The 560000-nt window shown below is 40.5% G+C and overlaps 18 protein-coding genes and 2 long non-coding RNA genes across 31 annotated transcripts in view; 9 read left to right on the top strand and 11 right to left on the bottom strand.

Moving 5' to 3' along the window:
• grin3bb (glutamate receptor, ionotropic, N-methyl-D-aspartate 3Bb) overlaps positions 1 to 27776 on the top strand; it is a 94485-nt gene extending 66709 nt beyond the window's left edge. Inside the window, exons 2-9 of the mRNA XM_087783342.1 lie at positions 16579 to 17186; positions 17552 to 18638; positions 20111 to 20256; positions 21524 to 21639; positions 23197 to 23348; positions 24735 to 24899; positions 24983 to 25050; positions 26388 to 27776. Of these exons, the coding sequence (XP_087639468.1) occupies positions 16579 to 17186; positions 17552 to 18638; positions 20111 to 20256; positions 21524 to 21639; positions 23197 to 23348; positions 24735 to 24899; positions 24983 to 25050; positions 26388 to 27420 (3375 nt within the window). The 3' untranslated portion in view covers positions 27421 to 27776. The remainder of the gene's footprint in view (positions 1 to 16578; positions 17187 to 17551; positions 18639 to 20110; positions 20257 to 21523; positions 21640 to 23196; positions 23349 to 24734; positions 24900 to 24982; positions 25051 to 26387) is intronic.
• A 1034-nt stretch (positions 27777 to 28810) lies between these two features.
• med16 (mediator complex subunit 16) lies at positions 28811 to 41277 on the bottom strand. Of its 2 annotated transcripts, XM_087783339.1 has the most exons (16): positions 41100 to 41277; positions 39959 to 40134; positions 39774 to 39881; positions 38505 to 38674; positions 38153 to 38434; positions 35827 to 35976; positions 35641 to 35746; positions 35349 to 35504; positions 33945 to 34171; positions 33679 to 33885; positions 32476 to 32686; positions 32273 to 32406; positions 31324 to 31516; positions 30158 to 30377; positions 30008 to 30085; positions 28811 to 29940 (listed from the first exon to the last, which is right to left on the bottom strand). In XM_087783339.1, exons 2-16 carry the CDS (start codon positions 40095 to 40097, stop codon positions 29814 to 29816), a joined length of 2508 nt encoding a protein of 835 aa, XP_087639465.1. In that variant the 5' UTR covers positions 40098 to 40134; positions 41100 to 41277; the 3' UTR covers positions 28811 to 29813. The 2 variants fall into 2 exon arrangements, with proteins under 2 accessions (XP_087639465.1, XP_087639466.1); XM_087783340.1 differs by lacking the exon at positions 41100 to 41277 and having other exon boundaries at positions 30008 to 30377; positions 39959 to 40130.
• Positions 41278 to 42055: 778 nt separating this feature from the next.
• Positions 42056 to 57914, top strand: tmem259 (transmembrane protein 259). Of its 2 annotated transcripts, none has more exons than XM_087783337.1 (12): positions 42056 to 42377; positions 45617 to 46003; positions 48624 to 48893; positions 48958 to 49126; positions 50525 to 50635; positions 51391 to 51513; positions 53366 to 53466; positions 53539 to 53596; positions 53670 to 53753; positions 55927 to 56059; positions 56155 to 56254; positions 56319 to 57914. In XM_087783337.1, the coding sequence occupies exons 2-12, from the start codon at positions 45782 to 45784 to the stop codon at positions 56835 to 56837; spliced, it is 1890 nt and encodes a 629-aa protein (XP_087639463.1). In that variant the 5' UTR covers positions 42056 to 42377; positions 45617 to 45781; the 3' UTR covers positions 56838 to 57914. The 2 variants fall into 2 exon arrangements, with proteins under 2 accessions (XP_087639463.1, XP_087639464.1); XM_087783338.1 differs by having other exon boundaries at positions 42057 to 42377; positions 48958 to 49072.
• Positions 57915 to 60555: 2641 nt separating this feature from the next.
• Positions 60556 to 70056, top strand: plppr3b (phospholipid phosphatase related 3b). Its single transcript, XM_087783336.1, has 8 exons — positions 60556 to 60905; positions 64845 to 64941; positions 65343 to 65528; positions 65611 to 65737; positions 65799 to 65994; positions 66626 to 66683; positions 66874 to 67047; positions 67386 to 70056. The coding sequence occupies exons 2-8, from the start codon at positions 64855 to 64857 to the stop codon at positions 68784 to 68786; spliced, it is 2229 nt and encodes a 742-aa protein (XP_087639462.1). The 5' UTR covers positions 60556 to 60905; positions 64845 to 64854; the 3' UTR covers positions 68787 to 70056.
• Positions 70057 to 74622: 4566 nt separating this feature from the next.
• On the bottom strand, positions 74623 to 85154 carry misp (mitotic spindle positioning). The gene is made up of 5 exons (XM_087783335.1): positions 85102 to 85154; positions 79203 to 80871; positions 76192 to 76400; positions 76062 to 76100; positions 74623 to 74918 (listed from the first exon to the last, which is right to left on the bottom strand). Exons 2-5 carry the CDS (start codon positions 80791 to 80793, stop codon positions 74832 to 74834), a joined length of 1926 nt encoding a protein of 641 aa, XP_087639461.1. The 5' UTR covers positions 80794 to 80871; positions 85102 to 85154; the 3' UTR covers positions 74623 to 74831.
• A 5204-nt stretch (positions 85155 to 90358) lies between these two features.
• On the bottom strand, positions 90359 to 108376 carry palm1a (paralemmin 1a). 4 transcript variants are annotated; one of them, XM_087783354.1, is made up of 10 exons: positions 108312 to 108376; positions 102148 to 102193; positions 100500 to 100580; positions 97847 to 97974; positions 97715 to 97781; positions 97589 to 97610; positions 97446 to 97514; positions 94339 to 94401; positions 93404 to 93535; positions 90359 to 93292 (listed from the first exon to the last, which is right to left on the bottom strand). In XM_087783354.1, exons 1-10 carry the CDS (start codon positions 108350 to 108352, stop codon positions 92724 to 92726), a joined length of 1218 nt encoding a protein of 405 aa, XP_087639480.1. In that variant the 5' UTR covers positions 108353 to 108376; the 3' UTR covers positions 90359 to 92723. The 4 variants fall into 4 exon arrangements, with proteins under 4 accessions (XP_087639480.1, XP_087639481.1, XP_087639483.1 ...); XM_087783355.1 differs by lacking the exon at positions 93404 to 93535; XM_087783357.1 differs by lacking the exons at positions 93404 to 93535; positions 94339 to 94401.
• Positions 108377 to 109281: 905 nt separating this feature from the next.
• Positions 109282 to 133219, bottom strand: map1sa (microtubule-associated protein 1Sa). The gene is made up of 7 exons (XM_087783349.1): positions 133066 to 133219; positions 124844 to 124945; positions 120310 to 120392; positions 118302 to 118442; positions 113181 to 116163; positions 110935 to 111155; positions 109282 to 110867 (listed from the first exon to the last, which is right to left on the bottom strand). Exons 1-7 carry the CDS (start codon positions 133217 to 133219, stop codon positions 110712 to 110714), a joined length of 3840 nt encoding a protein of 1279 aa, XP_087639475.1. The 3' UTR covers positions 109282 to 110711.
• trmt13 (tRNA methyltransferase 13) lies at positions 133176 to 145083 on the top strand. 2 transcript variants are annotated; one of them, XM_087783351.1, is made up of 12 exons: positions 133176 to 133311; positions 135517 to 135662; positions 135922 to 135971; positions 136058 to 136124; positions 138345 to 138401; positions 138470 to 138539; positions 140637 to 140743; positions 140791 to 140994; positions 141061 to 141133; positions 143100 to 143171; positions 144134 to 144434; positions 144654 to 145083. In XM_087783351.1, the coding sequence occupies exons 2-12, from the start codon at positions 135552 to 135554 to the stop codon at positions 144838 to 144840; spliced, it is 1299 nt and encodes a 432-aa protein (XP_087639477.1). In that variant the 5' UTR covers positions 133176 to 133311; positions 135517 to 135551; the 3' UTR covers positions 144841 to 145083. The 2 variants fall into 2 exon arrangements, with proteins under 2 accessions (XP_087639477.1, XP_087639476.1); XM_087783350.1 differs by having other exon boundaries at positions 135517 to 135695.
• Positions 145084 to 156448: 11365 nt separating this feature from the next.
• On the top strand, positions 156449 to 380881 carry LOC148085195 (uncharacterized). The gene is made up of 37 exons (XM_087783328.1): positions 156449 to 156633; positions 159745 to 159850; positions 159919 to 160053; positions 160623 to 160757; positions 162475 to 162609; positions 165106 to 165241; positions 165715 to 165783; positions 165933 to 166125; positions 202156 to 202246; positions 202315 to 202440; positions 204049 to 204118; positions 204268 to 204460; positions 206605 to 208396; positions 209361 to 209537; positions 211447 to 211620; positions 212245 to 212418; positions 254702 to 254878; positions 255494 to 255670; positions 257277 to 257450; positions 260979 to 261152; positions 263075 to 263248; positions 266183 to 266356; positions 266972 to 267145; positions 301185 to 301361; positions 303266 to 303439; positions 304055 to 304228; positions 339913 to 340086; positions 340702 to 340875; positions 342869 to 343042; positions 344927 to 345100; positions 345714 to 345887; positions 372035 to 372208; positions 377752 to 377925; positions 377988 to 378161; positions 378307 to 378353; positions 378494 to 378518; positions 380631 to 380881. The coding sequence occupies exons 1-37, from the start codon at positions 156597 to 156599 to the stop codon at positions 380734 to 380736; spliced, it is 7062 nt and encodes a 2353-aa protein (XP_087639454.1). The 5' UTR covers positions 156449 to 156596; the 3' UTR covers positions 380737 to 380881.
• On the bottom strand, positions 162616 to 248380 carry LOC148085197 (uncharacterized). Of its 2 annotated transcripts, none has more exons than XR_015710488.1 (3): positions 248311 to 248380; positions 165084 to 165227; positions 162616 to 164473 (listed from the first exon to the last, which is right to left on the bottom strand). It is a non-coding gene; the product is annotated as an uncharacterized LOC148085197 (long non-coding RNA). The 2 variants fall into 2 exon arrangements; XR_015710487.1 differs by lacking the exon at positions 248311 to 248380 and adding an exon at positions 202302 to 202422.
• Positions 296153 to 297731, bottom strand: LOC148085196 (uncharacterized). Its single transcript, XM_087783334.1, has 2 exons — positions 297166 to 297731; positions 296153 to 296715 (listed from the first exon to the last, which is right to left on the bottom strand). The coding sequence occupies exons 1-2, from the start codon at positions 297631 to 297633 to the stop codon at positions 296392 to 296394; spliced, it is 792 nt and encodes a 263-aa protein (XP_087639460.1). The 5' UTR covers positions 297634 to 297731; the 3' UTR covers positions 296153 to 296391.
• Positions 380882 to 392600: 11719 nt separating the features above from the next.
• bnc1 (basonuclin zinc finger protein 1) lies at positions 392601 to 410250 on the bottom strand. Of its 2 annotated transcripts, none has more exons than XM_087783329.1 (5): positions 409964 to 410250; positions 405365 to 405467; positions 400323 to 400558; positions 395001 to 396874; positions 392601 to 394118 (listed from the first exon to the last, which is right to left on the bottom strand). In XM_087783329.1, the coding sequence occupies exons 1-5, from the start codon at positions 409970 to 409972 to the stop codon at positions 393389 to 393391; spliced, it is 2952 nt and encodes a 983-aa protein (XP_087639455.1). In that variant the 5' UTR covers positions 409973 to 410250; the 3' UTR covers positions 392601 to 393388. The 2 variants fall into 2 exon arrangements, with proteins under 2 accessions (XP_087639455.1, XP_087639457.1); XM_087783331.1 differs by having other exon boundaries at positions 392601 to 394025.
• On the top strand, positions 398612 to 400560 carry LOC148085194 (uncharacterized). The gene is made up of 2 exons (XR_015710489.1): positions 398612 to 398681; positions 400404 to 400560. It is a non-coding gene; the product is annotated as an uncharacterized LOC148085194 (long non-coding RNA).
• A 56606-nt stretch (positions 410251 to 466856) lies between the features above and the next one.
• Positions 466857 to 474820, top strand: hdgfl3 (HDGF like 3). 2 transcript variants are annotated; one of them, XM_087783327.1, is made up of 6 exons: positions 466857 to 467303; positions 469430 to 469506; positions 470276 to 470414; positions 471182 to 471334; positions 471515 to 471632; positions 472798 to 474820. In XM_087783327.1, exons 1-6 carry the CDS (start codon positions 467220 to 467222, stop codon positions 472809 to 472811), a joined length of 585 nt encoding a protein of 194 aa, XP_087639453.1. In that variant the 5' UTR covers positions 466857 to 467219; the 3' UTR covers positions 472812 to 474820. The 2 variants fall into 2 exon arrangements, with proteins under 2 accessions (XP_087639453.1, XP_087639452.1); XM_087783326.1 differs by having other exon boundaries at positions 466859 to 467303; positions 471515 to 471637.
• Positions 474821 to 478935: 4115 nt separating this feature from the next.
• On the bottom strand, positions 478936 to 490163 carry LOC148085191 (alpha-taxilin-like). 3 transcript variants are annotated; one of them, XM_087783323.1, is made up of 11 exons: positions 490102 to 490163; positions 485499 to 485607; positions 485141 to 485258; positions 484951 to 485042; positions 483372 to 483542; positions 483107 to 483301; positions 481776 to 481895; positions 481634 to 481708; positions 481465 to 481557; positions 481304 to 481399; positions 478936 to 480252 (listed from the first exon to the last, which is right to left on the bottom strand). In XM_087783323.1, exons 2-11 carry the CDS (start codon positions 485592 to 485594, stop codon positions 479908 to 479910), a joined length of 1401 nt encoding a protein of 466 aa, XP_087639449.1. In that variant the 5' UTR covers positions 485595 to 485607; positions 490102 to 490163; the 3' UTR covers positions 478936 to 479907. The 3 variants fall into 3 exon arrangements, with proteins under 3 accessions (XP_087639449.1, XP_087639451.1, XP_087639450.1); XM_087783325.1 differs by having other exon boundaries at positions 485141 to 485255; XM_087783324.1 differs by lacking the exon at positions 490102 to 490163 and adding an exon at positions 490024 to 490092.
• A 3310-nt stretch (positions 490164 to 493473) lies between these two features.
• Positions 493474 to 509143, top strand: ccdc102a (coiled-coil domain containing 102A). The gene is made up of 10 exons (XM_087783322.1): positions 493474 to 493661; positions 497702 to 498102; positions 498160 to 498504; positions 501225 to 501337; positions 502041 to 502149; positions 504645 to 504761; positions 504823 to 505032; positions 506010 to 506180; positions 506260 to 506363; positions 508523 to 509143. The coding sequence occupies exons 2-10, from the start codon at positions 497740 to 497742 to the stop codon at positions 508653 to 508655; spliced, it is 1665 nt and encodes a 554-aa protein (XP_087639448.1). The 5' UTR covers positions 493474 to 493661; positions 497702 to 497739; the 3' UTR covers positions 508656 to 509143.
• Positions 509144 to 511135: 1992 nt separating this feature from the next.
• LOC148085189 (docking protein 4-like) lies at positions 511136 to 521481 on the top strand. Its single transcript, XM_087781637.1, has 8 exons — positions 511136 to 511201; positions 513834 to 513941; positions 514529 to 514643; positions 515653 to 515772; positions 517588 to 517777; positions 518601 to 518739; positions 518860 to 518959; positions 521363 to 521481. The coding sequence occupies exons 1-8, from the start codon at positions 511136 to 511138 to the stop codon at positions 521479 to 521481; spliced, it is 957 nt and encodes a 318-aa protein (XP_087637763.1).
• A 2706-nt stretch (positions 521482 to 524187) lies between these two features.
• zbtb37 (zinc finger and BTB domain containing 37) lies at positions 524188 to 535602 on the bottom strand. The gene is made up of 4 exons (XM_087783321.1): positions 535187 to 535602; positions 532761 to 533667; positions 532592 to 532691; positions 524188 to 529896 (listed from the first exon to the last, which is right to left on the bottom strand). The coding sequence occupies exons 2-4, from the start codon at positions 533657 to 533659 to the stop codon at positions 529204 to 529206; spliced, it is 1692 nt and encodes a 563-aa protein (XP_087639447.1). The 5' UTR covers positions 533660 to 533667; positions 535187 to 535602; the 3' UTR covers positions 524188 to 529203.
• An 841-nt stretch (positions 535603 to 536443) lies between these two features.
• On the bottom strand, positions 536444 to 540439 carry LOC148085187 (uncharacterized). Its single transcript, XM_087782213.1, has 5 exons — positions 540393 to 540439; positions 540090 to 540122; positions 537541 to 537831; positions 536873 to 537160; positions 536444 to 536724 (listed from the first exon to the last, which is right to left on the bottom strand). The coding sequence occupies exons 1-5, from the start codon at positions 540427 to 540429 to the stop codon at positions 536516 to 536518; spliced, it is 858 nt and encodes a 285-aa protein (XP_087638339.1). The 5' UTR covers positions 540430 to 540439; the 3' UTR covers positions 536444 to 536515.
• Positions 540440 to 542797: 2358 nt separating this feature from the next.
• On the bottom strand, positions 542798 to 547183 carry s1pr1 (sphingosine-1-phosphate receptor 1). Its single transcript, XM_087783320.1, has 2 exons — positions 547135 to 547183; positions 542798 to 546536 (listed from the first exon to the last, which is right to left on the bottom strand). Exon 2 carries the CDS (start codon positions 546411 to 546413, stop codon positions 545295 to 545297), a length of 1119 nt encoding a protein of 372 aa, XP_087639446.1. The 5' UTR covers positions 546414 to 546536; positions 547135 to 547183; the 3' UTR covers positions 542798 to 545294.
• Between the last annotated feature and the right edge of the window lie 12817 nt (positions 547184 to 560000).

The following is a 560000-nucleotide window of genomic DNA, read 5'->3' as shown; positions in this document are numbered from 1 at the left end:
CACAGCAGAGTGGGTGTGGTTATGGTCGACAAGATCTACAGAACAACAAAGTGTTTTCAGTGGGCGGAGCTTAAGATCATTTTCTAATGTTAATGAAAAGAGAGTTTTGTACAAACACACACACACAATAGAGTCCAACGTCGCAACAACACACACTCAAATACACACATTAGTTGAACTTCAAACAGATGTTAAGCATCTATAGTGTTAGGTTTTTGATTTCACACACAGATATAGATCTAGTTAAAGTATAAAAGTCCTGATTTGTGTGTAACTTTTGTCGTCACTGTGAAAGTTACAGCATCATGTTGTTGTTTCACTTCATAGTTACTCTGCGATAGACGTGAGCAGCCGTAGAAGCATCTGGGAGAGAAAAGCAAGTCAATATTCATGACCATCTAAGAGAGACTTGGATTTTTTTTAAAACGTTATTCAACAGAATTCTTCAGCGGCGTCGGAATCGCCCGGCGAGCCTCGGAACCAGACGCGGCCGAGCGTGCGACTCGGACTCTCCGGATGTTGATTCTGCCTCTGGCGCCGCCGCCGTATTGTCAGCTTCTGCTGCATGTTCTCCTTCGAGTCCGGGCCTGAGTCCGACTGATAAACACGGCTGAAAGGAAAGCATCACGTGACCCTGGGATGTTTGGGAGACGGCGCCGCCCGGAGCTCCGAGCCCAGACGTTCCCCCCGCTGGAAGGGTCGTCTTCGAACGGTCCCGGTCCAGGTTTTTGTGGCGTGGTTCTCTCATGGTTCCGTGGGGGGGGGGGGGTGGGGGCGTCACGGCTCGGAGCAGAACAAACAGCTTGAATCCTGGTCGATAATTAATTTGGGGAGGAGAAATAAAAGGCTGCGGGGGTGAAACGAGAGCAGCTCCGTGATCACCTGCTCAACCTTTGAGTGTCGGAACACGAGCCGGAGACTGATGGAACCTCTAGTGTCGGAGATCACCAGAGCGTTCAAGATGTTCTGTTGCCGAGCGCTCTGACCCGACGTCCACGTCAAGTGGTTTGAGGGTTTTTCTGCCGACATTCTCCCTGTCGAATAAATGTCATGTGTGAGGAGACGTCGGTACCATCATGTAGTAAATGTTCTTCTTCTCCAAGATGCAGTAAGTTCTTCATCATGACCATGTTTTACACTCATTACTTTATAAAGTTGCTCTGAAATCTGGGCGAACGAGAGGTTACGAGAGTCTATTATGACTATGATTATGAATGGCTTCACTCCTCCTCCAGCCAGCTCTAATCTCGCCCCGCTTTGTTTACACAACGAGTCCCTTGGAGGGGGAGACTTCCTGGATTGACGACGCACATTGATGACAAACCTCCATGTTTGACCAATCACAGCAGAGTGGGCGTGGTTATGGTCAACAAGATTTCATCTCCAGAAAGTGTTTTCAGTGGGCGGAGCTTAAGATCATTTTCCAATGTCAATATTTCAATGAAAAGAGAGTTTTGTACAAACACAACGAGTCCCTCGGAGGTGACGACTTCAATGATTAATGATGTGCGGTGACAAACCTCCATGCTTGACCAATCACAGCAGAGTGGGCGTGGTTATAGTAAGATTATGGTCAAAATTAAACCCGACATTAAACAAAAAAACTAACAATGTTCTCACTAAAATAGTTACACAATTATTGAATATTGTTTTGATTGTTTAAGCGCTTTGTGACCCTGGTCTGGAAAAGCGCTATACAAATACAAATTACTTACTTACTTACTTACAATTATTGTGTAAGAGTTTGTGTAAGTATAATAGTGACTTTAAAACTGTGTTTACACTAGTGTGTAGCGTTTATCCTTAACAACACAAATTAACTCAAGATGACAAAACAATGGAAAAAAATACTTATTATCAAATCCCACCGAAACACATCTGACGCAAAAAAAAAAGAACACAAACACTGGCATAAACCCACACAGTCACACAGATAACACACTCGAAGACACACTTTTAGAGAATGCAAAGACAATCAAATAAACTCACATAAAACCCTGTATATATATATATATATATATATATAACTTAATGTCACATGTTTTGAGATGCGACGACATTTCATTCCTCAACACACTCTTTGTGTGGTTCATCATCACAGACACACACACACACACACACACACACACACACACACACACACACATCCTGGCGCTGGAATAAGTGGCATTCGTGAGTATTTGTTTCTAATCCAAGACTTCCTTGTGTTGTGTAGCAGGCCTGGAATGAATATATATTGTCAATATATCCTCTGCACGAGGTTGAACATTTCCTCAAGTGGAACCAGTTTCAATTTAAATTGATGAATATTAATCCCCGGAAAATGTATCCGTGGACACTTCTGCCGGGGCGACCGGACCTGGACCAACCTGCTGCTCTCGGAATATCCCTAAATAAAAACTCATTATAAAACAGCTCATGTGTGCAACTCCTCGCCGGCTCCGATTCTATTAGCCCAGTCCCGCGCGTCGCTCTCGGGCACAGCTGTCGGGGTCACGGGGTCACTGGACGGATCCGGCTCCGGCGAGATCCGCATCTGGCTCGTGAGATGAGGAGCAGCTCTGGCTTCGGTTCTGTGATTGACTTGTTGTTCCTGAACTCTCCCGCCTGCCTCCGACTCATAAACAAGGTAATAAGTAATAAGAGGAAGTGTCTGAGGGAGGAACGAGGGACGCATGAAAAGCACAACTTTTCTATTTTTTCCTCCTGAATTTGATCATCAAAGACATAGAAACTCATCATGTATCAAATAAACTTGATTGAGTTATTAAAGTACAAACCAGGGGTGTGTCCCAAATTGCACACTTGTGCACTTACAATTAAAATTTTGAGTACACAAGTTAGACCTGATGAGTAGTGTGCGAAAATGTAGTGCACAATGAGCACTCAAATGGCCAGAAAATTGAGTGTGTATCGATGAACACTTTCCACCCTCAACGTCCTCCATCTTAGTGACGTAGATGAAGCTAAACTGAAGCTAAACTGAAGCTAAACTGAAGCTAAACTGAAGCTAAACTGAAGCTAAACTGAAGCTAAACTGAAGCTACGTCACTGACGACACGTCTTCGGAGCAGATACTGACGTAAATGTCTCGAGAAAACACTCATTTTACCACAAAACCAACACAACAACAGTAATAACACAATGAAACACAACTTAATAACTTGTTTCAATTGTATAAAAGTGGTGTCAAGTGTCAGTGATAGTGTTTCAACGACTGGTTGATCAGTGTTAAAAAGTAGTAGAAGAAGAAGCTGTCGAGTCATTTCCTGTTAGTGTGTAGCAGCAGAGTTGGATTTGAGAAAGTACTACACTGTTGACATTTAAGTACTGCACAAGTAAGTGCACTGTCTAACAGTGTACTGTAAACCAGTATTTGAGACACAGCAATTGCGTTATATTTGAAGCTAATGCTAACTAATGCTTTCTTGAGCTGTGTCTTAAATCGCATTCTTGTGTACTAAAACATAATAATTAAACTTAAACATAAAACATAGTGAGATGCAAAAGTGCGTCTCAAAATTCTTAGTATGTGAAATGTAGTGCGACTACTTTTTAACACTAGTCGTTGAAACACTATCACTGACACTTGACAACACTTTTGATACACTGATAATACAATAGAGTCACACATCACAACAACACACACACACTGATAATACAATAGAGTCACACATCACAACAACACACACACACTGATGATACAATAGAGTCACACATCACAACAACACACACACACTGATGATACAATAGAGTCACACATCACAACAACACACACACACTGATGATACAATAGAGTCACACATCACAACAACACACACACACTGATGATACAATAGAGTTACACATCACAACAACACACACACACTGATGATACAATAGAGTCACACATCACAACAACACACACACACTGAAGATACAATAGAGTCACACATCACAACAACACACACACACTGATGATACAATAGAGTCACACATCACAACAACACACACACACTGAAGATACAATAGAGTCACACATCACAACAACACACACACACTGATGATACAATAGAGTCACACATCACAACAACACACACTTAAATCTACACTTTAGTTGAACTTAAAGTTTGACTGAAGTCAGTAAATCTCACACCAAACTCAGGCTCATTACTCGTCAAAATCCAGGAGTCGTAAACGTTTTATTATTTACTTCCATCAAGTGTGTGTGCATCACAAACTACCTTCTGTCCTTCAAAGTTCACACAAAAAAACCTGCCAAACTTCCAGCGTCAACATGATTCCTGGACAGACGAGGAGAGAGTTCTCGACCCTCAGCTCATCACTATTGAGTGACGGGTCACAGGGGTGAGGAACCTATCAATGAAGCAGCATCTGGATCAAAGACACTCTGTACGGACGGAAATCAAATAAACTGAATAAAATATGACAAAAGAAAAGTTCAAAAAGTCGAGGAAACGAGCGCAGCACAGATTTCAGTCGAACATCCAGCGATGCAGAGCGACAGGTTCTGAAGCGAGTTACGAACTTACTTTTGACTGACTCACCCGTGACTCAGCACAGCAGAGGATTCTGGGAGTCGATGGTCATGAAGCAGATCAGACTCATGTCGACTCAGGGTTGGGATTATCTTCAGAGTAATCTGTTCTTTTTAGCGTTATAGACAAAAATGTTTTTTCATTTTAATGTAAGTAAGTAATTTGTATTTATATAGCGCTTTTCCAGACCAGGGTCACAAAGCGCTTAAACAATCAAAACAATATTGAATAAAGTATATACTTTAAAGGTCAGCGACTGCTATGCTAATCATGTTAGCATTAGCATTGGCTATGTCCAAAATCGCGCACTTCTCCGAGTGCACTGGTTTACAGTACACATTAGGATAGTGCATGTACTTGACCAGGGTGCATATTTCAACGGTGTAGTACTGTCTCAGATCAAACTCTGCTGCTACACACTAACAGGAAATGACTCGACAGCTTCTTCTTCTACTACTTTTTAACTCTGATCAACCAGTCGTTGAAACACTATCACTGACACTTGACAACACTTTTATACAATTGAAACAAGTTATTAAGTTGTGTTTCATTGTGTTATTACTGTTGTTGTGTTGTTTTTGTGGTAAAATGAGTGTTTTCTCGAGACATTTACGTCGGTATCTGCTCCGAAGACGTAGCTTCAGTTTAGCTTCAGTTTAGCTTCAGTTTAGCTTCAGTTTAGCTTCAGTTTAGCTTCAGTTTAGCTTCAGTTTAGCTTCAGTTTAGCTTCAGTTTAGCTTCATCTACGTCACTAAGATGGAGGACGTTGAGGGTGGAAAGTGTTCATCGATACACACTCAATTTTCTGGCCGTTTGAGTGCTCATTGTGCACTACATTTTCAAACACTACTCATCAGGTCTCACTTGTGTACTCAAAATTGTAATTGTAAGTGCACAAGTGTGCAATTTGGGACACACCCCTGGTTTGTACTTTAATAACTCATTAAGTTTATTTGATACATGATGAGTTTCTATGTCTTTGATGATCAAATTCAGGAGGAAAAAATAGAAAAGTTGTGCTTTTCATGCGTCCCTCGTTCCTCCCTCAGACACTTCCTCTTATTACTTATTACCTTGTTTATGAGTCGGAGGCAGACGGGAGAGTTTTTGCTTATTCTTTTTGATAATAATGTTGTTGTGTTGTACAGTTTTCACACACTGCTCATCAGGTTTCACTTGTGCACTCAAAATACTAAGTGTAAGTGCAGAAGTGAAGGATTTTGGGACCCAACCCATCTCTTGATAAACTACAGCCGACACCAAGAAGTTAAGAATCCCAGGTTTGTTTGTGATTCTTGTCACACGAGCCCGAAAAATGAAGCGGAATCATGGTTTGTTGAGACGCCGTGCTGGTGTTCTGGGGGAGGATGTTGTCTGGGAAGGATCGGTTTCTTCGCGGTGACAGGCGTGACAAGAGAAGGTGTGCAGGATATGTTAATGTGGAGGAGGAAGACTTCCTGTGGCGGCCACTGGTGGGAAGAGCCAGACGAAAAAAGGAGCCTTTGCTTATTTTCCTACTAGTGAAAAAAGCATATCTCAGGACAGCCCTGAGTAGCTGAGATTATTATCGGTCGATAAAAGTAGGAAAAGGAAAATCACAGTTTGCTTTTGTAGATAAAGTTTTTCAGCGATAAGATAATAATGAAAATGGAATAGAGAGGGTTTTAATACGAGACTTTTTTATATAAGACTTGTTTTTGGTAAATTGTTGACATAATGTGTCACAGTTTTGATGACCTGGTCTGAACCAAAACATTTAAATACTTATTTAACTATAAACTTTTTTTTTCATTGATTTGAACCATTTCATACTGACGTGTTTTAATAAATAAACTAATGATATCAGATTAAAATGATTGGAAAATGTACCAGAACCCAAATAAGTAAACAATCTAACCTAACAAAAAAAAAGGAAAAAAATACATTTTTAGTTTTATCAAAATGATAAAATGTGAATTGAAGACATTTGTCGCACCTGCTAATATGATGCTAACGGTGCTCATTCAGAACATTTTTGCCTAAAGAAATTACTAAAAATGTCTTAATTTATTTGGCTTTATGTCCACTGTCAATACCTTTAGAAGCAGTAAACACACCTTTCGTGTCTTCCACCGTCACAAGGATGACAAGCGCTTCACTCGCTTACTGTAGTGGATTTATAATGACATTTGATTATAGTGCAGGGAAAAAAGCCTGATCCAGCAGAGTCACCACATCCTGCTCTTTAAAGAGCATCTGATGTGGAACTCCAACCGTCCTGACATGTAGTAAATGTTCTTCTCTCCAAGACGCAGTAAGTTCCTCATCATGACCATGTTTTACACTGTTTACTTTATAAAGTTGCTCTGAAATCTTGGCGAACAAGAGGTTACGAGAGTCCATTATGACGTAATAATGGCTTCACTCCTCCAGCCAGCTGTAATCAAGCCCGCTTTGTTTATACAACAAGTCCCTTGGTGGGGAGACTTCCTGGATTGACGACGCACATTGATGACAAACCTACATGTTTGACCAATCACAGCAGAGTGGGTGTGGTTATGGTCAACAAGATTTAATCTCCACAAAGTGTATTCAGTGGGCGGAGCTTAAGATCATTTTCTAATGTCAATATTTCAATGAAAAGAGAGTTTTGTACAAACACACACTGATGATACAATAGAGTCACACATCACAACAACACACACACACTGATGATACAATAGAGTCACACATCACAACAACACACACACACTGATGATACAATAGAGTCACACATCACAACAACACACACACACTGATGATACAATAGAGTCACACATCACAACAACACACACACACTGATGATACAATAGAGTCACACATCACAACAACACACACACACACTGATGATACAATAGAGTCACACATCACAACAACACACACACACTGATGATACAATAGAGTCACACATCACAACAACACACACACACTGATGATACAATAGAGTCACACATCACAACAACACACACACACTGATGATACAATAGAGTCACACATCACAACAACACACACACACTGATGATACAATAGAGTCACACATCACAACAACACACACACACTGATGATACAATAGAGTCACACATCACAACAACACACACACACTTATGATACAATAGAGTCACACATCACAACAACACACACACACTGATGATACAATAGAGTCACACATCACAACAACACACACACACTTATGATACAATAGAGTCACACATCACAACAACACACACACACTGATGATACAATAGAGTCACACATCACAACAACACACACACACTGATGATACAATAGAGTCACACATCACAACAACACACACACACTTATGATACAATAGAGTCACACATCACAACAACACACACACACTGATGATACAATAGAGTCACACATCACAACAACACACACACACTTATGATACAATAGAGTCACACATCACAACAACACACACACACTGATGATACAATAGAGTCACACATCACAACAACACACACACACTGATGATACAATAGAGTCACACATCACAACAACACACACACACTTATGATACAATAGAGTCACACATCACAACAACACACACACACTGATGATACAATAGAGTCACACATCACAACAACACACACACACTTATGATACAATAGAGTCACACATCACAACAACACACACACACTGATGATACAATAGAGTCACACATCCCTTTAAATCAACACATCAATCAATCTGTTGAACTTTAACAATCACTGCTGTAACTTTTATATTTATGCTCTAAAGCACGGAATAAACAGGTTGTAAACGTGAGTATTTAGCTTCTTCTGTGTCATTGAACCAACAATTTGTTACTAACGGTGTCAACATATTCTTATATCATTCATGTTAATAACTTTTATGATTGGCAGAGAAGCCGCGCGTACGAGTCGCAGATGTTGTCAAATTGAATCGTCTGCTCCAGTCGTGGCGGATCCTTCCTGAGTCGAATACAAACTCCGACCCGAAGGAAGATCCATCAGCAGGATTCCATTATTTAGCTCCTGCGTCGTAATCCTCCTGAAGGATCGCGGACTTCTACGCTCGGGGATTTTCTCGCTTGATTATCGGAAATCGTTTCTCTCAAATGGATCGCGTTGCGTTTCACGAGCGTTTTTTCCCTCCGAGAAACCTTGGGTTGCTTTGATGTTGGATGATCAAAAACCACGAGACCAGGAGCCTCCGGGTGCAGGAAGTGAGAAGCCAGCATGTGTGCGGGTCAGCGGTGATGGTACGAAGCATGTTGAGCCTCCTGAAGGTGTTGCAGTTCTCTCAGATCTGCTCGCAGGGGATCCAGCTCGCATGGATCGTGTGATCTTGTGTGAGGTTTGTGCGTCTCGGAACAACTGCTGAGAAGTTGAAAAAAGTTGTGTTAAGATCGTGTGTCGGACAGTTGATGTCTCAAGTCTGGTTTCCTAGAGTTTTGGACAAATGGTCGTTTCCTAAAATACATAAATACTTATATGTTTTTTTTCAATCTCCAAAGAAGCTTAAGTTGTTCTTAAAGGTCAAAACAACATTTTGAGATGTTTTCAAAATGTCAAAAAGTATTTAAAAACCGGTTATTTATTAAGAGTCTCATCCATCAATTCTCAGTAGTCCCTAGAAACCATCTTGACTTCTGAGGTCTAATCATTTAATTGATGTGGACTGGGTCTCCCCTGAGGTCTCGGTCCAGAGGTTCCAGAAGTCTTCCTGGCTCACCTCAACACCATCCTTTCAATCTGAAGCAGCAGCGTTACTACATTGAGTCTCTTCTAGATGACCGAGCTTCTGCTCCGATTTCTCCCGAGTACTTCCTGGACAAATCCTTTAAGCCACGATCGATCCACGATCTTGTTTTTTCGGTGACTCCCCAGATCTTGTGAGGTCTGTGGATCAGAATCTACTGATGGTTCCACGCACAGGGTTCAGGACCAGAGGAGAGAAATCCTTCCAGACTGTTGCTCCTAAGCTTTGGAACCATCTCTGTGTTTGATGATCTACTGACTCCTTCAAGAAACATCTGTGTTTGATGATCTACTGACTCCTTCAAGAAACATCTGTGTTTGATGATCTACTGACTCCTTCAAGAAACATCTGTGTTTGATGATCTACTGACTCCTTCAAGAAACTTCTGTGTTTGATGATCTACTGACTCCTTCAAGAAACATCTCTGTGTTTGAAGATCTACTGACTTCTTCAAGAAACATCTGTGTGTTTGATGATCTACTGACTCCTTCAACAAACATCTCTGTGTTTGATGATCTACTGACTCCTTCAAGAAACATCTGTGTTTGATGATCTACTGACTCCTTCAAGAAACATCTGTGTTTGATGATCTACTGACTCCTTCAAGAAACATCTGTGTTTGATGATCTACTGACTCCTTCAAGAAACATCTGTGTTTGATGATCTACTGACTCCTTCAAGAAACATCTATGTTTGATGATCTACTGACTCCTTCAAGAAACATCTGTGTTTGATGATCTACTGACTCCTTCAAGAAACATCTGTGTTTGATGATCTACTGACTCCTTCAAGAAACATCTGTGTTTTATGATCTACTGACTCCTTCAAGAAACATCTGTGTTTGATGATCTACTGACTCCTTCAAGAAACATCTCAAGACATTTTTATTTGTTCAGGCTTTTCCTTGATTTTCTGGAACTCCTGTTGTTTTCTCAGTTTTATCTTGATCTTTAAAGTTTACACTTTATTGAATATTGTTTTGAATGTTTAAGCACTTTGTGACCCTGGTCTGGAAAAGCCCTCTATAAATAAAAATTACTTACTTACTTACTTACAGTACGTATCCTTCCCTCACTCACGAACAAAAGCACCTAATGAACTCACCCCGGACAGAATATTTCATACGATCCACTATTGTAATGTTATTTAATAATATAGTTATAGGCTGAAAACATGACATAACAAGAGTCCACAACCACGTGAACAACAAATAGTCCTATATCTTACAAAATGTCCAAAAACAGAAATAATAAAACAGGAAACAACAGTAAAACATAAAGAAAACACTGAGGTCAAAACATTTGCAAGGAACAAACAACAACTTAAATACTTAAACAATACCTACTTACCTTACTATAGTAACCTCAACAGATATTGCAGGTTGTTTCTGCAGCCTCACCTCAAGATGACGCTTTTATTCTTGTACAGAGAAAACCACATTATTCTCATGTATAAAAAGAGCCACTTATGAACTATAATAACTCACGCTGTGTTCATTGTGACTATAATCTATCCTTATTATCAGGATAATATTGAAGAGTTCACACCTTAATTTCTGAGTATTAACAGAAAATAAAGAAGTAATAAAAGATTAACTTATAATTCAATATTATTAAAGTAGTATTAGCCTCTTAATAACTCAATAGTAGGTATTTGTAATTGTAATTATGTTTTTCTAAAGTTGCATCATATTCATACTTGATTTTCAGATTTTCAGGAGTTATAATGTCAAAACATGTTTTATTATCTTATCTACAAGTATTAACAACATCCTCATTAAAATAATAATTCATAATAATCAGAGTGAAATCCATATTATCTGACTTTATACTGGTTCATAAGAGGCTAATCTTTCTGTTAATTCACATATAAATATATATCTTATTCATAGTTATTGTGTTCCTCGTTCTAAAGTGTTACCAACACTACGATACAGATATTTATTAGTGACTCTAAGTTAGTAGATCATCGATGGATCATCCATTGGGATAGTTACTAATGCTAGTACCATGATGGTACAACATCTACACACCAAAAAGAGTTATCTTTCCATTCATTCATTCATTCATTTTCTACCACTTCATCCCTTACCGGGGTCGCAGGGAGACTGGAGTCTGTCCCAGTTTCATTGGGCGAGAGGCAGGGGACACCCTGGACAGGACGCCAGTCTGTCGCAGGACACGCAAAGACAGAATTTTTGTACTTGATTCCCCTCGGTAAAATCATTCAGAGATTTCCAGATGTTTCTTATCACATTTTTGCTGATGACATCCAGCTCTACTGCTCTTTTGATCCAACTGAGCCCCAAAGGCTGAACTTAGTCAATTGTTTGCTAGAAATCAAACAATGAGTGAAAACACTTTGCAGCATGTGGACAAAACTGAAACACTGGTGATTGCTCCTGATGATAAGGTTCCAGGGTTGACTCAGTACTTGGGTGACTTAGGTCAGTCTGTCAAACTGAGCCTGAGAAACCTGGGTGTTGTATTTGATAAAGACATGTCTCTTGTTCAACACTGAAGAAAACTGACCAGAAACTGTTTCCTTCAACTGAGAAAAGTCTCTAAACTTAGGAAAATGTTGTCGGAACATGATCTGGAGCTTGTTGGACCATGCGTTTGTTTCTTCTCGTCTGGACTATTGTAACAGTTTGTTTTCATGTCTTAACAAGAAGGATCTGTCTCGCCTGCAGTTGATTCAGAACTCTGCAGCCAGAATTCTGAGCCGCTCTAGTAGAAGAACTCACATTTCTCCGATCCTTAAAACTCTTCACTGGCTGCCAGTTTCTTTCAGGATCAACTTTAAAATTCTTACTTTCAGATCTATTCATGTTCAGACCTTCCATCAGTGATCTGATCCAGACTTACACCCCAGCTCGGGCTCTGAGGTCTGTGGATCAGAATCTACTGATGGTTCCTGAACACGCTTCAGGACCAGAGGAGAGAAATCTTTTCATGCTGTTGCTCCTAAGCTTTGGAACGATCTTCTCTGTCTTTGCGCTTGATGGATCTACTGACTCCTTTAAGAAACATCTTAAGACGTTTTTATTTGTTCAGGCTTTTCCTTGATTTTCTGGAACTCCTGTGTTGTTCTCAGTATTATCTTCATACATTTTAACCTAATTAAATTTAAATTGTATTTCAGTCGAGAAAAATATGATTCAACATGTATTTAACAAGATCCATAACCGTATGTATTGATGATATCACTCAGTAATAAAAACAATATATATATATATATATATATATATATATATATATATATATATATATATATATCTGAAAGAAAGTCCATCCATAACTAGATGTTCCACAGACATCACTGATATATGACCAAGAAGAAAACAGGCGCTCTAGATATTTATCCGACAGATTTACCGCCACAGTTTAAGAGAACTTTGATTTGTAGCTTCGACACCTGAGCCTGCGTGAGCAAAATCACAGATTAGCAGGAATATTACTCGGATAAAAATGAAATAAATCCACATTTCTTCCTGTAAAGATCGTTGTTCTTACTAATGAGGAGTGAAAATATTGCTGCATCTGCATCTAAGTCCACGATGTGCACCTCCTCCGAGAGAACTACTTTTTTTAAAAACCAGCAAGAAACAAAAAAAAAGTTACCTTCGTTCCAGCAGAAACATCAGGTTAGTTATCTCTTTGTATCTCCCACAATGCATCGGGGGGGTCTTCTACGGAGCTGACGTTATAAAGATGATAAAAGCCGCAGCAGCATATTTACTTTTTCAACCGTCAGCCGCTTCACTAATTATCCCGAGGAAACATTTCCCGCTTCTTCCTGCAGAAAACTGGTGTTTAATAATGAATCCTCGGCTTCACGTGGTCACACGTGTTTCTCTCGCCGTCCGACCTCGGTTTCACTACCTCATCATGGTGGTTCGGTTCTGCAAAGACAAACTTTAATGTGTCGCCGAAGAGTTTTTCTTCACGTCTGAAAGAGTGTTTTAAGGGCAGCGAAGACTCGGAGGAGCGGCAATAAATCATCGGAGCGCGTTGATGTGTCGCTGTCATGCAGCAGGTTAGCTTCGGCTAAATCTCCCTCGGAAAACGATGTAACGCGTCAACCCTGGGAGCGTTTGATCTCCTAATGAGTTCGCTTGGACGGCTCTTGTTTACCCGGCGCCGCCTGGGGAGATTAATGGTGACGGGGACGAGCGGGAAGTCGATGCCTTCGGATCAATGAGTCGGACGGGCCAGTGACCCCCGAGCCTTCACCTGAGCGAACCCCCCCCCCCCCCCCCCCCCGAAAACACTGAGCGCTCGGCTGATCGTATCAGAAGTGACCTGAATGTACTTTGGTGTTTTCTCCAAAGTTTTTTTTTAAAGTCGCAGCAGTCGCTGCTTTTTTATGGACCAGGAGGAAACAGAGGACGATCACTGCAGAAAAGGCTTAACTAAGGTGATGTCACCACATGATCTGGATCTAATAATCCATGTGTTGTGTCTTCTCGTCTGGACTATTGTAACCGTTTATTTTGGTGTCTAAACAAGATGGATCTGTCTCGCCTGCAGTTCATAAAAAACTCTGCAGAGAGAATTCTGAGCCGCTCTAGTAGAAGAACTCACATTTCTCCGATCCTTAAAACTCTTCACTGGCTGCCAGTTTCTTTCAGGATCAACTTTAAAATTCTGGTTCTTACTTTCAGATCTATTCATGGTCAGACCTTCCATCAGTGATCTGATCCAGACTTACACCCCAGCTCGGGCTCTGAGGTCTGTGGATCAGAATCTACTGATGGTTCCTGAACTTCAGGACCAGAGGAGAGAAATCCTTCCAGACTGTTGCTCCTAAGCTTTGGAACCATCTCTGTGTTTGATGATCTACTGACTCCTTCAAGAAACATCTGTGTTTGATGATCTACTGACTCCTTCAAGAAACATCTGTGTTTGATGATCTACTGACTCCTTCAAGAAACATCTGTGTTTGATGATCAACTGACTCCTTCAAGAAACATCTGTGTTTGATGATCTACTGACTCCTTCAAGAAACATCTGTGTTTGATGATCTACTGACTCCTTCAAGAAACATCTGTGTTTGATGATCTACTGACTCCTTCAAGAAACATCTGTGTTTGATGATCTACTGACTCCTTCAAGAAACATCTGTGTTTGATGATCTACTGACTCCTTCAAGAAACATCTGTGTTTGATGATCTACTGACTCCTTCAAGAAACATCTGTGTTTGATGATCTACTGACTCCTTCAAGAAACATCTGTGTTTGATGATCTACTGACTCCTTCAAGAAACATCTGTGTTTGATGATCTACTGACTCCTTCAAGAAACATCTGTGTTTGATGATCTACTGACTCCTTCAAGAAACATCTGTGTTTGATGATCTACTGACTCCTTCAAGAAACATCTTAAGACACTTTTATTTGTGCTTTTCCATGATTTTCTGAGACTCTTGTGTTTGTCTCTATGTTGTCTTGACCTTTAAAGTATATATTTTAACTGTGTATTGTTTTTGATTGTTAAAGCGCTCTGTGACCCTGGTCTGGAAGATCTTTACAAACAATTACTTACTTCTTTAGATGTAAATAAACACAAACAACTTCCTTTTTTAAAGAACCAACAGACAGTAAAGAAACTGACAGCAAGTGATCAGCATGTGTGAAAAACTTGACTAATGTTGATTATTTTAAGAGTAATCTGTTCTTATTAGAGTTATAGACAAAAAAGTTTGTTCATTTTAATGTAGCGACTGGAGCTCAGTTGTCTTCATCTTTGTCCAAAAAGACACTTAAAAACATCCAAATACCTTCATATACTGCTCGACTGTTACGACCCTCTTGTGTTGAAGCCTCGACATGAGAAGAAATGCTCATTTTTATCTAATACTTGTTGATATCCTACTTTCTATTTTGTTCCTTGTTTTTACCATCATATATCAAGGTTTATTTTCACTACTTACGCGTGTTGTTTGCGTTGAAGTCTTATGATGATGACACCATATAACATGAATATAAATGATAAATGAATTGCCGACTCCTTTTGTAAATGGTTTGGACGGAGGGACCGTGAAGCTTCCGCTGGGTCTTAAAAATCACCTTTTATACGAGCAAGAGCAATTATTTATGTTACGATCAGGACCATGTTTTTGGTGGCGTTGTTGCGTCTTCGCTGTCGTCGTCTGTCGTCGTCTATGTTCCTCTCGCTCTGAGTATTTGAACAAAATAATGTCATATATCTATAGTATATCCAGTAGTTTTGAACTCATCATTGCCTCTACGATAGGATTTCTTCTGTTGATAAATTCAAACCTGGTAAATGACGACAACATTTCATGGATAATTAGTTGGATTCACTTTCCGTTCAAGTCTGTGAAAGCAAAAATCTTTGAGGAACATTACGTCTAAAATCAACTGGAACGAGCCGAGACTAATGGTATCTCTAATGAGAACCTTTGACTTTTGAGACATGCAGGGAATGAGTCAGAGACATGATTCAAATAAGGAGCCAAAACGTTCGCTCTGACCAAGTTTATCATCGTCAAACTTGAAGTGAAATCTTATATCCTGGTTGTTTATTAAATACAAACAGTCTTTTCCCTCTCAAACATGACTGTTCTCAACAGGAAGTCTCATCAATCCATTCAGTGATAAATGACGTGAGCAAGATTGAACGTAATCTGGATGATCAGATCTTCTGGTAATTGTTTTTTTCTCAGACTTGTGAATCTTTCAACTCACAGGATATTTGCGGTAAATATCAGACGGATGTTCGTCGAACCACGATCTTCCCGCCGCAGTGTTTCTCTGTGTTTCTCGTCCACTGAGTCAAATGATGAAATCGATACTCGTCATTCATCTTTAATCCCTCCATCAGAGCGAACTGCTGCAGTTTGTTCGGGGATTCGAAGATTCCGTCTTTGGAATGAGAATGAGTCCACTTGTAGTTTGGATTGTCCTCGGGTTGTCTTTCACTTTAACGTGTGTTTTCATTACAGCTTGACAGAATTGCCAATTGTCGTCATTGTAAATTAAACAGCCAGCGCCCCCTGTGGCGAGAGACTGAACTTGCAGGCGGCTGAAAGGAAAGAAAACTGATTGACATGTCGATGCCGCGAAGCAACCGCGGCTGCATTCCAATAAGACTGGATTAGGGATTTACATATGTCGACTTAAAAGGGAATATTTCACATTCATGAATTGTTTGTGTTGGCAGATCTTCCTGTGAAAATTATAAAAGATTAAAACAACTGAATTCATGCATTAATTACAATGAAAACTTCTCGTTTTGGCTTCTGTGTGCAGAACCGATTCCACCTGCAGATGGCGACGGGGGTGCCTGAGTCCGGCCTTTCTGAGCTGCTGCTGACCGTGCTCCGGCGGTCCGGCTGGAGGGAGGGGACGGCGGTGCTGTGTCAGGGCTGGGAGGAAGCCCGGGGTCTCTTGCAGCTGCTGGAAGCTGGTGTCACCTGGCAGCTGAGCGCCCTCCTCAACCTGACCCAGTCCTCCCACGACGACACCCAGATACACGAGTTCCTCTCTCAGCATTTCCGGCGGAGCCGCCCTCCGCCGTCATCGGTGTTGCTGTTTGGTGCCGACCCCCAGTGCGCTGCCGCTGTGCTGCGCAGCGCTCAGGACTTGGGGCTTACATTGCCCATGATGCATTGGGTTCTGGGTCAGCCGCTCAGCCCGGATGCCCTGCATGCCATTGGGCTGCCTCTTGGACTACTAGCCTATGGACAAGTGGAGCGGAAGCCGCTGGACTTTTACATTAGAGACGCTCTGCAGCTGATTTCCAGAGCTGTTGCCTCAGCATCGGTGTTGCGGCCGGACCTGGCTCTGATCCAGAACATGGTCAACTGCTACGACAAACCCAACAAACAGGTGCCCTCCTCAGGACAGTACCTGTCCAGGTAACTAATGATCACACAGTTTGGTTTAAAATCCCTTTAATCTAGAATTTATCTTGAATTCCTTTGTATCGTTGACTAATTTAGAGGAATCTCCCACTGCGTAGCCAGACAAGAATATTAAACCACAATATATTATTTAAAATAGGTAAAATGTGTTAAAAACAGAGGTCTTTTGGAGTGCTCTCGCAACAGCTGATATCTGTTCCAACATAGGATATAAGAGACCTCATCAACTACTGCAGGAAGTCTCGGTACCCTAGACTCATGTGGGCAACCAGCACACAACTTTAAGAAAGAAAGAAAGTTGATGCATAATTTTATGATATATTTCAAGCCAGTCTCTTATAGTGTCTCCTTTCTTGCAGGTTCCTGTCAAACATGTCTTTCTCAGGTCGGACGGGGGTTGTCCAAGTGCTCCAGAACCAATCCCTTGTCCTTACCCCCCAGCGCTTTCACATCTGGAGCCTAAGACGCGATGCTCTGGGTCAGCCCACCTGGGTGACGGTGGGCAGTTGGGAGAACGGTCACCTCCAGGTGGAGGACGAGGGGGTCTGGCAAGGCCCACGAACTCGGCAAAGAACAGAGGAACAGAAGAACAAGGGCCGCTGGAGGGCCGGAATGCCTGTGGCTGGTAGCCGTGTGAGGGTGGTGACTCTGGTAGAACACCCATTTGTCTTTACACGGGACGCGGATGACGAGGGCATCTGCCCGGCGGGTCAGTTCTGTATGGACGCTGGAACAAACAACTCTGAACTTCTGGAGCGATACTTTCATGAAGTGGCGAACGGGAATGGCAGCCTGTTACCATCGGAGTACAACAAGTGTTGCTACGGCTACTGTATTGACCTGCTGGAAAAGCTGGCCGAGGACCTGGGCTTTGAGTTCGATCTCTACATCGTCGGAGACGGAAAGTATGGCGCGTGGAAAGCGGGACGCTGGACCGGGCTGGTAGGGGATCTTCTCCTCGGCCTCGCCGACATGGCCGTCACCTCCTTCAGCATCAACTCGGCTCGCAGTCGGGTCATCGACTTCACCTCTCCTTTCTTTTCCACCAGTCTTGGAATACTGGTTCGCAGCAAAGACACCGCAGCACCCATCGGCGCCTTCATGTGGCCTTTGCACTGGTCGATGTGGGTGGGAATCTTCCTGGCGCTGCACATCACTGCTCTGTTTCTGACTCTGTATGAATGGAAGAGCCCTTTTGGCATGACGCCTCACGGTCGGAACCGTGTGCGCGTGTTCTCGTACTCCTCTGCGCTGAACTTATGCTACGCTATCCTGTTCGGACGCACGGTTTCCTCCAAAACACCCAAATGCTGGACGGGTCGATTCCTGATGAACCTCTGGGCGATCTTCTGTCTGCTGGTTTTGTCCAGCTACACTGCCAACCTGGCCGCTGTCATGGTGGGAGAGAAGACCTTTGAGGAGGTCTCTGGAATTCATGATGCCAAGGTCAGTCTGATCTTTTCTTGGGGGTTATCACCTTCACCAAGGTCGTTACTTCATTGTTGACATTTATCTTTCAGTTTACCACCAAATATCTAAAAACAAGAAACTTTAGAGAAAAAAAATATAATACATTTCCATGGTATTCCATCTGGGTGGGTATTGTTGGAAGGAAGCTGCTGATGCGCCCCAGAACATGAATACAAATAATACTATAAATAAAACACTGTGTCAGGTGAAGTCACTATTATAGTGTAACTTAAATGTAATTTTAGCAACAAAATTAGTTTGTGTGTTTTGTTCAACATTGTTTCAGGATTTCAAGATAAGATCCTAAAGTTTAGTCGACTCTGTTATACTACAAAGCTAATGTCACTGGTGGTTCAGTCGCTTTTAAATCCGGGTCAGCAAACAAAACCCTTGAACGAAAGGAATTTTAACCACACCCACTCCGCTATGATTGGTCGCATGGAGGTTTGTCACCATGTGTCGTCAATCCTGGAAGTCTCCACCTCCAAGGGACTCGTTGTATAAACAAAGTGGGGTGGGGTTACAGCTGGCTGGAGGAGGAGTGAAGCCATTATTACGTCATAATGGACTCTCGTAACCTCTCGTTCGCCCAGATTTCAGAGCAACTTTATAAAGTAATAAGTGGAAAACATGGTCATGATGAGGAACTTACTGTGTCTTGGAGAAGAAGAACATTTACTACATGTCAGGAGAGTTGGAGATTATGTAATAAATGTTATTTGTATTTTTAAATATATAAATAAAGTATACTATACATTTGTGCAGTACAGAAGAGTGATATTTTGTACTATATCATAAGTACAAGTTATGGATACTATTATATCATAATATGGGGTGATGTAGTTACTGTAGTACTCCTTTATAACGTAGTGATTTGAACCAATACAGTATCATGGAGTATTTTTCTGGGTCACCAACACTTCCCTCACAGAAAACCTTTTACACATTAATTCATTTGTTGCAACTCCTGCGTAACAAAAACACCAAAGAATTCAAGATAGTTTTGACTTCATTTGTCTGGTTTAAAAGACATTTAGGTATTTTCTGACACACACCGTTTGTACACAATTTGCTATTTCAAATACTTCGAAAGTGAATGTTGGGAAGAGTATCAAATTATTGATAAAACTGTCTGTGAGAGAATAACTACATGTTAATGAATCTGCTTCTTCGCTCAGGTATGATACGGAAGTTTCTTCTCAGGGCTCACAGTTCATATCAGGAACCACAAAAACAGTTAATGAAGTTTGAAATCTTTACCCTGAGATGAGGAGATAAAGACACGATTGATAGTGAATTATGAGCTTCAAATAATTATAATTCCATGTGAAAATGAAGGTTAATCAAGTCAGCTGACCTCTGACGCCAATATTCGGCGACTAAATTGAATCCCTTTTTCAAACTCTTTCAAACTCCTGATGATGTTTTTTTTTTTCTTCCTGGAGCAGCTTCATCATCCTTCCCAGGGCTTTCGTTTCGGGACGGTGCGCGAGAGCAGCGCCGAGGACTACATGAAGAAAAGTTTCCCAGAGATGCACGAATACATGCGACGCTTCAACGAGCCCACCACTCCCCAGGGCGTCGCCACTCTCAAGTAAGATGTGATGCGAGTTTGATGGTTTATTTAATTATTTCAGTTAATTTGATTCCGAGTCTCTCGTGTTTCATCGATCCAACGACTCTTTCCAAACTCGATTAATGGACGGCCGCGACCGGCCGCTCCCCGGCGTCGCTTCTGTGGGGGTTTGGTGTCGCTTTTGCAAACGCTTTTAACAGGAACATATAACGTCAACTAACAAGAACAAAGTATTGTCAACACGTGTTATATAACTAACAAGAACAAAGTAACGTCAACACGTGTTATATAACTAACAAGAACAAAGTAACGTCAACTAATGTGTTATATAACCAACACGAACAAAGTAACGTCAACATGTGTGTTGTATAACCAACCAGAACAAAGTAACGTCAACACGTGTTATATAACTAACAAGAACAAAGTATTGTCAACACGTGTTGTATAACTAACAAGAACAAAGTAACGTCAACAAATGCGTTATATAACTAACAAGAACAAAGTAACGTCAACACGTGTTTTAGAACTAACAAGAACAAATTAACGTCAACACGTGTTATATAACTAACAAGAACAAAGAATCGTCAACACGTGTTATATAACTAACAAGAACAAAGAATTCTCAACACGTGTTATATAACTAACAAGAACAAAGTATTGTCAACACGTGTTATATAACTAACAAGAACAAAGTAACGTCAACAAATGCGTTATATAAATAACAAGAACAAAGTAACGTCAACAAGTGTTATATAACTAACAAGAACAAAGTAACGTCAACACATGTTATATAACTAACAAGAACAAAGTAATGTCAACAAATGTGTTATATAACCAACAAGAACAAAGTAACGTCAACACGTGTTACTGTATATAACTAACAAGAACAAAATAACGTCAACACGTGTTATATAACTAACAAGAACAAAGTAACATCAACAAATGTGTTATATAACCAACAAGAACAAAGTAACGTCAACACGTGTTATATAACTAACAAGAACAAGGTAACATCAACAAATGTGTTATATAACCAACAAGAACAAAGTAACGTCAACACGTGTTATATAACTAACAAGAACAAGGTAACATCAACAAATGTGTTATATAACTAACAAGAACAAAGTAACATCAACAAATGTGTTATATAACTAACAAGAACAAAGTAACGTCAACACAAAGTAAAGAACGAAGATATAAAGATGAGGATTGGAAACTATGGTTGCCCTCTGGCCGTTGATGGCGCTCACGGTTGCTGTAGTGACCACGTCCGTGTGTGTTGAAGGGCAGATCCTCCTCAGCTCGATGCCTTCATCATGGACAAGGCTCTGCTGGACTACGAAGTCTCCATCGACGCCGAGTGCAAGCTGGCGACTGTCGGGAAGCCGTTTGCTATCGAAGGTAACTCCATGATGGTGCTTGTCGACACACAACTCCTGTCCAAGAAAATAAAAAAAATATTTTAAAAAGTCTAGATAAAGCTTGTGACTATAGTATCTTAGATCTTTATGTCTGGTTTTTATTCGATAAAGTAGCAAAACTAGCTTCTGTCAACTGTTTGATTTTGTCACATTGCAAACAGCTATAGTTTCCTGTCAGGTTATACACAACATTACAACCAAGATAGACAAATATGCGACACACACTTTGAATCTACAGGTTTTTTTCAACACAAAAAACAAAAAATGCACCAATAGATAAAATTTTCAATATTTCGATGAAAAGAGAGTTTTGTACAAACTGACACACACTGAGGACACAATAGAGTCACACATCACAACAACACACACACACTGAGGACACAATAGAGTCACACATCACAACAACACACACACACTGATGATACAATAGAGTCACACATCACAACAACACACACACACTGATGATACAATAGAGTCACACATCACAACAACACACACACACTGATGATACAATAGAGTCACACATCACAACAACACACACACACTGATGATACAATAGAGTCACACATCACAACAACACACACACACTGATGATACAATAGAGTCACACATCACAACAACACACACACACTGATGATACAATACAGTCACACATCACAACAACACACACACACTGATGATACAATAGAGTCACACTTCACAACAACACACACACACTGATGATACAATAGAGTCACACTTCACAACAACACACACACACTGATGACACAATAGAGTCACACTTCACAACAACACACACACACTGAGGACACAATAGAGTCACACTTCACAACAACACACACACACACTGATGATACAATAGAGTCACACATCACAACAACACACACACAAACACACACACACACACACACACACATTAGTTACCCTTTCAAATCAATTCAATCTGCCAAAGGGTCTAAAGTTATTGTGAAGCCAAAAGAAAGACTTGTATCTTTTTGTTTAATGTACATAAATGAATCAGTGAGTTTAATTCAATTTTCTAACTTCTCTCCACATGTCATAATGAAATATTACTTCTTGATTTTTAAGCAACACGACTCGTGGTCAAAGTTTTTCAACCTAAATCCACAGATTTGATAGAATTCCACTGAAGCTACAATCCTGCCTCAGGGTTCCTGCCCTGAAGGTACAAGAGGTTAAAGATACGTATCGGGATGTGGAAAGATTTTTATAAATCTGACAATATATCATCATATATTTGTACATTATATGGTTTATATGTTTGATTTTCACTTATACTCTCATAGGGGTTGAATCTAGTTTACAGTATATAGATTTAAATGTCATTGTTTGTCACACATGTGAGTTAAAAGTTAATTTGTGCGTCCAAAATACATGGTTTATTAATAATAATAATCTCTACACTGTCGTGATATTAAGTAATAACAGTGTCTTGTATCATTATCTTTATTTTTATTCAAATAATTCAACACTGAACCTACTTTAATGTCATATAAAACCACTTCTTCTTCTGCAGGTTACGGCATCGGTCTCCCTCAGAACTCTCCTCTGAGCTCCAACATCTCCGAGTTCATCAGCAGGTACAAGTCCGAGGGTTACATGGACCTGCTGCACGACAAGTGGTACAAGGTGGTTCCGTGCGGGAACCGAGTCTTCGCCGTCACAGAGGTCAGTGGGTCACGGTTCTGGTCCGTCACTGTGTGTGGAAGAGGCGTCTCTGCTGGGGAAGTGCTGCCCCCTGCTGGTCATGTGTTGGAGCCTTCAGTTTAAAGTGATGGTTCAACTGAAAAATGAAGATTTCACTCATTTTCTACTCAGCCAAATACCTCCAAATACTGCTCGACTGTAACGTCCATCTTGGATTGAAGCCACGACATGAGAATTGTTTACAAAAAAACTTTTAAACTATTACATTAAATTAAAGATTAACCTTTAATGTAGTTTTTGTAGAATTAGAAATGAATGTGATCTAGTATCATCATAAGTAGCACCAGTGGTTGTAAACCTTTTTTATAAGAGTCGTGTTTGTACTTGTACTAGTATTATTAATAATAGATAGTGACAGTTTTGGCAGAAGTGGAAGTATAAGTACTTGAGGTAGCAGGGACGGTATAGTACAATTCAGAGTGAAGCTATATGTGCTAGTATAGCACGGATACTGTGGTTAAAATATTACTCATTTTTCACCGTGTGTTTGTGGAAGAAGTTGATTTTATAAAGGTTTGAGCAGAAACAACTGATGTGAAGTCAAGCACTTTGATTGTAGCTGAATAAGAATCAATAGTATCACTTGTAGTACCCTGGAGATGTATTGGTTATATTTCTTGTAGTACCATGAAGATGTACTAGTTGTATTTCTTGTAGTACTATGAATTTGTATTGATTGTTTTTCTTGTAGTACCATGAAGATGTACTAGTTGTATTTCTTATAGTACCGTGAAGATGTATTTCTTGTATTACTTGTAGTACCGTGAAGATGTTTTTTTGTATTTCTTGTAGTACCATGAAGATGTACTAGTTGTATTTATTGTAGTACCTTGAAGATGTATTTCTTGTAGTACCATGAAGATGTACTAGTTGTACTTCTTGTAGTAAATTGAAGATGAATTTCTTGTTGTACCGTGAAGATGCATTAGATGTATGTCTTGTAGTACCATGAAGATGTATTGGTTGTTTTTATTGTTCTACCATGAAGATGTATTTCTTGTAGTACCATGAGAATGTACTAGTTGTATTTATTGTAGTACCGTGAAGATGTACTAGATGTATATCTTGTAGTACCGTGAAGATGTACTAGTTGTATTTCTTGTAGTACCATGAAAATGTACCAGTTGTGTTTCTTGTAGTACCGTTAAGATGTACTAGTTGTATATCTTGTAGTACCGTGAAGCTGTACTAGTTGTATTTCTTGTAGTACCATGAAAATGTACCAGTTGTGTTTCTTGTAGTACCGTTAAGATGTACTAGTTGTATATCTTGTAGTACCGTGAAGATGTACTAGCTGTACTTCTTGTCGTTAGCGCTGGTTTGCTAACACCTCTTTCTTGCCTCCAGACTCTTCAAATGGGCATCAGCCACTTTTCGGGCCTTTTCGTGCTGCTGTGCGTTGGAGTGGGCGGAGCTTTGCTGACCCTCGCCGGTGAACACGGGTTCTACAGACTGGTCTTGCCGCACATCCGTCGTCGTCAGAACCTGAAGTACTGGCTGCACACCTCACAGGTAACTCATGTCCAGTACCTGGAGACTCAAGGTCGCCTTTTTATCTTCTTAAAAATCTGTTTTTCGGTTGATTTCTCGGACAGAAAATCCACCGAGCTCTGAACATGACGTACGAAGACGTGAAGCGACAGCGGGCGGAGAAAGAGAAAAGGTTGGTTCTGTCCTCGTCACGTCCATGTCTCTGACGGGTTGAAAAATGTACCAAACTAAAAATCTACTACTTTAACTTCTAACCCTGAGGCTTATACAACGATGAGGCTTATCTATGAATGTTTACGGATTTATAGCCTCCAGAATAATCTCAGGACAGACAAGCGTAAAGGATAACGTGCCGAGGAAGACGGTCTCCGGGACAGGAGGGGGCGATAATGCAACTAAAAGCCGGATGTTTTCAAATGTTGCGCAAGAAGATATAAAAAACACATCCTTAAGATGAAAAGAAACACGATAAAAATGCATATAATAAAGCTTTTAAGTGAACTCAGTAGGAAACAGAGATGCTGCTCTTAAACTTGACATCAATGATGTTGAGACGGTGGAGACGGCAGCGTAAATAACTGCCTTAATGCTAAAGGAACCAAAAAGACAACTAATGATAAACTCAAACTCTCTTGACTGACATGTAGTAAATGTTCTTTATCTCCAAGACGCAGTAAGTTCCTCATCATGACCATGTTTTCAACTTATTACTTTATAAAGTTGCTCTGAAATCTGGGCGAACGAGAGGTTACGAGAGTCCATTATGACGTAATAATGGCTTCACTCCTCCTGCAGCTGTAATCACGCCCGCTTTGTTTATACAACAAGTCCCTTGGAGGTGGAGACTTCCGGGATTGATGACGCGCGGTGAAGAACCTCCATTTTTTACCAATCACAGCAGAGTGGGTGTGGTTATGGTCAACAAGATTTAATCTCCAGAAAAACAAAGTGTTTTCAGTGGGCGGAGCTTAAGATCGTTTTCTAATGTCAATAAGAGAATTTTTTTCGCAAACACACACTGATGATACAATAGAGTCACACATCACAACAACACACACGCAATGACACACATTAGTTGAACTTTAATTAAAGTTATAACAAGAACACATGTGGCTTATTGACAGATTATTGACAGGTTTCTTCAGGTGAAAGGGCGGGGGACACCCTGGACCGGATCCCAGTCTCTCTCAGGACACACAAAGACAGACAACCATTCACACACACACTCATACCTACAGACAATTTACGAATTCTCAATCAACCTCTGTATGTTTTTGGACTGTGGGAGGAAACCGGAGTCCCCGGAGTAAACCCATGCAACACGGGGAGAACATTCAAACTCTCCCCTCTTACCTGGAAGCGAACCGGCAACCATCTTTGCCGCCAGGCGACACTAACCGCTGCTCCACTAGCTCAGACCATAGCATCTAGAATCGTAGCATGTCAGGGACACACCTGCTCTGTCGTTGAATAAAACCTTCTTTGTTTCTTCTGCCACTGTGTTTGCAGCTGTAACCTGGAGAGAGCTCAGCCCCCCTCAGGACCACCGGCGCCGCCGCCGCCGGGAACGTCGGCCAAGTGGAACAACGAGACGGAAAAGGACGCCGCGGAAGCCGCCGCCAAAGACGCCAGGGACTTCAAACGGGTTCACTTCAATCTGGAGACCCTCAACACTCGCCGCCTGCTGGCCCGCCTGGCGGCCTCCGACGCCAAGGCCAAGGTGTCCAAGGACAAAGAGGAGGCTCCCTCCAATGCTAGCAGACCGTGCGAGAACGGCGGACCCACGTCTTCTCTCGCCGGCTTGATCCTGTCGCGCTCGGCGGCCGCTAACAAACCTTCCACGGCCGCGCCCGCCAACGGAGCCTCGCAAGGCGTCTCCAGACTCGGGTCACGCGTGACCGCGACGGTTTCGGCGGAACCGCCGGCTCCCGTGGCGCCGCCCAAGCCGGGCGAGCTCCAGGAGCTCCAGGAGCAGATCGAACAGATGCGAGAAAAGCTAAAGGTGGCTTTGGCCAGAAGGGCCGAGATCCAGACGTCTCTGGCCAAGCCCGTGGCGACGGTTACGGCTAATAACCCGGCCACGATCACAGCCACGACGGCGACGGCCGTGATATCGACGAAGGTGTCGGCCATAGCCACAATGACTGCAGTCACAGCGACCGCCACGAAGGTCACGCCGTCCGCCGTGACCGCCGCGGCGTCGCCGCCGCCATGGAAAGGGACGGCGTCGGCGACGACGACCGCTGTGACGTCGATGTCGTCGAAAGTGACGACGACCACGACGACGATGGCGTCGAAAGTGATGCTGTCGACGACGACGTCATCCAAATGGACTGCGTCGGCGACCATGACGGCGGCGACGGCCATCTCGTCCAAGTTCTCGTCCGCGGTCGCGGCGTCCAAAGTCGCGGCTCCCACCGTCACCACCATCACGTCCTACCCCGCCAACACCAAGTGCGTGATGACCATGACGGACCCCCCACACAAAGTCCTGTCCAAGGTCCGGCCCCTACCCAACAGACTGACCAACGAGAGGAGGTGATGTCACGGGACCCTCGGCACATGGCGGGTCCATCGGCTTCCTTTGAATCGACCGATGAAGATGTCAAGCGAGTCAACCGGTCTGATAGCTAATATAAATACCGTCACTTTGACGGACAAACAAAATGGTTTTCTCGTGAAATTTACGGATATTTCGTTTTTTCTCAATTGGGTTAAAAGGGACGAGAAGTAAGCGACGATTTCATAGTAGTTTTTTAAAATGGTTTCAAATCAACAAAGGTCCCATGCTTTATCCCTGAGGAACCCCAGACTGAACTTTTAGCTTTATCTTCTGGCTTTTTTTCCCCCCTCAAATATATATGATATTATTTTCGTAATAAAATCCCATCTCACGTTTGTAAGATCACATATTTATATTTTTTATATCATATTTTTGCTTCTTGGGAAAATGGTGCCACATTTTTTCAGGGTTTTTCGTTCCTTTCCTCCGCGTCGACTGTAGCGGCTGCAGGTGAATATCGTGATGTAATTAACGGTTCTTCTGACTCGTAGTGAAGTTGAATGTCCAGCGTCGAGCTGAAGTCGTGCTCCAGTATTTAGATGAATGTAAACTCGTCGGCGCCGAAAACTGAAAATTCGTCGCAGAAATTTCAACTCTTGGCACACGGCCAGCAGCTTCTCCAGCTTCCTTACGAAAAAAAAAAAAAAAATGGAATTTTGCATCGTTTAGTTATAGTGAGTTTTTTGGGGGACCCTAATGTGCTACATTACCTGACCTCTCTCTTCTGGATGTTTACAACAAATTGAACAGGTGTTTTTTATGTTTGGTTGATATTTTTCTTCAACTTCCCTTTTCGTTGGAAGATATTCAAAATAAAAATATGTGTTCTATCAAATAAAACCTCTTGGTCTTGAGTTACTTTGCCTTTAAAAAAATAAAAAACTTCTATTTTTCTCAGTTTCTGTCCATTCAAAAGCAGCTGAAGTATTCAGAGCTGTATATTACCCACAATGCACTGCAATGGTGCTTGAAAAACACATTCATGTGGTGGCAGTAATGAAAAGAAAATAATGTATTTTATTTTTATTTTTTTGAAGAAACTTAATGTAAAGAAGGAAGCATAGATTTGTGCTTATTATGCAAAACCTTTTGTTGCTATGAAATGTATATACAACGTTAAAATAATTCAACATGACTATAAATCATTTAAAATTACTTTTAAAAAAATGTAGTGTCACGTTATGACCGGTAGATGGCATCAAACTAAACAATCTCTCCACACGTTATAGTTTGTCTTTCTATCAACCTTTATAAGTATTTTATTGAATTAACGCCCAAAAATAAATAAAAAGAAAAACACGTTCAATAAATCTTATCGCCAGATTCACACTAATGTTCAACAGGTTTTATTTAAAAATAATGTAAAAAATAGCATCAAACCATCTTATTTTAATGAAACGTAAAATAAAAAAAAGAATCTTAAGTTCCACATAACAGTTGTCACACATCATAATTCATTATCTTCGGTGGTGTGTTCAGGGAACTCCATCTTGGTATGTATTTTCTCATTCAATTTCCTGCCGTTTTCACGATTCATCATTTCTTATTCATCTTTACGTGTCTGTGGTGCATTCAAGTACTATGTCTTGGTACGACCAGATGGTTCATAGCTACAAATATTAATACACCGTGGTGTGTTCAGGGTCACTTTTGTTCTTTTGCATTCTTGTATTTTGCTGTGGTGCGTTCAACATCAGTTTTCGTTTCGTGCCACGTTCAGGTGATTCATTTTACCATTTTGGCTGATTCGACAGGTGACTTTCTTAAAATAGGTCGAGGTGTTTATTTCCATTTCAATTGTGATGCGTTCAGGGTCCATGATTGCAAATTGTTTGATGCGTTCAGGTGCTTCACGTCCTTGCGGGTCCAACGGTTAGAGCGTTTCCAGCGGTGATGCGTTCAGGTTTCTCCTCCTGTGTGTTCAAGTGCGTCCTAAACATTGACGCGTCCCCGTCATTATGACCAGCCGTGGTGTGTTCAAGTGCATCCAAAACGTAGACGCGTCCTCTCAATCACGACCGGCCGTGGTGTGTTCAAGTGCAACCTAAACGTCGACGCGTCCGCTTCTTTTACGATCAGCCGTGGTGTGTTCAAGTGCATCCAAAACGTCGACGGGTCCGCTTCTTTTACGATCAGCCATGGTGTGTTCAAGTGCATCCTAAACGTTGACTCGTCCTCTTCTTTTACGATCAGCCGTGGTGTGTTCAAGTGCATCCAAAACGTCGACGCGTCGTCTCCATCACGACCGGTCGTGGTGTGTTCAAGTGCATCCAAAACGTTGACGCGTCCTCTCCATCCTGCCCGGCCGTGGTGTGTTCAAGTGCGTCCTGAACGTCGACGCGTCCCCTTCATCACGACCGGCCGTGGTGCGTTCAAGTGCTTGCCGTTGGTATCCTCCTCCACAAACCTCCGCACAGACAGTTCTTGATCCAGCGCTGCTCCCACTGCTTCATGGCGTTGGTTTTGTTGGGCGAGCGAAGCATGGTGACGCAGCCGCACCTGAAGGCAACGTCTCAAGGTCAGTCTGGGGAAACACCGGGTCAAGGGTCGAGGGTCGTGGGCTCACCTGGTGCAGGCTTTACTCTCCTCCGTGGGGCAGACGCCCATGTGGATGCAGCGAAGATTATCCATCTTCTGTCCACTCCTGCACACACACACACACACTGAACTTTGAACTCTGAACCCACCACAGCAGGGGCTCACACTCGGGGGGTACCTGGTGAAGGCGTCCATGGGGACGGACGGGGACCCCAGTCCCGGCAGCGACAGGGTCTTCCCGAACTGCAGCCTGAGCGGCAGCTTCCCCTGCAGCTTCACGATGACGCCGTCGTTGACCGGCAGCCACTCCATGCTGGGCACCAGCAGGTGACTGGGCAGCAGGCAGCACTCGTCGATCAGGGTCTCGTCGGGGTCCTGAGGGGGTCCGTCCTCCCGGGCTGCTCACACACACACACACACACACACACGGGTTTAAGAACCCAAGATCAATCTACAAGCTTTAGGGAACACATTCAAGTAGTAGAAGTAGAAGAAGTAGTAGTAGTAGAAGATTTATTAGTAGAAGTAAAAGTAGTAGAAGAAGAAGTAGTAGTAGGAGTAGAAAAAAACAATAAGAAGTAGAAGTAGTAGTGGGAGTAGTAGAATTAGTAGTAGAAGTAGAAAAAGTAGTAGAATTAGTGGTAGAAATAGTAGTAGAAGTATTACTGGGAGTAGAAGAAGTAGAAATAGTAGAATTAGAAGTAGAAGTATAGTAGGAGAATTAGTAGTAGAAGTAGTAGTAGAATTATTAGTAGAAGTAGTAGTAGAAGATTTATTAGTAGAAGTAAAAGTAGTAGAAGAAGTAGTAGTAGGAGTAGAAAAATAATTAGAAGAAGAAGTAGTAGTGGGAGTAGTAGAATTAGTGGTAGAATTAGTAGTAGAAAAATAGAAGAAGTAGAAGTAGTAGAGTTAGTAGTAAAAGTATAGTAGTAGAATTAGTAGTAGAAGTAGTAGTAGTAGTAGAAGTATAGTAGAATAATTAGTAGTAGAACTAAAGTAGAATAATTAGTAGTGGAAGTATATTAGAATAATTAGTAGTAGAAGTAGAATAAGTTGTAGAGGTAGAATAAATAGTACAAGAAGTAGTAGAAGTAGCCGTTATCATGCCCCGCTTTGTTTATACAACGAGTCCCTTGGTGGTGGAGACCATTGATGACGCGCGGTCAGACAGACCTCCACGTTTGACCAATCACAGCAGAGTGGGTTTGGTTATGGTCAACAAGATTGCATCTCCAGAAAAAGAAAGCGTGTTCAGTGGGCGGGGCTTAAGCTCATATGACGTCCTCATGGCCTCTCGTAACCTCTTGTTCGCCCAGATTTCAGAGCAGCTTTATAAAAACTCACAGCACAGCCACAGCTTGGTCAGCAGGCGGAACAGCAGCTGCATGCTGTCCTGGTTGTCCGAGGTGGCGGTGAAGGTGGGCAGGCAGCCGGACTTCAGCAGACCCCAGATGCGGATCATCACCAGCATCTCCCTCAGCATCCCCAGGGACGCCCCGTCCCTCATGAAGCCGAACCCGGGTCGGACCATGGAGCCCTGCAGCGAGGGTACGGGGTCAGACCAGAGCACTGAAATATCTTCCAGCGCTCGATAAACACAGAGTCACATGGTCTAGTATCATGTGGAATGAAACAAACGAAGTATTAATGATCTACTATTTAAAAGTACTCTCAGCAGATGCAGAGCCGAGTTCAATGAGAGGGAGTGAGATGGACAGAAGAGTGGTTGAAAACCAGTAACTATACAGATAGTTTACTTTATGTTTTTTTTTAATAAATTCTGACAAAAAGAAGATGACGTCACATAAAACAAATCTTAAGGTTGAACTTTTTTAAGCTTTGGTAAATGATATATAGTGCTAGTGTAGTAACAAGTATACATGTGTAGTATTGTCCAGTACTTGACTCTGGTGTTGTAGTATTTACAGACCACATGACTCTTGACGAAGTCGTAACTGCTTTCATTTGTTTTCAAACCAAAATATGTCCAAACATCAGCTTTAAAAGCTGCTGGAGTCACTGTATCCTCTTGTCCTCAGTCACTGTCACGATCTTGCAGGATTTCACTGTGAAGCCATCGCTGTAATCTTATCTGGTACTTATTTTAAATACTCAGTATTACTGTAATTCTAAATATTAATTGTTGAAGTCGATATGGATTGAAGAAAAAAAAAAACGTTATTACATCAAATCTATATTTCGTCAACTTGTCTTTACGATTGACATTTTGACCTTTGAAAAAAACACGTTTTATAAAATAATTGAATGAAGACAAGATTAAGAAGCCGCTCACCTGGTTGGGCAGGTTGGCCAGCAGGTACAGAACAAAGTCTCCCACCCACTGGATGAGCTGCTGCAGCGACTGCAGCGGGGGTCCGTCCAGCACGAACTCCTCCGTCTTCAGGTTCAGCATGACCTTGTCGATGTCTGAGGAGACACGGAACCGTGAGCGTCGTCTTATCTCTGGCGGGGCGCCTCGTCCTCGCGCCGCCTCACCCGGGTCGATGTTCTTGGCGCAGATCTCGGCCAGTCGGTCCCCGGGACTCTTGTCGGCGGGGTTGAGGGTCAGGGGCCTCAGCAGGGACTTGAGGGTGGAGCTGATGGCGATCAGCAGCAGTTTGGCGTGGAAGTCGCAGGCCCGGGCCGCCGTCGCAGTGGACAGTTTACACAGAGACGCCTTCACGGCAACGATGCGAGTGGCCAGGACCTGAAAGAGAAGTTTTGTATAAGACACAAATCTTTGAGACCCTCATTAAACCTTCATGGTAAAGTGATGGTTCACCTAAAATTAAAACGTTATGGTTGAGCAGTATATGAAGGTATTTGGATGTTTTTAAGTGTCTTTTTGGACGAAGATGAAGACGAAGACAACTGAGCTCCAGTCGCTACATTAAAATGAACAAACATTTTTGTCTATAACTCTAAAAAGAACAGATTACTCTGAAAATAATCCCAACACTTAGTCAACAATAGGGCAAGTAGAACATTTGTTTGAAATTTTTAGAAATTCTATATATATTCTATATATTAGAAGAAGTAGTAGAATAAGTAGTAGAAGTAGAAGAAGTAGTAGTAGAAGTAGTAGAAGTAGTAGAAGTAGTGGTAGAAATAGAATTAGAAGTAGTAGTAGAAGTAGAAGAAGTAGTAGTGGGAGTAGTAAAAGTAGTAGAATAAGTAGTAGTAGAAGTAGTGGTAGAAATAGAATTAGAAGTAGTAGTAGAAGTAAAAGAAGTAGTAGTGGGAGTAGTAGAAGTAGAAAAAGTAGTAGAATTGGTAGTAGAAGTAGTAGTAATGGGAGTAGTTGAAGTAGTTGAAGTAGTTGAAGGAGTAGAAGTAGTAGTAGTGGGAGTAGTAGAAGTAGTAGAATAAGTACTAGAAGTAGAAGAAGTAGTAGTAGAAGTAGTAGTGGGAGTATTAAAAGTAGTAGAATTAGTAGTAGAAGTAGCAGAGTAGTGGTGGGAGTAGTAGAAGTAGTAGAAGAAGTAGAAGTGGAATAAGTAGTAGTAGAAGTAGTGGTGGGAGTAGTAGAAGTAGTAGAATTATTATACCACATACCACAACGAATAATATTTGAATCTATTTCCTGACTTAAGGAAAATACGTCTCCAGGAAGAAAAACTAAAAGTTGTACCTGGTCATTTAAGAGAAACTACATTTGTTCAACTTCACAAACTCTCAATCCCATGATGCCGTGCTGACCTGCTGCAGCGCCTGGTTCTGCCTCATGTACTCCTCGTGCAGCTTCTCCACCAGGTTGTGGACCATGTTGGGCTGCACGTGCAGCAGGACGTCCCACCAGTCGTACCCCGTCACCATGCAGTACTCCAGCAGGAACAGCAGGTGGCGCAGGGTCGTGTTCATCTCCAGCACTTGACCCATGGACGGCGACACCCGCAGAATGTGGAGCTGAACAGGGACGGCAGCGGTGAGTCGTCTCGCTTCGGACCGGAGCCGTCCTTCCTCACCTTCCCGTGGTTGTCCACGCCGGCCAGAGCCAGGGACGTCCAGGAGAACTGCAGGGCCTTGAAGTGCAGGATGGGCCCCCCGGTTCTCTGGCGCTTGATGGAACTTTCGTCTCCGGCCCGCTGACCCGGTCCCGACGTGGAGGAGGATCCGTAGAAAACCCCCATGACTTGCAGGGAGAGACGATGGAGGATCTGGATGCTGCCGTCGTGGAACGCAAGAGCTAAACCTGAAAATACATTTAAACAAAATAAAACATTTTCTTTACTCTTGTCCCAGAAAAACAACATAATAGCTCGTTCAAAAACTTCAACTTCTGATCGGATACTTGCGAGGCATATGCTGTATGTATTAATGGAGTGATTATTGGAAAGAATCTGGCGATACGATATATAGTGATACTGTAGTAACAATGATATATTTGTAGTATTGTCGAGTATTTGACTCTGGTGTTGTGATAGTGTAGTACAAGTATAGATGTGTAGTATTGTCGAGTACTTGACTCTGGTGTTGTGATATTGTAGTACAAGTATAGATGTTTAGTATTGTCCAGTACTTGACTCTGGTGTTGTGATAGTGTATTAATAAGGATATATTTGTAGTATTGTCCAGTACTTGACTCTGGTGTTGTGATAGTGTAGTACAAGTAAAGAAGTGTAGTATTGTCCAGTACTTGACTCTGGTGTTGTAATAGTGTATTATCAAGTATATATGTGTAGTATTGTCCAGTACTTGACTCTGGTGTTGGGCCAGTGTAGTAAAAAGTATATATGTGTAGTATTGTCGAGTACTTGACTCTGGTGTTGTAGTATTTACAGACCACATGACTCTTGACGAAGTCGTAACTGCTTTCATTTGTTTTCAAACCAAAATATGTCCAAACATCAGCTTTAAAAGCTGCTGGAGTCACTGTATCCTCTCGTCCACAGTCATCGTCGCGATCTTGCATGATTTTTACTGTTGCTTTAACTGCAGAGGACGTAATGACTGCTGCCATCTAGCGGCCGGAAGTTCAATTGCAACACCAAAATGAACAAACGCTGTCAATATTTAAATGTTAATTGTAAATCAAAAGGTTTTATATTTTACCGACACTTTATTAATATATAAACCATAGATGAACTAATATTGAAATAAAATGTGATTTGAAAGCAAATAGATAAGACAATAATAATCTCCCTCTTGTTTATATATACATATTTTTTAAGTTGATACAGTTCTCTTGAATATCGATACAGTATTGTGAATAAAATATTGTGATACATCAGTGTACTGACAGTTCCTAACCAGTATTGAAAGCTTGATGTGTGTAGTGATGATGTTTTGTTTCCCATCATCATGTTAACATCAACGTTTTTTTTTTTTTCCGAACACGTTTATATTCATCAAGAGGAGATTCAACTCACCGAGTCCCGGGCAGAACTTAGTATCTGACGCCACCTTCAGGTCAGTGTTGGATATGGAGATGGGAAGTTTGGGCAGAGCGATGGCCGACACTCGCTCCATGTCGCTGGTGGTGGTCAGGATCCTCCACTTCAGGATGGTCGGCTGCTTGTCCAGGACTGGACGCACGGTTATTCATTCGCTCAGGTTAAAAGAATACAACGTAAAAGATGCAATAATAAAAGAGATGAAGTCTAAAGATCCGTTTGAAGTTAAGAAAGCATGAATCCATGACCGGAGAGAAGCGACTCTTACCGACTGGTGATCGATGCTGGAAGATGTTGTTGACAGGAAGTCCTTCCTTCCTCAGAGACCAACACTCCACGATGCTGCCGCTCTGATTGGACGCACACAGCAGGACCTGGGACACGAAAGATAACCATCTTAATCTCTGTGGGTTACATCTGGTCTACGTCTTCCATCTCTTCTTTGGTTCTCCACCTGCTCAGAGTTCTCCCGGGTCAGGAACTTCAGGTGAGTGACGGCAGGATACTTCTCCCTCCTCAGTGGGTCTGTGGTGCAGCGAAGGAACAGTGACGGCAGCAGTTCTGTGTCGATGCGGCACTTCTCGCTGACCACGCTGACCACCACCTGAACCGAGAGGATGGACTGTAGTGTTACTATCACGATAAGATGTATTCAACTCACGATAAGATATATTCAGCTCACGATACGATATATTCAGCTCACGATACCATATATTCAGCTCACGATACGATATATTCAGCTCAGGATACGATATATTCAACTCACGATACGATATATTAAGCTCAGGATACGATATATTTAACTCACGATACGATATATTCAGCTCAGGATACGATATATTTAACTCACGATACGATATATTCAGCTCACGATACGATATATTCAACTCAGGATACGATATATTCAGCTCAGGATACGATATATTTAACTCACGATACGATATATTCAACTCACGATACGATGTATTCAGCTCACGATACGATATATTCAGCTCACGATACGATATATTCAACTAACGATACGATATATTCAGCTCACGATACGATATATTCAGCTCACGATACGATATATTCAGCTCACGATACGATATATTCAACTCACAATATGATATATTCAACTCACAATATGATATATTCAACTCACAATATGATATATTCAACTCACGATACGATATATTCAACTCACAATATGATATATTCAACTCACGATACGAAATATTCAACTCGCGATACGATATATTCAACTCACGATTCGATATATTCAACTAACGATACGATATATTCAACTAACGATACGATCTATTCAACTCACGATACGATATATTCAACTAACAATACGATGTATTCATCTCACGAAACAATATATTTAACTCACGATACGATATATTCAACTCACGATACAATATATTTAACTAACGATACGATCTATTCAACTCACGATACGATATATTCAACTAACGATACGATATATTCAACTAACGATACGATCTATTCAACTCACGATACGATATATTCAACTAACGATACGATGTATTCATCTCACGAAATGATGTATTTAACTCGCGATACGATATATTAAACTCACGATACGATATATTTAACTCACGATACGATGTATTCAACTCACGATACGATATATTCAACTAACGATAAGATATATTCAACTCACGATACGATATATTCAACTAACGATACGATATATTCAACTCACGATACGATATATTCAACTCACGATACGATATATTCAACTCAGGATACGATATATTCAACTCAGGATACGATATATTCAGCTCACGATACGATATATTCAACTCACAATACGAAATATTCAACTCACGATACGATATATTCAACTAACGATACGATATATTCAACTCACGATACGATATATTCAACTCAGGATACGATATATTCAGCTCAGGATACGATATATTCAGCTCACGATACGATATATTCAACTCACGATTCGATATATTCAACTCACGATACGATGTATTCATCTCACGAAACGATATATTTAACTCACGATACGATATATTCAACTCACAATACGATGTATTCAACTAACGATACGATATATTCAACTCACGATACAATATATTCAACTCACGATACGATATATTCAACTCACGATACGATGTATTCAACTAACGATACGATATATTCAACTCACAATACGATGTATTCAACTAGCGATACGATATATTCAACTCACGATACAATATATTCAACTCACGATACGATATATTCAACTCACGATACGATGTATTCAACTAACGATACGATATATTCAACTCACAATACGATATATTCAACTAACGATACGATATATTCAACTCACGATACGATATATTCAACTCACGATACGATCTATTCAACTCACGATACGATGTATTCAACTCACGATACGATATATTCAACTCATGATACGATATATTCAACTCATGATACGATATATTCAACTCACGATACGATCAGTGTTTCTTAGCTGAAGAGGACATGATGACTGCTGCCATCTAGCGGCCGGAAAGTTATTTGAAACACAAAAATCAACAAAGGCTGTAAATATTTGCATGTTAATGGTAAAACTATATCAAAATTCGAAAAAATGGTTTTATTTTACACACACTTCTTTTGATAGAAATAAAACCTACGATAAAAATAACTCATGATTTTAAAATATTGGTATTAAAATTCTATATACTGTATATAGCTCAACCTTTTTTTTCCCCCACACCAGTATCGATGACATCACAGCTACAACACTGAACCCAGCTGACCTTGTAGAACTGCACGGGAGACGAGCTGCTGCCGTCGGTCGCCGCCACCACGATGTTTCCTCCTCCGGTGAAGGCGATGTCGGCCAACGCCACTCGCCCTCGCAGCCGACACAGACTCTCGCTGGCGGTCAGCAGAGCTCCACCGGGCTTCAGCAGCGAGACGGTGACCAGGCCACTGACGGTCACGGCCAGCCAGCCCTCCATCGGCTTCCCGCCGAACAGAGTCAGCGACGGCGAGAACTTCACCCGGGAGAACTTCTCGCCGAAGTTGGTCGACCCCGACTGAAAGCAAGACAGCAGTGACAGAAGTTTATCACCTCGAGCCGCTAACAGGCGAAGGCTCTGGTGTTACCATCTCCACATGGAGCGCCAGCTTGACCCCGTTGTGCAGCCAGCTGAGGGCGACGATGGGATCTCCGTCCAGAGAACTGGACAGAGAGCTTTCCCAGCTGTTGACCAGATGATCCGACATGCACCAACATTTGATCTGTCCGTCGCCGTCCGCAGACAGCAGCCTGGACCCTGGAGACAAGAAACGTTTCAGTGCCTTCTCTGGATTCTAATCATTATTGTGTGAATGCTGGGAAGCATTCATTGTGTGAAGACGACCCAGCATTCACACAATTGAGATCCGGTTTTCTTCTGACCTAAACTTTGTGCCACTTCTCTTCCCACAAATTTTTATCCAATTTGAACCATTCAAACGTTTATCAATTCAGCTTGTTTCCGAAATGCGGGCAGTGTTCTAGCTTTCTTTTCTCTTTCACTCTTATCTTTTATTCCTCTTTTTCTACCCCATTCATTTCAATAGGGAGAATCTTCAACTCATGTTTCAACTCCTTCCAGTTTGATCTACTACTTGTACTTTTACTACTACTTCCACGACTACTTCCAATACTAATTCTGATACTACTTCCACTACTACCTCTACTGCTAATACTACTACTACTTCTACTTTTACTACTACTTCCACAACTACTTCTACTACTACTTCTAATTCTTATACTACTGCTACTTCTACTTCTAATTCTAATTTTCTAATACTTCTAATTTTACTACTAATTCTGCTACTACATTTAATTTTCTAATACTTCTACTTTTACTACTAATTCCACTTCTTCTACTATAACTACTTGTTCCACTAATACTTCCACTACTACTAATACTAATACTACTTCTACTTTTAGTACTACTTCCACAACTACTTCTACTACCACTTCCACTACTACTACTAATACTACTACTACTTCTACTTCTAATTGTCTACTACTTCTAATTGTACTACTAATCTACTTCTTCTACTATAACTACTTATTCCACTAATACTTCCACTACTACTACTACTACTTTTACTAATACTTCCACGACTACTTCTACTATCACTTCCACTACTAATTCTACTTCTACTTCCACTACTACTACTAATTCTACTTCTACTTTTCTACTACTTCTACTTTTACTACTAATTCCACTTCTTCTACTTTAACTACTTATTCCACTAGTACTTCCACTACTACTTCTACTACTAATACTACTACTACTACTGCACAGCAGGGCCAGCATTCACACTGCATTTTCTTCTAGAAATGCACTCTTTCTAGTTTTCTAATATTTTTCTTACCCGATTGGTCCCATTCTAGACATGAGATGACCTCAGCATGACCCGAGCTGATGGAGTAAACATCCCATGGGTGGTCCGTGTCAATAATGTGGATCATGTGACTGACATCTGAAACACAACAGCAGAGTTACATGAAATCATACGCTTTTCTGACAAACTTTCCCCTAATATTTTCTCTGTCCAACCTTTGTCGTCGTCATCGTTCTTCAGGTCGGTGGTGAAGGCCACCAGGTTCCTGCAGGACCAGGCACAGACCAGAGGGATGGAAGGACAGTGGGTGTTTTTGGGCCTCTTCTCCCACTCACAGACGTACGCCAGCTCCATGGTTCCGGCCAAGAAAGAGGCGACGATCACCTCTCGCCTGAAGAAGAAAGTTATTCGCCTTGGTAAGCATGTGTTCAGCTCACGATACGATATATTCAGCTCACGATACGATATATTCAGGATATGATTTGATACGATATGTTCAGCTCACGATACGATATTTTCAGCTTACGATATGATATTTTCAGCTCACGATACGATATATTCAACTCACGATACGATATATTCAGCTTACGATACGATATATTCAGCTCAAGATACGATACATTCAGCTCGCGATACAATATATTCAGCTCAAGATACGATACATTCAGCTTACGATACGATGTTTTCCGCTCACGATACGATGTATTCAACTCACGATTAGATATATTCAGCTCACGATATGATTTGATACGATATATTCAGCTCACGATACGATGTATTCAACTCACGATGCGAAATATTCAGCTCACGATACGATATATTCAACTCATTATACGATGTATTCAGCTCACGATACGATGAATTCAGCTCACGATACGATGTATTCAACTCACGATGCGAAATATTCATCTCACGATACGATGTATTCAGCTCACGATACGATGTATTCAACTCACGATTCGAAATATTCATCTCACGATACGATGTATTCAGCTCACGATACGATGTATTCAGCTCACGATACAATGTATTCAGCTATAGTAAGCATAACTTGATAACCAAATACCATCTTCGAAACTTCTTCCTAAAATAAATCCATATTTGTGTTTGTGCAGCTGTTGGTGTCACGGACTAAAACATCATTAATCAGAATAATAATTTAAAAAAACATTTACTTTTAGATGTGAATTATTTAAACTTACTTCTTTTTTTTTAATCGTCTTAAAATTCTCCCTATTTCTTTAACTTCAGCGGTTATACTAATAATCCTCAATGGATCAAAAACCTTTTACGAACATGTGTTTTATTTCCAATCAACTTGAGAAAAAAAGAGTTTATTTACTAACAATAGCTTACCTTGAATGACGACCAACACAAGTAATGCGAGTCAATCTCTAAACTACTTTTAAATGCCGATTCAAAAGCCGTGGTGGGTGAAGAGAGCTGCATCCAAGAAGTTATAACGCGATAAGATAAAGTGATTTAAGCGTTTAAACGTTTGTAAAAAAAGCTGCAGTTTACGATTGTTCTGACATCGTCCATTCAGACACACTGGCATCAGGACCCCAGTCGCCTCAGAGAGGTGCCCGCTCGTGTGCCTGCTCGGTTTAAACAACGCTCGTTCTACTTCCGTTCTTCGAGAGGAGCAATAATAAGTATTTAATAACATGGTATAGGATATAACATTTTTGTTTAACGGCTGGTTCTTTTTTTTAAAGAATATACTTGATGTGAGCCCTATTTTTTGTCTTCAGGTTTTAACAAAATCGGAGTCCTAAGTCTAAGACGGTGGTTTTTAGTTGGAAAGTAGCGACATTTTGAAATGGCTTGAAGACAAAAAATGAGAGAATTATTTACTAGAAAATATCTTCTAAGTGAACAAACTGTAGACTCAGATGGTTTTAGCTCATTCATCTGAGAGAGACTCAAAGTAGATCCTATGCTTCCTGCCAAATAAAAGTAAGAAAGTAAGTAAGTAAGTAATTTTAAAACAGTCTCTTTTTATTCATGTGTTCCAGGTTAAAGTGGAAAGAGGGCAGAACCGGGACACTTATGGATCGCCCCAGATTTTTTTATTTTTATTTTATTTTTTCATAATCATGTGGCTTATAACAGTGAACTCTTTTTGATGATAAATTCAAAATTAAAATAAAATAAAAATAAAAACCCATTTTGATTTTTAAACCATAGTAATTCTACTTCTAAGTAAGTATTGTAATATTGTTTCTTTCCTCATGTATTCCAAGTGGCTGCTGCGCCTGACAGACAACGCGCAGGACAAAAGCGCTTCTTCTAAAAAGCGTACCATTTCCGGTGTTCTACCCAGTTCCGCTTCATAACAGCAGCCGTCAGTTTTAACCCAAACTTGAGCTCTTACTCTACGTTTTACTTCTTTTTCTCGGAACCGAACGGACTCTGGCGTGTGCACCGCAAACTCCTCCACACACGGAGCACAACACGGAATAGCAGCTAGCTAACATTGCCTCGTCCCTGAAGTTAAACTAGCTTTAGCATTAGCTTCGAAGGCTAACGACACTGCTCAGGGAGATTGTTTATTTTTCGCTCGCATCCCGTCTTTTCTAGAGAAAGCTTCGCCTCAAACACATGGATAAACACTCGAGGAACCGTCGACAGGTACGTGGATTTAATGCCAAGTCACCGATAACAAGTGGTTGTTGCTGAGAGGATGTTTACCTGCAGCACTAAAGGCCAAAGACTTCCTACACGAGAAAACCATAACAACAATGGCTCGAGATGTTTGCTTGTTGTTTCAACATCTGACGTGTTGTCTTCTTACGGTTTTAAAGTTGTCTTTGCGTGGAGTCATTGCATCTGAGCATTGTTGAAATCAGTGACCCAGTACACTTCATAGTTTTAAATATGTTATTTTCCTCAGAATTTAAGCTTTGGATTGTTTCAGATATAATGGTATGACCGTAATAGTTTTTACTCAAAGACGAATTTTTGGAGGATTTACAAGTTGTTACAATACATTCTAATACGAGAAATGCCTTTAGAGTAAAATCCTTTAGTTTAAAACCTGATTTTTACATGACAACTAGTTGTTATCAGGGTTAAGGCTTATAAAGAATGTTGTCTTCTTGATTTAAAAAAATTACGAGGGGAAAATAATGATGTATAAATTAAATGTTGATATCCAAAAACAAGGTATAACAATGGGTCGTTCACCTTGACCCAGAGACAACACAAGGGATAACAATACAAAATATTGTCTATGTTATGTCATGTTTGCTTTGCTGTTGAATTGTGTCTTCACTGTTTCTCCGAAACAAATTTCCCTCCATTCACATTGAAGGGAAAGAAAATAAATATAATTGAATCCCCATTTAAAAAAAAAAGATGCTGATGAGTAAAGGTTGGTGGTTTTCCAATGTTCTGTATTCAGGAAGTCTCCAAAGAATTCATTGCGAGGGGATTGGAGAAAGCACTTGCTGTTCTTTGATGAATTTAGAAATAACAAATAAGTCATCATGATTGATGGAGTTCTGTGTGTACTTTCAAGTGATACAATAGAAATATTTACCTGTATGTAACTCCAGTTCTATTAGTACATGCAAAGCCCTTTGAAAGCCCTCCAAATGCTTTTGTAATCTCTCCTCTATTTCACTCTATGCTAGTAAGAATCTGCCTTTGAGTTCACAATTTTACACAAAATGCAACATTTTAGAATTGAAAAAAAGTATTTATAATGTGTGAGATGGATGAACACTGCCACATAAAGCTGGTACCATCTTTCTTTGCTAGGTTTTGAAACAATTTTCCACCAGTGAGCATGTGTTGGTCTCTTTGGCATCCACTTATAAGTTGTTCAAACAAATTCAGATGAAACTGAGACTATTATCTTATCTGAATACTGTTGGCATAGAGGTTTTTTTTTTAAGATGGATGTTCACATAACTTTACTCCACAAGTGCAGGTTCTAGTTACTGGGCTTCTGATGTAACAAAAAATGTGTCTCACTACCTGATATCAGCCCTTTGATGTCGCAGAAAGTCTAGATTATGTGACCAAAGAGCAGTTGACGATTCCAGATTGCAAACCTTGACCACAGACCTGTTTCTGTCACACATGTGCTCCGAGTTGAAAGTGTATGCGACTCGGCCTTTAGGTTAGTGAGGGCTTATACTAAATTATTTTGTGTATTTCCCCAACAATGGTGGCAAAACCATAAAAACACAAGGCACATTTACTAGCATACACACAATATAAATTTAGGTTTACATTTGCAAATGCTGTTTCTAAGGCCTACACTGATGGTGAAGAGGCCTGAAGCTGAGGGGGGTAGGACTATTCTAGTAAAGTCCAATGGGCAACTCGGGAGAGAACCCAACTTTCTCCCCTCCTGCTTCTGTCTATGATGTCACTTTCCAGCAATCAGTTTAAATTGCATGACGACAACTACGTTGCTGCCAAGTGACCGCAGTCACTTTGGCATATTGAGTCGACCCTGGTACCTGTTGTACGATCTGACGTGACGCCTCTATTTGACATTGGACAGCATCACTTATTATCCGACTTTTTCATCATTTTTACAAAATAAAGTGTCTCTAGCCATTTTATAACATAGAAATGATCAATAAAACACGTATAACCTAAACCCCACTTATGGTTTGCAGAGCCTTAGCTCATATATAAGCACATACAGCATACTCTTGATCTCATCCAGGATAATTCCCTCCGAGAATTAGATGGTGCAACACCATAAGCTTCACAATATAAACACAACTGCGTACAGAAGCACCTCATTTTACCGTCTGAGCTTTGGGTTTATTTTCACATCTGAATGCTGAATATTAGTCTGAGCTCAGGTTGAATTGATTCCACACCAATTGAAGGTCAATAAATGGGGACATGATGTTCCTTTTAATTTCGAATGTTAAAAGTGCTTTAGAATAGCAACCTTGAGTGTGAGCCAGACAACAAAACACACCTTCACGATTTGCTAATTTGGTTATTTCTCGGTGCTTGATTTGTGACTTTGAGACGGTAAACAAGTCTGTCTTGTGATAACCATGTGATTGAACTGAACCGTTTTTTTTTGTTGCAATTTATATTTACTCTTTTAAACGTGGGAACCAATGTTTAATTTGTTTTTAAATGGAACAGATATTGTATGATTTTAAAATAAAGCCGATCTTGCTTTCATCATGTCCAACCAAATATTGTGATGTACAGAAGCAGCAACTCTCTCGTGGATATACAAGCTCATTAGTTCTTCTCCCACTGAGACTCCAGCACGAAGGAAAACATTCTGGAAATATTTCTTCTTCTTTATTGTAGTGATGGTCTTTACTAGGAGACAATGAAAACTCCTCAAGCTTGCAGGAGGCATTTTAGTTTTAGCCTGCAGACACAATTTCACACATGATAAAGAATAATTACTTGAGTCCGTTATCAATGAATGATTGTCTGTCAATTGATCATCAATGCAGGAAACACAATTAGCTTGGAGAGAAATATTTGACCTTAAAACCAAAAGGTCTGTCAAAGAGGTCAAAAATCAACGGTGAAATAAATGTATGATTGGAAAAAATTGCTTGGGTCATGTGCAGTTGTTTCGATCTGGGGTCAAAGGTTGTGGAAATCGGTTGGATAACCTTATTCATAAATCAAATTTAAACCTTTTGTGAACGCAGTATATAATGGAATAAGGCGGAGTTACAGATGGCTGAAGTTTTTAAAAGTTGTCCTCAAAGTAGAATTTTAAAACGAGTAAATGTCCAAAGACAACACTTTTAACCTTCACTAACAGCCCTTTTTTATATGTTTTGGCACAGTTCAAGATGTTTTATGATGTATCTGAACGTTTGGCTCATTTTCTAATTGTGCATGTCATGTATCCTACCTTGCAGATTTTGGGCCGTGAGAAGCAAAACTGCTGACTCATCGATCCAAGTTCACCGCAGTGACGGCCTGAGGTCACCGAGCAGCTTCCACACCAGCGCCATGCTGACCTAGAATCGGCTGTTTGTTCCCGCAGTCTGACCCCCGGCCCCGGCGGCAATAATCCAAAGACCATGTCTGATAACCAGGCCAACAACAACAACAATGTCCCGCTCAACAATAACAACAACAACATGGGGCCCAACAGGATCCGGAACCCCAACATCAACCAGAACCCCCTCATCAACGTCAGAGACCGCCTCTTCCACGCCCTCTTCTTCAAGATGGCCGTCACTTACGCGCGACTCTTCCCCCCGTCCTTCCGGAGGGTGTTTGAGTTCTTCGTCCTGCTGAAGGTGAGTTCACTTCATCCCATCATTAAACCTGGATCTAAGTAACACGCCTGACAGTTGAGAGCTATAACTTGTCCTTTAGAGTAAGTTTGTTCCTTCACTTTCGTTGTTCAAACGTCAGAAGTTGAATTCTTGCTCCTCTCATCTGTCTCTTAAATTAGTCGTGAACCAGTTTTTTCTCCAGAGAACTTATTTTAGCTCATCGATTCATGTGTGTCTGACCCAGTTGAGCTGCTCGCTGGTCACAGCATCTCACTTTCTGTCGAAGGTGTATTGATGCACGAGTCTGATGCACAGACAGCAGTCGGCTTTTGTTTTTCATCAGGCACGGCTGTGGAGTGTGGCAAGCTTCTGCCTTTTAGTGCTGGAGCACCTGAGCTGCTGTATACTGAGAGAACATGGATAAGATGCATCAATGTTATCTGAAAATATAGACCAAAATGTGGAATGTAGTCGATTAAATTGGCCTTTAAAGTTTTTTAATCAGGAGTCGCTACATGCCTTGTTGTCGTCCAATACCTTAGTTATATCTCAGAACAAACCTGTGTTGTCGACACTACTTACACCTGACATGGTTTCTCTATGTCTCTATGTAAGTAAGTAAGTAATTTTTATTTGTATAATGTCTCCATGATCCGTCTTCTGCTCGTGTCTCCAAGTATAATACGATCTTAAAGAACAACTAATGATAAACTCTGACTCTCCTGACATGTAGTAAATGTTCTTCTTCTCCAATATGCAGTAAGTTCATCATCATGACCATGTTTTCAACTTATTACTTTATAACGTTGCTCTGAAATCTGGGCGAACGAGAGGTTACGAGAGTCAATTATGACGTAATAATGGCTTCACTTCTCCTCCAGCTGTAATTAGCTGTAATGGAGTCCCTGAGAGGTGGAGGCTTCCGGGATTGATGACATGAGGTGACAAACCTCCCATGTTTAACCAATCGCAGCAGAGTGGGTGTGGTTATGGTCAACAAGATTTCATCTCCAAAGTGTTTTCAATGGGCGGAGCTTAAGATCATTAAGATCATCTAATGTCAGTATTTCAATGAAAAGAGAGTTTTGTACAAACACACGCTGATGATACAACGGAGTCGCACATCAATTTAACACACACTCAACACATTAGTCGAACCTCATCTCTCTGTGAAGGATGTTGACGGAGATGGAAATAAAGTCATTGGGAGTCGCCCCTGAAGCGACTGCACTGCACTATCCTATTAGACGTCTTATTTTAATCTCCGTCAACAAGCCGAGCACACAAGGCAGCGGCTCAGCCCGGCGGGTATCCAATAAGTGTTTGAACCGAACTGTGAATGTGCGTGGGGGGGGAAAACAAGGAAATGTTCCCTTTTAGAGTTTGAAGGTAATCTGGATTAAGATGACAGGATTGTGAATGTCTTGTGGGGAAGTCTGGGATTAATGTGTTAATCCATCATGGCATCAGACTCAAGGCTCGATTGGCTGTGACTTTGATTGTACGGCAGCCGGTCCCGTCCATAAGATCTGGAAGGTTTTCTTTACTGGTATTTATGGCATCGTTTTGTCTTGACAAGTCACAGATGGATCGACTACTTGAACCACTTTAAAAGCATCCTGGGCTCATCAAAGGAGGCCCCTCTTTCAGATGAAGGACTTGGTTTCTACTGGACTTTTACACCTCACAGACCACAAGTGTACCGGACTACTGATGGTCCTCTCAGTCTTGTGGAGTCATCCTAGGGCGCCCCCTGGATCCTGTGGAGGAAGTGTCTGGGAGGAGGATACAGAGCAAGCTGGCCTCCATGAGGAAGAACTTATCTCACCCTCTCCAGCACACACTGAGGGCATTGAGGAGCTCCATCAGTGATAGGATGCTCCATCCCAGGTGTGTGAGGGAGAGGTACCGCAGGTCCTTCCTCCCTGCTGCCATCAGACTACACAACAAGAACACAGCCAGATAAATATTTAACAGCACCTTTCTTCTTGTTATTTTTGTAAATATGTGTATATATAATATAGGGCAGATTTTTATTCTATTTAGATTTTTCTTTTCATTTTATTATTTTATTTTCTGGGTTTTATTTGTGGTATTGCGCTTGCTGTTGTTTAAACCGAATTTCCCCTCGCGGGACAAATAAAGGATTTCTGATTCTGATTCAGAGCCACTAGAGGACACAGACCTGTTTGATGCTCACTCCCTTCCAGGCTGTGCTCACAGTATAGAGACCAGTTGTATTGTGTGTGGACGGTTTAGAGTCTTCCTTCAGTCCGTCCAAGATTCCTGGTTCTTTAAAGTAGTTCTGTCTCGGGCCAGGATATCTTGAAGACCAACGTGTCCTCCCAAATCTTCAAAGGCACAACTGGGCCGTAATATTTGAAACCAGAGACCACCAGAGACACTTAAAGGGATTCAAACTTCACTCGTGTTCTACTCGCCCTAATGTCGACTAATGTTGGGATTATTTTCAGAGTAATCTGCCCCTTTTTTAGAGTTATAGACAAAAATGTTTGTTCATTTTAATGTAGCGACTGGAGCTCAGTTGAGGAAATATTCTTATTGTGGTTTCTTCTCATATCAACAAACCAGTTCACCACATTTGTAGAGAACTCACCTTTTACTTTGCTCGTCTTCTCAGGCGCTCTTCGTCCTCTTCATCCTCGCCTACATCCACATCGCCTTCTCCCGCTCGCCCATCAACTGCCTGGAGGCGGTGAGGGAGCGATGGCCCCGCGACGGCATCCTGCGCGTGGAGATCCAGAGGAACTCCAGCCGAGTGCCCGTCTTCCTGCAGGAGGCGGCGGCGGCGGGCGTCGGGATGGCGGGCCTCAGCGTGGCGGCGCTGCAGGAGGAGGACGAGGAGGAAGAGGAGGCCACGGTGGAGATGTTCGACAACAGTTCGGTGCAGGTAGAGGACGTCCACCCGTTCGTAGTCATCGTCATCCCCTCACACGTCTTCTCTCTGGCTGCAGTTCGAGCTGGACATCGAGCCTCATCTGAAGACGTCCCTGATCGGCGGCGGAGCCGTGAGCGGAGCCGGCGGCGTCAACGACAGCCAGGACGTGTCCTTCAGCCAGACCACGAAAGGTATGCAGCCGCTGAGGGACAAAGTGTCTGAGCTGGAGATGATGAGCAGAGCAGGTAAACCTTCACCTCCTCCACCTGCCTCCTCACCTGTGCACCGCCCTCTCCTCATCCCTTCTTCTCTGCTCTACAACTTTTTTAATTCTCAAAGTAGCTGTAGATGCAACTGATGTTCTTCTTGTCACCAGAAGAGGGCAGCATAGCGTCGCTTCATCTGAGAATCAACTCAGGATGTTTTCACTCAGTAGTTGAACAAAGCTGCGCCCACACTTGACATTTGTCACGCTTGTATTTACACATTCAATAGACTTTATTTATTTTTTAATGATTATAAACTTTGGTACTTTGTGAATCTAGCCACTCACAGAAGGCTCAACGCTATATGAACCAATCATAAACGATTTAAGGCTTATAGTAACTTCAGCCATCAGTCGCCCATCAAAACTTGCAGTTTCAACCGTCTGGAGTCTTCCCGCTTAACTCTTTGGTAGATTCCTCAAGTAGTTTAGAAGTACGAAATAAAGATTAGCACTACACTAGCCTTCTAATCCTTCATACTCCTTACACGTTTGTCATTCATTTGTTCACATAATTGTTGTTGTTTTTTACCCATTAATTGTTCAAAATAAATCTAGATTTTCACCCACTTAATAGGTTTCAGATTATTTTAAATGGCGAGTATTAAGATTCAATAAATCAGCACTTTCTTAAGACTTTTATCTCATATATTTGAATGTAAGTAAGTCATTTTTATTTATGTAGAGAAATTAATAGTTAAAACATAATATTTTAGCCAAGATATAATATATCTTTGTCAAAAAATGATGGTTTATGATTCTATGAATCAATAATCATCCCAAGTTTGTATCAATGACTGCCATAGATGTATAGATGGGACCAGAGGAGAGAAATCTTTCCAGACTGTTGCTCCTAAGCTTTGGAACCATCTCTGTGTTTGATGATCTACTGACTCCTTCAAGAAACATCTCAAGATGTTTTTATTTGTTCAGGCTTTTCCTTGATTCACTGAGAGATCAGTCATAAAAAGGTCCACAGATAAATCTCACTCTTATAATTTTCTGAAACACTAATGAGAACCAAAATAATCATTAAGTCATTGGGAAAAGTTTGACCATTTTTTGGTTAGGCCTCTGGAAGAAAAATCCTGTTTCCTCCAGGATGAAAAATCCAACACAAAATGTCAAACAAACATTTCTGGGGAAGACTTTAAAAAGAAGGTGAAGAGGAGCAACAGAATAAGACAACACTGCTGAGAGGTCGTGAGGACAGGGAGGGGAGGTCGGTCCAGAGGAGGTCGGGCCACAGCAGGACCACCAGGTCTTCTGTGCTCAGCAACTGCTAACAAGATGTCGACTCTGTCCTTTTCCCACTGAGACTGATCACCGCACGGCAACTTTGTGTGTCCCGAGCGCTGACCTGCATGTGTGCTTTCAGTGTGGCCTCAAGAGGAGTACATCGTGGAGTATTCCCTGGAGTACGGCTTCTTGCGTCTGTCTCAGAGCACCAGGCAGAGACTCAACATCCCCGTCATGGTGGTCACTCTAGGTGAGACCCACACGACTCGCTCTCCAGACCAGACCTGGGCCACACACACTGACTCCATCTATGCAGCACGGTCTTAAAATAACATTATAATACTTGACATTTACAATTGTTTATCATCAATACTATGACTAGTTCAACCCTACATGTATTTTCCTAAAGATCTTTGTTTGAATACATATTTTTCTCCTAGAGATTTGTGATAAAAATATGATATTTTTAAATGCATTGAATATAAAATAATCTTAAATTAAATGATGGCAAATTAAATGGTAAAATATGTGAAATATGCTTTTTTAGAATCTTAAAATATAATGAATTATAATAAAAGTATATATAATCAAATTAAAACCTAAGCTTATTTATAATATTCATTTATTTATCTTCAATTTTTTGACAGTCCCTTATAACAGCCCCAGTATATAATGTGGCCCCTGAGGAAATACAATTGCTGACCCCTGGTCTAGACCATTGATCCCCCAAAACTGCAGTATAAAGTGTGTGACAAAAAACACACTTTTTCCATTTCATCCAATTTTTTGAGAAGCTAAATAAAAATCAAGGCCGTCTGTTCTTTGTCGTTATATTCTATTTTTTTACTGTGAAGAACCCAGAGAGGGTTTTTTCCGTTACTCGTGGCCCCTGCGACCGTCACACTGTTCTGTGACAAACTGACCCTCCATCAGAGAAGGGTTATGTGGCCCTTCACAGGGACTTGCGGACCCCTGCTCTAGACACGCTTCTGTTGTGCGTTCCAGATCCCATGAAGGACGAGTGTTTCGGCGACGGCTTCAGCCGCTTCCTGCTGGACGAGTTCCTGGGTTACGATGACATCTTGATGTCCAGTGTGAAGGCGCTGGCCGAGAACGAGGAGAACAAAGGTAGACAAAGTCTCAAATGTAGCCACAGACTCTCATGCTGAGGGTTGAGGGTTCGAGACCCGGCGCTTGCTTTTTTTTTTTTTATACCGGATTATAAAGGAGAGAAGTTTATGTAATTACTTTTAAAATTTAATAAAACAAATCAACAAATATGACAGAAAAACAATGTCTGATAACTTTCTGTGATGCCTTCAATGACAATAGGATTGCTATGGTGCGTTCATGAATGTATGATGAAACTAAACATGAAACAGTAAAACTTAACACTGGGAAAAAAGAAACGCACACAAAACACACACACTTCTGTGTGTCGGGCTGATAAGAAAGAAATGACGAGTTATTTATTTTATTTAACACCTTTTTATTGTGTTTGTTATTTTCCTTTAAAGGTTTTTGTGTATTTAATACAGTGTTGTTCAATTTTATTGTTTTTATTTAATATGTTTATGTGATCAATGGTAAAATGAAAAGGTGAATTTTGTGTGTTTGTAGGATAAATAATTGTTACTTTCCCTAGTAACTAGTTACTTTGAGAAGAAATAAATTCAAGTAACTGAAAGGCGCTTTGGAAATAACCATTACTTAATTAATTACTTACTTTTCTTAGTAACTAGTTACTATGAAAAGGAAGTTAATTAAGGTAACTTAGTTACTTTTCCTAGTAACTGGTTACTTTGAAAATAAGTAAATTAAGGTAACCGAGTTACTTTTATTAGTAACTGGTTACTTTGAAAATAACAAGTGAAAGTAACTGAGTTACTTTTCCTAGTAACTAGTTACTTTGAAAATAACAAGTAAATTAAGGTAACTGAGTTACTTTTCCTAGTAACTAGTTACTTTGAGAATAAATAAATTAAAGTAACTGAAAGGCGCTTTAGAAATAACCATTACTTACTTACTTTTCTTAGTAACTAGTTACTATGAAAATAAGTTAATTTAGGTAGCTTAGTTACTTTTCCTAGTAACTAGTTACTTTGAAAATAAGTAAATTAAGGTAACTGAGTTACTTTCATAAGTAACTGGTTACTTTGAAAATAACAAGTAAATTAAGGTAACTGGGTTACTTTTCCTAGTAACTAGTTACTTTGAAAATAACAAGTAAATTAAGGTAACTGAGTTACTTTGCCTAGTAACTAGTTACTTTGAAAATAACAAGTAAATTAAGGTAACTGAGTTACTATTCCTAGTAACTAGTTACTTTGAAAATAACAAGTAAATTAAGGTAACTGAATTACTTTTTCTAGTAACTAGTTACTTTGAAAATAACAAGTAAATTAAGGTAACTGAGTTACTTTTCCTAGTAACTAGTTACTTTGAAAATAACAAGTAAATTAAGGTAACTGAGTTACTTTTCCTAGTAACTAGTTACTTTGAAAATAACAAGTAAATTAAGGTAACTGAGTTACTTTTCCTAGTAACTAGTTACTTTGAAAATAACAAGTAAATTAAGGTAACTGAGTTACTTTTCCTAGTAACTGGTTACTTTGAAAATAACAAGTAAATTAAGGTAACTGAGTTACTTTTCCTAGTAACTAGTTACTTTGAAAATAACAAGTAAATTAAGGTAACTGAGTTACTTTTCCTAGTAACTAGTTACTTTGAAAATAACAAGTAAATTAATGTAACTGAGTTACTTTTCCTAGTAACTAGTTACTTTGAAAATAACAAGTAAATTAAGGTAACTGAGTTACTTTTCCTAGTAACTAGTTACTTTGAAAATAAGTGAATTAAAGTAACTGAGTTACTTTTATTAGTTACTAGTTAATTTGAAAATAACAAGTAAATGAATGTAACTGAGCCAACACTGGTTGTGATGCACCTTGTCATGATGATTCTCTCTGGTTCTTCACAGGGTTCCTGAGGAACGTGGTGTCCGGAGAACATTATCGCTTCGTCAGCATGTGGATGGCGAGAACGTCGTACTTGGCTGCCTTCGTCATCATGGTCATATTTGTAGGTATCCAGAAGGTGTGTGTGTGTCGCAGGTGTGTGTGTGTGCGCTCAGAACCAGGTGTTCCTCCTCAGACGCTGTCGGTGTCGATGCTGCTCAGATACTCTCATCACCAGATCTTCGTCTTCATCGGTGAGACTTGAACACCCTCAGAGATCATGGTGAGAATCCAACACGTCTTGATCCGGCGTTTGTTTTTCTTCAGTGGACCTGCTGCAGATGTTGGAGATGAACATGACCATCGCCTTTCCAGCAGCTCCTTTGCTCACCGTCATTCTGGCCCTCGTCGGTACGTTTCAAGAGTTCTGTGGGTTTAACCCTTGTGTTTCCTCTGGGTCAAGGTCAACGACCTCTTGTTTCCGGGCCACGTTGACCCAGAGACGACACAAGGGTTCAGATCCAGATTTAAGATTTGTGTCGCCTGGAAATAGAAGTGTGTATTTGTCAAGAATCTGGCGAAACATTATGTATCTTGAGACGGTGTCAATGATATGATCTATAGTGATATATTGTGATAGTGTAGTAACAAATATATATGTGTAGTATTGTCCAGTACTTGACTCTGGTGTTGTGATAGTGTAGTTACAAATATATATGTGTAGTATTGTCCAGTACTTGACTCTGGTGTTGTGATAGTGTAGTTACAAATATATATGTGTAGTATTGTCCAGTACTTGACTCTGGTGTTGTGATAGTGTAGTTACAAATATATATGTGTAGTATTGTCCAGTACTTGACTCTGGTGTTGTGATAGTGTAGTTACAAATATATATGTGTAGTATTGTCCAGTACTTGACTCTGGTGTTGTGATAGTGTAGTAACAAGTATATATGTGTAGTATTGTCCAGTACTTGACTCTGGTGTTGTGATAGTGTAGTAACAAATATATATGTGTAGTATTGTCCAGTACTTGACTCTGGTGTTGTGATAGTGTAGTTACAAATATAGATGTGTAGTATTGTCCAGTACTTGACTCTGGTGTTGTGATAGTGTAGTAACAAGTATATATGTGTAGTATTGTCCAGTACTTGACTCTGGTGTTGTGATAGTGTAGTTACAAATATATATGTGTAGTATTGTCCAGTACTTGACTCTGGTGTTGTGATAGTGTAGTTACAAATATATATGTGTAGTATTGTCCAGTACTTGACTCTGGTGTTGTGATAGTGTAGTTACAAATATATATGTGTAGTATTGTCCAGTACTTGACTCTGGTGTTGTGATAGTGTAGTAACAAGTATATATGTGTAGTATTGTCCAGTACTTGACTCTGGTGTTGTGATAGTGTAGTAACAAATATATATGTGTAGTATTGTCCAGTACTTGACTCTGGTGTTGTGATAGTGTAGTTACAAATATATATGTGTAGTATTGTCCAGTACTTGACTCTGGTGTTGTGATAGTGTAGTTACAAATATATATGTGTAGTATTGTCCAGTACTTGACTCTGGTGTTGTGATAGTGTAGTAACAAGTATATATGTGTAGTATTGTCCAGTACTTGACTCTGGTGTTGTGATAGTGTAGTAACAAATATATATGTGTAGTATTGTCCAGTACTTGACTCTGGTGTTGTGATAGTGTAGTTACAAATATAGATGTGTAGTATTGTCCAGTACTTGACTCTGGTGTTGTGATAGTGTAGTAACAAGTATATATGTGTAGTATTGTCCAGTACTTGACTCTGGTGTTGTGATAGTGTAGTTACAAATATATATGTGTAGTATTGTCCAGTACTTGACTCTGGTGTTGTGATAGTGTAGTTACAAATATATATGTGTAGTATTGTCCAGTACTTGACTCTGGTGTTGTGATAGTGTAGTTACAAATATATATGTGTAGTATTGTCCAGTACTTGACTCTGGTGTTGTGATAGTGTAGTAACAAGTATATATGTGTAGTATTGTCCAGTACTTGACTCTGGTGTTGTGATAGTGTAGTAACAAATATATATGTGTAGTATTGTCCAGTACTTGACTCTGGTGTTGTGATAGTGTAGTTACAAATATATATGTGTAGTATTGTCCAGTACTTGACTCTGGTGTTGTGATAGTGTAGTTACAAATATATATGTGTAGTATTGTCCAGTACTTGACTCTGGTGTTGTAGTATTTACAGACCACATGACTCTTGATGAAGTCGTAACTGCTTTAATTTGTTTTCAAACCAAAATATGTCCAAACATCAGCTTTAAAATCTGCTGGAGTCACTGTATCCTCTCGTCCTCAGTCATCCCAGGATCTCGTGGGATTTCAATGTTCATTTAGCTGCAAAAGATGCAATGACTGCTGCCACCTAGCGGTCGGAAGTTTAACTGCATTATAAAGAAATGTAGTGGTTTAAAGGCCAAAAAAAAAAAAAAAAAATTAGATTAAATAAAAAAAAAGGAATAAAATACTTTGCTATTGATTATCGATACTTGAACCCATAACAATATTTACGTGTATCAATACTTCTGCTCAGGAATGGAGGCCATCATGTCGGAGTTCTTCAACGACACCACCACGGCCTTCTACATCATCCTGATCGTGTGGCTGGCCGACCAGTACGACGCCATCTGCTGCCACACCAACACCAGCAAGAGACACTGGCTGCGGTGAGTCCAGAGACCAGAGACCAGAGTCCAGAGACCAGAGCGAGGAGTCGGGACGTGACCTCCTGACCTCCCCCCCCCCCCGTCCTGTGTTCCAGGTTCTTCTATCTCTATCACTTCGCCTTCTACGCCTATCACTACCGCTTCAACGGCCAGTACAGCAGCCTGGCCCTGGTCACCTCCTGGCTCTTCATTCAGGTGAGAGGTTCGTCGAGGGCGTCGAGGTCCCGCCGTGACGTGACGCCTTCCCGTGTGTCCGCAGCACTCCATGATCTACTTCTTCCACCACTACGAGCTCCCGGCCATCCTGCAGCAGATCCGGATCCAGGAGATGCTGCTGCACAACCAGCAGGGGGGCCAGGCCAACCAGACGGCCCTGCAGGACAGCCTCAACAACAACACGGCGGCAGCGCCCGCCGCGGCGCACGAGGCGCCGGGCCCCGCGGACGCCGCCCCGTCAGGAGACGCCGCCCCCCCGCAGCCCGATGTCCAGCCCGCCGCCGCCGCAGGGGAGGTGAGGGCGGAGCTAAACTGGGTGGCTCAGACGGCCGCCATCATCACCGAGGCGCTGTCGTCCTCCGCCCAGCAGGGGGCGGCGGTGCTGGACGCCGTCCAGGGAGCGAGCGGCTCTGCCGCCGCCGCCGCGGAGGACGGTGCCGCCGCGGGAGAGGAGGCGGGTCTCCAGCCCGCGGACGTGGAACCCTCAGCAGCAGCAGGAGAGCCTCTGGCCGCCCCCGCCGAGATGGACCCCCCTCAGACTCTAAGCGCAGACACGTCCTGAGAGCGTCACAGGGGGGTCCAAGAATGATCTCAGTCCGGCACCAGAGGGTTCCGAGCGTCCGTGGTCGACCAGTGCCGAGGGGTCGACCCGTCGCCAGTCGACCAGTGACGCGAACCCACGGCTAGTTTTAATCAACGCGACTTTATTTTTTATCAACCCTTAGTTCACGCGACCTTGACGGGAAGTCAGAAGATCAGCGAGTCTGTGGCAGCAGAAACAAGACCCCCCCCCTGCCCCACCCCCCCCCACCAGTGTGTCCGTACCTGACTGTGATCCTCCTCCCGTTCCCTCTCCTGGACCTGGACTGAACATTAGACTTGAGGGAACCTGAAGAAGTTTCTCCTCCAGACTTAAAGTCTGGATTCGTCGTGCGTTTTGAAGTCTTTTTCCGTCCGTCGTCCTCTTGTGTCCTCGAGTCCGTCGGTCGTTCAGATGTTTCTCCTCCACGTCTTGTTTCCTGCCACCAGCAGCAGAACCCGAGAGTCCAGAGCCGAGGACGTGTCGCAGGACTCGACTCAGAGTCGACACGATCGGCTCTGGTTCTGACTGAAGCACAAAAACTGAGACTTTATTTTTTTTTTTTTCCTGTCGCTTTTATTCTTTTTTTTTTTTCTTTTTTTTTTGGGAAAAACTGAATGTGTGTCTAGAGCTGGACTGAACTTTAACAAAAAAAATGAATGCCTTATCAATAATCTTCGATGATTAGCTGTGCAATCTGACTGGTTTCTCTCAGACCCGCCACCAGAGGGCGCTCGATCGGCTCGTAATTCAGTAGCAAATGAGCAGAAGAGTTTTTTTTTTTAATTGAGATCTTGGGGTTGTGTTGCCATGACGACCCCTGTTCACGAGAGCTGTACCAACAGAACCGAGCGTGTCACAGATTGAATCTGGTCAACACACCTGTTGGTCGGTGAGGTGAGATCGGGGGCGGAGCCTGACCCGGTTTGACGGAACCAAACTAACGACTCTCTTCTTCTTCTTCTTCTTCTTCGTGCCTCAGCTGATCGGCTGTCGCTCCATTAGTTGATCTCATGCGACTGTATTTAAGTGTCCAGTAAAACCAGTGCACAACCTTGACTCCGCGTCTCTTCTCTCGTCCCTGGACCACGTGGAGGACTCGAAAGGGTCTTCACCGTTTCAGGATCCGAGGCCTCTTGAGGGTAAGACGGTGAACCAACCAACCCGGGAGTCGAACCGACCACCAGGTGCTGAGACTACGGTCAGATGAAGGACGGAGGGTCGAAGGTCGAAAGGTTGCGGTTCGAGCAGAAGTTCTTGGTCTGTCGTGGCGTCCAAAGGTTCCTTGAGTCCTTCATGACTCTGGAGGTCGAGCTCACGAGTCTATGAGTCCCAGTGTGAATGTGTGTGTGTGTGTTGTTGTGATGTGTGACTCTATTGTATCATCAGTGTGTGTGTGTGTTGTTGTGATGTGTGACTCTATTGTATCATCAGTGTGTGTGTGTGTTGTTGTGATGTGTGACTCTATTGTATCATCAGTGTGTGTGTGTGTTGTTGTGATGTGTGACTCTATTGTATCATCAGTGTGTGTGTGATGTGATGTGTGACTCTATTGTATCATCAGTGTGTGTGTGATGTGATGTGTGACTCTATTGTATCATCAGTGCGTGTGTGATGTGATGTGTGACTCTATTGTATCATCAGTGTGTGTTGTTGTGATGTGTGACTCTATTGTATCATCAGTGTGTGTGTGATGTGATGTGTGACTCTATTGTATCATCAGTGCGTGTGTGATGTGATGTGTGACTCTATTGTATCATCAGTGCGTGTGTGATGTGATGTGTGACTCTATTGTATCATCAGTGCGTGTGTGATGTGATGTGTGACTCTATTGTATCATCAGTGCGTGTGTGATGTGATGTGTGACTCTATTGTATCATCAGTGCGTGTGTGATGTGATGTGTGACTCTATTGTATCATCAGTGCGTGTGTGATGTGATGTGTGACTCTATTGTATCATCAGTGCGTGTGTGATGTGATGTGTGACTCTATTGTATCATCAGTGCGTGTGTGATGTGATGTGTGACTATTGTATCATCAGTGTGTGTGTTGTGAGACTCTATTGTGTCATATGTGTGTGTGTTGTTGTGATGTGTGACTCTATTGTATCATCAGTGCGTGTGTGATGTGATGTGTGACTCTATTGTATCATCAGTGCGTGTGTGATGTGATGTGTGACTCTATTGTATCATCAGTGCGTGTGTGATGTGATGTGTGACTCTATTGTATCATCAGTGCGTGTGTGATGTGATGTGTGACTCTATTGTATCATCAGTGTGTGTGTGATGTGATGTGTGACTCTATTGTATCATCAGTGCGTGTGTGATGTGATGTGTGACTCTATTGTATCATCAGTGCGTGTGTGATGTGATGTGTGACTCTATTGTATCATCAGTGCGTGTGTGATGTGATGTGTGACTATTGTATCATCAGTGTGTGTGTTGTGAGACTCTATTGTGTCATATGTGTGTGTGTGTTGTTGTGATGTGTGACTCTATTGTATCATCAGTGTGTGTTGTTGTGATGTGTGACTCTATTGTATCATCAGTGTGTGTGTGATGTGATGTGTGACTCTATTGTATCATCAGTGCGTGTGTGATGTGTGACTCTATTGTATCATCAGTGCGTGTGTGATGTGATGTGTGACTCTATTGTATCATCAGTGTGTGTGTGATGTGATGTGTGACTCTATTGTATCATCAGTGCGTGTGTGATGTGATGTGTGACTCTATTGTATCATCAGTGCGTGTGTGATGTGATGTGTGACTCTATTGTATCATCAGTGTGTGTGTGATGTGATGTGTGACTCTATTGTATCATCAGTGCGTGTGTGATGTGATGTGTGACTCTATTGTATCATCAGTGCGTGTGTGATGTGATGTGTGACTATTGTATCATCAGTGTGTGTGTTGTGAGACTCTATTGTGTCATATGTGTGTGTGTGTTGTTGTGATGTGTGACTCTATTGTATCATCAGTGTGTGTGTGTGTGTGTGTGTTGTTGTGATGTGTGACTATTGTATCATCAGTGCGTGTGTGATGTGATGTGTGACTATTGTATCATCAGTGTGTGTGTTGTTGTGATGTGTGACTCTATTGTATCATCAGTGTGTGTGTTTTTGTGATGTGTGACTCTATTGTATCATCAGTGTGTGTTTGTACAAAACTTGCTTTTCATTGAAATATTGACATTAGAAAATGATCTTAAGCTCCGCCCACTGAAAACACTTTCTGGAGATGAAATCTTGTTGACCATAACCACACCCACTCTGCTGTGATTGGTCAAACATGGAGGTGTGTCACAAGCGTCATCAAGCCCGTAAGTCTCCACCTCCAAGGGACTCGTTGTATAAACAAAGGGCGTGATTACAGCTGGCTGGAGGAGTGAAGCCATTATTACGTCATAATGGACTCTCGTAACCTCTCGTTCGTCCAGATTTCAGAGCAACTTTATAAAGTAATGAGTTGAAAACATGGTCGGATCCAATCCTCAGTTTAACTTTAAAATAAATAGCATCTGTTTTCATCAGATATAAAAAAAAAAAAACAGGTCGTTTTCAAAAGCAGACTATAGTCGATCAACTGAGTGGACCTTCATTCTTCAATTTGTGTTTTTATTTTCGTGTAACACTCGAACCTGTTCTCGTGCAGCTGGAGGGCTGGAGCTGAACAGAAGGCAGTCACCTGCCACACACACTCACTCACGCACACGCACACACACAGTCACTCACACACACTCACGCACACACGCACACGCAGATACACACACGCGCACACGCATACACACACAGGCGCTCACGAACGCATCGTGCAGCTTCACGAGGAAACAGAAAACAGCCGCTGGACTCGGATCTGCAGTTTTTACCGGGAGAACCGAGCAGACACCGGACCGGGGGACTGAGCCGGGACCTGCAGGACGAGCCTGGTTCTGACCAGGCGCAGCGGGGTCCGGAGGTGGACCGGGTCTGGTACCGAGACGGTTCCTGCGGGCGGCGAGTGAACAGGAACGTGACGAGAATCCGTGAACGATCCGACAGCTGGACCGGAGCAGGTGAGGTTCTGCTGCTCGGTGGGTCGGATCGGAACCGCCCGACAAAGACGCCGGACCGTTGCGGGCTGGATGAGCCGCAGCGTGCGCGTGCGTGCGTGTGGGAGTAATGACTGCAGTCCTTCACGCTCCATCACCTGGTGATGACACGTGACTCCCGTTACCTGTGCATAGCTATAAACGTGAGTGTAGGTGTGCGCCGGCGCGTGCACGTCTACACGCAGGTGCGCTCACACGTGTGCGTGCGTGTGCTCAAACATCTGGAGTGCCGCTGCGCTCTGATTGGCTGAATCCTAATTGGCATGAGGCAGATCTGGATCTCGCGCAGGATGATGGAGCTGAGGAGGACTAGAGGAGGGGGGGGGGGGGTCATGATGAAGATCATGATGATGAAGATGATGATGATGATGAAGATCATGATGATAAAAAGCATGTTTGATAAGGAACAGTTAGAAGCATCATGTTGAGCTGGAGTTTTAACTGCTATGATGAAGATGGTGATGATGATGATGAGTGTGTTTGTACAGTGGGACCAACATGATGAAGATGATGATGATGATGAAGATGTGTGTGTTTGTACAGTGGGACCAACATGATGATGATGATGATGATGTGTGTGTGTTTGTACAGTGGGACCAACATGATGAAGATGAAGATGATGATGATGAAGATGATGTGTGTGTTTGTACAGTGGGACCAACATGATGATGATGATGATGATGCTGATGAAGATGATGTGTGTGTTTATACAGTGGGACCAACATGATGATGATGATGTGTGTGTTTGTACAGTGGGACCAACATGATGATGATGATGATGATGATGATGAAGATGATGTGTGTGTTTATACAGTGGGACCAACATGATGAAGATGATGATGATGTGTGTGTTTGTACAGTGGGACCAACATGATGAAGATGAAGATGCTGATGATGATGATGATGTGTGTGTTTGTACAGTGGGACCAACATGATGATGATGATGATGATGAGTGTGTTTGTACAGTGGGACCAACATGATGAAGATGATGATGATGATGATGATGTGTGTGTTTGTACAGTGGGACCAACATGATGAAGATGAAGATGATGATGATGATGTGTGTGTTTGTACAGTGGGACCAACATGATGATGATGATGATGATGATGATGAAGATGATGTGTGTGTTTATACAGTGGGACCAACATGATGAAGATGATGATGATGATGATGAAGATGTGTGTGTTTGTACAGTGGGACCAACATGATGAAGATGATGATGATGATGATGAAGATGTGTGTGTTTGTACAGTGGGACCAACATGATGATGATGATGATGATGAAGATGTGTGTGTTTGTACAGTGGGACCAACATGATGAAGATGATGATGATGATGATGATGAGTGTGTTTGTACAGTGGGACCAACATGATGAAGATGATGATGATGATGATGAAGATAATGTGTTTGTTTATACAGTGGGACCAACATGATGATGATGATGTGTGTGTTTGTACAGTGGGACCAACATGATGAAGATGATGATGATGATGATGATGTGTGTGTTTGTACAGTGGGACCAACATGATGATGATGATGATGATGATGATGAAGATGATGTGTGTGTTTATACAGTGGGACCAACATGATGAAGATGATGATGATGTGTGTGTTTGTACAGTGGGACCAACATGATGAAGATGAAGATGCTGATGATGATGATGATGTGTGTGTTTGTACAGTGGGACCAACATGATGATGATGATGATGATGAGTGTGTTTGTACAGTGGGACCAACATGATGAAGATGATGATGATGATGATGATGTGTGTGTTTGTACAGTGGGACCAACATGATGAAGATGAAGATGATGATGATGATGATGATGATGTGTGTGTTTGTACAGTGGGACCAACATGATGATGATGATGATGATGATGATGAAGATGATGTGTGTGTTTATACAGTGGGACCAACATGATGAAGATGATGATGATGTGTGTGTTTGTACAGTGGGACCAACATGATGAAGATGAAGATGATGATGATGAGTGTGTTTGTACAGTGGGACCAACATGATGATGATGATGATGATGATGATGTGTGTGTTTGTACAGTGGGACCAACATGATGAAGATGATGATGATGATGATGATGATGTGTGTGTTTGTACAGTGGGACCAACATGATGAAGATGATGATGATGATGATGATGTGTGTGTTTGTACAGTGGGACCAACATGATGAAGATGAAGATGATGATGTGTGTGTTTGTACAGTGGGACCAACATGATGAAGATGATGATGATGATGATGATGATGTGTGTGTTTGTACAGTGGGACCAACATGTTGATGATGATGATGATGATGAGTGTGTTTGTACAGTGGGACCAACATGATGAAGATGATGATGATGATGATGATGTGTGTGTTTGCACAGTGGGACCAACATGATGAAGATGAAGATGCTGATGATGATGATGATGTGTGTGTTTGTACAGTGGGACCAACATGATGATGATGATGATGATGAGTGTGTTTGTACAGTGGGACCAACATGATGAAGATGATGATGATCATGATGATGTGTGTGTTTGTACAGTGGGACCAACATGATGAAGATGATGATGATGATGAGTGTGTTTGTACAGTGGGACCAACATGATGATGATGATGATGATGTGTGTGTTTGTACAGTGGGACCAACATGATGATGATGATGATGATGTGTGTGTTTGTACAGTGGGACCAACATGATGATGATGTGTGTGTTTGTACAGTGGGACCAACATGATGATGATGATGATGATGTGTGTGTTTGTACAGTGGGACCAACATGATGATGATGTGTGTGTTTGTACAGTGGGACCAACATGATGATGATGATGATGATGTGTGTGTTTGTACAGTGGGACCAACATGATGATGATGTGTGTGTTTGTACAGTGGGACCAACATGATGATGATGATGATGATGAGTGTGTTTGTACAGTGGGACCAACATGATGAAGATGATGATGATGATGTGTGTGTTTGTACAGTGGGACCAACATGATGAAGATGATGATGATGATGAGTGTGTTTGTACAGTGGGACCAACATGATGAAGATGATGATGATGATGAGTGTGTTTGTACAGTGGGACCAACATGATGAAGATGATGATGATGATGTGTGTGTTCGTACAGTGGGACCAACATGATGATGATGATGATGATGATGATGAGTGTGTTTGTACAGTGGGACCAACATGATGATGATGATGAAGATGATGTGTGTGTTTGTACAGTGGGACCAACATGATGATGATGATGATGATGATGAGTGTGTTTGTACAGTGGGACCAACATGATGATGATGATGAAGATGATGTGTGTGTTTGTACAGTGGGACCAACATGATGATGATGATGATGAAGATGATGTGTGTGTTTGTACAGTGGGACCAACATGATGATGATGATGATGATGATTAGTGTGTTTGTACAGTGGGACCAACATGATGAAGATGATGATGATGATGAAGATGATGTGTGTGTTTGTACAGTGGGACCAACATGATGATGATGATGATGATGATGAGTGTGTTTGTACAGTGGGACCAACATGATGATGATGATGATGATGATGTGTGTGTTTGTACAGTGGGACCAACATGATGATGATGATGATGATGATGAGTGTGTTTGTACAGTGGGACCAACATGATGATGATGATGATGATGATGTGTGTGTTTGTACAGTGGGACCAACATGATGATGATGATGATGATGATGTGTGTGTTTGTACAGTGGGACCAACATGATGATGATGATGATGATGATGATGATGATGAGTGTGTTTGTACAGTGGGACCAACATGATGAAGATGATGATGATGATGAGTGTGTGTTTGTACAGTGGGACCAACATGATGATGATGAAGATGATGATGATGATGATGAGTGTGTTTGTACAGTGGGACCAACATGATGATGATGAGTCCGGCAGACAAGACGAAGAAGAAGCCATCCAAGGACAGTCTCACTCTGTTGCCATGTTTCTACTTTGTGGAGGTAACAGCTCATCACACACACACACACACACACACACACACACACACACACACACACACACACACACACACACACACACACACACACACACACACACACACACTACAGTTGTTAAGTTAGGGTCACGTATCATCTGACACTTTTCCTCCGATAATGCGATCCATCCTTCCAGCCAAACTAGTCTAAACCTCTGCGTCCTGGAGTATGACGTCGGCTCATGTGAAGAGATTAGTCCAGAAGTCTGCTGTGAAGTCGACTCTAAACTGTCTTCAAAGAACCCGACTGATCTCGTTACAGTCGGCTGATCCTCAAAAGAGAAATAAACCCTCTTCCTCTGAAGTTGTTGGTGCAAAGTTGACCTTCTTGTGGGGGCTGCATGTGACCCCCCTTCTTTCTTCCAGCTGCCCATCGTGGCCTCCTCTATGGTGTCGCTCTACTTCCTGGAGCTGACGGACGTTGTGCAGCCGGCGCAGGTCGGCTTCCGCTGCCACGACCGCGACCTCAGCATGCCGTACGTGGACGGCGGGGACGAGCTGATCCCGCTGCTGATGCTGCTGAGCCTTGCCTTCGCCGGACCGGCTGCTTCGGTAACTGTCTCCGGTTGTCTCCGACGGCTGTGAATGGAGCGCACCTTGTTGGGGGCGAGGGTTGTAATCCCATCTGATTTAGATCATGCTGGTGGAAGGCCTGATCTACTGCCTACAGTCCCGACTGAAGCTCCGCCGTCCTGAAGGTAGCATCAACGCTGGCGGCTGCAACTTTAACTCCTTCCTGAGGAGGACGGTTCGCTTTGTCGGTGAGACTTTCTCCGTGTCCACGTGCGTGTCCTACACATCAACGCTGCCGTGTCCGTCCAGGTGTGCACGTCTTTGGTCTTTGTGCCACGGCTCTGGTGACCGACATCATCCAGCTGTCCACGGGCTACCACGCACCATTCTTCCTCACCGTCTGTAAACCCAACTACACTCAGCTGGGGGTGTCCTGTGACAAAAACCCTTACATCACCAAAGACATCTGTGCCGGGCATGACCAACACGCCATAATGGCCGCCAGGTGAGCAGACCACTGAAGGCTAAAGATAGTCGCATATAGCGACTGTTACTCATCTAGCGCAACATAGATCGCTGGGCACAGCAGCGCCGCAACCATTTTAATCTTGCAATGTATGCTACTAATAAAATGTCTCCTGCCCATAAAAATATTGAGAGGGAAGCAGCTACCATCTACCGAGAATACTTCTCTGACGGATGCCATAGCTATCTAAGGACCACCTTAGACCACAAACTGTCAAACAATTCTTGTCCCCACCCCATGGTCTCCACCTAAGTTTAGTTGTGATAAACAAGTTTCTTTATCAAATTTAGTTTATGTTGGTGTTTCTAGAGTTCAATGGCTCCCCGTTCTAATACCCAAACTCTCATCTGTACGGTACCCCAGATGTTCTTCTGCAGAATCCCGGTTCTATAGTCCGGTGACCATAGGGTTTGGTAGAAAATCAGGGAGACTATGTCAGATTTCAGTACCAAACAATAATTGTTGATTCCAAATAAGCAATTATTGGTTTTCCATGCATGGACTGTCCCTACTGCCTCGGAATCTCAATGGTTATTTTGAAGATAACGCTCTCTTTTTTTTAATTAAGCTCCAGAAACTGAGGTTAACTCTTTGTCCTTCTTTGTTGCAGAAAAACTTTTCCTTCTCAACACGCGACTCTGTCTGCCTTTGCTGCGGTGTACGTTTCAGTAAGTTGACCTTTCAACCCATCTCTGGACAGCTACAAGAAAAACCAAAGCTAGCCAAGACTGACTGATCCTTTAGCTCATCACTAAGGCAACTTCCTAGATCCTGTCAACCCACCTAAAACCATAAAAGGTTTTGTTTTTGCATGAGAAAGAAGCATCTGTTTGACAATTTCCATCCTTTCCTCTGCAGATGTATTTCAACTCCACCATTTCCGATAGCACCAAGCTGCTCAAGCCTGTGCTGGTGTTTGCGTTTGCTATCGCAGCCGTCCTGACAGGTCTGACTCAGATAACGCAGCACCGGAGCCACCCCATGGACGTCTATGTGGGCTTTCTCATCGGAGCATTCATCGCCGCTTACCTGGTGAGTTCTGAGCATCATTTCTAATCCCTCACCCAAAATGTCCATCTGCTGCTGGTGCACTAAACACACTCACTGTGTTGTCATAGAGATATCTTTTTGTTGCTGTTGCCATGACGACAGTGAAGCGTGACATTTCTGCCTCTCTTTTTTCAAGGCCTCATTGGCAATAAAGAGATTCTCCGAAACCCATAATATAAGTTATTAATCATAAACACCAGACTCAGTTTCTTCTTGAAGGTGTTGCAGGTTCAACTTACTAAACCTGTCAACAGTCCTTTTAGCTGCTTACATTTCCATTGTTACTTCCAGACAATAACTAAAGTTCTGTTCTTCTTTAGGCTTTTCATGCAGTTGCCAATTTCAAGTCCTCTGAGGATGTCACACCACCACCCGCACCCTCCGCCCCAAAGGAGGATCCACTCCGGGCACTGACGGAGCGTGGACACGATTCTGTTTACAATAAGGGTCCGGCCTCTGCCTCTGAAAGCAATGATGAAATATCATCGGCTCCAGCACCGATGGACAGACTTGAGGGTTTAGGGCCTTTGCAGAGGGAAAAGACCTCCATGGGGAGCCTGAAGAGGGCCAGTGTGGATGTGGAACTGCTAGCTCCACGCAGCCCAATGGGGAAGGAGACCATGCTGACCTTTAGTAACACACTACCTCGGGCCTCGATGAATGTCAACGGGGGGCTTGGTGAAGGCTCAGGTGATCCAGTCCAGCCTGTGCAACCCGTTCAGCCGGTACAACCAGTCCAAAGGCGTCTGAAGGCCGTTCAAGTTCCAATGGACCCTATGAGGTCCCAGCAGTTGATGTCAGAGTGGAAACAGAAGTCAATGGAGATGAGGGGGCAAAGCCCACGAGAGGATATCGACCGAGAGGCGAGTGAGGAGGGCTCAGAGAGGAGCTCAGTCACCACTGATGATGGGGGATCACAGGCCCCCATTTACCAGCCTTCTGTTCATTCAAGTAGAGGGGCTACCAGCCGAAACCCCACTCCTCCACCAGGGACGAAACCTGTGGCCGTAGCAACTCCTAGAGCCCCTCAAATCCATGAGGCAGGACCCCCTCCAGTCTCGCCAAAAAGTGCAGTAACGCGTGCTAAGTGGCTGGCTATACGGGAAAAGGCAACTGGGGATTCGTCTTCTCATGGTGCCAATACCCAGCCAAGACTTATGCAAGTCATTGCCATGTCCAAGCAGCAAGGCCTCCTGCCATCTCAATCCTCAGGAGATAAGTCCTCAGAATCCACCTCTACTGGTTCTGGAACATCGTCTAGTGCTGACTCCCCTCACTACCGCCAAACATCTGAGCCACAGAGGGAAGGATCAATTGTTACCGTGGATGCCCACGCTCCCCACCATCCTGTTGTCCAAGTACCTGCCCCACCTCAGGCCCCACCTCTTGCGGGAAATGGTAATCCATGGGAGTGGGCAGGTGCGTCCAATGGAGGCGACCAGCGCGATACCTACGACCTCAACAGCCATCACAGAGGAGACTCGGCAGCCCACGGAAGCAGCTTCCGTCCGGGGCGCTCCGCGTCACCTCGCTTCATCGCTGAGGCCGAGCGAGTTCAATCCTCCATCCACGCTCAGATGGAGATCTCCGCCGAAGCACAGCGAAGGGAAATGGCCATGAGACGCAAGACGGCGTTAGTCCTATTGGATCGAGAGATTCGCAATCATAACGAACAGGAGAACTATTATAAAAGTCTTCAAGGACGGCGATACAAGGATTAGTCTCTTTTTTTTTTTTTAAACAAAAGCCTTATTTAAAACTAAAGCACAGCAGTGAGGTCCAGACGCTTGGAAGGGTTCCACCCAGGAAGCTCCAGCCATACGCTTTTTGAGGCTGTCCTGCTCAGTCTCAATCATGTTGAGCGACACTCGTGGTAAGAGCAGGTTGATTGTATATATTTATCACCATACATACTGTAATTACCTCAGATGCTCATCCGCACAGCGATCATGACGTGTAAAAATGAGTACGCAGCTGTCCAACCAGATCGATGAAGTCCCGGGTAGGGACGCCAGTTGGTTGCTTCTCTTATCAGGCACAAAAACCATCCTCAGAATGCTAACTGCTCCTGCAATGGTGAATCATGCCAACTTCCTTGCTAGCTTACGTCGAAATTCTCCCACGTTACTCTTAGCTGCCGCTTAATTAAGATGCTATCTTTGCTAAAGCTAAACAGCTCTTTCGGTTTTTCCTGAATGAACTCTCTTTATGAACCATGAACCCAACTAGCTCCTGACAAACGTCATCATATGAAACTCGGACAATAAAACTTCGATTAGAAACAAAAAACATGGGCGATTCGAATTCTCGGCTCCGACCAATGTATTCGAAAGTCGCAAAGAGCGACAAATTCGAAAAACGTAAAAATTCAGAGTTAAAATTGTGAAGCAAGAGAACAACAAACCTTTCCTTGGACGAAACTGGAAAAGACATTTGGAAGATCAGGAATCTCCGTCTTTGGAAAGGGACTGCCACGGTGATCCCCCTACAGGTACCCGGCTGAAACTACACCGACTGTATAATACAAAGTGTGTCGTCCGCCTTTCTGTTGTGATGGCTCGGTTGCTATGGTGATAAGCATGTGTGTTCGTGCGTCTCCGACGGAGATGTGTTGAGTTTTCTTTCGTAAAGGTGCGAATCGTGTGCATTAATTCCAGAAGGCCTGACGTTGAGATCAAATCTAAGAAACCACGGACGTGATTTCCTCATCGGTACCGGTGAGCTTCACCGCGCGTGGTTGGTTGGACGGTCAAGGGTTTGTTTATAGTAACTGAAAGGTGTTGGTCGGACGAGTGCAGGAGTTTTAGTTTGGACTTCCACAAGAGGAGACGTCGATTTGTGCAGAACCAGAACGGCTCCTTAATCAGCAACTTACAGACGACTCCAGTGACCGAATTGTTGGAGGCTAATTTGAGCATTAGCTTCCGTGTTCTTCCCCACGTCACAACCCGCCGCCCCATCGCTAAACCTGAAAACCAGGGGGTGCATTACAATGTTAATGAATTTAGTTCTGTAAGCTAAGACGACGAGCTAATATCTATCGCCGCTGTTGGCACGATCAGGAAAGTTCAGGAAAGTTCAGCCGAAATTCAAACTTCACTCATTTTCTACTCAGCTTCATGTCGACTAATGTCGGGATTATTTTCAGAGTAATCTGTTCTTTTATGAGAGTTATAGCCAAAAATGTTTGTTCATTTTAATGTAGCGACTGGAGCTCAGTTGTCTTCGTCTTCATCTTCATTGAAAAAGACACTTAAGAACAACACAATACCTCCATATACTGCTCGTCTGTAACGGTGTAGCATGTTAGCCTTTTAGCTTCTGCTTCAAACGATCTTAAAATACAGACTTATTACTTTTTCATGTCGAAGCTTCAATCCAAGATGGACGTTACAGTCGAGCAGTATGGAGGTATTTGGATGTTTTTAAGTATCTTTTTGGAAGAAGATGAAGACAACTGAGCTCCAGTCGCTACATTAAAATGAACAAACATTTTTGTTTTTAAGTGTAAATATCGTGTAAATATCGCAAGCGTTTCCAGAGTACATAAAGCCTACTGTATAAACTGGAAGCGATCGCGATATTTACCTGGAGTACTTCTGGTTTATAGACCTTGTGTTCTTTAAATAACTGCCACAACCGAGCATAAAATATAGATTAATTTAAGTTTTTCATGAACAATTCTTCTCATGTCGAGGCTTCAATCCAAGATGGACGTTACAGACGAGCAGTATGAAGGTATTTGGATGTTTTTAAGTGTCTTTTTGGACGAAGATGAAGACGAAGACAACTGAGCTCCAGTCGCTACATTAAAATGAACAAACATTTTTGTCTATAACTCTAAAAAAGAACAGATTACTCTGAGGATAATCAAACTCTAAGTCGACATGAGGGCGAGTAGAAAATGAGTGTTAATTGTGGGTGAAACCATCACTTTAAGGAACTTCATTTCCAAGAAGAGGAACCAGCTCCATGCTTGTAGCCTGAAGCCGTACGTACAGAATCTATGGTCGGCTGCAGCAGGTTCTGAAGATGTCGCTGACGTTCCTGATGCCAGATCCACCTTCAGAAGCAGCGTCTTGGACGTGGGCGACGACATCTCCTCTTGTGGAAACAGTCGAAGCTTCTCCGACGAGGGATGAGAAACGCCGTCGCCTGCCGTTGCCGTGTCTGTGTCGTTGCATGTGTGTCATCATGAAACGTGTGAATCTTCTCCCACACGCGTGTGCAGATGTAAAAGACCGCGGGGGGGGGGGGGGGTCAGAGTTCACCTGAATGTGTAAACCATCAGTCTTCTTGAAGCATTTTGTCAAATGTAAAAAGAGAATCGTTGCTGCTATTGAACCTTGTGTCGGTGGAGGACGGTGCTGCATGACCCAATTAAATCTTCTTGATCCACAAGTACCGGTGCCAGAGTTATTTCTGTTCAAAGAATCACAATCGCATCCGCTGTGACTCAGCGAGTACTTCTGCAGCAAAAGTACCTTCCAAAGTATGTGTTCGTTTTATTCACCACTATAAGTCCCTTATTGGTGTTGCTGGTGTGGAGTCTATCTCAGTGTCTTCAGGGGGGGGGGGGGGGGGGGGGGGACACCCTGGAAAGGACGCCGGTCCATCACAGGACACACAAAGACACACAACCTTTCACACACACACTCGTACCTACGGACAATTTTCCCAAGTTCTCAATCAACCTCTGTATGTTTTTGTGGACTGTGGGAGAAAACCGGAGTGCCCGGAGTAAACCCACATACAAACACACCACAGAAAGGTCACAGGTTTACTCCCTCCGGACCTAATATTTCTCAGCATAAATCCCAACATCAAGAGCTCGACTTATCTTTCTTATACTTCCTCGTCTTGTTCAAAGAGTCGTTTGTAGGTACAGAGAACAAATCGTGTTTTATTTATATTTATTTATTTATTTACTGAAGCTGAAGCTACAATGAAGATGTTCTCCAGGTATCTCAACTAATGATAAACTTCAAATCTCCTGACATGTAGTAAATGTTCTCCAAGACGCAGTAAGTTCTTCATCATGACCATGTTTTCAACTCATTACTTTATAAAGTTGCTCTGAAATCTGGGCGAACGAGAGGTTACGAGAGTCCATTATGACGTGATTTCCAAATGATTTTCAGCTCAGAGAAGTTCAGATCTATCTTGAGGTATATTTGTATAAAGACTTTAATTCATCCAATAAAAACGCTCGTGTCTATCGTCGCACCTTCGATGACCTTCGATGACCTTCAATGACCTTCAATGAACTCCCTGCTGTGTTTGAACCTTGAAGATGAAAAGAACAAACCGTCGTTAAACATTGAAGAATCAAAGGTTGAGCCTGAAACTCTTGTGACCGTTGACTCTCAAGTCTGAACTACTTAATCTCTACTATTACTACTACTATTACTACTATTACTATAATAACTTCTACTACTATAACTACTATTACTATAATAACTTCTACTACTGTGACTATTATAACTTCTACTACTATTATTATAACTTCTACTACTATTACTATTATAACTTCTACTACTATTACTACTATTACTATAATAACTTCTACTACTGTGACTATTATAACTTCTACTACTATTATTATAACTTCTACTACTATTACTATTATAACTTCTACTACTTTTACTACTATTACTATAATAACTTCTACTACTGTGACTATTATAACTTCTACTACTATTACTATTATAACTTCTACTACTATTACTACTATTACTATAATAACTTCTACTATTATTACTATTATAACTTCTATTACTACTACTTATGCTACTGCTCTACTATAGTGTTTCCACAGCAACACTCTTGATAACGGTGAGATAAGTAAGTAAGTAATGGTTAGTGACACACACACACACATACTCACACACACACATACACACACACACACATATACTCACACACACACACACACACACACACACATACATATGAACACACAGATACACACACACACACATACTCACACACACACATATACTCACACACACACACATATATGAACACGCATATACACACACACACACACATGAATACGCAGCTACACACACACACACATACTCACACACACACACATGAACACGCAGATACACACACACACATGAATACGCAGCCACACACACACACACACACACACACACACACACACACTTTTCTCACTCTCTTTCTCACCCTCTCATATCAACACACATGCATGTACACACACGCATAACACATGCATTTACACACACACACAACACACACTGTTTGTTCAGTTCACGTTTCTGGCTCGAGGTTTTTTTCATTCGTCACAACTTTTTATTTCGTCTACACACTCGTGTCAGTTTAGATCTCAGAACACATCCAGGACCCCGGCTAGTGAAGTCCGTCCTGCAGTCTGGTTCTGCGCAGGTTTCTGCTTCTGCAGAGCGACATCGGATCTCTTGAGAAGACACAACCAGATAAATACGAGCAACACAAACGACACAATCAAAGTGTTTTTCATTAAGTTGTGTATTTGCAGCCATGAGTGTGTTACTGTTTTAATGTGTGTGTACGTGTGTATGTGTGTGTTGTGCTCTACACCCGCTCTGGTCTCTGGTCCTCCCGGACCACGACTGTCCTCATAAACCAGGTTTTCCAGCATCTTCACACTCCAGCTCTCGTCTGATCTCCTTCCTCCTCCTCACTTCTTTATTTCCTGGAGGCCATCCAACAGCCAGGCTGTTGCCATGGAAACAGCAACCAGGAATATGTGTGTGTGAAGCAATTGATCATGTTCGCAGCCCACTCGGTGTGTGTGTTAGTGTGTGTGTGTGTGTTAAACATTGTCCACACTGGGGATCTTCTCCAGAGTGAGTGACTGAGGGTGTCTTAAGTCACGTGACTAAATCAAAGCCGGGTGACGCCTGATCGTCTGCATCGATCAAAGTGAACGCACACCGTCGACATGTGTCGCCCTCTACTGGCGGATGTTTGCCATTACAGCTCCACCAACAGCGAACCTTTAGCACATTTACAGTGAGAGCAACTCGTGTTTCCTCCCCCTTTTTTTCTTTTTAAAACTCAATAAATCGCATATTCTGAATAGATGTTAAAATCGTATCTTCACAAATTGCATATAATAAGTATAAAATATTAATTTTAAGTTGATTTGTCTTTTTTTAAACATTTAAATCATGAACATTTTCACCTTCTATCCTTTCACCAGGTCTCTATAGTACTTCATTTCTTACTTTAAAGAGACAATAAATCAATTCTATCTTCACTTGCATTCACTCTAATGCACCATCCTTACTTTCTCTTCCTCCATAATATTCTAACCTTATCATTCACTTCCTTTCTGCTCTTTATATCTTCCTTTCTTTCACTCCATTATAATGATCTGTCCATCGCCAAAGAAAGTTAAACATCTGCTAGAGAAACGCGAGAAGTTGACGTCGGATAAACACAAATGGATGTTTGACGTTTAATTTTAAACAGTAACTTTAAAAAGGAAATCACGATCCATCTTTTAATTGACCTGGTATATGGTTGCTAGGCAACGCCAACCCTTCATTCTGTTTTGAAAATTCCTTTTATTGATCACAATAAATCATGTTTACAAAAAAAATACAAACTCTCTTCAAAGTCAAACTTAAAACAATCCTCCGTTATTTTCAATTACATTTTGGTTTCCATTCATCACCTGTAGGAGCGGCTGCTGATTGGACGAGGGCTCGACCCCCGTGAGCGAACCGACCGTTCTCACTGGTCAGCGCTCGACCTCACGGAGCTTCCTGGTTGAAGACGCCGGCCTCCCAGCGCAGCGCTCGCACGTTCTTGTGTCGGACCACTCGTGTGGACTCGACCACCTGTCGACGGCACGGCTTGAGTCTCCGCTCTTATGGATTTGAATTTTTTATAACGATCAACACATAAATCCTTTTCTTTTACATTCATAGTAAAAAAGTGAAGTCGACAAAATGCAGTGAGGATTTTTCTCAAGGAAATAGATTAAAATAAATTAAAAATATCTGATTATATTGTGTTAAATCAATTAATCATTCCATTATTAAAATATTAGTTCAGGTAGAAGTTTATTGATCCCTCAGGACGTCTCCTTCGGGAAATTGTTGTTTTTTTCCAATTAGCCACAGCAAATACAGCAATTATTCATAAAAATAAAATAAAATAAGAACAAGAACAAAGAGAAATAAAGAGAAAGAACAAGATTATACAATCTAAGTCTAAAGATAAAGAACAAATTAACAATAGTATAATTTGTACATGTATTTCTTATTTTATTTTTTAATGCACATTTCTTTAAATGTTTTTTTTTTAAATATATATGTTTTGCATGTTTTTTGTGCTTTAACCTTTTCTTTCAACTATCCTTTGATGCAGATATTTGACAGTCCATTTTGCTGCTAGAAATCACATATTTTTAATAATTTTCTCAAAATAAAATAATGATAACCAAACTAGAAAGTAACTTGACAACTTCATTAACCAACTAACTTAAATGAAACGCAGAAAAAAACATGATTAATAATGTATAAAAGTGTATTAATATTACATGAGCTCTACAAGAATAAAAATGATATACAATATATATACAGTATAGTTATATAATAATTAACTAATTAATAAAGTAATGATGTATTGATTATTATATACAATAACCTAGAATTGTTATATATAATAATATATATAATATTAATATATAATATAAATATTATATATAATAATATATATAATAATATATAATATAAAGATATAATAATAATATAAATATTATATATAATAGATATAATAATAATATATAATATAATATTAATATATAATAATAATATAAATATTATATACAATAACCTAGAATTGGTAGAATTGATTAGTTTTTCCAGGTTCAACAGTTTAAACATTAAAGTATCTTGAGTTAACTAATCATTTTAAATGTACACATGTCACTGAACATTGGAGGACACATCGAACACCTGAGGGTCGCGGCTGCTCACCTGGTTGTTGACTTCGTCCACCGGCTGAATCCCTGCGTACTGAGACGAGAGAAGAACCATCGTGACTCAACTTTAATCCCCCCCCAGACCCCCCTCAAAAACACACAAACGAGTTCTGAAGGTCACTGACCGAGCCCTCGTCCAGCTTCATCTTCATGCGTCGCTCCTCGAAGTCCTGGAGCAGCGTCTCCGTCAGACCTCCAGCCGGGCCGGGGGGCAGGCGGGGGGGCGGCGCCGTGGGGGGGGGAGACGAGCCGGTGGTCCAGGGCTGAGGGGCGACCAGAGACATGGAGGGCTGACGGAGCGAGGGGTGAGGAGAGGACCAGCCGCCGGGTTTATCTGCAAAGACCACCAGAAGAAAGGAGTAACTGGTCCGTGACCTTATGGGGACTCGTTCAGACATGTGAGGACCCTCCAGTCTACAGTTACTGTTTCTTAGCTACACAACAGCTCAATAATCAAGCTTTCACTACACATTTAATTCTAAATACACGGCTTTGTTTGAAGACTCTTCTTTTTCATGGTGTTCCTGCCAATATATAGTAAATCTGGAGGTATTCAAATGCAGTTATACCACATCAACATGTTCTTTTGATGCTCTTTCGTTTCCAGGAAAGATCTCCTTTTTGAACATTAAATCTTTTTTTTTTTACATTCATAGTAAAATAGTAAAGTCGACAAAATAAAGTTTTCTCTATGAAATCAATTAATTAAAAATGTCTGATTATATTGTGATAAATCAATGAATCATTCTATTATTAAAATAGTATAATTTGTACAGGTATTTCTTGTTTTATTTTTTAATGCACATGCACATGTTTTTTTATATATAAATATATATTTTGCACGTTTTTTGTGCTCTTTAACTCACTTTTTCGTTCAACTATCCTTTGATGCAGATATTTGACGGTTCATTTTGCTACTAAAAATCACATATTTTTATAATTTTCTTAAAATACAATAATGATAACCAAACTAGAACCTTTGAAGAGTTTGAAGACTCTTCTTTTTCATGGTGTTCCTGCCAATATATAGTAAATCTGGAGGTATTAAAATACAGTTATACCACATCAACATGTTCTTTTGATTCTCTTTCGTTTCCAGGATATGTAAAATTAAATGTATATAATACAAAAAAACACAATAAGGGTCCCATTAAGCTCCGTATTCCTCCCTCAAGATCAAACTCAGAGCTCCAGCGACAACTGAGTAATTACTCAAAAGTCGAGGAATAAGGAACGAGTGCGAGGGCTGTAGCTCTGTGTCTCTGCCTGCTAGTAAGTGCTATCCCAGAATGCCTTGCACATCACTTGAAATCAGTCAAGTATCTTCTAAGTTAATGGGCAAATGACAAAAACCACACGATTTTCTTACTACCTTATTACTCTATCATCTCATAGATAACATACGTGTTTAGGTTACCTTTTTTCTTTGTAGTTTACTCGTTGATAAAGTTGTTTTATCAAGGTACAGCTGACACGCACAGAGATGTACTAATATTACGCATTCTTATGTAGCGTTGACAATACCCACGAGTACGTTAGCAAACTTACTGGCCGTGTTGAGGTGTGATTTCTGCCGAATAAGTCTCTAGTTGTTCTACTTTTACAGGTCATTTGGTTGAATATCTGCTTATAATGAACTCAACTAAGGTGTAGACTACTGAAAGAAACAATAATAATAATAACTGGTTCATGAAAAACCCACGTATCTACGTGTGTAGGGTATGATTACATTGTCAGGCATGACAGAAGCAATTATATATGTTTATATGTGACACACAGAGCGACTTTATTTTTAGCTTCCACTCAAAACGTGTGTATAATTTACCTTCTTCATAAGATACTTTTTTAATTTAGTATTTGGTTCCTGCGCCCTGAGCCGACGACACCAGACTGGATTCTCTCGGTGCGAGTGCTTACGGTAGATGAACTGTCAGCGAGTATGAAATTAAGAGCAGCAGTTGTAGTGGTCCTCTAGAGGGCGGCACAATGTATGAAGTATCGCGTTCTACAACTTGGCGAAAGACGATCAAAGGCAACAGTCATGACTCTACTAAACGATACCTCATGTGAACCTCGCCGAGCGTCAAGGTCCAGGTTTAGTGAGTCTTCGAGTTACTGATTAGAGAAGATTCCAAGCGACTCGTCTGGACTTTGGTTACTTTGTGGTTTTAGTTACTGATTGTCTGGTACGACAGCAGCGTCAGACTTTGCCCGGTTGATCCTTCCATCGATGGACTGCTTGAAAGGTCGGATCGAGGATTGTGTCACGGCCTTGGGGGGCCGAACATGTCCCACCCACATGGTATTTGTGTAGCGACGGTTGTTCATGTTGACACCGAGAACCACAAAAATGTCAGTGTGTAAGATAAGTGATCATTTAAAGACGTACAATAACTGTAAAAACTGAATTTTACTGAGAGGGTTTGTTGAGAAATGACAAACACAGAGATAAAGATGCTACAATAAAGATTATATCTGGTAAATGTTGTTCGACTGACACTGCTAAAGTATTTCGGTCCCTTGTATGATGGAGTTTGACACGCCTGGTTCAAAACCATACAATTAAACAACATTAAAGAGCGTCCGAGTGAATGATTGACGACAAACCATCTAAAAACCACAAAACATTTGATGAGATTCTCTCTCTTGACAAGACAACTTACACTGTCCATCAAAAATAATGAGTTATTGGCTGCGTTTAATCCCCATTGACTGAACATTTAAAATGCTAAGATTGACTTGTAAATGTTCTGAAATAAATTTGCAACTTTAAAAGTAATTTGAGAATAAAACCAAGCATTTGTAATTATTTAGTATTAACGATTTTTTTTTTACTTTATAAGTTTCACCCCGGTCTGAAATCTGGGCGAACGAGAGGTTACGAGAGCTCGTTATGACGTAATAATGGCTTCACTCCTCCAGCCAGCTGTAGTCACTCCCCTCTTTGTTTATACAACGAGTCTTTTGGAGGTGGGGACTTCCGGGATGGATGACGCGCGGTGAAAAACCTCCATGTTTAACCAATCACAGCAGAGTGGGCGTAGTTATGGCAAACAAGATTTCATCTCCAGAAAAACAAAAAGAAAGTGACGCAGAACGCTAAAGGAATACCAGGTCGTCCTGGTCGTTGACGTACCTGAGCCAGCCAGGTAGAGCTGGTCGATCTCGGTTGCTGGATCCACCAGAGGTTTCGGAGACCACAGGATCTCCTCCCTGGAAGCCCGCGACTCCCTCTGCTCCCTCAACTCTTGTTCCCTCTTCAGCGACTCCTCAATCTCCTTCTCGATGAAGTCTGGAGCTCCTTGTCGTCTGGGCTGCAAACCTGAGCTCTCCTGGTTCTCCCTCCACAGCGGAGTCTTCCCTCGCTGATATGCAAGCAAATCTGAGGAGCTTGGTGTCTGGAGCTCTGAGCTCCTGTGGGTGTAGACCGAGGACTCCTCGGGGTGCCGGTGTGGACAGCAGGGAGGCAAAGACTCCTCAGACCCTCCGACTGTCCCTCTGACTTCCTCCGGTTCGATATGACGAAGAGGCTGAGGAAGATCCTTCCTTTGGCTCTCCTTCTGGATCTCCTTCTGAAAAACAAAACTGACCCGGCTCTTGTCTCTGGTCTTGATGGGTGTGAGTGGCGACTGGACAAGCTTGGTTTTGATCTCGACGATGTCCAGGCTGCTGCTGTGCTTCAGGCCTCTGGACCGTCGCAGGTTTGCCTCGCGTTCTTCAGCCAACCTGATCTCCCTCTGGATGGGGGTCTCTGGAGCGTCGCTGCTGAGCTTCTCACTGAAGACTCCATCATCACTGGTGTACCCTCCGGGAGTGTCCAGCGACAGCTCCTCCAGGCCGGAGTCCAAGTCTTCGAGGCTCAGACTCTTCTTAACCGGACTCTTGACCCAGCTCCTCTCCGGGGTGTTTTCGTGTTTCACGTCTTCCCTCCATTTGATCTTTGTCTGCGGGGAGAACTTGAACTTCAAGGACCTCGGAGGCGTTGTGAGAGCTTCGGATCGCTCTTGCTCCAGCTTGAGGAACTGTTGTCGGGCTGCGCTGAAGTTGATTTGATCCTCGTTGATGGTCCCCGGCTCGGTGGGTCGAGTCGGGCGAATCCTGGCTTCTACTGGACTGAAGGTCAAACTGAAACCATCGATCATTTTGTGGGTCGACGGGAGGAGACTTGACGTCTGCACGAACTTCTTCTTCTCCATGGAAAACCTCTTGGGCGCTTGATTTCGGATGATCTCCGCGCGCAGCTGCTTCTCCTCATCCTCTACTTCTACGACCCGGGTGTTGCTCTTCAGCTCCACTGAGAACTTGGACTCGTCGTCGTCCGCGAAGAGACGCTCCGGCTTCCTGTTAATGGCGTAGGTTTGGAGCTTGAAAGCGGAGTCCTCCTTCAGGGTCGCCAGCTGAGCCTGCCTGCGGGACGACACCTGCCAGGCCTCGTTCAGTTCCGCCTCAGGACTGGTGGGGTCGTCCACGAAGGAGTAGAACCCAGACTGGGAACCCGATCGGCTGCTGGAAGTGGTGGAAGCGATGGACGGCCACTCGTCGCTGGTGTTGTCCCCGTCCTGTTGACTCTCCACGTCCGCGAAGGAGGTGCTGTGAGTGAACGTGGCGCTCTCAAAGTGGAAGACCCGGTGGGTGTCCGGTGACGGGGTGCCCAGGACCCGGAGGTCGGACTTCTGCAGCTGAGGCGAGAGGGGCTTCAGCACCCATCGTCTCTGGCTGGTGTCCATGACCGCAGAGGGCACGGAACGGGGAGGAGTTTGAAACCGCTGGAGGGTCAAAACATCTCGACAACTCACTGCCCGTCTCTGGAAGAGAAATGAAAATGAACAAACATTAGAAAAACAAACGCATGCTGAAGGAGGAATACTTCAAGTTGTTCAGTCTTTCCAACAGTTGTGTGTTTGTCATTTTAACTGTATTTAATTACATTATTCACCCTTGTGTTATCTCAGGGTCAAGATGACCCAAAGGCCCGAAAAACAAACGTGTGTTCACAAAGATAAACAACCTCCACCACTGCATATGTATTTATGGAAGCCAGGGAGGTCGTTGACCTTGACCTGGAGACGACACAAGGGATAACACAAACACAATTGTTTTGGGGCCTTCGGATCACCTTGACCCCGAGATGACACAAGGGTATATAAACTCTAAATGAAGATTTAAAAAAAAAAAAAATCGCACCTTTGAATGAGAAACTACTTTTTCTTTTTTTTTACAGCAGCAATGAAGAAAATATCAAGTTACTATGGCAACAGTAACCAGGACCGAATGGTTGCTATGGAAACAGTCGAGAGTAGAGTATGTTTATTGTGAAAATTAAACTTTGTGTTTTACGGTTTTAGGGAACTTCAGAGCGGAAAGTAATAAAGTTTACAATTGAATTTTATATATATATATATATATATATATATATATATATATATTCCCTTTTGTTATTACTTTAACTGAAAATTGAGCATTAGTGAAGATTATTTACATTTATTTTAAACGATATTAATTCAAAATCTACCTTTAAGCAAAATAATGGTGTCTTAATAGTGTCAGCAAAATGTGTTTTTATTCCAATCCTTCATCACAAAAACAATAACAAATCACACCTATCTGTAAAACAGAGAATAAATGACTACAAAGAGTTTATTTAGATGCAATTTAAATTAAAAATAAACTAAAAGTAAAGACGCAAAAAAAGTTGCCACTGTAATAAAAGTAGTTTAATGCAAAAATATACAAAAAATTTATAAATGAAATAGAAAATAATTTTTAAATCAACACGTCACCAATAATAAAACTATTAAAGATTTTTTTATAAAAATATTACAAAATCATCTTAAATCAACCTCATAATCCACCAAGAGGGTGAAAATAAAAGTCCTTGTGAAAGATAAAAACACAGAGTATGATAAAGAAGCGTTTGGACAATAAAATGTGTGTAAAACTCATACGAAACAAGTAAAATTCACAGATTTAAAGATCTAAAGTTAGTTCAAACGTTGTGTTCTGGAGTTGCTGTTTGAAGAAAGATAGTTTCGCTCACGGTGATACATTTGGTCTCGGCGCCACTTCAAGGTCATCATCTACAGGTTAAATCCGTGTTCTGAGAGTTTTTTTTAGGGGGTTTGAGTAGAATAAAGCTGGGGGCGAGTCGTCTGCTCCAGAGGTGTCCGTCACACATGAAGGCACTAGAAATTCATCGCTTTGAATATTAAAGACGGTGTGACGCCCGGATTGGATTAAGCAATGTTTTGGATTATGAGAACAGCCATGAATATGTTCGGCGTCTAATTCTTCATCAACGTTTTTCTTTAAAGTGACACGACCGGGAAAAACACACAAAGCAAGCGTTGATAGTATTTCCACTAATGATAACAGGACGAGGAATTAAAACGAAACACATTTAATTGCTTGTGAAACAGAAAGTTATAGAAATGTATTGTCACAGGGAAGTAGACGACAATCCTTACTATGACTCAAGTAACAGAGCGTACTTGTCAAGAATGTCAGTAGTTTTTGAACGTATATTTGGGATTTTCAGCTCATTGAAGAATCAATTTACATCCAACATAAATTATTAAACATTTCTATATATTTTGAAACTTCTAATAAACATTTTTATTTATTTTTCAGCTGATGTTTCTGTTAAAACGCACTTCCTATTAGGATAATTTCAATTTAAAAAGTTGCAATTTTACCGATAAACTAATATGTTTGTTGAGTAGGACTTTATCTGAGAAGTAAACTAAACACTAGTGATGTGTCGATGAAGCTTCATGAAGCAGTGTCATTATTTCCTGAGTCCACTAGATGTCACTCTTTGCTCTATAACAGGGGTGGGCAATTAAAATTGTTCAAGGGCCACATTGAATTCTGTGAATGTCGTTAGGGGCCGTCAAGCAAAAAGAAAGACGAAAAACTCCCTAAAGAAAATGGACACGACATTTATTTAGCTAAATAAGCTGCAATTTTATTCTTGTATAGACGATTTTTTTTCAAAACATTTCTTCAAATAAATTAAAAAATACATATTTTGAGGGATCAATATATACACAAAAAATTACACACAAAAAGGAGGGAAGTGTTATGTTTAAATGTAAATTAACAATAAATACAAAATACATTTGTTAATGCATTAGAACCATTTATACATGATCATACCTTGACATTACGAGGGCCGCATAAATTCAGTCAAAGGGCCGCACTTTGCCCTGGTCGGCTCTATGGAATCTATTGCTTTGAAAAGCTATTCTATTGAACCTCACTTGAGGGCGCCCCCTACTGTCCCCTGAAGAATATGACACCGCTTCATGAAGCTTGGTCGACACATCAGTGCAACACATTTTCTAACACTGAAGTTGTTACTTCCAACAAATCTTTTGAATATGTCGATTAAAATCTACATGTCAATCTCATTCATGAAACTTGAAAAACGACGTGACATTTATCAGTTTATAGGCGACTTTACACGACTAGTTCAAGTCGTAAAGATGCTGGATATGGAGTGGAAAGATGACCAGGATGGTGTCGAGACTGCAGCGATCAGTGTCTTCATAACTAGGCTGGAGATTATTATTGTAGTTTTTATATGACATACAGCAATAAACAATCTACAGATAACAGGCTTAACACTGCAGTTGTGGTTGGTTTTTAATCCAACCACATTTATTGATCATGTTTTTATGGACTGCAAATCATGTGATTGTGTTTTATTAACATCAAATTAACACTCAAAAATTGCAGTTTTGGACCATAAACATGACAAAATGTACTTTAACCAAAACAGTAGCTTGTCTGGTTAATAACTGGATCAGCAATAGAAGATTGTTGTTACTTTGTAGGACGAAAAAACAAACACCTTAATAACTAAAGGGCAACAATTGTGATGTTTAGATTATAAATAAAAAGTTTTTATATCATATGCGTGTATTTGCCGCTTCCTGGAAATCAGCGGTGGTCGATTTTTACATTCGATCGATCAAACTATACTACACATCAATTCTTAATGACGTAGAACACAAGTCCTAGTTCATCAAGAAAATCGGAATTTTCGTAGTACATGCGCCACAAATGTCTGACAGTTTTAACTCGACAAAACATTAGGTGAAAAAGATAATTAAGAGATAATTGATAGATTCACAAACCGATTCATTGGACCTGCGGATTTCCTGGTTTTCTGAAATTTTCACTTCCAACTCTACGGAATTTCATCCATTGAAATGACATTTTAACTGTGCTTTACGTTTCTAATACTGTATTTTTAAACAACTTATTGCATGTTTTTTCAATCTGGCCTATTCGCCTTTTTTTCCTCTAAGCATATTTGGAGAGTTAATTGTTCATTGATTTATTTAACATTATGTTATACTGATACAATGATACCAACCTTTGTAAAATGGGGTAAATATTGAGCACGTCATGAGTTATTTTGAACGTCAGATTTAACAAAAAGGTCAAACCTAAAATATATTGAACCCGTATTGACTTATTATTGAGAAGGTTGAGCAGAAATTAAATGAAATAATCCTTAACTTTCTTAATATTTATCCCATGATACTGATATCTCTGGCATCATTTTAACAAGTTGTGACAATGATGGTTTCTTTACTTCTTTAATTCAAATGTCTACAGGTAACAACAGATTCAATCATATTTGTCAAGTTAGAAGCACGTTAGCATCAGTGGGTGAGTTAGCATTAGCATCAGAGCCCCCCGGAGCTAACGCTGTCACTCACAGATAAGAACCTCTGCTGGAGTCTGGTTCTGTTTTCTGCTGATAAAACTCAAAGTTACCGCTTTTTTTAGCCCTGACTCCTCAACTCCACCATGAAAACAACCGCACGGATGATCACGACTCGACTTTAAAGGATAAAAACAGCAACAGAGCTAAACAACATGCTAAGCTAGCATCTCTTGGAACCTCTACATTCTGTATTTTTGGCTTTAAATTTTATTTATTTTTAAATTCATGTCACGACAGCAGCTTAACAGCAAAACCAGCCTCACAGAGTAAAATAATAAATAATTCCGAGGCTTCTCACCTGTGAAACCTTCTGCAGCAGAACTGAGTCAAATGACTGAAGTTCAACTCTGTCGCAAACTCTCAACCCCGCCCCCCCGCGCTTAAGCCCCGCCCCCTCAATCAAGCGCACATTCGATCACGATGACGCAACATTATTTTACAACATTATTTTATAACATTATTTTACAACATTATTTTAAGGGTTAAGATCATGAGATGAAAGTTGAAGAGCTGACTCTGCAAAAAATATTATATAACCGGAGGACAACATTCCAACATCACATGCTTTGACTTCTTAAATCTATCTATCTATCTATCTATCTATCTATCTATCTATCTATCTATCTATCTATCTATCTATCTATCTATCTATCTATCTATCTATCTATCTATCTATCTATCTATCTATCTATCTATCCATCCATCCATCCATCCATCCATCCATCCATCCATCCATCCATCCATCCATCCATCCATCCATCCATCCATCCATCCATCCATCCATCCATCCATCCATCCATCCATCCATCCATCCATCCATCCATCCATCCATCCATCCATCCATCCATCCATCCATCCATCCATCCATCCATCCATCCATCCATCCATCCATCCATCCATCCATCCATCCATCCATCCATCCATCCATCCATCCATCCACCCACCCACCCACCCATCCATCCACCATCCATCCATCCATCCATCCATCATCCATCCATCCATCCATCCATCCATCCATCCATCCATCCATCCATCCATCCATCCATCCATCATCCATCCATCCATCCATCCATCCATCCATCCATCCATCCATCATCCATCCATCCATCCATCCATCCATCCATCCATCCAACCATCCATCATCCATCCATCCATCCATCCATCCATCCATCCATCCATCCATCCATCCATCCATCCATCCATCCATCCATCCATCCATCCATCCATCCATCCATCCATCCATCATCTATCCATCCATCCATCCATCCATCCATCATCCATCCATCATCTATCCATCCATCCATCCATCCATCCATCCATCCATCCATCCATCCATCCATCCATCCATCCATCCATCCATCCATCCATCATCTATCCATCCATCCATCCATCCATCCATCCATCCATCCATCCATCCATCCATCCATCCAGCCATCCATCATCCAATCATCCATCCATCATCCAATCATCCATTGTATTTGTATAATAATATAATAATATATTTCAGTTGTATAATGTAAAATTGAAATTGATTTTGTTGAATAATTAATTAATTTTTTTTTTTTTAAAGAACATACAAGTATTTTTAATTAAATTATTCAAATTCAAAATATTCTAATTATTAAATGTAAAAAACAACGTTTTGATTAATTCTTCTTGAATGAAATGATTCGAAATATTAATTTAATGTTGAATTGAAAGAAAAATCAACATTTAAACAGTTTTAATGTTTATATATTCGATATTATAATGGCATTGATTTACTTCCATTCCAGATCTTCACGAAAATAACAATATTTTAACCAGATTAAATGTTAATAAAATAGTTTATTCCAAACAATATATTTGAGCCCGGATGTGGATTTCAACGGATAAAAGCATAATTAAAAACTACATATCCTTTATATTCATTTTTATTAAGTCAACGCGTTAAAAACAACCTCATTTTAGAATCAATAAAAAAGTTTTAACTATGACTCGATTCAAGACTCGTTCAAGTCAGAGTTTCGTGTGTAACGTGTGATCTGCCGCCCCCTGCTGGACATCTATGTCAAACACAAGCTCCGAGACTCACTCTGTGGTTCCGATCCAGACTGTGGCAGAGAACCTGCCATGGTGACGTGTACCGGAACATTCTGACGGCGGCGATGACGTCACATCTTCACCAGGGCTGTGAGGAACAATCAACGCACGTATGATGGCAAGATTTCCCAGAATGCACAAGGTCAATTCTAGATTCAACAATGATTGACAGCAACAATATTGATTGACGTCACAATATTTTCTCAAAGTTCAGACTCACAACACAACAAACTTTGAATTATCGATTAAAATATGTATTAATATGTTTTAACGTATTCAATTATAAACAATATAAATACTGACAAATATTATAGATTATTGTCGCTATTTGTCTGTAAAGTATTGACATAGAAATAACAGAAAACACCTAAAACTATTTCATTTGAATAATATAAACTTTACACACACATTTATTATCATTTATTGATTACGTTTTTTTAGTTGTAGGAAGCATTTTTCTAAATATATATATATAAATATATATTTAGAAAAAACGATAGCATTTATATATATATACTGTATATATATATATTTAAAAAAATGATAGCATTTATATATACGTATATATATATGTTACTTCATAGAATAATAACTTCTATATTCTATATTTATTATCATTTATTGATTACGGTTTTTTTAAGTTGCAGGAAGCATATCCTATATATATATAAAACGATAGCATTTATATATATATATATACTGTATATATACTGTATATATATATATATATATATATATATATATATATATATATATATATATATATATATATATATATATATATATATATATATATATATGATATGCTTCCTGCAACTTAAAAAAAACGTAATCAATAAATGATAATAAATATAGAAGTTAATATTCTATGAACTAACATGTTGTTGTTCTGGTTTATTTATATTCATGTCTATTTACATTAATTCATGTTAAAATCACACCAACAACTTACAAACACACTCACCTGCTGCTGCACTCGCTGATGCACGACAGTGAGTGTGTGTGTGTACGTGTATGTTCGTGTGGGTGCGTGCGTGTGTGTGTGAGAGAGTTTATGCGCGCGTATTACATGTGCGTTCAATACGAGATTCAAGCATCTCAGTTAAGATAAATTAAGTTTAAACAATAATCTTAACTTTCAATGATTTAAATTCAGTTGCACTTGATCGGTCATTAGATCGTATTGATGAGGTTGTTGCTATAGCAACCAATTTGTGTGTGTGTGTGTATGTGCGCGCGCACGCAAAGGGGTGCGTGTGTTGCTGAGCAGAGAAATTTCCGCAGGAATGCTGCTGACCAACACAAAACAAACACAATGACCAGCCACGCCTATACACACACTCACAAACACACTCAAACACATACACATATAAACACACACCCCCACACACAAACGCACAAAAACACACACAGACACACTCACAAACACACACACATATAGATAGACTAACAAACACTCACATACCACATACACACACTCACACATATAAACACACACACAGAAACACTCACAAACACACATATAAACATACACACACACCCCAGCTCACAAACACACACACACACATATATAGACAGACTCACAAACACATACATACACATGCGCACACACACAGAGACACACACACACACACACACACACATAGACACACTCACACACTCACACACTCACACACTCACGAACACACACACGTTTAGACACAAACACATACACTCACAAACACACACACAGTTAGACACAAACACAAACACATTTAGACACAAACACACATATACTCTCACACACACACACACACATTTAGACACAAACACACACACTCACAAACACACAGACATTTAGACACAAACACACACACTCACAAACACCCACACATTTAGACACAAACACACACACATACTCACAAACACACACACATTTAGACACAAACACACACACATACTCACAAACACACACACATTTAGACACAAACACACACATACTCACAAACACACACACATTTAGACACAAACACACACATACTCACACACACACTCATTTTTTTTAAGTATTGAACTTAAACATCAATCATATCAGTTTAATTTTTAACTGACTTGTTATTCACTTGAATGAAAAAATAAATAAAACAATATATATTATGTTTACATGATGAGTCCATATATATTTCATAATTGATAGTTTAATTAAATGCATATCAAATATCTTGATGTCGAAAGAAAAATAGTAAGTAAAGTAATATCATGAAACAAAAGTTAAATCCAATAAAATATTAATTAGGTTTATTTTTGTTTTTCAATATCTTGAATTTGATATATTAACTTGTATTAACTTCTTCTTTTGATTCTTCCTCTGGTGATGCTCGTGTTCCACAGATCAGTTGAAGAAATTAAACAATTAAACAACATCTTGTTGATGTATGGACACATTTGTAATAAACGCGATGACGTTTCTCTCCTGCAGGGGGCGCCACAGCAGCAGAGTGTTGAAGGTTAAACAGAAACGCATAACTAAAGCAGCGCAGAAACACCCGTGACGGGTGATGTGTTCAAGGGCGGAGAGAGGGTGGGAAAGTTCAGACCTTTGTGTGGTAAAAACACCAAATAAATAAATCAGATGTTCTCGGAGGAAAAAAAGACAACGTGGTAAAAAGTATTGTTTTAAATTATTATTGAAAAATAAATAAACGTATATTATTAAAGATGTTTTTCTCTTTGAATGTATGCTTGAAACATGACTTAAATGAATGTGTTTTTATACGTTTTGAAACAAAAAGTGTAATAATCAGGGAAATAATTAAAAAAAATGTTTAGAAAATAAATATAAGAGAACAAAAGAAAAACATACAATAAAGTAAAACTATTAAAACAACTATGGCTTGTATTAAATGTAATGTCTGATCATACAAATCTTTTGTATTTATAAAAAAGTAATAAAGTAGAACTGCACTAATAATAACAAAATAAAATAATGTTTCTTCAGAGTTATGAATATAGATTACGCAATAAAGTTATTATATATTATAATAATATATTGGGTTTTAAAGGGTTAAAGCAAATGTAATTAAAGATTAATCAATTTTGTTTAAATTTGAGATAAATCCGGTACCACAAGTATATATGTTACAAAATCTGCTGTGATTGGTATATCATGGAGGTTTGTCACCGCATGTCATCAATCCCAGAAGTCTTCACCTCCAAGGGACTCATTATGCAAACAAAGCGGGGCTCCATTACCGCTGGCTGGAGGAGGATTGAAGCCATTATTATGTCATAATGGACTCTCGTAACCTCTCGTTCGCCCAGATTTCAGAGCAACTTTATAAAGTAATAAGTTGAAAACATGGTCATGATGAGGAACTTACTGTGTCTTGAAGAGGAAGAACATTTATTATGTCAGGAGAGTTTCATATTAGTTAAACTTTAGGAAGAAAATGAATTGTAGATTTCTTGTTACTGCAAATAACATGACTTTAAAACTGTTTTCTTGATGATTTATTTGACAGAAGTTTCTTCATCAACAAGCTAGCTTATTGTAGCAACATACATGGTTGACATCGACAGAGATGGTTTGAATCCACGCGACTTCATCAGACAGTAACAGTGAAGGCAACATAAAAGCTAGCTTTAAAGGTCAGCTTAGGTCGCTCAGTACGAAGGCTTGGTACTGGTGGAAGCTTTGTTAGCACGGGTGGCTACACAACAGTTAGCCTGATGCTTTATACACAAAACCTGCAGGCACTTGGTTAGTAGACAGGTTAGCTTAGCTCAGGAGGCTACATTAGCGTGACGCAGCGCTCAACGACAAACTGATCGGGAATCTGCGACAGTGCTTCACGACCCAGCGGAACTTTCTCAAACTGTCCTCGGACGACTTCTGTCCACACTCTTGGGAACGGCGCGAGAAGGACCGCGGGTCACTGGCGGGTCAAGATCAAGTCTGTTGGGAGACATGGAGCACGTCAACCTGGGGAGTCGAGGTCACTTCGAGTCATGAAGGAAGTCACGCCAGCAGTCGCTTCAGCGACACACGATGGTTTGACAGAGAAAGGGTGAAGCTTTGCTGGGTATGAAATCGAGCCCTGAGGTGCACCACTTGTATGTTGCTATTTTTGTAATCGGAAGAATGTTGTTTTATGACTTTGTTAACAGTGCTGCCCTCTACTGGACACCAGCAAGTTTATTTGAGTAGATTATTTTAAATTAACCAGGATGCTGAAAATGATTAATTTACCCAAAATTCAAACTCATTTTCTACTCACGTCGACTAAGGGTTGGGATTGTTTTCAGAGATATCTGTTCATTTTAGAGTTATCGACAAAAATGTTTGTTCATTTTAATGTAGCGACTGGAGCTCAGTTGTCTTCGTCTTCATCTTCGTCCAAAAAAACACTTAAAAACATCAAAATACCTCCATATACTGCTCGACTGTAACATCCATCTTGGATCGAAGCCCCACATGAGAAGAAATGTTATAAAAGAACTTAAACAAGTCTATATTTAAAGATTATTTGTAGCAAAAGCTAAAAGGCTAACATGCTACACAGACAGGAATTACTCTGTAAATATCCAAAAGCTTCCAGTCTACTCTCTAAACTGGAAGAGCTTGTAGGTATTTGGATGTTTTTGTCTTTTTGGACAAAGATGAAGACAAAGACACCTGAGCTCCAGTCGCTACATTAAAATGAACAAACATTTTTCTCTATAATCTAAAACATCCAACATTAGGGTGAGTAGAAAATGTGTCAGTCAGTCGTTAGTCGTCTCAACCCTCCAGGTCATGATGCACTTGTACTGGTGTTGGCGTTGCAGCAACCAGTACAAATTCACCACAACTTTGCAATTTTGCCAAAAGGGTGATTGGATAAGAGCTCCTGGATTAGTAGCAGGGCCTAAAAACGTTTTACTTGAATCTTCAAACTCCAAGAACAGGTTACTAGGTTACGTTACTAGGACCAAAAATGAATAGAGAATAGAATAGAGGCCTTTAACGGTTTTAAACTTCGTCCGCATGACTTTGGAAAAACCTCAAAATAATATAATCCAGCGGGACACTTCGGAATAACTCCTCAGTCTCTAGTCACTTCGAGGGTGGAGAAGGACGGCCTTTGTATCTATCAGGAGGTCCGTGTGTTGGACCTAGGAAGCAGGAGTGAGGGCGGTCCCTAGGCTTGTGGCTGCTTAAACAAAGATTTCATTTCAATCAAGGGGATTTTCTGAACCAAATTCGTGTTATGTGACAATATCTTAGATATTTGATGGATACAGATTTCTCCGGTTTGCTTCGAACTAGGGCGGGACTAACCTCCCACAGGTGGACCAGGACTTTCTGAAGAAATGAGGGCAGCATTGGTCCTCAGAACCAGACTTCTACATACATGGAGGATCGACTGGTGAACTGATGATCTGTTCATCCAGTGTTTGGGGAGGATGGCTGGAGGGCATGAGTGAGTCAGCTGATGGTCATGAAGCACGATGTTTCATGAAATAAAAAACAGATGCGGTGATGATTTCAAATGTGCCAAAGCAAAGGAACACGATGGTGAGGTCAAGGACCGAGGCAGACTCCGGGGCGTGGCAGTGAGAGGTGCGCATGTGTTCACGACTCATCTTGCGGGTCACTTTTATTCAGCTTAAAAAAAAAAGAAAAAAAAAGACAGAAACTCACTAAAAACATTACAGTTTAAATTAGTCCGGGATCAAAGGTCAGCTAGGGTGGTGAGGTTTCCGTCAGGACATGGTGGGGGTCGAAACAAAAGGTTTATAAGATGAACAGAAGCGATGTAGCTGGAGGGGCTGCGGGCAGTGGGTGGAGTTCCTGTGGGTGTTTGTCCGCGTGTCGGTTCACATGATGCTGCAGCACTTACATGGCTGCTTCTCCTTCTTCAGCGCCACCGTTCCCTCTGTCGTCTCGCCGGACGTGTCGCCGTTAGTCGCCGCCTTCGCCTCAGGGTCGGAGGGCGCAGCCGTCTGAGGGACGGCGACCGGCGGCGAAGCCATCGGAATGCTAGGGGGGGGATCTTTAGCCGATCCCGGTGAGGTTTTCCCGTCGGAGTCCTCGATGAGAACCAGCTCGGCCTTCACCGTTCCCTGCAGGCCCAGAACCTTCTTGGTCTCGTCCTCGTCCTCCACGTTCTGGTATCCCATGAACACCATCGTGACGGGGTTCTCCGAGGTGGCTTCTGTGGTATCCGACTGGCTTTCGGGTTTGGCTTCCAGCCCTGGGATCTCTGTGGGGGCCTGGGGCGCCTCCGGACCCGTCTCCTGCTGCTGCACCTCCGTGGTTTGGATAGTTGTGATTGTCGTGACGGTCTGAGACTTTACAGAGGCTTCGTCGGCCTTGTTGATGAGCTCCTCGACCTCCGTGCAGCTGAGCAGGTGGACGCCGTCCTCGCCGTTCATCTCGTGGACCACTGTAAGACACAACCCAGTTCAGGACTGACAACAGGACTTAGCTGAAGTGCCACTCTACAGCCAGACTAGCATCCTTCCAGTCCACCACCACCCATCCCCGATGATGTCACCTTTGCGCTCATCCTCGTAAACTTTGACCCCTTGTTCGGAGAAGTCAACGGGAAGTTTGGTGTGAGAGGACAGAACTCTGGTTTCGCCCGTCACATTGTCCCGCTCTACTTTAATCTCCACCGAGTACATAGCTGGGAGGACGGGGGAGGGTCAGACGTCACAAAGGTTCAACACACACACGTACACACACGCACATTTTTGTGTAAGTGTAAGACACAATTGTTTGGTGTGTGTAGAGATGTGCGACGCATTCATCTGATAAAATGAATGAACTGACATGACGACTAAAGTAGGAAAGACACTTTAATATATGTGGTAAAACTTAATTCTTATCAATATTAACATACACAAAGACAAAGTTGTAGTATTTCTATATATTCAGTACTGAGAGTATGTCCTCCGTAAATGCGTAAATAAATTAAAGTACTTTTAGATCGGAAATAAGGAACAAAAATGAGAGACAAGGAAACAGAAATAGAAACGAGGAAGGAAACCAAGAAACAAGGAAACAAGTTAGGAAATAGGGAAACAAGATAAGAAACAAGATAAGGAAACAGAAATGGAGATGAGGAAGGAAACTACGAAATTGGCTCTGATTATTAACCAGGTTTAACCTCCCAGAGTAACATTTCCTCCACAGAGGAGGGTCTTCAACACCAAAATGCAGTGTGTTAAGCTTGAAGCTAGCAAGTGATATTAGCATTTAGCTTCGTTGATCTGAGATGCAATAGCGATGATGTTGAACGACTCACTCACTCAGGCGGGAACGGACAAACAAACAGATGTTAGAAACAGAGCTCATGATAAAAACACAATCTTCTTTTGTTTCTTGCGAGAATCAAACTTGTCGCAGCCGTAATGAAGCCGGCGGCTCTCGCAAACGTCAATGATGTCACAGCGTCAACGGCTGAACGACGCCTCTCTCCTGACTCACCTCTCCTCATCGCTTCCGATTCTGTCATTTGAGGACTTTTATGAACCTTGACCTCTTCAATGACTCAAGAGGTGGAAGGACGAAGGCACAGAGAGAAAGAGAAAATAGCAAAGACTGAAGGATCACATGACTTGACACATCGGAACACCTGATACTCTACTGTGATATTCGTAAACTAATGTGTCTTAATCAGATTTAATATAATTTCATAATCAGAGTCAGTCCAAGTCTTAATGTAATGAATCCTGCACGGATATTATATATATATATTTTGAGAGACAGCTAGATCCTCCCAGTGGCAATGGCAGGAAGTGTTACCACAGTGGCCATTGGTGGCATGTCTGTGGCGTGTCTCTGGTGTACCCAAGAGCACCTACATTTTGAATCCATACCATTATCGTTCATTATAATTCTCAAACTAAGAAATAATCATTTAAAAAAATAATAATAACAAAAAAAAACCTGGTAAACTGCGCCCTCTATGGGCCAGTCACCACTGCCTGGCAGAATTGAGCAATACACACTGGTGATGAGGATTCGTGGTAAGGGACACTGGATGGATAGTTGGATTTACTGGTCTTCAATGTGCCACGCTCCAAAATCATTGCTATCATACGTGGATCATGCCTAAATATTGGTATGCCCATACCTATAATTGTCACTGAGAATAGTACAATATGTACACTATTTTTGCATTCATATTTATGCTGTGGAACCGATATTAAAAAGTATACAGTACTTACTGTATACTTTTTATTCATCATGACTTCATAGTGGAAGTGACAAAAACACAAGTTTTTCTTAGGGAATGTGGCCCCGCTATTTTTGGCAGGGAGTCAAGGGAGGCGTATCTGAAATCCAAGTAAGTTTCAGGAGACATCAGAGACACGCCACTGGTGGCCTCCTACTGCCACTGATGGCAACATACTGCCACCGATGGCCACATACTGCCACTGATGGCCTCCTACTGCCACTGATGGCAACATACTGCCACCGATGGCCTCCTACTGCCACTGATGGCCATATACTGCCATCGATGGCCACAGACTGTCACCGATGGCCACATACTGCCACTGATGGCCTCCTACTGCCACTGATGGCAACATACTGCCACCGATGGCCTCCTACTGCCACTGATGGCCATATACTGCCACCAATTGCCACATATTGCCACTGATGGCCGCATACTGCCACTGATGGCCTTATACTGCCACCGATGGCAACATATTGCCACTGATGGCCACATATTGCCACATACTGCAAGTGCTGCCACTGGTGGCCACATACCTGCACTGATAGCCACGGACTGCCACTGATGGCCACATACTGCCACTGATGGCCAAGGATGGCCACATACTGCCACTGATGGCCACATACTTTCACCTATGGCCAAATACTGCCACCAATGGCCAAATACTGCCACCGATGGCCACATACTGCCACTGATGGCCAAATACTGCCACCAATTGCCACATATTGCCACTGATGGCCGCATACTGCCACTGATGGCCTTATACTGCCACCGATGGCAACATATTGCCACTGATGGCCACATACTGCCACCAATTGCCACATATTGCCAGTGATGGCCGCATACTGCCACTGATGGCCTTATACTGCCACCGATGGCAACATATTGCCACTGATGGCCACATAGTGCCACATACTGCAAGTGCTGCCACTGGTGGCCACAAAACTGCACTGATAGCCACGGACTGCCACTGATGGCCAAGGATGGCCACATACTGCCACTGATGGCCACATACTTTCACCGATGGGCCACCAATGGCCAAATACTGCCACCGATGGCCAAATACTGCCACCAATGGCCAAATACTGCCACCGATGGCCACATACTGCCACCGATGGCCACATACTTCCACCTATGGCCACATACTGCCACCGATGGCCACATACTTCCACTGATGGCCAAGGATGGCCACATACTGCCACAGATGGCCACATACTGCCACCGATGGCCAAATACTGCCACCGATGGCCACATACTGCCACCGATGGCCACATACTTCCACCTATGGCCACATACTGCCACAGATGGCGACATACTGCCACTGATGGCCAAGGATGGCCACATACTGCCACTGATGGCCACATACTTTCACCGATGGCCAAATACTGCCACCAATGGCCAAATACTGCCACCGATGGCTACATACTGCCACCGATGGCCAAATACTGCCACCGGAGGCCACATACTGCCACCGATGGCCACATACTTCCACCTATGGCCACATACTGCCACTGATGGCCACATACTTTCACCGATGGCCAAATACTGCCACCAATGGCCAAATACTGCCACCGATGGCCACATACTGCCACCGATGGCCACATACTGCCACTGATGGCCGTATACTGCCACTTATGGCCACTGAGGGCCACATACTGCCACTGATGGCCACTGAGGGCCACATACTGCCACTGATGGCCACATACTTCCACCGATGGCAACATACTGCCACCGATGGCCACATACTTCCACCGATGGCCACATACTGCCACCGATGGCCACATACTGCCACCGATGGCCACATACTGCCACTGATGGCCACGTACTGCCACTGATGGCCACATACTGCCACTGATGGCCAATTACTGCCACCGATGGCCAAATACTGCCACCGATGGCCAAATACTGCCACCGATGGCCACATACTGCCACTGATGGCCAATTACTGCCACCGATGGCCAAATACTGCCACCGATGGCCACATACTGCCACTGATGGCCACATACTGCCACCGATGGCCACATACTGCCACTGATGGCCACATACTTCCACCGATGGCAACATACTGCCACCGATGGCCACATACTTCCACCGATGGCCAAATACTGCCACTGATGGCCCCATACTTCCACCGATGGCCAAATACTGCCACCGATGGCCACATACTGCCACTGATGGCCACATACTGCCACTGATGGAAACAGGCTGCCACTGGTGGCCACATACTGCAAGTGATGGCCACATACTGCCACTGGTGGCCACATGGCTGCCCCTGTGAGGATCTCGATGCTGCTAAATCTTTTTGTATTAATAAATATTTCCTTATCTGACTACATCTCCAGGACCGGAGTCTCACCTTCAACTACCTGACCTGTCAGTGCAGGTCGTTCCTGCTGACGTGGGCTGTGACCTTTGATCTCTATAGCTGATCAGAGGTAAAGAGTGAGAGAAGAGACAGTAACACAGAAGAGTAATAGACAAAGAGATACTCTCACGTACCTTTGACTGACGCTGTCGACACCTGTGAACAAACAAGCGGAACTCTTACACACAATTAAAGCTGAATATCCAACACAACATGAATCTATAAACACAATTCCTGTGTGTGGTTGTGTGTCCTCTTACTTTAGTGTGTGTGGTGACACTCTCACTCACACCCCCAGTCTCCAGAGTCATCAGTTCCTTCTCCAACCTGCAACATGAATGAAAGGTTCATTTGTTGCCACATATTTAGTGGGTGACTGAACCCTGTGGCACCTGTTGATGGCGTCCTCCAGAGACTTGGTCTTGGCTGCATCTTGTTCCAGTTGGCTCCTCACCTCGTCCTGCTCGGGTCCAGCAGATGGCGCTCCATCCAGCAGCCAGCGTTCCCTCAGAGCCTTCGACTATACTCGCAAAAACATTATTTGTCACCCACAGTCAAAGGTCTTTAAGTAATAAACACAAAGTCAATTTGTGGAATTTAGTGTCTTATAATGGCCAACAGGTTTGTCGGGTCCTATCATTGGTGCTCTTACTTGTTTGCGGACCAAGCTAAATTGTCAGCCGCAATAAGGCTGTGTCCCATTTCTACCCCTTCTCCTCCCCCTTTGTCTTACCCCTCTAACACGAGTGTTAAGGGCTAATGTTAAAAATATTTGACTGAAAAACGGGACAACCCTTAGCCCTCGCTACGTCGTCAATAGTTGCTGCTGACTGAATGCTACGTCGGCAGAAGCAACAGCGAACATGTCAGCAATAACAACAGTGACGTGCTCACAATAATCAATACCAGGGATGATTGTAAGCGTTGTTTTTTACGAGAATATAATCTTAATTACGTTTGGTTGGAGGTCTTTAAGGTTCCGATGCTTGATATTTGTATTTTTAACAGACACCATTGAAAACGCGTGCACGCTACAGATTAGCATCGTAGCGTTTTAGCCAGTTGTGGATGACTTCATCGTTAGCCAAAACAGTTTCGTGATTAGCACACGCTTGCTTTGTTGTCGAAACACAATTGGATCAATCAAACAGACGAGCGCGGATCACGTTACGGAACATTCTCCAGCAGACGGGGCTCACTTTCCCGCCAGATTAGCTTCGAGGACAAACTTTCTCTGAATGCGTCACGTGATCCAACCGTTAAAAATACTTGTGTTGATTTTGAGACAGCAGCTGTGAGTCGCTACATTTCTGACGTTCCTCCTTTAAAACCGGCAGATATTTATAATCTGCAGCTGCTCACGCACGGCCAGACACACAAGGCCTCACCTCTGGACGTCCAGATAAACACGCCGAGCTGCAGGATCTGTCCTCAAATTGAGTAAAAGTAACAAATTGTCACCGACCTCAACATGAAGTCGTTCTTTTAATGTATGTAATGTCTGGTTTGCAAGACGATGTAACGTCTGCCTCCTCAATCTTGACCTGTACCATGTCCACTTCATGGACTTCATGACGTGTGTAGTTGTTTCATGGTTCATGTGTGTTAGTCAAGTCTGCATTAGTTAAAGCTATAGTTCACCAAAAATTCAAATTGCACTCATTTTCTCCTAACCCTCATGTCGACTAAGAGTTAAGAGAGAGTCATCTGTTCTTTTTAGAGTTATAGACAAAAATGTTTGTTCATTTTAGTGTAGCGACTGGTCAGCAGTGGCGGCAGGTGAAAAGTATTCTAGGCTGGGCTCTTTTCCAGTTGTCCTTTGCACCGGGACATAATCGATACTTTCTACCAACTCATCCCAAACTGACACAAAGACACTGAAAATAAAAATTATTTAAACTCATCAAATTTAAATGCGAGGTAATGACATAATGCGAACGTTAACTTTAATGTACTGCAACAATCGGGGCCGCTTTTCCAGCGCCCCGCTCTTCAAAGAAGCGATATAACAAATGAGATCTTCTGCCAAAAAACAACTTAATATAAAGACTTTCTGAAAGATTCTTCTCATGTTGAAGTTTCAATCCAAGATGGACGTTACAGTCGAGCAGTATGGAGGTATTTGGATGTTTTTAAGTGTCTTTTTGGACGAAGATGAAGATGAAGACAACTGAGCTCCAGTCGCTACATTAAAATGAACAAACATTTTTGTCTATAACTCTAAAAAGAACATATTACTCTGAAAAGAATCCAAACATTAGTCGACATGAGGGCGAGTAGAAAATGAGTTTGTAACAATAACAAATCTTTGTGTTCTCCGTGTTTAAACACACATTTAAATCATGTTTTATCAAAACTTTAAAAGGAAAATGTTGTATTAGCAGCAGCTTTTCACAATAAAAGCCCCGGGACTTGCTGCAGAAAACGTTGGAACTCCTGTTGTGTTATCAGTTTTATCTTGATCTTTAAAGTATATACTTTATTGAATATTGTTTTGATTGTTTAAGCGCTTTGTGACCCTGGTCTGGAAAAGCACTATATAAATAAAAATTACTTACTTACTATTATGTCCCCTGAGGTTCAGGGGTCCAAACCTCTTTTTTCTTAACAGACCTGTTTAATGTCGACAATATAGTCAAAGAACGACCTTCAGGTAATAACAGAAACGAATGTTGTCTGGAGTCACAGAGTAACAAACTTCAGACAAAATACCGTAATAATATCATTATTCAATAATAATCTCACAGTAAGAATCAAGAAAGTTAAATTCTATGAATTACTTTTTTCTTTCTGCGTCTCCGGACCGACTAGATTCCTACAGACGACTTTAACGAGGCTGAATGAGAGTTCCTATAGGTCAGGGGTCGCCGACCTTTTTTGTTCACCGTGGCCTGGTTTAATGGTCGGCAGTACATCACGGAGCGAACCTTCAGGTCAAAAGTTTTCATCGGTTCACAGGTTGTTGACCAGGAAACTTGACTAAAACGAGCGTCTTGAGGAGAAAATATAAACTTTTATTCCGGACCGATGGTTTCACAAGATTACCTTGAGATGCTGCAGAGCTCGTCTGTCGTCCTCCAACTGTCGCCTCTTGTTCTCGACCTCCGTCTGCCACTTCCTCTTCTCCTGCGGCATCACAACAAACGCCGTTAATGGCCGACCGGATACAAACCGGTGGCGTTAATGCACCGAAAGTGATGGATGTGAACTCTTTGTAGCGTGAAACATTGTCTCCACGAGAAAAAAAAAGAAGAGAAAAAGCCTCAGAAACAGAAAAGTGAACCGACTTTAGACCAGAAAACGATGAGTCACGCGTGAGTCGAGTCGCAAACATGGACTTCGGACGGGACGTGACGCGGTCATCGACCGGCCGGAGAGACGGATGAAAGACGGACGAAAACCCAGCGTCGTTCGTCCGCCGACGAGTCACGAGTTTATAGACAACGAGGATGTTTAAAGAGCCCGGAGACGTCGCCATAAATACGGATATTGTCAGGATGTTTAAAAATATCAGGATATTTGGATTCAGGGGGAAAATATTTTTACAACAGTTTTGAGGTTTATTTTGGACACGATAAGATTTTAATACGAAATAACTCACATTACAAGTGAAAATACAATAATCATTGTTGTAGCAACACATATGTATTTTAGTTTACACCTTTTTTTAATGTAGTTGTACTCGTTGCCATGACAACAAGACATGACAAGGGGTTGAACTGAGTCAGAAAAAAAGGTAAATAAGGAGAAACTGGAAGATATTGAGGCTTTGTGTAAAATTAAAAAGGAATTAGAATTTTAAAATAAAGTTTTGAATGCTATGATAACAAAATTATTGCTTTTATTATCATTCAAACGAAGTTAAGAACAGGCAACATTGATAAGATTCCTTAAAAATCGCAGAAAGATGTTTTAAATAAACCATAGAAATTGTATTTTTAATTTTTATTTCCTTTAGTAAAACCTTTTTTAGCAATGTAAATGTCTTTTTAAGCATTTAAAGTGTTTTTAAATCGACACAATGCAACATAATTTGTTTATTAATATATTTATTTAAAATTTTGAACAGACAATAATTGCACAATAAAACTCAAGTCTCACACAAGTTCATGCTGTTGCAATAACCCTGTTCTGACAGGAGGGGGAGCCTAAAAAAAACATGTTCAATCTTCTGTCTGTTAAATGTCTTATCTTTTGTCTTTCTTGATGGAGTTAAAAAACACGAATCAAATCGTTGGCCATGTAGAAACAAATGAAAATAATAATAATAGTAATAATTATAGTGTAACAATAATATTAAAAGGAAAATTATTTTAAATTATATTTTCAATCAAATAGAAAAGAGAAACAAAAAGAATGTTAAACATGTGGAAATGATACATAAGTTAGAACATAGTGTTTAGAAGACATATGTTACAACCAAAACAGAGTAAGAAACCAAATGTAAATGTGTTTATTACATTTTTTTTAAATGAAAAATGTAACGTAAAACTAAAATAACAAGCTGTTCAAGGCTGTTGTTGGTTTGAGGGAAGAGAGGAGGGTTTTTATCACGACCTCTCAGTGAAGCAGCACATGGATCGATACGTGCATTAGTGATTTATCACCGCAGACCATTACATACATGTGCGAGATCATGTGGTGTGTGAGTGTGTGTGTGTGTGTGTGTGTGTGGGGTGTGTGTGAGACTCACTGCGATCAGCTGCAGTCGATCCTGCTGCTCGGCAACTTCACTCGTCCTGACACACACAGACATTTCCCATCAACAACAATTTTTTAAAACTGGACCAGAGCGACTCTCAGGTGTGGCCCCGCCGCCGTTCTCCTGTCTGCCACTAGGTGGAGTCCCCTGGACCATGAGGTCATCTCATGGGGGGGGGGTTTGGCTTCAGGGCTGCAACATCGGGTCTCGTGTTTCAGCCCCGATGAAGGAAATACCGCAGGAGGACGGAAGTTACGACGGTTCTTCAGGAACCGGTCGAGAGGAGGCAACGAAGAACCTGCAGAGACCAGGCGGGCGTGTCTGAGGAAACAGATGTTATCTGGAGCTTCATCTGGTGATGGAGAGAAGACAGATCCTTCTAGAGGGTTCATGACCATCCAGGGGCGTGTCCCGCTGACAGCGACTCCACTGGAGGGATGGAGCTAATGCTAATGCTAGCACGACGGAGGCGCGACGTCGCTAACAATTGTTACACAGCAGGACGTCGTCTGCATATAGAGAAACTGTGAAGTGATTCATGAAGAACATAATGTATATAGTTTTAACTTCACGACTAACAGAAGAAAATAAAATATATAGTTTTAACTTCACAACTATCAGAAGAAAATAATATATATAGTTTTAACTTCACAACTAACAGAAGAAAATAATATATATAGTTTTAACTTCACAACTAACAGAAGAAAATAATATATATAGTTTTAACTTCACAACTAACAGAAGAAAATAATATATATAGTTTTAACTTCACGACTAACAGAAGAAAATAAAATATATAGTTTTAACTTCACAACTATCAGAAGAAAATAATATATATAGTTTTAACTTCACAACTAACAGAAGAAAATAAAATATATAGTTTTAACTTCACAACTATCAGAAGAAAATAATATATATAGTTTTAACTTCACAACTAACAGAAGAAAATAATATATATAGTTTTAACTTCACGACTAACAGAAGAAAATAAAATATATATTTTTAACTTCACGACTAACAGAATAAAATAATATTTTTAGTTTTAACTTCACAACTAACAGAAGAAAATAAAATATATAGTTTTAACTTCACGACTAACAGAAGAAAATAATATATATAGTTTTAACTTCACGACTAACAGAATAAAATAAAATATATATTTTTAACTTCACGACTAACAGAAGAAAATAAAATATATATTTTTAACTTCACAACTAACAGAAGAAAATAAAATATATATTGCTAACTTCACAACTATCAGAAGAAAATAATATATATAGTTTTAACTTCACAACTATCAGAAGAAAATAATATATATAGTTTTAACTTCACAACTAACAGAAGAAAATAATATATATAGTTTTAACTTCACAACTATCAGAAGAAAATAATATATATAGTTTTAACTTCACAACTATCAGAAGAAAATAATATATATAGTTTTAACTTCACAACTATCAGAAGAAAATAATATATATAGTTTTAACTTCACAACTAACAGAAGAAAATAATATATATTTTTAACTTCACGACTAACAGAAGAAAATAAAATATATAGTTATAACTTCACAACTATCAGAAGAAAATAATATATATAGTTTTAACTTCACAACTATCAGAAGAAAATAATATATATAGTTTTAACTTCACAACTATCAGAAGAAAATAAAATAAATATTTTTAACTTCACAACTATCAGAAGAAAATAATATTTATAGTTTTAACTTCACAACTATCAGAAGACAATAATATATATAGTTTTAACTTCACAACTAACAGAAGAAAATAATATATATAGTTTTAACTTCACAACTATCAGAAGACAATAATATATATAGTTTTAACTTCACAACTAACAGAAGAAAATAATATATATAGTTTTAACTTCACAACTATCAGAAGAAAATAATATATATAGTTTTAACTTCACAACTATCAGAAGAAAATAATATATATAGTTTTAACTTCACAACTATCAGAAGAAAATAATATATATAGTTTTAACTTCACAACTAACAGAATAAAACAAAATATATAGTTTTAACTTCACAACTAATAGAATAAAATAAAATATTTTTTTAACTTCACAACTAACAGAAGAAAATAAAATATATATTTTTAACTTCACAACCAACGGAATAAAATAAAATATATATTTTTAACTTCACAACTAACAGAATAAAATAAAATATATATTTCTAACTTCACAACTAACAGAATAAAATAAAATATATATTTCTAACTTCACAACTAACAGAATAAAATAAAATATATATTTTTAACTTCACAACCAACGGAATAAAATAAAATATATATTTTTAACTTCACAACTAACAGAATAAAATAAAATATATATTTCTAACTTCACAACTAACAGAATAAAATAAAATATATATTTCTAACTTCACAACTAACAGAATAAAATAAAATATATATTTTTAACTTCACAACCAACGGAATAAAATAAAATATATATTTTTAACTTTACAACTAACAGAAGAAAATAAAATGTATATTTTTAACTTCACAATCAACGGAATAAAATAAAATATATATTTTTAACTTCACAACCAACGGAATAAAATAAAATATATATTTCTAACTTCACAACTAACAGAAGAAAATAAAATGTGTTTCTAAACTCAACATCTACTACATGCTAATGGCTACATTCAGTAAATCCCACGACGTGAGGAAGAATTCAGCTGCAGAGTTTGATTGACAGCTCACGGCTCTGCACTTTGACTGACAGCAGGGAAAGTGTGTTTTCAGCGGCTTGTGTCAGCTGAGCGTCGGGAGAAGGTCTGGCATGGTTGAGATGTTTGACATGATTGGTCCTCAGTGACTCCTGTGTCCGGCGTCACATGACCACGTCCGCTCAGGACTGACCGACGGTGAACGTCTGCAGATGAGACTCTGGACTCGCTCACAGCGGTGCTGCCGCTCCAGGACCGGGTCGGGTGGACCGGCTGCTGTTGTGTTCGCAGCCACTGAGTTGAGCTTGCATTTTGCTGGTTTTGTGTTAGAGCTCGAACTCAAAGGATCCTGGACAAAGCTGCTGTCCGTCTCCATGGAGACCACTGTCAACTGCAGGGCATCTGAGGGGGGAAAGCCTGCGAGGCTGAGCCCGACTGGGAACCGGTTCTCTCTGGAGGAGACCCCGCAGGAAACCTTCGAGGAAGATGATTCCGAACACAAACTCTCGTTCAAAAATCTGTCCTTTTGCTTTTGTTCGCCTGAGAAGACGAGAGTTGATCGAACCGATTCAGGTCAACTTTATCTTTCAAGCAAACCTGATAAACTAATGATCAACTCTGGTCTCATGTAGTAAATGTTCTCCAAGACACAGTAAGTTCCTCATCATGACCATGTTTTCAACTCATTACTTTATAAAGTTGCTCTGAAATCTGGGCGAACGAGAGGTTACGAGAGTCCATTATGACGTCATAATGGCTTCACTCCTACTCCAGCCGGATGTAATCATGTCCGCTTTGTTTATATAACGAGTCCCTTGAAGGTGGATACTTCCAGGATTGATGACGCGCGTTGACAAACCTTCACGTTTGACCGATCACAGCAGAGTGGGTGTGGTTATGGTCAACAAGATTTCATCTCCAGAAAGTGTTTTCAGTGGGCGGAGCTTAAGATCATTTTCTAATGTCAATATTTCAATGAAAAGAGAGTCACTGCAAGTCATCAATCCCGGAAGTCTCCGTCTCCAAGGGGCTCGTTGTATAAACAAAGCGGGGCGTGATTACAGCTGGCTGGAGGAGGAGTGAAGCCATTATTACGTCATAATGGACTCTCGTAACCTCTCGTTCGCCCAGATTTCAGAGCAACTTTATAAAGTAATTAGTTGAAAACATGGTCATGATGAGAAACTTACTGCGTCTTGAGGAGAAGAACATTTACTACATGTTATTAATGGAATTTAAACTGTAACTAGGGCCACAGAAAATACATCCATGGGACCCCATGTGGCCCCAAAGCCATACTTTTTCCGAATGCAAATACATGCTAAAATATAATAAGGGTTATTTAGCAAAGATAGCAACTACTGCAGATCGTAACCGTCGGTGTAAATCATCACAGAGATAAAAGCTTCGTACTTGTGAAAATCAATTAAACAGAAAAACAAACATTTGTTGAGAGCATTTTGAGCGAATTATTGTTTTTTCCATCCGTGGACCAGAGACAGAGACACACCCTTCACAGGATCATCCACCCCAGAGACCATCAGGTCCTTTTGAAGTATCCTTGTCAAGTGTCCTTGTGAAGCATACTTTTTAAGTATCTTTGTTAAGTGTCCTTGTCAAGTATCCTTGTGAAGTATACTTTTTAAGTATCCTTGTTAAGTGTCCTTATGAAGTATACTTGTTAAGTATCCTTGTTAAGTGTCCTTGTGAAGTATACTTGTTAAGTATCCTTGTTAAGTGTCCTTGTGAAGTATACTTGTTAAGTATCCTTGTTAAGTGTCCTTGTGAAGTATACTTGTTAAGTGTCCTTGTCAAGTATCCTTATGAAGTAAACTTTTTAAGTATCCTTGTTAAGTGTCCTTATGAAGTATACTTGTTAAGTATCCTTGTTAAGTGTCCTTGTGAAGTATACTTGTTAAGTATCCTTGTTAAGTGTCCTTGTCAAGTATCCTTGTGAAGTTTACTTGTTAACTATCCTTGTTAAGTGTCCTTGTGAAGCATACTTTTTAAGTATCTTTGTTAAGTGTCCTTGTCAAGTATCCTTGTGAAGTATACTTTTTAAGTATCCTTGTTAAGTGTCCTTATGAAGTATACTTGTTAAGTATCCTTGTTAAGTGTCCTTGTGAAGTATACTTGTAAAGTATCCTTGTTAAGTGTCCTTGTGAAGTATACTTGTTAAGTATCCTTGTTAAGTGTCCTTGTGAAGTATACTTTTTAAGTGTCCTTGTCAAGTATCCTTGTGAAGTATACTTTTTAAGTATCCTTGTTAAGTGTCCTTATGAAGTATACTTGTTAAGTATCCTTGTTAAGTGTCCTTGTGAAGTATACTTGTTAAGTATCCTTGTGAAGTGTCCTTGTCAAGTATCCTTGTGAAGTATACTTGTTAACTATCCTTGTTAAGTGTCCTTGTGAAGTATCCCTGTCAAGTATCCTTGTTAAGTGTCCTTGTCAAGTATCCCTGTCAAGTATCCTTGTGAAGTATACTTGTTAAGTATCCTTGTTAAGTGTCCTTATGAAGTATACTTGTTAAGTATCCTTGTTAAGTGTCCTTATGAAGTATACTTGTTAAGTATCCTTGTTAAGTGTCCTTGTCAAGTATCCTTGTGAAGTATACTTGTTAAGTGTCCTTGTCAAGTATCCTTGTGAAGTATACTTGTTAAGTATCCTCGTCAAGTGTCCTTGTTAAGTATCCTTGTTAAGTGTCCTTGTTAAGTGTCCTTGTTAAGTATACTTGTGAAGTATAATTGTCAAGTGTCCTTGTCAAGTATCCTTGTCAAGTGTCCTTGTCAAGTATCCTTGTAGTGTCCTCGGGCCGGCGACTACAACCCCTTTCACAATAAAAGACCCCATGTGTTTTAAACGTCACGAAATTGAACTTGTTAATCATTTTTAAACGTTTACATGGAGAACCATCAATGAAATATACATGAACCCCTGAAGGTGCTTGAAGAACAAATGAACCCCCCAACAATAAAGTCATTTTCACAAAGATTTTTCACCATTTTTTTTTTGGCCTTAAACCACATTTGCAGCTGGATGGTGGACACGGTGAGGACAGAGCTGGACTGTATCGATAGTAAATCAGGAGCCTCGTGGCAGCAAAACCGATCGATACGCAATTAAAAAAAAGGGGTCCATTGATGGGAGGGTCCAGACGCTGGAGCCTACACGCCTTCACACACGGACTCACACAAGCGACTACACAACACCGCCTTCGCCATTGACCCCCCCCCCCCCCCCCCCCCCATTGCGTGTGTGTGTGTGTGTGTGAAGGTGTGATTTTTTGTGCAACAAAAGCGTCTGACTCAGCGTCCGCGTGCGCGGATGCGGCAGCGGTGACGACGACGCCGCAGCTGACGTCATCACAACCCGCCGCAACATGATCCAGAAAAAACCCATAAAAGAATAAGAAGAAGTGGAATTAAAAAAAAAAAAAAAAGAGAAACCAAAAGTACTTACTCCATCTCTGACAGATCCTCCGTGTGCTCCGCTCCGATCATCTGATCCCGGACCAGAGACACGCCCACCGGGGTGCGATGGAGAGGAGAGACTTTCACAATAAGAGCCTCTGCATCAGGACCAGCCTGAGTGTTTCAACAATGAAAGAAAAAAATTTAATATATATAATATAATTATGGAACAGAACTACGTAGAAACATCAACATCAAGATAAGAAACACGAATGAATGGAAAACAAATTAAACGTAAAAGAGCTTTTTTTTTTTTTTGGTCGATGTTTTAATTAGCGTTTGGGTAAAACTACATACCGCCATCTAGTGTTGAAATAAAGACACTATCCAAATAATAATGATTATAAAAATAATTATTTCCGCTTCGCTAAAAGAAGTTTATATAAATTAACTAATTTGGTTTTTATTTCCTTTAAAAAATACGCTACCAACAAATATATGAGTAAAACTTACAAGATGAAGTTCAGGCTTTTCCTTGATTTTCTGGAACTCCTGTCGTGTTACCAGTTTTATCTTGATCTTTAAAGTATATACTTTATTGCATATTGTTTTGATTGTTTAAGCGCTTTGTGACCCTGGTCTGGAAAAGCTCTATACAAATAAAAATTACTTACTTTTTTTTTTTTAAGTACTTCAATTTATTACTTTTATGCGAGCAAGATAATTGTCGTTAGCCATGTTTTCGTTCAACTCAAGAGCAATTTTAAAAAGAAAACCGTATCATTTAAAGCGGCTCAAATAACTGAAAGTGTGTCACAGAAATAAACATGAAATAAATCAATCAAGAGAAATTTTTATACAAATAAATGAGGAAATTTGGTTGCTTACTAGAGTTAGATTTAATACAATTAAACGATGATTTTCTAGAAACAACATTAAAATCATGATAGAATAACTTTGATGTCTACATTTCTCACAATTATAGTTTATTAAATACACACAAAAATGCAGGAAACATGTTGTATAAAGAGATTATTTTATTTGGAAAGAGTTCAATTTAGTGTTTTGACATTCACACAACAACCAGTAAAACCAACCGTAGAACAGAAGCTGTGTTCGATTGTGCAAACGAGTAACAAACAAGAAATGGGGGAGAAAAAAACCCAACACAGATTTATCAAAAACATGGCTTTAAAAGATCTTTAACTGATTGGCAATAGTCAGAAAATATTAACGATATTTTACGGATGTAAAGCCCTGAAGAAATTCTTATTAAAACCCAGTTTTCATTTCTAGTCGGATGAATTAAAGCCGTGGTCTGAAAAGGCATCAAAATTGTAAGTGCAGTGTTTGATTCAGCTTTAAAACATTGAATCTTATCGTTGGTTTTGGTCCTGAATATACGAACGAAACCGAGTCACACAAAGAAACTGAAACCAAACATGTTTCAAACACAAGAAACGGCCCATAGAGATTAAATGCAGCTTCTTTTTTTTTTAATATGTATCTGATTAAGTTAAAGTACCAATGTCTCAAAAAAACAAAACAGATTTATCTTTAAAGAAAATAAATAAATAATTTAAAGTCGGATTTGTCCGTGACTGACGTGAAACGTTGGACGGTTCAGTCACAAGAGCAGATAAACGTGAAAGATGTGAACAGGTTTGAAATGATATGCATACGATCGAGGATACATTGAAAACTAAAACGTTGTGTGATTTTCTCCGAGCTTCTCTCGACATTAAGAACAAATCACACCAAGAGAAATCGTTTACACCCCAAATAATGGACGCCACGAGCCATGTGGCCCCAAGGTCGTGCTTTCATCCTGGGTCAAACTGACCCCCCCCAATCAACAACACAAATTACGAAAAAAAAATAAAGAAATACGTTTGCAGTTTTTAGATCGTGTTGCCGATTTGTACCAAACTACCCGCCTTAAGATGACAACAACACAATAGTGTGGAGACTCACAGCATTAACAAACATTACACCGACAAACCCAATCAAAGCTCCGCCCCTTTCCTCAAGAGCCTGTCGATGCAGGTCCAGTAACGTCGATAAGGCCGAAGACAAAAAAAAAAATTCGAAAAATACTCCTGACACGTTAAGTGACGTTAACAGTCAAACCTGGGAGGAGCAACCCCTGCCCGTGCATGCGTTTATGTTGGAAATGTGAATTATGACGACGCAGATGAGACCATTAAAGGATTTTGAACAAGAACAAAACAAGTATAAATTTCTGCAGCAGAAATGGGGGGGTTGGGGGAGGGGGGTGTCATGTGATCGCGGGTAAGGCGAAGCCAACAAACAACACGGCTCTTGAACAGAAGAATCTTTATAAAACCGGAACCATTTTTGATTAGCCGTGATTCGCTTCCATGGCTTCTCCACCAGAGGGCGTGCTTCGACACGGACGAGCCTCCTCCGCTGGTCCCCAGGGGGGGGCTCAGAACTCCACCTTGCAGGCAGGAAACGTCTCCTCCTGCATGGCCACGGTGCTGTTGCTGCCCAGCACCGTGACGGACAGCTGCTTCTGCCGGTCGTGCGTCTCCTGGTACCACTCGTGCATGGTCAGGGAGTCGAAGGTCGGGATGAGGGTGACCTGCAGGGACACGTTATGTCAGAGGATCGTTTCGCCAAATCGACAAACACTTCCCTCCTCCACCGACCTGATGGTCCGGCCAGCTGCTCTTGCCGTCCAGCAGAGCGGCCAGGATCACCTTCATGGCCTCCTCCTTCACCGGGTCGTCGCCGCTGACGATGTAGTACGAGGAGCGCAGGCGCTTGAAGAAGTCCACGTTCACGGTGGACGACGCGCACCCGGAGGGAAGGTAGGCCAGGTCCACGTGGACGACAGACGCCTCGGACCCGGGACTCTTGGCAGTGGCCGCTGCAACCATAGAAACAAGGTCTTTACCAAGAGAGAGTTTTTGTCTTGCAGCCGCTATGCTAGCTAGTTGTGCTTCCAGACTCTTTAGGTCACAACTCTTTTATCTTCATTTTTATCCTTAAGGCTGGCCAACTGCATGAGTTCACTGAGAAGGAGTGAGTTGAAGAGGGAGAGTTGTAGAGTTTATACCGAGTTAGGGCTGACACAGGAAAAGTACGGCCTCGGGGCCACACATGGGGCCCTTTGACTTCATTTATGTGGCCCTCATGGGGTGAAGGTAAAACTGATCAGAATGATTATGTAGAATTGTTTAAGATTTGATTTTTGCCTTCTGTTATTTTATTTTTTTCAATTTTTAGACGCGTTTATCCATAAAAGGTGCTGCTAGGATTGTGAATATTTTCTATGGAAATAAAAGTATCTATCTTGACAGCACACCATTTTATTTTTATTAAAGAAAATAAGTAAGTAATTTGTATTTATATAGCGCTATTCGGTTTTAAAGAATTGCTTAAGTTTCCCCCCCAACATTTTCGTAAGTATTTTCTGCCCCTTAAAATGTAGCAAATATTGAGATGGATACATGTCGATTTAAATTTTTTGTGAGTTGCATTTTGACAAGACTCTGGTGATACGATACGCATCACGATACAGGGTGATCGGTACAATATTTAGTGATATATCATGATACTGTAGGAACAGGAATATATGTGTAGTGTTGTCCAGTACTTGACTCTGGTGTTGTGATAGTGTAGTAACAAGGATATATGTGTAGTTTTGTCCAGTACTCGACTCTGGTGTTGTGATAGTGTAGTAACAAGGATATATGTGTAGTTTTGTCCAGTACTTGACTCTGGTGTTGTGATAGTGTAGTAACAAGGATATATGTGTAGTATTGTCCAGTACTTGACTCTGGTGTTGTGATAGTGTAGTAACAAGGATATATGTGTAGTTTTGTCCAGTACTCGACTCTGGTGTTGTGATAGTGTAGTAACAAGGATATATGTGTAGTTTTGTCCAGTACTCGACTCTGGTGTTGTGATAGTGTAGTAACAAGGATATATGTGTAGTATTGTCCAGTACTTGACTCTGGTGTTGTGATAGTGTAGTAACAAGGATATATGTGTAGTGTTGTCCAGTACTTGACTCTGGTGTTGTGATAGTGTAGTAACAAGTATATATGTGTAGTATTGTCCAGTACTTGACTCTGGTGTTGTGATAGTGTAGTAACAAGTATATATGTGTAGTATTATCCAGTACTTGACTCTGGTGTTGTGATAGTGTAGTAACAACAATATATGTGTAGTATTGTCCAGTACTTGACTCTGGTGTTGTGATACTGTAGTAAAAAGTATTTATGTGTAGTATTGTCCAGTACTTGACTCTGGTGTTGTGATAGTGTAGTAACATGTATATATGTGTAGTATTGTCCAGTACTTGACTCTGGTGTTGTGATAGTGTAGTAACATGTATATATGTGTAGTATTGTCCAGTACTTGACTCTGGTGTTGTAGTATTTACAGACCACGTGACTCTTGATGAAGTCGTAACTACTTTCATTTGTTTTCAAACCAAAACATGTCCAAACATCAGCTTTAAAAGCGGCTGGAGTCACTGTATCCTCTTGTCCTCAGTCATCACGGGGAATTTGCAATTTTTTAGTTGCGGAAAATGTAATAAATGCTTCCATCTTGAGGCCAGGGGTTTTATTGCAACCCAAACATTGCATGAATATTTGAATGTTACTTGTTAATTAAAAATAATCCATTTTAAATAGACTCATTTGGACTTTTGCACTTATAAATTGGCAAAAGAAATAACGCAGTTAATTATTGTAAATAAAAAGTTTGAATCATATATTAAAATCGGAAGAAAAAAAACCACCTTTGAAACTGTTAGTTTAGTAATAATGGACAGTAATGGTTAATACAACTTATGATGAGTTTGAATAACTGCAGTTTTTGAACTTGTTATACATCATGGAAACATTGATAAACTTGAGTTTCAAACCTGACACGGACTCACCAGGAGCAGAAGACTTGGCCGTACCGATCCTGGATCCTCCGAGTGAAATTCTGGACGATGGTCTTGCGTCCAGGCTGGACATGGTTTTCAAAGTGCCCACTGCACTGCCAGGTCTGGGCTTTCCATTCTGGGCCAAGGTACCTGAAGTTTTCTTGGATTTGGCAACTGAGGTTTTGGGTATTTTTGAGTCGGCCTCCGAGTCGGCCATGCAGGTCCCGGGCTGAGGCGGTAATGGGGGCAGGTCCTTCATCGGCGCCGGTGGAGGGTCGAGCGAGGACACGAGGGAGAAGTCCTGGAGATGACTGGACTCGTCGTCCGAGTCCGTCGTAATGGAAGGACAATCCTCGGTCCCTGGCGGCACGTCAGAGTCGGTCGCCGTCGGCAACGAGTCACTCACAGAGGTGGGAGGAGTTTCTTGGCCGTCGCTGCTGCTCAGATCTTTAGCGTGGTTGTGTTCAGGAATGAGTCGAAGGCAAACGTGCTGCTGGCTTTCAGGAGTCTTTGTGTGCTGGAACTCGCAGGGCGTCACCAAACAGAGATCCACATCGTGCGGGACCTCTTCAATCAGGTCCGGCAACCCATGGATGTGGCCCTGAGAGCCGTTTGGACACCGGCCGTTGACCGAAATCATGTGCAGGGCCAGTTCTGTGGAATGGTCTAGAGGGTGTCCGTTAGACTGGAGTCCGCCTCTGGGAGGGGGGACTTGTTCATAGGAGCCTGACAAGGACTCGTCAACCTCCGTGGAGTGAGGAGAGCAGACCTCTGCCGGCATGGACATGATGGTGGGAGACGAGTCCGGCATGTTGTCTTTAAACGGACTCAGAGTCAGGAGACTGGACCGTTTATCCTGCGAGGACGTGGAGTTCTCCAGACCCTCCCTTAAGGAGCTCATGTCCGACGTCTGGCCAGACTCTCCTTGGTTGCAGTCCTCGAAGCCTAAACTGGATCTGACCCCTTCAAGGCTGCCGTCGTCTCCGAAGCCCGGGAAGTCATAGTCGGCGGATCGATGGAACGGTGTGTGTCCGGCACTGTTGGGAGCAGAATCGACGGGAGAGAAGACTTTGTCCTCAGCATCCAGTTTCATCGGCTCCGCCACGGGTTGGTATTCCGTGGTAGCCAGGTTGAAGTTGACGCTGAGGTTTCCTTTGGAGATCTTCTTCCGGGGTGTGCGCGTCGCAACGTCCTCATCCGTGCCACGCAGCTTCTCAGGACTCTCGATGAGATTTTGATTCGTCACCGAGTCGTCTACCTTCTCCACGTCCGTTATTTGGTTGTTGTTCCCGTTGTTGTTGTTCAAACTCGGACCTCCCAGTCGGACGGCGAGGTCTCCGGGTATCGACCTTTTTAACTCTTCCTGCTCCTTTGGCGGTTTACCCTTCGTCCCTTTGTTGGAAACGTCTTTCTTCGGAAGAGTCCCGTCTTTTTTTAGAGATCCAATTTTTCCGGCCGGTTTTTTCATCTCCGTTCCGTTCGTTTTCACAACCTCCTTCACTGCTGGTTTGGCCGATTTCTTCTCATCCAGTTTCACTTCCTTCTTGGCTTCTTTTTTTGGCTCCAGCTTTAAGTCCTTCTTTGGTTTTGCACTTAACATTTCCTTTCTTAAAGACTCCTTCTTCTTCTCCGCCGTCTCTTCCTTCTTTACCACGGCAACTTTCTCTTCCTTCTTTTTGACTTCCTTCTTCTCATCTTTGACCACGTCTTTCTTAGAAACCAGCCTCTCCAAAGGCTTTGGAGGCTTTAACTTTGACTCCAGATCCTTTACTTTCGTCTTTTCTTCTACGTCCTTCTTCTCCTTTGAAGTAGCCTCGACAGCCGCTTTTGGCCTCATCTTGATCTCCTGTTTTTTCACTTCAACTCGAGCAGGTTTGTCTCTCAGCAAGGCACTGGTGGGTCTTGAGTCCTTTGTGATGGACTTGAGGCTTTCTTTGCTCTCTGTACGCTTTGGTTGCTTCTCCGTTTTGGAAGTCTCGATGTCCTTCAGGCATGCAACAGACACTTTGAGGAAATCTAAATGTTTGAGTTTTTCAAGTCCTTCGAGGATTTTAGGCTGCGGCGTGCATCCCGGGAACAGAACACGGACTATTTTCTCGTGCGGGCTGAATGGATGCCAAACTAACAACACGCAAACAGACGCGAGGCACTGCAGCGGAAGATCCGAGAGCTTCACGGTCGGCTCATTCGGCCAAGTCTGCATCAAGGAGTCGAGTTCTTTACTGCCACGGACTGGATTGAGTGTGTACATCTCCAGGCGGCCGACGCCCATTTTCTGAAACAAGATGACGGGTTCGATGCTGGGTCCGTTTGGCCGGCTCAGAGCTTCTGGTTTGATGGACAGTTTCTCCATGTGTTGGAGCGCAAGCGCTGCCTGGTCAGCACCACGGAGCTCGAGGGGATCCGCCATGATGGACTTTAATCTCTCGGGGGCATTAAGGAACACCACGCCGATCTCAGGAGAGATGAGGTTCTTCGTCCAATCCTCTTCCGTGTGAGACGTCGCGCACTCGTCGTCCTGCTCGGCTACTTTTCTCTGGAGGAAACTGTTCAGGCCCGGAAGGTTGTCCACGCCGATGTGGGTCAAGAGCACAGAGTCAATTCTGTCGAGATGTCGGACCAGTTTCCAGAAGCAGGAGCGGGAATCGGAGCCTCCGTTGATCAGGACGTTGAAGCCGTTGACGGCAAAGAAGGCGGAGTCCCCACGCCCGCCGGGGAAGATGTAGCAGCAGGGTCGAGACAGCTTTAAGAACCCGGCCGTGCCCGGCGGCTCCAGCAGGTCGAAGGGGGATTCAGGCTCCAGAGACTCCGAGAGGTACTCGGTGAATTCTTGCAGACCTTCCATCTCCGGGAGGACCAGGGGAGGGTTTACCTGGACGTTTAAGACGTCTTGCAAAGGGTTTTCAAACACCTTCCACAGTCCGTAGTCGGGACAGCTGAGGGTCAGAGTGGACTTCTTGGTCCCGTCTCCTGACGCCAGACACTCTGCGACCTGAGACACAGAGAGGAGTCTTTAGATATGATGGGAACTCCTATATAAATCCTCCCCATGATGCAACACTAATAGACTCAGGGACTCATTCATTCCTCGTGCTATTAGATTGTTTAATTCTGAGTTTGGGGGCAGGAGTGAAAAGATGATTGTATTCCATGTTAATATTTGTATGCTTTTTCTTCTTTTAGTTTAGTTATTTCCTTTTAATCTATGTTCTTTTTACTTGCACTTTGTTATTTTGTTTGTTTTTGTTCTGCTTTTATGAAACTTGCTGTGGACTGGAACCTAAAAGGAGATCTCCAGAGAGATGAATAAAGTCTATCTATCTTTCTAACTTTCCAGGACTCTCGTATGAAGCTGTGAATCTTAATATCAACTATAGCATCTCATGGAAATATGTTGATGGTCATGAGGTCACATGGGACTGGAACCATTTGTTTAGCTGCTCCGTGAAACATGAGATAGTCCAGGCATGTGAAGGTCACACGGAAACTATTTTGATTTAGCCTTCATTTTCAAGTGAAGACGGATGTTTCCCGTCTTCATCACTTGCTCCGTCTCACCTGTCGCTCTCATGCACCTCATGGACCACAGATAGCAATCTAAATCACTTTCTAAGACTGAAGAGAGTAGAGAGAGAGAAAAAGATAGATAAATAAAGAGAAAAAGAGAGAACGAAAAAGAGAGAGAGGGAGAGAGAAAGAGAAAAAGAAAGGAGAAAGAGAAAAATAGAGAGAGAAAGAAACGGAGAATGGGAAAAGGAGAGAAAGAGAAAAGACAGAGAAAGGGAAAAAGAGAGAGAAAGAAACAGAGAGAAAGAGAACAACAGCATAAGAGAAGGGAGAGAAAGAGAAAATAGAGAGAAAGGGAAAAGAGAGAGAGAAAGTAAAAGAGAAAATAGAGAGAAAGGGAAAAAGGGAGAGAGAGGAAGAGAAAATAGAGAAAAAGAGAAAAGAGAGAGAAAGGGAAAAGAGAGACATAAAAAAACAGAGAAAAAGAAAGAGAAAAGAGAGAAAGGAAAAGAGAGAAAGGAAAAAGGGAAAAAGAAAAAAGAGAGAGAAAGGGAAAAGAGAGACATAAAAAAACAGAGAAAAAGAAAGAGAAAAGAGAGAAAGGAAAAGAGAGAAAGGAAAAAGTGAAAAAGAAAAAAGAGAGAGAAAGGGGAAAAGAAACGGAGAGATAAAGAAACAAAGACAAAAAGAGAAAGAGCAAAAGAAAGAGAAAAAAGACAAAAAGAGAAAGAGCAAAAGAAAGAGAGAAAAAAGAGAGAAAGAGAAAGAGCAAAGGAGAGAAAGAGAAAAAGAGAGAGAGAGCAAAAGAAAGAGAGAGAGAAAGAGAGTGAGAGAAAAAGAGAGAAACAGATTCATCTAAATTCATATTTTACAATATGGTTCAATATGGTTGTTTCTATACTTGAACATTACATCGTCTAAAAAGAGCTCTTGTAAAAAAAAAAAGAAGACATTCACAGCTTCCTCTTTCCATCTGAAGCAACAAAACGACAATGTTGTTTATTAAACTTAACCATTTCAACTCAATCTAAAAATATGAAAACTGTTGATTTTAGTGTCTCTTAAATAGATATTCAACCTCTATTGTATCATGTTTGTACAAAACTATCTTTTCATTGAAATATTATCTCAAGCTCCGCCCACTTCAGGAAGGACCTCAGCAGATTTGATCAATTACATAAATCATTTTACAGTGAAACTTTAAACAACTAGTGCTTCTTCCTCCTCATTTACTTCTGCTACTATACTTTATTATTTTCTCCATCGATTTAAGTCGAGAAAAGTCAGTTATGGGTTCTTCTATTTTTAGACTACATGTTCCAAAAAATCTTCAAGTCTAATTCAAAGACAACATTGAACAAAATAAACAAACAATATGAAGTGATAAGTAACCGCTTCGATGCAACCAAGATAAGGCAGAGTTTTAGGTGCGTATTTGTAGCTGAAATCGTTCATTTTGCATCTTTTTTGGGGGTAAATATGATCAAACTCTTAAAAATAAAGCTGGAAAAAGAGGAAGCTCCTCAACGTTCAAACGTCTCAAAACCTAAGCTGCACAAACGGTGTTTTCCCCTCGGCAGATAATAAACCGGGTCAGAACACACCCGGTACGCTCCCGCTCACCTCCTCATCGGTCAGGATCTGCAGGAGGTCTCCGGCGGAGAAGCAGCCGCTCTGCAGCACCAGGTCTCCGAGCTCCTCCACGCACTGGCCGGCCAGCACCAGCAGTTTGTGTCGAGGCGAGTCGCAGAGCAGCCGCCGGACCTGCAAACAGGAAGTCTTACTTCTTCCTCGCTGCGAGTCTAATCACATCAGAGCGGAACCTTCCCAGACCCGAGCAGACCCACGCCGGACGAGGAGAAACGCTCCTTGAATTTACAACTTCCTACACATCAACTCGTCATCCTTAACACTTTCTCAAATAATTAGTTAGATCAGATCAAAGTATCTTGAAAAAAAAATATTTGTCATAACAAACAATTTTTGTTACATTCATCATAAGGGCTGCACGATGTTGGAAATTAGCGCGATATTCGATATTGGCGTCTTGAATTGCTACATGGAGTTAGCCACATAAATGCTAATGTTCGTTTGACTTGAATTGTGGCATCGATATTAATGCGATATTTTTTTAATTATACCTAAAAATGTAGCCTCGAGTACTGTAGTGGAGGTCCGGGGGTTTAAAGAAGGAAAACAATGCGATACTTCCCTTTAGTCTATTTCCGCGCTTCGGTGTCGACATGATCGTAGAAAAATATCACTTATAACGCTCAGTCTCGCGGGACTTGCATCGGTTTCCTGTGAAACTGAGCGACATCAGAGAGGAGCCGCCGGCGCGTCGTGATATCAACAAATCAATAATAAATCCACCTCCTTGTACACGCACACATAACACTTTATAAATGACGCTAACAACTTAGCTCGTTAGCATACGATGAAGACGGAGAGGTTTGTTTGGAAGTTCACGATCTTATAAGAAAACAACTGAGACGATGAAAAGTTCTTACAATATGTTGCTTTAACAAAAGAGGTTGAAAGAGACTAGTGACTGGATTACTAGTGTTTGAGTAGATCACAAGTTAGTATTACTTCCGTGTATATACTGAGCCGCGCTAAGTCACAGAGTCTATCAAGCTGAGCCGCACAGTTCACAGACAGACGGAGACGTAAACGACAACGAGACATAGAAGTACGAATTGACATTTTTATAGAACGTGACTCTGATTGGTTGAAGTGCGCATTTAAGAAATGCTTGATTTATACGACAAGAAATTATAAATGATCGCACATGTTTTCTATATGCATATCGTACGTGCCAATATTGTGATACCGATCTTTTTTTCAATAATTTCTTCATTCTTCAATGTTCCCTGTTGCTCTCAATTCAGATGTGAAAATATATAAACGCTAACGAGCTAAGTTGTTAGCGTCATTTATAAAGTGTTATGTGTCCGTCTTCACCATATGCTAACAAGCTAAGTTGTTACGACATTTATAAAGTGTTATGTGTCCGTCTTCACCGTATGCTAACAAGCTAAGTTGTTAGCGTCATTTATAAAGTGTTATGTGTCCGTCTTCACCGTATGCTAACAAGCTAAGTTGTTAGCGTCATTTATTAAGTGTTATGTCCGTCTTCACCGTATGCTAACGAGCTAAGTTGTTAGCATCATTTATAAACTGTTATGTGTGCGTGTACAAGGAGGTGGATTTATTATTGATTTGGTGATATCACGACGAGCCGGCGGCTCCTCTCTGATGTCGCTCAGTTTCGCGGGAAACTGATGCAAGTCCCGCGAGACTGAGCGTTATAAGTGATATTTTTCTACGATCATGTCGACACCAAAGCGCTGAAATAGACGAAAGGGAAATATTGCATCGTTTTTCCTTCTATAAACCCCCGGACCTCCAATACAGTACTCGCGGCTACAAAGTATCGCATTTATATCGATATTTAAATTCAAGACAAACAAAAATGAGCATTAACGTGGCTAAATTCATGTAGCAACATTAGCTGCCATTCATTTGTTTATTTTCTCCCGGTCAACGATCACGAAGGCACCAGCCTACCCAGCATGCTCGTCTTCAGTCATGCCTTCCACACCAACAACAGATCATCGTTTGTTCTCACCTCCGAGCAGACGAAGTCATGAGCTGGATTCACGACCACCTGCGTGTCCAGGACGTCCCCTCGGTGCTGGAGGGTGCGTTGACCTGCAGCAGAAACGAAACATCGTTTATATTCTCCCCTCAACAACCACCTCTGAACTGCGGGTATATTTTTGGAGCGAGCTTGGACCGGTTCTGACGCACGACAAACATGGGAAGGTTTGTCCAGGCGTGGAGCGCAGAAGCGAGACCTTCAGTCAAACCCAAAGTCCACTTCCACAGCAGATGTGGTGACAACACTCATTGTTTGTGGCAACGTTCGCTCGTATGAAGGACACAGTAATGACAGAGCTGCAGAAATGAGCCTGAGATTCAACGACCACAACGGTATGAAGACGTAGATGTTTAAGAACTGGAGTTATTTTCTATTGCTGAAAAAAAAAAAAAAAAAAAAAAAAAATTTGGGATGAGAAAAACTTGAACAAACGTCTTGGCTGGAGAGTTTATGTTTGACAAGAGAAACTACAACAACACATCTATAGAGGTTTGCAGCTTCCACTCCTGTCGGCCTCATAAATGAAATCAAAGGGCTGCACATGGCCCCCGGGGCCCCTTTTCATGTTGTGGTTGCTGTGACAACTTTTTTATTACATCAGGAGCATCTCAAGTGAAGGAGTGTGAGTGTGTGTGTGTGTGTGTGTGTGCATATTTTATTTTCTTCTGTAAGTTGTGAAGTTAAAATTATATATTTTATTCTGTTAGTTGTGAAGTTAAAAATATACATTTTATTTTATTCTGTTAGTTGTGAAGTTAAAAATATACATTTTATTTTCTTCTGTTAGTTGTGAAGTTAAAAATATATATTTTATTTTCTTCTGTTAGTCATGAAGTTAAAAATATATATTTTATTTTCTTCCGTTAGTTGTGAAGTTAAAATATAAATTTTATTTTCTTCCGTCAGTTGTGAAGTTAAAAATATATATTTTGTTTTATTCTGTTAGTTGTGAAGTTAAAAAGAAAATGTGGAGGAAGAAGGGATGAAAACAAGACACGCAGATATTAATCAAAGCCATCAGTCAAATCAATTAAAACTTAAACTACACTTTTAATCGTTGCCGTCGAGGAAAATGTTTTCAACGCTCGATTTTAAAAACAGTACAAAAAAATAAATAGTTTAAAATTATATTTATTTAAAAGGCAAATGTCAAAAAGAGAGAAAACTAAAAAGGGGATAAACAGAGAAATGCTTGTAAAACAATATTTTGATTTAATCAACATTACTAGATTTCAGCGTTTATTGATATTGAAGTCAGATCAAGATCAAGTCCATGAATGAAACAAACAAATCTGTTTTAAAGTCAAAATCTAATCATTCTTCTATTGTTTGACGGACAGACTGACGGTCAAGGAAGGACATCCATGAACCATGATGTTTGCCGATGACATGAAAATTTGCATTAGTTAACAAATGGAGAAAGAATATTGGAGACAAACAAGAGTTTCATGGACGTGTAGATGTTAGGGCTGCATGATATTGGAAATAAATGCGATATTGGTCTCCTGAATTGTGATAGATATTAATGCAATATTTTTTTCTTTAACCTAAAAATGTAGCCGTGTGCATGCGCAGGTGCTGAGCGACATCAGAGAGGAGCCACCGGCGCGTCGTGATATCACCAAATCAATAATAAACCCACCTCCTTGTACACGCACACATAACACTTTATAAATGACGCTAACAACTTAGCTCGTTAGCATACGGTGAAGACGGACAGGTTTGTTTGGAAGTTCACGATCTTATAAGAAAACAACTGAGACAAGATGAAAAGTTCTTACGATATGTTGCTTTAACAAAGAAGGTTGAAAGAGACGAGTGACTGGATCACTAGTGTTTGACTAGATCAGAAGTTAGTATTACTTCCGTGTATAAACTGAGCTAAGTCAGCGCGCCAGCAAGACGTGGTGTCGCCATAGCAACCGAGTCTAACAAGCTGCGCCTCACAGTTCACAGACAGACGGAGACGTAAACAACAACGAGACATAGAAGTACAAATTGACAACTTTATAGAACGTGACACTGATTGGTCGAAGTGTGCATTTAAGAAATTATTGATTTATACAATAAAAATTATAAATTATCGCAGATGGTTTAGATATGCATATCGCACGAGCCAATATCACGATATCGATATTTTTCCGATACATCGTGCAGCAAAAACTTGAATAAGAGAATAATAAGAGAAAGAACAAGGAAGTTGGCAAAATAAAGAGAGGAAACATTTACCTGGACTCGATGTTTACAAAACTAAATAAAACATTTTTAAAGATTCAGAAGAGTAAAAAAAAGTGAGGGACTATAATAAAACTACTTTCTATGGAAGCCAATATTTCTGCGTCCTCTCGTCACCTCGGCAACAATTAAAGGGTCAAACAAGTTTCTCTGTCGCGAAGTCAAAAATTAAAGCAACAAAAAGAGGTTTTGTCTCATCAGGCTTTTTCAAACGTCGTTAAATAATCCTCGTGTTCGTTTTAAACACACGACTTGACTCTGAACTTATTGTTGTTGATTTGAATCTAAAAAGAAAACCATGAAAGAATGCGTGGAGCGGATTAAACAATCAGCACGAAGATGAAACGCCTGATAAAACACGTCGGGAAACGACTTAATTTAATCCCATTAACACGACGACAAACATGAGTAAAGAGTTATTGAGCCGCTTTACATCCTCCCTCGGCTGCGGCGACGCCTGACCACCATCAGGTGGCGTCACATCCTGTCACCAACAGACGGGATAAGGTCTCGACATCATAGTATTAGCGTCGTCGCATGACTTGACCTTTGACCCGCCAGCAGGAAGCACTTCCCTCCTGTGGGCTATTTTCAGGGACACGTTTCAGTAGCTCCGCCCCTTTAATCTCACCTCTAGCGTGACATCAGGGATGTTGGTGTGTGTCCGTGTGTGTTTATCCTGTGCATTCGAGTGTGCGTTGGTCTACATGTCTTTGCTTGTGTGCGTCAGCTACTGAAGGAGTTTCTGCATGTGAGTGTGTGTGTTGTTTGTGTCCAACAAGGTGTGTTGAGGATGTTGTCGACAGCCTCGCTGGTCATGATAGTGTGACTTTTATATTTTTTCTACTTCTGTGCGTCATTGGGTTGTGCGTTTGTTAAGTATCAGTATCACTGTGTTTGGTGACGCCTGTAAGTTCCTGTGTGTACAAGAGTCAACTGTTGATCCTGTGCGTTTGTCCGTATGTGCGTTTGCGTCCGTTTATGTGTGTCTGTGCATATACGTCTGAGTGTATGTGTGTCTATGTGCATACGTTTGTGCGTGGGAAAGGGTCTTTGTGTGTGTGTGTGCGGGTTGGTGTTACGTTGAGTGTGCGTATGCATGTATGTATGCATGTCTATGTGCGTGCCTGTGTGTGTGTCTGTGCGTATGTGTGTGTGTCTGCGTGTGTGGGCAAGTGCCCGTCTGCATGTGCATGTCTGTGCGTTCGTGTGTGTGTGTGTGTGTGTGCAAATGTGTGTGTGTCTGCATGTCTTTGTGTGTGTGTGTCTGCATGCGTTTGTGTGTGTGTGTGTGTGTGTGTGTGTCTGCATGTCTTTGTGTGCGTGTGTCTGCATGCGTTTGTGTGTGTGTGTGTGTGTGTGTGTGTGTGTGTGTGTGTGTGTGCAAATGTGTGGGTGTCTGCATGTCTTTGTGTGCGTGTGTCTGCATGCGTTTGTGTGTGTGTGTGTGTGTGTGTGTGTGTGTGTGTGTGTGTCTACGCATGTCTTCACGTGTGTGTTTGTGCACATGTGTGTGTGTGTCTGCATATTGGTGTGTGTGCACGCATGTGTTTGTGTCCGCATGTGTGTGTGTCCGCATGTGTGTGTGTGCGCATGTGTGTGTGCGGATGTGCGTGTGTGTGTGTGTGTCTGTCTGCATGTGTGCACGTGTGCACGTGTGTGTGTGTGTCTGCGCGCATGTGTTTGTGTCCGCATGTGTGTGTGTCCGCATGTGTGTCCGCATGTGTGTGTATGTCTTTGCGTGCATGTGTCTACGCATGTCTTTACGTGTTTGTTTGTGTGTGTGTGCACATGTGCGTGTGTGTGTCTGCGTGTGTCTGCATGCGTTTGTGTGTATGTCTGCATGTACGTCTCTACGCATGTCTTTAAGTGTGTGTGTCTGTGTCTGTGTCTGTGTGTGTGTGTGTGTGTGTTTCAGCAGACCATCAGCTGATTGTGTTCGACGATAATATTTCTGTTCATCGCGCCTGTGATGTCATCCAGTCTCCCGACCTTTGACCTCTCAACAAACCAGCAGTTGTTCTCTTCCCTCGTCTCACTTCAGCCCATTTCAGTTCCTTCCTGCAGTCGCACTAAATATTGTGTTTCCTCTCGACCCGATGTGTCGACTTCACTCCGGCACACAAGTTCGTATCACAAGCTGGAATCTCGCGACGCGTTTCAAAGACTCGATGGATGAGTTTAACTCGATGAATACTCAAATAAACTCAAAGAAAACTGTACTTGGAGACGTTTAACGTCCACTTCCCGCTGCACACTTGCTCACCTCGGACGTCCTCGGACAGGAAGGCAGAGTGTCTGGACACGAAGAGCTTCAGCTGCTGGTCCAGCACGGACACGTCCAGGTCTACTGACCAACATCGCACACCTGCAACAACACAACACATGTGTGTGAATGATGTGTACAGTAATGTGGCGTCTATGAACTCATCCTCCTGGACCTTGTATCGCTGCAGGAAGAACGAAGACTTTCATTGTTAAAGTTTAAAACTGATTCAAATCATTGATTACATTTTTCAGGCCAAAATTTATGTTTCCTCTCTGCAATTGTGAAAAGAACAATATATTCATGCATAGTTTATTGTACTAATTCAGAGTAATACTACAAAGCCTCGTAGATTAACACTACAGAGACTCTTTGAGTAATACTAGAGTCTCGTTGAGTAATACAACAGAATCTCGTGGAGTAAATTTACAGAGCCTGGCGGAGTAATACTACAGAGCCTGGAGGAGTAATACTACAGAACCTCACACAGTAATACTACAGAGCCTCAAGGAGTAATACTACAGAGCCTCAAGGAGTAATACTACAGAGCCTCACTGGGTAATACTACAGAGCCTTGCAGAGTAATACTACAGAGTCTCACAGAATAATACTACAGAGCCTCACTGGGTTAATACTACAGAGCCTCGGAGGGTAATACTACAGAGCCTCGGAGGGTAATACTACAGAGCCTCGCTGGGTAGTACTACAGAGCCTCGCTGGGTAGTACTACAGAGCCTCGCTGGGTAGTACTACAGAGCATCGCTGGGTAGTACTACAGAGCCTCACTGGGTAGTACTACAGAGCCTCGCTGCGTTAATACTACAGAGCCTCACTGGGTTAATACTACAGAGCCTCACTGGGGTAATACTACAGAGCCTTACTGGGTAATACCACAGAGCCTCACTGGGTAATACCACAGAGCCTCGCTGCGTTAATACTACAGAGCCTCACTGGGGTAATACTACAGAGCCTCACTGGGTAGTACTACAGAGCCTCGCTGCGTTAATACTACAGAGCCTCACTGGGGTAATACTACAGAGCCTCACTGGGTAATACTACAGAGCCTCACTGGGTAATACTACAGAGCCTCACTGGGTAATACTACAGAGCCTCGCTCGGTAATACTACAGAGCCTCGCTGGGTAATACTACAGAGCCTCGCTCGGTAATACTACAGAGCCTCGCTGGGTAATACTACAGAGCCTCACTGGGTAATACTACAGAGCCTCGCTCGGTAATACTACAGAGCCTCGCTGGGTTGAGTTTATGATCCATTTAAGTGGGACAAGAAGAACAATTCATTTGTGTCTGGAAACTACTGGAAGGGCTTCGCAGTGATGGGATTAGCAGGGGTTTGAGACAGAACCCTCTAGTGGTTATATAGCACAACTGTGTGTAGCCGGTTGCGCAACTGTGTGTAGCTGGTTGCGCAATTGTGTTTAACCGGTTGCGCAACGATTACAAGCCTCGACTGCACTTGGTGAAGAAAGTGTAAACATCAATCGCCGGGAATCAGACGAGAAAACAAACCGTCAAGTATTTCAAAGTTGAGAAGATAACTGAGTGAGTCGCTTTAATCAGTTCGTCAGTGAAACATTTGCACATGTAGAGACGAGAACAGGGAAGTGTTCAGGAGTTCTTGTAGATACTCAAACGTGGAACGACCAACTAAAATGACATCAACTATGTTGAACTCACCAGACGAGTGAGGCTTTGATTCATTTATTTATCAACATCATCGTATCGCAGGAGCTCGTTTGACAAACTGTTACCGCCGAGACCAGCGCTGTGTCTCAAAACGCATACTACTCTTAGTATACTAGTAGTTAGTATGCATCAGTTTAGTGTAAGTACTAACTAGTACGCAAATTCTCCACAGATAGTATGTCTCAAATCAAACTCTGCTGCTACACACCAACAGGAAATGACGCGACAGCTTCTTCTTCTACTTCTATTTAACGATGTTTCAACCAGCTGTAGGAACACTAGCGACACCTGCTGGCAGCACGTTTTGCAAGTTTGGAAAAAGAAATAAAGAAAAAATATGAGAATTTAAATATTCACGAGATATTTAAGCTGGTATCAGCAGTGAAGACGTCTCATCCTCCCACAGAAAAATGCTCCTGTAAGTATATTAATATATATGCATTTATATATGACATAACTTCCGTTTAAAACGTCACTAAGATGGCGGCTGTTTAGTGTAGTTAGTGTCCATCGAACCATGCTCAGTTTTGTGGGCGTGTTAGTACGCCAATTTAGTGTGCATGGCGCACTCGATTTCGCATACTAAGAATTGAGACGCACTAACGCACTAAAAATACTAACTTTTAGTACGCTAGTATGCGATTCGAGACACAGCACAGGTTCTAAACCCAGACTGGACTTTGTCACAAAGCTCCAGCAATGATGCGATCAGAGGAATGAAATCATGGCACCGTGATCTTGTGTCCGATGAGGAATGTGTACGATTCCTGAGGCGACGTGAGGGACTGTGACGGCAGTCGCACACACACACACACACACACACACACACACACACACACACACTCACACACTCACACACACACACACACACACAAGTGAACAAAGACGCATCACAACGACGATGATCTGTGCAAGTGATATAAATGCTACGGAGCTACTGTGGCTAAACTAGCCATGACTTGTGTCGGTCAGATGATCTCCTGCAATTTTCACCCTCGACTCACGCACAAGACCAGGAGAACAAAATAAACATAATATCTGGGCTGCTCACCACAACTGACCAGTAGGTCAACTTTAAATGTTCAGTTAACGTCACAATCTGGTTCAATACTTGAGTGTAAAGTGTAAAACGTTTTTTGGGGTTCAGATACAGATCAGATCAATATTTTCAGAGACTCCAGAAAAGGTCGATTTATCTTAATAATTCAATTTTCTCTATAAAATAATAAGTATGTAAAGACTTAAAATGTTAATGGAAGTTAAAGTAAAGGACAAATAACAAGGAGGATCAAACAAAAACATTTAAAAAAAACGTTGTCGTCTCATCACCCGACACGTTAGCATTAGCCTAGCTAGCATCCTGAAAACTTCTTCGCTCCATCATGCAAGTATTCGATTCAACTAATAAATATATCGCACCACACAAGTACACTTCAAAGGACGTCGACTTGGTTGTAAGTTTCTGTATATTTGCAACTACCATTTTCTTACTTTCTTATTGACGGCTCCGTTGGAAGTGCTCGCCATATCTGTCCGAAGTACTTCCTGTTTACATCGCTTTTCATTCTTTAAACATAACTACCAATAACACTTTTAAAATAAAGACTTATTGAAGTTTCTCACGTCGAGGCTTCAACGCAAGAGGGACGTTACAGTCGAGCAGTTTGAAGGTATTTGGATGTTTTTAAGTGTCTTTTTGGACGAAGACGAAGACAACCGAGCTCCAGTCGCTACATTAAAATGAACAAACGTGTTTGTCTATAACTCTAAAAAGAACAGATGATCCAACATTGGACGACAGTAGAAAACGAGGGAGATGTTTGGTCAAGTATCACTTTAACTTCCCGAAGCTTCTGTTGTTGATAAATCTTAGTTGATGAGTGATTTATACGAGATAAAGTTAAATATTTACAAGTAAAAAAGGTTTCGTAAAAAAAAAAAGAAAAAAGACGAGAGCGCGTCATCGTTCGTTGATCAACAAACATTTGAGATTTCAGAAGCAAGTGTGAGTCTGCAGTTCTGTCCATCATCACAGCTGTGACACATCAACGACATCACAGAGAGGAAGTGATGAAGCGGCACTTCCTCTTCAGCGGCTCGATGACACCTTTCAAGAATTGAGACGGAAGGTTGTTTTCACGACAAGTTCACTTCTATAGTTTTGATGTAGTTCAGTCCTTGGGAAATTGATTGACAAGCCACTTTAAAGTGATAGATCGTCCCCAAAATTCAAACTTCTCTCATTTTCTACTTCCTCGTGTCGACTAATGTTGGGATTATTTTCAGAGTAATCTGATCTTTTTCGAATTATAGACAAAAATGTTTGTTCATTTTAATGTAGCGACTGGAGCTCAGTGGTTTTCGTCTTCGTCTTCATCTTCGCCCAAAAAGACACTTAAAAACTTCAACAAGTCTATATTTTTAAGATTGTTTTAAGCGGAAGATTCCAGGCCATCGGAGTAACTCTCGCACATTAACACCGACACCTGCAATGTGTTTCAATGAGGAAATACTTGTGATACTGGGATCAAACCTACAGACCTACTGAAGTATTTTCAGGACAATATCTCTTGCCGAGGCTTCAATACAGGAGGGACGTTACAGACAAGCTGTATGGAGTTATTATCAGAGTTATAGACAAAATGTTTGTTCATTTTAATGTAGCGACTGGAGCTCAGTTGTCTTCGTCTTCACCTTCGTCCAAAAATACACTTAAAAACATCCAAATACCTTCATACTGCTCGTCTGTAACGTCCATCTTGGATCGAAGCCTCGACATGAGAAGAATTGTTCAATAAAAAATGAAATAAGTCTATATTTTATGAATGTTTGTGGAATACTACTATGGAGCCTTGTGGGGTAATACTATACAGCCTTGCAGAGTAGTACTACGGATCCTCGTAAAAGTTCTGTGATTTATGAGTTTATGATCCATTTAAGGGGGACTAGAAGAACAATTCTTTTGTGTCTGGAAACTACTGGAAGGGCTTCGCAGTGATGGGATTAGCAGGGGTTTGAGACAGAACCCTCTAGTGGTTATATAGCGCAACTGTGTGTAACCGGTTGCGCCACTGTGTGTAGCCAGCATATACAGGAGTTTTTAAAAGCCTCAGGAATCTTTTGCAGGTGTTTAGAGTTAATTAGTTGATTCAGATGATTAGGTTAAGAGCTCGTTTAGAGTACCTTTTCATGATATGCTAATTTTTTTTGAGCTGTATGCCAAAATCATCAGTATTAAAACAACAAAAGACCTGAAATATTTCAGTTGGTGTGCAATGAATCTAAAATAAATGAAAGTTCAATTATTATCATTACATTATGTAAAATAATCAACTTTATCACAATATGCTAATTTTTTGAGAAGGACCTGTACTGCTCGACTGTAACGTCCATCTTGGATCGAAGCCTCGACATGAGATGAATTGTTCAATAAAAAATGAAATAAGTCTATATTTTATGAATGTTTGTGGCAGACGAAACACTACAAGACTATACTTCCATGAGTACCAGGCTTCGGATCGATCAACGGCAGAAGAGAAATAACAATAATATAATGGAAGCCGATGTTCTGATGTATAAATATGTAACCGGTCAGTGAGGCGGGAACAACCGTCTGTGGGTCAAAGTCCTTTAAAGGGAAACGATTCAGAAAACATACTTCTTGTTCTCACACCAAACATCAGGACACTTTACAAGCATCTGTGAAGTTAAACTGGCAGCTGAGGTTTAACTTTAAGGTTAATTTAATTTGTGCTTAACGTGTTAGAATGGACTGTATGAAGCATCATAAGACGGCACAGGACTTCTATTCTCAACTGTGTTATGTTTAAAAAAAATAATAAAATAAAAACCACTGTTGGAAAATACATTTAGAATGTACGAGGCATAAACAAATTGTTGATAAATCTACTACACCAAAATACACAACTTGTTTAGTTTGATTCGCCACTAGCGTCCAGACTAAAGTCCGAAATGTATCAGAGATTTCTGGCGTTTATTTATCATTTTTTATAAATGAGCAAGTATCTAAATAGAAACGTTAATAGAAGACAAGACTGGGGCTGTGAGGAAAATAGATACTTATTAATATTAATGCAGCGTTTAACCTTTACAATACAGTGTATTAATGTTTACATCATTTAAATCCTGGTGGTTTTATGCTTTATATATCAATAAAGGGTGATTTTTATTACAATACACATTCAATTTTTCTTTCACCATATCCTCACTCTTTTCTCCATCTGTCTACAATGAAATCCCGGCGATGACTGAGGACAAGAGGATACAGTGACTCCAGAAGCTTTTATAGCTGATGTATGGACATATTTTGGTTTGAAAACAAATGAAAGCAGTTACGACTTCGTCAAGAGTCATGTGGTCTGTAAATACTACAACACCAGAGTCAAGTACTGGACAATACTACACATATATACTTGTTACTACAGTATCACAACACCAGAGTCAAGTACTGGACAATACTACACATATATACTTGTTACTACACTATCACAACACCAGAGTCAAGTACTGGACAATACTACACATAAATCCTCGTTACTACACTATCACAACACCAGAGTCAAGTACTGGACAATACTACACATATATCCTTGTTACTACACTATAACAACACGAGTCAAGTACTGGACAATACTACACATAAATCCTCGTTACTACACTATCACAACACCAGAGTCAAGTACTGGACAATATTACACATAAATCCTCGTTACTACACTATCACAACACCAGAGTCAAGTACTCCACAATACTACATACTACACATATATACGTGTTACTACACTATCACAACACCAGAGTCAAGTACTGGGCAATACTACACATATATACTTGTTACTACACTATCACAACACCAGAGTCAAGTACTGGACAATACTACACATATATACTTGTTACTACACTATCACAACACCAGAGTCAAGTACTGGACAATACTACACATATATACTTGTTACTACACTATCACAACACCAGAGTTAAGTACTGGACAATACTACACATATATACTTGTTACTACACTATCACAACACCAGATTCAAGTACTTGAACAATACTACACATATATCCTTGTTACTACAGTATCACTATATATTGTATCATTGCACTCCTAACAGGAAGTCAATCGCTTTACAACTTGCGGCGCAAAGTCATGGTCACCTCACGACATCAACCAATCATAGATCATTTTGGATTTATTAAGGAATAGTTTATGAAAATCATTTTCATAATTACCTAGTTATGAATAGAATTATAAATGGAAGATAAGAGTTAACGTATAACTGCACCTGAAGAAGAATCAGTCATAGTTTCATTTCTTTGACCAGCATTTAAAAACGCAAGGTTTAGCTTTTTATTACCATTTCATGTGTTTTAAACAAATATTTCTCCGGCACTATCCTAGATCAAAATATACAAGTATTGTGTAGTTTGGAACATAAACCCTGGAATATTTGAGGGATTACTGTAGTTTGTTATTAAAAACATATATAATATTAAGTTGTGTATTTTGATGTCAATATGATGTATAAGATCCACTTTTATTTGTTAAATATCTTCGTCGTTGTCCGGAGGAGAATTAATTTCTGCTCTTATTCCTAATATTAATAGAATAGTGAACACATTCGGTCTTGTAAACAACACATGACATGATCAAGTGTCTCGTTTAATCCGACAAACAACCATAAAATATTCAGTTTACCATCTGTCAAGGGGACGAAAAGCTGTTTTCACATGAGTAAACCAGAGTAATAGCTGATACTTTTTGTGTTAAAAACATGGTTTAAAAACAGTATTTTATCTTAAAGCTTAACAACAAACCATGCATGCTATATTAAAGAGTTTTTCTGATTTAAAGCTGGTTGTATTTAGTTATTTTTTAGGCGAAATACTCGCTTCTTTGCTACTTTATTAAACTTTAATAACGTCTTTCCACTGTAACCTACTTTCGCTTCGACCTATCAAGCTACAACGTGGGGCCTCACTTCCGGTGAGGGGACTTTTTTCAAAGTAATCCCCCCTACCGAGCGATGACTATAAATAAAAGTTTGAATAGTTCCCTTCAGAAAGAAACGTTGAGGAAATCGTGTAAATTGGTTGAATAAAGGAGATATGTCGCTGTGAAAGCTGGTTGAAAAGGATCGAGGGGCGACAGCTGGACAGGAAGTCCTCGCTGATATCAGGGCTAAATATAACCAGAGGCTCGACAGATGGAGACAAACATCCGGTGACGATAAAAAGTTTTTTAAAACCAACTTTTGTTACTCAAACAAGTCACATGTCAATCGAAAGCTTCTTCAAGAAGACGTGAAACGTGTCCTGGATGAACGGTTTGGCTGAAAAATCCAACTTAAAAGAGTCAAATAACAAGTTAAAAACCAATAGATAAGAGATACTTTCCTAAGAAAAACCGCAGCGACCGCAGAAGTACCGGTTTTATTGTGAAAGGACCTGCGGACCTGAGCGACCGTAATGTCGCAGGACTTGGAGAGAACTCACCGCGTTCGATGTGTCGCAGGAGCCGCTCGAGGAGACCCGCGGCGCGAACAGAACCGACCACGACCAGCAGAGAATAATCCGCCGCGTCCTGTCGAGAACCCGCCGAAGAACCGGGAGAAGAACCGGGACCTCCGCCCCGCTCTGTCGCCATCATGAACACACGCTCACGCGGACGCCAACGCGCGCTCACAGAAAAGGGTTGGATATGTCGATGATTGACGCGTAGCTCGACCAACCAGAGAGAAGGTAGAGTAGCCACGTGTTGCGTGCTGCGTTCAATACGCGGTTCGAGGAAAAAAAAAGGCATTTTGGCAAAATTGAAACGATTTGACTTTTATTTTATTTTTAATTTTGGTGTCATTAGTTAGTGGTTATCTAAGAAACGACTTAATAAAAACATATTGTCAATCGAAGATATTTTTCTGTCTTGCTTTTTTTTTTTCATTAGAGCAACTTTTTTTTTCTCGAAATATATATATATTTTAATAAACCTTTTTTGCAACTAATTCAAAATTTAAATTAAACATTTTCTTTATTAAGTAACTTGTTTTGATTTCCTTTTTTTGTAAATTCAAAGAAAGTTAATTTTTAATAGATTATCTGTTTTTATTATTACATTTTCTTTCATTGAAGTAACTTTTCTTTCACGAAATATTTTCTTTTGATTGAAGCAACTTTTTAAGTAACGTTTTTTATTAACTTTTTTTTAATGAAACATTTTTAATTTATTTTTAGTAACTTGTTTTGATTTCCTTTTTTTGTACATTTTAACAACTTAATTTTTATTAAATGATCTTTCTTATTATTAAGCAACTTTTTATCATTATTATTTTTATTCAATTTTCTTTCATAGAAGCATTTATTCTCTATAAATTCTTTTGATTGAAGCAACTTTTTTAAATAAACTACTTTTTTGTCTGAAGCAATTTATTCAAAATTCACAATATATATTTTGAAGTAACTTTTTAGTTTACTTTTTTAGTAGAGGCACCTTTTTTAATTACTTTGTTTTTAAATTCAAGTAACTTTTGTCGATTTCCTTTTTTTTTGTAAATTTTAAAATCTTAATTTTTAATAGGTGATCTATTTTTATTATTAAAGCAACTTAAAAAAAAAAGTTATTAATTTTTGTTTCATTGAAGCAACTTTTTTTAATAAATCTTTTTTATGTCTGAAGCAATTATCCAAGAAACGACTAAAACATGTTGTCAATCGAAGATATTTTTCTTTCTTTCTTTCTTTTTTTTTATTAAAGCAACTTTTTTTTCTCGAAATATATATTCTTTTAATTTTTTTTATTTTTTTTATTTTTTTCAACTAATTCAAAATTGAAATTAAACATTTTCTTGTTTTGATTTCCTTTTTTAGTAAATTCAAACAAAGTTATATTTTAATAGATTATCTATTTTTATTATTAAAGCAACTTTAATTTTTAAATAATTTTAATTAAATTTTCTTTCATTAAAGTAACTTTTTTTTCACGGAATATTTTCTTTTGATTGAAGCAACTTTATTAAATACATCTTTTTTTTCTTTGAAGCAACTTATTCAAAGTTGAAAATATATATTTTTATTGAAGTAATTTTTTAATTTACTTTTTTAGTGAAGGCAACTTTTTTTTATAATGAAACATTTTTAATTTATTTAAGTCACTTTTTTGATTTCCTTTTTTGTAAATTTTAACAACTTAATTTTTTTTATCATTATTATTTTTATTCAATTTTCTTTCATAGAAGCATGTTTTCTCGATAAATTTTCTTTTGACTGATGAAACTTTTTTTTAAAAATTTAAGTAACTTGTGTCGTTTTCCTTTTTTTGTAAATTTTAACAACTTGATTTTTAATAGATGATCTATTTTTAATATTAAAGCAACTTATAAAAAAAATGTTATTCAATTTTCAGTCAAGCAGCTTTTTTTAATAAACTTTTTAAAAATAAAATTGATATATTTTTAAGTAATAACGTAGTAACTTTTTAGTTTACTTTTTTAGTAGAGGCAACTTTTTTTTAATAAAACATATTTTTAATTTAAGTAACTTGTTTAGATTTCCTTAATTTTTAAATTTGAACAACTTAATTTTTAATAGATTATCTATTTTTATTATTTGAGCAACTTAAAAATTGTTATTATTTTTTTTTCATTGAAGCAATTTTTTTAATAAACCTTTTTTATGTCTGAAGCAATTTATTCAAATTTGAAAATATATATTTGTATTGAAGTAACTTCATAGATTACTTTTTTATAGGAGACAACTTTTTTTTATGAAACATTTACTTATTTATTTAAGTAACTTGTTTTGATTTCCTTTTTTTCTAAATCGAACCATTGTTGAAAGGTGAAGGTGAAGAAGGAGAAGAAATAGTTTATTTTAAAGGGATTTTTGTACGTATGAAAATCTTTTTTTTAAACCATATATACTGTTAACAAAATTCTGTCTATTTTCCCACAGTTTATTCGGGCCTTGAACGCACCACTACGGCCAGCATGGCGGCTCCGACCCCAGGAAGATGTTCCTTCTTCGTGGAGAAAAAGAAACGTTTCTGTAAAATGGTGGCCGCTAGAGACAAGAAGTTCTGCGGAGAACATGCGACGATGGTGAAGATGTTTCCTCTGAGCAGCTCGACGGTTGTCAGTTCAGTTTTCAAAGAGTTCTTCACTTGTGCTCGATGTAAACAGAACCGGTAGATAAAGTGAAGTATTTGTCTTCATATAAAGACAGTTAACGACAATAATGTGAAGCGTGGACACATGTATTTATATTATATATACATTTATATTGGACTAAAACAAATGTTTTATTTTTACCGAGATGTTGATTTCGGGTCGAAAACTACTTTTTTTCTGGTGGTTCCAGGATGAAAACAGCAGCGTCAGGAGGATCGTGTGTCCGCTGGACCCGAAACAGTGAGTCGAAGATTCAACTGTTGTGTTGTTGTGTTGTTGTGTTGTTGTGTTGTTGTGTTGCTCATGACTCGTGTTGTTCTCTGCAGCACCGTGTGTGAAGACAAACTGCAGAAGCATCTGAAGAAATGTAACTCCAGAGAGAAACCACAACCTGTGAGTCCAACGTCACTGATGTTACACACAGACACACACTGATGTTACATGAACACAAATACACACATTTTACTGACGTTACATGAACACAAATACACACATTCTAGTGATGCTATGTGAACACAAATACAAACATTCTAATGATGTTATATGAACACAAATACACACATTCTACTGATGTTACATCAACACAAATGCACACATTTTACTGACGTTACATGAACACAAATACACACATTCTAGTGATGCTATGTGAACACAAATACAAACATTCTAGTGATGTTATATGAACACAAATACACACATTCTACTGATGTTACATCAACACAAATGCACACATTTTACTGACGTTACATGAACACAAATACACACATTCTAGTGATGTTATATGAACACAAATACACACATTCTAGTGATGTTATATGAACACAAATACACACATTCTACTGATGTTACATGAACACAAATACACACATTCTACTGATGTTACATGGACACAAATACACACATTCTAGTGACGTTACATCAACACAAATACACACATTCTAGTGATGTTACATCAACACAAATGCACACATTTTACTGACGTTACATGAACACAAATACACACATTCTAGTGATGTTATATGAACACAAATACACACATTCTAGTGATGTTATATGAACACAAATACACACATTCTACTGATGTTATGTGAACACAAATACACACATTCTAGTGATGTTATATGAACACAAATACACACATTCTAGTGATGTTATATGAACACAAATACACACATTCTACTGATGTTACATGAACACAAATACACACATTCTACTGATGTTACATGGACACAAATACACACATTCTAGTGACGTTACATCAACACAAATACACACATTCTAGTGATGTTACATCAACACAAATACACACATTCTAGTGACGTTACATCAACACAAATACACACATTCTAGTGATGTTACATCAACACAAATACACACATTCTAGTGATGTTACATGAACACAAATACACACATTTTACTGACGTTACATGAACACAAATACACACATTCTAGTGATGCTATGTGAACACAAATACAAACATTCTAGTGATGTTATATGAACACAAATACACACATTCTACTGATGTTACATCAACACAAATGCACACATTTTACTGACGTTACATGAACACAAATACACACATTCTAGTGATGTTATATGAACACAAATACACACATTCTAGTGATGTTATATGAACACAAATACACACATTCTACTGATGTTACATGAACACAAATACACACATTCTACTGATGTTACATGGACACAAATACACACATTCTAGTGACGTTACATCAACACAAATACACACATTCTAGTGATGTTACATCAACACAAATGCACACATTTTACTGACGTTACATGAACACAAATACACACATTCTAGTGATGTTATATGAACACAAATACACACATTCTAGTGATGTTATATGAACACAAATACACACATTCTACTGATGTTACATGAACACAAATAGACACATTCTACTGATGTTACATGGACACAAATACACACATTCTAGTGACGTTACATCAACACAAATACACACATTCTAGTGATGTTACATCAACACAAATACACAAAGTTTACTGATGTTACATGAACACAAATATTACTGTTTTTACATGAACACAAATACACAAACGTTACTGATATTACATGAACAACAGGTTTAATGATGTTACATGAACAGAAATACACAAATGTTACTGATGTTACATGAACACAAATTTTACAGATATTACATGAACACAAATACACACATTTTAACTGATGTGACATGAATACAAATACAAAAATATTACCCATGTTACATAAACACAAATACATTCACAGTTGGATCATTTGTATTCACAAAAATATACACAAACTCATGGTGATGTACACAACCACCAGGCACGCACAAATACACAAATCCCTTTAGAAATACAGATAAACACACAGTATTGTAATTAAACCTCAAGACAAAAGTATAGACACAAAACAAACAGTGATACACTTTAATACAAAACTCAATAAGCAAACCCAAAGTTACACACATTATTAAAGCAGGTATAAGTGATAACAAATCATGAAACATCATATAGAACACAAACATAGTAAATGATGTTCATGCGACACACACACGTGTGTTGTGTTTGAGTGTGTGCGTAAAAGTGTATTGTGTTGTCAGGTTTATTACGTGAAAGACATCAATGCTGGCTCGGCCGAAGCACACGACGACGCCCAGGTACTCGCGCTGATGCTGCCCCAGGTGTGTTGCTGCCCCAGGTGTGTTGCTGACTCAGGTGTGTCCAGGTCAGTCTGTCGGAGCGCAGCAGGTCCGAGCTCCAGGGTCTCGTCGACAAACTCAGGAGAGCCGTGGAGGGTGAGACCACCTTTCTGTCACCTTTGTATGGATGGTTCACGCAGAGAGCAAACCCTGTCGCTACATTAAAATGAACAAACGTCTTTCTTAGCTCAGCTGCTGATATTAAAAGACAATTAATATTAGATATTAATCGGGGTTTAGTTTGTTTGTGTAACCATGGGTTTTATCGCAAGGGGGCGCCATTGTCATAGAAGCTATTTAAAGAGAAAGATGACATGAGTGACAAATAATATAATGTTGATAATTATAAACTAAATACTAAGTCCGACTCACGTGTGTGTGTGTCTGTTGTGATGTGTGACTCTATTGTATCATCAGTGTGTGTGTGTCTGTTGTGATGTGTGACTCTATTGTATCATCAGTGTATGTGTGTCTGTTGTGATGTGTGACTCTATTGTATCATCAGTGTGTGTGTGTGTGTGTGTTGTTGTGATGTGTGACTCTATTGTATCATCAGTGTGTGTGTGTCTGTTGTGATGTGTGACTCTATTGTATCATCAGTGTGTGTGTGTGTGTCTGTTGTGATTCTATGGTATCATCAGTGTGTGTTGTTGTGATGTGTGACTCTATTGTATCATCAGTGTGTGTGTGTTGTCATGTGTGACTATTGAATCATCAGTGTGTGTGTGTGTGTGTTGTTGTGATGTGTGACTCTATTGTATCATCAGTGCGTGTGTGTTGTGATGTGTGACTCTATTGTATCATCAGTGTGTGTGTGTTGTCATGTGTGACTCTATTGAATCATCAGTGTGTGTGTGTGTGTTGTTGTGATGTGTGACTCTATTGTATCATCAGTGTGTGCGTGTCTGTTGTGATGTGTGACTCTATTGTATCATCAGTGTGTGTGTGTGTGTTGTTGTGATGTGTGACTCTATTGTATCATCAGTGTGTGTGTCTGTTGTGATGTGTGACTCTATTGTATCATCAGTGTGTGTGTGTGTGTCTGTTGTGATTCTATGGTATCATCAGTGTGTGTTGTTGTGATGTGTGACTCTATTGTATCATCAGTGTGTGTGTGTTGTTGTAATGTGTGACTCTATTGTATCATCACTGTGTGTTGTTGTGATGTGTGACTCTATTGTATCATCAGTGTGTGTGTTGTCATGTGTGACTATTGAATCATCAGTGTGTGTGTGTGTGTGTTGTTGTGATGTGTGACTCTATTGTATCATCAGTGTGTGCGTGTCTGTTGTGATGTGTGACTCTATTGTATCATCAGTGTGTGTGTGTGTGTTGTTGTGATGTGTGACTCTATTGTATCATCAGTGTGTGTGTGTGTGTGTCTGTTGTGATGTGTGATTATATGGTATCATCAGTGTGTGTTGCTGTGATGTGTGACTCTATTGTATCATTAGTGTGTGTGTGTTGTCATGTGTGACTCTATTGTATCATCAGTGTGTGTGTGTGTTGTTGTGATGTGTGACTCTATTGTATCATCAGTGTATGTGTGTGTTGTTGTGATGTGTGACTCTATTGTATCATCAGTGTGTGTGTGTTGTCATGTGTGACTCTATTGTATCATCAGTGTGTGTGTGTGTTGTTGTGATGAGTGTGACTCTATTGTATCATCAGTGTGTGTGTGTTGTTGTGATGTGTGACTCTATTGTATCATCAGTGTGTGTGTTGTCATGTGTGACTCTATTGTATCATCAGTGTGTGTGTGTGTTGTTGTGATGTGTGACTCTATTGTATCATCAGTGTGTGTTTGTACAAAACTCTCTTTTCATTGAAATATTGACATTAGAAAATTATCTTAAGCTCCGCCCACTGAAAACACTTTCTGCAGATGAAATCTTGTTGACCATAACCACACCCACTCGGCTGTGATTGGTCAAACATGGAGGTTTGTCACCACGCGTCATTAATCCCAGAAGTCTGCTCCTCCGAGGGACTCGTTGTATAAACAAAGCAGGGCGTGATTACAGCTGGAGGAGGAGTGAAGCCATTATTACGTCATAATGGACTCTCGTAACCTCTCGTTCGCCCAGATTTCAGAGCAACTTTATAAAGTAATAAGTTGAAAACATGGTCATGATGATGAACTTACTGCATCTTGGAGAGAAAGACTCCAATCCTTGTCGTTCATCCGTGCAGGACTAGAGTCCGACCTGGATGAGCGTTGCCTGTCTCACCCCGTCTTCGAAGAGGAGCTCAACAACCCCAAAAATGGAGAGTCTGCACACAAACACCTCAAGCAGCAGGTAGTGATCACACCCAGAATCTTCCAAAACTCGTAACACCCCCTCAGTCGTCTCTGCTGGCCCACATGGACGAGCTCGGGCTTCTGGGCCGAGGACGCTGTTTCGTGGAATTCGGAGCAGGTCGCGGGAAACTGTCGCACTGGATCCACGAGGCCCTGAAGACCAGCCGGACCTGCGACCCGACAGAGGAACCCCGAGGCGGTGATCGACTCCAGTTCTTACTGGTTGAGCGCAGCAGCACCCGCTTCAAGGTCAGTGCGACCAGAGTCTCCTCTCCATCGGCTCATAGAACCACCAGTCGTTGATCTTCTCACCAGGTGGACGGGAAACATCAGGACGCCGGAGTTCAGTTTGAGAGGCTGCAAGTTGATATTCAACACCTGGACCTGAGTGAGTTGTTGAACATCTCCAGGAACTTCTGGACACATGGAGCTGTTGTGTGGGCATTATATTCACCGACCTTCATATAGAAACATTCTTTCACTAGATAACAGGTTTATTTCTTGGGTTTCGGGTCAACTTGACCCTCAGATAACACAAAAAGTTAAAAGTCTCCAAGAATTAAAAAAAATATCCCATTTATTTTCTAAATTATTTCTATGACCTTCAAGTTCAGAAAAAACTAGACCAAACTAGCAGGGGTGTAAGAAAATATTGACGATATATCGCAATGTTTTTATTCCTGATATTGTAAGAATTTCTTTATTTAATTCACCTTTGACATAACATTTTACTTTAATTCAAAGTTATTTTATGGTTTATATTTCCATAATGTTTGTATGAAAAGACAATCATTCGATGTTTTATTTTTAAGATTTCTCTGCGTTTATTTATTTGTGTGCTGCAGTTAAACCTCCGGCCACTAGTTGGCGACATTCGTCATTTTCTCCGTGGCAAAGAAACAACAAAACTGTTGAAATGGCAGCGATGAGCGGAAAAGAAGGGATACTCCGGAGTCCAGTATATGGGGCTAATACTGTTGTTTTAAAAAAAACAAAAAAACAAAACGGAAAAAACTGCAGGATCTGTAAACGAATGCCTCGGCTGCGATGCGTCGTCCCGCCAGTAGGAGGCGGGAACGCCTCCATGCAGCTGGATGGAGTTGACATGGATTGAGTCCTGGACATGACATGGTAAAAAAAATTATTTGTGGCCAGGAAATATTGATTTTTGGCCACGAAATAATGATCTTATGGTATCAGGAATTAATCCAAATCTTTTAGTCCATTTTTGGCATTTTACCCTATTTATATCATCAGTCTGTTCATCGCTACACTTCGTGACCCGGCTAGTCCTTTTTATTTTAACGTGATTTTAAAATCTTGTAGTGTAAAGAATATCAAGGTATTCGTCTCAATAACGGACATTTTTGTTTAGACATTATTTACAATCTCACATTATTGACACCAGAGAGTTTATTCTAAAGAATGTACTCTCCTAGTATTACTGCCATTTGTTGGACTAGAAGAGAGATATTACTTTGTATTCGGTGAAAGATTACAACATTTGTCACACAAAAGTCTCCGATTGAGACTTATACCTGAATATTTAATTCTCTACACCGCTATAAGATTTAATAAACAATCACGTAAAAATGACAAGAACTGAACGGACCCGGGATGTTGAGGTGAAGTGTAGCGATGATCAGACTGATGGTATAAATAGGGTAAAATACCATAAATGGACTAAAAGATTTAAGACTCAATATTTCCTGGCCACAAATCTGTCTTTTTTTTTTTTACCATGTCATGTCCGGGACATTTGAGCATAATTAATCTAACTGACACGTTATTCGAGTTACACGTTCGTAAATCGAGGTACGTATTTGTGGATTTCTGTAAAGATACACGTATATATTTGCAAATCATTTCACACGTTTACAACAGTTAAGCAACAGTACCAGCCGCTTTTAAAGCTGATGTTTGGACTCATTTTGTCTTTAAAACAAAGTTTAAAGTTAAATTAAAGACAGATACTGGATATTACATGTTGCTCCAGGTTGTTTGTGTTAATGTACTTCATTGTTATTATAAGTTTACATTTGTTGTTCATATTTTGAGAAACACTTTCCTACAAACACTTACACATTTGATCAGAGAAAGTATTTGCTAATTATTTGTTGTAAAACCCAGAAAAAGTGTAGTTTCTTTAAAAGAAACAATATATTGTTGCTACTACAGTATCACGATGTATATCGTATCGTCACACATTTATCTTGATACGTATCGTATCGACTGATGCTTTACAATACACAGCCCTAAAAACTAGTGTTTGCTTCGACAGCATGTTGATATTCTGAACAAAGGCTTCGACAACTTTCAAAAACTGTCCGTCATGTGACTTGTTTTGTGTGCAGGTAAAGTACCGCAACTTGACCAGCAGCTGCCACTAGTGGGCGTCGGTAAACATCTTTGCGGCGCAGCGACAGGTACGATCATGAGAAATACATCCATCATGAGTCAGATAGTTTCATGTAAGAAAGTGCAAACGTTGAATTCAGAACATGGAGAGAAATGGAAGGACGAGTGAAACGGAGACGGAGGTGTGCAGAAGAAAGTGAGGTATTGAGAATTACGGAGGGAGAAAGTTAAGTAGCGAGTGAGCAGTGGGTTGAAACAAGGACAGTGTGTGAAGACTTGAGGGAAGATGGAGAAAGAAAAGCTGTGAAAGGAAAACCTGAGTTGTATATCTCATAATCTCAGCCTCTACGATTGTTGCGAAGCCCTCTAACAGCTTTGCTATTGGTTTATGCTCGTCTCTGAGAAACGGTGAGAGCTAGTGATTCTGTTGCCACATTGAGGAGGCAAAGGTTGAGGTGGACGCCCAAGAAGCAGCTGAGCAGATGTCTTCTGCTGCAACACCCAGCGGAATGTGTCTCTAGTCCGCTAGGAGCAGATCCACCCGCTGCCTGGCAGACCCGGATAATGGCCGATCTCACCTGAGTGAACAGAGAAGCAGATGCAGCACGGATGCTCCTCCCATAATGCAACACTAATAGACTCAGGGACTCATTCATTCCTCGTGTTATTAGATGTTTAATTCTGAGTTTGGGGCAGAAGTGAAAAGATGATATTCCATGTTAATTTTTGTATCCTTTTCTTTGATCTATGTTCTTTATCTTTTCATTTGCAGTTTCTTTGTATTGCACTTTGTTCTTGTTTTATGAATCTATCGTCTGTGTTCCTGTGAGCTGGAAAAACTATTTCCTGAAGGAGACCTCCAGAGGGATTAATACATTTGAATTAAACTATCTAATATAATATTGAGTTAATGAAAGAGGGCAGGAAAGTGTAAGGGTGAGTAAGACAATAAGAAGTGAAGAAGAGGGATTGAGGGATGGATGGAGAGACTCATCTTTGGTGTGTCAGTCTTGTCTTTTCTCCTCCTCAGATCTTTCACTGCGTTGTTTGCTGGAGACACTTCGACTCACAGAAAATCCTCCTCTGAAGAGACTCAGAACCGACCCGGAGTCGCCCGATGCTGCTCCCGTGCTCGGCCTGGCAGTGGCGCTGTGCTGTCATCACCGCTGCGAGTGGCGTCACTACGTGGGTCAGAGGTTCTTCCTGCAGCGAGGTCTGGGAGCAGCAGAGTTCCAGGCCTTCAGCAGGATGTCCAGCTGGGCCACGTGTGGACTGAGGGGGACCAGAGACGAGGAGCACGAGTCGGTGGAGAAGAGAGACGCCGTCAACGGGTGAGACATGTCTCTCTTCTTAAAGTGACAGTTCAACCCAAAACGTTCTACTCTCATGTCGAGTGATCTGTTCTTTTAAGAGTTATAGACGAAAACGTTTGTTCATTTTAATGTAGCGACTGGAGCTCAGTTGTCTTCGTCTTCATCTTCGTCCAAAAAGACACTTAAAAACATCCAAATACTGCTCGTCTGTAATGTCCCTCTTGTGTTGGTCTGCAGGTTTCTGTCTGCAGGAGAGCGCCACCTGGTGGGTCGACTGTGTAAACTTCTGATCGACAGTGGAAGGCTGGACTTCCTGCAGAGACGAGGATTCAGCGGCAGATTGACGCGCTACATCGGCAGTGACGTGACGCTGGAGAACGTGGTGCTGACCGCTGCCCCCTCGACGTCCACCAATCTAGTTTAGCTTTCTTCAAACTGATACAGTCTTAATGTTTAATGTTCATTTTTTAATCGACAATTTTTAATTCAAAATCCAAATTTGTTTTAATGTGATTCTTTTTTCTAATTTTTTTTTTTTTTTAAATGGAAGTAAAAACGTCTCGCATGGAAGTACTTTGTGATGTATTTTGAGGGATTAAGAACTGTATGAATAACTTTAATTGAGTTTCTTTTGAATTGTTTAATTAAATAGTATTTGTTTCTCAAAGTTTCGGTAATATTAGGTTCCAAGATTAGCATGCTTAACAGCTAACAATTTTGCTAACAACGATGCTAATGTCCAAAGTGTTCCACAAAGGGCCGCAGTGAGTGCAGTGCTGTGTCTCAAATCGCATACTAGCGTACTCAAAGTTAGTATACCCTAAACGGCTCCATCTTAGTGACGTTTTAAACGGAAGTTACGTCATATATATGCATATATATATATATTATATTATATATACTTACAGGTGCATTTTCAGCATCAGTAGAAGGATGACACGTCTTCGCAGCTGAAATATCTCGCAAATATTTCGATTCTCATATTTTTTCTTTATTTCTTTTTCCAAACTTGCAAAACTTGCTGCCAGCAGGTGTCGCTAGTGTTCCTACAGCTGGTTGAAATCATCGTTAAATAGTAGTAGAAGAAGAAGCTGTCGCGTCATTTCCTGTTAGTGTGTAGCAGCAGAGTTTGATTTGAGACATACAATCTGTGGAGAATTAGTTACTAGTTAGTATGTACACTATCCTGATGCATACTAACTTCTAGTATACTAAGAGAAGTATGCGATTTGAGACACAGCATAGGTGTCATTGGATCCACATGAGTGTAGACTGTGTCTCTTGTGTTCCTTGGATTAGGACACGAGTCGTCTTCATCTCTTGATGGTTGACGACTCCCTGTGACAGACACACTCACACACTTTTCCTATTTTTCTTTTTACGCTGCTGTCACAGACTACCACAGCTCCAGCATCTCTGTGAGCACGGACACCCCGCAGTTGAGACGGCGAATTAGCGTGTGTTTGACATGTGCTCGCTTGAGTCTCCTTTCCACCTGCTGGCCGTTATCACACTTCAGTGCACGACTGTTACATGCGCTTGCTCTGTTCATTCAGACCTTCATTGCTGTTGTGTTTGGATACCGACAAATCTGTGTCAGTCCCCTTGTAAGTAAGTAATTCTTATTTGTATAGCGCTTTTCTAGACCAGGGTCACAAAGCGCTTAAACAATCAAAATATTCAATAAAGTATATATTTTAAAGATCGAGATAAAAATGGAGAACACAACAGTGCTGTGTCTCAAATCGCATACTAGCGTACTAAAAGTTAGTATTTTTAGTACGTTAGTGTGTCTCAATTCTTAGTATGCGAAATTTAGTGCGCCATGCATACTAAATTGGCATACTAACACGCCCACAAAACTAGCATGGTTCGATGGACACTAACCATACTAAACAGCCGCCATTTTAGTGACGTTTTAAACGGAAGTTACGTCATATATAAATGCATATATATGCATATACTTAAATGTGTATTTTCAGCAGCAGTAGAAGGATAAACACGTCTTCGCTGCTGATACCATCTTAAATATCTCACGATTGTTTAGATTCTCATATTTTTTCTTTATTTCTTTTTCTAAAGTTGCAATACGTGCTGCCAGCAGGTGTCGGCGATAGCGTTCAAACAGCTGCTTGAAACATCGTTAAATAGAAGTAGAAGAAGAAGCTGTCATGTGATTTCCGGTTAGTGTGTAGCTTCAGGGTTTGATTTGAGACATACTATCTGCGGAGAATTTGCGTACTAGTTAGTATGCATACTAAACTGATGCATACTAACTTCTAGCATACTAAGATTAGTATGCGATTTGAGACACAGCACAGGAGTTCCAGAAAATCAAGTAAAAGCCTGAACAAATAGAAACGTCTTAAGATGTTTCTTAAAGGAGTCAGTAGATCCATCAAGCGAAAAGAGAGAGGAAGATTGTTCCAAAGCTTAGGAGCAACAGCCTGAAAAGATTTCTCTCCTCTGGTCCTGAGCCGTGTGCGTGGAACCATCAGTAGATTCTGATCCACAGACCTCAGAGCCCGAGCTGGGGTGTAAGGCTGGATCAGATCAGTGATGTAAGGAGGAGCCTGACCATGAATAGATCTGAAAGTAAGAACCAGAATTTTAAAGTTGATCCTAAAAGAAACTGGAAGCCAGTGAAGAGTTTTAAGGATCAGAGAAATGCGAGTTCTTCTACTTGAGCGGGTTAGAATTTGCGCTTAAGAGTTCTGAATCAACTGCAGGCGAGACAGATCTTTCTTGTTAAGACATGAAAACAAACTGTTACAATAGTCCAGACGAGAAGAAACAAACGCATGGATTATAAGATCCAGATCATGTTCCGACAACATTTTCCTAAGTTTAGAGATTTTTCTCAGTTGAAGGAAAACGGTCATCCACATGCTTTAATGAGGGTGGATTAGGCGAACCGTCATGTCTCATCGCTTTGTCGCATGTCACTCTCAAGTGGGCGCCACGACGAGTGGCAAGTAAACGTGAACTTGTTTGCAAGCAGGAACATCGCTCAGTGTGTTCAGTGGTTATTTCCTGCATCAGCATTACGCTGCTATACACTTTGCGCACACACGCCCCTGACGGCAACAGCTTGGCAGAGATTTGTGGAGTAGCAATGTCGCTCTCCATTTTAACCTGCAGGATCTAATGGCCGCTGCAAAGTGTTAAAATGGTCTTTTCCGATCGACTTTTCATTCACATCTTCTGGTTAATTCCGACATATCATCGCTGTCGCCATTCATAAACTGACAAGACGATGCCAGGATCCACTGCAAACGGCACGCGGGGTCAGGCAGCTGTGATCCTAGGCCAACAGTCACCCCTCGTCGTTCCTCACGCTCAAGTGTACGTCATGACGGAAGGGCATGTCTGCCTGGGTGATTCCCTGATACGTTATACGCAGGTACATGTGTACTTTGAATTGTTCACGCAGGAATTTTGCTCAGTGTCTCTAGTGTTTATTTCCTGCATGCGTTGCCATCAAATTTCTCACTTTGTATACATGGACACATTCTTGACAGCTGAGACTTCGTTATGGAGCAGCGATGTTGCTCTCCCTTTTAACCTATTGGCTCTCAGGATCAGCTACGCAGTTTTTAAATGTCTTCTCGGTTTGACTGTTTTATGTCATGGTTTATTCAGGCTTATCCTCGCTGAGGCATTAATTAACCATGGCCAGGCGGATTTATTCCTGATCTTGTCCCTCCTCGCATAGCGCTCTCAAGTGCGCCACGACGATGTTGTCTGTGATGATGACAGACCCTGACGTGGGACAGTGTCAGGGATTTTCAAAGTGTTAGAATAACAACAGTTTTTACCACCAGCAAGGAGTGGAGGCGCTTCTCATGGCCCGTCCCAAACCACTGTTGTACCTCTCGCCTTGCTGGCTTTTTATTCCATAGCTCAGATGATTACAAACTTCAGACACAAACAGTTGGTTCTTTTTGCTGCTGGACGCAGCCAGATAGAACTGATTTTCTGTATGAGTGATATCAGTTTGCATGTGAGATAAGCTTTTTGTGAGCTGCAGTAGTCATGATTATATGTTTATTGTGACAAGACTATAAAAGCAACATAAATTCTTTAACATTTTCCTCCTGTTTATCATAATAAACCTTCATGTTTTAGCTAAACACTTTTCATCAAAGTACCGTGATTAATCTAAACATTCCACCTCAATATATTTGGATTCAGAATCCGACACAGAGACTTCCTCGTCCTCTGGTTCCGCGAGTAAAGCATGTAACTTGGCCCCTGAATATGACGGTGGACCCGACAGTTTACTCTGAATGGCGGCGCTGATAGTTCTCTCACACAGATTTCTAATCAAAGGAATACAGCAACAGGCCCATACTGTAATCATGACTGCCAATACGGAAAATAGATGGATAATTCAAAAGTTTTCCATTTACCGAAAGCTCTGTCCAAGAAATATGTTAGTGGATTTTCCAACCCGAGTGCTCTTTCATTTTCTGGTTCATATTACTAAGGTTAAAAAAAGAAACATTAGCACCGGTGTTGTGTGGGATGTACGGACAACAATCAGTTCCTTGTCCGAGCATAGATCACACTCCTCCTTTTTCAGCCAATAGCAAGTCCACAGCTACCCTGGTTTGTAAGGCCATTAGAGAAGTGGTATTCAATTGTTCGTGAATAGCTGAGAAACCAGCTTCTGTGAAATTACCAAGACATCGGACATTTTAATGGATGCAATTAATACGGTCTATGTTTTTGTTGGGTGTTACGGGGAAGATGGCGGAGATAACAGGGAAATTCTTGTATCCTGAACCTATGGGATCAGCCAACTTATACCGGTCTGGGACACCCCTAGGGACACCAATGGCATCGCCCTCGCCCATCCAACCAACTGCTCTCTTTCTCATATTCCTACTCAAGGAGGAGTCATCCAAAGAGAGTGCTGTTTCCGGACTGACGGCAACTGCGGTGACTGGAATGATCAGTGTAAACATCGTACACAGTCCGTTCCACTGAGAGGGCAGGTTTCTGTCGTAATCCCATATCTCTGCACATCCACCAAATGTCAGCACGTGTTGTGTAACTTCAATAGTAGTAGTGCAATTCACATTCATTTTACCCAAATCTTTATCAGTAGTATCGCTACCTTTGAAACAAGTGAAGTTGTGGTTTCTGTCTATGTCACTGCTAAAGATGGGTCTGGATCGCTCAAACCAAGTTACTGGAAAGAAAGGTTCTTATTTGTTAGATTCAGGCTTGGTGTTATCTTTAGTCATACAGTTCTGGGGAACATGTTCAAATGGCACAATTCTTAACAGGGGGTCTATGGCCCATACCACAAATTATTTTCATCAAGACTTTGTTATGCATAGGTAAACAAAAAGTAGTCACATCTTGAGACGGCCATGTACATGGTTCAAAAGTTAAGACTTCGCTTGGTTTCTGAGATCTTGGTCTGATTAATTTCGTAGCGACTGATCTTTCAGATCGAGTTCTACATGTCAAACCTAATAGTTTAGACAAGAAGGATTTGGAGTATAGAGTAGACTTTCATGATTCTATACCTTTTTGGAACATATCATATAACCATTTGCCTTTGTAAGAAGTACCAAAGCTTTCTTTACATTTTATCATTTTATCATTTATGTTCAGAGAGGATTACTTCTTGACATTTGTAATAGAGCATTTGATTTACCCAAGGGTCAATGCCCTGACCTTTTCTCTGGCCTTGGTCGTTCTTGCAGGTCAAGTGGGCTTGGTATGCCCTTTTATACTGTCCTTTTTACCGTCCATGATGTCCCTTGTGGAGGGTGTTTCCCACCATGCCCATGGCGCTCCGATGATGAAAGTGGTTAAGAACAGGGTGGTGAGTATAGGGTGTAGAAAAAAAAGGGGGACGAATCATTGTTGCAGTGCCCAGGGTAGTCAGAGGTTACTAGCATGTAAAAACCCAGAACACTGTTGTTGTCTCAGCTCAGTAGTTTGAAGTCCTGGGTCTTATTGTTGCTTGGATAAGTTGTGGTCTGCAGGCTCAGGTCTCGGAGGGTTGTCAAGATGTCGCAGTTTGCAGTGGGAAAGGATTTTTCCTTCCACCTTTACAACCGTAGGGGTGGTGAGGAGAACCCGGAACGGTCCTTCTCAGCGATCACTGTTCCATGCCTTTTGCTTGATGACCTTGATGAAGACCTGGTCACCGATGTGCACTGTCTGTTGCTGTCGATCACCTCATTGACAAAATGTGATCTGTTGTCACTTCTGATGATCTCCGGAATTCCAAACTGAGGAACTAGCACACCACCTGCACAACAGTGTCATGCACGTGAGGTGTCTTGCTGGAGACAAGAATGTTATGTTAGTTTGCAACAATAAAGCTGATACTGCATGTGAGATTTTTAATGTTAGCTGAGGGAACAACACAACTTCTGCTGATGCCTGTACTACCAATGCTGCTGTTAAAACTGCTTGTACACAAGATGGCGCTGCTCTGGCAATGTCTCCGGATCCATCTGTTGAGAGTAATATGCTACTGGTTTGTATTTTGATCCATGTAGCTATAACAAGACTGATGTCATGAATCCTTGTTTGGCATCCACTGTTTGTATAAAAGGTTTTGTGTAGTCTGGTAATGCTAGCACTGCTGTGTTACTTAGCGCTGCTTTTAGTGAATCAAATGCTTCATCTGTTCCTTATGTCCATTTTATCTTGTCTCTCATAGCCATAGGATTTTCGTAGATTAAATCTTGTAATGGCCTGGCCATGAGGGCGTAGTCCACTGACTAGGATCGGCAATAGTTGCACAGTCGTAAGAATGACATCATTTGTTTCTTTGTTTTCGGTCTGGGAGCTTTCAATATGGCTTCCTTTCTTTCTTGGTTCACTGTTCTACCTTGTTTGGTTAAGGTATGTCCCAAATATCGGACTTCTTTTTTCCAAAGTTGTAACTTTTTTTTACTTACTTTGTTACCGGTATTATGCAAATACTCAAGTAGTTATGAAAATACTCAAGCAGTTATTTTCGTTTACCAATAAGATGTCATCTACATAAAACAAAATCTGACTTCCTTCCTTTGGAGTACATTTACTGAGACACTCCTGAATGTTTTGACCGAAAATGGTTGGACTTTCAGCGTACCCTTGCAGTAATCTTGTCCAAGTAACTTTTTCTCCTTTGTAAGTAAAAGCAAACCATGCTTGACTTTCTTTTTCTAAAGGAATGGACCATAAAGCATTGCTTAAATCTATGACAGTAAAATACTGTCCTTCTGGATTTATAGAGTTGAGCAACGTATGTAGATTTGGTACATTTGGCGCCCTCTGCTGTATTGCTGTATTTATTCCTCGCAAATCTTAGATAGATAGAAACCTTATTCATCTCACAGAAAAATTCACAGTTCAGCAGCTCCAGAATATGTTACAAGATGTAGACAGACTTGTTTTCTTTACTGGAAAAATAGTATTAGAGTATTACAGGGTGATTCTGGACACGGTATAATGAACACTTCTAATTCCTTCTTCAGCGTCTGATTTTAATGGATATTGCCTTATCACCGGTCAATATTCTGTCAAGCCTCTTATGTGCACTGGTGCAGAGTCTTTTCACAATCCTACGTCCGTAGGATTCTTACTCCACAAGTTGTCATTTAAGTATTTTAATACTTCCTCTTCTGTTTAAGTGAGAACAAGGTTTTTCACCACTTCCTGGCATCAGGCCATCTTACTTCCTGAAGCCTGCTGACTGTGATGGTTACTCGACACTTGACTGTTTACGGAACCAGCCGTAAGAATTTGACAATTGTCCTCCGTCTCCCACATTTTCCCAATCTGATATCTCTCTGACTTGACTTGCATGTCTACCTTGGTCTTTCCATTGTTAGATTCAAATTATTATATACGCCATACTTAATGCTAAAAGATAATCAAAATAAAAAATATAAATTACTTGCTTGATCTAAAGAGCCGGAACATTTGACTACACATTCACAATCAACATTTCACTCCAGACTGATTCACACTGTTTCAAGACAAGCTTTAGAATTAGGGATACGAACTTCTGTTTATCTGCAAATCACAACTTAAATTGTAGATCAAAGAACGAAGTGAGACACATCCAGGAAAGGGGGGAATGGGGGAATAAAAGACGTAAGAGAAGATGACCCCCGCCCGAAATATTTGAATAATTAGATTACAGATTTAAATTGCAGATACAAATTAAGATGTCTCTCAATGGGGGATCAGTGATAGAGGGAACTTTGAAGAATTTGACTGGGCGGGAAATTTAAATATAGCGATGTTTCTACAGACCGGGACCAGTCTGCCCGGGGCTATCGACCTGTACAATCGCTGAGATTTTGGGTCCGGTCGATCGTAATTGAAAGCTTGTATTTTCTTTGACTTGAAGCGGCTTTCTCCACGAAGCGAAGTATAAGACCCGGGACGGAAGTGACGTCGTATTTGAGCTACGGAAGCAACTCCGTGTTTTGATCCTTTTACCATTGATCTTCTAGACCTTTGGTAAGTGAAACATGTCCCAGAATACCACATTAATGTCTTGACGTCGATTGAACACTAATGTCACAGAAGGAAATACATTTCTTGCAATAAACATGATTTAACTCGACTGGTTGTGGGCCTAATTTGTCTATTGCTTTCTGGAATTCTGGATCTTGACCTATCCGATCTGATCGCCATGTGTATTTCATCTGGACTCATTGCTATGTATGCTTCTAATGCTAAATCCTTAGCAAAGTCCAATAGGTGCTTTGACACTCCTCCTGGGTCCCCAGACGGAAAATCCAAACTCCACCAGTAGGTGGGGCTCTCTTCTGATTCCACAAAAAAACTAGTGTTCCTACCGTTGTAGGGACAACAGCTAGTCTTGGCTCGAGCATTAAGTCTCTGCCCAAAAGACGCGTGGACATTCAGGAGACATTATGACTTCTGCAGTAATCAAATCATTATCTTGCTTTAACTGAACTGTCAGTCTTTCACTGATTGGACTGATTTTTACAATTCCATTTGGTGACATTGCTCTTATGGTTTTTTCTCCTGCTGTAATGTAATTGATGTCTCTGATAACTGTTCGTTCCACTCCAGTATCTACTAAAAATAGCATTAATTAGTAGTAAAATTTCTGGTTTAAGTTAGTAATCTTTTTAATTTTACAGTAAATATATTTCTGCTTCGTTTGAGTTATTGTTTTTAATTTCTGGAACGCAGTAATTTATTTATTCTGTCCCTTCTGACTTTTCCTTTGTCTTTTCTTCATTTTCTTTCTCTAGTCATGCTTCTTCCTCATCATCATCTCGTCCTGGCCTTCCTCTGTTTGGATTTTGGTAACATTCACGAGCTATGTGACCTTTTCTGTGACAGATGTAGCATGCACCGCTTGCTCTGTCGTGTTTTTTCTGCTTCACTTCTTCGTTTTGTTCGTTCCCAACTTGATGTCTGCATCTGGAGGTAGTCTCATTATCTTCTAATCTGACTACAGCATTTATTTTTACATGTTGTCTGGCTTTTGACTCCGCGGCCACACCTTTGACTGAACCAACTGTTTTCCAGGTTTGTACTGATAGCGTCCTTTGGATTAGTTTTCTCTGTAACTCTGTAACACCCTTGAAATCATTTGGATCAGGGTTAAAGTCATATCTTTTTACCCATTTGTCTATGTATTTGGTTGAACCTGGGTACATTCGATCCATCCGTTTAACTGGAGTTTCCTCCTTTCTCTGTTGATTGCTTATTTTTATTTGTCTGAATTACTTTAACTGTTTTAGGTTTTGTTCCAGATATGATGATTTATTTTAGCGTATTCTCTTTGTTAAATACAGTTCACAATATTTTCTTTTCAACAATTATTTTGCACACAAATTCACAACACATTTAATGACACTTTTGCGTTGTCTTTCACTTGTCCAGTGATGGTATTAACACCATCCGAGACTCTCTTATTTCTTCCCCGTTCAGCTTCTCGTCCAACCTCCTCCTGTAGGTGTCCTTTGCCTCCCTCAAGCATCGCTTCACCTCCTGCTGACCTCATGGCATCCTGGTCCCTGCTCCTGAAAGCCCCCTTGACATCCTTGACCTCCTTTGTTACCCACGGTTTATTATTAGGGTAACAGCGGACAGTCTTCAGCAGCACATTCCAGTCTGTGATGTCAAAGCAGTCTCTGATGGCGTCCTCCAGAGCTGGTGTCCATTTTCTGATCGTCCTAGTGGTCACAGTCTGTCTCTGCACCAGAGGAGTGTACTGTGACTGAAGGTGGACCAAGTTATGATCGGACTTTCCAAGTGGAGGAAGATGTTTGGCTCTGTTAGATTAAAATTATTATACACTCTGCTACACTCATACTTAAATTAATGCTAAGAGATAATCAAAAGTATAAACTATTTGCTTGATCTAAGAGCTTAAACGTTTGAATACACATTCACAATCAACATTTCACTCCAGACTGATACACTGTTTCAAGACAAGCTTGAATTAGAGATACGACACCGGTTATTTAAAACATCTTTTTATCTGCCAATCACACCTTATTCGTAGATCAAAGAACGAAGCAAGACACATCCGGGAAAGGGGGGCTAAAAGACGGAAACCCCCACCAGAGAACATTTGAATGATTAGATGACAGGAAGACAAATTAGGAAGTTCTCTCTACGGGGGATCAGGACACAGAAAACTTGAAAGAACCATTTGCCGGAAAGGTCGACCCCCTTGGCGGGAAACTTGCCTTAAATATAGCGATGTTTCTACAGATCGGGACCTTTTCTCCCGGGGCTATTGACCTGTACAGTCAAGTGTGGCCGATCGATCGTAAAGCTTGTATTTTCTTTGACTTGAAGCGGCGAATAAACGACCTGTGACACACTCTGAATTCACCATCTTTCTCCATGAAGCGAAGCATTGAAAACCGGAACTAGAAGTGCTGGCGTGTTGGAGTGACCGGAACAGACTCTGTGTTTTGATCGTTTTAGCTCTGTACGCGTCTTTCAAGTTGGAATAACCTCCTCCTCTGCGCTTCTGTGCGTCTCTGTCCGCTACTTGAACCCCAGCAGGTCCACGTTAGCGTCCGGAGTCAGCTGAGGGAGCCACGTCTCTGTGAAGATCAACAAGCTGCTCTCTCGGTATATCGATGGTTGAGGGCAGACAGCTCGTCCATCTTGTTCGTCAGTGATGTTCCCCATCATGATCGTGGGGATCGATGGTCTGTGACTTCTCTGATTAGCTCAGCCTTTAGCCTCTTGCCGGCTCTTCATCCACGATACCGGCACTGAAGTTCCGTCGAGATATCATGACGATCTCCAGCCTCATTGACTTCAGTGACAGCAGATCCTCTCTTGAGTAAACAAGACGATTCTCTCCATGTTCAAAAGTATCCATCGAGAAAATTATAATAGATGTAATGAGTGTGTGTTTTATGTAAGTTACTATGGTAATGGGAGTGACGTGAGAGGTCACACAGAATGAGCACTGGGTCATTAGATACGTGTGTGAATCTATGCGAGTACTTGGAATAAGCAAAAAACTGCAACTATATCGACTGGATTACTGGATCACATGACAAGAAGAAATTATTAATAAAAACAGAAAGTTATTGATTATTGCTGCGGAGCTACTGGAAAGGATGTCGTCCTCGAATACAAACATTCAAATTCCGAAATAATTCGCAAATATAAATAACAAAAATGTTACAATATTCGCCATTCTCTCATTCTACCTGTCTGTAGTTCGCATCATAAACACCTCAATAATTATTTAGTTTTTATTTCGATTTTTTTTTCCTGATTTTAATTAATTATTTAATGTGTATGTGCCCACTTTATTGAACGAGACATTTTATTTTTATTTAATGAAAAATAAATAATAACTGAGGTGTTTATGATCCGAACTACAGACAGGTAGAATGAGTTATAGAAAGGGGAATATTCTAAAAAATATTTATCTGAAAAGCGAATTACTTCGGAACTCGAATGTTTGTATTGCATCGTAAAGTTGTGCGTTAATATTAGTAAAACAGTTAGTTTCAGTTTTCATGTAGGCGGTTCTTCACAGTCACGTATCGTCAGACCAGGAGAAGAAAGAAGAAGTACAGCGAGTTCATGACGCACTTTTATTTCAGTCCTGATCTTTGATACCAGCGTCAGAAGGAGTTGATCAGTGTCTTGTTCCATCAGTTCTGGTCAGAAGAAGCTGAATTCTGCTCCAACATGGACCTGAGACCACAGAGAAGAAAGCTGCAGACAGGTCAGTGACTCTCTGACTCTCACACAAGTCAGCAGTTGATGAAATGAAATGAATCACAACGAGACGATCCATGTTGATGTTTTTAAACAACTGCAGCTCAATCTACAAATGATGACGCAGAAAATGTCAACTAAACTGAAAGTGAAACCATATTCAAACACGTGACATGTGAATGTGTGTGCGTGCGTGCGTGTGTTTGTGCGCGGAGGGGGCTTGGGTGTGTTTGTGCGCATGTGTGGGTTTGTTTGTGCGCGTGCGTGTATAGGGCGTGGGTGCTTTTGTGCGCGTGCATATTTGTTTAACTTCCTGATGAGGCAGTGGATAAGAATCGAGTCTTTTTCAACCACTGTGACTAACTTGTCTATAAATATTCTTTATCAGCAAATAATATACTATTATTGTGTGTCTGTGCTGTTGTAGTGACTGTGAGTGTGATCATGTGAGTGTGTATTGTTAATATAGACCAGAAGTACCTAATTCATGTGACATGCTTTGTGACCCTGTGCTGTGTCTCAAATCGCATACTAGCGTACTAAAAGTTAGTATTTTTAGTACGTTAGTGTGTCTCAATTCTTAGTATGCGAAATTTAGTGCGCCATGCATACTAAATTGGCGTACTAACACGCCCACAAAACTAGCATGGTTCGATGGACACTAACCATACTAAACAGCCGCCATTTTAGTGACGTTTTAAACGGAAGTTACGTCATATATAAATGCATATATATGCATATACTTAAATGTGTATTTTCAGCAGCAGTAGGAGGATAAACACGTCTTCGCTGCTGATACCAGCTTAAATATCTCGCGATTATTTAGATTCTCATATTTTTTCTTTTTCCAAAGTTGCAAAACGTGCTGCCAGCAGGTGTCGGCGATAGCGTTCAAACAGCTGCTTGAAACATCGTTAAATAGAAGTAGAAGAAGAAGCTGTCATGTGATTTCCGGTTAGTGTGTAGCTTCAGGGTTTGATTTGAGACATACAATCTGCGGAGAATTTGCGTACTAGTTAGTATGCATACTAAACTGATGCATACTAACTTCTAGCATACTAAGATTAGTATGCGATTTGAGACACAGCACTGGTCTAGAAAAGCGCTATATAAATAAAAATTACTTACTTACACACACGCACACACGCACGCACACGCACACGCACACGCGCACGCACACACACACACACACACACACACACACATATATATCAGCCAATCGGAGCACTGCGTTCAAGTGAGCAGCGGTCCAGTTGCAACTTTAAAGTACTTGCGCTTTTGTGAAGGTGTTACGGTAGTGAGAGAGAAGTCACACGCGGAAGGATCTACGTCACTATCACTGATAGATTCTCAAAAAGACTCTTGCTGTGTCTCAAATCGCATACTAGCGTACTAAAAGTTAGTATTTTTAGTGCGTTAGTGCGTCTCAATTCTTAGTATACGAAATTTAGTGCGCCATGCACACTAAATTGGCATACTAACACGCCCACAAAACTGAGCATGGTTTGATGGACACTAACCACCCTAAACAGCCGCCATCTTAGTGACGTTTTAAATGTAATTAACGTCATATATATTCATATACTTACAGGTGTATTTTCAGCAGCAGTAGAAGGATAAACACGTCTTCGGTGCTGATACCAGCTTAAATATCTCGCCAATATTTCAATTCTCATATTTTTTCTTTATTTCTTTTTCCAAAGTTGCAATACGTGCTGCCAGCAGGTGGCGATAGCGTTCAAACAGCTGGTTGAAACATTGTTAAATAGAAGTAGAAGAAGAAGCTGTCATGTGATTTCCGGTTAGTGTGTAGCTTCAGGGTTTGATTTGAGACATACTACCTGTGGAGAATTTGCGTACTAGTTAGTACGTACACTAGAACTGATGCATACTAACTTCTAGTCTACTAAGAGAAGTATGCGATTTGAGACACAGCACCGGTTGACCTCAGGTATGACTTAATCAACTTCAACTTTGAAAAGCTTCTCTCTGCTTGAGCTATAGTGACTGGCAGAGTAAGAGCTATCCTCAGAGCAGTCCAAAAGTTGGGATAGATCTCTGATAGATCCTTATCGTGCAAGAAAGTGATAAGATCAAGAAGGCTCATTGTTGTTGATGGCAATTTAGGGAAGTTCTTGATTTCCTGGACGAGCATTCTACTGTCTAAATCAAAGTTCCCTTTAAAGTGCAGAGTGGTGCCCAGTGCCTCTTATTGAACTTGTAGCTCCTTATCTGCAAGATTTGGGAAATTTGTCAAAACCCCAAATTTGTTTTGCACAATTTCCAGTGTGGAAAACCTCTCCTTGATGGCTGACGTGGCTGCATCAGCAAAAACATTGAAAAATTCAACCTCCAACTTTCTTAGTGCATCACTGAAAGGCTCATCGTGGGATTCACAAGAGAAGTGGCACTTTGTGGACCTCAACCTTTTTGGTTTTAAAACAGCTTCCATGTTCATTTCTTCACAAATGTATTTGGCTGCCATCTGTGCTGTCACAAAACCACTTGCCCTGTAGTTCTGTAGTTCTGGAGACCTTTTTCTGTCCATCTCTCTCTGTTTATTTGGCACTAAACAATTATCAGAGACCCCATCCCCCAACGCTGTCACTCACGTTCAGAAATCAGGACCAAACCATTTCACCTTGGTGACCACTTAATCGTTTTTTATTACTTATTTTCGACCAATTCATAAAAAAGAAAACGTGCAGTAATTATAAATATGTATATATAATATTATGAATGAAACATGCGTTATATGGAAGAAATTTATCGTGTGACTGACTTTATATTATCCCCCCACGCCACCCCCGTCCGATCATTTGGAGAGACCCAGAGGTGAAGTGTCCCCCGCGCCCCCCCTCATTTCTTCTCTCACTCACAGCTGCACGTTGTCAGCGAGCAGCTGCTGCAGGGGGCGCCATGTGTCCAGCAGGGGGCGCCAGATCGCCTCATACAAAACCATGTTGCAGAGGCGCATTTTAATTTTTGTTATCAAGCGCTCGTGCCGCCCCCCCGTATGTCATGAAAAAATGCTGCCCCGGGCGGCTGCCCCGTTCGCCCGTACCTAAAACCGCTTGTCAACTATTACGTTTTTTAATTATTACAAGAATGTCACGAGTGTGTTTGTGTGAAGGTGAAGACTCTGCTGAGACTCATGGTGAGGACAGAGACTCCTTTAAATACCCTCAGTGTGAGGAGCACGATGAACAGACCAGCACTCAGAGGTGAGACAAGGACCTCCAAGATTGTCCTCCATGTCTTCATTCTCACTCATTCTACTTCTGTGTTCAAGATCAAAGCAGCAGCAAGAACCTGCTGGACCTGGACCAAGATCTGGACCAGAACCCTGCTGTGTGTCTCTGAAGAGTGATCGTTCGATGGGTAGATGGTTCAACTTCAGAAGAAGTAAGGAGTCTCCAGGTGTGAGGTGAGAGTGAACAAGTGTGAGTCTACCAGGTTCATACACACATTAAACCAGAGAACTTCACTTCACTCACGACACCAGCAGGGGGAGATAAAGACACAATTAAAAACCTCATGGGTTGAGGAGCTATTTTTGTCTCACTTATATTTGTAACTGCACAGAGGTCGATCTGCAAATACACAGTGTGTTGTGACATCCACAAATGTAAAATTAATATTTGTAACTTTTATTTTGTATTTACAGAACACTTGTACTTAAATATATCACATATGTATAGTAATTATATCATTTCAATGTACAAAATAAAATACATTTGTAAAACGCTTGTGTGTGAAAGTACAAAATGATTTTACCTGTTTTTTTGTTTTTTTTATTGTGTTTTGTTGTTTTTTTTTATATTAATTTAATATGTGCAGCTTGTTCTTTGTAAAAAAAAAAACATTCTTTCGATGGCCACGTAAAAAGTCAATCCCTTGATCCATTTTTAGATTCCACATGGATTAGGATTTTTCCAAGATTGGTTTCTGCACCTCCATGTCTTCATTCTCACTCATTCTACTTCTGTGTTCAAGTTCAAAGCAGCAGCAAGAACCTGCTGGACCTGGACCAAGATCTGGACCAGAACCCTGCTGTGTGTCTCTGAAGAGTGATCGTTCGATGGGGAGATGGTTCAACTTCAGAAGAAGTAAGGAGTCTCCAGACGTGAGGTGAGAGTGAACAAGTGTGAGTCTACCAGGTTCATACACACATTAAACCAGAGAACTTCACTTCACTCACATCACCAGCAGGGGGAGATAAAGACACAATTAAAAACCTTTTAAGTATGGAGCTATTTTTGTCTCACTAATATTTGTAACTGTTCAGCGAGTGATCTGCATATATACAGTGTGTTGTGACATCCACAAATGTAAAATTAATATTTGTATTTACAAAACATTTATAATTGTAAATATATAATTTCAATATACAAAACGAAATATATTTGTAAAACATCGAAAAATCCTGTGTGTGAAAGTAAAAGTGAGTTTTATTTATGTTGTTACCTGTTGTTTTTTATTGTGTTTTGTTGTTTTTTAATTTTGCTATTTACTTAATGGTTCTTGTACAGTGTTCAGGCATTATTTATATATTTTGCCATTAGCCAACAACAAGAGGCATAATTGTAATGAATAATTAACATTACAATTAAAAAAGTTACCTTTTATTCCAAATCTTTCAAGTACAGTTAATAGATAACTCCACTGGATTCTGTCAAAAGCTGTTTCAGCGTCCAAAGACACCATTGCATCATCAGATTTAACAGGTGTTTCATAAATAATATTTTAAACTCTCCTAATATTTCCTCTCCTAATATTTTTGCCTTCACAAATCTGTTGTGATCAGGATGAATGATGCCAGTCAAGTGTGGTTCTATAGATTTTACAAAGAATTTTCACATCATTATTAAGAAGGGAAATTGGTCTATAGGATCCGCAACTAGTAGATGCTTTTACCAGGTTTAATGAAAGAGTCATTATCGTAGTGTTTAGCAAGATAATTGAGGGACTCCTGAAACAAATCTAAAAGGGGTGAAATCAACTTATCTTTAAATATTTTATACACTTCAATAAGGATTCCATCAGGCCCAGGAGTTTTCCCACCTTTCAGGTTAGAAATTGTGTCAGAGATCTGATGAACTTGCAGGTCCTCGTTTAATGTGTCCTGCGAGTTCAAATCCAAGAATTTCAAGTGAGTCGAGGAAGTCTTTTTGTAAATCTGGAGCCATGTTAGAATATTGGGACGAATATTACATTTTGGTAAAAATCCAAGAAGCTGTCATTAATCTCTTTTGGATTGGAGGTTGTCACACCGTTATTCAACTGGATTGAGTTAACTGATCTTTCTGCTTGTGCTTGTTTAACTCACCAAGCTAGTAGCTTCTCTACCTTCTCACCTTGATCATCGTAGGACTGTTTTGATCTCATTAAACTTTCTGTTGCAATATTAGTTGACAGAAGATTGTTCCTAGCTTTTAATTGATGAAGTTCAGACATTAGCTGCCTGTTAAATGTTTCAAAACGATCCTCTGTGACCTTGATCATTTGAAATGGCACTGACTTGTGAACCAATGTGATGACTCCTCTCACCTGAGAGCTAAAAGAAGCAGAGAAACCCCCCATCTTGATCTCACCCTTCGTTCATCATCCTGAGTTATCTGCGTCTCTTGAAGAGAAACTATCTTTGCATTCGACTTTATGATATTTCTCATCACCTGTTTTAGCTTGACAAGTTTATTCAAGCCCTGCATGTTCCAAGAAGAAAATATGAATTCAGTGGTCATGTCTAAGTGTTAATCTTTTAGTTAAGTTATTCAGAGGTGAGACAAGGACCTGCAAGATTGTCCTCCATGTCTTCATTCTCACTCATTCTACTTCTGTGTTCAAGATCAAAGCAGCAGCAAGAACCTGCTGGACCTGGACCAAGATCTGGACCAGAACCCTGCTGTGTGTCTCTGAAGAGTGATGATTCAATGGGGAGATATTTTGGCTTCAGAGGAAGTGAAGAGTCTCCAGGTGTGAGGTGAGAGTGAACAAGTGTGAGTCTACCAGGTTCATACTGACACATTAAACCAGAGAACTTCACTTCACTCTCAACACCAGCAGGGGGAGATAAAGATACAATTAAAAACCTCATGGGTTATGGAGCTATTTTTGTCTCACTATTATTTAACTGTACAGAGGGTGATCTGCAAATATTCAATGGTTGCACGTGTGTTGTGATATCCACAAATGTAAATTAATATTTGTAACTTTTATTTTGTATTGACAAAATATTTGTACTTGTAAATATATAATTTGAATGTACAAAACAAAAATACATTTGTAAAACTCAACACACACAATTCTGTGTGTGAAAGTACAGTGATTTATATTTACCTGTTGCTGTTTTTTTTATAGTGTTTTTTTCATTTTATTTTACTTATTTGTTTTTGTTCAGTGTTGAAACATTATTTATATATTTTTGCCATTAGCCAACAATGAGAGGCATCATTTTAATCAATAATGAAGGTTACAAAATAGGCTCCTCTCGTTTTTTTAATTTTTGTTTATAAATCAATATTCTCACATTATTGACACAAGGTAGTTTATTCTGAAGAATGTACTAACTCAGGGACAACAGCGAAGACGAGTACAGGAGTCTGATACGTGACTTTGTGGACTGGAGTGAGAGGAACCACTTGCAGCTGAACACCTCAAAAACCAAGGAGCTGGTCTTGGATTTCGGGAGGTCCAGGACAAAGCCACGTCCAGTGTCCATCAGAGGCGACGAGGTGGAGATAGTGGACAACTATAAGTACCTCGGTGTGTGGATGGACAGTAAACTGGACTGGTCCTGCAACACAGACCATGTGTATAAGAAGGTTCAGAGTAGACTGTACTTTCTGAGGAGGCTTCGATCATTTAACATCTGCAAGAAGCTCCTCTGCATGTTCTACCAGTCTGTGGTGGCCAGTGTCCTGTTCTATGCTGTGGTGTGTTGGGGTGGAAATGTGTCCAAGAGGAGTGTCAACAGGTTGGACAGGTTGATCAGGAGGGCTGGTTCTGTGGTTGGAATGAAGCTGGACTCACTGGTGACAGTTGCTGAGAGGATATCATTGAACAAACTACTGTCCATCATGGATGATGACAGTCATCCTCTGAACACCGTCATCAGTGAGCAGAGAAGCAGAATGAGTGCACGAATGCTCCTACCCAGGTGCAAAACAAATAGACTCAGGGACTCATTCATCCCTCGGGCTATTAAATTGTACAATTCTGAGTTCGGGGGCAGGAGTGGAGTGAAAGTATCTGGATGTTCTGTTCCATGTTAGTCTTTGTATCTTTGTCTTTGTTGTTTTTCTTTCCTTGACCTATGTCCTTTGTCTTTGTCTTTAGACTTAGATTGTGTCATCTTGTTCTTCCTCTTTATGTTCTTCTTATTTTATTTTTTATGTATTATTTTTTATTGTTTATCAAAAATTGCTGGCTATTGGTAAAAAACAATTTCCCAAAGGAGACCTCCTGAGGGATCAATAAAGTTGTACCTTACCTTACCTTACCTTACTTAGAATTGTTAAGATTTGTTAGACTAATTTATTATTAACTATTATAGAGTAGAATGTTGTTGAGCCTCGTTATGTGACTTTCTGGAATTCCAAATTTGTATTAAAGTCAGTTAAAAGTGTGGAGTTAAAAACCCTCGACTCCAATTGTGCCACAACTTCACATAGCAGTGTCTTCTTTTTTGAGGCTGCAGACCCTAAACTTATGTGAGCACATAATACCTCCTGGACAACTGGGTGAGCAAACCGAGCGCACCTCCACAAACTGAACCAAAGCCTGGCTTGTATACATGCATTTATCTGAAGCTTTTCACAAGAGAATTATCAGCAAATAACGATCTCCTCAACAACACCGAACACAAATAAATAAGTGAATGGATGGCAAGTTTGCTGCTGTAGCAACAACACAATTAATAAATAACATTTATAAACATCAACACCGAGGCTCAATCCCTGAACTCCTGCTTTAAAGCTGTTGGCTCTAGTCATGATCCATTCAGGCTAGTGACGCCACTGGAGCATCAACTTGAACTAATATCGGGGGCTTCGTAAACACAGACATTTATTAATCACTGCTACCGTAATGTTCTGTCATTACGCGCACTACAAATCTAGCGTCTGATGGTTTGACTCGGATAGTTTTTTTGTTTTTTTTAAGATTTCTTTATTGAATTTTCAAAGTAAAGAAAAACACACCACAAATAAAGAAGGAAAGGAAAAACGAAAGATACAGACTAAACAACAAAAGCTCAGACTAAAGTTCAGTTGAAATTTCTCTTCTTTCAAGGAAGTCAAATAAACTCAAAATAAATATGTGCAGCTTGTTCTTTGTCAAAAAACATGTTCTATCGAGGGCCACATAAAAAGTGAATCCCTTGAACCATTTTTAGATTCCACATGGATTAGGATTTTCCCAAGATTGGTCTCTGCACCTCCATGTCTTTATTCTCACTTATTCTACTTCTGTGTTCAAGATCAAAGCAGCAGCAAGAACCTGCTGGACCTGGACCAAGATCTGGACCAGAACCCTGCTGTGTGTCTCTGAAGAGTGATCGTTCGATGGGGAGACCGATCAACTTCAGAGGAAGTGAAGAGTCTCCAGGTGTGAGATCAGTGTGAACAAGTGTGAGTCTACCAGGTTCATACTGACACATTAAACCAGAGAACTTCACTTCACTCTCAACACCAGCAGGGGGAGATAAAGACACAATTAAAAACCTCAAACGTTGCTTTCACAGTTGTAGTGCAGAGGTGGACATGTGCAGCAGTGTGAGGACATCTAGTGGTTCAGCTGGTGAATACCAGGATAGAAACAGATGAGAGTTGATCAGAGTTGTGTTTTCATCAGGATCCAGCAGGAGGAACCAGAATATTCTGGACTGTTGTGAGTCTTTGAAGAATAAGACAAAGAAGAATCATTTTTATATTAAAATATTCAAAATAAACAGTTTGGCTTGACAAGATTTAAGTTCTAAAGGAGATGTATGTTTGAATTTAAAAGGAACCTTCTAGTTTACTTATGATCAGAACCTTCAACACGACAAGAGTTTATTTACAGTCTGATTTCATCTCTTCTTCTCAGAGTGGACCATCAGAATTCAGAGCTTCTCATTGGTCAGCAACATCCCTCACAACTGGAAATCAAACGGCTGGTATGTTCATAAACTAGAGGAGGTCCTCATCCTAGAGGTTCCTTCTGTTCATCATCCTTCAGCTTAATCCAAGTTAAAGCTTCTGGTCTTTGTGGTTCTTGAGATGATCCACTATCACTCTGACTTTCTTCTCTGTGATTCTGTTCCAGTCACTGGAGAGAAACTTCTACAACTATATGCAGAAGGAGCTGAAGAGAGTCTGGAGGTTTGTGAGTCCAGAGACTCCACAGGCTGAGGAGGAAGATGAGAAGTGGAGAAGCATCAGAGAAGAATTCCTGAAGATCACAGTTCATCTCCTGAAGGACATGGAGGAGGAGGATCTGGCCGAGCGTCTGTGGAGCAGTAAGAACATGTGAACAAACATGATGAAGATGAAGAACACTTGCATCAGATCTGAAGATTTTACTCCATTTTCACCTTCTACAATCTTCTGACTCGTGTGACTTATGTCTTCATTCAGGAAGTCTTGCTTCAGAGTGTGGAGGACGACTGAAGAGAAGCCTGAAGAAGAAGTTCCACAGTGTGTCTGAGGGGGTCGCTAAAGCAGGAAACTCTGCTCCTCTGAATGAGATCTTCACTGAGCTCTACATCATTGAGGGGGGCACAGACCAGGTCAACCAGGAGCACGAGGTCCGACAGATAGAATCAGCCACCAGGAACCAGACCAGACCAGAAACCACCATCAGACAAGAAGACCTCTTTAAAGCCTCACCTGACAGAGAACGACCAATCAGAACACTGCTGACGAAGGGCGTGGCTGGCATTGGGAAGACCCTCCTGACACAGAAGGTCACTCTGGACTGGGCTGAAGGCAAAGCCCACCAGAACTTCCAGCTCATATTTCCTTTCACCTTCAGAGAGCTGAACCTGCTGAAAGAGAAGAAGTTGAGTTTGATGGAACTTGTTCATCTTTTCTTTCCTGAAACCAGAGAATCCAGACTCAGCAGCTTTGAAGGACTCCAGGTTCTGTTCATCTTTGATGGTCTGGACGAGTGTCGACTCCCTCTGGACTTCCTCAACAGTCGGCGCCTGATAGAAGCTACAGAGTCCACCTCAGTAGACGTCCTGCTGACAAACCTCATCAGGGGGGATCTTCTTCCCTCAGCTCGTCTCTGGATCACCACACGACCTGCAGCAGCCAATCAGATCCCTCCTGAGTGTGTGGACATGGTGACAGAGGTCAGAGGGTTCAATGACCTCCAGAAGGAGGAGTACTTCAGGAAGAGGTTCAGAGATGAGGAGCAGACCAGCAGCATCATGTCTCACATCAGGAGGTCACGAAGCATCTACATCATGTGTCACATCCCGATCTTCTGCTGGATCACTGCCACAGTTCTGGATATGTTGAAGAGCACAGAGACAGGACAGCTGCCCAACACCCTGACTGAGATGTTCATCTACTTCCTGGTGGTTCAGATCAAAGTCAAGAAGCTGAAGTTTGACGGAGGATCTGGGACTGACAAAGTTTGGGATAATAAGAGCAGGAAGATGATGGAGTCTCTGGGAAAACTGGCTTTTGAGCATCTGCAGAGAGGAAACTTGATCTTCTATAAGTATGACCTCACAGAGTGTGACATCGACATCTCAGCCGCTTCAGTTTACTCAGGAGTGTTCACTCAGATCTTCAGAGAGGAGAGAGGACTGTACCAGGACAAGGTGTTCTGCTTCATCCACCTGAGTGTTCAGGAGTTTCTGGCTGCTCTTCACGTCCACCAGACCTTCATCAACTCTGGAGTCAACCTGATGGAATCAAAACTAACATTCAAACTTTCACGATTGTTGAAAAACAAAAGTCAAACAGAAAGCTTCTACCAGACAGCAGTAGATGAAACTCTAAAAAGTCCAAATGGACATCTGGACTTGTTCCTGCGTTTCCTTCTGGGTCTTTCTCTGCAGACCAGCCAGAGTCTCCTTCCAGGTTTGTTGACACAGACAGGAAGTAGCTCCTGGACCAATCACAACACAGCACAGCTCATCAAGAAGAAGATAAGTGAGGATGTGTCTCCAGAGAGAATCATCAACATGTTCCACTGTCTGAGTGAAGTGAAGGACACTTCTCTGGTGGAGGAGGTCCAACAGCAGCTGAGATCAGGAGGTCTCTCTGATCGAATGTCTCCTTCTAAGTGGTCGGCCCTGGCCTTCATCTTACTGTCCTCAGAGGAACATCTGGACGAGTTTGACCTGAAGAAATACTCAAGATATGCTTCAGAAGAGGTTCTTGAGAGGCTTCTGCCGGTGGTTCAAGCTGCAAACAAAGTTCTGTAAGTTGTTCAAACATTTCTGATGATATGAACTAAACATGAATGTTTGATTTACTCTTTGATGATTGTTGTGTTTGTCATCGTGTTTAACAAACTGATCCTAATTTAGACAAACCTTCCTCAAATATTCATACAATATGTGATTTTATGATGTAACTAGTTCAGTCTTGTCAAATAGAGAATTGAAAAGTAAAGATGTTACGTAGTTTATAAAAATATGATCTTAATAAATCATTGTAATGATAAACAAACAAGCGTCAACTTTAAATGAAAATGAATAATAATCAAAAGAACATATTTAAAACATGTGGCCTCATTAATTATACTGCGTATACACAAATGAATGTGTACGCAACATTTATTTGTAGTAAATAAACTTAAGTTAGCATGTGTGACCTTCACAGAAGCTCTGAGCCTGATTTCTACAAAATCTTCATCTTAAATTCACATGAAGTTTCTTGAATGAAACAAAACCACGAAGGTTACATCAATAAAAATGCAGCTTTATTTAACTTTACTGTTTCATACAAAAGGTCAACTCTTGTCTTTTTCCCAGGAAATGTTTTCTATAAAAATAAACAATAAAATCAAAGGGATTCGTCTTCATAGTCCTCTTTGTCCGACTGCATGTATTTAATTTAAAATATTCATGTCAGGTATTACTTTAAGATTCTTTTTAAAAATATGTTCATAAATGTCACTTCCTGTTGGAGCAGTTGAATCTATTTTCAGCTCATGAACTGAATATTGAAAAACATTTGCTTTGTTTCTTATGCAAGTAGATCAGTGTCATCAGAGAATTGAAGGATTGAATTTAACATTTAATTTTATTAAAATGTTGTATTTTTAAACATAGAAATATTTTCTGAATCTTTTAATTAAATAAGTTGAATATATATTATATATTGGATTTTAAACACTTTCACATTTGTATATTAAATTAAAAAAGCCACTTTTCAAAAATATTGAATCTTGAATTTTTTTCATTTTATTTATTACTAAAATAACAATATTAAACTATATGTGTGTAAAAGGTTTTACTCAATTAAAAATGTTATTATTATTTTTCAATTAAAATAAATTCAACCTTTATTATACAAATGATTTAATTATTTAATATTCAATTATTCAAAAAACTGATTCAGCATTGGAAAGGTTGAAACCATTCAATATTGTGATGGCACTGATATACTTCCATAGTTTCTCTTCATCTGGTCCATCAACATCAAATCAACCATAACATGAACACATTCAATCAAACACTTGTTGATGTTCAAAAGTCCAGCATGAATCAATGACGTGTCAATAGTTGGTATCAAAGGTTTGAAAGAAACTTTGACTGAACTATATTAGAGAGGAAGCAGACAACAAACCACAACTGAAGATCTTATCAATGGAAATAGTTGAGTTTGTCTTGAAATAAACTCTTTCAATTCTTGTCAAATAGAAAATTGAAAAAGTCACTTGTTGATGAAACTCGTCTCTTTCACAGGCTGAGCAACTGTGAACTGTCAGAGAGAAGTTGTTCACTTCTGTCCTCAGTCCTCAGCTCTCCGTCCTCTAGTCTGACTCTACTGGACCTGAGTTTCAACAACAAGCTGCAGGATCCAGGAGTGGAGCTGCTGTCTGCTGGACTGAAGAGTCCACACTGTCACCTGGAGACTCTCAGGTCAGAACATCATCTTTTCTACATCATCAAAGCTCAAATGTAAAGTCAGAGGTGGAAACACGAGTCAAAGACTGTCATCACTTTGTTCTTCAGTGAAGCAGCTCATAGATACATTTGTATGTTTGTGTAGCAGGTAAAGATGTTACGTAGTTTATAAAAATAAGGTAAGGTAAGGTAAAACTTTATTGATCCTCAGGAGGTCTCCTTCGGGAAAATATCATCTTAATAAATCATTGTAATGATAAACAAACAAGCGTCAACTTTAAATGAATAATAATCAAAACAACAGTCCTTGCATAGTCTTTATCCAGTGTTCTCGCGTCATCTGTCTCGTAGAAGACAAAACACTTTAGAGTGGAATCTTGAGGTTTGTCTTTGATTTGTTTTCATTGTTTGTTTTTTCCACCGTTGTTGTCTCTGTTCTTCTCTTATGGTTCATCTGTTGTTCATGAGGTCTACGACTATTTTAACAGTCGACTGGTCACCAAATATTCAACCATTAAGTCGACTAATCGCATCATTCTTACATTTGTCTTCAATTTATCATGAAGTTTCTTTAATGAAACAAAACTACTTTACTTACTTTAAGATTATTTTGAAGATAAATATGTTCATAAATGTACATTGAAGCCAATAAGTTTTGTTTGTCATGTCTTTTACTGAGACTCCAATTCATTCAGCAACAGTCCAAACCAACAGAGTCAAAACAACCATCAACGGAGACTTAAAACATAAACAAAAAAACAGCAGATCTTTCTTTACGTAATAAGTATTTTGTACACGTCAGTATTAATAAAGGAATCATAAATACTTTTGTCTTGTGACAGAGAAAACACTCAGAGTGGTGACTTTGACTAACTGAACCACATTAACAAGTCATTTCAAAGTCAATTGTTTACAATAAATGGCTGTTTTTACTTGAATTTAATGTTGCAACTGTGTGAATAAAATCATTATAAAATAAAGATAAATAATACAATTATAAATGACTCAGTTTCACTGACACGTATAGAAAGTATAGTTTTGTAAAAGCATCAGTTAACAGTCAAATCATATATTGATGATCATTTTAAAGACGTGGTTAAAGTCATCATGTGTGGTGGATGTAAAGAGATCAATGAAAGTTGATGTCATTTGCTGTAAGATTAACTTCAAATGTGAAGAAGATATTTCTGTTTGATTATTGATTCTTTCAGGTAGTAGATCCAGATATGAACATTTTATTTTGTAACATTTAGGAAATCCATGTGTGGTGAGTTGTTTGTTTTTGTACAGTGTAGGCTGCCCTCATCGTGTACTGACACTATTGTTAACTCGTCATCTTCATCAGCCGCTGGTTACGACTTCTTCACCCTCATTTAGAGGATTAGCGCCCCCACAAACAGGACAGGAGAGATGAAGTATTGACGTGACAACCAAGTGTGTTGTAAGAAAATATCAATATTTGTGCTCAGGTTATATACGGGTGTGAAAACTAACATGTTGGTAAGAAATGTCTTTCTCCAATGATTTGTGAGGCTCATCTACAACTACTTCACTTCACACTGAACACATGTGTCTCCATTTCTTGTTGAATCCATTGTGCTGATGGTATCTGTGATCATTCTCCTGACATGTGACTGTTGCAACAATCAGTCTCATCAAGTTGATCATGGTTTTCAACATTTTCAAGGTCAAACATTAAGAGAGAAAAGTGTCGATTTCCTACTTTGAATATGACGTGTTGAAAAATGTCACTTCCTGTTGGAGCAGTTGAATCTATTTTCAGCTCATGAACTGAATATTGAAAAACATTTGCTTTGTTTCTTATGCAAGTAGATCAGTGTCATCAGAGAATTGAAGGATTGAATTTAACATTCAATTTTATTGAAAAGTTGTATTATTATTTTTTTAATAATTTAATTCAATAATTGAAATATTGAAAGGTTGATTTTGTTTTCATTGAATAATGTAATCATTTTTTACACATAGAGTTTAATATTCTAATTTATAATAATTCAAAAATAAATAATCTTGAATCAATATTTTATTTATTTTCTTATACAGACTGATTGGTGCAGCAGAAAATAAATTCAACCTTTAATATACGAGTCATTTAATTCTTTAAAATTCAATTATTCAAAAAAATAATTGAACATTTGAAAGGTTGAAACCATTCAATATTGTGATGGCACTGATATACTTCCATAGCTTCTCTTCATCTGGTCCATCAACATCAAATCAACCATAACATGAACACATTCAATGAAACACTTGTTGATGTTCAAAAGTCCAGCATGAATCAATGACGTGTCAATAGTTGGTATCAAAGGTTTGAAAGAAACTTTGACTGAATTATATTAGAGAGGAAGCAGACAACAAACCACAACTGAAGATCTTATCAATGGAAATAGTTGAGTTTGTCTTGAAATAAACTCTTTCAATTCTTGTCAAATAGAAAATTGAAAAAGTCACTTGTTGATGAAACTCGTCTCTTTTCACAGCCTGGACTACTGTGGACTGTCAGAGAGAAGTTGTTCACTTCTGTCCTCAGTCCTCAGCTCTCCGTCCTCTAGTCTGACTCTACTGGACCTGAGTCTCAACAAGCTGCAGGATCCAGGAGTGGAGCTGCTGTCTGCTGGACTGAAGAGTCCACACTGTCACCTGGAGACTCTCAGGTCAGAACATCATCTTTTCTACATCATCAAAGCTCAAATGTAAAGTCAGAGGTGGAAACACGAGTCAAAGTCTGTCATCACTTTGTTCTTCAGTGAAGCAGCTCATAGATACATTTGTATGTTTGTGTAGCAGGTAAAGATGTTACGTAGTTTATAAAAATATCATCTTAATAAATCATTGTAATGATAAACAAACAAGCGTCAACTTTAAATGAAAATGAATAATAATCAAAACAACAGTCCTTCATATTCTTTATCCAGTGTTCTCGCGTCATCTGTCTCGTAGAAGACAAAACACTTTAGAGTGGAATCTTGAGGTTTGTCTTTGATTCGTTTTCATTGTTTGTTTTTTCCACCGTTGTTGTCTCTGTTCTTCTCTTATGGTTCATCTGTTGTTCATGAGGTCTATGACTATTGAGGAGGGAGAGAGGGACTCCGCTACACAAAATTTAGTTTTAAAGGATTTCTAATTTCAATAAATGTTTTTACTTAAACGAGGCCTTTTTATTTATTGTTGATTGCGTTTAAGTTTATATTACATTTTATTATTATTATTATTTTTGAGGATTCTTATCCGGTGATTCTATTCCGGTGATTCTCAAAGAGTCGGTCAGTGACTGAACGAGGTCTCATCCGGGGATTCTCGTTCAAGAGTCGTTCAGTGTAAAGGATTCTCTTCCGGTGATTCGCGCGTCAGGGATTCGGTCAGTGAACGAGGATTCAAGTTCGGCTGTGAACACACCTCAAGATCTTCTCTATTTGCTAATTCCTCGCGAATGTCACTCGTCCTTATCCGTGAACAAGGTGTTTTTTTTTTGCACTGTCCCTGAAGTGAACGTGAACGTGAACCTCGGGTCTGAATCATTAAACCTAGTAACGGATTGTTTGGCTGCGTTCAGGAAGTAGAAGAAATTGCAGTCAGGGCTCCATAAGCACAGAGTTATTGATTTGGTGAATGAACGAACTGAATGAATCTTTTGAACGAATCATTTTAATGAACTGATTCTAGTGATTCAGTACACTCAAAAGAACTGCCGTGCCCATCACTAATTCTTACATTGCAGGTTTTGTTTTCATTTCATTTACACATAGAGTTTAATATATGTATACAATATTGGATTGTAAACACTTTCATGTTTTAAAATTAAATTTAAAAGGCTAGTTGTTCAAAATATTGAATCTCGATTTTTTTAAATTCATGATTCCATTCCAGCATTTATATTGCATTTTAAACACAATTTTTTCAGCGCACTTTTTGGAAAACATTCGAATTTTACCTTTTTCTAAACCATATGCCTAAAAACCGAAACTTCGAAATGGCTGGTAAATCAAGCAAAGGTGGGCAAACAGCGACTCAAGCCACGAGGCCTTCGCCTTCGACGCCGACTTTAGCCCCGAGCTCCATTGAAGTAGCTTTCCTGAGAGGGAGTGTCTCGACACCCGACGCGTCGGTCACCGAGTCGCTCAAGATGGAGCTACTATCTTCGGTGCGCAAGGATTTAGTTGAAATTCTTCAAACAGAAGTTGGCGCAGTGTTGGAGAGCGAGATGGCGGTGATTCGAGCGGATATTGTTGCAGCGAGAGCGGAGCTCAAAGAGTACAGGTCGACGATCAACTCTGAACTCTCCGCCATGAAAGCTACGGTGAAGGATGTGGAAGAAAGTTTGTCAACGTGCACAGATGATGTTGTTACACTGAAGAAGGAGGTGAAGCGGCTCATGGGGGTCGTGGACCAACTTCAGAATAAATGCGAGGACTTGGAGGCGAGGTCGCGGACAAACAACGTAAGGATCGTCGGAATCCCGGAGACCCGTGAATGCAGCACCGAGTCTGTGTCCTTCTGCAGCCTTTGATCTGAAGGACACGCCGCTCCTGGACAGAACCGTCTCTCCCCGCCTGGATCTACAGAGGGACGCCGGTCGAACACTATCAGAGCCCACGTTCACTACTTCCAAGACTGTGCAAACATCCTGAGACTCGCTCGGATCAAACAACGCATCCGTCCACATCTCAGTGTTTCCTGACTACCCGACAAGTGTTGCCGAAGCACGCGCAGCGTTCAATGACGTTAAGAGTCGGCTTCGTGGAGTGGACGGGGTTTGGTTCGGATTTGCTTATCCTGCCCGCTTCAGAATAACCTACAAGAATGTAGAGAAGTCCTTCTACTCCGCTGCAGAGGCGCGCGAGTATGTCAACAAAAACATCAGTGGAGACACGTGACGCGTGAAGACACTCCGGTGAGACAGTGATTTAACAACATTATAACTGATTCAACTTTTTCTACACGTTTTTGTACAAGTTAATGTTATTTTGATGTTCTCGTTTATCCTTGTTGATGCTGGTTATTCAAATACCAATCATGTGAGTCGTTCTTATTGTCATTAGATGTTTATGAAAAATAATCCTATAATTGAAGTGTGCCTTAATTGTATTAAGTCAAGTTCTGTTGGAGCAACTTTAGCTTTCCTGAGCATGTTAGTGCAGATACCTTTTATGGTAGGGGTTGCGATCTGTCATTTTTTTTTGGAGAAGATTGGCACGTGTGTGTGGGGGGATGTTCTCTGTTGTTCAAGGGCATTATTTGTTGTTGTTGTTTTTGTTTGTTTATGTTTACTCCATACAGTCACAAGTGTATTTACACCCATGTTAAAATATGAGTCACAACCCACTGTCTTTAGGTTCAACACGTTTTATAAGCTGGAACGTAAAAGGAGTGAACCATCCTGTTAAGGTCGAGGTCAAGAGGAGCTGCCATACTTATTAAAAAAGGAGTCTGTTTTCAACTAAACAATTTCATATTGGATAACAAGGTGGGTATGTCATAGTCGTGGGTAGATTGTCTGGAACTGAGGTGGCACTAGTTAATGATTATGGCCCTAACTGATCCTCACTTCTTCTCTAGACTAATAGCAACTATTCCAGATCCTAACAAATATAACATCATTTTAGGAGGTGACTTTAATCTCGTACCTGAGCCAACGTTAGATAGATCCTCCACTAAACTTCAAAATCATTTATCAAAATCAGCAAATACAGTAAATCTCATTAAACAATCTTATGCACTTACTGACCCCTGGAGGAAATTAAACCTCACTACCAAACAATATATATTTTTTTCACGTCCACCAATCGCTTTCGAGGATAGACTTTTTTCTGATAGACAACAGAATTTTGCTGTGTGTAACAAAATGCCAATACCACAGTATTGTTATTTCAGATCATGCACCAGTCCAACTGGACATAGCATTTCCAGACAGTGCACCAGTCCAACTGGACATAGCGTTTCCAGACAGTGCACCAGTCCAACTGGACTAAGCATTTCCAGACAGTGCACCACTTCAACGCACATGGCGTCTTGACCCGCTCTTATTGTCAAGCAAAAACTTTCAACATTTTCTCTCGGATCAAATTGATTTCTTTTCTTGACATCAATATTACGGAATGTCCTACACTTCAATCTGGGAGGCACTCAAAGCTTATCTAAGGGGACAAATTATTTCATTTTCAGCAAATGTCAAGAGAGAAAGAACTAAATGCCTCAATGAGATACAACAGAAATTATTACAATTGGATAAAAAATGTGCATCTCAGCCTAATCCATCCTTATTCAATGAAAGACAATTATTACAAGCCGAATACAATAATTTAACCACTGTCCAAATTGAGAGACTCCTCCTGAAAACAAAACAAACCTACTATGAACACAGTGACAAAGTGGGTCGACTACTGTCACCAAATCAAACAATCGGCAGCAAATCGTATCATTTCTGAAATTAATACAGCCGAGGGTTTGACATCTGTACACCCACAAACTATTAATGACCAGTTCAGAAAATTCTATAGTAACCTTTATACCTCTGAGACTTCTGCAACATCATTCGAGATTGAGGACTTTTTAGAAAATATGCAAATTCCCCAAATTAATAAACAAGAACAATCTGTAATAGACTCCAGAATAACAACAGAGGAAATCACTCTAGCCATAAACTCAATGCAAAGCGGAAAAGCACCTGGTCCAGATGGATTCCCCACTGAATTTTATAAGATGTTTTCAAATAAATTTTCACCTATTTTAAGTAAATTATTTGAAGAAACACTTATAACTTTAAAACTACCACCAACAATGAATCAGGCAACTATTACAGTAATACCTAAAAAAGGAAAAGACCCGCGAGAATGTGGCTCGTACCTTACCTTACCTTACCTTACCGGCCCATAAGCCTTCTCTGCTGCGACTATAAAATTCTCACTAAAGTTCTGTCTCGTCGTCTGGAAACAGTGACCAAAATAATCCACCCTGACCAGACTGGTTTTGTGCCAGGTAGGCAATCTTTCTTTAAATGCTACGTTTACTTAGTATTTTATATAATTCCCATTCCACTGAAATGCCAGAAGTTGTTATCTCACTTGACGATGAAAAAGCATTTGATCGGGTGGAGTGGGAATACTTCTTTACAGTGTTAGGAAAATTCGGTTTTGGTTCGAACTTTATATCTTGGATCAAAATAATTTATTCCACACCAGTGGCCGCAGTACACACTAACTTTACAGAGGAACAAGTCGGGTTGTTGTCTCTCACCTTTTCTTTTTGATTTATCTATTGAGCCTCTGGCTCTGGCCCTAAGGAAAGAGGAGGAAATCTTTGGAGTGGTGAGGAACAAGGAAATTCATAAATGTTCACTATATGCTGATGACCTTTTGCTCTATTTGTTTAATCCAGTTGTTTCAATACCTGGAGTTATTGAAATATTAAAAATATTTGGTTACAAATTAAATTTTTCAAAAAGTGCTGTATTCCCAATCAATGATCTGGAAAAATCAATCGACTATAATATCTTCCCCTTTCAGTTAACAAACAAATTTACCTACTTGGGTTTAAAGATTACACATGTATACCAAGATTAATTCCACAATCACTTCAAAACTCTGTTTGAACCAAGAATGACCTTTTAAGGTGGAGTCACTTACCAATCTCATTAGCAGGAAGGGTGAACACTATAAAAATGACTGTTCTTCCCCGTTTCCTCTATTTCTTTCAAATGATTCCTTATTATTTACCAAAATCTGTTTTTAAGGAACTTTAAGTTTAATATCTGCATTTATATGGAACCGATCTGTGCCAAGAATGAAAAAATGTTTTCTGGAAATTCCAAGGTTGGAGGGAGGACTTGGTCTTCCTAACTTTATGTTCTATTACTGGGCAGCAAATGTGTGAAAATTTACATTTTGGGTTGGTGCATGGCGGGAAAAACGAGGTCCACTTTGGGCTAATTTGGAAATAAATAATAATAATGCCATTTCTCTGCTAAGTGCTACACTACCAATAGGCCAGCACCAGATCTCCAACCCTGTTGTGAAAATTGTTGTGAGGGACAAGCTGGAGCTGTCTGGAGCGGACACTCACCTCACGGACTGGATTGTGGACTACCTCACCAACCGTCCACAGTTCGTGAGGACCCGGGATGGTGTTTCGAAGACTGTACTGTGCAGTGTAGGGGTCCCCCAGGGAACAGTGTTGGCACCGTTCCTCTTTTCACTGTACACTGCAGACTTCCAACACCTGTCTCCCACCAGTCACCTGCAGAAGTTCTCGGACGACTCCGCCATCGTCGGCCTCATTAAGGACGGGGATGATGGGTCTTACCGGGGACTTGTCCAGGACTTTGTTGACTGGTGCCTGGAAAACCACCTCCAGATCAAATCCAACAAAACTAAGGAGTTGATTGTGGATTTCCGGCGGTGTCCCTCCATCTCCCCCTCACCACTGAACATCCAGGGACAGGACATTGAGATTGTCACGTCTTACAAGTTCCTGGGTGTTCACCTCAACAACTGCCTGGACTGGGTGGATAACACTGCTGCTCTTCATAAAAAAGGGCGGAGTAGACTCTACCTGCTCCGGAGGTTGAGGTCGTTTGGTGTCCGGGGGCCACTCCTGAAGTCAGACTCAGTGGTGGCCTCTGCCATCTTCAACGGTGTGGTCTGCTGGGGGAGCAGCATGACAGCAAAGGATAGGGCTAAACTGGACAGCCTTATTAAGAAGGCCGGTTACGTCCTAGGGCGCCCCCTGGATCCTGTGGAGGAAGTGACTGGGAGGAGGATACGGAGCAAGCTGGGCTCCATGAGGAGGAACTTGTCTCACCCTCTCCAGCACACACTGAGGGCATTGAGGAGCTCCATCAGTGATAGGATGCTCCATCCCCGGTGTGTGAGGGAGAGGTACCGCAGGTCCTTCCTCCCTACTGCCATCAGACTCCACAATAACAACACAGCCAGATAATTATCTAACTGCACCTTTCTTGCTATTTTTGTAAATATGTGTATATAATATAGTGCAGATTTATTTTCTATTCTATTTAGATTCTTTCTTTTCTTTTTAATATTTTATTTCTGGGTGTTTTTATTTTTCTTCTGGTATATTGCTCTTGCTGTTTGTTAAAAATAATTTCCCCTCGCGGGATAATAAAGGGATTCTGATTCTGATTCTGAGATCTCCAACCCTGTTGTGAAAATTCTTTAAAGATTTGGAATCAATTTCTGAAACATTTTAATTTAAAAGATTTAAGTACATTCTCTCCCTTAATGAATAACCATCTTTTCCCCCCATCCGAGATGGACACTGGTTTCCAGGTCTGGCACAGTAGTGGACTGGTATTTCTAAAAGACTTGATTCAAAATAATCATTTTCTAACATTTGAGTATCTACAACAAAAACACAATCTTCATAAAAGTAATTTCTTCAGATATCTCCAAGTCAGGAGTTTTGCCAATAAATATCTTAAATTTCCACTTGTGCAATCCAACAACACATGCAATGAGATTCTTTCCTTAAATCCACACATAAAAGGTTATATTTCCAAAATATATAGGATAATGCAAAATGTCAAACCTCTGTCATGGGACAAAACTAAGCCTGGGAACAAGATTTAAACATTAAATGATGTGCAAGTTTCTGGCAGCGTAGCTTAGAGTGTATCCGTTCTTCATCTTACTGCATAAAGCAACGTCTCATACAATTTAAAGTGTTACATCGTTTGCATTATTCAAATGAGAGACTTGCTAAAATCTACCCAGATGTCAGTCCACATTGTTTAAGATGTTCTCACAGCCAAGCTACTTTGGGTCATATGTTCTGGCATTGTCCATCACTCAAACGTTTCTGGAGTAGAATATTTGAATGTATTTCTTACATGTGTAAAAAAGCAATAACACCTTCTCCACACATCTGTATATTTGGAGTACCTCCACCTGACCTCTCTGTATCAACAGCACATGCAAACGCAATTGCATTTTCCTCATTGATGGCATGCAGACTTGTTCTTCTGCAGTGGAAGTCAGACAAGCCACCATCATTTAAGAGTTGGGTTCAAGAACTTCTCTCTATGTTGCAGTTAGAGAAAATAAAATACAGTCGGTCAAATTGTCTGGAGAAGTTTCATGAAACCTGGTCTCCTTTCATGCAGCATGTTAAAGAGCTGAACCTTACATAATACTTTAACAGTTTGGGTTATATTTTTATTCTTACTGCCATATTTATGGAGTATTGTTTTTTCTTTTGTTTTTATCTGTTTGTATCAATGTATACTATTATGCATCATTGTTCCTTTTTGAGTTGATTCGTTGTATGTGTATGTATATACAAGAATGTTTTCACCATTGTTATATTTTTTTCATCTGTCTTTGTCAAGCCCTGATTGTTAAGAGGTGGGTGGGGGTCTGGATTTCGGAGACCGCGGGGTGGTTTTCTACGGGGGTGGAGGGTGGGATCTTTCTTTGTTTTTGTATTCTACCTTTTATTTTACTTATTTTGTGTGTGTTTCAAAATGTATGTCTTAATATCTGAAAATCAATAAAAAGATGTTTAAAAAAATTTTGAAAAAAACGAATTCAACATTTGAAAGGTTGAAAATTAAAACATAAACCAAAAAACAGCAGATCTTTGTTCACTTAAGTATTTTGTACACGTCAGTATAAATGTCACTTCCTGTTGGAGCAGTTGAATCTATTTTCAGCTCATGAACTGAATATTGAAAAACATTTGCTTTGTTTCTTATGCAAGTAGATCAGTGTCATCAGAGAATTGAAGGATTGAATTTAACATTTCATTTTATTGAAATGTTGTATTTTTTTAACCATAGAAATATTTTCGTAATCATTTTATTAAATAATTTGAATTTATATTATATATTGGATTTTAAAAACTTTCATATTTTTATATTAAATTTAAAAGGCCACTTGTTAAAAATATTGAATCTCGAATTACTTTCATTTTTTTTAATTACTCAAATAACAATATTAAGCTATATTTGTTTAAAAAGTTTTACTCAATTAAAAAAATATTATTATTTTTCAATGTAAAGAAATTCAACCTTTAATATACAAATCATTTATATATTAATAGTCAGTCCACACTGTCACCTGGAGACTCTCAGGTCAGAACATCATCTTCTCTTGTGTCTAAAAGTGTTTCTCCTTCATTTCAGACTGTCAAGGTGTCAGATCTCAAAGAGAGGTTGTTGTTCTCTGGCCTCAGCTCTGACATTGAACCCATCCCACCTGAGAGAACTGGACCTGAGCAGGAATCATCCAGGAGGACCAGGACTGGAGCTGCTGTCTGCTGGACTGAAGAGTCCAGACTGGAGACTGGAGACTCTCAGGTATGAACAGAGCAGCAGAACTCACTGACTGAACTCCAAAGATCTTCAGACTGAACATTTGATGCTCAGACTCTTCATCTGAACTGAGCACATGAATCCAAACTCTGAGTTCCTCCATGTTCTCCTGCTGGACACCAGTGGAAGCATGAAGGAGACAGTTGAGACTGAGCAGCCTGTTTATAGATCCATCTTCGTTGTCATCAACAGTCATGACTGAGTCGTCCACTGAGAATTAAACAATATTCATGAAACATCTGAATCAAATGAATCTGATCTTCTTACTCTTTCTTCCTCCAGGCTGAATGACTGTGGACCAGATATGTTATACCTGTAAAAATGAATGGTAAGTTTGATTCCATTGATTGACTTCAACATCAAAGGTCATCTGCTGACACAGCAGTTGAAGGTCTTTGTGGACATGGACTTGATGAAGAAGATTCCAGAACAAACGTGCAGATGTTAAAGACTCACAGTTACAGTATCAAGTGAAGCTCTGATTCCAAATCTTCAAGTCCTTCAGCTCAAAACTCTTCAGGAGCTTCAACATCAACATTGTTTCAGTTTGACTGTCAGTGGAGAACAAAGAAATATTTCTGTCAAATATTTGAAATCAGACGTGAGTTTGATCATCAACTCACAATGTTGAGTCACTTTAAACATCATTTCACACATGAATCACTTCATATTGAATCATGTGTTCACTTGAACATCTTCATCACAACTAGACTAGACTCATGTTAGCTACATGCTAGTTTAGCTGCTGATCTTCAAATCTGACATTCAAGATGATTCTGGGATGTTTCAGTCACATGGTTCTTCTCTCAAGTTCTCAGAAGAATGTTGACAGAACATTGACTCGTCTCAGTTTGGATCAGTATATGATCGTCAAGACAACGTTCTTCCACCATCATCACCTCATGTCTCTTCTTCTCTCAGTCTTCACTCTCACTGGACTCACACACAGCAGCGCCTCCTACTGTCCAACGACAACAGGAACTTGATGGAGGATCAGGATTATCTGGATCATCCTGACAGATTTGAAAAGCTGCGACTGGAGGTGGAGAGGAAGTGAGACTATCAGAGTGACTCTCAGAAGAAACTGAAGAAAATATGTTATTAAGTCAAATGTTTCCTAACATACCTGCTGGATTTGTTTCACGTTTGTTTCTGACTTTTATGATCGTTCTCTAGTTAAACCTCTTTTACTCTGAAAGTAAGCGGTTTAATGGTTATTTTTTCAAACTGTACTTCTCAACAGTAGCTAAACATGATCGTGACAGATTGACTTCATCTCATCTGTCGCCTAGAAATGATGTCATCAGAGGAACAGAGCGAGAGAAACATGAATTAAAAAAGATCAACAAATTCAATCCTCTAGTATTTACTTCCTGTGATGTGTTCAAGAGTTGGATTGTAAAACATTGACTGTAATCTACAGTTGCACCACTAGATGAAGCCATTGTCAATAAATAAACACACGAGTCACTCTATCATCACCTGTCGTGGTTCACTCCATCCCTGCAGCAAGGAAAACTTATCTTAGTCCTTGCAGAATTATTGACAGGACAGTGAATTATCTTAAATCACCACTAGAGGGAGCGATGTTCTCTCAGATTACAATTAGCAGCATTTTAGGAAGTAAGTAAGTAAGTAATATTTATTTATATAGCGCTTTTCGAGACCAGGGTCACAAAGCGCTTAGACAATCAAAACAATACTCAAAAAAGTACATACTTTAAAGATCAAGATAATACTGAGAACAACACAGGAGTTCGAGAAATTCAAGGAAAAGCCTGAACAAATAGAAACGTCTTAAGATGTTTCTTAAAGGAGTCAGTAGACTCCATCAAGCGCAAAGAGAGAGGAAGATCGTTCCAAAGCTTAGGAGCAACAGCCTGAAAAGATTTCTCTCCTCTGGTCCTGAGCCGTGTTCAGGAACCATCAGTAGATTCTGATCCACAGACCTCAGAGCCCTGTAAGGCTGTATCAGATCAGTGATGTAAGGAGGAGTCTGACCATGAATAGATCTGAAAGTAAGAACCAGAATTTTAAAGTTGATCCTGAAAGAAACTGGAAGCCAGTGAAGAGTTTTAAGGATCGGAGAAATGTGAGTTCTCCTACTTGAGCGGGTCAGAATTCTAGCTGCAGAGTTCTGAATCAACTGCAGACGAGACAGCTCCTTCTTGTTTAGACATGAAAACAAACTGTTACAATAGTCCAGACGAGAAGAAACAAACGCATGGATTACAAGCTCCAGATCATGTTCCGACAACATTTTCCTAAGTTTAGAGATTTTTCTCAGTTGAAGGAAACAGTTTCTGGTCAGTTTTCTGCAGTGTCGAACAAGAGACATGTCTTTATCAAATACAACACCCAGGTTTCTCAGGCTCAGTTTGACTGACTGACCTAAGTCACACAGGTACTGACTCAACCCTGGAATCTTATCATCAGGAGCAATCACCAGAGTTTCAGTTTTGTCCACATTTAGCTGTAAAGTGTTTTCACTCAGCCATTGTTTGATTTCCAGCAAACAATTGACTAATCTGTTCAGCCTTTGGGGCTCAGTTGGGTCAAAAGAGCAGTAGAGCTGGATGTCATCAATTTTAAATTTTAGTCTTTCTTTATCCTTTAACTGACACATCGTCCTTTGTGTTGACATCAGGGGTGTCACACCCTGAAGATGACATGTGTTGGTGAATCGTATAATACTTATATAATAGTTTATTATTTGTTTAATTTCAGCACTTTATATAGCCCTGATGTTTTATTTTTTCATTATTTAGTAGAAACAACAGCAACATTCTTTCCTGCTGGAGGAAACTGAAGGCAACACTTGAGACTAAAATACAGCAGAATGTAGTTATAAAAGTGATTCACACGACACAACAATAATCATTAAATGTTGGGTTTTAAAAAAAAAATCAAAGTCGCTTGATAATCTTGACAATATTGCAACATATTCCATACGTTTCAAAGCTAAGGTGCGTCCGTCTCTCTTCCAGATTAGCTGTGCAGAGAAAAGTTGTTCTGGACATGTTAAGTCCTAAAATGAGGAAAGCAGCTTTGACCGTACAAAAAAAAAGAAGAAGAAATAAGGACTCGTAGAGAGACTCCACACATGGTGAGACCATAATGTTCAGGGTCGGAGTCTCTCTGCACAAGTTCTGGTCTGAGTGATTTGAAACACAGGGGCTCAGTAGCAGAGGTGTGTGTGTTAGTGACATAGTGGGGGGGCAGCACAGAACATATACAATGGACAGGCCAAGCACACAACATGATTCCTTCCTGAGACATTGGTGTGTGTACAGTAACGATGGTCAAGATGATGTGAAGGCGTTTTGGCATCAAGTGTATCACAGGGTGTGAGGTTGCTCTGGATCCTGCATGTTTCTAACACAGGGGACGATGCGTGAGGACAAATATCAGAAGGACCTTCACGATCCCCCGTCCAGAGGGACCACTACAATCTAGTTTTCCTCACCACAACATGACACGGACCCACATAGAGGCTTTTGAGAATCACTTGTATTCAATACAGTGTGTATGTACACCACTCTTCACATGGATCAATATCATGAAGCTGCTACAGGAACGTCCGAGTCCGAGATGTGATCCACCTCAACACTTCCAGACTCCGTCTCTGTCTGCTACATGACCAGAAAGCTATGCCCCGACTGGAGTGCTACTTGTTCATACCTACTGTACGTCAAAACAAAAGGGGGGGAACCGTGAACGCCACATTCTGAACAGCCGGTGATTAGTTAAGTGTCCAGTATTTAGTCGAACACAAAAACTTCCTTTAGCAAAATGTATTTCCTGGAATCACAAACCTATGAACAAAACACAAAGAAGGTTTTTTCTTTTCAAAATCAAGTGAAGCCTAAAACTCTTCATAGTTTTGAAGAAATGAATACATCTTATAAACACAAAGCAAAGGCTACTTAAAAAACACTTTAATATTGAATCTTCATGAACTGGATTTCTTGAAAGGACCTGTGACCATATCATACAATCATTTGTTTTCCATTTGTCTTGAAGCACAAAACAATACGTGGACAACAACCTGGAATAGACGGTGACACTCGTAGCGACTTTGTTTTTTTGCACATAAATGTGAGGACTGGAAATAACTTCTGTTTGCTCCTTGTGTTCATCAGAATAATGTACACGTGACATCAAAGTCAAACATCTTCCTCAATACTCTCGGTGGGTACGAAAAGATCCAAACATTGAAGGGATACAACAGTTTCTCATCTCAGAAAAGGTTTTCAGTCGCCCTCATGTCAAACACCATAGTTCATATCTATATGTATTTATATAACTTTGTCGGCCGTCACTACGCCGATTGTGTGGCTGGACTGCTTTGGTAGAGCTGGGCAGAGCTGCCTCTCCAGGCCTCCAGAGTTCTCCAACATCTCCTGGATGAGAGGAGTTATGGAGCCGGGGATTTCCATCTTGAGGGTGATGACTCGTTCAGCTCCTGCAGACAGAAGGAAACAACAAAACTCTTCCTCGCTTGTCTCTGTGTATCCATCATAATACATGAATAGACATTTTTTAAACTAAAAAATAAACATTTACCCTTGCTTTACACTGGCAAAAAAAACATTCTTTCTATCATGGCTTTTAAGCTTCTAAGGAAGATAAAACTGACCTAAAAAGTATTTATCTCTAACAGTAGAGGGAGCCAGAAACAAACATGTTCAGCCTTTTGTAGCGCCCAGCAATATTAGATCTATTGATGTGTCGATGAAGCTTCATGAAGTCGTCCACCCCCATCTTTGGCCTGTAGGCGAACTGCAGCGGATCCAACGCAGAGCTCACCGTCGTGCGTAGCTCGCGGAGTACCAGCCTCTCCAAGGTCTTCATCAGATGGGAGGTCAGGGCGACTGGTCTGAAGTGGCTCGGCTCCTTCGCGTGTACCGCCTTGGGAACCGAAACCACACAGGAAGTCTTCCACTGGACCGGGACCTTCTCCAGTTTGAGGCTCAGGTTGAAGATGTGTGTGACCAACTCACAAAGTTGATCAGCACAGTCCCTGAGCAGTCTGGGGCTGAGTCCATCTGGTCCAGCAGCTTTCCTGATCTTCAGTCGCCTTAATTCTCTCCTCACCTGTTCAGATGTAACAGAGAGAGGTGGCTGTGGGGGGTTGGGCAGCTGAGGCAGTAGGGCCTGTTGGGGGGGAGAAAGGTGGCTTGGAGGTGAGAACAGTTGGGGAGAGGGGGCTCTGGCTCCACTCTGGCCATGACCTGAGATGTTCTTCAGGCCTTTCCACACATCCCTTGTGTTGCCCTGCGCCAGTTGCTCCTCCAGTTTCCTCTTGTATTCCTCCTTGGCCATCCTGATCGCCTTCTTGAGCTCTCGCTGGACCTCTTTAAGCTCCTCTCTGCTCCCTGAAGCAGCCTACGTTTCTTCTCTTGTTTCATCCGACCTGCTCTGCATCCGCGTCTTTTTCTCTTGATTTCCACGGGAATCGTCCATTCCGCGCTGAGAGAGAGAGCGGTGTTGCGCAACCCCAACAGCTGATCCCTTGTGTAAACAATAGACCCGCTGAGCGTGTCTGCCGACGGAGTTCCCAAAAGTGACGAAAATAGCAGAAAACCGTATGCAAAAGTTGTAAAAGTGGTCTCGTTTTGTGCACAACGGCAACAAGATCCGACCACTCTAAAGAAAAAATTAAAAAGACGCCAAAAAAAAAGGAAAAAGTGTAATAAAAAGTAAGAAGAAAGAGGGAGCTGTTGTAACCAGCTGCTGCTCGTGCGGCGCCATCTTGTAAAAAAACCCATTAAGGACCTTCTCCTGGACCTCACATGTCTCTTCATAGACAGCAAGTCTGCAGGAGGCGAGAAGTGTTGGAGCGTCATAGACGTCATGAAGCTCATCAGCAGAAGAGGTTTGAGCAACAGAGTCAAGCTGAGGCAGCAACACACTGACTTTGACACTATTGATCATGGGAAGCTTTTAGAAATAATTGTTTGAAATAACTTCTAATTAAGGTAAAATTATGTCCAATTACATTGCTTTAATTATCAATTAAAATATTTATCTCTTTGGTTTTAACTAAGGCTTTGGGATGTTTTAATTGCATTTCTGAATGTACTCTCAGCTCATGACATATTGTATTTTGTGATTTAAGTGTCATTTTTGTTTCTCATTTATATCTTTCAGAGGAGACTCCAGAGAGTTCTCGGACCAAAAAGGACTTCTGCAAATATCAAGTTTTCACTTCTTTTTTCTTTTTTTCCTCAAATAATATTTTTCTGTTTTTACTTTAGTTCTCATTTTCATAAATGTTGTGGGTTTAGTTTTCATGTACTACATAGTTAGCTTTGTTTTTCCATCTATTGATAACTAACATGTGCTTAGTGTAGAAATTGTGTTGCCATCTAGTGGTGTACTCATTGTATCAATGACCTGAGTAAAACCATGATGTTCTTTAAACTCACCACGCTACTGTACTTACTTAACTGCATTCTACTTTAGGGTTCAGGTAAATGTTTACTATATGATTTAGGTACAAAACAAGGTAAAATACTTTTTTTATCAATGTACAGGCTTGATAGCCTCCCACACAAATTCACCATGATAGTAGTCAAGGTTCTCATGAATCATAATCCAGTGGATTTTTTCACTACGCTTTTAAGGATTTTTTTTATTTAATTTTTAAAATGTCGTCATTAACATATGACTATATTTAATGATCATTTATTTCACATTTCTACATTAAAATTACTTCAAATTTACCAGGATAGTAGTCAAGATCACCGTGAAACATAATCCAGTGGAATTGTAAGGTAAGGTAAGGTAAAACTTTATTGATTGATTATTGAAATTGTTTTTTACCAATAGCCAGCAATTTTTCATAAACAATAAAAAATAATACATGAAAAATAAAAATAAGAAGAAGAACAAAAAGAGGAAGAACAAGATGACACAATCTAAGTATGAAGACAAAGACAGAGAACATAGGTCAAGGAATGAAAAACAACAAAGACAAAGGATTCAAAGACTAACATAGAACAGAACGTCCAGATACTCTCACTCCACTCCTGCCCCCGAACTCAGAATTGTACAATTTAATAGCCCGAGGAATGAATGAGTCCCTGAGTCTATTAGTGTTGCACCTGGGTAGGAGCATTCGTGCACTCATTCTGCTTCTCTGCTCACTGATGACAGTGCTGAGAGGATGACTGTCATCATCCATGATGGACAGTAGTTTGTTCAATGATCTCCTCTCAGCAACTGTCACCAGTGAGTCCAGCTTCATTCCAACCACAGAGCCAGCCCTCCTGATCAACCTGTCCAACCTGTTGACACTCCTCTTGGACACATTTCCACCCCAACACACCACAGCATAGAACAGGACACTGGCCACCACAGACTGGTAGAACATGCAGAGGAGCTTCTTGCAGATGTTAAATCATCGAAGCCTCCTCAGAAAGTACAGTCTACTCTGAACCTTCTTATATACATGGTCTGTGTTGCAGGACCAGTCCAGTATACTGTCCATCCACACACCGAGGTACTTATAGTTGTCCACTATCTCCACCTCGTCGCCTCTGATGGACACTGGACGTGGCTTTGTCCTGGACCTCCCGAAGTCCAAGACCAGCTTTTAAGACACACTAAGCTTTTAAGAGTATAATTCTATGATATTTAATATTAATGTGTAGTTTTTTTTTACATGTTATATAATGATATGACTTTCAAATCTACGTCAAAAAACAGAGTTTAGATACATTTTCCGCTATATCTGTATTAACACAATTGTTGTTGGTTAAAATAAATAAATACATAAAATTATAAATATAAATAAATCTTATAATCGTTTACTCCAAAGACATTAGAGCAGGATTGCATCAGGTTGAATAAAAACAACATAAAACATTATTACTGTTACTTTATTGCAATTTTCAAGTGGTCTCATGTATCAGGTGGCTTTCAGCGTCTTTACCGTAAGCTTAGCAATAGACGCGCAAGGTTTTTTTTAATGTGGACTGACGTGAGGATCGTTCGCGGACTGCGGGCTCACGTGATGGCAGTATTCTACCCGTCTGTAGTTCGGATCATAAACACCTCAGTAATTAATTTTTTCCTGATTTAAATTCATTATTTAATGTGTATGTGCCCACTTTATTGAACGAGACATTTTATTTGTATTTAATGAAAACTAAATAATTACTAAGGTGTTTATGATCCGAACTACAGACAGGTAGAATGAGTTATAGAGAAGGGAATATTCTAAAAAATGTTTATCTGAAAAGCGAATTACTTCGGAAGTCGAATGTTTGTATTGCATCGTACAGTTGTGCGTTAATATTAAAAAACAGTTTCAGCCAATCAGCGGCTTCGTCACATGTAGGCGGTTCTTCCGTTGGTGTCAAAGTCACGTATCGTCAGACCAGGAGAAGAAAGAAGAAGTACAGCGAGTTCATGACATACTTTTATTTCAGTCATGATCTTTGATACCAGCGTCAGAAGGAGTTGATCAGTGTCTTGTTCCATCAGTTCTGGTCAGAAGAAGCTGAATTCTGCTCCAACATGGACCTGAAACCACAGAAGAGAAGAAAGCTGCAGACAGGTCAGTGACTCTTCCGCTTCCGGTGAGCCTTTGATCGGCTGCTTGAACGTAAGCTCCTGCAATAATTGCCCCAAAAAGTCGTTTTAACGACTACTTGTCCGGATTTTATGCTCATATCACTAAAGATATGTATCAAGCATCTATGATCTATGATCGTGATGCTCTTTTCAACATCAGAGAGTCGATGGAGGACTTCACTCGCGACAGTTACCAACGTCCGGTGAACGTGTTTCCGGCTCCGCTTCTCATCGACTCGGACTCTGTGGAATATCGTTTGATCTCTCGAGTACCGGGCGATTTCCACAAGCGATCGAGTCGGGCTGGAGTACAGGTCAGGATGAGACGCGCAGTCGCGATCGCTCGGAACAACTCTGACGTCATCGAACGTCATCGATGTTTGATCGACATTCCTCTCATTGTGTGTGACGACACATCAGCGCTGCCGTCTGTCCAGACCTCAACGAAAGGTGGTAAGATTTTTTCATTTCCTCTCTTTAATTCGACTTTTACAACCGAGTTGAACTTCAGTGACAGCTGGTACCCACGTGACCGCTGTTCGCTTCAAAAGATCCCGCTCTGCGCGCCTGTCAGTGACGCGGCGTCGTCAGTGACGTCATCGGTGCTGAATGTGGGACTTCTTAATGTTCGCTCCATTACTAATAAATCCTTTATTCTTAATGATCTTTTCACAAGAGTTAATTTGGATTTATTATGTCTTTCTGAGACTTGGCAGAGAGAGGAAGAGTTTATTCATCTGAACGAACTCTGTCCAGTAGGGAGCGCTGTCCTGGGGAAGCCTCGCCTCTCTGGTCGTGGAGGAGGTCTTGCTACTGTTTTTAGGGAGAGTTGTTCTTGCAAAGTGATTCAGACACAGGAATTCACTTCTTTTGAGTCTCAGATGATCTTGGTTGGTTCTACAAGACCTTTCTATTGTGTGTCAATCTACCGTCCGCCTGGTCCTGCGGCGATGTTCTTGGAAGACTTTAGTGACTTCTTATCTTCCATTATTCAAATGGAATCTGTTCTTATTCTTGGAGACTTTAATCTTCATGTTGATGACGTCACATCTTGTTCTGCTAAAGAACTTTTAACTTTAACTGAAGCCTTTAATTTCATCATTGATAGATTCTCAAAAAGACTCTGATATGGTGACATTAAAGTATCTTTTCTCTCAATAGATTCCAGAGACGCTTCTGTTCTAGATTTGAAGCGACACTTGCGTGTGACACTGTTGGAAGAAAAGCGGTGGAAATATGAAATATTTATTTTCTGCTGATCTGTTATCATTTCCTGTTTATTCTTTTGTTTTATTGCTAAAAAAAATAAATGTATTTGTTTAAATAATTGTAGTTCTAACTTATGACGTTCTATTTGCTTAAAAAGCTGTTTGTGCACAATGTATTTTGTTATATTGTATTACAAAAAATAAACCGTAATAGTTGACAAAAATATGTCTTTATTTTGATGTTAAGCAGGTTTTGAAGTATTAATAAACACAGTTCCATGTATTTTTACTGTAGAAAAATTTTAGAGAGAAAAGATACTTTAATGTCACCATATCAGAGTCTTTTTGAGAATCTATCTGCGATAGTGACGTAGATCCTTCCGCGTGTGACTTCTCTCTCACTACCGTAACACCTTCACAAAAGCGCAGGTATTTTAAAGTTGCGGCTGGATTGGAGCTCTCTTCTCTTTCAATGTACGCGAAGCAAATTCCATATGTATCGAGAATAGTAATGGCGTGAAACTTGACTTCCTGACAGGTTTGAAGGTGTCCTATGTACATATTTACTGCTCAGATCCATGTTTATCAGAGACACATTAATATCAATATTGATCGAAAATAAACGCATGTTTGTAGATACATGAGTGGATAATCAATTATTCGTAAACTTAAAAATATGTTTCTCATTCACTAAACTAATAATCTTTTTTTATTAAGACAACATGATCGATTTATATGGAGTTGTTTTTACAATTAGGAAAGAAAGAGAAGGAATTATAAGCTTGTTTTTATAATGTAACAAACACAGTGGGATCCTTCAAGTCTTTACGAGAGTCACAGACGTTCTTGTGAAACAACATCACGTCAGTCAGTTATATCAAAGTAAAGCTGCAGAATGAAAGCAGCTACAGCCGGTTTCCTTCATGTGATCACGTGATCGGAGCTATATCCTTAAAAACACACTTGTATAAATACACCATCACATAATAACTACATGCAAAGAAAACACTCTCATTTTAAAAACATAGTAAGAATAAGAATCAGAATCAGAATCAGAAACCTTTATTAGTCCCGCGAGGGGAAATTCGGATTAACAGCAGCAAGAGAAATAAAAACACCCAGAAATAAAAACGAGAAATAGAATAAAAGATAAATCTGCGCTATATAATATATACACAATCATATTTACATAAATAACAAGAGGTGCAGTTAAATAGTTATCTTGGTGTGTTCTTGTTGTGGAGTCTGAAGGCAGCAGGGAGGAAAGACCTGCGGTACCTCTCCCTCACACACCGGGGATGGAGCATCCTATCACTGATGGAGCTCCTCAATGCCCTCAGTGTGTGCTGGAGAGGGTGAGACAAGTTCCTCCTCATGGAGCCCAGCTTGCTCCGCATCCTCCCTCCAGTCACTTCCTCCACAGGATCCAGGGGGCGCCCTAGGACGTAACCGGCCTTCTTAATAAGGCTGTCCAGTTTAGCCCTATCCTTTGCTGTCATGCTGCTCCCCCAGCAGACCACACCGTTGAAGATGGCAGAGGCCACTACTGAGTCATAGAATGACTTCAGGAGTGGCCCCCGGACACCAAACGACCTCAACCTCCGGAGCAGGTAGATTCTACTCCGCCCCTTTTTATAAAGAGCAGCGGTGTTATCCACCCAGTCCAGGCGGTTGTTGAGGTGAACACCCAGGAACTTGTAAGTCGTGACAATCTCAATGTCCTGTCCCTGGATGTTCAGTGGTGAGGGGGAGATGGAGGGACACCGCCGGAAATCCACAATCAACTCCTTAGTTTTGCTGGAGTTGATCTGAAGGTGGTTTTCCAGGCACCAGTCAACAAAGTCCTGGACAAGGCCCCGGTACGGCCCGTCATCCCCGTCCCTAATGAGGCCGACGATGGCGGAGTCGTCCGAGAACTTCTGCAGGTGACTGGTGGGAGACAGGTGTTGGAAGTCAGCAGTGTACAGTGAAAAGAGGAACGGTGCTAACACTGTTCCCTGGGGGACCCCTACACTGCACAGTACAGTCCTCGAAACACCATCCCGGGTCCTCACGAACTGTGGACGGTTGGTGAGGTAGTCCACAATCCAGTCCGTGAGGTGAGTGTCCGCTCCAGACAGCTCCAGCTGTGCATGTGTTGAGGTGAGCCGAGCCACAAATTCCAATGAATCTCAGAGACGATCAGATCATCATCATCCATCATCATCCATCATCATCCATCATCATCCATCATCCATCATCATCCATCATCATCCATCATCATCATCATCATCATCCATCATCCGTCGTCGTCGTCGTCGTTGTCGTCGTCGTCATCGTGCTTTAAGTTACTGATCTACACTTTTATTCTCGTTAAACTGAATGATAAAATGATTCAAATAAGCCACTTAAAGCCTCTGTAAATACAGTATTCTTGATAATAAACGTGTATGTAAACATACAAACATGTATACCAAGTGTGATCCATGTTTGTAATGTTTGAAATTAACGAATATAAACTGTTAATCCATTTTATGTTTTCATTTGTTTCTTTTCTCATCACTGAAAGGAGAATCTTGGGTCTCATGGTTCATTTAAATATGATTGACATATTAATGGAGTCATGAAAAGGGATGAACCCGTCTTAATTCTACGTTGATTTGGATGAAGAAAGTAAAAATGCTTGAATTCCTGTTACGCACAGATTCATACATCTGAATATTTTTGTGCACTATTTTCTGGGTTTGAGTGTACAAACTTTTTTAGTAGGAAATCAATGTCCTTCTTACATACATGAGGCCCTGAACTTTTCTTCAGTGGACGATGAGATTTTGACACTTCTGGTTATAATTGACACTTTTGGAAGTTACTCTCAGAGGAAAACTATCCAATATAAGGGACTGCTACTTTCTGGACTCTATCTGACTCTACTTATTTACACAAGTCCACCTTTTTCTATAAAGATGATTAAATCCACACATCCTTCCATCATGACTGATTATTAGTCAATTAAGTGCAAGTCATCCGAGTAAAGCATGTTCTTACTTATGTTGAGCAAATGTGATGAAGGTAGATCTTTTGGACTTGATCATTTTAAAAGTAGCTCACAAACCGAAAAAGTTTGGCACTCCTGGGCTACAGAGTATCATTTTTATCATTTTCGTCTGGTGGTGAGCCGCATGATTTTCTCAATGGAAAAAGTTTACCTTGGCTCAAAAAATGGTTAAAAAAACACTGGTGTGGAAGAGAGTGTTTGAAGGCACATTTACCAATAAGCTGGTATTTAGAAATGCACCTAAATACTTTGAATCATTCAAAATATTGAAACTCCTAGTTTAAACCCCAAAGTGTTACCTCGTTGGACTGTTGGAAAAAAGAGGCAAAGCATTCTGGATGCCTCTTCATTCCATACTGCATGAACCAGGTCTAGAAAAAAAGGTTGGCAAAAGTCAGGGTGAAGGACCTTTCAAAACGCCATAGAAGCTGCGAGACCTCGTAAACAAGCTGTTGGTTCACGACCCACTGACTCGTAAGCAACTCAGACAACAAGCAAGCAGTGTAAGAGCCTGTAATGACACGTCTGTACTGAACTAGTGTGTTGTGAATTCCTGTTGGCAGGAACGTTCGTTACGTTGTGTGTTTGGGTTGGACATATATCGAGGTGACACGAGTAGAAAGTTGAGTCGGACTCGTGGAAAGTTTGTCCCTCCTGTTCGACGGAAAGTCCAGCTACGAATGCGTTCGTGAAGATGTAAGTCTAACTCATAGTTTGGTAAACGCGTTAAGTTAATGTTTACATGAGCGAAGGTAATGTTTACATGCGTGACGTTGCACGTGGGGGGTGTGTCAGCCGCGGGTATGTGTGTTTGTGCGGCTGCAGCTGCGGTTCGTGTGTGACTATAGATGCGCCACAAGAGCGATTGATGACATCTTTGTTAATATTAAACGTTCTTCAGTTATTGAGATTTAATTGTTTATAAATAATTTAGTCTCATACAGTGTGGATGTCAATATATGCAGTATTTGTTTGTATATATTGTAATATGTATGTATTGTTATTTACAGATACCATTATCTGGATTATTCATCGAAATATAACTAGTTTGTGACAAATCTGGTGTCCTTATTGGCTCTCTAATCGGAGCGGCGGTTGTGAGCAGACACTCACCCGGCAAAATATTCATCTGATACAAACATTCAGAACATTTTGGTCCTTCGAGCCGGATCTCTACCCACAACCTCGCCATGGACATCCAGACAAGATCACTGGAGGGACTCTACATGCACAGTGTTGGTCGTATCCGACAATTACCAGCTCATCTGCAGAGCTACCAGGTCAGCCTACCACAGTCCTTGATGCCTTATACTGCCTCCAGTCACGTCAACAGTCAGATAGCTAGCATAAGTCAGCTGCAGTCACTAAACCTTCAGACAAGTTCTGCCACATGTGACCAGCCCCGGGCTATGCTCGAGCATCAATTCTGTGACCAAGTCCAAGGAGCAGTCGATAAGATGACTCAAGACTCAATGTGGGCCACAGGACATTATGACCAACCACAGGCAGGTGTCAGACTTCACACACCAGCTCTTTCTGATCGGACCTTTGATTGTCCCACAGAATATAGTTCAAGCCAAGGCGAACCACGATCTCCTCGTATACCACAAATGACACCATTTGAGAGGAACGTTTCAAGCTGCTCCAACCTGACACCAGTGAGCATAGCCTCGCCACATCATCTTCTGATGTTAGGAACACCAGCACAGTTGGCGTCGCATACCCCACAGTCAAGACTCCCTGCAGCTATAGCCACAACAGCTCAACCATATCAAACCACCTCTGCCTTGCGATTAGGCCAAAGACAAGAACATTACTCTTTGATCCAAGCTCTACCGACTACATTATCGTCAGCTCCTTCATTTGGTGCATCGCTTCGGATCAACAATCCTCCCACATCACCATCCATCCTTCAAGCCCCTGTTTATGGGCGTACTTCAACAAGAATTGGTACCATGCATACTGATCAATCAGTAAATACCCTGGCTTCCTACCCATACACTCCTACATTTACTGCTACATTCCTAGCTAAACGGTCGCAGATACCAACGCCTTACAGCTGTGGTGACCATAACACTGTTAGGAGCAACGTACAAGCTCACCAGGGGCCATATCAAATATCCAACACGCAGGTTAGCCCCCTACAGAATGCGCCTCTATCTTGGAACAACGTGCCTCCACTTACGCACAGCACACCAATGCAACAGACTCCTTACCTGCCGATGTATCAAGTGAATCACAATCAACAAACAAACTTTCAACCTCAGCAGGTTTTACCAAACATGTCTGTTTATCAGCCTGCACCTCTCCTTCCGCCACAGCAGAGCTTTCAACCAGAGTACCAAATCCCGCCAGTACACTTTGTGTCTCCACCACCAAGTCAACCTGTACCAGTACCTGAACTTCCAAAGCTAATCCACGACAGCGAAAGAGAGTTTGCTGATCTCAAGATGGCGCTCGATCACCTTCTGGATCCACACACTCAACTCTCTGAGCATTACAAGTACCGAGTACTGATGGAACTGCTAATCCTAGAGGAGGCCAAGTTAATTGCTCAGTCCTGTCGACATTACAGCCAGCCCTACACTGAAGCTATGCAGGCACTTCAACTGTAATATGGACAGCCACATCAACTTGCTCAAAGTGAGATTGCGGCCATCTTGAACTCCCCTGACTTGAAGGCGGGAGACTCTAAGGCGTTCCAGAACTTTGACCTCAGTGTTGACCTACTAGTGGGAATGTTAACTTCATTAGAAGGACCTAATGGGATGGAAACCATGTCAACTGGCCATGTAGATTGGCTCCTTAGCAAACTCCCTAGGAACTATAGAGACAGCTTTGTTGAGCACCTACAGGTGAAGGGACGGTTACGGACAAGAAGCCTCAACCCATATAGCTTACGTGACCTTTCTGAATGGTTGAAGGTCAAGGCAGAAGCTCAGCGACTGTCTGCAAAGCTGGCACAACGGCATCACTCAGAAACGCCACAACTCATCAAAAGAGAAAAGCAAATTCCTCCTGAAAGACCACGCAACCAGCCAGTCTCAGTTTACCATGGCGCAGACAGATTGAAATCAGATGTTGGGCCCCCAGGAGAATCCAGGCATCAGGAGTCCAGGCATGAGCGCTTTAAAAAGATGTGCCTCTCCTGTAAAGGTGAAGATCACTACTTGTCACAGTGTCCAGACATCATCCAGCGTAGCCCGGATGAGGTGAGCAAGTGGCTAGTAGATGGGAAGCGTTGTCGGAACTGTGGTCGCACTAGTCACAAACGGGAAGCATGCACTTTAAAGAAGACCTGTTCAGTGTCAAGAAACACACCTCAGAGTCCTCCATGATGCAAATCAACCAAAACCAGGCCCTAGAGTTTATCTTATAACACCAAAGAATAGAGCCACCCTTGCCAACTCCAAGCAGGGAGGAAAGGTTTACCTCAAAGTTGTGCCCGTTATTATCAGCCACGAAAGAAAGTCACTACAAACCTTTGCCATTCTGGATGATGGAGCTGAGCGAACGATATTATTGCCTGATGCTGCTCAGCACTTGGGACTTGATGGTCAAGCAGAGTTTCTGTCCTTGCGAACTATAAGGCAAGATGTAGCTCATCTTAAAGGGGCATCAGTGGATTTCAAAGTTGCATCCTCGGCTAAACCTGATGAGCAGTATACGATCCAGAATGCCTTCACAGCAGACCAGCTGGCTCTCTCTGAGCAGTCTTACCCTGTAGCAATGCTTCAGAAATGCTACCAACATTTGCGAGGCCTCCTGATAGTGAGCCTCACTAAAGTCCAACCATTGTTGTTGATTGGTGCGGATTGTACACATCTGATCACTGCAATAGAACCTGTAAGAGTCGGTGTTAATGGGGGACCTGCAGCTGTCAACACAGCACTTGGGTGGGTGCTACAGGGCCCCGATGGCCTCACTTCAACCTCATCATCATGCTACCTAACCACTTTAAAACCTGCATCAGATGATCTCTACCAGCATGTTGAACGTCTCTGGCAACTTGACATACTGCCATTTAAAAGTGAACGATAAGCAGTGAGGTCCCGCCAAGATCAAGAAGCTGTAAACACCCTAGAGACGGGCACAGAAAGAGTACAGGTGGATAGCAACTTCCGCTATGCTACACCATTGCTGCGAGCAAAGAATGCACCGCGTCTGAGGGCTCCTATCGAAGCAGTTCTGCCACTCCTTCGCAGCACGGAAAGGCGCCTGTTAAAGGTCCCAGATCAGGCCAGAGTTTACAAAGCAGAAATCCAGAAACTCATTGATGGAGGTCAAGTGAGAAAGCTCCAAAGGGATGAGATGACTGCAGATAACGAATCTTGGTTTATTCCTCATCACCTTGTCAGCCACAATGGAAAGTCCCGTTTAGTGTTTGACTGTTCCTTTGTGTATAATGGTCTCTCTCTTAACCAGCAACTTCTAGCTGGACCAACTCTTGGACCATCTTTGATCGGGGTTCTCCTCCGGTTTCGCCAGCATGCCATTGCAATCAGTGGAGACATAAAAGCCATATTCCACCAAGTTCTCCTCATTGATGAAGACAAGCCACTGTTAAAGTTTGCGTGGAGAAACCTCGACAAAGATGCTCGACCAGATATCTATCAATGGCAAGTACTGCCCTTCGGTACGACATGCAGCCCATGTTGCGCAACGTTTGCATTGCAGAAGCATGTCAGGGACTTTGTGGCAGACAACGAAGATATCATGCAAGCCATAGAACAGCCATTCTACGTAGACAATTGTTTGCATAGCTTTCCATCACCAGAGGCTGCCAGGTCATTTGTAGACAAGGCGAGACAATGCTTGGCATCAGGGGGTTTCGAGATCGGTCGTCGCTCATCTACCTACAGAGGCCAGATCTGATAATGCAGAGCTGTGGCTGACCGAGAAATGTACAGACCCCCAGGAACCAACCCTGGGTCTACGCTGGATTTGCACCACAGATCAACTAGGGTATAAGTCTAAACCAGAAAGGACGGAGGCTCCCACCATGCGTTACATCTACAAGGTGCTTGCCCGACAATATGATCCTCTAGGCCTCATCATACCCTTTACGACCAGAGCAAAGGTTCTTGTTCAGCAACTGTGGGCAAAGAAGAGGACTTGGGATGACCCAAATCTCCCCCCAGATATCCTTGAGGTCTGGTCCAACTGGGAAAGGGAGCTCCCTGAGCTAACAAACATCACTCTGCCACGGGCCTACACTCTTCCCGTAGATGCCACTGAAATGGTAGAGTACACATTGCATGTGTTTTGTGATGCATCAGAGCAAGCATATGGTGCTGTCGCCTACCTTACTAACGGAGTCAGAGCCACGATCAACGTGTCATTCGTACTGGCAAGATCAAGAGTTGCTCCAAAACGCCAGCAATCAATACCAAGGTTGGAGTTGTGTGCGGCTTTGACAGGGGCCCAACTGTCATCACTCATCCACAGAGAACTCTCCTTGAAGATTATTGAGACTGTGCTATGGACAGATTCAACCACCGTCCTGACATGGCTGACATCAGAGTCCTGCAAATTCAAAGTGTTTGTTGGAACCAGAGTCTCTGAGATCCAAGACTTAACAGCGACACATGTGGCGATATGTAGACACAGTCAACAATCCAGCAGATGATCTCACTCGGGGAAAGACATTAGCTGAACTTGCTGCACCAAACCGCTGGGTACAGGGACCGCCATTCCTCTGTCGACCTTCAAGTGAATGGCCCCCACCACCACCTTTCCAAGGATCAGATGATGGACTAGAAGTCAGACAGTCTGAGAGTGTCACATGCTGCCTAGTGTCCACAGGTCTCACAACCCAGATCCCAGACGTCACCCAGTTCAGCGAGTGGAGTGAGTTGATCAAGGCCACACGTCAGTTGTTGCACGGGGCGGCGGCTGACTCTTCTCGACCTTCACCAGACCTGCGAGATGCAGAAATCCATCTCCTTAAGTCAATTCAAGCAGACTGTTTCCCAGAAGAGCTCAAGTGCCTTAAAGATGGTAGATCAGTGGCAAGTAGTAGTAAACTCAAGACACCCTCCCCCGAATTGGAACTGTATACGGGCCTCATCAGAGTAGGCGGACGCCTAAGGTATTTGGATGATAACACAGGGATAGAGATCCACCCTGTAGTGCTGGATCCAAAAGCATCCATTGACGAGACTCCTGATCAGAGAAGTGGATACTCGTTTACTACATCCCAGATCTGATAGAGTCTTTGCAGAGCTGAGAAGGCAATACTGGTTGCTGCGCGGCCGTCAGGCTGTTAAACAATTCCAGAAAACTTGTACAGACTGTAAGAAGTGGAGAGTGAAACCTGTGGTCCCGATGATGGCGGACCTGCCTTCCTCTCGCTGCGGCTATTAAAACCCCCATTCTTCTCAACCGGGGTCGACTGCTTTGGGCCATACCTTGTTAAGGTTGGTCGACGTAGTGAGAAGCGCTGGGGAGTCATCTTCAAGTGTCTCACTACACGCTGTGTACACTTGGATTTGTTGACAAGCTTGGATTCCGACTTGTTCCTACTGGCCATGAGAAGGTTTATCGCCCGAAGTGGAACCCCCTTTGAGGTGATTTCTGATCAGGGTCCTAACTTTCGTGGGGCAGAGAGGGAACTGAGAGAGTCATTTTCAGCAATTGAATCAACGGTTGAAGAATCATTGGCTAAACATCAGATCAGATTCAAGTTGAATCCCCCTGCAGCGCCTCACTTTGGTGGTGCCTGGGAGCGGGAAATACAGTCGGTGAAGAAAGCACTCCGAGTGGTTATTGGAACACAACCCCTGCAAGAAGAAGTTCTGGGCACCATCCTAATAGAAGTTGAGGGAATCCTGAACTCTAAACCTATTGGATATGCTACTTCAGATGTAGCAGACCTTGACCCAGTTACACCCAATATGTTGCTGATGGGGCGGCGGGATGCCTCACTTCCGCAAGTGACTTATGCCCCAGACACTCTGACACGAAGACGTTGGCGCCATTGCCAGATGATGGTGGATCACTTTTGGACCCAGTTCATAAAGAATTACCTGCCATCGTTGCAAGTGCGCCAGAAGTGGAATCAACCAACGGAAGATCTTCTCCTGGACACTGTTGTCATGATCGTCGACCCACAGTTCCCCAGAGCTTACTGGCCCATTGGGAAGGTCATGAAGCTGTGTCCGAGTGCAGATGGACGTGTTCGCACAGCAGAGGTCCTCGTCGGAGAGAAGACTTACGTGCGTCCAGAAGCAAGGCTGGTTCGGCTTCCTGCAGTTCCAGCAACAACTGAAGATCCGAAGATTGGTGTAGACACTTAGCGAATTTACTACATTTACATAATAGCAGTGCTATTCTGGGGGGGGCTGTTGTAAATTCCTGTTGGCAGGAACGTTCGTTACGTTGTGTGTTTGGGTTGGACATATATCGAGGTGACACGAGTAGAAAGTTGAGTCGGACTCGTGGAAAGTTTGTCCCTCCTGTTCGACGGAAAGTCCAGCTACGAATGCGTTCGTGAAGATGTAAGTCTAACTCATAGTTTGGTAAACGCGTTAAGTTAATGTTTACATGAGCGAAGGTAATGTTTACATGCGTGACGTTGCACGTGGGGGGTGTGTCAGCCGCGGGTATGTGTGTTTGTGCGGCTGCAGCTGCGGTTCGTGTGTGACTATAGATGCGCCACAAGAGCGATTGATAACATCTTTGTTAATATTAAACGTTCTTCAGTTATTGAGATTTAATTGTTTATAAATAATTTAGTCTCATACAGTGTGAATGACAATATATGCAGTATTTGTTTGTATATATTGTAATATGTTTGTATTGTTATTTACAGATACCATTATCTGGATTATTCATCGAAATATAACTAGTTTGTGACAAATCTGGTGTCCTTATTGGATCTCTAATCGGAGCGGCGGTTGTGAGCAGACACTCACCCGGAGATAGTTCCATCTGCGTCTGGGGATAGAAGATACCTCTGCTTCATTTTACCCTGCCTGTAGAGGGCGCAGAACGTGTGAAGTAAATTCTGTTTTCCTCGAATGAAAACAGGACATTATGAAACTATTTAGTTCAGTTCAGTTTATTTTTTAAAAGGACAATGTTCAGTTACATTGAAAAGATGCTGCACCAGATTTAGCACAATGATAGTTTCCATCTGTAGTCCTCAACAAAGATGCAGACAGTTTAAATAATACATCACATACAAATAAAGCAAAAACACAATAATATTGATTATAGTTTTTACACTATGAGGCGAGAACAACTTTTGATGTTGACAAGAATGTCACGAGTGTGTTTGTGTGAAGGTGAAGAACCTGCTGAGACTCATGGTGAGGACAGAGACTCCTTTAAATACCCTCAGTGTGAGGAGCACGATGAACAGACCAGCACTCAGAGGTGAGACAAGGACCTCCAAGATTGTCCTCCATGTCTTCATTCTCACTCATTCTACTTCTGTGTTCAAGATCAAAGCAGCAGCAAGAACCTGCTGGACCTGGATCAAGATCTGGACCAGAACCCTGCTGTGTGTCTCTGAAGAGTGATGCTTCAATGGGGAGAGGGATCGACTTCAGAGTTCAGAGTGAACAAGTGTGAGTCTACCAGGTTCATTAAACACATTAAACCAGAGAACTTCACTTCACTCTCAACACCAGCAGGGGGAGATAAAAACAATTAAAAAGCTCATGGGTTACGGAGCTATTTTTGTCTCACTTATATTTGTAACTGTTTAGAGGGTGATCTGCAAATATTCAATGGTTGCACGTGTGTTGTGATATCCACAAATGTAAAATTAATATTTGTCACTTTTATTTTGTATTGACAAAACATTTGTACTTGTAAATATATAATTTTAATGTACAAACAAAAAAAATTTTTTTAAACTTCAAACAATTCTGTGTGTGAAAGTACAAAGTGATTTATATTTACTTGTTGCTGTTTTTTTTCATTTAATTTTACCTATTTGTTTTTGTTCAGTGTTGAAACAATATTTATATATTTTTGCCATTAGCCAAAAACGAGAGACATCATTTTAATTAATAATTAACATTACAAAATAGGCTTCCTCTCGATTTTTTTCTTTTTGATAATCAATCAATATTCTCACATTATTGACACCAGGTAGGTTATTCTGAAGAATGTACTACCTTAGAATTATTACGATTTGTTAGAATACTGTATTATTAACATACAGAGTAGAAAGTTGTTGAGGCTTGTTACGTGTTTTTCTGGAATTCCAAATTTGCATTAAAGTCGGTTAAAAGTGTGGAGTTAAAAACACTCGACTCCAATTGTGCAACAACTTCACATAGCAGTGTCTTCTTTTTTGAGGCTGCAGACCCTAAACTTATGTGAGCACATAATACCTCCTGGACAACTGGGTGAGCAAACCGAGCGCACCTCCACAAACTGAACCAAAGCCTGGCTTGTAGACATGCATTTATCTGAAGCTTTTCACGAGAGAATGATCACAAATAACGATCTCCTCAACAACACTGAACACAAATAAATAAGTGAATGGATGGCAAGTTTGCTGCTGTAGCAACAACACAATAAATAAATAACAGTTATAAACATCAACACCGAGGCTCAATCCCTGAACTCCTGCTTTAAAGCTGTTGGTTCTAGTCATGATCCATTCAGGCTAGTGACGCCACTGGAGCATGAACTTGAACTAATATCAGGAGCTTCGTAAACACAGACATTTCTTTCATGCTTTCTTTTGTTTTTTTTCAAGATTTCTTTATTTAATTTTCAAAGTAAAGAAAAACACAACACAAATAAAGAAGGAAAAGAAAAACAAAAGATACAGACAAAACAACAAAAGCTCAGACTAAAGTTCAGTTGACATTTCTCTTCTTTCAAGGAAGTCAAATAAACAAAAAAATTAATAAATATGCGCAGCTTGTTCTTTCTAAAAAAAACATGTTCTTTCGTAAAAAGTAAATCCCTTGATCCATTTTTAGCACCTCCATGTCTTGGAACCAGAATATTCTGGACTGTTGTGAGTCTTTGAAGAATTAGACAAAGAAGAATCATTTTAATATTAAAATATTGAAAATAAACAGTTTGGCTTGACAAGATTTAAGTTCTAAGGAGATGAATGTGGGTTTTAAAAGGAACCTTCTAGTTCACTTATGATCAGAACCTTCAACACGACAAGAGTTTATTCACAGTTTGATTTCATCTCTTCTTCTCAGAGTGGACCATCAGAACTCAGAGCTTCTCATTGGTCAGCAACATCCCTCACAACTGGAAATCAAACGGCTGGTATGTTCATAAACTAGAGGAGGTCCTCATCCTAGAGGTTCCTTCTGTTCATCATCATTCATCTGAATCCAAGTTAAAGCTTCTGGTCTTTGTGGTTCTTGAGACGATCCACTATCACTCTGACTTTCTTCTCTGTGATTCTGTTCCAGTCACTGGAGAGAAACTTCTACAAATATATGCAGAAGGAGCTGAAGAGAGTCTGGAGGTTTGTGAGTCCAGAGACTCCACAGACTGAAGAGGAAGATGAGAAGTGGAGAAGCATCAGAGAAGAATTCCTGAAGATCACAGTTCATCTCCTGAAGGACATGGAGGAGGAGGATCTGGCCGAGAGTCTGTGGAGCAGTAAGAACATGTCATCAGAATCAGAATCAGAATCAGAATCCCTTTATTGTCCCGCGAGGGGAAATTCGTTTCAACAACAGCAAGAGCATATACCAGAAAAAATAAAAACACCCAGAAATAAAATATTAAAAAGAAAAGAAAAAATCTAAATAGAATAAGATAGAAATCTGCACCATATTATATATACAACATATTTACAAAAATAACAAGAAGAAAGGTGCTGTTAAATATTTATCTTGCTGTGTTGTTATTGTGGAGTCTGATGGCAGTAGGGAGGAAGGAGGTACCTCTCCCTCACACACCTGGGATGGAGCATCCTATCACTGATGGAGCTCCTCAATGCCCTCAGTGTGTGCTGGAGAGGGTGAGATAAGTTCTTCCTCATGGAGGCCAGCTTGCTCCGTACCCTCCTCCAAGTCACTTCCTCCACAGGATCCAGGGGGCGCCCTAGGACGTAACCGGCCTTCTTAATAAGGCTGTCCAGTTTAGCCCTATCCTTTGCTGTCATGCTGCTCCCCCAGCAGACCACACCGTTGAAGATGACAGAGGCCACTACTGAGTCATAGAATGACTTCAGGAGTGACCCCCGGACACCAAACGAACTCAACCTCCGGAGCAGGTAGAGTCTACTCCGCCCTTTTTTAAAAAGAGCAGCAGTGTTATCCACCCAGTCCAGGCGGTTGTTTAGGTGAACACCCAGGAACTTGTAAGACGTGACAATCTCAATGTCCTGTCCCCGGATGTTCAGTGGTGAGGGGGAGATGGAGGGACACCGCAGGAAATCCACAATCAACTCCTTAGTTTTGCTGGAGTTGATCTGGAGGTGGTTTTCCAGGCACCAGTCAACAAAGTCCTGGACAAGTCCCCGGTACGACCCATCATCCCCATCCTTAATGAGGCCGACGATGGCGGAGTCGTCCGAGAACTTTTGCAGGTGACTGGTGGGAGACAGGTGTTGGAAGTCTGCAGTGTACAGTGAAAAAAGGAACGGTGCCAACACCGTTCCCTGGGGGACCCCTACACTGCACAGTACAGTCTTCGAAACACCATCCCGGGTCCTCACGAACTGTGGACGGTTGGTGAGGTAGTCCACAATCCAGTCCGTGAGGTGAGTGTCCGCTCCAGACAGCTCCAGCTTGTCCCTCAGGATGTTCGACCTGATGGTATTGAAAGTACTGCTTAGATCCAGGAAAAGGATCCTCACAGTGCTTCCAGGCGACTCCAGGTGAGAAAGTGCTCGGTGGAGAAGGAAGATGATGGCGTCCTCCACGCCGATGTCAGGTTGGTAGGCAAACTGCAACGGATCCATGGAGGAACGCACCAGAGGACTCAGATAACTAAGGACCAGCTGCTCCAGAGCCTTCATAAGGTGGGATGTCAAGGCCACAGGTCTGTAGCAGCTGGGATCCCTAGGGTGCTGAGTCTTCGGCACCGGTACCACACAGGACGTCTTCCACAGTAGTGGAACTCTTCCCAAGGTCAAGCTCATGTTGAACAGAAGTCCAACAATTTCACTTAACTGGTCAGAGCACGTCCTGAGTACTTTGCCACCGATGCCGTCTGGTCCAGGGGCCTTTGTTGTCCTGGTTCTCCTGAGCTGGTTTCTCACCTGTAGAGGTGTGAGGGACAGGTTGGGGTGGGGGGGCATTGTCCCCTGTGGAGTCAGCGGGGGGGCTGAGACAATACAAGCTCGGGGGGGAGGAGAAGGTAAAAGTAGAGGTGTGAATGGTGTAGTAGCGGGGGTGGGAACCGACACCTCAAACCTTGAAAAATAACCGTTTAAGTTGTCAGCCGAATTTTTTTCCCCCGCCGCTACAGAGAGCCTGGTCTGATGTCCGGATATGGATTTCAAACCTCTCCAGACATCTCTGGTGTTGTTGTTGGCCAGACTCTCTTCCATCTTCCTCCTGTACCTCTCCTTTCCCTCCCTGATCTTTCTTCTCAGCTCCTTCTGGACTGCCATCAGATCCTCTTTGTTTCCTGACCTAAAGACTCTCCTCTTCTCCTTTAAGAGAGCCTTTATGTCAGGATTAATCCAGGGAACAAACATGATGAAGATGAAGAACACTTGCATCAGATCTGAAGATTTTACTCCATTTTCACCTTCTACAATCTTCTGACTCGTGACTTATGTCTTCATTCAGGAAGTCTTGAAGCAGAGTGTGGAGGACGACTGAAGAGGAGCCTGCAGAAGAAGTTCCACAGTGTGTCTGAGGGGGTCGCTAAAGCAGGAAACTATGCTCCTCTGAATGAGATGTTCACTGAGCTCTACATCACTGAGGGGGGCACAGACCAGGTCAACCAGGAGCACGAGGTCCGACAGATCGAAGCAGCCACCAGGAACCAGACCAGACCAGAAACCACCATCAGACAAGAAGACCTCTTTAAAACCTCACCTGAACGACCAATCAGAATACTGCTGACGAAGGGCGTGGCTGGCATTGGGAAGACCCTCCTGACACAGAAGGTCACTCTGGACTGGGCTGAAGACAAAGCCCACCAGAACTTCCACTTCATATTTCCTTTCACCTTCAGAGAGCTGAACCTGCTGAAAGACAAGAAGTTGAGTTTGATGGAACTTGTTGATCTTTTCTTTCCTGAAACCAGAGAATCCAGACTCAGCAGCTTTGAAGGACTCCAGGTTCTGTTCATCTTAGATGGTCTGGACGAGTGTCGACTCCCTCTGGACTTCCTCAACAGTCGGCGCCTGATAGAAGCTACAGAGTCCACCTCAGTAGACGTCCTGCTGACAAACCTCATCAGGGGGGATCTTCTTCCCTCAGCTCGTCTCTGGATCACCACACGACCTGCAGCAGCCATTCAGATCCCTCCTGAGTGTGTGGACATGGTGACAGAGGTCAGAGGGTTCAATGACCTCCAGAAGGAGGAGTACTTCAGGAAGAGGTTCAGAGATGAGGAGCAGACCAGCAGCATCATGTCTCACATCAGGAGGTCGGGAAGCATCTACATCATGTGTCACATCCCGATCTTCTGCTGGATCACTGCCACAGTTCTGGAGCACATGTTGAAGAGCACAGAGACAGGACAGCTGCCCAAGACCCTGACTGAGATGTACATCTACTTCCTGGTGGTTCAGATCAAAGTCAAGAAGCTGAAGTACGACGGAGGATCTGGGACTGACACGGTTTGGGATCCTGAGAGCAAGACGATGATGGAGTCTCTGGGAAAACTGTCTTTTGAGCATCTGCAGAGGGGAAACTTGATCTTCTATAAGTCAGACCTCACAGAGTGTGACATCGACATCTCAGCAGCTTCAGTTTCCTCAGGAGTGTTCAGTCAGATCTTCAGAGAGGAGAGAGGACTGTACCAGGACATGATGTTCTGCTTCATCCACCTGAGTGTTCAGGAGTTTCTGGCTGCTCTTCACGTCCACCAGACCTTCATCAACTCTGGAGTCAACCTGCTGGAATCAAAACTAATATCCAAACTGACAGGAATTAACAAAAGTCAAACGGAAAGGTTCTACCAGACAGCAATAGATCAAACTCTAAAAAGCCCAAATGGACATCTGGACTTGTTCCTGCGCTTCCTTTTGGGTCTTTCTCTGCAGACCAGCCAGAGTCTCCTTCCAGGTTTGTTGACACAGACAGGAAGTAGCTCCTGGACCAATCACAACACAGCAAAGCTCATCAAGAGGAAGATAAGTGAGGATGTGTCTCCAGAGAGAATCATCAACCTGTTCCAATGTCTGAATGAAGTGAGGGACACTTCTCTGGTGAAGGAGGTCCAACAGCAGCTGAGATCAGGAGGTCTCTATGATCAAATGTCTTCTTCTCAATGGTCGGCCCTGGCCTTCATCTTACTGTCCTCAGAGGAACATCTGGACGAGTTTGACCTGAATAAATACTCAAGATATGCTTCAGACGAGATTCTTGAGAGGCATCTGCCGGTGGTTCAAGCTGCAAACAAAGTTCTGTAAGTTGTTCAAACATTTCTGATGATATGAACTAAACATGAATGTTTGATTTACTCTTTGATGATTATTGTGTTTGTCATCGTGTTTAACAAACTGATCCTAATTTAGACAAACCTTCCTCAAATATTCATACAATATGTGATTTTATGATGTAACTAGTTCAGTCTTGTCAAATAGAGAATTGAAAAGTAAAGATGTTACGTAGTTTATAAAAATATCATCTTAATAAATCATTGTAATGATAAACAAACAAGCGTCAACTTTAAATGAAAATGAATAATAATCAAAACGACATATTTAAAACATGTGGCCTCATTAATTATACTGCGTATACACAAATGAATGTGTACGCAACATTTATTTATAGAAAATAAACTTAAGTTAGCATGTGTGACCTTCACAGCAGCTCTGAGCCTGATTTCTACAAAATCTTCATCTTAAATTCACATGAAGTTTCTTGAATGAAACAAAACCACGAAGGTTACATCAATAAAAATGCAGCTTTATTTAACTTTACTGTTTCATACAAAAGGTCAACTCTTGTCTTTTTCTCAGGAAATGTGTTCTATAAAAATAAATAATAAAATCAAAGGGGTTCGTCTTCATAGTCCTCCTTGTCCGACTGCATGTATTTAATTTAAAATATTCATGTAAGGTATTACTTTAAGATTCTTTTTAAGCAAAATAAGTTCATAAATGTCACTTCCTGTTGGAGTAGTTTAATCTATTTTCAGCTCATGAACTGAATATTGAAAAACATTTGCTTTGTTTCTTATGCAAGTAGATCAGTGTCATCAGAGAATTGAAGGATTGAATTTAACATTTAATTTTATTAAAATGTTGTATTTTTTTAATACACAATATTTTTTAATACACAATATTAAACTATAAATAAACTCTTTCAATTCTTGTCAAATAAAAATAGAAAAAGTCACTTGTTGATAAAACTCATCTCTTTCACAGGCTGAGATGTTGTGGACTGTCAGAGAGAAGTTGTTCACTTCTGTCCTCAGTCCTCAGCTCTCCGTCCTCTAGTCTGACTCTACTGGACCTGAGTATCAACCTTGACCTGCAGGATCCAGGAGTGGAGCTGCTGTCTGCTGGACTGAAGAGTCCACACTGTCACCTGGAGACTCTCAGGTCAGAACATCATCTTTTCTACATCATCAAAGCTCAAATGTAAAGTCAGAGGAGGAAACACGAGTCAAAGTCTGTCATCACTTTGTTCTTCAGTGAAGCAGCTCATAGATACATTTGTACGTTTGTGTAGCAGGTAAAGATGTTATGTAGTTTATAAAAATATCATCTTAATAAATCATTGTAATGATAAACAAACAAGCGTCAACTTTAAATGAAAATGAATAATAATCAAAGGAACTTATTTCAAAGTTGAATTTGGTCAGAATGTGGGACTATCACAGCACTAACAACTGCTTCTGTCTCAATGTTTTATTCGCTTGTTCCCTGACTGAACTTTTGTGTTTATTCATCTTCAACTGAAGGACATGAAACACACACACTTGAGTTCATCATTCTGCAGCTGTTGACCAATGAAATACTTGAAGACAGAAAGTCAACCACTGACACGCTTTTATTCTGTAACATTTGCTATTGGTTCATCCTTCTTGGTCAGGGCCCTCTCATCCCTGATGCATTCAATTGATGTGAGACAGAGGATCAGTGATGGAAACATAGATTCTGAAAGACTCAGAGAAACACAACACAAATACATGGACACGTGTTTAAAGACTAAGAAGAGTTTTGATTCATGTTTTATGATCAGGAAAAAGGATGTCAGGTCAGCCTGGAATTGAACCTTCAACCTGTTGTCCACTGGTTCAGAAGACATTAGTAGAAACATGTGGCCTCATTAATTATACTGCGTATACACAAATAAATGTGTACGCAACATTTATTTATAGAAAATAAACTTAAGTTAGCATGTGTGACCTTCACAGCAGCTCTGAGCCTGATTTCTACAAAATCTTCATCTTAAATTCACATGAAGTTTCTTGAATGAAACAAAACCACGAAGGTTACATCAATAAAAATGCAGGTTTATTTAACTTTACTGTTTCATACAAAAGGTCAACTCTTGTCTTTTTCTCAGGAAATGTGTTCTATAAAAATAAATAATAAAATCAAAGGGATTCGTCTTCATAGTCCTCTTTGTCCGACTGCATGTATTTAATTTAAAATATTCATGTCAGGTATTACTTTAAGATTATTTTAAATCTAAATATGTTCATAAATGTCACTTCCTGTTGGAGCAGTTGAATCTATTTTCAGCTCATGAACTGAAAATTGAAAAACATTTGCTTTGTTTCTTATGCAAGTAGATCAGTGTCATCAGAGAATTGAAGGATTGAATTTAACATTTAATTTTATATAAATGTTCTATTTTTTTAACCATAGAAATATTTTCTGAATAATTTAATTAAATAATTTGAATATATATTATATATTGGATTTTAAACACTTTCACATTTGTATATTAAATTAAAAAAGCCACTTGTCAAAAATATTGAAATCTTGATTTTTTTTTCATTGTATTTCTTACTAAAATAACAATATTAAACTATATGTGTGTAAAAAGTTTTACTCCATTAAAAAATATTATTTTTCAATGAAAATAAATTCAACCTTTTAATATACAAATTATTTAATTATTTAATCTTCAACTATTCAAAAAAGTAATTCAACATTTGAAAGGTTGAAACCATTCAATATTGTGATGGCACTGATATACTTCCATAGTTTCTCTTCATCTGGTCCATCAACATCAAATCAACCATAACATGAACACATTCAATCAAACACGTGTTGATGTTCAAAAGTCCAGCATGAATCAATGACGTGTCAATAGTTGGTATCAAAGGTTTGAAAGAAACTTTGACTGAACTATATTAGAGAGGAAGCAGACAACAAACCACAACTGAAGATCTTATCAATGGAAATAGTTGAGTTTGTCTTTAAATAAACTCTTTCAATTCTTGTCAAATAGAAAATTGAAAAAGTCACTTGTTGATGAAACTCGTCTCTTTCACAGGCTGAACAGATGTGGACTGTCAGAGAGAAGTTGTTCACTTCTGTCCTCAGTCCTCAGCTCTCCGTCCTCTAGTCTGACTCTACTGGACCTGAGTAGAAACAAGCTGCAGGATCCAGGAGTGGAGCTGCTGTCTGCTGGACTGAAGAGTCCACACTGTCACCTGGAGACTCTCAGGTCAGAACATCATCTTCTCTCTTCATGTCTGGTCCACAGTTCATCTGGTTTCTTGTCTCTCAGGAGAAATGAAGATATAAATAAATGTCATGTTTCTAATATCTGGAGAGAAACTAGACGAGTGTCGTCTCAGCTCTTGTTTCCTGGTTGATGAAGCAACTGAGCCAGATTTCCTTGTTCGCAGACGATGTGTTGATAAATGTCACTTCCTGTTGAAGTATTATTTATTTTCAGCTCATGAACTGAATGTTGAAAAACACATTATTTAATTTAATTTGATTAATCAAGATCAAGTTGATCAAGTTGATCACATGAAAACATTCACTGAAATTCTTGTTCATGTTCCAACAATTCAGCATAAATCAATTATGTCTCACTAATTTGTAGGAAAGTCTGTTTTTCTAAAGTAAATATTTAACAACAAACCACAACCTCAACATTGTTGTTACTCCTTCTTCATGTTTGTGTTTCTGTCATCATGTTCAACATTTCACCCTCATTTATACCAACCTGATAAATATTCAAACAAACATGTGACCATGATCTTATGAAAGTAAATAGTTGATTGTTTTTAAATAAAGAATTGAAAAAGTCACTTGTTGATGAAACTCGTCTCTTTCACAGCCTGAGCTGGTGTGGACTGTCAGAGAGAAGTTGTTCACTTCTGTCCTCAGTCCTCAGCTCTCCGTCCTCTAGTCTGACTCTACTGGACCTGAGTGACAACGACCTTCAGGATCCAGGAGTGGAGCTGCTGTCTGCTGGACTGAAGAGTCCACACTGTCACCTGGAGACTCTCAGGTCAGAACATCATCTTCTCTTGGTTCTGATAAGTTTCTAAAAGTGTTTCTCCTTCATTTCAGACTGTCATGGTGTCAGATCTCAGAGAGAGGTTGTTCTTCTCTGGCCTCAGCTCTGACATTGAACCCATCCCACCTGAGAGAACTGGACCTGAGAGGGAATCATCCAGGAGGACCAGGACTGGAGCTGCTGTCTGCTGGACTGAAGAGTCCAGACTGGAGACTGGAGACTCTCAGGTATGAACAGAGCAGCAGAACTCACTGACTGAACTCCAAAGATCTTCAGACTGAACATTTGATGCTCAGACTCTTCATCTGAACTGAGCACATGAATCTAACTCTGAGTTCCTCCATGTTCTCCTGCTGGACACCAGTGGAAGCATGAAGGAGACAGTTGAGACTGAGCAGCCTGTTTATAGATCCATCTTTGTTGTCATCAACAGTCATGACTGAGTCGTCCACTGAGAATGAAACAATATTCATGAAACATCTGAATCAAATGAATCTGATCTTCTGACTCTTTCTTCCTCCAGGCTGTAGACCACATTGGTTTGACCTTCATAAATAAATGGTAAGTTTGATTCCATGGATTGACTTCAACATCAAAGCTCATCTGCTGACACAGCAGTTGAAGGTGTTTGTGGACATGGACTTTATGAAGAAGATTCCAGAACAAACGTGCAGATGTTAAAGACTCACAGTTACAGTATCAAGTGAAGCTCTGATTCCAAATCTTCAAGACCTTCAGCTCAAAACTCTTCAGGAGCTTCAACATCAACATTGTTTCAGTTTGACTGTCAGTGGAGAACAAAGAAATATTTCCTACAAATATTTGAAATCAGACGTGAGTTTGATCATCAACTCACAATGTTGAGTCACTTTAAACATCATTTCACACATGAATCACTTCATATTGAATCATGTGTTCACTTGAACATCTTCATCACAACTAGACTAGACTCATGTTAGCTACATGCTAGTTTAGCTGCTGACTTCATCTTCAAATCTGACATTCAAGATGATTCTGGGATGTTTCAGTCACATGGTTCTTCTCTCAAGTTCTCAGAAGAATGTTGACAGAACATTGACTCGTCTCAGTTTGGATCAGTATATGATCGTCAAGACAACGTCTGTTCTTCCACCATCATCACCTCATGTCTCTTCTTCTCTCAGTCTTCACTCTCACTGGACTCACACACAGCAGCGCCTCCTACTGTCCAACAACAACAGGAACTTGATGGAGGATCAGGATTATCTGGATCATCCTGACAGGTTTGAAAAGCTGCGACTGGAGGTGGAGAGGAAGTGAGACTATCAGAGTGACTCTCAGAAGAAACACAAGAAAATATGTTATTAAGTAAAATGTTTCCTAACATACCTGCTGGATTTGATTCACGTTTGTTTGTGACTTTTATGATCGTTCTCTAGTTAAACCTCTTTTACTCTGAAAGTAAGTGGTTTAATGGTTATTTTTTCAAACTGTACTTCTCAACAGTAGCTAAACATGATCGTGACAGATTGACTTCATCTCATCTGTCGCCTAGAAATGATGTCATCAGAGGAACAGAGCGAGAGAAGCATGGATTAAAAAGATAAACAAATTCAATCCTCTAGTCAAACAGCTTCAAAACATACAGTTCTTTGCACAATATTCTCAAAATCACACTATATTATATTTTATAAACTGGTCATTAATGTTATAATCGACAAGTGAATCTACACTTTGACAAATGTATCGTGAGACAATCTTGATCCAGTTTAGAGAGTTTTTCTTCCTTCATTAACTGCAAATGAAAGTGTGTTAAAGTAACATTTGAATGTATTCAACATTATTTACTCAATCATGTAATAGTAGGTCAAATAAAACTATTACAACAGTTCTGGAATCATGTGATGTTTTAAGTCTTTTGTTGTCTTTTTATTTCACACGTCTGAAGAAATAATTCACGCAAAATTCAAACTCATGTTCTACTCGCCCTCATGTCGACTAAGTGTTGGGATTATTTTGAGAGTAACGTGTTCTTTTTACAGTTATAGACAAAAATGTTTGTTCATTTTAATGTAGCGACTGGAGCTCAGTTGTCTTCGTCTTCATCTTCGTCCAAAAAGACACTTAAAAACATCCAAATACCTCCAGACTGCTCGTCTGTAACTCTTGGATTGAAGCTCCACATGAGAAGAAATGATCATAAAAACACTTAAATGAATCTATATTTTAAATTTGTTTGTAGTTAAAGATCTCAGTCTCTCAGTGTAAATCTTGTGCACTGACACTTTCAATGTGTTTGATGAGGAAACACTAGCTGGAGCTGAGCCTGAGAACTTCAATAAATATATTTAATATTTAAACATTTAACAATAAACACGTACTTGGATCAAACCTCATATCATTTTTAAACAGAGGCGCCACCTACTGAGCATTAAACATGATGACACTGTTAATGAAACTTCATCTCCCCATCAATAGTTTTGGATGACCAGCATGTCAGAGTAAGAAGAACACGCCGTACAACAGTGGTGCTTATTGAAGCCTCTAATATATAACAGGATTGAAAATAATTCGTTTTCCGTTGTTACAGCTCCATTATTACAAAAAACAGGTATTTACTTTCTGTGATGTGTTCAAGAGTTGGATTGTAAAACATTGACTGTAATCTACAGTTGCACCACTAGATGAAGCCATTGTCAATAAATAAACACACGAGTCACTCTATCATCACCTGTCGTGGTTCACTCCATCCCTGTAAGTAAGTAAGTAAGTAAGTAATATTTATTTATATAGCGCTTTTCGAGACCAGGGTCACAAAGCGCTTTAACAATCAAAACAATACTCAAAACAGTACATACTTCAAAGATCAAGACAACACCGAGAACAACACAGGAGTTCGAGAAATTCAAGGAAAAGCCTGAACAAATAGAAACGTCTTAAGATGTTTCTTAAAGGAGTCAGTAGACTCCATCAAGCGCAAAGAGAGAGAAGATTGTTCCAAAGCTTAGGAGCAACAGCCTGAAAAGATTTCTCTCCTCTGGTCCTGAGCCGTGTGCGTGGAACCATAAGTAGATTCTGATCCACAGACCTCAGAGACCGAGCTGGGGTGTAAGGCTGGATCAGATCAGTGATGTAAGGAGGAGCCTGACCATGAATAGCTCTGAAAGTAAGAACCAGAATTTTAAAGTTGATCCTGAAAGAAACTGGAAGCCAGTGAAGAGTTTTAAGGATCGGAGAAATGTGAGTTCTTCTACTTGAGCGGGTCAGAATTCTCGCTGCAGAGTTCTGAATCAACTGCAGACGAGACACATCCTTCTTGTTAAGACATGAAAACAAACTGTTACAATAGTCCAGACGAGAAGAAACAAACGCATGGATTACAAGCTCCAGATCATGTTGTGACAACATTTTCCTAAGTTTAGAGATTTTTCTCATTTGAAGGAAACAGTTTCTGGTCAGTTTTCTGCAGTGTTGAACAAGAGACATGTCTTTATCAAATACAACACCCAGGTTTCTCAGGCTCAGTTTGACAGACTGACCTAAGTCACCCAAGTACTGACTCAACCCTGGAATCTTATCATCAGGAGCAATCACCAGAGTTTCAGTTTTGTCCACATTAAGCTGTAAAGTGTTTTCACTCAGCCATTGTTTGATTTCTAGCAAACAATTGACTAAGCTGTTCAGCCTTTGGAGCTCAGTTGGATCAAAAGAGCAGTAGAGCTGGATGTCATCAGCAAAAATGTGATAAGAAACATCTGGAAATCTCTGAATGATTTTACCAAGGGGAATCAAGTACAGCAAAAACAATAAAGGACCCAGAACAGAACCTTGAGGGACTCCACACAACAGATCTGCCGATTCAGACCTCATTTGATTGGCAGATACACTAAAACTGCGCCCAGAAAGGTAAGATGAGAACCATTCTAACACAGACCCAGACAGTCCCACTTCATCCCTTAGTCTTCTCAGCAGGATCTGGTGATCAACTGTGTCAAAGGCTGACGACAGATCCAAGAGAACCAGAACAGTGAATTTACCAGAGTCAGCCGACATCATGATGTCACTGGACACTTTCAATAAAGCTGTCTCCGTAGAGTGATGTTTACGGAAGCCAGACTGAAACTTCTCATGGATGTCGCTCTGATCCAGGAACAAAGACAGCTGCTCGGACACCACCTTCTCCAAGATCTTGGACAAGAAAGGGAGCTTAGAAATAGGCCTGAAATTACTGAGGTCAGTTGGGTCTAAGCCTGGTTTTTTGAGCAGAGGCTCCACAATGGCATGTTTAAATGCATTGGGAAAAACCCCTGTGGAAAGGGAGAGGTTCACCATATTGGTAACCCAGGGGCCAATTACATCAAATACTTTGATAAAAAGCCTACAAGGAAGGACGTCATCTGAGCAAGAGGAGGGTTTCATCTTGTTCACTAGTGCTGAAATATCACCCAAAGATACAGCAGTGAAGGATGACCAAGAGGAGGAGATGGGCTCAGAGACAGTAGGGGTTCCCAACAAAGGGGGAGAGATTTTCTCTTTGATCAATTTAATTTTGTCAATGAAAAATCTCAACAATGCATTGCTGTCAGCTTCACAGAAGACCGGCGTGATTTGAGGAGCAGGAGACACGAGAGAATTAATCGTGTCAAACAAAACTTTGGGGTTTTTCCTATTTGCTGCTACCAGTTTTCTGATGTAATCAGATCTAGCAGTTTCTACCATCTCATTGTAAGAAGTCAACAGATCCCTGAGGTGAAGTCTGTGCACCTCAAGTTTAGTAGACTTCCAGAGATGCTCAGTCTTTCGACAAAGTCTCTTCAGACTCAGGAGATCTTCATTTGTCCAAGGGCACCGTTTTTTCTGAATTTTCAAGTTCGATTTAACAGGTGCCACTTGATCCAGTATTTCAACACAATGATCAGTGTAACAGTGAATCAAACTGTCCACATCTGGACAGTCATCAAAGGAAAGACGGTCAAACATAGCAGAAAAACTGTCTGCAGTATCGGCTGAGATGACACGCCTCTGAGACCTAACTTTCAAAGGCTTAGGTTCAGGGATGAAGTCCAGGTTGAACAAGACAAGAGAATGATCACTCAGATGGACATCATGTACAGATACATTAGAAATGTTCAGGCCAAGAGTAAAAACTAAGTCTAAAATGTGGCCTTTTTGATGAGTGAGTTCAGAAACATGTTGCTCAAAATTAAAGGCTTCAGTTAAAGTTAAAAGTTCTTTAGCAGAACAAGATGTGACGTCATCAACATGAAGATTAAAGTCTCCAAGAATAAGAACAGATTCCATCTGAATAATGGAAGATAAGAAGTCACTAAAGTCTTTCAAGAACACCGCCGCAGGACCAGGCGGGCGGTAGATTGACACACAATAGAAAGGTCTTGTAGAACCAACCAAGATCATCTGAGACTCAAAAGAAGTGAATTCCTGTGTCTGAATCACTTTGCAAGAACAACTCTCCCTAAAAACAGTAGCAAGACCTCCCCCACGACCAGAGAGGCGAGGCTTCCCCAGGACAGCGCTCCCTACTGGACAGAGTTCGTTCAGATGAATAAACTCTTCCTCTCTCTGCCAAGTCTCAGAAAGACATAATAAATCCAAATTAACTCTTGTGAAAAGATCATTAAGAATAAAGGATTTATTAGTAATGGAGCGAACATTAAGAAGTCCCACATTCAGCACCGATGACGTCACTGACGACGCCGCGTCACTGACAGGCGCGCAGAGCGGGATCTTTTGAAGCGAACAGCGGTCACGTGGGTACCAGCTGTCACTGAAGTTCAACTCGGTTGTAAAAGTCGAATTAAAGAGAGGAAAAGAAAAAATCTTACCACCTTTCGTTGAGGTCTGGACAGACGGCAGCGCTGATGTGTCATCACACACAGTGAGAGGAATGTCGATCAAACATCGATGACGTTCGATGACGTCAGAGTTGTTCCGAGCGATCGCGACTGCGCGTCTCATCCTGACCTGTACTCCAGCCCGACTCGATCGCTTGTGGAAATCGCCCGGTACTCGAGAGATCAAACGATATTCCACAGAGTCCGAGTCGATGAGAAGCGGAGCCGGAAACATATTCACCGGACGTTGGTAACGGTCGCGGTTATAATCTTCCATCGACTCTCTGATGTTGAAAAGAGCATCACGATCATAGATCCGAGATGCTTGAGACATATCTTTAGTGATATGAGCATAATATCCGGACAAATAGTCGTTAAAACGACTGTTTTTGGCAATTATTGCAGGAGCTTACGTTCAAGCAGCCGATCAAAGGCTCACCGGAAGCGGAAGTACGAGCACCTGCAGCGAGGAAAACCCCTGAGTTATCTATCATAACCTCAGGTTCTACGAATTGGTGCGAAGCCGTTAGAGGGCGGAGCACCAGAATGAAGTAGAACTTATCTTAGTCCTTACAGAATTATTGACAGGACAGTGAAATATCTAAAATCACCACTAGAGGGAGCGATGTTGTCTCAGATTACAATTAGCAGCATTTTAGTCTTTCTTTATCCTTTAACAGACACATCGTCCTTTGTGTTGACATCAGGGGTGTCACACCCTGAAGATGACATGTGTTGGTGAATAGTATAATACTTATATAATAGTTTATTATTTGTTTAACTTTCAGCACTTTATATAGACCTGATGATTTATTTTTTCATTATTCAGAAGAAACAACAGCAACATTCTTTCCTGCTGGAGGAAACTGAAGGCAACACTTGAGACTCAAATACAGCAGAATGTAGTTATAAAAGTGATTCACACGACACAACAATAATCATTTAATTTTTTTTAATTTTCTTTTTTTTATCAAAGTCACTTGATAATCTTGACAAAATTGCAACATATTCCATACGTTTCAAAGCGAAGGTGCGTCCGTTTCTCTTCCAGATCAGCTGTGCAGAGAAAAGTTGTTCTGGACATTTTAAGTCCTAAATGAAAGCAGCTTTGACTGTACAAAAAGAGAAGAAGAAATAAGGACTCGTAGAGAGACTCCACACATGGTGAGACCATAATGTTCAGGGTCGGAGTCTCTCTGCACAACTTCTGGTCTGAGTGATTTGAAACACAGGGGCTCAGTAGCAGAGGTGTGTGTGTTAGTGACATAGTGGGGGGGCAGCACAGAACATATACAATGGACAGGCCAAGCACACAACATGATTCCTTCCTGAGACATTGGTGTGTGTACAGTAACGATGGTCAAGATGATGTGAAGGCGTTTTGGCATCAAGTGTATCACAGGGTGTGAGGTTGGTCTGGATCCTGCATGTTTCTAACACAGGGGACGATGCGTGAGGACAAATATCAGAAGGACCTTAACGATCCCCCGTCCAGAGGGACCACTACAATCTAGTTTTCCCCACCACGACATGACACGGACCCACATAGAGGCTTTTGAGAATCACTTGTATTCAATACAGTGTGTATGTACACCACTCTTCACATGGATCAATATCATGAAGCTGCTACAGGAACGTCCGAGCCCGAGATGTGATCCACCTCAACACTTCCAGACTCCGTCTCTGTCTGCTACATGACCAGAAAGATATGCCCCGACTGGAGTGCTACTTGTTCATACCTACTGTACGTCAAAACATTTATTTTCAAAATCAAGTGAAGCCTAAAACTTTTCATAGTTTTGAAGAAATGAATACAGCTTATATACACAAACCAAAGGCTACTTAAAAAACACCTTAATAATGAATCTTCATGAACTGGATTTCTTGAAAGGACCTGTGACCATATCATACAATCATTTGTTTTCCATTTGTCTGGAAGCACAAAACAATACGTGGACAACAACCTGGAATAGACGGTGACACTTGTAGCGACTTTCTTTTTGTGCACATGCATGTGAGGACTGGAAATAACTTCTGTTTGCTCTTTGTGTTCATCAGAATAATGTACATGTGACATCAAAGTCAAACATCTTCCCCAATACTCTCGGTGGTACGAAAAGATCCAAACAGTGAAGGTTTTCAGTCGCCCTCATGTCAAACACCATAGTTCATATCTATATATATTCATATAACTTTGTCGGCCGTCACTACGCCGATTGTGTGGCTGGACTGCTTTGGTAGAGCTGGGCAGAGCTGCCGCTCTCCAGGCCTCCAGAGTTCTCCAACATCTCCTGGATGAGAGGAGTTATGGAGCCGGGGATTTCCATCTTGAGGGTGATGACTCGTTCAGCTCCTGCAGACAGAAGGAAACAACAAAACTCTTCCTCACTTGTCTCTGTGTATCCATCATAATACATGAATAGACATTTTTTAAACAAAAAAATAAACATTTACCCTTGCTTTACACTGGCAAAAAAAAACATTCTTTCTATCATGGCTTTTAAGCTTCTAAGGAAGATAAAACTGACCTAAAAAGTATTTATCTCTAACAGTAGAGGGAGCCAGAAACAAACATGTTCAGCCTTTTGTAGCGCCCAGCAATATTAGATCTATTGATGTGTCGATGAAGCTTCATGAAGCAGGGTCATATTTTTCACAGGTCAGTCCCTCCCGGAGGAGTGGGACCCCCACACTGCACTGCTGAATCGGGTTTATACTTCGGGGTCTCAGTTTACAGAGCAAAGAGTGACATCTAGTGGACTCAGGAAATAATGACACTGTTTCATGAAGCTTCATCAACACATCACTATTATTAATTTAAAGTAAAAAAAAGATTTTATTTAACGTTTCTTTTGAGAGGATCTCTAGTTTCATTGTTCAGACCGACCCAAACACAAGATGAACCCTTTTTTTTTTAGAACCGTGGTTCTACAAATGCTGTTACACCCTCTACAGGCTGTTGCTATGGATTACGTCTCGAGCCTCAGCCTCGTCGCTGAGAAAGATGGACGAACTCGCCAGCAGGGGGCAATAGGTTGTCTCTGTAGAAGGCCACATTACACACCTGGGATGGGTCGAGCAGCACCGGTCCATCGGCGCATGCATCAGGTTCGGAGAGCGAGTACTCGTAGCGTTGCATTGCTCGGTGCAACTGTGTTAAAAAGGAAGCAGATCTGACATGAAACAGCTCCGTCAAAATAGTTGTTCAATCAGACAGAAAGAAAGAAAAAATGGAATCAGCAAAGAAAAGAAAATATCTGCTTTGTGGGGTTTTTATGAACTTTTTTTCAGCAAATAAGGTATTTCATTTAAGTAACCTATTGATAACATTTAATCTTGTACATTTTGCTGTGCATAATTTAAATGTATTAATTGCAGATGATGCACAATTTAACTCATTTATGAATGTTTATTTTGGATTGATGGAATGATTGACAGCTGTGTTTCTCATGTTCCTGTGATTGAGTGACATGGGGCGGCGAATTGAGTGAGACCAGGACTGTGTCGCAAATTGTTCACTTCTGCACTAACACTTAATATTTTGAGTGCACAAGTGTGTCCAAATAATCAGTGTGCGAAAATCTAGTCCACAATCTGCACTGAATTGGGAAAGTTGAGTGTGGATCGATGGACACTTTCCACCCTCAACGACCTCCATCTTAGTGACGTAGATGAAGCTAAACTGAAGCTAAACTGAAGCTAAACTGAAGCTAAACTGAACCTAAACTGAACCTAAACTGAAGCTACGTCACTGACGACCGTTTTAAGAGCAGATACCGACGTAAATGTCACACAACACAACAACAGTAATAACACAATGAAACACAACTTGTTTCAATTGTATAAAAGTGTTGTCAAGTGTCAGTGATAGTGTTTCAAAGACTGGTTTCAGTCAGTGTTAAAAAGTAGTAGAAGAAGAAGCTGTCGAGTCATTTCCTGTAAGTGTGTAGCAGCAGTTTTATTCGAGACAGTACTACCGTGGTCAAATTTGAGCACTGGCCAAGTACATATGTAACCCAGCCGTTTATTTGGTGTTTTATGTTTCAATTATTTTCACTGGAATAATATAATTCAACCCAGTTTTTATTTTTGTGTTTTATTACTTTTCGATGTTTGTATCGCATTAAGACACTGTCGCTTTAAGACGGCCATTGTTTTACTTGTGTTCCACTGATGAGACTCAGGTGTTGAGATGCTTCAGCGGCTCAGAGACTGAGACACGTGTCATCGCTCCTGCATTGCAATTAAAATACTCGCTTGTCACTCCTAGGTGAGCCTAAACTATACATTTATATTATTGTTCATATTTCTGTTTATAATTCTGTGTATAAATGAACGTTGTATCGAAGCAACTATTTACGTTTATGTGTATGAAGCTTGAACATTGTTTTGTAACTTCATGCAAGTGTACATTTTCTCAACAGTATTTTATATTATACTGTTTCACTTTGTTTGAAAGTGAGTTGAACTTTATATTTTGTTATCGCGTGGTGTTGAGATGCTTCAACAAACAACAACAAACCACAACTGAAGATCTTATCAATGTAAATAGTTAAGTTTGTTTTTAAATAAACTCTTTCAATTCTTGTCGAATAGAAAATTTAAAAAGTCACTTGTTGATGAAACTCGTCTCTTTCACAGCCTGAACAACTGTCGACTGTCAGAGAGAAGTTGTTCACTTCTGTCCTCAGTCCTCAGCTCTCCGTCCTCTAGTCTGAAATAAAGACAGGATTTAGACGCACTTGAGTGATTTGAGGAGAAATGCAACAAACTTGGTCTAAACGACAAAAATCAGTTGATCAGGGATGAGAGAAAACAAATGTTCGAAAACATTATGGAGAACATCTGTGAACAAATGAAAGCTAGGTCTGATCATTTTGGTGGGCTAGCTTTCCTTGGTTTGGTCGACTGTACACAATTTAATGAGATGTCACAACATTTTGATGACACCAAGTTGAAGAGCCTGTCAAAATATGCAATACACCTCTGTGTTAACAGACTTCAGGACAGTGAGGGAGGAGTGTGACACCAAAACACATACATTACCTCCAACCTTATGGACGTAGATTTCTTTCTTTATTATTCAATGCAAAAAAAAGTTCCTTCAATCAAAAAAAAGTTTTGAAGTATTTTATTATTTTTATTGAACTCTTTATTTTTTTGATTGAAGTGAAAAAAGTTTTGAAGTATTTTATTATTTTGATTGAAGTATTTTTTTTTATTGAAGTCTTTATGTTTTTATTGAAGTCTTTATTTTTTGATTGAAGTTAAAAAAGTGTTGAAGTATTTTATTTTTTTGTTTGAACTCTTTATTTTTTGATTAAAGTTAAAAAACAATTGAAGTATTTTATTTTTTTGATTGAACTCTTTAATTTTTGATTGAAGTGAAAACAGTTTTGAAGTATTTTTATTTTTTTGATTGAACTCTATTTTTGATTGAAATCTTTATTTTTTGATTAAGGTATAAAAAGTTTTGAAGTATTTAATTTTTTTGATTGAACTCTTTATTCTTTTGATTGAAGTGAAAAAGTTTTGAAGTATTTTATTTTTTTGATTGAAGTGAAAAAAGTTTTGAAGTGTTTTATTATTTTGATTGAAGTATTTTTTTTTTATTGAAGTCTTTATTTTTTTATTGAAGTCTTTATTTTTTGATTGAACTGAAAACAGTTTTGAAGTATTTAATTTTTTTGATTGAACTCTATTTTTTGATTGAACTCTTTATTTTTTGATTAAGGTATTAAAAGTTTTGAAGTATTTTATTCTTTTGATTGAACTCTTTATTTTTTGATTGAAGTGAAACAAGTTTTTGAAGTATTTTATTGTTTTGATTGAAGTTTTTGTTATTTTATTGAAGTCTTTGTTTTTTGATTGAATTCTATTTTTTGATTTAACTCTTTCTTTTTTTGATTGAAGTATAAAAAGTTTTGAAGTATTTTATTGCTTTGATTGACAGCTGGATGATGGTCACTCTACTCTGGGATGGATACATCATGTCTGCCACTCGTGCAGAATGCTGCGTCACGCCTCCTGACTGGAAACCAGTACCAGTCTCGAGTATCTCGCTGAACTGCTACACATTCATACTCCAGTTAGATCTCTTAGATCAGCCAACCAGCTATTGCTGGATGTTCCTGTGACAAAATGCAAGACCAGAGGAGCCTTTGCAGTGGCAGCTCCTCGGCTCTGTTGTGTGTGTGTGTGTCTTGATGTGTCCTGCATTGTGTGTCTTTTATGTCGTTTGAACTTGTGTTTTTTAGGAACCCGTACAGCACTTTGTTCGACCTCGGTGGTTTTTAAAGGTGCTTTGTAAATAAAATTTGACTTGACTTGACATTTAGAGAACAAGTAGTGATTTTTGAAGTTTTCTCTCTTACAAAGCATGTAGAGTCTGTCATTTGTATCAAAGGTTTAACTTTGAAGGACAAAATCTAGAACAAAAATGCAGAAAATCACAGTTGATGATTTTTAAATCATTAATTTCCATTTTATTGCATGACATTAGTATTTGATGGTCCATCAACCAGTAAGAATTTAGGCTCAGACCTGTTAGTTCTTCTTTAAGAAGCTGTTCTCCACTCATTACCTGCTTTAACTGCACCTGTTTGAACTCATCACCTGTAGAAAAGACACCTGTCCACACACTCCAACCTCTCCACAATGGCCAAGACCAGAGAGCTGTGCAAGGACATCAGGGATCCAACTGTAGACCTGCACAAGGCTGGGATGGACTACAGGACAATAGAGCAGCAGCTCGGTGAGAAGAACAACTGTTGGTGCAATTATCAGAAAATGGAAGAAGTTCAAGACGACGGTCGATCTCCCTCGGTCTGGAAGCTCCATGCAAGATCTCTCCTCGTGGGGCATCAAGGATCATGAGGACAGTGAGGGATGAGCCCAGAACTACATGGCAGGACCTGGTCAGTGACCTGAGTAGAGCTGGGACCACAGTCTCAAAGAAAACCATCAGTAACACACTCCGCCGTCATGGATTAAAATCCTGCAGTGCATGACAACGACACCAAACACACAGCCAGGGCGACGAAGTAGTGGCTCCGTAGGAAGCATCTCAAGGTCCTGGAGTGGCCTAGCCAGTCTCCAGACCTGAATCCTACTGAACATCTTTGGAGAGAGCTGAAAGCCTGTGTTGCCCAGCGACAGCCCTGAAACCTGAACACTCTGGAGAAGGTCTGTATGGAGGAGTGGTGCAAACCTGCTGAAGAACTACAGAAACCATCTGATCTCTGTAATTGCAAACAAAGGTTTCTGTAGCAAATATTGAGTTCTGTTCGTCTGATGTATCAAATACTTATGTCATGCAATTAAATGGAAATGAATTGTTTAAAAATCATCAACTTTGATTTTTCTGCATTTTTGTTCTAGATTCTGTCCTCACAGTTGAAGAGTAACTTTGATACAAATGACTGACTCTACATGCTTTAAGTGAGAAAACTTCAAAAACCAGGGGTGTACCAAATACTTGTTCTCTCCACTGTATGTGTGTATTTATTTCACATTAGTCATTTAAAGGTATTTTCCTCTGGATGTCACAATTTCCAAAATATGGATTTAGTGATGAACACAGACTATAATTTCTCTACCAGAAAAGCGTGATGATCTTTCTTGCTTTTCTTGAACTGCACCAGACCAATGTCCTTATGTCTGAACTGACTTTAGGTCCAATTACATTCATCTCCTCAGCAGTCTTCCTCAGTCCTCAAGATCAATCCTCAAAACTAAGGAATGAGGTTCATCTGAGGACTTAGAAATGGGACTCCCCTTAAAAGCAGATTCGTCATCATAGGTTGTCCATTACCGTCGACAGAATATGTTTTACAACAACAGAACCTGCAAGAATGGCTCCAGCAACAGTGTTGATGGTGGACTTTAGACATGTTTTTATCAGCTGCCAGACGCAGAGATGTTCCTCAGAGAAGAGTTTTGAAGTTGGTCATTCATCTGAGGAGTTCATGTTCATACTGAACAGAAATTAGAATCGAGGGGCGTGTTTGTCTGCGGCTCCTGGAATTGTGACTCATTTTATATAATATACACCATTTTTGCGAACTATAACCACGAAAAACAGCGACAAGACCTCAACAGATTCTTTGAATTTATTTTTGAAACCTTTTTTTCATCCACAATGTCATCGACTCGTCAGAAAACAGAACCGTCGAGAGCAGGCGCAGCAAAGCCCCGGAGGCTAACATGAACGCCCGCTTAGCAGCGAACTTTTGCAGCCATGATGGACTCTCTAGAAGCAACATCTTCCTCAAAACTCTTCACTGGCTACTGTTCGCTCTGAGATCGCAGCAGTACAACGAGAAGTGAGCGAGTGCATTGAGCCGCTGAAAGAGAAGAAAACACCAGCAGACCCTCCTGGATCTCCAACACGCTGCTAGGGATCATGGCGACGACCTCGGAGCTCCAGGCCTCCGTGAACACCTGACCGCAGGTGAAGCGACTGGAGGAGGAATAATATCCGACTGGTGGGACTGAACGATGGAGTGGAGGGTTTCCGTCCCACGGAGTCTATTGCTCAACTTCTGAAAGACGTTCTACACCTGGACACGGAGCCGCTACTGGACCGAGCTTACCGGACATCCACAAACAAGGAGGGGACGGCACCGCGATCATTGCTGGCGAGGGTTCACTATTTCCCACGTTCGCAACCAGATTCTGAGACGAGTGGCGGAACATTCTCCTCTTCTCTACCGGGGCAAACCATTCTTCATCTTCTCTACCGGGGCAAACCATTCTTCATCTTCTCTACCGGGGCAAACCATTATTCATCTTCTCTACCGGGACAAACCATTCTTCGTCTTCTCTACCGGGGCAAACCATTCTTCATCTTCTCTACCGGGACAAACCATTCTTCGTCTTCTCTACCGGGGCAAACCATTCTTCATCTTCTCTACCGGGGCAAACCATTCTTCATCTTCTCTACCGGGGCAAACCATTCTTCGTCTTCTCTACCGGGACAAACCATACTTCATCTTCTCTACCGGGGCAAACCATTCTTCATATTCTCTACCGGGGCAAACCATTCTTCATCTTCTCTACCGGGGCAAACCATTCTTCATCTTCTCTACCGGGGCAAACCATTCTTCGTCTTCTCTACCGGGGCAAACCATTCTTCGTCTTCTCTACCGGGGCAAACCATTCTTCATCTTCTCTACCGGGACAAACCATTCTTCATCTTCTCTACCGGGGCAAACCATTCTTCGTCTTCTCTACCGGGGGAAACCATTCTTCGTCTTCTCTACCGGGGGAAACCATTCTTCATCTTCTCTACCGGGGCAAACCATTCTTCGTCTTCTCTACCGGGGCAAACCATTCTTCAACTTCTCTACTTGGGCAAACCATTCTTCATCTTCTCTACCGGGGCAAACCATTCTTCATCTTCTCTACCGGGGCAAACCATTCTTCGTCTTCTCTACTTGGGCAAACCATTCTTCATCTTCGCGGACTATCCACCCGCGGTTGCTAGGAGACGAGCAGCATCACGGAGGTGAAGCTCTGGACTCTTGCATCAAGTTTGGTCTGTTCTTCAGGCGGTTCTCAGGATCACAACATCTGATGTGATAACGCATCGTTTCCAGGACCAGCAGCTGCATCTGACTTCGTTAAGAAACACCTGAAGAAGGTGGTGGATCCAAACACTTAAGTCGTTGTGGGGGAGCAAATATTCTGATTTGAATGTTGACCACAAGAAGTTCTCAGAGTGAGTTGTTGTCTATAAAGTTTTTGTGTTAAATATATCTTGTTTATATAGATTATCATTATCACATAAATATATATATACATGTATATTTATTTATTGTTGCGTCAAGTTTTGTTTGTTCAAGAGGTGTGAGACTAATATTTACTTGTGTTATTGTCACAATCCAGTTAGGAGCAGCAGTTTGTAGTGGAGGGTATGAAAGCTGCCAAGAGAGTGTGTTTGTTAGGGTTTGGGCGTGTCTCGTTTGGGGGTCACTTCTGCCAAGGAGGGTGGGTTCTACGTCATTGGTGCTCCGCCCTCCAACGGCTTCGCTATGGGTTTACCCCGAGGCACCGCCTCGTCTCTGAGAAAGCTTAATGAACTCGCCACCCAGCAGGGGGCAGTACCTTCCTATAAAGGCGGGCAGCACCCGCCGCACTTTCTCCGTTTTCAACTCAGCGAGAAAGCTCTTGGATACAGCATGGCGGACGTGAGCATGAACGTGGACGTAGATGTGTCTTTGTGTTTAACGTGTGACACCCCCCTGGGGAGGGGGGACACACACGCTCTCTGCTTCGTCTGTCTAGGCCCAGATCACGCGTTTGCGGATTGTGGGGCCTGCCGTATGCTTCCCGAGGAGGTCCGGAAGAGACGGGGAGCATACGAGGCCCGTCGGCGCACGCCGCGTCCTCCAGCCAGGTCGTGGGCCGACTACGACGAGGAGGACGACCGGCGGTGTTATGAGGCGGATCCGAGCACCCTGTTCGGTTCCGAGCCGGGGGCCGTCGAAGCGGTCGGGGGAGCCGGGCCGGCTCCTCGCTACCCGCTTGACGCCCTGTCGCGCATATTCACCGCCGCGGCGAACCGCATGGAGGTCGAGCTCCCCCCCGTGCCTCCACTCGCGCCACCACCGTTTACATGCGGAGTGAAGGTCGGGCGGAACGAAGCGCGCAGGCCTGCTGTTCCGGGGGTTATTTGTCCTAAGCTGGACGAAATCTGGGGCTACGCGCGGCGAGGGTCTGCCTCTCCCATGGCTTCAGGGCCTCCCGTAGGATCCTACGGACCCTATTGCCGTGTGGACGGGGTGGACTGGCGGCGCGGTGTCCCGGAGCCCTCGGATACGGTACGTGCCGCCCTCGACCCGGGGGCTCGACTGTGGCCAGGCCGCCCTGTAGCTCTGCCTAGAGCTGAAGACAGGTTGACGGCAATGTTGTTCAACCGATCCTACAAGGGGGGGACGCAGGTGGTCTCCCTCGCGAACAACATGGCTCTCCTGTGCGGTGCGCTCGACAGGCTCACCGTGGACCGAGACGACCTTGGACCTTCGGAGTTGGAGGAAGTCAAGGACTCGGTGGCTGCGCTCCTCCGGATGTCGCAGGCGTACGCGATCCTGGGAGGGGGTCTACGCGACGCTGGACAGCTGGGCCACCGGCACCTGTGGCTAGACCTGGCCACAGCGCTGCCGGAGAGAGACCGGAGGCTCCTCCTGGACGGACCAATTACGGAGGACTCGCTGTTCGGTCCGGAGCTCCGGAACGTCGTGGCCCGGCAGGAGGCAGCGCAGCAGGAGTCGGCGCAGCTCCGCCATCACCTGCATGGGCGTGAGGACGAGGCGCGACGGGGGTCCGGCGCTCGGAGACGGAGAGCCCGTTCGTCGGCCCCATCAGCTGGTGCGGGGGGGAAGCGTCACCAGAGCCAGCCGCCCCAGCAGCACCAGCAGCAACGGCAACAGCCGCGGCGGGCGACGAGCGAGCGTCGCCGCTAACGCTAAGCTAACATGCTCCGCCGGTCATAGACGGCGTGATTTTCCTCTCATAACACAGTCCGAAGGAGGTTTTAAACCCCTTCGTCCGGGTCATACCGAGACTGCAATAACGGAGTCTGTCCACACGAATGAGGGGCAGACTCCAACCACATGTGTTTTGTTTACAGACGAGCAGAGGTTCGCGAGACCGGCTGAATCAGCTGTGTTTACTTCCGCGTCGACCAGCGCTCGTGCCCGACAGAGCGTGACAGCTGATGAGGTGAGTGGAACTTGTCCGGACATGTCTATGTTAACCGGAGATTGTTCCTTCCCCCACAGCGCTGTCTACAAACACTGGCACCGTGGAGGACGTCACGTTTGGCGGCGGAGAAGCGCCATGGAACTGACGCAACCTGGTGTTTTTACGCGCGAGTTTTTTCGCCGTTCTGAGACCAGGCGAGGGCGAGGAACTTCCGTCCCGTCTGGTCGATCAACTGGAGAGGTGCATGGCGGTCGGATCTCACGAGTGACGAACAGGTCGGGACCGCCAGCGGGGCTGGAGAATGTACAGGACCGGGTGAGTGATGCGGTGCCGACGCGCGCGCGACCTAACTCACTTCAGCTACGGGTTAATTCTCCAGCGCTTTCCTCCACATCGCGGGTTTTGTCAGCTCCGGTGACACTAAGAAGTGCTCAGGGAGTTGGGAAGACTTCCGGGGGGGGAAGGGAACATGCACGACGCGCATCTGAGGTGTCTCACGCGCACTTGCGCGCTTCTCCCACAGAGCCGGCTTTTATGTATGAGAGTGGGGGTTCTAGTGAATCCAACTCGAGTACATGCTCTGTGGATTCAAGAGATAGAGACGCGGCTTGTGTGATGCCCTTTCGTCTACGGCCCGTCCATGGGGGGCGGGCCGGAGGACTACCCAAGGTTCGCCAGGGCTGCGGTTCTGACAGAACATTATTCGGCTTGGAGTCGCCTGGTTTTACTTCTAGGACTCACTTGGCTGGGGGGAGTAATCAGGCGGGGCTATGCGCTACAGTTTGCCCGTCAACCCCCGCGTTTTTCAGGGATTCTCTGGACGCGTATGGCGGAGCAGGAGAAACTATCCTGTTTGAGAAACGAGGTGTCTACTCTGCTGCAGAAGGAGGTCGTAGAACTGGTCCCTGCAGCCGAGATGATGACAGGGTTTTACTCCCGGTACTTCCTCGTGGCGAAGAAGACCGGGGGTTGGAGGCCCATTTTGGACCTCAGCTATTTGAACAAGTTCATAGCTACCCGCCCGTTTCGCATGTTGACGGTCAAGAAACTGCTTTCAGGTGTATGTCCAGGAGATTGGATGACATCTATCGACCTGACCGACGCGTACTTTCACATACCGATAGTATAATAATAATAATAATAATCTCTATTTATATAGCGCCTTTCTAGACCAGGGTCACAAAGCGCTTTGACAGCCATTCACACATACTGATGGGAGTAGGCTGCACCACACGGCGCCGAATCTGCCCTCAGGAGCAATCAGGGTAAAGTGTCCTGCTCAGGGACACAACGACACAAGCTTGTCTGGAGCTGGGATTGAACCTGCAACCTTTTGGACTGCAGGCAACCACTCTACCATCTGAGCTATGACGCCCCTAGTCAAGAGACATCGAAAGTACTTGCGTTTCGCCCTCGAGGGTCGGGTGTTTCAGTACACTCGACTTCCGTTCGGCTACTCTCTGGCACCCAGGACCTTCACCAAGTGTGTGGAAGCGGCAGTGGAGCCTTTGAGAGTGAGTGGGGTAAGGATCTTGACCTATCTGGACGACTGGTTGATCCTTGCCAGGTCAGAGGCAGAAAGTTACGCTCACACACAGAAGGTGTTGAGCCATATTGCCACCCTGGGGTTCACAGTGAACCTCAGCAAGAGCGCTCTGACTCCAGTTCAACAGTTAGTTTACCTGGGGGTACTGTTGAACTCGGAGGAAGGATACGCGCGCCTCCCGGACGTGCGTATCCAGCCCATTCTCCGACTGACAACACAGTTGCTGGAAGCTCGGTGTCACGTGACAACAGCAGGCACTGTTATGTCCCTCCTGGGGCTCATGGCGGCAGCCCACACGGTTGTTCGGCTGGGCTTGCTGCACATGAGGGAGCTTCAGAGATGGTTTGGTCGTCTCAAGCTAGACCTCAAGCGGGAAAGAGGTCGGAAAGTGCGCCTTCCCGCTCGGGTTTTGCAGGACATCCAGTTCTGGAACTCTCACGCCAACCTCAGGCGGAGAGTTCCATTGGGTTGCGTCCTTCGTTACACTCAAGTGTTCACAGACGCTTCCCTGACAGGTTGGGGAGGCACCTCGGGTCAGGCCTATGCCAGTGGGGTCTGGAGCAGTCCGGTGCTCAGACACATAAACTGGCTAGAGCTGAAGGCGATTCACAATGTCCTGCTTCACCTCTCTCCCCAACTGTCACAGTCCAACGTCCTAGTATTTTCAGACAGCTCCACCGCCGTGGCGTACGTAAATCGCCAAGGTGGAGTCAGATCCCCAGCCCTTCTGTGTGTGGCAAGGAAGATTTGGCTGTGGGCGGACTGTCACCTGCTTTCGCTCAGAGCCCAGCACGTCCCGGGCGAGCTGAATGCAGTAGCGGACAGACTGTCGAGGGGGGCCGTCCAGGACGAATGGGGTCTGTCCGAGGCAGTGGCAAGCGAGATCTGGTCTCGATTCGGTCACCCGGTTGCAGACCTCTTCGCCAGCAAGGAGAACTTCAAATGCCCTCTTTGGTTCTCCCTCAGGGCTTCGGACCGCCCCCCACTAGGCGTGGACGCTTTAGCCCATTCGAGGTGGCCGGTCGGTCTGCTGTTCGCCTTCCCTCCTCCGCGGCTCCTTCTCCCCTTGATTCGGAGGACGAGGCGGGGGGGGGCTGAGGTTAATTCTAGTGGCACCAGACTCCCCGGGGGCGCTCTGGTTCCCAGAGCTGGTGCGCATGGCAGTCGGGGCCCTGTGGGCCATCCCTCCATCAACACGTAGGCTTTATGCCTCAAAGTGGGGGATATTCTCCCGCTGGTGTTCAGACAGGTCCTTGGACCCCAGCTCTTGTTTGGTCTCCGCTATCCTGTCTTTCCTGCAACATTTGCTGGATAACGGGCGGACTGTGGCGACACTGAGAGTGTTCGCATCAGCCATAGCGACGAGGCATGTCGGTTTTGAGGGTGCTTCGGTTCGCGCCCACCCCTTGGTGGCGCGTTTCCTGCGGGGTGCCTGCAGGCTTCGACCTCCTGCAAGGCCTTCCAGCCCTCAGTGGGATCTCCAGTTGGTACTGGACTCTCTCACAGGCCCGAACTTCGAGCCTCTTGACCAAGTCCCACTGGATATCTTGTCTTTCAAGGTATCGCTCCTTCTGGCACTAACAACCACGAAGAGAGCAAGTGAGCTTTGTGCCCTCTCCATTAGCCCTGAGTGTCTTTCCTTTGGCGTCGAGGAGTCTTCGGTGTCTTTGCGTCCTAACCCAGCGTTCCGCCCGAAGATTCTGAGTTCCTTGTTCCGGGCGACGACCTTCACGCTGCGGGCCTTTCACCCGTGTCCAGTGAGGGCGTTGGCCTGTTACTTGCGGCGGGTGGCCGAGTTTAGGCGCTCTGATGCCCTTTTTGTCTGCCACGGTAGATGCCGGCGGGGAGAGGCGGTCTCCCCCCAGAGGTTCTCTCATTGGGTGAGATCGGCCATTATCCGGGCCTACCGAGCAGCGGGTGGATCCGCTCCTAGCGGTCTGAGGGCACATTCCACCCGTGGCGTGGCAGCCTCAGTGGCTCTTTTGCGGGGTGTGGCAGCAGAGGATATCTGCTCTGCTGCCTCTTGGGCGTCCACGTCTACCTTCGCTAAGGCCTATCTCCTCGACGTAACGGCGGGATCAGTAGCTCATACTGTCTTGAGCGCTGTTGTGCCCCCCTCAGGGCCCACGGCTCAAGTGGGTTTGGACCCTGGGCCGGCGGGGCCCTAGTGATGCTGCTCCAGGAGCGGCGTCCAGCTGGGGGTACATTTATCCCGTCAGGCTTCGCCTTTTGGGTAAACCCATAGCGAAGCCGTTGGAGGGCGGAGCACCAATGACGTAGAACCCCTGAGTTATCTATCATAACCTCAGGTTCTACGAGTTGGTGCGAAGCCCTCCAACCTCGTCGCCCAGCGGCCGCCCTTCTCGCTGAGTTTTCAGTTGGAGAAAGTGCGGTGGGTGCTGCCCGCCTTTATAGGAAGGTACTGCCCCCTGCTGGGTGGCGAGTTCATTAAGCTTTCTCAGAGACGAGGCGGTGCCTCGGGGTAAACCCATAGCGAAGCCGTTGGAGGGCTTCGCACCAACTCGTAGAACCTGAGGTTATGATAGATAACTCAGGGGTTTTGGGTTATGTTGTTTTAAGGGATTGTTTTTGTTCTGTGTTTGATATTCATGCCTGGTCCGCCATCAGTGCGCATCTTCACCACTTTGTGTGCTTATTTATCTTTATTATTTCCTGTCTTTCAAGCATTATGCATAACTTTCTTCAGACATAATGGCATCTAACAGGACAGTAGAAACTATGGGTGAGTTAAAATTTTGCAGCTGGAATTGCAAAGGCCTCAACAATCCCATCAAGCGCAGTAAGGTGCTACACCATCTTAAACATCTAGGAGCCCAAATTGTCTATTTACAAGAGACTCATCTTAAAAATTCAGACCAAAGAAAGCTGAAGTGCAGTTGGATTGGTCAGAATTATCATCTTCATTCCACGGCAAGTCCAGGGGAGTGACTCTTCTGTGGCACAAATCAGTCCCCTTTGAATGCACAAGAACAATCACGGATCCAAATGGACATTATCTTGTTGTTGTTGGGAAACTGTGCCACACTCCAGTCATGCTCATCAATGTATGGTCCAAACTGGGATGACGAGGGCTTCTTTAAATCCTTATTCTCTAATTTACCAGACATATCTTCGCACCTCCCTACATTTGGAGACTTTAATTGCGGGCTAGACCCAAAACTCGATCGCTCTTCTAGTCGAAGTTGTTTACCCTCACGGTCGGCCAAAACTATCCAAATGTTTAAGGAGCAATTTTCAGTAATTGACCCTTCGCGATATCAAAATCCCACCGCTAAAGCCTATTCATTCTTCTCAAATGTCCACCACACTTTCACACGTATAGATTATTTTCTTGTTGACAACCGATTTCTGCCTGAGATAAAATCCACCACATATGAAGCAATTGTTATTTCAGATCATGCGCCGGTCACTATGACAATACATTTTGTAGATATGAATAACAGCCGCACTCCATGATGTTTAACAACCGTCTTTTGTCAAATGACGACTTTGTTAACTCTATATCAAAACAAATAGATTTCTTTCTTAGTGTCAACAAGACCCCGGCAGTGTCAGCTTCACTGCTATGGGAAACTCTCAAGGCCTATATTAGAGGTGAAATAATCTCATACACTAACTACGAGAGAAGATTAAAAAACACTAAAATTAAAGAATTAACAAAACGCATCAGTCAGCTGGACTTGATCTATGCATCCTCCCCGTCACCTGACCTCTATAAGGAGCGCCTTTCCCTAAAAACTGAATTTGAACTATTATCTACAGACCAAGCGACTAAGATGTTATTAAAATCTAGATTCAACTATTACGATCATGGTGATAAGGCCAGTAAATTATTAGCATATCAGTTACGACAGATTTCAGCCTCACGACAAATAACTCAAATTCAAACGCCTTCTGGAATAGCAACTGATCATAAAAAGATAAACAATGAGTTCAGAGACTTCTACAAAAATCTGTACAAGTCAGAGAATAAGGCAGATATTTCAGATTTTGAAAGTTTTTTTCAGATCACTTGATATTCCTTTTGTACCCCCAGAATTAGTGAAAAACATGGACTCAAGCATCACTAAAGAAGAGCTTTCCACTGCAGCCAGTTCCATGCAATGTGGAAAATGCCCAGGACTGGATGGTTACTCATTAGAATTTTATAAGACATTTTTACACAAATTAGCTCCAACCTTGGTCGACATGTTTAACGAATCTTACGAGTCACTTAAACTACCCCAAACTCTTAAACAGGCCTATTTCCCTCATTCTGAGAAAGAACAAAGACCCTCTGTCATGTGCTTCTTACCGCCCCATCAGCCTCTTGAATTTTGACTTTAAACTATTATCCAAACTTCTAGCTTTACGTCTTGAATCGTCACTCCCGGTAATTATCTCTCCTGATCAAACAGGCTTCATTAAAAATAGACAATCTTTTTGTAACTTGAGAAGGTTAGTCAACATAATCTATACCTCATCCAGTCACATAACTGCTGAAGCTGTAATATCTCTTGACGCAGAAAAAGCCTTTGACCGGGTAGAGTGGCCATACCTTTTTTACACTCTTGACAGATTTGGATACAGCAAGAGATTTACCAACTGGATTAGATTGTTGTACTCCTCACCTCAAGCCTCTGTACGTACAAGCAACAGTAATTCAGAACACTTTTCGCTCTACAGATCCACCAGACAAGGATGCCCTTTGAGTCCACTGCTGTTTGCTATTGCAGTCGAACCTCTGGCTGTAGCGCTCCGTTTTAATCCTAAAATTACTGGCATAACAAGAAATGACGTGGAGCACAAAGTGTCACTTTATGCAGATGACCTCTTATTATACATTTCTAACTTATGCACGACAGTACCAGAAACACTCAGGGTCCTTGAAACATTCAGCTTTATATCAGGCTATAAGATAAATGTAAATAAAAGTGAATTATTTCCAGTTAACACCTTAGCAACTCAATATCAATTAAATAGTTTACCCTTTAAAGTAGCACATGAAAGTTTTGTTTATCTAGGAATTACAATTACACGCAAATATCAAGGACTGTTCAAGGCAAACTTTCAGCCCTGCTTGGAACGGATGCAAAAGGATTTTGAGCGCTGGTCACTACTACCTCTTAATCTTGCTGCAAGAGTAAATTCTGCAAAAAGAACATTTTACCCAAATTCTCATATCTCTTTCAATCCATACCAGTATTTCTCCCACAGGCTTTTTTTTTCGAAAAATAGACATCAATTTTGGAATTTATTTGGAATAAAAAGAACCCAAGGATACGTAAAGAACTTCTGCAAAGGTCAAAGTCACATGGAGGATTGCCTTTACCCAATCTAAAACACTATTATTGGGCCACGAACATCCGTATTGTCGAGTACTGGATCAACTTTGAGGGGTCTCACAATCCCCCGTCTTGGATAGCTATGGAAGCTGCATCTTCCAAACCAGTTTCACTGTCTGCCCTCATTCTCCTGTTAACTTTCCCACTTATGCTCCTATTAAGAATATTATAATCAAAAACACCTTAAAGATTTCGACTCAGTTTAAACGTCATTTCAATCTCCAGTCAATCCCCATCACTGCTCCCATCATTAGAAACCACATATTCGCCCCCTCATTAGTAGACGATTCATTCTTGACCTGGTCCAGATGTGGGATCAACACTTTTAAAGATCTATTCAAGGTCAACACATATGGGACCTTTGAGGAATTGTTAGAATCACACTCTCTTCCTAAACAACACTTCTTCAGATATTTACAAATCCGTACTTTTGTCCAAAAAACATTGAATCAATTTCCAAATTTGCCTGAAAAAACTTTGTTGGATATATTTCTTTCACAAACTCCAGTGATGAAAAGCTTAATAACACAGAACTATAATAGAATCCAAAATCTCACTTCAACATCTCTGGATGGGATCAAGGCTCTCTGGGAGGAGGAGATCGGGGAGATAATTTCTGTGGACCAATGGGACGGAGTTCTGAAGCGTGTTCATACCTCAAGTATTTGTGCCAGACATGGACTGATCCAATGCAAGATTGTTCACCGCACACACTGGACTAAACTGAAACTCTCCAAAATATACGACCACGTTGATGCAGTTTGTGAGAGGTGCCATGATGGAACAGCTAACCATCTACACATGTTCTGGTCATGTCCCTCTCTGGCCATCTTTTGGGAAAACATCTTTAGGACATTGTCAGAGGTCACTGAGACCAATATCGAACCTAATACTTTGCTGCTTTATTTGGTATTTCTGATCTACCTCTAACCAAACTCCAAAAAGATGTAGTAGCCTTTGCAACATTACTGGCCCGACGCCTCATCTTGACGAGATGAAACCACCAGCACCTCCATCACACACATCGTGGCTGAAAGAAGTTCTCAGCAACTTAAAATTGGAAAAAATACGCCACACTTTAAGAGGGTCCAGCACCAAGTTCAAAAGGATGTGGGATTTTCTGGTTTATGCAAGGATAATACAGTTGACTGTCACTTCATGAACATCTTTCCTTTTATTTCTTGTTTATTTTAAATGCTTGTTTAGATTGACAATGTTATTATCTACAGGATGTGGGGTGGGGTGTGTGTATGTGCGGACCAGGCATGTTTTTTTTTTTTGTTTCTTTTGTTGTTTTGTTTTTATTTATTTAGTTTTGTTTTAGTTCTTTTTATCTTTTCTGTTAATTATACAAGTTTAAAATTCTTTTCATTTTTTTCATGAATATACTGTATATGTTTGAGTGTGTGTGGATATATATGTATACTTTTATTTTTACAGCGGCAGAAATGTTATTTCTCTTCTTCTGATGGACATTTTCTTCTTTCATATTTTTTTTAATTTTCTGTGTATCATTCCATTTACGCTGTTGAGCTGTACTGGTTGTTTTATGTAAGAAGTCAATAAACAAATATCTTTAAAAAAATATATATATATATATATATACATGTATCAAGACATTCAGCATAAATGAAATGAAATAAACAATGAAAAGACATTAAAAATAAAATAAATAATCAACAAAATGAAATAAATAATCAACAATACTTAAATAATCAACTAATAAACAGAATATCAACAAAAAACCAAGTTAATGCACAGGTAGTGCAAGTGGAGGTGAGAGTGATGGTAGGACAGGGATGGAGTATAGTCTCCTGACAGCCTGGTGGAAGAAGCTGACCTTTAACCTGCTGGTTCTGGCCTGAAGACTGCGCAGTCCTCTGCCTGACGGCAACAGTGTTACTGCCGACCCTCACTGTCTGTGGTCTCCCCGTCAGGAAGTCCAACAACCAGTTGCACAGGGAGGTGTTGAGTCCCAACCGGTCCAGGTTGAGGATGAGCTGCTGGGGGAAGATGGTGTTGAATGCTGAGCTGTATTCGATGAACAGCATTCTGACGTACGAGTCTTTAGTCTCCAGGTGGGTGAGGGCTGAGTGGAGGGCAGCAGAGATGGTAGCAGAGATGGCAGAGATGGTAGAGATGGTAGAGATGTGGACTGATAAAGACCTGCGCTGCTGAATTAGCAGAGCCACTCCAGCATGTCTTCAACCTCAGTCTACGGCTGGGGAAAGTACCAACTCTGTGGAAGACTTCCTGTATTGTTCCAGTCCCAAAAAAGATCCGATCGAGCGTGCTGAACGATTACAGACCGGTGGCACTGACTTCGCAGCTGATGAAGACACTGGAGCGGCTGGTCCTCAAACATCTTAGGCCACAAGTCCAGCACGCGCAAGACCCCTTGAAGTTTGCCTACCGGCCAAGCAGTTGGTGTGGAAGATGCCATCCTTCACCTCCTGCATCGGACCTACTCCCACCTGGATAAAGGAAGTGGTTCAGTGAGGATCCTGTTCCTGAACTTTTCTAGTGCCTTCAACACTATCCAGCCCACTCTTCTGCAGGACAAATTGACACGGATGCATGTGGACCCTGGTCTGGTCTCCTGGATTACGGATTATTTTACTGATCGACCACAGTATGTCAGGCTGAAGGACATCAGGTCTGACACTGTGGTGTGCAGTACAGGAGCACCTCAGGGGACAGTACTGGCCCCTCTCCTCTTCACCATCTACACTTCAGACTTCTGCTACAACTCAGAGCTGAGTCTCGTCCAGAAGTTACTGACGACACTGTCATTGTTGGATGCATCAGGGACAACAGCGAAGACGAGTATAGGAGTCTGATACGTGACTTTGTGGACTGGAGTGAGAGGAACCACTTGCAGCTGAACACCTGAAAGACCAAGGAGCTGGTCTTGGACTTCGGGAGGTCCAGGACAAAGCCACGTCCAGTGTCCATCAGAGGCGACGAGGTGGAGATAGTGGACAACTATAAGTACCTCGGGGTGTGGCTGGACAGTAAACTGGACTGGTCCTGCAACACAGACCATGTATATAAGAAGGTTCAGAGTAGACTGTACTTTCTGAGGAGGCTTCGATCATTTAACATCTGCAAGAAGCTCCTCTGCATGTTCTACCAGTCTGTGGTGGCCAGTGTCCTGTTCTATGCTGTGGTGTGTTGGGGTGGGAATGTGTCCAAGAGGAGTGTCAACAGGTTGGACAGGTTGATCAGGAGGGCTGGCTCTGTGGTTGGAATGAAGCTGGACTCACTGGTGACAGTTGCTGAGAGGAGATCATTGAACAAACTACTGTCCATCATGGATGATGAGAGTCATCCTCTGAACACTGTCATCAGTGAGCAGAGAAGCAGAATGAGTGCACGAATGCTCCTACCCAGGTGCAACACTAATAGACTCAGCGACTCATTCATCCCTCGGGCTATTAAATTGTACAATTCTGAGTTCGGGGGCAGGAGTGGAGTGAGAGTATCTGGATGTTCTGTTCTATGTTAGTCTTTGTATCCTTTGTCTTTGTTGTTTTTATTTTGATCTATGTTCTTTGTCTTTATCTTTAGACTTAGATTGTGTAATTGTGTTCTTTCTCTTTATTTCTCTTGTTCTTATTTTATTTTGATTTTTTTTTTTTTTTATATATAAAAGAATTGCTGTATGTATGAAAAAAAACAATTTCAATCAATAAAGTTTTACCTTACCTTACCTCATCAGTCGAGCGGTCAGACCAATATGCAAACTGGAAGGGGTCCAGGGCGGGGGGAGCTCAGAGTTGATGTGCTGCAGGACTAGCCGCTCGAAGCACTTTATAAGGATGGGAGTGAGTTCGATCAGACGGTAGTCGTTGTAGCTGGAGGGGGACGACTTCTTCGGGACCGGCATGATGGTGGTGGCTTTGAGGCGGAGGACAACAGTTTGTCTCAGTGAGGAGTTGAAGTTATCATAATATGCATCATTTTTCTATGAGTCTTTTCAGTAGATTGGGTCAAAACCTCTTTATTTACTCTTTATCTCTTTTGCTTAGTGTAAAGTAAATTCAACTTAATGTAGAAAGATGTTTCCAACACTGATATCAAAAGCAGTGTTCAACTAAATCTGTATTATCTTAAGTGTCTTCATAGTGACTCAAAAAGAACATTTCAAAATCACACACATTAAAAAACAATAAAACAATCATTCAAGGTTTACTCAGTGTGAATTATCATGTGACTTTTTAGGTTACAATTACGTGTAAAACACTTTCCACACTGAGAACAGATGAAACGTTTTTCTCCAGTGTGTATTGTCATGTGACTCTGGCAAAGATGGTGGTGTTGACTCTGAGATGACAGACGGGACAGAGCTCACTCAGGCGGCGAACGACCTCATGATGGTAAATTATATTTGGAAAATGAGCAAACATAGTTTGGATAACGTTGTATCTAGACACTCACCGACTGGATGTTTCCCGTTTTTATCAACCTGCCTATTCAAAAATTAAATTGTCAGGGTCTTATCTGGTTAATGGCACATAAACTTGTACAAATGAAATGGAAATGGTAATTCAGCATCTTGAGTGCATTTATAGCTACTTCAGCAAGTGAAGAGAAGCATCATAACTGTAGTTATGTATGCGTTTATACATGAACCATCCTTCATGGGATCATCATCGGATGGTTCGGGTTGTATGGGAGAAATATGATTAGTTTTGTGTACGTGTCTGACATAATAATACTTAAGAACCTTACATAATCTCATGTACATATTTAACTAATATTAAACTATTTATTTTTAATACACTACTGATGATGATGATGTGCTTGTATTGGTCAACCAGCATAATTATCAATACTAATATCTCCCTTTTTTTCTAGATTGAAGATGATCCAGCTGTGGACAGAGAGGATCTCTGTACAAGCTCCATTATTGTTATGGTAAGGCTGATGAAAATAACTAACACCAAAAACTGCCTGTTTTTTAACAGTGCTGTGTTAGTGATTCACTAATATAACTAACAATACTAATCTTTTGTAGCCTGTAGAAGATGCTGCTGTTGATAAAGATAGTCAAGACAAGGAAGGTCTTCATGCAGCAGTTGATTATTTCATCAAACCAAAGCCAGAAACATTAGAACTCTCCTCTTTGTTTCTTTGCATGGCTTATATTAATCCTAGGGATAGCGGCTCCTTCATCACAGGCATGACCAACTTAACACACATTCACCTTAGAGTCGATCAGCAAAGTGATATTCACCGAAACTGTGCCGAGTCATACTTCCTAAGGTCCTCTAAAAAAACCATTAAGGACCTTCTCCTGGACCTCACATGTCTCTTCATAGACAGCAAGTCGGCAGGAGGCGAGAAGTACATTGCTTTAATTATCAATTAAAAGATTTATCTCTTTGGTTTTAACTAAGGCTTCGGGATGTTTTAATTGCATTTCTGAATGTACTCTCAGCTCATGACATATTGTATTTTGTGATTTAAGTATAATTTTTGTTTCTCATTTATATCTTTCAGAGGAGACTCCAGAGAGTTCTCGGACCAAAAAGGACTTCTGCAAATATCAAGTTTTCACTTCTTTTTTTTCTTTTTTCTCAAATATTATTTTTCTGTTTTCACTTTAGTTCTCATTTTCATAAATGTTGTGGGTTTAGTTTTCATGTACTACATAGTTAGCTTTGTTTTTCCATCTATCGATAACTAACATATGCTTAGTGTTGAAATTGTGTTGCCATCTAGTGGTGTACTCATTGTATCAATGACCTGAGAAAAACCATGATGTTCTTTAAACTCACCACGCTACTGTACTTACTTAACTGCATTCTACTTTAGGGTTCAGGTAAATGTTTACTATATGATTTAGGTACAAAACAACGTAAAATACTTTTTATCAATGTACAGGCTTGATAGCCTCCCACACAAATTCACCATGATAGTAGTCAAGGTTCTCATGAATCATAATCCAGTGGAATTTTCCAAGGATTTTTTTTTATTTAATTTTTAAAATGTCATCATTAACATATGACTATATTTAATGATCATTTATTTCAAATTTCTACATTAAAATTACTCCAAATTTACCAGGAAAGTAGTCAAGATCATTGTGAGGCATTATCCAGTGGCATTTTACACTAAGCTTTTAAGAGTATAATTCTATGATATTTAAAATGAATGTGTAGTTTTTTTTACATATTATATAATGATATGACTTTCAAATCTACGTCAAAAAACAGAGTTTAGATAGATTTTCCGCTATATCCGTATTAACACAATTGTTGTTGGTTAAAATAAATAAATAAATAAAATTATAAATATAAATAAATCTTACAATCGTTTACTCCAAAGACAGTAGAGCAGGATTGCATCAGGTTGAATAAAAACAACATAAAAAATGATTACTGTTACTTTATTGCAATTTTCAAGTGGTCTCATGTATCAGGTGGCTTTCAGCGTCTTTACCGTAAGCTTAGGAATAGACGCGCAAGTTTTTTTTTTAATGTGGGCCGACGTGACGATCGTTCGCGGACTGCGGGCTCACGTGATGTCAGTCATAAACTGGGCCGGTCTGTCAGTGACTCCCGGGCCACTTCACCGTCCCACTCCGCCCTTGAACGCAAAACAAACATTCGATTTCGGAAATAATTCGCTTTTCAAATAACAAAAATGTAAGAATATTCCCCCTTTCTATAACTCATTCTACCTGTCTGTAGTTCGGATCATAAACACCTCAGTAATTATTTACTTTTCATTTCGATTTTTCCTTATTTAAATTAATTATTTAATGTGTATGTGCCCACTTTTTATTTTTATATATTATATATTATATTATATATTTTTATTTAATGAAAACTAAATATTTAATAAGGTGTTTATGATCCGAACTACAGACAGGTAGAATGAGTTATAGAAAGGGGAATATTCTAAAAAAAATATTTATCTGAAAAGCGAATTATTTCGGAACTCGAATGTTTGTATTGCATCGTACAGTTGTGCGTTAATATTAGTAAAACAGTTTCAGCCAATCAGCGGCTTCGTCACATGTAGGCGGTTCTTCACAGTCACGTATCGTCAGACCAGGAAAAGAAAGAAGGGGAAGTACAGCGAGTTCATGACGCACTTTTATTTCAGTCCTGATCTTTGATACCAGCGTCAGAAGGAGTTGATCAGTGTCTTGTTCCATCAGTTCTGGTCAGAAGAAGCTGAATTCTGCTCCAACATGGACCTGAGACCACAGAAGAGAAGAAAGCTGCAGACAGGTCAGTGACTCTCTGACTCTCACACAAGTCAGCAGTTGATGAAATGAAATGAATCACAACGAGACGATCCATGTTGATGTTTTTAAACAACTGCAGCTCAATCTACAAATGATGACGCAGAAAATGTCAACTAAACTGAAAGTGAAACCATATTCAAACACGTGACATGTGAATGTGTTTGCGTGCGTGCGTGTGTTTGTGCGCGGAGGGGGCTTGGGTGTGTTTGTGCGCATGTGTGGGTGTTTTTGCGTGCGTGCATATTTGTTTAACTTCCTGATGAGGCAGTTGAGAAGAATCGAGTCTTTTTCAACCACTGTGTCTAACTTGTAAATAAATATTCTTTATCAGTAAATAATATACTATTATTGTGTGTCTGTGCTGTTGTAGTGACTGTGAGTGTGATCATGTGAGTGTGTATTGTTAATATAGACCAGAAGTACCTTATAGTCGGTCACAAGCTACCGGTCGAGCCGTGACATAATACAATATGAAATAAGAAAATAGAATCATTCGGTACAATAATCATTTATATGACGTGCACAGCAGCCAATCAGAGCTCTGCTCTCTTACTGCGGTCAAGTGAGCCGCGATCCAGCCGCAACTTGAAAAAAAAACTTGCGCTTTTGTGAAGGCGTTACGGTAGTGAGAGAGAAGTCTACGACACTATCACTGAGAGATTCTCAAAAATACTATCTATCTGGAATCTATTGAGAGAAAAGATACTTTACTGTCACCATATCAGAGACACTTCTGTTGTAGATTTGAAGACTCGATGAGACCAGAGTCTGCAGACGTGTGTGACGCTGTTGGAAGAAAAGCGGTGGAAATATGAAATATTTATTTTCTGCTGATCTGTTATAGTTTCCGGTTTATTCCTTTGTTTTCTTGCAAAATGATAAAATTACGGTTTGTGCACAATTTATTTTATTATAACAAATAAACCGTAATAGTTGACAAAGATATGACTTTATTTTGATGTTCAGCAGGTTTTGAAGTATTACAAAAAAAAGTTCCATGTATTTTTACTGTAGAAAAATTGATTTATTGTCAATTAAGTTCAGTGTATTAATGTCACTGTTAATCAAGCACAATATATATTAATAATTATTTTAAAAAAAACGTAAAAGTTGACAATACATGAAACTTTTTATTAATACTTCAATTGTGACATTGTGCACAAACAGTTTTTTAAGCAAAAAGAACGTCATAAGTCAGTACTTAAATTATTTAAACAACCGAAAAAATGTTTTGCAATAAAACAAAAGAATAAACGGGATTGTTCCACCGCTTTTCTTCCAACAGTGTAACACGCAAGTGTAGCTTCAAATCTAGAACAGAAGCGTCTCTGGAATCTATTGAGAGAAAAGATACTTTAATGTCACCATATCAGAGTCTTTTTGAGAATCTATCAATGATAGTGACGTAGATCCTTCCGCGTGTGACTCCTCTCTCACTACCGTAACACCTTCACAAAAGCGCAGGTATTTTAAAGTTGAGGCTGGATTGGAGCGCTCTTCTCTTTCAGTGTGAGCGCAGCAAATTCCTTATGTATCAAGAATAATAATGGCGTGAAACTTGACTTCCTGACAGGTTTGAAGGTGTCCTATGTACATATTTACTGCTCAGATCCATCAGAGACACATTAATATCAATATTGATCGAAAATAAACACATTTTTGTAGATACATGAGTGGATAATAAATTATTCATAAACTTAAAAATATGTTTCTCATTCACTAAACTAATAATCTTTATTTATTAAGACAACATGATCGATTTATATGGAGTTGTTTTCCAGGCATTTCACACAATTAGGAAACAACGATTAGGAATTATAAGATTGTTTTTATAACATAACAAACACAGTGAGATCCTTCAAGTCTTCTCTACGAGAGTCACAGACGTTCTTGTGTAACAACATCACGTCAGTCAGTTATATCAAAGTGAAGCTGCAGAATGAAAGCAGCTAAAGCCGGTTTCCCTCATGTGATCACGTGATCGGAGCTATATCCTTAAAAACACACTTATATAAATACACCATCACATTATAACTACATGCAAAGAAAACCCTTTCATTTAAAAAACATAAGAATAAGTGCATGTGTTGAGCAGGTGAGCCACAAATTCTAATGAAGCTCAGAGAAGATCAGACCGTCATCATCATCATCATCATCATCATCATCATCATCACTACATTGCTTTAAGTTACTGATCTACAGTTTTATTCTCGTTAAACTGAATGATAAAATGATTCAAATAAGCCACTTCAAGCCTCTGTAAATACAGTATTCTTGATAATAAACGTGTATGTAAACATACAAACATGTATACCAAGTGTGATCCATGTTTGTAATGTTTGAAATTAACGAATATAAACTGTTAATCCATTTTATGTTTTCATTTGTTTCTTTTCTCATCACTGAAAGGAGAATCTCGGGTCTCGTGGTTCATTTAAACATCATTGACATATTAATGGAGTCATGAAAAGGGATGAACTCGTCTTAATTCTACGTTGATTTGGATGAAGAAAGTAAAAATGCTTGAATTCCTGTTACGCACAGATTCATACATCTGAATATTTTTGTGCACTATTTTCTGGGTTTGAGTGTACAAACTTTTTTAGTAGGAAATCAATGTCCTTCTTACATACATGAGGCCCTGAACTTGTTTGCAGTGGACGATGAGATTTTGACACTTCTGGTTATAATTGACACTTTTTGAAGTTACTCTCAGAGGAAAACTATCCAATATAAGGGACTGCTACTTTCTGGACTCTCTCTGACTCTACTTATTTACACAAGTCCACCTTTTTCTATAAAGATGATTAAATCCACACATCCTTCCATCATGACTGATTATTAGTCAATTAAGTGCAAGTCATCCGAGTAAAGCATGTTCTTACTTATGTTGAGCAAATGTGATGAAGGTAGATCTTTTGGACTTGATCATTTTAAAAGTAGCTCACAAACCGAAAAAGGTTGGCAATCCTGGGCTACAGAGTATCATTTTTATCATTTTCGTCTGGTGGTGAGCCACATGATTTTCTCAATGACAAAAGTGTACCTTGGCTCAAAAAATGGTTAAAAAAACACTGATGTGGAAGAGAGTGTTTAAAGGCACATTTACCAATAAGCTGGTATTTAGAAATGCACCTAAATACTTTGAATCATTTAAAATATTGAAACTCCTAGTTTAAACCCCAAAGTGTTACCTCGTTGGACAGTTGGAAAAAAGAGGCAAAGCATTCTGGATGCCTCTTCATTCCGTACTGCATGAACCAGGTCTAGAAAAAAAGGTTGGCAAAAGTCAGGGTGAAGGACCTTTCAAAACGCCATTGAAGCTGCGAGACCTCGTAAACAAGCTGTTGGTTCACGACCCACTGACTCGTAAGCCAGCAGTGCAAGAGCCTGTAATGACACGTCTGTACTGAACTAGTGTGAGGGGGGCACTGAAAAAAAAAACAGAAAGGAGAAGACTGGAGCGCCTGCTTAATAATTGCAGGCAGGTGGAGCTGATGAGATGGTCTGGTCCCTCAGGTGAGTGCCGACAGGAGGGGTTGAAGAAAAGGGCTGGACTTTCTTTAAGAGGATTTGCTCTAATGGCTCAAAAACAAGGACCAATAAGCCTGAGATCTCAGTGTGGAAAGAGATTTTACCGAGCAGAGAAGCTGCTAATGCTGGATAGTGGACGCCTCATTTCATAGTTCTATCTGCGTCTGGGGATAGAAGATACCTCTGCTTCATCTAACCCTGCCTGTAGAGGGCGCAGAACGTGTGAAGTAAATTCTGGTTTCCTCTAATGAAAACAGGACATTATGAAACTATTTAGTTCAGTTCAGTTTATTTTTTAAAAGGACAATGTTCAGTTACATTAAAAAGATGCTGCACCAGATTTAGCACAATGATAGTTTCCATCTGTAGTCCTCAACAAAGATGCAGACAGTTTAAATAATACATCACATACAAATAAAGCAAAAACACAATGATATTGATTTTAGTTTTTACAATATGAGGCGAGAACAACTTTTGATGTTGACAAGAATGTCACGAGTGTGTTTGTGTGAAGGTGAAGACTCTGCTGAGACTCATGGTGAGAACAGAGACTCCTTTAAATACCCTCAGTGTGAGGAGCACGATGAACAGACCAGCACTCAGAGGTGAGACAAGGACCTCCAAGATTGTCCTCCATGTCTTCATTCTAACTCATTCTACTTCTGTGTTCAAGATCAAAGCAGCAGCAAGAACCTGCTGGACCTGGACCAAGATCTGGACCAGAACCCTGCTGTGTGTCTCTGAAGAGTGATGCTTCAATGGGGAGAGGGATCGACTTCAGAGTTCAGAGTGAACAAGTGTGAGTCTACCAGGTTCATACACACATTAAACCAGAGAACCTCACTTCACTCACGACACCAGCAGGGGGAGATAAAGACACAATAAAAAACCTCATGGATATAGAACTATTTTTGTCTAATATTTGTAACTGCACAGAGGTCGATCTGCAAATACACAGTGTGTTGTGACATCCACAAATGTAAAATTAATATTTGTAACTTTTATTTTGTATTTACAGAACACTTGTACTTAAATATACAGTATATGTGTGTATGTATATATATATATATATATATATATATATATATATATATATATATAGATGAGCATATATGTATGTATATATAGTAATTATATAATTTCAATGTACAAAACAAAAATACATTTGTAAAACTTTTCGTTGTGAAAGTACAAAAATGATTTTACCTTTTTCTTTATTGTGTTTTGTTGATTTTTATATATTAATTTAATATGTCCAGCTTGTTTGTAAAAACATGTTCTTTCGAGGGCCACGTAAAAGCGATCGTAAAGCTTGTATTTAGTTTGACTTGAAGCGGCGAACAAACGACTCGTGACACACTCTTGATTGTTCATCTCTCTCCACGAATCCAAGTATAAGACCCGTTCTGTTCTGTTGGAGCGACGGAAGCGACTCCATGTTTTGATCGTTTTAAAAGTGAATCTCTTGATCCATTTTGAGATTCCACATGGATTAAGATTTTTCCAAGATTGGTCTCTGCACCTCCATGTAGTGATGGCGAGATGAAGTCTCATGAAGCACTGAAGCCTCGCAGCCGAGTAGTTCATCTTTGGAGCAAAGCCTCATGAGGCTTTATTTGCACGACCATGCCATCATGTGGACAATTCGGAGCATTGCATATTTTGTGCGCAAATGATTGTGATAATAAAAAAATGTGCTTGACTAACTTGTTTTCTGAATAACCTATTATATTTTATTCCAAAAAAGCAACAGTGCTTTGCTTCAGACTTTTTTTTATTTTATTATTATTTCACCAGCTTTGGAAGTTCCCGAGCCATTACCGAACCGGTCACGTGACGAGCTGGTTCACTCAGCGCTTCTCGAGACGGTCACGTGACGGTCCGGTTCGCGAGGCCTCGAACGTCATCCCTACGTCACCACCTACGTAACCAACATACGCCTCGATACATGCTTCATGAAAAATTTCCTGGATTACTCGACACACGCTTCGAAGCCTCGACACAGTCAAACACATCACTACCTCCATGTCTTCATTCTCACTCATTCTACTTCTGTGTTCAAGATCAAAGCAGCAGCAAGAACCTGCTGGACCTGGACCAAGATCTGGACCAGAACCCTGCTGTGTGTCTCTGAAGAGTGATCATTCAATGGGGAGATGGATTAACTTCAGAGGAAGTGAAGAGTCTCCAGGTGTGAGGTGAGAGTGAACAAGTGTGAGTCTACCAGGTTCAAACACACATTAAACCAGAGAACTTTACTTCTGCACTACAACTGCTTTCACAGTTGTAGTGCAGAGGTGGACATGTGCAGCAGTGTGAGGACATCTAGTGGTTCAGCTGGTGAATACCAGGATAGAAACAGATGAGAGTTGATCAGAGTTGTGTTTTCATCAGGATCCAGCAGGAGGAACCAGAATATTCTGGACTGTTGTGTCTTTGAAGAATTAGACAAAGAAGAATCATTTTTATATTAAAATATTCAAAATAAACAATTTAACTTGACAAGATTTAAATTCTAATGGAGATGAATGTGGGTTTAAAAAGGAACCTTCTAGTTTATTTATGATCAGAACCTTCAACACGACAAGAGTTTATTTACAGTCTGATTTCATCTCTTCTTCTCAGAGTGGACCATCAGAACTCAGAGCTTCTCATTGGTCAGCAACATCCCTCACAACTGGAAATCAAACGGCTGGTATGTTCATAAACTAGAGGAGGTCCTCATCCTAGAGGTTCCTTCTGTTCATCATCCTTCAGCTGAATCCAAGTTAAAGCTTCTGGTCTTTGTGGTTCTTGAGATGATCCACTATCACTCTGACTTTCTTCTCTGTGATTCTGTTCCAGTCACTGGAGAGAAACTTCTACAACTATATGCAGAAGGAGCTGAAGAGAGTCTGGAGGTTTGTGAGTCCAGAGACTCCACAGACTGAGGAGGAAGATGCGAAGTGGAGAAGCATCAGAGAAGAATTCCTGAAGATCACAGTTCATCTCCTGAAGGACATGGAGGAGGAGAATCTGGCCGAGCGTCTGTGGAGCAGTAAGAACATGTGAACAACCATGATGAAGATGAAGAACACTTGCATCAGATCTGAAGATTTTACTTTATTTTAATCTTCTACAATCTTCTGACTCGTGACTTATGTCTTCATTCAGGAAGTCTTGCTTCAGAGTGTGGAGGACGACTGAAGAGGAGCCTGAAGAAGAAGTTCCACAGTGTGTCTGAGGGGGTCGCTAAAGCAGGAAACTCTGCTCCTCTGAATGAGGTCTTCACTGAGCTCTACATCACTGAGGGGGGCACAGACCAGGTCAACCAGGAGCACGAGGTCCGACAGATCGAAGCAGCCACCAGGAACCAGACCAGACCAGAAACCACCATCAGACAAGAAGACCTCTTTAAAGCCTCACCTGACAGAGAACGACCAATCAGAACACTGCTGACGAAGGGCGTGGCTGGCATTGGGAAGACCCTCCTGACACAGAAGGTCACTCTGGACTGGGCTGAAGACAAAGCCCACCAGAACTTTCAGCTCATCTTTCCTTTCACCTTCAGAGAGCTGAACCTGCTGAAAGAGAAGAAGTTGAGTTTGATGGAACTTGTTCATCTTTTCTTTCCTGAAACCAGAGAATCCAGACTCAGCAGCTTTGAAGGACTCCAGGTTCTGTTCATCTTAGATGGTCTGGACGAGTGTCGACTCCCTCTGGACTTCCTCAACAGTCGGCGCCTGATAGAAGCTACAGAGTCCACCTCAGTAGACGTCCTGCTGACAAACCTCATCAGGGGGGATCTTCTTCCCTCAGCTCGTCTCTGGATCACCACACGACCTGCAGCAGCCAATCAGATCCCTCCTGAGTGTGTGGACATGGTGACAGAGGTCAGAGGGTTCAATGACCTCCAGAAGGAGGAGTACTTCAGGAAGAGGTTCAGAGATGAGGAGCAGACCAGCAGCATCATGTCTCACATCAGGAGGTCACGAAGCGTCTACATCATGTGTCACATCCCGATCTTCTGCTGGATCACTGCCACAGTTCTGGACATGTTGAAGATCACAGAGACAGGACAGCTGCCCAACACCCTGACTGAGATGTTCATCTACTTCCTGGTGGTTCAGTTCAAAGTCAAGAAGGTTAAATTCGACGGAGGATCTTGGACTGACACAGTTTCTGATCCTGAGAACAGGGAGATGATGGAGTCTCTGGGAAAACTGGCTTTTGAGCATCTGCAGAGAGGAAACTTGATCTTCTATAAGTCAGACCTCACAGAGTGTGACATCGACATCTCAGCAGCTTCAGTTTACTCAGGAGTGTTCACTCAGATCTTCAGAGAGGAGAGAGGACTGTACCAGGACAAGGTGTTCTGCTTCATCCACCTGAGTGTTCAGGAGTTTCTGGCTGCTCTTCACGTCCACCAGACCTTCATCAACTCTGGAGTCAACCTGATGGAATCAAAACTAACATCCGAACTGACAGAAATCGACAAAAGTCAAACAGAAAGGTTCTACCAGACAGCAATAGATGAAACTCTAAAAAGTCCAAATGGACATCTGGACTTGTTCCTGCGCTTTCTTCTGGGTCTTTCTCTGCAGACCAGCCAGAGTCCCCTTCCAGGTTTGTTGACACAGACAGGAAGTAGCTCCTGGACCAATCACAAAACAGCACAGCTCATCAAGAAGAAGATAAGTGAGGATGTGTCTCCAGAGAGAATCATCAACCTGTTCCACTGTCTGAATGAAGTGAAGGACACTTCTCTGGTGGAGGAGGTCCAACAGCAGATGAGATCAGGAGGTCTCTATGTTCAAATGTCTTCTTCTCAATGTTCGGCCCTGGCCTTCATCATACTGTCCTCAGAGGAACATCTGGACGAGTTTGACCTGAAGAAATACTCAAGATATGCTTCAGACGAGGCTCTTGAGAGGCTTCTGCCGGTGGTTCAAGCTGCAAACAAAGTTCTGTAAGTTGTTCAAACATTTCTGATGATATGAACTAAACATGAATGTTTGATTTACTCTTTGATGATTGTTGTGTTTGTCATCGTGTTTAACAAACTGATCCTAATTTAGACAAACCTTCCTCAAATATTCATACAATATGTGATTTTATGATGTAACTAGTTCAGTCTTGTCAAATAGAGAATTGAAAAGTAAAGATGTTACGTAGTTTATAAAAATATCATCTTAATAAATCATCGTAATGATAAACAAACAAGCGTCAACTTTAAATGAAAATGAATAATAATCAAAACAACATATTTAAAACATGTGGCCTCATTAATTATACTGCGTTACACAAATGAATGTGTACGCAACATTTATTTATAGAAAATAAACTTAAGTTAGCATGTGTGACCTTCACAGCAGCTCTGAGCCTGATTTCTACAAAATCTTCATCTTAAATTCACATGAAGTTTCTTGAATGAAACAAAACCACGAAGGTTACATCAATAAAAATGCAGCTTTATTTAACTTTACTGTTTCATACAAAAGGTCAACTCTTGTCTTTTTCTCAGGAAATGTGTTCTATAAAAATAAATAATAAAATCAAAGGGGTTCGTCTTCATAGTCCTCTTTGTCCGACTGCATGTATTTAATTTAAAATATTCATGTCAGGTATTACTTTAAGATTCTTTTGAAGCTAAATATGTTCATAAATGTCACTTCCTGTTGGAGCAGTTGAATCTATTTTCAGCTCATGAACTGAATATTGAAAAACATTTGCTTTGTTTCTTATGCAAGTAGATCAGTGTCATCAGAGAATTGAAGGATTGAATTTAACATTTCATTTTATTTAAATATTGTATTTTTTAACCATAGAATTATTCTTTGAATAATTTAATTCAATAATATAAATATTGAAATGTTGGTTTTGTTTTCTTGAATAATGGAAACATTTTTTACACATAGAGTTTAATATAAATATATTATATATTGGATTTTAAACACGTTTAAAAAGTAAATTTAAATGATAGTTGTTAAAAATATTGAATCTCGATTTTTTAAATTTATAATTCCATACCAGCATTTATATAATGTCTGTGTTTTGAAGAGGTAAAAAAAAAGAGGTTAAAAAATATTTATATTTTAACGTTGTAGATTTGAAGAGGTAAATATATATATATATATATATATATATATATTAATGTTGTAGTTTTGAAGAGGTAAAAAAAAAAAAATACAACGTTAAAATATTCTTTTTTCAGACGTTAATTATTTTTTGGTTTACCTCTTCAAAACTCCAACATTAAGAAGAGGTAAAAATATTTATATTTCAATGTTGTTGTTTTGAAGAGGTACAAAATATTTATATTTTACAACTTTTTCAAGCCTTCAAAAAACAACATTTTACACATTTGGGCAACAATTTTTTAATGTTATAGTTTTGAAGAGGTACAAAAAAACTACAACATTAAAATATAAATATTTTTTACCTCTTCAAAACTACAACATTAAAATATAAATATTTTTTACCTCTTCAAAACTTCAACTTTCTTCAAAACTCAAGGGTTAAAATTTATATTGGATTTTAAACGTTTTGACATTTTTATAATGAATTTGAAAGGATACTTGTTAGTAACAATATTAAACTATATTTGTGAAAACACTTTTATTCATTTAAAATGTTATTGTTATTTTTCAATAAAAATAAATTCAACCTTTAATTTACAAATGTATTAATTATTTAATCTTCAATTATTCAAAAAAGTAATTCCACATTTGAAAGGTTGAAACCATTCAATATTGTGATGGCACTGATATACTTCCATAGTTTCTCTTCATCTGGTCCATCAACATCAAATCAATCATAACATGAACACATTCAATCAAACACTTGTTGATGTTCAAAAGTCCAGCATGAATCAATGACGTGTCAATAGTTGGTATCAAAGGTTTGAAAGAAATTTTGACTGAACTATATTAGAGAGGAAGCAGACAACAAACCACAACTGAAGATCTTATCAATGGAAATAGTTGAGTTTGTCTTGAAATAAACTCTTTCAATTCTTGTCAAATAGAAAATTGAAAAAGTCACTTGTTGATGAAACTCGTCTCTTTCACAGGCTGAACAACTGTGAACTGTCAGAGAGAAGTTGTTCACTTCTGTCCTCAGTCCTCAGCTCTCCGTCCTCTAGTCTGACTCTACTGGACCTGAGTCACAACTACAAGCTGCAGGATCCAGGAGTGGAGCTGCTGTCTGCTGGACTGAAGAGTCCACACTGTCACCTGGAGACTCTCAGGTCAGAACATCATCTTCTCTCTTCATGTCTGGTCCACAGTTCATCTGGTTTCTTGTCTCTCAGGAGAAATGAAGATATAAATAAATGTCCTGTTTCTAATATCTGGAGAGAAACTAGACGAGTGTCGTCTCAGCTCTTGTTTCCTGGTTGATGAAGCAACTGAGCCAGATTTCCTTGTTCGCAGACGATGTGTTGATAAATGTCACTTCCTGTTGAAGTATTATTTATTTTCAGCTCATGAACGGAATGTTGAAAAACACTTTATTTAATTTAATTTGATTAATCAAGATCAAGTTGATCACATGAAAACATTCACTGAAATACTTGTTCATGTTCCAACAATTCAGCATAAATCAATGATGTCTCACTAGTTTGTAGGAAAGTCTGTTTTTCTAAAGTAAATATTTAACAACAAACCACAACCTCAACATTGTTGTTACTCCTTCTTCATGTTTGTGTTTCTGTCGTCATGTTCAACATTTCACCCTCATTTATACCAACCTGATAAATATTCAAACAAACATGTGACCATGATCTTATGAAAGTAAATAGTTGATGGTTTTTAAATAAAGAATTAAAAAAGTCACTTGTTGATGAAACTCGTCTCTTTCACAGGCTGAGCTGGTGTGGACTGTCAGAGAGAAGTTGTTCACTTCTGTCCTCAGTCCTCAGCTCTCCGTCCTCTAGTCTGACTCTACTGGACCTGAGTAGAAACTTCAAGCTGCAGGATCCAGGAGTGGAGCTGCTGTCTGCTGGACTGAAGAGTCCACACTGTCACCTGGAGACTCTCAGGTATGAACATCATCTTTTCTACATCATCAAAGCTCAAATGTAAAGTCAGAGGTGGAAACACGAGTCAAAGTCTGTCATCACTTTGTTCTTCAGTGAAGCAGCTCATAGATACATTTGTATGTTTGTGTAGCAGGTAAAGATGTTACGTAGTTTATAAAAATATCATCTTAATAAATCATTGTAATGATAAACAAACGAGCGTCAACTTTAAATGAAAATGAATAATAATCAAAACAACAGTCCTTCATATTCTTTATCCAGTGTTCTCGCGTCATCTGTCTCGTAGAAGACAAAACACTTTAGAGTGGAATCTTGAGGTTTGTCTTTGATTTGTTTTCATTGTTTGTTTTTTCCACCGTTGTTGTCTCTGTTCTTCTCTTATGGTTCATCTGTTGTTCATGAGGTCTACGACTATTTTAACAGTCGACTGCTCACCAAATATTCAACCATTAAGTCGACTAATCGCATCATTCTTACATTTTTCTTCAATTTATCATGAAGTTTCTTTAATGAAACAAAACTACTTTACTTACTTTAAGCTTCTTTTGAAGCTAAATATGTTCATAAATGTACATTGAAGCCAATAAGTTTTGTTTGTCATGTCTTTTACTGAGACTCCAATTCATTCAGCAACAGTCCAAACCAACAGAGTCAAAACAACCATCAACGGAGACTTAAAACATAAACAAAAAAACAGCAGATCTTTGTTCACGTAATAAGTATTTTTTACACGTCAGTATAAATGTCACTTCCTGTTGGAGCAGTTGAATCTATTTTCAGCTCATGAACTGAATATTGAAAAACATTTGCTTTGTTTCTTATGCAAGTAGATCAGTGTCATCAGAGAATTGAAGGATTGAATTTACCATTTCATTTTTTTAAACTTTGTATTTTTTTTATCCATAGAATTATTTTTTGAATAATTTAATACAATAATTAAAATATTGAAAGGCTGGTTTTGTTTTCATTGAATAATGGAAACATTTTTTTTACACTTAGTGTTAAATATTCGAATTTATAATAATTCAAAAATACATAATCTTGATTCACTTATTTTCCTTATTCAGACTGATACGTCTATTTAAAAAGTATTGAATCTGGAAATTGTGTTTTAAAATTATTTAAATAAGAATATTAAACTATATGTGTGAAAAAAACCTTTACTAAATATTGTTTTTATTATTCAATTAAATTAATAAAACGTTTAATATACAAATCATTTAATTATTTAAAATTAAATTATTCAAAAAAGTAATTCAACATTTGAAAGGTAGAAACCATTCAATATTGTGATGGCACTGATATACTTCCATAGTTTCTCTTCATCTGGTCCATCAACATCAAATCAACCATAACATGAACACATTCAATCAAACACTTGTTGATGTTCAAAAGTCCAGCATGAATCAATGACGTGTCAATAATTGGTATCAAAGGTTTGAAAGAAACTTTGACTGAACTATATTAGAGAGGAAGCAGACAACAAACCACAACTGAAGATCTTATCAATGGAAATAGTTGAGTTTGTCTTGAAATAAACTCTTTCAATTCTTGTCAAATAGAAAATTGAAAAGTCACTTGTTGATGAAACTCGTCTCTTTCACAGGCTGAGATGGTGTGAACTGTCAGAGAGAAGTTGTTCACTTCTGTCCTCAGTCCTCAGCTCTCTGTCCTCTAGTCTGACTCTACTGGACCTGAGTAACAACAAGCTGCAGGATCCAGGAGTGGAGCTGCTGTCTGCTGGACTGAAGAGTCCACACTGTCACCTGGAGACTCTCAGGTCAGAACATCATCTTTTCTACATCATCAAAGCTCAAATGTAAAGTCAGAGGTGGAAACATGAGTCAAAGTCTGTCATCACTTTGTTCTTCAGTGAAGCAGCTCATAGATTATTATGGTTATCCTTATGGTTCATCTGTTGTTCATAAGGTCTACGACTATTTTAACAGTCGACTGGTCACCAAACTATCAACCATTAAGTCGACTAATCGCATCATTCTTACATTGTTCTTCAATTTATCATGAAGTTTCTTTAACTACTTTACTTACTTTAGGGTTCTTTTGAACCTAAATATGTTCATAAATGTACATTGAAGCCAATAAGTTTTGTTTGTCATGTCTTTTACTGAGACTCCAATTCATTCAGCAACAGTCCAAACCAACAGAGTCAAAACAACCATCAACGGAGACTTAAAACATAAACAAAAAAACAGCAGATCTTTGTTCACTTAATAAGTATTTTGTACACGTCAGTATTATTAAAGGAATCATAAATACTTTTGTCTTGTGACAGAGAAAACACTCAGAGTGGTGACTTTGACGAACTGAACCACATTAACAAGTCATTTCAAAGTCAATTGTTTACAATAAATGACTGTTTTTACTTGAATTTAATGTTGCAACTGTGTGAATAAAATCATTATAAAATAAAGATCAATAATACAATTATAAATAACTTAATTTCACTGACACTCACGTATAGAAAGTATAGTTTTGTAAAAGCATCAGTTAACAGTCAAATCATATATTGATGATCATTTTAAAGACGTGGTTAAAGTCATCATGTGTGGTGGATGTAAAGAGATCAATGAAAGTTGATGTCATTTGCTGTAAGATTAACTTCAAATGTGAAGAAGATATTTCTGTTTGATTATTGATTCTTTCAGGTAGTAGATCCAGATATGAACATTTTATTTTGTAACATTTAGGAAATCCATGTGTGGTGAGTTGTTTGTTTTTGTACAGTGTAGGCTGCCCTCATCGTGTACTGACACTATTGTTAACTCGTCATCTTCATCAGCCGCTGGTTACGACTTCTTCACCCTCATTTAGAGGATTAGCGCCCCCACAAACAGGACAGGAGAGATGAAGTATTGACGTGACAACCAAGTGTGTTGTAAGAAAATATCAATATTTGTGCTCAGGTTATATACGGGTGTGAAAACTAACATGTTGGTAAGAAATGTCTTTCTCCAATGATTTGTGAGGCTCATCTACAACTACTTCACTTCACACTGAACACATGTGTCTCCATTTCTTGTTGAATCCATTGTGCTGATGGTATCTGTGATCATTCTCCTGACATGTGACTGTTGCAACAATCAGTCTCATCAAGTTGATCATGGTTTTCAACATTTTCAAGGTAAACATTAAGAGAGAAAAGTGTAGATTTCCTACTTTAAATATGACGTGTTGATAAATGTCACTTCCTGTTGGAGCAGTTGAATCTGTTTTCAGCTCATGAACTGAATATTGAAAAACATTTGCTTTGTTTCTTATGCAAGTAGATCAGTGTCATCAGAGAATTGAAGGATTGAATTTAACATTTAATTTTATTGAAATGTTGTATTTTTTTAACCAAATAATTATTTTCTGAATAATTGAATTCAATAATTAAAATATTGAAAGGTTGGTTTTGTTTTCATTGAATAATGGAAACATTTTTTAGACATAGAGTATAATATATATATATTATATATTGGATTTTAAACATGTTTAAAAAATAAATTTAAAAGGATACTTGTTAAAAATATTGAATCTCGATTTTTTTAATCTATTATTCCATACCAGTATTTTTATAATGTCTGTGTTTTGAAGAGGTAAAAAAAAGAGGTAAAAAATATTTATTTTAACGTTGTAGATTTGAAGAGGTAAAAAATATATATATATATATATATATTTTAATGTTGTAGTTTTGAAGACGTAAAAAAAAAGAAAAAAAAAAAAAATACAACTTTAAAATATTCTTTTATTATTATTTTTTTTACCTCTTCAAAACTCGTACGTTAATTTTTTTGTTTACCTCTTCAAAACTACAACATTAAGAAGAGGTAAAAATATTTATATTTTTATGTTGTTGTTTTGAAGAGGTACAAAATATTAATATTTCACAACTTTTTCGAGCCTTCAAAAAACAACATTTTACACATTTGGGCAACAATTTTTTAATGTTATAGTTTTGAAGAGGTACAAAAAAACTACAACATTAAAATATAAATATTGTTTACCTCTTCAAAACTACAACATTCAAATATAAATATTTTTTTCCTCTTCAAAACTACAACATTAAAATATAAATATTTTTTACCTCTTCAAAACTCAAACATTAAAATATTCTTTTTTTTCTTCAAAACTCCAACGTTAAAATATTCTTTTATTTTCTTTTTTTTCTACCTCTTCAAAACTCCAACATTAAAATATTATTATTATTATTATTATTATTTGGTTTACCTCTTCAAAACTCCAACATTAAGAAGAGGTAAAAATATTTATATTTTAATGTTGTTGTTTTGAAGAGGTACAAAATATTTATATTTTACAACTTTTTCAAGCCTTCAAAAAACAACATTTTACACATTTGGGCAATAATTTTTTAATGTTATAGTTTTGAAGAGGTACAAAAAAACTACAACATTAAAATATAAATATTGTTTACCTCTTCAAAACTACAACATTCAAATATAAATATTTTTTTCCTCTTCAAAACTACAACATTCAAATATAAATATTTTTTACCTCTTCAAAACTCAAACATTAAAATATTCTTTTTTTTCTTCAACACTCCAACGTTAAAATATTATTATTATTTATTTTTTTTCTACCTCTTCAAAACTCCAACATTAAAATAATATTATTATTATTTTTTTTTTTTTTACCTCTTCAAAACTACAACATTAATATATAAATATTTTTTACCTCTTCAAAACATAGATGTTATTTATTTTATTTTTTTACCTTTTCAAAACTCGAGGGTTAAAATTTATATTGGATTTTAAACACTTTGACATTTTTATAATGAATTTAAAAGGATATTTGTTGATAACAATATTAAACTATATGTGTGGAAAAAAACTTGACTCAATTAAAAAATATTGTTTTTATTATTCAATTAAATTAATAAAATCTTTAATATACAAATCGTTTAATTATTTAATATTCAATTATTCAAAAAAGTAATTCAACATTTGAAAGGTTGAAATCATTCAATATTGTGATGGCACTGATATACTTCCATAGTTTCTCTTCATCTGGTCCATCAACATCAAATCAACCATAACATGAACACATTCAATCAAACACTTGTTGATGTTCAAAAGTCCAGCATGAATCAATGACGTGTCAATAGTTGGTATCAAAGGTTTGAAAGAAACTTTGACTGAACTATATTAGAGAGGAAGCAGACAACAAACCACAACTGAAGATCTTATCAATGGAAATAGTTGAGTTTGTCTTTAAATAAACTCTTTCAATTCTTGTCAAATAGAAAATTGAAAAAGTCACTTGTTGATGAAACTCGTCTCTTTCACAGGCTGATCAGATGTCGACTTTCAGAGAGAAGTTGTTCACTTCTGTCCTCAGTTCTCAGCTCTCCGTCCTCTAGTCTGACTCTACTGGACCTGAGTGACAACAAGCTGCAGGATCCAGGAGTGGAGCTGCTGTCTGCTGGACTGAAGAGTCCACACTGTCACCTGGAGACTCTCAGGTCAGAACATCATCTTCTCTACATCATCAAAGCTCAAATGTAAAGTCAGAGGTGGAAACACGAGTCAAAGTCTGTCATCACTTTGTTCTTCAGTGAAGCAGCTCATAGATTATTATGGTTATCCTTATGGTTCATCTGTTGTTCATGAGGTCTACGACTATTTTAACAGTCGACTGGTCACCAAACTATCAACCATTAAGTCGACTAATCGCATCATTCTTACATTGTTCTTCAATTTATCATGAAGTTTCTTTCACTACTTTACTTACTTTAGGGTTCTTTTGAACCTAAATATGTTCATAAATGTACATTGAAGCCAATAAGTTTTGTTTGTCATGTCTTTTACTGAGACTCCAATTCATTCAGCAACAGTCCAAACCAACAGAGTCAAAACAACCATCAACGGAGACTTAAAACATAAACAAAAAAACAGCAGATCTTTGTTCACTTTATAAGTATTTTGTACACGTCAGTATTATTAAAGGAATCATAAATACATTTGTCTTGTGACAGAGAAAACACTCAGAGTGGTGACTTTGACTAACTGAACCACATTAACAAGTCATTTCAAAGTCAATTGTTCACAATAAATGACTGTTTTTACTTGAATTTAATGTTGCAACTGTGTGAATAAAATCATTATAAAATAAAGATCAATAATACAATTATAAATAACTTAATTTCACTGACACTCACGTATAGAAAGTATAGTTTTGTATAAGCATCAGTTAACAGTCAAATCATATATTGATGATCATTTTAAAGACGTGCTTAAAGTCATCATGTGTGGTGGATGTAAAGAGATCAATGAAAGTTGATGTCATTTGCTGTAAGATTCACTTCAAATGTGAAGAAGATATTTCTGTTTGATTATTGATTCTTTCAGGTAGTAGATCCAGATATGAACATTTTATTTTGTAACATTTAGGAAATCCATGTGTGGTGAGTTGTTTGTTTTTGTACAGTGTAGGCTGCCCTCATCGTGTACTGACACTATTGTTAACTCGTCATCTTCATCAGCCGCTGGTTACGACTTCTTCACCCTCATTTAGAGGATTAGCGCCCCCACAAACAGGACAGGAGAGATGAAGTATTGACGTGACAACCAAGTGTGTTGTAAGAAAATATCAATATTTGTGCTCAGGTTATATACGGGTGTGAAAACTAACATGTTGGTAAGAAATGTCTTTCTCCAATGATTTGTGAGGCTCATCTACAACTACTTCACTTCACACTGAACACATGTGTCTCCATTTCTTGTTGAATCCATTGTGCTGATGGTATCTGTGATCATTCTCCTGACATGTGACTGTTCATCATCTTCTCTCTTCATGTCTGGTCCACAGTTCATCTGGTTTCTTGTCTCTCAGGAGAAATGAAGATAGAAATAAATGTCATGTTTCTAATATCTGGAGAGAAACTAGACGAGTGTCGTCTCAGCTCTTGTTTCCTGGTTGATGAAGCAACTGAGCCAGATTTCCTTGTTCGCAGACGATGTGTTGATAAATGTCACTTCCTGTTGAAGTATTATTTATTTTCAGCTCATGAACTGAATGTTGAAAAACACTTTATTTAATTTAATTTGATTAATCAAGATCAAGTTGATCACGTGAAAACATTCACTGAAATACTTGTTCATGTTCCAACAATTCAGCATAAATCAATGATGTCTCACTAGTTTGTAGGAAAGTCTGTTTTTCCAAAGTAAATATTTAACAACAAACCACAACCTCAACATTGTTGTTACTCCTTCTTCATGTTTGTGTTTCTGTCGTCATGTTCAACATTTCACCCTCATTTATACCAACCTGATAAATATTCAAACAAACATGTGACCATGATCTTATGAAAGTAAATAGTTGATTGTTTTTAAATAAAGAATTGAAAAAGTCACTTGTTGATGAAACTCGTCTCTTTCACAGGCTGAACAGATGTCGACTGTCAGAGAGAAGTTGTTCACTTCTGTCCTCAGTCCTCAGCTCTCCGTCCTCTAGTCTGACTCTACTGGACCTGAGTGACAACAAGCTGCAGGATCCAGGAGTGGAGCTGCTGTCTGCTGGACTGAAGAGTCCACACTGTCACCTGGAGACTCTCAGGTCAGAACATCATCTTTTCTACATCATCAAAGCTCAAATGTAAAGTCAGAGGTGGAAACACGAGTCAAAGTCTGTCATCACTTTGTTCTTCAGTGAAGCAGCTCATAGATACATTTGTATGTTTGTGTAGCAGGTAAAGATGTTACGTAGTTTATAAAAATATCATCTTAATAAATCATTGTATATACAGTGCCTTGCGAAAGTATTCGGCCCCCTTGAACCTTTCAACATTTCGCCACATTTCAGGCTTCAAACATAAAGATATAAAATTTTAATTTTTTGTCATGAATCAACAACAAGTGGGACACAATCGTGAAGTGGAACGAAATTTTTTGGATAATTTAAACTTTTTTAACAAATAAAAAACTGAAAAGTGGGGCGTGCAATATTATTCGGCCCCTTTACTTTCAGTGCAGCAAACTCACTCCAGAAGTTCAGTGAGGATCTTTGAATGATCCAATGTTGTCCTAAATGACTGATGATGATAAATAGAATGCACCTGTGTGTAATCAAGTCTCCGTATAAATGCAGCTGCTCTTTGATAGTCTCAGGGTTCTGTTTAAAGCGCAGAGAGAACCATGAAGACAAAGGAACACACCAGGCAGGTCCGAGATACTGTTGTGGAGAAGTTTAAAGCCGGATTTGGATACAAAAAGATTTCCCAAGCTTTAAACATCTCAAGGAGCACTGTGCAAGCAATTATATTGAAATGGAAGGAGTATCAGACCACTGCAAATCTACCAAGACCCGGCCGTCCCTCCAAACTTTCATCTCAAACAAGGAGAAGACTGATCAGAGATGCAGCCAAGAGGCCCATGATCACTCTGGATGAACTGCAGATAACTACAGCTGAGGTGGGAGAGTCTGTCCATAGGACAACAATCAGTCGTGCACTGCACAAATCTGGCCTTTATGGAAGAGTGGCAAGAAGAAAGCCATTTCTCAAAGATATCCATAAAAAGTCTTGTTTAAAGTTTGCCACAAGCCACCTGGGAGACACACCAAACATGTGGAAGAAGGTGCTCTGGTCAGATGAAACCAAAATCGAACTTTTTGGCCACAATGCAAAACGATATGTTTGGCGTAAAAGCAACACAGCTCATCACCCTGAACACACCATCCCCACTGTCAAACATGGTGGTGGCAGCATCATGGTTTGGGCCTGCTTTTCTTCAGCAGGGACAGGGAAGATGGCTAAAATTGATGGGAAGATGGATGGAGCCAAATACAGGACCATTCTGGAAGAAAACCTGTTGGAGTCTGCAAAAGACCTGAGACTGGGACGGAGATTTATCTTCCAACAGGACAATGATCCAAAACATAAAGCCAAATCTACAATGGAATGGTTCACAAATAGACGTATCCAGGTGTTAGAATGGCCAAGTCAAAGTCCAGACCTGAATCCAATCGAGAATCTGTGGAAAGAGCTGAAGACTGCTGTTCACAAACGCTCTCCATCCAACCTCACTGAGCTCGAGCTGTTTTGCAAGGAAGAATGGGCAAGAATTCCAGTCTCTCGATGTGCAAAACTGATAGAGACATACCCCAAGCGACTTGAAGCTGTAATTGCAGCAAAAGGTGGCGCTTCAAAGTATTAGCGCAAGGGGGCCGAATAATATTGCACGCCCCACTTTTCAGTTTTTTATTTGTTAAAAAAGTTTAAATTATCCAATAAATTTCGTTCCACTTCACGATTGTGTCCCACTTGTTGTTGATTCATGACAAAAAATTAAAATTTTATATCTTTATGTTTGAAGCCTGAAATGTGGCGAAATGTTGAAAGGTTCAAGGGGGCCGAATACTTTCGCAAGGCACTGTATATATATATATATATATATATATATTTTAATGTTGTAGTTTTGAAGAGGTAAAATAAATAAAAAAATAAATAAAAATACAACTTTAAAATATTCTTTTTTTTTTCTTTTTCTTTTTACCTCTTCAAAACTCCAACATTAAGAAGAGGTACAAAATATTTATATTTTACAACTTTTTCGAGCCTTCAAAAAACAACATTTTACACATTTGGGCAACATTTTTTTTAATGTTATAGTTTTGAAGAGGTACAAAAAAACGACAACATTAAAATATAAATATTTTTTACCTCTTCAAAACTACAACATTCAAATATAAATATTTTGTACCTCTTCAAAAATAAAACATTAAAATATAAATATTTTTTACTTCTTCAAAACTCCAACATTAAAATATAATTATTTTTTTTTACCTCTTCTAAACTCCAACATTAAATTAATATTATTATGATTATTATTAGGTAAAAACCTCTTCAAAACTCCAACATTAAAATATAAATATTCTTTAGCTCTTCAAAACACAGACGTTATTTATTTTATTTTTTTACGTCTTCAAAACTCAAGGGTTAAAATTTATATTGGATTTTAAACACTGACATTTTTATAATGAATTTAAAAGGATACTTGTTGATAACAATACTAAACTATATCTGTGACAAAAACCTTTACTCAATTAAAAAATATTGTTTTTATTATTCAATTAAATTAATAAAACCTTTAATATACAAAGCATTTAATTATTTAATCTTCAATTATTCAAAAAAGTAATTCAACATTTGAAAGGTTGAAACCATTCAATATTGTGATGGCACTGATATACTTCCATAGTTTCTCTTCATCTGGTCCATCAACATCAAATCAACCATAACATGAACACATTCAATCAAACACTTGTTGATGTTCAAAAGTCCAGCATGAATCAATGACGTGTCAATAGTTGGTATCAAAGGTTTGAAAGAAACTTTGACTGAACTATATTAGAGAGGAAGCAGACAACAAACCACAACTGAAGATCTTATCAATGGAAATAGTTGAGTTTGTCTTTAAATAAACTCTTTCAATTCTTGTCAAATAGAAAATTGAAAAAGTCACTTGTTGATGAAACTCGTCTCTTTCACAGGCTGAGCAGTTGTGGACTGTCAGAGAGAAGTTGTTCCCTTCTGTCCTCAGTCCTCAGCTCTCCGTCCTCTAGTCTGACTCTACTGGACCTGAGTGACAACAAACTGCAGGATCCAGGAGTGGAGCTGCTGTCTGCTGGACTGAAGAGTCCACACTGTCACCTGGAGACTCTCAGGTCAGAACATCATCTTCTCTCTTCATGTCTGGTCCACAGTTCATCTGGTTTCTTGTCTCTCAGGAGAAATGAAGATATAAATAAATGTCATGTTTCTAATATCTGGAGAGAAACTAGACGAGTGTCGTCTCAGCTCTTGTTTCCTGGTTGATGAAGCAACTGAGCCAGATTTCCTTGTTCGCAGACGATGTGTTTATAAATGTCACTTCCTGTTGAAGTATTATTTATTTTCAGCTCATGAACTGAATGTTGAAAAACACTTCATTTTATTTAATTTGATTAATCAAGATCAAGTTTATCACATGAAAACATTCACTGAAATACTTGTTCATGTTCCAACAATTCAGCATAAATCAATGATGTCTCACTAGTTTGTAGGAAAGTCTGTTTTTCTAAATTAAATATTTAACAACAAACCACAACCTCAACATTGTTGTTACTCCTTCTTCATGTTTGTGTTTCTGTCGTCATGTTCAACATTTCACCCTCATTTATACCAACCTGATAAATATTCAAACAAACATGTGACCATGATCTTATGAAAGTAAATAGTTGATTGTTTTTAAATAAAGAATTGAAAAAGTCACTTGTTGATGAAACTCGTCTCTTTCACAGGCTGAACTACTGTCAACTGTCAGAGAGAAGTTGTTCACTTCTGTCCTCAGTCCTCAGCTCTCCGTCCTCTAGTCTGACTCTACTGGACCTGAGTTACAACAAGCTGCAGGATCCAGGAGTGGAGCTGCTGTCTGCTGGACTGAAGAGTCCACACTGTCACCTGGAGACTCTCAGGTCAGAACATCATCTCCTCTTGGTTCTGATAAGTTTCTAAAAGTGTTTCTCCTTCATTTCAGTCTGTCATGGTGTCAGATCTCAGAGAGAGGTTGTTCTTCTCTGGCCTCAGCTCTGACATTGAACCCATCCCACCTGAGAGAACTGGACCTGAGCTTCAATCATCCAGGAGGACCAGGACTGGAGCTGCTGTCTGCTGGACTGAAGAGTCCAGACTGGAGACTGGAGACTCTCAGGTATGAACAGAGCAGCAGAACTCACTGACTGAACTCCAAAGATCTTCAGACTGAACATTTGATGCTCAGACTCTTCATCTGAACTGAGCACATGAATCTAACTCTGAGTTCCTCCATGTTCTCCTGCTGGACACCAGTGGAAGCATGAAGGAGACAGTTGAGACTGAGCAGCCTGTTTATAGATCCATCTTTGTTGTCATCAACAGTCTTGACTGAGTCGTCCACTGAGAATGAAACAATATTCATGAAACATCTGAATCAAATGAATCTGATCTTCTGACTCTTTCTTCCTCCAGGCTGAATGACTGTGGACCAGATATGTTAGACCTTCATCCATGAATGGTGAGTTTGATTCCATTGATTGACTTCAACATCAAAGCTCATCTGCTGACACAGCAGTTGAAGGTCTTTGTGGACATGGACTTGATGAAGAAGATTCCAGAACAAACGTGCAGATGTTAAAGACTCACAGTTACAGTATCAAGTGAAGCTCTGATTCCAAATCTTCAAGTCCTTCAGCTCAAAACTCTTCAGGAGCTTCAACATCAACATTGTTTCAGTTTGACTGTCAGTGGAGAACAAAGAAATATTTCTGTCAAATATTTGAAATCAGACGTGAGTTTGATCATCAACTCACAATGATGAGTCACTTTAAACATCATTTCACACATGAATCACTTCATATTGAATCATGTGTTCACTTGAACATCTTCATCACAACTAGACTAGACTCATGTTAGCTACATGCTAGTTTAGCTGCTGACTTCATCTTCAAATCTGACATTCAAGATGATTCTGGGATGTTTCAGTCACATGGTTCTTCTCTCAAGTTCTCAGAAGAATGTTGACAGAACATTGACTCGTCTCAGTTTGGATCAGTATATGATCGTCAAGACAACGTTCTTCCACCATCATCACCTCATGTCTCTTCTTCTCTCAGTCTTCACTCTCACTGGACTCACACACAGCAGCGCCTCCTACTGTCCAACGACAACAGGAACTTGATGGAGGATCAGGATTATCTGGATCATCCTGACAGATTTGAAAAGCTGCGACTGAGGAGTGACTACCACAGTGACTCTCAGAAGAAACAGAGGGAAATAACTTGAAGATCAACCAAGAAGATGAATGTTAAGATGTTAAGACTTCAAATGACTTCAATACAAGGTTTTAATTTTTACAGCTCGATTCATTCTTGAAACATCCTGACCTGAAGAGGAACAATCTATTCAAAGATACAACTAATGGTTCATTGTTTTGCTGCTCATGTTATTATCAATTTTAATTGTTGTTTTCTGAAGTCGTTCCATGACAACAGTTTCCACATTGAACTGATCCTGATGCAAAGAAAGTTGTGGATTCCTGCAGTAAATCTTGAAATCACTTTTTAGATCCTGATTTTAAAAGTAAAGCATGGAAACACATCATTTAGATGTTAAAGAAGGAAAATCTCTCAACAAAACTAATAAACAACATGTATTTAAACAAAGTAATTGTACTTTTAACTCTAGAATTCAAGGGTGAGATAATTCCATATCGGCAGCTGAAGAAAGCCTAAACAATTAGTAAAAATGAACATTTAAATAAAGTTTGAACATTCTGTTCACTCACTCTCTTCACTTTGATGTTCCCTGATCTTATTTTCAAATAAATCCACTGGTTTGGTCACTTTCTTTTTGTTCATCTTCTGTCCAAGTTCTTCTGTCACACACACACACACACACCTACACATGCACGCACACACTCTCTATATGTCATCGCAGCAGTGGCCACTTGATGGCGCTAGTGTAGCTATTCCATTGTGACTATAGTCTACCTTTAGTAACGTGATAATAATGAGGATTATTCTGAACAACACCCCATTTAATGATTATTTATTGGAAATAAAGAAGTAAATTACTTTGATAACAAGCTTCTCTCTATAGACTACTTATTGTTTGACAAGAGTAATTTATAAGAAAATAATATTAATAAAACAGTTTATTTTGTAAAAAAAAGAAAAGATTAAAGATGTCAAACATGTTTCAAATGTAACAATATACTTCTACGTATTAATGGCATCCTGGGGGTCAATGGATCAGCGTTCACGTCGTATCCTCTGTCAGTACCCGCCGAGGGAAACTAATGATCCTTCCAGCAGACTAACTTCTAAGAGACAAAGCCTGCAGGTCTTACCTATCCTACCCACCCTGCCATCTACGTATGTGGGGGACAGCCACCACCCTGACTGCGGATACCCAGTAGTGGATAGTGTTGTTGAGGCACTTTCACACTGGGCATCCAGAAACTACCTTTTTCTGACTGACGACACCAAACAAAGATGTTCTTTCCACTCATCCAGGTGAAGATATGAATCGGTAAAGCTGGTGTCGTCCAAGTTCTTGTGTTCACCGTTCAAATTGTGTAAAAGAGGTTCAATGGCATGATTAACTACATGAGAAAATTCTTAACTAATCTCTCAGAATCAAACACTGAAACAAACACTAAAAAGTAAAGTGAATATTGAAGTATGATTACTGGCAACATGTTTATTCATCAAATTCATACAGAAAATGTTTCTGGTATCAATGATTGCTTCAGGCTGTGTTTCCCGGTGAGGATCGATGAAAAGTTAAAAACTGAAAGAATAAAAGTTAAAAAAGACTCATGTTATCATAAAATGTGTCATGAATGACCATTTTTCTGATTCAAACTTTTCTTCCCTGATGTCTCCTGGTTTCACTGCAGAATGTCTACAACATTCACACAAACATACTTGATTTCTCTGGGTAAAAATCATTCAGAGATTTCCTGATGTTTCTTACCACATGTTTGCTGATGACATCCAGCTATACTGCTCTTTTGATCCAACTGAGCCCCAGAGGCTGAACAGCTTAGTCAATTGTTTGCTAGAAATCAAAAAATGAGTGAAAACACTTTGCAGCTAAATGTGGAAAAAACAGAAACTTTATTTATTGCTCCTGATGATAAGATTCCAGGGTTGAGTCAGTTCTTGGGTGACTTAGGTCAGTCTGTCAAACTGAGCCTAAGAAACCTGGGTGTTGTATTTGACAAAGACATGTCTCTAGTTCAACACTGAAGAAAACTGACCAGAAACTGTTTCAACTAAGAATAATCTCTAAACTTAGAAAACGGCATCGGTGGCAAAGTACTCAGGACGTGCTCTGACCAGTTAAGTGAAATTGTTGGACTTCTGTTCAACATGAGCTTGACCCTGGGAAGAGTTCCACTACTGTGAAAGACGTCCTGTGTGGTACCGGTGCCGAAGACTCAGCACCCTAAGGATCCCAGCTGCTACAGACCTGTGGCCTTGACATCCAACCTTATGAAGGCTCTGGAGCGGCTGGTCCTTAGTTACCTGAGTCCTCTGGTGCGCTCCTCCATGGATCCGTTGCAGTTTGCCTACCAACCTGACATCGGCGTGGAGGACGCCATCATCTTCCTTCTCCACCGAGCACTTTCTCACCTGGAGTCGCCTGGAAGCACTGTGAGGATCCTTTTCCTGGATCTAAGCAGTGCTTTCAATACCATCAGGTCAAACATCCTGAGGGACAAGCTGGAGCTGTCTGGAGCGGACACTCACCTCACAGACTGGATTGTGGACTACCTCACCAACCGTCCACAGTTCGTGAGGACCCGGGATGGTGTTTCGAGGACTGTACTGTGCAGTGTAGGGGTCCCCCAGGGAACAGTGTTAGCACCATTCCTCTTTTCACTGTACACTGCAGACTTCCAACACCTGTCTCCCACCAGTCACCTGCAGAAGTTCTCGGACGACTCCGCCATCGTTGGCCTCATTAGGGACGGGGACGACGGGCCGTACTGGGGACTTGTCCAGGACTTTGTTGACTGGTGCCTAGAAAACCACCTTCAGATCAACTCCAGCAAAACTAAGGAGTTGATTGTGGATTTCCGGCGGTGTCCCTCCATCTCCCCCTTACCACTGAACATCCAGGGACAGGACATTGAGATTGTCACGACTTACAAGTTCCTGGGTGTTCACCTCAACAACCGCCTGGACTGGGTGGATAACACTGCTGCTCTTTATAAAAAAGGGCGGAGTAGAATCTACCTGCTCCGGAGGTTGAGGTCGTTTGGTGTCCGGGGGCCACTCCTGAAGTCATTCTATGACTCAGTAGTGGCCTCTGCCATCTTCAACGGTGTGGTCTGCTGGGGGAGCAGCATGACAGCAAAGGATAGGGCTAAACTGGACAGCCTTATTAAGAAGGCCGGTTACGTCCTAGGGCGCCCCCTGGATCCTGTGGAGGAAGTGACTGGAGGGAGGATGCGGAGCAAGCTGGGCTCCATGAGGAGGAACTTGTCTCACCCTCTCCAGCACACACTGAGGGCATTGAGGAGCTCCATCGGTGATAGGATGCTCCATCCCCGGTGTGTGAGGGAGAGGTACCGCAGGTCTTTCCTCCCTGCTGCCATCAGACTCCACAACAAGAACACACCAAGATAACTATTTAACTGCACCTCTTGTTATTTATGTAAATATGATTGTGTATATATTATATAGCGCAGATTTATCTTTTATTCTATTAAGATTATCTTTCTCGATCTTATTTCTGGGTGTTTTTATTTCTCTTGCTGTTGTTAAACCGAATTTCCCCTCATCTTGTTTAAGAGAGGATCTACTGTCGCTGAAGTCAATGGCACGGGCTGGAGATCGCCACGAGATCCCGATCGAACTTCAGCGCGTTACAGAGGCTGTCGGGCAGGGAAGAGACAAAAGGCTAAGCTAACAGACAATCGGAGACGTCACAGACCAACGATCCCAACGATCACGATGGGGAACGTCAATTCACTGACGAATAAGATCGACGAGCTGTCTGCCCTCAACAACCAGCGGATCTACAGAGAGAGCAGCTTGTTGATCTTCACGGAGACGTGGCTCACTCAGCTGACTCCGGACTCACTCGTGGAGCTGCCTGGTTTCCACCATCAGAGCGGACAGAGACGCGCGCGCGTGTGGGAAGCGCAGAGGAGGAGGTCTGATCATGTACGTGAATAAACGCTGGTGTAGTCCGGGACACGTTACTGTAAAGAAAGTCTCTTGTTGTCAAGATTTAGAACTGTTGGGTGTCAGCATGCGTCCATATTATCTACCGCGTGAGTTCAGTCACGTGATCGCGCTGTGTGTCTACATTCCTCCGAGCGCTGCGGCTGCATCTGCCTGTGAGAAGATCCACACAATGACAGCTCGACTTCAGAATCAACATCCTGACGCGTTTATCATCATCTCTGGAGACTTTAATCATGCCAACCTGGACTCTACTCTGCCTACTTTCCATCAGGCTGTGGATTGTCCCACCAGGAATAACAGGACAATTGACATTCTTTATTCCAACTTGAAGGATGCCTACAGAGCCAAATCTCTTCCTCCACTTGGAAGGTCCGATCATAACCTCGTCCACCTTCAGTCACAGTACACTCCTCTGGTGCAGAGACAGACTGTGACCACTAAGACAATCAGAAAGTGGACACCAGCTGTGGAGGATGCCATCAGAGACTGCTTTGAAACAACAGACTGGGATGTGCTGCTGAGGTCTCATGGTGAGGACATCGAGGGTCAGACACACTGTCTAACAGATTATTTAAATTTCTGCTTGGACTTGTCGCCCCTACTAAGACTGGAAGAAAGTGGCATTCAGGAGCAGGGACAGGGACGCCATGAGATCAGCTCAGCAGGAGGTGAAGCGATGCTTGAGGGAGGCAAAGGACACCTACAGGAGGAGGTTGGAGGCGAAGCTGAGCCGAGAAGAAATAAGAGAGGTCTGGGATGGTTTTAAAACCATCACTGGACACAAGACCAAGGCCTCTCTGACTGCAGTGGACACGGTGGAGGAGGCAAATGGTCTGAACAACTTTTTCAACAGGTTTGAGCAGGTCACCTCACCCTCACTGCTGCCCGCCTCAGGACCTGCCCCACCTTCTTGTGCCCCCCTCAGCTCCACACAACCACTTCCCAGCTTCACCTCACTCCAGGTACAGGATGTACTTCGGAGGATTCGTCCAGGGAAGGCTGCTGGTCCTGATAAGGTGTCTGCTCGACTGCTAAAGACCTGCGCTGCTGAACTAGCTGAGCCACTCCAGCATGTCTTCAACCTCAGTCTACGGCTGGGGAAAGTACCAACTCTGTGGAAGACTTCCTGTATCGTTCCAGTCCCTAAAAAGATCCGACCAAGTGTGCTGAATGATTATAGACCGGTGGCACTGACTTCGCAGCTGATGAAGACACTGGAGCGGCTGGTCCTCAAACATCTCAGGCCACAAGTCCAGCACGCGCAAGACCCCCTGCAGTTTGCCTACCAGCCAGCAGTTGGTGTGGAAGATGCCATCCTTCACCTCCTGCATCGGACCTACTTCCACTTGGATAAAGGAAGCGGTTCAGTGAGAATCCTGTTCCTGGACTTTTCTAGTGCCTTCAACACTATCCAACCCACTCTGCTGCAGGACAAACTGACTAAGATGCATGTGGACCCTGGTCTGGTCTCCTGGATTACGGACTATCTTACTGATCGACCACAGTATGTCAGCCTGAAGGACATCAAGTCTGACACTGTGGTGTACAGTACAGGAGCACCTCAGGGGACAGTACTGGCCCCTCTCCTCTTCACCATCTACACTTCGGACTTCTGCTACAACTCAGAGCTGAGTCTCGTCCAGAAGTTCTGCTGACGACACTGCCATTGTTGGATGCATCAGGGACAACAGCGAAGACGAGTACAGGAGTCTGATACGTGACTTTGTGGACTGGAGTGAGAGCAACCACTTGCAGCTGAACACCTCAAAGACCAAGGAGCTGGTCTTGGACTTCGGGAGGTCCAGAACAAAGCCACATCCAGTGTCCATCAGAGGCGACGAGGTGGAGATAGTGGACAACTATAGGTACCTCGGTGTGTGGATGGACAGTAAACTGGACTGGTCCTGCAACACAGACCATGTATATAAGAAGGTTCAGAGTAGACTGTACTTTCTGAGGAGGCTTCGATCATTTAACATCTGCAAGAAGCTCCTCTGCATGTTCTACCAGTCTGTGGTGGCCAGTGTCCTGTTCTATGCTGTGGTGTGTTGGGGTGGGAATGTGTTCAAGAGGAGTGTCAACAGGTTGGACAGGTTGATCAGGAGGGCTGGCTCTGTGGTTGGAATGAAGCTGGACTCACTGGTGACAGTTGCTGAGAGGAGATCATTGAACAAACTACTGTCCATCATGGATGATGACAGTCATCCTCTGAACACTGTCATCAGTGAGCAGAGAAGCAGAATGAGTGCACGAATGCTCCTACCCAGGTGCAACACTAATAGACTCAGCGACTCATTCATCCCTCGGGCTATTAAATTGTACAATTCTGAGTTCGGGGGCAGGAGTGCAGTGAGAGTATCTGGATGTTCTGTTCTATGTTAGTCTTTGTATCCTTTGTCTTTGTTGTTTTTCTTTGACTCTATGTTCTTTGTCTTTATCTTTATACTTAGATTGTGTAATTGTGTTCTTTCTCTTTATTTCTCTTGTTCTTATTTTATTTTGATTTATTTTCTTTTTTTTTATAAAACAATTGCTGTATGTATGAAAAAAAACAATTTCAATCAATAAAGTTTTACCTTACCTTACCTCATCAGTCGAGCGGTCAGACCAATATGCAAACTGGAAGGGGTCCAGGGCGGGGGGAGCTCAGAGTTGATGTGCTGCAGGACTAGCCGCTCGAAGCACTTTATAAGGATGGGAGTGAGTTCGATCAGACGGTAGTCGTTGTAGCTGGAGGGGGACGACTTCTTCGGGACCGGCATGATGGGGGTGGCTTTGAGGCGGAGGACAACAGTTGTATTTTTGCATAGTGTAAAGTAAATTCAACTTAATGTAGAAAGATGTTTCCAACACTGATATCAAAAGCAGTGTTTAACTAAATCTGTATTATCTTAAGTGTCTTCATAGTGACTCAAAAAGAACATTTCAAAATCACACACATGAAAAAACAATAAAACAATCATTCAAGGTTTACTCAGTGTGAATTATCATGTGACTTTTTAGGTTACAATTACGTGTAAAACACTTTCCACACTGAGAACAGATGAAACGTTTTTCTCCAGTGTGTATTCTCATGTGACTCTGGCAAAGATGGTGGTGTTGACTCTGAGATGACAGAGCACGGGACAGAGCTCACTCAGGCGGCGAACGACCTCATGATGGTAAATTATATTTGGAAAATGAGCAAACATAGTTTGGATAACGTTGTATCTAGACACTCACCGACTGGATGTTTCCCGTTTTTATCAACCTGCCTATTCAAAAATTAAATTGTCAGGGTCTTATCTGGTAAATGGCACATAAACTTGTACAAATGAAATGGAAATGGTAATTCAGCATCTTGAGTGCATTTATAGCTACTTCAGCAAGTGAAGAGAAGCATCATAAATGTAGTTATGTATGCGTTTATACATGAACCATCCTTCATGGGATCATCATCGGATGGTTCGGGTTGTATGGGAGAAATATTATTAGTTTTGTGTACGTGTCTGACATAATAATACTTAAGAACCTTACATAATCTCATGTACATATTTAACTAATATTAAACTATTTATTTTTAATACAATACTGATGATGATGATGTGCTTGTATTGGTCAACCAGCATAATTATCAATACTAATATCTCTCTTTTTTTTCTAGATTGAAGATGATCCAGCTGTGGACAGAGAGGATCTCTGTACAAGCTCCATTATTGTTATGGTAAGGCTGATGAAAATAACTAACACCAAAAACTGCCTGTTTTTTAACAGTGCAGTGTTAGTGATTCACTAATATAATTAACAATACTAATCTTTTGTAGCCTGTAGAAGATGCTGCTGTTGATAAAGATGGTCAAGACAAGGAAGGTCTTCATGCAGCAGTTGATTATTCCATCAAACCAAAGCCAGAAACATTAGAACTCTTCCTTCATTTTCACCCACAGCAAAAGTCAGACAACCATGTAGTCTGAGGGCATTTTTCAGCAAAGATGGTTCAAACAGGATATGGCTAATGTACGATAAGGACACAGGAGCACTCTTTGTTTCTTTGCATGGCTTATATTAATCCTAGGGATAGTGGCTCCTTCATCACTGGCATGACCAACTTAACACACATTCACCTTAGAGTCGATCAGCAAAGTGATATTCACCCAAACTGTGCCGAGTCAAACTTCCTATGGTCCTCTAAAAAAACCATTAAGGACCTTCTCCTGGACCTCACATGTCTCTTCATAGACAGCAAGTCTGCAGGAGGCGAGAAGTGTTGGAGCGTCATAGACGTCATGAAGCTCATCAGCAGAAGAGGTTTGAGCAACAGAGTCAAGCTGAGGCAGCAACAATCTGACTATGACACTATTGATCATGGGAAGCTTTTAGAAATAATTGTTTGAAACAACTTCTAATTAAGGTAAAATTATGTCCAATTAAACTGCTTTAATTATCAATTAAAAATATTTATCTCTTTGGTTTTAACTAAGGCTTCGGGATGTTTTAATTGCATTTCTGAATGTACTCTCAGCTCATGACATATTGTATTTTGTGATTTAAGTATCATTTTTGTTTCTCATTTATATCTTTCAGAGGAGACTCCAGAGAGTTCTCGGACCAAAGCGGACTTCTGCAAATATCAAGTTTTCACTTCTTTTTTCTTTTTTTCCTCAAATAATATTTTTCTGTTTTCACTTTAGTTCTCATTTTCATAAATGTTGTGGGTTTAGTTTTCATGTACTACATAGTTAGCTTTGTTTTTCCATCTATTGATAACTAACATGTGCTTAGTGTAGAAATTGTGTTGCCATCTAGTGGTGTATTCATTGTATCAATGACCTGAGTAAAACCATGATGTTCTTTAAACTCACCACGCTACTGTACTTACTTAACTGCATTCTACTTTAGGGTTCAGGTAAATGTTTACTATATGATTTAGGTACAAAACAACGTAAAATACTTTTTATCAATGTACAGGCTTGATAGCCTCCCACACAAATTCACCATGATAGTAGTCAAGGTTCTCATGAATCATAATCCAGTGGATTTTTTCACTAAGCTTTTAAGGATTTTTTTTATTTAATTTTTAAAATGTCGTCATTAACATATGACTTTATTTAATGATCATTTATTTCACATTTCTACATTAAAATTACTTCAAATTTACCAGGATAGTAGTCAAGATCACAGTGAAACATAATCCAGTGGAATTGTAAGGTAAGGTAAGGTAAAACTTTATTGATCCCTCAGGAGGTCTCCTTCGGGAAAATTTTTTTTACCAATAGCCAGCAATTTTTCATAAACAATAAAAAATAATACATGAAAAATAAAAATAAGAAGAAGAACAAAAAGAGGAAGAACAAGATGACACAATCTAAGTATAAAGACAAAGACAAAGAACATAGGTCAAGGAATGAAAAACAACAAAGACAAAGGATTCAAAGACTAACATAGAACAGAACGTCCAGATACTCTCACTCCACTCCTGCCCCCGAACTCAGAATTGTACAATTTAATAGCCCGAGGAATGAATGAGTCCCTGAGTCTATTAGTGTTGCACCTGGGTAGGAGCATTCGTGCACTCATTCTGCTTCTCTGCTCACTGATGACAGTGCTGAGAGGATGACTGTCATCATCCATGATGGACAGTAGTTTGTTCAGTGATCTCCTCTCAGCAACTGTCACCAGTGAGTCCAGCTTCATTCCAACCACAGAGCCAGCCCTCCTGATCAACCTGTCCAACCTGTTGACACTCCTCTTGGACACATTTCCACCCCAACACACCACAGCATAGAACAGGACACTGGCCACCACAGACTGGTAGAACATGCAGAGGAGCTTCTTGCAGATGTTAAATCATCGAAGCCTCCTCAGAAAGTACAGTCTACTCTGAACTTTCTTATATACATGGTCTGTGTTGCAGGACCAGTCCAGTTTACTGTCCATCCACACACCGAGGTACTTATAGTTGTCCACTATCTCCACCTCGTCGCCTCTGATGGACACTGGACGTGGCTTTGTCCTGGACCTCCCGAAGTCCAAGACCAGCTTTTAAGACACACTAAGCTTTTAAGAGTATAATTCTATGATATTTAATATGAATGTGTAGTTTTTTTTTACATGTTATATAATGATATGACTTTCAAATCTACGTCAAAAAACAGAGTTTAGATACATTTTCCGCTATATCTGTATTAACACAATTGTTGTTGGTTAAAATAAATAAATACATAAAATTATAAATATAAATAAATATTATAATCGTTTACTCCAAAGACATTAGAGCAGGATTGCATCAGGTTGAATAAAAACAACATAAAACATTATTACTGTTACTTTATTGCAATTTTCAAGTGCTCTCATGTATCAGGTGGCTTTCAGCGTCTTTACCGTAAGCTTAGCAATAGACGCGCAAGGTTTTTTTTAATGTGGGCTGAAGTGACGATCGTTCGCGGACTGCGGGCTCACGTGATGGCAGTATTCTACCCGTCTGTAGTTCGGATCATAAACACCTCAGTAATTAATTTTTTCCTGATTTAAATTCATTATTTAATGTGTATGTGCCCACTTTATTGAACGAGACATTTTATTTGTATTTAATGAAAACTAAATAATTACTGAGGTGTTTATGATCCGAACTACATACAGGTAAAATGAGTTATAGAGAAGGGAATATTCTAAAAAATGTTTATCTGAAAAGCGAATTACTTCGGAAGTCGAATGTTTGTATTGCATCGTACAGTTGTGCGTTAATATTAAAAAACAGTTTCAGCCAATCAGCGGCTTCGTCACATGTAGGCGGTTCTTCCGTTGGTGTCAAAGTCACGTATCGTCAGACCAGGAGAAGAAAGAAGAAGTACAGCGAGTTCATGACGCACTTTTATTTCAGTCATGATCTTTGATACCAGCGTCAGAAGGAGTTGATCAGTGTCTTGTTCCATCAGTTCTGGTCAGAAGAAGCTGAATTCTGCTCCAACATGGACCTGAAACCACAGAAGGGAAGAAAGCTGCAGACAGGTCAGTAACTCTTCCGCTTCCGGTGAGCCTTTGATCGGCTGCTTGAACGTGAGCTCCTGCAATAATTTCCCCAAACAGTCGTTTTAACGACTACTTGTCCGGATTTTATGCTCATATCACTAAAGATATGTATCAAGCATCTATGATCTATGATCGTGATGCTCTTTTCAACATCAGAGAGTCGATGGAGGACTTCACTCGCGACAGTTACCAACGTCCGGTGAACGTGTTTCCAGCTCCGCTTCTCATCGACTCGGACTCTGTGGAATATCGTTTGATCTCTCGGGTACCGGGCGATTTCCACAAGCGATCGAGTCGGGCTGGAGTACAGGTCAGGATGAGACGCGCAGTCGCGATCGCTTGGAACAACTCTGACGTCATCGAACGTCATCGATGTTTGATCGACATTCCTCTCGCTGAAGAGAATGATGACACATCAGCGCTGCCGTCTGTCCAGACCTCAACGAAAGGTGGTAAGATTTTTTCATTCCTCTCTTTAATTCGGCTTTTACTACGGAGTTGAACGTCAGTGACAGCTGGTACCCACGTGACCGCTGTTCGCTTCAAAAGATCCCGCTCTGCGCGCCTGTCAGTGACGCGGCGTCGTCAGTGACGTCATCGGTGCTGAATGTGGGACTTTTTAATGTTCGCTCCATTACTAACAAATCCTTTATTCTTAATGATCTTTTCACAAGAGTTAATTTGGATTTATTATGTCTTTCTGAGACTTGGCAGAGAGAGGAAGAGTTTATTCAAGGGGAAGCCTCGCCTCTCTGGTCGTGGGGGAGGTCTTGCTACTGTTTTTAGGGAGAGTTGTTCTTGCAAAGTGATTCAGACACAGGAATTCACTACTTTTGAATCTCAGATGATCTTGGTTGGTTCTACAAGACCTTTCTATTGTGTGTCAATCTACCGCCCGCCTGGTCCTGGCGGCGGTGTTCTTGAAAGACTTTAGTGACTTCTTATCTTCCATTATTCAAATGGAATCTGTTCTTATTCTTGGAGACTTTAATCTTCATGTTGATGACGTCACATCTTGTTCTGCTAAAGAACTTTTAACTTTAACTGAAGCCTTTAATTTTGAGCAACATGTTTCTGAACCCACTCATCAAAAAGGCCACATTTTAGACTTAGTTTTTACTCTTAGCCTGGACATCTCTAATGTATCTGTACATGATGTCCATCTGAGTGATCATTCTCTTGTCTTGTTTAACCTGGACTTCATCCCTGAACCTAAGCCTTTGAAAGTTAGGTCTCAGAGGCGTGTCATCTCAGCTGATACTGCAGACAATTTTTCTGCTATGTTTGACGCTCTTTCCTTTGATGACTGCCCAGACGTGGACAGTTTGATTCACTGTTTCACTGGTCATTGTGTTGAAATACTGGATCAAGTGGCACCTGTTAAATCGAACTTGAAAATTCAGAAAAAACGGTGCCCTTGGACAAATGAAGATCTGAAGAGACTTTGTCGAAAGACTGAGTGTCTCTGGAAGTCTACTAAACTTGAGGTGCACAGACTTCACCTCAGGGATCTGTTGACTTCTTACAATGAGATGGTAGAAACTGCTAGATCTGATTACATCAGAAAACTGGTAGCAGCAAATAGGAAAAACACCAAAGTTTTGTTTGACACGATTAATTCTCTTGTGTCTCCTGCTCCTCAAATCACGCCTGTCTTCTGTGAAGCTGACAGCAATGCATTGTTGAGATTTTTCATTGACAAAATTAAATTGATCAAAGAGAAAATCTCTCCCCCTTTGTTTGGAACCCCTACTGTCCCTGAGCCCCTCTCCTCCTCTTGGTCCTCCTTCACTGCTGTATCTTTGGGTGATATTTCAGCACTAGTGAACAAGATGAAACCCTCCTCTTGCTCAGATGACGTCCTTCCTTGTAGGCTTTTTATCAAAGTATTTGATGTAATTGGCCCCTGGGTTACCAATATGGTGAACCTCTCCCTTTCCACAGGGGTTTTTCCCAATGCATTTAAACATGCCACTGTGGAGCCTCTGCTCAAAAAACCAGGCTTAGATCCAACTGACCTCAGTAATTTCAGGCCTATTTCTAAGCTCCCTTTCTTGTCCAAGATCTTGGAGAAGGTGGTGTCTGAGCAGCTGTTCCTGGATCAGAGCGACATCCATGAGAAGTTTCAGTCTGGCTTCCGTAAACATCACTCTACGGAGACGGCTTTATTGAAAGTGTCCAGTGACATCATGATGTCGGCTGACTCGGGTAAATTCACTGTTCTGGTGCTCTTGGATCTGTCCTCAGCCTTTGACACAGTTGATCACCAGCTCCTGCTGAGAAGACTAAGGGATGAAGTGGGACTGTCTGGGTCTGTGTTAGAATGGTTCTCATCTTATCTTTCTGGGTGCAGTTTTAGTCTATCTGCCAATCAAATGAGGTCTGAATCGGCAGATCTGTTGTGTGGAGTCCCTCAAGGTTCTGTTCTGGGTCCTTTATTGTTTTTGCTGTACTTGATTCCCCTCGGTAAAATCATTCAGAGATTTCCAGATGTTTCTTATCACATTTTTGCTGATGACATCCAACTATACTGCTCTTTTGACCCAACTGAGCCCCAAAGGCTGAACAGCTTAGTCAATTGTTTGCTAGAAATCAAACAATGGCTGAGTGAAAACACTTTACAGCTAAATGTGGACAAAACTGAAACTCTGGTGATTGCTCCTGATGATAAGGTTCCAGGGTTGAGTCAGTACTTGGGTGACTTAGGTCAGTCTGTCAAACTGAGCCTGAGAAACCTGGGTGTTGTATTTGATAAAGACATGTCTCTTGTTTGACACTGCAGAAAACTGACCAGAAACTGTTTCCTTCAACTGAGAAAAATCTCTAAACTTAGGAAAATGTTGTCGGAACATGATCTGGAGCTTGTAATCCATGCGTTTGTTTCTTCTCGTCTGGACTATTGTAACAGTTTGTTTTCATGTCTAAACAAGAAGGAGCTGTCTCGTCTGCAGTTGATTCAGAACTCTGCAGCGAGAATTCTGACCCGCTCAAGTAGGAGAACTCACATTTCTCCGATCCTTAAAACTCTTCACTGGCTTCCAGTTTCTTTCAGGATCAACTTTAAAATTCTGGTTCTTACTTTCAGAGCTATTCATGGTCAGGCTCCTCCTTACATCACTGATTTGATCCAGCCTTACACCCCAGCTCGGGCTCTGAGGTCTGTGGATCAGAATCTACTTATTGTTCCACGCACACGGCTCAGGACCAGAGGAGAGAAATCTTTTCTGGCTGTTGCTCCTAAGCTTTGGAACAATCTTTCTCTCTCTTTGCGCTTGATGGAGTCTACTGACTCCTTTAAGAAACACCTTAAGAGGTTTCTATTTGTTCAGGCTTTTCCTTGAATTTCTCGAACTCCTGTGTTGTTCTCAGTATTATCTTGATCTTTAAAGTATGTACTTTTTTGAGTATTGTTTTGATTGTCTAAGCGCTTTGTGACCCTGGTCTCGAAAAGCGCTATATAAATAAATATTACTTACTCTCTGACTCTCACACAAGTCAGCAGTTGATGAAATGAAATGAATCACAACGAGACGATCCATGTTGATGTTTTTAAACAACTGCAGCTCAATCTACAAATGATGACACAGAAAATGTGAACTAAACTGAAACTGAAACCATATTCAAACACGTGACATGTGAATGTGTGTGCGTGCGTGCGTGTGTGTTTGTGCGCGCGCATATTTGTTTAACTTCCTGATGAGGCAGTTGTGAAGAATCGAGTCTTTTTCAACCACTGTGTCTAACTTGTCTATAAATATTCTTTATCAGTAAATGATATACTATTATTGTGTGTCTGTGCTGTTGTAGTGACTGTGAGTGTGATCATGTGAGTGTGTATTGTTAATATAGACCAGAAGTATCGAATTCATGTGACATGCTTTGTGACCCTGGTCAAGAAAAGCGCTATATAAATAAAAAGTACTTACTTACTTACTTACATGCACATCAGCCAATCGGAGCACTGCGTTCAAGTGAGCAGCGGTCCAGTCGAACTTTAAAGAACTTTTGCTTTTGTGAAGGTGTTACGGTAGTGAGAGAGAAGTCACACGCGGAAGGATCTACGTCACTATCACTGATAGATTCTCAAAAAGACTCTGATATGGTGACATTAAAGTATCTTTTCTCTCAATAGATTCCAGAGACGCTTCTGTTCTAGATTTGAAGCGACACTTGCGTGTGACACTGTTGGAAGAAAAGCGGTGGAAATATGAAATATTTATTTTCTGCTGATCTGTTATCATTTCCTGTTTATTCTTTTGTTTTATTGCTAAAAAAAATAAATGTATTTGTTTAAATAATTGTAGTTCTAACTTATGACGTTCTATTTGCTTAAAAAGCTGTTTGTGCACAATGTATTTTGTTATATTGTATTACAAAAAATAAACCGTAATAGTTGACAAAAATATGTCTTTATTTTGATGTTAAGCAGGTTTTGAAGTATTAATAAACAAAGTTCCATGTATTTTTACTGTAGAAAAATTTTAGAGAGAAAAGATACTTTAATGTCACCATATCAGAGTCTTTTTGAGAATCTATCTGTGATAGTGACGTAGATCCTTCCGCGTGTGACTTCTCTCTCACTACCGTAACACCTTCACAAAAGCGCAGGTATTTTAAAGTTTCGGCTGGATTGGAGCTCTCTTCTCTTTCAATGTACGCGAAGCAAATTCCATATGTATCAAGAATAGTAATGGCGTGAAACTTGACTTCCTGACAGGTTTGAAGGTGTCCTATGTACATATTTACTGCTCAGATCCATCAGAGACACATTAATATCAATATTGATCGAAAATAAACGCATGTTTGTAGATACATGAGTGGATAATAAATTATTCGTAAACTTAAAAATATGTTTCTCATTCACTAAACTAATAATCTTTTTTTATTAAGACAACATGATCGATTTATATGGAGTTGTTTTTACAGGCATTTCACGCAATTAGGAAGGAAAGAGAAGGAATTATAAGATTGTTTTTATAATGTAACAAACACAGTGGGATCTTTCAAGTCTTTACGAGAGTCACAGACGTTCTTGTGAAACAACACCACGTCAGTCAGTTATATCAAAGTAAAGCTGCAGAATGAAAGCAGCTAAAGCCAGTTTCCTTCATGTGATCACGTGATCGGAGCTATATCCTTAAAAACACACTTGTATAAATACACCATCACATAATAACTACATGCAAAGAAAACACTCTAATTTTAAAAACATAGTAAGAATAAGTGCATGTGTTGAGGTGAGCCGAGCCACAAATTCTAATGAATCTCAGAGACGATCAGATCATCATCATCATCCATCATCATCCATCATCAATCATCATCCATCATCATCCATCATCCATCATCCATCATCCATCATCCATCATCCATCATCCATCATCATCCATCATCATCCATCATCATCCATCATCCGTCGTCGTCATCGTCATCGTGCTTTAAGTTACTGATCTACAGTTTTATTCTCGTTAAACTGAATGATAAAATGATTCAAATAAGCCACTTAAAGCCTCTGTAAATACGGTATTCTTTATAATAAACGTGTATGTAAACATACAAACATGTATACCAAGTGTGATCCATGTTTGTAATGTTTGAAATTAACGAATATAAACTGTTAATCCATTTTATGTTTTCATTTGTTTCTTTTCTCATCACTGAAAGGAGAATCTTGGGTCTCATGGTTCATTTAAATATGATTGACATATTAATGGAGTCATGAAAAGGGATGAACCCGTCTTAATTCTTCTTTGATTTGGATGAAGAAAGTAAAAATGCTTGAATTCCTGTTACGCACAGATTCATACATCTGAATATTTTTGTGCACTATTTTCTGGGTTTGAGTGTACAAACTTTTTTAGTAGGAAATCAATGTCCTTCTTACATACATGAGGCCCTGAACTTTTCTTCAGTGGACGATGAGATTTTGACACTTCTGGTTATAATTGACACTTTTTGAAGTTACTCTCAGAGGAAAACTATCCAATATAAGGGACTGCTACTTTCTGGACTCTATCTGACTCTACTTATTTACACAAGTCCACCTTTTTCTATAAAGATGATTAAATCCACACATCCTTCCATCATGACTGATTATTAGTCAATTAAGTGCAAGTCATCGGAGTAAAGCATGTTCTTACTTATGTTGAGCAAATGTGATGAAGGTAGATCTTTTGGACTTGATCATTTTAAAAGTAGCTCACAAACCGAAAAAGTTTGGCAATCCTGGGCTACAGAGTATCATTTTTATCATTTTCGTCTGGTGGTGAGCCGCATGATTTTCTCAATGGAAAAAGTTTACCTTGGCTCAAAAAATGGTTAAAAAAAACACTGGTGTGGAAGAGAGTGTTTGAAGGCACATTTACCAATAAGCTGGTATTTAGAAATGCACCTAAATACTTTGAATCATTCAAAATATTGAAACTCTTAGTTTAAACCCCAAAGTGTTACCTCGTTGGACAGTTGGAAAAAAGAGGCAAAGCATTCTGGATGCCTCTTCATTCCGTACTGCATGAACCAGGTCTAGAAAAAAAGGTTGGCAAAAGTCAGGGTGAAGGACCTTTCAAAACGCCATAGAAGCTGCGAGACCTCGTAAACAAGCTGTTGGTTCACGACCCACTGACTCGTAAGCAACTCAGACAACAAGCAAGCAGTGTAAGAGCCTGTAATGACACGTCTGTACTGAACTAGTGTGTTGTAAATTCCTGTTGGCAGGAACGTTCGTTACGTTGTGTGTTTGGGTTGGACATATATCGAGGTGACTCGTGGAAAGTTTGTCCCTCCTGTTCGACGGAAAGTCCAGCTACGAATGCGTTCGTGAAGATGTAAGTCTAACTCATAGTTTGGTAAACGCGTTAAGTTAATGTTTACATGCGCGAAGTTAATGTTTACATGCGTGACGTTGCACGTGGGGGGTGTGTCAGCCGCGGGTATGTGTGTTTGTGCGGCTGCAGCTGCGGTTCGTGTGTGACTATAGATGCGCCACAAGAGCGATTGATGACATCTTTGTTAATATTAAACGTTCTTCAGTTATTGAGATTTAATTGTTTATAAATAATTTAGTCTCATACAGTGTGAATGTCAATATATGCAGTATTTGTTTGTATATATTGTAATATGTATGTATTGTTATTTACAGATACCATTATCTGGATTATTCATCGAAATATAACTAGTTTGTGACAAATCTGGTGTCCTTATTGGCTCTCTAATCGGAGCGGCGGTTGTGAGCAGACACTCACCCGGCAAAATATTCATCTGATACAAACATTCAGAACATTTTGGTCCTTCGAGCCGGATCTCTACCCACAACCTCGCCATGGACATCCAGACAAGATCACTGGAGGGACTCTACATGCACAGTGTTGGTCGTATCCGACAATTACCAGCTCATCTGCAGAGCTACCAGGTCAGCCCACCACAGTCCTTGATGCCTTATACTGCCTCCAGTCACGTCAACAGTCAGATAGCTAGCATAAGTCAGCTGCAGTCACTAAACCTTCAGACAAGTTCTGCCACATGTGACCAGCCCCGGGCTATGCTCGAGCATCAATTCTGTGACCAAGTCCAAGGAGCAGTCGATAAGATGACTCAAGACTCAATGTGGGCCACAGGACATTATGACCAACCACAGGCAGGTGTCAGACTTCACTCACCAGCTCTTTCTGATCGGACCTTTGATTGTCCCACAGAATATAGTTCAAGCCAAGGCGAACCACGATCTCCTCGTATACCACAAATGACACCATTTGAGAGGAACGTTTCAAGCTGCTCCAACCTGACACCAGTGAGCATAGCCTCGCCACATCATCTTCTGATGTTAGGAACACCAGCACAGTTGGCGTTGCATACCCCACAGTCAAGACTCCCTGCAGCTATAGCCACAACAGCTCAACCATATCAAACCACCTCTGCCTTGCGATTAGGCCAAAGACAAGAACATTACTCTTTGATCCAAGCTCTACCGACTACATTATCGTCAGCTCCTTCATTTGGTGCATCGCTTCGGATCAACAATCCTCCCACATCACCATCCATCCTTCAAGCCCCTGTTTATGGGCATACTTCAACAAGAATTGGTACCATGCATACTGATCAATCAGTAAATACCCTGGCTTCCTACCCATACACTCCTACATTTACTGCTACATTCCTAGCTAAGCGGTCGCAGATACCAACGCCTTACAGCAGTGGTGACCATAACACTGTTAGGAGCAACGTACAAGCTCACCAGGGGCCATATCAAATATCCAACATGCAGGTTAGCCCCCTACAGAATGCGCCTCTATCTTGGAACAACGTGCCTCTACTTACGCACAGCACACCAATGCAACAGACTCCTTACCTGCCGATGTATCAAGTGAATCACAATCAACAAACAAACTTTCAACCTCAGCAGGTTTTACCAAACATGTCTGTTTATCAGCCTGCACCTCTCCTTCCGCCACAGCAGAGCTTTCAACCAGAGTACCAAATCCCGCTAGTACACTTTGTGTCTCCACCACCAAGTCAACCTGTACCAGTACCTGAATTTCCAAAGCTAATCCACGACAGCGAAAGAGAGTTTGCTGATCTCAAGATGGCGCTCGATCACCTTCTGGATCCACACACTCAACTCTCTGAGCATTACAAGTACCGAGTACTGATGGAACTGCTAATCCTAGAGGGGGCAAGTTAATTGCTCAGTCCTGTCGACATTACAGCCAGCCCTACACTGAAGCTATGCAGGCACTTCAACTGCAATATGGACAGCCACATCAACTTGCTCAAAGTGAGATTGCGGCCATCTTGAACTCCCCTGACTTGAAGGCGGGAGACTCTTAGGCGTCCCAGAGCTTTGCCCTCAGTGTTGACCTACTAGTGGGAATGTTAACTTCATTAGAAGGACCTAATGGGATGGAAACCATGTCAACTGGCCATGTAGATTGGCTCCTTAGCAAACTCCCTAGGAACTATAGAGACAGCTTTGTTGAGCACCTACAGGTGAAGGGACGGTTACGGACAAGAAGCCTCAACCCATATAGCTTACGTGACCTTTCTGAATGGTTGAAGGTCAAGGCAGAAGCTCAGCGACTGTCTGCAAAGCTGGCACAACGGCATCACTCAGAAACGCCACAACTCATCAAAAGAGAAAAGCAAATTCGTCCTGAAAGACCACGCAACCAGCCAGTCTCAGTTTACCATGGCGCAGACAGATTGAAATCAGATGTTGGGCCCCCAGGAGAATCCAGGCGTCAGGAGTCCAGGCATGAGCTCTTTAAAAAGATGTGCCTCTTCTGTAAAGGTGAAGATCACTACTTGTCACAGTGTCCAGACATCATCCAGCGTAGCCCGGATGAGGTGAGCAAGTGGCTAGTAGATGGGAAGCGTTATCGGAACTGTGGTCGCACTAGTCACAAACAGGAAGCATGCACTTTAAAGAAGACCTGTTCAGTGTCAAGAAACACACCTCAGAGTTCTCCATGATGCAAATCAACCAAAACCAGGCCCTAGAGTTTATCTTATAACACCAAAGAATAGAGCCACCCTTGCCAACTCCAAGCAGGGAGGAAAGGTTTACCTCAAAGTTGTGCCCGTTATTATCAGCCACGAAAGAAAGTCAATACAAACCTTTGCCATTCTGGATGATGGAGCTGAGCGAACGATATTATTGCCTGATGCTGCTCAGCACTTGGGACTTGATGGTCAAGCAGAGTTTCTGTCCTTAAGTTTCTTCCGAACTATAAGGCAAGATGTAGCTCATCTTAAAGGGGCATCAGTGGATTTCAAAGTTGCATCCTCGGCTAAACCTGATGAGCAGTATACGATCCAGAATGCCTTCACAGCAGACCAGCTGGCTCTCTCTGAACAGTCTTACCCTGTAGCAATGCTTCAGAAACGTTACCAACATTTGCGAGGCCTCCCGATAGTGAGCCTCACTAAAGTCCAACCATTGTTGTTGATTGGTGCGGATTGTACACATCTGATCACTGCAATAGAACCTGTAAGAGTCGGTGTTAATGGGGGACCTGCAGCTGTCAACACAGCACTTGGGTGGGCGCTACAGGGCCCCGATGGCCTCACTTCAACCTCATCATCATGCTACCTAACCACTTTAAAACCTGCATCAGATGATCTCTACCAGCATGTTGAACGTCTCTGGCAACTTGACATACTGCCATTTAAAAGTGAACGATTAGCAGTGAGGTCCCGCCAAGATCAAGAAGCTGTAAACACCCTAGAGACGGGCACAGAAAGAGTACAGGTGGATAGCAACTTCCGCTATGCTACACCATTGCTACGAGCAAAGAATGCACCGCGTCTGAGGGCTCCTATCGAAGCAGTTCTGCCACTCCTTCGCAGCACGGAAAGGCGCCTGTTAAAGGTCCCAGATCAAGCCAGAGTTTACAAAGCAGAAATCCAGAAACTCATTGATGGAGGTCAAGTGAGAAAGCTCCAAAGGGATGAGATGACTGCAGATAACGAATCTTGGTTTATTCCTCATCACCTTGTCAGCCACAATGGAAAGTCCCGTTTAGTGTTTGACTGTTCCTTTGTGTATAATGGTCTCTCTCTTAACCAGCAACTTCTAGCTGGACCAACTCTTGGACCATCTTTGATCGGGGTTCTCCTCCGGTTTCGCCAGCATGCCATTGCAATCAGTGGAGACATAAAAGCCATGTTCCACCAAGTTCTCCTCATTGATGAAGACAAGCCACTGTTAAAGTTTGCGTGGAGAAACCTCGACAAAGATGCTTGACCAGATATCTATCAATGGCAAGTACTGCCCTTCGGTACGACATGCAGCCCATGTTGCGCAACGTTTGCATTGCAGAAGCATGTCAGGGACTTTGTGGCAGACAACGAAGATATCATGCAAGCCATAGAACAGTCATTCTACGTAGACAATTGTTTGCATAGCTTTCCATCACCAGAGGCTGCCAGGTCATTTGTAGACAAAGCGAGACAATGCTTGGCATCAGGGGGTTTCGAGATCCGTCAGTGGACAAGTAATGACCCATCTGTCGTCGCTCATCTACCTACAGAGGCCAGATCTGATAATGCAGAGCTGTGGCTGACCGAGAAATGTACAGACCCCCAGGAACCAACCCTGGGTCTACGCTGGATTTGCACCACAGATCAACTAGGGTATAAGTCTAAACCAGAAAGGACGGAGGCTCCCACCATGCGTTACATCTACAAGGTGCTTGCCCGACAATATGATCCTCTAGGCCTCATCATACCCTTTACGACCAGAGCAAAGGTTCTTGTTCAGCAACTGTGGGCAAAGAAGAGGACTTGGGATGACCCAAATCTCCCCCCAGATATCCTTGAGGTCTGGTCCAACTGGGAAAGGGAGCTCAACAACAAACATCACTCTGCCACGGGCCTACACTCTTCCCGTAGATGCCACTGAAATGGTAGAGTACACATTGCATGTGTTTTGTGATGCATCAGAGCAAGCATATGGTGCTGTCGCCTACCTCACTAACGGAGTCAGAGCCACGATCAACGTGTCATTCGTACTGGCAAGATCAAGAGTTGCTCCAAAACGCCAGCAATCAATACCAAGGTTGGAGTTGTGTGCGGCTTTGACAGGGGCCAAACTGTCATCACTCATCCACAGAGAACTCTCCTTGAAGATTATTGAGACTGTGCTATGGACAGATTCAACCACCGTCCTGACATGGCTGACATCAGAGTCCTGCAAATTCAAAGTGTTTGTTGGAACCAGAGTCTCTGAGATCCAAGACTTAACAGCGACACATGTGGCGATATGTAGACACAGTCAACAATCCAGCAGATGATCTCACTCGGGGAAAGACATTAGCTGAACTGGCTGCACCAAACCGCTGGGTACAGGGACCGCCATTCCTCTGTCGACCTTCAAGTGAATGGCCCCCACCACCAGCTTTCCAAGGATCAGATGATGGACTAGAAGTCAGACAGTCTGAGAGTGTCACATGCTGCCTAGTGTCCACAGGTCTCACAACCCAGATCCCAGACGTCACCCAGTTCAGCGAGTGGAGTGAGTTGATCAAGGCCACACGTCAGTTGTTGCACGGGGCGGCGGCTGACTCTTCTCGACCTTCACCAGACCTGCGAGATGCAGAAGTCCATCTCCTTAAGTCAATTCAAGCAGACTGTTTCCCAGAAGAGCTCAAGTGCCTTAAAGATGGTAGATCAGTGGCAAGTAGTAGTAAACTCAAGACACTCTCCCCCGAATTGGAACTGTCTACGGGCCTCATCAGAGTAGGCGGACGCCTAAGTTATTTGGATGATAACACAGGGATAGAGATCCACCCTGTAGTGCTGGATCCCAAGCATCCATTGACGAGACTCCTGATCAGAGAAGTGGATACTCGTTTACTACATCCCGGATCTGATAGAGTCTTTGCAGAGCTGAGAAGGCAATACTGGTTGCTGCGCGGCCGTCAGGCTGTTAAACAATTCCAGAAAACTTGTACAGACTGTAAGAAGTGGAGAGAGAAACCTGTGGTCCCAATGATGGCGGACCTGCCTTCCTCTCGCTGCGGCTATTAAAACCCCAATTCTTCTCAACCGGGGTCGACTGCTTTGGGCCATACCTCGTTAAGGTTGGTCGACGTAGTGAGAAGCGCTGGGGAGTCATCTTCAAGTGTCTCACTACACGCTGTGTACACTTGGATTTGTTGACAAGCTTGGATTCCGACTTGTTCCTACTGGCCATGAGAAGGTTTATCGCCCGAAGAGGAACCCCCTGTGAGGTGATTTCTGATCAGGGTACTAACTTTCGTGGGGCAGAGAGGGAACTGAGAGTCATTTTCAGCAATTGAATCAACGGTTGAAGAATCGTTGGCTAAACATCAGATCAGATTCAAGTTGAATCCCCCTGCAGCACCTCACTTTGGTGGTGCCTGGGAGCGGGAAATACAGTCGGTGAAGAAAGCACTCCAAGTGGTTATTGGAACACAACCCCTGCAAAAAGAAGTTCTGAGCACCATCCTAATAGAAGTTGAGGGAATCCTGAACTCTAAACCTATTGGATATGCTACTTCAGATGTAGCAGACCTTGACCCAATTACACCCAATATGTTGCTGATGGGGCGGCGGGATGCCTCACTTCCGCAAATGACTTATGCCCCACACACTCTGACACGAAGACGTTGGCGCCATTGCCAGATGATGGTGGATCACTTTTGGACCCAGTTCATAAAGAATTACCTGCCATCGTTGCAAGTGCGCCAGAAGTGGAATCAACCAACGGAAGATCTTCTCCTGGACACTGTTGTCATGATCATCGACCCACAGTTCCCCAGAGCTTACTGGCCCATTGGGAAGGTCATGAAGCTGTGTCCGAGTGCAGATGGACGTGTTTGCAGTCCAGAAGCAAGGCTGGTTCGGCTTCCTGCAGTTCCAGCAACAACTGAAGATCCGAAGATTGGTGTAGACACTTAGCGAATTTACTACATTTACGTAATAGCAGTGCTATTCTGGGGGCGGCTGTTGTAAATTCCTGTTGGCAGGAACGTTCGTTACGTTGTGTGTTTGGGTTGGACATATATCGAGGTGACACGAGTAGAAAGTTGAGTCGGACTCGTGGAAAGTTTGTCCCTCCTGTTCGACGGAAAGTCCAGCTACGAATGCGTTCGTGAAGATGTAAGTCTAACTCATAGTTTGGTAAACGCGTTAAGTTAATGTTTACATGAGCGAAGGTAATGTTTACATGCGTGACGTTGCACGTGGGGGGTGTGTCAGCCGCGGGTATGTGTGTTTGTGCGGCTGCAGCTGTGGTTCGTGTGTGACTATAGATGCGCCACAAGAGCGATTGATAACATCTTTGTTAATATTAAACGTTCTTCAGTTATTGAGATTTAATTGTTTATAAATAATTTAGTCTCATACAGTGTGAATGACAATATATGCAGTATTTGTTTGTATATATTGTAATATTTTTGTATTGTTATTTACAGATACCATTATCTGGATTATTCATCGAAATATAACTAGTTTGTGACAAATCTGGTGTCCTTATTGGCTCTCTAATCGGAGCGGCGGTTGTGAGCAGACACTCACCCGGAGATAGTTCCATCTGCGTCTGGGGATAGAAGATACCTCTGCTTCATTTAACCCTGCCTGTAGAGGGCGCAGAACGTGTGAAGTAAATTCTGTTTTCCTCGAATGAAAACAGGACATTATGAAACTATTTAGTTCAGTTCAGTTTATTTTTTAAAAGGACAATGTTCAGTTACATTGAAAAGATGCTGCACCAGATTTAGCACAATGCTACTTTCCATCTGTAGTCCTCAACAAAGATGCAGACAGTTTAAATAATACATCACATACAAATAAAGCAAAAACACAATAATATTGATTATAGTTTTTACACTATGAGGCGAGAACAACTTTTGATGTTGACAAGAATCTCACGAGTGTGTTTGTGTGAAGGTGAAGACTCTGCTGAGACTCATGGTGAGGACAGAGACTCCTTTAAATACCCTCAGTGTGAGGAGCACGATGAACAGACCAGCACTCAGAGGTGAGACAAGGACCTCCAAGATTGTCCTCCATGTCTTCATTCTCACTCATTCTACTTCTGTGTTCAAGATCAAAGCAGCAGCAAGAACCTGCTGGACCTGGACCAAGATCTGGACAAGAACCCTGCTGTGTGTCTCTGAAGAGTGATGCTTCAATGGGGAGAGGGATCGACTTCAGAGTTCAGAGTGAACAAGTGTGAGTCTACCAGGTTCATACACACATTAAACCAGAGAACTTCACTTCACTCTCAACACCAGCAGGGGGAGATAAAAACAATTAAAAAGCTCATGGGTTACGGAGCTATTTTTGTCTCACTTATATTTGTAACTGTTTAGAGGGTGATCTGCAAATATTCAATGGTTGCACGTGTGTTGTGATATCCACAAATGTAAAATTAATATTTGTAACTTTTATTTTGTATTGACAAAACATTTGTACTTTTAAATATATAATTTTAATGTACAAAACAAAAAAACATTTTTAAAACTTCAAACAATTCTGTGTGTGAAAGTACAAAGTGATTTATATTTACTTGTTGCTGTTTTTTTTAAAGTGTTTTTTTCATTTTATTTTACCTATTTGTTTTTGTTCAGTGTTGAAACAATATTTATATATTTTTGCCATTAGCCAAAAACGAGAGACATCATTTAAATTAATAATTAACATTACAAAATAGGCTTCCTCTCGATTTTCTTCTTTTTGATAATCAATCAATATTCTCACATTATTGACACCAGGTAGGTTATTCTGAAGAATGTACTACCTTAGAATTGTTAAGATTTGTTAGACTACTTTATTATTAACTTACAGAGTAGAAAGTTGTTGAGGCTTGTTACGTGTTTTTCTGGAATTCCAAATTTGCATTAAAGTCAGTTAAAAGTGTGGAGTTAAAAACACTCGACTCCAATTGTGCCACAACTTCACATAGCAGTGTCTTCTTTTTTGAGGCTGCAGACCCTAAACTTATGTGAGCACATAATACCTCCTGGACAACTGGGTGAGCAAACCGAGCGCACCTCCACAAACTGAACCAAAGCCTGGCTTGTAGACATGCATTTATCTGAAGCTTTTCACAAGAGAATGATCACAAATAACGATCTCCTCAACAACACTGAACACAAATAAATAAGTGAATGGATGGCAAGTTTTCTGCTGTAGCAACAACACAATAAATAAATAACATTTATAAACATCAACACCGAGGCTCAATCCCTGAACTCCTGCTTTAAAGCTGTTGGTTCTAGTCATGATCCATTCAGGCTAGTGACGCCACTGGAGCATGAACTTGAACTAATATCGGGGGCTTCGTAAACACAGACATTTCTTTCATGCTTTCTTTTGTTTTTTTTCAAGAGTTCTTTATTCAATTTTCAAAGTAAAGAAAAACACAACACAAATAAAGAAGGAAAAGAAAAACAAAAGATACAGACAAAACAACAAAAGCTCAGACTAAAGTTCAGTTGACATTTCTCTTCTTTCAAGGAAGTCAAATAAACAAAAAAATTAATAAATATGTGCAGCTTGTTCTTTCTAAAAAAAACATGTTCTTTCGTAAAAAGTAAATCCCTTGATCCATTTTTAGCATCTCCATGTCTTGGAACCAGAATATTCTGGACTGTTGTGAGTCTTTGAAGAATTAGACAAAGGAGAATCATTTTTTTTATTAAAATATTGAAAATAAACAGTTTGGCTTGACAAGATTTAAATTCTAAAGGAGATGAATGTGGGTTTTAAAAGGAACCTTCTAGTTCACTTATGATCAGAACCTTCAACACGACAAGAGTTTATTTACAGTTTGATTTCATCTCTTCTTCTCAGAGTGGACCATCAGAACTCAGAGCTTCTCATTGGTCAGCAACATCCCTCACAACTGGAAATCAAACGGCTGGTATGTTCATAAACTAGAGGAGGTCCTCATCCTAGAGGTTCCTTCTGTTCATCATCATTCATCTGAATCCAAGTTAAAGCTTCTGGTCTTTGTGGTTCTTGAGACGATCCACTATCACTCTGACTTTCTTCTCTGTGATTCTGTTCCAGTCACTGGAGAGAAACTTCTACAACTATATGCAGAAGGAGCTGAAGAGAGTCTGGAGGTTTGTGAGTCCAGAGACTCCCACACAGACTGAAGAGGAAGATGAGAAGTGGAGAAGCATCAGAGAAGAATTCCTGAAGATCACAGTTCATCTCCTGAAGGACATGGAGGAGGAGGATCTGGCTGAGAGTCTGTGGAGCAGTAAGAACATGTCATCAGAATCAGAATCAGAATCAGAATCCCTTTATTGTCCCGCGAGGGGAAATTCGTTTCAACAACAGCAAGAGCATATACCAGAAAAAATAAAAACACCCAGAAATAAAATATTAAAAATAAAAGAAAAAATCTAAATAGAATAAGATAGAAATCTGCACCATATTATATATACAACATATTTACAAAAATAACAAGAAGAAAGGTGCTGTTAAATATTTATCTTGCTGTGTTGTTATTGTGGAGTCTGATGGCAGTAGGGAGGAAGGAGGTACCTCTCCCTCACACACCTGGGATGGAGCATCCTATCACTGATGGAGCTCCTCAATGCCCTCAGTGTGTGCTGGAGAGGGTGAGATAAGTTCTTCCTCATGGAGGCCAGCTTGCTCCGTACCCTCCTCCCAGTCACTTCCTCCACAGGATCCAGGGGGCGCCCTAGGACGTAACCGGCCTTCTTAATAAGGCTGTCCAGTTTAGCCCTATCCTTTGCTGTCATGCTGCTCCCCCAGCAGACCACACCGTTGAAGATGGCAGAGGCCACTACTGAGTCATAGAATGACTTCAGGAGTGACCCCCGGACACCAAACGAACTCAACCTCCGGAGCAGGTAGAGTCTACTCTGCCCTTTTTTAAAAAGAGCAGCAGTGTTATCCACCCAGTCCAGGCGGTTGTTTAGGTGAACACCCAGGAACTTGTAAGACGTGACAATCTCAATGTCCTGTCCCCGGATGTTCAGTGGTGAGGGTGAGATAGAGGGACACCGCCGGAAATCCACAATCAACTCCTTAGTTTTGCTGGAGTTGATCTGGAGGTGGTTTTCCAGGCACCAGTCAACAAAGTCCTGGACAAGTCCCCGGTACGACCCATCATCCCCATCCTTAATGAGGCCGACGATGGCGGAGTCGTCCGAGAACTTTTGCAGGTGACTGGTGGGAGACAGGTGTTGGAAGTCTGCAGTGTACAGTGAAAAAAGGAACGGTGCCAACACCGTTCCCTGGGGGACCCCTACACTGCACAGTACAGTCTTCGAAACACCATCCCGGGTCCTCACGAACTGTGGACGGTTGGTGAGGTAGTCCACAATCCAGTCCGTGAGGTGAGTGTCCGCTCCAGACAGCTCCAGCTTGTCCCTCAGGATGTTCGACCTGATGGTATTGAAAGCACTGCTTAGATCCAGGAAAAGGATCCTCACAGTGCTTCCAGGCGACTCCAGGTGAGAAAGTGCTCGGTGGAGAAGGAAGATGATGGCGTCCTCCACGCCGATGTCAGGTTGGTAGGCAAACTGCAACGGATCCATGGAGGAGCGCACCAGAGGACTCAGATAACTAAGGACCAGCTGCTCCAGAGCCTTCATAAGGTGGGATGTCAAGGCCACAGGTCTGTAGCAGCTGGGATCCCTAGGGTGCTGAGTCTTCGGCACCGGTACCCCACAGGACGTCTTCCACAGTAGTGGAACTCTTCCCAGGGTCAAGCTCATGTTGAACAGAAGTCCAACAATTTCACTTAACTGGTCAGAGCACGTCCTGAGTACTTTGCCACCGATGCCGTCTGGTCCAGGGGCCTTTGTTGTCCTGGTTCTCCTGAGCTGGTTTCTCACCTGTAGAGGTGTGAGGGACAGGTTGGGGTGGGGGGGCATTGTCCCCTGTGGAGTCAGCGGGGGGGGGCTGAGACAATACAAGCTCGGGGGGGAGGAGAAGGTAAAAGTAGAGGTGTGAATGGTGTAGTAGCGGTAGTGGGAACCGACACCTCAAACCTTGAAAAATAACCGTTTAAGTTGTCAGCCCAATTTTTATCCCCCGCCGCTACAGAGAGCCTGGTCTGATGTCCGGATATGGATTTCAAACCTCTCCAGACATCTCTGGTGTTGTTGTTGGCCAGACTCTCTTCCATCTTCCTCCTGTACCTCCCCTTTCCCTCCCTGATCTTTCTTCTCAGCTCCTTCTGGACTGCCATCAGATCCTCTTTGTTTCCTGACCTAAAGACTCTCCTCTTCTCCTTTAAGAGAGCCTTTATGTCAGGATTAATCCAGGGAACAAACATGATGAAGATGAAGAACACTTGCATCAGATCTGAAGATTTTACTCCATTTTCACCTTCTACAATCTTCTGACTCGTGACTTATGTCTTCATTCAGGAAGTCTTGAAGCAGAGTGTGGAGGACGACTGAAGAGGAGCCTGCAGAAGAAGTTCCACAGTGTGTCTGAGGGGGTCGCTAAAGCAGGAAACTCTGCTCCTCTGAATGAGATCTTCACTGAGCTCTACATCACTGAGGGGGGCACAGACCAGGTCAACCAGGAGCACGAGGTCCGACAGATCGAAGCAGCCACCAGGAACCAGACCAGACCAGAAACCACCATCAGACAAGAAGACGTCTTTAAAACCTCACCTGAACGACCAATCAGAATACTGCTGACGAAGGGCGTGGCTGGCATTGGGAAGACCCTCCTGACACAGAAGGTCACTCTGGACTGGGCTGAAGACAAAGCCCACCAGAACTTCCACTTCATATTTCCTTTCACCTTCAGAGAGCTGAACCTGCTGAAAGACAAGAAGTTGAGTTTGATGGAACTTGTTGATCTTTTCTTTCCTGAAACAAGAGAATCCAGACTCAGCAGCTTTGAAGGACTCCAGGTTCTGTTCATCTTAGATGGTCTGGACGAGTGTCGACTCCCTCTGGACTTCCTCAACAGTCGGCGCCTGATAGAAGCTACAGAATCCACCTCAGTAGACGTCCTGCTGACAAACCTCATCAGGGGGGATCTTCTTCCCTCAGCTCGTCTCTGGATCACCACACGACCTGCAGCAGCCAATCAGATCCCTCCTGAGTGTGTGGACATGGTGACAGAGGTCAGAGGGTTCAATGACGTCCAGAAGGAGGAGTACTTCAGGAAGAGGTTTAGAGATGAGGAGCAGACCAGCAGCATCATGTCTCACATCAGGAGGTCGGGAAGCATCTACATCATGTGTCACATCCCGATCTTCTGCTGGATCACTGCCACAGTTCTGGAGCACATGTTGAAGAGCACAGAGACAGAACAGCTGCCCAAGACCCTGACTGAGATGTACATCTACTTCCTGGTGGTTCAGATCAAAGTAAAGAAGCTGAAGTACGACGGAGGATCTGGGACTGACACGGTTTGGGATCCTGAGAGCAAGAAGATGATGGAGTCTCTGGGAAAACTGGCTTTTGAGCATCTGCAGAGAGGAAACTTGATCTTCTATAAGTCAGACCTCACAGAGTGTGACATCGACATCTCAGCAGCTTCAGTTTCCTCAGAAGTGTTCACTCAGATCTTCAGAGAGGAGAGAGGACTGTACCAGGACATGATGTTCTGCTTCATCCACCTGAGTGTTCAGGAGTTTCTGGCTGCTCTTCACGTCCACCAGACCTTCATCAACTCTGGAGTCAACCTGATGGAAACAAAACTAACATCCAAACTGACAGAAATTAACAAAAGTCAAACAGAAAGCTTCTACCAGACAGCAATAGATGAAACTCTAAAAAGCCCAAATGGACATCTGGACTTGTTCCTGCGCTTCCTTCTGGGTCTTTCTCTGCAGACCAGCCAGAGTCTCCTTCCAGGTTTGTTGACACAGACAGGAAGTAGCTCCTGGACCAATCACAACACAGCAAAGCTCATCAAGAGGAAGATAAGTGAGGATGTGTCTCCAGAGAGAATCATCAACCTGTTCCACTGTCTGAGTGAAGTGAAGGACACTTCTCTGGTGGAGGAGGTCCAACAGCAGCTGAGATCAGGACGTCTCTATGATCAAATGTCTTCTTCTCAATGGTCGGCCCTGGCCTTCATCTTACTGTCCTCAGAGGAACATCTGGACGAGTTTGACCTGAATAGATACTCAAGATATGCTTCAGACGAGATTCTTGAGAGGCATCTGCCGGTGGTTCAAGCTGCAAACAAAGTTCTGTAAGTTGTTCAAACATTTCTGATGATATGAACTAAACATGAATGTTTGATTTACTCTTTGATGATTATTGTGTTTGTCATCGTGTTTAACAAACTGATCCTAATTTAGACAAACCTTCCTCAAATATTCATACAATATGTGATTTTATGATGTAACTAGTTCAGTCTTGTCAAATAGAGAATTGAAAAGTAAAGATGTTACGTAGTTTATAAAAATATCATCTTAATAAATCATTGTAATGATAAACAAACAAGCGTCAACTTTAAATGAAAATGAATAATAATCAAAACGACATATTTAAAACATGTGGCCTCATTAATTATACTGCGTATACACAAATGAATGTGTACGCAACATTTATTTATAGTAAATAAACTTAAGTTAGCATGTGTGACCTTCACAGCAGCTCTGAGCCTGATTTCTACAAAATCTTCATCTTAAATTCACATGAAGTTTCTTGAATGAAAAAAAACCACGAAGGTTACATCAATAAAAATGCAGCTTTATTTAACTTTACTGTTTCATACAAAAGGTCAACTCTTGTCTTTTTCTCAGGAAATGTGTTCTATAAAAATAAATAATTAAATCAAAGGGATTCGTCTTCATAGTCCTCTTTGTCCGACTGCATGTATTTAATTTAAAATATTCATGTCAGGTATTACTTTAAGATTCTTTTGAAGCTAAATATGTTCATAAATGTCACTTTCTGTTGGAGCAGTTGAATCTATTTTCAGCTCATGAACTGAATATTGAAAAACATTTGCTTTGTTTCTTATGCAAGTAGATCAGTGTCATCAGAGAATTGAAGGATTGAATTTAACATTTAATTTTATTAAAATGTTGTATTTTTTTAACCATAGAAATATTTTCTGAATCATTTTATTAAATAATTTGAATATATATTATATATTGGATTTTAAACACTTTCACATTTGTATATTAAATTAAAAAAGCCACTTGTTAAAAATATTGAATCTTGATTTTTTTTTTCATTTTATTTATTACTAAAATAACAATATTAAACTATAAATAAACTCTTTCAATTCTTGTCAAATAAAAATTGAAAAAGTCACTTGTTGATAAAACTCGTCTCTTTCACAGGCTGAGATGTTGTGGACTGTCAGAGAGAAGTTGTTCACTTCTGTCCTCAGTCCTCAGCTCTCCGTCCTCTAGTCTGACTCTACTGGACCTGAGTATCAACCTTGACCTGCAGGATCCAGGAGTGGAGCTGCTGTCTGCTGGACTGAAGAGTCCACACTGTCACCTGGAGACTCTCAGGTCAGAACATCATCTTTTCTACATCATCAAAGCTCAAATGTAAAGTCAGAGGTGGAAACACGAGTCAAAGTCTGTCATCACTTTGTTCTTCAGTGAAGCAGCTCATAGATACATTTGTATGTTTGTGTAGCAGGTAAAGATGTTACGTAGTTTATAAAAATATCATCTTAATAAATCATTGTAATGATAAACAAACAAGCATCAACGTTAAATGAAAATGAATAATAATCAAAAGAACATATTTCAAAGTTGAATGTGGTCAGAATGTGGGACTATCACAGCACTAACAACTGCTTCTCAATGTTTTCTTCGCTTGTTCCCTGACTGAACTTTTGTGTTTGTTCATCTTCAACTGAAGGACATGAAACACACACACTTGAGTTCATCATTCTGCAGCTGTTGACCAATGAAATACTTGAAGACAGAAAGTCAACCACTGACACGCTTTTATTCTGTAACATTTGCTATTGGTTCATCCTTCTTGGTCAGGGCCCTCTCATCCCTGATGCATTCAATTGATGTGAGACAGAGGATCAGTGATGGAAACATAGATTCTGAAAGACTCGGAGAAACACAACACAAATACATGGACACGTGTTTAAAGACTAAGAAGAGTTTTGATTCATGTTTTATGATCAGGAAAAAGGATGTCAGGTCAGCCTGGAATTGAACCTTCAACCTGTTGTCCACTGGTTCAGAAGACATTAGTAGAAACATGTGGCCTCATTAATTATACTGCGTATACACAAATGAATGTGTACGCAACATTTATTTATAGAAAATAAACTTAAGTTAGCATGTGTGACCTTCACAGCAGCTCTGAGCCTGATTTCTACAAAATCTTCATCTTAAATTCACATGAAGTTTCTTGAATGAAACAAAACCACGAAGGTTACATCAATAAAAATGCAGCTTTATTTAACTTTACTGTTTCATACAAAAGGTCAACTCTTGTCTTTTTCTCAGGAAATGTGTTCTATAAAAATAAATAATAAAATCAAAGGGATTCGTCTTCATAGTCCTCTTTGTCCGACTGCATGTATTTAATTTAAAATATTCATGTTAGGTATTACTTTAAGATGATTTTAAATCTAAATATGTTCATAAATGTCACTTCCTGTTGGAGCAGTTGAATCTATTTTCAGCTCATGAACTGAATATTGAAAAACATTTGCTTTGTTTCTTATGCAAGTAGATCAGTGTCATCAGAGAATTGAAGGATTGAATTTAACATTTAATTTCATTAAAATGTTGTATTTTCTTAACCATTGAAATATTTTCTGAATAATTTAATTAAATAATTTGAATATATATTATATATTGGATTTTAAACACTTTCACATTTGTATATTAAATTAAAAAAGCCACTTGTCAAAAATATTGAAATCTTGAATTTTTTTCATTGTATTTCTTACTAAAATAACAATATTTAACTATATGTTTGTAAAAAGTTTTACTCCATTAAAAAATATTATTTTTCAATGAAAATAAATTCAACCTTTTAATATACAAATTATTTAATTATTTAATCTTCAACTATTCAAAAAAGTAATTCCACATTTGAAAGGTTGAAACCATTCAATATTGTGATGACACTGATATACTTCCATAGTTTCTCTTCATCTGGTCCATCAACATCAAATCAACCATAACATGAACACATTCAATCAAACACTTGTTGATGTTCAAAAGTCCAGCATGAATCAATGACGTGTCAATAGTTGGTATCAAAGGTTTGAAAGAAACTTTGACTGAACTATATTAGAGAGGAAGCAGACAACAAACCACAACTGAAGATCTTATCAATGGAAATAGTTGAGTTTGTCTTGAAATAAACTCTTTCAATTCTTGTCAAATAGAAAATTGAAAAAGTCACTTGTTGATGAAACTTGTCTCTTTCACAGGCTGAACAGATGTGGACTGTCAGAGAGAAGTTGTTCACTTCTGTCCTCAGTCCTCAGCTCTCCGTCCTCTAGTCTGACTCTACTGGACCTGAGTAGAAACAAGCTGCAGGATCCAGGAGTGGAGCTGCTGTCTGCTGGACTGAAGAGTCCACACTGTCACCTGGAGACTCTCAGGTCAGAACATCATCTTCTCTCTTCATGTTTGGTCCACAGTTCATCTGGTTTCTTGTCTCTCAGGAGAAATGAAGATAGAAATAAATGTCATGTTTCTAATATCTGGAGAGAAACTAGACGAGTGTCGTCTCAGCTCTTGTTTCCTGGTTGATGAAGCAACTGAGCCAGATTTCCTTGTTCGCAGACGATGTGTTGATAAATGTCACTTCCTGTTGAAGTATTATTTATTTTCAGCTCATGAACTGAATGTTGAAAAACACTTCATTTTATTTAATTTGATTAATCAAGATCAAGTTTATCACATGAAAACATTCACTGAAATACTTGTTCATGTTCCAACAATTCGGCATAAATCAATGATGTCTCACTAGTTTGTAGGAAAGTCTGTTTTTCTAAAGTAAATATTTAACAACAAACCACAACCTCAACATTGTTGTTACTCCTTTTTCATGTTTGTGTTTCTGTCGTCATGTTCAACATTTCACCCTCATTTATACCAACCTGATAAATATTCAAACAAACATGTGACCATGATCTTATGAAAGTAAATAGTTGATTGTTTTTAAATAAATAATTGAAAAAGTCACTTGTTGATGAAACTCGTCTCTTTCACAGCCTGAGATGTTGTGAACTGTCAGAGAGAAGTTGTTCACTTCTGTCCTCAGTCCTCAGCTCTCCGTCCTCTAGTCTGACTCTACTGGACCTGAGTACCAACAAGCTTCAGGATCCAGGAGTGGAGCTGCTGTCTGCTGGACTGAAGAGTCCACACTGTCACCTGGAGACTCTCAGGTCAGAACATCATCTCCTCTTGGTTCTGATAAGTTTCTAAAAGTGTTTCTCCTTCATTTCAGACTGTCAAGGTGTCAGATCTCAGAGAGAGGTTGTTCTTCTCTGGCCTCAGCTCTGACATTGAACCCATCCCACCTGAGAGAACTGGACCTGAGGATGAATCATCCAGGAGGACCAGGACTGGAGCTGCTGTCTGCTGGACTGAAGAGTCCAGACTGGAGACTGGAGACTCTCAGGTATGAACAGAGCAGCAGAACTCACTGACTGAACTCCAAAGATCTTCAGACTGAACATTTGATGCTCAGACTCTTCATCTGAACTGAGCACATGAATCCAAACTCTGAGTTCCTCCATGTTCTCCTGCTGGACACCAGTGGAAGCATGAAGGAGACAGTTGAGACTGAGCAGCCTGTTTATAGATCCATCTTTGTTGTCATCAACAGTCATGACTGAGTCGTCCACTGAGAATGAAACAATATTCATGAAACATCTGAATCAAATGAATCTGATCTTCTGACTCTTTCTTCATCCAGGCTGTAGACCACATTGGTTTGACCTTCATAAATAAATGGTAAGTTTGAATCCATGGATTGACTTCAACATCAAAGCTCATCTGCTGACACAGCAGTTGAAGGTCTTTGTGGACATGGACTCACAGTTACAGTATCAAGTGAAGCTCTGATTCCAAATCTTCAAGTCCTTCAGCTCAAAACTCTTCAGGAGCTTCAACATCAACATTGTTTCAGTTTGACTGTCAGTGGAGAACAAAGAAATATTTCTGTCAAATATTTGAAATCAGACGTGAGTTTGATCATCAACTCACAATGTTGAGTCACTTTAAACATCATTTCACACATGAATCACTTCATATTGAATCATGTGTTCACTTGAACATCTTCATCACAACTAGACTAGACTCATGTTAGCTACATGCTAGTTTAGCTGCTGACTTCATCTTCAAATCTGACATCCAAGATGATTCTGGGATGTTTCAGTCACATGGTTCTTCTCTCAAGTTCTCAGAAGAATGTTGACAGAACATTGACTCGTCTCAGTTTGGATCAGTATATGATAGTCAAGACAACGTTCTTCCACCATCATCACCTCATGTCTCTTCTTCTCTCAGTATTCACTCTCACTGGACTCACACACAGCAGCGCCTCCTACTGTCCAACGACAACAGGAACTTGATGGAGGATCAGGATTATCTGGATCATCCTGACAGATTTGAAAAGCTGCGACTGGAGGTGGAGAGGAAGTGAGACTATCAGAGTGACTCTCAGAAGAAACACAAGAAAATATATTATTAAGTAAAATGTTTCCTAACATACCTGCTGGATTTGATTCACGTTTGTTTGTGACTTTGATTGTTCTCTAGTTAAACCTCTTTTACTCTGAAAGTAAGTGGTTTAATGGTTATTTTTTCAAACTGTACTTCTCAACAGAAGCTAAACATGATCGTGACAGATTGACTTCATCTCATCTGTCGCCTAGAAATGATGTCATCAGAGGAACAGAGCGAGAGAAGCATGGATTAAAAAAGATCAACAAATTCAATCCTCTAGTCAAACAGCTTCAAAACATACAGTTCTTTGCACAATATTCTCAAAATCACACTATATTATATTTTATAAACTGGTCATTATTGTTATAATCGACAAGTGAATCTACACTTTGACAAATGTATCGTGAGACAATCTTGATCCACTTTAGAGAGTTTTTCTTTCTTCATTAACTGCAAATGAAAGTGTGTTAAAGTAACAGTTGAATGTATTCAACATTATTTACTCAATCATGTAATAGTAGGTGAAATAAAACTATTACAACAGTTCTGGAATCATGTGATGTTTTAAGTCTTTTGTTGTCTTTTTATTTCACACGTCTGAAGAAATAATTCACGCAAAATTCAAACTCATGTTCTACTCGCCCTCATGTCGACTAAGTGTTGGGATTATTTTGAGAGTAACGTGTTCTTTTTAGAGTTATAGACAAAAATGTTTGTTCATTTTAATGTAGCGACTGGAGCTCAATTGTCTTCGTCTTCATCTTCGTCCAAAAAGACACTTGAAAACATCCAAATACCTCCATACTGCTCGTCTGTAACTCTTGGATTGAAGCTCCACATGAGAAGAAATGATCATAAAAACACTTAAATGAATGTATTTTAAATTTGATTGTAGTAAAAGATCTCAGTCTCTCAGTGTAAATCTTGCACTTGTTCACTGACACTTTTAATGTGTTTGATGAGGAAACACTAGCTGGAGCTGAGCCTTAGAAATTCAATATATATATTTAATATTTAAATAAACACGTACTTGGATCAAACCTCATATCATTTTTAAACAGAGGCGCCACCTACTGAGCATTAAACATGATGACACTGTTAATGAAGCTTCATCTCCCCATCACTAGTTTTGGATGACCAGCATGTCAGAGTAAGAAGAACACGCCGTACAACAGTGGTGCTTATTGAAGCCTCTAATATATAACAGGATTGAAAAAAATTCGTTTTCCGTTGTTACAGCTCCATTATTACAAACAACAGGTATTTACTTCCTGTGATGTGTTCAAGAGTTGGATTGTAAAACATTGACTGTAATCTACAGTTGCACCACTAGATGAAGCCATTGTCAATAAATAAACACGCGAGTCACTCTATCATCACCTGTCGTGGTTCACTCCATCCCTGCAGCGAGGAAAACTTATCTTAGTACTTGCAGAATTATTGACAGGACAGTGAAATATCTAAAATCACCACTAGAGGGAGCGATGTTGTCTCAGATTACAATTAGCAGCATTTTAGTCTTTCTTTATCCTTTAACAGACACATCGTCCTTTGTGTTGACATCAAGGGTGTCACACCCTGAAGATGACATGTGTTGGTGAATAGTATAATACTTATATAATAGTTTTGTGGTAAGAGTGAAGAAGCAGAGGAGGACGTCGAACACAACTTTATTCTTCACTCAGCAAAACCAAACTGCAGGTGTTTGTCCAGACACTACCCTGATGGGTGAGATGAAACCGCGCTGGTCCTAGTGCCCCCCACACCACCCCCCCCAGAACACCAAGGGAAAACTTAGGGTCTATATGGTGCATTTATAAGCCTCCCAAAACGGCTGCGTCGTCCGTCTGCTGAAAAGTGAGCTTCAGCACCAGTGTCCACACTCTGAGCAGCTTCAGTCACTCTCTTGGAAGGCGGTCGGCCCCGACGGGGAACCTGTGCCGGGGACAAAATCTCATTAGCCACCATGTGAGCAGGCTTGAGCCGGTCAACAGTCACATGCTCTCTTCGGCCCCCCATGTCCAACACAAAATACTTTGGGCCTGGCTCAAGTACCCTAAAAGGTCCATCGTATGGCGGTTGAAGTGGTGTGCGGTGCGCATCATGACGCACAAAAACAAAAAGAGCGTTCTGTAGCTGAACAGGCACAAATATTTTAGGGAAACAGTGATGAACAGGTCCCGGGACCGTAACACTGTCCGAACTATCGGTAACACGGAACTGTGGAGCAGAGTTAACAGGCAAAAATTCCCCAGGGATGCGCAGGGGCTGTCCAATGACCAACTCCGCGGCAGACGCCTCCAGATCCTCTTTCAGAGCGGAACGTAACCCGAGCAGAACCCAGGGTAATCGATCCACCCAGTTCGAATCTGTAAGCGTAGCGCGTAAGGCTGCTTTTAACGACCGGTGGAACCTTTCCCACATGCCGTTCGACTGCGGGTGGTACGCTGTAGTGCGGTGTGTCTGTACGCCTAAGGATCTCGCTAGTGTCGACCACAACTCCGAAACGAACTGGGGGCCCCTGTCGGATGTTATATCAGAGGGCACCCCAAAACGAGCAACCCAGGTTGAGAGGAACGCTCGGGCGTGCAGACCTGCAGAGGTCGTGGAGGAAAGAGGGACAACTTCAGGCCACCGAGTGGTTCTATCCACCATAGTGAACAGGTGAGTGAAACCCTGCGATGGCGGCAATGGACCAACCAAGTCCACATGCACATGATCAAACCTCCTGGCACGAATAGGAAAAGGCTCAAGCGGGGTTTTCGTGTGTGTGCGGACTTTCGCCCGCTAACACGCAACACAAGCGGCTGCCCACTCCTTAACATCCCTGCGTAGCCCTGGCCAGACAAATCTAGCACTGACCATCTTGACTGATGCCTTAACCCCGGGATGTGAGAGGGAGTGTACCGAATTGAAAACACAACGACGCCAAGCTATCGGAACAAGGGGCCGTGGGCGACCGGTAGACACGTCGCAGAGGAGCACGGGACCACCTTCTTGAACCACAGCTTCCTCAAGCTTAAGGCTTGTATCTCCTGATCGGAGAGAAACAATATCTGGGTCGGTGGCGTGGTCAGCAGCCATGGCTGAGACATCAAACCCCAGCTGAACAGGGCACACCAGCGCACGTGACAAACAATCCGCCACGTGGTTAGACTTCCCAGCTACATGTCGATTGTCGGTCGTGAATTGACAATTAAGCCATGTTCCTCGAGCCGCTGAAAAACCTGCTTCAGGTGGTCTATGTGCTCTTCAGCCGACGCGCTAGCCACCAATATGTCGTCAAGATAGAAGAACACAAAAGCGAGGTCCCGCAAAACAGAGTCCATCAATCTCTGAAATGTCTGCACCGCGCCTTTAAGACCAAAAGGCATGCGGAGGAACTCAAATAACCCAAACGGGGTTATTACTGCGGTCTTTGCTACATCGTCTGCATGCACCGGAACCAGAATGAATCAAACGCCTGTTAGCAACATCTACAAGTAACCCATTTGCACACAGGAAGTCTGCGCCAATAATAGGAACAGTAATAGAAGCTACTACAAAGTCCCACTTGAATGTGTGTCCCTGAAAATTCACAGTCACGAACCTTGATCCAAAAGTTGAGATGCTTGATCCATTTGCTGCGCTCAACTGAAACCCACATCCCTGAGTCTTTAAGTCCCGGTGGGTCGCAGGGAGCAAACTTTTCTGTGAACCCGAGTCCACCAAAAAACGAGTCCCGGAGACTGAGTCTTTGATGAACAGCAGCTCTTCATGGTCACCAGAACCCACAGCTGCTACTGGGTGCTGGCGCTGGCGTTTCCCAAAACCTCAAAAGAGCAAGGTGGAACACATCGTCGTGCTTTGCGGCCAAAACGCTGATGGAAATGACACCAGCTGCTCTCGCGCCTCTTTCTCACTCCCGCCACCACTCCAGCGTCGCCAACCTCCGGAACCGTGGAGACACTCTGTACGTGGAACTTTGTGGTCGCCAGCAGAACACGATCCGCTTCTTCGGCCAGACCACGACAGTCTCCCGTGGCCAAGCACGCAGAGTTTGCAAGTGCAGCGCGCACAGGTGGAGGAAGTTGACGCAGAAATAAATGAAGAAAAAGAAATCCACCTTCATCTGGTCCCAGTAGTGAAAGCATCCTGTCCATCAAATCCACCGCCGACCCGTCGCCCAGACCCGACAAGGACAGCAGTCGTTCTGCCCTCTCGGCCGCCGAGAGAGAAAACCTCCGGAGCAGAAGATCTTTGAGCGCGACATACTTGTGACGTTGTGGCGGATCTCTAAGGAGCGCCATGGAGCGACGAGTCGTCTGTTGGTCGAGTGCAGACACGACCAGGAAATACTTGGAGTCATCATCGTTAACTCCGCGAAGGTGAAACAGCGCCTCGACATGCTGGAACCAGGACGCGGGATCACTTTGCCAGAAGTCCGGGAGTTTAACAGCGGAGGCGGGGGCAGGCTGCGCAGGTGAGCGAGACATGTCCGAGGAGGAAACTCTGTGGTTTTCGTCACCAAACATGCTCAAAAAACGGGGTCACCAATGTGGTAAGAGTGAAGAAGCAGAGGAGGATGTCGAACACAACTTTATTCTTCACTCAGCAAAACCAAACTGCAGGTGTTTGTCCAGACACACTACCCCGATGGGTGAGATGAAACCGCGAAGGTCCTAATGCCCGCCACAGTTTATTATTTGTTTAATTTCAGCACTTTACATAGACCTGATGATTTATTTTTTCATTATTCAGAAGAAACAACAGCAACATTCTTTCCTGCTGGAGGAAACTGAAGGTAACACTTGGGACTAAATACAGCAAAATGTAGTTATAAAAGTGATTCACACGACACAACAATAATCATTAAATGTTGTTTTTTTTTTTGTTTTTTTTTTATCAAAGTCACTTGATAATCTTGACAAAATTGCAACATATTCCATACGTTTCAAAGCAAAGGTGCGTCAGTTTCTCTTCCAGATCAGCTGTGCAGAGAAAAGTTGTTCTGGACATGTTAAGTCCTAAATGAGGAAAGCAGCTTTGACTGTACAAAAAAAGAAGAAGAAATAAGGACTCGTAGAGAGACTCCACACATGGTGAGACCATAATGTTCAGGGTCGGAGTCTCTCTGCACAACTTCTGGTCTGAGTGATTTGAAACACAGGGGCTCAGTAGCAGAGGTGTGTGTGTTAGTGACATAGTGGGGGGGCAGCACAGAACATATACAATGGACAGGCCAAGCACACAACATGATTCCTTCCTGAGACATTGGTGTGTGTACAGTAACGATGGTCAAGATGATGTGAAGGCGTTTTTGCATCAAGTGTATCACAGGGTGTGAGGTTGCTCTGGATCCTGCATGTTTCTAACACAGGGGACGATGCGTGAGGACAAATATCAGAAGGACCTTCACGATCCCCCGTCCAGAGGGACCACTACAATCTAGTTTTCCCCACCACGACATGACACAGACCCACATAGAGGCTTTTGAGAATCACTTGTATTCAATACAGTGTGTATGTACACCACTCTTCACATGGATCAATATCATGAAGCTGCTACAGGAACGTCCGAGCCCGAGATGTGATCCACCTCAACACTTCCAGACTGCGTCTCTGTCTGCTACATGACCAGAAAGCTATGCCCCGACTGGAGTGCTACTTGTTCATACCTACTGTATGTCAAAACATTTATTTTCAAAATCAAGTGAAGCCTAAAACTCTTCATAGTTTTGCAGAAATGAATACAGCTTATATACACAAAGCAAAGGCTACTTAAAAACACTTTAATAATGAATCTTCATGAACTGGATTTCTTGAAAGGACCTGTGACCATATTATACAATCATTTGTTTTCCATTTGTCTGGAAGCACAAAACAATACGTGGACAACAACCTGGAAAAGACTGTGACACTCATAGCGACTTTCTTTTTGTGAAGATAAATGTGAGGACAGGAAATAACTTCTGTTTGCTCCTTGTGTTCATCAGAATAATGTACATGTGAGATTTAAGTCAAACATCTTCGTCAATACTCTCGGTGGGTACGAAAAGATCCAAACAGTGAAGGGATACAACAGTTTCTTATCTCAGAAAAGGCAATTTAAGAGCCTCTTACCCAGTGAAGGACAATAATCAGGACAACAAGAAGTGACTTTAATAAATGAGATTGATTCAAAGTAGTGTTTCATAGTTAATTAATAAGTCCATCCTTCCTCTCAGCCGTTCCAACCGGCAGGCCGTCAACAATGAGTCTGGTTCCGCTCGAGGTTTCTGCCTCCTAAAAGGAAGTTTTTCCTCGCCATAGCTCACTGTACAGCTCACTGTACAGTGTTTCGCTTCTTGCTCTTTGTTGAATTGCTGGGATCTATTTTTCCTTAATCAACTATAGTCTTATTTCAACTGTATAGTGTCTTGAGATAACTTTGTTATGATAAGACACTTTAAATTAAATTGAATTGAATTGAATTTAATTTAATTTAATTTAATTTAATTAATTATTATCCACATAAATGTAATAGTTTCCTTTGGACTAAGACTCAAAGGTGGTGCTCCTTTTCTTCAGGTAATTTTACCTGGAGGCAATTTTAAAGTTAAATCTACCAGAAATGTGTTGTTCTGAAAATAAAAGTTTGTATAAGGGTTATAAACCATTTAATTTTAAACAATTTCCCAAAGGAGACCTACTGAGCGATCAATAAAGTTCTACCTAACCTATAATCTACTACAGAAGATTGGACAGAGATGTTTGGCCATGATTTCGCTGTATGTATATATCTGTTCAACATCAATCCGTAGTATGCCTTCTGCATCTGTACCAAGAGTGAATTTATTTTCAATAGAGTAGTTGTCTATACTGAAGTTACACCTAACTCAACTAATTTCACGACCAGGCATGGGCAGTGGTTTGCCTTTTGGACAAAGGAGGCAGAAGAATTTTTGTCTGGAACTGTGCAACCACTCTTGAGGCTTCCCCGTTACTGCAGTAAAAGTTAAAAAGTACATAATACCAAGTATCAAATGACTTTGGCTATTTTTATTTTAAATAAACCCTTCTTTCTATTTTTTTTCCAGACAAAGCAGCCGGAATTGAACACACCAACCGCTGCTGTAAGTCAAATAATAATGTGACTCTCTGCTCATAAACTACCGGTAGTCAGATTTCTGAATACAATGTGTTCTTTGTAGATCCCCTGGAAAAGAGACAGCAGTTGCTTAATACTGGAGGTATCATTTTCTGGGCGTTGACTTGATACAATGCTATATTGTGTGGTTCAATAAAATTAAATATGGTTAAGTACTGTATATTAAACAGCTGCTCATCAGGATCCTTGCAGATATTTGGAGAGAGGTGGTTCTGCTTGAAGGAGACATCGCATTCATGACATTGTTGCTGTGCCTTTAGAGACATCATACAAAGAGATGTGTTCAGAAGACATATTTTCAGTGGCTAAACAGTATTTAATAACAAGAGGAATACAATAATGTAAATGATCACTAGAATGATGAACTGTAGAGAAAAAGGAGCATAAAAACAAGCCAAACCCATGTGTTTCCCATGCATTAATCATAGGAAGATGCAAAATTGATTTTAATGCATTGATTTGAACATGGAAATACTTCTCGGTCAACTAAAGGAATTATTTTCCATGTATACAATTGACTACTGTAGTGGATGTGGGAGACAATTCAAAAACTCTCTTCCAGGTATGTAATTGTGTACTGTAATAGAAACTACAGACTGAATAAAAAACATTTAATTATTTAAACTATTTTTAAGTGGATCAGACTTGTCTTGGCTGAATTTTTTACTTTTGTGTTTTATTTCTCAAAGAATATGCTGGGACAGGGAAACGTAGGTACAAGAACCAAAACCCACAAACGTGACAAAAAATAAGTACATGGTTGCTAAAATTCAAATTTTAATGAAAATTGATTCTGTCCCATTTTCTTATCCCACCAGGAATGAAGGTTTTTCCTCTTACTTTAATCTTACAGATTAAATAAAAATGTTCTTTGTTCCACAAATGTTGTCTCTCATGTATTACAAAATGTAGTACAACTATCAAGGCCTACATGGAGAGCGACATAATCAGGTAACAGGGATTGTGTACAGTAGTATATAATGATATATATATATATATAAGTATATAGGATACAATAAACGATTTATTTACGTTTTGTTTCCACTGTGTGTCAAGTACAAGGGTACAAGGTCTCCTGAGATTAATGAATTCACATACTTTTACGCTTGTTTAATTGAACTCTTAAAAAAAAGTATTCTCTGAGGCTATAATCTCAGTGATCCAAAAAGAAGGAAAAGACAAAGAAACTTGTGGAAATTATAGACCGATATCTGCACTAAATGTAGATTATTAAAAATTTACATCCATTATTTAAAAAAAAAAGATAGAAAAATAATGTCAACTCTGATTAAAACGAACCAAACTGGCTTCACAAAACAATAAAAGGTTCATTTGGAATGGAAAAAAGCAGAGAATAAAATACACAATGTTATGGGTAGTATATAGTGCCACACAAAGATTACATATGGTGAGAAAGCAACAGAGAAAACACAGATTCATTTAATGGAAACAATTATACATTATGAGCATTTCTCTCAAATCACAAAAAAAAAGAAAAAAATCCAAAACAAAATTTAATAATAATAATAATTCCAAATTATGCTATGAATTAAAACTGAAGAAATTGAATGCCAAATCATCAAAACAAACATGTTCACACTAACTAACTCAAATCTAATAAGTCTATTTTGAAGTAGAGATTTTGTTAAAATATATATCACTTCCGCTTCCGGTGAGCCTTTGATCGGCTGCTTGAACGTAAGCTCCTGCAATAATTGCCAAAAACAGTCGTTTTAACGACTATTTGTCCGGATATTATGCTCATATCACTAAAGATATGTCTCAAGCATCTCGGATCTATGATCGTGATGCTCTTTTCAACATCAGAGAGTCGATGGAAGATTATAACCGCGACCGTTACCAACGTCCGGTGAATATGTTTCCGGCTCCGCTTCTCATCGACTCGGACTCTGTGGAATATCGTTTGATCTCTCGAGTACCGGGCGATTTCCACAAGCGATCGAGTCGGTCTGGAGTACAGGTCAGGATGAGACGCGCAGTCGCGATCGCTCGGAACAACTCTGACGTCATCGGATGTCATCAATGTTTGATCGACATTCCTCTCGCGGCAGAGTATGACGACACATCAGCGCTGCCGTCTGTCCAGACCTCAACAAAAGGTGGTAAGATTTTTTCATTTCCTCTCTTTAATTCGACTTTTACAACCGAGTTGAACTTCAGTGACAGCTGGTACCCACGTGACCGCTGTTCGCTTCAAAAGATCCCGCTCTGCGCGCCTGTCAGTGACGCGGCGTCGTCAGTGACGTCATCGGTGCTGAATGTGGGACTTCTTAATGTTCGCTCCATTACTAATAAATCCTTTATTCTTAATGATCTTTTCACAAGAGTTAATTTGGATTTATTATGTCTTTCTGAGACTTGGCAGAGAGAGGAAGAGTTTATTCATCTGAACGAACTCTGTCCAGTAGGGAGCGCTGTCCTGGGGAAGCCTCGCCTCTCTGGTTTTGGAGGAGGTCTTGCTACTGTTTTTAGGGAGAGTTTTTCTTGCAAAGTGATTCAGACACAGGAATTCACTTCTTTTGAGTCTCAGATGATCTTGGTTGGTTCTACAATACCTTTCTATTGTGTGTCAATCTACCGTCCGCCTGGTCCTGCGGCGATGTTCCTGAAAGACTTTAGTGACTTCTTATCTTCCATTATTCAAATGGAATCTGTTCTTATTCTTGGAGACTTTAATCTTCATGTTGACGACGTCACATCTTGTTCTGCTAAAGAACTTTTAACTTTAACAGAAGCCTTTAATTTTGAGCAACATGTTTCTGAACCCACTCATCAAAAAGGCCACATTTTAGACTTAGTTTTTACTCTTGGCCTGGACATTTCTAATGTATCTGTACATGATGTCCATCTGAGTGATCATTCTCTTGTCTTGTTTAACCTGGACTTCATCCCTGAACCTAAGCCTTTGAAAGTTAGGTCTCAGAGGCGTGTCATCTCAGCCGATACTGCAGACAGTTTTTCTGCTATGTTTGACCGTCTTTCCTTTGATGACTGCCCAGACGTGGACAGTTTGATTCACTGTTTCACTGATCATTGTGTTGAAATACTGGATCAAGTGGCACCTGTTAAATCGAACTTGAAAATTCAGAAAAAACGGTGCCCTTGGACAAATGAAGATCTCCTGAGATGGTAGAAACTGCTAGATCTGATTACATCAGAAAACTGGTAGCAGCAAATAGGAAAAACCCCAAAGTTTTGTTTGACACGATTAATTCTCTCGTGTCTCCTGCTCCTCAAATCACGCCTGTCTTCTGTGAAGCTGAAAGCAATGCATTGTTGAGATTTTTCATTGACAAAATTAAATTGATCAAAGAGAAAATCTCTCCCCCTTTGTTTGGAACCCCTACTGTCTCTGAGCCCCTCTCCTCCTCTTGGTCCTCCTTCACTGCTGTATCTTTGGGTGATATTTCGGCACTAGTGAACAAGATGAAACCCTCCTCTTGCTCAGATGACGTCCTTCCGTGTAGGCTTTTTATCAAAGTATTTGATGTAATTGGCCCCTGGGTTACCAATATGGTGAACCTCTCCCTTTCCACAGGGGTTTTTCCCAATGCATTTAAACATGCCATTGTGGAGCCTCTGCTCAAAAAACCAGGCTTAGACCCAACTGACCTCAGTAATTTCAGGCCTATTTCTAAGCTCCATTTCTTGTCCAAGATCTTGGAGAAGTTGTGTCTGAGCAGCTGTCTTTGTTCCTGGATCAGAGCGACATCCATGAGAAGTTTCAGTCTGGCTTTCGTAAACATCACTCTACGGAGACAGCTTTATTGAAAGTGTCCAGTGACATCATGATGTCGGCTGACTCTGGTAAATTCACTGTTCTGGTTCTCTTGGATCTGTCCTCAGGCTTTGACACAGTTGATCACCAGATCCTGCTGAGAAGACTAAGGGATGAAGTGGGACTGTCTGGGTCTGTGTTAGAATGGTTCTGATCTTACCTTTCTGGGCGCAGTTTTAGTGTATCTGCCAATCAAATGAGGTCTGAATCGGCAGATCTGTTGTGTGGAGTCCCTCAAGGTTCTGTTCTGGGTCCTTTATTGTTTTTGCTGTACTTGATTCCCCTTGGTAAAATCCTTCAGAGATTTCCAGATGTTTCTTATCACATTTTTGCTGATGACATCCAGCTCTACTGCTCTTTTGATCCAACTGAGCCCCAGAGGCTGAACAGCTTAGTCAATTGTTTGCTAGAAATCAAACAATGGCTGAGTGAAAACACTCTACAGCTAAATGTGGACAAAACTAAAACACTGGTGATTGCCCCTGATGATAAGATTCCAGGGTTGAGTCAGTACTTGGGTGACTTAGGTCAGTCTGTCAAACTGAGCCTGAGAAACCTGGGTGTTGTATTTGATAAAGACATGTCTCTTGTTCGACATTGCAGAAAACTGACCAGAAACTGTTTCCTTCAACTGAGAAAAATCTCTAAACTTAGGAAAATGTTGTCGGAACATGATCTGGAGCTTGTAATCCATGCGTTTGTTTCTTCTCGTCTGGACTATTGCAACAGTTTGTTTTCATGTCTTAACAAGAAGGAGCTGTCTCGTCTGCAGATGATTCAGAACTCTGCAGTGAGAATTCTGACCCGTTCTAGTAGAAGAACTCACATTTCTCCGGTCCTTAAAACTCTTCACTGGCTTCCAGTTTCTTTCAGGATCAACTTTAAAATTCTGGTTCTTACTTTCAGATCTATTCATGGTCAGGCTCCTCCTTACATCACTGATCTGATCCAGCCTTACACCCCAGCTCGGGCTCTGAGGTCTGTGGATCAAAATCTACTTATGGTTCCTCGCACACGGCTCACCAGAGGAGAGAAATCTTTTCAGGCTGTTGCTCCTAAGCTTTGGAACGATCTTCCTCTCTCTTTGCGCTTGATGGAGTCTACTGACTCCTTTAAGAAACATCTTAAGATGTTTTTATTTGTTCAGGCTTTTCCTTGAATTTCTCGAACTCCTGTGTTGTTCTCAGTATTATCTTGATCTTTAAAGTATGTACTTTTTTGAGTATTGTTTTGATTGTTTAAGCGCTTTGTGACCCTGGTCTCGAAAAGCTCTATATAAATAAATATTACTTACTATTACTATATATTGATATGGAGCCAGTATCCACTGCTTTGAAAAACCTCTTTAACGAGGTAAAAAGAAAGCAGCAGCCCCGTTGTCGGCGACTTGGATGTGGGCTCTTCATGTGAGGTGTTGTTGACGTACTCCCCCGTCAACAGTGCATCATTGAGCTCGTCCTGCAACATAGGAAAGACATGAACAGCATCGCATTCTTTGGACAAATGAGAAACAATACATCTATAAATCATGCTTTTTATTTAGAATTTACTCATACTACTTCATGCAGACAAAATGAACCCGTTCCTATTTACTATCTAAGTCAGAGAGATAGTCAAACACAGTCATACCTTATTCTCGAGCTGTTTTCTACACCAAAAATTTAAACTAATTGAATGCAATCTGGACAGAGCTCCCTTCAGCAGTGTTGATCGGCAGAACCGTGCAACAAGAATCACCATCACGTAACAAACCTATTATCCAGCTAAGTATCTATCTAAGTCCTCCCCCTGAGGGACAAATAAACAACCTTATTTATTTGTATATAAAAAATGTTTTCTTGAATAACTTTATATCCAAATCTATGGCAAATCATTTAATTAATCATAATACTCTTTATATTAACTCTCTTAAATTTATTTATGAATACATGTGTTCAATTATATGACATTATTAGCTAAAAAAATATATTCTAAGCTTTGTTTAATCATTATTATTCCTCTTAGATTTGGTTTGAAAGTCTATTGCTAAAGTAAATGGATAATATCAAATAGAAAAAAGTGATCCGTTTATTTATTCAATAATGTTTTTTCTATTAGCATTTCTATTGTTGGATTTCCGGACCTAAGTTTAACCAATTAATAAAAGTCTAACTAAGACTTAATTTACGAAAAAAAAAGTAAAAATCTACTCTATAAAATATTTTTCCATTATAATTATAATGATTCATTATTTTATTTGATTTGATTGTCCTTTGTTAGATAAAGAACTCCACTAAAATGTTTAACCTTATTTTCCATTATTAACCAATTCGATTCAATTTTATTTTAATTGTCTTATCATAACAACCAATTTATTATCTTTATTTTGAAGTTCCCGAAAGAACTGTTAAACTCTAGCATTAATTTGGTATTTATTTTAGGTTAACACCTTTTAAGACTTCAATCAAATAATTTTGTCATGTGGATGAAGACTAGTAATTTTCAATGCTTATATAATTTAATTCCTTCAATAAATTACACTTGCAAGTCCATATGTTTTCAATTTAGAACCCAACTTGTTTATTTTCCATCAATCTCTTGCTCTAGTTCTTATTTTTTTTTAGATTAAAGGTAGATTTATCCTTAACAAAATTAATTTAGAGACTGATATGATTCTTATAGTTTCTAAATAGATTATTTACTCTTTCCTGAAGGCATCATTTATTTATTTATTCTTACATTTTTTTTAGAGTCAATTTATTTTCCCTGCTTTATATTTTTTCTTAATGTTTATAGTTGCCTTAGAATGTTAGAAGCAGCTTTAGAAACATATTTCCATTTCTTATTGAACTTTTTCAATGAATCAATTTCAGTTTTTAATTCCAAGTTTCACTTTTCATATTGTCTATTGTATCATCGGCTGCTATTGATGTAAATAAAAGTATTCTATTTTAATTTATTTAAAAATAAATGTTCTTAAAATGATTAATTCGAAAATATGTTTAATCATAACAATATGTTTTCTGTTCTTTGAAACTTCTCCAATGTTTGGACAATTTCCCGCCCATCTGATTTTCCTTTAAATACAAATACCAATATGTACTGTCTTTTAGCATTAAGTAAAGTCTTATTAGTTTGAGGGAAGTTGTATTTATCTCAAATCATGATATCTTCTGTTTGGTAATTTAAAAATCTTAACTATTTCACATGTCCAAAGAGTAGTTTCCTAAAACTTCATTTGTTCATATATACATTTATATTTAAAAGTCTGCAGTGGACAGTGGCTTCTTATTTCTCCCTCACTGGAGCTTCTCAACACCACCTCTGACAGGATAAGAATGATCAGAATGTAATGAGAAGGTCAGTTATGAATCTATTCAGGTGATGATGAGGATATTGTGTGTGTCATGAGTTGTGTATTCCAAACTTTGTATGTCTGTGGATGTCAGTTAAAGTTTGTCATGTGTTTTATTTGATATTTGAGATTCGAGGGAATTCTTTCATTCTCACACACACAGGGAGCAGGTTGTAGCAGAGACACTTTTTTATCTTATTCAATTTAAATCGAAAACATCATGTGTTTGTTTATCTCTGAGATCACTGAGTTATTCGTAATATCTATGTGAATGTCTGAGAGTGTTGTGTGAGTTCAAATGTGTTTCATGAATGTAATAGTTAATTAGATCAGGTGTCAGTCAGACCTCTTTAATTATCTACCCACAACAGAAATACAGTATCTATTCTAGATTACCCTTTTTGCTTATCTTAACTAGTTTTCTTTAATTAATATTCACTTCTAGGTGTTTGGTTTATTCAACTAGAGAGAAGAATGTCATATTTTTTTTTTCAGTGTTTCTTTTAATTTATCTCTTAATCTATTCTTTTTTGTTTGACCTTCTTACAGTATTTTAGTCTCTATTTTTTACTATTTTCACTACTTTAGTCTAATTCCCAAAGAACAATATCATCAATTTTACTCACATCAAGATGGAGTGGTTTAGTATAGTATAGTCTAGTCTCTATAGTATATTCTTTATTGTCTAGTCTCTATAGTCTAGTTTCTGGAGGTGACAAGTCAGCAGCTCTAGACAGAGTCACTTATAATTAGTTTAAATACAATTCTGCATTAGTTGACCTCACAAGTTTTTGTTTAGTGTTCTTAAGGCTGCTTTCATCATAGCTCTGAGTGGAGCAATCAGAGTATGTTAATCTGGGATTAACTGTTAACTGTTACATTTTAGACTCAGGAAGATATCATGTCTCTAACATGCTATAATTATCTGCTTTTTCGTCAAATCACAAACAACTTTGCATTTCATAATCATTTATCTCAGGGCCCTGTTATAATATCTATATATAATACATAGAACCTAGCTTCTCCACCAGCAACCACAGCAAGAGCAACACGAGGGACAGAAGTGTCAGAGAGAGCATAGAGAACCCTGTTCGTTTGTTAGTTCAGCAGCCACACCATCAGGACCACAAAAAATGTCGCCGCCGACAAGAGTCAAGTTCATGTTTGCGACCAGATCGTGCCATTTGTCTTCATAATCACGTTCATCATCATCCCAGATATAGTTGATAGTGCGGTGTGGGGGGTCCAGAGGTGGATCATAGGAATGAAGTCTCAAAAGTCTTTTCAAGATCAGGGAAATCAGATGTTCAATCACATTGAACCAGTACAGCTCCTCCCTCTCTGGAGCAGAAGCTCATTCTTGGTGGAGAGTTGTTGAGGTTGAGTTCTTGTTTGTTCAACTCGGTTCAATAATTGCTTCAATCGTAGGTGTCACCAATAATGAACTGGACCAAAGTTCCTGGACTAAAAGCCAAAGATGCGCCATTGTTGACCAACATTCTTTGTTTGTTTCCATCCCCTCGTCCTCTTCTCCTGCCACACCCATGCACTCCAGCCAGTGGCCAATAGGGAGCTATGATAGGAGCCTAGAACTATCATCATCTATCATCATCTCTATTTTTTAGAGAAGCTCTTTCAAGTCTTTAATTTGAATCTTAATTAGCTTCATCAAGCTAGCTCAAGAGCTCAATAAGAGCACTTTTTTTAACTATTCTATTTATTATGAATTCTCAGAAATCATTGATGTGAGTAACTCACTCATAAGATTTACCATTAAATTAAAAAACAGAGTAACGTTTCTTATTTTTCTTCCCTGTCAGGAGCTTTAACTTGTCACCTGTAGTAATAGTTACTTTTGTCTTAAAAAGAGAAGGTCAATAAATGAATAGAACAAATTAATAATATTAATAATATTAATAATAATGCTATAAATAATAATAATAATAATAATAATAATAATAATAATAAGTAAAGAAGCGATTATCAAAAAATAATTAAATGAAAATATAAAAGAGGAAGAATTTAAAAATCTAAATTAAGAACCAAAACTTTAATTAACTAATTAAAATATTATAAAATCCGAGATAATAATAAACAATAAAAAAATAGTAAATTAAGATATTAATAATAAAAAAATTAAAAAAATTAAATGGAAGAATTTGAAAATAATAAATTCAATTAGATCTAATCAAATGTATACTAATTAATTAAAATTATTCAAGTCAAAACAATTGTCAATTAACAACTTTTATGTATTTATTATTGTTTATTTAACTTTCTAATTAGTTGCATATATATTTAGCACAATTGACAAAGAGGAATAAGAGTGACTGTCTAAAGACCAAATACAACATGTAACTTAATATTCCTCCAATAATTAAAAAGATAAAAATCCACCCCTAATTTACTAAAAAAAATATAAAAAATTGTAAATTTATGACTAATTGTTAAAATAATAAAATGTATTTAAAGTAATAATTGAAAAACTAAGAAAACAGAATAAACTGCAATTGATTCAATTAATCAATAATTAAATAATTACACCAATTGAGTCAGAACAAAAGTCAATTAAGAAGTAAACAAAGAGCAAACCAGCAGGGGGCAGCATAGCAAATACAACACCAAAGATCAAAAAATTTAGAGTAGAAGAAGAGAAAACAGGAACTAGATATCAACAAACATAGACACGTGCAAGCAGTCAATGACACACTTGTTTTAGATAAGCAGTATTAGACAAAACACCAAAAGTTACACGCAATGTGACCAATTGTGAGTTGATCAATTGACAATGGGAAATAGGAAGAGAGGATGGTCAAGATCATTAATACATACAGCAGTGAGCCAACAATCAATGTTAATTGTGTTATTGTTATTGTACACTGCAGAACAAGGAGAAAACCCCTGAGTTATCTATCATAACCTCAGGTTCTACGAGTTGGTGCGAAGCCCTCCAACGGCTTCGCTATTGGTTTACCCCGAGGCACCGCCTCGTCTCTGAGAAAGCTTAATGAACTCGCCACCCAGCAGGGGGCAGTCCACTTCCTATAAAGGCGGGAAGCACCCGCCGCACTTTCTCCAACTGAAAACTCAGCGAGAAGGGCGGCCGCTGGGCGACGAGGTTGGAGGGCTTCGCACCAACTCGTAGAACCTGAGGTTATGATAGATAACTCAGGGGTTCTACGTCATTGGTGCTCCGCCCTCCAACGGCTTCGCTATTGGTTTACCCAAAAGGCGAAGCCTGACGGGATAAATGTACCCCCAGCTGGACGCCGCTCCTGGAGCAGCATCGCTAGGGCCCCGCCGGCCCAGGGTCCAAACCCACTTGAGCCGTGGGCCCTGAGGGGGGCACAGCAGCGCTCAAAACAGTATGAGCTACTGAACCCGCCGTTACGTCGAGGAGATAGGCCTTAGCGAAGGTAGACGTGGACGCCCAAGAGGCAGCTGAGCAGATATCCTCTGCTGCCACACCCCGCAAAAGAGCCACTGAGGCTGCCACGCCACGGGTGGAATGTGCCCTCAGACCGCTAGGAGCGGATCCACCCGCTGCTCGGTAGGCCCGGATAATGGCCGATCTCACCCAATGAGAGAACCTCTGGGGGGAGACCGCCTCTCCCCGCCGGCATATACCGTGGCAGACAAAAAGGGCATCAGAGCGCCTAAACTCGGCCACCCGCCGCAAGTAACAGGCCAACGCCCTCACTGGACACAACAGGTGGAGACGTTCCTGACCCGGGTCCGAGTGAGGCGGCGGGTGAAAGGCCCGCAGCGTGAAGGTCGTCGCCCAGAACAAGGAACTCAGAATCTTCGGGCGGAACGCTGGGTTAGGACGCAAAGACACCGAAGACTCCTCGACGCCAAAGGAAAGACACTCAGGGCTAATGGAGAGGGCACAAAGCTCACTTGCTCTCTTCTTGGTTGTTAGTGCCAGAAGGAGCGATACCTTGAAAGACAAGATATCCAGTGGGACTTGGTCAAGAGGCTCGAAGTTCGGGCCTGTGAGAGAGTCCAGTACCAACTGGAGATCCCACTGAGGGCTGGAAGGCCTTGCAGGAGGTCGAAGCTTGCAGGCACCCCGCAGGAAACGCGCCACCAAGGGGTGGGCGCGAACCGAAGCACCCTCAAAACCGACATGCCTCGTCACTATGGCTGATGCGAACACTCTCAGTGTCGCCACAGTCCGCCCGTTATCCAGCAAATGTTGCAAGAAAGACAGGATAGCGGAGACCAAACAAGAGCTGGGGTCCAAGGACCTGTCTGAACACCAGCGGGAGAAAATCCCCTACTTTGAGGCATAAAGCCTGCGTGTTGACGGGGCCAAAGTCCCGATCAGCTCTTCCCGTGCAGGAGCCACACCTTGAGAGGCCGGCCCAGCACCGGGGCGCTGTCAGAGTCCCCCCCCGCCTGACACAGGGCAGCGGGGCCCCAAGGGATGGCCCACGGGGCCCCGACCGCCATGCGCACCAGCTCTGGGAACCAGAGCGCCCCCGGGGAGTCTGGTGCCACTAGAATTAACCTCAGCCCCCCCCGCCTCGTCCTCCGAATCAAGGGGAGAAGGAGCCGCGGAGGAGGGAAGGCGAACAGCAGACCGACCGGCCACCTCGAATGGGCTAAAGCGTCCACGCCTAGTGGGGGGCAATCCGAAGCCCTGAGGGAGAACCAAAGAGGGCATTTGAAGTTCTCCTTGCTGGCGAAGAGGTCTGCAACCGGGTGACCGAATCGAGACCAGATCTCGCTTGCCACTGCCTCGGACAGACCCCATTCGTCCTGGACGGCCCCCCTCGACAGTCTGTCCGCTACTGCATTCAGCTCGCCCGGTACGTGCTGGGCTCTGAGCGAAAGCAGGTGACAGTCCGCCCACAGCCAATCTTCCTTGCCACACTCAGAAGGGCTGGGGATCTGACTCCACCTTGGCGATTTACGTACGCCACGGCGGTGGAGCTGTCTGATAGTACTAGGACGTTGGACCGTGACAGTTGGGGAGAGAGGTGAAGCAGGACATTGTGAATCGCCTTCAGCTCTAGCCAGTTTATGTGTCTGAGCACCGGACTGCTCCAGACCCCACTGGCGTAGGCCTGACCCGAGGTGCCTCCCCAACCTGTCAGAGAAGCGTCTGTAAACACTTGAGTGCAACGAAGGACGCAACCCAATGGAACTCTACGCCTGAGGTTGGCGTGAGAGTTCCAAAACTGGATGTCCTGCAAAACCCGAGCGGGAAGGCGCACTTTCCGACCTCTTTCCCGCTTGAGGTCTAGCTTGAGACGACCAAACCATCTCTGAAGCTCCCTCATGTGCAGCAAGCCCAGCCGAACAACCGTGTGGGCTGCCGCCATGAGCCCCAGGAGGGACATAACAGTGCCTGCTGTTGTCACGTGACACCGAGCTTCCAGCAACTGTGTTGTCAGTCGGAGAATGGGCTGGATACGCACGTCCGGGAGGCGCGCGTATCCTTCCTCCGAGTTCAACAGTACCCCCAGGTAAACTAACTGTTGAACTGGAGTCAGAGCGCTCTTGCTGAGGTTCACTGTGAACCCCAGGGTGGCAATATGGCTCAACACCTTCTGTGTGTGAGCGTAACTTTCTGCCTCTGACCTGGCAAGGATCAACCAGTCGTCCAGATAGGTCAAGATCCTTACCCCACTCACTCTCAATGGCTCCACTGCCGCTTCCACACACTTGGTGAAGGTCCTGGGTGCCAGAGAGTAGCCGAACGGGAGTCGAGTGTATTGAAACACCCGACCCTCGAGGGCGAAACGCAAGTACTTTCGATGTCTCGACTATCGGTATGTGAAAGTACGCGTCGGTCAGGTCGATAGATGTCATCCAATCTCCTGGACTTACACCTGAAAGCAGTTTCTTGACCGTCAACATGCGAAACGGGCGGGTAGCTATGAACTTGTTCAAATAGCTGAGGTCCAGAATGGGCCTCCAACCCCCGGTCTTCTTCGCCACGAGGAAGTACCGGGAGTAAAACCCTGTCATCATCTCGGCTGCAGGGACCAGTTCTACGACCTCCTTCTGCAGCAGAGTAGACACCTCGTTTTTCAACAGGATAATTTCTCCTGCTCCTCCTCCTTGGGCGGGCCGTAGACGAAAGGGCATCACACAAGCCGCGTCTCTATCTCTTGAATCCACAGAGCATGTACTCGAGTTGGATTCACTAGAACCCCCACTCTCATACATAAAACCGGCTCTGTGGGAGAAGCGCGCAAGTGCGCGTGAGACACCTCAGATGCGCGTCGTGCGTGTTCCCTTCCCCCCCCCGGAAGTCTTCCCAACTCCCTGAGCACTTCTTAGTGTCACCGGAGCTGACAAAACCCGCGATGTGGAGGAATGTGCTGGAGAATTAACCCGGAGCTGAAGTGAGTTAGGTCGCGCGCGCGTAGGCACCGCATCACTCACCCGGTCCCGTACATTCTCAAGCTCCGCTGGCGGTCCAGACCTGCTCGTCACTCGTGAGATCCGACCGCCACGCACCTCTCCAGTTGATCGACCAGACGGGGCGGAAGTTCTTCGCCCTCGCCTGGTCTCAGGACGGCGAGAAACTCGCGCGTAAAAACACCAGGTTCCATGGCGTTTCTCCGCCGCCAAACGTGACGTCCTCCACGGTGCCAGTGCTTGTAGACAGCGCTGTGAAGGAAGCAACAACCTCCGGTCAACATAGACATGTCTGGACTAGTTCCACTCATCTCCGCTGTCAAGCTCTATCGGGCACGAGCGCTGGTCGACGCGGAAGTAAACACAGCTGACTCAGCCGGTCTCGCGGACCTCTGCTGTCTGTAAACAAAACACATGTGGTTGGAGTCTGCCCCTCATTCGTGTGGACAGACTCCGTTATTACAGTCTCGGCATGACCCGGGCGAAGGGGTTTAAACCCTCCTTCTAACTGTGTTCTGAGAGGAAACTCTCGCCGTCTATGAACGGCGGAGCATGTTAGCTTAGCATTAGCGGCGAAAGTCTCTAATGACGCCTGTGAATACGTCACACTCACAGGCGGAGCCACATGCACACTACTAACATCTCTCAGAACAAACCACAGAACGTCATACGTTCTCTTGTTTTATTCCCGACACATTCCCTTGAATGAATAGGGTGGAGGAGCCCTCGGCCGTCGCTCTGCTGCGGCTGCTGGCTCCCCGGCTCGCGCTGCGGATCTTGGCGACGCTCACTCGTCGCACGCCGCCGCTGTTGCCGATGTTGTTGGTGCTGCTGGGGTGGCTGGTCTCTGGTGACGCTTCCCCCCAGCACCAGATGATGATGCCGACGAACGGGATCCGTCTCCGCGTATCCCCGTCGCGCCTCGTCATCACGCCAAACGTGACGTCATCCATGACGTTTCTCCGCCAAACGTGACGTCATCCATGGCGCCGGGATTTTCTTGACAACGCTCATCGGCGGTCAAACCCCGTCAGCGCATGTCAACACAGAAGTAAACACAGCTGATCAAGCCGGTCTCGTGGACATTTGCTTATCAGGCCGACGAACGGGATCTTCTCCGCGTATCCCCGTCGCGCCTCGTCATCACGCCCATGCAGGTGATGGCGGAGCTGCGCCGCCTCCTGCCGGGCCATTCCTCTCAATGGTGCGTCCGTTCCATGGCGTTTCTCCGCCAAACGTGACGTCATCCATGACGTTTCTCCGCCAACGTGACGTCATCCATGACGTTTCTCCGCCAAACGTGACGTCATCCATGGCGCCGGGATTTTTTTGACAACGCTCATCGGTGGTCAAACCCCGTCAGCGCATGTCAACACGGAAGTGAAGTAAACACAGCTGATCAAGCCGGTCTCGTGGACATTTGCTTATCTGGAAACAAAGCACATGGTTGAGTCTGCCCTTCATTCGTGTGGACAGACTCCGTTATTACAGTCTCGGCATGACCCGGACGAAGGGGTTTAAAAACCTCCTCCGAACTGTGTTCTGAGAGGAAACTCTCGCCGTCTATGAACGGCGGAGCATGTTAGCTTAGCATTAGCGGCGAAAGTCTCTAATGACGCCTGTGAATACGTCACACTCACAGGCGGAGCCACATGCACACTAACGCCTCTCAAGTGAACCCGTCGAGTGCTGCAGGAGGGCCATGTGGCCTGCAACGTGAGCTTGTCGAGTGCAGCGCACAGGACTGCCATGTTGTTTTCTTAAACAACACGGCAGTCCTGTGTTGATCATAATCATGATCTGAGGCGGCGTGGGTCGACAAGCCTCGAACGCTTCCCAACACTGTCAAAAGCCGTGGGAAGCGCTCGGAAGGCCACATAATCATCACGTGTGATTTGGGCCTCTAGGCAAAACGAAGCAGACATGTGTGTCTCCTCTTCAGGGAGTCTTCGTGCACACATGGTTCACTTCAATATTCATTCGCCATCATTACATTCCACTGTCAGGAGCTTTCTCGCTGAGTTGAAAAAGGAGAAAGTGCGGCGGGTGCTTCCGCCTTTATAGGAAGTGGACTGCCCCCTGCTGGGTGGCGAGTTCATTAAGCTTTCTCAGAGACGAGGCGGTGCCTCGGGGTAAACCAATAGCGAAGCCGTTGGAGGGCGGAGCACCAATGACGTAGAACTGGAATGTGAGTTGGTTTGTTTTTCTTCTTAAACCAATTATACCACTAAATAACTGTATATTTATATATACCTCAATTAAGAAATCAAACCCAATAGTGAATAGAATTCAAGATGACGTAAGATTGTGTGTGCGTTTAGAGAAGACATGAATACAATGGGAGGGTCGGTGAGGAAAAGAAGGAAGTCTTAAAAGTTCAACCTCCAAGCGAAACCACTCCCACCAAAACGGAAAAGTCTTTCGGAGCTCATTCGAACTTGAAGCAGCTGACAAGTAACAACGTCTGCCAAGCAGCAGTGTTCTTATCAGCAAGAGATAGTGTCCAAAGACACACAAACCTGGACTCTCAGCTGAGTCACAGAAAGTCAGAGATCTCACACAAATGAATGCTCATTTTTACAAGTACCGCAGCGAGAAAAAAATATTCAAAAGATAGAAATATACAGACACAGACAATTTAAACAAACAATATGTCATGACAATACGACGACAACAGTATTTTACCAAAACAGGCCAGAGAGACACACTATGCTACGTGGAACGAGACTCTTACCAGCCTGTTGTGTCTAAAGTGTTGAAGTCATAATGGCAGGAGCCCCTCGACCGCTCAATTAGCTTCCAAACACCCTGGATAGGAGACCCCTCAACTCATCCATTCTATTTCAACCCCGTCAAACTAACTCTAATCTAATCACCAATGAGAATTTATCCATCACCGTGATTGTTCGTAAAAATTAACTAGCCCTGACTATACTGCCAAATTTTTGTGGAGCCCCTCAACACCGAACACAATGAGATCTAACTGGCCTATACACCCACAGCTGGCAGAGTCTTCAGACCAGGATATTGGGAGAGCCTCTCAAATCACCACATATCCCCAAATTTATGATAGCTACTTGGTTTACCGAAAAAATACGTCTACCATAATCACCCATTGGCCAAGCATCCTAACTAGTATAGGATTCTGAAATTTAAAATGTCAGACGCCCCGTAGAGGGAGCCGGTTATACTCCAACCCTACTCAGAATTCCCAAGGGTTACCAGGTCGTGTAACCGTCTCCTCTGCCTATCAATTCAACTTAAATTCTAATCAGCGTTTTTTCTTCAAAACTTCACAACGTTTTTTCTTCAAACTTCACATAGTTTTTTCTTCAAAACCCGGGACACGATAATGTCGTCTACACTTAATACAACAAAAACAACAACTGACCATGCAATACCCCAAAAAACGAGCACCAGCTTGAGAAAGCACTATTGAAAATTATAATCTAAATTTGTGACAGAACCAGAGACTTACGTTTATTCTTCCAGGCAACCAAAACTAATATAAAATATATATGTAATCTTTCCTAACCAAAAATATAAATTTAGTTTTAGATTATAGATTATAAAATCTATGTAGAAAATAAGATCAAATCTTTCTCACCTGATTCTTGAAGTAAGGTATTGTGGGATCCCTGGTTGCCTGGAGAACAATCAGCTCAGAGTTCATCTCGGAATCGAAAAGGCCTTCAAACCATCAGTCCACGCCAAGGGTCACGTGCACCAAGTTGTTGGGGGTTTTTGTGTTCCGATGAACCAACCCCTCCCCAGCCTCGTACGTGGTGATGGAATAAAGGACAGACACATGGATGAGTTTAAGAAAAATGCTTGTTTAGTGAATTATGCAAAAGTCAGAGACAAGCTTACGTGAACACGGGCGCTAGCAAGCAGAGAGATCTATCGCAGACGTCTTCGAATGCCAGAACGCAAAGGTCTCACAAAATGGTGGATCTTTATAGTAGAATATTCAGGTTAACGCCTCTAGTCAAATGTGAATGTAGGATTGGTCAGTGACTGTAAACACTTGATTCTAAGATGGCCGTCGCACGTGATCGTAGTGGAAACTTACTGAAGGTTGTTGTTTTCTGTCTCTTCCCAGCGACTTGTGTCCTTCAGTGTGAATTCTCAAACAGGTTCACACTGACTTCTTGGAATCTGGGATTGTTTAGTCTTTCTGTGTGTGTGAGGCTTTCTGACCTCGGCCTTTGAGTTGTGAACCTGAGTTTAGTTTAAGTGAATGCAATGCAAGACAATGATTATTTAATATGAATTAAATATGTAAGATTATCAGTTAATCAAGTGACTATTTGAAATGTGTGTTAAATCTAGATGATTGATTACAGTAAAGTTGTCATTTCCTTACAACGACAATCAAATTACCCAAAGAAAAAGGTGTGATGGGGCTTCCCAATCTCAAGGACTACTTTTACGCAGCACAACTGAGAACGGTCATCAGTTGGTTTGATGAAACCTATGATGAAAGTGGAAGGATATCGAATCAAAAATAAATGACATCCCGGTCCGATCACTTCTAGGGAACAGTAAAATAATAAGAAAGTTATACAATATTCTTGATCCTATCACTCTACACACTTTACAAGAGTGGTTTGAAATAATCCAACGAGAAAAGCAGGAAAAAGAAGTAAAAAAACTAAACTGGGTGTCATATGATGATGAACTCAAACCAAACCAACAAGATATGAAATTCAAAGACTGGGAAAAAGGAATAACAGCAATTTGTACAATAACTAAAAAGTTCCGCATAATGAGTTTCCAGGAGCTAAAAAACGATCTGGACTAGTTAAAGATGATTTCTTTCCATACTTGCAAATAAGAGACTACTATGTAAAGCAGATACAAAGCACGGAGGACCCAGAAGGATATTAGAGATATTAGCGCCATATATAAATGTTTGAGAACAACTCACTCTTTGTCAGCTGCTTATATCAAATCAAAATGGAAGAGGGAAACAGGAACTGAAGTACTGAGTTCAACAACATCTATCATCTGGAGGAAATTTGGTTGGAAAAATATAATGCGTTATTTTATCACTCCGAGAATAAAAAGCAAATTTGACGGATCAGGTGATACATGTTGGAGGATGTGTTGGAGAGAACGTGTCCATCATGCTCACATTTTTTGGCAATGTACAACAATAACTATATTCTGTGAGAATGTAAATAGAACAATTGGAACCATTCATGGCTATTCTGTGCCAAACACTTTTAAAAAACGATGTACCTGGGAAATATAAACGATTGTGTTATGTCATGTAATGTGTATCTAATGTGAATAATGTTGGTTGCATGTAAAAAAGCCATAATGAGAAACTGATGCAAAGCAGAAGCTCCTGATTTGCAGCAATGGATGAACATTATGAGGGAAATACGACTCATGGAGCAATTGACCTTGAAACTCAGACTGAAAGAAACTCTGTGGACCCGGCGATTGAAAAAAAATGGACTTCATTTGACACTATCACTCCTAAATGACTTTTGGACTTTGAATGATGGACATTTGAAACCTGTATGTTTTATTTTGTCTAGTTTATTTATTTGTGTGTTTGTTTGTTTTATCTCCCTCCTTTCAGTGGTGTTTGGAGATTTAAAATGTATAAAGTGTGGAGAAACTTAATAAAAAGGAAAGTATTAAAAAAATAAAAGTAAGAAAACTGACCCTTGCGGTACACCACAGGAGACACTGGCTGTAGAACTTGAGGTGTATCCCATGGCGACCGCAAAGATTCTGTTTAATAGGGAGGAAGAAAACCACCTCAGTGTAGTTTCTCTGATGCCAACCCAAGAGTTAAGACGATCTATTAAAATATTGTGGTCAACAGTGTCGAAGTTTGCAGTAAAATCTAAAATAATGAAAATCACGCTTTCCTCTTTATCAGCAGCTAAAAACAAGTCATTAGTGACTTTTAAAAGTTCAGTCTCTGTACTGTGACCTGATCTTAAACCTGATTGAAATCTTTCAAATAAATTACATGAAGACATAAAATATAAAATTTGGAGGGACACCAACTTTTCTAAGTCTTTGGCTAAAAACAGGAGTTTAGAAATTGATCTAAAATTAGTAAAAACTGTCCAGGCTGGGTTTCTTCAAACGAGGTTGGACCACAGCATGTTTAAAAGAACTTGGGAAAAGAGAGCTGAATAAAATGTGTAAAACTGTGTTAAAAACATCCTTTAAAAACTTTCGTGGGAATGACATTGAGAGCACATGAAATGCTTTTCATCTTGGATAAAGTCTTTGCCAAAACCGGGAGGTTCAGGATTAAAGCTGTTAAAAAAAGCAGGAGTAAAATGCTCTGTGAAGGAGGATGTTGAGTGAGGGTTAAAAACATGTGAGCGAGTGAGTCGGAGGAGTTCGGGGGATGGAGTAACCAGGTCCATTGTAAATAGAACAGCTTTATGGTCCGACACTCAGATATCCTCCAGTGAAACTTTGGGTGGGTTGAGGCCAGTGTGTATAAAACCATGTGTGTTGGTTTATCAATAATCTGTGATAAATTAAAAGAGTCGATTGTGTCAATAAAATGGATGAGTCCTGAGTCTTGAGCAGGTTCTGACTCTGACCTTGAAGCGCCGAAGAGTCGACGGTGTTTGACGTGTCCATGACTAGCATGTAGCCGGGAGTCGTGATGTCCAAATAAAACAGTTTCAAGTAAGAACCAATTAAAACTGCAATATGAACAGTCAAAGGTGACGATAAAGGTGGATATAAAACCAGTAAAAACCAGTAAAATCAATGCTGACACACTGACGTGCTGCTGACGTGCTGAAGTGCTGATATGCATATGTGTGTAATGGATACAAGTGTGTTTAGTTTTTTGCAATTGTTCTGTGTGCAATCATTTGCAAAAAGTGTGAAGCTGACATTGTGTTTATAGTTGTGTTAATCTGGGCTGGAGTTTTGCTCCTCGAGTATAATGTTTTTATAATTGTGTATGACTTTTGATTTTAGTGTTCATGCAATCCAAAAAACTGTAACATAGTTACTATGGGTGCAACGCCCTTTACAAGTGTGACCAGTAGACTTCAGCTTTCCTGACTCAAAAAAGTTGCCTTGTTAGTGGAAAGTGAGGCCTTTTACAGACGAGGCCTACTGCCCCCTGCTGTGTGGAGCACATCTTTTTTTTCTCGTTGTACTAGTTGCAATGATAATAAATGACTAAACGGAAAGAATCATTTGTAGAACCATGTTTTTTAAGATAAAGGGGTTCATGTTGTTTTAGGACAAATAAACTAGAGATCCTCAGAAATGATATATTGTTTTACTTTTAAATCCCTGCAGGAGAGAAATGAAAGCATGTACAGTCAATAAAATCTTGTCAATGAACCAGAACACAAGGCTTGGTAACAGTCTAACAAGAAAGACCGGTTTCATGAGTCACATACTTTTATTTCAGTCATGATCTTTGATACCAGCGTCAGAAGGAGTTGATCAGTGTCTTGTTCCATCAGTTCTGGTCAGAAGAAGCTGAATTCTGCTCCAACATGGACCTGAGACCACAGAGAAGAAAGCTGCAGACAGGTCAGTGACTCTCTGACTCTCACACAAGTCAGCAGTTGATGAAATGAAATGAATCACAACGAGACGATCCTGTTGATGTTTTTAAACAACTGGAGCTCAATCTACAAATGATGACGCAGAAAATATGAATCTGAAGACATTCAAACATCTGACATCTGTGTTTGTGTGTCATCATGTGTCCTGTGTGTGTTTGTATACTGTACCTGTGAGTATTGTTTTGTGTCTACATTTGTGTCTGTGCTTTAATATGTGTGTGTGCGTGTGTGTGGGTTTGTTTGGGTGTGTTTGTGTGTGTGTGTGCTTGGGTGTGTTTGTGTGCGTGTGCGTGCATATTTGTTTAACTTCCTGATGAGGCAGTTGTGAAGCAAATAATTATTATTGTGTGTCTGTGCTGTTGTAGTGACTGTGAGTGTGATCATGTGAGTGTGTATTGTTAATATAGACCAGAAGTACCTTATAGTCGGTAACAATCTACCGGTCGAGCCGTGACATAATATAATATGAAATAAGAAAATAGAAGAGAATCATTCGGTGCAATAACCATTTATATGACATGCACAGCAGCCAATCAGAGCTCTGGTCTCTTTCAGTGTACGTGCAGCAAATTTCATATGTATCACGAATAATAATGGCCTGAAACTTCCTGACAGGTTTGAAGGTGTTCTATGTACATATTTACTGCTCATATCCATGTTTATCAGAGACACATAATATCAATATTGATTGAAAATATATATATATGTAGATACATGAGTGGATAATAAATTATTTTCAAACTTAAAAATATGTTTCTCATTCACTTAATTAATAATCTTTATTTATTAAGACAACATGATGTATATGGAGTTGTTTTCCAGGCATTTCACACAATTAGGAAAAAACGATAAGGAATTATAAGATTGTTTTTATAATGTAACAAACACAGTGGGATCCTTCAAGTCTTCTCTACGAGAGTCACAGACGTTCATCATCATCATCATCATCACTTTAAGTTACTGATTTACAACAAGCAAGCAGTGTAAGAGCCTGTAATGACACGTCTGTAGGGGGCGCACTGAAAAAGAACCGCCAAGAAAGGAGAAGACTGGAGCTCAAGGCAGCCTATTGTTCTCCTTCAATAATTGCAGGCAGGTGGAGCTGATGAGATGGTCTGGTCCCTCAGGTGAGTGCCGACAGGAGGGGTTGAAGAAAAGGGCTGGACTTTCTTTAGGAAGATTTGCTCTAATGGCTCAAAAACAAGGACCAATAAGCCTGAGATCTCAGTGTGGAAAGAGATTTTACCGAGCAGAGAAGCTGCTAATGCTGGATAGTGGACGCCTCATTTCATAGTTTTATCTGTGTCTGTGGATAGAAGATACCTCTGCTCCATCTAACCCTGCCTGTAGAGGGCGCAGAACGTGTGAAGTAAATTCTCTTTTCCTCTAATGAAAACAGGACATTATGAAAGGATTGATTATAGTTTTTACACTATGAGGCGAGAACAACTTTTGATGTTGACAAGAATCTCATGAGTGTGTTTGTGTGAAGGTGAAGACTCTGCTGAGACTCATGGTGAGGACAGAGACTCCTTTAAATACCCTCAGTGTGAGGAGCACGATGAACAGACCAGCACTCAGAGGTGAGACAAGGACCTCCAAGATTGTCCTCCATGTCTTCATTCTCACTCATTCTACTTCTGTGTTCAAGATCAAAGCAGCGGCAAGAACCTGCTGGACCTGGACCAAGATCTGGACCAGAACCCAGCTGTGTGTCTCTGAAGAGTGATCATTCATTGGGGAGAGTAATTGACTTCAGAGGAAGTGAAGAGTCTCCAGGTGTGAGGTGAGAGTGAACAAGTGTGAGTCTACCAGGTTCATACACACATTAAACCAGAGAACTTCACTTCACTCACATCACCAGCAAAGCCTGGCTTGTATACATGCATTTATCTGAAGCTTTTCACAAGAGAATGATCACAAATAACGATCTCCTCAACAACACTGAACACAAATAAATAAGTGAATGGATGGCAAGTTTGCTGCTGTAGCAACAACACAATAAATAAATAACAGTTATAAACATCAACACCGAGGCTCAATCCCTGAACTCCTGCTTTAAAGCTGTTGGTTCTAGTCATGATCCATTCAGGCTAGTGACGCCACTGGAGCATGAACTTGAACTAATATCGGGGGCTTCGTAAACACAGACATTTCTTTCATGCTTTCTTTTGTTTTTTTTAAGATTTCTTTATTTAATTTTCAATGTAAAGAAAAACACACCACTAATAAAGAAAGAAAAGAAAAACTAAAGATACAGATAAAACAACAAAAGCTAAGACTAAAGTTCAGTTGACATTTCTCTTCTTTCAAGGAAGTCAAATAAACTCAACATTTAATAAATATGTCCAGCTTGTTCTTTCTAGAAAAACATGTTCTTTCATAAAAAGTCAATCCCTTGATCCATTTTTAGCACCTCCATGTCTTCATTCTCACTCATTCTACTTCTGTGTTCAAGATCAAAGCAGCAGCAAGAACCTGCTGGACCTGGACCAAGATCTGGACCAGAACCCTGCTGTGTGTCTCTGAAGAGTGATGGTTCAATGGGGAGAGTGATTGACTTCAGAGGAAGTGAAGAGTCTCCAGGTGTGAGGTGAGAGTGAACAAGTGTGAGTCTACCAGGTTCATACACACATTAAACCAGAGAACTTCACTTCACTCACATCACCAGCAGGGGGAGATAAAGACACAATTAAAAACCTCAAACGTTGCTTTCACAGTTGTAGTGCAGAGGTGGACATGTGCAGCAGTGTGAGGACATCTAGTGGTTCAGCTGGTGAATACCAGGATAGAAACAGATGACAGTTGATCAGAGTTGATTTTATAAAATTATATTTAAAATTAACAGTTTAGCTTGACAAGATTCTTATTGAGATGGTCCTATATTTGGGTTTTTGGAGGAACCTTCTAGTTTACTTATGATCAGAACCTTCAACACGACAAGAGTTTATTTACAGTCTGATTTCATCTCTTCTTCTCAGAGTGGACCATCAGAGCTCAGAGCTTCTCATTGGTCAGCAACATCCCTCACAACTGGAAATCAAACGACTGGTATGTTCAGAGACTCCACAGACTGAGGAGGAAGATGAGAAGTGGAGAAGCATCAGAGAAGAATTCCTGAAGATCACAGTTCATCTCCTGAAGGACATGGAGCAGGAGGATCTGGCCGAGCGTCTGTGGAGCAGTAAGAACATGTGAACAAACATGATGAAGATGAAGAACACTTGCATCAGATCTGAAGATTTTACTCCATTTTCACCTTCTACAATCTTCTGACTCGTGTAACTTATGTCTTCATTCAGGAAGTCTAGCTTCAGAGTGTGGAGGAGGACAACTGAAGAGGAGCCTGCAGAAGAAGTTCCACAGTGTGTCTGAGGGGGTCGCTAAAGCAGGAAACTCTGCTCCTCTGAATGAGATCTTCACTGAGCTCTACATCACTGAGGGGGGCACAGACCAGGTCAACCAGGAGCACGAGGTCCGACAGATCGAAGCAGCCACCAGGAACCAGACCAGACCAGAAACCACCATCAGACAAGAAGACCTGTTTAAAACCTCACCTGAACGACCAATAAGAACACTGCTGACGAAGGGCGTGGCTGGCATTGGGAAGACCCTCCTGACACAGAAGGTCACTCTGGACTGGGCTGAAGACAAAGCCCACCAGAACTTCCACTTCATATTTCCTTTCACCTTCAGAGAGCTGAACCTGCTGAAAGAGAAGAAGTTGAGTTTGATGGAACTTGTTCATCTTTTCTTTCCTGAAACCAGAGAATCCAGACTCAGCAGCTTTGAAGGACTCCAGGTTCTGTTCATCTTAGATGGTCTGGACGAGTGTCGACTCCCTCTGGACTTCCTCAACAGTCGGCGCCTGATAGAAGCTACAGAGTCCACCTCAGTAGACGTCCTGCTGACAAACCTCATCAGGGGGGATCTTCTTCCCTCAGCTCGTCTCTGGATCACCACACGACCTGCAGCAGCCAATCAGATCCCTCCTGAGTGTGTGGACATGGTGACAGAGGTCAGAGGGTTCAATGACCTCCAGAAGGAGGAGTACTTCAGGAAGAGGTTCAGAGATGAGGAGCAGACCAGCAGCATCATGTCTCACATCAGGAGGTCACGAAGCATCTACATCATGTGTCACATCCCGATCTTCTGCTGGATCACTGCCACAGTTCTGGACATGTTGAAGAGCACAGAGACAGGACAGCTGCCCAACACCCTAACTGAGATGTACATCTACTTCCTGGTGGTTCAGATCAAAGTCAAGAAGCTGAAGTTCGACGGAGGATCTGGGACTGACACAGTTTGGGATCCTGAGAGCAAGAAGATGATGGAGTCTCTGGGAAAACTGGCTTTTGAGCATCTGCAGAGAGGAAACTTGATCTTCTATAAGTCAGACCTCACAGAGTGTGACATCGATATCTCAGCAGCTTCAGTTTACTCAGGAGTGTTCACTCAGATCTTCAGAGAGGAGAGAGGACTGTACCAGGACAAGGTGTTCTGCTTCATCCACCTGAGTGTTCAGGAGTTTCTGGCTGCTCTTCACGTCCACCAGACCTTCATCAACTCTGGAGTCAACCTGATGGAATCAAAACTAACATCCAAACTGACAGAAATCGACAAAAGTCAAACAGAAAGGTTCTACCAGACAGCAATAGATAAAACTCTGAAAAGTCCAAATGGACATCTGGACTTGTTCCTGCGTTTCCTTCTGGGTCTTTCTCTGCAGACCAGCCAGAGTCTCCTTCCAGGTTTGTTGACACAGACAGGAAGTAGCTCCTGGACCAATCACAACACAACAAAGCTCATCAAGAAGAAGATAAATAAGAATATGTCTCCAGAGAGAATCATCAACCTGTTCCACTGTCTGAATGAAGTGAAGGACACTTCTCTGGTGGAGGAGGTCCAACAGCAGCTGAGATCAGGATATCTCTATGTTCAAATGTCTTCTGCTCAATGGTCGGCCCTGGCCTTCATCTTACTGTCCTCAGAGGAACATCTGGACGAGTTTGACCTGAAGAAATACTCAATGAATGCTTCAGAAGAGGCTCTTGAGAGGCTTCTGCCGGTGGTTCAAGCTGCAAACAAAGTTCTGTAAGTTGTTCAAACATTTCTGATGATATGAACTAAACATGAATGTTTGATTTACTCTTTGATGATTGTTGTGTTTGTCATCGTGTTTAACAAACTGATCCTAATTTAGACAAACCTTCCTCAAATATTCATACAATACGTGATTTTATGATGTAACTAGTTCAGTCTTGTCAAATAGAGAATTGAAAAGTAAAGTTACGTAGTTTATAAAAATATTATCTTAATAAATCATTGTAATGATAAACAAACAAGCGTCAACTTTAAATGAAAATGAATAATAATCAAAAGAACATATTTCAAAGTTTAATGTGGTCAGAATGTGGGACTATCACAGCACTAACAACTGCTTCTCAATGTTTTCTTCGCTTGTTCCCTGACTGAACTTTTGTGTTTGTTCATCTTCAACTGAAGGACATGAAACACACACTTGAGTTCATCATTCTGCAGCTGTTGACCAATGAAATACTTGAAGACAGAAAGTCAACCACTGACACGCTTTTATTCTGTAACATTTGCTATTGGTTCATCCTTCTTGGTCAGGGCCCTCTCATCCCTGATGCATTCAATTGATGTGAGACAGAGGATCAGTGATGAAAACATAGATTATAAATACATTAGCATGTATTTCATTTTAAATATTCATGTCAGGTATTATTTTAAGATTCTTTTCAATCTAAATATGTTCATAAATAACACTTCCTGTTGGAGCAGTTGAATCTATTTTCAGCTCATGAACTGAATGTTGAAAAACATTTGCTTTGTTTCTTATGCAAGTAGATCAGTGTCATCAGAGAATTGAAGGATTGAATTTAACATTTAATTTTTTTAAATGTTGTATTTTTTTAACCATAGAAATATTTTCTGAATCTTTTCATTAAATAACTTGAATATATATTATATATTGGATTTTAAACACTTTCACATTCGTATATTAAATTAAAAAAGCCACTTGTTAAAAATATTGAATCTTGAATTTTTTTCATTTTATTTATTACTAAAATAACAATATTAAACTATAAATAAACTCTTTCAATTCTTGTCAAATAGAAAATTGAAAAAGTCACTTGTTGATGAAACTCGTCTCTTTCACAGCCTGATCAGATGTGGACTGTCAGAGAGAAGTTGTTCACTTCTGTCCTCAGTCCTCAGCTCTCCGTCCTCTAGTCTGACTCTACTGGACCTGAGTGACAACAAGCTGCAGGATCCAGGAGTGGAGCTGCTGTCTGCTGGACTGAAGAGTCCACACTGTCACCTGGAGACTCTCAGGTCAGAACATCATCTTCTCTCTTCATGTCTGGTCCACAGTTCATCTGGTTTCTTGTCTCTCAGGAGAAATGAAGATAGAAATAAATGTCATGATTCTAATATCTGGAGAGAAACTAGACGAGTGTCGTCTCAGCTCTTGTTTCCTGGTTGATGAAGCAACTGAGCCAGATTTCCTTGTTCGCAGACGATGTGTTGATAAATGTCACTTCCTGTTGAAGTATTATTTATTTTCAGCTCATGAACTGAATGTTGAAAAACACTTTATTTCATTTAATTTGATTAATCAAGATCAAGTTGATCACATGAAAACATTCACTGAAATACTTGTTCATGTTCCAACAATTCAGCATAAATCAATGATGTCTCACTAGTTTGTAGGAAAGTCTGTTTTTCTAAAGTAAATATTTAACAACAAACCACAACCTCAACATTGTTGTTACTCCTTCTTCATGTTTGTGTTTCTGTCGTCATGTTCAACATTTCACCCTCATTTATACCAACCTGATAAATATTCAAACAAACATGTGACCATGATCTTATGAAAGTAAATAGTTGATTGTTTTTAAATAAAGAATTGAAAAAGTCACTTGTTGATGAAACTCGTCTCTTTCACAGCCTGAGCTGGTGTGGACTGTCAGAGAGAAGTTGTTCACTTCTGTCCTCAGTCCTCAGCTCTCCGTCCTCTAGTCTGACTCTACTGGACCTGAGTAGAAACAAGCTGCAGGATCCAGGAGTGGAGCTGCTGTCTGCTGGACTGAAGAGTCCACACTGTCACCTGGAGACTCTCAGGTCAGAACATCATCTTTTCTACATCATCAAAGCTCAAATGTAAAGTCAGAGGTGGAAACACGAGTCAAAGTCTGTCATCACTTTGTTCTTCAGTGAAGCAGCTCATAGATACATTTGTATGTTTGTGTAGCAGGTAAAGATGTTACGTAGTTTATAAAAATATCATCTTAATAAATCATTGTAATGATAAACAAACAAGGGTCAACTTTAAATGAAAATGAATAATAATCAAAACAACAGTCCTTCATATTCTTTATCCAGTGTTCTCGCGTCATCTGTCTCGTAGAAGACAAAACACTTTAGAGTGGAATCTTGAGGTTTGTCTTTGATTTGTTTTCATTGTTTTTTCCACCGTTGTTGTCTCTGTTCTTCTCTTATGGTTCATCTGTTGTTCATGAGGTCTACGACTATTTTAACAGTCGACTGGTCACCAAATATTCAACCGTTAAGTCGACTAATCGCATCATTCTTACATTTTTCTTCAATTTATCATGAAGTTTCTTTAATGAAACAAAACTACTTTACTTACTTTAAGCTTCTTTTGAAGCTAAATATGTTCATAAATGTTCATTGAAGCCAATAAGTTTTGTTTGTCATGTCTTTTACTGAGACTCCAATTCATTCAGCAACAGTCCAAACCAACAGAGTCAAAACAACCATCAACGGAGACTTAAAACATAAACAAAAAAACAGCAGATCTTTGTTCACTTAATAAGTATTTTGTACACGTCAGTATAAATGTCACTTCCTGTTGGAGCAGTTGAATCTATTTTCAGCTCATGAACTGAATATTGAAAAACATTTGCTTTGTTTCTTATGCAAGTAGATCAGTGTCATCAGAGAATTGAAGGATTGAATTTAACATTTCATTTCATTAAAATGTTGTATTTTTTTAACCATAGAATTATTTTCTGAATAATATAATTCAATAATTTAAATATTGAAAGGTTGGTTTTGTTTTCATTTAATAAAATAATCATATTTTACACATATAGTTTAATATTCTAATTTATAATAACTGAAAAATAAATAATCTTGATTCAATATTTTATTTATTTTCTTATACAGACTGAAAGGTGCAGCAGAATGTCTGCCTCGATGTTTGGTTCTGTTTTTCTATTGCTCATTTTGTGTATTATTTTATTATTTTATGTTGTACTGATACTAGAATTACTTTGTTGTGTTTACGTAACTGTCAATAAAAGTTTCTGATTCTGATTCTGATACGTCTATTACAGGCAGAAACCACAGATTGATCTTGAGATGTAGTGAAAGACTTTTTAAACTCCAGACCTTAAAACAAAGTTGACACATTGTCAGGAAAATATCTAAATAGATGTTTTGATGTTGTCACATGATCGTCTATGTGTCACATGATTGGCTGAAAGTACGATCAAGTAGCTCTTTTGGTTTTGTCTGGTGACTCTGTTATACCAGCATTTATATTGGATTTTAAACACTTTGACATTTTTATAATGAATTTAAAAGGATACTTGTTAATTAGAATATTGAACTCTATTTGTGAAAAAACTTTTACTCATTTAAAAAAACATTATTATTATTATTATTCAATGAAAATAATTTCAACCTTTAATATACAAATGATTTAATTATTTAATATTCAATTATTCAAAAAAGTAATTGAACATTTGAAAGGTTGAAACCATTCAATATTGTGATGGCACTGATATACTTCCATAGTTTCTCTTCATCTGGTCCATCAACATCAAATCAACCATAACATGAACACATTCAATCAAACACTTGTTGATGTTCAAAAGTCCAGCATGAATCAATGACGTGTCAATAGTTGGTATCAAAGGTTTGAAAGTAACTTTGACTGAACTATATTAGAGAGGAAGCAGACAACAAACCACAACTGAAGATCTTATCAATGGAAATAGTTGAGTTTGTCTTTAAATAAACTCTTTCAATTCTTGTCAAATAGAAAATTGAAAAAGTCACTTGTTGATGAAACTCATCTCTTTCACAGGCTGAACAGATGTCGACTGTCAGAGAGAAGTTGTTCACTTCTGTCCTCAGTCCTCAGCTCTCCGTCCTCTAGTCTGACTCTACTGGACCTGAGTGACAACAAGCTGCAGGATCCAGGAGTGGAGCTGCTGTCTGCTGGACTGAAGAGTCCACACTGTCACCTGGAGACTCTCAGGTCAGAACATCATCTTTTCTACATCATCAAAGCTCAAATGTAAAGTCAGAGGTGGAAACACGAGTCAAAGTCTGTCATCACTTTGTTCTTCAGTGAAGCAGCTCATAGATACATTTGTATGTTTGTGTAGCAGGTAAAGATGTTACGTAGTTTATAAAAATATCATCTTAATAAATCATTGTAATGATAAACAAACAAGCGTCAACTTTAAATGAAAATGAATAATAATCAAAACAACAGTCCTTCATATTCTTTATCCAGTGTTCTCGCGTCATCTGTCTCGTAGAAGACAAAACACTTTAGAGTGGAATCTTGAGGTTTGTCTTTCATTTGTTTTCATTGTTTGTTTTTTCCACCGTTGTTGTCTCTGTTCTTCTCTTATGGTTCATCTGTTGTTCATGAGGTCTACGACTATTTTAACAGTCGACTGCTCACCAAATATTCAACCATTAAGTCGACTAATCGCATCATTCTTACATTTTTCTTCAATTTATCATGAAGTTTCTTTAATGAAACAAAACTACTTTACTTACTTTAAGCTTCTTTTAAAGCTAAATATGTTCATAAATGTACATTGAAGCCAATAAGTTTTGTTTGTCATGTCTTTTACTGAGACTCCAGTTCATTCAGCAACAGTCCAAACCAACAGAGTCAAAACAACCATCAACGGAGACTTAAAACATAAACAAAAAAACAGCAGATCTTTGTTCACTTAATAAGTATTTTGTACACGTCAGTATAAATGTCACTTCCTGTTGGAGCAGTTGAATCTATTTTCAGCTCATGAACTGAATATTGAAAAACATTTGCTTTGTTTCTTATGCAAGTAGATCAGTGTCATCAGAGAATTGAAGGATTGAATTTAACATTTCATTTTATTGAAATATTGTATTTTTTTTAACCATAGAATTATTTTTTGAATAATTTAATCCAATAATTTAAATATTGAAAGGTTGGTTTTGTTTTCATTGAATAATGTAAACATTTTTTACACATAGAGTTTAATATATATATTATATATTGGATTTTAAACACGTTTAAAAAATAAATTTAAACGGATACTTGTTAAAAATATTGAATCTTGATGTTTTTAATTTATAATTCCATATCAGCATTTTTATAATGTCTGTGTTTTGAAGAGGTAAAATATATATTTTAATGTTGTAGTTTTGAAGACGTAAAAAAAAAATACAACTTTAAAATATTCTTTTATTTTAATTTTTTTTTACCTCTTCAAAACTCCAACATTAAGAAGAGGTAAAAATATTTATATTTTAACGTTGTTGTTTTGAAGAGGTACAAAACATTTCTAATTTACAACTTTTTCAAGCCTTAAAAAAACAACATTTTACACATTTGGGCAACAATTTTTTAATGATATAGTTTTGAAGAGGTACAAAAAAACTACAACGTTAAAATATATTTAAAAAAAAAACCTTTACTCAATGAAAAAATATAGTTTTTATTATTCAATAAATTAATGAAACCATTAATATACAAATTATTTAATCTTCAATTATTCAAAAAACGAATTCAACATTTGAAAGGTTGAAACCATTCAATATTGTGATGACACTGATATACTTCCATAGTTTCTCTTCATCTGGTCCATCAACATCAAATCAACCATAACATGAACACATTCAATCAAACACTTGTTGATGTTCAAAAGTCCAGCATGAATCAATGACGTGTCAATAGTTGGTATCAAAGGTTTGAAAGAAACTTTGACTGAACTATATTAGAGAGGAAGCAGACAACAAACCACAACTGAAGATCTTATCAATGGAAATAGTTGAGTTTGTCTTTAAATAAACTCTTTCAATTCTTGTCAAATAGAAAATTGAAAAAGTCACTTGTTGATGAAACTCGTCTCTTTCACAGCCTGATCAGATGTCGACTGTCAGAGAGAAGTTGTTCACTTCTGTCCTCAGTCCTCAGCTCTCCGTCCTCTAGTCTGACTCTACTGGACCTGAGTAGAAACAAGCTGCAGGATCCAGGAGTGGAGCTGCTGTCTGCTGGACTGAAGAGTCCACACTGTCACCTGGAGACTCTCAGGTCAGAACATCATCTTCTCTCTTCATGTCTGGTCCACAGTTCATCTGGTTTCTTGTCTCAGGAGAAATGAAGATAGAAATAAATGTCATGTTTCTAATATCTGGAGAGAAACTAGACGAGTGTCGTCTCAGCTCTTGTTTCCTGGTTGATGAAGCAACTGAGCCAGATTTCCTTGTTCGCAGACGATGTGTTGATAAATGTCACTTCCTGTTGAAGTATTATTTATTTTCAGCTCATGAACTGAATGTTGAAAAACACTTTATTTCATTTAATTTGATTAATCAAGATCAAGTTGATCACATGAAAACATTCACTGAAATACTTGTTCATGTTCCAACAATTCAGCATAAATCAATGATGTCTCACTAGTTTGTAGGAAAGTCTGTTTTTCTAAAGTAAATATTTAACAACAAACCACAACCTCAACATTGTTGTTACTCCTTCTTCATGTTTGTGTTTCTGTCGTCATGTTCAACATTTCACCCTCATTTATACCAACCTGATAAATATTCAAACAAACATGTGACCATGATCTTATGAAAGTAAATAGTTGATTGTTTTTAAATAAAAAATTGAAAAAGTCACTTGTTGATGAAACTCGTCTCTTTCACAGCCTGAGCTGGTGTGGACTGTCAGAGAGAAGTTGTTCACTTCTGTCCTCAGTCCTCAGCTCTCCGTCCTCTAGTCTGACTCTACTGGACCTGAGTAACAACGACCTTCAGGATCCAGGAGTGAAGCTGCTGTCTGCTGGACTGAAGAGTCCACACTGTCACCTGGAGACTCTCAGGTCAGAACATCATCTTCTCTTGGTTCTGATAAGTTTCTAAAAGTGTTTCTCCTTCATTTCAGACTGTCAAGGTGTCAGATCTCAGAGAGAGGTTGTTCTTCTCTGGCCTCAGCTCTGACATTGAACCCATCCCACCTGAGAGAACTGGACCTGAGAGGGAATCATCCAGGAGGACCAGGACTGGAGCTGCTGTCTGCTGGACTGAAGAGTCCAGACTGGAGACTGGAGACTCTCAGGTATGAACAGAGCAGCAGAACTCACTGACTGAACTCCAAAGATCTTCAGACTGAACATTTGATGCTCAGACTCTTCATCTGAACTGAGCACATGAATCCAAACTCTGAGTTCCTCCATGTTCTCCTGCTGGACACCAGTGGAAGCATGAAGGAGACAGTTGAGACTGAGCAGCCTGTTTATAGATCCATCTTTGTTGTCATCAACAGTCATGACTGAGTCGTCCACTGAGAATGAAACAATATTCATGAAACATCTGAATCAAATGAATCTGATCTTCTGACTCTTTCTTCCTCCAGGCTGAATGACTGTGGACCAGATATGTTTGACCTTCATCCATGAATGGTAAGTTTGATTCCATTGATTGACTTCAACATCAAAGCTCATCTGCTGACACAGCAGTTGAAGGTCTTTGTGGACATGGACTTGATGAAGAAGATTCCAGAACAAACGTGCAGATGTTAAAGACTCACAGTTACAGTATCAAGTGAAGCTCTGATTCCAAATCTTCAAGTCCTTCAGCTCAAAACTCTTCAGGAGCTTCAACATCAACATTGTTTCCGTTTGACTGTCAGTGGAGAACAAAGAAATATTTCTGTCAAATATTTGAAATCAGACGTGAGTTTGATCATCAACTCACAATGTTGAGTCACTTTAAACATCATTTCACACATGAATCACTTCATATTGAATCATGTGTTCACTTGAACATCTTCATCACAACTAGACTAGACTCATGTTAGCTACATGCTAGTTTAGCTGCTGACTTCATCTTCAAATCTGACATTCAAGATGATTCTGGGATGTTTCAGTCACATGGTTCTTCTCTCAAGTTCTCAGAAGAATGTTGACAGAACATTGACTCGTCTCAGTTTGGATCAGTATATGATCGTCAAGACAACGTTCTTCCACCATCATCACCTCATGTCTCTTCTTCTCTCAGTCTTCACTCTCACTGGACTCACACACAGCAGCGCCTCCTACTGTCCAACGACAACAGGAACTTGATGGAGGATCAGGATTATCTGGATCATCCTGACAGGTTTGAAAAGCTGCGACTGGAGGTGGAGAGGAAGTGAGACTATCAGAGTGACTCTCAGAAGAAACACAAGAAAATATGTTATTAAGTAAAATGTTTCCTAACATACCTGCTGGATTTGTTTCACGTTTGTTTGTGACTTTTATGATCGTTCTCTAGTTAAACCTCTTTCATTTTTCAAACTGTACTTCTCAACAGTAGCTGAACATGATCGTGACAGATTGACTTCATCTCATCTGTCGCCTAGAAATGATGTCATCAGAGGAACAGAGCGAGAGAAACATGAATTAAAAAAGATCAACAAATTCAATCCTCTAGTCAAACAGCTTTAAAATCATACAGTTCTTTGCACAATATTCTCAAAATCACACTATATTATATTTTATAAACTTATCATTATTGTTATAATCGACAAGTGAATCTACACTTTGACAAATGTATCGTGAGACAATCTTGATTCAGTTTAGAGAGTTTTTCTTCCTTCATTAACTGCAAATGAAAGTGTGTTAAAGTAACAGTTGAATGTATTCAACATTATTTACTCAATCATGTAATAGTAGGTCAAATAAAACTATTACAACAGTTCTGGAATCATGTGATGTTTTAAGTCTTTTGTTGTCTTTTTATGTCACACGTCTCAAGAAATAATTCAAACTCATGTTCTACTCGCCCACATGTCGACTAAGGGTTGGGTTTATTTTGAGAGTAACGTGTTCTTTTTGGAGTTATAGACAAAAATGTTTGTTCATTTTAATGTAGCAACTGGAGCTCAGTTGTCTTCGTCTTCATCTTCTTCCAAAAAGACACATTAAAACATCCAAATACCTCCAGACTACCTGTAACTCTTGGATTGAAGCTCCACATGAGAAGAAATGATAATAAAAACACTTAAATGAATTTATATTTTAAATTTGTTTATAGTGGAAGATCTCAGTCTCTCAGTGTAAATCTTGCACTTGTGCACTGACACTTTCAATGTGTTTGATGAGGAAACACTAGCTGGAGCTGAGCCTGAGAACTTCAACAAATATATTTAATATTTAAACATTTAACAATAAACACGTACATGGATCAAACCTCATATCATTTTTAAACGGAGGCGCCACCTACTGAGCATTAAAAATGATGACACTGTTAATGAAGCTTCATCTCCCCATCACTAGTTTTGGATGACCAGCATGTCAGAGTAAGAAGAACACGCCGTACAACAGTGGTGCTTATTGAAGCCTCTGATATATAACAGGATTGAAAATAATTCGTTTTCCGTTTTTACGGCTCCATTATTACAAACAACAGGTATTTACTTCCTGTGATGTGTTCAAGAGTTGGATTGTAAAACATTGACTGTAATCTACAGTTGCACCACTAGATGAAGCCATTGTCAATAAATAAACACATGAGTCACTCTATCATCACCTGTCGTGGTTCACTCCATCCCTGCAGCGAGGAAAACCCCTGAGTTATCTATCATAGCCTCAGGTTCTACGAATTGGTGCGAAGCCGTTAGAGGGCGGAGCACCAGAATGAAGTAGAACTTATCTTAGTCCTTGCAGAATTATTGACAGGACAGTGAAATATCTAAAATCACCACTAGAGGGAGCGATGTTGTCTCAGATTACAATTAGCAGCATTTTAGTCTTTCTTTATCCTTTAACAGACACATCGTCCTTTGTGTTGACATCAGGGGTGTCACACCCTGAAGATGACATGTGTTGGTGAATAGTATAATACTTATATAATACTTTATTATTTGTTTAATTTCAGCACTTTATATAGACCTGGTGATTTATTTTTTCATTATTCAGAAGAAACAACAGCAACATTCTTTCCTGCTGGAGGAAACTGAAGGCAACACTTGGGACTCAAAAACAGCAGAATGTGGTTATTAAAGTGATTCACACGACACAACAATAAATCATTAAATACATAAACAACATATTCCATACATTTCAAAGCGAAGGTGCGTCTGTATCCATTCCAGATCAGCTGTGCAGAGAAAAGTTGTTCTGGACATGTTAAGTCCTAAATGAAAGCAGCTTTGACTGTACAAAAAAAAGAAGAAGAAATAAGGACTTGTAGAGAGACTCCACACATGGTGAGACCATAATGTTCAGGGTCGGAGTCTCTCTGCACAACTTCTGGTCTGAGTGATTTGAAACACAGGGGCTCAGTAGCAGAGGTGTGTGTGTTAGTGACATAGTGGGGGGGCAGCACAGAACATATACAATGGACAGGCCAAGCACACAACATGATTCCTTCCTGAGACATTGGTGTGTGTACAGTAACGATGGTCAAGATGATGTGAAGGCGTTTTGGCATCAAGTGTATCACAGGGTGTGAGGTTGCTCTGGATCCTGCATGTTTCTAACACAGGGGACGATGCGTGAGGACAAATATCAGAAGGACCTTTACGATCCCCCGTCCAGAGGGACCACTACAATCTAGTTTTCCCCACCACGACATGACACGGACCCACATAGAGGCTTTTGAGAATCACTTGTATTCAATACAGTGTGTATGTACACCACTCTTCACATGGATCAATATCATGAAGCTGCTACAGGAACGTCCGAGCCCGAGATGTGATCCACCTCAACACTTCCAGACTCCGTCTCTGTCTGCTACATGACCAGAAAGCTATGCCCCGACTGGAGTGCTACTTGTTCATACCTACTGTAGGTCAAAACAAAAGGGGGGGAACCGTGAACGCCACATTCTGAACAGCCGGTGATTAGTTAAGTGTCCAGTATTTAGTCGAACACAAAAACTTCCTTCAGTAAAATGTATTTCCTGGAATCACAAACCTATGAACAAAACACATAAAAGATTTTTTCTTTTCTAAATCAAGTGAAGCCAAAAACTCTTCATAGTTTTGAAGAAATGAATTCAGCTTATATACACAAAGCAAAGTCTACTTAAAAAAACACTTTAATAATGAATCTTCATGAACTGGATTTCTTGAAAGGACCTGTGACCATATCATACAATCATTTGTTTTCCATTTGTCTGGAAGCACAAAACAATACGTGGACAACAACCTGGAATAGACTGTGACACTCGTAGCGACTTTCTTTTTGTGCACATACATGTGAGGACTGGAAATAACTTCTGTTTGCTCTTTGTGTTCATCAGAATAATGTACACGTGACATCAAAGTCAAACATCTTCCTCAATGCTCTCAGTGGTACGAAAAGATCCAAACAGTGAAGGGATACAACAGTTTCTCATCTCAGAAAAGGTTTTCAGTCGCCCTCATGTCAAACACCATAGTTCATATCTATATGTATTTATATAACTTTGTCGGCCGTCACTACGCCGATTGTGTGGCTGGACTGCTTTGGTAGAGCTGGGCAGAGCTGCCGCTCTCCAGGCCTCCAGAGTTCTCCAACATCTCCTGGATGAGAGGAGTTATGGAGCCGGGGATTTCCATCTTGAGGGTGATGACTCGTTCAGCTCCTGCAGACAGAAGGAAACAACAAAACTCTTCCTCGCTTGTCTCTGTGTATCCATCATAATACATGAATAGACATTTTTAAAAGTAAAAAATAAACATTTACCCTTGATTTAAACTGGCAAACAAACAACATTCTTTCTATTATGGCTTTTAAGCTTCTAAGGAAGATAAAACTGACCTAAAAAAGTCTTTATCTCTAACAGCAGAGGGAGCCAGAAACAAACATGTTCAGCCTTCTGTAGCGCCAGTGATATTAGATCTATTGATGTGTCGATGAAGCTTCATGAAGCAGGGTCATATTTTTCACAGATCAGTCCCTCCCGGAGGAGTGGGACCCGCACACTGCACTGCTGAACCGGGTTTATACTTTGGGGTCTCAGTTTACTTAGCAAAGAGTGACATCTAGTGGACTCAGGAAATAAGGACACTGTTTCACGAAGCTTCATCAACACATCACTATATTAATTTAAAGTAAAAAAAAAGATTTTATTTAATGTTTCTTTTGAGAGGATCTCTAGTTTCATTGTTCAGACCGACCCAAACACAAGATGAACCCTTTTATTTTTAGAACCGTGGTTCTACAAATGCTGTTACACCCTCTACAGGCTGTCGCTATGGATTACGTCTCGAGCCTCAGCCTCGTCGCTGAGAAAGATGGATGAACTCGCCAGCAGGGGGCAGTAGGTTGTCTCTGTAGAAGGCCACATTACACACCTGGGATGGGTCGAGCAGCACCGGTGTAGATACAAAGTTTGTCCCCCCACTTCCTGCGTGATGACGTCACACACAGCATATGCGAACGTCTCTTTAAAATATTTTTTTATGGGTTAAAGAAACGTCAACAGAACGTTTACATGATTGGCTGAAGCTGTTTTACTAATAATAAAGCCCAACTGTACAATGAAATAAAAATCATTCGAGTTCCAAAATAATTCACTTTTCAAATAAAAAAATGTTAGAATAAGTGGGCATATGTACATTTAATAATTGATTTAATTGATTTAAAAAAAATCGAAACCTAAATAATTACTGAGGTGTTTATGATCCGAACTACAGTTATTGAAAGGGGAATATTCTAAAAAAAAAAATATTTGAAAAGCGAATTATTTCGGAACTCGAATGATTTTTATTTAATTGTACAATCAGCGGCTTCGTCACATGTAGCGCGGACACTTCCGTTGGTGTCAAAGTCACGTGTGTCGTCAGACCAGGAAATGAAAGAACGGAAAGTGATTATGTAGAACATATGTGTCAAACTCAAGGCCCGCGGGCCAACGAGGAAAAAAATAATAATAATAAATTTAAAAAAATAAAAAAAAACTTGTCCGACAAACCAATCCCACAACAGACAAAATGGTTTTCCTTCTTTTATTCGCGCTGCTTGCGTTCCCTTCTCTGACTCTGCCTCGGTCAGGTTTTCACAAGCGCAGGCACACACGCACGCACGCAATCTACGGCGCAGCAGCGCTGTGGCGGTGCGCTGCAGGCGGGTCGGGTTCTCATTGCCCAGCCTGCAAAGCGGGGGGCGATGGGCCATACAGTCTGTCAGTCAGTCTGTCTGTCAGGCTCGAATCAACAACATCAGCCCACCAGAGATTGTCATCCACGCTACGTGTTTGCATTATAGCGCCGCTGCTTTGGGAAAACCGGCCGCGAGCCTTTGATGTGAGCAACACACACTCTCATCGCGGCACACACACACACACACACACACACACGCAGAGTCCCTGGCCTGTCAATCGCTCCCTGTCACATGACCGATTTCAGCAAGAAAAAGTGTCGCACAAGTTGCTGCTGGCTTGTAAAGAAACCTACATTTACCCACAATGCATGCCTACCGGTATTATTTTTCCCACGATTTACGCATCCGCCACTAGGCTGCAGCGTCATCAAATCAATGCGAACAGGTGGAATTGAAAAATATAAATACATACTAGCAAAATGTCCAAGAGGAGAAAGGTTGTTAAGGAGGGAAGGCTATTTCAAGAAAGGTGGGAAGGCGAATATATGTTTGTGCTGCAAGGAGAAAGGCCTGTATGTCTTTTATGTTATGAGGCAGTGTCGGTTGTCAAAGAACACAATTTACGCCGGCGTTTTGACACCAAACATGGAGCTAAGTATGTCACGTTTACTCATGAAGAAAAAAAAAATTGCAGAAGAATTAAAAGGAAAACTGCAAAATGTTTTCACGAAAGCCACAGCTAAAAATAATGCAGCAGTGAAAGCTAGCTTTATTGTGGCTGAACACATCGCCCAATGTTCAAAGCCATTTTCAGAGGGAGAGTTTTTGAAGCGGTGCATGGTGAAAGTGTGTGAGCAAGTGTGTCCCGACCAGGTACAGGCTTTTAAAAATGTCAGTTTATCAAGAAACACCATCGCGGACCGAGTTAAGGTAATAGCAGGAAATCTTTCAACACAGCTGGCCGACGAGACACGCAGCTACATAGCTTTTTCATTAGCTGTTGATGAAAGCACAGATATCACGGATACAGCGCAGTTATCAATTTTTATCAGAGGCGTGAAGTCGGACCTCACTGTCACTGAGGAGCTGTTGGATGTGGCTGCTTTGCATGGGACCACAACAGGACAGGACATTTTTGATGCGGTGGAGAAGTCCATGAGTAAAAATGTATTGCCCTGGGAAAAGTTGGTGGGATTAACTACAGACGGTGCCTCCGCAATGTGTGGAGGAAACAGGGGCTTAGTTGGAATAATGAAGGGGGAAATGCAAGAAATTAACTGTCACACACCTCTGATTACATATCATTGCATTATCCATCAAGAAGCTTTGTGTGGGAAGGTGCTGGGGATGGATGGCATAGTGACCACGGTCATGAAAACAGTGAACTTCATTCGCGCTCGTGGCCTGAATCATCAACAGTTCCAGCTGTTTTTGCAGGAGATGGACTCGGAGCATGGAGATGTGCCGTACCATACAGAAGTTTGGTGGCTGAGTAGGAGCAAAGTCCTCAAAAGATTTTTTGAGCTAAGGGAAGAAATTGCTGTTTTCATGCAGCGTAAAGGAAAACCCTTGCCTGAACTGTCAGATGATCAGTGGCTGTGTGACTTTGCTATGTTGTGTGACATAACCCAGCATCTCGCCGAACTGAATCAGAAGCTGCAGGGACGCAAACAAGTCATCCCAAAGATGTCCGACACGATCACGGCTTTCCAGCGTAAACTGGACCTATGGATGTGCCAAGTGAAACACGATGATCTTGGTAACTTTCCTGTTAGTCAGAGCATCTCGGCCTCATTTCCCCACACTTTTTCATGTGCTGAGTTGGCCTCCAAACTGAGCCTGATAAGGAATGAGTTTGAGCGGCGCTTCTCTGACTTACGAGCACAGCACACTGGCTTTGCCCTCTTTACCAGTCTTTTCACCACTGACATCGGCACTGCACCCCGGCACCTTCAGATGGAGTTGATTGATCTGCAAAGCGACAGTGGCCTGAAAGCAAAGTTCCAGGATGCTGCAATCCAGGACTTTTACCGTCTGCTGCCCCCTGCTTTGATGCCACAGCTTCGACTTCATGCTGCCCGTGTTCTTTCAATGTTTGGGAGCACCTACCTGTGCGAACAGTTGTTTTCAATAATGAATGTAAACAAAAACAAGCACAGATCTCGCATCACTGATGACAACCTCCATTCTGTTCTACGGATTGCCTCAGCACAGGACCTAAAATCAGACATTGACACACTGGTAACGGGAACACGGTGTCAGACATCTGGTCAGAAGACATAGGTAAGCATTTTTAAAAACCCAATTAGAATATAATAAAATGTAATGTAACCAAGAAGAAGAATAGTTAAACTGTGTGAAATTTAATGATTGTGCTTGTTATTTTCAGACCATGACCAATGGATGGTGGAGAGGGGATCCACTTGTTCAGGATCTACTCATCCACAAGAATTGAATTGTTCTTCTTTTGCAATGCTGAACCCAAGAGCAGACAGAGGCGAAGTTCCAGAGGATACCAAAAGGGGTTTATTGAAGAAAGGGGAAGCAGGTGGTGGAAGAGTAGGCCGGAGGGAGAGCGAGGTCAGCGAGCTGGAGTTAGTGATCCGAGTTACTGCAGGCAGAGGAACAAAAGTTAGATGAGTTCCAAAAAACAACAAGAGACTTGAGTAAGAGAGCGAGGTAACAGATAAACTGAGCCAGTCACGTATAGTTACCACGGTAGAGTAAAGTACGATCTGGCGCCGACTGCGGGGAATCCAAGGGTTGATGAAGGGGGTTGATTGGGGATCAGGAACAGGTGAGCGTGATTGCTGATGAGGACCAGGTGTGAGGTGAGACGACCGGAGGAGTGGCAGACCAGGGGGAGGGGAACACAGCAGACTGATGTGATTACAACATTAGTACCACATGCAAGGCTGAGTGCAGCCATTTTTATTTTATTGTAAAATGCTACATCACACATGTTAGCAGCTCACAATTGTTGGTTTTACAGTAGTTATGCCTCTCAAGTAATACATTCAAAGTCATTTAACATTAAGGAGTAGTTACATTTAGTTTACATTAGCTTACATTTAGTTACATTTATAAGTTACATCTGGCCCTTTGAGGGCAGCCATGATGATGATGCGGCCCCTGGTGAAAACCAGTTTGACACCCCTGATGTAGAAGAACATCGGCTTTTCATCAATATAAATGTTTTATGTGGTAAAAAAGTATCATGTAAACGTTCTGTTGAAGTTTCTTTAACCCATAAAAAAAAATTTAAAGAGACGTTCGCATATGCCGTGTGTAACATCACTTAGGAAGTGGGGGGACAAACTTTGTAGGGGGGACAACATTTTTACCTACACCGGTCCATCGGTGCATGCATCAGGTTCGGAGAGCGAGTCCTCGTAGCGTTGCATTGCTCGGTGCAACTGTGTTAAAAAGGAAGCAGATCTGACATGAAACAGTTCCGTCAAAATAGTTGTTCAATCAGACAGAAAGAAAGAAAAAATGGAATCAGCAAAGAAAAGAAAATATCTGCTTTGTAGGATTTTTATGAACTTTTTTTCAGCAAATGAGGTATTTTATTTAAGTAACCTATTTTTTACATTTAATCTTGTACATTTTGTTGTGCATAATTTAAATGTATTATTTTTAGATGATGCACAATTTAACTAATTTATGAATGTTTATTTTGGATTGATGGAATGATTGACAGCTGTGTTTCTCATGTTCCCGTGATTGAGTGACATGGAGCCGCAAATTGAGTGAGACCAGGACTGTGTCGCAAATTTTTCACTTCTGCACTTATACTAATTATTTTAAGTGCAAAAGTGTGTCCCAATAATCAGTGTGCGAAAATCTAGTCCACAATCTGCACTGAATTGGGAAAGTTGAGTGTGGATCGATGGACACTTTCCACCCTCAACGACCTCCATCTTAGTGACGTAGATGAAGCTAAACTGAAGCTAAACTGAAGCCACGTCTTCGGTGCAGATACCGATGTAAATGTCTCGAGAAAACATTCATTTTACCACAAAACAACACAACAACAGTAATAACACAATGAAACACAACTTGACTTGTTACAATTGTAGAAAAGTGTTGTCAAGTGTCAGTGATAGTGTTTCAACGACTGGTTGATCAGTGATAAAAAGTAGTAGAAGAAGAAGCTGTCGAGTCATTTCCTGTAAGTGTGTAGCAGCAGAGTTTTATTCGAGACAGTACTACTGGCCAAATTGTCATCCCGTCATTTAGAGATCATCAAAGATCCGGCATTTGAGTTGAGTTGAAGGAGCCGTATATCCAAGTTTCGCAGCAGAAAGGTTCTCCAACACCACCTGCAGCTGGTTGGTCACCTGAGCCAACTGACCACCTCCAAGTCCCCCCCGACACGGAAGCCGCCCCCAATCTTGTACCAGATGCCAAGATGTAGACGGACTTGTATTCTTTACTGGAAAAATAGGAGTATTACAGGGTGATTCTGGACACGGTATAATGAACACTTCTAATTCCTTCTTCAGCGTCTGATTTTAATGGATATTGCCTTATCACCGGTCAATATTCTGTCAAGCCTCTTATGTGCACTGATGCAGAGTCTTTTCACAATCCTACGTCCGTAGGATTCTTACTCCACAAGTTGTCATTTAAGTATTTTAATTCTTCCTCTTCTGTTTTAGTGAGAACAAGGTTTTTCACCACTTCCTGGCATCAGGCCATCTTACTTCCTGAAGCCTGCTGACTGTCTGTAAAATGTGTGCTGGGTGTGATGGTTACTCGACACTTGACTGTTTCCGGAACCAGCCGTAAGAATTTGAGTATTGTCCTCCGTCTCCCACATTTTCCCAATCTGATATCTCTCTGACTTGACTTGCTTGTCTACCTTGGTCTTTCCATTGTTAGATTCAAATTATTATATACGCCATACTTAATGCTAAAAGATAATCAAAATAAAAATTATAAATTACTTGCCTGATCTAAAGAGCCGGAACATTTGACTACACATTCACAATCAACATTTCACTCCAGACTGATTCACACTGTTTCGAGACGAGCTTTAGAATTAGAGATACGAACTTCTGTTTATCTGCAAATCATACCTTAAATTGTAGATCAAAGAACGAAGTGAGACACATCCAGGAAAGGGGGGAATGGGGGAATAAAAGACGTAAGAGAAGATGACCCCCGCCCGAAAACATTTGAATAATTAGATTACAGATTTAAATTACAGATACAAATTAAGATGTCTCTCAATGGGGGATCAGTGATACAGGGAACTTGAAAGAAGAATTTGACTGGGCGGGAAATTTGACTTAAATATAGCGATGTTTCTACAGACCGGGACCAGTCTGGGCTATCGACCTGTACAATCGCTGGGAGATTTTGGGTCCGGTCGATCGTATTTGACAGCTTGTATTTTCTTTGACTTGAAGCGGCGAATAAACGACCTGTGACACACTCTGAATTGACCATCTTTCTCCATGAAGCGAAGCATTGAGAACCGGAACTAGAAGTGCTGGCATGTTGGAGTGACCGGAACAGACTCTGTGTTTTGATCGTTTTAGCTCTGTACGCGTCTTTCAAGTTGGAATAAACTTGTTTGGTAGATAATACGGGCGCAAGATGACAGCCAACAGTTCTAAATCCTGACAAGACAAGACTTTCTTCACAGTAACGTGTCCCGGGCTACACCAGCGTTTATTCACGTACATGATCAGACCTCCTCCTCTGCGCTTCTGTGCGTCTCTGTCCGCTACTTGAAGCCCAGCAGGTCCACGTTAGCGTCCGGAGTCAGCTGAGGGAGCCACGTCTCTGTGAAGATCAACAAGCTGCTCTCTCGGTATATCGATGGTTGAGAGCAGACAGCTCGTCCATCTTGTTCGTCAGTGATGTTCCCCATCATGATCGTGGGGATCGATGGTCTGTGACTTCTCTGATTAGCTCAGCCTTTAGCCTCTTGCCGGCTCTTCATCCACGATACCGGCACTGAAGTTCCGTCGAGATATCATGACGATCTCCAGCCTCATTGACTTCAGTGACAGCAGATCCTCTCTTGAGTAAACAAGACGATTCTCTCCATGTTCAAAAGTATCCATCGAAGAAAATTATAATAGATGTAATGAGTGTGTGTTTTATGTAAGTTACTATGGTAATGGGAGTGACGTGAGAGGTCACACAGAATGAGCACCGGGTCATTAGATACGTGTGTGAATCTATGCGAGTACTTGGAATAAGCAAAAAACTGCAACTATATCGACTGGATTACTGGATCACATGACAAGAAAAAATTATTAATAAAAACAGAAAGTTATTGATTATTGCTGCGGAGCTACTGGAAAGGATGTCGTCCTCGAATACAAACATTCAAGTTCCGAAATAATTCGCAAATATAAATAACAAAAAAGTTACAATATTCCCCATTCTCTCATTCTACCTGTCTGTAGTTCGCATCATAAACACCTCAATAATTATTTAGTTTTTATTTCGATTTTTTTTTTTCTTATTTAAATTTATTATTTAATGTGTATGTGCCCACTTTATTGAACGAGACATTTTATTTTTATTTAATGAAAACTAAAAAATAACTGAGGTGTTTATGATCCGAACTACAGACAGGTAGAATGAGTTATAGAAAGGGGAATATTCTAAAAAATATTTATCTGAAAAGCGAATTACTTCGGAACTCGAATGTTTGTATTGCATCGTACAGTTGTGCGTTAATATTAGTAAAACAGTTTCAGCCAATCAGCGGCTTCGTCACATGTAGGCGGTTCTTCCGTTGGTGTCAAAGTCACGTATCGTCAGACCAGGAGAAGAAAGAAGAAGTACAGCGAGTTCATGACATACTTTTATTTCAGTCCTGATCTTTGATACCAGCGTCAGAAGGAGTTGATCAGTGTCTTGTTCCATCAGTTCTGGTCAGAAGAAGCTGAATTCTGCTCCAACATGGACCTGAGACCACAGAGAAGAAAGCTGCAGACAGGTCAGTGACTCTCTGACTCTCACACAAGTCAGCAGTTGATGAAATGAAATGAATCACAACGAGACGATCCATGTTGATGTTTTTAAACAACTGCAGCTCAATCTACAAATGATGACGCAGAAAATGTGAACTAAACTGAAAGTGAAACCATATTCAAAAAACGTGACATGTGAATGTGTGTGTGCGTGCGTGCGTGTGTGTTTGTGCGCGGAGGGGGCTTGAGTGTGTTTGTGCGCGTGCGTGTGTGTGTACCAGTCGAGCCGTGATATAATACAATATGAAATGAGAAAATAGAATCATTCGGTATAATAACCATTTATATGACGTGCACAGCAGCCAATCAGAGCTCTGCTCTCTTACTGCGGTCAAGTGAGACGCGATCCAGCCGCAACTTTTAAAAAAAACTTGCGCTTTTGTGAAGGCGTTACGGTAGTGAGAGAGAAGTCTACGACACTATCACTGAGAGATTCTCAAAAATACTATTTATCTGGAATCTATTGAGAGAAAAGATACTTTACTGTCACCATATCAGAGACACTTCTGTCATAGATGTGAAGACTCGATGAGACCAGAGTCTGCAGACGTGTGAGACACTGTTGGAAGAAAAGCGGTGGAAATATGAAATATTTATTTTCTGCTGATCTGTTATCATTTCCCGTTTATTCTTTTGTTTTCTTGCAAAATGATTAAATTAGGGTTGTTTAAATAATTGTAGTTCTGACTTATGACGTTCTATTTGCTTAAAAAACTGTTTGTGCACAATGTCACAATTGAAGTATTAATAAAAAGTTTCATGTATTGTCAACTATGACGTTTTTTATTATTACAAGAATGTCACGTGTTTGTGTGAAGGTGAAGACTCTGCTGAGACTCATGGTGAGGACAGAGACTCCTTTAAATACCCTCAGTGTGAGGAGCACGATGAACAGACCAGCACTCAGAGGTGAGACAAGGACCTCCAAGATTGTCCTCCATGTCTTCATTCTCACTCATTCTACTTCTGTGTTCAAGATCAAAGCAGCAGCAAGAACCTGCTGGACCTGGACCAAGATCTGGACCAGAACCCTGCTGTGTGTCTCTGAAGAGTGATCGTTCAATGGGGAAATGGATGGACTTCAGAGGAAGTGAAGAGTCTCCAGGTGTGAGGTGAGAGTGAACAAGTGTGAGTCTACCAGGTTCAAACTGACACATTAAACCAGAAAACTTCACTCACAACACTAGCAGGGGGAGATAAAGACACAATTAAAAACCTTTTAAGTATGGAGCTATTTTTGTCTCACTAATATTTGTAACTGTTCAGAGAGTGCATATATACAGTGTGTTGTGACATCCACAAATGTAAAATTAATATTTGTATTTATAAAACATTTATAATTGTAAATATGTAATTTCAATGTAAAAAACAAAATATATTTGTAAAACATATAATAGACAAATCCACATTTTGAAACCAAGAAGGGGTGACAAAAGGAGGAGTTTTTTTTTTCTCTCTCTGCCATAAACACTATGACAAATGTAATGTTATTTATCTTGTAGCCAGAAAAAACTCCAAAGTCGTCAGTCAATTTAAGCACAGTTTGTGTATTTTAGGTCACATCAGAAGAAGATAACATTGTCTGTGTATAGAGCTATGTTATGTTCTACGTCCCCCATCCTGACGCCCACAATATCATTTCTTTTATGAATTGCCATAGTCTATGGTTCAATGGCGAGGGTGAATAAGAGTGGGGTCAGAGGGCAGCCCTGTCATGTACCATGACATATGTTAAAAGGAGCAGATACTGAACTATTAGTTAAAATTTCTGCCTGGGGATTTGAATAGAGAATTTTTATCCAATTAAAAAAAGTTACCTTTTATTCCAAATCTTTCAAGTACAGTTAATAGATAACTCCACTGGATTCTGTCAAAAGCTGTTTCAGCGTCCAAAGACACCATTGCATCATCAGATTTAACAGATGTTTCATAAATAATATTTAAAACTCTCCTAATATTGTGAAAGCCTTGCCTTCACTTCACAAATCTGTTGTGATCAGGATGAATGATGCCAGTCAAGTGTGGTTCTAAAGATTTTACAAAGAATTTTCACATCATTATTAAGAAGGGTAATATAAGGTAATAAGTCTCTGAAGAGTGATGCTTCAATGGGGAGATATATTGGCTTCTCTTGTGAAGCTTTTCACAAGAGAATTATCAGCAAATAACGATCTCCTCAACAACACTGAACACAAATAAATAAGTGAATGGATGGCAAGTTTGCTGCTGTAGCAACAACACAATAAATAAATAACATTTATAAACATCAACACCGAGGCTCAATCCCTGAACTCCTGCTTTAAAGCTGTTGGTTCTAGTCATGATCCATTCAGGCTAGTGACGCCACTGGAGCATGAACTTGAACTAATATCAGGGGCTTCGTAAACACAGACATTTCTTTCATGCTTCGTCACTGCTACCATAATGTTCTGTCATTACGCGCACTACAAATCTAGCGTCTGATGGTTTGACTCGGATAGTTTTTTGTTTTTTAAGATTTCTTTATTGAATTTTCAAAGTAAAGAAAAACACACCACAAATAAAGAAGGAAAATAAAAACAAAAGATACAGATAAAACAACAAAAGCTCAGACTAAAGTTCAGTTGACATTTCTCTTCTTTCAAGGAAGTCAAATAAACTCAAAATAAATATGTGCAGCTTGTTCTTTGTCAAAAAACATGTTCTATTGAGGGCCACATAAAAAGTGAATCTCTTGATCCATTTTTAGATTCCACATGGATTAGGATTTTCCCAAGATTGGTCTCCGCACCTCCATGTCTTTATTCTCACTCATTCTACTTCTGTGTTCAAGTTCAAAGAAGCAGCAAGAACCTGCTGGACCTGGACCAAGATCTGGACCAGAACCCTGCTGTGTGTCTCTGAAGAGTGATCATTCAATGGGGAGATTGGATGACTTCAGAGGAAGTGAAGAGTCTCCAGGTGTGAGGTGAGAGTGAACAAGTGTGAGTCTACCAGGTTCATACACACATTAAACCAGAGAACTTTACTTCACTCACATCACCAGCAGGGGGAGATAAAGACACAATTAAAAACCTCAAACGTTGCTTTCACAGTTGTAGTGCAGAGGTGGACATGTGCAGCAGTGTGAGGACATCTAGTGGTTCAGCTGGTGAATACCAGGATAGAAACAGATGAGAGTTGATCAGAGTTGTGTTTTCATTAGGATCCAGCAGGAGGAACCAGAATATTCTGGACTGTTGTGAGTCTTTGAAGAATAAGAACAAGAAGAATCATTTTTATATTAAAATATTTAAAATAAACAGTTTAGCTTGACAAGATTTAAGTTCTAAAGGAGATGAATGTGGGTTTTAAAAGGAACCTTCTAGTTTACTTATGATCAGAACCTTCAACACGACAAGAGTTTATTTACAGTCTGATTTCATCTCTTCTTCTCAGGCTGGACCATCAGAACTCAGAGCTTCTCATTGGTCAGCAACATCCCTCACAACTGGAAATCAAACGGCTGGTATGTTCATAAACTAGAGGAGGTCCTCATCCTAGAGGTTCCTTCTGTTCATCATCCTTCAGCTGAATCCAAGTTAAAGCTTCTGGTCTTTGTGGTTCTTGAGATGATCCACTATCACTCTGACTTTCTTCTCTGTGATTCTGTTCCAGTCACTGGAGAGAAACTTCTACAACTATATGCAGAAGGAGCTGAAGAGAGTCTGGAGGTTTGTGAGTCCAGAGACTCCACAGACTGAGGAGGAAGATGAGAAGTGGAGAATCATCAGAGAAGAATTCCTGAAGATCACAGTTCATCTCCTGAAGGACATGGAGGAGGAGGATCTGGCCGAGCGTCTGTGGAGCAGTAAGAACATGTGAACAAACATGATGAAGATGAAGAACACTTGCATCAGTTTTGAAGATTTGACTCCATTTTCACCTTCTACAATCTTCTGACTCGTGTGACTTATGTCTTCATTCAGAAAGTCTTGAAGCAGAGTGTGGAGGACGACTGAAGAGGAGCCTGCAGAAGAAGTTCCACAGTGTGTATGAGGGGGTCGCTAAAGCAGGAAACTCTGCTCCTCTGAATGAGATCTTCACTGAGCTCTACATCACTGAGGGGGGCACAGACCAGGTCAACCAGGAGCACGAGGTCCAACAGATCGAAGCAACCACCAGGAACCAGACTAGACCAGAAACCACCATCAGACAAGAAGACCTCTTTAAAGCCTCACCTGACAGAGAACGACCAATCAGAACACTGCTGACGAAGGGCGTGGCTGGCATTGGGAAGACCCTCCTGACACAGAAGGTCACTCTGGACTGGGCTGAAGACAAAGCCCACCAGAACTTCCAGCTCATCTTTCCTTTCACCTTCAGAGAGCTGAACCTGCTGAAAGAGAAGAAGTTGAGTTTGATGGAACTTGTTCATCTTTTCTTTCCTGAAACCAGAGAATCCAGACTCAGCGGCTTTGAAGGACTCCAGGTTCTGTTCATCTTAGATGGTCTGGACGAGTGTCGACTCCCTCTGGACTTCCTCAACAGTCGGCGCCTGATAGAAGCTACAGAGTCCACCTCAGTAGACGTCCTGCTGACAAACCTCATCAGGGGGGATCTTCTTCCCTCAGCTCGTCTCTGGATCACCACACGACCTGCAGCAGCCAATCAGATCCCTCCTGAGTGTGTGGACATGGTGACAGAGGTCAGAGGGTTCAATGACCTCCAGAAGGAGGAGTACTTCAGGAAGAGGTTCAGAGATGAGGAGCAGATCAGCAGCATCATGTCTCACATCAGGAGGTCACGAAGCATCTACATCATGTGTCACATCCCGATCTTCTGCTGGATCACTGCCACAGTTCTGGACATTTTGAAGAGCACAGAGACAGGACAGCTGCCCAAGACCCTGACTGAGATGTTCATCTACTTCCTGGTGGTTCAGATCAAAGTCAAGAAGCTGAAGTTCGACGGAGGATCTGGGACTGACACGGTTTGGGATCCTGAGAGCAAGAAGATGATGGAGTCTCTGGGAAAACTGGCTTTTGAGCATCTGCAGAGAGGAAACTTGATCTTCTATAAGTCAGACCTCACAGAGTGTGACATCGACATCTCAGCCGCTTCAGTTTACTCAGGAGTGTTCACTCAGATCTTCAGAGAGGAGAGAGGACTGTACCAGGACAAGGTGTTCTGCTTCATCCACCTGAGTGTTCAGGAGTTTCTGGCTGCTCTTCACGTCCACCAGACCTTCATCGACTCTGGAGTCAACCTGATGGAATCAAAACTAACATCCAAACTGACAGAAATCGACAAAAGTCAAACAGAAAGGTTCTACCAGACAGCAGTAGATGAAACTCTAAAAAGTCCAAATGGACATCTGGACTTGTTCCTGCGCTTCCTTCTGGGTCTTTCTCTGCAGACCAGCCAGAGTCTCCTTCCAGGTTTGTTGACACAGACAGGAAGTAGCTCCTGGACCAATCACAAAACAGCACAGCTCATCAAGAAGAAGATAAGTGAGGATGTGTCTCCAGAGAGAATCATCAACCTGTTCCACTGTCTGAATGAAGTGAAGGACACTTCTCTGGTGGAGGAGGTCCAACAGCAGCTGAGATCAGGAGGTCTCTCTGATCAAATGTCTTCTGCTCAATGGTCGGCCCTGGCCTTCATCTTACTGTCCTCAGAGGAACATCTGGATGAGTTTGACCTGAAGAAATACTCAAGATATGCTTCAGAAGAGGTTCTTGAGAGGCTTCTGCCGGTGGTTCAAGCTGCAAACAAAGTTCTGTAAGTTGTTCAAACATTTCTGATGATATGAACTAAACATGAATGTTTGATTTACTCTTTGATGATTGTTGTGTTTGTCATCGTGTTTAACAAACTGATCCTAATTTAGACAAACCTTCCTCAAATATTCATACAATATGTGATTTTATGATGTAACTAGTTCAGTCTTGTCAAATAGAGAATTGAAAAGTAAAGATGTTACGTAGTTTATAAAAATATCATTTTAATAAATCATTGTAATGATAAACAAACAAGCGTCAACTTTAAATGAAAATGAATAATAATCAAAACGACATATTTAAAACATGTGGCCTCATTAATTATACTGCGTATACACAAATGAATGTGTACGCAACATTTATTTATAGAAAATAAACTTAAGTTAGCATGTGTGACCTTCACAGCAGCTCTGAGCCTGATTTCTACAAAATCTTCATCTTAAATTCACATGAAGTTTCTTGAATGAAACAAAACCACGAAGGTTACATCAATAAAAATGCAGGTTTATTTAACTTTACTGTTTCATACAAAAGGTCAACTCTTGTCTTTTTCTCAGGAAATGTGTTCTATAAAAATAAATAATTAAATCAAAGGGATTCGTCTTCATAGTCCTCTTTGTCCAACTGCAAGTATTTAATTTAAAATATTCATGTCAGGTATTACTTTAAGATTCTTTTGAAGCTAAATATGTTGATAAATGTCACTTCCTGTTGGAGCAGTTGAATCTATTTTCAGCTCATGAACTGAATATTTTAAAACATTTGCTTTGTTTCTTATGCAAGTAGATCAGTGTCATCAGAGAATTGAAGGATTGAATTTAACATTTAATTTTATTAAAATGTTGTATTTTTAACCATAGAAATATTTTCTGAATCATTTAATTAAATAATTTGAATATAAATTATATATTGGATTTTAAACACTTTCACATTTGTATATTAAATTAAAAAAGCCACTTGTCAAAAAAATATCGAATCTTGAATTTTTTTCATTTTATTTATTACTAAAATAACAATATTAAACTATATGTGTGTAAAAAGTTTTACTCCATTAAAAATATATTACTATTTTTCAATGAAAATAAATTCAACCTTTAATATACAAATTATTTAATTATTTAATATTAAATTATTCAAAAAAGTAATTCAACATTTGAAAGGTTGAAACCATTCAATATTGTGATGGCACTGATATACTTCCATAGTTTCTCTTCATCTGGTCCATCAACATCAAATCAACCATAACATGAACACATTCAATCAAACACTTGTTGATGTTCAAAAGTCCAGCATGAATCAATGATGTGTCAATGGTTGGTATCAAAGGTTTGAAAGGAACTTTGACTGAACTATATTAGAGAAGAAGCAGACAACAAACCACAACTGAAGATCTTATCAATGGAAATAGTTGAGTTTGTCTTTAAATAGACTCTTTCAATTCTTGTCAAATAGAAAATTGAAAAAGTCACTTGTTGATGAAACTCGTCTCTTTCACAGCCTGGAAAAGTGTGGACTGCCAGAGAGAAGTTGTTCACTTCTGTCCTCAGTCCTCAGCTCTCCGTCCTCTAGTCTGACTCTACTGGACCTGAGTAGAAACTTCAAGCTGCAGGATCCAGGAGTGGAGCTGCTGTCTGCTGGACTGAAGAGTCCACACTGTCACCTGGAGACTCTCAGGTCAGAACATCATCTTTTCTACATCATCAAAGCTCAAATGTAAAGTCAGAGGTGGAAACACGAGTCAAAGTCTGTCATCACTTTGTTCTTCAGTGAAGCAGCTCATAGATACATTTGTATGTTTGTGTAGCAGGTAAAGATGTTACGTAGTTTATAAAAATATCATCTTAATAAATCATTGTAATGATAAACAAACAAGCGTCAACTTTAAATGAAAATGAATAATAATCAAAACAACAGTCCTTCATATTCTTTATCCAGTGTTCTCGCGTCATCTGTCTCGTAGAAGACAAAACACTTTAGAGTGGAATCTTGAGGTTTGTCTTTGATTTGTTTTCATTGTTTTTTCCACCGTTGTTGTCTCTGTTCTTCTCTTATGGTTCATCTGTTGTTCATGAGGTCTACGACTATTTTAACAGTCGACTGCTCACCAAATATTCAACCATTAAGTCGACTAATCGCATCATTCTTACATTTTTCTTCAATTTATCATGAAGTTTCTTTAATGAAACAAAACTACTTTACTTACTTTAAGATTCTTTTGAAGCTAAATATGTTCATAAATGTTCATTGAAGCCAATAAGTTTTGTTTGTCATGTCTTTTACTGAGACTCCAATTCATTCAGCAACAGTCCAAACCAACAGAGTCAAAACAACCATCAACGGAGACTTAAAACATAAACAAAAAAACAGCAGATCTTTGTTCACTTAATACGTTTTTTGTACACGTCAGTATTATTAAAGGAATCATAAATACTTTTGTCTTGTGACAGAGAAAACACTCAGAGTGGTGACTTTGACTAACTGAACCACATTAACAAGTCATTTCAAAGTCAATTGTTCACAATAAATGACTGTTTTTACTTGAATTAAATGTTGCAACTGTGTGAATAAAATCATTATTAAATCAAGATCAATAATACTATTATAAATAACTTAATTTCACAGAAACTCACGTATAGAAAGTATAGTTTTGTAAAAGCATCAGTTAACAGTCAAATCATATATTGATGATCATTTTAAAGACGTGGTTAAAGTCATCATGTGTGGTGGATGTAAAGAGATCAATGAAAGTTGATGTCATTTGCTGTAAGATTAACTTCAAAGGTGAAGAAGATATTTCTGTTTGATTATTGATTCTTTCAGGTAGTAGATCCAGATATGAACATTTTATTTTGTAACATTTAGGAAATCCATGTGTGGTGAGTTGTTTGTTTTTGTACAGTGTAGGCTGCCCTCATCGTGTACTGACACTATTGTTAACTCGTCATCTTCATCAGCCGCTGGTTACGACTTCTTCACCCTCATTTAGAGGATTAGCGCCCCCACAAACAGGACAGGAGAAATGAAAAAGAAAACATTTTAAAGGAAGCTGCTTTTTTTCATTTACTAGAAAGTTGTGTGACAACCCAACTCTCCGGACTTACTCCCATCTTTCAAATGTTGAAGTCTTTCTCAAAATGTTGTGAGTCCTTCATCATGCCACAGCCTACATCTCTGACTCAGACAGTATCAGGACTAGTTGATCAGCTTTAGCGGCTAACCTACTCTGACACTAACCCTGTCTGATCGTTTACTGAATCTGCTGCTGTGATGTTAATTATGGTTCCCTTCCATGCCACTGGTGCTCCACAACAACTGAACCCTGCTCTTTGCCCTTCAGCCATGGCACTTTTGCCACGGAAATGGCCAAGGTGACCTTCCCTTTGAACCATTAGATAGGCTGTGCACAATTGTGGGGAACTGCTGAGTGGGAGCAACAATCAACAGTCAGACTTTTGCTACCTTCTTGGCGAGCTTAGCAAGATGTTTGGTCAGTCATTTGCTCGGCCTGAAGTAGCTAGTGGATTAATTTACTTGAGTCAAAGGCAATGTCTGTGCTCCAGAACAACTGTACCCTTTGCTCTTCAGCCGTGGAACCCCATGCCCCCACGTTGGTTAAAAGACAGAGCTACCCCGAAGATAAAAAGATACATGAGCCTCCTTTCCCTCATTGTGCCCCCCTCCAAGCCACCCTGCTTCTTTGTGATGGTTCTCACACTTTCACAGTCAGAATTCTTGTATTGCCATTACCATTGCAGGGTTCCACCAATAAGAAATTGGTTTTGGTAGCAATGTGCAATAAAAAACAATATCAAATCTTAAACATGAATAAAATACAGTTTAAATAATTACACAGTGCAGATTAAGAAATTAAATCAGTATCAAAAAACTTGTATTGAAAGTGTTACATTTTTTGTGATGGCAATATTGGAGACAGGAATGTTTTCTCCTCTCTGGTTTGGCATTTTACAACCTGCTTGTACTTTGAAATTTCCTTTCTAAGATTTGCGTTGTTGAAATCACCATCTCAATCCACATTCAGATCTGGTCCTCGAGCGTATTCTGCACTTTGTGTTCATCCACCCTTGGCGAATTCAAACAGTGGCTAGAATGAATTAAGCGAACGCACACTAAGAGTAAAACGGTTTACAGTTGCCAATAAATATGCCAGAGTAGGAGAGCACTGTTTAGGGATTACAGTCACATCTGTACACCAGTGGTTGTTGATATTGAAACATACCTCCACCTTTGGTTTTCCCAGCGAGTCCCTGACATGTCACCTCACCTCTTGGTGAAGCGAGAATCGAATAAAGGGAAAGTGCGCTGTCCTAAACATGCTTGCTCAGCCACATCTCTGTAAAGCACAGAACAGAAGATGAGGAAAAGTTTTAGTTACTTCTCATCAGTGTAAGATTGTCCATCTTGTTGCTAAAAGGATCAAAACATCGAGTCGCCTCCATCGCTCAAACACGACGTCACTTCCATCCCGAGTCTTGTACAGATGAACAATCCAGAGTGTGTAACGGGTCGCTGTATTCGCCGCTTCAAGTCAAAGAAAATACAAGCTTCAAACGATCGGACCCGACCCAATTCTCCTGGCGACTTCACAGATTGACAGCCCCGGACAGAATGGTGCTGAGCTGTAGGAGGCTCGCTATATTTAAGTCAAATTTCCCGCCCAGGGGGTCGTCCTTTCTGGCCAAATGGTTCTTTCAAGTTCCCTTTGTCACCGACCACTGAGTGAGTTCCTAATTTGTCTGCTTTTAATCTAATTATTCAAATGTTCTCGGGCGGAGGTCAGATGTTGTGGGTGTCGTTTTGTCGTTTTTTTGCTTCCCTTTCTGCGGTCTCCCTGGCTTCTTTCTTTGATATACAAAATAAGGTGTGATTAAGGTCCTGCAATTTTTGAAGAGGGTTCATTTAGAACTACAGTTCTGTAGCAGCTCCACTCAACGCCCTCACCAATTCCAAGACATCCCTTGTTTGGTCACTAGAAGCGGATAACACTGAAAGAAAGGTTTACATCGGCCATTCTCCAAGTGCATGACCCCGACCTGCAGTTTTTGGTGGCAGTTGGAGGAGTCCTCTCCCAATAATCTACCAAGTTATTGCACGGCCACGTCATTGCGCTTTTATCTACTTGACATGACTGCCGGTTCTCTGTCTCGCGCAGTTTTGGAGAGAGTTACTGGCTACTCCATCTACAACAGAGTGAGGTTAGGTGGGATAGTTTTCTTTTCTTGGGAACGGAGTGAAGATCTTTATCCCAGTAAGGAGTTCACTTTTTTCAAGGGCCTTTGCCTAGATTATAAACCAATAAGGAAACCTGTTAAAGGGCAGAGCATGTACATTATAGAAATAAAAGTTACCTGGATGTAACTGCAGTTCTATTAGTATATGCCAAGCCCTCTAACCTTTTGTCTAGCTGGATCTTTTTTTTCTCAATCATTAAGTTTCAAAAGGGAGATGAATGGCGGGAACAGAGGGTCTATATACAGTGGGTAAGGAAAGAAATCAGACCCCCTTTTCCATTTCTCACTCTTTGTTTCATTGGAGGAACTGCCCGAATAGCTCAGAAACAGAATTGTGGTAAGGCTCAGATCTAGCCAAGGTTACAGAAGAATTTCTGCAGCACTCAAGGCTCCTAAGAGTACAGTAGCCTCCATAATCCTTAAATGGAAGAAGTTGGGACAACAAGAACTCTTCCTAGACCTGGCCATCGAGCCAAACTGAGCAATCGTGTGAGCCTTGGTGAGAGAGGTGAAGAAGAACCCAAAGATCAATGTGGCCGAGCTCCAGATATGCAGTGGGGAGATGGGAGAAAGTTCCCGAAAGTCAACTATCACTGCCGTCGTCCACCAATCGGGGCTTTATGGCCCAATGGAAGCCTCTCCTCAGTGTAAGACAGATAAAAGCCTGCAAAGAGTTTGCCAACAAAAATATGTGAAGGACTCCCAGACTATGAGAAATGAGATTTTCTGGTCGGATGAGACCAAGATTGAACTCTTTGGCTTCAATTCTTAGAGGTATGTGTGGAGAAAACCAGGCACTGCTCATCACCTGCCCATTACTATCCCAACAGTGAAGCATGGTGGTGGCAGCATCATGCCTTGGGGGTGTTTTTCAGCTGGAGGGACAGGACGACTGGCTGCAATTGAAGGAAAGATAAATGTGGCCATGTACAGAGATATCCTGGAAGAAAAACCTTTTCCAGAGTGCTCAGGACCTTAGACGGGGCCGAAGGTTCACCTTCCAAAAAGACAATGCCCCTAAGTACACAGCTAAAATAACAAAGGAGTGGCTTCGGAACAACTCTGTGACCATTCTTGAATGGCCAAGCCAGAGCCCTGACCTAAACCCAATTGAGCATCTCTGGAGAGACCTGAAAATGGCTGTCCATCAACATTCACCATCCAACCTAACAGAACTGGAGAGGTTCTGCAAGGATGAATGTCAAAGGATCCCCAAATACAGTTGTGAAAAACTTGTTGCATCATCAAAAAGGTGCTTCTACTCATTAAAAAAAAATGTTTTTTGCAAAGATTTTTACATTTCTGTTTTTTTCTGCCAAGATAGGGTGCTGAGTGATCATTAATAATAAAAAAAATATAATTATGTTTATATTGTCGTCATCGTGTTCAACAAAGTAATTCAACAATAATGTGATGATTGTATGAATTGCAGTAGTCTAACATATAAATGACACTTGTAAATCTCTTACAGGCTCAGCAGGTGTGGACTCTCCAAAAAAAGTTGTTCACTTCTGTCCTCAGTCCTCAGCTCTCCGTCCTCTAGTCTGACTCTACTGGACCTGAGTCACAACAACCTGTTTGATTCAGGAGTGGAGCTGCTGTCTGCTGGACTGAAGAGTCCACACTGTCACCTGGAGACTCTCAGGTCAGAACATCATCTTTTCTACATCATCAAAGCTCAAATGTAAAGTCAGAGGTGGAAACACGAGTCAAAGTCTGTCATCACTTTGTTCTTCAGTGAAGCAGCTCATAGATACATTTGTATGTTTGTGTAGCATGTGTAAGTTCTACATATTTAATAAGTATAAATATATAGTATACAATAAAATTGTAATGAATTATTGTTATTTTTACATCAAGTTTGTGTTTTTGACATTTTAAACAAAGTTGATCCTAGTTTAGACAAACCTGCTTAATATATTTAAATAATATGAGGATGATCTTATGAATGAACATCTCTTTCACAGCATAAGCAGATGTGGACTGTCAGAGAGAAGTTGTTCACTTCTGGCCTCAGTCCTCAGCTCTCCGTCCTCTAGTCTGACTCTACTGGACCTGAGTCACAACAACATGTATGATCCAGGAGTGGAGCTGCTGTCTGCTGGACTGAAGAGTCCACACTGTCACCTGGAGACTCTCAGGTCAGAACATCATCTTTTCTACATCACCAGAGCTAAAATGCTGATCAAAGTCGCTAACTTAAAACATAATTTGCCTTAATGCTTTTTTTTTTTTTTTTACTTAGTACACATAGATATTATCAAAATAATTATAAACAGATGTGGTGTGACAGAGAATTCAATTCAATTCAATTCAATTTTATTTAAAGTGTCTTATCATAACAAAATTATCTCAAGACACTATACAGTTGAAATAAGACTACAGTTGATTAAGGAAAAATAGGTCCCAGCAATTCAGCAAAGAGCAAGAAACAAAACACTGTACAGTGAGCTGTACAGTGAGCAATGGCGAGGAGAAGGCAGAAACCTTGAGCGGAACCAGACTCATTGTTGACGGCCTGCCGCTTTGACCGGCTGGGAGGAAGGATGGGGGGGTAGACAGACGGATAAGGAGAGGAGTGAGGGAGGATATGCAGCACCCAGGGGGACAGCATCACTTGTATGGGCGGTACATGATCTCTACGGTAACATGGGTCCGCCCAATGACTCCGCCGTCCCCCCAGTGTGACCCCCCTCCCACCCGGGAAGCCCCCGAAAGACCGACCAACCCGGCCACGAACCCCCAGGACCAAGGGCGACAAACTCCCCGACCACAGCACATGCCACACAGGGCTGGTAGAGGACCACAGCCACCGCTGCAGCAGACACCCACCCCAAGACAGGCCCCCACAGCCCCCCACCACAGACCAGGTGAAGCCATCGGGGCCGGATGGCCATCCAGAACACCCGGCCAGCCCCAGCCCCACCCCTAACGGTTCACCAGCAACCCCCCAGCCCCAGCACCGCCCCCAACGCAACCCCCCGTCCACCGCCCCAACCACCCCCGCCAGCACCAACCCCCACACACCACGAAGACCCCCCGGAAGCGGGCCACCCCCCCGCCGGCACACGGGGCCATCACGGCACCAGCGGTCACCACCACCAGGCCCAAGGCCCCACAGGCCCCACCCACCGGGCCCCTCACACCCGAATCGGCCAAGCCAGAGCGGCGAGAAAAGAAGGATAGAAAAGAAGGATAAGAAGGATATACAGAGCTCGGTGTCTAAAACTCCTCCAGCATTCTCAGCCTATAGCAGCTAAGATAAACAGTTTTGTTAGTTATAACAGCTAAAGATAAACAGTCAAGTTAGTTATAGGCTTTATCGAAAAGTAAGGTTTTAAGATTGTTTTTAAACATAGAGAGGGTGTCTGCCCTCCGAACTGAAGCCGGTAGTTTGTTCCACAGCAGAGGGGCTTGAAAACTGAAGGCACTGGCTCCGAATCTACATTTAGAGATTTGTGGTATAACTAATAGATCAGAGTTTAAGGATCGTAAGGTCCTTGAGGGTTGGTAAGTTTGGATTAAATCTTTAATGTATGTTGGTGCTAGACCATGTAAGGCTTTATAGGTTAGGAGAAGGATTTTAAACTGTATTCTAAATTCTACAGGAAGCCAATGTAGGGAAGACAGTACAGGGGAAATGTGTTCGTGCCTCTTAGTCTTAGTCAGGACACGAGCTGCAGAGTTCTGAATGAGCTGAAGAGTTCTGAGAGATTTTTTAGAACATCCTGAGAGAAGAGAGTTACAATAGTCCAGCCTGGAGGTTACAAAAGCATGGATGAGCTTCTCAGCAGCATCTAAAGGAAGGAAGTGCCAGATTTTTGAAATGTTACGAAGGTGGAAGTAAGCAGTCCGTGAGATTTGTTTTATGTGTGAGTTAAATGATAATGTTAAAGTCCTCGTCAAAGCATACACCCAGATTCTTTACAGTGGTGCTAGTAACAGGAGCAAGTCCATTTTGTAAAGCTAGATCATTAGTTAATGATTGTCTGAGATGTTGCGGACCAACTAGTAAAACCTCAGTCTTTTCCGAGTTCAGTAGGAGGAAGTTTTTGGTCATCCATGACTTGATATCTGTAATACAGGACTGTAGTTGTGTTAGTTGATTTCTTTCATCTGGCTTCATGGACAAGTAAAGTTGGGTGTCATCAGCATAACAGTGAAAGTTTATAGAGTGTCTTCTAATCAAGTCCCCTAGTGGGAGCATATAGATTGTGAATAGTATTGGACCAAGAACAGAACCTTGTGGGACACCATAGCTGACCTTAGTGTGTGTCGATGAGAGGTGGTTGACATGTACATAGTGCGTTCTATCCGACAGGTAAGATTTAAACCAGTTAAGAGCAGTTCCACGAATGCCTATATGGTTTTCTAGCCTCTGTAGAAGGATTTGGTGGTCGACAGTGTCAAATGCAGCACTGAGATCTAGAAGAACAAGAACTGTAACATGGCCCTGATCAGAGGCCATCAGTAGGTCGTTACTTACTTTTACCAGGGCGGTCTCTGTGCTGTGGTGTTCCCTAAAACCAGCCTGAAAAACCTCAAATTGATCATTGTCCTGGAGATAATCACAGAGCTGACTTGTTACCACTTTCTCCAGAAGTATTGAAATGAATACTAGATTAGAGATAGGCCTATAGTTAGTGAGGACCTCTGGATCGAGAGTGGGTTTTTTAAGCAGAGGTTTAATTACTGCAACTTTAAAAATCTGAGGCACATAACCAGATGTTATTGACAAGTTAATAATGTCAAGTATGAAAGTGCTAAGTAAGGGGAACAGTTCTTTAAGTAGCCATGTGGGAATAGGATAGAGAAGACATGTTGTGAACTTTGAGGAGGAAACAACCTGGGACAGCTGTCGAGGACTCACTGGTAGAAAGGAGTCAAAATATGTATCAGTCATAGTGTTTATGTCCGGTGAGGCTGCACTGGTTGTATTAGAAGAATCTAGGAGGTCTTGAATCTTTCCTCTAATAGTTCAAATTTTTTCATTAAAAAAGTTCATGAAGTCACTGCTACTGAGATGAGGAGGGATGGACTGCTCAATGGACTGATGGCTCCGTGTCAGCCTGGCTACAGTACTGAATAAGAACTTGGGGTTATTCTTATTTGCTTCTATAAGTGATGAGTAGTAGCTGGCTCTGGCTTTCCGAAGAGATGCATTGTATATTTTTAACTTATCCTGCCAGTCCTGGTAGAATTCATTATGTTTTGATGAACGCCATTTCTTCTCTAGTCGTCTAGAATCCTTTTTTAATTTACGTGTTTCCTGAGTATACCACGGAGCAAGACTACTTCTGTTAACAGTCTTTTGAGTTAGTGGTGCGATTAAGTCAAGCGTATTGTGCAACGAGTCTGTAAAACTGCCCACAAAGTTATCAATGTCTGGGTGACTATGGGTAGAGTTTCTTGACACACTGAGGCTAGGCGTTTTACTGAGCACAGAGGGAATTATTTCCGTAAACTTGATAACGACACTTTCAGACAGACATCTTTTGAGAGTGCTCCTGCTCTGTAGACTTGGCTCATTTAAAATGAAGTCAAAGGTTATTAATTGATGGTCAGAAAGAACTGAATTCTGAGGAGAGACAATACAATTTTTAATTTCAAGTCCGTATGCTAGGACAAGGTCTAATTTGTGCTTAAAGCAGTGAGTCGGTTCATGTACATACTGAGAGAAACCAAATGACTCCAGGATAGAGTTAAACCTGTTAGCTAAGCTATCATGGATCATATCAACATGGATGTTAAAGTCACCAACAATAATCACTTTATCTGATTTAAGCACCAGGCTGGTCAAGAGCTCAGGGAACTCAGACAAGAATTCAGAATAAGGTCCAGGGGGACGATAGACTCCAACAAAGAGAAGTGACTGACCTGATCTCAAGGTTGTATTAGATACGCTAAGTTTAATACTTTCAAAAGAGTTGAAATCACATTGTGGTCTAGTAAAGGTTGACAGACATGAGTTGATGATGGCTGCGACTCCACCTCCTCAACCAGAGCGTCGAGGGGCGTTAAAGTTAGTGTGGCTGGGTGGTGTTGATTCATTTAAAGATACATAATCATCTATAGACAGCCAAGTTTCGGTTAAGAATAATAAGTAAATGGTTTTATCTGATGATGACAATATCTAAAGTCAAAAGTATATCTGACATTTGTTTTAAAACTTTGTGTTGCAACTGTCTGAATAAATCCATGACAAAACATAGATAAAGGCTAAAATTATCACTCGACAGTAAAGTTAGCCTAACAAAAGACGGACAATAAAAGTGCGGACAATAATAAAAGCTCAATGGCTGAGGTAAAAATCAAAGAACACAATTTAATTAAAAAAAACTCAATGCAATAAAAAAAGAGTCCAAAAGATGGTGCCACTAAGAGTCAGTTTTCTCAGTTCATCAACAAGTGTCCAATGCTTACGAGTCCATTTCTCAGTTCAACAACAAAAGTCTGTGAAGTCCAATAAATGTCTGATAGAGAAAGAGACATTTGAGGTTGGGTGTGGCTGCAAAGCGCAGGATCCACTGTGGAAGAGAAGGAACAAAAATTAAAAGGCAACTCACCAAAGAGAATGCTGAAATAAAAGGCGGTCAGGAACATAATCGAGGCACGAGTACATAGTAGAGAAACAGAACGTCAGGCAGGAGCAAGATTTACTGGGGTATTGAGAACAACCTGTTGACGTTGACTGACAGGAGAGTCTGGGCTTTACACCCGGTGGTGTGATTGCCTGATTGTCAGCAGGATCTCGCGGAGCGCTGATCTCGCACACTGTCACTGTCTGGGGGAGAGAGAGAGGGGAGGGCAGGAACCAAAACTAGAAATACAAACTAAAAGCCCCCGTAAGGGGAACGTGACGTTGACACTAAAAGCATTAGTTAACAGTCAAATCAAATATTGATTATATTTAAAATACATGGTTAAAGTCATCATGTGTTTTGTACAGTGTATGCTTCCCTCATCGTGTACTGACACTATTGTTAACTCCTCATCTTCATCAGCCGCTGGTTACGACTTCTTCACCCTCATTTAGAGGATTAGCGCCCCCACAAACAGGACAGGAGAGATGAAGTATTGTCGTGACAACCAAGTGTGTTGTAAGAAAATATCAATATTTGTGCTCAGGTTATATACGGGTGTGAAAACTAACATGTTGGTAAGAAATGTCTTTCTCCAATGATTTGTGAGGCTCATCTACAACTACTTCACTTCACACTGAACACATGTGTCTCCATTTCTTGTTGAATCCATTGTGCTGATGGTATCTGTGATCATTCTCCTGACATGTGACTGTTGCAACAATCAGTCTCATCAAGTTGATCATGGTTTTCAACATTTTCAAGGTCAAACATTAAAAGAGAAAAGTGTTGATTTCCTACTTTGAATATTTTTCTTTGTTTCTCTTCATCTGGTCCATAAACAAACTTTGACTGCACCATATTACAGACCAAGCAGACAACAAACAACAACCTCAATATTGTTGTTACTCACTCATCATCTTGGCGTTTTTTCATTAATTATATTTAATGTAGTTGATCCTAGTTTTTAAAAACCCGCTTTAAATATTCAAACCATAACATGATGAATATTTCATATTTGTAAAGAGTTGTATCTTAAATTATAGTCTTGTCGAATGGAAAATTGTTGAGTCCCTCTTTAACGATGTGCATCTCTTTCACAGCCTGATCTACTGCCAACTGTCAGAGAGAAGTTGTTCACTTCTGTCCTCAGTCCTCAGCTCTCCGTCCTCTAGTCTGACTCAACTGGACCTGAGTACCAACAAACTGCAGGATCCAGGAGTGGAGCTGCTGTCTGCTGGACTGAAGAGTCCACACTGTCACCTGGAGACTCTCAGGTCAGAACATCATCTTCTCTTGGTTCTGATAAGTTTCTAAAAGTGTTTCTCCTTCATTTCAGTCTGGAATGGTGTCAGATCTCAGAGAGAGGTTGTTCTTCTCTGGCCTCAGCTCTGACATTAAACCCATCCCACATGAGAGAACTGGACCTGAGCATGAATCATCCAGGAGGACCAGGACTGGAGCTGCTGACTTCTGGACTGAAGAGTCCTGACTGGAGACTGGAGACTCTCGGGTATGAACAGAACAGCAGAACTCACTGACTGAGCTCAAGAAAGATGGATCAATATGGTCAGATCGTACACTTAGCAGCATGAAGTCATAAAACATCTACAGTCAAATGAATCTGCTCAAATCCTTCTGACTGATCCTTCTTGCAGGCTGGTTGACTGTGGACCACAGAGGTTAGCCTCTGGACTGAACAAGTGTAAGTACCACTTTTACAATAGTATTAAGCTAGAGCAAATAAATGTTTCACTTTTGTGAATCCCATAACTCCCGAGGGTCATTGGGGCACCTCAGATAATCTGTTGACCAGCTCTCTCCATCCCTCTCTATCCTCGGCAGCTCTCATTGCCTTACTGAGTTTCAAGTGAGTTTTCTGATATCGTCCTTCCATCTTTTCTTTTGTTTCTCTCGTCTCTTGCAACCTTTACAGCTTCTTGTAGTGATCGCTGCAGTCTTACATTTGATGCCAGAGAGATGTTTTTGTTTTTCCATCTGGGCTTGGGTTTTGCCAGAACAGCAGTTGTTTAAGCAATTCTGGCAAGCTTGGATGCTTCATCAGACACGATTTATCCGAAATATTTGAAGCAGGACACCTTGTCCAGTGCCTGTACATTGACTCTGATGTCTGGGAAGATGCTTCTGTTGTTGTTGGTCATGCTTTTGGTTTTCTCCTCATGGGTTTCCATTCCATAGCTTTAGAGATGGTGTCAATCCTTACAACTAGGCTGGTAAGTTCTTCAGCCGCAAATTGGAGGTTTGTTATTTGTCTGCCTCCTATGCTGACGGTACCTTCATTGTCTGCCAGGGCATTCATTATAATATGCTCCAAAAAAGATTAGAGTTTGAGGGAGAGAATGCATCCTTGTCGTTCTCCAGTTGTTGTCATGAACCAGTCTTTGATAGCTCTGTTTTAGAGAACCACACTGGTGGCTTTGTTGTACAGGTGTTTGAATGACTCTAACAAGGTTAGGGCTGATGTTATACTTCCTCATTATTGCCCACAGTGCAGAATGCCATACCCGGCTAAAGGCATTGTTGAAATCTCCAAACATGTTCTAAAGGTGTTGTTGATGCTAAAGGTGTCTCTCGCAGCTATTTCTTAAGTTTCTGATCTGTGGTTCCGCCCTGCACTTAATCTAACCTGATCTTCAGCTATGATCTGTTCAGCCTGATGTTTTGACCTTTTCCCTGTTATTTTATTAAGGATTATGAGAGTGTCGATCCTGGCTTTTCCTTTTTTGTGCTCGGACTGCTGTCTCAACTTCTTTGCGGAGGATAGTGAGGTTGTCTGGTTGTCTTGAGGACATGAAAGGAGTGTCTGAGTTCTGAGTGCTGTGGAGTTTGGGGAAGTTTTCAGTCCACCTGTCCAAGATGTCCTGCTGTTCTGTAAATCTCTCTGAATTGTAGAGAGTCTGGTCTGTTTTGCTGTTGTTATCCCCTTAACCTTTGGCATGCCAAATTGGTGTTATTGTTGGAATTGAAGCTATTCTCTCTTTCTATGCAGCATTACGTTGGTGACCCAAAGTTTTTTCTTTGGGCTTGGTTTGCCAAGGATCTCGGTGCCTGTTTCGGTTATGACTGTATTCATTGTGGTGGTCATGCTGTTGACATTGACTTCTTCGGCACCTAGGATGAGCGGTGTGGCAAACCTCCCTCTCATCTTAGCCTTGAAGGCTTCTGCCACCTCACGGTCTGGTACTTTGTCTACTTTTGATCTTTTGTATGTGTAGGTGAAAGGACATCAGTACCAGGTTGTGGTCACTCCAAATGTCTGTCTTTAGAAAGATGCGAGTCCTACCGGTGTTAACACTTTAGTGAAAGCATTAATTGACCCTGATGTAAACGTGGTATTCTCCACCAGGGCTGTTTCAGCTCCGCGCCTGGAGGCCTTATGTGGGCCAAGTGAGTTCATCAGCAGGAGGTTGTTGTACCTTCCAAACTCTAACAGCCTTTGGCCTCTGTCATTGGTCTCGGTGTTGCCGTAATGGACCACATGTGTCATTCCAGTTGGTGTAGGCATCCTCTCCAACCTTTGCATTCCAGTCTCCTTGAACTATCATGATGTATTTCCTTGGAGTTTGATCGAGGAACGCCTATAGTATCTTATATAATTCTTCCACCACTCTCCTCATACGTGGATTTTCATGCTTAGGCCTGGATGATGGTGATGTTGAATGTGGTTGCTCTCATTCCAAAGTTAAATGATTATACTTGAGACTGGTTTCACTTTAAAAACATGATAAAAATATTTCTGGTTGGAGATGAGCTTGATGAAGAAGTTGCGAGAAGTAACTGACAGCATCGTGTCACCCCAAGTTCCTTCATCTGAGAACATGAATTATTATTATGCATTTTTGTTTTTAATTAAATGGGAAAAAAGACAAACATTTCCGTACTTGCTGGCACAATGAGTACATAATGTCACTGTCAGAGAATATCTGATCTTCAACAATTCTCACCACGTGTCTCCTTTCAGACTTCCGTCCAATCTCACTGGAGCCGGACACAGCACACCGGTGCCTCCTACTGTCCAACAACAACAGGACGGTGGAACTTATGACGGAGGATCAGGATTATCCTGACAGAATTGACCGGTATCCTCAGGTGATGAGCAGAGATGCTGTTACTGGTCCATGTTACTGGGAGCTGGAGTGGAGAGGAGACGTCTCTATCTCAGTGACTCTCAGAAGAGACGGAGGGAAACGAGAGGAATCTGAGTTTGGACAGAACAATTATACATTTGCTCTGAGCTGCTCTGATGATGCTGGATATAAAGTCTGTCACGATAAGATAGAAACTTTCATCAGGAGCTCAGAAGTGTCTCACAGAGTAGGAGTGTTGCTGAACTTTCCTGAATCTGGAACTTTGAACTTCTACTATATATCCTTTGATGATCTGATCCACCTCCATACCTTCTTTATTCCAACAGATGCTCTGTACCTGGGATTTGGACTCAGACATGTTCCAGGTTCTGGTTCCTCAGTGTGTTTGTGTGACCTTAGTGTGTGAGTGTGTTCCTCCTACAAACTCGTGCTCCTACCACCATGGAAAGTGATAGCAGTGAGGGGTGTAGAAGTATGCCTCAGAAACAAAAGAGTTGTTTTGTGATAAAAATAATCATGTTAAAAGGATTAAAGAATCAAATTATTCAACTTCTTAAAGTCCTTTGTCTTTACCTGCTACTATGATTATTATGTTCATCCTTGAAAGGACTCCAGGTGCAAGGAGAAAGTGGAGACAATGGTATATATCCATTAAGTTTATCATTTTAAGTATTTCTATTCCAATTAGAATGTTGTCTTTGTTGTTCATTGTCAGTCATTTTGGTTTAAAGGCCTACATCGTTGATTGCAGGAGCCTAGGGTCTCATCTACTAAGAGTGTGTGTTCTAAAAAGTGGCCGATATACATTTCTATCAAGAATGAAATGAGCTTTTTATCATGCCATCCAAAATCAGAGTTCTCGAAGACATCTATCTGCTGCTCTTACTATTTGTGATACTTATTAAAATATTGATAACTGCACATCAGAGAAACATTAACGATCAACATTGATAAAAAAAATCAACACTGCAATTACATGTGTTGATAACAAAGTATTCAGAGAGTCACAAACTTGAAACTGACACAAAAGCTTATCATGCAGATGGAAGGAGAGAAGAGTGAGGGAGGATAAAGTGAGAGAGAAAAAAGGGAGAGTATAGGAGAGTCCATGGAGGTGCTGGAGAGAACTCTGGATCTGAGGTGGAGACCTGGGGCTCCGGGAGAGAAATAAAAAGGTGTGGGTTTAAACTTTACAGGTGATGAATGAGTGCAGAAAAGGAAGGATATACAGAGCTTGGTGTCTAAAACTCCCCCAGCATTCTGAGTCTATAGCAGATAAGATAAAAAGAAAGGGCTGATTCAGGCAAAGCCTGAGTCAGTCCTAATTATAGGCTTTATCGAAAAGTTTTAGGAAAAGGTTTTAAGTTTTTTTTTAAACATAGAGAAGTTGTCTGCCCTCCAGACTGAAGCCGGTAGTTGGTAGCAAAAGGGCTTGAAAACTGAAGGCCCTCGCTCCAAATCTACGTTCAGAGATTTATGGTATAACTAATAGATCGTAAGGTCCTAGAGGGTTTATAAATTAGGATGAGATCTTTAATGTATGTTGGTGTAGTGGATTATAATATGCCTTATAAGAAGGTTTACTTTCAGAACATCTAAGTTCTGGTCGATTTAACTTTAAAATTGCATTTAGGTAAAATTACCTGAAGAAAGGAGCACCACCCTTGATTTCTAGTCCAAAAGAAACTGTTAAATTTACGTGGATAATAACGAATTAATTGGCCTTATTAATTAATTATGAAACACTAGTTTGAATCAATCTCATTAATTGAAGTCACTTCTTTTTGTCGTGATTAATGTTCTTTACTGAGTAGGAGGCTCTTAAATTGATTATACAAAAATATAAAAATTCTAAAGGCAACTGATGTACTTTTTATAGGATTTATTGAAAGAAACAAAGAGAAAAGGGAGAACAGTTAAGAACAATGGAATGGAATGATGATGCTTGCTTTGATTACATGGAAGGAACAATATTAATTACTCAGGAAGTAACAGACTTGAAGGCTTTGACAATTGTCAACTTCTGGGAAAGCTTTACAACTTATCTTATACTAATCTTGCTACCTCTGATCAATTTGAAAAATCCCAACATATCAATCAATGCAAGAGTGACAATGTTACAGTTTATTACGTCGTCGAGAGAAGAGAGGAAGGCGTGATGATGACGAGGAGGATGAGGAAGAGGTGAGCGGCAGCAGTAGGAGCACGAAGGAAGGCCCTGGATCCAGCGACGTCGGGCGTGACTTCGCAGGGACCACGGTGAAGAAGGCTTAGTGGCAGAAAGCGTTGACGGTCTTCTTGGGTCCGGTCCTGGTCCTGTGTTGCAGGCTGGCAAAGATCTTCCTTGAGAGAGTTGGTGTAACCAACCAGAAGTCTTTGACGCACTGATCTTTCTGGAATAGCAGTATGGTTGCTTGGAGCCAGAGGGATTCAGGCTTGCTTGGCTGGCTTCTGGAGACTGGGTTTGCGTGCAGCTTGCTTGCGTCTTGAGAAGGTAAGCAGCTGGAAGACTTGCCACACCAAGTTGCAGGAAAGGGAGGGGCAGGAGTCAGGAACAAGGGTGAAGAGAGAAGGGGATGAGAGCCCAAGTGTTCCTGATTGATGGGTAGATTGGCTAGAGATGGTCCAGCTCTCTGTCCTTTGGTTTTCTCTCCTCCTTCAAAATTGTCTTTAAAACTTCTTTTATTTGACGTTATTTAAAGATCTGAGGCTCACATAAATTGCTAACTTATCATAACTTTCCAAACTCTTTCTAAGGATCAGAATGATATCAAACATTACATACTATGAAAACACAATATTGAAATGTATGTTCAAACAGCATATAGACATCAAAACACTTTTATATTTGGATATATATTTCATGTGACTATCTTCTTTGGATTTTCTTTACCTGAAAATATTTTATTGAACAAGAAAAATACATTTAATACTCTTAAAAGTCATCTGGGCATTCTGGCTCACTGGCCATGGGTGGAGGATGGGGTTGGTCTGCGCTCCACAATCGTAAAACAGAACTTTTGTCTTTCACTTAACAGCAAAAAAAAGGAAGGATTTCACTACATTGGTGCTAGGCCATGTAAGGCTTTATAGGTCAAGAGAAGGATTTTAAATCGTATTCTAAATTCTACTGGGAGCCAATGTAAAGAGGTCAGCACAGTGGAAATGTGTTTGCGCCTCTTGGTCAGGACATGAGCTGCAGATTCTGAATGAGCTGAAGAGTTCTGAGATACTTTTTAGAACATCCTGACAGAAGAGAGTTACAATAGTCCAGCCTAGAGGTAACAAAAGCATGGATGAGCTTCTCAGCAGCATCTAAAGGAAGGAAGTGCCTGATTTTTTAAATGTTACGAAGGTGGAAGTAAGTAAGTAAGTAAGTAAGTAATATTTATTTATATAGCGCTTTTCGAGACCAGGGTCACAAAGCGCTTAAACAATCAAAACAATACTCAAAAAAGTATATACTTTAAAGATCAAGATAATACCGAAAACAACACAGGAGTTCCAGAAAATCAAGGAAAAGCCTGAACAAATAGAAACGTCTTAAGATGTTTCTTAAAGGAGTCATCAAGTGCAAAGAGAGAGGAAGATTGTTCCAAAGCTTAGGAGCAACAGCCTGAAAAGATTTCTCTCCTCTGGTCCTGAGCCGTGTGCGTGGAACCATAAGTAGATTTTGATCCACAGACCTCAGAGCTCGAGCTGGGGTGTAAGGCTGGATCAGATCAGTAATGTAAGGAGGAGCCTGACCATGAATAGCTCTGAAAGTAAGAACCAGAATTTTAAAGTTGATACTGAAAGAAACTGGAAGCCAGTGAAGAGTTTTAAGGATTGGAGAAATGTGAGTTCTTCTACTTGAGCGGGTTAGAATTCTCGCTGCAGAGTTCTGAATCAACTGCAGGCGAGACAGATCCTTCTTGTTAAGACATGAAAACAAACTGTTACAATAGTCCAGACGACAAGAAACAAACGCATGGATTACAAGCTCCAGATCATGTTCCGACAACATTGTCCTAAGTTTAGAGATTTTTCTCAGTTGAAGGAAACACACAGTCCGTAAGATTTGTTTCCCCGTCAAAGCAGACACCCTGATTCTTTACAGTGGTGCTAGTAGCAGGAGCAAGTCTATCATGTAAAGCTAGATCATTAATTAATGATTGTCTGAGATGTTGTGGACCAACTAGTAGATCAGTTTTTTCCAAGTTCATTAAAAGGAAGTTTTTTGTCATCCAGGACTTGATATCTGTAATACAGGACTGTAGTTGCGTAGCCGATTTCTTTCATCTGGCTTCATTGACAAGTAGATTTGGGTGTCATCAGCTTAACAGTGAAAGTTTATAGAGTGTCTTCTGATCAAGTCCCCTAGTGGGAGCATATAGATTGTGAATAGGATTGGACCAAGAACAGAACCTTGTGGGACAACATAACTGACCTTAGAGTGTGTCAATGTGAGGTGGTTGACATGTACATAGTGGTTTCTATCCGACAGGTAGGATCTAAATCAGTTTAGAGAAGTTCCACGTATGCCTATATGGTTTTCTAACCTCTCTAGAAGTATTTGGTGGTCAACAGTGTCAAATGCAGCACTGAGATCTAGAAGAACAAGAACTGAAACATAGCCCTGATCAGAGGCCATTAGCAGGTCGTTACTTACCTTTACCAGGGCGGTCTCTGTGCTGTGGTGTTCCCTAAAACCAGACTGAAACACCTCAAATTGATCATTGTCATTGAGATATTTACAGAGCTGACTTGTTACCACTTTCTCGAGGATTTTTGAAATGAAGACAAGATAAGAGATAGGCCTATAGTTAGTGAGAATCTCTGGATCAAGAGTGGGTTCTTTGAGCATAGGTTTGATTACTGCAAAATTAAAAATATGAGGCACATAGCCTGATGTCATTGACAAGTTAATAATGTCAAGTATGAAAGTGCTAAGTAAGGGGAACAGTTCTTTAAGTAGCCATGTGGGAATAGGATAGAGAAGACATGTTGTGGACTTTGAGGAGGAAACAACCCGGGACAGCTGTCGAGGACTCACTGGTAAAAAGGAGTCAAAATATAGATCAGTTATAGTGTCTATGTCCGGTGAAGCTGCACTAGTTGTATTAGAAGAATCTAGCAGGTCTTGAATGTTTCCTCTAATAGTTATTTTTTATTTTAAAAAATTCATCAAATCACTGCTACTTATATGTGGAGGGATGAACTGCTCAATGGACTGATGGCTCTTTATCAGCCTGGCTACCAGGGTCCCTCCTGATTCCAAAGTTATTGTGGATAGCAGCGGTGAGCCTATGTGTCATTCCTCAGTCTCCTTGGAGGTCTATGCGGTGGATGGGTGCTCTGACGGAAGCCCAATTCAAGGTCAACCACTCTGGTAGTGGTCTTTTTGCGAGGTGCTAGCTGAGCTGTACTTTGAACATGGGCGTTCTTTGTTTACTGGTAAACAATAAGGCCCTGTCCAAGCAAAGGCTATTAGTGGGAATTTGTTTTTGTCAATGGTATGTGAGAAGATGCCTGGTTCCTGTTTGGTGTCCGCTGTCTGGTCTTTCTTCAGCGCTGGCTGGTTAGAGGATGGTGTGTCACTGAGTGTGTTCGCTTCAGGCCGTGAGGCAACATCAGTTGTTCAGCTGTTGCTTTTGACTTTCTGAGGAAAACCTAGTCTGATTAGGAGAGACTGCGTTCATTCCACGGAGCATCTCTCATTTCTAGCAATTTGGACCGTTTTATTAATCCTCGTTCTACCTGACAAGGCAAGAGCTCGGACCAGAATGCAGAACTGGAGTCTTACACTCTTCTGTCCTTCTCCCACGGCAGCCACCTGCCTTTGACCACATAGAGAGGGTGAATCTGCCCCGTTTAATAAAGCCAAGAACAAATGTCAGTAGAAGAGTTGTTAAAGAAAATCTATTTCAAATAAATCTAAATCAAATAAATACTTGCACTACCATTGTGCAGGAGAATTAAGTGTGGATTGTTGAATATCCGATCCCTGTCCTCAAAAGCTGCACTAATTAATGAACTCATATCAGATAAAACCATTGACTTATTCTGCTTAACCGAAACCTGGCTGTCTATAGATGATTACGTATCCTTAAATGAATCAATACCACCCAGCCACACTAACTTTAACGCCCCTCGACGCTCTGGTCGAGGAGGTGGAGTCGCAGCCATCATCAACTCATGTCTGTCAACCTTTACTAGACCACAATGGGATTTCAACTCTTTTGAAAGTATCAATCTTAGCATGTCTCATACAACATTGAGATCAGGTCAGTCACTTATTTTTTCTGTACTCTATCATCCTCCTGGTCCATATTCTGGATGATTGTCTCAGTTTCCTTAGTTCTTGACCATTGATCCATGTGGGTGGTTCATGATTGCTTGGCTACTGTGTTTATTTCCATACTAGAATCATTTGACTTCTCACAGTATGTACATGAACCTAGTCACTGTTTCTGTCAAAACACTTCCAGGCGATGATCCTCACACTGCACTCAGCTGGGTGGCGAGTTCATTGATCTTTCTTAGAGACAAGGCATGGCCTCGAGGATTAACCAATAGCCGAGCTCAATTTAAGGGTTTTGCACCAGTTATAGAACCCGGATTATGTAAAATAATCCGGGGTCAGTTCGACTGTCAGTGGACAAAAAATAAATATTCTAATTATTCCGAGAAGAGTTACAATAGATCCCAAATAACCGGATAAATCTGATAACTTTTCCATTGACTAAAAATAAAGGATATATTTTGCTGTAAAAATAATAAAATCCATGTCTCTGGATATGATTTGCGGAGTCTTTTTCTCAAATCCATCTAGTTGTTTCGACACATACAGTACATGCTTTGTCACAAACACACACACACAGACGCACCATCATCATCACCATCATTGGAAGAGATCAACGTATTTTAAAAATATTGTCTCTATGTCATCTCAACAATGACCACGCGGTGGCGGTAGACACCTTTCATATCCCAGTTGAGGGTTTTCATGGCGTTCCCAAACATTTCTTCAGTAATTTGTCTGTTTCTGGCTGCAAGACGCAAGATAAATTCAAACCACTACTAAACCAATACATCAAAAACACCAAACTTACCAATACATTGATGTAAACCTGTTTATTCTACATATTTCTAACTATATTTAATATAAACCAAAGAAAGATACACCGCTGAAGGGTTATAACATGTATCATCTCTTCTTGTTCAACCGGGGCCTCGACTAAACACTGTCGCCTACATTCATCACACAGAAGGCACTGGAATGACCCATTGGTTGCTCTCTGAGTGGTGCTACATGTCTACTCTGTGCAATAAAAGGATGGAAGCCACTCGCCTGTAACAGGATGTTGAGCTTCTACTGTAAGTGATGAGGAACAGTTACAATGACGTGTGTTCAGTCTGATGGCTGAAGTGAACTATTGAGTTACATAACATGCTCGGCAACCATTAAGTTTGTGGCATAACCGACGTTCCATCATAAGTGATCTTCTTTAAGGATGTCAATCAACAAACGTTATTTTTCTTATGCTGACGAACGCACTTATTTAAAGAATTAAATAAATATAAATATATAATGGGATGAATAAAATACAATAGTAAAATAAAACAAGATTAATGAAATTAAAGTGTACAATTGAATAATTAATTAATTAAAAACACATTCAATTAATATAATATATATTTTTTAATAACAGGGTGAATTAAAAAAAAGAATAGTATGTACTTTATTGGAAATACTGCATTGCAAGTAAAATTGTTATCATGTGTTTGTTTGATCAACATCAGGGATATGATACTATGATACCGACGTGTTTGTGATGTTGTCGACTCGAGATCACGTGACACCAAAGTACGGCGAAGATTAAACATTGGTACTCGGCTCTGACAATCATGACACAGTGTGACATCCAGTAATGTGAGGCTTTATTGGTCACTCCTCAAGTAGATGGAGGCAGCAGGTGTCTGCCCAACAACCAGTCATTCACGTGATACGCTGGGTTAGAGTTCTGCTTCTCTCTGGGTCTGTGATCAAGTGTTCAACCAGGTTTCACTAAAACCAGCGTTTTCTCTCAAACTCGTTCCTGTATCTGTGTCTTTTCTTACCAAGGCCTTCGACACTGGAGGGAGTCGATTCAAGGGAACAACCTGACAACGTGGAGCCGAGACCCAAGACGTGGTTGGTGGAGAGAAGGTCAGTTAGACGATCACTCTCTTGACAAACAGGTGCCAGATCTTTGCCTTGATTCGGACTCTAATGATTGAGTATTATATGGTGAGTGTAACTTGTCTTGTACTAAATTTCGGTTGTGTGTTTGACACACACAAATGTGTGGTCACGTTATTTTATGTTCACTTATTTCCCTTTAAATATATATGCTGCTTGTTACTTTAATTCAGGAGTTTTGTTTTGTTAGTCTGTAAATCTAGATCAACCCATAAAACCAATTGTTGAAAATGTATCATTATTTTTGCCAACTATCGACTCTAGACTTTGAAAGTCTTCAGCTCAGACACCTTTCTTTACATAAGCACTCACATAAGTTGGGTACGGAAATATGAATCTGTGATTTAGAAAATCAAATTTATTTTTGTAATTGTTCATTATATTGGGAATAAATGGTTAAATAAAGAGACAAAGTATCAATATATAGCAAATATTCCAATAAATATAATAAAAACCTAAGCACTCGTCTTCTGTCTAATCATTTATGATGTTGTAACAGTATCATGAAAGAAAAAAGGCTCTATTTCTGCCATGAATTTGTCTTATATTGCTAATTTTAGCACAAATTCGTGATTTTGATTCATGTATAAAATCAGTCGTTTTGTGTTGTAAAAGTGTTGTTTTGTTTGATATTTTGATATCTGATATTTCTTCTGTGACGCTTGAGCCACTGGTAGGTCTTTGAGCAGTTTCTGTGTGAGTGGCATTGAAGTCTTCTCTCAGCTGTGGTCTTCAAGTGATGGAGATGTTCTGATCGACTATAAAGAAGGTGTTGAGGTAAGTCTTGTTTCAGTGGTGGCTGGTGAAAACTATTCCAGGTGGCGCTCTTTTCCAGGACCCTTCCCCGCATATACCATTGAAATAATCATTCCTGAATAGTCTTATATTTAACTTGGACATTATTAATTACATGTAGAAATCAACATTTGACCGTTAATGATGACAGATAATTATATAGTTATTATTTAGTTCATATTACGTAAGATAAAATCATCTTTGGTCGTTCATCAAGACAAAAACAATCTGAGTAACATTATGTGCAAACCCGACTATAATGTAAATTTTAGCTTTATTTTTTTGGATTCATCCTTTAATAACAACTATTTTTAACAAACAAACAATAAACAAATACAATTTTAATTGGTGGATTGTATATGGTATATTTCATACATAATCCATGCTGCTGCCTTCATCACCTGGTAAAGACAAATAACAGGTTAATCTTTGGGTTTTATCTTGACAGGTAAGAGAACATAGTGTCTTTATCACTCCAGTATAATATAATAATATTCCAATCATAATCAGTAATCTTTTCTTTTTTTAATCCATCATATTCTCTCAGTGAAAGAACCAATAACTGCTCCGCTCTTCACGTTGTGTAAACAAGTTACTCCTGCATCACAATCAGAAGTAAAAATCAATGTCTTTCGTGATTTTCGCTGTTTTTGCTGCTGAACAAAAGTATGAATCGCATACAAAAGTATCGTGAACTTGAAGGTCTCCGTTGTTCTCGGAGCCGCTGAGACTGTTGGAGCTGCATCATCAGGTCACTCCTCTCGCTTTGTGCTTTTGAAAGTATTGACAGTGAACACACTTTTATTTAGTGCCAGTTTTCATCCTGTGATTTAAAAGGAGGCGTAAGTACTGGGCTGTACTTTCACCTGGAGGTCCACGTGCGCTCGTCTGACCTTGGATCATATGACCCGGCTCTGCCCGACAGCATTCAGCTTGACGTTCATTCTATTCACGTCAACTTCTCCTGCTTATTTTCTTCTCCAAGAAGAAAATAAGCAGAGTTTTTCTCTGCCCCGCTTTCATACTAAAATATAAAAACATCTTCACAGACTAAAGAGCTAACGTGCTAATTTAACATTTTTCGTGACATTTTAAAGGTACACATAATGTTCTGTTTAACTACCTTTTATACCTCATTAAATGCTCATTTTACCACAAAACCAGAATAATAACACAATGAAACACAGCTTAATAACTTGTTTCAATTGTAGAAAAGTGTTGTCAAGTGTCAGTGATAGTGTTTCAACGACTGGTTGATCAGTGTTAAAAAGTAGTAGAAGAAGAAGCTGTCGAGTCATTTCCTGTAAGTGTGTAGCAGCAGATTTTGATTTGAGACAGTACTACACTTTCCACATTTGAGCAATGCACAAGTAAGTGCACTGCTTTACAGTGCACTGTAAAGTAGCAAAGGTGTTTTCCAAAATCATGATTGATTTACAGCTGGAACAAAGCTGACGTATCATGAATGTATAATTTCATGCTACTATGATGATGCTCACTGTTGGGAAATGCTGCCAATTGTTAAATGTTTATTTTGCATATGATCGGGAACACTTAGTGTGTTTTGTTTTTTTTGTTTGAGCTGATCATGGACTGATTAAGATCAGTTTGTTTCTGGGCGTACTCAATAAAGGGCAGCTGATCGTGGGAGTTCAGTACGAGGGGAAGAGAAACATAGCGTCTTCAGTGTGAGTCTTTTTCTTTTTCGTCCTCCTTTTTAGTGCTTTTTGATTTCTTCTAAGGTTTGTCTGTCGACACTCACACATATACAGTATTTAGCCGGTCCATGTATGATTGAGAGGAGGTCGTAACAATCAGCGAATACTAATCGTCACTTACGTACAATTGAATCTGATTTTTCAATTTGAAAAAAATAAACAATCGCAGGTGGTATGAAGTCGTGGTTTCAATCACTCCATATGAACGAGATTCGGTTTCCCGGCAATTAAACTACGATATATCCCAAATACAGCATATATTTAAGTTGTAGAGCCCGAGATATGTGCTTATTATATTTATATTCTCTAGTTTGTGTGAGATTCCTGCAAAAGAAGATTTATATTTGTAATACCACAGTTTATACCAGGCTTGTTCTGCTCGTTGTAATCCAATGTTATAGTTGTTGATTTTTATCTCTATTAATCCATCAAAATTTTGCCTTTTCCTTCTCTTTGATGACATCCTTTCTTGGCAGTCATGGATAATGTGAATGTCATTTTTTTATTCTCATTTTACCACCAAATACCTTTTCTCTGACTTTGATTCTCCGCCGCTGGTCAATATGGTTAAAAAACATCGTCTCAACTTGCAAATATGTCATTTTAGGTTGTCTTTGTATTCAATACAAGACTCTCTAATGTTTCTTTTATCATGAGGTAAGATATTATTAATACATTTCAGACTGGAAATATTTTTTATTTGGTTCGATTTAGTAGGATTTCACAAATCAGTCTGATACGACTGAACCAGGCCTTGTCACTTCACGGGCTATGAAGTGTCTTGTCAGTACTAGAAATGCAGCACAAGAATGTCGGTGAATGGCTTCTGTAGAGTCTGAGCTCATCAATTGCTTGATGTTCTGCTGTGTGTGTAGCAACCGTTGTTTGCCGCTCGTTACAATGAAAAATCTTCCGTTAATACTTATTTATATAATCAGATTATCAGCTGTGGTGCAGTGGTTAGCACGATCCGGTTCGCTTCCAGGTTGGAAGGGAACCCACTCGTGACCTTCCTATGTGGAGTTTGTATGTTCTCCCTGTGTTGTGTTTACTCCGGTTTTGACTTGGTGACGAGTGAGTTGTGACGGGTTTATATCGTTGTTTTAAAGTCATTGCATTTGAACTCGTGGGTTCCAGTAAATCCAGTTAATTGAGTGGAGCCAGAATAATTGAAACACAATTCCATTTTATTTTTATTTCATGTTTTCTTTCTTCTTTTTTTGAATGGCGTCTTCAAAAAACCAGGGTTTGACCTGATCAATGTATTGACTCTTTTTTTTTTTACCACCAATACCCGACTCCTGTCAGGTCAAATATTTACACATTACAACAAGTCCATTGCAGCAGATATAACAGCTTGTTTCGCCTCGCCAGCCACTGTTATTCCATTCATATTAACATGATCTACATCTTACTGCGGCTCTTGGTCAAACATGTCATGTGGTCTGAGACTGTATTGACACATAAATACTGCACCTTTTTTGATGGGATCCCAGCAAAAGACTGTGGACTTGAAACTCTTTGGTTGCATACGCAGTCAGCGACAGCCATGACAGTTAACACTTTGAACAGCTGATATTAGACAACGGGAACCTTTCAGTCAAATATGCATTTCAATGGTTATATTTATTACAACAAGTTTAAATGATTGTATCTTCACAAGTTGAGGTCACTTTACTGTTGTCAAGACTTTACTTCACAAAAAATGAGGACATATGACGGAGCTGAACAACTTACTGACACAATTGCAATGTGAAATGAATCAGTGACAGTGGCAAAAATGTTAAAACCTTTTGTTGTGGTTCGTACTTTCTTTTCTTTGAGAAGTGGAATTGTATAAAAAGTGCCATTAATTGCACTATTATGGGGCACCCCTTAAATGGCCAGCAACTAACTAGTCCTGGTCAATCGGGGCTCCTGAGACAATGGCAAGGTTCTTGTGCAGGTTTGGGTTCTGGCTGTGACGGTTTCTGCTCCGTACAGAAGAGAAAGACGTATCACAGCCCGGGACTTTACACTTGTGCAGCAGTCGCAGATGGACAGTCTTGTAATGGGCCCTGAACGTCCCTTTGTTGCTGTAGATCTTATGGCAGATGTGACAGGTAATTGGTAGCCCGCTCCCCTGAAGTCCAAACTGTCGACCACCATACGCACCATGGTTTTCCAGCACCTCAGTGGAGCATTCCTCCTCCCCATCTCTGCCTACATTGATACCATCACTGCTTTCATCGCTGTCTTCTATTGGCAGTTGATCGTGATCTTCCTCAAGACATTCTCCTCCATCACTTCTGGCTCCTTCCGAATCACAGAACGACTTCAAACTTCCTCTTGTTGGTCCGTAGGAGGATGTGCTGAGGTCCAGGACCATTCCATCCTCTACTACGTTTGAACTGTCTGGTACTTTGGATATTTTGTTTATTGGGAAGACCAGGCCCATGCGGTTGTGTCCGCTGAAGATCACTGAGGGTTGGCCGTTGGACTCTCTGCTGCAAGAGTCTCTGCCGTTTGTTTCCTGGAAGTCATCCGTAAATCTGCAGATGGACGAGGATGAGTTTAGCAAGTGGCTTTGAAAGATTGTATCTCTGGTCAGCAGCTTGTGGTGCAGGTTTGAATTCCCACTGTGCCTGTAGATGCAGATAGAATACATGTTGATTATTAGTTGATTTGCTTGAGAGCACATTATCGAAACTATACAGTCCATCTTTACATGAACTTCACCCGACCTAAGTATGACTCCACCCTCAGTGGCTAAACCATGAATGTTTTTAGAAAGATTTTCACCTTTTGAATATGCCAGCTGCTCTCTTAAAATATATATTCCAACCATAAACATGCCAACTGAGATAAGTTAAGGTTTTCTTTGGATCATTTTGAAATAATCTGAGGAAAGTTATAATAATTAAATAACATAATTGATGACAAGGACAGGAAAAGCAGCCTCAAGAATTAGCTTAACAGGACAATTTGCTTAACCCTAGTGCGGCCTCAGGGTCAAGTTGGACAAAAACAAATGTGTTTAAGGTATCCCTTGTGTTGTCTTTGGGTCAAGGTGAAGTACCTCCCTGGTACAGTGCTCTGTGTGGTGTACATGGAGGATGAAAGTTGAACTTTTGTTTTTTTCCTTGAACTAAACATGTCATTAAACACTGACATTAAGGACGTTTTTTTTTACAGTTTTGCTGTATTTCAAATTATATGGTTGAGTAATAGAGTTGATGTTTGATACCAAGAGCTGCATAAAATCTGATCTGGAGTCATAAATGACCGGCAACAATTTTAATCAGATTGCCACGGTGCATTAAGGGCCGACGCAAGTTGAGAGGTTTCCCAGACCCAGCATTGAGGAATCGGACTTTAAAGTTGTATTACAAGGGGTTTTAAGATGTAGATATAGTTGTACATGAGATGACTGACAAGATCATAGACCATCACTTGGTTGACACCAGTGATGCTTTTGGATGTTTGAAAATAAAAATAATGATGAATAAGAGTTGAATGTACCTCACCTGTCTCGGCTCCTGCGGGATGCAAAGGCAGCGTTGCAGCCGTCCACTGTGCACATGTGCATCTCTTTCATGTGAGCATTCTTATAGTGCAACTTGGCGTTGAACGGGTTCTTGAAGGTCTTACTACATATTTCACACCGGTCTGAGCTGTCATCAATTACAGGCACACCTGTATCCATAAAATCATCCTCAAATCCTTCTAATCCCTCCTTGTCAGGGTCTAAGAGTTTGATGTGATCCCCGATGAGTCTCAAATGATTTTCACACCATCTTTTCTCTAACATCCGATCAGTTTCTGCTGTCCTGGTCTGTTCTTCAAGATCGCTTGTCTCTTTTCCGTTGAGCTCCTGACCAAAACGGTGCTTCTCTGCTGCCTCGTGATCAGAAGGACATTGGGAACAGCCCATTGTGTCTCCATCCACATGTTGGGTACCCTCCTGCTGCCCCCCACCACATGCATCATTTTCAACTTCAACTTGGATGATGCGCCTGTCACACTGATCCTGGTCCACGCCAATGACACCATCACCTGCAGAGCTCCCCGTCTTGATGTGCTCATCATGGTCAACCTCGCTGTCTTTCTCTATTTTTATTGGCATGCTAGACTTTCGGGATTTTTTCTTTGGTATCATGTCTATGGGGCAGAACTCAGGGGCAGGGACTGATGTGGCAGACACAGAGGACAGAAGTGGGAGCGAGGGGAGTGAACCGGGCGTGTTTGCCAGCTCAGCTGGAGTCACCAGACTGCGGTAGAACGGAAGGACTGGCTGCACCGTTTTTAAATTAGGGAATAGAATGCCACTTTGGCCAATGCTGGAGAAACAACTACTGGACACCCTGGACCCTGTTTCCACATGGCTCACCATGTAGCTTGAAATTGAACTATTATTCTCTTCGGAACAAACAGATGTCCCGCAGTCATCTGTCTTTTCACAATGTGAGACATCATCAGCTGATAATTCACTACGCAGGTCTTTGTCCCGGTTGTTGCGGTTCATAGGCATATGGAGTCTTGGGTTGGGGTTTGCACTGTGACGGTTTCTGCTGCGTAGTGAACTAAACACCATATTGCAGCCCTCAATCGTACATTTGTGCTTAATCTTCAGGTGAACTGCATTATAGTGGATCTTTAGAGTGCCTTTATCGTAGAAAGTCTTCTCGCAAGCACTGCAGAACACACGGCCCTTCTTGAGAGACCCACCACCAGAAGACGCTCCACAACTGTTTCTACTTCTTTCCAAAGGCCGCAGTTTTCCATCAGGCGACATTTGTGTGACGTCCGAACGAAAAGAGGGGGTACGTGGTGTGGAGGGTCCGTCTGAGTAGTTATCGCTTGTGGAGAAATCTTCGGTTTCTATCTTTGGACTGCTGCTGGAAAAGCAGTGTATTGGCTTGTCTTCACATTGATCAACATCATTTTCAAATAAAACCGAGCTGGTTCCGGCAGCGTGTGAGTGATAGAGCAGGTTTTCTCTGACCAACATCTGTTTGTCCTGCTGTTGTAGAAGTGAGCCTGGCCCTGTTGCTGAGCCCAGACTTGGACCTGGAATGGAGCCTGCCAGCTGGAAAGGCAGCATGACACTCATGCTGTTGATAAAGTTCTCAAAGTGGTGCATGTTGTTGCCGTTGACCTTTTCAGTCTTAATTGATGAGAGGTTGACGTTCTTTTGTGGATTTTTGCGCTCAATGAACGTGCGAATGTCTGAGTTTGTGCGGGTGCTGGGAACCAAGACCGACTGCCCCTCCTTGTCTTGTAGAGCCATTAGCTCCACGATGGACTTTGTCTCCCCAAAACGAAGGAACTGCTGCAGGGTGGCGAGTTCTTCCTCAAATGTCATGATTGCCCATCGATCTAGCACTTTCCCAGCGTCGTCCTGTTGACACAGTAGCAGAGACGGGTCTGAGGAAAGTGTATTAGAAGACAGAGAGACTGGCTGAAGAAGCACGGTACATAGATGTAGGTATTACTTTTATATTTAATCAAAACAAGCAGCAAAAAAGGTATTCATCGTTTCAGTAGCATTTCATAAGGCTTTTCAGGGTCATTTTTGACATGAAAATGTGTGCTCTTTGCACAAACAAATACACACACACTCAAAAGAGTGTGCAGGAAAGCATCCCGAATAAAACCTGAGTTCACACCCAGCCACACATTGAGCTATAAGAAGCACGGGTTCGGCTTTATTGATCTCCCCTCTCTTTCTTAAGAAGTCATCGTGTGTGAGTTCAGGCACATTTGAAAGAGAGGATCTGTATCGTGCAGTAACCATAAATATTTCATCACAGAGCATTCATTTGGAGCCTGTCGAGAAATCTGACTGCACATTCACCATTAGATGAGCTAACATGAATTAAACGCAGCCCGTCTTGAATACTTGATGATGTACTTATCGAAGCGAGTGGTTGCAGTGTCACAGAGGGCTCTGCTGGCCGACTCCAGCTTCCAGAGAGGAATTCTGGTGCCAAACGGATCATATCCACTGGTCTAAACTGGCTGTAGCACGAAAACCCCGTTAGTGACCTCGGTCGTACTCATTTCTTAGGAAGAGGCAAGAAAAATCAACGAACAGCCATAATTAAATGTTAACTTGGGATTTCAACCAAATTGTATGTTTGTTTTATGTTAATGTGAGATAAGAATAGAATATCCAGTTTCTTGAGGGAAAATTCAGTTTTCCACTGCCAAGAAATAGATGGAAGGAGGTTGTGACAAGACGGCCAAAACTTTATAAGCAACTAAAAGAGTACATTTTCTTCTGACTTTCCTGTGCTGTGGAAGTAGTAGTAGTATTAGTAGTTAAAGTAGAACAAGTGGAATTAGTAGTTAAAGTAGAACAAGTGGAATTAGTAGTTCAAGTAAAAGAAGTGGAATTAGTAGTAGTAGTATTAGTAGTAGAATAATAGGGGAATAAGTTGTTAAAGTAGAATACGTGGAATTAGTAGTAAAAGTAGAAGTAGTAGTGGAATTAGAAGTAAAATTATTGGTAGTAGAAAAGTAAAAGTAGTAGTAGAATTAGTAGTAAATTTAGAAGTAATAGTAGTATTAGTAGTAGAAGTAGTAGTGGAATTAGTAGTAAAGGTTTAAGTAGTAGGTCAAAGTTGTAGGAGTTGAAACATGAGTTAAAGATTTTCCCCATTGAAATGAATGGGGTAGAAAAAGGAGGAATAAAAAGAAAGAGTGGAAGAGATAAAAGAAAGCTGGAACAAAGCCCGCATATCGAAATAAAATAGGATAACATTTGTGGGAGGAGAAGCGGCACAGAGTTTAGGTCAGAAGAAGACAGGATCTTTCCCAGCATTCACACGATGAATGCTTCCCAGCATTCACACGATCAGTAGTAAAGGGTCTTGATCAGTGACAGATCGACACAAAGTCATCTGGAGCTGGAATAGAACCGACCTTCCTGCCTATGAGCAACCCCTGTTATTATTGCTGTGCATGTGTGACATAGACCCTCCTAATATAATAATAACAAATCATTTTATTTATAAGACTTCAAAAACACACCAAGGCACCATCCAGACAGATTTAAAAAAAAACGCAGTTAGAGTGAAAAAGCCAGTTTAAAAAGGTGTATTTTTGACTGTAGTTCCAGAGGCGAGGACATACAGGTCATACAGGCAGGTGGGACGGTGAGGTTGATGGAAGAGGAGGATCTCAGTGTCCAGTGTGTCGATCAGGTAAGAGAATTAATGGTAATAATTTGTTTTGTTTATCTCTAAAAAGATTACAAATGAGAAGATTTTCTCACAAAACATTTATTTGGAAGATGGGATAATATGTTGTGTTTTTGTATCTGTGATGAGGCTGCGATTCATTCTGCTTGTATATGTGTGTGTGTGTGTGTGTGTGTGTGTGTGTGTGTGTGTGTAGGTTTGAGTGTCTAGTACAGTTTGATAAAATGTTAGGTTGGCAGTACTAGAATTATTGTTATTATAATTATTGTTGTTGTTACTAATAATGATGATATTATACTTGAAATAACAATAACAATTATACTACTACTTATAATACATTTCATTCATATTGCACTTTATATTTCAACACAAATTTAAACACAGTTAAAAACACAACAGTACAAGGCTAGACAGAAAGATTTAAAAAATTGATCTCAGAAAAAAAATCAATAATGATAATTATTATTGTGTTTAGTACTCATTTCAGAAGTGAGTTTGTTTTGTAATAATACTACTTCTACTAATAATAACCCTTATCATAATCATTATTATCATTATTATTATTATTATTGTTAATATTTGCTTCAGATATTACTACTGCCATTTCTACTACGACTACTACTAATAATAATAATCCTCATCATAATCATTATTATCATTATTATTATTATTATTATTATTATTATTATTATTATTATTATTATTATTATTATTAATATTAATATTATTAATATTTACTTCAGATATTATTACTACCATTACTCTACTACTAATAATAATAATCCTCATCATAATCATTATTATCATTGTTATTATTATTATTATTATTATTATTAATATTTACTTCAGATATTACTACTACCATTACTCTACTACTAATAATAATAATGATAATCCTAATCATAATCATTATTACCATTATTATTATTAATATTTACTTCAGATATTACTACTACCATAACTCTACTACTACTAATAATAATGATAATCATCATCATAATCATTATTATCATTATTATTATTAATATTTACTTCAGATATTACTACTACCATTACTACTACTACTACTAATAATAATAATCCTCATCATAATCATTATTATTATTATTATTATTATTAATATTTACTTCAGATATTACTACTACCATTACTACTACTACTGCTAATAATAATAATAATCCTCATCATTATTATTATTATTATTATTATTATTATTATTTACTTCAGATATTACTAGTACTACTACTAATAATAATAACTGTTGTTGTTATCATTATTATTATTATTATTATGATTATTATTGTCATTATTACTGTTATTACAAGAACATTTTACTTCAGAAATGACTTGCGACCAGTTCTGTGGTAATAAAAGGCAGCAAAGAGAACCAAGTGTCGATAATCTTGCAGATGAATTATATTCTCTCTTAGAATTTAAGATCAAATTCCTCATGCAACATTATTTTATATCTTTTAAACCTATATATTTAATCTTAGTTTATTCTGATCATCTTCAGTAAACAAGAAATAGGCTTCAAATGTTAAAATAACATTATCTAGTTTATCATTATTAAAAAACATTTGCCGTTTGACAATGATTGAATCAACTGTAAAAGTATTTTCAGGGCGTGTGACGAGACGTTACCTGCAGTATGTATCCTCGTATGTAGTCTTGTAGTGTCCAGTCCAGTGCGCTCAAGATCTGGACCACCTCGTCTTGCTTCAGGACGGAGAACAGGCGGTCCAGAAGGATCTTGAGGCGGATGGGGATGGCCTCGGTGCCGTACAGCATCAGGCTGCAGATGTCGAACACAACGTTGGAGTGGACAATTTCAACCTGGCTGCTCTGGTACATGTGCTGAACCTTCAACTTACTCAACGCTGTGGAAGGAAATGAAAAAGAAATCTTAATAATTCGCCCAAATAAAGCTCCATAAAGTGGGTCCGGCAAAGGGGTCGGAACCCCTTGGTTTGGACTCGCTTTGGCCTTGAACGGTAATAGGTCTGTCACGATTGAAGCGGCTTTAGAAACTCCTGCATTGTGACATGTGTGGAAGACACACACACACACACACACACACACACACACACACACAGACGGTGTCGAGATCACATTAAAAAAGATATGAAGTGCCTCCGCCTGCTCGCCTGTCACTCCACAATCATTTGACTTGTCCCGTCGATGCCCGTCTCACTCGTGCTTCTCTTTATTTGATCATGTTCTTCCTGCTCGGGAATGATGTCAAGTGAGTGACGTCGCCGCCGTGTTTATATTTCGACACTCAAGTGTGCGTTCGGAATCCTGTCCGTCTTGAGTGTTTCTCGAGCATCAACTTCGAGTATCTCTGTACTGTGGATCGGATCTGGATCTGGACGTAGTGTCCTTCAGAGGGAAGCGTCAACACTGTCGTCTTCGGTGGAAACCACCACCAAGTTCAGCTCAAGGAGGTTTGTCACCGCGCGTCATCAATCCCGGGAAGTCTCCATCTCCAGAGGGACTCCTTGTATAAACAAAGCGGGGCGTGATTACAGCTGGCTGGAGGAGGAGTGAAGCCATTATTACGTCATAATGGACTCTCGTAACCTCTCGTTCGCCCAGATTTCTGAGCAACTTTATAAAGTAATAAGTTGAAAACATGGTCATGATGAGAAGTTACTGCGTCTTGAAGATGAACATTTACTACATGACAGGAGAGTTGATCAGTAGTTTATGTCTAAGAACAACTTGGAAAAGTAACATTTGTACTAAGAGTCACATCTAGAGTTGTGGCAAATATTTTTAAAAACCCTTTTTTTAAAGTCCAAAGTGAAAATTCCACCATATCTCACTCCAGTTGTCCAATGAACAGGAAACGTATAGTTAGTTTGGTTCCTCCCGTCCTTGTTTCCTCCACAATAATGATCTCTTGCATCAACTGAACCGTTATCTTCCTTCAGACTGTGTCGCCAGATACGATGCATCATTGAAATACGATGCAAAGATTGACATTAAAAAACTTTAACTGGATCCGATTTATCGGAGGAATCCTGTGCTCAGCGATAAACAACCTGACCTTCTTCAAAAGATGGATTATTGTTATTTAAGATTGACTTTTGGATGTTAAAACCGTTAACAATTAAAGTAAACTGAGACGATATTTTATTTAAACTTTAAAAGTGAACACCTTCTTAATGAGGCAGGTCAAGCTACATGTTATAGGTCTGGCAGGTTAACAATGTTGTGTGTTCTTCTACACATACATGTTATTGTCGTGGCTGTTAAGAGGTTAAACTGTGGCTCATTCTTAATAACCTCAAATCACGTTCTCTCATGTCTGCCCTGTGTTTGCTTGATGCACAAACCTACACACACAAGTGAACTGTTGAGTCGAGGAGCCGGTTTATGTTCTAGCAGGAGGGACATGGTTCTAGTGAAACAACACAATTCTTGTCAAAAACAACTCAAAAGATTCCTCTTTAAAAACATGATCATCAGCCACTTATGGTCCAAAAGCTCAAACCTGTGACACAGTGAAAAAGAATGATGTTTATTCATGGGGTTTTTTGCTCATTCATTTAATATATGATTTAATTTACCGGTTACTTGTGAAGTATTTGTATTAAGGTTAGGTAGAACTCTATAGATCCCTCAGCAGGTCTCCTTCGGGAAATTGTTTTTTTTTTCCAATTAGACACAGCAATACAGCAATTATTCATAAAAAATAAATACAAATAAAATAAGAAAAAGAACAAAGAGAAATAAAGAGAAAGAACAAGATGATACAATCTAAGTCTAATCTAAAAATAAAGAACATAGATCAAAGAAAATAACAAAGACAAAGGATACAAAGACGAACATAGAATAGAACATCATGATACTTTTACTCCTTTATTTATTTATTTAAAATATAATAATTAATATTTAATAATATTTAATGATCTGCAATAGACGATAATAAAACGTATCAAGCTATTAAAGATTAATTCATTGTTGTCTGACACCTTATGGGGGTCGCCAGGGGGGGTCTATCCCATTTGGGGGACACCCTGGACAGGACCCCAGTCCGTCTCAGGACACACAAAGACAGAAAACCATTCACACACACACTCATACCTACGGACAATTTCCCCAAGTTCTCAATCAACCTCTGTATGTTTTTGGACTGTGGGAGGAAACCGGAGTGTCCGGAGTAAACCCACACAACACGAGGAGAACATACACACTCCACACATGACGATCGGGAGTTAATTCATTCACAATTAATTTAATTTACCAACGTTAAGTGATAAAACAAATTAAAATGTATTCGTTATCTATCTTATGTTTTGTGATTGTCGTCTGACCCTGACACACACACACTCACACACACACACACAGACACACACACACACACGGGTATAATACATATCACAGCCTCACTTTATCGCAACGAAAGGTGTTGACAGAACTTGAGGAGAGAAATGATTTGTGTCGCTTTCTTGCTCAAGTCGTTTACAAACATGTTAAAGTTCGAAATGAAAAGCTTTCGCTGGCGACGGATCTCGTCCACGTTTCTTCGAGCAAAATCTTCCGATATTTTCCAGCACGAAGACGCGGCCGGCGCGAGGGTCGTGTTCTCAGATCGAAGATTCTTTTTCGAGATAATTCTACAGGTATTGACGACAGCTTTAATCAGAATGAGTTGATCTTCTGCTGAAGAAAGACACGTGTGAGACGTGTGAGGTTGGACTGGATTTGTTGGAATCATATGATTCAATTTGGAAACATTTTACTGTAGCATTTTGATTTTATCATTTATGTATGTAGTTATTTAATTCCATTGTAAAGACGTGTACTTTAAACATAAATCAAATAAATCTGTCATATGGATGAATTTGGAAACATTTTACTGTAGTTTTGTATTGATTTTATCACGTTTTTAATTTTGCAGTTATTTAAATACAATGTAAAGACATATGTACTTTAAGAAGGAATAAAATAAACATTGCAAACCTCTGTAAATAATTACTATATATTATTAAAGATGAAGGTTTGATCAATGATATGGATGAATTTGGAAACATTTTACTGTCGGTTTTTTTATTTTATCATGTTTTGAATTTTGTAGTTATTTAAATACAATGTAAAGACATATGTACTTTAAGAAGGAATAAAATAAACATTGCAAACCTCTGTAAATAATTACTATATATTATTAAAGATGAAGGTTTTATCTATCATATGGATTAATTTGGAAACATTTTACTGTAGTTTATATCATTCATTTTATCATGTTTTTATAATGTAGTTATTTAATTATTTTGTAAATACATATGTACTTTAAACATAAATAAAATAAACATTGCAAACCTCTGTAAATAATTACTATATATTATTAAAGATGAAGGTTTTATCAATGATATGGATGAATTTGGAAACATTTTACTGTCGGTTTTTTTATTTTATCATGTTTTGAATTTTGTAGTTATTTAAATACAATGTAAAGACATATGTACTTTAAGAAGGAATAAAATAAACATTGCAAACCTCTGTAAATAATTACTATATATTATTAAAGATGATGGTTTTATCTATCATATGGATTAATTTGGAAACATTTTACTGTAGTTTTGTATTGATTTTATCACGTTTTTAATTTTGTAGTTATTTAAATACAATGTAAATACATATGTACTTTAAACATAAATCAAATAAACATTGCAAACCTCTGTAAATAATTACTATATATTATTAAAGATGAAGGTTTGATCAATGATATGGATGAATTTGGAAACATTTTACTGTCGGTTTTTTTATTTTATCATGTTTTGAATTTTGTAGTTATTTAAATACAATGTAAAGACATATGTACTTTAAGAAGGAATAAAATAAACATTGCAAACCTCTGTAAATAATTACTATATATTATTAAAGATGATGGTTTTATCTATCATATGGATTAATTTGGAAACATTTTACTGTAGTTTATATCATTCATTTTATCATGTTTTTATAATGTAGTTATTTAATTATTTTGTAAAGCCTCTGTAAATAATAACTATATACTATTAAAGATGAAGGTTTTATCTGTCATATGGATGAATTTGGAAACATATTACTGTAGTTTTTTGGATTTTATCATGTTTTTAATTTTGTAGTAATTTAAATACAATGTACAGACATATTTACTTTAAAAAGGAATAAAATAAACATTGCAAACTTTTGTAAATAATAACTATATATTATTATTAAGATGAAGGTTTTATCTATAACATGGATGAATTTGCAAAACATTTTACTGTAGTTTTGTATTGATTTTATCATGTTTTGAATGTTTTAGTCATTTAAATAAAATGTACAGACATGTGTACTTTAAACATAAATAAAATAAACATTGCAAACTTTTGTAAATAATTACTATATATTATTTAAGATGAAGGTTTTATCTATAACATGGATGAATTTGGAAACATTTTACTGTCGTTTTTTGGATTTTATCATGTTTTGAATGTACTTATTTAATTCCAGATTGTACAGACATATGAACTTTAAACATACATAAAATAAACATTGCAAACCTCTGTTAATAATAACTTGATGCATCATCTGCCGCGGATGATTAACTTATTCTGTCTTCTATTGCAAGTCCATAGATTCGCTCTAACTATGGAGGATTGATCACAAACGTACAACACACTCATCCAAACACAGAGCTGGACTCGACCTACCATGAGACACCCAGCCATGCTTGCAGTTGTCGCACTGTCTTCTCTTGAGTTTCCCGGGCCTGAAGCTGTCGCAGCTGCAGTTCATCAGAGAGCAGCAGATTCTCTGGAACACAGAGGGTTGAAGGTGTTAGATTTGGATGGATGTTGAGCTTCATGTGACACACTGTGTCAGTGACGGTCCTCAAAACGCTGTCTTTAGATGCTGCTTCAAGTAAAATAATAAAAGTTGCATTGTCCAGAAATATTGTCTTGTTTTGACAGCTTTGGACCTTTTGTTATTTATTTATTTTTGCATAATTTTGACAATTAATATTGGTTTAATTTACACAATTACTTTTAGGTAAAAACAATGATTTCGAGTTCAAATATATATTTCAAAGAAAAGTTTTAAGAAATAAAAAACATTTTCAAGTTTAATTATTATAGAATATAAAAAAAAAAATGTTTTAATTATTATTATTAATCAAGAAAATAGCATTTATATTACGAACATAAATTAAATCACAATAGATGTTGTGGTCGGAACTAAGATGCCAGAAGTGAAGTGAAGCCCTGTGAATCCAAAACACTTCATTTTAATGTGTTTATTGATTTTTATTATTTAGAAATTGAAAATGTATACTTGAGTGATGCTGCATCTTGTCTAAATCTATAAAACATGTAAAATACTTTGCAATTCTTGTATATGTATCATTCTGTAATATGTTTTCTTTTGTAACTATCCTGTAAAAAGAAAAAACATTGGTATGTGTTTGTTTTTTTTGTTGTTTTCCTGTGAACTTGTGACGCACATTTTTCCACATTAGGTTTTTATCTAATCAATGACATATAAAAAAGTTTAATTTGTTTCCAATCACATTCAAACCTTTCAATCAGTTCTAAGGTCTGGGGAGGAAATGTGAGTTTTTAACTCGTGTGAAACGTGAATTTATAGAAACCTGAATGGATCCATTTTCCAAAAAAAGATGGAAAAAAATGCTTGTAGAATAAATTCAAGCAGATCAATGATTGTCACACTGAGTTGTTGGTCTTCAATCCAACAGCTGAACGTCGTGTCAGCCTGGATCCAACACTCAGACCAACATCTTCATTTAATCCATTTTTTCAAACACAATGGTCTAGAAATTCACAAGTAAAGATTGAAAGATTAAAGAAGCTTGTGTTTCTTTTCACTCTGGACTTGGAATCGTTTCAGATGCTTCAGCTCTTCATTCTTTCTGCTGCTCTGAGATGTTTCTGTGTTTAACTGATCCACTCGTGCAACGATGCCAGTCAAGATCATTTATCTCCTCTTTTTAAATCAATAAATGTAACTTCTCAGCGTTCATTCATTCACATTTCCTTGTTAGATTTTCTTCTTTCTTTCTTTCTTTTTCATAGCTCCCTCAATTCTGTAAATGTCATTATTTTGGTCATTTTAAATGTATTTAAATGATGAATCCATATTTTTTAACGACATATTGATGCTTTAGTTTCAACGATTGTTTTTATGACAATTTGACACATTTTGTTGTTTTATGTTGTTCTTTGTTTTTGTCGCAATTTTTTTTATAAGAATCTAAAAAGTTAAATCTACCAGAATTTAGATATTCTGAAAATAAACATTTTTATAAAGCTATAATCTACTACATTATACTTATTATATCTTTACTATGAAACACTTTGGAGAAGACACACACGACTCAAATGTTGACCGACCTCAATCTTTTTAGACTCAAACTCATGTTTATAATTTGAGGTTTTTTCTCTTAAAATAAGTAGATTCTTCATGGACTCCACTTAAACCTGGCTCCACGTCACAGAACAGCTCAGAGGTTTAGGACGTTTTTCTCTCCATGAACGCATGATGTGTGTTTTCATGTCATGTCGTTATCGACGAGAAACAAGTAGTGGTTTTTAAAAGTGAATTTCTCTTCTGGGACAGTAAAGTCAAGATGTATTTAAAACGTGAAAATACACAAAACAATTCATAAATTGTCGCCTTGATCTCAGAATCAAGGAAGACGATCACAGACACACAATCTCTGGTGCTGAGAAAAGACAACATCCAGAGATCAGATTATTTCAAACTTTAGATCTGACCTGTCAATCACAGAGCGCCTTTAACTCACACACTGATCGTCAATGAACACTTTCATTGAAATCCTTCATTTTCTACGTATTTTATTGAGTCGTTTACACACCGTAATCCATCACCAGCCTCCCGAGGGTGTTAACAAATGAGGCAACTTCAGAAAACCACTTTCGTCTTTGGGCTCAAACACACACACAAACACACACACACACACACACACACACACACACACACACACACACACACACACACATACACAGCAGCAGCAGCAGATGTCACATTGTTGGTCAAACGTTTGGACTGAATCTAATATTTGTGTTTGTAAGTCACAGTTTTGTGTGTTACTGTCATCTGTGGTCGACTCATTGTCCTCCTCAAGTCTAAATTCCTCCCGGGATTAAGACGTCTTGAAAGAGAAGAAACGTGACCTGACCTCAGGTAGTCTTCGTCGCAACAACGTCGTGTTCTCGTCCTTAACTTAAAACCTGTTTCAAAAATGTTTGTCGTGACGAGAAATAAAGGCTAAGAACTGCAAGAACGTGATGTAATCGAGCAAATGTGTGATGTGGTGGAGAAATGAGTTAAAATGCTCGTTTACAAGAGCAAGGTAAAGATTTAAAGTTTGTTATTTTGGTTGCAAACTCTTGACTTCGCTTAAATGAACAGGAAATTAAAATCCACATCGAATGAGTCGAACACCGGCGTGAATATTGTGGAAAGTTTAAATCGGAATCAGCAGAAAAGAAACAGATTATTGGGGATTAAATGCTCGACCTTTTTTTTTTTCATCACAACAGCATCGACAGAATGATTTTAAAAAACGACGACAAAAATACTTTCATGCGTCAATAAGTAAAGTTGACGACCACACAGTGTGTGTGTGTGTGTGTGTTTGTGTGTGTGTGTGTGTGTGTGAGACAGTTTGTCGTCTTTAATAACCATTTTCTTTGTCGTCGCTCAAAAAGGCAGGTTCCTTCTCACACAGATGTTCCATTTCTTCTTCACCTGAACAGCCCGAGGGCGAGCGCTACACTCGTACGACTCTTCCTCGCCACTTTCCCGAAGACGACAAGTACCGACAGGCCGAGCGCTCACTCCGCAGGTCAAGACAGCCGTCGATAGACGGTGCCGTGGAAACGTGGAGGACGTCACCTGGTCGTCCCTGAGATCGTCTGATTGAAAGTGAAGGATCCGGACGGACGGACGGACGGACGAGTCTGGTGAGCTTCGTCTGCTCTGAAGTCGCAGGGAGTGTTTGGCTGGAGACAGGAATGAGTGAGTGGGGAACATGTCCGTACACCCCTCACCGCCTCCACAGGCTTGTTATGTCGGGCTGACAAATCCTCTCCAGCCTTTTGGTGGCCATGCAGAACACATGTGTGTGTGTGTGTGTGCGTGTGTGTGTGTGCGTGTGTGTGCGTGTTGTTTGGGGGTGTGCGGGGGAGTCGGGGCGGAACATTGCTCGAGGAGATGCTAACGGGGTTAAAGTCAGGAGCAGACGCTCCTCGACGATCACCGACGACCTGCGTCTGTTTGAACTTTTCAACGAGTTCAAACGTTTGTTAGAAACTGAACCTTATTTTCAAATTAAACACAAAAAAAAATCCTCTTTATTTGACGTTGATTCTCGTCGCTTAGACTTTTGTGAAAGTTTTTCAACAAATGACAATTTTATCTGTTTTTTTAAGTTAAAAGCAAAAGGATCTGGAACAAACACACACACACACACACACACACACACACACACACACACACACACACACACACACACTGCTCACAGAGCGCACACACAAAACATACTTTTATTTGTTGCTTAAATTATCAAAGCTTAAGTTCAAAACCTCTAATTGTGACATTGGTAGAAATCGTAAATTTGTTTTTGGCAAGCAAACGAAAAGAGCCAAAAAACAAACAAAAAAAAAGGGAATAAAACGCTAAACTAAAGATAGAAGTTTTGAGGTGAAGAAATGAGTATTAATAGAGTAAGGTTTCCAGTTCCATGATTTTATTGCCTGGTTACGATCTACTAAAACTGCTTGACTATGAATCTGCTAATCGTGACATTAGCGGAAATCGTGAACGAGTTTCTGTCTCGAAGAAAAAGCGAACAAAGCGAGAATTAAAGGCTAAACTTAAGGTTAAAGTTAAGGTAAAGACATGATGTATACTCACAACTATATATATATAGTAATAGAGTAAAGCTTCTATATCATGATTTTCAAGCCTTGGACCTGAAGATTTTCTTCGGCCGTGAACAGGTGAGAGTGCAAAGATAGTTTTCTTTATCTTGAACCGTAAAAAGAAGTTACATTCCTCGTAATACTTTAAGGTATTTGAGACAACACCGGTGACTTCTCTGCGAAGCACCAGGATGAAGATGAGCCCAGGAAACAGCACTAAAGGACTCGGAAAAGCGAGCGTCCGAAAGTTGCCGATGGTCAACATTCCGAAGAAGAAGAAGAAGAAGAAGAAGAAGAAGAAGAAGAAGAGGTGAAAGGAGTGAAGAAGTGGCCTCTCTCTCTTACCTCGGCCATGGCTGCTCAGTGCGATGTCTCCGAGGCGACGAGGCTGGAGTCGGCCATTCCCCCCGCGAGTCTCACCCAAAAAACCCCCCAAAAAAAACAACTACTTGTTGTTACAAGTACTGAGGCGACGCAGGCATCGCGAGCCCCTTCTTCGTTCTCTGGGCGGCACGTGTAGCCTCTCGCTAGGATCTCCTCACTATCATTCCAGCACAAGAGACTCACACACACCCCTCTCTCTCTCTCGGCTTCTCCCTTTCAATGGTGCTGCTAACTGGCTCTAAACTACTCAAGATGTGTGTGTGAGTGTGTGTGTGTGAGTGTGTGTGGAACTGGGCACAGGGGATTTGGAAAGAGATCCTCCCACTCTGCATTCTCACCTCTGGAGCTGCCTCCTCCTGAGGTGAACGCCACACCCCCCCCACCAACACCACTTCACTACTAACCCCCTAGAAAAGAAAAAAAACACCCCACCGTCTCACTCTCCCTGTCCCTCACTTTCTCACCCCGGGGACTCGGGGCAGTCGCCACACAGCTGGTCGGATGAGGCCGTGACACCCGTCTTTCACAGAGGTTTGATCCAAAGCAGTGACAAAAGGCTGGAGGCAGAGCCGATTCAGACGAGAGAGACTCGGCTCTTGATCCACCTTTTCGGAGTCGCTTCTCCCCTCCTGGGCTGGCGCTCGCCGACCCCTCCTCGGGTGCTCGCCCGGGGTCACCTTAGCGTGGCCCTGTGAACAGCTTGTGGCCCAGGAATGTGGAAGTGTTTCAACGAAAGTCAGGAAAGACATGGAAGCAGGGATTCCATGATGACAAACAAACACTAAATCTAGCATCACTTCTTTTTGACAAAAAAAAACAATAATTGATTGAATATCATTTTGGTTTCTTCTTCTCATCAATGGCACCGTCTTACACCAGACGTTCTCTTCTGAGGCGGACCGACATGTCCGCCCCTGCCTTCCGACCTCCTGCCCTCCCCCCATCCTAGATGGCTGACCCCAAATACTTGAACTCATCTGTTTTCATTACCTCGACTCCCCGTGTCGTCCCTGTCCTGCTGCCTCCTCGTCGTTCACATACAAGTCCATGTGTTCTGCATTATTCTCACTTCCATCGCTCCGTTCGTCCTCCATCTTCCCCCGAAGCCGCGTCGACACGAGCGGAGAGTGTTTGATTTGAAAGAGTGAGATCGACAGGTACATAGAGAGCAGACAGGAAGTGAACCGTCGTCTGTGGTCGGTCTGCAGGACACTGTGACACCAGCGAACACCATCAGCGATGAAGCCTCCTCGACGTCTCTATGGATCTCGTCCGATCATGAACCACCAACTTACTTACTAAACTACTAGAGAAACAACTTAACTCATTGAAACCTAATTAACACATGTTTTTACTTCTTGTTAAAGTTCAACTAATGTGTTGATTTAAGTGTGTGTTGTTGTGATGTGTGACTCTATTGTATCATCAGTGTGTGTGTGTTGTTGTGATGTGTGACTCTATTGTATCATCAGTGTGTGTGTGTGTTGTGATGTGTGACTCTATTGTATCATCAGTGTGTGTGTGTTGTTGTGATGTGTGACTCTATTGTATCATCAGTGTGTGTGTTGTGATGTGTGACTCTATTATATCATCAGTGTGTGTTGTTGTGATGTGTGACTCTATTGTATCATCAGTGTGTGTGTGTTGTTGTGATGTGTGACTCTATTGTATCATCAGTGTGTGTTTGTTGCGATGTGTGACTCTATTGTATCATCAGTGTGTGTGTTGTTGTGAGGTGTGACGCTATTGTATCATCAGTGTGTGTGTTGTTGTGATGTGTGACTCTATTGTGTCATCAGTGTATGTGTTGTTGTTGTGATGTGGTACTCTATTGTATCATCAGTGTGTGTGTGTTGTTGTGATGTGTGACTCTATTGTATCACCAGTGTGTGTGTTGTTGTGTTGTGTGACTCTATTGTGTCATCAGTGTGTGTGTGTTGTTGTGATGTGTGACTCTATTGTGTCATCAGTGTGTGTGTGTTGTTGTGATGTGTGACTCTATTGTGTCATCAGTGTGTGTGTGTGTTGTTGTGATGTGTGACTCTATTGTATCATCAGTGTGTGTGTGTTGTTGTGATGTGTGACTCTATTGTATCATCAGTGTGTGTGTTGTTGTGTTGTGTGACTCTATTGTATCATCAGTGTGTGTGTGTTGTTGTGATGTGTGACTCTATTGTATCATCAGTGTGTGTGTTGTTCTGTTGTGTGACTCTATTGTATCATCAGTGTGTGTGTGTTGTTGTGTTGTGTGACTCTATTGTATCATCAGTGTGTGTGTGTTGTTGTGTTGTGTGACTCTATTGTATCATCAGTGTGTGTTGTTGTGATGTGTGACTCTATTATATCATCAGTGTGTGTTGTTGTGATGTGTGACTCTATTGTATCATCAGTGTGTGTGTGTTGTTGTGATGTGTGACTCTATTGTATCATCAGTGTGTGTTTGTTGCGATGTGTGACTCTATTGTATCATCAGTGTGTGTGTTGTTGTGAGGTGTGACGCTATTGTATCATCAGTGTGTGTGTTGTTGTGATGTGTGACTCTATTGTGTCATCAGTGTATGTGTTGTTGTTGTGATGTGGTACTCTATTGTATCATCAGTGTGTGTGTGTTGTTGTGATGTGTGACTCTATTGTATCATCAGTGTGTGTGTTGTTGTGTTGTGTGACTCTATTGTGTCATCAGTGTGTGTGTGTTGTTGTGATGTGTGACTCTATTGTGTCATCAGTGTGTGTGTGTTGTTGTGATGTGTGACTCTATTGTGTCATCAGTGTGTGTGTGTTGTTGTGATGTGTGACTCTATTGTATCATCAGTGTGTATGTGTTGTTGTGATGTGTGACTCTATTGTATCATCAGTGTGTGTGTTGTTGTGTTGTGTGACTCTATTGTATCATCAGTGTGTGTGTGTTGTTGTGATGTGTGACTCGATTGTATCATCAGTGTGTGTTTGTACAAAACTCTCTTCATTGAAATATTGACATTATAAAATGATCTTAAGCTCCGCCCACTGAAAACACTCTGTTTTTCTGGAGATTAAATCTTGTTGACCATAACCACAGCCACTCGGCTGTAATTGGTCAAGCATGCAGGTTTGTCACAGCACGTCATCAATGGTCTCCACATCCAAGGGACTCGATGTATAAACAAAGCGGGGCGTGATAACAGCTGGCTGGAGGAGGAGTGAAGCCATTATTACGTCATAATGGACTCTCGTAACCTCTCGTTCGCCCAGATTTCAGAGCAACTTTATAAAGTAATAAGTTGAAAACATGGTCATGATTAGGAACTTACTGCATCTTGGAGAGAAGAACATTTACTACATGTCAGGAGAGTTGATCATTAGTTGACGTTTAAGAACTAAATATCCTGACTTTGTAGAGAGTAAAGCAATGATGGTAATTTAGTGAGAAAGATACATGAACTGCAAACGTTGTTTAAACTTACCCCTGATGAAGCATAAGAGACTAGAATGTTCATCAAACATATGTTCAAACTACTCTCATGCAGATAAATCATTTAGTAAAGGTGGAACACTCTATTGAATCGATGTACCGAACTAGTGTGAAGATGTATTTGACACTGAAACGTCATATCATAATGGATTATGTACATTCAAGGATGGCTAATAAGAGGAGCTACAACAATCTGAAGCAACAAGTTACTATAGCAAATTAAACACAAGCAATCTCAACAAAAATATGTTTTTTTTATTTACAAATATTGTACATTGTACACATTTTGTCATGTTAAATGTATGCAAAAAATGAACATTTTGTGAGGTTAACTTTTGTGAAGTTATTATTTAGTTACAGTCAACAAGCAAACAATAGATAAAGACGCTGACGTGCCCGTTCTATATCGACACGACTATAACTTCCTCTGTAACTGACTGAAGGACCACATGACTAACAGACCACAAACCGTCAGGATCCGCAACATCTCTTTCTCCGCCATCACACTCCATCCTCCCTCCGAGGTCTGTGCTGAGCCCCCTCCTGTTCACCCTGCTCACATACAACTGCTCAGCCAAGAACTAAATCACATTTACATCCTTTTTTTACTCATTTTTCTTAATTTCCATATTAATGTCGAGCTTATTTTATTTCATACTAAATTAAAAACAAAATCTGTAGAAGCACAAAATTAAGGTACAAGTGAAGTACTTTTTTTTCCTAGAGCTTAGTCTACATTGGGCAGCAACTATTCTGAGTTCAAGCCCACACTTGAATCAACAATGAGTAATAAACAGTCTATTGCCATTTTGCTTGTGATTTTAAAACGAAGGAGACAGAATTGAACCATGTTTGAATCGACACTTGTTAAAACCACTTAAACATCTGAGCCATGTTTTTATCTTGTATTTCTATTTGTCATGCTTTAGATGTTTACATGAACCAAGTGAAGAGACTAAACATCATTCTGATAGCATAGATGGAGAGCACATGCTAAATACCGCTAATGCTAATGTATGGCAGCAAAGCGTGCCATGATGAAAATGATATTTTATTTTGAGATATATGAAGAGTGTGTGATGCAATTGGTGATGATAGGTAAGAAAAAGTGCAGCGAGCACTGTAGTCATAGAGCAGGTCAGGCATGTTTCGGTGAGTGGGAGGCTCAGGGCTTTCAAAGCATTAGTGAAAGTAGAGCTGGCCACTGAGTGCACTTCAAATGCAACACAAGACCAAAGCAGATTTGTGCTCTGTATAAATATATTCTTAACTCTTGGTGTGGGCATTAATATACCTCAATAATAGTGGTTCATTTCACCACTACGCTTTTCAAACGCTTGGACTTCATGCACCATTTCCCTTTTACAAATACTGATGAGTATACTTTATTTTCGCCAAGTTTAAGAGGCTGGATTTCCTGCTTCATCTGATCCAGCAACTGTTTAAAGACCAAAACAATAAAATAAGAAAATTTAAAAGTCACTGACATATTTGAAAGTTTTATTTATGTATTTGTTTCAACCATCGGTTTTGTATAATATGTACTGTATGTACACTTTGAATCAATCGGTTTAATGCCAGCATTCTTTTACTGAATAGATAGAAAAAAAGATAAAATAGTATGAACTGCATTAAAGTGGATGAAAAGCAAGATGTTTGTGTATTTATATCTTCGTATATTTGCTTGTATGCTGACGATAGTGTTCTGTATGTGTGAGTTTCAGATTTTAAAGACCTTGTACCAGATGTTGTGTGAGCATGTTTGTGTTTAAGCATGACTCATATGGAACTAGGAAACAGAAGTTTTGTTTCTTAAAAACAGTTTGTGTTTCCTCGTGTTCACTAGTCAAGAGTCAATAGTCACATGCTGAAAGTAAAACCCCCTTTTTCAGACGGTAATAATTGAAAAAAATTGAAAAATAAACGATAATTTTCTTCTGTAACAAATTTCTCGCTGACATGAACCATCAGACTTCTGAACCTTGAGATATTATTATGTATAATTGATAATAGTTTGCTAATACACCAATTAAATTGTTGATTTTTTGTTCCTCTTCGTGTGTTTTGCTCTTCATCAGGTGTGAGTTTAGACGACATTTACAGATGTTCAGGTAAAAGTATCTTATATTAACCCCTTAAACAACTGCCATGTATCACTTTGAAGGTATTACCACATATTTCAACACCACATGTGTCACAGAAGTACTTTGACTAACTCATTATAAATACATGTTTTGTCACTTTTTTTAGATTTAAACGCTGGCGGACAATTGTTATTAATTCAATCATAATTGTAATGAATTCAATGGAGAACATGGAAGTATTCAAACAAACGGTTTAATGTTGTTAAAGGTTGTAACGAAGCAAGATACAGGTGTGTGCATGTCGAGGAGGAAGACACAATCTGATGATGACGTCATCAACTATGCTAGTCATCGAGCTTTCTTTGTGACTTTTGAGAGTTAATATGTGAGAGAAAGCAGTAGCAACAGTGGAAAAACATGCATGTTGAAATGAAAAAACTAATAAACCGATATAAGTAGTACTAGATATTTATTTCAGTGTGAAACTACAAACAAATGATCCATTCCAAGGCGATGTCAGGATCAAGAACGTAGATATTTTTTCATCATTTCAGTCAAAACAAAAGTTTTTTTTTCAAAAGTCTACCAAGTGAAAACCATGTTGAAGTAAATCCACGAGCAGGAAAACTCTATAATTGAGCAGCAAGTCTGCGGCACACAATGACTGAGAGAGAAAACAGACACACTTGGACGCTATCAGTCTCAATGAAGGTAAACAATTCCAACATTCCTCCCATCACTCTGGTCTTCCAACTGTCAAAGGTCATGAATGAAACCTGGAGAGGAGCTTCTGGGATCAGCAGGGGGACGGAGGACACACTCTCTCTACACTGTGATGTGAGCGTTTGTAAACACACCGGCGACTTTCTTGTTGTGGAGCTTCAGGAATTACTGCAACACTAGCAAGTGGTGAAGAAATAACAAGAAACAAAAACACCATGTGGTAGAAAATAACTTGCTGCTAAATTAAACTAATGACACAGAAACACAAAGATAACACACTTTTTCGGTAGGATGGATGGATGGATGGATGGATGGATGGATGGATGGATGGATGGATGGATGGATGGATGGATGGATGGATGGATGGATGGATGGATGGATGGATGGATGGATGGATGGATGGATGGATGGATGGATGGATGGATGGATGGATGGATGGATGGATGGATGGATGGATGGATGGATGGATGGATGGATGGATGGATGGATGGATGGATGGATGGATGGAGGGAGGGATGGATGGATGGATGGATGGATGGACGGACGAATGGATGGACGGACGGACGAATGGATGGACGGATGGATGGATGGATGGTAAAAATGGGAAGATTGATGGATTAATGGAAGGATTGATGGATGGACAAACAGATGTACGGATGGATGGATAGGTGGATGGATGAAAGATGGATGGATGGACAAACAGATGTATGGATGTATCTATGTATGTATGGATGGATGGATGGATGGATGGAAGGATGGATGGATGGATGGATGGATGGATGGATGGATGGATGGATGGATGGATGGATGGATGGATGGATGGATGGATGGATGGATGGATGGATGGATGGATGGATGGATGGATGGATGGATGGATGGAAGGATGGATGGATGGATGGATGGATGGATGGATGGATGGATGGATGGATGGATGGATGGATGGATGGATGGATGGATGGATGGATGGATGGATGGATGGATGGATGGATGGATGGATGGATGGATGGATGGATGGATGGATGGATGGATGGATGGATGGATGGATGGATGGATGGATGGATGGATGGATGGATGGATGGATGGATGGATGGATGGATGGATGGATGGATGGTGAATGGTGAATGGTAAAAATGGAAAGATTGATGGATGAATCGAAGGATTGATGGATGGATGATTGCAAGGATAGTGGGATGGATGGATGGATGGATGGATGGATGGATGGATGGATGGATGGATGGATGGATGGATGGATGGATGGATGGATGGATGGATGGAAGGATGGAAGGATGGATGGATGGATGGATGGATGGATGGATGGATGGATGGATGGATGGATGGATGGATGGATGGATGGATGGATGGATGGATGGATGGATGGATGGATGGATGGATGGATGGATGGATGGATGGATGGATGGATGGATGGATGGAAGGATTGATGGAAATCAAAAACCTTTACCAGCATATGTTACATAAGATTAAACGTCAATAAATGTATCAGATGCTGATATACTTCACTTTCATCAGTGATATTCTGGGTGAACCATCCTGCCGACTAGTGAAGTGAAAAACCATCCCAACTCCTCCCAGTTGTCTCAGTAAACCTCTTGCATGAGACCTGAACCATCCTCCCCAAAACTCTTGTCAGTCCAGTTGCCTCATTATGGAAGTTCAAGACTTGATTCAAACTTAAATGATTAAAGCAAATTTTAACTCACTCACTGGTGACAGTTGCTGAGAGGAGATCATTGAACAAACTACTGTCCATCATGGATGATGACAGTCATCCTCTGAACACTGTCATCAGTGAGCAGAGAAGTAGATGAAGCACGAATGCTCCTCCCATGATGCAACACTAATAGACTCAAGGACTCATCGGGCTATTAAATTGTATAATTCTGAGTTCGGGGGCAGGAGCTGGGGCTGTTCTATGTTAGTCTTTGTATACTTTGTTATTTTTCTTTGTTCTATGTTCTTTATTTTTAGATTTAGATTGTGTCATCTTGTACTTTCTTTTTATTGCACTTTGTTCTTGTTTATGAATTATCGTCTGTGTTGTGAGCTGGAAGAACTATTTAATCTTAATCTTAATCTTAATCTTAATCTGAATCTTAATCTTGATCTTAATCTGAATCTAAATATAAATCTTTATCTAAATCTAAATCTAAATCTAAATATAAATCCTAATCCTAATCCTAATCCTAATCCTAATCCTAATCTTAATCTTAATCTTAATCTAAATCTTTATCTTTATCTTTATCTTTATCTTTATCTTTATCTTTATCTTTATCTACATCTACATCTACATCTACTTCTACATCTACATCTAAATATAAATTTTAATCCAAATCTAAATCTTTATCTAAATCTTAATCTTAATCTTAATCTTAATCTTAATCTAAATCTAAATCTAAATCTAAATCTAAATCTAAATCTAAATCTAAATCTAAAATTAGACTCGCACCATCAATACCCGGCGACTTTACCTCACCAGATATGAAGTTTGTTCGCTAAATATTTGCATCAATCTTTTTGTCAGTGAAGTATTATCTTATTTTTCCTCATTGAGTTACATTGTTCACATTTCATTGAATCCATCATAGGAAACTGAGTCATTAAAAGTCACCTTTACATCCCATTGTCATCAGTCCACCATCATCTCCTCCGGTTCTTCGCTGCAGTTCCCCGTCCGTCGGTCAGAGTTATTTCAAAGGCTGATGAGGGAAAAGCTCTTGACAGCGTCGCAGCTTGACCTCTCCTGGACTCCGTGCACAGGGAGAGCTCGGCACTCGGCGCAAGAGTGTCCGTGTCTTGATGGTGTTTAGCTGTGATTAGCAGGAGCCACATCTCTGTAGTGGCAGAGTGTACCTGTTGTCACCCTCATGACCTCGGACCTAAACACACACATTAACCACCGCTGGACTTTCCAATCTCCTGCAAACCCGCCGTCCAAAACAAACACCCCAGCACACCGAGACCCTGTCGATGTCAGTTTATCTTGGACTGATGGCCTGGTAACAGGAAACAAGACCAAGAAACTCTCTTTTTGGACTCGAGCCCCGTCGCACAAACACAAACTTATCCGTCAAAACTGCTTTTTTTATGTTTATTTGTCTCGGGTTAATAAATATCATGATAAATGGCCACATACACAAATTCATTCATTCATTTTCTACCACTTTATTCCTTGTCGTGGGTCGCGGGGAGACTGGAGTCTATCCCAGTACCATAGGGCGAGAGGCAGGGGACACCCTGGACAGGATGCCAGTCTCTCGCAGGACACACAAAGACAGACAACCATTCACACACACACTCATGCATATTGAAAATTCCCCCCAAGTTCTCAATTAACCTCTGTATGTTTTTGGACTGTGGGAGGAAACCGGAGTGTCCGGAGTAAACCCACACAACACGGGGAGAACATACACACTCATATTAAATATAAAACCAAATTTAAGATAAAACGCTGTATTTAAAGACAGTTCTTTATTATAAAATACATGTAGAGATGATGGGAAAATAGTAGACAAGCATGTTAAAGGCTGCAAGACCCCCGCCAAGCAGCTTGATGTTCCTGTGACTACGGTTGTACACGTTACTATATTCATCGGCAGAAATAACCAAATAAAGAATCGCAATATTGCAAATGCGGAGCTGAAAGAAATGTATCGTCACAGCCACATTTTGTCAGGCCGGGGCTGAAGACGTATTATTTTATTTACAACGTATATCTTTACCTGATTCTTTTAAGCAAAGTGACTTAAATATGCCATGAAGTCCAAACACAAAGCATGAAAAAGAAGTGAAGAATGAAGACAAAATGTAAAGAAAAATGTCACTAAACTGAAATTCTCAGGAACTCCTGCAATAAATACTATACAAAAAAACTCTCTCTAAAGATGAAGAACACAAGAAAAAACGAGTCTCCCAAAAACAAAAGAAAAGGACTATAAGTGGTGAGTGTCTCGCCTTTTCTACTTCACCACCATAAATTTCTGTTTTTGTTTTGTTTTTACAATATTCCTTTGACATAACTGGCGATAAAGTTATTTCTGATTATGATGAAAAGTCACTTTTCAGAAAAAAAAACTTGTCACTCCCTCAAGAAAACACAAACTTGAGAGCTGTGTCTCCAATCGCATTTAGTATTTTTAGTGCATTAGTGTGTCTCAATTCTTAGTATGCAAAATGTAGTGCTCCATGCCTGCCAGCAGGTGGCGATAGTGTTCCTACAGCTTGTTGAAATCATCCTTAAATAGTAGTAGAAGAAGAAGCTGTCGCGTCATTTCCTGTTAGTGTGTAGCAGCAGAGTTTGATTTGAGACATACTATCTGTGGAGAATTAGTTACTAGTTAGTACGTACACTATACTGATGCACACTAACCAAAACTGCTCTACAGTACACTGTAAGACAGTGCACTTCCTTGTGCCATACTCAAATTTTCAACAGTGTAGTTCTGTCTCAAATCAAACTCTGCTGCTACACACTTACAGGAAATGACTCGACAGCTTCTTCTTCTACTACTTTTTAACACTGATCAACCAGTCGTTGAAACTCTATCACTGACACTTGACAACACTTTTATACAATTGAAACAAGTTATTAAGTTGTGTTTCATTGTGTTACTACTGTTGTTGTGTTGTTTTTGTGGTAAAACAAGTGTTTTCCTCGACACATGTACGTCGGTATCTGCTCCACATGCGGCCCTTTGACTGTATTCATGCGGCCCTCATAATGCCAAAGTATGATCATGTATAAATGGTTGTAATGCATTAAAAAGTGTAAACACTTATTTACTTTACCCTCCTTTTTGTGTGTCATTTTTTGAGTATATATTAATCCCTTAAAATATTTATTTAAAGTTAGTTGAAGAAATTGTTTTGAAAAAAAAATCATTTTATACAAGAATAAAATTGCAGCTTATTTAGTTTAATAAATATCATGGCCTAATGACGAATGTCCTTTTTTTTTAGGGATTTTTTTCGTCTTTCTTTTTGCTTGACGGCCCCTAACAACATTCACAGAATTTAATGTGGCCCTTGAAGAATTTTAATTACCCTGGTTTGGCTTCATCTACGTCACTAAGATGGAGGTCGTTAAGGATGGAAAGTGTCCATCGATCCACACTCAACTTTAGGTTAGGTTAGGTAGAACTTTATTGATCCCTCAGGAGGTCTCCTTGGGAAATTGTTCTTTTTTTCCAATTAGCCACAGCAATACAGCAATTATTCATAAAAATAAAAATAAAATAAAATAATATAAAATATTTTTCTGGCCTATTGGGTGCATGTGGCACTACAATTTCGCACACTACTCATTGGGACACATTTGTGGACTCCAACTTTATTATACTTACTTACTTACTGTTCACCCTGCAGTGCATCATGGGATAGCTGACACAAACGACGACGGTTCTACTGCTGTTAAATGTGTTTTCCTGGAAGTTGAAGACGTGATTTGAGTCGTCTGAGAATTCCACTGTTACATTACAATTATTTGATTTAGATTGTTTCTATTTCTATCGAATTCATGGACTCAATAGTATCAAAGTCAATATGCCGTTCAGATAAATGCAGCTGTTTCATTCTACCATGTTGTTCTAGTTTAAAATAAACGCGTCAAACAGTCTCCAGGTGTCGTCTTCCATCAGGTTTGTGTCGTTTTGTGTTAAAACTATTCCAAATTTAATGAATACAATAAATATTCTGGATTAGATCAAACAAAAAAGTGTTCCTGTAATGTATAGTAAAAATACAATAGATTTTAGGAACAACAAGTAGTTGTTGCACCCATGATGCAACACTAATGGACTCAGGGATTGTGCTGTTAGGCTGTTTAATTCTAAGTTTGTGGGCAGCAGTAAAAAGATGATTCTATACCACGTTTATCTTTGTATCCTTTGTCTTTTTTGTCCTTTTATTTTCCTTTGATCTATGTTCTTTATCTTTATCTTTAGATTGTTTCATCTTGTTCTTTCTTTTTTTATTCCACTCTGTTCTTGTTGTTCAAGATTCCTTTCGTGAATCTATCGTGTTGCTGTGAGCTGGAAAAACTATTTCCTGAAGGAGAGCTGCAGAGGGATGAATAAAGTTTACCCATCCATCCATCCATCCATCCATCCATCCATCCATCCATCCGTCCATCCGTCCGTCCGTCCGTCCATCCATTCATCCATCCATCCATCCGCCCGTCTGTCCGTACATCCATCCATCCATCTATTGATCTATCTATTTATCTGTCTGTTTATCCATCCATCCATCCATCCATCCATCCATCCATCCATCCGTCCATCCATCCATCCATCTATATATTGATCTATATATTTATCTGTCTGTTTATCCATCCATCCATCCATCCATCCATCCATCCATCCATCCATCCATCCATCCGCCCGTCCGTCCATCCATCTATCTATTGATCTATCTATTTATCTGTCTGTTTATCCATCCATCCGCCCGTCCGTCCATACATCCGTACATCCATCTATCTAACTATTGATCTATCTATTTATCTGTCCGTTTATCCATCCATCCATCCATCCATCCATCCATTCTTTCATCCATCCATCCATCCGCCCGTCCGTCCATACATCCGTACATCCATCTATCTAACTATTGATCTATCTATTTATCTGTCCGTTTATCCATCCATCCATGTTTTGTTTAGTCTTCTCTAAACTTGTTTGACTTGATCAACAAGAGGAAAAAAAAAACATTGTCTCTAACTGTTTATATTGTCTTTTTTTTTTTCTTTTTTTAACATTTGTTATGCTTTAAACCTCATGTTCTTAAACATAAATAACATTTGTATTTCCTTCTCTTTACATGGACAGTCACTGCACAGGGTGTAGGGAGGGAGGCCCTGCCGTGCTTTGTCAGGGAAGAGATCCCGGCCCGTGGTCAGGACGAGGAATGTGGAAGCGAGGAATGCAGGTGCAGGGGAGGTCAGCGAGTGGTCTGCGCCGAGGTTTGATTTGAACCTTTAAAAATAAGATCCTGAGAGCGATGGCGACGATAAGAGCGAGCGTTCACACGCTGAACCGGGGTCTGGCTCACCTGCACAGGAGGCTAAAGCTACCAGATGTGCAGGAAGTCACCGCCGTCCCTCACAGAGTCTTGCTTGTGCTGCAGCATATGCTTCCAGTCAAGTGTAGAGAAGCGAGGCACCAGCACATGTCAGGCATCGTTCAAGCGAAGCCCGACAGCTGTAACACACACTCGCACACACACTCGCACACACACTCGCACACACACCGATCCTCCCAGCCACGCATGTCACTTACACAACCAGCCGTGACTTGCTGGTGCGGACCTTTGTACAGACAACTGGGAAATTGGGAAATAAAGACGCATAACACGCCCACGGACTCATGGCGAACCTTCAGGACATGACTTTCACCGGGATGACATCTGACGAAAGCAGACTTTGCAGACACACGCAAAAAAATACTGCCACTTATCCCTGCGTGTGTGATCTCAAGGTGCACACACATACACACACACACACACACACACACACACACACACACACACACACACACACACACACACACACACACACACACACACACACCGCCCTGTGAAGGTTCGAGGGCCTTTCACAGGAATGCACGTTTCACAATGACCTCATTGTGCCGTGATCTGACTTGTACGAGTCTCTGTGGCAGATTCACACCTGTTGCACCTTTTTCACAGAGTCTCTGGCTTTATTTACGTTTCTGTCTTGTCGTGACTAATCGTTGTCACACGCTCCCAAAATATACACACGTTAAAACCCATGGACGTATCATCAGTGTGTGTGTGTTGTTGTGATGTGTGACTCTATTGTATCATCAGTGTGTGTGTGTTGTTGTGTGACTCTATTGTATCATCAGTGTGTGTGTGTTGTTGTGTGACTCTATTGTATCATCAGTGTGTGTGTGTGTTGTTGTAATGTGTGACTCTATTGTATCATCAGTGTGTGTGTGTGTGTTGTTGTGATGTGTGACTCTATTGTATCATCAGTGTGTGTGTGTGTTGTTGTGATGGGTGACTCTATTGTATCATCAGTTTGTGTGTGTTGTTGTGATGTGTGACTCTATTGTATCATCAGTGTGTGTGTGTGTTGTTGTAATGTGTGACTCTATTGTATCATCAGTGTGTGTGTGTGTGTTGTTGTGATGTGTGACTCTATTGTATCATCAGTGTGTGTGTGTGTTGTTGTGATGGGTGACTCTATTGTATCATCATTGTGTGTGTGTTGTTGTGATGTGTGACTCTATTGTATCATCAGTGTGTGTGTGCTGTTGTGATGTTTGACTCTATTGTATCATCAGTGTGTGTGTGCTGTTGTGATGTGTGACTCTATTGTATCATCATTGAATTTGTGTTGTGTGACTATATTGTGTCATCATTGAATGTGTGTTGTTGTGTTGTGTGACTCTAGTGTGTCATCGTTGAATGTGTGTTGTTGTGTTGTGTGACTCTATTGTATCATCATTGAATGTGTGTTGTTGTGTTGTGTGACTCTATTGTATCGTCAGTGTGTGTGTGTGGTTGTGCTGTGTGACTCTATTGTGTCATCATTGAATGTGTGTTGTTGTGTTGTGTGACTCTATTGTATCATCATTGAATGTGTGCTGTTGTGACGTGTGACTCTATTGTATCATCATTGAATGTGTGTTGTTGTGATGTGTGACTCTATTGTATCATCATTGAATGTGTGTTGTTGTGATGTGTGACTCTATTGTATCATCATTGAATGTGTGTTGTTGTGTTGTGTGACTCTATTGTATCATCATTGAATGTGTGCTGTTGTGACGTGTGACTCTATTGTATCATCATTGAATGTGTGTTGTTGTGATGTGTGACTCTATTGTATCACCATTGAATGTGTGTTGTTGTGATGTGTGACTCTATTGTATCATCATTGAATTTGTGTCGTGTGACTATATTGTGTCATCATTAAATGTGTGTTGTTGTGTTGTGTGACTCTAGTGTGTCATCAGTGTCTGTTGTTGTGATGTGTGACTCTATTGTATCATCAGTGTCTGTTGTTGTGATGTGTGACTCTATCTATTATTGGTGTGTGTGTTGTTGTGTTGTGTGACTCTATTGTATCATCATTGAATGTGTGTTGTTGTGATATGTGACTCTATTATATCATCAGTGTGTGTTTGTACAAAACTCTCTTTTCATTGAAATATTGACTTTAGAAAATGATCTTAAGCTCCGCCCACTGAAAACACTGTTGTTCTGGAGATTAAATCTTGTTGACCATAACCACACCTATTCTGCTGTGATTGGTCAAACATGGAGGTTTGTCACAGCACGTCACCCATGGTCTACACCTCCAAGGGACTTGTTGTATAAGCAAAGCGGGGCGTGAAGCCATTATTAAGTCATAATGGACTCTCGTAACCTCTCGTTCGTCCAGATTTTAGAGCAACATTCGTTGACCTTCAATGGCCAAGTCTGCACTTTTCAAATAGCAAATCCTCCCCCTACTGTCAGACGAGTGTAACTACAACGTTGTGAATTTAAACGCGAGAATTTATAAAACATTTATTTACAAAAACATCAAAACATAAACCTTGATCCAGAAAAGTTACCCAGTTATGAGAACTGATAGAATAAGAGAGATAAGTTCCTACACTAGTCAGGGTTGTTCAAATTAAAGCAATAATCACAGAAAATACAAAGAAATAAACAATGTCAAGATGTTACATGTTTCTCCCGAGTGACCCAAACACTACTCTGTTATTCTCTGTTGAAGGAAAGACGTGATTCTGCTGTGGATGTTGAGCCTCTGGTGTTTGTAAAAGATTCAGTGGGACGAGAACAGGATTTCTTCACTTGCTCAAATCTTATTACACATTAAAGCCAGGACACATTTTAGATTCCAAACCTCAACCACGCAGTTTCTCAGTTACTCAAGTTTATGACTTATTTGTATAGTGTTTTATTTAAGTATATATTTTACCACAATACTTGATTCAAAGACTAACTTAAAAGTATGTTTTATCTTATTGAAACATTTTGGATCCTTTTAATTGTGTATATAAATCAAATGAAACAATATCCCATACTTTAGATTAGTTCTATCCTTTTGCATGTATTTAGTTCATGTCATATTAAGCCTATTTTTCTTTGTAAATGTCTTAGTTTGGCTTGACGGCCCTCAAACCTGTCCAAGTATACAACGAGTCCCATTAGGAAGTGTAATTACCCACGTCATCCTTCTTGAAAGTGACTCTATGTGTCGATCAGAATCAGAATTCTTTATATTGCTAATATCAGTGAAGGGTTTTTGCTTGATTTGAGCTGTGCAACAATAAACTTCAAAACTTAAAGGTAATTAAAAGATGGTTAAACTCTAAACACACTGCAGATGTATCACAAGTGCTTGTGTCATTATAATACAGACTATATATGTTATAAGACATGTTGTCCACGTGTGAGCGTGAGTTTAAACTGAGAGTTTGTGGGAGATTTATTGAAAGTGATATTGCGATTATTAATAGACCATGATATTGTGATGCAGAAAGAACAAAACAGCCTAAACTGCGCAGCGTAGAAAAGTATAAATATAAACATGGAACAATCTCTTTAGGGACATTGTCTTTTCTGAACTATTAAAGGCTATTGCTAAGAGAAAAAACCACAACAACAAACCATTAATAGTTTTTATGAATTCAAGATGGCTCCAAAATAATGAATTTATCAAGTCATGTCTGTGATGATCTCTTTGTTGTTCACATTACTTCAACCTCAGAGATGTCTTAACAAGAAGGATGTGTCTCGCCTGCAGTTCATACAAAACTCTGCAGCCAGAATTCTGAGCCGCTCTAGTAGAAGAACTCACATTTCTCCTTCAAACTCTTCACTGGCTGCTAGTTTCTTTCAGGATCAATTTCAAAATTCTGGTTCTTACTTTCAGATCTATTCATGGTCAGACCTTCCATCAGTGATCTGATCCAGACTTACACCCCAGCTCGGGCTCTGAGGTCTGTGGATCAGAATCTACTGATGGTTCCTGAACTTCCGGACCAGAGGAGAGAAATCCTTCCAGACTGTTGCTCCTAAGCTTTGGAACCATCACTGTGTTTGATGATCTACTGACTCCTTCAAGAAACATCTGTGTTTGATGATCTACTGACTCCTTTTAGGAACATCTATGTGTTTGATGATCTACTGACTCCTTCAAGAAACATCTGTGTTTGATGATCTACTGACTCCTTCAAGAAACATTTGTGTTTGATGATCTACTGACTCCTTCAAGAAACATCTGTGTTTGATGATCTACTGACTCCTTCAAGAAACATCTGTGTTTGATGATCTACTGACTCCTTCAAGAAACATCTCAAGACACTTTTATTTGTGCTTTTCCTTGATTCTCTGAGACTCCTGTCTTTGTCTTAACTTGGCCTTTTAGAGGTTTTAGATTTGTAGGATTTTTTAACGGTTTATTTCTTTTGATTGTTCAAGCCGTTTGTTACCCTGGTCTAGAAAGGCGCTTTACAAATAACTATTACTTACTTACTTACTTACTTGCTTTATTAAGATGGTTCTTGAGTTGTGTTTTTTTACTCTCCCCCTGTCCTTTCACATGATCCACGGCGCTGTGTGTGAAGAGAACAAGATGTTGAAGTGTTACAGCTGGAGAGCGAGGTGAGGCAGGACGTTGTACACAGCCTTTAATACCAGCAGATTGATAGGCCGGGACACTGAGCTGTCCCGAGCGCTGCCAACCCACGGCTGAACCAGGGGCCTCACAAGCCTGTCAGGAATGTATCCACGGACGCCCGAGTGCAGTAAAGGACATATCCCAGTGGAACTGGCTGCTTAAGGTTGGCCTGAGAGTTCCTAAAACGGATGTCCTGCAGGGATCCAGGAGGAAGGCAAACAGCAAAGGGGAGGCAGGTTAGTACGCCAAAGCACAGTTCGTCACCATAGTTTAACGATTTATCTCTGTGAATAATTCTTTCTGCTTCAGCCAGTTGTGTCTCCTTACGATGAAGTACGATCTGGTCGATCAACGCCATCAAGTCTCCGGCGAATGTTGCCGTAGTGCGATCAGGACGAAGAACTGACCAATGGGTGAATAATAAAGAGTTGTATAGTCGTTATTGGATCATTTTCGTTGCTCAGGCATTTAAACCGCAACTAATGTGTGTATGCATGTGTGTGTTGTTGTGGACGCAAACATGGCTGCCACACAAAAAATTATAAAATGGCAAACCATGTATAGCCTGTATAATAATCACAATAAATAACACATTCAACATTTTAAGATGGTTATGTAAACATGCAATTTGGTTTTGTATTTGCATTTCTTTGTATTTCTATTGTATCATCAGTGTGTGTTGTTGTGATGTGTGACTCTTGTATCATCAGTGTGTGTGTGTTTTTGTGATGTATGACTCTATTGTATCATCAGTGTGTGTGTGTTGTTGTGATGTATGACTCTATTGTATCATAAGTGTGTGTGAGTTTGGACAAAACGTCTTCCTTTAAATATTGACATAAGAAAATGATCTTAAGCTCCGCCCACTGAAAACATGTTTTTCTGGAGATGAAATTTTGTTGACCATAACCACACCCACTCTGCTGTGATTAGTCCAACATCGAGGTTTGTCACCGCGCATCAACAATCCCAATGTCTCCACTCCAAGGGACTCGTTGTATAAACAAAGCGGGGCGTGATCACAGCTGGCAGGAGGAGGAGTGAAGCAATTATTACGTCAAAATGGATTCTCGTAACCACTTGTTCGCCCAGATTTCAAAGCAACTTGCAGTGTGGATGCTGACCCTGCTATGCTGATGAAGTAGTATTAAAAGTAGAACAAGTGGAATTAATAGTAAAAGTAGAAGATGTGGAATTAGGAGTAAACGTATAAGTAGTAGAAAAATAAAAGTAGTAGTAGAATTAGTAGTAAAAGTATAAGTAGTAGTAGTAGTACTAGTGGAAGTAGTAGTGAAAGTATTAGTGGAATTAGTAGTTACATTGGAAGAAGTGGAATTAGTAGTAAAACTATAAGTATTAGTAGTAATAGTGGTAGATGTAGTAGTGAAAGTAGTAGTTGAATTACTAGTAAAAATAGAAGAAGTAGGTCAAGGTGTTGAAACATGAGTTGAATATTTTCCCCATCGAAATGAATGGGGTACAATATAAAAGAAAAAGTGGAAGAGATAAAAGAAAGCGAGAACATAGTTGAACCGATTAAATCGGATAAAATTTGTGGGAGTAGAAGCGGCACACAGTTTAGGTCAGAAGAAAACAGGATCTCAATTGTGTGAACGCTTCCTAGCATTCACACAATAAGTTCAAAACATGGTCATGTTGAAAAAAAATCAAGAATGGCCAATTTTCCTTTTTGTATTCGTTTTGCTCTCCAGAAATATCATTTTTGTCGTACAATGCATTCACTTTATAAAAGGACCTTCCTGCAAACGCAGACTTTCATTTTCCATCTTCATGAGGAATCGTGTTAGATTTGTTTCATTAACGAGGGGTTTTCTAAATCCTCGAGCATGAGTTCCCTGCAGGGGAATTTTGGCTTCGGGTTGATCGAACTAATTTTTTTTGACACAGGGTTTGTTAAAGCTTCTTCCTGAAACATGTCCCTGGTGTGTTTTGGTTTCTGCCTCGTGTTTTCTGTCTCCCAGCAGGGCGAGGAGGGTTTAAGAGCTTACAAGTCCACTTGGTTATGGTTTCTGTTGTTTTTTTTTCGGAACAGTTTGGCATCTTTTCTTTCCACCTAGTTTGGCAGCACAAACTCAAATGTGTCGAGTCGACTTAATGAAAGAGACAAGGAGTCTTTGGACTACAGTACTTTGGTCCTCACATGACCAGAGGTGACTGATGGGATGAATGCATGACCCAGTCCTGGGATTGAAGTGGTGCATTCATCCGGTTCATTGAGTTAAAGTTCTTCTTCTTGGAGAGAAGCCCCGTAGTACGGTTGACGAACGGGCCTTGACATTCCTTGTGTCTCTCAGGTCTGTTGCACAAAGATCTCCATCAACTTAAGGAGGAAATCTTGAGATGCTATATGTTTGGAGGGGAAAAGTTCCACCTCAAAGAACACCCCGTCTAACACCCCGTCTACTGTCAATCAAGGAGGTGGTAGCATTATGCTCTGGACCTGCTAACAATGAAACAACTGTTAACTTCTTCCAAATTCTCCAGGATAACAGAAAATCTTCAGCTTGAAAGTTGGTCCTCAGGTACAGATGGGTGATCTGGGTGAACTAGAGTTTTACCATTTTCTTTCTCAAGGTCCTGACTTAAGCACGTCTCCGAAAACAATGTTAACATTTTTCAGCCCATGTTTGCAGGGATTTATTTAAAATCACAATATTTGACAATAAATGTATCACTGTTTAACATTGATGCTACATTGGGGAAGAATTTCATGCAGGTTCCATAAGTAAAGATTTCAGCAACTTTATTTTCTTAAAGCTATAACCTGGGGATGGCGCTCTCCCAAAGTACAATCTGCAGATGAACTGCAAGAACAAATACGTCTACTACATAAATGTAATTTATATATAGTTTTTAAAAGCATCCTCTGATGCACTGACTTTCAACATTCATTTTTCTGGAGTCACTGAGTTTATTTTGGGCCTCAACAGACTCTTCCAGGTGACCCGACCGTGGCTGATCTCACTGCTCTCAATACAAATATACATTTATATACAATAAGTATATATTGTTTTTTATTATTAATGTATTCTCTGCATCCTCTAGCATGCGTCGAGTAATCCGATTCAAACTGTGTCTGCAGGCAGGAGCCGAGAACAATCCTCAGGCTGGCTATTGTCAACCGGTGTGAGTGTCAGAGTGTGTTGTCGTTCCATATCGCGTGAGGCTCCGGAGCCGACTTATAGAGTTGACTGCTCAACACTGCGATAGATGCCAAAAGCGTTTACGTCTGCGTCGAATGTTCAAGTATATACTGCCTTCAGGTTGCCCAGGGGTGATGGCAGAAAGATAATATTGCGCAGCAGGTCCACTGGGGAGTCAGAGCTTCTGACAGTCACTGACCCCATGAATTCATTTGTTGTTGTAACTGTGTGTGATAGAGAGAGAGAGAGAGAGAGAGAGAGAGAGAGAGAGAGAGAGAGAGAGAGAGAGAGAGAGAGAGAGAGAGAGAGAGACAGTACGTATCATCGCTGCTGTGACTGTGGGACATGTTTGGATGAACAGTTACAACAACTCAAAGAGATATCAGCTGTTCCTCTCTTGAAGTAAATAGAAATAAAACATGTCTACCTGTGTGTGTGTGTGTGTGTGTGTGTGTGTGTGTGTGTGTGTGTGACAAAAAGTTTAATAAAGGCTCATAATTTAACAAATACTAGGGGTGTTAGAAAATATTAATACCGAGAAATATAACATAATATTTTCTTTCCACAATTATGTATGGCTATTCGAAAGCACTGGATCGATTTATTTTTCAATCAAAACCAAAAAAAAAGTTTTTCTTTCAAAATCGTATCTTATTTTTTATCCTAGTTCTTTAAAGGTCAACTAATGATCAACTCTGGTGTCATGTAGTGAATGTTCTTCTCTCCAAGACGCAGTAAGTTCCTCATCATGACCATGTTTTCCACTCATTACTTTATAAAGTTGCTCTAAAATCTGGACGAACAAGAGGTTACGAGAGTCCATTATGATGTAATAATGGCTTCACTCCTCCTCCAGCTGTAATCACACCTGCTTTGTTTATACAACGGGTCCCTTGGAGGTGGAGACGATCGATGATGCGCTGTGACAAACCAGAGCGGGTGTGGTTATGGTCAACAAGATTTCATCTCCAGAAAGTGTTTTCAGTGGGCGGAGTTTAAGATCATTTTCTAATGTCAATATTTCAATGAAAAGAGAGTTTTGTACAAACACACACTGATGATACAATAGAGTCACACATCAAAACAACACACACACACTGATGATACAATAGAGTCACACATCACAACAACACACACACACTGATGATACAATAGAGTCACACATCACAACAACACACATTCAATGATGATACAATAGAGTCACACATCACAACAACACACACACACTGATGATACAATAGAGTCACACATCACAACAACACACATTCAATGATGATACAATAGAGTCACACATCACAACAACACACACACACACTGATGATACAATAGAGTCACACAGCCCCTTTTACAACAACACAAACGCACATACACACAATGATTGAACATTAATGGTTTAAAGTTCATTAAAGTGTGTTTAAAATATTTTAGACACAATTTTGTGACAAAAACAAATAATATAACTTGAATTAACATATAATAAGTATATAATAACTTATTGCAAATTATTGTAACTATTTTTTCAACAAAATATGCATATTATGTGTTAGTAAATCAACTCGATTTTTTCATTTAGAGCTGAATTCATGAACATAACTCAAAAGTTAACGCACATATTTTACCATTAATAGGATTTTAGAGTAATCAAGTGATTTATCATTTTAAACACATTGAAAACACTGCGATAAGTGTCAAAAATCAAAACAGGGTGCGTTATCTGGACATGATTAAAGCAACAACAGGAAAGTCCTGAAATGTTGTTTCTAGCTCCCCCACGTGCCAGAATGGTGTAACTGCAACGTTGTAACTCTGTCATCCTCGAATCCCATGTTGTTTGTTTTTAAGAGGGAGGTTTTTGTTTGGTCTGGTTCTGCTTCATTCCAGGCCAACCATTCCACACATGAACCTGCGGCAGTTCATCGTCCAACCTCCTGCATTATTATTTCTTACCTATTCTCAACATCACCCACATGATGCCCCCCCCCCCGCTCTCTCCAGAGAGGTCGTCTTTGTTTTCCTGTTCAACTTTCTCTGGACTCCCTGGTCATCCGCAGTTCATTATTCGGGGGGAGCGGTGCTAGGTTCGGCCTGGCACGGTGACGTCTGCACTGAACTTGATGGAGTCAGTGAATCAGACGGTCGGGTCACGTGACCTACAGAGAACCTCCCATCAGATCTGTCAAAACATTCCTTCGGTCTCTGGCGTCCATCTCCCGGTGAGAGCAGGCGGCTCCTAGGGAGTGCACGGCGGAGACGTCGGCTTTGGTCGAAGGTCTAAGTCAGGAGTGAAGTCACCGCAGAGCTGATCCAGGTCAATAATACTAATAATACAATAGATAGATAGAATGACTGGGATGTTCCGCGAGGCTTTGGATGCTTCTCGATTCAAGTAAGTAATTAAGTAATATTTGTATAGCGCTTTTTCAGATCAGGGTCACAAAGCGTTTAAACAGTCAGAATAATACCCATAAAATCTATACAAAACAATGATGTGGTAAGAAACATCGGGAAATCTCTGAATGATTTTACCGAGGGGAATCAAGTACAGCAAAATCAATAAAGGTACCAGAACAGAACCTTGAGGGACACCACACAACACAGCCGCCGATTCAGACCTTATTTGATTGGCAGATTCACTGAAACTGCGCCCATATAAGACTTCGAACCCAAACTATTGAAGATAGCAGTAAGGTGTCGGCGCTGTTGTGCGTTAACATGTTGTAAAGTTTAGTTTGTCATTCGTGTAATGATTGATTGATTGTTCTTTATTGATCCCACAGCGGAGAAAATTCACCACATACATAGACGCCCAAATCGCCTCATGTTGTAATTGGTTGTTATTCCATGTTTGACCATATTTACGTCGACGTCTGTTTACTATCATAAGCATGAGGAAAGTCAAGGGTGACGTGAGAATGGATCAAATTGATCGAATTGACCGTCATCTCTGAGACCAACTGTTCATGAAGGAGACACACTCCGTTCTGCTGTAAAACTCATTTCCCTTCTATTTCAAACAAACCTGAAAACCGAAGCGGACAGTTTGAAAAGAAAAGGTCAAAGAGACGAAAAATGTTTCTATTACAAGCTGCCAGTCAAAAGATACTTTTGATCCTTTTGTGATTCAATATTCGTCTCATAAAGAGGACAAAGAACTAAGCTGTGTCTCAAATCACATACTTGCGTACTTACACTTAGTATTTTTAGTGCATAAGTGCGTCTCAATTCTTAGTATGTAAATGTAGTGCTCCATACACACTAAATTGTCACTCAAACACACACAAAACTGAGTATGGATCGATGGACACTTTCTACACTAAACGACTCCATCTTAGTCAACAGAAGTTACGTCATATATATATATATATATATATGCAAATACTTCCAGGTGTATTTTCATCAGCAGTACGAGGATAAACATGTCTTCGCTGCTGATACTGGCGTAAATATTTTGTCAATATTTCTTATATTTCTTGATCCAAACCAAACATGCTGCCAGCAGGTGGCGATAGTATTCCTACAACTGGTTAAAATCATCCTTAAATAGTAGTAAAAGAAGAAGCTGTCGCATCATTTCCGTTGTAGGTACAATTTCGGTCCCCCCTACAATATCGTCCCCCGACTTCCTACGTGATGACGTCAGAAGCTGCATATGCAAACGTCTCTTTAAAATATTTTTTATGGGTTAAAGAAACGTCAACAGAACGTTTACATGATACTTTTTACCACATAAAACATTTATATCGACAAGAAGACGATCTTCATCAACATAATCACTTTCCTTTCTTTCATTTCCTGGTCTGACGATCATGTGACTTTGACACCAACAGGAAGTGCCCGCGCAACATGTTACGAAGCTGCTGATTGGCTGAAGCTGTTTTACTAATAATAACGTACAACTGTACAATGCAATACAAACATTCGAGTTCCGAAACACAATGAAACACAACTTAATAACTTGTTTCTATTGAAGAAAAGTGTTTTCAAGTGTCAGTGATAGTGTTTCAACGACTGGTTGATCAGTGTTAAAAAGTAGTAGAAGAAGAAGCTGTCGAGTCATTTCCTGTTAGTGTGTAGCAGCAGAGTTTGATTCGAGACAGTACTACACTGTCCAAATGTGTGCACTGCACAAGTAGTAAGTCTTACAGTGTACTGTAAAGAGTGCACTTAGAGAAGATCGTGATTCGAGACACGGGTCTGGGTCATCACGAGGGACTTTCCTGTAGAAGCATCAATATTTATTCACGATAAAACACTAATAAGATAATCACTGTAACATATGTATTCATTTGATATACAAGCACTTTTTTTCTGTCACATCTGCTGCGATGCATAAAACATAAAGAGCGACGAGGGACGTGCCAAGTAGAGCAACACATGCGAGCGGCGCAACTGGATTTATGTAAAAATAAATATCTGCTCAAATTACCTCAGTGGAAGAAGTTCCTGAATTCTTTAACATGAATTCACTTCATTTTGATGTATTTTAATCAAATAAAAGTGAGAACAAATTCTTTAAAATTGTGATCAATACTGTTTGATATTCTTGCTGCCAGCTCTTTGAAAATCTGCTTTTATTCAAAGACCGGGGTGATGATCGCTCGGCTGCATGGCCTGCACTTCCGGGGGCCCCCGGGGCTCCCTGTCCACGGTGGGGGGGGGGGGGGGGGCTGTTAGATACACGAAGACTCGGATCCTGATGGCTTTTTTTCATCTTCAAAATGGTGGGAGTGTCGGCGCTCTTCTCTTGTTTGCTGTATTAAAACGTAGTTATTACTCAGATAACAAGCTGGTTATGCTTTTATTCAACCATCAGATCAGCAAACACACAAACACACAAACACACAACGCACACAGCAAAACAGGTCAACACAGAGCAACACAAAAACACGCTTTTTACGACAACGTTTTCTGTAAGTATGTGTGAATGAAGCAGTAGTTTCGTAAAAGATGTAATATAAGTAAAAATAAATGGATGGATGGATGGATGGATGGATGGATGGATGGATGGATGGATGGATGGATGGATGGATGGATAGATGGATGGATGGATGGATGATTAAATAGATGGATGGATGGATGGATGGATGGATGGATGGATGGATGGATGGATGGATGGATGGATGGATGGATGGATGGATGGATGGATGGATGGATGGATGGATGGATGGATGGATGGATGGATGGATGGATGGATGGATGGATGGATGGATGGATGGATGGATGGATGGATGGATGGATGGATGGATGGATGGATGGATGGATGGATGGATGGATGGATAGATGGATGGATGGATGGATGATTAAATAGATGGATGGATGGATGGATGGATGGATGGATGGATGGATGGATGGATGGATGGATGGATGGATGGATGGATGGATGGATGGATGGATGGATGGATGGATGGATGGATGGATGGATGGATGGATGGATGGATGGATGGATGGATGGATGGATGGATGGATGGATGGATGGATGGATGGATGGATGGATGGATGGATGGATGGATGGATGGATGGATTAAATAGATGGATGGATGGATGGATGGATGGATGGAACTTTAATGATGAATGGATGGATGGATGGATGGATGGATGGATGGATGGATGGATGGATGGATGGATGGATGGATGGATGGATGGATGGATGGATGGATGGATGGATGGATGGATGGATGGGTATAATATCTAATGTAAGAATAAATGTAACATCAATAAACTACATGAATTCAATTTCAAAGTCACTTTCTTGGCGGAACTATTGTTCACGGTTTCAGGGAGGGGAGTGTTTTTGATGTGCACACACACACACACACACACACACACACACACACACACACACAGTGACTGTGAGGTGAAGTGTTTTTTTAATGTCATTATCGTTGTAATTGTGCGAAGAACGTGTTTGTTTATACGTGTAATATAGTTTTCACGGCTAAAATAAACGCTTGTCTTAACAAAACCCACTGAGTTCGTCACTTCGACGTCACACTACGTTTTGTACACGAGCTTCAAATTTCTCTCGACACGGTCGTTGACTTTAACGTCAATTAGCAGATGTTTTCGGCGACGGTGCCGCCGGTGAAACTCCAGCCTGGGTTTGTCAGATCCGTCCTCGAGGTCACGTATGAGCCCATTTCAACCATTCCGTGTGAGGCGAGTATCTGTGGCCCCGACACTGTGAACATCCTGTCCCGACATGGTGCCGGGGCTCTGTGCAAATGCATTATAGAGGAGCCCTGGTTCTTCCCTTTATCAAGACCCTCAGGGCTCACTGCCCCCGAACATGTGAGACCGGGGTGTATGTTTTGTTAATTTATCCAGCAGCATGTTGACTGTTTGCATCCGCAGCTTAAGCCAATGTTTGGCTCGCCCTCGCCGAGGCCATCTCACCGCAGAGTCTGCTCCAATCCCCCCTCGGTGAGAAGGGGGTAAAAAAAAAGCGTGTTTCCTCAGATCAAAGCTCGGGCGCCGCGATCAAAGACAGCATCGCGCCGCTCCGGTCGCATCCGTGTTGTTTACATGAATGCTAAAGGCACATCTATCAAATACAACTTTGAAAGATGTATGTGTTGAATCAAAGTGTCACTTTTGAAGTACGTCAGTTGCATTTAAGGGATGATTCCCCCCCCCAAAAAAAAAATGGCTCCACAATTTCACATCGATTTTGTAAAAGCCCGTGAAAAAGATTGAAAAAAAAAAACCTGTTTAACAGATGATCCCCCTCCACCCCTCCATCCCCCCGTAGCGGCGGAAGAAGCTTATCCCGGATCCCGGTGGCGGTCGACTGAACTTCAAACTTCGCCGCTTTCATGAAGTAACGCCGTTGTTTACGACCCCAGATATTCTCTTCTCTTAATCTCCGGCGCAGAGAGAAGACGACCGACTTTTCTTGGGGTTCTCGCCGCAGAGAAGAGACTTAATGACCAGTAAGCCTGTTTGCTTTGAGCTTGGAGGTGAAACGTTTCTAACACACACACCCTTTTACCTCTAACTGGATTAAAGATCTTACCAGTAACACACACTTAAAACACACACACACACACTCTCGCCTTCTCGTTCTGTTAGAAGCCGTCGCAGCTCAGCAACAAACGTGGCCTTGAGTACGACTCGCTTTCTCTTCGTGCCACCACCGGACGCCGACCTCTGACCTCTGTGTGTCGGAGGTAAAGTGTGCCGCGACCGGGAGGACTTTTGAGTTCACCTGTGTGAGGTGATCACGTAGACATTTTAATAAACCACTAAAATAATATACACTTGTCACCGTTTAGTTATTTAATAAACCAGTAAAATAATATACACTTGTCACAGTTTAATAATTAAATAAACCAGTAAAATAATATACATTTGTCACTGTTTAATAATTTAATAAACCAGTAAAATAATATACACTTGTCACAGTTTAATAATTAAATAAACCAATAAAATAATATACACTTGTCACAGTTTTATAATTAAATAAACCAGTAAAATAATATACATTTGTCACTGTTTAATAATTGAATAAACCAGTAAAATAATATACATTTGTCACAGTTTAATAATTTAATAAACCAGTAAAATAATATACACTTGTCACAGTTTAATAATTTAATAAACTAGTAAAATAATATACACTTGTCACCGTTTAGTTATTTAATAAACCAGTAAAATAATATACACTTGTCACAGTTTAATAATTAAATAAACCAGTAAAATAATATACACTTGTCACAGTTTAATAATTTAATAAACCAGTAAAATAATATACACTTGTCACAGTTTAATAATTTAATAAACCAGTAAAATAATATACATTTGTCACAGTTTAATAATTTAATAAACCAGTAAAATAATATACACTTGTCACAGTTTAATAATTAAATAAACCAGTAAAATAATATACACTTGTCACAGTTTAATAATTAAATAAACCAGTAAAATAATATACACTTGTCACAGTTTAATAATTTAATAAACTAGTAAAATAATATACATTTGTCACAGTTTAATAATTTAATAAACTAGTAAAATAATATACACTTGTCACAGTTTAATCATTTAATAAACTAGTAAAATAATATACACTTGTCACAGTTTAATCATTTAATAAACTAGTAAAATAATATACACTTGTCACAGTTTAATAATTTAATAAACTAGTAAAATAATATACACTTGTCACAGTTTAATAATTTAATAAACTAGTAAAATAATATACACTTGTCACAGTTTAATCATTTAATAAACTAGTAAAATAATATACACTTGTCACAGTTTAATAATTTAATAAACCACTAAAATAATATACACTTTAGTCACAGTTTAATAATTTAATAAACCAGTAAAATAATATACATTTGTCACAGTTTAATAATTTAATAAACCAGTAAAATAATATACATTTGTCACAGTTTAATAATTTAATAAACCAGTAAAATAATATACACTTGTCACAGTTTAATAATTTAATAAACCAGTAAAATAATATACACTTGTCACAGTTTAATAATTTAATAAACCAGTAAAATAATATACACTTGTCACAGTTTAATAATTTAATAAACCAGTAAAATAATATACACTTGTCACAGTTTAATAATTTAATAAACCAGTAAAATAATATACATTTGTCACAGTTTAATAATTTAATAAACCACTAAAATAATATACACTTGTCACAGTTTAATAATTTAATAAACTAGTAAAATAATATACACTTGTCACAGTTTAATAATTTAATAAACCACTAAAATAATATACACTTGTCACAGTTTAATAATTTAATAAACCAGTAAAATAATATACACTTTAGTCACAGTTTAATAATTTAATAAACCAGTAAAATAATATACATTTGTCACAGTTTAATAATTTAATAAACCAGTAAAATAATATACATTTGTCACAGTTTAATAATTTAATAAACCAGTAAAATAATATACACTTGTCACAGTTTAATAATTTAATAAACCAGTAAAATAATATACACTTGTCACAGTTTAATAATTTAATAAACCAGTAAAATAATATACATTTGTCACCGTTTAATAATTTAATAAACCAGTAAAATAATATACACTTGTCACAGTTTAATAATTTAATAAACCAGTAAAATAATATACACTTGTCACAGTTTAATAATTTAATAAACCAGTAAAATAATATACACTTGTCACAGTTTAATAATTTAATAAACTAGTAAAATAATATACACTTGTCACAGTTTAATAATTTAATAAACTAGTAAAATAATATACACTTGTCACAGTTTAATCATTTAATAAACTAGTAAAATAATATACACTTGTCACAGTTTAATCATTTAATAAACTAGTAAAATAATATACACTTGTCACAGTTTAATAATTTAATAAACCACTAAAATAATATACACTTGTCACAGTTTAATAATTTAATAAACCAGTAAAATAATATACACTTTAGTCACAGTTTAATAATTTAATAAACCAGTAAAATAATATACATTTGTCACAGTTTAATAATTTAATAAACCAGTAAAATAATATACATTTGTCACAGTTTAATAATTTAATAAACCAGTAAAATAATATACACTTGTCACAGTTTAATAATTTAATAAACCAGTAAAATAATATACACTTGTCACAGTTTAATAATTTAATAAACCAGTAAAATAATATACACTTGTCACAGTTTAATAATTTAATAAACCACTAAAATAATATACATTTTAGTCACAGTTTAATAATTTAATAAACCACTAAAATAATATACATTTGTCACCGTTTAATAATTTAATAAACCAGTAAAATAATATACACTTGTCACAGTTTAATAATTTAATAAACCAGTAAAATAATATACACTTGTCACAGTTTAATAATTTAATAAACCAGTAAAATAATATACATTTGTCACAGTTTAATAATTTAATAAACTAGTAAAATAATATACACTTTAGTCACAGTTTAATAATTTAATAAACTAGTAAAATAATATACACTTTAGTCACAGTTTAATAATTTAATAAACCAGTAAAATAATATACACTTGTCACAGTTTAATAATTTAATAAACCAGTAAAATAATATACACTTTAGTCACAGTTTAATAATTTAATAAACCAGTAAAATAATATACATTTGTCACAGTTTAATAATTTAATAAACCAGTAAAATAATATACATTTGTCACAGTTTAATAATTTAATAAACCAGTAAAATAGTATACACTTGTCACAGTTTAATAATTTAATAAACCAGTAAAATAATATACATTTGTCACAGTTTAATAATTTAATAAACCAGTAAAATAATATACACTTGTCACAGTTTAATAATTTAATAAACCACTAAAATAATATACACTTGTCACAGTTTAATAATTTAATAAACCAGTAAAATAATATACATTTGTCACAGTTTAATAATTTAATAAACCAGTAAAATAATATACACTTTAGTCACAGTTTAATAATTTAATAAACCAGTAAAATAATATACATTTGTCACAGTTTAATAATTTAATAAACCAGTAAAATAATATACACTTGTCACAGTTTAATAATTTAATAAACCAGTAAAATAATATACACTTGTCACAGTTTAATAATTTAATAAACTAGTAAAATAATATACACTTGTCACAGTTTAATAATTTAATAAACCAGTAAAATAATATACACTTGTCACAGTTTAATAATTTAATAAACTAGTAAAATAATATACACTTGTCACAGTTTAATAATTAAATAAACCAGTAAAATAATATACACTTGTCACAGTTTAATAATTTAATAAACCACTAAAATAATATACACTTGTCACCGTTTAATAATTCAATAAACTAGTAAAATAATATACACTTGTCACCGTTTAATAATTTAATAAACTAGTAAAATAATATATACATTTAGTAAGTTTTAACCTCATGGTATCTGTGAGATCTACAGGATTGACTGCAATATTTGTATTTGTTTTTAACAGTAACATCGGTGGTTTCATGACTGCACGTGATCCAGTTTTGAAGCTTAATAGTTTACACCGAAAACTAAACAAAACAAAGTCCAAAAAAAGTTTTAAGAGTCCGTGATGTCAGGAAAACCAAACACTGGAGCAAGAAAGACTCGACCTTTTTTTTTCAATGAAGATGTGGAACAAAAGGCAACACCGAACCTGAGTTTTGTTCAAAACTAATATTATAGAACTAATACTTTTATAGAACATATGAAAAAAGGTCAAATGTTACATATTTCTGCTTTAAATATATCTATCCCTGTAGATATTGACTACATTTGCAACTGTACATATAATTATCAAGGATATTTCACAATTAAAAAAAGGAAATTACATATTGTAAATTATAAAATACATATAATAAATCAGCATGACTGTACCTTAATGACATAAATACCTGAGCTGTGTCTCAAATCACATACTTCTCTTAGTATACTAGAAGTTAGTGTGCATCAGGATAGTGTACGTACTAAATAGTAACTAATTCTCCACAGATAGTATGTCTCAAATCAAACTCTGCTGCTACACACTAACAGGAAATGACACGACAGCTTCTTCTTCTACTTCTATTTAATGATGTTGCAACCAGCTGTAGGAACACTAGCGACACCTGCTGGCAGAACGTTTGGTTTGGATCAACAAATATGAGAAATATGACAAGATATTTACGGCGGTATCAGCACTGAAGACATGTATATGAATATATATATATATATATATATATATATATATATATATGACGTAAACGTCACTAAGATGGAGTCGTTTAGTGTAGAAAGTGTCCATCGATCCATACTCAGTTTTGTGGGCGTTTTAGTGTAAATTTACTGTGTATGGAGCACTAACTTTACATACTAAGAATTGAGACGCACTTATGCACTAAAAACACGTTTTTTAGTTTAAGTACACAAGTATGTGTTTTGAGACACACCTCGAGTGTCTACCTTCGGTATATTGCATTCAAATTGTAGCACAAGACAGCGATTACGCCTGCAAGTTTATTAAAGAAAATTCAACAACAACAAAAACAACGAAATGAGGATAACTTGACACCACGGACTGGAACCAGGAAGCTTAAGAAGCAGCCGTAGAAGTACTGATCGTCATTTGGTGTCACGTGACAGGAGAAACAAAAGGAAGGTGCATGGAAAGGATACACAACATATCAAAAGCATACAAAAACAAACCATTACCTTTTAGACAGAAGTCAAATGTTGCACAGATCACAAAGAACCTGAACTCAACATGTTGGTGCTGGAGTCGCACGCCATTCTTCTTCGCAGACCCAGCGAGACACCGGGTTAGAAACATTCCCTGCGTTGCTCCCGGTGCAGGCGAGGTGAGTTCATCTCGGCGCTTCAAGGTCCTGCACCTCCTGACTGACAGTTTGCTCTCGCCGGTCCAGCGTGTCCGAGGGCTGCAGGCGCCGAGCAGCGCCGGGCGGACGACTGGACGCATCGCAGGATGAGCCACGGACGCCCTGCAGGGAACACCTCGACACATACGCCTGCTCACGCAACCGAAAGAGGTGACAAAACACATCAGGTAACGCGGCCTCTTGCCAGACGGCAGCCGTCCCCCTCCTGTCACTCATGTGGTCGGATCAGAACCTAACGATCATGGGAAATGACAGGTGAAGGGAAGACATGGAACTGTTCGTCTTCTCCGGCATACCTCGTGTTACCTGTCGTCTGCGACGGGGAAACGTGTATCATTCCATCATCGTCCGACAGCTTTTTTTTTGTGGACTGGAATTTTAAAACTCTTACTTTGAACTCGTGGTTTTTTTTGACCTGGGATTATTTGGTCGATCTATGTTGGGGGTCGCGTGTTTGTCGAGTTCCTCGCCGGCTCAGAGCCATTTTATAACGTGTCACATCTTTAGCCACAAATTTACATTCGATTTTCTCTGAAGCTATTTATGAAGTTGTCGGACAAACCCAAATGAACTCTCACGGTGATTTCACAGAATGGAAGAGCAGAACATTTGTTGCTGGATTATTGTCCAGCCCTGCAGGGCTTTCTGTCAGAGAGGTTTCTTAGTCCTCCACGTGTTTTTCTCCGCTCCTGGGCAGCTGAATTTAAGAATAAAATAGTTTTAAAATATATAAACATTTCTCCACCACATGCTCTTGAAAAACTATTAAAAAAAAGACAAACTAACAGAAATCAAGCCATTGTTTGGTGCATTAAGATCATGTTTATAAGTGCAGCTGAATGGTTGCTTTAAAAAAAAAAAGAATTGAACGCAATTTATTTCAACTTTAAAATACCAAGATTTACATGTAAAAAATCAAATTGGAAATAAATGAGTGATTGAGAGAAACACTAACTATAACCTTGTGTTATGATTAATACTTATTTACTGATCTCCAGTACACATTATAATGCTTAAAATAACGTGTTTTTACATGAAAGTATAAAAATTTAACAGAATATTTTCTACAGTAAAACTTTTTGTTAATCTCAATATTTATTTTAAACAACGATTATACATTTGAGAATAAAAGTATATAAATGTTGAGTTTTAAATCTCCAGCTATACGATAAATGAATAATTATGTTAGTAGCCACTGAAAACTGAACTACATCAGCTTTAATGAAACACGTTTTTTAGGCTCAATGATTATGTTTAGTTCAACAACACCAACATTCTTCAAGTAAACAAAGACACTTTCAATAAAATCCTACAATAGAATATGTTTAAAGTTGAAACTACAAACTATTGATGACAATATTGATGTGTGCAACAAATAACATGTTAAGACACTGCAATAAAGTACATTAAATAAGTTGATTATTGGTGTTGGAAGGCCATGATCAAGAAAAGACTAAAGTAATAATTTAACCAAAATTGAAACTTCACTCATTTTCTACTCGCCCTCATGTCGACTAATGTGGATTATCTTCAGAGTAATCTGTTCTTTTTAGAGTTAAAGACAAACATTTTTGTTCATTTTAATTTAGTGACTGGAGCTCAGTTGTCTTCGTCTTCATCTCCGTCCAAAAAAACACTTACAAACATCCAAATACCTCCATACAGCTGGTCTGTAACTCTTGGATTGAAGCTCCACATGAGAAGAATTGATTCTGAAAAACTTGAATAAGTCAATAATATTTTGTTCAGCTAGTTTGTGGCAGAAGTGGAAACGGTAGAAAACTGTATAAACAGGAATTACTCCGGAATTACTGTTGGTAATATCGCAGGCACTTCCAGTGTAGACAGTAGAATATTTGCGCTTTCTGTGTGTGTGTGTAGGTGTGTGTGCGTGTTTAGTGTGCGTGTGTGTGTGTATAAGTGTGCATGGGTGCTTCATTTGAGATGATCTAAAGTTCAGTGTTTGACATTTTTGTATTATTTTAGTCCTATTTTTAACAGGTAAAGAAGAATGAAGAACTCCATCGTCCTGGGTTCTAAATTTACAGGTGAAATTTAGAGCGACTAGTGTTTGTAAGTGTGTGTTCAGTAGGACGAAAAAAATCCTGGATGGGTTTTATTTTTCTAAAAGATGCAGGAGAAAGAGCTTGTGGTCCATTATAAGCTGACGTTCATGTGGCGTCAAAGACTAGTGAGTTTTGAGTTTCTAAAGGTGTACGACAGGTGGAGCTACAGGTGTGAACTAAACCGCTGCACCATGAATCCAAACTCTATACCAACCATAACTACTGCGAATGATTCACCAAACGGAACATAAATGATTATACGAAGTAGATTAAACATTTCTTCCTCCACATTAAAGTCAACAATCCTTGAATAAAAGACACAAGAGAACACTTGAGGTCATGAGGTTCATCCTTATGTTGGATTCTGTGTTTCGAAGGCAAACTGTCATCTCCTTCTAGATCCAAGCAGAAGTTTCCTTCACCTAGTACTGAGATGGAAATATGATTTCTCTCCCCTCAGTTCATGCATCCATGCTTTCAATACTCGTACCTGCAGGAGGTCCAGTCGAAACCGGTCGTTCACCTGCTGTGTGAGGTCCGGTCTGTTGATTCCTGTCAGTTGACAAACACCAGACCAACTATTAATAGTATTTGGCCAAGTCTGATTTACTCCAAACTATACTTAGATATGACGTATTTGTGCTGTGATGCTGATTTCAATACAAAATATACTGCGTGGACGTATTTCAGTGACGTGGAAATATTGAATGAACATTTTAAACTTTGATTCAATTGTTGAAATGTTGTTTTTCAAGCATTTGATTATAATGTTTTTTTTACAATTGGATTAAATAATGTTCTATTGAATGGTTGAATGTAATATTTCAAATGTATTGTATTGTTGTTGTGTTGCGTTGTTTTGTTTTTAATAAATAATAATATAGAATGTTTTCAAAAGTTTAATTCGTATTTTGAACAATTGAATTAAGAATTCAAATATTTTCTAAATGAATGAAATTCAATACAAAACTCTGCAGCGAGAATTCTGAGCCGCTCTAGTAGAAGAACTCACATTTCTCCTTCAAACTCTTCACTGGCTTCCAGTTTCTTTCAGGATCATTTTTAAATTCTGGTTCTTACTTTCAGATCTATTCATGGTCAGACCTTCCATCAGTGATCTGATCCAGACTTACACCCCAGCTCGGGCTCTGAGGTCTGTGGATCAGAATCTACTGATGGTTCCTGAACTTCAGGACCAGAGGAGAGAAATCCTTCCAGACTGTTGCTCCTAAGCTTTGGAACCATCTCTGTGTTTGATGATCTACTGACTCCTTCAAGAAACATCTGTGTTTGATGATCTACTGACTCCTTCAAGAAACATCTGTGTTTGATGATCTACTGACTCCTTCAAGAAACATCTGTGTTTGATGATCTACTGACTCCTTCAAGAAACATCTGTGTTTGATGATCTACTGACTCCTTCAAGAAACATCTGTGTTTGATGATCTACTGACTCCTTCAAGAAACATCTGTGTTTGATGATCTACTGACTCCTTCAAGAAACATCTGTGTTTGATGATCTACTGACTCCTTCAAGAAACATCTGTGTTTGTTGATCTACTGACTCCTTCAAGAAACATCTGTGTATGATGATCTACTGACTCCTTCAAGAAACATCTGTGTGTTTGATGATCTACTGACTCCTTCAAGAAACATCTGTGTTTGATGATCTACTGACTCCTTCAAGAAACATCTGTGTTTGATGATCTACTGACTCCTTCAAGAAACATCTGTGTTTGTTGATCTACTGACTCCTTCAAGAAACATCTGTGTATGATGATCTACTGACTCCTTCAAGAAACATCTGTGTGTTTGATGATCTACTGACTCCTTCAAGAAACATCTGTGTTTGATGATCTACTGACTCCTTCAAGAAACATCTGTGTTTGATGATCTTCTGACTCCTTCAAGAAACATCTGTGTTTGATGATCTACTGACTCCTTCAAGAAACATCTGTGTTTGATGATCTACTTACTCCTTCAAGAAACATCTGTGTTTGATGATCTACTGACTCCTTCAAGAAACATCTGTGTTTGATGATCTACTGACTCCTTCAAGAAACATCTGTGTTTGTTGATCTACTGACTCCTTCAAGAAACATCTGTGTATGATGATCTACTGACTCCTTCAAGAAACATCTGTGTGTTTGATGATCTACTGACTCCTTCAAGAAACATCTGTGTTTGATGATCTACTGACTCCTTCAAGAAACATCTCTGTGTTTGATGATCTACTGACTCCTTCAAGATACATCTGTGTTTGATGATCTACTGACTCCTTCAAGAAACATCTCTGTGTTTGATGATCTACTGACTCCTTCAAGAAACATCTGTGTTTGATGATCTTCTGACTCCTTCAAGAAACATCTGTGTTTGATGATCTACTGACTCCTTCAAGAAACATCTGTGTTTGATGATCTACTTACTCCTTCAAGAAACATCTGTGTTTGATGATCTACTGACTCCTTCAAGAAACATCTGTGTTTGATGATCTACTGACTCCTTCAAGAAACATCTGTGTTTGATGATCTACTGACTCCTTCAAGAAACATCTGTGTTTGATGATTTACTGACTCCTTCAAGAAAAATCTTGAGACATTTATATTTGAGCTTTTTTCTGATTTTCTGGGACTCCTGTGTTTGTCTCTATGTGTCTTGATCTTTGTGACCCTGGTCTAGAAAGGTGTTTACAAATAACTAATACTTACTTACTTAATGTTTTAATTCCTACTATTAGGTTGGTTGAGGAGGAGGGTATATGTATGTTTGTATACATATATAGTGTCCTACGGCAACATGGTCTACCTCTCTTGAATATGTACGAGTGTTCATGGTGATAACATCAGGCTCACATTGGCAAACACACTTCTGTGGGTTCGCCCGAGGGCAGCTGTGGCTCCAGACCCGGCTCTTCCACCAGCGGTGCGAGTGTGAAACGAATGATTACATTCGATTCAATAAGAGTCGAATCATAACAGATTCATCTCAAGGCAGTTTTACCAGCACTTTATGAAATAAGAGAGAAAACAAGTCCCGGCCGATCCCATCGGGCCACAGTGGTGAGGAACGAGTAAATGGGCAGAAACCTGGAGCAAAACTAGACTCAGATGGACGAGCCATCAATGGAGAGGGAGAACAAAGAAAAGGGGGGATGGAGAAACAGAGTGGCTGAGAGAGGCGGAGGTGGAGGACTGGAGCTCCGGGGAGGGCGAGTTCGAACAGCAATAATCTGTGTGTGTGTGTAAAGTGCTTTGGCTTTCAAGAGGGAGAGAAAATCTACGGGAAAAAAAAAGGAATTGGAAAAAAAATGGATGCAGGATTTCAGTTGTGACTCAAAGATGAAGAAAAACAAGCGTTGAATGGTTAGAATTCTCGAAACGACAAAATCTATTTTGGTGATGAGTTGATTCGCTTTTTTTTCTTCAATTACGCCTTTTTATCTGATTTATGTCATGAAACTCAGTGAATTTGAACTTTTCCACACTATTGACTCAAAACACAAAAAGGGTTTTTTTCAGTGCATTTATTTCTAATTTTAAATATTGCAATATTTTTTTCTCACCTCTTGTCCGACAGCACGTGCGGTGAAGTCTTTGGTTTTTGGCGAAAGATTATTTCACAAATCCGGCCACTGCTGTTTGCTAGTCAGCTCTGCTGCAGCAATTGGTGACGTGTTGAAATATTAACAAGCTGCTTTTCTAACGCACCGAGGCATATACTGTGTAGTGCTTAGGAATATTAAAGCCTAATTTATATTTCAGGAGCTTGATACCTTGACACTTTGGCACCTCTGTTTTGAATTTCAGCATGTGGTTTGACATGTTTGTATTAATAACAGTGTGATTTCAGAGGGCCACAGGGCCATGGCCCGGGGCTACTTGAACAAGACTACTAAAGAAAGGGATTTCAAAAGGAATGGCAGAGCAGCCATGGGAGTCATCCATATCAAGACTGATGTGGTTGCCAGATAAAAATCCATTACCCTCAAACTGAAAGGGGGGATGGGGTGTGTGTGTGTGTGTGCGCTTGTGAGCATGTGTGTGTGTGTGTGCATTTCAAATGCCCACCAGTCTGCCTGATAGAATGAACCTAAATAAGTTGTCATCTTACTTGACTAGATCAGATTTATTCTACATTCATTAATACATATAATTCAGTGTTCCAACTAAGAAAGTACCCAGAAACACATGGAACTGCAAGAAAACCACCAAAATCTAGTCACTTCTCAAATTTCCCCATCTTTTAAAGAATCTTAAAGATCTTATGAAATCCATTCTCAGCTTTTTTTTTGTGTTATGCTGTTTACAAAGTGTCGACCAAAGGAGTGAAATCGTGGACACGTTTAGCTCCAAGTTTGGTCCACACAAGAAGCAGAGACTGGTCTTGAAAGTGGGGGATAAAAGTTGCCAAGAACTTCACATGAGACAATAAAAAGACGAAGACATTTGCCTAAAAATAAGTACTCGGGCTAAGAGGCAGAGATCCTCATTGTCCCTGTCCGAAAACACGGTCAAGAAAATCTGCACAATGGGCTGTTTTTATGGCAAACCAATTGGGACAAAACACCTTTAAGTACTGTATGATAGTGTCAGATCATGATGAGGGAAATCATCCATTTGCATTCATACATTCATGAGTTGCATTAAAAACATAATTTGATTTACATAACCAAGAATTTATTTATTTCTTCGAGTATCAAAACGAACTTATGAAAGATGAAGATGAAAACGAGTAGTGGGAAACCAAAGCTGTGTCTGAAATCACATACTTGCATACTTAAACATAGTATTTTAAATGCATAAGTGCGTCTCAATTCTTAGTATGTAAATGTAGTGCTCCATACACACTAAATTGTCACTAAAACACAAAACTGAGTATGGCTCGATGGACACTTTCTACACTAAACGACTCCATCTTAGTGACGTTGACTTTGCAAATAGAAGTGACATATATATGAATATATATATATATATATATATATATATATATATATATATATATATATATATATATTCATATACTTCAAGATGTATTTTCAGCAGCAGTAGGAGGATGACACGTCTTCGCTGCTGATACCAGCGTAAATATCTCGTCAATATTTCGTTCTCATTTTTCTTGATCCAAACCAAACGTGCTGCCAGCAGGTGGCGATAGTGTTCCTACAGCTGGTTGAAATCATCCTTAAATAGTAGTAGAAGAAGAAGCTGTCGCGACGTTTCCTGTTAGTGTGTAGCAGCAGAGTTTGATTTGACACATACTATTACAATTATACTAACTTCTAGTATACTAAGAGAAGTATGTGATTTGAGATACAGCACAGGTTACGCATTCCCCCATTTCCACACACAATCACCTCAATCTCGTCCTGAGCTGGGATCGAACCGGCAACTTCTCAGGCCACACGTTGACCTCTGCACAGTGATCTCTACTGATGGTTTAGACACGATGAATCATTTTACTCTTTTCGGGACACTTAGAGACGTGACGGCTTCGGTTACATAAATAAATATCAGTATTTTGAAAGCAACTCGATCGCTGTTTCCCGGTTTTTGTCCCAAATCTGGTCGCAGTAAAAAACATGGAGGATGGAAATATGTCTTGTGTTCACGGATCTCACGGATTTCCTGGATCGTGAACTGACGGAGCCCAGAAGACGAGGTCGATAGAAAGGCCAGTAGGTTTGTTTTCTTTATGCTAAATGCATCTACAAGCAATGTTTCAAATGAGGACAATGAACTCAAATGGACTCCTTCTACTCTGAGGTAAAGCCTCTTCTCCGGACTCTCTGGATATGCGGGGCGAGGGGGGGTCGGGGGGGTAAAAACGGGTTATTTGAACTTGAGGTGTCCTCCGGTCCGAGTCACCAGAGTAGAGCTAATTTCCTTATCCACATCATTGCGGCCCCTCAGCTGGACTCAGTGGAAGGTTCTAGATACCTGCTGTTTCCTGGCATGATCTGCCACAACCACTTACACAGGCCTTGTTAAATACCTGGTGACTCCACTCGCCCCGTACGGACTCGACGGAGCCGAACAATCCGAGGCGAATGAGCTGAGTCATTCTACTGCGTCAATTGAAAACATCTTCTTAGATGTATACGGTGCTCACTCGTACGAACCAGGCTGCAGCAGCTGTGGGTCCAGGTCTGTCTCTGGGATTAACCCCCTGACGACGAGCCCCGGACTCTAAAACAATAGTGGACTAGAGTATTGATGTTTCAGTTGCCGCTGCAAGGGTTCCCTCCTTGTGGATGACCCCCCCCCCCCCCATCTCCCCCTCACCCCCCCCTGGCCCTTTGTTGGGGTGATGTCTCCTGGGTTGGTGGGCCCCTGTTTGCCTAGGGCTGGTCCAGGCTTGGCCTGTCTTGTTTGCTCCCTGAAACCTTTAGCCCCCCTCAGAGGCTCGCCCAGCTGATCTCCCCCCCCCCCCAACCGGTGCGTGATGCTGGGGGCCCCTAAGAGGAGAAGAGGAGGGTCCGAGTTAGACGTTTGGACAGGCCTCTACACACACACACACACACACACACACACTAACACACAACCGCGTGCTGTTGCTGCTTGACTAATCGCAACAGAGGTGGTTAAAGAAGAAGAATGCCTCGTTCAAGTGGAGTCTTTGAAAAGGGGAACGAATGACAAACTTCAACTCGACATGTTTGAAATGTTCTCCAAGACGCAGTAAGTTCCTCATCGTGACCATGTTTTACAACTTATTACTTGATAAAGTCGCTCTGAAATCTGGGCGAACGAGAGGTTACGAGAGTCCATTATGACGTAATAAAGGCTTCACTCCTCCTCCAGCCAGCTGTAACCACGCTTTGTTTATACAACGAGTCCCTTGGAGGTGGAGACTTCTGGGGGTTGACGATGCACAGTGACAGACCTCTGACCGCTTGGAGCTTTAGATCATTTTCTAGCGTCAATATTTCAATGAAATCCAGAAGCAGGAGCTGGTCGTCACCGGTCTGACGGTGTGTGGACAGGAAGTGACCTGGTCCTCGGTTCAGGAGATGTTCAGCCCAAAGTGAGCGGAACCATTACTTACTTCCTCACTTACTGTTTATGATGGTGTTGCACCGTGAAGCCCTGCTGGCTGACTCCGCCCCCATCGAGTCAGAGCGAGACTGACGAATAAAACGTGCGTCTAAAAATAAATCAATCAAGTGTATGAATGTATAGACTTGCTTGTTGGCGATTAAATACAATGTCTTTCATGTTTATTTCATGTTTTGTTCATAACTGGCAGTTTCTCCCTAATGTCTTTATGAAAGGCTTCATCAGAACTTGAGCAGTTAACGGTGATAAAGATTGACTGACAACAGTTTTTCCAAAAGTATTTTGCTGGATCACAGCGAAGGAATGATTGAATATATGTCACGGTACAGATAGTAGGATCTGGAATCCTACTAGTAGAGATTGGAATTCCAATGTGTATTGACAGAAGGGTTTTCAGATATCTTGATTTCAATTTGAAATAATTACTACTTTAGTTCAATATCATCTTCATATTTTAGTGTATTTGTGTTTATGTAAAGTTTTATCAAATGTTTCCTCTCCTGAGAAAAGCACAGAAACAGACTTAAAAGTCAATGTTTTTCTTCTCCTTACAAAGAGTGACTTATGTCTGAGTTCATGTTGATCTGAGGTTTAAAGGTTTAGTTTAGAATATCTAGAAATAATCTCTGTCAAGATATAAACCTGAATATTGTTCACGTAGTTTGTTTGTTAAGCATATTTTTCAGGGAGAGGAAGATCGTTCCAAAGCTTAGGAGCAACAGTCTGGAAGGATTTCTCTCCTCTGGTCCTGAGCCGTGTGCGTAGAACCATAAGTAGATTCTGATCCACAGACCTCAGAGCCCGAGCTGGGGTGTAAGTCTGGATCAGATCAGTGATGGAAGGTCTGACCATGAATAGATCTGAAAGTAAGAACCAGAATTTTAAAATGATCCTGAAAGAAACTGGCAGCCAGTGAAGAGTTTGAAGGAGAAATGTGAGTTCTTCTACTAGAGCGGCTCAGAATTCTGGCTGCAGAGTTTTGTATTAAGTTCTCTCTTTAAGTGTGAATGTTGTCACTGTGTGGCCTGTGACACGTACAGTGTGTCCCCCGTCTCTCGCCCTTAGTAGCTGGGATAGGCTCAAGACCAGATACAGTAACTTAAGGATTATTAAATTGAACTAAAGCACACGTTCATAACCGTAATTAAAAAGTGTGTAGAAGTATTACCACAGAAAACATGACTATTCCCGTAATATTCCAATAGTACATTTAGAAAATATTGTTCTGCATTGAAATCAAATCTATTTAAAATCAAATCTATCTCACTGAGCGGTTCCTTTCAATGAGTTTCCGCAAACCGTCCAAACTTCACAAAAAGCTCCACAGAAATGGCATCAATCCAGTGCAGGAGAAACTTTCTTTCTTCTTTCTTTTAAAGTCAACCTTTGAAAGCTGCCTGCTTTGTTGCTATCTTACTGTATATCTCTCTCTTTTTTTTTTTTTTTAAATACGTACAACCCTGATATTTGTCCGGGGTGTCATCTCGTCAAAGTTTCTATAACAGTGTCTCTTATTGGAAAATTTGGTGCCTTGTCTGATGCTCAAGATGATTTTTTTTTCCTCCTTTGTCGACGGCTGTATGGAGACTCGTGTAAGTGCCTCGCTGGAACTCCTATTCAACTCCCTGCTCGGCACTCTAGCGTGGCCTTGTTTCCATTTACAGCGCCGGCGAACAAAAACATGTCAGCGTGAACCCTGACCACAACCTGATCCACATCCACTCACCATAAGGGAGCAAAACACATGTCTGAACAATTAACTCCTGAACCCCTATCAATTTAGTCGAAAGCGAAGAAAGGAGCGAGTCAGCCGGGTTCAGGCAAAAAAGAAATTGGTAAAATCAGGAGGATAAAAAGGTTTTTCTTCAAAAAACCAGAGATAAAAACATGTTTTTCAGAGATGGCTGTCACCGGGCTGACAAGGAGACACTATTGACGCTCTCCGTTCTTTGAGTTAGTTTGTCTGAACTGTTCAGCGAAACAGTGGCAGGAGTCATGAGGGTTATGTTTATCTTGAGACCCGGACAGTTAAGAGCTGCCTTAAAAGCACCAGTGAAGCAGAGGTAAGTACATTTGCTTCGTATAATTGTGATGAGAGTTTTTTCGGCGCTAATTCCTCCGCCGCGCTGGGGACTGGAAACTTCTTTCCAAGTAGAACACAAGGTTTTTTTGTGATTTATACGTGATTTGATCAACAAATAAATAAACTAATTATTGTTGCTATTAAGAATTTATTAAAGCTCAGGATTTACAGTATTTTGGTGATGTTTTCTAGTTATATTTTACATTAGAGTTCATCTAAAGTGTGTATGTGTGTATGTGATTCTATTGTATCATCAGTGTGTGTGTGTTGTTGTGATGTGTGACTCTATAGTATCATCAGTGTGTGTGTATTGTTGTGATGTGTGACTCTATTGTATCATCAGTGTGTGTTTGTGTGTGTTGTGATGTGTGACTCTATTGTATCATCAGTGTGTGTATGTTGTTGTGATGTGTGACTCTATTGTATCATAAGTGTGTGTGTGTTGTTGTGATGTGTGACTCTATTGTATCATAAGTGTGTGTGTTGTTGTGATGTGTGACTCTATTGTATCATAAGTGTGTGTGTTGTTGTGATGTGTGACTCTATTGTATCATAAGTGTGTGTGTTGTTGTGATGTGTGACTCTATTGTATCATAAGTGTGTGTGTTGTTGTGATGTGTGACTCTATTGTATCATAAGTGTGTGTGTGTTGTTGTGATGTGTGACTCTATTGTATCATAAGTGTGTGTGTTGTTGTGATGTGTGACTCTATTGTATCATAAGTGTGTGTGTTGTTGTGATGTGTGACTCTATAGTATCATCAGTGTGTGTGTGTTGTTGTGATGTGTGACTCTATTGTATCATCAGTGTGTGTTTGTGTGTGTTGTGATGTGTGACTCTATTGTATCATCAGTGTGTGTATGTTGTTGTTATGTGTGACTCTATTGTATCATAAGTGTGTGTGTGTTGTTGTGATGTGTGACTCTATTGTATCATAAGTGTGTGTGTTGTTGTGATGTGTGACTCTATTGTATCATAAGTGTGTGTGTTGTTGTGATGTGTGACTCTATTGTATCATAAGTGTGTGTGTTGTTGTGATGTGTGACTCTATTGTATCATAAGTGTGTGTGTTGTTGTGATGTGTGACTCTATTGTATCATAAGTGTGTGTGTTGTTGTGATGTGTGACTCTATTGTATCATAAGTGTGTGTGTTGTTGTGATGTGTGACTCTATTGTATCATAAGTGTGTGTGTGTTGTTGTGATGTGTGACTCTATTGTATCATAAGTGTGTGTGTGTTGTTGTGATGTGTGACTCTATTGTATCATCAGTGTATGTGTGTTGTTGTGATGTGTGACTCTATTGTATCATCAGTGTGTGTGTGTTGTTGTGATGTGTGACTCTATTGTATCATCAGTGTGTGTGTGTTGTTGTGATGTGTGACTCTATTGTATCATCAGTGTGTGTGTGTGTTGTTGTGATGTGTGAATCTATTGTATCATCAGTGTGTGTGTGTGTGTGTTGTTGTGATGTGTGACTCTATTGTATCATCAGTGTGTGTGTGTGTTGTTGTGATGTGTGAATCTATTGTATCATCAGTGTGTGTGTGTGTTGTTGTGATGTGTGACTCTATTGTATCATCAGTGTGTGTTTGTACAAAACTCTCTTTTCATTTAAATATTGACATTAGAAAATGATCTTAAGCTCCGCCCACTGAAAACAATTTCTGGAGATTAAATCTTGTTGACCATAACCACACCCACTCTGCTGTGATTGGTCAAACATGGAGGTTTGTCACCGCGCGTCATCAACACTGGAGGTCTCCCCCTCTAAGGGACTCATTGTATAAACAAAGCGTAAAGCCGGAGGAGGAGTGAAGCCATTATTACGTCATAATGGACTCTCGTAACCTCTCGTTTGTCCAGATTTCGGAGCAACTTTATAAAGTAATGAGTTGAAAACATGGTCATGATGAGGAACTTAGAAACAAATCCCACAAGATGTACTCTGGGTAAATATCACAAGCGCTTCCAGAGCTCAGTTGTCTACACCAGAAGTTGCAGACAACTGAGCTCCAGTCGCTACATTAAAATGAACAAACATTTTTGTCTATAACTCTAAAAAGAACACATTACTTGCAGAACGTGAGTTTGAATTTGTTGTGAACTGTCACGAGCGAGAGGAACAAGCTTCAGAAAACAAACGTGTGTCTTCAGGGTCTCCATGAGGTTTTATGTTCTTCACGTGTCGGCGTGTTTTCCACTTGAAAGTCGCCGCGGCCTTGAAAGTCGCCGCGCTCTCCGAGCGCCGCGGCGTCGGCTTTACCTCGGCGCCGCGCCGGGTTTGGCTTGTCGTGCTCCAGTCCTTCTACTCATTCAACTCAAAGTCATGGTTTCAGTTCACAGAGAAATCCCTCGTCTGCAGATGACAATTAAACACAGAGGCTCAAGATGACTCCACGTTTTGTCCTTGTCAATCACGGGAAGGCCACAGGCAAGACTGCAGGGAGCGATTGTCAGGTGGCATTACTGTTGATGTAAAAAGCCAGCTTTTCACATGACAAAAAAAAAAAAAAAGATAAATTATTAAACATGGAGATCGGGAGCACTTGAAGGATCCCGAGCAATAAGCGTTAACGGGGACTCGAGGACTTGGCGGCAGCAGTGTCCCTTTCTTACCCTTATTACCATGTATTTATTACTTTGATTCCACCGGGTTCATGATCAGGGACGACAAGGACGCGTCGACCTTTTACTTGCAGCTGTGATTCCAGAAGATACTTTTTTGTACGTCGGGAAAAGGTTCAGTTTTCTTGGAGTGAGTTACATCCAGACAGTATCAAATAATGACCATAAATGTGATTTTACACTTTCTCACTTCACCAGAGCTACAGATGATGCTTGAGTAGAACTGATTGATAAAGCCTGTTGCATCTTTTATTTTAGTATTCTATTTCCACTCTACTGTAGAATGTATTCACTTAAAAAACAACGTTTTAAACATTTGTATGTACAAACTATATATGGTTGAAGTTTGCAAACATGGCTGCCTCGCGAAAAATGAGGCAAAAGCTTTGTAATTAATCACAATAAATAAAATAAATATAAACATATTAAGATGGTTATGTAAACATGCATGGTTTTGCAACATAATGGACTCTCGTAACCTCTCGTTCGCCCAGATTTCAGAGCAACTTTATAAAGTAATACGTTTAAAAACATGGTCATGATGAGGAACTTACTGTGTCTTGAAGAACATTTAGTTCATGTCCGGAGAGTTGGAGTTTATCGTTAGTTGACCTTTTAAGGAATTTTCTTAAGGAAGAACAGTTAAGTTGTTTTTAATTATTAGATACAGTTGTTTACATTTTCTATGATATCACTTTTCAACAGTATTTCTCAATTTAAATGTTTTTATAATCCCCCCTTTTTTGCATTCCATGTTATTTATTTTTATTTTTCAACAATTTCTTTGAGTACATGAGTTTACAGACATTAAATCTAACGTAATCATCTTGACCAGTCAAAAGCAACAGTTGTAACGAACTAGACTTGCGATGTTTTGTTGGAATCCTGGACTGTGGCCCCTCGAATTGCAGTGGTCATCACGATCTTTTCATTGAAATATTAAGCTACGCCCACTGAAAACACTTTGTTTCTCTGGAGATTAAATCTTGTTGACCATAACCGCGCCCACTCTGCTGTGATTGGTCAAGCGTGGAGGTTTGTCACTGGCGTCGTTGATCCCGGACGTCTCCTCCTCCAAGGGACTCGTTGTATAAACAAAGCGGGGTGTGATTACAGCTGGCTGGAGGAGGAGTGAAGCCATTATTACGTCATAATGGACTCTCGTAACCTCTCGTTCGCCCAGATTTCAGAGCAACTTTATAAAGTAATGAGTGTAAAACATGGTCATGATGAGGAACTTACTGTGTCTTGAAAAACATTCTATACATGTCAGGAGTACGGTGTACATTTGAGGACATCGTCAGATCTCTGGAAAAAAAATATCAGGTCTCGAAAAGAAAAAATCAATTCAGCATTAATAAATTGTAAATAAAATAAAAATCCATTGCTAATAAAGGACCTAACAGAATATAGAAGCAATATTGCACTTGATTATCAATTTACTTTTTTTAACTTCACTTTCAATAATATAGCTTACGCTCATATATCTTTAATGTGGAAAATAAATAGGTTTCTAAAATCTTTTTTAAAGTCTCTAGAGCAAATCATGCCAGGGAAGTTGATTTCGACGACGAAACAAGTACTTCTGGTTCCATTCAAAATATAAAACGTTAAATTCATTTTTGCCCTGATACTGCCGTCGGTCGTTTTGGCTAAAGACTTTTATTTTGAAGACTGTTCCACCTGAGGGATGTTTCCTTGAGGTTAGTCACTTTATGGATGTTTTCCTGAGGCCGTCTGACAAATGAGAGAGTTTTTCCTGAGACCTGATACTTTTTTTCCTAAGAGCTGACGATGTCCTAAAATCTACACCCTATAGGACTCTGACATTAATAAGTGGACCGTGTTATTCTTCTCCTTCCGTTTTTGGCACTTTTCACGCCCCACACCGTTGAACACATACAAACAAAAAATACTTCAAAACGTGCGGCTCAATTGGACTCGCAGTGCTATTATTTTTCTCACCAGAATATGTATTTTTCACGACGTCCTAATCATTCCAATAAGAGATGAACGGGACGAGGTCAAAAAAGTATAAAATCTGCAAAGTTTTTCCAAACACCTCCTGCTCCAGCATACGTAGAAACATCATTCCATCTTTAAAATGTAGATAAAAGTGCAAATGATCACTGTAGGATTTTACTCTTTTGTAGCTTTTTACAGTTTTGACGTCACGGGCGAGCGACCACCGCTGCGATTTCCCGGCTGGGAATTGTCTAGTCGCCGTTTCCTGTGCAGTGTCAGTTTAATGCAGGTTTGTACCAAATACTGTTTGGTTCTGAATGTAAAGAAAACGTTTTTTTTGTACTTCTTCTTCTTCTTTATGGAACCTTATCTTTGACTCAAAACTAAGTACTGACCCATGTCTCGTCCGTCCCCGACAATGAGTTGATGTTCAAAGTCTCCAGTCCTTCACCTGCTCGACAAACCTGTGCCTCGACTTCCGACCATTTCACCTCGGAAAAACGCCCCAAAAACAAAAATAGCCTTGACCCCCCAGATCCGGACAGAAGTGCCACAAGCGTGTTGTCTTTCGTTAACACGTGTGAAACAGTCTCAGCCCGACACGCCGACGTTTAGCGCGGCGTGAACATAAGGTGGTGTCGACGGTCCGGTCGCTTTCTTTCGGGGCGACGACCCTCGCGGACCGACAGCCGAACACGGTACTGAGACTGGCCTCGGTCGGATGGCTTCCCTGCCGAGGGGGAGAACCCCGGCGCAGGGAAATAAGTGCCTGTCACGAGCCAACTGAAGTGTTAAGTGCACAAATTGCGGAGGCGAGGATGATTTTTCCGCAGGGGTGACAGCTTTGGTTTTGGATGTCGGACCACGGCTGATCGTAGCGTTAAACACCCCGTGCCATGCAAACCATTGTGGGCTGCGCCCCCTGCTAAAGGGCACGATGGCAACTATTATTTCCAGCATGTCTGCCTCATTTCCTCTTATTCATCCTGGCTGGACATCATCGAGCCACGGGGGGGGGCCGGGGTGGGGGGGGGGGGGGTTTGTTGCGGCGGGCGACAGTCCTGATGAGCATTTAGATCATTTGTTGAGAGCGCCGGGTGTCGCCCGCTAACCAGATCGCACACGTTTGTCTTCAGGTCGGGAGTGCGGCCGGTCAGAGGGGTCTTCTCAGAGCTAATGCCTCCTGAAGGTCTCGCCGGCAAACTGTGTGAAAGTGTGAAATGTGTGATAAACTGAGCGTTGTTGTGAGTCGAGCCACTTAGGATCATGGCGGCCGCCGGAGCAGCAGTGGCAGCCGCGGGGGTCCTGTAACTTTGGGAGGGAAAAAAAACAAAACCCCCAGACCGGTGGAAGTCTTTGGTTATGGTCGGTCCACGTATGGAGGTCCAGACGTGGCGAGCGGACGGTTGAAGCAGGAAGCGAATGGCGTGATGGTGAGGCTTGAACACGAACGCACCACCGTTAGGATTAGAGTCACGGGGGCCGACATCGAACGGGGGCCGAAACGAATGAACTGATTTGAATAAATGAACTGATTTATTTTGAACTTTGTCAAACGATTGTTTGAAGATGAAAAATTACAAAACAACAATTCAACAAAAAAAAAGCAGAATTAAAAATAAAATAAAACAAAACCCTGTAGTTTGAAAAAGGGGTATAAAAAGTAAAGTATTTTTTACTATATTTCCTTTTTAATTATTCTTTTGTTTGTGATATTTTTACACAGATATACATATATACAATAAATACATATATATTAATATATAAACACTATAAAATAATATAGTGTAATATAAAAGCATACATTTTTGTGATATTTTAACACAGATATAGATATATATTCAAATATAAACACTTTAACATAATATAGGGTAATATAAAAGCATAAGATAAATAGGTGTGAATACACATAATATACATAATATACATTCTACATTATTACTATCATTGTATCATCACATGTAGATGAAAAAAGTAAATAATACAATATTATACCTGCAAAAAAACTACAATTAAGTACATGAAAAATCATTATAACGCTGAATCAGCAGGAGTTCTGGACTGTTTTTACAAAAAGATGTTTGTGTATTAACTGTATGTGGACGATTATTAAAAGCATTATTTAGTATTATTTAAGTTTTGTTTTTGTTTTTTCAAAATAAAACATCTTTCAAGCAGAAATAATCAACAGAACCGACAAAAAACACTCACAAAATCTCACAGTTAATGTCACCAGTACTAAAGCATGAGCCAAGAGTTGATACAAAACTATGTTTCTGTTACTTTCGTTACTTTTAGGGAATGAATAATAAAAATCAATTTTCATTTATTGATCTTAATTATTAGTGAAGGATTGAACTGGATCATCGATGTGTATTTACGATCTAACCAGGCTTTCTTAATGGCACCATCTTGTGGTCAAGCTTTATAACTGCATTTACCATTTATTTAACCCGTATCTTTGTTTTTTTAAATCATAAGTGAGTCTGAGCATATTAAGTAGTAAACGGAACATTAACACCGCAAATTTACTTCAGAAATTACTTCATTCCACAAGAACAAGTTTTATATTCTTCCTGAGAGCTTTAGATCACATTTGCCAATATATTTTTAACCTATATATTTATGTATTTTAAGCATATTCTGATTTTAATCATCTTCAGTAAATATGTTGTAAATAAATATGCTTTAAAAATGTTGAAATAAGATTGAAATAAGAGTTTTTACTGTAAAACTATTTAATAAAAAAAGGTTTTTCACACATTTTAAAAAACATTTTAATATGAAAAAGACTTAATAAATACACTTTGTTACTCGTTTATTTTCATATGCATTAATATACGTGTCCATATAAGGGAGAAGGTGAAACTTAAAGATATCAGTTACAGGTTTACTGGCGAGTCCTCGGATCAGGTCTGGGGAGGACGTGAAAAAAAATGAGTTGTATCAACGTATCAACTCTAGAGTTTTGAATTTCCACAGTGGGGCAGAAAAATGCACGGCAGGTTGTTGAATCCATTGAGGCTCTTGCAAAAAGCCCTTCACTCGAGGGTCTCCCACACAGAGACCAGTAATAGTGCTCATTGTGACCAGGACTACACCACGTTCAGAGTTTATTGTAGAGATAAGTGTGGTACTGTTGGGGGATAAGAAACATATGAACATGTAATACATACTTTAATATATAATATATATATATTAATTGGAATTCACTAGTAGAATCTGAAATCCTATTGGAACAGATGTACTAATAGGATTCCAGATCCTACTAGTACAGATTGGAATCCTACTACTGAACTGGGAGCTGAATATTGGAATTCCAATCTGTCCTCGGACAAATAGGAATTCTACCAGGACAATCTCCAATTCTACCAGGAGAAATTTGGGTCAAAATGTTATTTTGATGTAATCAAACCCTAACCCTTATCAATATTCAGATCCCAGTTCAGTAGCAGGATTATAATCTGTACTAGTAGAGATTGGAATTCCAATCTTAACTCTCACATTTCTGAAACTACACAGATTGGAATTCCAATCTGTACTAGTAGGATTCCAGATCGTACTGGATTCCAATCTCTACTGTGACATATACAAACTTAAATAGTTGTGTAGTTTCAGAAACGAGTTTATAGTAGAACCTGCTCCGATGTCAGCAGGAGACACATTTACACACTTGTTTCATTCTTAAAAAAAACAACTAAACTTTTTGTTGAAAAGTACTCGCACCACATTTTTTTTCGTAGTACACACTCTTATCACATGTGCCTCCGATACTTTCCAGAGTCACAATCGTAGTTCAACTCGTTGTCGAATGAAAACCAAACACAGTTTCAGCTGCTTGGTAAGAAAAAAGGATAAAACAAGAGGAAAAAAAACATTTACTGACAACTTTATTTTACAGTAGTTCACAACCTCATGTTTATCCTCCTTCTCCTGCTGCTAACTAGCTTCTTAAAGGTCAACTAATGTGACTTAAGACAAGTATTTAATCATGAAGTCTTCCTCTCCAACATACAGTAAGTCCCTCATCATGACCATGTTTTACACTTTATAAAGTTGCTCTGAAATCTGGACGAACGAGAGGCTACGAGAGTCCATTATGACATAATAATGGCTTCACTCCTCCTCCAGCCAGCTGTAATAACTCCCTGCTTTGTTTATACAACGAGTCCCTTGGAGGTGGAGACTTCGGGGATGGACGATGCTTGATAAGGTAAATGTATCACTTAAATACATCATTGATCCAAATAGTTATGAAACCACACAGCTGCTCACTGACGGAGAACTCATGGTTAAAGTGCAGAGGAAAACTTAAATATCATCCTTATGGGTCCCTCAGAGGATTAGAACCAGCAGCCATTGCTTTTCCTCCATAGGCTGTTGTTCATAATCCCAGGACTTCTCTTCTTCTGAACCGGGGGTTGAAGGAAACCTTAAGGTTCTGAACATCAAGGTGGTCCCGAGCTAGTTGATGGAAACGGACCTGGAGCTTAGCGAGGACCAGACTCTCCAAACCTGATGCTCAGAGGCTCTTCTTGTCGAGCATGGAAGCGTGTAAGTGTTATTAAGGTATAATAAAGGAGTGAAATAGTTAACATTTTAATTTAGACTAGTATTCTAATGTTGTAACTAATGGAGCAGATGAAATGCTGGTTCTTTATTTTTACCAAACCGTTCCCATCATGCCGTGTCATTGCTACTTTATTTTTAAATAGAAATAATCTCTTCAATGTCTGATTTTATAAAATTATGTGTAATAATTTAATAATCTTATTCATTTTAATCTAATATTATATTATTAGATCGATTTTTTTAAACTTTTTCTTGCAACATTTTATTTGATTTCTTACTAAATTAAATGATTGAATTTCTTAAAGTCATTTATTTTCAGATGCATTTATTCATCAGATCCACTCCCTTGATACGGTGGCAAAACAAAATAAACAAATTCAGAAATAAAACACACAATCACTGAAAACAAATTACAAATTCACAAAACACAACACAATATCAATGAAACAATTAAACAAATTCACAAAACACACAATCGCTATAACAACTTTACAATTTCCATGTGTTTTATCCCTTGAATTTGTTGTTTCAATGATTGTGTGTTTTGTGAAATTGTTTAATTGATTTCGTGTTCGTTGTGTGAATTTGTTTATTTCGTTTTTTACACCTCTCAGCCACTGTACCCTGAGGTATCGTATCGAAGGAAGCACACCTGTGCTGTGTCTCAAATCACATACTTCTCTTAGTATACTAGAAGTTAGTGTGCATCAGGATAGTGTACGTACTAACTAGTAACTAATTCTCCACAGATAGTATGTCTCAAATCAAACTCTGCTGCTACACACTAACAGGAAATGACGCGACAGCTTCTTCTTCTACTTCTATTTAACGATGGTTTCAAAAAAAAGCCACAGAGCCGGTGAGTTGGTAAGGCTCTGTGTCCATGTAAGGAGGAACGTACTTTCACGGGGTTGCAGTTTTAGCATCAGGTCTGGCGAGGGCGTTAAAACATTAGCTGGCATGTTGAGACCATCTGCTGCCATAACATCCCCATCATCACCATCTCTGAGGTGGTCTGCTTGGTTCCTGTCACCCTTTAGTCTGTGGAGCAACTGGAGAGTTACTGCTGAGATAGTAGGAAATGTTGTCTGTATGATGCCAGTCTCTCTCATTTGAGTTCAGTAGTAAACAAACACAGATGTTTCTTGAAGGAGTCAGTAGATCATCAAACACAGATGTTTCTTTAAGGAGTCAGTAGATCATCAAACACAGATGTTTCTTGAAGGAGTCAGTAGATCATCAAACACAGATGTTTCTTTAAGGAGTCAGTAGATCATCAAACACAGATGTTTCTTGAAGGAGTCAGTAGATCATCAAACACAGATGTTTCTTGAAGGAGTCAGTAGATCATCAAACACAGATGTTTCTTGAAGGACTCAGTAGATCATCAAACACAGATGTTTCTTGAAGGAGTCAGTAGATCATCAAACACAGATGTTTCTTGAAGGAGTCAGTAGATCATCAAACACAGATGTTTCTTGAAGGAGTCAGTAGATCATCAAACACAGATGTTTCTTGAAGGAGTCAGTAGATCATCAAACACAGATGTTTCTTGAAGGAGTCAGTAGATCATCAAACACAGATGTTTCTTGAAGAAGTCAGTAGATCATCAAACACAGATGTTTCTTGAAGGAGTCAGTAGATCATCAAACACAGATGTTTCTTGAAGGAGTCAGTAGATCATCAAACACAGAGATGGTTCCAAAGCTTAGGAGCAACAGTCTGGAAGGATTTCTCTCCTCTGGTCCGGAAGTTCAGGAACCATCAATAGATTCTGATCCACAGACCTCCGACCCCGAGCTGGGGTGTATGTCTGGATCAGATCACTGATGGAAGGTCTGACCATGAATAGATCTGAAAGTAAGAACCAGAATTTTAAAATGATCCTGAAAGAAACTGGCAGCCACTGAAGGGTTTGAAGGAGAAATGTGAGTTCTTCTACTAGAGCGGCTCAGAATTCTGGCTGCAGAGTTTTGTATGAACTGCAGGCGAGACACATCCTTCTTGTTAAGACCCAGACTAGCTTCTCATGATGTCTGTCCAGGTCCCTCTGGAGCTCCTCGGTCAGGTCAGCCAGACGCTTGGCCGTGGTCTCATCAGACCCCTGCCACCAGAGATCCAGGGGGCGTAGAGGTGTTGTCCATCAATACAAGAGGGACGTCACTGTAAAGAGTTTCAGATTAAATATAAACTTCATAAACAAACGAGAGAGAGAGGGAGCGGTTGCTATGCGTCTTCCTCACTTTATTCATGAACAAAGAGCGCCACCTGTTGAATCGGAGGCTCCATTAAAATAACGCCATAGATCTGGTTCATGCCACATCTGGTCCGCCCTGTATATTGTTAATACAGAACGGTAACACAAACAGTTAGTCTCTTACACAACAGTGAGAGCAGGTGGACTAGCACTGACTCGTGGAACAGGACGAGGGATTATTCTGCCCCGTCTTGTCACCAGCAGTACGGAGGTATTTAGATGTTTTTAAGTGTCTTTTTAAGTGCCTTTTTGGACGAAGACGAAGACAACTGAGCTCCAGTCGCTACCTTAAAATGAACAAACATTTTTGTCTATAACTCTAAAAAGAACAGATTATTCTGAAAATAATCCAACATTAGTCGACATGAGGTTGAGTAGAAAATGAGCGACGCTTCAATTTGGGTTGAACCATCACTTAAATGTAATTATATAAATTTATAATCGTATTTTTCTGGCTCTTTTTTCGGTCAAGTAAGTTGATTTAAATTTTAATTCAGTTATTAAAAATATAAAGGATGTTCATAATATGTTCATGCATTGGTGTCCAATATGATTTATGAGCTGGATTTGAACCTTCAACTTTCTTACTGTCACATTAACACGTGTTCTTTTCTGACAATCTTCAATGCAATTTGACGTATTTTCATCTTTTTTTTATTTATATTTGGTAAACACCAGTCATTTATATTTATTATTTTATGATTCAAATCACTTATAATGAATTTTAATAAATTAGCTATAAATTGCGATGGTTTATTTTCCCACTTCACTAATAACACGCTTTAATGTAATAATATTGCGATGACTCGTCTGTAATACACGTCAGATACACGGATTCAAATCCTATTTATGAAGTCATTGTTTTTATTCGGAGCTGCGGCAGCAGTGCGTCGTCTTCGTTGTCTTTTTCCATCCTTGCGCCAACTTTAGCTATTCTCCATCACGTTTACGTATGATTGAATGCGTAGCGAGAGAACCCCTTTTCTGGCGACGTTTTCCTCCTTTAAATCATTTATTTCCGCCTCTTTAAACACACGCCGAGGCTCGAGAATCCCCCTCGTCTTCGCTCCAGGTCCTCGGAATAGAGAAGGGTTTTTTTTTTCCACACACCCCCCCAAAAAAACAACGTCAATTTGTAATCCAGCGAGATGGCGCGTCCACGGCCGCGGGAATACAAGGCGGGAGAGCTGGTGTTCGCCAAGATGAAGGGGTACCCGCACTGGCCGGCCCGGGTGAGTCTGGATGTGGGTGAGTCGGGATGTGGCCCGTGGGTGTCGAGAAGGATCAGATGGAGGTGTTTGTTCATGTTGTGTCGCCAACGTGCGCGTTTGAAAAAAAACGACAAGAAAACCCGCGCATTGCGGTGGAAAAAATATTGTTTTTTTTATTTATTTTATATATATTTCTTCATCGTCATCCAAAAATCTTCTTTATTCCATCTCCTCGTGTCAACACGTGTATGTGTGTGTGTGTGTGTGTGAAGACACACGGCACTGCCCACGCGATCCGTGTATCGATCACAAATGATTCCATTTTAATTGAAAATGATGTTTTTTTGGGGGTTCGATGGTGATGGTTTTTCAAGCGTGGATCAGGAAGTGTGATCCTCTCACCGAGGTCTGTTGTGGTGAAGAAGGATTTCCACCTTTCATGTGCAACCATGGGAGAGAAGGAGGGACGCCCCGCGCAGTGCAGGCTCCCCGATCAGGCGAACTAAGCAGGTGTTTTGAAAATCATGCTTTTTGAATAAAGACTGTTTGACTCCAGCGTGTTTCGAATATTAAACGTTTTAATTTGACTTATTAGTAACTTTAAAGTGACAGTTCAACCAGAAGTCCCTCATTTTCTACTCGCACTCATGTCGACTTATGTTTTTTTCAAGAGTAATCTGTTCTTTTGAATGTTTGTTCATTTTAATGTAGCGACTGTATGGGGTTTTATTTTTTGAGCGTGCAGTTAGAAATTTTGAGCACCTGAGAATATGTTTTGCGCGTAAGTGACAGTTTGCATGTAATTTTTACTCCAGCGAAATATAAAGTGGTTTGAACAAACGAAAATCTTTTTCATGTTTTTTCATTTTATTGTAGCGACTGTATAGCGCCAACCAATCACAGAGACCGGAGAAAGCTTGTTTCCGATTGGCTGTTTGGTTTCCAACGGCAACAGGGTTTCCGGGATAAGTGTTGCAATCAAGTGTTTCTGAACATTTATCCACTCGCTTCAGCAAGAAAGTAAAAATAAAATGCTAATTGTCACTTAAGTGCACGCAAAACATATTCTCAGGTGCTCAAAATGTCCTACTTCACGCTCAACAAATAGACACAAATAAAACGCCAAACGACAATCTCAACTAGAACCAAGTGCAGGTGAGAGTAACCAGCAGACGAAATATTTCAATAGCAACATTTTTTTATAAATAACAAGTCAAAAACATAACGATACAAAACAAAGAAAACCAGAGTTCAAAATGTCAAAATGTCCAAAAACCAAAACGTCCACCGAACCAGGGAATATAAAACAACAGATCATTAAAATTGATCCCGAAAGAAACCAGTGAAGAGTTTTAAGGATCGGAGAAATGTGAGTTCTTCTACTAGAGCGGCTCAGAATTCTGGCTGCAGAGTTTTGATTTAACTGCAGGCGAGACACATCCTTCAGGGCACTAGAGGGAACCTGGCAAAGAGAAAATAAAACAAGGTCAAAACACTTGCTTATCAAGAACAAACTAAGTCACTCAGACACATGGGCAAAGAGGCAGACAATTCAAAAGGTCCAACAAGAAAAATCCACAGAAAACCCAACAACAAACCAGAGCAGGAAGATCTTTGATGTGCCTCACAGGTCTGGTGGTTGAAGTAGAGTTCTTGGTTACTCATGAGGTCCAGCCATTACCTGACTAGGGAAGAAAACAGGAAGCGAGGGAACAAAATAAAAGTGAAAACATAACAAAAAGACACTTGAAAACATCCAAATACCTCCGTACGTTCATACTGGTCCCTCTTGGATTGAAGCTCCACATGAGAAGAATTGAACCAGACTGGTTTGATGGTCAGTGAGTCTGTACCATCTGTAGGAGGCTCAGTCCCTGAAGCTCCTCTTGGCTACATTGACCATCTGTATGTCAGAACAGCATCGTGGTCCTGTGGACCAGCATGGTTGTAGGTCGGTCCAAGCTGCATCGAGGACACCCTTGAATGTCCAGATCATCGTTGAAATCTGAAGAACATGTCAATCTGTGGAAGACGGTTCTTCAAACCTTATGGAGAAGCTTTGTTGGCGAAGTCCTTCTAAGTGGTCGCTCCAGAGCTCGATGTTTGAGTTGAAGGTTTTATCTCAATGTTCCTTGTCTGTCCGTCAGATCGATGAACTTCCAGAGGGAGCCGTCAAACCACCTGCCAACAAGTACCCCATCTTCTTCTTCGGCACTCATGAGACGTAAGAACTTTTTTTTAGTTTCACCTTTTTTTTCTATTTTTAAAGTGTTTTTATGAGTTATTGTGATGTTCGTGTTTGCCATTGAAGAGGCTCCATGATGGAGATGATCAAGAGGTTTATGGCACATTATTGTTGATCTAACAAGACTCGCCCAACTCTATAAAACAAGGTTTTACTTTCATTTAAAACATGGTCAGGTTGTAAATACTGTAATAAAAAGTGAAGAGTGATCGATTGTGTCGTTGCTGACGGAGTAAAAGAGGCCAGTGCTCGTGTGAATACTGTAATTTTGTTAATTGTGACAGTACTTTTTACAAGTATGTCAGTACATGTGTGTCTTTTAATATCTTCAATACCTTTTTTATCAAGTGAAATTGTCAACTTGAAGTTTTTAATTGAATTGAGATGCAAACCCTTGATTTTGCAATGAATTTGGATGAATTACTACAGTATGAACTTTGTTCTTTATATTTGCCCTTTGTCATCCTTTGCATTTTTTTCTTTTATATTTTGAACTATCTACAGCATCACTTGCTTTTTTTAGGCAGTTTTAAAAGGTTTCGCAGATTGAAATATGTATATATACGTACAAATAAAGTATCTTCTCTTCCAGAGCGTTCTTTTTATCTGCACTTTGTCATCCCTTGCACTTTGTTCTTCATATTTGGAATTATCTACATCATCACTTGCTTTTTTTATGCAGTTTTAAAAGGTTTTACAGACTGAAATGTGTATTTATATACGTAAACAACAGTATCTTCTCCTCCAGAGCGTTTCTCGGCACCAAGGATCTCATACCCTACAATGAATTCAAAGACAAATTCGGGAAGTCGAGCAAAAGGAAAGGCTTCAATGAAGGATTGTGGGAGATTGAGAACAACCCCGGGGTCAAGTTCACCGGATACAAGGTAAGAGATATAAGTACTGTGTCCTTGTTCATTGTTACTGCAGTAGAACAGTTTTGTATAAACGCACAAGTCAGAGGTTAATTTAACAACTTATTAGTTTAATACAAAACACTAGAACACAAAAAAACACACATAGTGCTCAACACACACTCACTTAAGAAGGTCCAAACACAGAAACATAAAATACAGTAATACATGAACATACACAAACACAACACCTTTTCTTTGTGTTTTCCTTTGATCCATGTTCTTTATATTTGCTTTTTATCATCTCTTGCACTTTGTCTTCATGTTTGAACTTTGTCATCCCTTGGACTTTGTTCTATATATTTTCACTTTGTCATCCCTTGACCTTTGTTCTATTCATTTGCACTTTTTTAATCCCTTGAACGTTGTTCTTCATATTTGCACTTTTTCATCCCCTGAATTTTGTTCTTTCTATTTTCATTTTGTTATCCCATGACTTTGTTCTCTATTATTGCACTTTATCATCCCTTGCCTTTGTTCTCTATTATTGCACTTTGTCATCCCTTACACTTTGTTCTCTATATTTGCAATTTGTCGTCCCTTGGGCTTTTTAACTTTATATTTGCACTTTGTCATCCCTTGCGTATGTTCTTTTTATTTGCACTTTGTTCTTGTTTTTATGAAACTTTCATCTGCTGTGAACTGGAAACCCACATCCCCGAAGGAGATCTCCAGAGGGTTAATAAATCCATGTGTACTGCAGGTACTTACTCAGGCTTGTGTGTTGATGGACGTCACAGGTGGAGCCTCAGAGCACGTCTGAAACAGAGGAAGGAGGCAACACAGCTGAGGGCAGCAGCGAGGGCGAGGAGGGCGAGTCGGTGGAGGACAAGAACGACAAGCAGAACGAAGAAAACACCGGATCCAAGAGGAAAAAGACTTCAGTCTCCAAGGTAGTTCCTCCACCATAACACCACAGACCTTTCATTCTCAGGCCAGCAGTGGAGGAGCCGACGACCCCGTCTCGGTCTGGACTCACTTTCACCTTCCTGTCCTGACAACATGATCCTGGGCACTGGTCAGGGACTGGTCTTCAGAAAGACGCGAGTTAAATGTGTGGTTGTGTGTGACAGACGTCTTCCAAGCTATCGAGGATCTCAGCCAGAGAAGAGAACGTGGAGAGAGAGGAGGACCAGAGAGCCAGCTCGGAGGAGAGGGAGCCCGACAAGAACTCAATCACCACCACAGACAGTAAGGTGGGCGTCATGTTACCAACGTCGATGTAGTGGTTTTGAATTAAAAACTCAACAGAAGGTGGTAGTTAAGTTTACTAAATATATTTAAAAACTACTGATCAACTCTCCTGACATGTAGTGAATGTTCTTCAAGATGCAGTAACTAAGTGTTTTACACTTTATTACTTTATAAAGTTGCTCTGAAATCTGGACGAACGAGAGGTTACGAGAGTCCATTATGACGTAATATTGGCTTTGCTCCTCCAGCTGTAATCACACCCCGCTTTGTTTATACAACGAGTCCCTTGGAGGTGGAGACTTCGTGGATTAATGAGACGCGGTGACAAACCTCCATGTTTGACCAATCACAGCAGCTGTTATCTATCCATCCATCCATATCTATCTATATCCATCCATATATCCACCCATCCATATATCCATCCATCCATCCATCTATCCATCCATCTATTTATCCATCCATCCATCCATCCATTCATCATCCACCCATCCATATATCCATTTATCCATCCATCCATATATCCATTTATCCATCCATCCATATATCCATCCATCTATTTATCATCCATCCATCTATTTATCCATCCATCCATATATCCATCCATCCATCTATTTATCCATCCATCCATATATCCATCTATTTATCATCCATCCATCTATTTATCCATCCATCCATATATCCATCCATCCATCTATTTATCCATCCATCCATTTATCCATCCATCCATTTATCATCCATCCATATATCCATTCATCCATCCATATATCCATCCATCCATCCATCCATCCATATATCCATCCATCCATTTATCATCCATCCATATATCCATTCATCCATCCATATATCCATCCATCCATTCATCCATCCATATATCCATCCATCCATCCATCCATCCATCCACCCATCCATCCGTCTTGTTCAGTTAAATCTTTATCGAAGCTTTTTGTAAATAAGTTGAATCCATTTGATGAAATTTACCCAAATCCTCTAGTAATGTCATATAAATAATTTTCTCCATCAAAGAGTTTTTATTTGTCCTTCGTTCATCGCGTGTTGAACTAAAAACTCCGGACGTTGTGTTTCTTCTGGATGAAGCCGCTCTGACCGTATCCATCATGACGCTCTGGTCTTGACCCGTCGTCTCTCCTGTTTGTTCCCACAGAAGCAGCTTTTTAAGGAAGAGCACTGAGTTCACGAAAAGCATCGTCTCGTGTGTGGATTCAACGGAAGGAATTTTCCTCTTCTCTTTGGTTTCACATTCGTCCGTATGAAAGATGTACCAATACTCACTTTTATACTTCTATTTATCTGAGTGTACTTGTTGTCAACGTTTGTTACAAGAGAGAAAAAAGACAGTGATGCGGTCAAAAAAGAAAAGTAGTTCATCCAGAGAGAGCTTTTGTAGAATATAAATGATCTAATGACGACATATGAAAGTAACACATTCACACACACGTGAGTTACAATATTATGAGAACAATTTAAAACACACTGTCACGGATGAAGTTTCCGTCCAAGTCGTGTGCAGTTGAGACAAAGCCAACAATTGTGTGTTTACTGTCAAACTCGCACCTCCTGCTCGATAAACAACAGCAGCTATTGAGTGTTTTTCCGGTTTTTATGTTTGAAATTTTGAGCAAAGGTCAACACAAAGGTCACTGAGCAGCCTCAACCAAAGACTCATCAAGTTTAAAATAGTAGTTTCAGAAATAAAACTGTTAAAGTGACAATTTCACTTTCTACTCAACCTAATGTTGGGTTATTTTCAGAGTAATCTGTTCTTTTTTAAGTTTGTTTGTAGCAGAAGCTAACATGCTAACATGCTACACAGGCAGGAAGTGCTCTGGGTAAATATCCAAGATCTACCTGACATCTGTAACAACCCAAGAGGGAGGTATTTGGATGTTTTTAAGTGTCTTTTTGGACGAAGATTAAGACGAAGACAACTGAGCTCCAGTCGCTACATTAAAATGAACAAACATGTTTGTCTATAACTCTAAAAAGAACACATTACTCTGAAAATAATCCAAACTCTTGGTCGACATGAGGGCGAGTAGAAAATAAAGTTTGAATTAAACTATCAAAACTATTTAAAATTATGACCATGTGGTGAACAGACTTCTTGTAAAGCCCCTCAGAATCTCTTAAAGCAGCAGTACGTAAGATTGAAACGATTGTTTCTGACTCCCCCTAGTGTCAGATCTGAGCAACTGCAATGTTGTGGCTTTTTCGTACAGTTGTTGGTGAAACAAGACAAAGACTCGTATTGTGTCAGTTTCTGTTTTTATCTTCCTAAAAAAGCTCAGTATGTACATATTAAAAAACACTTCCTCTGAACCACTGCTGTCAAGTAGTTTGATGGTCACATGACACCCCTGGACTCTGAAGGGTTCGTCCAGACAAAAGTTACCTTTTTGAGAACGTTGTTTAAATCATAGCTAGAGTTGTACTTGTTTTTCAAAGTGAATCTAATTATTACATTCATTCACTCATTTTCTACCGCTTTATCCCTTGTGGGGGTCGCGGGGAGACTGGAGTCTATCCCAGTTTCATAGGGCGAGAGGCAGGGGACACCCTGGACAGGACGCCAGTCTGTCTCAGGACACACAAAGACACACAACCATTCACACACACTCATACCTACAGACAATTTCCTCAAATTGTCAATCAACCTCTGTATGTTTTTGGACTGTGGGAGGAAACCGGAGTGCCCGGAGTAAACCCACACAACACGGGGAGAACAACAGTCAAAGTCAAATGTTACATATTGCTGCTTTAACGAACACAAGACAGTATTGGTGCATCTTTACACATGTTTGTCTGGTCCGTAAATATCTACTGATCATCTCCTCATTATTAGTTGTTCCCATGTTGGCTGTAGTAATGTTTTTATAATACTCCACTTATGAGAAGGTGTTTTTTCACATACGAGGACGTCAAATATATTTTAAAAGAGTCTTGTGCCGAACGATGTAGATAGTGAATGTGATTTTAACGTCTAACCTACAGGAAGTTCAGGCAGGTTCGTCCCTCGTCACTCGTTCATCTTCCGATTTCCCACAATGCTCTCCATCAGACTGTGTGTACTTGTTACTAGCTCCTGGTACTTAGAACTTGAACCGTCTGTATTAGTTGCTGGAAACTACATCTGTTATTTCCCGAGCTTCAATAAAGTAACTCTATCGAATCCACTCGGTTGTTCTGTCGTTTCTACTTCTTGTCGCCGCGTCTTTGTTTAAAAAAACACTTATGTTTAAGAACTTCTTACTCTTTGTTTTCATCGCTTTCTGTAGAGTTGATTAATGATGAAAGTCGATGGTTCAAGATGTAAAGTCTCTTCCCTCGTGGTTGTGTTGTTGGGAAACAGCGCCACCTGTCGTCGTGTAGAGATCTTTCTAGACCAGGTTCACAAAGCGCTTTACAAAAACAATACACAGTTAAAATATATATTTTAAAGATCAAGATAACACAGAGACAAACACTAGGGTCTCAGAAATTTAGGGAAAAGCACAAATAAAAAATGTCTTCAGAGGTTTCTTGAAGGAGTCAGTAGATCATCAAACACAGATGTTTCTTGAAGGAGTCAGTAGATCATCAAACACAGATGTTTCTTGAAGGAGTCAGTAGATCATCAAACACAGATGTTTCTTGAAGGAGACAGTAGATCATCAAACACAGATGTTTCTTGAAGGAGTCAGTAGATCATCAAACACAGATGTTTCTTGAAGGAGTCAGTAGATCATCAAACACAGATGTTTCTTGAAGGAGTCAGTAGATCATCAAACACAGATGTTTCTTGAAGGAGTCAGTAGATCATCAAACACAGATGTTTCTTGAAGAAGTCAGTAGATCATCAAACACAGATGTTTCTTGAAGGAGTCAGTAGATCATCAAACACAGATGTTTCTTGAAGGAGTCAGTAGATCATCAAACACAGATGTTTCTTGAAGAAGTCAGTAGATCATCAAACACAGATGTTTCTTGAAGGAGTCAGTAGATCATCAAACACAGATGTTTCTTGAAGGAGTCAGTAGATCATCAAACACAGATGTTTCTTGAAGGAGTCAGTAGATCATCAAACACAGATGTTTCTTGAAGGAGACAGTAGATCATCAAACACAGATGTTTCTTGAAGGAGTCAGTAGATCATCAAACACAGATGTTTCTTGAAGGAGTCAGTAGATCATCAAACACAGATGTTTCTTGAAGGAGACAGTAGATCATCAAACACAGATGTTTCTTGAAGGAGTCAGTAGATCATCAAACACAGAGATGGTTCCAAAGCTTAGGAGCAACATTCTGGAAGGATTTCTCTCCTCTGGTCCTGAAGTTCAGGAACCATCAGTAGATTCTGATCCACAGACCTCAGAGCCCGAGCTGGGGTGTAAGTCTGGATCAGATCACTGATGGAAGGTCTGACCATGAATAGATCTGAAAGTAAGAACCAGAATTTTAAAATGATCCTGAAAGAAACTGGCAGCCAGTGAAGAGTTTGAAGGAGAAATGTGAGTTCTTCTACTCGAGCGGCTCAGGGTTTTGTATGAACTGCAGACGCGACAGATCCTTCTTGTCACCTGATGCTGCTGTAAACAAAAATCCACTTGTGGGACTAGTGAAGGAAATCTAAATAAAAAAAATCTAAAAAGTGAGGCTTTAAATCTTCACTTTACAAAAGTGAAAATATTTATGAAGATATTTTGATTTTGATTATTGATTAATTATTTCAAATGTAGTAAAAGAAAATTCAATTCCTCGATTTAGGTTCAAGATTCAGATCTAGTGTTGGTTGTATTTTGATTTACTGGCACTAATGTGAGAAATATTTGCTAAATCATGAAAACCTGTTTACGGTGAAGTGAGGTTTGAAAAACACAGTTTTCCTGTGAAACTGATGTAGTATTTGCAGAGATACTTTACAGTTTGACCTGATGGAAGTGGCCGATGAAGCACTATCACTAGATGAAGGTGTGTGTGTGTGTGTGTGTGTGTGTGTGTGTGTGTGTGTGTGTGTGTGTGTGTGTGTGTGTGTGTGTGTGTGTGTGTGTGTGTGTGTGTGTGTGTGTGTGTGTGTGTGTGTGTGTGTGTGTGTGTGTGTCACAGTGTTGGACAATGACACAAGTGTCGGGAACAATAGAGGTTTGTGTTTGAAGTGTTTGTGTCTGAATGTGTTTCTTGTTCTCGGCTGAAGGTCATTTGCATGTTTGCTCTTCTTTCCAAATAAGGATTTTAACTCGTTTATCTGCCACTTTTTTAAAGCTTTTTATCAGGTTTTTAAATGTATTTCTCTTGTAAATCTGACGACAAGTTCTTTAAATCGTGGCCAGTCGTTAAAACTGTGGCGTTATTAACCAGTTCATTCTCTGTTGTGGTCGAATAAGAGCTCAATGAATGAATGAATGAATGAATGAATGAATGAATGAACGATGGTTCATTGGTTCGTAACGTTTTTTTAGTAAAACATTTCTCATGTCAACTGGAGTTTTGCTCGTAAAGGTCGGATCAGAGACCTTGTTGGTCACATAGTTGGACTCCTAGACCTGAGCTATGTCTCAAATCACATACTTCTCTTAGTATACTAGAAGTTAGTATCATCAGGATAGTGTACGTACTAACTAGTAACTAATCCTCCACAGATAGTATGTCTCAAATCAAACTCTGCTGCTACACACTAACAGGAAATGACACGACAGCTTCTTCTTCTACTTCTATTTAACGATGATTTCAACCAGCTGTAGGAACACTATCGCCACCTGCTGGCAGCACGTTTGGTTTCAAGAAAAATGAGAAATATTCGCGAAATATTTAAGCTGGTATCAGCAGCGAAGACGTGTCGTCCTCGTACTGCTGCTGAAAATACACCTGGAAGTATATGATATATATATATATATATATATAAATATGATGTAACTTCTCTTTTCAACGTCACAAAGATGGAGTCGTTTAGTGTAGAAAGTGTCCATCAATCCATACTCAGTTTTGTGGGCGTTTTAGTGTCAATTTAGTGTGTATGGAGCACTACATTTACATACTAAGAATTGAGACGCACTTATGCACTAAAAATACTAAGTTAAAGTACACAAATATGTTATTATAGACACAGCTCTGCTGTGAGCACATGATTATGAAACTTCATGATGTGTAGCCCGGCTGGAGGGGCTCACATGCATTCGTAGAACCATGGTTACCTTAGGTAACCGGGGGGTCTCTCTAGATGTCGTTGAGGCTCTTTTGAGTCTCGTGACTTCTTTTCGTTTCCTTCACTCCTGGGATCCTCCAGACAGGTCGAGACTAGAGAGAAAAACTCTCCCTAAACATTTTCTCCAGAAGCTATTTTTGAAAATTGAAAAATGTTAAATGAGAACAAACTAAGACTATATCGGAAAAAACACCAAAAATATAATGTTATATTATATAAGTAACATACGTTTTTAGAGGTAGAAAATCTTAACTTAAACCATAGAAATCCTTACTTACTTAAAGAAATCTATAAATGTATTGGTGGAAACGTTACAAACGATAAAAGATCAATAATGTTATATATCAAACTGGTATTAACCCTTCGAGGAGAAACAACTTGATGAAATCTTCAATTGATATGTTTGAAAAATCACAGAAAAATACGAATGATCGTCTCTTACTTTAGATCACACGGTTTATATTCCTCGAGGATTCTCAGATGTTCAGTGAGTCTCGACCCTGCCTGGTAATATAGCGACGTCTGCCGTCAACACAGTGTAACTGCGTCCGTTTAACATTATTTTCAGATCTTATTTCTTTCTTAATAATTTGGTCAGTTTACGACCTGCTACATATTCATCCGAATTAAACTGAAGGTAAAACATATGTCTGTGTAAATCCCGCAAACACACTTTAAAGTCTGTGAGCAGATGACTTTTAACAATGTTGAGGGTTTGTTGCTCCTCACCTTCTGATTTGTGCAAAATGTTGAAAATATATACTTAAAATGTCAAGACAACACCGAGACCAACAGTCTGGAAGGATTTCTCTCCTCTGGTCCGGAAGTTCAGGAACCATCAGTAGATATTGATCCACAGACCTCAGACCCCGAGCTGGAGTGTAAGTCTGGATCAGATCACTGATGGAAGGTCTGACCATGAATAGATCTGAAAGTAAGAACCAGAATTTTAAAATGATCCTGAAAGAAACTGGAAGCCAGTGAAGAGTTTGAAGGAGAAATGTGAGTTCTTCTACTAGAGCGGCTCAGGGTTTTGTATGAACTGCAGACGCGACGGATCCTTCTCGTCAAGACTGTATGGTGTGGAAGAAGAAACGGCAGATGACAAATTATACAAAATGTTTATTGAAAAGTGAGACGGTAAGAATGTGGTACAATCTTCGACGGGGAGGTGGGTTTTCTGTCATCTGGTAAAAAAAAAAAAAAACGGCTCCTATAACCTCTGGTGACTCTCCTAGAGAGGTAGATCCAGACGACGCACGAATAAAGGGGTCGAGACGATTTGGGGGGAACTTTGGTGTCGAGACGGTCCTGTGTCCTGGTGACGGACGTGGCGTGAGCTGTGGAACCATCTGTGGAACCATCTGTGGAACCATCTGTGGAACCATCTGTGGAACCATCTATGGAACCATCTATGGAACCATCTGTGGAACCATCTGTGGAACCATCTATGGAACCATCTATGGAACCATCTGTGTAACCATCTGTGGAACCATCTGTGGAACCATCTGTGGAACCATCTGTGGAACCATCTGTGGAACCATCTGTGGAACCATCTATGGAACCATCTATGGAACCATCTGTGGAACCATCTATGGAACCATCGGTCCAGTCGCAGTCGTCATAGCTACGAACGGATTCTTGAATTAAGCTCAGAAAACATACATTTTTAATCTACGTTTTCACGGCCGTTCTAACACGACTGTAACTGCCACGACACGCGAGTGAAGGTGTGACTTTGTCAAACCTTCATCATCATCATCATCATCAGATGAACTGAGACCAGGGACCATCATGAGGCTGAGCAGGATCACGGGGAGAATCTCGGAGCAGCACGGAAACCAACATTCTGACCTTCACATTCCAAATATGGTCGTATGGATTTAACCTTGACTTCCTCACAGAGGTCATTGTGTTATCAGCCGGCCTCTGCAGAGGAGCCTGCAGACCACTGCGCTGACAAGACGACATGTTCTAACATCTCGTCCAAAACAATCAGGTGTGAGATCAGCAGAGGAAGCCTGGGTCCACCTTCATACCAGAAGGTCTCAGGCTCGCGGTGGAACCCGAGCAGGTTCAGTTCTGTACAGAGGTGGCTTGTGTTCCTGCGGGGGCTTCGACGGAGCTTTCGTGCGAGGCTTCTTTTGTCGGGTCCCCTTCCGGTGGTCTCGGAGCTCGGTGGACTCCCTCAGTCTCCAAGCCCTCGCTCTGGGCGGGGCCCGTTTCCTCCTCCTCCTCCCGGACCGTCATCTGCTGCAGCTGGAGATCCGGAGGTTCTTTGCAGCCCTGGTCCCGCTGGTCCTGCAGGAGGCTCAACCTGTTGTTCAAGTCGTTCCTCTCCTTCTGCAGGGCTCGGCACAGACGCTCCAGCAGCTCCAGCTTCCCCTGCAGGGCCTTGTAGTGGCCGTCGCGCAGCGTCTTCTACAACAACACACCGGCGCACACGGGTCAGCATCTCCTGCACCAACGAGTCACGCTCCACTCTTTTTATATGAACGACTTTCTGTTTAAAAGTTCATTCCTAAAGCAACTTTTACACCGTTTTTGAGGATGACTACGTTTAAATCCACTGGATAGACTGAGGTAACGGCTTGATGAAGTGATAATCTCCTAAAACAATCAATTAAATCTTACGTACTGCTGCTTTAAGAGACTCTCAGGAGCTTCACAAGAAGTTTGTTCATCACATGGTCTTAGTTTAAAGTGATCGTTCACCCAGAATTTAAACTTCCCTCATTTTCTACTGACCCTCATGGCGACCAAGTATTGAAGCCTCCACATGACACTTGCCATGTGTTTGAATGAAGGAAAGAAGACTGAAAAGTTACAAACAAGGACTTGTTTAAGACGTAACAGTATGGAAGTATTTGGATGTTTTTAAGTGTCTTTTTGGACGAAGATGAAGACGAAGACAACTGAGCTCCCGTCGCTACATTAAAATGAACAAACATTTTTGTCTTTAACTCTAAAAAGAACAGATAATCCATCATGAGACGACATGAGGGTGAGTAGAAAGTTTGGGTGAACTAACTTTTCAATCTTGTGTCGGATTCAAATCCATTTGAATAAGATTTGAACACACGCAGGTGGAGAAGTATAGTCAGTAGGTGGCGCTGTACACACCCCTGAGTCCAGCAGTTGTTTGATTCTAGCATTAGTGATGAATATTGAAACCAAATATAAACCCAGTGTTTGCGTCAAGCTTCATACACTCGCTCTGAAGAGTGTCGTCGCCGTTCTAAAGTCATACATATGTGAAAGAAAAACCCCTTTTTAAAAGAAAAACCCCTTTTTTTTTTGACAGATGACACCAGAAAGCTTGGCATCATCAAGGACAGCAACACGTCTGCGAGCAGGGAGGATAACGACCGTCTGGTGACGCATGAATAAATAAGAGTTGACCTTTAACCCCGCTCCCTCTCACCACCCGAAACAATTCCTCGGCTACATCAGCTCTAAAGGTGCGACTCACCTCCTCAGCCATCTGCAGCAGCGCCTGATTGTTGCTCTCCCATTTGGTCCTCCACTGTGTGGTCTCCTTCTCCAGCTTCTTGATCTTCTTGGTCATCTGGAGGAGACGGTCGCTGGTAAAAAGCCCAGCGAGCCCGAGACGCCGGTGAAATGTTGCCTCACCTTCTCCATCTCCTCTCGGAATGTCGTGAACACCTCGTTGCTCTTAGCCAGAGTGCTCTGGAACTCCTCGAACTTATCCATGTACAGGGAGAGCTGAGGACATGACAATGTTTTTCCACATGTCCATCTCCACTCTGGTGACCCTCGATGAACGGCAGTCGTCTCTTACCTGCTGCTTGAGCTGCGTCTCCTGCTCCTTCATCAGGTCACACTGGTGTCTGGATTCTGAAGCATCTTTCAGCAGCTGCGACGTCAACACAACAGTCAGCAAAAGAGCTTCCACCAGAAGGTCCAGAAGTACATCTACTCACAAAGTCTTTCTCTCTCTGCTGCTTCTCCTCCACGTCTTTGATCATCTCGGTGATTTTCAGCAGGTTGGCGTCCATCAGCTGCTGCTGCAGGTCCTTGTGTTTGAACATCTTCTCTATGTGCTGCACGACAGAACGGACATGTTCGTTTTTAGAGTTTAAGTAAGGTAAGGTAAGGTAAGGTAAAACTTTATTGTTTGCTAAATTGTTTTTTCCAACAGCCAGCAATTTTCCATAAACAATACAAAATAATAAATAAAAATAAAATAAGAAGAAGAACATAAAGAGAAAAAGAACAAGATGACACAATCTAAGTCTAAAGATAAAGACAAAGAACATAGGTCAAAGAAAAACAACAAAGACAAAGGATACAAAGACTAACATGGAACAGAACATCCAGATACTCTCACTGCACTCCTGCCCCCGAACCCAGAATTGTACAATTTAATAGCCCGAGGAATGAATGAGTCCCTGAGTCTATTAGTGTTGCACCTGGGTAGGAGCATTCGTGCACTCATTCTGCTTCTCTGCTCACTGATGACAGTGTTCAGAGGATGACTGTCATCATCCATGATGGACAGTAGTTTGTTCAATGATCTCCTCTCAGCAACTGTCACCAGTGAGTCCAGCTCCATGTCAACCACAGAGCCAGCCCTCCTGATCAACCTGTCCAACCTGTTGACCTCCTCTTGGACACATTTCCACCCCAACACACCACAGCATAGAACAGGACACTGGCCACCACAGACTGGTAGAAAAGTCATAGTTCAACAAACTTCACTCATGTTCTACTCTCATGACGACTCATGTTGGGATTATTTTCAGAGTAATCTGTTCTTTTTAGAGTCAAAGACCAAAAATGTTTGTTCATTTTAATGTAGCGACTGGAGCTCAGTTGTCTTCGTCTTCATCTTCGTCCAAAAAGACACTTAAAAACATCCAAATACCTCCATACTGCTCGTCTGTAACGTCCATCTTGGATTAAGGCTCCACATTAACCACAAAAACTTAAGCAGGTCTATATTTTAAGTTTTACTTACGGATCAATTTGTGAAATTTGAATTTCGGGTGTACTATGACTTTAAGAAGAACTTAATGAACATTCCAAGAGTAAAATTTCACAAAAATACTTCAAGTGGAATCCACAGACTCTTGGGCCCTTATTAGGTCTGGAAAAGCGCTATAAATACAAATTACTTACTTATTCAAACTTGCCTCTGCAGTTTTAATACAACAAAAACATTATTTGAAATGAGTCGTGCCGGTCTCTCCAAATCTCTTTTCGAGTGATGGAAGTTCAACTGGTCAGTGGTGAGTTTGGAAGAGACGCTTACTTCCTCTCGCAGCTTGTACTCGTCCGTCAGCTTCTTCAGCTTCTCCGTCAGCTCCTGGTTTTCCTGCCTCAGCTTAGCGTTGCGGGAGGCGTGCTCTTCCAGCTGCTGCTCGATATCACTCAGCGTCATCTGGAAGTGATGCAGGGCCTCCTTCTGTTGCTCTTCGTACTCTCTGGCGCGCTGGGCGTTCTCGTCCTGCACGAGAGAACTGGGTTGTTAACTGGAGGGAGAGCGACCGACCGAGTGTTCGGGTTCCTGTCCTGACCTTCAAAGTCTTATTGTGCCTCTGCAGCTCCCTACAGAGACTCTCCAGCTTACTGCGGGCCAGGATGGCTCTGCTGTGCTCGCCCTGCAGGTGGACCTTCTCTTTTACAATCTGAGACTGCTTCTTCTGCATGGTTTTCAGATTCTTCTGCATGCTGCGAGTCTCCTCCAGCTAAACGAAAAAAGAATTGACATTTAACAATCGGTCTCCAACAGAATATAAAACATTATAAAACTTGTATTATTATTTCAACGTCATTTCACTTTTTGTAGCCCCTGTTGCTTCATGCAACATAAAAAGTTACCTTAAAACACATTTTTATTTTGACACAGTATCAAGTAGGGCTGCACGATATATCGGAAAAACATCGATATTGGCATGTGTGATATGCATACGGAAAACATGTGCGATAATTTATAATTATTTATCGTATAAATCAAGCATTTCTTAAATGTGCACTTTGATCAATCAGTGTCAAGTTCTGTAAAGTTGTCAATTTGTACTTCTATGTCTCGTTGTCGTTTACGTCTCAGTCGGTCTGTGAACTGTGAGGCTCAGTATATACACGGAAGTAATACTAACTTATGATCTACTCAAAACACTAGTGATCCAGTCACTCGTCTCTTTCAACTCCCTTCGCTACCCGACACCGATGCAAGTCGCGCAAAACTGAGCATTAGTCGGGATATTTCTCTACGATCGTAACGCAATTTAAGACACCAATATCAAATATCGCACCCTTTTCCAATATCGTGCAGCCCTAGTATCAAGCACATGATCAGGAGCGAGTGAACTCTGATCTGGTTTATGCGTACAGGTGCATAATGTATGCATTTTTACACGTTACACCAAATACACAATCCGGCTCCGTAGCTACAGCTTTCTGTGACAGGCCAAATTCTTAACCTTTATTTTTAAGAGCATTACAACAAACATACAGGCCAGGTGTATATATATATATATATATATATATATATATATATATATTTCTATGGACATCTACCCCCAGCCATTTATTTAGAAGAAAACTAATGATGAACTCCAACTCTCCTGACATGTAGTAAATGTTCTTCTCTCCAAGACACAGTAAGTTCCTTATCATGATCATGTTTTCAAGTTATTACTTTATAAACTTGCTCTGAAATCTGGGCGAACGAGAGGTTACGAGAGTCCACTATGACTTAAAATTGGCTTCATTCCTCCTCAAACCCCCCTTTGTTTATACAACGAGTCCCTAGGAGGTGGAGACTTCCAGGATCGATGACACGCAGTGACAAAACCTCCATGCTGGACCAATCACAGCAGAGTGGGTGTGGTTATGGTCAACAAGATTTCATCTCCAGAAAAATAATTTTTTTCAGTACAAACAGCTCATATTGATGAGTACAATAGAGTCCAACATCTATTTAAGAAACACATGACTTGAACTTTAAAATGGTAGACATAAAGGTTGGGTAAATAAATATATTTTCATGCAGATAAGAAGAAGTTAAACAAGGCAAATACGGATGAAATAAGAAAATTCTAAGGCAACAACTACACAATAAAACTTGATCAGAGCGACAAAAGGTCATCGTACCAGGTCTGCATACTTCTTGCACAAAGCCGCCAGTTTCTCCTCTGGTGTGGTTAAGGCATTCAGTGCATCCATCAAGAGAAGAACCTCTTTTCCTGGGACACACATGCAACAAAAAAGTAAATAATGCTGGCTCATAAACGAATAGACCTGATGTTACCTAGAAGAGGTTTTTACAATAAAACAAACTTACCCAGCTCCTTCTCGTCTGAGGTCTTGGTCTGGCCTCCAGGGTCATACTCCGCCTCTCTAGTGTCTCCTTGCATCTTCTCTGTGCAGTGCAAACTCACACCAAACTCAGCAACCTCCTCCTGACCACAAGAACACAAAAATGTTTGAGAACATGAAGTCGTGGACGACGTTACCGCACCAGGTTCTGTTTATGGTTTTGACAACATTGACAAATATCAACTTATCTGATGTAAAAACAACGTTGCACTGCTCTTGTTGTGAATTGACAATCCATCACTTAATCGATCATTATCGATGCTCAATTCCTGGTCAAGTTATTTCTTTGCATTTAAACACATTCAGACATTTCACGTCCTCACCTGACAAGGACTGTCCAGGTCAGTTGGTGAATCACTGCCATCGATGATGATTCTGTTCTCCACTTCAATCTCACAGGCAGGTGCTGACTCCATCATTCTTCAAAACATGCTGGCATAAGAGATCAAAAGAATTGTCTGAAGATGTTTTCAATTATATATAAACCTGGCAGAGAGCTCCTCTTTGACAGAGGTGGATTACTAGTATAATTAGAGATGTCAGTGCGCACTTTTTTTGGGATCAGAAATAGCCTAAAAATCTACTTGAAAACTTACTGCCAACTTTTAGAGCTCCGAAGTACTTCTTTTTTAACCATCAGAAATATTTTATTGTAGTTTTGTCTTTATCATTTTCACTTAAATTAAGTTGCTATTTGATAAAATACATTTTCATAATAAAGTTCAATATATAAATATAGATTTCTTTTCTTTCTTTTACGTTCAGAAAAAACACCCCTGGTGAGATAATGTACTTGATCCACAGAGGAAATCAGTCAACTCGAAAAATAATTATTGATTACTTAATACATATTAAGGCTCTACGATATATTGCAAAAGAATCGATATTGCGATTTTGGCACGTGTGATATGCATATCGAAAACATGTGGGATCATTTATATATATTTTTTTCATATAAATCAATCATTTCTTAAATGCACACTTCGACCAATCAGTGTCACGTTCTGTAAAGTTGTCAATTTGTACTTCTATGTCTTGTTGTTGTTTACGTCTCCGTCCGTGAACTGTGCTGCGCAGTTTGCTAGGCTCGGTTGCTATGGCGACGTGTCTTGCTGGAGCACTGACTTAGCTCAGTATATACACGGAAGTAATACTAACTTCTGATCTAGTCAAACACTAGTGATCCAGTCACTCGTCTCTTTCAACCTCCTTTGTTAAAGCAACATATTGTAAGAACTTTTCATCTCGTCTCAGTTGTTTTCTTATAAGATCGTAAACTTCCAAACAAACCTGTCCGTCTTCACCGTATGCTAACGAGCTAAGTTGTTAGCGTCATTTATAAAGTGTTATGCGTGTGTGTACAAGGAGGTGGGTTTATTATTGATTTGGTGATATCGCGACGCGCCGGCGGCTTCTCTCTGATGTCGCTCAGTTTCGCGGGACTTGCATCAGTTTCCCGCAAAACTGTAGAAATGTAGGTGTCGCGTTTTAATATCGCTAAACATGCAGCACATGAGCTGCCAGGACAAATATTCTGAATAAAATGTTTTGATTTCCAATACACTATTTCTGCCCCGTTTCTGTATTCCAGAAGTTTTCACTCTCAAAAAAAACTCTAAAAACTAAAAACATGCAAGGTGAGTAAAATAATAACCGGGATCCCTGTTATAATATAACGAATAACGAATTTAGATTTTCAGCCAATTGGAAGGTCTCAGGTCATTCAATATGGCAGGTTAAAGATTTTGAATACATAACTTGAACACAAAATTTAAATAAATTGATGAATAAAACATAATATTTAAGCTATGACTCTTATGTCAATGTCAAAGATGAAGCTATAAATCAATATTTATTCACAATGGATGACTGCCGTAGATCTAGAGGATGTAGACTAACATCCCACAACAATTCAAAATAGACTTGTTGAGAAATTATTAATTAAATCATATATATTTTTAAACTTCATACGTGTGTGAAGACTGCTGATGAGATATGAAATAAACAGTAGCCAATTGAATAAGCTTCTATTTTGGGTTTATATACTTGTGAATCTGACATCGCTCTAGTAGAAGAACTCACATTTCTCTGATCCTTAAAACTCTTCACTGGCTGCCAGTTTCTTTCAGGATCATTTTAAAATTCTGGTTCTTACTTTCAAATCTATTCAAGGTCAGACCTTCCATCAGTAGATTCAAGACTTACACCCCAGCTCGGGCTCTGAGGTCTGTGGATCAGAATCTACTGATGGTTCCTGAACTTCCGGACCAGAGGAGAGAAATCCTTCCAGACTGTTGCTCCAAAGCTTTGGAATCATCTCTGTGTTTGATGATCTACTGACTCCTTCAAGAAACATCTGTGTTTGATGATCTACTGACTCCTTCAAGAAACATCTGTGTTTGATGATCTACTGACTCCTTCAAGAAACATCTGTGTTTGATGATCTACTGACTCCTTCAAGAAACATCTGTGTTTGATGATCTACTGACTCCTTCAAGAAACATCTGTGTTTGATGATCTACTGACTCCTTCAAGAAACATCTGTGTTTGATGATCTACTGACTCCTTCAAGAAACATCTGTGTTTGATGATCTACTGACTCCTTCAAGAAACATCTGTGTTTGATGATCTACTGACTCCTTCAAGAAACATCTGTGTTTGATGATCTACTGACTCCTTCAAGAAACATCTGTGTTTGATGATCTACTGACTCCTTCAAGAAACATCTGTGTTTGATGATCTACTGACTCCTTCAAGAAACATCTGTGTTTGATGATCTACTGACTCCTTCAAGAAACATCTGTGTTTGATGATCTACAGCAGGGGTCGGGAACCTTTTTGACTCAGAAAGCCATGAAAGCAAAATATTTGGAAATTTATTTCAGTGAGAGCCATATAAATAATATTCAGATGTAAGAATCTGTGCTTGACACGAATTCAAGCCCTTTTTCCTTTGTTCATCAAAATCAACAAAGAATTCAGACGGGTTCATCCCTTTCCATGCCTCCATTTCAATATGTCCATCATATTTAAATGAAGCACAAGACTAAAATTTCTCCATTTCTGTGATCATGAAAAAACAAAAACAAATGAAAACATGAATTCAAACTAACAGTTTATATTTGTTAAACAAGTCTGATATGAATCACACAAGTGGATTAATTAAATTTCAGATGAAGTTTAACGAGAATAAAACTGTTCATCAGTAACTTCACATCATCATCGCTTTGTCTGATCGTCTCTGACGTCATTAGAATGTGTGGCTCACCTGCACCTGTTTGACGTGTTTGTGTTTCTGCTTATTCTTATTACATTCGTGAGATAAAGGTAATTTACAAATAGTCATCATGTGATGGTGTATTAATGCAAGTATGTTTTAAGGACCGCGATCACAAAAGGAAAACCAGCATTTGTTGCGCTTTCATTGAAACCTGCAGCTTAACTTTGATGGACCTGACGTCATGTTTCTGTGACTCTCGTAAAGAAGAACCTGAAGCGATCAAACGCGCATTATTTTGTTCGATATATTATTTAAAAAAAACAAGCTTATAATTCTATATCATTTTTCTGAATTGCGTAAAATGACTGTCGCACGTTTTGCTCTTTATATTCTCGATTCATATGATCTTTTCCGTGCGTGAAGTGGAAGAGGCAGGAGCTCTGATTGGCTGCTGTGCATGTCAATCAAATTTTCAACCAATCGGCACAATAACCATTTGATTGACATGCACAGCAGCCAATCAGAGCTCTCTTTACTATTTTCTTATATCATATTTTATTAAATCATGCGATCTACTCGCAACAGCTTCGCGATCAACCGACGTATTGCCCACCCCTGAAACAAGTGATATTTTATGTTTTGTTTTATGTTATTTTCTGCGCGCCAGATGCAATCATCAAAAGAGCCACACCTGGCTCGCGAGCCATAGGTTCCCGACCCCTGATCTACAGTCTCCTTCAAGAAACATCTGTGTTTGATGATCTACTGACTCCTTCAAGAAACATCTGTGTTTGATGATCTACTGACTCCTTCAAGAAACATCTGTGTTTGATGATCTACTGACTCCTTCAAGAAACATCTGTGTTTGATGATCTACTGACTCCTTCAAGAAACATCTGTGTTTGATGAGCTACTGACTCCTTCAAGAAACATCTTAAGATTGATTCTTATTTGTGCTTTTCCCTGATTTCCTTGACCCTTTAAGTATATATTTTATCGTTTTGATTGTTTAAGCACTTAGTGACCCTGGTCTAGAAAAGCTCTCTACAAATATAAATTACCTACACTAGAGGAGTCAGTGTCTTACCAACCATGAATAGAGATTATTATTATTATTATTATTATTATTATGAACCGCACAACACTGGGTTCGAATAATCCATAACTTTCTTCATTTCTATCACATTAAAAAATATATACTTATATTACAGGAGCCATCTTTACAAGACTTGTCTAAGAATACTGGTTCAATAGAAACCGAAATAAAACGTTACAGACATTCCTGAACTAACCCGGGTCTGACGTTCCCATCCAGGAAGAACGACGCGTTCAGAACCTGTTCGCAGCAGCAAAAAAAAAGGTAGACTGTCAAACCCTCCTGACGGGACTCTCGCCCTCGGTGGGCCCGCGGATCTTTAAACTAGTTCACCCTGTGGTTCCGCGTCTCGCGGTGAAACTCGACGTTTCTTCCCGACTAACACCTGAGAAGAGCCGCGTTAGCTTGACATGCTACAAGCTAAGTGGCGGCGGTAGTAGAGCTCGGCTAACAGTTAGCACCTACTGGACGAAAACTAGTTCAGCGAGAGCGCAGAGAAAGAAGTAACAAAGCAGTTTTCTAAAGCACGCACCATTTACAGAGTCTGCTGCCGGGCTGGGGAAAAATACAAGAACTCGTCTCAGTTTTGTAAAGTCGGTGAAGCTCGTACCTGTGTTTTTCTCCGTAGATAGGGGAGGGCACGCTTGATGTGTCTGTCACGGAAGTGACGACGAGCCTCGGTGCGCCTTCAAAATATAACTTCCGTGTGTGTTACCGGATTCTAGGTTTCATTTGGTGCGTTTTTTTTTACGAGACACATGTTTTTCACGACAGAAATAAATAAATAAAATTAAACTGAGCGTGGTCATAATATTCCAAAAACTCTGAAATGTTTTTAATTCGGTAATTATGTAAGTAAGTAATTTGTATTTATAAAGCGCTTTTCCAGACCAGGGTCACAAAGGGCTTAAACAATCAAAACAATATTCAATAAAGTATATACTTTAAATATCAAGATAACACTGTTAACACAAGTTTGTTCCAGAAAATCAAGGCAAAGCCTGAACAGATAAAAACGTCTTAAGATAGTGTGTGTTTGACGTTTATTTATTTTACATTAGTTAATATTCCGCTCAACAAAGTTTATGTTACAGGGACAGACGTACCATAATATCTTTAAAGTTCAACTAATGCGTTGATTTAAATGTCTCTTAAATTCTTCTTGGATCTTAACGGTTCAGTATGTTTCTGTTAGCACACAACTCTCTCTTTTTCATTGAAATATTTACATTTATGATGTTTGTCACGGCGCGCATCAATCTGTATCCACCTCCAAGGGACTCATTGTATAATCAAAGCGGGGCTCTATTGTACTCATCAATATATTTCTGTTTGTACTGAAAACATTTTTGTGGAGATTAAATCTTGTTGACCATTACCACACCCACTCGGCTGTGATTGGTCCAGCATGAAGGTTTGTGACTTCACGTCGTCAATCCTGGAAGTCTCCAACTCCAAGGGTCTTGTTGTATAAACGAAGCAGGGCATGATTATAACTGGCTGGAGGAGGAGTGAAGCCATTATTACGTCATAATGGACTCTCGTAACCTCTCGTTCGCCCAGATTTCCCGAGCAACTTTATAGAGGAATAAGTGTAAAACATGGTCATGGTCTGTGTCTTGAGAGGAAAAACTTTTACTACATGTCAGGAGAGTTTCACGTTATCTTCCAAAATATTACTTTTGTTATTAATGTAATCAACTTTTTTTTTTGGAGCTTAAAAGTGGGAAAAAATAGACACTATTTTCTCAGATTATACTTCAATAAATACAGTAAATAGTAAAACAGCAATGGAAAAAAAGAGAAGAAAATATTGTTTCTGGCTCCCTCCTGTGTCAGAGCGATGTAACTGCAAATCTGCTACTTATCTTTTGCACCATTGTAAAATACTGTTATTGCATTATTATCAGATCAGGAAAAAGATTTTTGTTTTTTTGTAATGCCGTCACATTTATAAGCCATTTTATTATTTTTGTTAGAACAGTACAGTTTATGATATACTCGGAGAAAATTATTCTTGTACACAAAGTTTGTGCATATACACATAACTATTCGATTTTAACGACAAATTAATTAAAGGTCCCCAAAATTAGCAACTATTAGATACAGAACAGGTGTGTCAGGGTGTGAAGAACAAAGTTAGTGGCAATACTGACAAAAATATACAAATAAAAAAATCCTTAAAACTTCATAAATGTAGTATAAACTAGTACAACTGTGGCATCACAATATATAAATACAAATTACTTACTTACTTAGAATCTCTGAAGGGAAGGTAGATGTAAATGCATCCACAGCATTGGACCATTATGTAGGTGAAGATAGTGAAGACATCTTTCAGCACAAGAATGTGGGGCCAGTTTTAAACAGTTTTTATTTTATTTTATCAAAGTAAAAAAATATGTGGTTACGTTATTGCATAAACTCTTTCGATGATTAAAATTAATGTAATTAAGAACAATTTGTATAGCGCTTTTCTAGACCAGGGTCACAAAGCGCTTAAACAATCAAAACAATACCCAATAAAAAAATATACTTTAAAAGGTCAAGACAACACTGAGACAAACACAGGAGTCTCAGAGAATCAAGGAAAAGCACAAATAAAAGTGTCTTAAGATGTTTCTTGAAGGAGTCAGTAGATCATCAAACACAGATGTTTCTTGAAGGAGTCAGTAGATCATCAAACACAGATGTTTCTTGAAGGAGTCAGTAGATCATCAAACACAGATGTTTCTTGAAGGAGTCAGTAGATCATCAAACACAGATGTTTCTTGAAGGAGTCAGTAGATCATCAAACACAGATGTTTCTTGAAGGAGTCAGTAGATCATCAAACACAGATGTTTCTTGAAGGAGTCAGTAGATCATCAAACAGAGATGGTTCCAAAGCTTAGGAGAAACAGTCTCCTCTGGTCCTGAAGCGTGTTCAGGAACCATCAGTAGATTCTGATCCACAGACCTCAGAGCCCGAGCTGGAGTGTAAGTCTGGATCAGATCACTGATGGAAGGTCTGACCATGAATAGATCTGAAAGTAAGAACCAGAATTTTAAAGTTGATCCTGAAAGAAACTGGCAGCCAGTGAAGAGTTTTAAGGATCGGAGAAATGTGAGTTCTTCTACTAGAGCGGCTCAGAATCCTGGTTGCAGAATTCTCGAGTTCTGAATCAACTGCAGGCGAGACAAGATCCTTCTTGTTAAGAAATGAAAACAAACTGTTGCAATAGTCCAGAAGAGAAGATACAAATACATGGATTATAAGATCCAGATCATGTTGTGACAACATTTTAGTTCAGAGATTTTTCTCACTTGAAACAGTTTCTGGTCAGTTTTCTGCAGTGTTGAACTAGAGACATGTTTTTGTCAAATACAACACCCAGGTTTCTCAGGCTCAGTTTGACAGACTGGCCTAAGTCACCCAAGTACTGACTCAACCCTGGAACCTTATCATCATCAATAACCAAAGTTTCAGTTTTGTCCACATCTAGCTGCAAATGTCTAAGTTTACCTTGTTGTTTTTTCAATTTCGTTTAAAATTGTTGAAATAATAAGTATAACATCAAATATTTAAAAATAAATAAATAAACTCTAAGTTATGGAGGAACGTCCGGTCAGCCAGAAATTTCAACCGGAAATAACAAGTTGATGAAACTGATTTGTGTTTCCCGTCCAAACTATGAAGTTAACACTTTAAAAAATACTTTGGAACTGAAGTAAAATGTGTATCGTCAGTCGACTTCAATGTGTCATCAAAGCCATCGTAACAGTTCACTCGAATTCCATTGTTTAAAAAAAAAAAGAAAAAAAAAAAAGTCACATTCCACCTCTTCAGACTTTCGACTCCATGACAGGGAAGTGCTAATTTGATCAGCCAATCAGCACGCAGGACTGTTTGAACAATCCTCGCGCTCATTGGCCAGCGAGAGCCGGGGGTCTTGGCATCCAACCGGGTGATTGGTCGCGAGGGTTTCCCCCATACGTGTTGCGAGCGTCCCCACCATCCCCCCTCGGCTCGGGCGGTGATTCTCGTCGGGAGTTCGGAGCGAACATCCGCGGCAGAGATAACAGATCAACGGACATATTCGTGGAGCCCAGCGGGGAGGAAGTGTCCTCGGTGCCGCAGCGACATCCGTCCGCAGCAGGAGTAACGGTGCTCACTCCGGGCTTCCCCCTCGGTACGTGCCAGAGCTTTTGTTGTCACACACACACACACACACTGAACACACACTTTAGTTTGTGTTTACTTTTCACCTTGACGTGTTAAAGAAAGATAAGAAAAACAAGTGTTTCAATAGGCCCTTAGATTTCTCTGTGTAAACACACAAAATAGTTGTGTAGTTCAGATTTATTTCCAGGAAAAGTATTTCCCAGTAACAATACTCGCAAGTTTTGGGTTGTGTTGAGTTTTCAGTGAGCAATTCCTGGAAGTACTATTATTATTATTATTTCTTGAAAGCGATATTTTATTCCAAAAGCCTGAAATAATCATATTTTCACATTTTTTAAATGATTTATTTCCACATCTGTTATAATCATAAATACCCAGTATTCCATATATGTTCCAGTCTGAACCCCATAATGCACTAAAACGTATACATGTCTGTATTTAGTGTGTAAAGTTTTAAAGATTTATTGAATCATATAATCGATTCCAGTGATATGAGTCGTTAAAAGTTATTATCATTTTCCTGTGATAAATATTAACAGAGTTATTGATTATTGAAACTGGTGGAAATTCACTTATTTCTGTTCAACCTCCTTAATCCTTGTGTTAACTCGTGGGTCAAGGTGACCCATAGGCCCGGAAACAAACCCAATAATAAGTTGGTTTCAGTATTTTAGGTGTGAGCTTCGTGTTCAACAATAACTTTTAAAATGTCTAACAATACTAACTATTTACCTGCTTTTAAAATAATGGTTGGTATCATTGGGACGCTTGCTAAACAAAGTTATAATGATGTTAATACTTTTGAATAAATTCATTAACGTTAAATTGGAAAATATAATAATTTGAAGAAAAATATAACCTTATAAGAACAAAATATAAATGTTTATTTATTTATTTTGGTTTTAAAATGTACTTTAATTATTATTCTATTCTGTATATTCTCAAGTTTAAAGTTAAAAACAATTTTATTTAAATAAAAATAATAAAAAATTGACATACCTATTTTCATTCATCATGTGTGAAATTAAACAGCCGGCCACTAGATGGCAGCAGTCACCACGTACTCCGCAGCTAAAGAAACGGTGAAATCCCGGCAATGACTGTGGATGAGAGGATACAGCCAACTCCAATTTTAAAAGTAACATCCATTTTCAGTTTTTAAAACAAATGAAAGTAGTTACGACTTCGTCAAGAGTCATGTGGTCTGTAAATACTACAACACCAGAGTCAAGTACTGGACAATACTACACATATTTCCTTGTTACTACACTATCACAACACCAAAGTCAAGTTCTGGACAATACTACACATATATACTTGTTACTACACTATCACAACACTAGAGTCAAGTACTCGACAATACTACACATATATCCTTGTTACTACACTATCACAACACTAGAGTCAAGTACTCGACAATACTACACATATATACTTGTTACTACACTATCACAACACCAGAGTCAAGTACTGGACAATACTACACATATACTGTATACTTGTTACTACACTATCACAACACCAGAGTCAAGTACTGGACAATACTACACATATATACTTGTTACTACACTATCACAACACCAGAGTCAAGTACTCAATACTACACATATGTTGTTTGTCTTACTGTATTGAAATCTATCGTGCTATCGTTATATTTATTGTATCTTTGGATTCTTGTTAATGCGCTTTAATAATATTGCACGTAAGTTCTTCCACACCTGTTATGTAGTAAGAAAGTATGTGGTAATACCACAATATAAGGCGGTGGCTTCTACTATATAAAAGGGCTTTAAGAACTTAAAATCAAGTAAAACATTTATGAAACTGTTGTTACTAATCTAAAAGTAAAGTAACAGAACGTGAGGGAATTTCTAACAAACAATCAAATAGATATTATTATTATTATTATTATTATTATTATCCAATGTTGCAATTGCAGACCAGGGTGTGTTTTGTGGGGAGAGGTTTACACATTTTTCACTATACACAATCAATGAATCATTGTGTAGTTCCACCAACACAACATTTGATACAAGAATCAACGTATTATTAACGATTCCAGACAAAAGCCTACATTTCTTTGATAAAATGAGACAAATTGTTGCATCCATTGATCTGAATAACGCATCTTTCCTGAACTCAAAAAAATCAATCACTGTTGAATATTGACTTCATCCCCTGCATTAAGATGTAGTAACAATATATGTCTTTAAAGGCCCCTTCTAGACACTGACGGTGACCATACAGATGCAATTTAAACACATTCAAACATTGTTAAAACTGTGATTTTCAATAACAAATCAAATGAGAGAATGTAACATAGCACTGCAGGTCTGGTGAAAACCATATTAAACACACATTTAATTTGAAATACCTTTGGATTCCAAAACCGTGATCAAAAGACTAGAGCAGGTCATGGTTAATGGTTTATTTGACTGAGGCGTTGTCGGACAAGGTTGAAGCATCAAGATTGAATGAAAACAAACTTTTACAACTCACTATACAAGTTCAGTATTTATTGTGTGATGATGTAAAATCATAGCAACCATTGGAGACTATGTTAATAACCCTATAATCTAGAGAGAATATAGCGAACATGGATGATAAGAGGCGGGTTTTGAAGTGGTTTTGAAGTCGTTGTCATGTTGTTTTGTCTCCTCACGATACTCTGAAAAATGACAATACATTCCGGAAGTTAATTAAAAGGTTGTGTCTACATTTTCTACTCGCATAAGTCACGTTCAGGGCTCACTCGTCTTTGCCCTCCTGGTTCAAAAGGAGAAACAAAAAACATTCAAATACCCACTGCTCGTTTCTAACGACCAAACAGTAGTAATGGTCCGAAAATTAAATAAAAACGTTAATATTTTAAGCTTTTATATGGATCTGTATATGTATAAAACAATTCATTAATTTATCTTTTAAATTTGCTTAATCCATTTTTAGCTTTTTTAACTTAACTTAACTAATTTCAATTTATTTTATTATTAATTTCATTTTACAATTTACGCAAAGACATGCGGTGTGAATCCTCGGCTACAGGAACACTGTAATCCTGCGAGACTGAGGACGAGAGGATACAGTGAGTCCAGCAGCTTTTAAAACTGATGTTTGGACATAGTTTGGCTTGAAAACTAACTAAAGCAGTTACGACTTCGTCAAGAGTCATGTGGTCTGTATATACTACAACACCAGAGTCAAGTACTGGACAATACTACACATATATCCTTGTTACTACACTATCACAACACCAGAGTCAAGTACTGGACAATACTACACATATATCCTTGTTACTACACTATCACAACACCAGCGTCAAGTACTGGACAATACTACACATATATACTTGTTACTACACTATCACAACACCAGCGTCAAGTACTGGACAATACTACACATATATTCTTGTTACTACACTATCACAACACCAGCGTCAAGTACTGTACAATACTACACATATATCCTTGTTACTACACTATCACAACACCAGAGTCAAGTACTGGACAATACTACAAATATATACTTGTTACTACACCATCACAACACCAGCGTCAAGTACTGTACAATACTACACATATATCCTTGTTACTACACTATCACAACACCAGAATCAAGTACTGGACAATACTACACATGTATACTTGTTACTACACTATCACAACACCAGAGTCAAGTACTGGACAATACTACACATATATACTTGTTACTACACTATCACAACACCAGAGTCAAGTACTGGACAATACTACACATATATCCTTGTTACTACACTATCACGACACCAGAGTCAAGTACTGGACAATACTACTCATATATACTTGTTACTACACCATCACAACACCAGCGTCAAGTACTGGACAATACTACACATCTATACTTGTTACTACACTATCACTATATGTCGTATTGTATCCCCAGATTCCTGCTACACCCCTATAAAGTTGCACAACACCCACATGATTCTGACAATACTGCAACTTCAGATCTGATGCATGTCTCTTGATTGAACTCCGAGTTAATCCTGTTGCTCTTCTGTTCCCGGTCCAGGCACCTTCTTCCTCCCACCTGGTCTACACTCCAACAGCATGAACCACAACCCCAGCTCTCAGCTGTCAGAGATGGGCAAGTCACCCTCCGGGAGCCTCCTGTGCAGCCTGGGTCTGGGGTCAGACAGGAGGATCTGCTCTTCCGACAGCGTCACCTACACCCCCAGTCCCACCGGAGAGACCCCCAGCCCGAGCCCGCCGCTGCTGCTGTCGCCAGGTATCGGCGGGTTTGGACTGGGCGCCCTGGGGGTGATGGGAGAGGGCGCGGGAGCCGACTGGGAGAGCAGGGAGGAGCTGAGGCTCAGGGAGCTGGAGGAGGCCAGAGCCAGAGCCGCTCAGATGGAGAAGACCATGAGATGGTGGTCTGACTGCACGGCCAACTGGAGGGAGAAGTGGAGCAAGGTGAGCCATTCAGCTGCGACATGGATCAATGCTCTTATGAAACTCTACGCTTGCCAGGTCCGTGCGGAACGGAACCGCGCCCGCGACGACATCCGGCAACTGAGGCAGAGGCTGGACAGCCTGACGAAGGAGCTCAGCGGCGTCCGCCGAGAACGCCAAGAGCTCGCCTCGGAGAACGAGACGCTACGCCAGGAAGCCTCGCTCGTCCGCGGTGAACCCGCGACTCACCCCGCCTCCACTTCCTCATCGCCCTCGCATCTGCCCGGCATCGCATCTTCCTCGCATTCTCCGACGTTGGACTGCTGGTCTCCGACGGGTTCCTCGGACGCACACTGTCAATCGAACCTGGCCGAGCAGAGACGACATGGATCTCCTGAGCTCGACCTTGAAGTAGAAAAGAAGGTGAGTTCTTGTATTCAAGATCAGTTGGTTGAACAGGTTGAAAACACTTACCATATTTTCCTCACTATAAGGTGTACTTTAAAGCCTTTAATTTTCTGGAAATAAAAAACAATGCTCCTTTATAATCCGGAGCGCCCTTGTATATGAACATTACTTGGTGGGAGACTTGTTTACAAACACTTTCATGACTCTGAGCCGACACGCCGTGGGCAGGATTACGTCATTGTGTCATCACGGGGTGGGATTTGCGACTCACGTCACATCATGGCAGACAGCTATGGAGTAAGATTACTGCCTCCGGTTTGAGCGAGTGTGTCTTGGTTGTTGTGCACCCACGTCATTTGTGTCATCACAGGGTGGTATTTACGACGCACGTCACATCATGGCAGACGTCTATGGAGTAAGATTACTGCCACTGGTTTGAGCGAGTGTGTCTTGGTTGTTGTACACTCACGTCATTGTGTCATCACGGGGTGGTATTTACGACTCACGTCACATCATGGCAGACAGCTATGGAGTAAGATTACTGCCTCCGGTTTGAGCGAGTGTGTCTTGGTTGTTGTACACCCACGTCATTTGTGTCATCACAGGGTGGTATTTACGACGCACGTCACATCATGGCAGACGTCTATGGAGTAAGATTACTGCCACTGGTTTGAGCGAGTGTGTCTTGGTTGTTGTACACTCACGTCATTGTGTCATCATGGGGTGGTATTTACGACTCACGTCACATCATGGCAGACGTCTATGGAGTAAGATTACTGCCACCGGTTTAAGCGAGTGTGTCTTGGTTGTTGTACACCCATGTCATTGTGTCATCACAGGGTGGTATTTACAACGCACGTCACATCATGGCAGACGTATATGGAGTAAGATTACTGCCACCGGTTTGAGCGAGTGTGTCTTGGTTGTTGTACACTCAAAATCACTCAGCTGCACGCTTAACCACTCTAGCTGTCATACACGCGCTCAACTTTTCTGCTGCGCACTGAACGCTTTAATAAAGTTTCAACTTTATCTGACTGTTTTGTTGACATTCCTTTTAGCACAGCTTTAGCATAAAGTTTTGACTCTATCTTTTATTCTATGCGCCTTATAATCCGGTGCAAACTATTTATGAAAACACTTCTAAAACAGTCCATTTTTTGAAGTGGGCCTTATAATCCGGTGCGCCTAATAGTGCGGGAAAAACGGTACAAATATCTAGTTATTGTAGTTTAAAGGGCCTCATCCTGCATTCACAGCATTTCTGATTCATGTCCGAGTTGAACCCGCTTTCCCACATCGTGATGCTGTTACCACGCTAGTGTGCTGTCATGGTTGATTCATTAGTGTTGCTTCTTATGGATGTTTGTCTGCAGCAGAGTTCATCACAGGAAACACAAACAACTGTGTCTTGGATGATTCAAACTCCCAGAGTTGATGGATCAGTATAGCAAGTATTTTAACATATTAAAGTTTATATTTTTCCCTTATGTAATGTTGGGCTTATTGTCAGAGTAATCTGTTCTTTTTAAAGTTATAGACAAAAAGGTTTGTTGCACTAAGAGCAATAACTCTGGTCAAATAGGGAAAACTTTAACTTCAGCTACATCTAGTGGCGTATTTGTGTAGTTACATCAAATATTACCACTGACATCCTGCGAGGAATACTACAGAAGCTCTGGTCCTGCCCACACATTATAAGATCACATGTTTGATAAACACAGTATTTAATCAAATGAACAAAATAACTTCCTTGATTCAGCAAAATAAATAGTTTTGAATGTCATAAAACATTTTCTCACATTAAAGTTAAGCCATTCTATTCATTTATTTTATTTATTAATTTAATAGTCAGGGACGATGCATTCAATTAATTTATAGCTTGTGTTAATTTTCAACTCCTGTCCCTGGTCGGGCCTTTTTACAATATTTACAAATCATCATCGTCATCGTCATCGTCATCGTCATCGTCATCGTCATAGTCAATCAATCATTTGACAAAGAGTCAAGTGCTGTTGTTTTAATACAACATCAAAGCAAATTTACAACAATTTCTTATACAATATAAATAACACAATGTTTCTATTAATTTAATTTATTTACAATTAGAAATGCATCAATAATTGATGCTTAAACATCACAAAGCGTCTTAATAGAAGCAGATTAATTCAATTTAAAAGCTTTTCAAGGTTTAACGTCAATAATTAAACATTAGTCTATTAGTCGACAACAAATGAACAAATGGTTGTTGATCATAAGCCGATGAACCAGACATCACGTTCGTTTTTCAACTGCATCTTTGGCTCTTATCTTCATTACGGTGAACGCAATAAAAATGGATTATTTTTAATTATATTTTCTTTTAATACATGTGCTGATTTGGAGAAGAACCTAACCTGTCTTTTGCATTTTTCTAATTCTAACTGATGTCGAACCTCGTCCCGGGGTTCAGAGAGGTCTTGTTTTTATCGGCTTTTCTTTGACGTGTCACCAAGACGAGGTCGAATATGGTGAGTGTGTTGAGAAAATCAGATTCTAGTCGGTTCATTATTGCAGACGAGTCATTACGAGGGGTTAGAAGAAGAAGCAAAGAACATCTAGATATAATTCACCTGGTGTCGTCCAGCACTCGTTCTTCAGTCATCGGGTCGGTCGCAGTTCCGGGGGCGGGTCAGACGGGCGGCAGCAGTGTGAATCCAACTATGTCACATTCATCATCAGGTGTGATCCGGCAGGTACGCGGCGGTCAACTGCTGGACGACATGAACACGATAGAGGATTCGGGGAAACTCAACGCCCTGCAGCTGCGTCTGGACGAGTCCCAGAAAGTTCTGCTGAAGGAGAGAGAGTAAGAGCATTCAAACGCATCTTCTTTTATTCATCGCAGGAAGAGAAACTTATTTACAAGTTTGTTAGTTCTCATGTAAAGTGTAGACACGGGGTTGAGATCATTTCTCTGTGCACTTCTTCATATGACCGCTGAGTGGCGCCAAAGAGCCGCAGCAGCAGATGACGTCTGCTCTGGTGTTTGCGTCACAAAAGCTGAATTCACTAAATTTAAACTCATTACTTTTGTAAATATACAATTAGCAATAGAACATGTGATTTTACAATAATCACCACGTTTAATTATTGCTGTATTTGTAACGACAAATATTTATTTACATCTAGTAAATCCTCAAAAATCTATTTGTTTTTATTTCCTAGAAATGTATTTTTATTATTCTGAGTTTTCCACACAGGATAATGATAATAACAATAGAATATAATCAGTTTGTTACGACATAGAGTGGACAATTGAGGCGTCTTTAACTTCTGTAATCTGCAATCTGTAAAAGCAATGACAGCGGAAATAATGGCCTTTATTAATAATGGATCTGTAACTTGATTCTTTTTTTCTTAACCACAAAAATCAACATCTGTTTGTGAACTGAAATATCACTCGGGTTATTTTCTGATTCAGACAAATGTCGTGGGACGTCCGTGTGGACGAGGGTCTCGGGTGCATCGACCGTCTTCTCAGCGGGTTCTAATCTGACTATTCTTTCCAGAGACAAGCTGGCTCTGACCAAGAGCATCGAGAGGCTGGAGTCTGACATCAACCAGAGGAAACAGAAGTACGAGGAACTCAGCAAGAGCCGACAAGAAGTCCTCAAACAGGTGAGACACTGATGATGATGGGTCTCCACTCGATCCAATACACCTGTCCTTTCATTCTTTATCAAACTAGCTTTCAAGAAATGCCAGTTAGCACCTGAAATCATATGGACTCGCTCCAAGTTTGTTTAAACTAGGATTTAATCCTATTTTCCTTGCATCAGTTCCGCACTGCTGCAGACAAGATTGTTGGGGCAGGAAACTAGTTATAAAAGTAAAGTCTATTCAGTCAGTTTTCAGAATAAAATACTATTGGTAGACGTTAAATTACACTTTTCACAGACAAAAACGTTACGTCACGACAGGAAAGGTTCAACAAGAGGCATGTCAAGAAAGAAAAAAAGTTCATTTTTTTATTTCCGTGAACACACACACACACACACACACACACACACACACACACGCACATACACACATACACGTGTTGACACGAGGAGATGGAATAAAAAAGCTTTTTGGATGAAGATGAAGAAATATATAAAATAAATAAAAAAATCTTTACAGCAGTTTTTAAATGTATCAAAAACAGTTAATAATTATCAGTTAATCAAAAAAATAAAATAAAAGGAGAATTGTTTTCTTCATATGTGATCTTGAGTTGATTTGAGTAAGTAATCATTTGTGAAGATGTTTCTAGACCAGGGTCACAAAGCGCTTGAACAATCAAAAACAAAACACAGTTAAAATATATACTTTGAAAGATCGAGACACACAAGACAAACACAGCAGCAACAAGGAAATTAAGAAAAAGCTCAAATAAAAGTGTCTTGAGATGTTTCTTGAAGGAGTCAGTAGATCATCAAACACAGATGTTTCTTGAAGGAGTCAGTATATCATCAAACACAGATGTTTCTTGAAGGAGTCAGTAGATCATCAAACACAGATGTTTCTTGAAGGAGTCAGTAGATCATCAAACACAGATGTTTCTTGAAGGAGTCAGTAGATCATCAAACACAGATGTTTCTTGAAGGAGTCAGTAGATCATCAAACACAGAGATGTTTCTTGAAGGAGTCAGTAGATCATCAAACACCGATGTTTCTTGAAGGAGTCAGTAGATCATCAAACACAGATGTTTCTTGAAGGAGTCAGTAGATCATCAAACACAGATGTTTCTTGAAGGAGTCAGTAGATCATCAAACACAGATGTTTCTTGAAGGAGTCAGTAGATCATCAAACACAGATGTTTCTTGAAGGAGTCAGTAGATCATCAAACACAGAGATGTTTCTTGAAGGAGTCAGTAGATCATCAAACACAGATGTTTCTTGAAGGAGTCAGTAGATCATCAAACACAGATGGTTCTTGAAGGAGTCAGTAGATCATCAAACACAGAGATGTTTCTTGAAGGAGTCAGTAGATCATCAAACACAGATGTTTCTTGAAGGAGTCAGTAGATCATCAAACACAGATGTTTCTTGAAGGAGTCAGTAGATCATCAAACACAGATGTTTCTTGAAGGAGTCAGTAGATCATCAAACACAGAGATGTTTCTTGAAGGAGTCAGTAGATCATCAAACACAGATGTTTCTTGAAGGAGTCAGTAGATCATCAAACACAGATGTTTCTTGAAGGAGTCAGTAGATCATCAAACACAGAGATGTTTCTTGAAGGAGTCAGTAGATCATCAAACACAGATGTTTCTTGAAGGAGTCAGTAGATCATCAAACACAGATGTTTCTTGAAGGAGTCAGTAGATCATCAAACACAGATGTTTCTTGAAGGAGTCAGTAGATCATCAAACACAGAGATGTTTCTTGAAGGAGTCAGTAGATCATCAAACACAGATGTTTCTTGAAGGAGTCAGTAGATCATCAAACACAGATGTTTCTTGAAGGAGTCAGTAGATCATCAAACACAGAGATGTTTCTTGAAGGAGTCAGTAGATCATCAAACACAGATGTTTCTTGAAGGAGTCAGTAGATCATCAAACACAGATGTTTCTTGAAGGAGTCAGTAGATCATCAAACACAGATGTTTCTTGAAGGAGTCAGTAGATCATCAAACACAGATGTTTCTTGAAGGAGTCAGTAGATCATCAAACACAGATGTTTCTTGAAGGAGTCAGTAGATCATCAAACACAGATGGTTCTTGAAGGAGTCAGTAGATCATCAAACACAGAGATGGTTCCAAAGCTTATGAGCAACAGTCTGAAAGGATTTCTCTCCTCTGGTCCTGAAGTTCAGGAACCATCAGTAGATTCTGATCCACAGACCTCAGAGCCCGAGCTGGGGTGTAAGTCTGGATCAGATCACTGATGGAAGGTCTGACCATGAATAGATCTGAAAGTAAGATCCAGAATTTTAAAATGATCCTGAAAGAAACTGGAAGCCAGTGAAGAGTTTGAAGGAGAAATGTGAGTTCTTCTACTAGAGCGGCTCAGAATTCTGGCTGCAGAGTTTTGTATGAACTGCAGGCGAGACACATCCTTCTTGTTTTTGCATTTGTCGTGCGACACATTCAACTTCCTGTATCTTCTTCCTTATGCGTCTCCCTCGCAGCTCAACCTCCTGAAGGAGATGCACCAGGATGAACTGGGCCGCGTGTGCGACGACCTGGAGAACGAACTCGGCGCTCGCACCAGCATGGACAAGAAACTGGCCGAACTACGAGGCGAGGTGAAGATGTTTGGTTAATCTATCAAAAACGGAGTTGGATCTCTGACCAACTGTTCTTCAGATGGAGCGGCTGCAGGTGGAGAACGCCGCCGAGTGGGGTCGCAGAGAACGACTGGAGACGGAGAAGCTGGCCCTCGAGCGAGACAACAAGAAGCTGAAGGCTCAGAACGAAGACCTGGTGGAGCAGCTGGCCAAGAAGAGAAGACAAGCAACCTCCGCCTTGGACACGGACCTCAAGGCCATCCAGACTGAGCTGTTTGAGAAGAACAAGGTGAGGACAGACAGACAGACAGACAGACAGACAGACAGACAAAAAGACAGACGGACAAAAAGACAGACGGACAAAAAGTCAGACAGACAAAAAGACAAGACAAAAAGACAGACAGACAAAAAGACAGACAGACAAAAAGACAGACAGACAAAAAGACAGACAGACAAAAAGACAGACGGACAAAAAGTCAGACAGACAAAAAGACAGACTTACAAAAAGACAGACAGACATAAACACAAGAAAAATAGACAGACAGACAAAAAGACAGACAGACAAAAAGACATAAAGACAAGAAAAAAAGACAGACAGACATAAAGACAAGAAAAAAAGACAGACGGACAAAAAGACAGACAGACAAAAAGACAGACTTACAAAAAGACAGACAGACATAAAGACAAGAAAAATAGACAGACAGACAAAAAGACAGACAGAATAAAAGACATAAAGACAAGAAAAAAAGACAGACAGACATAGAGACAAGACAAAAAGACAGATGGACAAAAAGACAGACAGACAAAAAGACAGACTTACAAAAAGACAGACAGACATAAAGACAAGAAAAATAGACAGACAGACAAAAAGACAGACAGAATAAAAGACATAAAGACAAGAAAAAAAGACAGACAGACATAAAGACAAGACAAAAAGACAGACAGACAAAAAGACAGACTTACAAAAAGACAGACAGACATAAAGACAAGAAAAATAGACAGACAGACAAAAAGACATAAAGACAAGAAAAAAAGACAGACAGACATAAAGACAAGAAAAAAAGACAGACAGACATAAAGACAAGACAAAAAGAAAAGTCAAGACAAAAAGACAGACAGACAAAAAGACAGACAGACAAGAAAAAAAGACAAGACGAAAAGACAGACAGACAGACAGACAGACAGACAGACAGACAGACAGACAGACAGACAGACAGACAGACAAAAAGAGAAGCGTCCTCGACTCTCTGGTCTCTGATCTTCCAGGAACTGGCCGACCTGCGTCACATCCACTCCAAGCTGAAGAAGCAGCACCAGGAGAAGATGGCCGAGCTGCTCCACGCCATACGCCGGGTGGAGAGTCACGAGGCGGAAGTCAAGAAGCTGCGTCTGCGAGTGGACGAGCTGAAGAAGGAGCTGGGACAAGCGGAAGACGAGGTGTGTGTGTGTGATTGTGTGTGTGTGGGGGTGTGTGTGTGTGTGTGTGGGAACTAAACCCTGGTGTGTTTTCAACCAGCTGGACGATTCTCACAACCAGAGCAGGAAGCTGCAGAGATCTCTGGACGAGCAGGTCGAGCAAACGGAGAACCTGCAGGTGCAGTTGGAACACTTGCAGTCACGGTGAGACAAACAACACTTTTTTTTAAACTTTAACAATAGATTTGAGTCTCTTCATGGTCATTAATGAGCACTAATTATATTTAGTCGTCAATTTTGTAACTATTATTGTCGTGAATTATCGTAAATTAATAGAAACAACTTTAACTTTAAACTTTGATCAGATTCCAAATGCTTTATTGGATGGATGGATGGATGGATGGATGTATAGATGGATGTTTAGATGAATGGATGGATGGAAAGATGGATGTAAAGATGAATGGATGTATAGATGGATGGATGGATGGATGGATGTATAGATGGATAGATGGATGGAGGGATGGATGGATGGAAGAATGATAGATGGATAGATGGATGGAGGGATGGATGGATGGAAGAATGATAGATGGATGGATGGATATATAGATAGATGGATGGATGGATGGATAGTTGGATGTATAGATGGATGGATGGATGTATAGATGGATGTTTAGATAAATGGATGTATAGATGGGTGGATGGATGGATGTATAGATGGATATATAGATAGATGGATGGATGGATGGATGTTTAGATAAATGGATGGATGGATGGATGGATGTATAGATGGGTGGATGGATGGATGTATAGATGGATGGAGGGATGGATGGATGGATGGAAGAATGATAGATGGATGGATGGATGTATAGATAGATGGATGGATGGATGGATGGAAGAATGATAGATGGATGGAAGAATGATAGATGGATGGATGGATATATAGATAGATAGATGGATGGATGGATGTATATATAGATGGATGGATGGATGGATGTATATATAGATGGATGGATGGATGTATATATAGATGGATGGATATATGGATGGATATATAGATAGATGGATGGATGGATGTATAGATAGATGGATGTAAGAATGATGGATGGATGGATGGATGTATAGATAGATGGATGTAAGAATGATAGATGGATGGATGTATAGATAGATGGATGTAAGAATGATAGATGGATGTATAGATGTATAGATGGATGGATGGATGTATAGATGGATAGATGGATGGAGGGATGGATGGATGAAAGAATGATAGATGGATGGATGGATATATAGATAGATAGATGGATGGATGGATGGATAGTTGGATGTATAGATGGATGGATGGATGTATAGATGGATGTATAGATGGATGTTTAGATAAATGGATGGATGGATGGAAAGATGGATGGATGTATAGATGGGTGGATGGATGGATGTATAGATGGATATATAGATAGATGGATGGATGGATAGTTGGATGTATAGATGGATGGATGGATGTATAGATGGATGTTTAGATAAATGGATGGATGGATGGATGGAAAGATCGATGGATGTATAGATGGGTGGATGGGTGGATGGGTGGATGGATGGATGTATAGATGGATAGATGGATGGATGGATGGAAGAATGATAGATTGATGGATGGATATATAGATAGATGGATGAAAGGATGGAAGAATGATAGATGGATGGATGGATATATAGATAGATAGATGGATGGATGTATATATAGATGGATATATAGATAGATGGATGGATGGATGTATAGATAGATGGATGTAAGAATGATGGATGGATGGATGTAAGAATGATAGATGGATGGATGGATGGATGGATGGATGGATGGATAGAACTTTATTGATCCCTCTGGAGGTCTCCTTCGGGAAATTGTTTTTCCAATTATAACACAGCAACACAGACGATTGCTCATAAAAAACAACATTTTCTTCTTATTTATTATTTTATTATTTCTTATTTATTGACCATAAATACAACATTTGTTGATCAGATGCTTTTATTAAGCAACAAGAATGGAAACGAAACATAGTAGTTTAGTTTCTCTGACATTTATAAATGAATTTAGCTCAAATTAAACCAAACAAATTGATATTTATACCTGATATAATCTTAATTCATCTAAATAGTGTGAAATGCCTTTGATGCAATAAAAGCACTTTGTAATGCAACGAAAACGTATCAACTGCCCTTTAACTTTTCCTTTATTTATGTTTAGAGCCTTATTCAAAAATGGATTAAATCTATTTTTCTTCAAAATTCAAAATGAGTAGTGTGTGAAAATGTAGTGCGCTATAAGTACTCTCACCTCTGATTCTGTGTTTATTCATTTTATTTTTATTTTTTTTCAGACTTCGACGGCAGCATCAGAGTCCGAGTCTCTTTGGGTCGATGCGAGCGTCTCGGTTTGGATCGGAGAATCCTGACAGTCCGACCAGTGACTTGGACGATGACAAGAGTGACCTGCAGCTGCAGATCACCTGATACACACACGAACACACACACACACACACACACACACACACACACACACACAGAAACACACACACGCACACGCACACACGTATATCTCCATACAATCAAGTATCGAAGAAGAGAAGTCCAATATGTCGGACTTTTATTTATTGTATTTTTTGTACACAGTCGTCGGCTCCAGTGTTTTTCTACGAGCCTTGGCTTCAGTTCAGATGCTTCTCCGTAAAAAAAAGTCTGACCAGTAGGACGACAGTAATTTAAGATAAGATAAGGAGTCGGTCAGGAACACACGAAAGGATCTACAAAAGCTGTGTCACTGCCAGTCGTGTGAACATCTGCTCCAGCGTCACATGTATCTTCATATAACGTCGTATTGTTGCTTCGTTCATTTATGCTGTTGAGGAAGTTTTTTTTTTTAAAAAAACATGTAACTCAGTAGTTTTTTGTACCGGCACAAGAAAAGTTGATACCTTTAAATAAACAAAGGTTTCTTTGTCTCTCTGTGTTTATTTTTCCACCGACTTAATGATGTATTTGTCGTTCCAAACTGAGTAAAATGTCTCTGAAATCAGTCGAAAGTGACTCATGAAGATCAGAATCTGTTTGAAACTTAGCTATGGTTTGTTTTTGTGTTTTTATCCAAGCGTTCGTGACGACATCTCTAGCGGTTCAGTTCCATCAGTGCCTAATATTGTCCTGAGAAAGAGGCTGAACTCGTGTTTGGTCTCATTCCAGCCACGGCCTGCTACGATCCTCGATGCAATCGTAGCTAATGGCTACAGAAGTGGAATCTTGGCCGAGATTCAAAGAGACCGTCGACACCGAGAGCAGCTGGTCAAAGGTCGTGGACACGGTTTTCCATAAAGACGTCAAAAACCTTCACCAGCTTCTCTTCTATGGAGAAGAGAGAACCCCGGGTTACCTGACGTAACCATGGTTCTACGAATAAATACAGCCAGGCTTCTGCTGTGTTTCTTACGGCTCTCCTCTGTTATCTTCTCCACCCACTCGAGTCTCTTTTCCTGTGGATTATATACATTTGCAATCTGCCTGATCAGTGGTGAAGGAGACTGCCTGTCTTGAGTCTGGTCCTTTCAAGGTTTCTGCCTCCCAGAGGCAGTTTTTCCCTTGCAACAGTGATGTTTTTATCACAAGCTCTTGGCAGTAACTAGAAGCTGCACTGGTAGCGTAGAGTTTAAACTGAAGAAGTAAATTATAAACCATGAATCCACAGATTAAATCTTTGTAAATAATACAAATATTACTCACTACTCGTAGTCAAGACTGTGTAGTTGGACAATGGATACTTCACCACAGGATGAACACAATTACTATTATACCCTGTGGCTGTTGTTCTTTTTTTCTTACCTGTTTGTCATCGGTGAAGGGATGTAAATGCAATAAAAAAAAGCGGAAAACATCCGCCGGAAGTGGATTCCCTAAAAAAAGAAGCAGACAGAAAATTATCTTTATCTCTGGGTCAAGGTGACCCGAATGCCCAAAAATATTTTCTTATCTATCTATTGAAAAAAGACTTTCAGTTCTTTCATATGAGAACAATGTTTTTAAACCCTTGCGTTATCTTAGGGTCAAGGTGACCCGAAGGCCCAAAAAACAAATGAGTTTGTGGTATCCCTTTTGTTGTCTCTGGGTCAATGTGAACGACCTTCCTGGCTTCTATAAATACATATGCAGTGGTGAAGACAACACAAGGGTTACAACAAACACATTTGTTTTTGGGCCTTCGGGTCACCTTGACCCAAAGATAACGCAAGGGTTTAAAAACTAGTTTTGATACGAAAGAAATGAAAGTATTTTTTTCAACGAGATAAGATAAGATAAGAAAATATACACGTAGACATTGCAGTTACAATAATCTGACACTAGAAGAAACTACAAACACAACATTACATATTGTTGCTTTAATTTATCATCGGCCGCTTATGTCTGTGAAATCCTGGTACAACATATTTAATTTAATTTAAATTCTATTGTTTGTTTTGGTTTTTTAAGGAAATGCATATTAATAATACCTCATTAAAAGGAAAATAATGAAAATAAAGTACTGACATCGACTTCATCAACTGCATCGTTGTTTCTTTCCAAGCAGCAACACAATTCTATGTGTGTTTCAGAGCATTTTTAATCATGATTTTGGGGATTTCTAGTTGACCTAAGTTGACTTTTCCAGCAGCATGAAACTTTAACACACACACACACACACCCTCAAACTCACACACATGCACAGAGACACACACGCTTTCTCTGCAGCTTCCCATCCACTTATAAGTGCGTGTGTAATAGCGATGAATAATAAATGATAATGTTGTGCTTCCCACCACACCAGTGCAGAGTGCTGGGAGGTTGACGATACACGGCTCATCCGAGGAAGAAGTAGGACAGCCTTGGACTCACTGCGAGGATCTTCGGCGGCAGTCCGATCTAAATGGTCTCTCCAGCAACGGCCAGTGGTTCCGACTCATCCGAAAATGGCCACGAACTACAACGACGTCGTCAAGCAGGGATACGTCCGCATGCGCAGCCGCAAGTTGGGGGTGAGTCGGATCTCGGAGCGATGTTGAGTGTGAGATGGTTCCTGTTTTCCTTCTGTTGACGTCCCTGCCGTTGATGCATTTCATTTATGGGTTTCCATCGATCATGTTCCCAACTCTGTGGGCAGTACCAGGAAGGGTCAAGCGGCTCGTTCGGCACTGAAGTACTATTTGTATTTACAACTGAACTGGAAATACCAGTAGAAACACTTTACTGGAGAAATGGATCCAATTTGAGGCCGTATGACAAAAATAACAGACATTATTCTAGAACAGGTGCAGCATAGAAGAGGTGGGTTTGGACCGGGAAGCTCATGGTGGGGCAACAAGAGAAGGCAGACAGATGTGCAAAGACAGACTCGAAGTCCAAACCGGGCCACTGGATAAGTTGGGAAAAAAAAGGGGTCGTATCAAAGGCTTACAGGGAAAATATGAAGAAGATGGACAGCAGGACAACTCCAAGGCCATGTGCAAAAGAGGAAGCAACCGCCATAGAGAGTGATCGGGAAAATGCAGTTTGATTTAGACCAGAGTCTTCTCTTCCCACCTAAGATCGTCACTTATAACCTCAGGCTCTACCTTGTCTTTTGGTAAACCTCTCAGAATCCGCCATTCATTGGGGAACTAACTGAACTATCAGTTGGTGAAGGATATGAAAGACTGAAAATTTGGCTTGTGTGCTTCCGGTTCAGGTTTGGTTTTAGAATAGTTGTCCAGCCTCAACCAAGATCCTTTAGGGATGGTAGTGCGAGGAGTTAGTTGAACGGAGCAGCAGCTGGCTCTGGATCAAGACAAAGGGATTTTTTTGGACTGGAGTGAGAGGAACCACTTGCAGCCGAACACCTCAAAGACCAAGGAGCTGGTCTTGGACTCCGGGACGTCCAGTGTCCATCAGAGGTGACGAGGTGGAGATAGTTCACAACTATAAGTACCTCGAGGTGTGTCTGGACAGTAAACTGGTCCTGCAACAAAGACCATGTATATAAGAAAGTTCAGAGTAGACTGTACTTTCTGAGGAGGATCATTGAACATCTGCAGGAAACTCCTCTGCATGTTCTACCAGTCTGTGGTGGTCAGTGTTCTATGCTGTGGTGTGTTGGGGTGGGTCAAGGTGGAGTGTCAACAGGTTGATCAGGAGCTCTGTGGTTGAAGCTGGACTCACTGGTGACAAGAGAGGAGATCACTGGACAAACTATTGTCCATCATGGATGATGACATCATCCTCTCAACATTGTCATCAGTGAACAGAGAAGCACGAATGCTCCTCCCATGATGCAACACTAATAGACTCAGGGACTCGAGTTTGGAGCAGGAGAGGAATAAACGTATGATGTATTGTATTCCATTGTATTCTTTGTATCCTTTTTCTTTGCGTTATTTCCTTTTGACCTCTGTTCTTTATAGTTGTACTTTGTTTTGCGCTTTTTTCTTGTTCTTTTTTTTACGATCTCTGCTGTGAACTGAAACCCAATTTCATGAAGGATACCTCCAGAGGGATTAATAAAGTCGATCTAATCCTATCTAAACTAATCTAAAGAAAGTTTGGCTTTAAATAAAACGTGTTCTCGAGGTGATCAAATGATCTAATGGCTAATGAAGTCATTTCTACTGTTGCGTAAGTAAGTAATATTTGTATAGCGCTTTTCCAGACCAGGGTCACAAAGCGCTTAAACAATCAAAACAATATTCAATAAAATATATACTTTAAAGGTCCAGATAACACCTATAGGTAACAACAAAGGTATTGGGAAGCAGCAGGGGCACGAATGATTTGTCATACTGGGCAGAGGTAGAGACTGTCTTGTATTCACTTGGAAAAAAAAATGTAAACAAAAAACTGAAACAACAAAGATATGTATTACTGTATAACTGCACAGCTGTAGCACCTTGTTTTGTGGGCTCTGCCCTGAGGACCTAATCCACATCTTAGGCTCTGGTGGCCGAAATTGTCAAAAACCTTTCGCCTTCATGCAGAGAAATAGTTACTTGGACTTTCTTTTAAGTGGGCGGCAGACATGTTGTGTGTAAAAGAGGACAGTAGTGGTGAAGTTGTGTTCACATGTAGCTACAAGGGGATGTCTCTTGAGAAAAATTGAGTTTAGCCACAAATAATATGGGTTTTGAAAATAGGAATTTCATGTTTTAGCCATTTCTAAAAAAACTAATACTTGTAAGACACTCTATTGGCATCAAAATAAACCATAGCATGAGTGAGGAGATGATGAAAACATGTTAAATTAAAGTAAGTTTATCAAATTTATTTAACCACATGCAACATTATTATAATTCAATGCTGGTACTGTTCGTCTGCTTCATGTGTGAGACGTCTCTGTGCCAGGAACTGGACTCTACTCTAAAGAATAAACCTCCTGTGACCTTAATAAACATAGAAACTGTGATGGAGATATTACAGCAGCCTCAACCCTTGGTGCCTCAACATGTAAAAGACATGTAAGATCTGTATTCTCACTTGTAAACAAGTAAATAATTGTGGCGTTATTTTTCCATTTCTAAGTTAGTTTTTTGCTGATAGAAGATATGATAATTGAGTTAATTTTAGTTACTGATTCTGCTGAGCTGTTGACATCTAAAGACGCCAATCGAGTTTCCTAGTGTGTTCTGCCTCCTCTGCCAGATCTATCGTCGTTGCTGGCTGGTTTTCAAGAAATCCTCCAGCAAAGGACCTCATCGACTGGAGAAATACCCGGACGAAAAGACATCGTACAACCAAACCTGTCCTAAGGTGGGTTCAGTGTCCTTGTTCTGAACTATTCCCCATCTGTCCCTCATGAGCAAGACCCCCAAATACTTGAAGTCAAACAGAAACCGAGACACTTGTCTAAGGTACGGTAGCATCAAACATTGGCTGCCTCTTCCGACTCACCATGGTGATCAGATGACAGTTCGACTTCTCCCTTCACCTGATGGTCAAGGACATATGATTGCTGATCAGATAAAAATATATATATAAACATGATGATACTGTAGACAAGAGTCTTTCATCTACGAGGGTTATCCCTTACACAGGCTCCAGTCGAGGGACTATAGAGCTCTAACTACATCTAGTTGGCAATTCCCAGCCTCACAACGGCACAACTAAATAGATGACATTCCATGTCCCAAGAGACAGTCCAGGAATCGGACCACCAAGGACTCTGCCGCTGACTCTGATGCCAGATCTCAACACCTGACCTTTATGATCCCTCTTGCAATTGTTGAGCCCTCTTGTGTGTGTAGAGATACCAATGACAATACACTTGTTTCTGTGTTCTCAGCTGTTCATGCAGGATTCACTTATTCCGTTTGCTTTTCTTCCCACATGTCGCCCAGGTGATCGAGATCGGCAATGTCAAGAATGTCATTCGGTTACAAAGAGACTGCAAGAGACAAGCCGTGGCCGTCTTGTGCACAGATGACACGTCGCGCACCTTCACCTGTGATTCTGGTAATGGACACACTCGACAACACAATCACACACAATCGTGAGTGAGTGAGTGAGTGTCCTCGTGTTTACCTTCATTCTCTCTGTCATAAGATTTTCGACTTTAATCCGACGTTGAAACCTGTAGGGTTAAAAAAAATGTAGGACATAATTAGGATCAGTATATTTGCTATACAAGGTCATAAGCAATGATGTCACAATACCAAGCTAGAATTTGTTCTAATGTCAGCAAGAGCTCACTGTGTCAAGGTCAGCAGTCTGGTACGTTGGTTGCTGCTTCATAAACACTTCAATCCTACTATTCAACTGTCCTCGCAGGAGCTGAAAGCTGGACCTCCAGTAGGCAATGTCACTGTTGTGTTTATGTCTATGAATAGTAGTCCAGCTAGTTCTGGTCCTCCAAAGGGAGCTCCAGTCATGGTTGGGTTGTTTCAAGGTCGGCTCTTGCTGTGAGACAATGGGCTTCTGACTTGAGCTCTGAATTTGTGAAACTCTCAAAGGTCACCGAGGACAGCTGGTCCACGGGCACTTCCTTGACAAGATCAGGAATGCTCTAGATTAGAAGATGGTCCAGACCAGGGGGTGGGCAAACCGGTCCTCAAAGGGCCGCAGTGGCTGCAGGGTTTTGTTCCAACCGAGCGAGCATGTACAGTTTAACCAATGAAGTTTCAGCTGAAACAAGCAACACCAGACAAATGATTACAATCCTTAGACCCCTGATTGGTCAAAAAGTTTCCTCTGGATTGTTTGGAACAAAAACCTGCACCCTCTTTTAGGACCAAGTTAACCCACCTCTGGTTTGGACCACCATGTCCCAAGACAGGACAAAACTCTTGACTGGTGTACATATAATATTCCCTTTACCATTGTATTCAGTATAACTTAGTAGCTAAATTTAATAATTCGATCATGTATCCTGGTGTTTATGTAAGAACCGTACAGAAACTCTTGTGTGTAACAGCTTCGTGTGTAGCTTGTGTTGACCTGTGAATGTTACCGTCCATCCCTTCAGAGCTGGAAGCAGAAGACTGGTTCAAGACGTTACACAAAGAGTGTACAGGAACTCGAGTCAGCGACATCAGTCTGGGGGAGCCGGACCTGCTCGCTGCTGGGGTTCACTGTGAACACACAGGTGACGCACACGTGCTCGTACTGGATTACACACCTTGTTATTAAATGTCACATTTCTCTAGTGGTTTTGATTCAAAATAACTCATTGAGGTACGTTGTGTTAACTAACCGCCTCGGAAGGGAGGGACAAGACTAACTGGGTCAATACTGTGTTTTAATAACTCTGGGATGTATGTTTGTGTTTTACTAATAAAAACACATTGAATTTAGCATTAATTCAAGTTATTTGCCAGCAATTAAATAGATGGATGGATGGATGGATGGATGGATGGATGGATGGATGGATGGATGGATGGATGGATGGATGGATGGATGGATGGATGGATGGATGGATGGATGGATGGATGATGGATGGATGGATGAGTGGATGAATGGATGGATGATTAAATAGATGGATGGATGGAACTTTAATGATGAATGGATGGATGGATGGATGGATGGATGGATGGATGGATGGATGGATGGATGGATGGATGGATGGATGGATGGATGGATGGATGGATGGATGGATGGATGGATGGATGGATGGATGGATGGATGGATGGATGGATGGATGATTAAATAGATGGATGGATGGAACTTTAATGATGAATGGATGGATGGATGGATGGATGGATGGATGGATGGATGGATGGATGGATGGATGGATGGATGGATGGATGGATGGATGGATGGATGGATGGATGGATGGATGGATGGATGGATGAATGGATGGATGATTAAATAGATGGATGGATGGAACTTTAATGATGGATGGATGGATGGATGGATGGATGGATGGATGGATGGATGGATGGATGGATGGATGGATGGATGGATGGATGGATGGATGGATGGATGGATGGATGGATGAGTGGATGAATGGATGGATGATTAAATAGATGGATGGATGGAACTTTAATGATGAATGGATGGATGGATGGATGGATGGATGGATGGATGGATGGATGGATGGATGGATGGATGGATGGATGGATGGATGGATGGATGGATGGATGGATGGATGGATGGATGGATGGATGATGGATGGATGGATGAGTGGATGAATGGATGGATGATTAAATAGATGGATGGATGGAACTTTAATGATGAATGGATGGATGGATGGATGGATGGATGGATGGATGGATGGATGGATGGATGGATGGATGGATGGATGGATGGATGGATGGATGGATGGATGGATGGATGGATGGATGGATGGATGGATGGATGGATGGATGGATGGATGGATGGATGATTAAATAGATGGATGGATGGAACTTTAATGATGAATGGATGGATGGATGGATGGATGGATGGATGGATGGATGGATGGATGGATGGATGGATGGATGGATGGATGGATGGATGGATGGATGGATGGATGGATGGATGGATGGATGATTAAATGGATGGATGGATGGATGGATGGATGGATGGATGGATGGATGGATGGATGGATGGATGGATGGATGGATGGATGGATGGATGGATGGATGTATGGATGGATGGATGGATGGATGGATGGATGGATGGATGGATGGATGGATGGATGGATGGATGATTAAATAGATGGATGGATGGAACTTTAATGATGGATGGATGGATGGATGGATGGATGGATGGATGGATGGATGGATGGATGGATGGATGGATGGATGGATGCCACAGATGGAGAGCATGACCATGTTTTTAGATTCTTAACACAACACTGGTGACAAAAACATCATGTCGTCTAACAAAGGAACTCATGGAATCATCTTGTTTCTGTTGCTGAATCAATGAATTCACCAGATGCTCCTTAATTGTACGATAATGTTCCGTCCTCGTCCAGAGCGCTTCAGCGTCTTCATGAGTCCCTACTCCAACCTGGACATCTACGGCGAGTGCATGATGCAGATCACTCAGGAGAACATCTACCTGTGGGACGTGCACAAGCCCAGCACCAAACTGGTCACTTGGCCCCTCAGTTCCCTGCGTCGATACGGACGCGACGCCACGTGTTTCACCTTCGAGGCGGGCAGGTGAGGCGTGTGCACGTGTGCACGTGTGCACGTGAGTGCATGTTCTTAGTTAGATGTATCCTGGAGAAGCAGAGGAAGTGCTAGTATTAGAAAGATGTCCTGAAGAACAATGATGACGTCATCTATCCAGAGCAAAGTCAATCATTCTGGCAGGAAGTGACACAAACGAGATCCTGTCGATGGTAAAAGGTTAATTGCGCATGTTTTCCAGCAGCTCTGGGTAGTTGTGTGTACCTTAATATTTGTACTAAAATAACTAGTGATGACGCAAAGTTGACACTTTGTTACGAAAATACCTAAATTGAGTATCAATTATATTAAATCAAAAAGGCTAAAAAAAATTGCATTAAAGATTTGTTTTGTTTTTAATTATTGGAATGAAAATATGAAACGATACGTAAAAAAATATATCATTTAGGAAATATTCCAGTTTTTAAATTCAATTATTCAATACAAATAAATTCAACTTTTCAAAATTAAATTATTTAAAATGTTTAATTCAATATTCTAATGACACTGATCTACTTCCGTTGTGTCAACAGTAAAAAATGGAGGAATTTACGGCTTTTTTTTATCCATGTTTTTGCAAAACCTATTATGTATTTTCGTAAAATATTTCGGTAGAGTTCAGTAGAACTTGGCAGCTCTCGAGGGTCTGGAGGAGGGCGTGGTCTTTATGAAACGTTCAAGATTCAGGACTACTTGAATTAAAACCAGTGTGTATATGTTTGACTGTATTTTCAAATATTTTATCTATTAAATAAAATCTGCATCAGGGAAATATTCTGGCGTCCGTCAATCGATGATGTTCTGTGGTGTGCAGCAAATGTGACAGTGGAGAAGGACTCTACACTTTCCAGACGAGACAAGGAGAACAAATCTACCAGCGGGTCCACTCTTGTACTCTGGCCATCGCCGAGCACCACAAGAGGGCGCTCATGGAGATGGAGAGGAACATCAGGGTAACAAACCTTAAGATGTTTTTCTTTGACCAAGTGTCTTCTGTGTCCTTTGAGCAGAAATCTGTATTGGTTACGACAGAGTGGGAAATAATTCAAATAAAACCTGAATTGTTTCTTCAGTTGCTGTCCAAACGGTCTGAGCCCAACTTCTACCCGTGCACCGCCACGGACATCCTGCCTCGCTCCGCCTACTGGCACCACATCACCGGGAGCCAGACCGGTACGTTCCACTGGACCCTCAAACACATCCACACCCCAAGACCTAAAAATAAAACAGTGGCAAGCTTTTCACTTATGCCACTTCTACATTATAACATAATAACAGCAACTAAATTCTGAGGACCTTCACCTTCCAGGTACAAACCAGGATGGGACTCACCAGTTAGTGGACACAGCAAAGACAGAGCAACAGGAAGACGTAGACCTATAGAGAGATTGAGATGTATATCTATATACAGTGGTATGAAAAAGTTTGCTCACCCCTGTACATTTTCATGATTTTCCTTTATAAATCATTGGTTGTTTGGATAAAAATTCCAGTTAAATATATCTTATAGGAGACAAACACAGTGATATTTGAGAAGTAAAATAAAGTTTATATGATTTACAGAAAGTGTGAAAGAATTATTTAAACAAAATTAGGCATGTGTATAAATTTAGGCATCAGAAAGGAAAAATGACTCAATATTTAGTGTATCTTCTTCAGAAATAACAGCCTCTAAACGCTTCCTATAGCTTCCAATGAGGGTCTGGATTCTGGTGGAAGGTGTTTTGGATCTTCTTTACAGAACGTTATACTTGTTCCTCTGCATGAACGCCTTAGTAGATTTTGAGCAGTGTTTCGGATCATTGTCTTGTTGAAAGATCCAGCCCCGGCACAACTTCAACTTTGTTACTGATTCCTGGACATTGTTCTCCAGAATCTGCTGATATTGAGATATTGATATTCTCAAATATCACTGTGTTTGTCTCCTATCAGATATATTTAACTGGATTTTTTTATCCAAACAACCAATGATTTATGAAGGAAAATCATGAAAATGTACAGCGGTGCCCAAATACCACTGTATATAGAGAGAGATTTTGTATTTTTAAATGTGTTTTCTTCTGAATCATAACAATCTTCTCAGTAGGGAAACGTAGGATATATCTTGAACGTTTGAAAGAGAATTAGTGATTAAATGGTGCGAGGAATGTTGCTTAGAAAATTAACGAGTTCTTAAGTCTTAAATTATGGAATATATATATATATATATATATATATATAAACAATTTCCCGAAGGAGACCTCCTGAGGGATCAATAAAGTTTTACCTTACCTTTTACCTTACCTTATATATATTTTTATAGTGGCGTGAGGAGACTGTGAATAACAGTCATGATTATGTTTTAAAATACTTTCAGGATATTTGGGGAAATGACAACGAAATGAGACGCTAAATTCATGACAAGTTCAAGTAAGAAGGTAGCATTATTTTTCATTAAAAAATATTCAACCACACACAAACAAACCCAATACCTGTTTGCGTCCAAAATCTTCCATTAAACACATTAATTTATGTTTACCTAGGTCACATGACCAGAAGTGTTTCTTCTTCTCTGAAAAAAATATCAACCCAAGTCGTTTCTATGGTTTATTGTAACAACAGCGTTAAGGCGTGGAATTATGTCGGTCTGTGTCGTGTTCTTTCATGTCTATTAAATCATACTAATAGTTAGTTAAGTCAAGGTTATTTGTAAAGATCTTTCTAGACCAGGGTCACAAAGCGCTTGAACAATCAAAAACAAAACACAGTTAAAATATATACTTTAAAAGATCAAGACACACACGACAAACACAGCAACAACAAGAAAGTTAAGAAGCCCAAATAAAAATGTGTTCAAATGTGTCACAGAGATGGTTCTAAAGCTTAGGAGCAACAGTCTGGAAGGATTTCTCTCCTCTGGTCCTGAAGTTCAGGAACCATCAGTAGATTCTGATCCACAGACCTCAGAGCCCGAGCTGGGGTGTAAGTCTGGATTAGATCACTGATGGAAGGTCTGACCATGAATAGATCTGAAAGTAAGAACCAGAATTTTAAAGTTGATCCTGAAAGAAACTGGCAGCCAGTGAAGAGTTTGAAGGATCGGAGAAATGTGAGTTCTTCTACTAGAGCGGCTCAGAATTCTGGCTGCAGAGTTCTGAATCAACTGCATGCGAGACACATCCTTCTTGTTTAGACACCAAAATAAACTGTTACAATAGTGTAAACGACACAAACACATCATGTTGGGACATAATTTCCCTAGATTTAGAGATTTTTCTCAGTTGAAACAGTTTCTGGTCAGTTTTCTGCAGTGTTGAACAAGAGACATGTCTTTATCAAATACAACACCCAGGTTTCTTAGGCTCAGTTTGACTGACTGACCTAATTCACCCAAGTACTGACTCAACACTGGAACCTTATCATCATCAATAACCAAAGTTTCAGTTTTGTCCACATTTAGCTTCAGCAACAGTTTTCACTCATTGTTTGATTTTTAGCAACAACTGACGAAGATATTCAGCCTCTGGGGCTCAGTTGGACCAAATGAGCAGTAGAATAATGAAATGATATTGTGTAAAAACAGTTTTGTATTCACAGGACACTCGAGGAGATGCTCGGAGAGGTCGAGAGAGTCGGAGCAGCAGCTGCCGCCTGTTCGTGTGGAACCCGATCCCTTCTCTGCAGAGGACGTCACCAGCTTCATAGAAATGCCTTGAATCCCATCAGATCCCAACATCAGAGTCGTTATTAGCATTTTTTCCTTCAAGATATATGGTGATTTTCTCAGACACATGGAGAAGTCACCTCTTCCTGTTCGGAATGGAAGACAATGACTGCCAGGAAACTTTGGAACTACTTGAATCCGATGATTGACAGACGATTGAGAAGATAAAGCATTGATGTTAATATTTAAATTTTAAAAATGATTATGACACTTTCTGCCAAAAGGTGATAGAAAACATAAAAAGAAGTAAAGACTCAATATTAAAAAATATATACTTTCCCCTCTACTTGTTTATTTTCTTTGTTCATCATCATTCTAACATCCCTTTCATGTCAGACGATCCTATCAGATGAACAGACGAACTTTAGCTGAAGAGGCTGTTCATGATCAGTGATTTAACGTCAAAAATGTCGTCGACAAAGACTCAGCTTGTTCCGAAGCAAATATCAAACTATCCTTACCGGGGTCTGTAAATTTGGCCGTGTGGAACATAGAACATGGAGCACTTTTCAGCACTTAATCGTCTACTGAGTCGCTCTAGTAGAAGAACTCACATTTCTCCGATCCTTTAAACTCTTCACTGAATCTCTTCTTCTTCTTTCAGGATCATTTTAAAATTCTGGTTCTTACTTTCAGATCTATTCATGGTCAGACCTTCCATCGGTGATCTGATCCAGACTTACACCCCAGCTCGGGCTCTGAGGTCTGTGGATCAGAATCTACTGATGGTTCCTGAACTTCAGGACCAGAGGAGAGAAATCCTTCTGGAAATCTTGTGTTTGTCTATGTTGTCTTGACCTTTTAAAACCTATTTTTTAGTATTGTGTTGGATTGTTAAAGCACTTTGTGACCCTGCTCTAGAAAAGCGCTTTACAAATAACTATTACTTACTTACTTACAATTTACGACATCAATTTCGTGGTCCAGAGTTGCGTGGGGGAAGGTAGAAAGGTAGGGCTCAGAGCGTACCTTTAGCACATGCAACTCGGGGGAAGGAAAACATCATCTTGTGTTTCTACTACCGTTTCCTAAACAGGTCAGTGGTATGGAACATGTCTCATCTGCTACGAATGATCACAACACTATTTCAACTTTTTGAGTGTCATTGTGATACATACAGCGTAATGGCTGATGTTCACCGAATAGAGAGTTTTTCAAATTGTAAACTGTTGATACAAGTCAAGTGATTAGGAGTAAATCTCTGCTTGGAAGAATGTGAGAAGTCAACTAGTAGATCGAGGCAGGTTTGGTAAGACGTGGTCTGAGACAAACGTTCAAATGGTGCTGCGACCCCACCAGGTTCTTGAGTTTAAAGAAACTGGGCGCGCAATGAAACCATCACTCAAAGCCTCAGAGGAACTTCCTCAGAAATGTCATACTTTTAACATATTTTATTATGAGTACCGTCTTGGAGGAGGAGGAGCAGGTTCCCACGACGACCACTTTCCTTGGCTTCATGTAGCTTGTTACGGCTGCTGCTGTTCTCCCTGCCACGGTTGTCATTGTTGTGGCGTCAACCTCTGTACCCCCGAGTGGACCTCCTTCCTTCCCCCTCTCATCAGGTGTAGATGTGCCCTCGGCTGGACCAACACCTGCTTCCGTGCTTCAAGCCCAGCCACCATTTTCAAGGAGCTCTGGCCATGAACACAGATTAATCCGATACCGGATCTCAAATCCGAATCCGTCGTTCAACTTGAGGCGTCCTGGAGAGTCCCAACTACAAAAGGCAAATAGGCCTACCTGTGCGCCGTAGTAGATCCTGTCCTCCAGGTGTGCTGAGGAGGTCATTCACCTGGACCAGGTGGTGTCACCGCACCTTCTCAAATCACTCCAACAAACATGGCCTCTCTGACGCCACACGGTCCAAGATGGACATGTACTAAAATAAAGATAGCAAAAAAAAAAAGGCATATTTTCTGCATATTAAAGAGTAGTGCTAGTAATAATATTATTATTATTATTATTATTATCACTATTATTATTATTATGTACTGTTGCTCTGGTAAGATGTTCTTAAGTAAGCTTGGTAAGAGTAATCCATAGTAAAATTAAACATTATTTTTTGATCATTTTCAGAGTAATGTGTTCTTTTTAGAGTTATAGACAAAAATGTTTATTAATGTTAATGTAGCAACTGGAGCTCAGTTGTCTTCGTCTTCATCTTCGTCCAAAAAGACACTTAAAAGCATTCAAATACCTCCATATACTGCTCGTCTGTAACGTCCATCTTGGATTGAACTTCTTTGTAGCAGAAGCTAACATCCTGAACAGTCGGGATGTATGTATCTGGGTAACTATCACGACTGCTTCAAGGGTATACTGGAATTTACGCAATATTTTCCCTTCTTGATGTTCTGGTCGCTTGGGCAGTCAATGGGAATCAAAACATGTGACCAAAACTAGCTATAAGGAATATTTGTCTGAAAAAAGTCTGAGCTCACAAATTAACAGGACGTACAATATTTTTAAGTGGAAAATATCTTTAGACTAGAATAAGTGCATTTCCTGAAGAGAATGCAGTGTGAATGCTGTCAGAAGAAAGCAGGATCTTAATGTGTGTGGATGCTTCCCAGCATTCACACAATGATAAAGTTGAAGGAAATTGCGTATCTTGGGATCTGGTTCACAAGTGAGGGAATGATTGCGATAAGTACAAAGAACACAGTCAAACTGTCCAGAAAAAAAGAAGTTGCTGCTCGACACTTAAAGTGCTTTATTTCCTCGGAAGGAGATGCGACCTGCGAGTGATCTAGTGGTCATCGTGAAAGAAACGTCTTCACATTTTGTAACAAATCAACCTTTGGCCTCGCCCCTCCCTCCTCCCCCCCTCCACCTAATTTGAAACAGACACATGCAACAGAAATCATCTTCACATAAAAACAAAACCCTTCAGGTTCCTCTATGATGGTTTAGTATTTCTTAACAAACAAACGAAAAAAGTCATAAAAGTTAATTTACTAAAAAGTCTCGTCTCGGGACTCTTTTCTGATTCGATATATTAGGATACATTTGAGGAATCAACGAGTATATTTGAAATTGATTCATGAGTAGGCAAGTCGTGGTCAAGATTACTGATAGATAGATATTATAGAATCAAAGTTCAAACAGTAAACGTGAGAGGCAACAAAAACAATAAAGCGACACAACGGTCTCGTGAAGGAGACAGAATGAGGATGATGGCGATGCGGTCGTTTTCACAGTTTGACAAAAGAAAGAAGCGAGGGAAGCTTGAGGGAGGAAACCTGAGTGAGCGTCGAAAGGCGAGTCGGATTCCGTCACAGATTCCATCTTATCGGATGTTGGTGCTAATACTTGTACGATGTATTTAGCCCTGAACGCACGACACGTCGTCCTTTGACATTTTATTCTATCCCAACGACCTCTGATGACTCTTCCATCTTGGCGTTTCCCAAACACGGCAACCGTTTTTACATTTTTTCCCGGAAGTCTTTAGCTCCAAGGGACTCGTTGTATAAACAAAGTGGGGCGTGATTACAGCTGGAGGATGAGTGAAGCCATTAAGACATCATAATGGACTCTCGTAACCTCTTGTTCGCCCAGATTTCAGATCAACTTGATAAAGTAATAAGTTGAAAACGTCGTCATGTTGAGGAACTTACTCCGTCTTGGAGAGGAAGACTTCAACACGTACTACATGCGAGTCAGGAGAGCTGGAGTTTCACATCTGTTGCCCTTTAAGTAAGTGTCTGGACGACGGTTGGTTAACGTTGTCTGGACATAATGCGAGACTGAACATAAAAGCTTAACAGTTGATTCTTTTGATTTGCTCATCTGTGAGAGACTCGGACGACAACGTTTGGCTTCTGCTCACTCTGTGTTTCCGTCGCTCAAACCTTCCTCTACCTGGACTTGATCTGAAAATGCTTAAGCCGTTCTAGTTCACTTGAGCGAGCTGGTCAGAACCAGACTCGCACTTAACGGACCTGGTAAAAAAAAAAAAGAAGCTCTGAAGCAGATGTGTGTGAGTGATGAAATGGAGACGAGGTTAACTTCAGCACCACCGACACAATAGCGCCTCTTTGATCGAGCCAATCAAAGAGCGGCGTTACTTACAACCATGGTGACCGAGAGGTGTTGTGGTTATTGTGGTTACTAATATTTGTTCTGTACTGCACTGCCCTGGTTTGAATGTCTCTTACCTGCCGTAAATGACTTATTTACAGGTGAATTTCTGAGGTTTCACTGTTAGCATTCTGCTACTGAAAGGTAAACCGTATTACCGTGTGAAAAGAAAGATTCTGTATACCTGAAAGATCCTGATATAGCCTGAAAAGTGAGCGCGACCGAGCCCGGCCAGCTGTGGCGTGGACCCGAGCCGTCGGCTTCACTTGCATAAAAACTGGACCATCCATGAAGAAACTGCTTCACAGTCTCTTAACAGTAACAGCCGATCCGTTCCTGTGTAGGTTAGTCGTCTTCGCCGATATTCATCTGGAAAACGAGTCATTTTCAGTGTTCTTCGTTAATCCAAAAGTTCAGTTCAGTTTTTCGCTGATAAGTGCTAAAGTTGTTCTGAAGGCCGACACGGCCAAAGTCTTTCCTTTGGTTGCCAGGTGGTCCGGACCTGTTGCAACCCTCCAGGGAGGTCTTTGACCGCTGCAGAGGGTTTTCTTTTAAGTCCAGATCTGTGGACCCGGCTACTACATTCCAAGTGGTCAGACACGGTCTGGGATCGCAAACCTTGTCGCTACCCGATCATCGTCGGCCCGATCAGAACCATCTGTTGTGACCGAGGCATGGACTGCGCCATCTTGAGGTAAAAAATAAAAAAACGCTGCTAACTTTGTTACGGATGCGAACGCGAAACAGACCCTGTAGCGATGAAAACTGTAAATCATTTGATCAGAAACCTGAGTGTGTGTCTGTGACATCACCAGAAGAGCGACAGCCCATAATCCATTTCCTGTTTATCTAATGTGAATGTTTGATACTCGAGACACTTGTCTTTGTTTGAATACTCAATAAAATATTCTGTGTAACTTCATACCGGGACAGTACGACCACGGTAGCGCATCGGAACCCTTCCCTTCCTAACCAAAGTAAACGTGTTAATAAAATGTTACCTATTGTAGCAAACATTATATTTAGGGGTTTTTTTAGGCGTATGTTTTATCCCGTAAGAGCTGGAGTAGATTTCTGGAGATAGAGTGTCTGATCCTCTAGGATCGCTTCTAGAAAATAGGAAGCGATAGAATTGATGGATACTTTGCAAATAAAGAATAATATGACCAGTGAAATAAAGTGAGCAAAGTAATAATTACAATAAACCTGGTCAAGTTACACTAATTGGAATAAACCGTTATGACAACAACAACTTCATGTGTGATGAAAACAGTTTAAGCAGGAACTTAAAAAAGTTAATTTGTTGGTTGATGGAGTAAATAAAAATAAACAATAAGTCTATATTTATGTCATGTATGGCACAACAAATGTTGGCATCTTTGTACTTTTGTTATCAATTAGCAACAACTCTTGTATGATCTAAGAAAATGTGCTGTGGTTACGTAAGCATTTATCCAGAGGTATTTCAACATTACGGTCCAGGTTTCTAGCATTTGAAGAGGTAACGTGGTCTGGTTGGAGAAAATGTAGTTAGCGCTTTAGCTAGCAAGCCTTTGTACCTCAACAAATAAAGAGCAAAAACGATCAGTCCTGACTATGAAGTGATGGCGATCGAAGTATTTGCAAGTGTCAAGACACGTTGCAGAAGAGTCTAAAAACATGGAGGTCAAGAAGCTTGGTTTGCTATTCGTGTATATAATATGAGCTAAGATATACTTTAATTTAAATATATGTTTAGTAGTTTTTTTTAGAAGTTCAGACTTTCTAAATGTGCATCTATAGCTAAAGAATCTGATTTGTTCTTAATCTCTTCTCGGTTCATTTCAGTTGCCTTTTCACCAACAACAGATATTTCCAACCAGGTGACGACACAAATATCCAGAGATGCTTCCAAACCCGCACATTGTCGAAGCAAAAAGTGTCCCGAGAAAATGATAAAAAAAAAACTAAAAAAAAACAAGCAAACAAAGCATGTTTGTTAGAAAAATATCTGAGGAAAATAAAACAACGAGGAGCTCCGAGAGAGTATCGGAGCGCCACCCGGTGGTGCCATGCAGCCTGTATTGCGTAGTGATGAGAGGTAACTGAGCTGTGTAGCTTATCTGAGCCTGGACCGGGTCCAGAGAACCTGCTGGTCAGACAGCAGGCCCGCCAAATGTTTTTTTGTTTTTTTTTGTTTCAACAAAAATCCTTGCAAGATCAAAAACGCTATCGCCAAACAAACGAGTCCAGTGTGATCAGAGCTCATCGCACTTATGTACTCAGGAGGTTTGATTATACGATGAAAAACCTTTCAGTCGATGTGAAGATTAACGACAGGTCTTCCTAAGAGCTACTGGAACGGTGGTGGTTCCACTCAGTGGATCGTTTCTCCAGTTATAATAGATCTTTACCATGATTCCTCAAGGCCTCGATTTCTGCAAACACCTGCAACTATGAATTCCTAGTTCATTTTTGTGTAAAAATGGCGTCCATAATTTGAATCTAAACAATAGTAGAAGTCCATTGGAGATAGTAAGTTGATTTAGAGTTGATTTAATGTATTTAACGAGATGGACTCCATGATGAAAAGTGCTTTTAGTTCTTAGGAATGCAACCAAAATAGAAGTATAAAACCAAAAAAAAGCTTTTTTAAGAGATGGTTGTCGTTTAAGTTTTATATACATGACACCGGTACCAAACCAGGTCTGGCAAACTTTGTCCTAAAATGTTTAAGCCAGTTTTTGTTCTGTTTTTTCAAAATAAAATCCAAAGTGTAATTGCAATTTCAGTACATTTTCAAAAGGGACCGTTTTTTGTTCCGTTAGTACTATTTTGGCGGCTAAATCTTGTTCATGCAAAACAGTATTCATGAGGTAAGTAATCAATCTAATGTATATTACTTATAATATGGGTAATATAACCGTGTTATAAACATTTGTTGAATATCTGTAATTTTAAATCTTTACATCTAAATGATGCACCAAAATCTGTGTTTTCTTTTTAGTATCGTTACGCTTCAAGAGTTCATTCAACTTGTTTTGGAACCAGACTAGAGTCGGATTAAAACGCTTGTACTGACTTTACATGTTAGAAAGTTCTCACTCCAAATATTTGAAGACATAATAAAAGATGCTCTTTTTTTGGTTTAAGCGCTTACATTTTTTGTTGGCTCTGTCGTTTTTTTTTGTGCAAAAAAAGGTTCAGGCACATTCTTTGGTACCATCAATTACAACGTCCGGTTCAGCGGTACTGGACAAGCCGGTTATGTGCCGACTGTAGGAAGTTAAATCAGTTAACTAAACTGTTTAAAACCTTCTAAAGAGAACCCGCGTATCTGCGTTTTTACGCGAGAACTCCGATCACACTGGAATATTTTAACAGTCGTCCTTTTTTAAACATCGAGCCTTTTTTTTTGTTTTTTTTGTGCAACTTCACGTCTCAGCGCCGTAGCGGCACTTGATGAGCGAGCAGGACGATTACGGATCCAGCTGCTCCGGATTGTCTCAAGGCAAACATTTGAGGATTGGATCAGTACGACTGGTACGTTTGGCAACGATTTCTCACCGCTTTCGATTCCGTGACGTGAACCTCGAAACGACGACTGCAAATATAAAAAACATGTCATAGAAGCGAAGGCTGAACCACTGCATCATGTGGTGTACGAGGTCGTCGGAGTGTGTGGCGCTTCTTCATTGAGTTTCTTCTGCTCAGCTTGGTACGTGAAGGTAGATGCGGTTGCTGCAGTGATTTGAGGTGTTTCAGCATTCGATTGGCTTGAGGTGCAACAGGACGTGATCTCCACCACGTCCGCCCCTCGCCCCCACCCCGACCCGGAAGCGTGGGCTTCTTCCGCGTACTTGCCCCGGTCGCCGACGCCGCTCTCCGGCTCCTCCTGGCCGGGCGAGGCCTCGTCGTTGTTGTTGTGGCCACCTCGGGATGAGACGGAAGTGGTGGTGGTGGTGGTGGTGGTCTCCGGGGAGGCGCTGTGGGCCTCCTGGGGCTTGCTGTCGGGGTGGTTCTTGCGGAAGTGCTGGTTGAGGATGGCCTGGAAGGGGAAACTCTTGCCGCAGACGTGGCAGTGGAAGGGCTTGTTGCCCGTGTGCTTGCGGATGTGGTACTCCAGCTGATCCTTGCGCGTGTACTTCTTGCCGCAGATGCGACACACGAAGGGCGTGATGCCCATGTGCAGGCGCATGTGGCGGTCCAGGCTCCCTTTCTGGTTGAAGGACTTGCAGCAGTAGATGCAGGTGAGTCTGGGATTGTAGCGGAACCAGCGGTCTCCCACCTGCTCCCTCAGGTAGTCCTCGTAGCTGCCCACGTCAAACGCTGCATGTTCCTCGCCCTGAAGAGCAGCAACATTTCAAAGATAAGCCTCTGCTTAAATCAAGAGATGCACAAAGAACACGTTTGTTTTGCTGAGATTGCTCCTGATTCCACCTGTTTTAGAGCAGGGTTCCCCGAAATGTTGGTTAAGTAAAGCTACCCTACGAATTATCTGAAGGGCTACAAGTTTCATTTTCCTCTCAGTTATATATTTAAACGCAACCTTAGCTCTTTCCAATTCTTAATTAAGAACATTGAAGACATAAAAATAAACACTAACAATAAAAAACACTTAAAATGTTTGTTCATTTTTATGTAGCGCCCGGAGTAGGGATGTGGAGATTCAGGGACTGACGCAGAAGTTGAAAGACGACAAACAAAGATGGATAAATGAGCGACTGGTTATAATCCCGCGGGTCAAACTTGTGGATTTGTATCATTTTTTGCAGCCTGCACGTCAACATGACTCGCGCCATGTTCATGAAGTAGTAGTTGTAGGAAATAAGTATTTTTTAATTGCTAGTATTTTAAAGGGCCCCTAATGTGCTGATTTAAGTGTGTCTTAAATTGTTCTAGGACCTCTATTATACTCATCAGTATGTTTGTTTTTGCAAAAAACTCTCATTTTATAAAGATATATGCATTAGAAAATATGCTTAAACCCCACCCACTTTAAAATGCCCACTAATGCTGTGTCTCAAATTGCATACTTCTCTTAGTATTCTAGAAGTTAGTGTGCATCAGGATAGTGTACATACTAACTAGTAACTAATCCTCCACAGATAGTATGTCTCAAATCAAACTCTGCTGCTACACACTAACAGGAAATGACACAACAGCTTCTTCTTCTACTTCTATTTAAAGATGCTTTCAACCATATCTGCATATATATATATATATATATATGCAGATATAAATGACGCAACTTCTGTTAACAACGTTACTAAAATGGAGTCATTTAGTGTAGAAAGGGTCCATCGATCCATACTCAGTTTTATGGGTGTTTTAGTGACAATTAAGTGTGTATGGAGCACTACATTTACATACTAAGAATTGAGACGCACTGACGCACTAAAAATACTAACTTTGAGTACGCAAGTATGTGATTTGTGACATAGCATAAATCTCGACCAGGCAACCACGCCCACTCTGCTTCGATTGGTCATAAAAACACAAGTTGCATTTAAAGACTCACGTAAATTTCAACTCAGCCCTGAAAATGTTTTGTACATTAAAAACAAATAATTAAAATAAGGTTTGCTGCTTAGTGTAAACATAACAAAAACACCTAAAGGCAGAAGTAACTCTCACCATGTTTACATAAATGATTATTTTGCTTATTAACATGTAGGTACTTAACTGATTTAGAGCTTCTAGGAGACGACATTCAACATTTACAACATGTGAATAAGTCAGGAGAGTTGGGTTTTCACATAAGGTGCCCTTCAAGTTATTTTCTTTGAAGTGTTTGAAGTTTAACAGGTTTGAAAAAGTTTACATTCACATGAATTCCAATATTCTTGTTAATTTATTTATTAGATTTCTATTTTTACCTCTGTGAATACATTTCAATGCTCTTCCTGAACATACTGGACTATGTAATTTGTTATTATTATCATTTGTTTTGCTCAATTGAAAACAACCATTGGAGGAAGAGTGGATTCAAAAAGCTGACTAGACATTCTTAAACCATCAATAACTGTATCTATCGCCATAGCTCACTGTATAGCTCACTGTACAGTGTTTCGCTTCTTGCTCTTTGTTGAATTGCTGGGATCTATTTTTCCTTAATCAACTATAGTCTTATTTCAACTGTATAGTGTCTTGAGATAACTTTGTTATGATAAGACACTTTAAATAAAATTGAATTGAATTGAATTAAATTAATGGTCACATATCAAAACTCTCTTATAATGTAGTTCTATCGGGAGAAAATCATTTTTGAATCAAATCGTAACTGAAGAAGAACGATTTGTATCGCATAGTATAGTCCAGGGATTTAAGTGAATCTTATCGTATCGCTGGCGGTGTATCGAGACCCGTATCGAATCGGCCCTAGTGGTGGAGATATACACCCCTAGACTGGAGCTAGACTGGAGACTGGAGTTTTCCTGAACATTTCTTCTCATGTGGAGCTTCAATCCAAGAGTTACAGTCGAGCAGTCTGGAGGTATTTGGATGTTTTCAAGTGTCTTTTTGGACGAAGATGAAGACGAAGACAACTGAGCTCCAGTCGCTACATTAAAATGAACAAACATTTTTGTCTTTTACTCTACAAAAAACAAGATTACTCTGAAAATAATCCCAACTGTAGTCGACAGACTCTAGTTTTAAACATGAAGTTTGAAATTTAGATTAACTGTAACTTCAAATTCATTCGCTTTTCAAATTGAAACGTAAAAAAAAGTAAACGACACATTGTAAAAGGTCAATTCAAACCAGTGCATAAATGGGCGGAGTTGGTGACACTTATTTTATGGCATTCAGAGTAACCAGAAATTCAAGAAGGGATCTTGAATCCTGCACTAAGTGAGCCACTGGTGCGACACGATTTATGATTCATGATTTGTTTGCAGTTATTGAAGTTATAGTCGTTTACTAAAGAAAAAGTTAAGTAAAGACTGAATGGAAGTAGTTTCTGTACTAAAACTGACAATGGAATTTGACTTCCTTCAAATACATTTCTGGACGACACTCGTGGTGATCTCGGGTACCTGGGAGCTGGGCTGCCGGCCCTCATCCATCCTGCTGGGGGACTCGCTCTTGGCTCTCTGGCGCTCGGCCAGTACCACCACGCTGCCGCTGGGACTAAACCTGAGAAGCGAAAGGAACCTCCTGACATCCATCGAGTCAACAGTTTGAGGACCACCGGACGCATCCTACCGTTCCGACTTGCTCAACCTGCCGGACGGCTTGATGCCGCGGACGCCCGCCCCCCCCACGGGCCGAGCCACCAGCGTGCTGCGTCCCGAGGTGTCGATCATCACGGTGGCGCCCTCCTCCATGTTGGCGCCCTCCTCCTCCTCCTCCTGGTTCTCGGCTCCGATCCACTGCTCCATCCTCTCGGTCTTGATCCTGACCCCGTCCGCGCTGCTGCCCTCCCCGGCGCTGCCCGGCCGCTCCGCCTCGCTGCTGGTCTCCACGTACCACTGCCCGGCCCGGTTGATCCGCAGGATGGTGTCTTTGCTGGTTCTCGGCGCCACTTCCATCCCGCTCTGCTCCACGATTTGCAGAGGACTGAGAGGCTCCTCCACCGGGCTGATGGTTTCACTGACCTCCACACTTCCCTGAGTGCCCAGCAAGCGCAGACCTGCGTGTTGGCCGCCTCGGACCACCGCCTCGAGAGTCCCTCCGTCGGGCTCCTCCGTGGCCTCTTCCTCCAGGTCGGTGAGGCTGATCTTCAGGTGGATCCCCTCCAGGATCTGGGTGCAGCGGTCGATGATGTGTTGCATCTGCAGGAAGCTGGCGGCCGTCAGGTAGCTGATGATGTCCGCCAGCTGCAGGCAGAGCCGCCCCGTGTAGCAGAAGGACAGCAGCTGCTCGAACACGGATGGGTTGCGGATCACGGTCAGCGACACCGTGCTCATCTGGTTTAGGGACATGTGGTCCCGGAAGTACGGCGAGCTGGCGGCCAGCACCACCTTGTGGGCCCGGAAGCTCTGGCCCTGCACGTGGACCACGATGTCACACAGGCGGCCCTGGACGCGCAGCTGGTTCATGTGGGTGAGGACGGAGTTGCTGAAGTCTGGGATGTCCAGCTGGATGCTGCCGGAGCGCTCCATGCTGCAGCCTGCGGGGACAACACACACCACCTTCAGAACCTTCTTGATGGTAGCTACCTGGAGCAAGTCCTTGTGTCGACCCCGAAGATATTTTTAACTTCTTAGAGCTGCTTTTGACAACCTCAGGTGTGTGGACCGACAGAGCCACAGGAGACAACAAGATGATTAGGGCGAAGATGGAGACGATTTGTTTAAGATCAACTAATGAAACTAAACTCTCCTGACATGTAGTAAATATTAAAGTCTTTCTCTTCAAGATGCAGTAAGTTCCTCATCATGACCATGTTTTACATTTATTAATTTATAAAGTTGCTCTTAAATCTGGACGAACAAGAGGTTACGAGAGTCCATTATGACGTAATAATGGCTTCACTCCTCCTCCATCTGTAATCACGCCCCCGCTTTGTTTATACAACGAGTCCCTTGGAGGTGAGGATTTCCGGGATTGATGATGCGCAGTGACAAACTTACATTCCTGTTAAACATGCTAAATGTGCAACTCCTTCTGCATGTTAAAATGACTTGATAAAGTAAATGATGATAAAAAATAAATAAAGAGAAGAATGTCGACTTTCATTTGATATGCGACAAAGTTTAAGTTGTTAAACATTAAGTGTTTCTTGGTAGAAGTAAGTAAGTTTAAATGTTAACCATCACTTTAAGATCTCGACGTGCAAAAGGTGCCATGATTATCTGGTGCGTGACACTTTAGAAATTGAAGATAAACGTCAACATGTCATTAGCATGTAAAGATTATATTACGATATGTATTCAATTTTATACTTGACGTGATTTAAACAGTAAGATCTGAATGTAAACAGAAAGGTTTGGCGTTTTCTGAAAAGATTGTTTTTAAAAAAAGTGATCAGGGTCATCTTTAAAACACGGTAATTAACTTAAAAAGGGCATATTTATTTATATTAATAAATTCATATTTATATAGATTTTATACGAACAATTCCTTATGTCGAGGCTTCAATCCAAGATGTTCGAACGAGCAGTATTTGGATTTTTTTTAAGTGTCTTTTTGGACGAAGACGAAGACAAATGAGCTCCAGTCGCTACATTAAAATGAACAAACATTTTTGTCTATAACTCTAAAAAAGAACACTTTACTGTGACAATAATCCCAACATTAGTCGACATGAGGGCGAGTAGAACATGAGTGACGTTGAATTTCAGGTCAACTATCACTTTAAGTTGTTGAACCTGAAAACAGTGTTGAGTAAAAATATAAACAGAAAAAAAATCTGGTGATCATTACCTAAAACTTCTAATGTAAATTAATAATATATAAATTATATTATAATATATTAGAGAGTGTAAAGTGCAGCTTGTTTTGTTGATTTATTTTTACAGGTCACTAATGTCACCTGGATATGACGTCACATTCCATTCACCTGCCTGGATTACAAAAGTTATTCTGAAATAATTTAAAAAAAAAGATGACTTGGATCAGAACCGACGTTCGGTACCGAAGACCTCGAGGAGTCCAGGTGTCACGCCAGGTGTGCTGCGGGTTCTCACCTGAGGAGGAGGAGGGGGGACGCGGGGGAGGAATTCAATCTGGTTCCGAACCGTGGAGGACTCGAGGAATCGTGGATCTTCTAGCCCAGCATTCCGAGCCCGGCCCGGCTCACAGCAGCTCCACCCGACACTTCCTCCAGAGTCCCGCGGCTCCAGCGGCAGCTCCTGCGGACTCAAGGCCGACGAGCAGACACGGGGCTCGGGCGCCGGACCGACAGCTGCCGCTCTTCGGCCATCATTCCGCTGGAAGCTCGGTTCAGAACCGGTTCGGTGTCGCCCTCCGTCCGCAGCTGCTAGTTCTCATTTTCGCCTTCTTTTTTCTTTTTTTCCACGGTAGACGGGCCGAGGCTGCAGGACGGAAGGAGGGAAGGAAGAAAAACCGCGAGGGATTGTGGGAAATGAAGTTTCCACACCTGTGACGGGGGAGCGTCACCACGGCGAGAAGACTTCATTACCCTCCATGCACCGCAGCTACGCGGGGTCAGCGGAGTGAAGTTGAACATGTTCAGCGAACCTCTGTTGACCTGATCCGTGAAGTCACAACCCAGTTAAATATTATTAGTATTAGTAATACAATAGTTTATAATGTATTTAGTATTGATTAACATAAAATATATATATAAACTTTTTTTTTAATTTTCTTTCGTTTTTAATACAAATTATTTTTATTTTCAAAAATCAATACTTATACTAATGACCGAAATATATATACAATATGTGTGTGTGTGTGTGTGTGTTAGTGTGTGTGTGTGTGTGTGTGTGTGTGTGTGAAATAAATAAATCTTGTATTTAAATAAACTGCAAACTTTTATATCCCTTTATTGTTTTACCTACCTACCCTTTATTTGAAACTGTTATCATTGCTAATGCAGAGTAAGATATAAAACCATTTATTAAAATTTGTGGTTTTTTTTTAACTATATATACACTACTGCTATATATACTATATATATATGGCTATATACATGTTAGATATTTCATACATGTTTCGATTATTAAACTGCACAGTTGAAATATTGATAGTAGAAAAATGAAACTGCATATTGTTTGTATGTTTTGCAAAAATAAAATTTTGTTTTACCACTGACGCACAAATGAGTTATTAGTTAATGTGGAAGTAAATATAATCTTAAAAAAATATATATTTACAAAAACAATATGTTAAAATGAAAATGCTAAAAAGTATACCTGACATGCAAATTATTAATTGTAAATTCACTTTTTACTCAATAAATTATAGCAAATGAATTAAAACAATTTAAGAAGAATATTTTATTTTAGCATTTAGATAATAAATTCAATAGTTCAATAGCCTGATCGACAATAAGGTCACGAGTCCGACGAGAACTTCAGTCGGTCACCACTTCCCCCAGGACTAGTTTGGTCGGACACGGCGACGCAAGTGTTGTCGGACGACAGGTCTGTGCAGGAGGAACAGACGGTGACTGTCCTTCCTTCGCCTCCGTCAAACACCCGCTCGCCTCCTCCGTGTTCCAGCGACGCCCTGCAGATCATCGACGAGGCGGCTTCTGCCGCGTCTGAAAATAAAAGATGGAGTTCGAATAACGACAACGTGGAACTAAGCCGATCCTTAAATACAAAAGCAATAGGACTTGAGACGGAACCTTGAGGGACGCCAACAATGAAAACATAAATCGAGAATAACGTCTCGTTCGGTTTTCTTACCGACGACGAACATCATGCGGTGATCGCTGGCCTCGGAGCGAACGTACTGGCGTGTTTTGTAGCGACAGGTGAAGTTGACGGGCCTGAACGCCGTCGGCTTCAACCAGATGACAAGTTCTCTGCCGCTGATGTTGTAGGCGCAGGAGGCCGATTTGATCCGGTACTCGCCCCTGTAGAATTCACAGTGGGAGGACGACTCCGTAGGCGGGGGGGTGCAGGTCACCTCCACCCTTCCTGTTGAAGAGACGACCTGACGGCTGATGGAGAGGCTGGGGCTGGGGCGGCTACCTGGAGATGACAGTTTCAAATGCTGATGGAAGTTTGGCGTTGAGGTCGACCCCGATTCATTGGACCATCTATTCCTTGCATCCTATCCAAGATGCCCTAAACCTAACCCTAGTCCTAACCTTAACCCTAACCCTAACTCTAGTCCTAACCTTAACCCTAACCCTAATCCTAACCTTAATCTTAACCTTAACCTTAACCCTAACCTTAACCCTAACACTAGCCCTAGCCCTAGCCCTAGCCCTTACCATTACCCTAACCCTAGCCCTAGCCCTAGCCCTAGCCCTAACCCTAACCGAATTATGGGTGAACTATCACTCTAAGTTCTATAACTTTTCCCCTGAATCTAGGTTTTTCGGACATGTTGCAGAAAAGCGTCTCACCCCAGACGATCACCACGGCGCCGTCGCTGAAGGCCGAGGTGTACTGTTGTAGGGCATAGTCGCACTTGAATCGGACCACGCTGCCCACCTGCCTGGACCCCAACAGCTCGGAGGACGTCAGGCGGAAAGCGCAGACGTAGCCGCCGGCGATCATTTGTCTGAACGGAACGTCGGAACGTTCCCTGTACAGGCGACACGTCCCTCCGCTGTAGTCGATCGGAACGAGGCAGGTGATCGTCATCGAGTCGCCGTCCACGATTTCGTCGTCACTCGTGAGGATCTTGGGTTTATCTGTCAGGAAACGATGGAACACGGAACAATGCATAAATCCTTAACATCATTGTGGTAATATATTAATGGATAAAAGTATTATGACTGTTGGACATTCCTAAAGTAAAGGTTCATATAGTCGTTAGGGTTAAGATTAGGGTTAGGGCTAGGATAAGGGTTAGGGTAATGGTAAGGGCTGGGGTTAGGTTAAGGTTAGGACTAGGGCTAGGGCTAGGGCTAGGGTTAGGGTTAGGGTTAGGGTTAAGGTTAGGGCTAGGGTTAGGGTTATGGTTAGGCTTAAGGTTAAGGCTATAGCTAGGGCTAGGGCTAGGGCTAGGGCTAGGGCTAGGGTTAGGGCTAGGGCTAGGATTAAGGTTAGGTTTGTAATTAGTGGAATATGTTTATGAATACATGCTATATCAGCACTAATGTTAACTTCTCTGATGCAGGTCTTTAACCTTCAGTATTTTCCTACGCTGTTCTTATACGTCAAGCTCTAAATACACAACAGAGAGAAAAAGAATACATTAAATATTTTGAAAACGTGGTTTGATTACTGGTGTCATAAAAACAACTGTAAGTCGAGTTACAGCAAGTCATTGAAACCACAGCGTTGTCAGACTCGACTTTAACTGGAATATGAACATACACAGAATACATGCACAAAATATTTACATTTGAAGGCGTCAAACAAATGCCCAACCGACTGAAGTTCTTGTTGGACTAGTCTATTGAACTCCAGTGTAGAGCGTTATTACCAAAGACTGTGGAAACATGTTCAAATGTTGAAAGGTTCCGCAGAAACACGCTGATCAGCAAAGATTCACTTCCTTCTATTCCAACTTCCCTCTGAAATATATTCAGATGTATCTCCTGTGTCTGTTTGAAGTACATTATTATCAGATGATTTAAAATGGTCCAATAACAACATTGTATGGCTTCAGAACATCTACGCATCTGATGCCAGAACATATCGTTCATCACTGAACATTAACTGAACATCGTAGAAGTAGAAACTTCTATGTTACGACAACAGATGCGTCTTCAAGGCTCACTTCTACTTGACCTCATATCACAAGTTCTTGCTCTTTAAAGGCCAAAAGTTGCATTTTTTATTTTACTAAAACCACAATAAGGCAGAATGAGACACGGGTCAGACTGGTGGATGAGATATTACCTTTAATTGAACAGATTGTAAGTAAGTTATAGTTATTTGTAAAGAGCTTTTCCCAGACCAGGGTCACAAAGAACTAAAACAACAAATCAATACACAGTTAAAATATTTCAAAAGGTCAAGACAACATATAGACAAACACAGCAGCTTTAAAGATATTTTAAAAAAGCACAAATAAATATGTCTTCTACTGCTTGTTTCATACTCAAACCTTGAATATTATATTCTCATCTGATCTCCTCTAGAATGGTGAACAGGGTGCAACTATCACTCTCCTGACATAATGTTATTCAAGACTCAGTAAGTTCCTCATCATGACCATGTTTTCCACTTGTTACTTTATAAAGTTGCTCTGAAATCTGGACGAACGAGAGGTTACGAGAGTCTATTATGACTTAATATTGGCTTCACTCCTCCTCCAGCTGTTATCACGCCCCCGATTTGTTTATACAACAAGTCCCTCGGAGGTGGAGACTGACGCGCGGTGACACACACACACACACACTGATGTGCAATAGAGTTACACATCACAACAACACACACACACACACACACTGATGATACAATAGAGTTACACATCACAACAAAACACACACACACACACACACACACACACACACACACACACACACACACACACACACAAACTGATGATACAATAGAAGTCCAACCTCACAACAACACACACACACTGATGATACAATAGAGTTATACATCACAACAAAACACACACACAGATGATACAATAGAGTTACACATCACAACAAAACACACACACAGATGATACAATAGAGTCACACATCACAACAACACACACGCACACACAAACTGATGATACAATAGAAGTCCAACTTCACAACAACACACACACTGATGATACAATAGAGTTATACTTCACAACAAAACACACACACTGATGATACAATAGAGTCACACATCACAACAACACACATGCACACACACACATTGGTTGACATTTTAAGTAACGGTTACACACTGAGACTTGGCCTTGAAGTTCCAAACTATCCACTGCAGAAAAACCTTGAACACGTGTTGAACAAAACAAAAATCAGGTGATAAACCAGTGACAGAACCAGTTACTGACCTTGAGCTCTCTGTCCAGAGGCCACTCCAGCACCTGGAATGACAAAAATGAGTAGAAGAAGAAGAACAGGAGTGGACGAGGACGGGAAGGGTTGAAGCATCACATGAGCTACATTAGAACAACAATCATTTTACTGCTAAAAGACAAAGAAGGAGAGTGTCCTGGAGTGATAGACCTGCTGAAGGGTTTAGGGTAAAAACTGGATCTCAAGCGAATGACAAACTCTCTTGTGTTCACCAGTACTTTTCTCTGGTTAGTTCTGGGATGAAAGTTTGACTTTTAAAAAACAAGTGTTGAACTCACAGCTCAGGAACACAGCGAGGAGACACATCAGTTCCATTCTCAATGGAGTCCAGTTGTGACGGACAAGGTCCGTCTATCTGGTTTAAGCATTAACTAGTCATGGACCTTAAACCAACCCCCTGCTGTTTCGACATTCCTGCTCTCGTTTTTATCAGGATCCAAATCGACCTGGTGGTGTGTTGACGGGAGAAAGACAAAACTGAAAAGATGAAAACTAAACCTGAAACTCTGGTTATTGATGATGATACGGTTCCAGGGTTGAGTCAGTACTTGGGTGACTTAGGTCAGTCTGTCAAACTGAGCCTGAGAAACCTGGGTGTTGTATTTGACAAAGACATGTCTCTAGTTCAACCCGAGGTCAACACAAACACAGACATAAACAAAAATATTAGATTATATTCCAGCTCTCTAGTGAATGATGAAGATGAAGATGAAGATGAAGATGAAGATGAAGATGACGATGAAGATGAAGATGAAGATGAAGATGAAGATGATAATTCCAGCCACTCGTGTTTGTATTTGACCACGTGGTGGCAGCAAACACACAAGTTACCCTCCTTAGATGATCAAGAAGAAAGAAGTGGAATTGGTAAGTGTTCGTTAATTGATTAGTTGGTTGTAGATTTAAAAAGTAATCCCCTACATTTTATTTGTGCGCCACGGACCAGTTAAACGTTATATTCAAGGACTGACCTTCATTTAAAAATCATTTTCCCACCAGTTTATAGGTTTATTTCTTCACTGAAACGTTTATTTTGTCAAGATACTCATCGACATGTGAGTTTAAAGAGACAGTTTCTAACTGTTCTGAGGAGATTCAAGCCTGTTGATGATGATGATGATGATGATCACAGTCAGTCATGTGATGCACACGTATGACCACGTGGTGGCGATGATGCTCCAGTTACCTTCAGTGTGCTTTCTGGTTCCTGCAGGTTCTTCTGGTTCTCTTGATGTTTCAGATCAATGTCTCACGTGTGTGGTCTTGACCCAGCGAACCTGAAGATCTTGAATAACCTCATACTACGTCACACAACCTTTTCACGCGAGATGTTGAGGAGAGAAACACCTGTGAGTCACACCTGCTGATGGTGAACAAGGGTTTTTACGACACGTCTGCTCCGAGGAACAGTTTCAGATTTTTGTGTGAGTCGCTACTGAAAAAGTGAATTTTAAATGCATTTTGAATAGATATTATTTATGTATATTCATACCATGGACCTGTTTTTAATAATAATACTTTTCTTAATTATGTTTTCAACAGATGTAATTGTGATCTTTCATCATCAGTGTGTGTGTGTTGTAGTTATGTGTGACTCTATTCTATCATCAGTGTGTGTGTGTTGTGATGTGTGACTCTATTCTATCATCAGTGTGTGTGTTGTTGTGATGTGTGACTCTATTCTATCATCAGTGTGTGTGTGTTGTGATGTGTGACTCTATTCTATCATCAGTGTGTGTGTGTTGTGATGTGTGACTATTCTATCATCAGTGTGTGTGTTGTGATGTGTGACTCTATTGTATCATCAGTTTGTGTGTATGTTGTTGTGATGTGTGACTCTATTGTATCATCAGTGTGTGTGTTGTTGTGATGTGTGACTCTATTCTATCATCAGTGTGTGTGTGTTGTGATGTGTGACTCTATTGTATCATCAGTTTGTGTGTATGTTGTTGTGATGTGTGCCTCTATTGTATCATCAGTGTGTGTGTTGTTGTGATGTGTGACTCTATTGTATGATCAGTGTGTGTGTGTTGTTGTGATGTGTGACTCTATTGTATTATCAGTTTGTGTGTATGTTGTTGTGATGTGTGCCTCTATTGTATCACCATTGTGTGTGTTGTTGTGATGTGTAGATCTATTGTATCATCAGTGTGTGTGTGTTGTTGTGATGTGTGACTCTATTGTATCATCAGTGTGTGTGTGTTGTTGTGATGTGTGATTCTATTGTATCATCAGTGTGTGTGTGTTGTTGTGATGTGTGACTCTATTGTATCATCAGTGTGTGTTTGAACAAAACTCTCTTCTCATTTAAATATTTACATTAGAAAATCATCTTAAGCTCCGCCCACTGAAAACACTTAGTTTTCTGGAGATTAAATCTTGTTGACCATAACCACACCCACTCTGCTGTCATTGGTCAAACATGGAGGTTTGTCACCGCGCGTCATCATCCCGGAAGTCTCTACCTCCAAGGGACTTGTTGTATAAACAAAGCGGGCGTGATAACAGCTGGAGGAGAGAAGCCATAATGGACTCTCGTAACCTCTCGTTCGTCCAGATTTCAGAGCAACTTTATAAAGTAACAAGTGGAAAACATGGTCTTGATGAGGAACTTAAACAACGTTTGAAACATGTCAGGAGTTTTCCCTTTAAATCACACCCGAAGGAAAAGAGAGCAACATGGTTTCATCATCTCCTTTATTGATATTATTTCACTGGCAGCAGCGTCTCTGCACTAACAACAACCAGACTGACACGAAAAAAACAACCACTTCTCTTCCTCAAGTATAAATTAATAACGCTACACTAAAGCTAAAAAAAAACTATCATCTCCAAGTCAAACAGGAAGTAGAAAATACATTCTGACGTTGCTACGACTTTGTACACCGTTACAATTTTACAAAAGAGAAAACACGACACAACAGGTGGATTCAAAGCTCGGCTGCTTCTACGTTTAAATACATACATGTGAGATCAGTGGAACCACGTCGCGAGGAGTCGAGGGAGGAGTGTCGTAGAGCAACGTTCTGGCACCGCCGGACGTGAAACCTTTGAGCGCCGTCACAAAATGAATTGAACTTTAATATCATATGGACGGCGGCTTGAACAGGGAGCTAGAGATCAATAATCACATTTATGGATGGAAAAAACTAACTTCACAACATTTTAAGAAGTGGACGGAAGTAAATTTGCGTTTAGACATTAAATGTTTGCCCCTAAAACAACCCTCCCATCATTCTCTGTTTTCATTTTGGCAAGGTTGAGATTTTACAGAACAAAAACTCTCGAAAACTCTTTTCGGAGCCACAAGTTATTCATCTTAGGTAACAGTATTGATTTAGTTGTCCATGGTTTAACCAATAGTCACATGACCCCAACTTGGTAGGAAAACAGACCTAAATTACCAAAATGAAAACTCTTCTCTTACTAAACTAAAACTCTCACTCTTGATGGCAAAACTTTCACAATTAATTATGGCTTAAGGTAGTTTTTTTTATGATTGGTTTAAATTTGGAACAATCATGACTCAATATATCCAACAATTATTTTACCGATTTTTTTTCTTCACTACATAACTTGTATGTAGTGACTTATGTCTGGTGAGTCTGTGAGTGTCATGTGACCAACAAACTTCGTTACAACAATGGCTCAGAGATGTTTTAGGTACTTTTTCGGAAAGATTAAAACCAGAAACCGACAAGAGCGACGGACTTTCCAAGACTTTAGTCCTTATTCTGACACTGGGCACTGACTATAGATCATGTGACAGAAGGTTTTCTTTTGACTGACATTGAGCATCAAACTCCTTTGAAATGTTTCCAGAAAAGACACGTAGAATTGATCGATATATTGATTCAAAATATATAATTATCGTGGGAAGCCTCAAGTATTCGTGCTCGCTAAAGATTCAAAGATACAATTGATTTTGTTGTTCTATTAGCATTAAGCTAACAAGTTAATTTCTCCCTTTTTTTTTGAAACTTAGAAAGTAAGACTCAGAACTGTCAACTAACAATCAATGTTTTTCTCTGAATCTACCATTTTAAATACTCTTGAATACTCTTCTGCGGTGAGGTATCAATGAGGACGTGATGCTAACAACCGCCGTGAAGCCGAGGAACATTTTTCGAAACTTGACAACGAACGTATCATCAGATTTAGCTTCAACTACGATTTCAGGGAGTTGTGTCATTGAACTAGGAAGTCAAAGCACATTGTATACATTGAACTAAACTCTCTCCATATGATCCCAACAGCAGTTGTGTTTGTCTGAAGAAAAACAACCTTTAGAAGCTGCACATTTGGGTTGTTCCAGTGGAGCTCAGCCACTGCAAGAGCGTGACCCTTTGAGACGAACATGAGTCACTGCAGCACTTTTCCTTTCTAATTCGCAAGTGCACCAACTATGGGCATTCTCCAGAAAATGAGAGCCCAGTTGTTTTTCTTGGACCGGGCGACCAAACTCACAACTCTGTGCTTAAAATTGCGGTTTGGGGGGGAAGGATCCTAAAGAAACCCCTGAAGCAGATCGAACCACAGCTCCGAGATATTTTGGATTCTTCTCGTACAGTTTGAAACTTCAATACCAACTGGTCATTGTTTCTAATTGCGACCTAAGAGACCCAGTAAAAAACCTCTTGGAAGAACTACAGAGATGGTTTTTATAAGCCTCGGTCTGTTTTAAGCCCTTTTGTGACCCAGAATAAGAGACGGAACCCAACAATAACGCGGTCACTCGGTGCTAGAAAAACAAACCATGATGATGTGACTTTGTCTTAAGGACGGCGTGACTCGACCGCACGAGCGTCAGGAGGTGCCAGAATCGTTGACGGATATTTTCCGAAGAGCTCTGAATTCACCTGCAGGGGACAGAAGAACTGACGGTTTCTTAAATATCGGACGGTTGTACTTTTTTTAAGTGCTACAAGTTCTAGCTGGTCTACGTATGTCAGTACTAAGTCCGCTCCTTCTACCATCGCACCTCCGTGAGCATGGAAACTTCTTATTGCGTCTCAAGCACCAAGATCCACTCTTAGTGGCGATGTTCTCCGTTACTCCCCAGTGTCACCAGTTTTAAAATCACCGTAAGTGCAGTGAGTCCTGATCGAGGGGAAAAGACGTCACCTAGCTGTGTTGACACCAGTCCGACTACTCTGTACATCCACATGGCGGGCCGTCCTTTAGGACGAGGAGGTGATGTTTGCCGAGGACACGACCGTCGTCTCGCGGGGTAAGTACTCCGGCTCGTCCTTGTTGGGGTGAGAGGAGTTATCCGATTTGCTGCGGCTGAACTCGGCCCCCATGATGGGCCCTGTGAACTTGGCCCTCGGCCGGAGGCAGGAGGTGCAACAGAGCAGCGTTTTGAGGAAGGCACGCCGCATCTCGTTGCTGGTTAGGGTGTAGATCAGCGGGTTCATCGCCGAGTTGAGGACCGCAAGTGCCAGGAACCATTCCGCCTTGTACAGGATTGGACAGGCGAGCGTCTCGCAGGCGGCGTCCAGCAGCAGGAGGATGAAAAGCGGCGCCCAGCACGCTATGAAGCAGCTGAGGACAATGATGACGGTCTTGAGGAGGGCCATGGATTTCTCGGAGCTTTTGCTGTTGGCGTTGGCGTTGCGGCCGTTGGTCACCTTGCGGAAGCTGAGCGTGCGGCTTCGCGTGCGCACCAGCACGTATATGCGGGCGTAGAGCGCCACGATGGCCATGAGCAGAATGCTGAAGACGGTGGTACAGAACAGGATGTAGGTCTTGTGATAGAGCGGCAGCACTGTAGAGCAGCGGCTCAGGCTATCGATGCAGTTCCAGCCCATCACGGGGAGGCCGCCCAGGACCGCCGCGATCATCCACACCGTGCTGATGAGCAAGAAGACACGGAACGTGTTCCCGTTGTTGTGCAGTTTCATCTTCAGCATGGTAAGGTGGCGCTCGATGGCGATGGCCAGCAGACTGAAGACGGACGCGGCCAGGGCCACAAACATACTGCCCTCCCTGAAGAACCACTGCGTGGGCGTCAGCTTGTAAGTGTTGGCGCCAGACAAGAGGATGTTGGCGGTGTAGACAACACCTGCCAGCAGGTCAGACAGCGCCAGGTTCCCGATGAAGTAGTACATTGGCTTGTGGAACTTCTTGGTCCTCCAGATAGTGGTCAGGACCAGGATATTCTCCAGGATGATGAAGCAGCATACGATGATGAAGATCACGGAGTCCGCCTTCAGACCGGCGTCCGGGTCTGTCCGGCGGTACTTGCCGGTGAAGTTGTAGTGTTTGGCGATCAGGTCGGAGTAGGTGGACTCAGCCATGGCCTGCAGGTGCGACAGAAGTCCGGAAGGGGGCGCAAAAGCCTCGGTGGAGCCGGTTCTACTCCTTCATGTCAGGTGGTGACTGGAGAGGTGAGAGTCCTGCCGCTGCACCAGAACATGGTCCTGCAGGGAGACCCGAGAACGTCAGCAACACCATCAGAAACCTCCAAGTCGCTCGATTAGAAACAGAAACAGCGCCAAAGTATCCTTGAAACATCAGATGAATAAATAGATCTGCTTTAAACCTGAGAATAAATGATTGATTTAAATTTTTAAAACTGAACAAAAGCAAAATAGTATGTTTGATCATATTTATGATGACTACAGTCAGACATGTCGCTTATTTTTTAATACTTGTTTTTTTAGTTGTTTTTTTTCATTCACAAACGATACAATTAGAATTTTACTGTCGTTGCATGAGTTTGATAATCTCAGAAATATGACGTAATTCACCAGAAATAAAGACTATTTTTGTTCACAGATTTAAACGCGTCGTTTTGTCTCAGAGTTTTGAACGATTTAAAGATTTTGAGGAGTCGAGGCGGGTTCGTCTCCTCCTCATCTTCCATAGTTTCTCATCACGCACAGGAAAAAAAGTCCCAAATGTACAGAAACCGTTTCATTTCTGCTCATAAACCCTTCAAACGACGTGTCCTCACACGTTACACAACCACTGGACGCGACGCGCACAGTTTGAATTGAGATTAAACAGAGTTTTTACCTTCAAAGTCCGGAGACGAACAATCCAAGTGCAGCTCAATGGACCCGAGCGGACACACGCGCGCCCGCACGCACGCACGCACACGCGCGCGCAGCGCACACACGTCACGAAAACAAATCCTTCAAAGGAATCGAATGATTTGACATCAGAGATCGATGAGATGGAAATGTGTGATTTAATGGGTTTTTGTTATTCAACGAGGAGATGAAGTTAAAGGTAAAATAACAATATAACGTCGAATCACTGTGACGTGGTTAAATAAAAGAAGAAGAAACGTTGAGGGATCAGTTGTTTTATTTTAAATATCAAACACTTATTATATATATTGAAAAAAATACGTGTAACCAAAAACTTGAATATAATGTTGATAAATAAAGTAACATTTATTTTTAAATTAAACATTACATTCCTCACAACACGACTAAACAAAGAGAAAAAGAAACTGTAAAGAAAGTAGACGTAAAAAAAAATGTAAAAAAAAAGATAATTGTTCAAATGAATATTAATTCATTATTTATTATTCATTATTTCCTTCGAATTAAATGTCAAAAAGACATATTACATAGTATTTGTCCAAGAAAAAAACAATATAATCAAAATGAATAATAATAAAATATTTGTTACTTGTGCCGAAAAAATAAATAAATATATATAATGTATTCAATTAAAGACAAATCAGCTGAAATACACCTTTCAAACAATGTAAGGAAGAAAAATAAATAAATAAAAGTAATAAAACATATGAAGGTAAAACTATTCATAAACATCAGAGATAATCAAGAATCATCATTAAAGATTTTTTTTTTTAAGAGTTTAAAAGGTTACGAGTGAAAAAACAATTGAACAACACAACAACAAAGCATCACAAGAAAGAAAAGGTTTAAATAAAATAAATAAAATAATTAAAATCCACACCTAAACTACTCTCAGCACTAATGTCTGGGGTCGAGTGATGAACAAAAACAACAAATCAAATACATGATCGGGGGTGAGACGTCTTTGTGAAACATCCAGCTGCCCCCCTGTCTGACCTCCCCGTCACCTGACCTCCGACCCCGGCAGAAAGAGAGGTCATCCAGCATCAGATGATGAACAGACTCTTCACACCTGCTCACTCCACTGCCGAGACAAACATCTACGTCTAAAGTCTCGTCTTTTGATCCGATGAAATGATCTGAGGTTACACACATTTGGTTGAAATGGACTCACAACGTAGAAGAGAGTCACATAAAGATATACATTAATATACATTGAGCCTCTTCTGGTTCTTCGGCAACTAACTTGATGCTCTCTGGTACTTCCTGGTCTTTGGTTTCTTTGGTGAAGTTGGAAAAGTTGACCCGGCTCAGTCCACGTCGACCCGGGGATCCCGGGGGTTCTGCCGGAAATACAAAGTTCCAGGAAGTCGTCAACCAGCCATCACATGACATCACGCGTTCTCCCACACTCAACCGACGGATGACGCACAGGCTCAGAGAGGTGCATTGTGGGAGTCGCTTAGAGGACCTTGACTTCCCGTCATTGTCCACCTAAGGGTCAAGGGCTTTTCCGCCGCGGTGCGACCGGGTCCTGGTGACCTCCGGACCGGCGTCAAAGATACTCTCACCTGAGGATGGAACTAGTTGAGCGAGGTGTGATGGAAGACGATGATATGAACCTGTAGTTACGACTCTTAACCGACCCGGTTAGAGTCATGTTAGATCATCAAACTTGAGGAACCAGGTCTATCTTAGGCTACAGTTCTCAGCAGTGTTTTTTTTTTAACTTTCAATTCTAATGAAATTCTCACTTTCTTAGTAAACTAAGTGTATTTCCCGCCTTCCCTTTATGGGTTAACGTGTTAAACTAACACATGTTAACTTTGACAAACCATCAAATCAAACGTGTCTATTTCTAACCAAGTTCATCACCATTAGTTAATAATTAAATAACATTTTAAACTTTTCGATTTAACTGAGTCTATTAGAAATGTCCTAGTTTCATCTTTAACTTTCCTAGATTACCAGATCTATCTCCAGGACTAGTTTAACGAGTCAACTTACAATCTTTTTTTTTAGTTTTTAAAGTAAATTTTAGACGTTGTTATCAAAGTCAATTCAGAGCTTAGCTTTTGTCAACTTCTTTATTTTGAACGTATCCAACAAGATTACCAGATCTAATTTCAATATCAATCAAATCAATTTCATAGTTAACTAGTTAACCTAGTCTACTAGGAATGAGTTTATGTTTTAACCTTCCAGTCAAACTTTCCTAGTTTCTATTTAATGTTTATAGTTTATTCTTGTTTGTACAGTATCTGCTTTTAGCAATTTCTATTATAGGTTGTTGGAAAATATCAAAATGACGATACTTTGGGATTTTCTTTTCCACGATACTGTATCAATTGCCATAGTTTGTGTTACCATAGTTTTTCTAGTATGTTCAATACTTCAAAAATGTGTGTGTCAAATAAAATAATTTTACTTTATACAATTATCATGCAAGTATTCATGTTCTTTGTTCATGTTTGTGTTGCAATTCAACTTCTAGATGTCAATAGTCATTACGTCCTCCGCAGCTAAAGGAAGAATGATGACTGAGGACAAGAGGATACAGTGAGTCCAGCAGCTTTTAAAGCTGATGTTTTTACATATTTTGGTTTGAAAACAAATGAAAGCAGTTATGACTTCATCAAGAGTCATGTGGTCTGTAAATACTACAACACCAGAGTCAAGTACTGGACAATACTACACATATACAATACTACACATATATACATGTTACTACACTATCACAACACCAGAGTCAAGTACTAGACAATACTACACATATATACTTGTTACTACACTATCACAACACCAGAGTCAAGTACTGGACAATACTACACATATATCCATGTTACTACACTATCACAACACCAGAGTTGAGTACTGGACAATACTACACATATATCCATGTTACTACACTATCACAAAACCAGAGTCGAGTACTGGACAATACTACACATATATCCATGTTACTACACTATCACAACACCAGAGTCAAGTACTGGACAATACTACACATATATCCATGTTACTACACTATCACAACACCAGAGCCAAGTACTGGACAATACTACACATATATCCATGTTAGTACACTATCACAACACCAGAATCGAGTACTGGACAATACTACACATATATCCTTGTTACTACACTATCACAACACCAGAGTCAAGTACTGGACAATACTACACATATATCCATGTTACTACACTATCACAACACCAGAGTCGAGTACTGGACAATACTACACATATATACTTGTTACTACACTATCTCAACACCGGAGTCAAGTACTGGACACTACTACACATATATACTTGTTACTACACTATCACAACACTAGAGTCAAGTACTGGACACTACTACACATATATACTTGTTACTACACTATCACAACACCAGAGTCAAGTACTGGACAATACTACACATATATCCTTGTTACTACACTATCACAACACCAGAGTCAAGTACTGGACAATACTACACATATATACTTGTTACTACACTATCACAACACCAGAGTCAAGTACTGGACAATACTACACATATATCCTTGTTACTACACTATCACGACACCAGAGTCAAGTACTGGACAATACTACACATATATCCTTGTTACTACACTATCACGACACCAGAGTCAAGTACTGGACAATACTACACATATATCCTTGTTACTACACTATCACAACACCAGAGTCAAGTACTGGACAATACTACACATATATACATGTTACTACACTATCACAACACCAGAGTCAAGTACTGGACAATACTACACATATATCCATGTTACTACACTATTACAAAACCAGAGTCAAGTACTCCACAATACTACACATATATACTTGTTACTACACTATCACAACACCAGAGTCAAGTACTGGACAATACTACACATATATCCATGTTAGTACACTATCACAACACCAGAGTCGAGTACTGGACAATACTACACATATATCCTTGTTACTACACTATCACGACACCAGAGTCAAGTACTGGACAATACTACACATATATCCTTGTTACTACACTATCACGACACCAGAGTCAAGTACTGGACAATACTACACATATATCCTTGTTACTACACTATCACAACACCAGAGTCAAGTACTGGACACTACTACACATATATACTTGTTACTACACTATCACAACACCAGAGTCAAGTACTGGACAATACTACACATATATACTTGTTACTACACTCTCACGACACCAGAGTCAAGTACTGGACAATACTACACATATATCCTTGTTACTACACTATCACGACACCAGAGTCAAGTACTGGACAATACTACACATATATCCTTGTTACTACACTATCACGACACCAGAGTCAAGTACTGGACAATACTACACATATATCCTTGTTACTACACTATCACAACACCAGAGTCAAGTACTGGACAATACTACACATATATACTTGTTACTACACTCTCACGACACCAGAGTCAAGTACTGGACAATACTACACATATATCCTTGTTACTACACTATCACGACACCAGAGTCAAGTACTGGACAATACTACACATATATCCTTGTTACTACACTATCACGACACCAGAGTCAAGTACTGGACAATACTACACATATATACTTGTTACTACACTATCACAACACCAGAGTCAAGTACTGGACAATACTACACATATATACTTGTTACTACACTATCACAACACCAGAGTCAAGTACTGGACAATACTACACATATATACTTGTAACTGCACTATCACAACACCAGAGTCAAGTACTGGACAATACTACACATATATACTTGTTACTACACTATCACAACACCAGAGTCAAGTACTGGACAATACTACACATATATACTTGTTACTACACTATCACAACACCAGAGTCAAGTACTGGACAATACTACACATATATACTTGTTACTACACTATCACAACACCAGAGTCAAGTACTGGACAATACTACACATATATCCTTGTAACTGCACTATCACAACACCAGAGTCAAGTACTGGACAATACTACACATATATACTTGTTACTACACTATCACAACACCAGAGTCAAGTACTGGACAATACTACACATATATACTTGTTACTACACTATCACAACACCAGAGTCAACTACTGGACAATACTACACATATACTTGTTACTGCACTATCACTATATATCGTATATCGTATCAACCATTTAAACTGCATAGTTCATCAAACTTCTTGTGAAGTTACCTGTGAAGTCTCGTCATTTATTTTCTCTCCTTGAGCAACATTGAGTCATAATTGTCGATATTGTTGCAGTTCTGAGGAGCCGATCATTTCTGGAGCGGAACAAATGGAGGTGGAAAGAGGTTTACTGGGGATCGTCGAGCACAAAGCGGGAGACCTGTGGTCTCCAAGTGGGATTCTAGTGGGAATGTTGCGATGCTGGACATGTGACCTGCACGGTTGGTTTCCTGTTTGTTGCTGCGAATTTGAAAATGGAGCTGCGATGAACAGAATCGAGGAGGAGGAGGGGAAGGAGGGAAGGGGGTCGATGGGAGTTGTGGGTAACAAAGGAGTCTTTCCTCTGAGCTGCTGACTGTATTCAGAGCCTGCATAGCTGAGCATCGCCATGACGACGAGTGGAGGGAAACGGGGAAGCGAACAGAAAGCGAGGAACACGATGAAAACTTTTCGGAGGCTCCGACACAGTCTGTCGTTCCTGTTCTTCGGGTCACATTCAATATTGTGGGTTTTAAAGCAGTCGCCGAGTGTGTCGCTACAAAACCGCACTTCCTGTTTCTGCTGCAGGTTTTTCAGTGGTATTTTTGACAAGGTCTTTATTTTACAAGCTGATCAATGACCTATATTGTGAGTCTATTGTGTGTTGTGTATCGCTGCATTACAGGGTTGGTTCACCCAAAATTTCACTCACTAAAACTTCCAATATACAGACCTACTTGACAAATTACTTGTCAATCCAGGAGCTACAGACGAGCAGTATATGGAGGTATTTGAATGTTTTTAAGTGTCTTTTTGGACGAAGACGAAGAAGAAAACTGAGCTCCAGTTGCTACATTAAAGGTCAACTAACATGAAAACCCAACTCTTCTGACATGTAGTAAATGTTCTCCAAGATACAGTAAGTTCCTCATCATGACCCTGTTTTCAACTTATTACTTTATAAAGTTGCTCTGAAATCTGGACGAACGAGAGGTTACAAGAGTCTATTATGATGTAATAATGGCTTCACTCCTCCTCTATCTGGCTGTAATCACGCCCCCTTTGTTTATACAACAAGACCCTTGGAGGTGGAGATTCCAGGATTGACGACATGCGGTGACAAACCTCCATGCTTGACCAATCACAGCAGAGTGGGCATGGTTATGGTCAACAAGATTTCATCTCCAGAAAGTGTATTCAGTGGGCGGAGCTTAAGATCATTTTCTAATGTCACTTGTGACCTTCATGTGTGGAGTGTGTATGTTCTCTCCGTGTTGTGTGGGTTTACTCCGGGCACTCCGGTTTCCTCCCACAGTCCAAAAACATACAGAGGTTGGTTGAGAACTTTTGGGAAATTGTCCCTAGGGTATGAGTGTGTGTGTGAATGGTTGTGTGTCTTTGTGTGTCCTGAGACAGACTGGCGTCCTGTCCAGGGTGTCCCCTGCCTCTCGCCTCTCGCCCTATGATACTGGGATAGACTCCAGTCTCCCCGCGACCCTGAAGGGATAAAGCGATAAAAAAATGAATGCATGAATGTTGGCCTGTTGTGTTTGTTGGGTCAAAAAATGATTGTTTTACTTCTCACTGCCTCAATATCTTATGATATGGACCACAGGGTCCTACGATAATCACTGGAGTCACATTTGTCCTCATGAGTTCCACATTAATACAGTCAAAGTAAGCAAGAAAGTTCAGGTCAGAACCATAAACCCAATGTTGGCTTTTCTGCTGCTACTTTCACATTGATCAGTGATCAGTTCTTGAAACCCTTTCATAGTGTGTATCGATCAGCAACGCCTGTGTCGCCACAGAGTCCCAGCGTCTCTCTCTGTCGCGCCGAGAATCCTCAGAACGGAGTCTTTGAATTTCTGTTGAGGGTCCAAATTCCTGTCGAAGGGTCCAGCTCTTTCAAAGTTCCCACTTCAGCTCCATTGTGGCTCGACGGTCCCTCCTCCCCTCCTCACTGCTGTCACCGACCTATAGCATGAGGAGCTCGACGTCCCCGAAGAAAAAAAACAAACCTTCTTGGACGAGATCTCTAAAGAATGAGAGTGTGAGTTTAACACTCCGGTCCTGGTTCTGGTCCTAATGGTCCCAAACATATCAGTGCTGCAGAACTTCAACTCCTGAACCTCTACACCCTGTAATTATGGTTTGGACTGGAGCGTGTGTGTGTGTGTGTGTGTGTGTGTGTGTCTGTCTACGACAGGAAAGCATTAGCCAGCTTCTTCCTCTCTGACTTCCTGTGATGTTATTCCTTTTTTCTCGGGCGCAGAGGAATGTGGCGGACCGCCATCGTTCCACTGCGAGGAGGGATGAAGGCCGAGAGGAGAAGGGGAGGAGGATGTTTCGCTGGTGAAGATAAAGAACGTATAGATGATGTGTGTGTGTTGACCACAAACATCAGACCCATAACAAGATAGATATCTGCGCCAGACGGTCGTGACTTCCTCGAACTCTTTCGCAAGCGTCCGCCTCCTGCTGAGCTGTCGCCCTGGAGATGTTCCCACCGAGGTCTCATGACTCCGGTCCTGTGTGGGAGATCCACTCAACCCCAAAACCAAGATGACGCAAACGTTTCCTTCTGCAACTGGAAGTGGCCGTTATGACCTCATCGGGTTTTAATTTGCGTTTTTCTAGTTGTTTTTTTTAAAGACCTTTGAATCATCTCTGTGGTTCTTCTTGATCAGCCATGAAAAGTATTCACTGAATACACAAACCTGCAGAGCTGTGAAGATGCGTCTCTGACCACATTTACGTCGGGTTATTAGAGTATTTGTCAAAAGGAATCCATGCCATTTATTGACTTTCATAAAATGACATCACCTTCACAGGCTACTTTGCTAACTGTTACTGTAGAGCTGTTGTCAAACATATTTAATACATGTAAAGGTGTCAAATAAATGTAAATGTGCAGGAAGTTTACCAATGCTGTGTCTCCAATCTTGTACTAGCGTACTCAAAGTTAGTATTTTTAGTTTGTAAGTGCGTCTCAATTCTTAGTATGCGAAATGTAGTGCTCCATACACACTAAATTGGCGTACTAACATGCCCACAAAACTGAGTATGGATCGATGAACACTAACCACACTAAACGGCTCCATCTTAGTGACGTTTTAAACGGAAGTTACGTCATATATAAATGCATAAATATATATATTCATATACTTACAGGTGCATTTTCAGCAGCAGTAGAAGGATGACACGTCTTCGCTGCTGATACCAGCTTAAATATCTCACGAATATTTTGTTTCTCATATTTTTTCTTTATTTCTTCCTTGTTCCTACAGCTGGTTGAAATCATCGTTAAATAGTAGTAGAAGAAGAAGCTGTCGCGTCATATTTTAGCGATTTGGTATGTTAAAATCAAGTTGATATGGCACACATTGAACATGAATCTGAATCTGGCAAGTGTACACATGGAAAATATGTAGAAAACATACCATTTTGTACCTTGTGTGAGCTTCGTCAACAACGATACCGACAATATTGTCTCGAGACCGAGGATGATCAGCTCATGTTGCTCACGGTTCAGCTCTGAACGTCTAAATCAAGAACAGACGATCTGTTCGATCAAGCTACTAGTATCCCTGGAGTGATTGATTCATTTTTTTTTCTGAACAAGTCTTCTCATGTGAGGCTTCAATCCAAGATGGACGTTACAGACGAGCAGTATGGAGGTATTTGGATGTTGTTGATGTTCAAGTGTCTTTTTGGACGAAGACAACTGAGCTCCAGTCGCTACATTAAAATGAACAAACATTTTTGTCTAGAACTCTAAAAAAAAGAACACATTACATTACGATTCACTGAACACTTTCTGTTACCCAATGTCCCGAAGGAGACCTCCAGAGGAATTCATGAAGTCTATCTAATCTAATCTTATCAGTATTCGTGAATGGGGGAATGCATGACTGTCAAAGCGCTTTGTGACCCTGGTCTAGAAAGGCGCTATATAAATAGACATTATTGCTTCAGTCTGACATAATCAGTGAATTTTCCCACAAGGCCAGTGTTTCTGAAGCGTCCTAGAAGTGGTTTGATGTTCCGCTTCAACCTAGAACCGTGGTTATTCTATTAATCCATGAAACCTTGAGGGTCTTGAGTGGAGTGGATCCTTGGATGTAGCAGGTCAGTTGTTGAAAACAGACTTGGGTACATTTTTCTAAATGAAACGTCAAGTGAGACCTCTCGAATGCTCTCGATAACAAGATGTTTATCTTGGAGAGCTGCAACATTTTGACTCACATAGTAGTAGAAAGGGTTAAGGCAGGGGTTGGAAGTGCAGAAACCTTTTGGTGGAAATCAAGGAAAGTGATCCAGAAGCATGTGAGAAGGGGTCCGATTGTACCGAATGATAATTTGCTCATGGTTCTTTAAATGTTGAACTCCATGAATAACCCAGGGATTCTGGATGCAGAAGAGAAGGGCAGGGATAAATAAAGCATATATATCGAAGAACTTGACACTTTCTTTGTTATATTTCAAGTAGACTATGGAACGCACTGCCTCGGTTTTCCTGTTAATTCCAAAACACTTTCAAGACTGCAGTGAACAGAGTTCTCTTAAACCTCATATGTTATCTAATAGTACTTATTGTTGTATACTGTAATATTATAATATTGAAACTGAGGTAATGTTAAATGTTAAAGCGGACAGCAAGAAGGTTGCTGGTTCACTTCCAGGCCGAGCTTGTGACCTTTTTGTGTGGAGTGTGTATGTTCTCCTCGTGTTGTGTGGGTTTACTCCGGACACTCCGGTTTCCTCCCACAGTCCAAAAACATACAGAGGTTGATTGAGAACTTGGGAAAATTGTCCGTAGGGTATGAGTGTGTGTGTGAATGGTTGTCTGTCTTTGTGTGTCCTGAGACAGACTGGGGTCCTGTCCAGGGTGTCCCCTGCCTCTCGCCCTATGAAACTTGGATAGGCTCCAGTCTCCCCGTGACTCCCACAAGGGATAAAGCGGTAGAAAATGAATGAATGAATGATTATGATGCACGAGCCGCCTTTCTTCGTAAAAATCAATGGCAACATCAGGTTCTGACGAACTGAACAAAAAAAGAGTAAATCAATAAAAAATGATACAGTGTTGCCAAGTCCCCAGTACAGAAAGTCGTTTCTGGCCTTTGCATTCATGATTCATTTGCAATAAGGAGTCTCTGAACACGGCAGCACACATGTTGTCTTCAGTAAACGGGGACTGGAAAGAGTCTCTAAGTTTGTTGATAGACCCTTGGCAAATAAAAGTCGGCAAGAGGATCTTGAAAGTCGCCACGTTTAGAGACAAAGTCACCAAATCGGCATCGCTGAGTAGCTACGACACGCAGTGTCCTCGTAGAAAAACATCCTTGTCATTGTCAGCAACCAAGATTGCACATGGACACAGAGCAGGGATAGTCTGGACTTCCGCCCAGACTTGCTGCTGCTCTTTGGGTTAAGTTCAAAAAGTGCCATTCCAGTAGGTTTGCCCCCATAGTGCCACATGACCCTCTCAAAGCCAGACCTCCGAGTGACTTTATGTAGCTAACCATACATGACCATAAGTGTTCTGCTACTCATTCAAAGATGTCTTCTACTGACCCCCGTCCCACACACTCTTGTTCCTCCCCGAGTTATTTCAGTCGTGTAGGACACAGACTCAATCAAGAGGAGGTATCTGAGAAGAAGAAAGTCTGAACCTCATTCCCCTGGTTGCTGCTGCTCTTATCAAAATGGAAGTCCCTGGTCAGATTGCCCAAGAGAGGCGAGGGTTTTGGAGGGTCTTCTGTCAATGACTCAGGAAAACAGCTCAAGATAAGGAGTCGAGACTTTTGAGGCTCCTGGGCAGCGTTTCCGAAGGTTGTCCTATTTTCAGCAATTATACTGGCTGATCAGAGAAGCCTCACTCGTACTGAGCTTGAAACCGAACCGGTAACCAAACCTTTAGAATTCAACAATCGGCGGCTTCAGTCTTCTTAAGAACGTGTCTTTTATATTCCGTCATCTGGGACTATAGCAACGGGAGGTGCTTCCCTCTGAACAAACACGCCTTCAACAGGAACCCACGAGAACATTATGACCAGCGAGTGATGGTTGTAATTGAAAGGATCGTCCGCCCGCCGCAGGTGTTGCAGTGAAGGTCACCGGTATCACTCAACAGAATCAGCGCCGATCAATGGAGGAGCACTCTGCCCCGATTGGCTCTCAGACTAATGGACCTTCCACGATAAAAGCAGACGGAAGTAATTGTTTCTAGCAAATAAAATAACATATGAACAACATATTTAATGGTTAATCATTACATCCTACGACTAGATGAATTATCTATGTCCGATACATTTGCTAATATGTTTGTAATTTTCTAAAATCTTATATATATATATATATTTTATATATATATATATATATATATATATAAAAGACATTTTAATGAAACGTTGTCTTGATTTCAGACCCTGCATGGAATTCTCTTCCAGATTTGACTTGTCGGATATAAAAATACTGAAGTTGTCAACAGGGAATACTGGGAATTTTAGAGAAAAAGGTTAGAGACACCACATGGTTCGGACAAATGTAGAAATCGTTTAGAGGTTAAAGAAAAAAAAACAAGATCACCAATGAGGTTCCATGATGTGGTTAAACAAACATATTTAATCATTCACTTATAGAGGGTGTCGGGCGCTGGAGCCTGTGATGATGCGTTCAAGGAATAATGTTATCAATGTAGCAAAAGCTAACTGTATATTTGCAGGAGCATTTTGCTAATGGCTTCATTTAAAAACCCAAACAAAAACAGGTACAGGTGAGCCAATCAGGCAGAAGGAAACGTAATGAAAACCAACCAACAAGGATGTGATCAAACTGTGATTGTTACTGAGGAACGTGCGAGGTGTACGACGTATGGACTGCAATCAGTTTGGAAGGCAGATCTGAATGGCAGTGGGGGGGGGGGGGGGCAAGGCTTTCTTTTAGGGTGTCATTTGTCACCCTATGCCACCCGGGTAGATCCGCCCAAGGTCACAATCATTGACTACCTTTTAGCTCAGCTCTGTGAACGTCACAGCAGTGGATTTTTTCACGTTTTCATGCAGTCTATTAATATTCAATAAAGGGACGACTGGGTCCGACCGACGAGGCCCAGCAAGGATGTGAGGGACCAGGGAAGTGGCAGGGACAGTGATGAGAGGGGTGTCGAGGTTGGGGGGCCGGGGGGGGTGGGGGGGGTGTAGGCAGCACCCCAGGGTCCTCTTAGCATTCAGCGGTACGCTCATTAGACATGCAAAGCTGCAGCGCTGGAGCTGCCGGGCCTGAATGAGTCGCCTTTGTCCTGTAATTGGAGATGGTTCTGTGGGAGCCACAAAGATTGCAGGGCCTCCTCACTCTCCTCACCCTCCAACCTTCACCCACCCCTCCTCGCCGTTTGATCCCCTCCCTCGTTCAGTTGTGTAACGCTTCTTCGTGAAGATGCCTCTTGAGGAAGTGGAGTTCAGAAGGTCAGAGGACGTGAGGGAAGATGCAGAGCTGCCAAAAGTCATCCTCCACCAGACGTTAACGGGACCACGGACCCCGGGAAACTGGCAGATCCTGTACAAAGCAAGACCACTTTAGAGTACGGGGAGAAACAAGGTCCAAACTAGACGATCAAATCTGGGCATACAC

This window comes from Callionymus lyra, chromosome 2 (assembly GCF_982586985.1).
Source record: "Callionymus lyra chromosome 2, fCalLyr1.hap1.1, whole genome shotgun sequence".
Classification (NCBI taxonomy): Eukaryota; Metazoa; Chordata; class Actinopteri; order Syngnathiformes; family Callionymidae; genus Callionymus; species Callionymus lyra.
Note: the sequence above shows the minus strand (reverse complement) of the source record. Positions and strands in the feature narration are given on the sequence as shown.

Excerpts from the sequence above, each read along its gene's own strand:
- LOC148085195 (XM_087783328.1), top strand. The coding sequence starts at position 156,597 with ATGGACCTGAGACCACAGAGAAGAAAGCTGCAGACAG. Across the intron at positions 257,451-260,978 it reads TGTCACCTGGAGACTCTCAG|GCTGATCAGATGTCGACTTT; the intron begins GTCAGAACATCA and ends TCTCTTTCACAG. Across the intron at positions 301,362-303,265 it reads TGTCACCTGGAGACTCTCAG|GCTGAACAGATGTGGACTGT; the intron begins GTCAGAACATCA and ends TCTCTTTCACAG.
- LOC148085196 (XM_087783334.1), bottom strand. The coding sequence starts at position 297,633 with ATGAGCTTGACCCTGGGAAGAGTTCCACTACTGTGGAAGACGTCCTGT. Across the intron at positions 296,716-297,165 it reads CGAAGACTGTACTGTGCAGT|TCATTCTATGACTCAGTAGT; the intron begins GTAGGGGTCCCC and ends TCACTCCTGAAG.
- s1pr1 (XM_087783320.1), bottom strand. The coding sequence starts at position 546,413 with ATGGCTGAGTCCACCTACTCCGACCTGATCGCCAAACACTACAACTTC.
- hdgfl3 (XM_087783326.1), top strand. The coding sequence starts at position 467,220 with ATGGCGCGTCCACGGCCGCGGGAATACAAGGCGGGAGAGCTGGTGTTC. Across the intron at positions 467,304-469,429 it reads ACCCGCACTGGCCGGCCCGG|ATCGATGAACTTCCAGAGGG; the intron begins GTGAGTCTGGAT and ends TCTGTCCGTCAG. Across the intron at positions 469,507-470,275 it reads TTCTTCGGCACTCATGAGAC|AGCGTTTCTCGGCACCAAGG; the intron begins GTAAGAACTTTT and ends CTTCTCCTCCAG.
- palm1a (XM_087783354.1), bottom strand. The coding sequence starts at position 108,352 with ATGATCGGAGCGGAGCACACGGAGGATCTGTCAGAGATGGA. Across the intron at positions 100,581-102,147 it reads ATCGACTGCAGCTGATCGCA|GAGAAGAGGAAGTGGCAGAC; the intron begins GTGAGTCTCACA and ends GTGATGCCGCAG. Across the intron at positions 97,782-97,846 it reads CTGGAGGACGCCATCAACAG|GTTGGAGAAGGAACTGATGA; the intron begins GTGCCACAGGGT and ends TTCATGTTGCAG.
- plppr3b (XM_087783336.1), top strand. The coding sequence starts at position 64,855 with ATGATGATGATGAGTCCGGCAGACAAGACGAAGAAGAAGCCATCCAAG. Across the intron at positions 64,942-65,342 it reads CATGTTTCTACTTTGTGGAG|CTGCCCATCGTGGCCTCCTC; the intron begins GTAACAGCTCAT and ends TCTTTCTTCCAG. Across the intron at positions 65,995-66,625 it reads CACGCCATAATGGCCGCCAG|AAAAACTTTTCCTTCTCAAC; the intron begins GTGAGCAGACCA and ends TCTTTGTTGCAG.
- med16 (XM_087783340.1), bottom strand. The coding sequence starts at position 40,097 with ATGGAGCTGGCGTACGTCTGTGAGTGGGAGAAGAGGCCCAAAAACACC. Across the intron at positions 38,675-39,773 it reads TCTAGAATGGGACCAATCGG|GGTCCAGGCTGCTGTCTGCG; the intron begins GTAAGAAAAATA and ends TCTTGTCTCCAG. Across the intron at positions 35,747-35,826 it reads CCCGGGAGAACTCTGAGCAG|GTCCTGCTGTGTGCGTCCAA; the intron begins GTGGAGAACCAA and ends TTCGTGTCCCAG.
- tmem259 (XM_087783337.1), top strand. The coding sequence starts at position 45,782 with ATGTCTGATAACCAGGCCAACAACAACAACAATGTCCCGCTCAACAAT. Across the intron at positions 46,004-48,623 it reads AGTTCTTCGTCCTGCTGAAG|GCGCTCTTCGTCCTCTTCAT; the intron begins GTGAGTTCACTT and ends TCGTCTTCTCAG. Across the intron at positions 48,894-48,957 it reads TCGACAACAGTTCGGTGCAG|TTCGAGCTGGACATCGAGCC; the intron begins GTAGAGGACGTC and ends CTCTGGCTGCAG.
- LOC148085191 (XM_087783323.1), bottom strand. The coding sequence starts at position 485,594 with ATGATGGAGTCAGCACCTGCCTGTGAGATTGAAGTGGAGAACAGAATC. Across the intron at positions 481,558-481,633 it reads AGACGCAGCTCAAGCAGCAG|CTCTCCCTGTACATGGATAA; the intron begins GTAAGAGACGAC and ends TCATGTCCTCAG. Across the intron at positions 480,253-481,303 it reads TGCTGCAGATGGCTGAGGAG|AAGACGCTGCGCGACGGCCA; the intron begins GTGAGTCGCACC and ends GTGTTGTTGTAG.
- map1sa (XM_087783349.1), bottom strand. The coding sequence starts at position 133,219 with ATGATGGCGACAGAGCGGGGCGGAGGTCCCGGTTCTTCTCCCGGTTCT. Across the intron at positions 124,946-133,065 it reads CCTGCGACACATCGAACGCG|GTGTGCGATGTTGGTCAGTA; the intron begins GTGAGTTCTCTC and ends GTGTTGTTGCAG. Across the intron at positions 118,443-120,309 it reads ATGACTTCGTCTGCTCGGAG|GTCCGGCGGCTGCTCTGCGA; the intron begins GTGAGAACAAAC and ends TCCTGTTTGCAG.
- ccdc102a (XM_087783322.1), top strand. The coding sequence starts at position 497,740 with ATGAACCACAACCCCAGCTCTCAGCTGTCAGAGATGGGCAAGTCACCC. Across the intron at positions 498,103-498,159 it reads GGAGGGAGAAGTGGAGCAAG|GTCCGTGCGGAACGGAACCG; the intron begins GTGAGCCATTCA and ends TACGCTTGCCAG. Across the intron at positions 506,364-508,522 it reads TTGGAACACTTGCAGTCACG|ACTTCGACGGCAGCATCAGA; the intron begins GTGAGACAAACA and ends ATTTTTTTTCAG.
- trmt13 (XM_087783350.1), top strand. The coding sequence starts at position 135,552 with ATGGCGGCTCCGACCCCAGGAAGATGTTCCTTCTTCGTGGAGAAAAAG. Across the intron at positions 140,744-140,790 it reads ACAAACACCTCAAGCAGCAG|TCGTCTCTGCTGGCCCACAT; the intron begins GTAGTGATCACA and ends ACACCCCCTCAG. Across the intron at positions 143,172-144,133 it reads TCTTTGCGGCGCAGCGACAG|ATCTTTCACTGCGTTGTTTG; the intron begins GTACGATCATGA and ends TCTCCTCCTCAG.
- zbtb37 (XM_087783321.1), bottom strand. The coding sequence starts at position 533,659 with ATGGAGCGCTCCGGCAGCATCCAGCTGGACATCCCAGACTTCAGCAAC. Across the intron at positions 532,692-532,760 it reads AGGTTGAGCAAGTCGGAACG|GTTTAGTCCCAGCGGCAGCG; the intron begins GTAGGATGCGTC and ends TTCGCTTCTCAG. Across the intron at positions 529,897-532,591 it reads GCCGGCAGCCCAGCTCCCAG|GGCGAGGAACATGCAGCGTT; the intron begins GTACCCGAGATC and ends GCTGCTCTTCAG.
- bnc1 (XM_087783329.1), bottom strand. Across the intron at positions 396,875-400,322 it reads TACGAGGATACATACTGCAG|GACGACGCTGGGAAAGTGCT; the intron begins GTAACGTCTCGT and ends CTGTGTCAACAG. Across the intron at positions 394,119-395,000 it reads TCCCGCAGGAGCCGAGACAG|GCACAGTGGGAATTCAAACC; the intron begins GTGAGGTACATT and ends CTGCATCTACAG.
- LOC148085189 (XM_087781637.1), top strand. The coding sequence starts at position 511,136 with ATGGCCACGAACTACAACGACGTCGTCAAGCAGGGATACGTCCGCATG. Across the intron at positions 511,202-513,833 it reads TGCGCAGCCGCAAGTTGGGG|ATCTATCGTCGTTGCTGGCT; the intron begins GTGAGTCGGATC and ends CTCCTCTGCCAG. Across the intron at positions 518,740-518,859 it reads AGATGGAGAGGAACATCAGG|TTGCTGTCCAAACGGTCTGA; the intron begins GTAACAAACCTT and ends TTGTTTCTTCAG.
- misp (XM_087783335.1), bottom strand. The coding sequence starts at position 80,793 with ATGGACACCAGCCAGAGACGATGGGTGCTGAAGCCCCTCTCGCCTCAG. Across the intron at positions 76,101-76,191 it reads TGAAGCTGGACGAGGGCTCG|TACGCAGGGATTCAGCCGGT; the intron begins GTCAGTGACCTT and ends CTCTCGTCTCAG. Across the intron at positions 74,919-76,061 it reads TGGACGAAGTCAACAACCAG|GTGGTCGAGTCCACACGAGT; the intron begins GTGAGCAGCCGC and ends TGCCGTCGACAG.
- LOC148085187 (XM_087782213.1), bottom strand. The coding sequence starts at position 540,429 with ATGGAACTGATGTGTCTCCTCGCTGTGTTCCTGAGCT. Across the intron at positions 540,123-540,392 it reads CCTCGCTGTGTTCCTGAGCT|GTGCTGGAGTGGCCTCTGGA; the intron begins GTGAGTTCAACA and ends TTGTCATTCCAG. Across the intron at positions 537,832-540,089 it reads CTCTGGACAGAGAGCTCAAG|ATAAACCCAAGATCCTCACG; the intron begins GTCAGTAACTGG and ends GTTTCCTGACAG.